Source organism: Corvus moneduloides, chromosome 1 (genome assembly GCF_009650955.1).
Source record: "Corvus moneduloides isolate bCorMon1 chromosome 1, bCorMon1.pri, whole genome shotgun sequence".
In the NCBI taxonomy this organism is placed as follows: domain Eukaryota; kingdom Metazoa; phylum Chordata; class Aves; order Passeriformes; family Corvidae; genus Corvus; species Corvus moneduloides.
Genome location: NC_045476.1, coordinates 163,467,113 through 164,043,828, shown reverse-complemented (window position 1 = coordinate 164,043,828; position 576,716 = coordinate 163,467,113). Strand labels below are relative to the sequence as shown.

Below are 576,716 nucleotides of genomic sequence, written 5' to 3'. Positions count from 1 at the left end.
AAGTGTTGGGCAGCTGGTCAGGTGGAGAAAAATAAATAACCAACCAACCCCTTTTGTACTTTTTTTTTCCCCCTTTCCTTTTATTTTTAGCTAGAAGATGTGTTTAGTCTGGGGTGAAAAAATCTGTCATGTTGGTGAGATTCTCCCCTACCACAGCACCACTCTGGAAAGGACAGCTACTCCAAATGGGTCACTTCTGCCATCAACCACGGGGTGAGCACAGCGGTGGCTGATTAACAGCGTGGGATAAAAGCCATGTAGGACAAAGATGAGGTGAAACCTTGCTCAGAAATGAAGCTGTGGGAGGAATGAGGTGGGTTTGGTTGTAATTTTCCAGGAGCCTGCAGCCACAGCCACAGCAATGAACCCTTGAGTTCACAGCTCTGGGCTGTTTCTGTTCTGCTGCAACACTGGGCACATCTAAGATAGTCCAGGCTTAGGCTCACAGCTGTGTTCAGTCAGCCTGTGAGGGTGGCAGGGGTTAGGATAGAAAAGTGTCACCCAAACTAAGAGTCTTCAGAGAGAAGGATGTCCCTGCAAAGGCCAAGAAACTGGGGATCGTTTTAGCCATGTCATGATAGCTGAGGGAGGAGTATCCACACCCACCAGTTTTAGGTTTTCACCTAGATCATAGAACCACAGAATGGTTGTAAGAGACCTTCAAGATCATCTTATTTCAATCCTTCCACTAGACCAGGTTGCTCCACGCCCTGTCCATCCTGGGTTGGAACTCTTCCAGGGATGGGGCATCCACAACTCCTCTGGGGAACCCGTTTCAGTTTCTCACCAGCATCTATTGACCTGAATCAAGAGATTTTCACAGTCTCCTTTTACACTGGACAGTGAGAAACCATAGATGGGATTCGTCTTACCTATCTTCAGGTGTCTGTGTCTGCACAGGATTTCTGGCCTCTTATGATAGAGGAGGTCAAGTCGCCGGAGTCAGTAGAGGTAATGTCACAGGTCTGCTCATGGTCAGACAGATTCCTAAATTTTGTCAGACAAATCATGCCCTGAACTTGGCTCTGTGAAGACAATCTGGGTTGACTTGCTCAGGAAGAGACACTTGTATCGAAGGCGTCCATCCAGGACAGGTAGTTTTCACCTATAGAGGAGTGTTTGGAGAAGGTGTCTGCTTTGGATGTTGCTGGAATTCACTCCAATGACTCCAAAGAAGACCTTGGGTGATCAGTTGGCTTCCTGTTTTGAACACAGAACTGTCATGCAGACATCAGCCAAATATGCAGAGCTCATCCTCTGACATCTGGTCTAGAACAGGCCACCAAAGACCAGTCAATAATGATTTTATTGGGAAAAATTACCAGTTTCTTCCTTGCACATGGGAATGACTGTGTTACCTAAATTGTGAGGTATCTGCCACAGCACCTTAAAAGCTTCCAGACTCACAAATCTGCAAGGGAAAAGTTTTTTTCCTGAAATTAAGCTTTTTCTGTTTTGGTTTTTTTTTTTTTTTTAAACAAGACATGCAATTTATTCCAGTATGACCCAACTACTCACCACACAAATGAGTAAGAGAGGAGTAAATATAATCATTCAAATGCAGCTTTAAGTAGATCAGTAAAAGAAAACCACAGGGGAGATCCATTACAAAACTAAACTCTGAAATTTGAAATCACACATGAATCTTGAAGTATCCTGGGACTAGATCTCCCTGGATTGAGAGGATGATTTCAGCTTGCAGCCTTTATTTAGAAGAACTGAGCACTGATGTCCAGGCAGCGAGATGGGAATTCATGTTTATGAGCCGCCTGGCAAATACTTACGCACCTCCCACAAAAACCTTCTAATTAAATGTTAATTAAATGCAACACATTAGGCTTAGCAGACTCTCTGCTGCTGAGTTATATACATACACTGCAGACACTCTAATGAAATACTTGACTTTGATTTACGAACATGAATGCAGCTAGAACTGGGGCTCGCTCTGGTATCTAATTTTGCACAAAACAAAGGAGGCTGCCTTGCCTCTGCTAATGGCTCCAGCTTTTTAATGAATACTTCCAGCCATGATGTAATTACACAGTAACTTAGAGGCAGGGAAGTGACACAAGCAGAGAAAAGTCTTGCATGGAGGGGACCTCCTCTCCTGGCAGTGGGCAAGGATTTTTCTGGGTCTCCAGCAGCAAAAGCCCTTCAGCCACCACAGTGATCTCATTTCAGTCCTCGTTGCTCTCACTGCCATCACAAAGCCTTACTTGATCTGAAGGGATGGAAACAGCAGGTGAGGCTCAGATTGTGTCATGCCTGTTACAGTCAAGATGATGAAGGGCCACGGGTGAAAATCATCAAGAGGAAATTGGAGGTGTCACTTCAGGAGTGAACTCATTTATGCAGATGGCTCCTGATAGAGCTTCTCAATGCAATATTCACTTGTTTCACATACAAAATAATCAACACATTATTAACCTTTATTCAGCTTCAAAGTAAGCAAATATCACAGAATCACAGAATATTCTGAGGTGGAAGGGACCCACAAGGATCACTGAGTCCAACTCTTAAGTGAATGGACCATATGGAGGTTGAACCTACAACCTTGGCATTATTAGCACCGTGTTCTAACCAACCTAATTCTGGCCTGAGTATGGAGTTACCTCAAGCTTGCCTCCTTTTTATTTTTATTTTCCACCTGACCTCTTAAATTTCCAGTGCAGACACTGACTGGCAAATTTAGAAAAAAAAAAAATTCTGAAGTACTTCTTATTCCCAACGAGCAAGGTGCAGCCTGGAGTATGGGACCACTGAAACTCTCTAGGATTTATAATACTGCTCATTTTCTCTTGGGCTTTTTGGTAGAATTCTCCTTTAGTGTCCAGAAATGGAGGCAGATCCTGTCACGCTGTATATTACAACTCCTCAGTGATAATCAGCAGCTGGCACAGGGTATGAATCCATGTGGTATCCACAAAATACACTGGTAGAGGAACAATATTTATACAGTTTCCACACAAAAAGCCCTCCAAAGCTCTGAGACTATCAGAAAGTATCAACCAGCCAGGAAAACTTTCAGTTATCCTACTCAAGGACTCTTCCTGGCTCTTGGGTGATGGCCCACCCAGCAAAAATGCAGATTAAATTGTCCCGTGAAATTTTGAGGCTTTGTAATCACCTCAGGCAGAGTTTGTGCTGCTGCACTGATGTCAGTAACTGGGTTGGTGCTTTTAGTATCGGCTGAGGTATGTCCTGCCTCCACTGTGACTGAGTTCTTTTTAAGCCTTGAACTCATTCTCCTTAAAAATGTGTTGATTATTTCTCAATGTGGAGAAAAAGCATTGCTCTCCAAGCAAACCCAGCAATACAGAAAGAGAAACTTGAAAATAACAACCCTTGCTGAAGTGGTAGGAGGCTGAAGTCACTCGTGTGGTGTAGTACGTTGAGATTCCCAGAATGGAAGACACGGCTGAAATGCACATTACTATCTCAGGGACAAAAAAAGGAGAGATCAGATGAAATAATGATAAGAAAAGGCAAAATAAATGAGTTACTCATCTCCCTGAGGGCAGGCTGTGCTGGTTTTATGAATGTGAGAGCCTATTCTTGGCCTTACACAGGCATCTGTGAAAAATGTGCCGCTGTTGCACCCGTCTGTGTGTACCCTGTCAGAAGGAGTGACCGCGGCGAAATTCAGCGCACCTGACACGTCCTGCAGGAAGGTGTGAGGGACTGACCACATCTTTCTGGAGGGCTCCGTGTGCACCGCAGCTGACTAAAGGACCAGCAAGGTCAGAGACTACCTTGGATGTAGTCCTAGAAAACCATCCAGGCGCACTAAATAAAACAGAAGCCAGTAGGCATCTGGGGAGAAGTGATCTTAATGCATTCGGATCAGAGATGTCGCTGGCAGGAGGCTCAAGCAGCAAAGCTCGGGGCATAAAGACCATGGGAAGCTTTACCTTAAACAGAGGTCCTTACCTGTGAGGAAGTAAAAACAGATGATGGAACATCCATTATTCCATATTGCTAAGTGGGAGGGAGGGAGCTTTCCTTGAGAAGTCCCAGACATGACAACAGAAGAGGCTGTAGTAGGAGGAAGGCTGAAAAAAAGGGACATTCAGGGACTTTACTCGTTAGCACAGAGCTGCAGAAGATGAGAATGTTCCATACCCATGGAGACAAATTATTTTTAAGGTATCAGAAAACCTACTGTAGACATCTCCTCCAGGATAAGAAGGTTCACACCAGGAAGTGCCTCTACTCTGAGTTCAGAGGGCAGAGAAATGTTACCACTCAGTCCCTATAAATCACTCACTTTTTTTTTTGGCAAGACCAGGGGGAATTTTAATGACTTGAATTCTTCAAGGGACACCATATGTTGGTTTTGGCTCCAAAAAAAGTACAGAATGTCATTTTTGAGGCTCAAAAGGCACCTTAATTATCTATAGTCAGCCAGGAGTTGAGCATACCATTGAACTCAACTGATGAGCTACAAAGACCAAATTATGCTAGTATTACCAAATTATGCTGCTTATTTAGGAAACTGGGTTCTTGTTCCAGCCTAGCCTTTGTGGGTTAAACTATTCCCCAGCCACAGGAGCTGAAAACATTGAATGAAGTTGACATAGTCCCAATCTAAAACCTATAAATCATGAAGATATGCCTGTTTCAAAATATTCCTTGATTTTTGAGATTTGTGGCCTAAATATTAAGAAATTCCATTAAGTTAAGGTATGGGTTTTTTTCCCCTGAATATCGTTAGTTCTTTCCTTCTCTGCATGGAAAAACGTGTAATTTTTTGCCTTTGAAAACATTATAATACATTGCTGGATCTCTGTCCTGGTTTCAGCCAGGGTAGGGTTAATTTCTTCTCAGTAGGTGTTCCAGTGATGTGTTTTGGATCTGGACTGAGAATGGTGTTGATAATACACTGACGGGGTGGTTTTTTTGCTAAGCTGTATTTAAAAAGTCAAGGACTTTTTCCTTGTCTTATGCTCTGTCAGAGGAGGTTTGTAAAAGAGACTGGGAGGGAGCATAGCTGGGACAGGTGACCCAAACTGCCCAAAGGGATATTCCACACCACAGAACATCCTGCCCAGTAGCTAACTGGGAGGAGTTACTGGGAAGGGGCCGATCTTGGTTTGGGAAGTGGGTTCTGGCACTGGTCAGCGGGTGCGGAACAATTCTGTTGTGTGCCACTCATGTTTCCCTGTTGGGGTCCCTCCCCCCTGCCATGTGGTCCACGGGGGAGACACGGGGTTTCCCTCACCCCTGGTCAGCCTCGTTCCCCATTGGTTGTTTTGTGTTCCCCTGTGTGGGCAAGGACCCTCGGTGATGCCTTTTCCTGGTCTTAAAATCAAGAGTCGGACACGGTTAGAAGGGGAAAAGGGATTTTACCTTGGTATTTATTTTAAGGATCCTTAGGTGCACATGTCCAGGTCATATGCATCAAAATGCACCCTGCCAAGTATGCCCCCAAAGATCGGGTATAACATTTTAGGTTTTATTAATTAGCATATCTATCAAAGATTCCTCAATGAGAGGCTCAAGTGAGCCCCCCCTCCCCAAGGAACCTTCCCCTGGATGGTTCTATCTTGGTTTACAGAATGTGTTCTGGAGAGGACCTTGGGGTCTGGGGCACACTGATCCCTACCTACGAAGCTTCTAAAATGTTGAGTCTCTCAGCTTGACAAGCAAGTCCCAGAATGTAGGCAAAAAGCACTAAGAATACAGAAGTTGTAAAAAGGTATAACAGGGGTATAAAAGAAAAGGCAAAAAATCTTCATGGCATCATTGGGTCCTGTGATTGCAGCAGTTCCTCAGCAGATCCCAGCCATGCGGCTGGAGAAATAAGCATCGCTGAAAATATCTACCAAGAATGGGTCCATATATATTTCTTTCCATGGGCCTCACTGTCTGATACACGTGTTGCAGTATCCCCACTGTAACATTTCCCTTTTTATTATAATTTAGCTTTATGACTGTATTTTACTTTCTTTCCAGTTTTTAAACTGTTCTTGTCTCAACCTACAAGCTTTACTTTGATTCTTCTCCCCATTCCACCAGGGTGGGACAGAGAAAGGGGCGGCTGAGCAAGTGGCTGCTTAGCAAGTGGCTGCTTAATTTCCATCTGGGCTTAAACCATGACAATCACAAAGTTCTTAAAAAATGCATACAACTTATAGCGTATTTCCCTTGAACAGACTTCAAGAGAGCGAAGCAGTCAGTGGCTTGTAAAACTGGCTGGTCCTCCTACAGCCCAGACCGATCTACTTTCAGGGTGGGAAGAACTGAGAGAAGCAATTAAGGGTGATGAAATTTAAGTTAATTCTGCTGAAACCTAAATGTTGAGCATCACAATGAAAGTAAATGCTGCTTTTCTGTCTGTTGAGAGGGACAGTGAGAAATTGAGCAGAAAACCATAAAACACGTAAGAAAATGGACAAGTGAGCTGTCCACTATGAATGAAGTATGTGAACAAATCAATGGCCACCAGGACTTCAGGCTGGCCACCATGAAGTTAATTTTGTAGCAGCAGCAAGGACCCAAACACAAAGCTGGTGAGTGTTGGATTAGGCTGTCAGTGGATGAGAGAACAGGACCATGCTTTACCTTAGAGCCTCATGGTCTGTGATCCACGGGGAAGAGTTATGGTTCCAGGGGATTGGAAGTGGATGATGTTTCAGGTCCCTTCCAATGCAAAACATTCTATGATTCCTCTCCCTGAAGAAAAACGTGGATTTCATAAATGAGCAAGATCAAAACGTTGTATGAAGAGAAAGTCACTGGGCCCACAGATGTGGGAAATACTAAAACCTGATTTATTGGGAAACTTCATCTCACACTGTCTGTAGAGGATTGTGCTAAAATTGTAGCGTGAATTCAACCCTATTTGATGTCAGACAGAGATTGTCTTAATGCTCAGCAGAAGGGAACAGCAGGGAAATCACAATCCAATAGTCAGGACCATTCTCCCAGTGGAACCAGCAACTCTGCCTCTCTTTACCTGGGAGTCCATCCATTTTCACCCAGGCTTGTGAGAATTTAATGTTTTCCATCTGTCAGATTTCACTTGTGTTGGCCAACAGGACCAAAATTAACGAGAAGGGAACAACGCAGAGGCTTAGGGTGTGCAGTGTCAGCTGATTAAGTCTAGAACTCATCAGTGGTGAGTTATGACACCCGGAGCTCCAGAGGCTGCCAGGCCAAGGAAGAAGCACTGAGACAGAGCTCGTATCTGGTAAAAGAAAAAAAAAACCAGAAAAAATATGTGTGTAAGTAGTCTGAAGTGCAGGGGAAGAACTGAAAAGGAGGTAAGTTTGAAGGAGACACAAAACTGGGAGGAATGGCTGCTACTCCATGGGACAAGAAAGTCATGGGAATTTTTGTGGGTGTTGAAATTGCCTTTTCCATTTTAAGGGAGTAACCAGTGGTCTGCTCTAACAATAACACACTGAATCTTTCATGTTGTCCACAACCAATTATGCCCAGAACTGGGATCACTTTAATAACAGAGGTGTCAGTTGCCTGCAGACAGCCTGTGATTAGGCTTGGCTTCATCATACCTACTTATGAAATGGGCACCCACCAAACCTGCTGGTCTTGGCTCCTCCCTCTTTCAACAGAACAAGATCAGCACCTAGAGAGGTGATTCATCTTCCTCTCTCCCCATATCTGATCCCCCTCCCAGATTATGGTGGGATGAATCACCCTATGGAGGCATCATTCAAGCCCTAATAGATATTGAGGAACCCTACTTGATTGTCTTAACAAATGGTACAATTCTTAGTTGGCTTAAAGCAAAAATCCAGCCTAGAGCATGACTTGGTTGCTGCTGTGGCTTCTCTCCCTCTTGGGGATGAGTTTTCTGGGTTTATGAGATGGAGATTTCTCCATCACAGCAGTATTCCAGGTGGCAGGAACAGCCTCCAATCCAAACAGAGCCCCATCCCTGCAGGAGCAGCACAACTTTATCCAGCTCCAGCTGAAAGCTTGCTGTCATGAATGATCAAATCTCTTGATATTGACAGGAAATCATTTAGAGCTGCAGGAAAGAAAAAGCCATCAACTTTTTCACTGTGAAACCCAATCCTTGTTTTTCCAGTGGTTGCTCTGGTGTGTGTTACATGGTTATCAAATTTTGGGGAATGAGGAAAGACACAGATGACTTTGGAGACTCATCTTCACTGCAATTTGCTTATACTTTGCATGAATACATTCCATTCAAATGACCTTGAGGAAAATATTAATAATATGATAATGGATCATTTGCATACACTGTTGATTATGTTGACAATTCAAACAAAAGAATTTGTCCCGAGCTCTTTGTCAGCAAACAGAGAAACAGAACAGGTCACTCTGAGAGTAACTCCTACATCGAACCCCCCAGCTGATGTCTGAAAACATTGGTGACAAGCTTGACTTTTTGGTAAGATTTTTTGAGTACCAGACCACAGCAAGAGGCAATGGGACTTGGGCATTTAAAAATATTTCACACTGTTTAGAGCTTCATTTCACTTTATTTTCACTTTTCCTCTCCTGATCATTTCTTGCATGCTTTAGCGTTCCCTAAACATCAGAAAAAATATTACCTGTCTGTAAGACATGACAAATTCACTTCAGTTGTGCTTTCCTTAAAATCTGCTTAAATTTGAACTTGATTTTATCATCAATGAGTTATATGTAAAAATAAAAAGCACAGAACCAGCCTTGCTCACACAATTTTAGGTATTTTAACTGTGCTGTACGTCTCCCTGAAGCGGAGCTCTGATAATTTCTTCCAGGTGATTTAGAAACTTGAAAATTTCATCCAAAGTTGGAAAAAATCCACACTGTGGACTTACCATTTTCATCTCCCTTCATGGTATAACTTTCCCCGTGGTGACCACATTTATTATGGGCATAGAAAGGACAGTCTCAAACATGAGATACGTACTTTGTGTGCTAAAAGGGCTCATTCCTCAAAGCTGAGAAAAATTTTGAGAGAAATTGACATAAGTGTAGACAGGAAATTGTGAATGAAAATTGAGAGTCTTTCAGGAATAATTTATTAGATGGCCCAAAGCCAAGCATCCGCAATCAAGAGAGGATAACTTTGACTAAAAAGCCATTAGAATTTCCTGATAAAGTGAAAGCCTCAAGTAGAAGTATCTATATATAGGCCTGTTATCTTTGTGTCTGTGGGCATTTATTATGGCTATTTTCTTCCTTACTTCTTCTGTGTATACTGGAGGGTTTTTTTCATGCAGATGAAAAAAAATGCATTTATATATTCTTTTCATAGAATCACAGAATGGTTTGAGTTGGAAAAAGACCTCTAAGATCATTGAGTCCAACTGTTAACCTAACACTCATCTTCATCACTAAATCATGTCCCCAAATGCCACATCCGCATGGTTTTTGAAAACTTCCAGGGATGATGATTTCACCACTTCCCTGGGCAGCCCATTCCAGTGCTTGACAACCCTTTCAGTGAAGAAATTTTTCCAAATATCCAACCTGAACCTCCCCTGGTGCCACTTGAGGCCATTTCCTCTTGTCCTATCACTTGTTACCTGGGGCTTTGTTATCAGTTTGCTCAAAGCCTCAGCAAACCTGGCTCTGAACCCTTCCTGTGATGGGGCATCCCCAGCTTATCTGAGCAGCCCAGTCCAGCTTCTCACCACATTGCATTATCCAAACTTTTATCCACCAGTATCCCTACATCCTTCTCCTCAGGGCTGATCTCAATCCGCTCATCCCCCAGTCTGTATTGATAACCAGCATGGCTTTCACAGAGGTGCAGTACCTTGCACTTGACCTTTTTATGTACTTTTTTTCGTTATTTACTTTTCTTGGCATTTATTTTTTTTACTTAGAAATCCCAGATGAGAGAGCAAACAGAAAAAGACAAAGTTTTGAGAAAGAGTAAGAAAGGTGGGAAAACCTCAGACTGGCAGGAATCTGAGATAAGAGTGAAGCCAAGAATGTGAAAGGCCAAAAATTTAACTGTCTCCAAGTAATGCCATTATGGAGTATCCTGAGCTGGAAATGGATCCATCATGGATCCTCAAAGTCCAACTCCTGGCCCTGCACAGGACACCCCCAATAATGCCACCATGTGCCAACATTATCCAAATCTTCTTGAACTCTGTCAGGCTGGTGCTGTGACCACTGCCCTGGGCAGCCTGTTCTAGTGCCTGACCACTCTCTGGGTGAGAAACTTTTTCCTGATATCCAACCTAAATCTGCCCTAGCACAATTTCAGGCCATTCCCTTGAGTCCTGTCACTGGTCACCAGAGAAGAGCTCCGTGTCTCCCCTCATGAGGATGTTGAAGACCACAATGAGGTCTCCCCTTGGTCTCATCTTCTTCAGGCTGAACAACCCAAGTGAGCCCAGCTGCTCCTCAAGCCTTGAATAAACATTTCTGTTCTATTTTAGGACATCTTAAAACTTGCTGAGATTTTCAGCCTTGGCAAGGTTAAGTTTCCACACACCTTGGGATCCCAGAGACATTTCAGGAAGCAGTTAGACAGAAGTCAGTAGGAGTTATGGCCACAGCAATAGGTCATAGGGATGGGGAAGTCCCATGGGAAAACCTGGGCCCATTCCAGCAGCATCATCCAGCCGAATGCCAAGAACAAGGAACATGGGCTGTGCTTAAGAACAGAATATGATTTTCCAGCTCACAGGAGTTGCAAACAGGGACTTGGGATCTGGATGGCAACCAGCCATGACCTCCCAGCACAACATTGTGGGAAGAGCAGCCTTTGGCTGGGTGACCAGGGGAGAAGTGAGTGGGAGTGAAAAGCAATTCTCTATTTACAGAGAGAGTTGGTCAAGCTGGTATTGCTGAATTTGCGTCACGTTGTGGCTGATCTTTTTCAAAAGGTCACTGGAGGTTCTAGAAAATACTGCACTAGAAGTTAAGATGAAGAGAAAGTTTCCTTATTAAATGAGACATAAAGAGGTCATGCTGTTTATTGAAAAAATAATAAAAAAGGAAAGCAGTGCCTAGGTTGTGGCACAGACCTACCTGCATCAGAGGAAATTGTGGCTGTTCAAGCTTTTCAATCTAGCAGAGAATGGCAAAACAAATACCACAAGCAGAAAACCAAAGACAGAAAAATCCAAATTAGAGGAAAGACACACATCATTAACGGTGATTAATCACTGAAACAAACTGTCCGGGGAGGAGACAGAATCTCATCTCCTGATGTCTCCAGAGCAAATGTGTTTGCTTTCTCAGGCAGGATGCTTTCAGTAAACAGATGTTATTGATCCTGATACAGGAAGAGCCAATAGAATTTAAGAAAGTGTTTAAAAATATGACCTTATGACCCTTATTCTCTTATCTCTTCTTCTAAAGCTTTTATGAGTCTATGAATTGTACCTAACTAGCTATATTCAGTCGTTACAGAGATAATGAGAATGTCCTAGTTACATCAGAACCAAGATCATAGGCATAAAACACTGCCAAACAAGCACAAAAGTCTGCCCAACAAAATTTTACTATCAATTGACAAGGGAAGGAGGGAAAATATCCTTTTTCTCTGACCCATTGATCTTTATTCTCATTTTATCTCAGGGAATTTCTCCTGGCCAGGACATCTTTGGTCTGAGACACTCTGTGTTTCCACACCTGTCATTTTGCTTGCAAACCTTTTAAAAAATTGATATTGTCTCAAAATGTCTGATCTCCTCAGCTTGCTGTTTGTTGCAGAGGCTGAATGAAATGCCTGAGTTCCATTTCAGTCTGAGTGTTCAATACTGCTTAAAAACATCACTTAGGAGATGTCCCAGATGGTCATCAAAGGTAGTGGATATTCAGATGACTAAAGGAAAAGAGTTATATATTGGTATTTGATAGCAGCACAAATATTAAGGGCTGTCATATAATGTCTGTGCAGGAGTTGGTTTATGTTAACCTGATCTCAGAGAGAATTAGACAGTCCAAAATTATGGCATCACTGTTATTACTATGACATTATTAATGCCAAAATTAGCATTTTAAGCAACTTTCTTCCCTTAACTAGCTAATCTTCACCCAGAACATTGTCCTGGAACAATATATAATGCAAAGTCTATCAGGCTGGGAACAGAATGATTCTGAGGGTTGGAACATTAATTAGGAGCAACAGGATTCTGATTTATTCTATTCCCATTCATCAACATGGCTTGGGTCCTCTTTTTCTGATCTGGATTCTGTTGTTTACCTGCTTTTCTTTGGCTTGCTAGTAAAGCATCCAGGATTCCCAAGCAGTCTCCCACCTAAATACTGCCAGGCTTTGAATGGGTTCATTTCCAAGAAGAGATGAAAGCAGCACAGTTGTTCCAAAATGGGCATAGGCCAAAACATTCAATGCTCACAGCCAACTGCTCATGAACTGTCTACACACCAAGAGTTATTGGCAGGCAGCGTATGGCAAATGTGCTGCTCTTCAGAAAACTGTGATCTCTTTGTGAGCCACTTTTAAGTAGATAAACGGACCAAATGGTTTGTTATGAATTATACACGCCATTTCTGTATGTCACCAGATGTGTTTCAGTGTAAAATCACCAGTCTGCAATGATTAGTTATCAAGTTGGAGATGAGGAGAGCTTGGACAGGCATTTTCAGCTTGCTGGCTCTTAAACCCTTGCCAAGCTAAATCAAATTATGCCCGGATATCAAATTGTGCCTAATAAACTCCAGCGCTGATAATGAGCACCTGTATTTTTCACTAATATGTCCCAGTGTTGCAACAAAGATTCATTGGGAAGAGGAATGGTTGTGTGTCAGCATAAAAGTGACCACTGCAATAGGTCCAGTAATTGCTGGCCACCACAATGTCATTGATGGCAAGTCAGATGAGGAAGAGTGGAAAAAGTATAGATGTGGATTCGTATCATCCTTTGCCATGGCTTGCAGGGTATCCTTGCTCTTGTGCGTAACTTCAGATTTTCATCACAGTAAATGTTGGCAATTTTTTTCTAGATTTGTGTCCTGTCATTCACTTCAGATCACGTTTTACCCCTTCACTCTTGAATTCAGGGAAGTATCCTACAGTTTAGGAATATGGATGGACAGTCACACATAAGCTGCGAGCTTTTGTCAGCTTCTTCATGTAGTTTTCCCTCTACCATAAAAAAGTTCATGGAATTGTTTAGGTTGGAAAAGTCATCTAAGATCATTGACTCCAACCTTTCTGCCAGCAATTCCAAAGCCACCACTAAACCAAGTCCTCAAGTGCCACACGCATCTTTTGAATCCCTCCAAGGATGGGGACTGCACGACTTCCCTGGGCAGCCTGTTCCAATGCTTGACAACACTTTCCATGAGAAAAATTTTCTTAATGTCCAAACTATACCCCCTGCTACAACTTGAGGCCTTTTCCTCTTGTCCTGTCCCTTGTTCCCTGGGAGAAGAGATCAACCCCCACCAGCTACACCCTTCTGTCAGGGAGTTGTAGAGAGTGAGGTGTCCTTGACCCTCCTTTTCTCCAGGCTGAGCCCTCCCAGCTCCCTCAGCTGCTCCTCATCAGCCTTGTGCTCCAGACCCTTCCCCAGTTCTGTTCCCTTCTCTGGACATGCTCCAGAACCTCAATGGCTTTCTTGTTGTGATGGGTCCAAAACTGACCCCAGGACGTGAGGTGTGGCCTCACCAGTGCCCAGCACAGAGGGACAATCCCTGCCCTGGTCTTGCTGGCCACACTATTGCTGATCCAAGCCAGGTGCCCTTGACCTTCTTGCCCACCTGGGCACAAGCTGGCTCATGTTCAACCAAACTGACACCTCCAGATCCTTCACCACCAGGAAGCTTTCCAGCCACAGGAGTCTTTAGATGAGGTTTACCTCAGAGGGGAATAAGGTCAAGCAAAAACTACCTGGGAAGTTCATTGGGAAGGGCAGTGGGGAACTCAGTCCCTGCAAACCCAACTGTAGAGAACACAAGAACATACAAAAACCCCCAGCATTCCCTCTCTCTCATGCCACACTTTCTGCTCGAATAGCAGGCTGATTGATGCTGGGGTGCTCACCCAGGCTGGAAGGTGAACTCTGTCTTCATGCTTACACAGCCTGATTTTAATTTAACGTTTCTCTTTCTCCTTTGTGGGTTCCTCTCCCTGCCCTGCTCTGTGAGTTCACTGGGTTTTATGAGTTATATGCTAATCATTCTGCCAGGGTTGGGCTCATCCATCATCTGGGCTCCAGCGGATGGATGAAGCTGGGTGGCTGCTCTCCCTGCTTCATACCCCACAGCCTCCAGCAATCTGGAGGAACAGGCTGGTGGGTAGGGTTGGACCTGCTGGGAAAAGGGAAGGAGGGCCTACTTGGCAGAGTAGAAAGGGCAATGGGATGCCCATTCCTTTCCATCATCTTGGAAGTGGATCTCCTCTCTCCAAGTAACTTTTCCTCAAGACAAAATGATCCTCCCAGAGTTTAATGTGAGGATGGGGGTACTGGAGAGCTCCAGAAAACAGCATCAGTGTCAGTGAACTGTCAGGAACTTGCCTTGCTCATCACAGGGTTTGGGTAACTGCCAAGGACCCTACAGTAATTCAGGTGAGTTTCTTCCCTGCTAAATGAGTTTACAGTGATGAATAGTGTTTTCTGGGTAATTTAATAATATTAATGGGATCTCATTAGGTTGGCATTCATTAACATTCTTGAAGGCGTATCCCCTGCTGGCAGTCTTTGGAAAGACTGGGATGGAAAAGGAAAACCAATATCCTAATTCATTCACATCCCTAAATACTTCCAATGAGGCAAAGTTTTTAAAGCACTTTATTGGTTCAGTTTATTTAATTTACGTCACTCTTTGTGTACTGTGGTTTTATTTCCTACACAGGCAGTAAAACCAATATTGTTTAGCTGAAAGTACCCTCAAGAAAGAAGATATTAGAATTAGAAATAGATATCAAATGGCCAGAAGTATTATTATGACTATTATGATCCAAAAATCAGATGATGGAAATGCAATAATTTACTCAAAATAAATCTGTCTTCAGAGCTCAAGTAACCTCTCTGTATGAGATGGCAGAGCTGATAGCACTGGTAGCTGTCATCTCTGCCACTGCTCCAGCTATTGAATAGAGACTGGCAGAGAAAAGGTACTCACAGTGTTTGTTTTGATCTCTCAGAACAAGATTGTCTCTTTGATTTGCATTAAATTACACATCTCACTCTGTGGAACTCTCTTCTCTTTTTTTGCTCCACAGGACACATGAAAGTACAGTCACCACCAACAACAACCAGAATAACAGGATCAGGAAAATAATCATTCCAGAAATTAAAGTGTTGCCATGATGTTCCAGGAGATCCACAGCAACAAACTGAGAGGGAAATTTGGTTAAAATTTATATTCAAAAAGGCATGTCTCAAAATATATTTCTGTGCTTCATGTTCTCACTGGCCAGATCATAACATCAGGTGCAGTTTAATTTTCTGAGCAAATGACAGTTTTCTGCAGAATTTTTGTTTGGAGACCAGTGCAGGAGATATTAACTTTAACTCACATGCTCCCTGATATTCACCTTATTGAATCTCTCCCAAATTTTCCTATTCACATCATTTGTCAGTAACTTTAAAGAAACCCTTATTCCCAGAAGCTCATACAGTCAACTGAAAAATGCCTCATTTTATAGAGAATCTCTTATTTTCAGTAAATATTTACTTCTCTTTTTGAAAAAAAACCCCAAACAACTCATCCTTTATAAAACTGAAATTTCAACTTTTAAAATATTTGTAATTCTTTTTATGTTGTATGATGATGAGTATAATTTTGGATGGTGAAGACTCAAACAAGCTGTTTCTGTGTTAGAATGCAAAAAAAAAAAAAAAGCGTAGACAAAAGAAGTGATATTTTTAATGAAATGCGTTATTCGGCAAAAATACTCCCACATTTCTCATCACAAATTTCAGATGGAATTTTTTTTTTTTTATGTGCCAGCTGTAGTTTACCTCTGGTACCAGAATGAAATCCCTATCATGATAAAAGCCTCCACATCCTCAGAGCTCATATTTCATGCCATTTTTGCACCAGAAGAGTGAATAATTCAGCAGATTGGAGTAATGAATCATTTTCTCATCCCAAGGTGGCTGCTGCTCACGATGATTAATACTGATTTATATATTACTCATGACAGTCTCAACCAGGTCAGGGCCTCGCTGTGTGACATCCTGGATGGGAGACACTGAATAAACACTTCCTGCCCCAAATTGCTTCAAGTGTAAGGTTTTGTTCTTTCGGTCTTTGCCAGTGGGTGACTGACCTTAGTGAGCATCCAGCCTTCACCCACACCAGCCTTGGAAAAGAGCAGGGAAGAGGCAACAAGGGAAGGAAGAGAGGAAAGGAAAAGGAAGAGGAGAGAAGTTCATCTGATTGCATAAAAACCTTCCCAGTGTATCCTACCTTTGATAAACACTAGTTACTCATTTTTTTTCAGCAGCTTCACCTCATGTCACCTGGAAAAAAAACTGGATGCTGTTCCAAACAAGGAACCCAGAAAGAGGCATTTCCAGGCCTCCTGACAGTGTTGTTGGGAGTTGCAGTTACATTATTCAGCTCCCCATGCTGAGATGTGTTCAGGCTTTTTGACAGGCTGAAGTCCCAGGCCAGCAAGGAGCAGAAAGATGAAACACAGGTTATGCATAGCTCCATTTCTGTGCCTTTAGTAATCCTTTTAATGAAAAAACCAGCATATTTTCAATATAGCAATGCCACCAATTACGTGATGGTCTCTCTGCGAAGGTAGCAGAAGGTAGCACCAAGGAGGAGAGGTGAGCACTGGACAGCTGTGAGTCAATCACACAACCACTGCACCTTCTCAAAACAGCAAAACAGAGTGGACTTTCTAATAGCAGGCTGTCTAGACAGTAAAAAAGAAAAAAAAATCATATATTTGCTTGTAAGTGGAAATTGTGTCTTAGGACCTCCCATTTTCTCACAAACACTGAAGAAGCCTGTTGCTGTTGTTATTATTATTGCTGTTGTTTCATGGTTAGTACTAGAAAATAATTGTGTTAATATTATTAAATTAAGCATTCTTTTTATTATTGTGTCCCAAACACAGATTTTAAACATTATTATTATTATTCTGTCCCAAGCACAGATTAAACGGGCTATTGTCAAACAAAAAGGATAAAGGCATAAAAAAGAGGAAGCCTGTCTCTGTCCCCTGCTTTGGTCCGTGACATGAGACTGCCCCGCTCTCCCTGGTATCCCTCCAGCCCATCCAGATGCTGTTTCCACACTGAAACAGGGGAAGGATGGGGTGGTTGGTATCTTTTGAAGAAGTGCTGCTTCACTTCGGATCCTTAAGTTGTGCCCAGATTTAACTCGTCCCGCCTCACACATGACACCTGGGAGTGCTGTACTCAGTGGTGTGTGTGATACTTTTTAACCCAGAATCTCATCCTCCTGCCTTCTTTGACAGGTGCTTTTATCCAGTCTGCTTTGGAGGGGTAAAAATTAAGCTCATGTAAATTCAAGATAGTAGAGTTTACCCACAATTCTCTTTCTCATCCCTGTCGCTCCAAAGTGAGGAATGGGATTTCTTTTCAGGAATCCTCTGCAATTTTCTCCCTGAAGGGAAAAGTTAACTCCAGGGAGCCTGACTCACACATGCCCAGCTCAGATGTGAAGTGGTATCTGCAGACTGGGATCAAGTCTCATCTATAAATAGGGCGGTTCAGCTGCAGAATAAAGTCCTCTTATCTGTGGGTGATGCCCCTGTAAAGGCATCGCCCTGGAGGAGTGAGATAACTTTATGATTCAAGAATATCTGTCCCAAAATATTCAGGAACTGTATCTGTAGGGCTACACCAGTGATGCATCGATACCGGCAGAGTGTCTCCTCCACTGTTTCCTGCTCAAACAAGCATCATTCATCATGTTGTCCTACACCAGGGAGGGACAACCCAGCACTGCAAATGCCTTTAGTCAGTGATTAGAAAAACAGGGATATGGTTCCTTTTCTAAAAAAGGTAATTTCAGCCTGCATTTTCTTCCAGAGAGCTCAAAAACAGTGGTGTCAATTTATCCTGGTCAGTAATTTCTCCCTAAAAAAAGAGAAGTGCTGTTCCAAGTTCATGTGCATACTCTAAACACAGTGTGACCTGTACCTTTTTGGAATGAATAGGTCTAGGACTGCCTATTTGTTGTTCTTTATCATTTGTCTCCCTTCTTGGCTCTTTATAATTACAATTTTACAATTAAAAGGTTACAATTTTTACAAGGTTAAGATATTTTACAATTGTTCACAATTACAAGGTTAAGGTATTTTCTGGTTTTAAGATTTTGTTTCTTCTCAGTTTCTAGAATCTGACTTAACTCCTTTTGTTTTTTATTTTTATGGTGGGTCTCCAGACCCCTTCTCACTACTTATCTTCAGGAAAATTAAACTGCAGACACACATTTATCCATCACTGTTATGCAAGGGTCCCATAAAAATCCTTATCTTTGCTAGCTACATTCCAAATGGAAATCTCATTCTTTCTGCTTGGCATTGACCCATAAATGTCCTGTTATCTGCTCAAATCTGTGCTACAGACTGGCCCCCTCTCAGGGGTTGGAACCAGATAATTTTTAGGGTCCCTTCCAACACAAACCATTTTATGTTTTTATGATTCTCTGCCTTTGTTCCTCTCCTGAATGCTCCAGTTTAAAACTCAAAATACCAGCAAACCAACACAGCATTTTCCGTTGGCTCCTTCCTCGATGTCTGTGGCAAACACCAGCTCCTTGACTGTCATACAGGCCCTGAATGTCCATCAGCTCCAGACCAGATTTGTCTCTGATCCACCCATCCAAACTGTGCCTTGATTTTGCAGATTCACCCTGGCTAATAACTCTACAACCTCCCCTTTCTGACCCCTCTGCCAAACCAGTGGGCCAAGGTCTTTTGCATTTTTCCTGGGGAGTTTTTCTCTGCATCCTTCATATGTAACATTGGGAAAGTCACTTCCTCAGGGTATTTTCACACGTCTCTGTTGACTCCAGCAGTTCCCTGGAGTACATAAAAGGTACAGTGTGGTTTGTTAAACATTGTCTTGCTTCTCACCTCCCTGATCTTCTGCTGTCGAGGTGCAAAACCTTCCTCATGGACAAGATTCCTCCCTATCCAGTAACCCTGTGGCCTTCTCTGGTGTGAGCATCAGCTTGAGAGCCCAGCAGGCACCGAGCCCTGAGATTCAGGGCAGGATTCATCTCACCAGTCCTGCAAAGCCTATCACAGAATCATCTACACCACAGCTCATTGCCTGGAGGTTCCCTGTACAGTCAGAGAGAAAAAAAAGAAGATACTCCAGGCTCCAACTGACCCACTTTATTTTGGGAGGCCTATTCTTAATGACAAAAGGAATTGTACACAGCTCTGCAATGCTCCACTGACTGCATTGACTGGATCTCTCCCAATTAGCTGAGGGCAGGTGTTTCCTGTGAAGACATCACACGTAGATGAAACCTGCTTATATTATCAAGTGTAAAAAGAATTTGTTGCTGTCAAGTGCACCACTTTTTTTTTTCCCCCCACAGTGAGGTGAAAGCATTTAGCTTCCTTGCAGGAAGAAGCCACTGGCAAGGTGTAGGCTCTGAATACCAATCCAGAAACAACACTTAAAGAACTGACTGCTTCCTCGGGAATGAAAATGCAGACAGAAAACTTATGTGCATTCAGCCCGGGCCTTTTATTCAGCATCCACAACAATTTCCACACAGGACATTTTGGGTTAATTAGGTCAGCTCAGATTAGTCACAGCTCTCTTAACGAATGCTTTTAAATAGGTTTCCCTCCTTAGGGCTCTGTGGAATTAGTAAGAGTCTCGTCAAAATACATGGACATAACAGCCTTTTCTGGGCTAGGGCTTTAGAAAGTTTATTTACAGAAAGCTATTTAAAAAATCCAAGTTCTAGTTCAGCTCCCCTTGAGCACGAGGAAATAAATAGTGTCCCTGTAGTGCAAAGATGTGTCCCTGGAAGTAAACAAAATAAGGGATACTTGCCATCTCTGCCCTTTGACTTCAGACCTCCAGACCAGACTGATGGCAGGTTGCCCACAGACTCAATAAAATGTGTCCATTATTGCAGTCTGTAAAGTAGAGCACTGAGGTCACACTGCCCTGCAGAAAATACTCAGAGGAGGGGAAAAAAGGTCTCTTTTTCTGGTTTGCTTTTTTTAAAAATTTTTTATTTTTTTGGGTGAATGCTGTTTCGTGTCACCCATGCCAGCCTAGATCAGCCACCCCTTGTCCCCAGCTGTCACACTGACCACTGCAGCTCAGAAATTTCCGGAACTGATGGAAAAGGGTTTGTGGGCTGTTATAAGCCCGTATCTAGTGGCGACCTTGTGTGTGCTCCCCAGTGCCATGGCCCATAAATCTGGGGTTCCAGCCACCATAAATCCCTTTGGAACTATCTCTAAAAGATCTGCAGTGGTCCCCATGTTCATGATTGGGCACAGACACAGTTGGGAGCTATGGGATATCCTTCAAACCTGGCTACTATCAAACCTGTAGCCAAAAGATTCTCAATTACAATGGTCCTCCTACTGCCTGAGCTGATCTTGAAGATGTTTCAGCATGGCCAGGAGTTTTCCAAGTATGCATTAGGGCTGGGTGAGCTTGTTCTCCTCATGGCACACTCACTCTGGATGGATACAATGGTGGCCATGCCAGCACTGGCCAGCCAGAGCTCTGCCCTACCTTGTTGTGCTTTGTCTCATCCCCACAGACACACAGTCAGTGATGGTCAAGGCCATTCCAAGTGTAATTGATGTGTCTCTAAACCAAGAACATCTTGTCTATGTTCTGGAGGAGAAAAAGAGAAGGAAAAGCTAAAAATGTGAAGCTTTGGACATTATTTAACCCATTGCCCAATTCTGTTCCCTCTGGCCCTGTGGGTAACCTATGCCTCTGATTCCTCTTTTTCTCCTGCTAGGGATCCCCCAGATTCCCTTCACCTTTCACTGAGCTAAGTGATCCAGAAACTGTTCCCAGTGCTTTGCCCTTGTCCCTCAGCTCAGAAGGTTGTGTCCATCTCATCCTCAGGGATGGAAACAGGACATGGGGGCTGTTAATGCTTCCTGAGGTAGTGGATGAGGAGATCATCAAACAATCCACTCCCCTGGGGTCTGCCCAAGAATCTAGGGAAGAAGATCCCTCAGCCTGAGAAGGAATTGTCAGCCTTGGCCCCGTTGTAGGTCTCTCTCTGATGTTTAACTCCACCCACATGCTGGTTGCAACCTTTCCAAGGCATCCCTTAATGTGTGTGGGTTCTCCTCCAGTAACTGTGATCCTGTGAATATTTTTGTTCCCAAACGGAGAGAAGTTTCCTTCTCCCAGATGCAGCCTGGGTTACAACCTCATCTGATGGAGTTGCTATGTGGAGGTGAATAAAAGAGATCAATGCATTGCCTAAAGTGACTCAAGATGAACAGTCAGGATCAGTATTTCCCAGGAACAAGAGACTCTTGGGATAGAGGGAGGGCATTGTAAACCCTGAGTGCAGCTCTTCCCTGCTGCCTCCCTGTGGATGGACACCTGTGCACAATATCACAGGGAAATAAAAGCTCCAAGGGTTATTTCTGCTGGGGCTCTCTTCCAGAGTAGAGTAGAAACACTCCTGAAATCAGCTCTAGGAGTAGTCCCTCTAGAGACTGATGTTCTGGGATTGCATAGCTGCAATCCTCAATAACCTCTACCAGAAACACCTGAGACCCCCAGTGTTTATCTGAAGGTGATTTATCAAACCCCAAGCACTCCTGAATCCTGGCAGAGAGCTGGATGTGTTCCTCTCCCAAAACATTCCAACAGGACACAGAAGACAGGGGAGTCTACCAAGAATCAACTCCTCTTCCAAATGGAACCAATGGAAGAGTGAATGCTCTTCCACCCTAGCTCCTAAAATATTTGAAACAACACAAGGGAAAAAAATTTCTTTAAAACATCATTTTCACTCAGATTCATTGCATCAGGGAGAGGGGCCCTCTGGAACTGACACTGCTCCCAAATCCACTACACACTTAAGGGGTCATTTTCACAGGAGGGAGCCAAAGATTTCAGATACCTCCACTCCTTTGTGCTGCAGGTGCATTCAGCATGGTAAAACAACATCAAATAAAAAGAGAAAGTAAAATGCATAAATAAAATGCACAGAGATAACATGATAAGAACTGATGTTGCAAAAATATGAGGCACCGTTTATGCAGCCCTAAAAATTATGGGCACTATTATTGTGAGCTGAAGTGGTTCCCTGAGTTTAGTTTTACATCTACCTTGTTTAACAGTGGCTACTCCTATTCCTGCTGGTAATGGTGCACAGATCACAATAAAACAGCTCGGGGGGAGTCCTGGGCAGCAGAGGGTGGGGAGAAAAGAGGGATATCTCCAGAGGTACTGGAGTTCTTTGTCACTTTCTGGCAAACAGAAACGTCGTAACTTCTCGAATAAATTTCTACTTGTCTCACTGGATCATGCACTCACATGAAATTGTACAGGTTTAGTGCAAAGTTTGGTAAATACAGACAAGATATTACAGCTCAGCAGCTGTGTGTGAACCCCTGGGCAATGGGCACAAACAGTCCAGGAAAAGGCTTTTGGAGCAGCCCCCACCTGAGTGCTGCAAAGCCCACCTGAAATTCATCAGGCACTGGATGAAGGTGCATCATTCCAGCTCCTGTTGTGAATCTGACACTTCCCAGACCCTGTTTCAGACCTTGTGTTCTCAGACACACCAGGGTGCACTGCCACCAGGAATGACAGGAGGGACACCTTGGGAAACTGGTTGGAAACATCTCAGGGATGTATATTTTAGCTGGGAAATCAGCTCTGGGATCTACTACTGGGAAGGCAAAGGAAGCGTGGAAGCAGGGAGTCGGGGGAAAGCCGAATACATCCTGGCAAAGAAAAGTCTTCAAATGATCATAATTTGGGTACCTGAGCCCTGATCCTGCCCCTCAGCTTTAGCATCTTCCTCCCTTCTTGCATCAGCAGAAATGAGGGAAGGGTTGATGTAACCTTCAGGGTTGTTGGACAGAGAAATGGACATTTAGGGAAGGGAGCTCTGGCCCCTTAGACTCCCTCATACTCTCATCCTGGATTTTCCACCAAGACTTCTGCAAGGGGCGGTTCCTTCATTACTGTCAGTTGTAAAAAGAATTTTTGGGATAGGGTAGGAATGCACCTGGCCACTAAGAACCCTCCAGACATCAACATTTGGATGTTTTTTCCCTAGGACTGATGTGATTTGAAGACCTGGAGGGCCTTTACACAATGGGGTGAGGGGTCAGTCACCAAGAGAACAGCCAGAAGAGTTTCGGCCCTACTTGATTGTGCACTGAATACTCTGAACTCTCACATGTAGATGAAAGATAGGGAGAAACTCCTAAAAAATGTCTTGATACCAAGTTAGAGTAAAACTTTGAGCCCGTTGTAAACTGAAAACCCCTTGAAATGGCTTGATGACCTTAGAGGTGTTTTCCAGCCTAAATTATTCTAATTGTAAAGTCACAGCCAGTTTTTGGTGGGGATTCACAGGTAGTGGTACAGTGAGAAAAACAGTTTGGGGTCTTATTTCAAGTGGGTGGGATAAAGCCAGTGATGAAGACAGGACACAAGGACTGGTGGGGACAGCAAATGGTCCATAAGAAACACTTGGGAAACAAGGTTTACACTAAATGGAACTACTACAACCGCCTCTGAAAACTGGGTATATCTTGACCTTGAGTAAAATCCCTGTCAGAGCCCTCTGTCTTCCAGTCTGCCTCCACTTCTCCTTGGTTATTAACCACCCATGGGGAGTTTGGGAAGTCCTCTGAATACCTGCATTTCAAGCAGAGAATTTCAGAGCTTTGCATGTTATAGAAAAGTGACAGGAGAGGTGTGAACAGCCACACATTCTGTTTTCATGGCTGAGACTTGATGTGCCTTGGATTCAGAAGCACTCCTGATTAATACTCATCCTGCACTCACTAAATCAAATTAGACTGCTTAAAATTAAAAATACATATTTATTTTATCCAGTCTGGGTATTCTGAACGAACTGAAAAGGAAAAAGGATGGAATATTACAAATGAGACAATTAAGCAAAGCGAGCAGGAGAAATTGTATGAATTACAGTCCTGTGATGAACACAGGGCTTTGATGCAAGGGAAGGGAGCTGGCACGGATTCCAGAGATGGAGAGTGGTGGGGATGGGTGGTGGGTAAGGACTGAAAGTAGAAAGAAAAAAACAAAACCTCAGAGAAAATCCATTAGTATTGATTTAAGGAGGTAATCAAGAGGAAACAGTCTCAAACGGGCAGGATGGAGTGTTAATGGTAACACATGAATGCCGTGATGCTCAGGGCCTCACACAGCTCTTTCAGCTGCACAACTGCACTTCCAGGAGAGCCTTGATCCATCCCTGGTACCTCCTGACCTGGCTGGATTCCCAGCACCTGCCAGGTGTGATGAAGCTCCTGGGTGTGAAAAAGGGTTAGATCAGACCTGAAAGCCCTTGGACAATGCTCAGGATAGAGCCAGGAGCAAATGGAAAGGGCAGGAGAAAGGGTGTTTGCTGCACTCAGAGGGAAGCCAATGGGAGAAGAAACAACTTTCAGAGCAGCATTTTGCCAAATTTTGGTATTTTTGGAACAAGTAAAATTCCCAAAAAATCTAGGAGAAGAAGACAAAGTTGGCCATGGATGTTATTCACAGCTTGTTGGAAACTAGAGATGCTCAGCACATTGAAGAATCCAGTCCCAGACATGTGAACTCTTCCTGAATAGATTTTCTCATGAATACACTGAAAATGTTTCCCAAGCACACAAATTTTATGGATGCAAAGAAGATCCTGGTTAATGTGGGCAGGGACACCTTCCACTAGACCAGGTTACTCCAAGACCCATCCAACCTAGCCTTGAACACTTCCAGCCACAGCTTCTCTGTGCCAGGGCCTCACCACCCTCACAGGGAAGAATTACATTTCCATCGTGTGTGTGTGGTTGTGCAATTTCTATGCACATTTAAAATATATGGTTTACATTTATTTCTTGAACAATTCAGCACAGTAATATTTTGGTCACAACCAAATCAAATCTCTTTGGGATTACTTTTTCGAAGGGAAAAATAATTTCCATGCAGAGGCTTGGGCTGTCAGTGGAGGAGATTTAGAGACTGTTGAGTAAGGCACGAGCTGGATTAAAGCAGTGTATGGGCCTTCCATATTGATTTTTACTTCATCCAGCAGTCAAGCAGGCATTTTCACCTTTCACAAGCCCTATTGTAGCTACAAAATCCTAAAGTCCTATTTTCCACTGCACCCAATGCTGCTGTATCCCTGGAATTGTTCAAAGCCAGGTTGGACAGGGCTTGGAGAAGCCTGGTCTAGTGGAAGGTGTGCCTGCCAATGGCAAAAAATTTGAAATTTGATGGTCTTAAAGGTCTCTTCCAACCCCAATCTTCCATTGAATTCTGTGATTCAATGAAAAAGTCCTACAAAACCCTGTTTTTAATCCCCTAGTACATACTAGCATATGGTTATGCGTTTGATTTTTTTTTTTTTTTTTTTTTAATCTTGTGGATCACTGCCTTGGGAAGTAGATCTGATTGACTCTGGCCATGTTAGAGATGAAGGGGCATTTAAGTGCTCCTTCAGTTTCTCTTGGCAGGTGGTTCTTTGCAGAGTTGTTATCTGTAGGTCTGAGATCAGAGATCATCTTGATCACTGAATATCAGTCCTCTTGAATATAACATTCACTTTCCTTGAGAGCTTCCTGCAAACCTCAGTTTAGCTATGTACTGCAGAATTATGCATCTAAATACATATATAACTACTGTATAAATGCAAAGTGATTATTATTAAGGGGAGAAGGGAATTGCTGTATCCATCTAAATAATATGCTGGTAACTGTCAAAGAGCAAATACACTTTCTGCTAACAGGGTTTTTCTAATTCTAAGAGGAAGAATAACAGGGCTGGAGGCTGGAAGACATGTAGCAGCAAATAGGAAAATGGGTTTGTTTGTTCTCCTCCTTTGTTCTGCTAAATTCCCGGTGCTTTGCTGCCTGCATGTTTTCCAAAGCTCCGAAGCACTTTCACCCTGCAGCAAGCTCTGAAAGTAATTTCACATGGCCAGCAGAGCTGAAGGAGGAAGTGAAGGGGAAACAGATTGACTTTTCAATCCAAGAAAATGGAACAGGGCATGGAGAGAGACCTGAGAGACTGGCAGGTGTCATGACAAGCAGCCATAGGTATGGATCTCCTAAAGCCTGGCTTTCCTTCCCTTTAACTGGTTTGTGCAGATACATACATATATATGTATGTGTGTGTGTGTGTTCATTTGGACATTTGGGTGTCTTTTGGGGACAAATACTTTGTGGAAGAAGTAAAGAAGTATTCTCACATTCCAAATACTTCTGATGAGTCTAGGTCTGAGTTCTCAACACAAGAAAGACATGGACCTGTTTGAGCAGATCCAGAGGAGAAGATGATCAGAGGTTTGGAGCTCCTTTGCTCTGGAGCTAGTCTGGGAGAGCTGGGGATGTTCACCTGGAGAAGAGAAGGCTCCAGGGACACCTTAGAGCCCCTTCCAGTGCATAAAGGGTCTCTAAGAGACCCTGGAGGGGTGGGGTGATGGGACAAGGGACAATGGCTTTAAACTGAAAGACAGCAGGTTTAGATTGCATATTAGAAAGAAATTCTTCCCTGTGAGGTTGGTGAATCCCTGGCACAGATTGCCCAGACAAGTTATGGATGCCCCAACCCTGTGAGGGTAAGGTTGGATGGAGTCCTGAGCAACCTGGTCTAGTGATTTGAAACAAATGATCTTCAAGGTGCCTTCCAACCCAAACCATTCCATGATTTTATGATTCTATGGCAAGGGAATTATACTCGATGCAACAAAAACCTCTTGTTGCTCAGGTGGGTTTCTGCCACCCCACATGCCAACAGAAAGTAGAGACATTTCACACTGCTCTGTCTTCATCAGCTGAAAGCCACACAAGAAACAAGCTGAGACTTAAACTCTGCTGAAGCAGATGAATGATAATGTTTTCTTCTGGGTCTGCATTGTACACTTCTATTTTTATATCAGACTTTTTCTGTTCAAAACAGGACATGGTGTTGATCAAAAAGGGAGTTTTTATACTTTTTTAATACTTCCTTTTAATTTTATTTTTTCACTTTTTTTTTTTTTTTTTTTTTTTTTTTTGTTTATGTAGAGTGTTCAGGAAGGAAAGGGAAGCAATACTGCAGTGGAGTGACGTGTGTTTACAGATTGAGGCAGATAAAAGGTGCTGTCAATCATTTTGCTTCATGAGCAACAGAAGGCTGAATGAGTGCTCAGGAGAATTTATGGGTGTTCTCTGTGATTAAATTGCCACACGTCCAGTGCTATGTCAGAACACTGAAATGAAACAACAATAATGAGAAGGCACTACAGAGATGTCCAACTCAGATCCAGACATGGTCTAACACATGTGGTCAGTGTTGTAGCTCATCTAACAGCCCCTGACCCTTCTTAGGCTATTTTGTCCTCCTCAACACCTCTTCTCCATGTTTCAGCATTTTCCTGCTATTTCAGGCAGGGATATCCCAAAGGTGAAGAGTAAATTGAGTGAATCAAATGTGACGTCTTTTGACACATGGTGGGGCTTGCAGGGACGTGCAGCATAGTCCCTGTGTATATGAAAAAGAGAAGTTCCATAGGAGAACTGAGGTCCTGTGAGGTGAGGACGTGCAAGGTCCAAGCTGGTGGTGATGCTCATGTTTTGGATCCGGAGGATTTGCAGGATGTTGATACCTGCAGTGAGGAGGGATATTTAAAGCTTTATTTTGGAACTATTAGACCACTTCGAGGTCAGCCACAAGGAGACGCCAGAGGGAGACCACCTGTGTTAATGGTTTTGGGCAGAAGGGTTAACATTCATCTCATTTAACTTCAGTTTTCTGTCCTACAGACTTCCCTCCTCTCAGCTCAACACTGAGAATCCCTACAGCCACTGTAGAGACACAAATATTTCTCAGTTCTTCTCACCATGTCCTTAGGGAGACCCTGAAGTATGTCTGAAGAACTGTGTTCCAAAAGTACTTGTTAATTCCCATTATGCACAAAAAGAATTTTCATCAGTAGCTCAGATGCAGAAGTGTCTCTTGCACCTGTATAAAACCAGGCAAGATCAATCCCACCTCAGGAGACATCTGATGAAAAGGAAAGTCTTGAAGCAGCTACACAGGGACGGCAATTGAAAGGGCAGGTGACAATAGCAGGGCCACGAGCTGGTGGGAATCCCCAACCAGCTGGAGGATAAGGAGAATCCCTCACAAGAGCCATGGGAGGGGTAGAAGACAGCAATCATGGAAATTAAAAGAGAACAAGGGGAGTCCATGATGAATAAAGAGCAAATGGAGTGCTGTTCTTAGCTTTGGCTTGGCAAAGGCCATTGGAGATTTCTGAATGAGTAATTTCAGCAATTGAGGCAGGCACTGGAATACAGATTTGTGGGTGGAATTGGCAGAGGGGAGATCCATACCTTGAAAACAAAGGGTCAGGGAGGTTGAAGATGAAATGAAACACCTTTTCCTTTTGGAAAAGCAAATAAAATAAAGCCTTTCAATCCATTATCGCAAATATATTTATGAAATAATAAAATTTGGGTCAGGTACACATCATCCTTCCATTCAGTAGCTCACCTTTTGAAAATCACTGATAGCACAGATGTGGGCCAAACTCTGTGTCTTGGTTTGAAAGACAGGTGTCTGCCAAGGAAGGCAGGAACCTCCCTTGAAATGGAAAATGCAACCTCCTTCCCTCCGAATTATTATAATTTTGAAATTAAGGGGCTTTCAGGCAAAGATACGAGGGATAGGAATAACAGTTCTTTACTAATATATATATATGTATGACAAGGCAAATGAACAACAATACCTATGGCAGTAACAGCAAACAATCACAAACCCAGTGCCAGCCTTCTCGGCTGTCAGGCCCTTTCCCCTCGGGTGCAGTTCCGCTCGCAGCCGGCAGGGGCGCTGGCGGCTCCCGGTGAGCAGGGCAGGTGCGATGGTTCCCCCGCGGCTGCAGGGGGCGCTCCGGAGCGAGCTCGGGAAACACGCGGCACCGGTGCCCTGGGATCCCGGGAGGGATGGAACAAAGGCTTCACAAACCGCTGGGCAGCCGATCCCAGTGTCCGGCCGGACCCTCGGGAACAGCAGGCTGGAGCGGCAGGCTGGAACGGCAGGGACGAGCACAAATCCCGGGGGGCAGACGAGATGTATGGAACTCCAGAGCTGCAGTGGGAACCCCGGGAGGTCTCAGCAGGCAGGGCATGTGAGGCTACGATGTAGCGAAGGCTCGAAGCAACGGTGGGGGCAGAGCAGTCGCGGCTCGGCTCCCAGCAGAGAAGGGAAAGGCAGGCTTGGGAATCCCGGGGTTCTCCCTGAGGCACCTGAGCAGATGGTGAACAGGTCCCTCTTTTAGTGAGGTGGGGTGTTAGGGTCCCAGTGCAACAGCCGCTCCAGTGAGCAAGCTCCACTCACGGTAGAAGGAAGGCAGCCGAAAGCAGAAGCTTGCAGTGCTGACGAACTCCCTCTGAATGCCGAGAACATCACCCACCCCGGGGCTGCACCCAACCTGCTTTTTTCCAGTTCAAATCTCACGGGATCCCCCCATCCTACACAAGAAAACCCCAGGTGAAAGAGAGTAGCTAGTTGGACCCCTCCCTCTGTGGCCAGGTCTTTTGTTTCTCCCAAGCACCCAGCAATCTGTCGCCCCGGCAACATATATGGGAAAAATTCCTCAAGAGAAAAAGGAAAAGGAAAAGGAAAAGGGAAAACTCCCAAAACCCCAACACTCTGGAATAATGGCTGGACTTGGGCAAGTACAAGGCAGAAATACCCCCACAAACATAAGCTGGATTTTTCAAACTTTATCAGAACAGCTTTGTTCAAATGGTCCCTAATGTGGGTGTCATCCTTTATATTCCATCCCTGGGGATGTTCAAGGCCAGACTGGATGGGGCATTGACCTGCCAGGTCTAGTGGCAGGTATCCCTGCCCATGGCAGGGGGCTTGGAATAAGACAATCTCTAAATTCCTTTCCAATCCAAACCATCCTGTGATTCTATGATTCCATCTTAAATAGTTCTGGGAGACAGTTTTCAACAGTGTTCTTGTCATTGAAGACCTTGTTCAAGAGTAAAAAGATGAGAATCACCCATTGACTGTGGCACCAATTGCCTGTGTAGTACCAGCTTGAACTTATTAAAAACCACCTGCCTCAGTTTCCAGTTGCTAAACAGGTATAAAACTGTTCTTTGCCCTGCTTGTTCAGACTAGAAATGTTCTGGGTTGCTTTAGGATCTACAGAAGTACAGTCCTGATCTCTTCTGAGGTCCTGGAAGCACCTTGTTATAACCAACAACCACAATTTCTTGCAATTTTACTGAAAAGATTTTCTCTCCTTCTGCCTGTCTCCATATCCACATGCGTGAATATTAATCCTGCCGAAAGAAAAGGGGGAAAAAAAAAGGCAAGAGAGGGGGGTGATAAAAATTCAGTACATCAAACTGACTCTTCTTGATTTACAGTGTGTAATTATCATTCCTCATGCATGGCTGGTGCCCTGTTGAGGGAAAGCAGAGCAGGTGGAGCGGGGCTTGTCCAGAATCCTTCCTCCCGACATTTGCTTCCACCTGCAAACTCCCCACACACCTGCAGCAGAGACGAATTGTCAGGACCAGACAGAAGGACAGGTGGGAAAAATAGATAGAGATAGCTGTACAAAAACACCTGGAAAAGTTGGGTTAGCCCATACTTGAAATGTTCCTAAACGTCCACTTTTGCATTTCATGTGCCATGGCAATGGTTCTGTCTTGTAACTGAGGGGGTAAAAAAATTAGCAGTAAAATTAAAAGCCATAAAAACTAGTATGAAATGATAATTGGAATGATTCAGGTAATGGATTAAGACTATTCCAAGTACCATGATCTAAATCTGAATGGTGAGGGAGGGGGAAGAGGGGAGTAAACTAATAGAATTTGAAATTGATTTTCAAAGAACACAAAAAAATTATTACTGGTAAAATTTACGAGCACCGTAGATCACACTCGCTGCTGCCTTGTTTGTAACAGAAATATCCAATTCCAAAATGAATTGGTCTCTGCTCAAACTAACTCTTGCTGATGGTGGCAAGTTATTAATTAAATGACAATTTTGCACTGTTCGTTTTGAAAGTCTATGGAAAGATAACCTGAAGTTCTCAGTTTCTGAAATGAGTGGGGAGAGGTGAACAAGTACATATTTTTTAAAGACTTCAGGGGTAGGAAAAAAAAAAATCCCTTCAAGAATATGCTCACCAGGACAGGATTTTATCACATAAGCTCTCCATGGTAGGATTTTATCACACAGCTTGAATTTGGCTCAGGCCATGTAGCTGTAGATGTCTACAGAATCGAGACTGAACATGTCAAAGCAAGTTGTCTCTATAATTAATGAAGAGATATAGGCACTTTTAAGGAATGAGTCACCTGACCTTTTTTTATAAATCTGCTTCATGATCCAATGAATCATGTCCTAAATTCCACTGTCTGTGTTGACTAGCTGTCCATTTACTGACTCAATTTATTCCCCATTCGTTTTGACAAAGATGTTTATTTAATCAGATGTACTCCAAGCCAGGAAATGTAAGAAATTACCTCTTTATAACTCTCATTTCATGCTCTTAGCCTAAGTGTCACAGACAGGGGAGTGGGGCTGAGGGACAGGCTGATCCACTGGAACAGGTCTGACAGGCCTCTTTAAATCATGTTTCTGAGTAATTGGCTCAAATTCTGAGTATCAAGGTCTAGGGGAAGGTTCCCTGCCTATGGCAGGGAGGTTGGAATGAGGTGATCTCTAAGGTCTGTTCCAACCCAAACCATTCCATGATTCTGCGATTCTCCACCAAGCCATCTACATTTAGAATCTGGAAATCTGATATTGTGTCAATGAAGAGACAATGCCACCTCTGTAGAGAAGCAGAGATTAGGGTCCCAGTTTCCATTTCCACAATTGCCCTCTCTCAATGAAAATCCAAACCAGAACTGGGCTCACAATGACATTTCCTCATCAATGACATTTCACAGAATCATTGTAGAATCAGAATCTTCAAGGTTGGAAAAGACCTCCAAGATCATCAAGTCCCACCAACTCCCAACAGCAGCTGCAGGTTTCTGATGGGATGATCACACATTGACTAAACCATCTCTACTCGTTTTTCCTGAGGGCATGAGCAGAGCAAGGCCACCTACCCTGGAAGGCTTTACTATGATTAGGATAAATCTACTGGGAGTTTGCTTCCTGCTCTCTTTAGAGAGTCTGAGCCTAAAGGCCCAGATTTTGGCAGCAAGGACATGTGGTCTTTCACTCTGTGGAAGATTCCCATGTAAGAATCTCCACTTCAGATCACTCTGCAGGTTTACTTTGATGTTCAAAGTAGAATTACAGAATTATAGAATCATTGAGTGGTTTGGGTTGGAGGGAACCTTCAAGATCATCTAGTTCCAATCCCCTTCCATGAGCAACCAGCTCAGCCAACCAGAAACTCCTCAGTGTGGATATCTTCATGTGGCCACAGGTAACACAGTGCCCATAGGAAATTTAATTAGCATGAGCTAAAAATTCTTCCCTGTGGGAGGGCACTGACCTTGTCCTTGCTGTACCAATGAGCAGGGACACCTTCCACTAGACCAGGTTAACCAGAACCTGATCCAGCCTGGCCTTGAACACAAGTAGAACTGGAATGATCTTAGTGCATTTTCTAATGGCCACAACTCCTCATCCTTCAGAGGTCTTCCTCCTTCCCCATCCAAACAGCCAAAGAGCAGGAGAGCCAGCTCAGAGCAGAAAACTCCTTGGAATGTGGGACTGGGAAGGAAGAAGGGGAGAGTTTCACTCATAAACCTGCCACCCTGATTATTTTGTGGCCAGGATGAGTCCAGCCTTTCTGGTGAGAGCCCCATGCACAGAAGTGTGGGGTGAGGGAAATAACAACACCATAAAATGTGCCACCTTTTGAGTGGTGAGTAGCAGGGGATGGATGCAAAGGGGTAAAAGGAATTACAGCATGAAAAATTGCTTTCTTTGGCAGAATTATAAAATTATTGGGTGAAGGGAAATTTGCAGATTTAATATGCCAATTAATGAGTTGACATTTGAAACAGTCTCACACAAAAAATATCTCATGATATTAATTGATATTGTCTGTGAGAGGACTGCTGAGTTTAAAATCGGTGGGAGCATAGAAAACAAAGGAAAACCTTTATCCAGACTGGTGTGCACCCACAGAGAGGTCTCAATAAACTTCAGTTTTGGTAAAAAGCACTAATAATGTCTTTAATTAAGTACTAAAATCCAAGGGGTTCTTTTGTCCTTTTATTTTGTTTTTTTTTTAACCAGGTAGAAAAATCAAGCTACTGGGAACTTAAAGTAATTCACTGTACACAGAATTTGCAACATTTGCCCTCTCTTGGTGACTGAGGCAACAATCACAGCAGAAGACTGATGAAGACTTCCCAGCTCTAGTCCCTTTAGCTCTAGTGACTGGAGGAGGTGCCTCATTCAAGTACCTGAGATGACAAAAATTCGTATTTGCCATCTCCTGAGAAATCAAGGGATAAAGAAATCTCTCTTTTTGGGATACACAAAATCAGCTCCAGACTGGCAAACTGATCAACCAACCAGAAACTCCTCAGTGTGGATATCTTCATGTGGTAACACAGTGCCCATAGGAAATTTAATTAGTATGACCTAAAAATTCTTCCCTGTGGGAGGGCACTGACCTTGTCCATGCCATACCAAAGGAGAAACAGTTCAAAGGAAATAAATCCCCTGTGCAAACACAGCAAGAAGATAAATGAGAGAGAGATGGACAAGTGCCAGACCTCCAGAGTCCAAATCCAGTGCCTTAATAGCAGCATGTTCTGCTTTGGGATATAAGGTACCTGTGAGTCACAAGGAGCTGTCACTTGGATTACAATGTGAATCAATGTCAGATCAATCTGCTTAAATGCCTTAATAGCAATATGGAAGGCAGAAGTTGGAGAATCCTAATGGCCACTGCAGGTTGGAGACTGGTACAGAAATCAAGACACGGCTCACAAGGGAAGAAACACCAAAATGGGTTTAATTTCTCAGGAATTGTCCTGAGAAAAGTCCTGTCAGGAAGCCTTTTAGTGAGGAAGGTCATAGAATCATCGAATCAGAGAATGGTTTGGTTTGGAAGGGACCTTCAGGATCATCTCATTCCAACCCCCTGCCATGGGCAGGAACACCTTCCGCTATCCCAGGTTGCTCCAAGCCCCATCCAACCTGACCTTGGACACTTCCAGGGACGGGGTAGCCACAGCTTCTCTGGGAAGCCTGTGCCAGGGCCTCCCCACCCTCACAGGGAAGAATTTCTTCCCAATATCCTATCTATATCCACCCTCTTTCAGCTTAAGGCTCTTCTCCTGTCTCTCCATGCCCTTGTGATAAATCCCTCTCCAGCCTTCCTGTAGGCTCCCTTTAGGCACTGGAAGGGGCTCCAAGGTCTCCCTGAAGCCTTCTCTTCTCCAGGTTGAACAGTCACAGCTCTCTCAGCCTGTCTTCATAGCAAAGGTGCTCCAGCTCTGGGATCAACTTAGTGGCCTCCCCTGGACTCATCCCAACAAGTCCAAGTCTTTCTTGTGTTGATGATGTGCAAAAAATGTGTGAGAAAAATCAGTCCTGGGTGCTCTGCACAAGTGTTTCTGAGGAGGAGTTGAGCTCATGTAGAAAAAGAGCTGCAGTGAAGAGCCCAGCTTGAGTGTCTGCAGAACATCACCAGAACCTCTCTTTGGAGAGGTCAGAGACAGAAATCCAGCAGAGACTACAAGCAAGGAGTCAGGAGCAATCCTAACTGCAGGACAAGTTAGGTAACAGCCTATATTTTTTCCTCCTGATGACACAGCATTGTAAAAGCCACTGCTATTGCACAAGATGTTCAGTAAAACACAATAAACCCCTCATTGTGAGCGACCTGAAAAATGCTGATTAGAGACTCAAAAGCAGTGCAATAACTTGTGATGAAAAGGGAAAGTGATAACAACAGAGCTGAATAATATCTGAAGTGCTGAGAAGCCATCCAGGAAAAAAACGAAGGCATCAATTAAAAGGCCATGCACTTGGGGAGAGAAAGGGAAAAATAGCAGTGATATGTGACTCAGTGATAGATGGAGATGGCTTATGATGTCTAAGAAAAAGTATACAGTGAGTGTTTCTTTTTATCCCTTAGGAATAACAATAATGGTGGGAAAGTAATATCACCTTTGGGTGTCAAAGCCTTTGCAGTTGTTCAGGAACCAAGAGTGTTGTAATGCGTATCTGCTGACAGAAATACATTGAGTGTTTAGGCAGAGTGATTTATACCCTGAAGTTCTGAAATGCAGAGGCAAATGGCTGCATTATATTTGGAGTCAGCTTTTGAGAAGACATTAAATGTGGGAGTGTGGATGTCACTAGGCTGATGAAGTGGAATTAAACTGATCTGGGGTTGCAAAGCTGCTTTGTGCATTCTTCTGCAGAGGAACAAACCTTCTCAAAGCATTTGATGTAGCAGTGATGACAAAAGTAGCAGATGGAGATATTGGTAAAACACATGGCAAACAGATGAAATAGATAATCAATAACGATTAATCCTCAGTGGGGAAAAGAGGAGTTTCTAGAGGGATATAGAGGGGCGATTTCTCTACCTGATCTACACAACATGTACACCAACAAAAAGAGCATTAGTAAAAATGGATAAATAATAACAAAATGATTCAGTGAAATGTTCTATGAAGAAAAGCAGCCCAGCCCTGGAGATTGTTCCCTCCGTGTCTGGATAAGCCACTGACCATGAACTCCCAATGCACTACTGTGGCAAAAAGACTTAATTCAGTTCTTGCTTTTAGAGTGGTGAATATGAATAGGAATTTATTGATGTCTCTTGTTTCTCTCTTGCTCCTCTTTATTTTAATTTTTTTTCTCTTTCAGCACAGGCAAAGAGGAATTCAGAAAGAAGGAAAGGATGGGTAAAATGCATATCGAATGCTGATGGATTTTTCAAAAGATTTCTCCAGATATCACTAAAACTCGGAAAATATGAAAATTACAAACAGTCGTGTTTTGTGTTTGTTTGAGGAAAAAAGTCGTTTTTATCTAAAAGGAAACTTTAAAAGAAAATATTGCAAATAGCTCTATTTAGGACTCTGGAAGCAAGACTGAACTTAATGCCAAGGAAGGCTCTGTAGAAAGTAAATGAGGCACCAAAAGACTTTCTAACTGCTCCATTAGCCCTCTTTCATCTTCTCCATCTATGACACAGCCAACAGAGACACCCTGAGAGTCTCAGAGCAGAGTTTTTACTGGCTTGCAGGGGGATGCTATCAACTAACTGTGGTACAAACCATCCAATTTGCACTGAACTCTCCCAGCCCCGTTAATTTCTGCTCTAATGGGACAGACAGAAGCTTCAGAGGGATTTATCATTTCTTTCCTTCCATCCAGAAAAACACAGGAACGAAGGGCACAGAGCCACTGCCAAGAAGTTAGGCGGTTGTCATTTAAACTGTAATTCACCCAGAGCCGCTGCAGAAGCATCAGCCTTGGTGGGCCTGGAGTTGCAGGATTAATGGAGCTGAAGTGGAGCTGAATCTTTTTGCATGCAATTCAGGAAATGTCTAGACTTTGTGAGAAACCTGCTAAATTAGAGTGGCAGGATTTCGGGAACAGGGAAGCGCTTCTTGCTCTTGGCAAGAGGATCGGTTGGTGGAGGCGGGGGAAGCTGTAGGATTGATGGCTGGGGGGGTGTCTCTGTTTGGAGAGTGACGGAGTAGTTGGCAAAGTGAGGCATTATCTGACTCAGGACTTCTGTCTCTAAATAAAAGTGGGGCATGCCCAGAAGGAAAATAATTTGGGGGCATCTCTTGTGAAAATAATGGCCCTATGGCAAAACTGCTGTGGACTCCTGCAACAGCTGAGGAGGGAGGAAGAAGAACTGTTAAGGCTGATTGATCAAAGAAATCATTTTAAGGTCTCCTTTTCACAGGAAACCATGCTGCTTTATCTTGATTTCTGTTCAAGCTTTCCTCAGGTGAGGTTTTCTAACAAGCAGAAGACAAACAAGTCCCCAGAAGCCATCTAGACCAAAGCAGTGGCACAAAGGGCTGCCCCATGAGATCTGGTGGTAAGACAGCCCATGTAGTAATCTTCCAGATTTATCTGGCCAGGAATTTCCACTGTTTCAGCCTGTGTTTGGTACTTGAATTCCCTCTCTCTTTCCCCTCATCTCTGCTTTATTTCCCAGACTCGTGTTATTATCCTGGTTCCTATGCTAGCTCCAAATCTTCAGCTTATCAGAACCAATTATGTCAGACAATTGTCATTGTTTTCCCAGGACAGGATGATGGGTCTTGGGAGCAGGAGAGAAGCAGCAGAGGCTACGAGTTGGCAGTAGAAAGGCTCTGGATAGTGTTTCAAATGACATTTTCCTGAGGAAGATAAGGAAGTGTGGTGAAGATGGATGTGAAAAAGTGGGTACCCGCAGAGGGATGATGCTTGTCATGCTTTCACAGTGAATGTGTGCATCCAAGGGGAACATTCAGGGACCTGCCAAGATATCCATGCAGGAGCAAAGATTGCAAGACTCACCCACTCAACTTTGCCCACAGATTCCTATCCAGTTTTTGAGCCCTAGAAAGGTCTCTAAACCAGCCATGGTTCTGAGCATCTCACCTCAAAAAATGTGGAACACTGGCAAAAGCTGATTAAGGGAGAGCAGGGAGAAGAGAGAGGCATTAGAGCACCTTCTAGTGCGTAACAGGGGCTTATAAGAAGGATGGAAAGGGACTTTCCACAAGGACAAGGGGAAATAGCTTTGAACTGAAGGAGGGGAGATTTACATTTGGTATCAGGAAGAAATTATTAATTATAAGATTGGTGAAGTACTGGCATAGCTTGGTCAGAGAGGTTGTGGACTCCATGGAAATGCTCAAGGCCAGGTTAGTCAGGGCTTGGAGCAACCTAGTCTACTGGAAAGTGTCCCTGCCCATGGCAGGGGGGTGGAATGAGATGATCTTGAAGGTCCCTTCCAACACAAACCATTCGAGGATTCTATAAGAATCAAGTGCCAGAAAATTGCCTTCATGGTGTCTTGGCCATTTGATGCTTGGTCTTCCAAAAGTGTGAAATAACGAACCTGAGATGACCCTGTAGTTGCCAGAGCTTCTTTTCTGGGGGTTTGAAAATGAAATGAGAGGGAAGAGGATGGGAATGGGGGATTCTGTGGATCTTAAAAAAGCAGTGAAAGATGTCATTATACCCATTTTGGCTGCTTTGCACAATTTGTGCTCTGGCTGGGGGTGGGAGCCCAGGCAATGCAGAGATTAAAGCTGGTAATCACAGGGAGAACATTTGAGGGCCTGACAGACCCACATAGTCTCATCTACCACAGAAATTGGTCATTTCCTAAATCTTTTATGGAAGACACTAGGGAATGGGTCTCTTTTTTCACCACCTGCTCTCATTCTGTCACTGCTCTTTTAATTTTCTTTATCTATAACATTAATAATCCTAAAGGTATTTTTAGTGGGTTCCCTAGGAGATATATCTCTTCCAGTCTGTGTGTTTCCTTGAATACCAACAGTTGAATATCCTGATATCATAATTATCTGCTAAAAATGATCGAACTTTTTTTCCCCATAAAGAGTTTCCCACTAAAAATATCCAATAAAATTTGTTTTCTAAATTACCTCCATCCTGTGAAAGTGCCTGTGACAAAAAATAGTTTTTAAAATGTCATTTGTTGCTGCTAAATTTTCAAATTAACTGCAACTTTAATGAGAATTATTGCTACAGACAATCCCATATGAGATCTTCCAAACTTTTATCTGTTGATATTTGCCAGCTATGATCATCTTTCATAAATCAGAGTGCAGTAGTTTTAAGTGTGAAAGCTCATTTGCTTGTTTGTTTACAAAAATATGTAAAGAGGAGCTTCTTTTTCTACTGAACAGGCATTTATTCAGCAAAGTGTTCAAACCTCTGCTGTTCTTTGCAGTTTTCTCATCGTGCTCAACTTGAACAACTGCAAATTTTGTCACATTGCTGGTACCTATTTTTGCATTCACCTTCTGGGAGCCCACCCCTCACTAACACAGCGCTCACAACTAGGCACACTCACAGCAAGAATTACAGAATCACGGAAGGGTTTGGGTTGGAAGGGACCAAGACCATCTGCCATGGGCAGGGACACCTTCCACTATCCCAAGTTCCTCCAAGCCCCATCCAACCTGGCCTTGGACACTTTCAGGGATGGGGCATCCACAGCTTCTCTGGGCAACCTGTGCCAGGGACTCACCACCCTCCCAGGGAAGAATTTCTTCCCAATATTTAATCTAAGTCCACCCTTATTCACCTTAAAGCCATTCCCCCTTGTCCTGACCCTCCAGGCCCTTGTCCAAAGTCCCTCTCCAGCTCTCTTGGAGACCCTTTAGGCACTTGAAGGGGCTCTAACGTCTCCTTGGAGCCTTCTCTTCTCCACGCTGAACAATCCCAGTTCTCCCAGCCTGGCTCCATGGAAGATGTGGTCTCTTAAACATCTTTGAGTCCATGACAGGACTGCAACTCTTCTCCCAAGGCCACACAGATTCACAATAGTCTTATGCACAACATTACCTTTCTTTTTTTGGTAATCCAAATAAATCCACCATGACTTCATCTCACAACCCTTTGCAATGGATTCTTGTTGATTATTGAGATATGGTTTTCCCCTCCAGAGGACATTGTTTATTTTCTCTATTGCACCACTGCAAACAATTTTCCTTGTATGGAAATGATACCTTCCTGGACAGCTCATTTGATATGTTTTTTTAATGTGTTTTTTTTTTTAATAATTTATGTATTTAATTAAAAAAAAAAAAAATTGATACCAGGCTCATTTGATACCTTTATAAAGCTACACCTTAGTATTGAAGGTACCTGTTTCATAAAATCATGAAATAATGAAATTATAGAATGGTTTGTGTTGGAAAGGACATTAAACATCATTCAGTTCCAACCTTCCTGCCATGGGCAACAAACCTTCCAGTGGAAAATATTCTGTGCCAGAATAACTAAAATTAGTAATTCCAGGAGCAAACTGCAACTCAAAAATATTCTTTCTGTATACTCTGCATGGAAAAAGTCTGTTGCCTCTCATTGCTATTATATTAATTCATTGCATTCAGACTGCAGCAGCATCCAGACACTATATCAACATCCTGCTAAAGGACAAACCCTTCCCCAAAGAGCTTAATACTGTACCAGTTTTATCATATTGCTGAACATCAATTATGCTCCAGCTGCTCTCTCCACAAAGGTAATAACTCTGTTCTTTACAGGCAGGGTCTCAGGCAACTTTCTCATATCTCAAATAAAAAGTCTTTAGAAAACCGATCTGATTCCAGATTATTACAGGACTGGGGAAACACTGACCTTGCACTTTTAAGTATATGGCTTAAAGAGGAGTATGAAATAACACCCAAACTTGTTGCCCAGGGAGAGCCTATCTTTGCTCTTCCATCAACCCCCTTCAACAAAGCTTTTTCCACCTGATATTTCCCGGGCAGGCAAAGACTTGCAGGAGAAGGAAGAAGGAACAGGTAGCACAGGGGAGATAAGACAGCAGTGATATAAAATGAAGGTACAAGGTGCCCCCAGGCCTGCATAATCAATTCCCTAAATCAGCCAAAAAATTTTGCCCAGGTTCAGAAAAAGCAGCACTTTCAGGAGGCGCTTTGTTTGCCTTCTGCTTGGCCAGGGAGAAATCTGACAGTTTGGAGCAGTAGCTCAAACTAACAAGTGTCTGTGTCCTCACAGTGCAGGAGAGGCAACAAGCAGGCAGTGAATTTATGTGCTGGTGAAAAGCACCTTATTATTTTCAGCAGTAAATTAGACTCTGCAGACAAAGAGCTCACATACTTTGGCTCACAAGCATCACTGCACACTTGCATGTGAGAGTACAAATATACTGATATTGAAATATTTGCATGAGAGCAGAGATAAGCCCTGCGAAATGCATTCATAGAAGGAGATCGAGATCATCAAGATCATCTCATTCCAACCCCCTGCCATGGGCAGGGACAACTTCCACTATCCCAGGTTGCTCCAAGCCCTCCAGCCTGGCTTGGGACACTTCCAGGGCCAGGGCAGCCACAGCTTCTCTGAGCAACCTGCACCAGGGCCTCCCCACCCTCACAGTCAAGATTTTCTTCCTAATATCCAGTCTGTAAATGTAAACCTGAACTCTTTTGGTTTAGAGCCATTACCTCTTGTCCTATCATTCACAAGGGCATGTACAGTTAAGAGTAAATCCTTGGATAAACATGGAAGTCAGTAATGCAAAATCTCTAACAACTGCAATGCAGCTGTAAGGCTGTGGGGAACCATCTTTTTCTAATAGCAATAACCAAAACAACTACTTCCTCAAAAGAGGGGATTCATTAAAACATGGGATGGTTTCCTTCAAGAAAAGTTATTATTTATTTATCCTAATAATTATTCAGACTTATTCCTTGAGATGTCTGCAGATTACAGAATTTGCAAGGATACAAACAAGTCGATGCTCATCTTTGGACAACAGTGGCTACGTCCTTCAACTCACATAATTAAAGGAAATGCTTATTTTCAGAAGCATAAGGCTCAGATCTGTGGTTCTTTCAGCACAGTCCCACCTGTCAGCTGGCTGTGGTAGCTATCAGACTGCACTGTTTCCCTGTTCACTCTGGTTTGGGCTCAATCACAGAAAATCCCAGTGGATTGGGCTACGAGCACACTCAAAACCAGTCCCTGCAGCGGAGCTCGTGGGGTCTCTGCTCCCCTGGCTCTGGGGACTGGGTCTCCTCAGCAACCTCTGCTTACTCAGATTCCTGCAGTGGTGGAGGAGATGCTGGAAGGTGACTCAGTAAAGGACTTGGTAATTCCCAAGTGTACAGATTCCATTATCTTCACCAGCACTCAACTCACTCAACAACGCCCAAACAGCCAAAAGGAGTTGGTGGCTGCAGAAGGACATATTAGCATCAATATGTGACTTTAACTGCTTTTTGCTTTGTTTTGCACCAGAACAGCTTTCCTACATATGGCAGAGCTCATCCCAATGATTGATCTGCCTCATTTGACTTCCCAGTTCCACAGCTGATGAAGATTTTGGGGAGGAAGTCCATGCAAGCATCAGAGAGAGGCAAATTGGGTTTTCATGGCCCCATGCTACTTTATCCAATTACGCTTCCCCATGCAAGGGCATCCCACTGGGGGCTCACCCTTGGATTCACTCTTCTTAATGACATTCAATCATTTTGTGCTGAAGACAGTCATTTTCATAGCTGCTTGCATAATAAATTCTAAGTTACATGCTCACTGGTTCTCTAATTACACCCCATTCCTGCAAAACAAAATGATTAAACTGAGTTTTCACTGAAAAAAAAAGTGAGTCAGCACTTCTATTTTACTGATAAAGTTTGGCCGTGTTTGGTTTTATTTGATATTTTCTTCTGCAAATTGGAAGCTTGTATTTAAAGGTTAAAACATAGAAAACGATTGGGCCAGTGGATAATTGTCCATTGAGTTTGTAGGACATTCTGAATTTCACTCCTGGTCTAAAATGATCTCAGTGACCTTAGAAAAGTTAATCTTCATTGAGCTTGGTGTTTGTGATACTTGGTTATGCAGAGGTAGCAGGACTCATGTGAACTAAAGGAGTTTCAGACATGGAGACACCATAAAAAAATATAAGGAAATCATTCAGTAACTGTCTGGTAGATAACGGAACATGAATTATTCATCTATATTTGGATCAGTCCAATCACACACCTTGACATCAGAGAGGTAAATCTGGGAAGCTCCAGTGGAGGTGGTGGAAACCATCAGACCTACAATCACAGTGATTAGACTTTCTTCTATTTTAAGTAACCAGTGCTGAGGTTTGCAAGTGGCTGCTGGCTCAGAGGTTTCTGGGCCTCTTGGATTGACAGATGTTATTGAAAATGACTCTGCAGTGGATGATACAGGTTGAGGATGTAATTCTGGGTGTAGAGCCCCTGGAATTGGCCATCCCACTTGATTGTGCCAGCTGATTGCAAGACATGAGATAAACGTAGTTCAGATTCTAAATACAGTTGAGCATGGGAAAAAAGTAACCACAGGGATAGGCACAAGCAATAAAGCTCCATTAGGAGGGGTCTGCCAGCCTTCCTAATACATTCCACAATGCCCTACCAGTCTTCTGTAAATGGTCCCAAAACTCTCCAGCACTACTGGGGACAGGAGCTTCGAGATCTAGGACAGAATTGTTCCAGTGAGGGGAGAAAATATTCCTATGACCTTGCTGTGGTCACCCAACCAGTCCCTACCACTTCCCTCATGTCATTCAAGGGAACATTTTCATTTAATTATTTGTGTACACAACCAAGAAACTAGAAAAAAAGGAGGTGGATCTCTAATTTAAAGGTTTTCCATGCATAAACAAGTGATAGGCTTTCCTCTCCAGCCTAAAAATTTTGGTTAAAATCACCTGTGCCATCAAAATTAAATCTTATCCTAGGCACAAGCCACACATGCCAAAGCAGTTTCTACTGCAGCTCAGGAAGACTTTTCCAAAAAGTTATCATTAAATTATCTCATGTGCCTACAGCCAGGAGTGTGTCTGTGGTAGCAGGGAGCTCAGTGAGGGTTTTATACCCTAAAATCAATTCAGTTTTCCCAGAAAAAAAACTATTGCAGAGACTGTATCTGAGCAGGTCTCTTTGGTACAACCTGCTGCAAAGGCTTGGCCTGAGGTGGAATTCATCCCACCTAAAACATGGGACAGGTCTTGTCTGATCAAATAAAGGTGGAGATGAGATGATCAATGTCCAAAAAACCCCTGCCTCTGCTGACTCACTCTTCCTTGACCTTAAAGGGAGCCAGCCTGATGGCCTCAGATATTGGCACTTCCAGAATAGACACCTCTGTTTACTCATCCAAATCCTGCCCTAAGCAAGTCCAGCTCACTTCACCTGGCTTCTTTCCACACCCACACAGAACTTATCTGCTCTTACACATCCATTTTGCTTCTCTCAGCCCTGGCAAACGTGGTTACATTGGTAGGCATTGACATGGGAAAAAAATATCCATCTCCTCCTCCTGCTGGCAGAGAGCTCGATCTGTACAATCTGCATCTGTGGACTCAGTGAGCATAAACCGACTTCAACAAGCCTGATGTAACTCAGGCAAATGGATCAAAAAGCAGGAGCTTGTGTTCTGGAAGGGCAGTTGGTACATCTGCTGTGGGGACATCACCTTGGGCTGCAGTTGGTGGTGGCTGCAATGTTGAAATGGTTTTGCTCGTTCCCTCTGTGTCTCACTGCAGATCTCCTCCCTAAACCTCACACTCCCAGCTCCTTCGTTTTTAAGGCCCTACTGGAAAGCTCCGTAGTCCTTGAGGGCATGTCAATAAATGAACAAAGTGAGTGTGATCACTGCTGTGTGGATGGAGGATTTATGCCACCACTGTTTGTTTCCTACTGCTGGATTCTGTCACCTCCCATCCCTCATCTTTGCTGCCTTCTGACATTGTAAATTCTTCCCAGCACAGAACTTGCTCTCTAATTTTTCTGTTAAATGCCTAGTCTACAAATGAGTCCCAGCCATCCTCATTAACAATACTTTGTACTTATTCCTTCATAAACTGATGGATGAAAAGCTCCATAAAAGCGCAAAAAAAATATTATTTCCCCCAAGAGGAGGGTTTGCAAAGTCATTGCTCAAAGAAAGCCAGCAGACTTTCCCATCTAACTCAAATCCACCACAGCACAACTCTGTCGCCAGAAGCATATCTTGTTTTCCTCTCCTTTTTTTTTTCTTTTCTATTTTACTTTATCTGCTGGTTGATTCACTTATGAAATTAAAGGAGATTATAATTTTAACTCTTTGGTTTTAGAGCCACGAGCAAGGAAAGCTACGAGAGCTGCCATCTGCAAATTGCAAGAGACATAAAACAGTGTAAAATCAAGGGAAAAAATAAGTGTTTTCCACTTAGCAATATATTTCAACAGAAGATTAATTTGCTGTCTGACACTTGATGCTTATTGTTTGTAAACTCCAGATCTGCAACTGCAAATCAAGCTGAAAAGCATCATCTAATCAAAGAGGGGATAATTTAGCAAGAAACCACTCAGATCTGTCTTTCTTTCAGGTTATCCTCGTGCATGCACTTGGAAACAGAGATCCACTAACCCAGTACATATCTGTGTCCCTGGCAGCCTTCTCGGAAAAACTGTGACTCACTGACCTTTACTTCAGGTGAGGGAAGAGGTGCTGATGTCCTTTCACAAAGACTCAAGAAAACACCCAGTCCTTGAGCTCTGCCAACTCATATTCCAGAGAGGTGCATCCAAACGGAAACAGAGGAGAAACTAAAAGAGGGAGCAAGTGAAAGGGAGATCCTTTGCCTGGTTTTTCAGGTGTGATGGTTCAGGTGAGAAGCTGACACAGTGATCCAGGAAATTCCTCTTCCCCCACCTTTCCATAAATGTAAGATGTTATTAAAAGTGTGAACCCGCAGTACGGCCTTGAGCACACTGCAGAAAAAGCACATTTCTTTTTAAATCTAGACTTGTTTGAACCCTATTAAATCTTTGCTTCACTGGTTCTAAGCCTGCCCAAGTCAACCTGAATGATTATTGTTATTATTAACAGAGTACAAAGTGAGAAAAGAGAGGATTTTTTATTTAAATAGGTTATTCTGCCTGCAGCTGGCTGTGCTGCAGAGGCCTGGCACCAGTTCATATTACAGGCATTACCAATTCCTTGGAGCTTTTCATGGGAGAAGCTTGCTCTGACATTCTTATCGACTCTTCTTTCCCCTATTTATCAGCCATAGATTGGATGATGTCCTCTCATAGCAGTAACTGCAGTTTTAGAAGCCATCTATGCACTTCTGTCCTTGTGTTGGGGCTTTTCCGTGGGATTTCTGTTTCCTGTTGTTTACCAAATAAATAATTTTTGTGATTTCAATGAGACCTTCCTCTCCTTTTCTACCTAATAAATGCAGCTGTGGCTGTGTAAATCTGTAAGAATTCAGCAGAAAAACCTCAAATAAGAGTACATTAAAATAAAAATACTGGGTCTGATCAAAAAAACAATTTCAGCCCACGTTGTGACTGAGAGTGGTTACAGAGTGCAAAAGCAAGGCAGCCAGGCTCTGATACTAAACAGTGTATTAAGAAACTTCAACAGATTTTTTTCCATTGTTTTTCCCCTAGAAACAACCCCATCCTATGGCAAGGAATGCCACAGCTCAACCACACACTGCCAGTGAAGAACCTGCTCAATTTCCCCATCCCTGCTCCACACCCATCATGACTTTAGCCTGAAAAAAACCACTCCCTAAAATGTCTTTTTTGAGACTGAAGTGTGCACATCTATCTAATCCTTTCCTGTGCTGCTGCAGCTGTTCCTTATCATTCTTCTGGCATCTTCTCAGAGCCTTTTCCAGGGCCACTAAAGCCTTTTGAGAGGGGAGGACAAGCACCAGACACAATATTCAAGCTGCAGGTCCAAAATGCATTTCTTCAGTGGCATTATGATGATTTCTGTTTGGTTTTCTATTCCCTCCTTAATAATCCTTAACATTCAATTTCCTCTTTTGATTGCTACAGAACAATGAGCTCATAATTTCATTCAACTGTTCGTTATAAGACCCAAATGCCATTCCTGGGCAGCAATAATCAGCTCAGAGCCCATCACCATGCACAGAGTTGGAACTGTTGTTTTCCTTGTGTGCAATGCTTGGATTTAATGCCAGTGAATTCCACCCAATGTTTTATTACCCAGCAATCAAAAATTCTTCATGGGTGGTATCAGGAAGCTTCAAGTCTGGGCTGATCCACAAGGGAAAGTGGGATGAAACACAAGGGCAACAGCAAGGCAGGCAGAGACTTCCCCAGCAGGGTGAAGGAATTTTGTAGAATCATGGAATTATTAAGGTTGGAAAAGACCTCTAAGATCATAAACAAATCACTAAACCATGGTCCATCACTAAACCCTGTCCCTAAATACCACATCTACACCTATTTTGAACACTTCCAGGGATGGGGATTCCTCCACTTCCCTGGGCAGCCTGTTCCAACACTTGACCACCCTTTCAGTGAAGAAATTTTTCCCATTATCCAATTTAAACCTTCCCTGGAGCAAACGGAGGCCCTTTCCTGATATGTGAGACTTTCTGAACAGAATTCACTGCCCCCTCACTGTTCCCTTGGGGAAAGAGCTGAAATATGATCCTTTCTGGTCCAACCATTCCTTCTTATTTTCTCTGCTGGTGCAGCCTTATTTAAAGGTGGGTGTTTGAGCCTTGCAGTCTAATCAAGCAGTTTATAGCCTGCCCAGCTGACAGCAATAATTTGGTATCACAAGTTTGCAGCTCCTTTTAATGTGTGTGATGTACCAGATCCCAGAGTGTTTCTCCTAAAGTATCTCAGAGATGTTTGCTCTCCACGCCAGGGAGTGTTGCAGAAAAAAACCTGAATGCTCCCAACTCTTTAACCAAGACAAGTAGAAAATCCTTCCATGAAGCCAGATAAAGCTATATATAAATTTATTCCCTACAAATTTAGCCACTTGAGACAGGTTATATTGGGACTTTTTCAGGCAAGACCCCAGGAATCCTTGAAGGAAGAGCTGTTCATCATATCTTCTGCTTCGTGATGGGACCAGAGGTTCAAATAAAACCTTCACTTGGTAGCAGACCTGTCTGAAAAGGTGGAAGGTGGGGTAAGTATAGATGCCAAAAACGAGGTACAACCAAGACTTCCCTCAGGTTTCCCAGAGATCTTGTGGAGTCTCCCTCACTGGGGGTATTCAAGAAGTGCCTGGATGCAACCCTGCGCTCTGTGCTCTGGGATCACCCTGCTTGAGCGGGGAGGTTGGACCAGATGACCCCACCGTGGTCCCTTCCAGCCTGACCCATTCTGTGATTCTGTGTTACCAGGGCCCCTCTTGTTGGTGGTGCAGGGATTCCAGACCTGCTCCACGCAGCAGGGCAGGGAAAAGCTTTGGCAAACAGAGGCATGAATAATGGTTAGAGCTTCTTCCACAGGAAAAAAGTGCCGGTGAGATTTGCTTCTATAAAAACCTCATATTGCTCCCCCTTTAGTAATAACGCAAGATTCCCCCCAGGGGAAGTAGAACAACATTGCCCCAGCATCGTTTAAAGGGATTTGGGAGAACAGGTAGGGAAATTATTCTTATCATAAGAAACTGCACAAGGAGACGGGCATTTGGAAATGTGCTGAAAGCTGGGTTATTGCAGCGCTGTTACTAATGACTACAATACATCATTTCAACTTGTTGACTTTTCTTTCTTTAATTTCCAGATTATCCGGCTGTTGCTTATCCTCCACCCATTCTGGGAGTAAACAGAGACATCATGTGCTTGAGCTGCAAAAAAGTTACTTCCAGCAGAAATTAACTTGTGTGGGTTTTTCCTGTTTTTGTTTGTTTGTTTGTTTGTTCTGTGGTTTGTTGGTTGTTTTTTTTTTAAGAAAAGAAAATCTTTCAGCTTTGCCTTTCAGTTTCACCTTTCAACATCCTCTTTCAATTTTCTTTTGAAATTTCACCTTTGTACCATTTCAATGCTTTCAGAAAGTATTATTTCTATTCTAGAAATAAGAGAAATGATGGCAAAGGGCAGTTGAAATCTCTTGCATAAAGTTCCAGGGGAAGTCTCTGAGAGGTGTCAGAGGGGAAGCTGCTGCTTGGGAGATCCAGCTCAGAGCACTCAATATGATTGAAATGATGGGCTCTGACCAGATTCCAGCAAGAGAGGATTTTTTTCACACCTTACTGAGATCTCAGGCGTAGGAATCTTCTGGGATTGTTTTGGGAAATCTGACTTTCTTTTCCTTTAGAATCATAGAACGGTTTGTGTTGGAAGAGATCTTAAGGATCATCTTGTTTCATACCCCTGCCATGGCAGGGACACGTTCTGCTATCCCAGGTTCCTCCAAGCCCCATCTGACCCAGCCTTGAACACTTCCAGGGATGGGATACCACAGCCTCCCTGGGCAACCTGTGCCAGGGCCTCACCACCCCCACAGGGAAGAATTTCTTCCTGATATCTAATCTAAATCTGGTCCAAAGACCCTTCCCCCAGGGTCTTGAAGAAGTCCTGCAATGCACTGCCAACCTCAGCTGCAATAACTGCGTGCAACTCTTTTTTGGATGAATAGTTCAAGGAAATATAGGAAAATCTCCTAGAAAACCTCAGGAAGACTCCAGTGGTCTTGGCAAGACTGCCCAAAGTTCCTCTGTAAAATATACAGAAGGTCTGGATCTATCTGCTATTTTTTCCTTCTTTGGTTTGGAAGACACCCCAGGGGGTTGTAACTGAATGATCTTTAGGGTCCCTTTCAACCCAAACCATTCTATGGTTTTGTGATTCTTTTGCTCTCACAAAAGCTCTCACATTTTTTTTCAGGGAGCAGCTCTGTTTTGAAAGGGACATGAATCATATCCATCAATCTTCAGGAGAAAAATAATCAACAGATGATTATTTAAGATCACATGGTGCCACTCAGATCATGAGATGCAGCAGGAAACCAACTCTCTTTCCCTCTTGCTTATACTTTACTGAAGTCAAGTATTCAGTCATATCCAGCCTGGGAGGAAACATATGAACACCAGTGCTTTGTGTGTGGTACCAAAATCAGGCCACAAAGCTCCAGCTTCAATCAGGGAAAAGTTTCTACCCCTACTAACTTGAATAAGAACGAGAGGAGTGTTTTCAGGCCACATAAAAGAACTACTGGATTGCCAAAGGCCGAATAGTTTGATCTCAATACTTGGTGTGCAACCTGCAGCTGCCTCTCAACCTGGCATCTTCCATTCCCAACAACATCAGCAAGGCCACATCCAATTTTAATGCGAACAGGTGTGGGGGAGAACCCACAAAATGCAAATTAGACATCTCTTATGGAGCTATTTTAGATTAGCTATTAGGATTATTTTAATATAGTTTGTTTATGTTATTTTATTAATAATTATATTATTGTATTTTTATATAATATTAGTTAATTATTATATTATTTTAAACTAGAGATTAGGAAGAAATTCTTCCCTGTGAGGGTGGTGAGGGACTGGCAGAGGTTGCCCAGAGAAACTGTGGATCCCCATCCCTGGAAGTGTAGAAGGCCAGGCTGGACAGGGCTTGGAGCAAGCTGGGATAGTGGAAGGTGTCCCTGCCCACAGCAGGGCATAGGAATGAAATGATCCTTAAGGTCCCTTCCAGTCCAAACCATTCCATGATTCCATGGTATTTTCATCTCAGCTTGCAGTGAGCCTCAGAGGTGTCAACAAACCAACCATCACAGTAAGGGGTTAACTTAGAAAATGGCTGCAAATTCTGACTACTTTTGCTTTGGGCAGCTTATTTCTAAATCCCAGACCACTACAAAAGACGGACTTTGTCCTTGGACATCTATTATCCTCCTTTGGTTTGTGTTTATACAAAACTGGACCTATCCAAGAGGGGAACCCAGGGCACAAGAGCATTTCCTCGCTGCCTTGGAGCCAGCCTCAACTCGAGTTGCCAATGGTCCCTTTCTATCCCAGAGAAAAAATGTTTTCGGGGTCTTTTTACGTCAGAGTATCCAAGTCTAGGCAAGTAAATTCATTCTCCATGACAACAAGAAGCCACTTGATGCTATTACAACAGCCAAAAATTGAACTGTTCAAAAAGTGATGACCCTTTGCTGAAAAACTCTTAAGCAGGTGGTGGGATTTGAGATAAGCATTTTTGTTTCATTGATGTTTCGTTTTTTTTTTTTTTTTTCTGGGAGAAAACGGAACTGTAGCTACAAAAATTTTCTCTCAAAAATATTTTCTCAAAGATCTTTTCTGAGCTGATGTCAAAAGAAGGATGAAATTCATGGTCTGGAATGCACAGACAAGGCCCTGTAAAAACCTGTCACTGAAATGTTCTTATGTTGTGTGGAAAAATACAACAAAACCCCCATACACCCCGCAAAAAATCCCAAAACTCCCCAAAAAGCCAAACCAAACAAAAATACAGTATCTAGAAGGCCTAGAAGGAGACCTGTAGAATTGCTTACTTAGGGGAAATAAAGCATGTTCAGGGGATAGTATTGAGCCATTTCTTGGGAAAATAATCTTTCAGTTTCCAGCAGATCTTAGAAATTAATGTATGTCCTGCAATTCCATGTCCTTCATTTATTCTATTGCACATATGAAGGATGAGGAGCACTTCATGCATACATCATTGTACCTTGGCCATTTGTTTCAGCCAGGGTTTCCCACCTGAGCATGGAAAACCTTCAGGTTGCAAGTATTTAACCCCAACCTGCCACCTTCTCTTCCCACAACTGTGGGGTGAACATTGCAATTGCAGAGTCCCTGAGAGCTTTCCCATCATTTTCTTACTGCTCTTGTGAATGACGTCTTTGCTTCCTTCATGCTTTATCTTTTCCCAGTGACTCTCCGCTTCAAAATGCACATTGGAACAGGACGAAAATTCATTCCAGATAATTACTCCCAGTTCCCAAAGCCCACCTGAATCACCCCAACATCAGTGTCTGTCATGAGTAATGCATGGGATGGAACCACACACAGTCTGTTCAAGACTTGTCTGTTCAAGACACTGAAACCATGGAAACACTCCTGACGTGAGCTGCTCCTTGGGATGATCAGAGGAAAGGGTGGCTGAAGGAAGCTGGTCTTATCCGCCTCTGTTTCCCCAGGCCAGATCATTACATGCTGTGAGGGATTTCAGGTGTCAGACTTGAGCCCTGTAAGGTTGCTGACAGTTTTGGTTAACTGGAAAACTTAAGCAAGTCCAGAAATAGGCAATCATGGAGTTTCCTCAATGAAATCAAAACACTTTGATGTGGGAGCATGGATATTGGTATGAAATCCTCCGTGTGTAGATGGGGAGGCCCTGGCACAGGTTGCCCAGAGAAGCTGTGGTTGTCCCATCTCTGGAAGTGTTCAAGGCCAGGTTGAATGAGGTTTGGAGCAATCCAGGCTAGTGGAGGGTGTCCCTGCCCATGTCAGGGAGCTGGAATGAGATGATCTTTAAGGTCCCTTCCCACCCAAACCATTCTGTGTGTCTCTGATCTCTGGTCTGACTCCATGGCTTCAAACCACCTTCACAACCTCCAGCTGACCTTGGAGGCACAGGAAAGAAGCTCTTCCTCACGTCCAGGTGGAACTTCCTGTTCATCAGTTCCTGCCCGTTCCTCTTGTCCCATTGCAGGGCCCCACTGAGCAGAGCCTGGTCCATGCTCTGACCCCTCCCTGCAGACCCTGACAGACAGGGTTGAGGTCCCCTCTCAACTGCCTCTTTTCAAGGCTGAAGAGCCATGCTCATGATAATTCAATCAGTAACTAGAACAGCTTAAATTTAATATCCCACTCCTCAATATCCCATTCCCCCTAGTCTTAAAATCAATCTTTCCACCCCTCAGGCATCATCTTTTCCATACTCAGAACAGATCATGCACTCCCAATACACCTGACACCTCTCCCATCTATTTGGAAGTGTTTCCTCTTCTTTTGGGGCACATTTAAATGATCCAGAGCAGCTAATGCATCTAAAATCCGCATGATTTGGTGTGGAAGCAGGAGCTAAAATTAGGCTGTACTGTGAAAGTGCAGAAAGGAGAGAATCTCAGGGTAGATATCCAGTTATTTTGCAGCTTCTTGAGTCATCCGTGTGGAAGCAGCAGCAGCTGGGTGACACGGAGTGATACAAACACTGCAGTGAAAGACCCCAGTGCTAACAACAGCTCCCATGCATGGAGGGTCTTTCACTGTCCAGCTTCAAAAGGGATCAAAAAGAAGTAAAGCACATCCTTGGAGTGCTTCATCCACCCCTGCAGTGATGTAGAAGGAAGGTTGGATGGACAGATTCCCAAAACATCTGCAGGCTTTGAAGAAGGATGTTCCTGCTCAACAGTGATCAAAGAAAACCTGCAGTGACACCAAAGCCTGAGTTGGTGAACTCTGGAGTAACTTTTCTCACCTGAATAGGTTCAGAATAAGTCAATAAAGAGCTTGAATAACATACTCTTAAATGAGTGGCTTCCAAAAACTTCCTCATCTGTGCAGTCTGGTGATGTGTCTGAGCACAGCTGGGAATAGACCCCAAATCTGGATGTGAACCAGTGCTTGGTCAATATTCCTTGGTTATGTTTCATGTCTTACCTCTTTCCTTACCTTCTGTCATGAGAAGGTAATGTTTGGTGTTCATGAGCACAGCCCAACTTCTGATCTCACTCCAGCAAAGAAATTATGTCACTTTTCAGTGTATAAAACTTGAGATGAAGCAAAGCAACACACAACTCTACTGAATAATGGGCATGTCTAGCAATCACCTGAAGTTTCTGCTCCTGTGTAGTTACTTAATACCCAAAAACTCCCACAATTCTTCATTCAGGAGAGGCAGCCAAACAGTGCTGCAAATTGCAAATTATTCCAACACAAAGATGTTTTCTAGGTAATTACTGCTATTTAAATTATTCTGCGTATACAGCATGAGTGGCAGATATTAAAATGAAGAGATGACTTAATAAGTTCTAGTTATCCAGATGTGTCATTCTTGTAACAAGATGAAAAAAAAAAAAAAAAAGAGTGGTTATATTTTAGACTTACCAGGTGTACAGTAAAAATAAAATTAGTTTATTGTATTGCAAAATCCTTGTAAGCAGTATTGCCCCTGCTAGAATTAAGACAAATGACACCAATAAAAGAAGCAGATTAGGATATATTGGTTTTAGGTGTTGAGTCAAAAGTGTGTGTAACTTGTTGACATGCACATTAAAATCAATGTGAAGGAAAAAATCAACTCCCATTAAAATCTAGTGGAGGGTGTCCCTGCCATCACAGGGGGGCTGGAACTAGATGATCTTTAAGCTCCCTTCAACCCAAACCATTCTATGATTCTATGAAAATGAATGATTAAAGAGGCAAAATCACAGTCAAGGAGAAATGGGCAGCTTTGAGAGAATGGAGAAAAGAATTCCTGGTACCTGAGTTTCTGTTGATGCAGCACAGCAAATATTTTTAAAACAGGGATTTCAGTTGCTACTCAGATACACAGTAACTGATCCACTGATAGACCAAAAGCAAAGACGGAGGGTGTAACGGCATTTTAATACCCTCTCTTGCAGCTAGAGCCAAGAATTTACCTTTTTTGATCAGTCATGAAGACAAGAAAAATAGAAGATTGCTCCTGCTCCTCACAGCTGAGGCTGAACCCAGGCAAGCTGGGTTTATCCCAGTACAATGTGTTTAGATTTGTCTCATTGCAAGGTCAGGTTTTAACAAACAATGACAACAACAGACAGGGAAGGGGATTGTGGCTTTCAAAACACATTCAGCCAGGCAAGCAGAGTCCTGCTAAAATAGGAAATGCAGTCTTGGATGTCTGTCCAGGGAAACCCTGAGTGAAGACAATTATTAATGCACCCAGCTCTAAAGCACCGTGTCTGCTCCTGCTGTTCCCTGCTGCAGAACAGGCTGAGAAACAGGAATGGGCTCAGACTGAGAAGGTCTTCACAGGCACAACCTCAAAATCTGGAGGCATCAAGGAGGTTGGAAGAAAAGGGAAATTGGATTATGCATGTTTGGATGTTGCAAGCAAACCTGCACTCCTCTTTTGGATGAGGTGAATAAATTGTTCTTTTTAGGCAGCTAAATGTGTTATGCAAGACCCATTGCCAAGGTGGGCATCTATTTTAGGGATGGTTTGGTAGACCCCTGGAAGGAATCAGATGAGTGTCTCATTCAACACATGCATGGACATAAAAAGGGAGTTTTCTTCTGTTTTTTCTGAAAGTCTGATGCAATGGACGCCAGGGCTAAGAATTTTTAGTGGTTTCTTTTGGAAAATTGGATGCCTTCTTCAGTGGGATTGTATAATCGTCATATATATCTTTACCCAGAGGGATTGTGGACTCCCCATCCATGGAAGTGTCCAAGAGCAGGTTGGACAGGGCTTGGAACAACCTGGTCTATTGGGAGGTGTCCCTGCCCATGGCAGGGGGTTGTAACTGGATCATCTTGAAAGTTCCTTGCAGTCCAAACCAGTCTGATTCTATACAGGAAATAGCAGCATCACTGCCATTAAATGTGCACTGGTTTAGAATATATATGATATTTTCACAAGAATTTTTTTTTTATCTGAGAAAGTTCAGTTCATAGAATATCAACTGTTTTACTCTGGGAAAAAAATAATCAACTTTGCCCCAATTTTCTGCAACGTTGTGTTTGGCTTTTATTCAGGATTCTCAGGACTGCTTGGGTTACCATCTTTTACAGAGCTGGCAGATTGGGTTTCAGGCTCCTCACAGAGCTTCAGACGTGCTTGAAGAAGATTTAAAGGGAATCCCTTCACAACTTCATCAAAACTGAGTGTGAGAGTTCCCATTACACAGGAGATTAGTTTCATTCTATCCCAGAATAATTATCTCTAAAAAGAAAACAGAGGGGATTTTTCAGTGGAATTCCCAGGGAGTTCCAATTTTGAGCCAAATCTATAGATAGACTCAGTTTATTCTGTGCTCAGAAATAAACTATGAATCTTTCTGGCCAGTATGGAGAATCCCTCAAGACTCTGACTTCACACAGGAGTCCAAAACACACAGAAATAGATGGGCTGCTCCTCTCAGTTAAATCCTTGGCAGAAATCCCACCCTTAATTCAACAATATTTGTAGTGAATCCACCCCTTTCTAGATCCCAGCCTTCTCAGGAGGACAGAGCAGATCTGGCTGACAAAAAAGTGTGTGTGAACACAACTTTCTTCCATTTTCAATGTATTTCTTGGTTTAACAAAGGGTGTTGCCTCCATATGCAACTTATGCCTTGCCTACAACAAGGATGGCAGTACTGGGATACCCCATTTGGGCAGGGAAGAGGCAGGATTTGAAATGGAGAATACAAGACATGGAGAAGAAAGAAGCCAAACTGAGCAGAGCCATCTGCTTCCCAAACTTAACAAGAAACAGAATAGAAGCATAAAATGATCAAGGCTGAAAATACCTCTGAGACCATCAAGTCCAACCATTAACCCAGCACTGCCATGTTCAGTGCTAAACCATGTCCCCAAGTGCCGCATCTCCGAGGCTTTTGAACACGTCCAGGGATGGTGATTCCATCACTGCCCTGGACAACCTGTTGCAAAGGCTGATCACTTTTCTGGTGAAGAAATCTTTTGTAATATCCAATCTAAGTTTCACCTGATGGACTTTGAATTCATTTCCTCTTGTCCTAGCACTTGTTACCTGGGAGAAGAGACGACTGACCCCCACCTGGCTCCACCCTCATGTCAGGGAGCTGTGGAGAGTTACGAGGTTGCCCTGAAACCTCCTTTTCTCCAGACTACACAACACCATCCATTGATTATTGAGTTTTGAAGTTCATTGTTAAAGCTTCAAACCGCAGGGAGAGCTGGTGGGCATCAAAGCCTGAAGTCCCAGCTGTGCCCATCAAGATTGAAAGTATGAGTCTTCCTCTCCTCTGTTTTGAAGCCAATGGTTTTACTCTTCAGCCCACATCCAATCAAGACACTGCAGTGAAGACATTGAGAAGTCAAGTTAAAGGAACCATAATGATGTTCTTTTGCTCCTAAACCCTTAAACCCTTACAATTTAAGGTTATAAGCTGAAGGAAGGTACAGTTAGGTTAGACATCAGGAAGAAATTCTTCACTCTGAGGGTGGTGGGAGACTGGAACAAGTTGTCCAATGACACTGTGGACTCCCAGTCCCTGGAAGTGTTCAAGGCCAGGTTGGATGAGAATGGGAGCAACCTGGGAGAGTGGAAGGTGTCCCTGCCCATGGCATAGGGGTTGTAACAAAGTGATGTTGAAGGTCCCTTCCAACCCAAACCATTCTATGTTCCTATGATTTTATTAATTAAAACCACCACTAATAAGCTCATAACACCTCTAATAATAATAACATAATAATAACCTCTAATAATAATACCTCTACACAGAGAACTTTCTGGGTTGCTGGAGGTGGCTCTGCCACACAACCAGACTGTGTGGCCGAGGGAATTGAGCATGAGCTCTTTCTGCCTCTATTTGTATTTGGTGAGGGATAAGTTCTCCACTGAAAATGTCCTAGACCAGCACTGTATGTAAGTTTTGAGGCCCATCTCAGGAGAAATAGACCCAAGATGATGTAAAGCACCCCACTGGTGTGGCTCCATGCTCCTCTTCTCCATGTTGCCTGTGTGTTGTATGAAGGTCTCCTTCTGTGTGCAGGCATTTCCTCGGACCGTTCAATTACTAGAATCATAGAATCAATAAATGGTTTGGTTGGAAGGGACCTTGAAGATCATCTCATTACATCCCCCTGCCATGGGCAGGGACACCTTGCGCTAGACCAGTTTGTTCAAAGCAGCATCCAACCTGGCCCTGAACAGTGCCAGGGAGGGGAAGTCCACAACTTCAAATTCCTCTGAGTATCCTGAAGCCCTCAGTACTAAAACCATCACCCTCAATGCCTTCTGTTGCTCAGCCATTCTCTGAGGACTTCCCAGTCCATTTGTTGCCTCCTAGGAAGCTTATTTGTCTCTCTGCCTCAGGCAATAACTTCTGCTCTCAGCGAAGCCTCTCTCCAGCTCTCAGGTTCCTTCGAAAAGGCATTGGTATGGGAAAAACGAACAAATCAACAGGGGCTCAATTCACCTCCACAAGAACCCCACCTGGCTGCTTCTCCCTGTGCCGTGATCCACATTAAAAAGTCATGGAATCTTAGAATCAAATCATTCTTTATTCCACGCAGACAGTGGGCCTGAGTCACGTGGCCATGCCTGTCACAAGCGGCAGAGCCGGGATGGGATGCAGAGGCACAAACAATCCCTCTGTACTGTATGATAATCAACAAAAATTAGCTGCCTAAAGGAACCAGGAAACTCTGCCATGAATGCAGCAGTTAGAGACTGAGCCTATTTATTTAACAGGTGTCCCCTGAGCTGGGATGCCAGACCCTGTTTGCCAAATTTGCAGGGAGAGGAAGACAGCTTGAATAAATATGGGCAAGAAGAGAACAGTCCTGAAGCCATTTTCTTTGTGGATTGTTGTGTTGTTTTGGGATTTTTTTCCCCAGCAACTTTTTATTGTAAGAAAGTATATCCTAGTTCTTGGCTGGGAGTATTTAGACAGCACGAACTGTGCCAAAATCCAGTTTCCCTCCTCATAGTGGTGCAGAGTCCAGCTCAGCCACAAAGCAAAGTTAGCTCTGCTGGATGGCTTCCTGATTGGTTTGTTTGTTCAGTTTAATTAAAATACAGTATGGGGTACATTTTGGATGAGAACCCATCCCAGGCTGTCTGGGACCAAGAGCCAACAACAGCTGTGCTGAAATGATCTCCTTCCCCATCCCTGTGCAGTGGAAACACAAGTTGCTGTCTCTGGTGCTGCAGCACTGAGAGGCCTTGGATTGTATCCGATGTCGCAGCACGAAACATTCCACACAGAGCATCTGGGTGGTCCTTGTTCACTTCTTGGAGTGTTTTCACACGATCTGGAGAAAAGCGATAGAGAAGGACATAGAGGAACTGCTGTAGGCATTTATTCCACCTCTCAAGTGGAGTACAAAGCCAAGCAGCTCATGAATGGGTTTTCATGGAAGTCACAGAATCACAGAATGGGTCAGGCTGGAGGGGACCACAGTGGGGTCATCTGGTCACCTCTACTCAAGCAGGGTGACCCCAGAGCACAGGGCACAGGATTGTGTCTCCAGATGGTTCTGGAATATCTCCAGGGAGGGAGACTCCTCACCCTCTCTGGTCTCTGTGCTTGGTCACTGCACAGGAAAGAAGCTTTTCCTCATGTCCAGGTGGAACTTCCTGGGCAACAGTTCCTGCCTGTTCCTCTTGTGCCATTTCTGGGCCCCACTGTGCAGAATCTGGTCCCTGCTCTGAGCCCTCCCTGCAGATATTTTAGGCATTGATAAGTTCCTCTCTCAGCTGTCTTTTCTCAGGGCTGAACAGGCCCAACTCTCTCAGCCTGTACTCACCAAGAGATGCTCCAGTCTTTTGGTGATGTTCAGAGCCCAAGTGAATCCTGAACCTCCTTCTGGCAGGTCTCCTCAGGGAACTGTTTTCCAATATGTTCCCTGTTGCCTTTTGTTCGTGCCAGAAAGCCAGTGCAAGACAGAAGAATCAGCAGACTCAAGGAGAGGGGCCTGCAGCAGCCCTGCCTGACAACACAAGCTTAAGGCAGTGAGCAGAGTAAACAATCTGCTCATCTGGTGACAAACTCACCGAGAACATCCCAGACAACCACACCAAAAGCTCTGTAAGCATCAGGGGGAGAAAACTTCCTCCAACTAGATGTTTTTGTCTGAGAAAGGGAGAATTTCCAGACTCTGTAGAAACTTTTACTGACTGCTCCTTACAAGCTGTAGCAAATATTTGCCAGCTGCACTGAGAGATAATCTGATAAATAAAGAAGATGATATTCTTTTCACTTAGTTTTTGTGTACAAGGCATTGCCCCAGCAATATCACCTACAGAGAGCACACAGATCTTCTGGCTGATTCTCCCAGCCTTCTCCAAGTCATTCCTTGCTGATTTCAGTCACGAACAGGGCCGACATTTACATCTTATATAGCCAGGGCAGACATTTGGGAGAAGTTCATCCCCGTGGTAAGACAGAGATGTGAAGGTCCTGGTCGTGCCTCCTTCCTCCAGCAGCTGTGAGCTGAACAAGCACCATCACGAGCCAAATGCTGCCCCAGGTGTCACTCAGTGGTGGAATCCGGGGTTTGCAGCAGTGGTCAGTGCGTGACAGAGGGCAGCTCACTCCAGCCCTGCACCACAAACATTTGTGCCTCCAGGTTACCCATGGCAAAGGGGGATTAAAAGGCATCAATGGTACAAAGTGAGGTAAGAGCAGATTTTGCCTTTCAGCTTTGATGGGGACACAAGCTTGAAGAATAGGACTGGATTCCCCCTCTGGAGAGTTTGGAAGAGCCCAGTCCTGCTCTGCAGTGGCTGAGTTCATCCACACATCCATTCGTGCTGCCTCCCATGCTGTGTTGCTCTGAGCAACCTCTGCCACCACCTCTGTGGCCGAACCTTCTCCTCTCTAATCTCCCAAAACAGCTCCTCACAGGTGACCATGAAATCTTTGACCACTGGAAAAACAGAAATCTTTGTTCTGGAAAAACAGAAACCAGGACAGGGAAACTGCACCCCGTGCTCCTGCCAGCTGTGATTAAAGAAATAAGGATTATATAATTTGTGTTGCTTCTGCAATTTCTTCCCTAAAAACCCAGAAAAGCCCGAATTCTTCTTGAACCCTACTGCAGGGAAGAGAAATGACGACGTCTCCATAGGGATAGAAACCTAAAATAGTTGTGTTTCATGGACCTTGCTGGAATGACATTGCCAGTCCCAATCCACAACCTAGTAAAGGGCTCTGTAATTAATTCAAGACACCCAAAGTGTTTTCACGCAAATTATCAAGCCTACGGGAGAGGTTTGTGACAGCATTACAAATTCATAGGTCTGGGAGAAAACTCAAGAGGTTGCATAGTTTATTTTCCTGTCCCAAAGCAAGACACAGTATTTCTAGGTCACTGTTGACGGATCTTTGTTTAAACTGGTTGGTTTTTTTCAAGGCTTCCCATGATGGAGATGTTGCAGGCAATTAATCTCAGTATTTTGCAGTCCTGACCATTGAAAAATCTCTCCTCTTATCACAGAATCACAAAATGATTTCAATTGGAAAAGATCTCTGAGACTGCGTCCAACTTTTGACCCATCCCCACCTTGTCACCCCGCTCAGAGCACTGAGTGCCATGTCCAGGCCTTCCTTGGACACCTCCAGGGATGGGGACTCCAAACCTCCCTGGGCAGCCCCTTCCAATGCTTAACAACCCTTTCCATGGAGCAATTCCTCCTGATGTCCAACCTGAACCTCCCCTGGCACAACTTGAGGGCATTTCCTCTCATCCTGTCCTTTGTTCCCTGGAAGCAGAGCCTGACCCCCACCTGGCTGCCCCCTCCTGTCAGGGAGTTGTACAGAGCCAGGAGATCCCCCCTGAGCCTCCTTTTCTCCAGGCTTTTCTCCCTCAGCTGCTCAAACAATCCAACACCCCTCCTCCCCAAAGCAGCTTAAACTTTTCCCATGGATTTCTTCTCCCATGATAAAACAACCCTTCATGGATTTGAACAGCGCTATCATATTCTGCTCAGCCTCTGAAGGAGATAATGGTTTTAATATTTCCCCACAGGTAGTTTTTCCCTGTTGGCTACTCTCTTGGTTCCCACTAGGTATTCCTGAAGTAGGACAAATCTTTCTGGAAATGGAGTGCCCCACTTTACATAATCTCCTCCACCTGAGGAGTTCCCACGGGTGAGCAGAGCATCTCTGGCAGGTTACACTGCCTAGAACTGTGTTCATCTTTTCCATGACAGCACAATGTGTTGATTTGGGGGCAGGCTGTGATTCATTACAGCCTCCAGGTATGGGTTTCTTTCTTTTTTTTCCTTTTCTCTGAGTGCTGATGTCTGATCAGTTGTTCCCAGCCCTGAAATAAATTAGGAAATTACTGAAGTTAGGCTTCCTAAGGCCATGCTGGAAGGAAACCAGGCTAAAGGGTGAGTGTAGGAACATTTGTTTCCTTGCTAGAAATTTGTAATCATGGTCAAAACTGAATCTTCCTTGCCCAGTCACAGACCTACTGATAAAGGCGCTTTGGGGGGAAGTAAGAAAGAGGGTATAAAGGGAATTTCACTTTTGCCCAGTGGTTTTGCCAGATTATTCTCAATTAATGACATTGCTTAACCCCAGCCAGCAACTAAACCCCACAGAGGTGCTCATTTACTCCTCTCCAGTGGGAAGGGGTAGAGAACCAGAAAGGCAAAAGTGACAAAACTTGTGGGTTGGGATAAAGACAGTTTAATAGTTAAAGCAAAAGCCACACACATGCAAGCAAAGCAAGAGAAAGAATTCATTCCTCACTTCCCATGGGCAGACAGGAGTTCAGTCATGTCCAGGAGAGCAGGGCTCTGCACAAATCCAAACCATAGCCACACATCAGCTACTATGAAGAAAATTAAATTAACAGCCAAAAGCAGCACCTTCTCTGCCCATTATTCCAAACCATTCGCAACAAGCTCAGGTCCAACATTATCCAACACATTGTGTTATCTTCCACGCCCCTTCCCATCATTTGAAATAATACATAGACATCATTCCTGCAATCTATGGATAAATCCTGCAAAATGTTCATAAAATGCCCATAAAATGTCCACAAATATCCACAAACGTCCACTGAGTTCATTTAGTCCATGACTTTGGGCTCCAGCTGTGATGGTGGTCACTCAGGAAAAGAAAGGTGGTGTGTGGTGTGGAGTTTTAGAGCACCAAACCCAGTTCAGGTTAGGTCACTGCTGCACTTGCTGCTTATAAAGCTTGTCCTCCACGGATTCGGGTGGTTCCTGCCAGAATAATTGCTGAAAACATGCAGCCAAACCACGGGTTACAACAATTTTAAGGTATTCCATTACAATCTCCACCCCTGGTCCCCTTAAGTCAGGTTATAGGGTTTAGTATTGCAATGAACTCCTGCCTTTGCTCTTAACCCTGCTTGGATTTATCCACAGACTGCAGTCCCTTAGGAATGTACCTGCTCCAGCTGGAACCTTATCCCTGAGCCATAATCTCTCCGTGGTGTAGATTTATCCACAGTCACAGTCCCTTCAGAAGAAAACCTGTTCCAACACAGCCTAAGGTCCATCCAGGGATGTACCTGCTCCATCATGGGCTTATCCATGGCCTCAAGCTTTGAGGTGCTCTAGTGTGACCTCATGCACAGCCACTGATGCTTCAAGATGTGCCTTCTCCGGCTTGGATTTATTTTTTGGCCAAAATCCTTTCAGAGACGTGGCACAGACAAAACTCCTGTCTCAGACCCTTCAAGAAGAACCTGTCCTGGCGTGGCACAATCACAGCCACAGGTGTTTCAGGGTGTTCTGTTCTCTGGTGGAGTCATCCACAGGTCATGTTTTCTTTGATTTAAATTCACCCTGGAGTTCCAGCCTGTCCAGTACAGCAGCACAGAGTGAGCAGTGATTCCCTGGCCATCTGCCAGGGCAGGCACATCCCTGCTGCTGTTATCAGAGCATTCCCAGGCACAGCACAGGCAGATAAGGAGCAGAGCAGCACCACAGCAAGCAGCGGAAGGAAAGAGCAGCCACTAACAAGCACTGGGCTCAAATGGACACGCGGGCAAACACAGGGGCTGCCAATTAACAGCTGAACAGTAATGACAGCCATAAATTCCGTCCAGAAGGTCCCATTCAAACCTGGTGTTGTCTTGAACTCTTCCAGCCCCAGCTTGGGTGACACCCAGACACTCACTCTGGCTGATGGGAAAAGGCATCAGAAGGATAAAAGTGAGAAAAATAGAGGGTTGTGAAAAAAGGGAGAGTTTCATAGGTAAAGAAAAAGCCGTGCATGCAAGGAAAGGAAAACAAGGAATTCATTCCCCACTTTCCATGGACAGGCAGGTGTTCAGCCATCCCCAGGAAATTAGGGCTTCAGAACACACAACAGTGACCTGGGAAGGCAAACTCCATGACCCTGAATGTCCCCCTCTTCCTTGTTTTTAACCCCTTTATATGCTGGGCATGATGTCACATGGTCTGGAATCTCCCTTGCGTCATTTGGGATCAGCTGTCCTGGCTGTGTCCCCTCCCAAAAACTTGTGAAGCCCCAGCTCACTCGCTGGTGGGGTGAGGAGCAGAAAAGGCTGTGCAAGAATTTGAAAAACATTCTATTTCTAACTCCCGTGACAAGTTCCAGGATGTGTGTAAAGGGAGTTCTTTATTTTTGCTTTAAACCTGCTATCTGATCACTTCATTAGTGTCCCTGGGTTGTCATGGGATGAGAAGTAATGACTAACCTTTCCTTACTCAGCCTTTTTCTACTCGTCATCACTTTGTAGATGGCTGCTGGTGCACAGAATGACTCTCAGCTGCAGTGAGAATTACTATTTAGCCATTCATCCTATTAACTACTCCACATCTCTGATCATCCTTTTTTTTGCCTTTTCTAACTCTACCACATGCTTTTTTATATGGCATGAATGGAAGTCCATACATTGCCCCAGATTTAGGTTCACCAGGGATTTATATATACACACACTTTTAAACAGAAGCTCTGTTTTCCATCCATTTCCTAGTAAATTCTAGGACTTTATTCACATACTTTGCTTGTGCTGACCACTGAGATGACACATAAAAGCGTCTGCAGTGACTCCAAGATCTCTTTCCTAAGGGGTCACTGCTAATTTAGAGCAGATTATTGTGGATGTAGTTATCACCTTTTCATTTCCCTCCTGGCTGCTCCTTGGCATTAGCTCGGGCTCAGAGGGGTCGTAGTAATATTCTGAGTCACCAAACATCCTGGGTCCTCCCTCAAAAAAGATCTCATGCCCCATCTGGAGCTTCCTAGTTTATTATGTGGGCTCAGAATGAGCAGTTGAAAAGGTAGACGTATGCTGGGTACTTATGTACTTATGTGCATCTTTTTTTCAGTCATTAATTGAAGGTAAAAGCCAGAGATAAAAGAAGGTGAGTCTGTCCACAACCCATGCCACTTCAAGTCAAAATCTGATCAATTTGGCTGATTTCACTGAGAGGTAGAACTTCTATGACCACTGTCTTTCAGAGATGAGAGAAACTCCACCATCCTGCAGATTTTCTAGTCCAGAGGCCATTTCATATGACTGGGGAACACAGCAGGAATAAGAACAGCAAAGATTTCCATGACTCCAAATCACACGTCTGGTGGGGATCTGCTGTTCCTGGCTCGAATCAAAAGAGGAAAAAACCCTGAAGATGTATTGCCTCAGTTCCTTACAGTGTCAGTCATAGCCTACAGAGGTGAGAAACTGCCTGTTAGATATTATTTTGTCACCTCTGAGGAGGTAGGAGTGATGTGGAGGAACAGGGAGCAAAGGAAAGGTCACATTTACCCAGCAGTCGCTCAGCCACAGCCTGACAACTCAGAACCACTAACTCCTAGACAATTCCATCATCCCACTTTTTCCTCTGAATTTCCTGCCCCCCGCCATGAGGAATTCAAGATCAGATGGATACTTCTTTGTTTAGCAATCGAAAGGTATCAGCCTTTTAACTTCAAACTTCACTGAGTTTTTTTCTAAGCTCACCAAGTCCTGGAGCACAAGGTTCGCTCCTCCCTGGAGGTTCATTAATCAGCCCCAGAACAAGGAGCCTAATTAGTTTCCACTCATGGGGATGTCTGTTCTCACAGACACCTGGTCACTAATGCTGTGACATGATGTCCCTCACCAGCATGACCTGGCCAAGCTCTTAAGTGCCACCAAGGACTAGGCAAGGGATACTCTGAGATGGACATACAGGACCTAAACCAAGCCATGGAACCATGAACCCCAAGTCTGTTCTGGATGCTTTGGGGTGAGATGACTGTTCAAGTTCAGGTCCCCTTCCCAAGCTGGCAGAACTGGCATGTGACAGGTCCCTTCCAACCATGTTCTAGTTTTAAGGCTCATGCTACTACATCTTGGTGTCTAAAAGGCAGATCCTGAATCACTGATTCCTCTCCATGGCTGCTGCCAAGAGTGGCAGAAGTTCCTCTCTCCATGCATCTCTGACTGCCTTTCTGGACCTCCTTGGAGTGGAGAAGAGAAGCTGAACTCCATTCACAGATCTTCTCTGGGCATTTTTGCACACCCACCATGGGGAAAGCACTCAGAACAGTGTACGACATTTCTAATACCCCGTTCAGCTGTTGAGAATCACACCACGAGGACAAATCTCAGACCTAGAACCTGGGGACACAATGTCATTGATTTTTTATAGCCATTTCTATACTCTTGTAATCAGCTTTTCACTTTTAACTTGAAACAGATGGGAGGAAAAAAAGGTGTGTAATACACGTACAGCAAAGCAATGAGTCCTGATACAGCCAAGGTCTCTCCTGTTCAACTGCAGCCACATCCTAAAAAGCATTTGCACAATGCTCTCAGGCACATGGTGGGATTCTTGAGGTTATACTGTGCAGGACCAGGAGACGGATTTTGATGATCCTTGTGGGTCCTTTCCCAAGCAGGATATTCTATGATTCTATGTTTCATTTTTTTTTAAATTCATCATGCTATTCCCATTTGTGAATGTAAGATCCAACCATGAGTTTTGAAATGTCAACACAAAATGTACCAGTGTTAAAAGGATCTTGAATATCTCTCACTGCCCTGGCTTTTTGTATACTGAGAATCTCAGCTGGGATGTTAATGACCTCATTTGCTTTTGGAAATGGGGCCTTTCTAGCCAGAATCCCTGCAACTCTGCAGAGATGCAGTGAGGAGGTTCGGGGAAATAACTATATTGTTTAGGAAGAGAGAGTCATGTGATTCCTAGAATCAGAGAATCCCCTGAGTTGGAAGGCACCCATGAGGATCGTCAAAGTTGAAATCCTGGCCCTGCACAACCCCAAGAATTCCACCATGAGCCTGAGAGTGTTGTATAAACACTTCTTGAGCTCTGCCAGGCTTGGTGCTGTGACCACTTCCCTGGAGCTGTGAACACCTCCCTGGGAGCTGTTCCAGTGCCCAACCACCCTCTGGGGGAAGAACTTTTTCCTAATATCCAACCTAAAGTTCCCCTGACACAGCTCAGACCCTGTCACTGTTCAGCAGAGAGCAGAGATCTGTACCTGCCCTGCTGCTTCCCCTTGTGAGGATGTTGAAGAACTTCAATGATATCCCCCTCAGTCTCCAGGCTGAAGAAACCAAGTGACCTCAGCCACTTCTCCTATGGTTTCCCCTCCACACCCTTCACCATCTTCATGACCTCCTTTGGATGCTCTCTAACAGCTTTATATCCTTCTTTCCTTGTGGTGTTCCAGCAAGAAGCCTCAAAGGTGACCTGGGTCCAAAACAGGATCCCTGGCTGGGAGAGAGTGCAGAAACATCACAGGATCAAATTCTGGGAGCAGATCAAAGCTCAGTGGAGAGAAAGAGACTGGAGTGTCCCAGAGAGACAGGAAGGGATAAAATATGCAGAAGTACTTGAGTACTTGAGACAGAAAACTGCTAATGGGGAGATTTAACATCTCTTCCTAACTCTTTCCTGGCAAGAGGCAGTGAACATTAATCAGTCATGGCATTCATCCCTCCTGTGCCTGGCAAAACGGGATGGTGCTGGTCTTGCAGGGACCTCTGCTTGCTCACCTTTCCCCTGATGAATTGCTCTGTCAACAGGCTCAAAATGAATCTGAGTGATTTCTTTTCCTTTTTAAATAGATAAGCAGAACCTCTACCCAGACTGAAACATCACCGTGATATAAGACAGCAGCAGCACAGAAAATTAACTTAATTTCCAGGCTGAATCCAAAGAAAAAACAGTTACAGGTGTGCAAGCTTGAAGACGAACTCCAGCTTGTGTTAAGACACCGTTTTCTGGTGGTGAAAACTCCTCTGTGCAGAGTTTCCAAATGCATTTGTATTTCTCACCTTTGCTCTGTCAACAAACACGAAGAAACCTGAATCCAGATCTCTTAAAAAGTCAATTTTCCAGGGCTCCATGTTACAAGAACCCCAGTGCATCTACCCGTGGGTGTGTGGACGTAGGTGGTAATTTAAGGGTCTCGCCATAACCAACTCTTCTGGGAAAATTTAAAATACCATCCTGCTGTGGGTGGGGATTGGAGGACCTTCTCCAGCAAATTAGAAGCTTTTTTTTTTCAGTGCATGCGTGGGCGGTGAAACTGGGCTCACCTTCGGCAACTTCAGTGTAAAAATAAAACTTGTAAGACATTTAAATCTTCAGAGAGGATTTCAGACCTTCCTGCAGACAAATTAGCAATGAACATCTTACGCGTATGTAGAATACACAGAGATACAGAGCTGGTTATTATTAGCACAATATTAATATCTCTGGAGGTTCAAACTTAGGCAGAGGTGTTGGCATGCAGGACACTGCAGACACCACAAGTGGGACTTGCCAATTTTTATTTTAATTTGTTTTTTACCTACTGGTAGGCTTTTTGCTTATTCTTCATCCCCACTACACATTACCCATTTCACTTTTGGTCACACTGATAAGATGTATAAATCTTAGTTGAGGTTCCAGATCAATTTTAAGTAAAATAAATAAGTAAATTAGAAGATAATGGAACTGCCTATCTTGTGCTCAGCAGCTCGCTGGGAGGGGAAGGTCCTTGGGGTCCGGTTGTGGGGACATTTAACTCACCAGAACTTCTTCAACTCCTCTACTGGATGATGCAGACATGGCCTAGGAAGAAACAAAGCCCACATGGGGAGTGCATGGTGGTCAATTAGAAAGAAAATAGAGCAAACATTGAATCTATAAGCTGCAATTTTAAATATTACCTGAATTTAGTCATTGCTGCATCACTGACACACCACAACTAGGGTTAGTCAAGAATCATTCTCCCATATAATACTGTTATTGAAAATTATTTTTCCATGAAAAAATTCCAAATTATTTGTATTTGAGTCATGGTGAAACAGGTGAATCACTTTTTGCATGGCTCTAGTACAGCTTCTTACTGACTAATTTTGGTATTTACAGGTTTAGAATGATAATTTTGAAATGTATCAGTGGTAAAAGTCATAGAAAGTCATGGTAATGCAAAGAACATGGTAAAAGCAATGTTAATTAATGTTGATTTCATTAATAGGAAGTTGGCAGGACATGTTTTAGAACCCAAAATTGAATTATAGAAAGTTATCCTTAAAAGGTTCAGATCACAAATTCAAATTCAGCTTTCCTTCTCCTTTTGGGGATTTTGAACTTCGGACTTAGGCTTCATACTGAACACCCAACTGTGAAACTTGTCACAGTCACTTGTCAAAATTTAATATGGCTCTAGATCAGTTCCTAGAGTGTGGAATGTATTATCCAGCAGCCTGGATGAGACTTCCATGCAGTTTTCTCATGTAGAAAATCCTATAAGAATTAATGTAACCCATTTCTTCCTCCTAAGCACAAACACTCTGCCCATCAAAGTGCAGAAATTCCTTTCTAGAAGACAAGGCTCACCCAAGGGGTGGGTGTTTGTGCAAAGGGGGGGCTGGAGGCAGAGGACTGGGAAACCAAAGACCTTAGGTTGTGTTTTTGGAGACTTACAGAATCATGGAATGGTTTGGATTGGAAGGAACCTTAAAGATCATCCAGTTCCAATCCCTGCCATGGGCAGGGACACCTTCCACTATGCCAGGTTGTTCCAAGCCATGTCCAGCCTGGCCTTGAACATTTCCAGGAATGGGGCAGCCACAGCTTCTCTGGGCAACCTGTGCCAGGGCCTCACCACCCTCACAGTAATTTCTTAATATCCAACCTAAATCTTCCCTTATTCACCTTAAAGCCATTCCCCCTCCTCCTGTCACAGCAAGCCCTCGCAAAAAAAATCCCTTTCCAGCTCTTTTCAAGTAATGGAAAGGGCTCTAAAGTCTCCCCAGAACCTTCTCTTCTCCGGGCTGAACAATCCCAACTCTTTCAGCCTGTCTCCAGAGCAGAGGTGCTCCATTCCTCTAAATCATCTTAATGACCTCCTCTGGACTGGTCCAGGTCTTTCTCTGGGGGTCGCAGAGCTGGACACAGCTTCAGGTGGGGTTTCACCAGGGTAGAGGGGCAAAAGCCCCTCCTTTGAACTTCTGGCCACTCTGTTTTAGATGCAGCCCAGGACACAGCTGGAGAATGACACCCTCAGATTTGTTGGCAAATTGCTTTTCCCAATTACCAATTATCCCAAGTTAATTACTCACAGAAATGGAAATCTCTCAGTGGCACAAGACTCAGCAGCACCATCACCAGTATTCTCCATTGGCCAGAGAGGATTTGGAATGTTTGAAGTCCACTCTCATTCTGGAGATCATCCTGTTGACCCCAGAGGAAATTCACCCTGGATGGAATGCTTTCAGTGCTTCTGCCTTATTTTGTGTCAGCCCTTGCTGGGATTCCTCCAAGCTGCCTTATATCTTTAACCAGACACACTTTTTTATTGTATTTTCTAAAGTTACAGCAGAGAGAGACATTTTCCAGTGGGATTTGCAGTTTCTGATGAGTAGAAATGGACAGTCAGTGGGACCATCTTTAATACCTTTAGTCTGCTCAGCTCTTCTCCCAGAAGACACAAATGTCCTGTAGCTATGTGCTAAAGCTGAATGCCTGAGTCTGGCTACCCAAGGTGACTCCCAGCTTCGTGAGGGGAAGATAATTTCAAAGCAAAAGACTTGCCAAATATTTCTGTGAACTCCAAAGTCTGAAGCCAGAAAGGAAAGGAAAGGAAAGGCATTTCCTTGAATTTCAATGGACACACAGCTAAGCTCCAGAGTTTCTCCTGGAGGATTGTCAAGGTTTGCTGTGTCTTTGAGGTGCAGAAGAACGACAGTGCCTCAGCTTTGTCCCCATAATGCAGCTTCCAGTAAAATCAGCTTGAAATTCAGGCGTGCATGGCATGATAAGGTCTATTTCCCACAGTTTATTTTTCTCCCATATACATTCCTGGCAAATACAATTAAATAAATCAGCTCCTCCTAACAAAGAGAAGCATCATTAATGAAGGCAGTTACGACAACTGTGGAAAAAAAATGGGATTTCAGAGGCTTTTACTTCATTGTTACAAAAACAAACAAACCTCAGAAAATACTGGCAGAAGCAGTGTCTCAGCATTTGGGAAGATGGGGGAAGGTAGGGAAGGATGAAGAAACAACATTGACTCCAGATGACAATAACATGACTTGGAGGAGGAAATAAGGGACACCATGATACTGCAGATGGTTTGGAAATAATAATTTTTATTAAATTTTCTTAACTTCAGCCCTCCTGTCCTTGGCTACATCCAAAGCAGTGTCGGCAGCAGGTCAAGAGAGGGGATTCTGCCCCTCTGCTCTGTTCTGGTGAGACCCCACCAGCACAGCTGCATCAGCTCTGGGGTCCCAGCACAGGAAGGACATGGAGCTGTTGGAAAGAGTCCAGAGGCAACACTAAGACGATCAGAGGGATGGAGCAGCTCTGCTGTGAGGAAAGGCTGAGAGAACTGGGATTGCTCAGCCTGGAGAAGAGAAGGCTTCAAGGTGACCTAGTGGCAGCCTTCCAGTGCCTGAAGGGAGCTGACAGGAAAGATGGAGAGGAACTTTTTACAAGAACCTGGAGTGACAGGACATGGGGAAAGGTAGGCTTAGATTGCATATTGGGAAGAAATTCTTCCCTGTGAGGGTGCTGAGGCCCTGGCACAGGTTGCCCAGAGAAGCTGTGGCTGCCCCGTCCCTGGAAGTGCAAAAGGCCAGGTTGGATGGGGCTTGGAGCAACTTGGTCTAGAGGAAGGTGTCCCTGCCCATGGCAGGGGATTGGAACAAGATGATCTTTAAGGTTCTTTTTCCAACCCATTCCATGATTCTGTGTATGAGCACCACTTAACTACTCCAATATTGTCATTGCCAGTCACTGTTGCCTTGCTCGACTGGACTGTTTGACAGTTGTCTTTACAATCTGTCCTCCTAGCATCCAGATGAGAGATTCCTGGGGATCAGGACTGCTCTTCTATTTTCTGAGCATGCCACTGCTTGTTTATGAGATCCCTTACCTACCTGGTTTCCAGAAAAATGTCTGGAAAACATTAATCAGTATAAAAAGCCCCAAAAATGCTCAGGAGTTGTTATTTTCCATGAACTGTTACAGACAACTTGGCATTCAGTAAAATAGTTGATCTTGTGTGCTAAAAAAAAGGGATTTATTTGTACCTACTAAGACAAGCTAAGAATGCAAAAAAATGAGCTATAGAAAAGAACTGGAATTATATTGCTAAGTATGTAAATCACTTGCAGTGTCCCATGTTCCTAAACCAGCATCAATTTAGGATACTTCACATCAGTCACCTAAAAAGTGAGCTGTTCCAAAAAACTCAGCATTTTTAAAATGATTGAAAATCCTTTTAATAAGGATTAACCAGAATAAGTCAAAGTTAGAGGCAGGGGAGACAGCAGGGAGTTTGTTCAGGACAAGAGATGAGATACAGGCAGAAGAAATGGGGAGCATGGTTGCACAATTCATTAATATTTCCTAGGGCACAGAAGACTCTTAAGAAGTCGATCTGTAACAAAAATATTTTATTTTCATGGGTTGACAGTTTGTTTCTTGTCATGAGTCTGTCCTGTTACACAACAACCCTTTCCCATGGGTTTTCCTTCTCCAGAATTTCTGACCAACTCATTCCTACTCCACGCTTGTTTGTCCCTTCATGTTCCCTTGTTTTATCTTTATATTCTGGAGAATCAGGTATTTGGAGAGAGAGCTGAAGTGTCTGAAGTGCTGCCTCATCTCATCTCAGCTCCACAGGGCTTTTTTGTCCCAGGAGAGTTTTCCCATAAAAACCCTGGGTTTTTCTTTCCATCCTCTTCTCACCAGTTTATGAACCTGATGTGCACAAACTCCAGTGAACAAAGAGCACCTGTCCAGTTCAGTATCAGAGGCTCGTCCCAGTTAACCCTGGGTTTTTTTATAAAAAAACATCGATAAATTAGATTAAGAACACAGTGTTCCGTGATAAACAAATGTTGGGTATTTCAGAAGTAGTTAACGTTGCTGAATAGAATTTTTAAATTTATTTATTTCCTGTTTTGCTATCTCAGTCATTGTAGATAAGATACAAATATATGACCAATTTTTTGTAATAATTTATAAGCCAGTGCTCATGATTTGGCAGCCAAGGTGCTAAAATGGAATCACAGAATCATTTAGATTGGAAAAATCCTTTAAGATAATCAAGTCCAACCATCAACCCAGCACTGCCAAGGCCACCACTAACCCTTGTCCCCTAGTTCCACATTCACAGGTATTTTAAATCCCTCTAGGAATGGGGACACCACCACTGGCTTGGGCAGCCTGTTCCAACATCTGACAACCCTTTCAGGGAAGAAATGTTTCCTAATATCCAATCTAACACTCCTCTGGAGCAATTTGAGGCCATTTCCTCTTGTCCTATCTCCTGTTACTTGTGCATGGCAAGATGCAGACCCACAGAACCTTCCTGGATGATTTTAGAGAGCTGCTCCTCAGGTACCACCCTCCCTTCCCCACTTGCATATTTGTGTGTGAACTATTGGTCCCAACCTCTGTGGAGCCTGTTTTGAATAATGATTTCAGCAAAGCTTGTCTGTGATTACACATTCTAATCAATGCTCCAGGCAAAGCACACAGAATAAAGGACAAGGCTTTGTTACAAGAGGTATTTTAGGGGAAAACTGCTTCTGCTAAAGTATCAGGCATTTTCCTCTAAAGTGAACCTTATATTGCCCTCAAATACACCATTGAATTATTACAAGCTTTGCTTTTCTAAATAACAAAAAGTCTCTAAGATATTTCATAAAACATTAATTTCAGAATCTATTACTTTTTTTTTTTTTTTTACAGAGATGATGGATTTAACTTTAATGGAATAAGTATTTATCAGCTTCAGGAACTTGTTTGCTTGCACAAAGAAAAGATGCTTTTCATAGCTGCTGTGAATAAATCAAATTCCACAATATTTAAAAAAATGGAAAAAAGGTTCTTTGAAGAAAAAACATGTGATCATTTCTGAGCGGATGTTTCTTGAGGCATGTAAACACACTCCACTTGATCTTTCACTTCATTCTATCCTTTTGCTGATCCCACTTATTTCATAATGTTTATGACATCCTGAAACAGCAAACTTTATTTTTTTTATAAAGAACATCGATAAATTAGATTAAGAACACAGTGTTCCGTGAAAAACAAACCTTGGGTATTTCAGAAGTAGTTAACGTTGCTGAATAGAATTTTTAAATTTATTTATTTCCTGTTTTGCTATCTCAGTCATTGTAGCTAAGATACAAATATATGACCAATTTTTTGTAATAATTTATAAGTTTTCTTTTAGTTCCTATGTTCTGTCTAAACTTCAGTGCAATTCTAAGCTTTAATGTTGAACCATAAAAATCAGATAGACTTTGAACACATTTCAAAAGACACATTAAGAGAGACTGTGAGAAAGTCTGTCCTCACTTTTGTCTTCTTTAAAGAACATAGAAAACTAAATCAAGCAACTTTCCCCTAATATGCAAAAGAAGGGGTTTATGGCAGGCAAACACATTGAAATGTATCACAAATCATGAAAAAAACACACTTTGTGGATGTGTGTAAATGTTTTTCTGGTTTCAAGAACCACATGATGAAATATGTCCTGTAAATTTTAAACTCTTTTTGAAGGATGAAGAAAGGTCATTAAGAAATCCTGGTCAGCACTCAAGGCCTGGTCAATGTGATTGAAAAATAAGTGATATGAGAAGATCCCTGATAACTGAAAAAAGCTGATGTTAAAAGAAATCACCAAAAGTAAGTAAAACAGAGAAACAGCAACAATAAACATTGGAATGAGGAAAATATTAGAAACCATAAGTCATTCCAAGTCATTCCTCTCTGGAAAATTCATGGAATTCAACAGGAAGGGCAAAGTGTGACTGAGGGCCATAATTGCCTTCTATGACAGAATTGGATGGCTGGTGGGTGAGAGAAGATTGTGCTGTCATGTCTTGCGCTTAATATGACTTCAGATATCACCTCCCACTGCATTCTCGTTTGGAGGGAGCTGTGGAAGAACAGGCTGTCAAGTAGGTTGAAAATTGGCTGGATCACCTTGTTCAAGGGACAGGGATCAAGGGCTGAGTGTCTTGTCAGGCACCTCATAACAAGAACAGCCAGGGCTGATATCATCCTTCCCTTCGCACAGTGTCCAGGTGGTGACACGGTGCACCCTCAGCAAATTTAAGGATGGCACTAAACTCAGAAAATATCAAAGGGTTTCAGTTGGAAGGGACCTTAAGGATAATCTTGTTCCAATCCCCTGCCATGGGCAGGGACAACTTCCACTATCCCAGGTTCCTCCAAGCCCCATCCAGCCTGGCCTTGGACACTTCCAGGGATGGGAATTCCACAGCTTCTCTGAGCAACCTGTGCCAGGGCCTCACCACCCTCACAGGGAAGAATTTCTTCCTACTATTCCATCTAAACCTACTCTGCTGCAGCTTAAAGTTATTTCCCTACTGTTCTATCATTGGATGGCCCCTCAATAAACCCTAAAACAACTCCTGCACTAAAAAAGCACTGAACCTGTTCACTGGAGAGGTCATGGAAGTGTCAATACTTGACTGGGAGAAGTCATTGGTGACTTTATCTAATGTTGGCAACAGCCCTGTTTCAGGCAGGAGGCTGCACTAAGTGCCTTCCATGAGTGTCCTCCAAGCACGTTGGAGTTCACATTTCTGTGAAATTCTCCAGCAGTCGAAGACTAAAATAAAGGCAAGAGCCTTAAAAACCAAAATTTTCTCAAAAAAACTAACCTAGGAATAAATTTCACAAGTGTGGTTGGTAATGCTGTTGAATATTCACTTGACGTATCATACATATCATACTATTTGCTGTCTCTGCCTTTAAAAGTTTCACTGTTTAGGAATTTTCTGGAACTCAACCTTCAGCTTTTTCCACTTTTTATTTAGAGGATGAATTATGAACACCCTCTCCCTATGTCCAGGACATGCCAACCACTTTATGATCTGTCCTGCTTCCCACATCACTCTGGCTCCGCTGACACTTCCTAGCCTTTCTTCCAAAAATTGGTTAAAAATAAATGAGTTTAACTTTGAATAATAATTCCTCCCTTCTATTGAGCTTGGCAGGCTGCTGATTCTATTCTGTATTTGAAGGCTTTTTGCACTAAAAGCTCATGTGTTTTTTTGTTTCTTTGTTTTTCTTTTTCCTCAGTTATGTCACATAATCACAGAATCGTTGAGGTTGGAAAAGACCTTTAAAATCATCAAGTCCAACTGTCAACCCAGCAGCACCACATTCAGCACTGAACCATTGCCTCAAGTGCATGTTTTCTGAACACTTCTGGGGATGGTGACTCCACCACTTCCCTGGACAGCCTGTTCCAATCTTTTTACAACCCTTCAGATGAAACATTCTTCCTAATATCCAATCTAAACCTCCCCTGGAATAACTTGAGGCCATTTCCTCTCTCCTGACCCTTGTTTCCTGGGACCCCCACCTGGCTCCATCTCCCCATAAGGGAGTTGTAGAGAGTGAGAAGGTCCCCTGAGCCTCCTTTTCCAGGCTGAGCCCCTTTCCCAGCTCCCTCAGCCACTCCTGGTTCTCCAGACCCTACCCCAGCTCCGTTCCCTTCTCTGGACATACTCCAGCCCCTCAAAGTCTTTCTTGCAGCGAGGAGTCCAAAAATATCAGCTTGTCTAAGAAGAGATTTTATCTCTGGCTAAGAACTTTGTTTACTTCTCATTTCCCTATGACCAAGGACCAACAGCAGCACTCATCCCATGGAAGAAAGTGTGAGTTTTGTCATAGGCAAACGATGACATGTTGTGAAGCCAATTGACTTTAATACACTCCCTGCAATTTCAAGCATTTCTAATGAATTTTTTCTCTGTTATTAAAAATAATTAAGCAGACAATAGATCACTTCTCTTTCTACTGTATAGGAATGAGCATCTGCCAGGAGTGTTTTAATATTTCCATAGTTTAAAGCACCAGTGGCCACAGAGGAAAATACACCCTTTTCAACCAAGCCTTTAATGATTCTTTTGATTGAAAATGGAGCTAGCATATCACCCGAAACATGCAATGCTTTTATTCTGCCAAGATATATTATTTAACAATGGGTGAATTTTTCAGAAGAACTCGTTTTAATTTGTTCTTTCAATCTAATGACCCATAGGAATGATTGTAGATACAATTGTGGCACACAAGTTGCTCCTATCAAAGTGAGAATGTGTAATTTTCTTCACATCTTCATTAGGCAAAACATTTCAAGTGTTTAAGCCGTGTATAAAATTTGTTTATAAGTTGCTTTGTTTTCATGTTGCCTTACTTGTGATGGTCAAGTAAGGAGAATTTTCTCAATCATAGAATCATGGAACCATTAAGGTTGGAAAAGACTTTTAAGATCATCAAGTACAGACATCAACCCAGCACCATCACCATGTTCACCACTGGACTGTGTCCTCAAGGGCCACATCCACACATTTTTTGAACATGTCCAGGGATGGTGAATCCACCACTTCTCTGGACAGCCTGTGCCAATACTTTACAATCCTTTCAATGAGAACACACAAAAAAAAATCACAATATTTTATCTAAACCTCTCCTGGAGCAACTTGAGGCCATTTCCTCTCATCCTGTCACTTGTTCCTTGGGAGAAGAGACCAATCTGGCTACAGCGCCTGTCAGGGAGTTGCAGAGAGCAGTAAGGTCCACCTGAGCCTCTTTTTCTCCAGGCTGAGCCCCACCCCCAACTTCTTCAGCTGCTCTTCACCAGACTTGTGCTCCAGACCCTTCCCCAGCTTTGCCGCCCTTCTCAAATTGCTCCTTCCAGGGCTTCTATCCAGATTTTCTCCAATATTCAAGCCAAGATCCCTTCTTGATGTAGTTCAGAGATGTTCCTGCTGACCCAGGCTGGAGCCAGACACATCTTATGTTGCATCCACACCGGAGTGACCAGGGAAGGATGTTCCCAGGGACAGGACCCGTCAGAAAGAGCTCACTTGCCATCACCTCTGGAGGCTTTAACCCACAGATAACCTCACTGCAGCTTTGCAAAGAGGCTGATCTGCACCTCTGGTGAGAGCATCTGCTGCCTGCCGAGCTGCTAATGGGCCTTTCACAGATCGGCTTCCTTGCATGCAATTTCTCTGCTTGAGTAAAAAGTGAAAAGGCGGAGTTTATGGGGTAATAGCACATATTGACAGGCAAGTCCATTATTTTCTTTTCAAGTGTGTAGTTGAGGACTGCTGAGGCAACATGAATGGGCTTTTCTTAAAACTAATTTGTCCAGGCTTGGGCTCACTTTTGCTAAAAGGTTTCTCAAGGCAGGTTTTGCACCGAAAGGTGCCATAAACACCCACTCTGCTTCAGTTCTGTCCTGCAAAAATGTGGCTGATTATTAGGCTGATCTTTCACTTACCTAGAAGAAATGGGTGAAATAGAAGGTGTCCCTGCCCATGGCAGGGGGACTGGAGCTAGATGATCTTTAAGTTTTCTTCCAACCCAAACCATTCTGTGATTCCATGATTATTTCAACAAAGGGAGAGCTTGTTGCCTTTAGGTCTTTCAGAAATAAGGGATAAACCTTGGAAAACAGGATGGTTAGTCAAGTTCAAGTCTTTTCCCTAGCTAAAGACTCCCTAAACCTACAGCGATTTTATTCTCAAATATTGTCTGTCTTGGAGGGCTAGCAGAAGGCTCACAGCCTGTGTGATGTTTTGTACCCACATGTTTCTCACCAGAGTCCCACCTCAGGGGGCATTCCATAGTTGGAAATATAGAATCACAGAATCATGGAATGGTTTGGATTGGAAGGGAGCTTGAAGCTCATCTCGTTCCAACCCCCTGCCATGGGCAGGGACACCTTCCACTAGCCCAGGTTGCTCAGAACTCCATCCAGCCTGGCCTTGGACACTTCCAGGGATGGGGCAGCCACAGCTTCTCTGGGCACCCTGTGCCAGGGCCTCCCACCCTCACAGGGAGGAATTCCTTCCTAATATCCAATCTAAACCTCCTCCCTTTCAACTTAAAGCCATTTCCCTTTTCCTATCATGCCCTTGTTAGAAGTTCCTTTCCAGCTTTCTTGGACCCCCTTTAGGTACTGAAAGGCTGCAATGAGGTCTCTCTGCAGCCTTCTTAATCTCAAGTTTGAACAATCCCAATCCCCTCAGCTTTTCCTCATAGGAGAGGTGTTTCCTCCAATCATCTTTGTGGCCCTGACCACCAGAGTTCACTGCTCTTTTGGGAGAGCTCTGAGGATGCAGAACCTCCTTAAACACTCCTGTTCAGCAGCAGCTTCCCACAGATCCCTTGAAGCACCAGAAAAGCCAAGGAGCACCAGGAAAGCCAAGGAGCCTCTCAGAAAGGCACTAATTCCCAGATGCAGCCCTGGTTGTGCCTGTCTTGGCAGTTCCTGCTCTGTTTGGGAGTCCCTGCCTCCACCAGAAGTGGGATGAGATCATTGGTGTGTCCTTTGCCATATTCCAGAGTGATCTGTAGAGGAAAGCACTGAGGAACCCTGGAATGACCAGAAACATTTGTGATTTTCATCCAACAGGACTAAAACCCTCTGATAAAAAAAAATTCAACAAAGATAAACAGTCTTTTTCAATTTCTGTTTTTCAGCTTTTAGATCAATTCAGATCCCACCTTCCAGCCTCTTTTCCCCAAAATTGAAATTATTGTTTTTGTTTTTATTTTGTTCAATAGAAGCTGAGGCTTGTATGTAATAATTTGTTTTTGAATCTCACAAGAGGCAGGATTTTATTGCGACACTTGGCAATGCTTTGATAATAAAAGCCCCTGTGTTCAATGCGGTTTGGATCTGATTCACAAATAGGATGGAGAATGTGAACACTTAAATAACAGGACATCTAAACTTTTAGTATATTAATAATATAACTGGCTCAAATGAGTCGATAAACAGTAGTTTGGTCCTTGTTTTTCTAATCAGTATATAAATATATTTTTGAAAAAATGATAAAATCTGAATGACTTCTTCATACTGCAGCTAATTAATATTGTAGGTGGAATGGGTTGGCTTGGCTTCATGGTTTTTTTTCCTCCCTCTGTCAACAAACCAGCTCATATGCCAACTATGATTCCCTTTAACAAACTAAAATAGAAGCAAATACATTGATATCATAAACTATTCTGTTCTGAACATGTATCATATAGCCTTTAATGCAGGGGATTTAATATCTCTCATGTACAAAAGATCACTCAAATAACCTAAACATTTTCATTTGAATGCCTCTTGTACTTGGGGTCTGAATGCGCCATTCTGAACATTCCTGGACCTCAAATTTGGATGGAAATTGCTCATTTTGAACAAAAGAGATCCAACAGGTTGGTGTTGTGGTGGTAGCACCTGGATTTGGACAGGACTTTCCTGGGTCAAGATTTCCACAGCCAAGTGAAGCGACCGTGAGTGAATCCAGGCAGGGCAATGGAAGGTTTAATGTGTGAGGGATAGAGCCTGGCAGAAATGTGCAATCACACCCCAGATAAAGCTGATATCCATGTGGGAAATAATCACGATGAGAAATAAAAATATTGTCAGGTGCTAAAAAAGCCATGTTTTTGCAGGAGGGAATCGATCTGATGATAACATTTAAGATCAGCAAATACTGCACGAGCAGAGAGACAATGTGAGTTACAAAGATGAAACTACGTGTTTCACAAGTTTTTTTTTCCCTAACTGATATCATCTTACCACTGAATAAGTCATTCTGATATACATCAATGCCTATCTGTGCTCTCTAAAATGAAAATTTTCTAGAAACTCCTAAGAGATTAACATCTTGTAAAAAAAAAAAAAAAAGCGGGGGGGGAAAAAGGAATTTCAAGCATAAGTTCAGTTTCCTTTGGATTTCCAGGAAACTAATTAACTCACATGGAAAATGGGAACCTGGTCTGGAGGGTCAAAAGTGACTGAAGAGTGTGATAACACTTACTAATATGAGCCAAGGCCAGTGGCACAATGGGATAACCTTAAACTAAAGAGATCTTTGTTTTTTATTGCATTTGACCACTGCAGCTTCAAAATTCTTTTTTTTTTTTTCTTGATTTGAGTTTTCCTGAACAGTTTAAATATGAAATTGCTATGGCAGGGGGATTGAAAATAGAGGGTCTTTAAGGCCTCTTCCAACTCAAACCACTCTAGGATTTTATGATTCTATAAAATAAGTGACTGGCCTTTTATTTGGTGACCTCAGATGACAGAAGGGGTGTTAAGAAAAAAAACAAAATCAGGATGACAGTGATTGAATTGTCAAGAAACAGCACGTGCTGGCATGAAATTCTCTTTGCTGGAGTTGCAAAGATGAAGATGAGTTTGGGACAGCATTTTTGGATGGCTGCGTAGCACTACATTGAACTGTCTGGGAACATCCTCAGACAGAAGAACATGATCCATCTATCTCAGCAAACTGTTGGAGAGGCCCTTGGCATGCCTTTGGGGCTCTCCAAATCCCTCCCAGCCCCAACTCCAGCATCAGCGCGTTCCAGGGTTCAGGCCCACTTGGCATTTTGCATCTAAACAAGTCCCTAGCACGGAGGCAGCTCAGGAGGTGCCAGTTGCCCTCACTGCACAGGAAATTTTCCAAGTATATTTAATTTTCAAGCACAGACAGAGTCTCCCAGAAAAAAGAGCACATTGCATCTGCAGCTTCTGCCTCTGCAAGCCAGTGGGAATTTCTGCTCTCACTTTGCTGGTTGCAAACATCTGCAAGGGGCCCTAATTCAGGAAAGCCTCTGTTTATGTGCAGTGTTAAACCACAGCCCACAGCTCGTACAGGTTAAAGCCCTCAGGCATTACCTAACTTTTTTTCACATATTAATGGCAACTTGAATTATTTGTCCCCCCTGCAAGAGCTGACAGTAAAACCTGAGGTGTGAGAATCATGGAATGGTTTGGGTTGGAAGGGAGCTTGAAGGTCATCTCTTTCCAAACTCCCAGCCATGGGCAGGGACACCTTCCACTATCCCAGGTTGTTCCAAGCCCCGTCCAATCTGGGCTGAACACTTCCAGGGATGAGGCAGCCACAGCTTCTCTGGGCAACCTGTGCCAGGGCCTCCCCACCCTCCCAGGGAGGAATTTCTTCCTATTATCCCATCTAAACCTACTCTCTGTCAGTTCAAAGCCATTCCCCCTTGTCCTGTGACTCCAGGCTCTTGTAAATAGTCCTTCTCCATCTTTCTAGCAGGCTCCCTTGAGGTACTGGAAGGACACAATTAGGTGCTCCAAAGCCTTCTCTTTCCCAGGTTGAAAAACCACAATTCTCTCAGCCTTTCCTCATAGGAGAGCCTCCCCATCCCTTTAATCATCTTGGGCCTCCTCTGGAGTTGCTCCAACAGCTCCATGTCCTTCAGCAGACTGAGGATGGTGGGCACAAGGGGCACTTGCAGCCATACCTCATTTTACTTATATTACTAATTTATTTATTTATTTTACTCGCTTTACTTAATTTACTAATTCTACTTATTTAATTTCCCTGGTGTATCACAATTACAAAGGGTCAAATCCCAACACTACACTGAGGTTGAGCAGGACTTTAATTATTTCCATAAGACTTCTAGGAATAAAAAGCACCATTCAGTGGATTGCTGCATGCAGCTAAAATGAAGCACAGGTATGTCTGACCCAGGGCAGTGATACCGAAGACATCTTCAGAAGCAGATAGTCAGCTTTATGAGAGTCCAAGGCTGTAGTTTCCATCCTGACAGAGTCCTGGACATGACAGCTGTGACTCACACACACAGTGGGTTACAGGGCCTCCTCCAAAAATAGAAGCTGAGGTCTCCCAGGCTGCAGTGGTAACCCGCCCAAGCTAATGAGGGAGATTTGCTCGGCGTGTGTAACATTTCTTGTTCTGTGATTAAAGGAATGATTTGGCAGTAAATGTGCTGTGAATGAGCTGACAAGACTCTGAACCAACCAGCAAATGACTGCAATATGCCGTTTTTATTAGAGCATGCGTCAGCCAGCAATATTTATTTAGAAGTGGATTTCCAAGGGATGCAATGGACCTAAAGGTCGTCAACTCCCGAAGCTTTTGGACTTTTTAATATTGAGCTATCCTTCTTTTCTAGAGTAGATGAGTAACCTCTCTGCTTCACTCTTCTTCCCAAATTCCCTTGGAAATTATTTTGTTCTCGTCTAGCTGTTTGCATTGGTTAAAAGAAAGGAGGTTGGAGGTGGTGTGTGTTTGTTTTTCTTCCTACAGATTCAAAAATAGAGACTTTGGGCAAAGAAGCAGCAAAGAACAAGGCTGAAAGCAATTTTCTGGGGCTTCTCACCTTCTCAGGTACATTCTTTGTCCCAAATCGTGAACCTCTGTCCTAACCCCCTCCTCTGCACCAAGGCAGAATCAAGGACACCTACACCACTCCACAGCTTGTTTGCCTCAGGTTTCCTGGTAAACATCCAAGGAGTTTTCACAGCCTCTCCAGACAACATTCACTCTTCATTTTCTTTTATGGCATTTAATTTCTTTTCTTTGCTAGAAGTGGAACAGATTTCGTGTTGTTTTAGTCACCAAGGGCACAGAACTATTGATCTCCATAGCCTCCCTCTCCTTTGTTGGAAGAACACACACCCGGCTTCCTTTAGGTTTCTCTTTTCTCGGCTAAACAAACCCAACTGTTTCACTTTCTCTTCACATGTTGTTTTCACATCCTCTTCTCATTTTCACTGTTATTCTCCAGAGGTTTTTCAGTACCTGTGGACTCTGTACTGTGCCTTTTCAGCCACTGCTGAAATTCATCAGCTTGCTGAAGTCTGTGGCTTTTCTATTATCCAGTGAAAGGAGCAAAAAAAGGCATACTGACCTCCAGGGAATTCTGGCGCTTAACTCCTAAAAATCAGCTCTAAGGAAAGAGAAGATAATTCCATCTCACTGGCCCAACTGAGCTGGAAGGGACACACAAGGGTCATCGAGTCCAGCTCCTGGCCCTGCACACGACAACCCCAAGAACCCCACCATGAGCCTGAGAGTGTTGTCCAAACACTTCTTGAACTCTGGCAGTCTTGATGCCATGACCACTTCCCTGGGGAGCAGGGACATCTCAGGGACTGAGACTGTGGAGAAAAGAACACCCAAACTCCCTAGAAATCAAGTTTTCCCATCTGCTTATCTCAAGAGTCTTGGGGAAATTCTTGGCCCCTTTGCAGTGAGGAAGCAAAGCAAAGCTGGGATGTGGGCAGAGTTCTCCAGCCCAGGCACGGACACTGTCCAGTGTCCATCGTGGTGGCCTTGCTCTCCCGGTGCCCTCTGTGCTCAGTGAGTGGGATGGAAATTCTTACCCTCCTCCTGTGTCTGCCCTTCAAGGTCTCCATGTAGAGGCGTTTTTTGCCTTGAGGAAGGTCTCCTTTGCTGAGGGACTCACAGGATTTACTAAGCCAATGACCTGCGGTCTTTGGTGGGTCTCATGTGAAATGGAACAGTCATCTGGGCCACCAGGTCAGCTAATGCAAGGAATTATTCTGCATGTTGATGATCAGGTCCATATCTGCACTGAGACAGGGATATCAGTCTTAATGGCACCTGTCCAAATTTTAAGGGTCTCTGCTTGGCAGAGCAGCAAAATTTGGGTGGAAAGTCGAGTTACTTGGCACTCCAGCCCAGAACCACTTCTGCTTCTAGACTGAGGAGGCAGCCTACAATCCATGGGAGAAAAAGTTGTTGCTTTGGCCATTTGAAGGACTTTAATGGGGAAAAGCCAACTACAACCTCATCCTGCCACTGCCAAACGCAGCCGTGCCTGTGTTCATTGCCCCCATGCTAACAGAAGCCTTGTTTCACAGTGGGTTCAGGCAAGCTGGAATGCAAGGAAATGAGGATTTTTTTTCTTAGCAATCCAGGTTTAGAAGAAATTCTTAGGGGAATAAAATAAAATGTTGAGGACAAAAACAGAAGACAATTTTTTTTTTTCCAAGACAGGCATCTTTTCTAGAACATCCTGTTTGGTACTGCCTTTGAGATACAACAGAGGAGGATATAACCCTCCAGTTAAAGTCCTGAACACCTTTTTCTGGTTGCTGGCTCAAGCCCACCCCTTGTATTCAGTATCTTTTTTTGAGTTATAACGATTTATGTAAGAGGAGGTCAGTTTAAGAAGGGAGATTTTCAAATCCCATCCCTGCCTTGAGGAAAAAGAAAAAAAAAAAAAACCAAGAAAAAATAAACAATGCAAAACAACTTGACAGAAAAAACCATGAGTGGCATGAAGATTTTCTTTAGCCACCTGGAAAAATCCAAAAAAAAATCAGGTGTGCCAGGTGTTCTATGGTGTCAATCTAGCATGATGCTATTTACAGCACTGAAGACAGTCTTCCTAAAACTTCACTCAGATGGTGACACTGAGCAACGTTAAGAAAATTCCTTCCCCAGATAATTTTTCTTTGATTTCCTCCAACCTGACACAATATTTCTTCTTATTAAGTGCCTCAGAAGTGAGTATTATTATCCAGGTAGAGTCAGCTTAGAGGTATGGAGGGGAGGAATAGCTGTTCATGGAGCTGTTTGTACAGGCAGTGAACCACGATGGAGATGTAGAGTGCCAAAGTCTGAGATATTTATTATTCTTCTAATTAAATCCAGCTATGCTCTGCAGATACCATTTGCTTCCTCTGATTACTGGACACAGATTTGTGTCACAGGCATTAGGCAGCACTAAGTGGGGATGGTTTCCAGCACAGCCACCTAAGCCAGCAGGGAACATCTGGATCATGAAAGTTTTAGGGAGATAAAGATCATGAAAAGTGACAGAGTTGGAAAGTAAGTGTACATCCCAAATTCAGAGATGACAAGCCCTAGTTCACTGCAGAGGACAGCAAGGCTGGGATTCACAGAGATGTAGGGATTTAACCCCCTTCTCTCCACACAGCACACAATAGTGGGGCTACTCAGGTGTAGAGGTTATGGAGGTACTACAAGTGAGGGGCAAAAAACAAAGGAACAAACAGAAAAAGAGAAAAAAAAGAGAAAACCCACGACATTTTCAGGAGTTATCCATAAGATGTCTTTTTAATACATTGGGCTGTATCTGCATCCAGTAAAATTCCTGGCGATTCATTAATGGCCTCACTAATGGCTTTAAAGTGAAAGAGGGTAAGTGTAGATCAGATATTAGGAACAAATTCTTCCCTGTGAGGGTGCTGGTGCCCTGGCACAGGCTGTCCAGAGAAGCTGTGGCTGCCCCATCCCTGGAAGTGTCCAAGGCCAGGTTGGATGGGATTTGGAGCAACCTGGGATAGTGGAAGGTGTCCCTGCCCATGGCAGGGGGTTGGAACAAAATGATCTAGAAGATCTCTTCCAACCCCAAACATTCTATGATTCTATGATTAACTCTTAATAAGAAGCAACACTTATGTGATGTCCATCAGTCACAACCTGACCACCGAGCTCTCAAATATTTCTTCTGATTTTTATGGCGATTCCCGCGAAATCCTTTCCCTGAAACAAGAGCCATATTGCAAGTTCAAGGGGTCGGTTTCTTTTTGGGAAACTTGGACTGAGCTGTGAACTTTTAATGGCAATCTAGAAACAACCTAAAAGTGGAGCTGATAAGATTGCTGTTCTGGGAAAACTTCCTACTCACCTTATAACTACAAAAAAACCCAAGGAAAGCACAATTGAAGTCAAGCACTTCTGCCCCCTTACGGAGCACGGGGGACACTATTATAATGAAAGATGAAGTCTTAAGCTTTCCAGCAAACATATAATAAATCAATGTCCTTTCCCTTGTTTTAATTTCTCACACAAGATTTATGAACCTGTATATTTAGACTGTTTATTTAGAGCTCTGGCATGCAGGCTACTCTTGGCACAATAAGAGAGCTTTCTCTGAATGGATTCTCAGAAGCTGCTTTGATTTGGCTTTATTTTAGTGATTTAAATTTAAGAATCCATCACTGCCTTCCAACGATCAGCTCGAAGTTACCAAGGCCACGGGCATGTTTTGTGTTAGTCTTGATTCTGCTGCAGCATCAAGTCTGAACTACACCTGATTCCATGAATGGAAAAATCTCTCCTTTCTTCACCACATCCCTCTGTTCCTTCATTAAATCTCAGTCCTCTGTTGGTGTTGATCTCCTCCCTACCCTCTGCTCTTTATTTCTCCTCTTCTGCTGGGAATTCTTGGCTTGCAACCAGGTGCCACGCTGGAGTTGAACCAGGGGAAAACAGAGTTGAGCTCTTCAAGTCCTCTCACCAAAGAGCATCGCTCTGCTTGACTCACCAAAATGAGAGTAAATATAGATGGGTGGACAGTTTTTGAATCATTTTTGAATTTCTGTCATTCCCTTTCCATTACTAAAACTCTGTGACAGCGGCTCTCAGCCTTTTCTGTATCACGAATATTCCTCGCTTACACACACCATGGATACCAGCAAGGGCTGTCCTCTCCCGTCACTATGGGGATACAAGGGAGTTATGATGGTTTTCTCCTCCACAAACCTTTTTCTCCAAACAAGGGCTGATATTCCTCATTGTTTCCAGCCCCACTGTTCAGTGGATCACTTCTTTTCATATGACATGTCCCAAATACAGGCAGACTTTAATATCACCAACTGTCACCTGAGTGTGGGCTTCTGAAAAGAAAAAAATAAATTGATCATATCTAAATAAGAAGTTACATTTATTATTTTTCCTTTTAGCATTTTCCTTTTTCTCAGTACATGTTAAAAATACATCCTGCTTTTCTGACTGCTCCATAAACCCTTCTCAGATCTTCCCAGGATAACTGTGCTGTCACTCCCCCACTTCACTCCCCCATGGCTGTGTCTGTCAGGTCACAGTGACCTGGCAGCACCCAGCTTGCAGCAGCTACAAGAGAGATAATTTCCCTCAAGACACCCCTGGTAACAGGGCAGAGAATTTGTTAAAATTACTCCAAAAGTGACACTTTGATCTCTGTGTACGGGGGAAAGCCTCTCTCCGTGCTCTCTCACAGCTGATCCCACATAAGGAGGACTCCTTGACTGTCAAGAGCAACGAACAACACATTGTTCTTAACTAACCCGTGGAATACATCTTTGATGTGGGTAAGACACTGCAGTGTAAGGAGATATACATTTAAATTATCTAAAAGAGAAAAAGTTTCTTTTATAAATTTCTCTGTTATTGTTCATTATTTTACTGTTGAGGTGACTCTCAGAGCCTTTAAGAAATGCATTTTCCCCTTATCATTGCAGGGATTTTTGCAGTTTCAGGAGGGCAATGCGGAGGTTGTATTTGGTTGTAGGTGAGACATTTAACCTTCTACTGTATTTCACTCACTCAGTAAACTGTGTAAATTATCCTTTACGAGAACGAGAGTGCAATGTCACTGCTGAGTAAGGTGTCCTGCCTGGTTCTGAACATTTCCTCTGGATACAGGGTGTGAGTGAGCATGTAAATGGTTTTGTGCAAGTACAGCAGGTTGGCCTTGTACCGAGAAACTTCGTGTTCTGCTGAAACATTTACTCAGAGGAGCTGTGAAAGGACAGCTCGATAAGGACATGTCCTTCCCTCTTGTTGCAGAAATGTCCTCCAGTTGCAACTGCAGTCCTGTAATGCATAGGCTCCATCCAGCAGGTAGAAATGCAAAGTACAAATGAGAGATTATTTTCCTTCCTTACATAGGCCTGGTCTGCTCATTAATGATAAAATCATGGAATGTTTTGGGTGGGGAGGGACATTAAAGGTCATCTAGGTCCAGCCCCTGACCCCCTGCCATTGGCAGGGATACCTTCCACTATCCCAGGTTGCTCCAAGCCTCATCCAACCTGGCCTCAGACATTTCCAGGGATGGTGCAGCCTTATTTCCTCTGGGCAGCCTCTGCCAGGGCCTCACCAGCCTCCCAGAGGGGAATTTATTCCTTAAATCTATATCTACTCTCCTTCATTGTAAAGTGATTCTCCCTTGTTCTGTCACTCCATGCCCTTGTGAAAAATCCCTCTCAAACTTTCTTGTAGCTCCTTTAGGTACCAGATAGAGCTCCAAGGTCTGCCTGGAACCTTCTCCAGACTGAACAACCTCAACTCTCTCAGCCTGTCTTCATAGCAGAGGCGCTCCAGCCCTCATGGCCTCCTCTGGACTTCCTCCAGCAGATCCACATCCTTCTTATTGTGGACCCCAGGGCTGAATGACGTTCTCCAGGTGTGGTCTCAGTAGAGAACAGTACAGGGACAGATTTCTCCCCTCACCTGCTGCCCACACTGCTTTGGAAGCAGCCCAGGACAGGGCTGACTTTCTGAGCTGCAGGTGCACAATTGCCAGGTCATGTTGAGATTCTCATTAACCAAGACGCCCAAGCTGTTTTCCCCTTGAGTGGCTTTGATTCATCCTTGCTCATTTTTGGCCTGATGGTAGTGTTTAAACTAAAATAGGAAGCACTCTGGGCTCCCAAGTTCCTCTATATAGAAATAGATTCACCTTGAGAGTGTGGCTTAGCTCGTTTAACCTCAGGGTTATCTCCTCTACCTAAAGATCAGGAGAACCAGCAGCAGACCTCAAAATCTCACTCAAGGCTCATCTAAGATGGGTTTGCACCATGCAACAGAGAACAACAAAAAGGCCCCAAGTCTGCCAGAGTTCAGGAAACATTTGGACAATGCTCTCAGGAACAGGGTGTGATTCTTGGGGTGCCCTGTTGATGCAATGACGATTTTTTTCCTTTTTTATATATATACCTTTTACATACCCTTTTACATAGCTTTTACATATCCCCAGTGCTTTTAGCATGCATACTTCTAATTCCTTAAGTCTGATAACTTAGCTTAGACCCAATATTCCGTTAAGCCAGGAGACCAAACATCCTGGAGTCCTTGCAGATGGAGGAGAGAAAGCCCTGCACTATCCTGAGAAACCAAGGTCTTCCCTAGAACACTCTGTAAACTAATACAGGCCCATCCAGGGGGGGATTCCTCAGGATGGGGGGGCTCATTTGAGCCTCTCATTGGGGAATCTTTGATAGATACGCTAATTTGAAAGGCCTATAAATTGTATACGCGATTTATCATTGGGCGTGTGCATTTCGGGGTGCATTTCGGCGCACTGGTGCACCTTTATGGACCCTTAAATAAATACCAAGGTAAAAACCCCTTAACCGTGTCTGGCTCTTAATTCTAAGACTAGGCAAAGCCAACACTGTGCAGGGCAAGGAGATGGACTCAATGATCCTTGTGGGTCCCTTCCAGCTCAGGATATTCTTTGATTCTGTGATTCTATCAGAGACACAGAACTGTCAGTGCAGCGTCATCCCAATTTGGGACTGAAGGTGACACAGCTGAGCTCAGAGTACCCAGGCTTTTTCCGGGCAATCAAAACCCATACTGTACAACAGCTGGTGATATCTTCCAGTTTCTACCTCATAAATCTGTCTATAAGTAAGGTCTTTTGTTTCCACTATTGGCATTAGGACACTGTCCCAGACCCTTCCATCTTAATTCTTAAGACTTTCCAGACTAAATAAATCCATGTCCAATATATAACAATTTATTCTTGCATCACTCTTGCACTATTCTTGCATAAGGGCTCTGAACATCCTGATCTGTGGGTGGCACCCCTGCCCATCGATGGGGTTTGGAACTTTAATATCACTTCCAATCCAAGCCTTTCTATGATTATATGGTTCTATAATCACAGTTCTCTCTCTGCTCAAAGAATCCTTCTCTATTCCTGAGGTTCACTTATATTAAAGAATAATCACGTTCCATCTGAGCTGCCCCTATCCCAGGCTGTATAAAACACAAACACTCCTAGGTTTTCCTACCTGGTAACCTCTCCATGCCACTGGTCCTTCAGCACCAGCTTGAAGTCACATGTGCTGTTTGTGGGAGCCAAGGATTTTGTACCCCGGTCTGTAAGAGGCCTTATTCCAGTCTCACCAAAGACCTCTCCTGAGAACCCCTCAGCTGAGGCAGCCCTGGGATGTTTGCTTTTCCAGGGCCGTATCATTCTGTGATCAGCAAACACAACGTGCCCTTTTTACTCCCTCATTTTCCACTGTTCCAGCTTTAGAGCTGATTCTCTTGTTATTAATCCCCACACACATGACCTTACTCTTTGTCCCATTATATTTTTCAGTTCTCCATCCAATTCACCTCACTAATACACCAGTCCTCTCCTGAATTGCCTGTACCTCCCAGCTTTGTGCTGTCTACAAAAGTCATTAGTAAAGCTCTATCTTTTAAGGCAGGGTCACCAATGGCAACATTAAATAAGATTAGTCTGAAGACAGAGCATTGTGAAACTCCACTAAAAGCTGCCCTGCAAACTACAAGTTCTCTTCAGAATCCCAGGTCATTTCTTTTTAGTAGTTACTTACCACATTAGTATTTTGGAAATGATCCACATTTTCTCCAGTTAATAATATCCCATGTGGCACAATATTGATATTCATTGAAGTCTAAGTGGATTATGTCTAAAGCATTTTTCTCATCCATAAGAATTGGTTATCCTTTTTAAGGAAAGATATCAGACACAAACAGCCTTTGATAAATCTGTATTCCCTCCCATCTTGATTTATTTTCACCTCCTTTGGTTGTTCCTTTTCTTTAATTATTCATTCATTTTTGTTTTTGGGAAGATTTATTCTAAAGCTTGCACATTTCTGGGGCTGGGTGGTTGCTTTTCTGCACTCATATATGGACGCTATATTTATTATTTGACACACATATGGAGCCACCCCCAACTTCATACATTTATTAAAGAGCTTTGAGATGGAGCACTGATTTCCTGAGCCAGCTCTTTCAAATATCAAGGATGCTGATTACCTGGCTCTGTATCTCTTCCCTTCTCCCTGGCTAAATGAAACTAGTTTAGAGAGTTTTGTTTCCACTTTGGTAATAGAAATTTCCATGTCCACAGTCCTCTTCCCATTAATCATCTTGTCTTTCCTTAGCAGGTTCAACAGCAGAGTCCTTACAGAAAACAGAGCTGAAGTAGACCTTAAACCGCAGGGTGATATTTCCATTATCTTCAATGTGTGCCCTGTATTTCTTATTCCACATTTCTTTCTGTTCTCATGTTTAAGTGCTGAAGAATCCTTGCTCTGTATTTTAATTTTCCTTGTGAGGATTAATCTGAATTAACTTTTAGGAATGCTCATGCTATTCCTGCATTTCTGAACTCTAAAATGCGGTTTCCTCTTCTGAGATTTTTGCTCTTTGTAAGGTCTCTGCTTAATCCCACTTCTCTATTAAGGCAATTTCAGTTGAAGCAGTTCCCCTTCCGAGGATCCTAATAAATCTCATCTTTGCAAAACACAGGTTGAAAAACACCTGTGGTGGTTTCTGTTTTTTTTTTTTTTTTCCACCTGCCAGGAGGCAGATTTTACTGAACCTTGAAATTGTTGCCTAAAGGATGCACCTCCATCCTCTCTCATTATATTATCACTTATATTTCACTAAAGTCTTATTCAAATGTTTAAAACAGAATCATAGAACATCCTGAGTTGGAAGGGACCCAGAAGGATCATCGAGTCCAACTCCTGGCATTGCACAGGACACAGACCAAGAATCCCACCCTGTGCCTGAGAGCATTGTCTAAACACTTCTTAAGCTCTGTCAGGCTTGGTGCTGTGACCACTTCTCTGGAGAGCCTGGGAGTTCCATTGATAAATCACCCTATGGACAAAGAACTTTTTCCTGATATCCAACCTAAACCTCCCCTGACACAACTTCAGGCCATTTCCTCAGGATCTGTAAGGTCAGCAGAGAGAAAAGATCAGTGCCTGTCCCTCCACTACCCCTCATGAGGAAGCTGCAGATCCCAATGTGGTCTCCCCTCAGCTTCCTCTTCTCTGAGCTCAACAAGCCAAGTGACCTCAGCTACTCTTCATGTGGCTTCACCTCCAGACCCTTCACCATCTTCATTTCCAATGAATTATTTCAGTTGCAGGAATCACCTTGAAGACAAAAAGAAAGCGATCACTGTTTTTACTTTTGTAAAAATCACTTTTTATTTCTCCTGAAGTAAGTTACCACTGTACCACATAGGATTTTCTAATTATTGAAGTTGCCATAACCACATGGGGCTATGGTGCCATTCAGAGTTCAGGTTTCATGTCACTCTTACTTGGTCCAGCTCCAGGCTGCTGCTAGAAGTGATTCCCGTCCTTTCTGCTGCCCCCACCTACACAACTGCTAAGCCAAATGTGGGAAGGCACAGGAATGTGCAACCAGGGCCAGCTGGGAAGTGGAAGGAGCAGGACCAGCTGTGTTTCTGGTGGCAACCCACACTGAGACCAGAGTATAACACAGATCAGAACATTAAGTCAGGGGCATTTAAAACACTCCCAGGCACATGGTGGGATTCTTGGTGTCCTGTGCAGGGCCAGGAGCTGGACTCAAGGATCCTTGTGGGTCCCTTCCAACTCAGGATATTCTATGATATTCTATACTCCCAACAAATGGATCAAGTGGCCCACATTTAATTCTGTTGCGTTTGAAATTATATCACTTTAAGATTAAGAGGTCTGGCTCATTCAAGCAGCAATTCATTAATATCTTAAGCTAGTGGACTATGAAAAACATTTTCCAAAGTTAATCATTCTCCCTTTTTCCATTTATCATGCTGATGAATGCAGGTATCCTCTCTCCATTTCTCTACCCCAGCACGGTATTATCTCAATGGCCTGCAGGTGTGTAGATTTGTATCTCATTTTATCAAATCTGTCTGAGAAAAATAAAAGAGTACACTAACTCATTAAACTTAGAGTGCCAGCCTCACTCTGATTTCACATTCTTTAATCAGGCTGATCAATAGACTTCAGCTCCAATCTCCAAACAGATAAATAACTAAGTAAAACAATTTCCAAAAAAAGTTTTATTCTGATGATATGCAAGTAAATGAAAACACTAATTTCGATTTTATATAAAGCCTTCAAGATACATTATTCAAAAGCACTTTGTGAACTGAAGTAGGAAATTGATCCGGGGATTATTGACTCAGTAGAAGTTCTTCCATTGACTTCACATTAACACTGGGCCAGGATTGGAATGCAGCTGATCCAGTACTGAAGTGCAGCCACTTCTGATCCATAGTGGAGGTGTTATTCAACAGCACAACACCACCAATTGTTGTGTAAAATTTTGGGACATGTTGTCCTAATGAGTTCTATCGTGATTTGACTTCTTGGTGAAATTTAAGCAGGCAGAATAAAACTCTTTAGCTTGTACTCAGCCTAAGACTAAGATGTCCTTTCTTAACTATCCTCATCTGTCCTACTGATTGCAAGTGATCATGGAATAGTTTGGGTTGGAAGGGACATTAAAGATCCTTTAGTTCCAATCCCCTGCCATGGGCAGGGACACCTTCCACGAGACCAGGTTGCTCCATCCAACCTGGCCTTGGACACTTGCAGGGGTGGGCCAGCCACAGCTTCTCTGGGCACCCCGTGCCAGGGCCTCAGCACCCACTCAAGGAACAATTTCTCCCAAATATCCCATCTAACCCTGCCCTCTGACAGTGGGAAGCCATTCCCCCTTGTCCTGTCACTCCATGCCCTTGTTCAAAATGCCTCTCCAGCCCTTTTGGAGGTCCTTTAGCTGCTGAAGGGTGCTCTAAGGTCACTCCAGAGCCTGGAGGGGTGGGGGAAAGGTCTTTTTAAGATTTGGGTTTATTTCTCATTATTGTACTCCGATTTAATTGGTAATAAATTCAATTAATATTTGCCTGATTTACCAAAATATATCTAATATCGATATCCAACTGAGACGGACAAAAACTCTCTCACAGTTCAGAGTTAGAAAGTGTATGTTTTATTTGGTGCCAGGCACTGTGTGGGATAGCTCCCTAAGACACAGGGCCCCGATACAAGCAAACACAATACCTTTTATTTCTAAATATTATGAATATCCAAAATACAAATGCATATTCGTAACATTAACACCTCCCATTCTCCGCTTCGTATGGAAATGAGCTTAAATGTCATTAAGCATGCATAGTGTGTGTTCTGAATGGAGTTGGTGGTCTTGAATTGGGTCAGTGGTCTTAAAAAGATGAAGTAACTCATCTTCCTCATTTTGACCTTTTCACCTCTCTGAACTTTAACAATCCTAATTTAATTTAGTGACCTCTAAGTTTCCTCTTGCGTGACTTTTGAACGGGTTCCCACCAAGGGAGGAAATTGGCAATTGTCCTTGTTCCCTACACCAACTTATCAAAGTTTCTATTCCTCGTTCTAAGCACAGCTAAGCAAACATGCAAATAACAGATCATCAGTTATTTGGTAATCAGTTACTAACATCTTAAAACCCATTTCAGGTCCAGCTCTCTTAACTATTTTAATTAACTCTAGCTGGGCCCACATTCCTTCCTATTCTAACTAATGTCAACACAGCTAGCCTATAACTAAAATCTTTATGTTTCTTCTAAATCTATGTTTCATGCCAACTTGAGTCTGTTTTGCCCAATTTGGTGATTGGTGAATGTTTACTCCCTGTCCTTATCTCAAATCATGAGTCATTATGTTTTCTCTCCCCTGTCCAGTTGAAGAAGAGGAGTGACTGAGTGGCTTTGGTGGGCACTTGGTGTCCATCCGGGGTCAACCCACCACCACAGAGTGCTCCAGGTGGGGCCTCACCAGAGCAGAGAGGGAGAATCACCTCCCTCGACCAGCTGGCCACACTGCTTTACATTGAAGGAACTTTAACTAATTCAGGATCCAAGGATTCCCCATAATGCAGCCACAAACTGGAACATCTGTTCAGCTTTGAAGCAGAGAAAGCTTTACCTTGTGGATGCCTCTTTTGCACCATCCAGCCTCTTCCTTGGAGGTCTGCCATCGATGATAGCTTTGAAATGGCTGAACAACCAGGATATTTTAAGGAAGTACATTTAGTAAAGGCGGGGATGAGGCGCTAAAAATGCCCAGACACCGCAGCACAGACCCAAGTGTAACGTGCCAGTCTCAGAGCTGCTGTGTGTCCTCCCTCTCCAGTCAGAAGCACTTCACAGACCTGTGCTCATCTCTCCCACTTACAGAACACAAAGAACAAAGCTGTCCTAATGAGAGCAGGGTTTATTTGCACTCAGCATTTATTCCCTTTTCGATAAAGGATGCTCAGGCAGAAAAGAATCAGTGATAAAACCTCTCCTCTGAAACATACAGTTGTAGCTCACTATGATAGTTAGTAAAAGCTCATTTTTCAGAAGAAAGGCAAAGTAATTTTCCAATCCCTGGGCAATCTATTCAAGAGCAGGAACGAGGCTCAACAACATTACAAAGGGCATCTATCGAGGAAGGTAACCTCTATCATTTCATCGGACACCCTCTAGGAAAAAGCTCTTCCATATGAGGATTAGAGAAATTCAAGCAAATTCCCTCTTCTTTATCACGTCAGACATGTTTTGTTTAACCTTAAGGGTCCTCTGCAGTGTATTTTTACACCCTTTTGACGCTCTCCCCCAAGAGGTTGCCTAGGATCCCCTCTTTCATGAGCTGCAATGTCATGTTGCTTTTTTGGCTGTTCCTTCATTGGCTTTATGGAGCTTTAGGGCCCTTTTTCCACACAAAAGCACAGCTCTGCCTAGCAGGATAGAAAGCAGCTTTAACCCAGCTGCGTGATTAGCACATTTTTCTAGGACATGGGAATGGTGGATTGGAAACTTCCCAACCTGTGAGACTTGAGTCCAAACCACCCACTTCCTACACGAAGAAGATAATCTCTATTATACTGCAAAAAGGACAGATTTTGCATTACCAGACAGTCAGGACTGTGTCATTGGTGATCATTACATGCACCCAGAACATGCTTTTGAGATGAGCTTCCCTGGGGTGATGGAGAAGAGAACCAGGGTCCTGCATCTCATGAAGCGCTGGGAAGGAATTGCTCAGCTTCAGAGAGCAGCACCTCTGGATATGCACCGGAGAAAATTTCAGGTATCTAACACTTAATATTTCCTATCCCTGGACTCCCTCTCCCTGGGGGTGTTAAAGACCAGGCTGGATGGGGCTCTGAGGAACCTGGTCTAGTGGTAGGTGTCCCTGCCCATGGAAATGAGATATTTAAGGTCCCTGTAGAAGCCTAGAAGATAAAGGGGGCTGATGTTCATCTCTCAAACACCAATAGCTGCATAGCAGCAGAGCCAGCCAAGGATTGTTGTGGCTGAAAGAAGGGGCTATATGGAGGTAGGGCAGTACTTTTTGGGACAAACATCCTTGTTCTGACCCCTGGAGATCAGCACAACTCAGCAAAGCCCAGGCACAGGAATGAGGTCGAGAATTGGTGTAAGAGGGTTCAAGACCATCCAAGACCCCAGAAGCCTCCAACCCATTCCCAGACAGGTCTAGAAGAACAGGCTGTGGATGACAACTTATTTGCATAGAAAGTGAGAAATTTATCTCCAGTGTGGGGAAAAATTATCTATAAAAATGTACTCCCATGATGCCTGGGCGCATGGGCACCCCAGGACTCTGGGCACCCCATCAGCTGGATCAAGGCTGATGGAGATTGCTGGAGACAGCACTGGTGATTCCTTTATTTTCCTTTTCCCCTTCCCTTCCCTTCCCTTCCCTTCCCTTCCCTTCCCTTCCCTTCCCTTCCCTTCCCTTCCCTTCCCTTTTCCTTTCCCTTCTCTTCCCTTTTCCCTTCCCTTCCCTTTTCCCTTCCCTTTTCCTTTCCCTTCCCTTTTCCCTTCCCTTCCCTTTTCCTTTCCCTTCCCTTCCCTTTTTCCTTTCCCTTCCCTTTTTCCTTTCCCTTCCCTTTTTCCTTTCCTTGCCTCCTCTTTAATTCATCTCTCTTACTTCTTTTCCACTCTACCCATTTATCCAGACCCCACTGCCAGTGCTTACACAGGAGGTCAGGGAGTAACTTATATAAATGTCCATGCCACGTGTGCAATTTACTAATAAAACTTTGTAAACTTTGTCTGACTATTGCTATTCCTTTTGACCAGGAGCATCTACAAATCTTGAGTGCTCCCTTTCCCTTAAGGATGGGACTTCACAGTTCCTTCCAACACCAAATATTGTAAGACTCTAATAAGAAAAACATTGGCATTTATGGACACAGGTGCCTAAAAAAAAACCCTAGGAAATCTTTTCTCAGACAGTTTTGCAGAGTAACCATCCCAACCTTTTTCATGAAACAGGGCCTAATTACTAAAATTTCTTAATTTGGATCTAATTTCCAGTGCTAGAAAGCAACCAGAGATCCAATCAATATTGGCAACCTGTACTACAATCACCTTGTTAGCTAAAGTGCTTCATGTGGGTCTGGGTGATATCTTGTTGTCTGATTTCTTGCTCCCACTATTGCTAAATGCAGTCATGACACTGAGAAATTTTAGGAGGAATTTTAGCAACATAAATAAGGGCAAAGGAAAGCATATTTTCCTGATCACAGACTATCTGCCAGCCATTCAGATGGGAGGGGAGGAGCTGATTTAGGCTGCTAAATTTAATTAAAGCATATGTTCTTGGGCTTTGCAGTGGGCTATCCTTAAATCTCCCTTACCTCGTCCCCTTTCCAGGTCGTTACAAAATTTAAATCACATTGAAAGGTTCTTGTTTCATTACCATGCAATATTTTTTCTCTACTTCCTCCAGAGAGATGATATAGAAGCCCCCATCAATAAGATATTAAGACCCTTTTCAAGAGGACAGCAAAATTAACATGCTTGGAGGATCTATCAGGAAAGCAGTTATCACTTATTAAAGGTATTAAGAAATATAAGATGATGGCATTTATCATTAGAAGACTTAGAGGTAGATGGAAGATTTGAAGAGGCACATGATGCCTGTGGTCACAGCCCAAATGGGCATCAATGACACAGGTAAGGGAGGTCCTGTGTGTGGAAGCAAAAATTAGGCTCCTAGAAAAGAAACCAAAAGGAAGGTGATGTTCTCTCCTTATCTCTTGCAGGTCTAGGGAGACTGGTGGAGAGGCAGAGTGTGAATGTAAGACAATTTCAGGCTCATATGACATGTGTAGCATGTCAAAATCCAGCACAGGAGAGACAAAGTTCACCTGAGGCATTATCACTTAAAATCAGGGGGGCTGAGAGGGAGCTTTCAGAGTGGGGAGTGAGGGAAGCCAAACCAGAGCATATGGTTTGGGATGACATTTCTAAAGATGAAGACACAAATGTAGGTACCTCTCAATGAAGAATAGGTCATGGGAAGTAAATAATCAAAGAGAAAATGGAAAACAAAAAGACTGACATTTGAAAAGGCTGTCAAGACAGGAGCTAACGTGGCAGTAGGTGTTTTACTATGTAAATGCTGGAAACCTCAGAAATGCCGGCGATGGAACTGGCCCTTTTGAGCCTGAGTAAGAGATGGAAGTGCACAGATCAAAAACTTGGTGGAGGGAAAACAATCAAAGGGACACTGTATCAGATAAGCCATATGCTGGCAGGAGAGAGGAAAACACATCAACAAGAATCTCTGTGAACTGAAACTCCAAGCCAAGATGGAGCAATGCACCCTTGGGGCACTTGACCTTCCTACACACTTGTACAGAGGTACTACTGACTGATGCCAAAAAACTAAAAAAGGTAGGGATGGCAGGAAGCGGAATCGTAAAATCATAGAATGGGTTGGGCTGTGAGGGGTATTAAAGGTCATCTCATTCAACCCCCTTGCCATGGGCAGGGATGCTTTCCACTATCCCAGGTTGCTCCAAGCCCTGTCCAAGCCGGCCTGGAACACTTCTGGGGATGAGGCAGCCACAGCTTCTCTGGGAAACCTGTGCCAGGGCCTCAACACCTTCACAGGAAGAATTTCTTCCAAACATCCAGTCTAAATGTCTCATCTTTTTTAGTTTAAAATAAATACTCCTTGTTCTGTCACAATAGGCCCTGATAAAAAGCCTTTCCTATGAGCTCCCTTTAGGTACTGGGAAAGGCTCTAAGGTCTCCCTTCTTTGCTCAGTTGGGCCGAACAATCCCAGCTCTCTCCACCTGTGTCTACAGCAGAGGCACTCCAGTTCTCTGGGCATCTTCATCTCCTCCTCTGGACTCGTTCCAACAGGTCCACATCCTTCTTATCTCGGAGTCCCCAGAGCTGGAAACAGAAGTCCAGGTAGGGTCTCACCAGAGGGGGGTAGATAGGCAGAATCCCGTCTGTTGACACGCCAGCCGCACTTCTGCTGCAACCCAGGACATGGCTTCTCATCCACCAGCATTCCGGGTGATTTCAGTTCCCTCCGCGGGGACTGAGCAAAGGTCACATCTGAGTCTTAAGCAGCAGCTGGTGACTGATCCCAGAAGAAGATACGTAACCCCTGGGTTGCTATAAAAATCTAGTTCCAAATCTCATCATGAAGTCAGCAATGTGCAGCAAATTCCATGATGTACCTTGCATCAACATCCCAATGGGAACAAAGGTGCTGAGCATCCACCAAAGCTCTGTTCCAATCCAGCAGCAGGACTGGGTAGAAATAAACTCTTAAAGAAAAGTTAAAAGGGGAAGTTAAAGGAATTAAATCCTGACAGGTGTTGACAATATTGTCAGGGTGTTGAGTAGGAAACAAGCCACTGGTGTGTTGCTGGTTTGCTCTTGGAGAAAAAATTGAGCCAGCAAGGTTGAACAGAAGGGTAAAACTGATATTAGAAATAAGAGGAAATATGGAAGAAACAGGGGTGATAAACATCCCAAACCCTCTTTGAGAGGATTCAGGAATGAGCCTGCCTGAAAAAAGAAAGTTTGGATTAAAAATACAGAATAACCACAGACAAAACAGCAGGGTTGGATACATTTACCCAAGAGTTTTACAGCAAATAAAAAATTAAATATCTGAATTATTAACAGCAATGTGCAATGTTTCACTTAAAGTGTCCCTGGTATGTGAAGACTGGAGAGGATCCAGGACAGATCCAGGGAACTGCAAACTTATAAACCTGACATGTGAACCAGACAAATTATCTGAAACTTTGATGAAGGGAGGTAAAAAGGTTTCACTTCTGGTTAACTGCACCTTATAGACATCTTGGGGTTTTTTAATGAGTTAACAGGGTGCCAATAACCCAGGAAATAAAATTATCTTGGGTGGCCAAAAAAAAGTTTAACATAACAAGAGGTATTTAAAGGAAATAAGCAGCCTTGGGATAAGATCATCCTCTTATCTGGTCTTGACTGATACAAAGAATCTTTTAAAGGCAGGAAGCAAAGGGGGAGAGCAAAAATTTGATTTCTTCTAGTGCAAGGGACTTGTGTCTTTAAATGAAGGCAATGGGAATTAAAATAAAACAAGAAAATTCTTCATGCAGCAGGTGTCAGACATGAAAAATATAAATGGACATTTTTATGGGCTTAAAACTGGGTGGGGAGCTGGAGGAAGGAGTCAGCAAGGATCACAACAGGGCCAGGAAATCTCAGAACTGAAAGCAGTTGGAGATTGGCAGAGTGGTCACAGAAGTCTCCCCTGTGCTCTTCTGGCACCCACTTTTGGTGATGGGAGGAGAAGAGGGGTCAAATGTACCTGGGTCTGAAACAACAACTGTTTTTTAAAAAATGTTTATTTTAAAACAGAATGGGTTTGAATTTCTTATGGGCTTAATCAACCCAACCCTTCCCACAGAAGGAGGAATTGATTGTCCAAATCACAGAATAGGTAGGGCTGGGAGAAGTTTCAGGAGATTGTTTGGTCCATCCTCAGATCATCTCAACCATCACAAACAAACCACTTCCACTGATGATTTGTGATTTCATCTGGTTTTGAAAACTTCCAGCAGCCAAAATTCCAGGCCTTCTCAGGTAGTTTGCACAAGTTCCTTATAAACCTTAATACCAGACAGGGGTTTTTCATATCTAAATTAAATCTTTTCCCAGCAATCCAAGCCAATTTAAGCCAATGACTTCTTGACCTATCCTCAGTGGGCATGGAGAACAGATTTTCTGTTTCTTTTTGCAGTAAGGCTTCATGTATCAGAGAAATTATTCCCATTTCCCCAGATCTTCAATTTTCTAGAATCACCAAGCTCATCTTTTCTAATCTCTGTTCCTAATGATATTGTCTAGATCTTGGATCTTTCTTGCAGTTGTTTTTTGGACTTTCTCTCACTGTCTTATACGGTGGACAGAAACTTCAACATAAGTTCTGCTCAGTCCTTACAGTCACTGGGAAAAGCATGTTTGCTTTTGGCATTGAATCCCCAAAACTTAGTGTTTGTCTTTGGGCATTTTTAAAAGTTTCTTTAGGAAATGGAAGATTTTATCACATCTCTCAGACCAGTATTATTAGTTAAAAATGATTCTTCAGTGGCACTTGCAGTTTGAACAGAGTAATAATCTGTTGTGAGAGACGTATAGAATCATAAAACCACAGAATCATTAAGGTTGGAAGAGACCTCCAAGATCATCGAGTCCAAGCATTGACCCAGCATTGCCACGTCTGTCACTAAACCATGTCCTTAAGTGCCACATTATGTAGCACAAATGTGTAGAAAACCTTTTACCTTTGAAAATGTGTAATTTGGGGAAAAAAAGTTATTATTAACTATTAACTGCATGAGAGCAGAGGCAGGAAGAACAATTCTTGACTAATGAGTGGTAGTAACTGCAGCTTTAATAACAGTAACAGACTTGGTTCTGTTAGAGGGAATTCAGCCTTAAAACTGGGAAATGAATTAAACCACAATTAGATGTTTTAAATCCACGTTTTTCTTATTTTCTATTTTGTATTTTTTTCCATTTTCTCTTTTTTCTATACATCTATTTATATTTCAGGGGTTCCTTTTCCAGGCTCCTAATTTCACAAGTACACCATAAAAAGGTTTTAAATTATACTCTTGATACTTTGATGTTTTTAGATGTCCCAGAATGGTTTGGGATGGAAGGGACCTTAAGATTGTCCCATTCCAGCCCCTCTGCCATGGGTAGGGACACCTTTCACTAGACCAGGTTGCTCAAAACCACATCCAACCCATCCTTGGGGATGCACAGTCATAGGGAAGAACAAGACACTGAGATTTTCAGAGCTGAAATCTCCCTCGGTTCACTCTCTGCAGTGCTTTCCTTGCATCCTCGTACCTGCAGCTCCTGGACCACAGCTCCTCTGCATCCTCCAATTTTTCCTCCTGATTATCCAGGTGCAGCACTGCTGAACCGAGCAAAAGATCACTGGTGTTTTGTCATGGAGTTAAGTGGAGTGAGGGATTTGTTCCGACCTCTGAGTTTTCCTCGCAATCAGCCGGTTTAGCCCCGTTCCCTCACCGTTGTGTTACATCTGTTGCTCTCAGCATGGGCTCCTTTAGCTCTGTCAACATCACTTTCAATTGCCACTTGTCATCCCTGCTACGAGCTCAATTTAGTATCTCCAGCTTCCATAAGCAAAACTGATCACCAGGATTACTGGGAGTATTGGACACGCTTTATTGATGAGGTGATTGACTTATCATTGCCTCGGAGACAAAGTTTTTTATATTGGCTCACGGCTTTTATTTTCCTAATTCAGATGCAATCACATGTCTCCAGAAAAGGAAGGGTCAAATGTAGCAATGCTCAGATAAATCCAGGCGAAATGCCACTAAAATCCACAGCTATTGCAGCTATAACCAGATGTAACTGATGCAGGAATGTACAAAGTATTGAAAATCATTTCTTTATGGCTCGTGATTCCTCCTTGTGACGTACCAGACCTGCCAGGCAGTCACCAGCTTGGGACATGTATTGCTGCCACTGCAGTACTTGGTGAAAACATCTGTTTTATGCCAGATTTTGCTCAGTCCTGGAATTCAAGTCTCACTTGGACTTTAAATAGACTGAAATAAGGTTGTTCAGGGATTAGCTGGCTTTTTCCAGACTCCTTTTATTGCTGCTATAATATCTTTTTTTATTAAATTGCTCACAGGTAACAACATACGGATGTGCTGTGATAAGCTCTCTGAGCCGTGCTGTTTTCAGGGAATCTTGGGTCACTGGATGGATGTCTGGAAATAGGAAATAAGAATCAGCCTTGGTTTTGTGAAGCATTGAGGCCAACTTGTGTTTGTTGCTGTGCTCCTTGCAGTTGACTTGTTTGGTGTATAAGGCATTTGAGTGGAAAACAGCATTTTTATCAAAGAAAAAAGAGCTTTTCCAACTGTGAGAGTGGCCAATTAATTCAGGATTGAAAAGCTAAGTACTGCTAAAAACCCAGCTTTATTTTGTCTAGCAGTCTTCAGGAAAGCCACAAGCCCAGCCTAATTACTGAAAAGAGCAGGGAAAAATAGTAAAAGAAGGCAGGAATCTGGGAAGGAAAGGGGGGAAAAATTTCTTATTTAAATGTGAAAAGAAACTCAACCAAATAAAAAAAGAAACTTCTCAAAAGAAGTGTTGTGGGGTTTTGTTAACTTTTTTTTTTGGTTGTTTTCTGTTTTTGGGTTTTTTTGCTGATGTTTTTGCGGGGTTTTGTTTGTTTGCTTGGCTGGGGGTTTTTGTTGTTTTTGTTTGGTTTTTTTGTTTGTTTGTTTTTTCAAGTGGAGACTACTTAAGCACAAATGTAAAACTATCCTAAATAAATAATTCCTAGAACATTTTAAAATCTGGAGAAATTTATTTGTACATACTCCAGACAAATATCCAGGCTTTCTCCTTCATGTAATTGCAAGGATAAGTTGGTCTTTGTTCTTCCCTTATGTTTACATGGATATTGGGAATGACACAGCAACTGCATCCTAATGGGATAAATTAAGCACTCACTGACACTTTCTTGTGATATATTTTTTAGTTACCTCACTTTTCATGAACTCAGCAACACTTCCAGTCAATCCGAAACAGGGGAGAAGTTAAAAGCACCTTAGGTTATATACCTGATGTTAAGAACATAATCCAAATTATAACCTAACCCCCCCCACTCTATTTAATGCAAGTTATATGTCTGGGTTCTCCTGCTTTGCAGAAAAGGCCTGTAGTATAGGAATGAGTTATTTGTAAGTATGTAATAGGGTGTAATACAAATTGTTACAGTGAACAAATCCACACGTCTTAGGAAAAAAGTAACCAAGAGGACAATTGGATTACCTTGCCATAAATACTTCAATGGCCCAGCTATTAAGAGGTTATGATTTAAGATGATTCACAAAACAAACCTGTGAGCCAAAAGGAAACTCCTTCCAAAGAGTGGAAGCAATTCCCTAAAGACACAGCCAGCCTAAGTGGATAATCATCTCTGTTACAGTGCGGATACTGTAATAAGCGTATCAAACGAGGCCCGTGGAAAAGAAATATCTATGGACAGATTCTTGATAGATGTTTCAGAGATGTTTATTTCTCCAGCCGCATGGCCGGGTTCTGCCCGGGTTCTGAGGAGCTGCTCAATCACAGGACCCGAGGGTCCTTTGCCCGCGCAGGGGAACACAAAACAACCGATGGGGAACGAGGCTGACCAGGGGCGAGGGAAACTCCGTGCCTCCCCCCAGGGCCCCTCTCCCAGGACCACATGGCAAGGGGGAGGGCCCCAACACATCTCAGCAGGGATGAGGTGAAAGCATCACAGTTGGGTTCGTTTAAATTCCAGCAGAGATCCTCCATTTCATCTTCATAGAGGAATTGGGGCAGTTCTCCAAAGCAGAAACCCACTGACAACTTCACCCCCAAGTCACATTTGCCAAACCCCTCCAGGTACATAGGTCTGGCCTCAAGGAGTTTTGCTCATGTGGAATGAAATCACCGCTTCCACCCTGGGAAACGCCACACAGCAGCTGGGAAATGGGCAACCTCCTCCCACTAAAAGATGAGAAACATGAAGATTAAGCTGTTTTAATAAAATTTTGGCCCCTGGAGCTTTTGGTTCCCATACATCTGACTGTATATTTTTCAGATTTATAGATGTTATCACTGTGGGATGGAACAAAGCTGTTAATTATTTGGGTTTTTTCCCCTAAATTCAGAGAAAGCAACATCTTGATGCACAATGCCTTGCCTTGCTTATGTAAAAGACCTGACTTCCACACCACGCCCAAAACCCACCCTTGGTCTTTCTAAAAGCTGTTACAGATCAATAAGCAGCTGTTAATAACAAGGACCAGCCCTGCTGCACACAATAAGAAGGTTTCCAACAGCTCAAATTCCTGAGAAGAAAAATGTCCCAAGAGAATGTGCAGCATTATTATTGTATGAATAACGCACATATTGATTAAGCAGTATTTCTCCAGCTCCAAAATGCAAAACCAGCAAGACGCAGCCTGCAAACCAAAGCAGTCATATGAGATTTATCCCACTGTAATTTTTATGATTGCTGTCCCTTGGAATACTTGGGCTGTTTTATATTGGCATGTGTTTATATATTTCTTTTCTTATTTACTTTCATGAGGCTCACGCTGGAGGTAAATATGATTTGTACTGAAAATTACTGCAAAATTTTCACACTGGTTTTTGAAATGTAATCTATGCTTCTTGCAGGATTAACTCGCTCTTCCTCCCCCAAAAGAACCACCCAGCAAGACACAGTGTGTTGCACATGTAGCTGTAGTCAGAGGATTTTGCAGACGACAAGCAGACAGCTGTATTTCGTTATCAGTATATTTTTATGTCCCTTCTCCTAAGGGATTTTCTTCAGAGTCCACAGAAATAAATGATTATCAATGCAGCAAAAGATGGAGGAAACTGCTCCGATAGCAGTTCAGTGCTGTAAAACCCTGAAGTTTATGGAGGCTCAGGTGGCCCCTCAGCCCTTTTAAAGCTTTTTTTAGCAGGGCTACTGGTGCAGAACTCCATTTCTGAACAGGCAGCTGGCTTGTCAGTCCCTTGTTAAAATGAATTGTTGGTTAAAGGGTCTATCAAGAAAATCCTCTTTACAACTCCTTTTGCAAGCCAGCCACCACGTAAAGCTGCTGTTGCTTGGCAAATAAAAAAGCAAACCCCTCGCAGTTGTACTCCAGACTGCTCTATCAAAGCACTTTGGCTGGGTGAACCTCCAGTCTCCGGCTGCAATTTGTGGTGTTTTGGAGAGAATTAGTGGCTTTAGTAGCAGCGAGTTGGAGTTTATTCATTTCATTTCTGCGAGCAGTGCCCCGGGCACTGTGTGGCTACGAAGGAGGGAACTGACCTGTCAGAGAATCGTGGAATCATTAAGGATGGAAAAGACCTGTAAGATCACTGAGTCCAACCACTCACCCAGCACTGCCAAATTCACCACAAAACACTGTCCCCAAATGCCACATCTACACTTTAATGGGCATTTCCAGGGATGGTGAACCCACTGCTTGCCCTTTACAACGCTTGACCATCCTTTCAGTGAAGAATTTTTCCTGATATCCAACTTGAATCTCCTCTGGTGCAACTTGAGGTCGCTTCCTTTTACGCTATCTCTTGCTATTCGGGAAAAGAGACCAACCCCCGCCGGGCTACACCCTCCTGTCAGGGAGTTGTACAGTGACGCGGTGCCCCCTGAGATTCCTTTCTACAGAACAAACACCTGCAGCTCCCTCAGCCGTTCCTGGGGTTCCCCCCGAGGAGGGGGAAAGTGAGGAGGGCAGTGAGGATGACGAGAGTGCGGGACCGGGAACATCCCCGGCAGCGGCGGAAGGCGGGCAGCGGCTCCTGAGGGGCGGCCCCGGGCCGCGCCCTGAGCAGGGAGGTGCTGAGGGGAGTGGGCGGGGCTCCCTCGGGCCGTCCCCTCCGCCGATTGGTAGCCGGGTAAAGGGGCTGGGACGCCGCCTCGCGGTGTACTCTGGGAGTTGTAGTCCAAAGATGGGCGCGCGGCCGGCGACACCTGCGGGATGAGGACTACAACGATGGGGGAGGAGGGAGGAGCACGTGGTCGTGGTGGGCGGGGCTGCGGTCGTCACGTGATGTTTGGGTGCCGGCGGTGACGGGCGCGCGGCGGCAGGTGAGGGGCGCGCGGCGGTGCTGCCCTGGGGAGCCGGCGGTGACACGGCCTGGGAACGCGGGGACAGGGCCGGCACTGGGTGTGTGTGACACGGGGACAGCTGTGTGTGTGTGTGTGACATGGGGACAGGGATGGCCTGGCACTGTGTATGGGTGTGCGACATAAGGACAGGGTTGACCTGGCACAACTTGGGTGGGGCGAGTGTGTAACACGAGGATAGGGCTGACCTGGCACTCTGCGCGTGTGTGACATGGGGACAGGCTGGCCTGGGTGTGTGTGTGACACGGGGACAGGTGTGTGTGTGTGAGATTTGGGGACAGAGCTGGCCTGGTACAGGGGTGTGTGTGTGACACAGGGTTGTGTGTGTGTGTGTGACACAGGGACAGGGCTGGCCTGGCACAGGGGTGTGTGTGTGACACAGGGACAGGGTTGGCCTGGCACAGGGGTGTGTGTGTGTGACACAGGGACAGGGCTGGCCTGGCACAGGGGTGTGTGTGTGACACAGGGACAGGGCTGGCCTGGCACAGGGGTGTGTGTGTGACACAGGGACAGGGTTGGCCTGGCACAGGGGTGTGTGTGTGTGACACAGGGACAGGGCTGGACTGTCACCGGGGGTATGTGTGTGTGTGTGTCACACAGGGGTGTGTGTGTGTGACACAGGGACAGGGCTGGCCTGGTACAGGGGTGTGTGTGTGTGACACAGGGACAGGGCTGGCCTGGCACCGGGGGTATGTGTGTGTGTGTGTGACACAGGGTTGTGTGTGTGACACAGGGACAGGGCTGGCCTGGCACAGGGGTGTGTGTGTGACACAGGGACAGGGCTGGACTGTCACCGGGGGTATGTGTGTGTGTGTGTGTGTGACACAGGGTTGTGTGTGTGTGTGACACAGGGGTGTGTGTGTGTGACACAGGGACAGGGCTGGCCTGGCACAGGGGTGTGTGTGACACAGGGACAGGGCTGGCCTGGTACAGGGGTGTGTGTGTGACACAGGGTTGTGTGTGTGACACAGGGACAGGGCTGGCCTGGCACAGGGGTGTGTGTGTGACACAGGGACAGGGCTGGACTGTCACCGGGGGTATGTGTGTGTGTGTGTGTGTGACACAGGGTTGTGTGTGTGTGTGACACAGGGGTGTGTGTGTGTGACACAGGGACAGGGCTGGCCTGGCACAGGGGTGTGTGTGACACAGGGACAGGGCTGGCCTGGTACAGGGGTGTGTGTGTGACACAGGGACAGGGCTGGCCTGGTACAGGGGTGTGTGTGACACAGGGTTGTGTGTGTGTGTGTGACACAGGGACAGGGCTGGCCTGGTACAGGGGTGTGTGTGACACAGGGTTGTGTGTGTGTGTGTGACACAGGGACAGGGCTAGCCTGGCACAGGGGTGTGTGTGTGACACAGGGACAGGGCTGGCCTGGCACAGGGGTGTGTGTGTGTGACACAGGGACAGGGCTGGCCTGGCACAGGGGTGTGTGTGTGACACAGGGACAGGGCTGGCCTGGTACAGGGGTGTGTGTGTGTGACCAGGAGGCAGGGCTGGACTGTCACCGGGGGGATGTGTGTGACATGGGGACAGGGCTAGCACAGGGGGATGTGACGTGGGGACAGGACTGCCGTGGCACAGGGGGCAGTGTGTAATATGGGGACAGAGCTGGGCTGGGGGGGGTGTGTGACATAGGGACAGGGCTGGCACAGGGACTGTGGGTGGAACTTGGGGACTGTGGCTGCTGTTGCACAGCATGGCATGTGTGTAGTGAGTGACAGGGCTGGCCTTGCCCAGGGCTGGGAGCAGGGAGGGACGCACGAGCTGTGAACCACACCTGTGTCCCATGTCACCGGTGACTGGGTGAGGATGGGATGTCCCTGCACCCAGTTTGCCACTGTCCCACAGCTGCTCATGAAGAAACCCTGATTTATCAATTTCCAGCACAATGACAATATTGGGAATTGCTCCTGGGTTGTTACCTGCCAGGTTTTGGCTCAGTTTTAACTCACAGAGGCCATGATGTTGTTTATTTATTATTTTTTACACCTTCCAGGCTCATTCAGGGAGCTTGAGGCAATGGGATGCATTTGGAAGTACAAGGAGAGGAAATAAAACCTCTTTTAAATGTACAAAGCGCCTCTTTCTGCAGTGGTCCTCGGCTGACTGCAGAAACTTTTTTTTTGGTTGCTTTTGTACTTTGAAAAGTGTTTGTGGTTTGAAGCTTTTAACAAAAGCTCCCCTGAGCTGTGGGGTACAATTAACCTCCGGCATCTGGTGCCGGAGTGGACTTTGCTGGGGAAACCTCGTGTTCCCATGGAACTGCTCGGTGTCTTTGTGTGCATATCAAAAAGCAGAGGGTTTGGAAAGCTAAAAGCACGTTTCATTCTGCCACCAGCACACTGAATATGCCCTGCAGAACCCTCTGCTTGCTTGCATTTGAAGTTTTCTGTGACATTTTGGAGCTTGAGGTGCATCCTTGTCTCTGGGAGAGCTGCAGGAACAAGGAAATGTTTGTTTGCAAACCCTTGCGTGGGGTGGCGGCCTCAAGTTTTGCTTTGTGCTTCATTCTGCACAAAGGATTTAAGATTCAGCAGACTGAATCCTAAATTTTTACTAGCTGTGTGCTGTGGAGTGGGAAGGATTGATTAAAATATGAGGGCTTTCCCCCACCCTCTCCTTTTTTTGTTTAGCAATAAGGTTTATACTTTTTCAAGCATTTATCCCTTTTTCCAGGCTGGTTTTTGCCTTTGCAGTGGGGCTGTCAACATACAGGGCCCCATCCTGCCCTGCTGGGCTCTGCTGTGGTCCAGGTGTCCCTGCAGGTGTTTCTGGTCTTTAAATCACCACTGACTCAGGCCAGCTGCTGTCTGACCCCTTGATGCTCTCCTGCTCCACTGTCTTCTCCAGCTGTGATGCCCTTTTCCATCTTATCTCCAGATGGACTCTGGATGTTTTCTGGAGTGTTAATCATAGAATCATTGAATGGTTTGGGTTGGAACAGACCTTCAAGATCATCCAGTCCCACGCCCCTGCCATGGACGCCTTCCACTATCCCAGGTTGCTCCAAGCCCTGTTCAAGCTGGCCTTGGACACTTCCAGTGCTGGGCCCAGCTTCTCTGGGCAACCTGTGCCAGGGCCTCACCACTCAGTAAAGAATTTCTTCCTAAAATCCAATCTAAATCTACCCTCATTTAGCTTAATGCCATTTCCCCCTTGTCCTATCCCCTTGTCCTGTGCTCTTCTGGAAAATCCCTCTTCATTATGTTGGTGCAAATTCAGGTTTTAAAATTCCTGATGTGTCAGGGCATTGCTGTCTGACCCCTTGTTACCTTCCTGCTCCACCATCTTCACCAGCTGCAACATCCTTTTGCCTCTCATCTCATCTCATCCTCAGGTTGGTCTCTGGACTTTTTCTGGAGTGTTAAATGTGCTGATTCCCACTTTCCAGTGGTCATCCAAGCAACAAATCACCGTTCTTGCATTCTCCAAGGCCTCCCACCTTGCTGGTTTGCTTTTGTTTATTAATGCAATTAAAAATTAGCCCGACCACTGATGCAGCTTTGATGGACATGGGAGAGGCTGATCAGTGCAGCCACATGTCCTGCTTGGTCCAGGCTTCTGATTCAGATTCCATCCCTGTTTCCCCCTGCTATTGTGTCTAAAGCAAGACTTTACTGTGAGGGTGAGGAGGCCCTGGCACAGGTTGCCCAGAGAAGCTGTGGCTGCCTCATCCCTGAAAATGTTCAAGGCCAGGTTGGATGGGGCTTGGAGCAACCTGGGCTAGTGGGAGGTGTCCCTGCCCATGGCAAGGGGTTGGAACTGGATGATCTTTAAGATCCCTTCCAACCCAAAGTGTTTTGTGATTCTCTAAGTTATTTATTTGAGATTGGCTAAAGAGACTGATAGAACAGAGATTTCAATATTGCAATATTCTATTCCCATCCTGTCTTGTGCAAGCAACCTCATTCATTTTCTCACAACTCTCTTTATTTATTTATTTTAAATATTTTAAACCTCTTATCGTTTACTCCTCATCGTGCAACCCTCTGGTGTGACCAGGCTTCCCAGCAAGCAAGATGCTTGCTCTGGGTCTGGAGAATCTTTACTGGGAGTGGAGGAGAAATAAGTATTCTGTGTCTTAATAAATTTGCACATTGAGATTAAAGCACTTAAAATCTAATTGAAAAGAAAAAAAAAGACGGAAGCTGAGAATGAATGAGTCTGTGCTTCTCTTTCCTTATAAATACATATATGAAATGGTATTTTGAATTGTTGGTTCTTCTGGGATTTCAGGAATATTTAAATAGAAAGTGTGAAAGGGTAAATAATATCAAGATAAAAATAATACTTTTGATTCCCTCCTTGTACCATAAACACATTCTGCTCGATGAAAGTGGAATGAACTGTTGAAAATTTTTAATTTACTTTTCCCATCTTTATTATCCTCCTTCCTGCAGTTCACCTACTTTGTGCAGTCGGGTGAGCTGGGTGGCTCTCACTTGGGTTTTTATGGACCTTCCCAGGGTTGCTGGTGCTTCAGGGGACTGGAAATCTGTGACACCTGAGGGTTTGCGGGGGGCAGGAGGAGCCTCTGACTGTTTTATGTAGGGGTGGAGTCGTCATTGTCAGGGCAAAGGCTGCTTTCACTGGAAAGGATGAGTGTGTCCAGGTTTGATCCCAGTGAGGATGGATGGATGGATGATGGGTGACTGGGTTTTTCCACCCAGGGCATGGTTGGTCATGTGTTCAACGTCTGGTGTCCAGGCTGGGGGATGAACAGATTGAAGGCAGTCCTGGGCAGACAGGCCTGGGGGTGCTGGTGGATGAGAGGCTGGACATGACCCATGTGCACTTGGAGCCCAGAAATCCAAACGTGTCCTGGGCTGCATCCAAAGCAGGGTGGGCAGCAGCTGAGGGGGGATTCTGCCCCTCTGCTCCACTCTGCTGAGACCCACGTGTAGAACTGCATCCAGGTTTGGGGTCCCAGCATAGGAAGGACATGGAGCTCTTGGAGCGAGTCCAGAGGAGGCCACCAAGGTGATTAGAGGGATGGAGCCCCTCTGCTCTGCAGCCAGGCTGGGGGCTGGGAGAGCTGGTATGTTCAGCCTCCAGAGAGAGCATAAAGCCTCTTCCAGTGCCTAAAGGGGCTCCAAGAGAGCTGGAGAGGGACTTTGGACAAGGGCCTGGAGTGAATACAACAGGGGGAATGGCTTCCCACTGACAGAGAGCAGGTTTAGATTCAATATTGGAAAGAATTTCCTTGCTGTGAGGCTGGGGAGGCCCTGGCACAGGTTGCCCAGAAAAGCTGTGGCTGTCCTATCCCTGGAAGTGTTCAAGCCCAGTTTGGACAGGCCATGGAGCAACCTGGGACAGTGGAAGGTGTCCCTGCCCATGGATGACACTGGATGATCTTTAAGGTCTCTTCCAGCCCAAGCCATTCCATGATTCCTGACCATTAGAATGTGTGTCCTTCCTATGACATGATCTACTCAGTCTGAATTTAATACAGCTATTTAAGCATGAGCCTAAGTCACAGCTGAAGTAGCAGGGTGTGGCTCCATGATGATGCTTGCGGGGAAAATGCTGCAAAACTTCTTCCTCAGCAGCATCACCAACCTTTCAAAGTGCATTGTGTTTTGCAGAACACTTTTTGCAATGTGCAAATCCAAAATGTGGCCCCAAACTTGCGTTGGTGTTTTTGGCAGTGTCATTGGGCACTGCAAAGCTGGAGGGAAGCTCTGCCCATCATTTGATGTTGAGTGCCCAGAAAGCTTCATGAAATATTTGTGCTCTTTTTCTACTGCCAAAGAGCCAGAAGTGTGTATTTTGCTGTCAGAAAGGTTCTTTGTGGTTTTTAATAATACACTGTATTTCCCAAAGAATATGGTCAAGATAAGACTCCTACTCCCTATTTTTTTTCCTGCTTGCCTTGCAAATGGTGGTGTCTAAGATTAAAATAACGCAAGAGTTAAATTAATCTGATTTAACACTTACAGGGAGGTTTCTATTTAAAACTCTTTTTCTTCAAAGTGTCACTAGTCAGGAAATTCAGTAGGCAGGTGCCATCTCTTTGTTGCAGTGCATGGGCACATCTCCGCAGTGTTTCTGATGATGGAAAAAAATAGCATTTAACTAAAATAAAAAAGGGGCAGGATGGATTATCTTATTTTTTTATGTCCATTTTGCGTGTCCATTAGAAAAATAGAGATTGCACTGGTGATCAGTTGCTTTTTAAATATGTCCTGAAGATTGGTATAAAAAATAAGAAGAAATGGTGCATCAGCAGGTGTTTTTGGATGTTTTGGTTTTTTTGACGGGGTGCAGAGCTGTTGGGAAAAGCTCTCCCAAGGGCAGTTTAGGTGTCTTGGCAGTTCATCTGCTGGGATACTGCAAGAATAATCTGGACAATATTTTCCAGCTTCTCCTTTAATGAAGTCAAACTCGGCTGCAATACCTATACTTAGTATTTTTTGTTTTTTGTAAAATTCCTTTTTTTTTTTGGAAGTAAATACTCATGTTGGGTTAGGTGGTGATTTCTTCACTCTCTCTGTCATCTCTTCCCTAAATAAAAGCAGAAAATAAGTGCAAAATGTTTGATGCTCTTCACCGTGTGGCATTTGTTTTGTTCTTGCTCTCCTGTCCCCCCTGCTGCAAAGCCAGGCATTGCAAAAATATGATTTTTTGAGGTTATAGAGGACTTTATTTGTCCTCCTTCTCCTCTCTGCATACATTTATTGTCATTCTAGTCTTGAATAACTTGGCCATGTATTTTTTTTCCCCTTGTAGGACCCCTCCATCATCTGGTGCATGGAGTAAAGGAGTGCAGGAGACAGCCGTGCTGTAGGATTTTATTCCAGAGCTGTTGCCATAGTTCTTATTTCTGTAAAATAAAACATTTTCTTCTTCCACAAGAGACTTTGATCACACTCATTGCTGAAACCTGTTGCCTTTTTTTTTCCATTTATAATGAATCTTCTTGTGATGCTTCTGCGTGGAGGAGGGAGGTGCCTCCTTTATTTTTCTACATGTGAAAAACCAGGCAGATTTGGAGGTGTTACAACCCAAATTTTTGGATTAACCCATTTCTTGGCTGTCTGAGATGCCAGAGACTCAAATATGGTATGAGGGAACTCCCAAACTTGCTATTAATGGCTGCTTTGTACAAAATCCCATACACAGCCAGGAATGCTGTTTTTCATCTTTCTTCCCCCACTTTGAAGTTCCCTTATTTATTTGTGATAGGACAAGAGGGAATGGCTTTAAGCTGAAGGACCTGAGCAACCTGGTCTAGTGGAAGGTGTTCCTGCCCATGGCAGGGGTTTCGAATGAGATTATTTTTAAGGTCCCTTCCAACCCAAACCATTCTGTGATTCCATGATTTACCAACCTGTGACATCTCATGACTGTGATCACAGTCCTCATGCAATGGTGATGCCTGTCCAGTTTGTGTAGCCCAATTTTGGGGTGACTTAGGGGAGAAAAATCCTCATGGGCTGTTTGGGGAAGATTTGGATGATGTCTCACTGGGTCTACAAGTTGTGGAATAGTCACTTCAATTTTAGATTCATTGAATCGTAGAATGGTTTGGTTTGGAAGGCACCTTCAGGATCATCTCATTCCAACCCCTTGCCATGGGCAGAGACACCTTTCACCAGACCAGGTTGCTCAGAGCTCCATCCAGCCTGGCCGTGGACACTCCAGGGATGGGAAGTGTTCAGGATCAGAGGGAGCAGTGGTTGCAGCTCACTGGAGGTAGTTGCAATTAGATTGTAGCTGAATTATTAACAAATGCTTTGCAGCATCCCAGGTCCCAGCATGGAGATGTTCACCATGCTCCAAGTTCTTCTAATTTTGGAGATAAAAATGCTGCTGTGCATCTGTTTGGAGATGGGGGAGGTCGATGAGGCTGCAGGTGCAGTGCTGGCTCACTGGGTAGCACCTTGTTTCCTGTAACCCTGTACATGACAGATTTTCTTGTTGGAACCTGCAGATCTTCAGATTTTCCTTTGTGCAAAGTGGATCAAGAGCTAAAACTTAATACAGCTTTTCACAAACAAAACCAATTGATTTGTGATCTCTTGTGACACTATTCGCTTTCTAGACTCTCCTGAGAACCTCCTAATTTCTGAAATACCTGATTTATACAAGTTTAGACATAGTGTTAGATAGCTTGAGATGTAATTTACCTTCCCCAAATGTTTTGATGTGTTCTGTTGTGTGTCTGATAATCCCCAGCTGCTCCCTTACCCGAGTGCCTGTCATTGCTGGGATGACCCTAATATCAGTCCCATCAAATACTCTGCTGCAGGTTGTGGATGCTCAGTGAAAAAACATGAAAAATTAAGCTTACAAATATATGTCTATTATTAAATTAACAAGTAATTTCTGTAATACAGTGCATAAGATGCTATATATAAAATTCACATATATATAATAATACTGGATGTGGTTTTGTTTGCTTTTATGTTCTGTTTTTTTGGCCTTTGTTTTAAAGAATTGAAAGTTTTAGTTTTTTCTCTGCCAAAGGTGCTGTGGGATTGATGTGGGCAGGGTGAGGCCATGGTGAATACTCATAGCTGTGATCAGGGAAGTTTGTCCAACCTCCTGATGCTCCCCATCCTCTTACAGACTATCCCATGCAGATTTTAAAGCTGTCCAGAACTGTGGTGATGGTGAAAAGTCATTTTACTAAATCTACTTTTACTAATGATAAATATGGTAAAAAAATCTAAAATAATGGAAGTAGTGGTGCTTAAATTGTGTTGAAGCCACTGCATGTTAGAGGCTTGATTTCTCAGTGTCAAGGACCTTCAGCTTCCACGAACAGCAAGTGCTCTAAGATGGAAATAGGTGGCAAAATGTGGGTGTGGAAGCCTGAGAAATGCTGTCCAAAGTTTTTGACACTTCTATTTTAGAGAACAACTGTGTGCTTTCCAAAGCCCTCCTAAGTTTTGATCATGCACCACAGGGAGGTTTCGTAGCTATGGGTGGTTTTTCTAAAAATGTAATGGGTTCTGTCCTAGCCAAGTGCCCAAACCAGCCCCTTGGAGAGGCGTCTTAGCAAGTGGTGAAAACAGGATTGCAATATTTGTGTAAAACAGGGCACCTTTGAATTTGGAAAAGCAAACTGAGAATCTCACTGCAGATATTTTCCTGTTGATCATCTTCAGAGCTGAATCAGATGGGTTTCCTAGGATTCTAGAATGCTTTGGGTTGGAAGGGACCTACTTCCAACCCCCTGCCACGGGCAAGGACACCTTCCACTGTCCCAGGTTGCTCCAAACCCCATCCAACCCAGCCTTGAACACTTCCAGGGATGGTACATCCACAGCTTCTCTGGTTTTGTCTCCTTTGTCCCAAACATAGGGCAATCATGAGACTGGAATTCTGGTTGGTTGGGGTTTGTTTTTTCCCCATTATGACAATACTGGCAAGTTAATTGTCAAGATCCTCTTCCCTGTGCACGGAAATCAAGGTCTGCTTTTTTATTTTCATTTTTCTGTTTCTATTTTCTATTTTTGCACATTATTCACATGTTCCTTTGTTTCCTTTCATATATGCAGATGTCCCACAGGCTCTGAGGTCTTCAGGCTTGCTCTTTTCTCTTTGGCCAGTTCCTTTCCTACTGTGCTGTGCTTGCCATCCTTTTTAAAACTAATTAGAATTTAAGTATAATCTCATACTTAGAAACAGGGTCGTGCATCCTAGTCCTGTTTATGAGGCATTTGAGCACAGAATATAAAGAGTGTGTGCAGAAAATAGTCTGGAGGTCCTGCTGTCCCCAGGGGCACTCACTGCCTTACTGCCTGTACTTCCTGAATTTGATCATCTCTTTTCCTTTGCTTCCTGGTGAGACCAAAAAGAGTTTTTGAGTTTTCCTTGAGTGGCTGCTTTGTGGGCTTGAAATGCTGCTGGCTCCTTCAGTCCCATTGGGCTGTAAGATCCTAGATCCTTCTGCTGGGAGGGCTTGGCCTTTCCTTCTTTTCTTCACAGCAGAAAGGAAATTGATTTTCAAAATTTGTGGTTCTTCCTGGGTTGGGGCAATAATCCAATTCCTTGGAAGAAAGTGGTGGCCTGCAGGGTAAGGGGATGAGTGGTCTCCACTGGTCATTTACATGCAGATCATAGAAGGAATTGGGTTGGAAGGGACCTTCAAGACCATCTTGTTCCAATCTCCCTGCCATGGGCAGGGACACCTTCCACTTGACCAAACTCCATCCAATCTGGCCTGGAACAGTTCCAGGCAGATGAGTCCTTTGGCTGCTTCCCTCTGCAATGACTTTGGTGTAGGGAGATTTATGCACTTGATGTCCTCCTTGCTCCTTTCCCACGCCCCAGAGGAGCAGATGGTTATCATGAGTGGATGTCATCTCGATGGACATTATCTCAAAGCCTACCAACATCATGATAAAACCCTTGTCGTTGGCTGAAGCAATGTCTTCTGGTGGTTCTCCACCCTCTGTTTCCATTAACTCACCATCCTGGGCAGACTGAGCCTGGTTATTTTGCCTGGCTGGCTGCAAACCACTTTGCAAAGTCGCTTTCCTGAGCAGACCAGGGTGACCTTGCACTCGCTGATTTGGTAGCTGGGCTCCAATGCCGACTCCCTGCGTGGCATCTCATAAATAGCTCCGGTTTTCCGTTTCATTTCCCAGACCTGTTTACACCTTGCCAGAAATAATTACAACCTCTGAGCCTGGGGTTTACTGGGTGAGGGGGAGGAGAGCAAGGAGAAAAACCTGCAATCCATGTTTTTTCGTGCGCTGTCATCAACATGGTGCTGCCAGTGGGATCAGGATCTCCCTTCTGGGGCATGAATCAGGCTGTGCTCACGTCCGCCCGGCATCGCTCCTGTTCTGTGCTTGAGAATTCTTTCCCTTCCTCTGTTCAGCATCATCTTAAATTCATATCCCAGGTGGTGCCTCCCTCACCTGCTTTATTACCTCTTAATGTGTTTTCCCAATAATGTCTTGCACATGGATAAACTTCTCCAGCTTCCCTCGTAAAACCGGCTCTTTCTGCGCTCTTCCTCCTCCGGTGCATGTGCATTTTTCCTCCATCCATGCAGAGCTACTTTTCTCCTTCTTGCCATGTTTCTTTGAGCACCTTGGAGCCTGCGTGTTCTCCTGGAGAGGCGGGTGGATGCCATCACTGCCGGTTTTGCATCCAAGCCGGCGCTCGCTGTGGTCATGTGTGGAGCCGGTGGGGAAGGCTGGAATATTTTTAGCCTGCACTTCTGTGAGCTGCTCAGGGGGCCGCCCACAGCCCAGTATTAAAATAATAGCGGGGACATTGGGTAAGCTCTGCAGCAAAATGTTGATATGCAAATTGCCATCTTAAGAGCAAACCTCAAGGCGATTTTTGGCAGTGCATGCAAGTCTCCGGAGCGGTGTGTTTTGAATAAAGATTACAGCAAAGGGATTTCGCCTGGAGGCCACGCTAGTCTCATTTATTCTGAAGCTTAGCAGAGCTGGTAATTCAGTGTTGGAAGCCAACAGGGTGAAACGTATGCACCTTTAAAAAGGCATTAGATTAGCATTGGCGAAACGAAATGTCACGTCACCTCTGTAACTGAAATTTCCAGGCTTGCAGAATAAATTTGGTTGGGTTTCATTTGCGAGTAGTTCCTGGGCGCTGTCCAAGGAAGAGGTGGCTCTGATAGCAGCAGAGTTGGTTTGGGAGGTTTCAAGGCATTACCTGATCATAAATGAGCTTGTGCCAGCTGATTCCATGCTACTTTGACTTTTCTTTTCAACGGTGATGGACAGCTTGGCTGTTGGAAACCTTGCAGTAAGAAATCAGATCACATATGAATTCCTTATTTTGTTGGGTTTTTTTGTTATTTTCTTGGTTATTAAGGTGGCACTGCTGGGAAGGAAACAGCAGTAAATTCACAGAATATTAGAACAGTTTGTGTTGGAAGGGACCTGAAAGATGATCTCGTTCTGACCCTCTGCAATGGGCAAGGACACCTTCCAGTAGACCAGGTTGCTCCAAGCCCTGTCCAGCCTGGCCTTGGACACTTCCAGGGATGGGGCAGCCACATTACCATTTATAATATCATGTCAAGCTTCCCATCCACCTATATCCGCAAGTCTTTCCTCTCCTCAGGGCTTTTCTCAATGAAGGATTTGAATTCTTTCATTTATTCCAGTTTTTGAGGAGCAAGAACGAATCTGTAGGTGTTTTCATTATTCTTTGTGTCCTTCACCCATCAATGCCTGGGCACTGATGGGTGAAGGAAAAGTTCATATCACAACAAATATGTTGCTCTAGAATTGGAAACTGGCAGTAAATGAAATAACTTGTGAGTTTTGGGGTTTGCTTGGGGTCTTTTTATTTGCTTGGGCTTTTTTAATTCTTGAAGATTGTTACAAATCCATCCCTTTTAGAAGCTGGAGAGGGATGATTTTGAGTGGGAATAAAAGTAGTTGGTAGCTAATTTTTCTCTCTTTGAATGAAGCATGGAAGAACCAGGTGGCTTAGTCTTTGTGGGAACACATTTGACTTTGATACAAGTTTGTGTTGATCAGATCTTAGTTCACTTGTATCCTTTTACTTTAATTATACGTTCCAACACCATGAGACTTAAATATCAGATTTTGAGAATGTTCTCTGCCAAAACTGCACGCCTTAAGTGCAGATCCTGTTGGCAGGCATCTCAGGAGCTGCTGACTTCCTTCTTTTGTAACCCCGTCCTCTCTTGCCGAGTTTTTTTCTCCTTAAAATTCAAACGTCGTTTGATAAAACAGCAAAGCTCACGGGTGTGTAGCCCTGTGAAGATCACTGTGTCCTGCTTGCATCCCAACAGAGCCAAGTGAGTACAAGAAAAACATATTTCAAGTTTGGTTCAGGCACATCTTGGATTTTCCTTGTGTCTGTCCTTTGGTACATCCTGCTTCTCCCAGGCCTTAAACGCAAGATGCTGGTTTAGTCTTCTCATGCTGCCTTGTGCCTTGCTGAGGTATTGATTCTTCCCTCCAAGGTCATGAAACTCTGCTCCTGACTATGAAATGCTCCAAGTCTCCACCTCTTGATTCTTCTTCCTTCTTGGTGATTTAATTTGTAGGAATGTTCTTAATCTTCCCCAAAGTTTGTTTTTTAGTGGTGTATCTTCAGGGAATATCACAGCTGACTGTCATGCCAGTGTTTTTGTCTTTCCAGATTGTGTTTCCTGAAATTTCCCATCAAATCTGTGTTCAACTCCTTCTGCGTTCAATCTCCTATTTTAAAGTCTTTATTGCAGGAATTATCTCTTTGCTCTGTATTTATACAACATTTCATGTAATGCAGATGTGATTCCAAAGTGGTGCCTTTGATAACACCTTTAAAATTGTTGTTTTGGTAGTTAACAATCTTGAGAATGCTGTCATTTTATATAAATATATATATATATATATATATATATATATATAGAGGCCAGAGACAAAAATTAAGACATTGTAGATGTTGATACTTAAAAATCAAATACAAATAATAAAAATGTTTTTCTGGCCCTACCTTGGTTCCTTTGGTGGTTATGACATCAGCTGCCTTCTGTGGGGCAACTGAAATGCTGAACTCTGATCTCAGCAGATAAGAAATATTTTTGTAAAGCTGTGCATTTAGACTAATTCTGTCTGCTGTGGAATGTGCTGAGGATTTGTGATCCTCAGCAAGCACTTGACAGATCTTAACTAGTTCTGCTCTGTCTTGTCAATCAAAATTAAACACCCACCTCACTCCTTCCTACTTTCTCTCTCTTCCAGCCTTTTTATTTAGGTTGGTCATTAAAATTGCTCATAACCATAGAAACGAGGAAAACCCGCCCTTACTTTCCAGAGCCTTAGTGTGATATTCCTGCACTCACATCATGTGAGTTACATACACGATGGCTTAAAAAAACCCCCCAAAAACCTGCAGGTGGGCGGAGTTGTCATTAATTCCTCCCTATACTGGAGTCGTCCCTGTGGATGCCAACCAAGGATCATGTCCCTCTTGCATTCGTGTATGGAGAATGCAAGAAGGACACAAAGGAGAGGCCTTGCTACAGAGAAACCATCAGAAAAAGACTGAATGGGAGAAGAAGACAGATCCATTCGCAGGATGGAACTGGTGGGAGGATGAGATAAGGAGAAGATGGGTGGGCAAGAAGTCTCATGTGCAACGCGGTGTGTTTTTGATCATTTCAATATTGGTTTTCATCCTCCTAGGGCTGCCTTGGGTGCTTTGGGAGATGGGCATAATGATATTTCTGGGAAGTTGGACCACCAGGTTTCTCTGCTTAAGGACCCAAATCCCCACTTGGCAGGATGGGGTGTGCCATGACTTAGCTTGTTCTGAAAAATTGAACTGACCACTGTTTTTTTTTTTTTTTTTTTGCTTGTACAGGCAGTTAAAAAATGCTTATCCCTACGCTACATGAGGGTGATAAAAACTCCTACCTTAGTAGCCATGAGCATCTTGAGATTTCAGAGCTGGACTGTGTGTGCTGGACAAATAATTCTGTTTTCATTTGCCTCGATTTGAGACAAAATTTGTCATTTCCCTCCGCACCTTAAATTGCAATAAATCATATGTAGGAATGTCTCCAGGACAAAGATGTGGATTGTTCCTGAATTAGTTGCATGTAAAAGTTTCACCACTCTTTTATATGAAGGCTTGTCTCTTGGGAAGAGGAATTTTGACCTTTGGACAGAGAAATAACAGGAAGAAGTGTTGTGTGATGTGGCATGACAAGGTGTTGCTGAGCAACATCTTAAAATTTAAAGGTCTTACTTATTTACCCTGCCTTTGAAAGCTGGTTCTGGGAACTGTACTTAAAGGCTCTTAATCATTACTTTTGCCCATGTTTTGGGTCTTCTGCTGTTGGCTTTTGAGGGTGTTGAAGTCGATTGTGTAATCAAAGAGGAGGAAAGGGTAATTGGGTGGTTTTTCTAAGGGTAGAAAAACTCAGGGCACGAGCTCCTTTGGCATCCTTTGCTCCTCTCTTCAGCTCCAGTGTCATCCCATGTGATTTGACTTTCTCCACCATCCCATCATAAGGAGGGATTAGAAAGCTTTGGTGGTTAGTCTGGAAGGTTGTGTCTTGTGTGATGATGCTCCTCCTGCTTAAAACAGGCCCACAATATCAGCATTCTGATTAGAACACTTCCTTTGAGGAATAATTACTGTAAAAAGTGTAATATTTCTATTTCCTTACTTTGCACAGTGTGTAAGTGCCTCTACCTGAGTTTCCTAAACCATTCTTTTTCTTATTTTCTCTTTTATTTTTTTATTAAAGCATAGTAAACTGCATTAAAAGTGTCTTAAATTCCTTCTGAAATATTAATTTCCAAATTTGGACCAAAAAAAAGAGATCAGTTGTGAAAGCGTGTGTGTGGGAAATTAGTTTATGATGTCATTACAGTCTCCAGAGTTGTCTGAGTCATTGAATCCTTACGGATGGCTGTTCCTGATGAGATGAAGTGGCCTCAAGTTGCATCAGGAGAGGTTTGGATTGGATATAAGAAAAATTTCCTCACTGAAAGGGTGGTGAAGCATTGGAACAGAGTGCCTGGGAAAGTGGTGGAATCACCATCCCTGAAATTATTCAAAAGTCCAGTGCTGGGTCCACTTGGTTGTCTCAGTTGTGTGGTTCTCTCTCAGTAATCTCTTTAGTTGCATGGGCTTTCTTTTTGCAGGAGATGTAGTAAAAATGTAGTAAAAATGTACTAAAACCAGATCCAGTTTAACTGGCTGATACTGACTATAAAATAGGACATCACTAAGCAGGGGAAATGACAATGATGTGAAATCACAAACTGCAGAAAATGAAAATTACTTGCTGTGCTTCACTAGGCATCCCCTAATGTTTGCACCCTGAAATTAAAGGGAATAAGTGTTCTTTTGTTTCCTTTTTTGTGTGTATGTTCCATTGTCAACACACATTGTGTAGGCCAAAAGCAAAGCTTGCCTAATAGATGGATATGTTTAACAAATTCACAGGGTGTGAAAACTCCCAGTTGAGTCTAAAGATATGGCTAAAACCTCAGTCTTGGGAATCCCTGAGCTTCAGACTGAGGGAAACAGAGCAGATAAAAGCCTGTTTGTGCTTTTCACATCTGATTTGTTTTTTTTTTCTTTTATCTGAACAGGAACAATACTGCTGAGCTGGGCCTTGGGTCCACTGGGTTATTGCTACTAAGTTCCCAACAAGCGGCTCCACAACACAGCGGAATAAAATTGTGGGTGAGGTAATTTTTGCTGTTTTCTTTCCTTGATAATCCTTCTCATTTCAGTTTTTTTTTTTGTCTTTGATTTTGGGTAGTTTTCTCCATATCCTTTCAGCTCATCGGAGGTGATGCATGTTGTAGATGCAGGCTCTGGAGTGGGGGTGTAGGAATGTTGTGGGCTTCGTTCTTGCAGATGTTCACCTCTGGATGCCATCTTCTGCTCTTGCAGTGGTTTCCTTGTTTTAACTGGTTAATATTGGGTGATCTCCATCCAAATTCTCCCCCTGACATCTGATCTTGGCTGGTCATTAAGCTCTGGGATGTCCCCTGCTCATGGTACGTTGACTTTGAGTTGGGCTTTCTGGCCAAAGCCAGAGTTGCTGGGAGTTCTTTGCTAGGAACAGATGGTCAGTGAAAGTTCCATTTTTCAAGGTGTAACAGACTGTGTCTGGGAAACCTATGGAGTTCTTTAAAAGCAATAACAGTTTTCTTAAACTGCATCTGTTTTTCCCACCTGGAATATCGTTAACGGTAATTTGTATCATGGCTGGAATAGTTGCTTTATGGACTCCAGCTTAATAGGAGGAAATAAGTCTTTTCTTGGGTGTTTTTGGTTTAGTGTCTGTTTTTTTCTTGTTAGAATGCTATTATGGAATTAGTAAAATGGATAGGTTTTATATATTTATCTGAATTGATCAGCTATCTTGCAAGAAGAAGTTGAAGCTATTGAAGAAATTTGAAACGAGTCCTAAAAATGTTTTCTCAATTTTTAAATATTTTTAATTTCTCTACCTCCATTTTCCGTAGCACTTGGAGCATTGGCATCCTCCAGCCCCGATTCGTACACAGAGCTAAAGAGATTTGTAACGTTCAGTAAATAATATGCATAAATTGTGCCTATTAACGTTCTGAGTAATTACCAACAACAGAGTAAATACAAGGTTAATGAGATTAATGGGGCAGAGGAATGAAAGCTCTGAGTGCCCCTCCCCGTGGCCCTGGAGCCCGGGGTGGCCCCGTTTCTGTTGACGAGCCCAGCATGGCTGGAGCTGCAGCAGTGATTTTGCTGCTGTTCCCCATACAGAGCCTAATGAGTTCCTACTGCTGGCATTTTGCTTTAAATGCTGTATAATATTATTAAATCCCACTCCTTGCAAGGTTTTTTTTAATAGTCTTTATTTATGGCTTTTTCCCCTGTTTGTTTCTGGTTCTGGGGCTCAGTGATAAGGTGCCTGATTGGCCCTAGTCCTCTGACATCTTCTCCCAGACATCTGGTACCCTCCTGGATGTCTCCTCAAGGCCACCAGAGGAACTGGCCAAAGTCTTTTTGTGTTACTGTCAGAATATTGTACGCAAAAGTACATTGAGATTAACCCTTATTTTCTTATCCTAAGCTCCATCTTGACTTGATCTCATTTGTCCTTTGCCTTTTTCCTCTAAGAGTTCTTCATTACATGCTCTCCATTAAGTCTTGCAGGGACAGAAATTCCAATTTCCAAGCAAAACATGATTATTTTTGTACTCTAGTATCTCTCAAGCCCTCTCTCTTTTAAGTGCATTTTCTGCTCTCTGTCCATCATCCTCCAGGATCCTGTGGCAGTCTTCAATGTTTTATCAATGTCAGTACCCCAGAATTGTTTATTTGAGTTTTCTCCACCCAAAACTGCATCTGCATGGTTCCCTCAAAGCTCTGGGCACCAACTCCCCTTGCTGGTCACTTCACAAACTGCAACCTATTTTTTTCCTATTTTAGATGAAAATGCCTTACCCAGAAACCTATTTCGTTTACTCAAGATAAATGTTGTACTTACGACTCTGGTTTTTCTTGTTCCAGCAGTTCTGATTAAACCATGAACCTTCAATGTAAGCAATTCAGGTAGAATACTGGGCACTGCACATTGCCTAGATGAATTATTCACCTCTTAGCTTTTGTTTTCATTTCTTGGGTGTTTGGTTTTCTTTTTCGTGTGTTTTTTTAAAATGTATTTTATTATTGCAAGATATTTTGCTCCTATTTCAATTGTGTAGAGCAATGATTTCCCTCTCCTCTCAGTTCTTTTGTATTTTGGTGTGAGGTTGATTGGTTAAGGGACCAGGAACACAAGTAGTGTTCTCCACTGCCATTCCAGTTGCAGGGAATGATGAGGGAGAACAGGGAAGATCCATTTGATTAACACCTGCCTCTGAACCTGCAGCAGGAGATCCTTGCAGCAGCAAAGGCACCACGATTACTGATGTGTTAGAAACCATGGAAGTGCCTGAGAATGGCCATGTAGGAATTAGGGCTTCTTCCCCAAAAAAGGTGGTGGGAACAATAGCCCAGCTGAAGTGCATCTGCACCAGTGCCCACGGCATGGGCGACAGACAGGAGAAGCTGGAAGCCACTCTGCAGCTGGAAAAATATGGCACAGTTGTTGTGAGGGAAACGTAGTGGGATGACTCCCACAGCTGGAGGGACAGGGACAATGAAGTCCTCATAATCCAAGGGGAAATGGTTAGTGACCTGCTGTGCCACCTAGGCCAGCACAAGTCTTTGGGGCCAGATGGGGTCATAGAATCATAGAATAGCTTGGGTTGGGAGGGATCTTAAAGATCATCCGATTCCAATTCCCCTGTCATGGGCAGGGACGCCTCCCACTAGCCCAGGTTGCTCCAAGCCCCGTCCTGGCCTTGAACATTTCCAGGGATGGAGCAGCCACAGCTTCTCTGGGCAACCTGTGCCAGTGTTTCTCCACCTTCATTTAAAAAAAAAAAATTCCTTAGAAACTAAAATGATGGGGTTTTCTTATGGAACCAGTTCCTCCCCTGTGGTGTGAAGACATGATAAAAGGGCATTCTGAGGGAGAAGAAAGTAGGTCTTGAGTTTTTTTTGGTGGGGTGATCTCTCCCCCGTTTTCCCCGCTCCCCATTCCAGCTGGTAACTGGGAGAGCAGTTGGTTTGAGTGTTGTCTCTCCATGCTGAGGCTGTGGCCAGGAGTCCCATTGCTGGTCAGCCTGTGGGGAAGTTGTGCTGGTGCTTCCAGATGTTGCAATGCAGCTGGACAGAGAGGTTGCTGAGCTCCAGGACAGCGAGACCTCCATCAGGCGAGGAACGTGTTAAACCGTAACGGGTTCAATGCTCATAGTTTCATTTGGGTATTTTTGCAAATAGAAAAGTGATGGAAACAGCAAATGTGTGTGTGAGTGCAAGGGAGGGACTCTCACATATTCCTGTGCGAGGGCAGGAGAAACGACTCAGCTTGCTGCAGCTTGTTACTAATATTTGTGTCTGAGTGCTTAAAATTTCACAAGAGATATTAAGACTTGAGAAATCTATTTTGTTGCCTTGTAAGTGTATGATTAAACCTTCATCATTTTCTTCTTTTTCACTGTGGGAATCTTTAAGTCGTTATGCTTGTTTTTTTCAGGCATCATATTGAAAGCAAAGAGTGGTGTCGTTATTTATTTATTTTTTGGAACATGCTCCTCCCTGCCTGTTTTATGCAAAGCACTTTAATTGATCTTGCAGACGGTTGAGAAGAGGACAAAGAAGAAAATATTTAATGCAGCATATAATTCTTTCTGGTTTTGCCTCAAAATAAAAAGACACTTTGCAAGGATTTATGTATCTGAACACGTTTTATGTAGACAGCACAGCACGTTTTATCTGCCTACTGCAGCAGGCTGATGCAAAGAAATGCCTTGATCAATGGTATGAACTGGTTCAGGGTAACTCCCAAATGGTTCCACTGGTGAGCACATTGCCAGTTTCTTGCCACCTTGATTACAATTGTTGTGTATTTTTATGTTTGTGATTTTTTGGACTATTTTAATTTAATCTACTTGAACGTCCATTCCTTGCTGTGCTGTGCTGAAGCACAGTAACATCCCATTCAACCAGGAGTCTTTCCTGTGCATTTTGCAGCTTCAGGATGCTTTGGATGAGGTGAGAGGACTGTGGCTTGTCTTTAATTCTCCTACTGCATCCAGAGTTTAGTCAAGCCTGGCAGTTGAACACAGATTGCCTGAACTGCAAAGCATCACTTCAGTGTCAACACCTCCCTTCTGTCTATTTAAGGTAAAACAACTGCGGGGATTTGATGCTGTTGTTCATTTTCATTCAAGGTTTGAGGTCTGAACATCTTCAATGCTGGTGGAATCAGGAATATTTATGGACTGGAGTCACCTTGCTTTGGCTCTGTTGTTGTCTAAGGTCAAATTAAATAGTGTGTGTCAGGTCCTGTTCCATGTTTGTGATTTGTTGTGGCTGAGATGTGGAATACACACGAGTAAATGCACGCTTCCATGGTTTGCTCCTTCAATACTAAAGATTTCTGGGGATATCTGGACATGGCCTGCAAGAGTCAGCTGAGAGACTGCCTGAAAGCTCTCCCAAAAATAGAGAGCTTTGGGAAGCCCTCTGTAGCCTGGGAAGACAGGAAATGTGGACCATGGGGTTGTTGTCACCTTCCTGTGCTGAAGATTTCACCTTCCTGTGCTGGAGATTTGGTGAATTTAATTGAGTTACAAATACTTGGAAGTTGTGTCAATGTCTCGAATGTCTCCAGCAAGTGAAAATCCCTTATTGAAATAGGTTTTTGATAGTTTGGAGGTTTTCAGCTGCATTCATTTGAAATATGCCTTGTGCCATGACTTAAGAGTGCATTTTCAATATATTTTTGGGTCTCTTTTATTTAATATTGAGCTTGAGAAAGAACAGCCCCTGTCAGCCGCCCTCCCTCCAAAAAGAAGGATGAGTAAAAGTGGAAAATAAGCAAGAAGAGCTTGTCATTAAACCTAAATCCACTTATAAACATCTAGTAAAAAGGCATCTTTAGAAGCTCATTCTGTACTTTTATTGCAAGGATGGTGTTATACTACTGTATATATCAGAGAACTGGGTAACAGCACGTCCTCTGTCCTCAACAACTGCTTAGAGCTGTAGGTTTTTGTGTTCAAGCCGATGAATATTTTAGCTTGATGTCTCCAAGGGTAAAATGAAGGAGTAGCTGCTCTGAGGGATTAATACAGAGTGAATTAGATGTTTGTAAAAGGCATGAAAAGCTGCAGTCGCTGTATTGAATCCCAGCATTGGCAATGTGAGGCGAGATGCTGTGCTGCATCCTCCTGTTGCAGAGGGACATCCATCTGGATTGCAGGATGAAGACAGCTGGTTGTTTGTTTAGTGGGTACTTAGATTACATTAAAAAAGGGGGAAAAAAACCTTACTCCCCACTCCCTCTTCTCTTTCCCAGCATTCATCATAAAAATAGTTGGAGGAAACCTCAGGGATGTTGCTTCTCTTTTCCCTCACAGTTTCAGCAAGCCCCACAGGCCAAGTGCTGGTGGGTACCACGAGGATGATGTTTCTTGACCCCAGAAGATGCATCCCAACTTTTTCTCCCTGTCTACCAGCTATGAGGCAGGAATAACACAGCCAGTGAGCAAGGAGATGCCCAAGGAATAGCTCACAATAGAGGGTGGTGGTGTCCTCTGAATGTCCTGCTCCTACAGCATTACCAGGATAGGAGCCAGGCACCATCTTTGACCTAGGTAGCCACTCACTGGGGGTATTGAGACCTGTTTTCTCACTGCCAGGGTTATTCTGGAGTCCCAGCAATGCTTGGAGCAGCCCAGCCCTTGTTCTGCTAGCTGGGCTCGGAGCTGTTTATTTTGTCACCTTCTCAGAAACTGCTCTCAACTCAGCTTGCTTTTTTTTAGAAAAGTGCTTTCATCATTTGTGATCCGAAAGGCTCTCCTGCAATGGAGGAGGTTTGGGCTGTTATTTTTAACTGAATGTTTCGTTGATCTGATTTACAGCACAAGCTTCTGGTCCCTGTCTCAGGAAGAGAGTGGAGAGGCAGTTGTGGTGTGGGGCAGGGAGGGAGCGCTGTGGGGAGGTCTTGAGTTACCTTCCTTGTCAGAGCTAATTCATCACAGAGCTGCAGCCCAAAGAGGCTTTTTTGCATGGTTTTAAGCCACTAGAAGTCAGGGCTCCACTCTCTTGTAAGTGAATTAATGGATTTCAGCCCTGTCCAACATTTTGGCCTTGGTGTGCTAAGCCAACACCAGAGTCTGATTCATTCCAAACAAAACCCTACCAAAAAATAATTTTAAAAATGCTTAGATTTTGGATAGACAAGATGCAGTTTCCACTCTTACGAAGCAGCTTATGTTTTCTCTTGTGTTAAATTAATCTTACTGCATTCCCAGCTGAAGAGCCTGAGTTTCAGCTACTGGGACATGGTGGGTCCTTGGCTGGTATGGTAGGAAGGAGGGTGGTTTCTTCTGGGCAGTGTCATTCTCTCCTGGAGAAAAGGAGGCTCAGGGGAGACCTTATCACTCTCTACAACTATCTGGAAAGAGGTTGTAGTGAGGTGGGGATCAGTCTCTTCTCCCAGGTGTCAAGTGACAGGTTGAGCAGAAATGGGCTCAAATTGAGCCAAGGGAGGTTTAGATGGGATTTTAGGAAACGCTTCTTTACTGCAAGGGTTGTCAAGCATTAGAAAAGGCTGCACAGGGAAGTGGTGGAGTCACCATCCCCGGAAGTGTTCAAAAAATGTGTGGATAGGGCGTTTGAGGACTTGTTTTAGTGGTGAACATGGTGGTGGTGCTGGGTTAACAGTTGGACTCTATGATCTTGGAGGTCTTTTCCAACCTTAATTCTCTGATTGTGATGTGGAGAGCAAAGCCTTCATGGAGTGTAAACCAGAGCTGGGAGCACCTGAAACTTTCAATGACAGGTTTGAGTGTTCAGCTCAGTCCTAACCAAGTGTGTAAATAAAGCTGGAAGCCTCAGGAGTGGGTTATTTTTCTACTTGGTGAACCAGAAAATTAAATACAAGCACAGTATATGGGGCACAGGTCTGAAAGTAAGAGCAGATGAGCACCACTGGGTTGTTTTCAGAAATTTTTTTTTTTCTTTTTTTGATAGTTTGAAATCTCTCACTTCCTTTAAGGCTCTCTCCTGTTGATGTCTTTCTGCCTCTTCCACTAAGTAGGTTGATGGAGTTAATCACATCAGAGAAAAAATTACAGTTCACTGATTTTCTCCTCCACCCAACCATCAATGTATCTGTTCGCCAAGCACGTAAGGACTTAATATCTCAGTGTCCGCAAGGAAAACTCAGGAAAATTCACTGATTATCTGTTGTTTTGGTATCATCCAGCCTATCAGTTAGCACGTGTCCAGGTCTAGATAACCCATTGTTTTCTGCTTCCAAAGCTGTGGATGCTTTGGAGAACAAATTGAGGCATGGATGCTACTCGGAGCTGAAGAGGGAGGGAGTGTCCATGGATACAGGGAGGACGTGGAGAGGTTCTGATAGATATGGGGATATGGAGGAGGGGAACAGGGGTTATCATGGTGGGAAGCATTTTGTAGGGGACATGGGTGGGAATTCACTGTGGATTTCTGTAGTTCTCAGTGTGTTGCAGAACAGAGATGTGTGGCTTTATCGCTGCTAAGCCTTCTGTTGACCAGACAACAGATTAGAAGGGACGTGTGTCTTTTTTTTTCAAGATGTTCTGAAAGTTGGGCATTTAGGACATTGTCCTTAATCTTCCTGATCCAAAATAACTGAATTACCTAACATTCCATATATTTGGTGTATGCCCTCTCCTCCCCTGGAAGTGGAACTGATGATAATGTCCAGGAACTCGATTATGAGAAGTAGCACCTCTGTGAGGACAGGGTGGCTACCTGTGTAGCCACCTCATCCTCAGGTGTTTTGAGGCAAGCGTGTCCATGTGGATAGTCCAAATTTAGAAAGTAGGGTGAGATTCAGCCTGTTTGATTGAGCTTCTTCATATATTCACAGAATCACAGAATCTTCAGGGTTGGAAGTGACCTCTGGAGTTCATCCAATCCAACCCCCTGCCAAGGCAAGGTCACCTGGAGAAGGTGACGCAGGAACACATCCAGGTGGGTTTGGAATGTCTCCAGAGAGGGAGAATCTGCTCCCTCCCTGGGGTGGGGGCAGCTGTTCCCGTGCTCTGGCACCCTCCATGGAAAGCAGTTCTTCCTCGTGTTGGGGTGGAACTTACTGTGTTTTAGTTTATGGCCATTGACCTTATCCTGTTAAGGACCATAAAAAGAGCCTGGCACTATCTTCTTGACACCTACCTTGGAGATATTTGTATGGATTGATGAGATCCCCTCTCAGTCTTTTCTTCTCCAGACTAACCAGGCCCAGCTCCTGCAGTCTCTCCTCACAAGAAAGACTCTTCTCCTTAAAATTCCCAACTGGATTTGGAACCATGGAGAACCCACTGAAGCCAATGTGTGTCAGTTGTCTGTTGATGGCATCGAATCACGGAATCATGGAGTGGTTTGGGCTGGAAGGGACATCAAAGACCATCCCATTCCAACCCACTGCCATGGGCGGGGAACCTTCCAGTAGACCAGGTTATAGTCAGTGCAGACTTCCATTGTGTTCTTCCAAAAAACAACTTAAAGAGTCTCCCCTTTACTTGAGAAACTGTGTTTTCATCAGATGACAGTGTTTGGAAGGGAAGAAGTGAACTCTTTACATTGCTTATCTCCTGTGTCTCAGTGCTTATCTCCTGTAGTGTTCACAAAAAGGCTGAAAGCTGAAGCGTAGCCAGCTCAGGGCAGCAATCCCGTGCACTCTGCTGCAGGGAGATCCTGGCTCCCCAGGCTTCTGCACTAACAGGAATGTGCCATCTGCGAGGCAGGAGATGACTCCAAACTGTTCTGTTGGTATGGATGACTTTGCCAAGGAGGAGGTTCCCGTCACACTGGGTGCTACTATTGATGGCAGATGATGCAGATCTTGTGTGCTCCATCATGAGCACTGGAGATGAGCTCGCTCCTCTGCCTGGAGTGAGGAAGGCTTTTGCACATCCAAACTTCCTCTCTGGTTGCTCTTTTCCCTGAATGGCCAAAAAAGCTCATTTTTTTCCTGTTGAAATGTTGTTTGTAAACTTTTCTGTTATCTTCTGCTGCCTTCAATTTACTAATGACCTTTCCTGCAGCCTGAATGCAGTGTTCCTGGTACTGTGAACAATGTAAGCTGTCTTAAATTATACCCCTCGTCCTCCATCCATCTCAGTTTGGTTTTGCAGGGAGATCGTGCATTATCACTTGGAGTTTGCTTTCATAATTGAGGATGGTGATAAATAAATGCTGCTGGTGGCAACTGGAGAACGTGGACTGCTTTAACCAGCTCAATATGTGGAAAATAAAGAAGAAGGGATTTTTAATTTTTATTTTTTTCTTCACATACGGCTTGTATAGAGCTCTGTCTCCTTCAGCCTAGATTTTCTAGGGTTACAGGCGAAGATGCTCCCATCATCAGATTTTCCTGCCTCACATCTGGAAGTGCCAATTAGGGTCATTGCAATAAAGGCAGCTGCACTAATGCAAACTCTGCTATGTGTGCCTTCCTTTGCATGCTTCCTCTGCACCTGGAATTGTTTCCCTCTCCATGAAATGACTTTTGATTGGACACCTACAGGTGTGTTGCTGTATTTTTCTTGGTAATCTCTGTCACTCCCTTAATTTTTACACTGCAGTTTAGCGGAAGGGCTGTTGAGATCCAGCTGTGTTGTCATTCATTAGTTTTGCTCTGACTTGACTGCAAACAAGACCCTGTGTTTTGTTTGCAGTCAAGATGGCGAGAAATCCTTAGAATAGAAAAGCAAATTCATGCAATGAATGATACAGATCTAATTTTTGGATTAAAGTGACAAAAATCAGGTCACTGTTGAACTGAAGGACACTTTTCTGTTAATTATGGTCCCAGTTTCTTCAACAATGGGAGAGTAATGTGGGTGGATTCATTTGTTGGAGCACAACAGATTTATGTTGGAAACAAACTGTAATTTTCTGGCTGAGCACAGGATACTTGAGAAGCAAGAACAGAGTCTTCAGGCCTCTGGTTGTGGGACATCTGCTTCTTACAGGGGGTTTTTGGGATGCAGTACACTGATACTCTGATGCTTGTCAGATTATGTATATGAGAAACCTAAGTTGCTGAATCGTGTAATCATGGAATGGTTTGGGTTGGAATGGACCTTAAAAATCATCTCGTTCAACCCCCTGCCATGGGCAGGGACACCTTCCACCAGACCAGGTTGCTCCAAGCCCTCCCAGTCTGGCCAGGGTCTCACCACCTTCACAGAAGAATTTTTCCTTCCTAATACCTAATCTAAACCTGCTCTCCTTAAGTTTGAAGCCATCCCCCCTTGTCTTATCACTATATGTCCCTCTCCAGCTCTCTTACAGCCTCCCCCTTTCATGTACTGAAAAGCCACAATGAAGGTCACCCTGGAGCCTTTGCTTCTCCAGGCTGAACAATCCAAATTTTCTCAGTGTTTTCTCATAGGAGAGGTGTTTCATCCCTCTTCATGGCCCGGTTTAGAATACAGAATTATAGAATCAAGTCCAACCTTTAACATTGTGCTGCCACATGAAAGTGACTTCAGAACTGGAGCATTAGTGGTTGACTCCATTACTTTTGGTTACACCACCAAGATTGGCCTTGCTTTTGATGGGGACACCAGCCAGGATGTCACGAAAGAAATGGCTAAAACATGATCCTGAGAAGGAGTATCTCCATCTGCTCTCCACACTCCATCTGCTGAAGAGCAAGTAGAAGGCGCCTCATTCTCCACAGATGTGCCTTTCACCTCCTGGCACTTCACCTGCCACTTTCTGTGTCTACTTGCCACCTCCACCACCATGGAGAAACCATAAACCTGGTTGGTTTCCCATTTGTTTTCTCATAGATTATCCACTCACTGGGTAATTGCTGCAAGTGTGGTTTGGTCTGTTTCTCCACCCTGGTGCTAATTATCTTTCTTTCCTTGATTCATAGAATCACAGAATCTCAGAATAATTTGGGTTGGAAAGGGACCTTAAAGACCATTTAGTTCCAAACTCCTGCCACGGGCAGGGACACCTTCCACTATCCCACGTTGCTCCAAGCCCCATCCAACCTGGCCTTGGACACTTCCAGGGATGGGGCAGCCACAGCTTCTCTGGGTAATCTGTGCCAGGGCCTCCCCACCCTCACAGGGAAGAATTTCTTCCTAATGTCCCATCTAAACCCACTCTCCTTCAGTTTAAGGCAATTCCTCTGTGTCCTATCACTCCATGCCCTCGCAAAAAGTCCCTCTCCACCCTTCCTGTAGGCCCCTTTTAGGTACTGGGAGGGGCTCTGAGGTCTCCTGGAGCCTTCTCTTCTCCAAGCTGAACAACCCCAGCTGTCTCAGCCTGTCTTCATAGGAGAAGTGTTCCTACCCCTAATATTTCCCTTGATTTTCAGGCTGATAACTATAGTTTAGGATTTCTAAAATTTATTTTTCTCTTTTCTCCAATTTGTTGAAGTTATCCAACAGCTTCAAGTTACAGGAGCAGCTGAAAAGGCAGGAGAATGGGACCAGCAAAAGGGGAGTTCAGTACAGACCACTGATGATTCTCATATCACTGTCAGTCTTTGTGATGATCATCACCATGTTGCTGGGAAAGGCTGAAAAAGTGACATCTGACACTCCAGAGCCATGGGGCCATTTTGTTTAAACCTATAAGAAAACTATAGGATGAGTGTCTGGAGGCAGTGCCATGGGAACAAGTAGTAAAGACTCCTCTCTCTGCTCAAGAAGATCTCACTCCTGGAGGGGAATGTCAAGAAATGCATCTCCTGTGACTTCTGCATCCCTTGTGACACAGCATCTCTCTTGACTTTTGGTAGTCAAGTCAAATAGGCTTATTTGTGGAAGTATTCAGAGAACATATTCTCCTACATATCCTCCCATCTGTCTTTTTCCCAAAATCACTGGCCTTGGTGAATGCTTAAGAATAGATGTGCTTCCTGCGTTATGTTGAGCAGGCAGTTAAGAATTTATTTTTTGACCTTTCTGTGTTTAGATGGTAATATTTTTAGTATCTTCTATGATGGTTGCTTCTGAGTTGATTTGGACTCTCTTTTCCCATTTAAATGCAGAGGATAAAACTTGATCAGTGTCTTAATCCAAAAGGTAGTTTGGGTTGTTCTGCTGCCTGGACCAGGCTGTGCAAGAACCGTTTTCATGGCTCTTAATTGTTGTTTTGCATCATTCATAAAACTCTTTTTTGGGAATGGATGAACTGGGCTTGTAGCATTTACTAGTTCACAAGAATGTGCAGTTGCTTGGCTGTACAGACCCTGAATAAACATGCAAAAAAAGGGAGCCCAAAATATCATCCTACCACCAAAAAAAAGTGTGAAATGGGAAGGAAGGAATTGTTTCTCCATGTAAACTTAAAAAAATGTATTTTTCCAAATTGGCTTCCCCACTGTATCAGTGTCTTTTTCTTCTGTTTGCCACTTACCCCATCTTAAGCTTGCAGGCAGATGACTCTGGATGGTCTTTTCTTGTCTAAAGAAAAGGGAGAACATCTCAAATGATCTTAAGATTGTGAGATATAGAAAAAGCTTCCTATGAAACGACATCTGTTGGGGATGTGATGTATCTCTTGAATTCAGTGTAATTAGACCCTGCTCAGCTGGGTAACTTTTGACATGGATTGGCATCTGCTTCTCTGAAGGCTTAATGGTGCCTTTAATTATAAGTACTCTAGGAATTGCCTAGAGAGCCACAGGCTTCATTTAGTTCAAGAATCTCTCTTTTGGATGGTGATCAGTAATAACGTGCTCAAAAGAAGAGCAAGCAATGTCCTGGTATGCAAATGTGGTGATGATTCCTCCCTGGGTTTCTCCTGATGGTAAATTGTTAAGGCTTGGCTTCAGCATTTCATGTTGCAACTTAGTTATGGCAACTTTGGCTGGTCTTGTTACGTGCTTTCCTGTGCCTTTGGATCCTGGAGTTCTTGGCCTCCGAAGGCTGTGCTATAGGTCAGTTATTCAACAGATTTTCTCATCTCTTTACTATTTCCTGACTTTTTTTTTCTTGAGGGAGATTTGCTGGGTTTTTTTTCTAGTATGTAGTAGGAAGCTGAGAGATTTTTCTCTAAACTGTTTCTTATTGAGTCTTTTTCTGCTGTATCTGGTGCCAGTTTCCAAATCAAACTCACTGTTTCAGTGTGATTCCTTTCTTCTGCCCAGTCTCCATGGGGCTAGAAGCGTTTCAAGTCTTCATCTCTCAACATTTTCTGAGCTACTTCGCTATTAAAAAGATTAAGAATCAAATGACACTGCACCACCACTTTTACCTTATAATTTTCATAGAATTCTACAGTGGTTTGGGTTGTAAGGGATCTAAAGATCACTTATTTCCAACACCCCTGCATCTTCCACTAGACCAGGTTGCTCTGAGCCCCATCCAACCTGGTCTTGAACACTTCCAGGGATGGGGCAGCCACAGCTTCTCTGGGGAATCTGTGCCAGGGCCTCCCCACCCTCTGAGTGGTGTATTTTATGTTATAGTGATCTATAATAATTATATTTTTCCTTATAATAGTCTTTATACTATTGTCTTCTTTCCTATGCGTGCCATTGCTCACCTGAAAGGATTAGCCTTGGGCAAAGTTTCTTTTTGAGGTGCCAGTGATGACATCCAGTTCCTTTCGCTGGCTTCAGTTTCTGTTAGGAGTGTGCCTGCTACAACACTTCCTCTCTGTCATTGTTTTACATTTATTTGGCCTACTGTAGATAATTCTAAGCCATATTGAGGTAAAATTTCTGAATAAGAGGAACAATCATCTTACATGCTCAAGAAGGCAGTGAGTTGGCATTTTGGAGACCATGAGCTTCTGGGAGGGAATTGACATGTCATCCCCCTTCTTTGCCTATCAACTGATGTCCCCCATGATCACAGAATCACAGAATGGTTTGGGTTGGAACAGACCTTGAAGATGATCCAGTTCCAAACCCCCACCATGGGCAGGGTCACCTTCCACTAGACCAGGTTGCTTATCCTGGTTGTGTTCGTTTCTATGTTCAGGCTCAAGTAGTGAGTTGTAGACATAACACTTCAGTTATGTGGGTGAACTTGGCTTTTTCTCCCTTCTCTGTTCCCTAACACGTTCAGGGAATTTAAAGTGAATCCATGTTAGTGTTTACCGCTTTCAGATGTGCTCACTCAGCACTCTGGCTGCTGTTCATACCCCCGAAAGCCTCTTCTTGCACATCCCAATCCTTTGAATGATCGGAAAATCTTTGACAATGTATTTAATTAGCTGTGTTACAGCCTCGCTACCTGGACTTGGCAATATTTGTGATTCTGTTTGTGTTTGCTGCCTCCTTAAGTCATGACTGGAAAAAAGACAGCCATGATTCCCAGTCAAAGCTCACTGGACCTGAGATCCCTCTGAGCTCATGCATCACCCAGGGAGCTGTTCTGAGCTTTCATCTTTGCAGTTTGTGGTGTTTTTCCACATTAGAGAAACTAAGGTGAAATTTTTCTACCACTGGAAGCCCTAAAATTGAAGCAGAAGCATTAACTGCATTCAAAATTGTGACTTGGAGCAGGTTGCCATCATTTTACATCCTGTGTATTTAATTCCTTTGCAGAAAATAACCCCTTGGGACAATAGTTCCCAGCCCAGATCCTGCCTAGAAGGTGCAACACCAACTGCTAAGGTCATCTTTCCACTTTGGGACAAACGTTGGGATGGTCACTTGAAGGATCCTCCTTGTTTCTTCTGTGCCTTTTATTTTGATCCAGGAGAACTTTTTTTTATCCAGCCTCCTGGTATCTTTGCAAGGAAGGGAAGTATTGAGAGAAAATAATTTACAGGACTTGGTGGCATGGTGCCATTTTGTTACAGTGTAATCACGCTTGAAATATTCAATAGAACATCGTTCTCGAGTTAATGGGGGAGCTTGTTGTTGGATTATATCCCATGTGATTTTTCTTTCTCTGTGTGTAGAGTTTTCTTGCTGCAAATGAGATAAATAAAGGATTATATCTACATTCTTAATAGCTGGTATCAGAAGTGAAGCACTTCCAACAAAGTATTCCTGTATTTTTTCCCCACATAAGACTATTTTACAAGTGTATGTCCTTCTATTTTTTTTACCCTCTTTAAATAATCTTAAAATCAGGTTAGAGATTATTTCCCTTTGCCCAAACTCTGGATAAAACATCTCTTCACAAAAATAGCAGAATGATACTACATTTTATTTGTTGTAGGGAGAAAAACAGCGAGTTCGAGGTGAACAGCAGAATGAAAGTTCCTTGAGAAGATGGGAATTGCTTTTTTCTTATGTTTTGGTGGTTGTTGTCAGATCTGCAGCAGTGACCTGGTGATGCTGTGCAGGTGCTGCAGCTGCAGGAGGGACAACAGAGAATGGGCTTTAAGAGCATTGGCAGAGTATTTCTGGGTGTCAGGAGGCTGCAGGATTCATCTTCCCATCAAAGCAGGGCTGAGAGAAATTGAGGCCCCTTAGAGAACCATTTCAGGTGATTTTCAGTATTAGTCTGGAAAAATCAAAGTGTCCTTTCATACAGGCGAGATAAAATAAAGGTAATTCAAGGCAGCTTGAAGGTCTCTGTTTTTCTCAGAGACTTTCAGCAGATATTGGGATCCCAGAATGGTTTGGGTTGGAAGGGACCTTCAAGACCATCCAGTTCCAACCCCCTGTCATGGGCAGGGGCAGGACCAGGTTACTCAAAGCCCTGCCCAACCTGTTCTGTTTTAAAAAATGGTGATCTTCGTGGTTTTTTTTGAGATGTGTGTACAGTACCCACTGCCCTGTTACTCTTAGATTTAGTATTGGCAGCGCCTTCTTGTTCAGCATGTTGTTCCTTGTCCTATTTTCTAGGGAAGAAAGTATTCTTGACAGTCACAAAGGACAGTGGAGTAGATAAAGTGTTATTGTATGGTAATTCCTGCACTCCAAAGTTACGAGGAACCTTTGATCAGTCCTCTGCATGATTATCTTAATATCATGAAGGCTGATAATGTAAATGGAGATTTCAAGCTTGACCTGATTCATAAATAGGATAAGTTAAAATGATGAACGTGATTGAGCTATTTGCTGCAGCTGCTTCCAGGGCTGGATTGATTTGAATTTCTGCTGACAAGGCGTTGAGACCTCTGGGAAGGACATCCCTGAGTTTATTAGCAGAGTGCTGGGGAAGGAGGAGTTTTGGGGATGTGGAGGGTGGGTGGGTGGTGGTGGGCTGGCTGCGTTTCAAAGCCTTGGGCTGATAGTGAGGTCTTCTGCAATAATTTGGTCCTGTTTGAGCAAAAAACCAAAATTAATGTAATAACTTTAATTGAATGATGTGTGCCTGGAAGTGCCACTGCAGTCAGTGCATCTCAGTGATGGCTCTTGTTTTGGTACCATGGGCTTCTGATGTTTGGAGTTTGGACATTTAAACAAATTCTGACTTGTTGGTCAGGGGTTCTGTTTGGGTTATTTGTATGTTCTGGTAAAAGCTTTTGTTCACAAAAGATTCTCCGTTCCTTGTTGATATTTTGTCTCAGACACAGAAACTGTGAAATCAGTGGGGTTCAGGGCCCAAGCTGGATCTGTGCTTGGGAAATCTCTCTGCTGCAGCATCTCAGTTGCTTATCTGAACATTAGACTCAAATCAGTTTTTCTTCTTTTGTTTTAAGATTTCACCTGTGTGTAGCTTCCATCAGAGTTTACATTGGGTCCGAAACCTTTGACATCACAGAAATTTCTGCTTGGAATCTGTCTGTAGGGTTTCTTGCCTCCTGGCTCTTGATGAAGAAGGAATATCTCAGTGGTGTCACTGTAGCACTTCCCACTGAAGACTTGAGGCAAAAAATAATTGAATTCAGCCTGGAGAAAAGAAAGCTCCAGGGAGACCTTAGAGTCCATTCCAGAGCCTAAAGGGGCTCCAAGAGAGCTGGAGAGGGACTTTGGACAAGGGATAGAGTGACAGGGCAAGAGGGAATGGCTTTAAACTGACAGAGGGCAGACTTAGATGGGATATCGGGAAGAAATTCTTCCTGGTGAGGGTGGTGAGGCCCTGGCACAGGTTTCCCAGAGAAGCTGTGGCTGCCCCATCCCTGGCAGTGTCCAAGGCCAGGTTGGACGGGGCTTGGAGCAACCTGGGATAGTGGAAGGTGTCCCTGCCCATGGCAGGGATTGGAACTGAATGATCTTGATCGTCACCATTCTCCATATCCTGGGTATGGGCAGGGAGCTGGCTGTGTGCTCTCCTGTGCTCTCACATCTACAGTTGGGATGTGTTTGCTCTCTAGATATTCATCCCCATCCACAGATCTCATCTACCAACTCTACTTAACCTGCAAGGATTTAAGGTTCTTAATGACTGGAGGCTTTGGCAACATGAATTGAAAGCCTTTTATAACTCAGAGTCTTCACCTCATTGTGTAAAGGTAAAAAGCGACTGCATCTCCTCCTGCTGCTTCAGGGCTCTATCCTTGTGTTAAATCCTCCTTCTTACTGTGTTTCCTCTGTAAATCCTGCAGGTTGTAACAGTCTCCTAAATCTTACAGATTGCTGTGGAAAATATCTTCTGTGTTTACTTGTTTGTTAGTTTTAAGAGAGTCATTTGTGTTTGACCAGCTTTACATAACTCTGTGTGTGTGTGTATATATATACACACACATAATATTTCATTCCTTGCACAAATCCCTGTATATATTATTTTTTTTTTTTTTATTTCTAAAAAGCTGGGTAAACTTCCTCAACCTGTTGTGAAGTGATGCCTCATTTTTATCTGAGTCAAGATCTCAGTGCACAGGAGAAGCCCTCAGCAGAGGCACTGCGATAACTGTTCCCATTTCTGCACCTCGTTCATACAGCACCTGGGATCATCTGATTGTCTTTAACTTCTGCCACATCCCAGCAAGCCTGGTGTTGGCAAATGCAGCAACTCAGCTGATGTGCACCGATTTGAAAAAAATTAGGTTTTCCTGGTGCTTTAGCTTTGGGATTTTAGTGCATCCACATTTCTACAGGCATCTGAATTACAGCCCCATTTTTTATTTCACTTCTTTTCTCTACATTTTTCTCCAGCACTGCTGCTTTTTATGGGACTTCTTAAAAACAAAAGTAGTGAATTTTTTCCTACTCAAAAATCAAAAGTCTGATGCTGGAAAGGGCTTTTACAAATGCTGTGCAGCGCTGCTGCTGGGAACAGCCTCCCATAGCAACCTTCAGCTTGAAAGCTAAAATCACATCACCCCATATGACAGCTTTATTATTAGATTGGCATGTGAACCCTTTGGAAGGGGTCTAGGTGGCAACAAAAAAGTTCCCCTAGATTCTGTATTTAGGAGGTTTTAAAATTTATTTTGGATTCTGTGGGGGCTTTTTGTCACTTTCAAGTTTGGCTTTTGTTTATTTTTTTTTTCTGGTTTAATTTTTCTTTTTCTCAGATAGAATAAATGTTAGAAAAGTGAGAGACACCACTCTAGGGAAGGCAGAAGATCTCTACCATGGGGAATTGCACATGATCGTGGGTGTCACCAGAGCAATATTCACAGAAAAATAGAATCAGAGAATGATTTGGGTTGGAAGGGACCTTAAAGATCACCTCATTCTAACTGCTGCCATGGGCAGGGACACCTTCCACTATCCCAGGTTGCTCCAAGCCCCATCCAGCCTGGCTTGGACACATTTAGGGATGGGGCAGCCACAGCTTCTCTGGGCAAGCAGTGCCAGGGCCTCACCACCCTCACAGGGAGGAATTTCTTCGAATTTCTTCCGTAATATTTATTTTGTCCTAGTATCTATTTCACGTTTTTTCTACTTCTACACATGGACAAGATGGGAGTCCTTGCTGGACAGCAGTGGGTTTGGGCTCAGGTTGTGCTTTTCTTGAGATTTGTATTTATTGCAGTGACACGTGTGCCCTTCGTGTTGTTCAGCCACTTTGCAGACTTGTGTCACATCTCCATGCTGGCTTTGCTTCCTCAAAACTTGTGGTGGGAGGACGCAAAGGACCTGGAGAGTCTGGGGAAACTCCTGACAGTAATTGGGGGACCAAATCAGCATATTCTAGATCTAGTCTGAGGTAAGGCTGATGACGACAGAGTTTGTCTTCACTGAGCTTGGTGTCACTCATCTGATGGATTGGACAGACTCTTCCTCCCCACTGGAAATCCAGGTTGGGTGGGGCTTGGAGCAACCCGCTCTAGTGAAAGGTGTCCTGCCCATGACAAGAGAGTTGGAACCCGATGATCTTTAAGGTCCCTTCCAACAGAAACCCTTCTGTGTTTCTGCGATTCTTGGAAAAACAACTGTGGAATAGTTGGACATGTGTGGCTCACTCTGAGCTGGAGGCTGCTGGGGCTTCTCTGGCTGCCAGGGTAAAAGCCATAAAAATCCTGGTGCTGTTGATGATACCAGCTGATGTGATCCCCCCCTGCTCATATTTCCCTGGTGCAGAGATAGCCACATCCACACTTGTGGGCCACCGTGTCCATGGGAGGAGCAGCACCGCTCCTGCTTCCTGCTTGAGCTCTGGATTTCTCATCCCAAGCTCTTCTGGGGAGGAAGAAAGCTCCGTGGAGGAGAGGGGGTGGTTTTCTGTGCTGGCTGTAAGCAAGGAGACAGTCAGGCTTCGACCCTGGGAAAGGTCTGGTGATAGAGAAGAGGGTTTGGGGTCCGTGTGAGGAGTTGCCTCGCTTTATCTGTGATTCTTTCAAAAGCTTTTCAAGCTTTTCTAACAGGCTTTGTGAGTGTCTCCATCCTCCATTTAAATCCTATTCCTCTCCATCCCTTTGCACTTCATAGAGAAGCAAGCAGTGACTCATTACACAGCCTACGAGGAAGCCTTAATGAATAAATGCATTTAAGAAAAAGAAGAAAAGAAAAAATACAGTTCTGTCTGGGGCAGACTGGTGCTTTTGCTGTCTTGAACTCTGAAAGAATAAGTTAGGCTGCTTCTTTTTATTTGCTTTTAATTAATTGAGTCATTTTTGTGCTGTTGTTAAGACTAATAGGCCTTTGTTGGGACTAGAGCTGTGGGTTTGTGGGTTGCTTTTTCTATTTTGGGGTTTATTTGGTCTTAATTTGCTTGAAACATCAAGAGCAAAATTTGCAAATCTTCCGAGCTTCTTCCTTTTCCATTTCCCTTCTTTCTCCTTCAAACCTTGTTGCTGGCAGCATTGCATGGGGAGAGGAGCAGTTCAGTGCCCCGTGGTGCTTTCTGGTCATTCTTGGCACTAATTGGAGCACAGTGCTGTCTTTCAAGGCACCTGCAGTGTTTTGGAGGTTGGTGGGCTCCCTTTGCCTTGCAGAGGAGCTGTACTTTCCTGCCAAGTCCCTGAAACAATTCTGTTTATTTACCTTTCTTCCTTTGCTGTTCCAATGGAAAGAACCTTGGTGACGCTTTTCATTTTTTCTCCAGCAATAACATAACGATACAGACCTGCAGTTTGAAAACTAGAACTTCTGCATCCCTTTTCTCGCTTCTACATGTTGTGGTCAGGCTGGAATCTCTGCTCAGGACTCCTGAACAGAGCAGGACACAGTGTGCACATATATTTATATAATTCCTGCACTGCATGAATTAAAAAAAAAAAATTAAAAAGATAAAAAAATTATAAAATTTATGTAATTCATTCAATTCATGAATTTTGGAGTACATGGGAATAATAGGGGCAGTTGGCTGGGTCTGGTGGTTATAATTAGCAATTGCACTTGTTTTTATTTAAAGGTGGTGAAAAATGTCCCTTCTCATGGCAGAGGCGTTGGAGCAAAATGATCTTTAAGGTCCTTTCCAACCTAAATGATTCTGTGATTCCATGATTCTATGATTTTTCATTTTGGAGATTCTCCTTGAATTCAAAAGCCCATTAGTGCTCCTTTTCTTCATGAGCTCCAAGTCTGGTGGTTTTTTTTTTTTTTTTTAAATTTTATTGTTTAAATACAGCAAAGCAATGTTTTCAAAGGGAGGGAAGAGGGTGAGAAAGAAGTGTGGGTGCTCCTCGGAGATCGAGCCGATCCATTTTTGTCTTGTTATATATCATTTTAACTTAATGCTGTTACATTATTTCAGCTGTGCTTGGTTTTCAGATTGGGTGCAGATATGAAGTTGCTATAACAACATGATGATTCACACAATGCAAGCAACAATCTGCCCAGATTTATTTTTCTATCATGACGACTTAGATGTTTTTGGTGGGGATTTCTGTCTATTTTCAGAGAGGCCACACCATTATTTCTCTGTAGTGATTTGTGTCGGATTATCTGGACTCGAGGTGGTAACACCTGAGTTTGTGTAACAGACCCAGAAGTCTCAAAGCACTTCCCAAAGGTCAGTGCTATGGTGCAAGATTTAGGGTGGGAGATGGAGGCACAGGGATGTGGGAGTGGCCCAAGCACCTTCAGCATGTCAGGTGTGCAAACACAGCACCTGGCACCTTGTACCTGTCCTCAGGTGGTTTTCCATCTCACTTCTTCTTGCAGTGATAGAGCAGCCAAACTGATGATTTCTGAGAGCCTCCTGATCCTCGTTGTTTAGAAAGAGAAGCACAAGTTAAGATCTCTCTAATTTCTCCTAGAAATGTATTGTCAGTGTTTCTGTTGCCACCTGAAGGTCCTCTAGAGTCACTGGGGAGTTCAGGGTTAGATCCAAAAATCATTAACAGAGTCACAGAATGGTTTGGTTTGGAAGGGACAGGACAGGGCAGGGCAGGGACACCTTCCACTAGACCAGGTTGCTCCAAGCCATGTCCAACCTGGCCTTGGACACTTCCAGGGATAAGGCAGCCACAACTTCTCTGGGCAACCTGTGCCAGGGCCTCAGCATCCTCATGGTAAAGAATTTCTTCCCAATATCTAATCCAAATCCTTCTGCTTTTAGCTGAAAGCCATTGCCCCTTGTCCTGTCACCCCAGGTCCTTGTCCGGAGTCTCTCTCCAGCTCTCTTGGAGCTCCTCTAGGACTGAAAGGGTGCTCTAAGGTGTGCCTGGATCCTTCTCTTCTCCAGGCTGGACAACATGAACTCTCTCATTCTGTCTTCATAGATGAGATGCTCCAGAAGATTTAATTAATAAATCTGTTTTTTTTTAATTTTTTTTTAAATTTTTTTTTAATTGCAATCTGCAATAACAGAAATGCTTTATTTGCGTCTTTTGATAGAAAAAAAGGAAATACCTAGAATTAGGGATGATTGATTTTTCTGTGAAAGATGACAAATTATGTAGAAATACCTACTTCCTGCCAATTTCAAGTTGCTTCTCCTTTGCAAAGAGCAGTCATGATGGGAAATGTTTCAAGGTACCTCCAGACACTTTGTCAGCTTCTCGGTTCTGAAACCTGAGCAATGGAAATAAATGCCTTGGGCTTCCAGAAGCCTCACACTGAGAGCTTTCTCCTTTTCTCTCTCCTCTCTCTTTTCTGTCCTGATGTTGGGAATTTCAGATAACATAGAGAATCACAGAATCATGGAATGGTTTGGGTTGGAAGGGACCTTAAGGATCATCTTATTCTGATGCTACTGCCATGGGCAGGGATGCCTTTCACTGGACCAGGTTGCTTCAAGCCCCATCCAACCTGGTCTTCAATCTCCAGGGATGGTGAATCCACAACTTTTCTGAGCAACCAAAGCCAGGGCCTCACCACCTGTATAGTAAAGAATTTCTTCCCTAACACCCAGTCTAAACTTGCCTTCCTTCATTTACTCCTTCCCTGCTTTATTTACATCCCTAAATGGAGCAATGTGCCCTGGCAACTTTCTTGGAGTTTTGTTTTCTCCCAGTTTTAAAGATGAGATTTTTTCTAATGGAGTGTATCTGTACTTCTTAATTTGTATTTTCTTGCTAACAAATATAGGATTACTTGATTATTTTTTGGCAATTTTTTTCCCCCATGTAGAGCTGTAGCAGGGCTTGATGCCTTTTAGAAAAGGGCTCTTCCTCCTTGCACAGTCCTGTGCTGATCTGAAAATCATGCAGAGATGACAACAGGCTTTTGTCCAGCCTGCCTGTTGAGCTGGTGTCTCTTTATTTTCCCTGACAACTGGAATGCAGTTGATCCTGTAGAATGTCTGGGCTTTCTGTCCTGCATAATTGCATTAAACTGCATTTGCATCCTAAAGAGAGCGGCTGGGAGAGGATGTTGAAGCCTTATATGCATTTTTAAACTCATAAATGCCGCCAGTGAAGTCTAAAGCCTCAGATAACTGACTCTGAAGGCCCTGCTGAAAGGCACTGATGCCTTGATGCCTTTGTGAGTTGTCTTCCCCTGCACTGAATCTCCAGATCCTACACGTGTTGCTGTCAGCTGTATTAGGGATAAGGAGGAATCATAGCTGTGAAAACAGCCCTGGGGGCTGTAAATATCTGCACACCATCAAGTGAATTTTGCAGTTTTGCAGGGGATCACATTCTTGTTCCTATGGTAAGACTTTTGTTGCAGTGCAAGAGGCTGTTTTCAGACCTCTCTTCCTGCCTCAAAGGAACCATTTTCTCCTGGTGCTTCTTCATGTGCCCTACCAACCCCTCCCTCCCTCTTTTCAACAATTGGATATTTGGGCACAACAATAAAAATGCAGTAAAAGTGGAGACAATGGAAAATACATTCCAGTCAATCACAATGTTTTCTGGAGCTGTGTTCCAAAATGTTAAAGCATGTGCAGAAGGCAAGTCAGCATAGTAATGAGATAGTGTGGGTATCGCTGAGGGCTGTTGCTTTCACTTTGCTCCTGGGCATGGTTTTTATCCCTTGACCACATTGATCATCCTGACCTGATCCCACACAGCCTCTTCCATGCAGAAAGTTGTAGATTTCTCCTCTTGTGACCTCCTCTGCACATGGGATGAGGACTTTCATGTTTGGCTTGGTGGCTCCTTGGAGGAAACCTCTTTTTATTTGTCATGGGCCTGCAAATTTAGCCTCTGACTCTTGGTTCTGCTCTTCTTCTTTTGCCTGTGTTTTCTCCTGGGCACATTACAGAGCTCTGCCAGTCTGATACCCATGGCCTGGGACAAAAGACCGTGTCTCACCCAGCTCCTTTTGTGCACATGAGCATTTCTGTGATGGGTAGAAGATGATACTCCCTCTGAGTCATGCAGTTGCTGTTTCCTTCTCTAAGAAATATGGTAAAATCAGTAGAAGGAATGGGAGGGAAGAAATGGAAAATGTCTCTTCATTTCAAGAGAAAAAGCAACAGCTCACCCATGGTGGTTGTTTTGGCAGCAATTTGCATCTCAATTTCAAACCCAAAATAGCCATCAAGTGCAGGCAGCTGTGTTTGCTGTCCCAAAAGGTGTCTGAGAGGGTGTCAGTTTTCTTGCTGTGGTCCTGATGGTGTGATGAGCCGTGAAGGAACTATCAGCCACGTGCATGAGCAAAAGAATATCAGTCAGGGTTTGCAGCAAGACCTTGAATGTCTTGTCTTGCCGTACTGGTGCCTTGCTGCTGAACAGGGTTTTCACAATGATTTCAGGGGTGTGAGTCAGTGTCTGTTCCAGTGTTCCCTCTGATAGAACTGCTCATCTGAGCTGGAGTTGCAGAGTCCTTATACAAGCTGTAGCTCAGCTATCAGGTTTGCCCTGGTCTGGTAGTGCAGTGTTACATCTTTGTCCCAAACCTTTCTGTTGATATTGCATTGAGGGTGGAGATGTTTGCCCAGGTGGTTCAGGTGGAGGGCCACTAAGCTGATCACAGGGCTGGAGCTACGGAGACAGGCTGAGAGAGTTGGGGTTGTTCAGCCTGGAGACAAGAAGGCTCCAGGGAAAGCTGAGAGCCCCTTCCAGTTGCCTAAAGGGGTTTCAAGAGAGCTGAAGAGGGACTTTGGACAATGGCGTGGAGGGGTATAACAAGAGGGAATGGCTTCAGACTGAAAGGAGGGCATGTTTATATAAGATCTTGAGAAGAAATTCTTCCCTGTGAGGGTGCTGAGGCCCTGGCACAGGTTGCCCAGGGAAGCTGTGGCTGCACCATCCTTGGAAATGTTCAAGGCCAGGTTGGATGAGGCTTGAAGCAACCTGGTCTGGTGTCCCTGCCCATGCAGGGGCTTGGAACGAGATGATCTTTAAGCTCCCATTGCAGCCAAGGCCATTCTGTGATTCTCAGGAGCTTTTTCTCCTTAGGGATGCCCAGCCTCGTGAGGTGTCATTGTGTTGCTGCCCCTGAACTTTGTGTTTGCTCCCACCTGTCCCCTGAGGTTTTTGCAGATATTGAATCAGTTTTCTTCTGGTTTCTATTTTTTACTTCTCTCATGTCAGTGTGATGGCACAGCCAGAACATGCATGAGCTCTTCAGCAATTTTTTCCAGACAAAACCATGTGGCTGCCTTTTCCTTCTCCAAAATGTCTGGAAACCACTATTCTTCTGTTTATCTCATATCCATTTGAATTGGAGGAAACTTGTTTGTCTCAGGCAGGGGCTGGTCTGCTGGAACAGACGTGGTGTTGGGGCTGGAGCCCTGCTCTGAAGCCTGGGAGCAGCTGGAAGTGCAGTTTCCCATTAGCTCCTTCAGCTGTCGGAGTCTCTTGACGTGACACAGGGAAGTTTCTGCCTGATGGATTTCAGGGAGTGAGGCGAGGGCGGGTGTACATTTTAATTTTAGTTCTGCATGATGGAAGATGCTCGCAAGCCCATCATATTAATTTCCAAACTTTTCAGGATTGTGCTTATTTTGCTGGAATAGTGCAGTGGATTGGCTGGGGAATAAGCAAGCAAAGCAGGAATTTGGGGAACGATAAAACAAACCACGCAGACATGAGTTAGTCTGTACAGCCTGTCAGTAACCACCTGCATGTGTTCCTTGACCTCTTCCTATCCCTAGGAGAAATGTTCTGACCCCGAAGGATCTTTGCATCCTCAGTCTTTTGGGCTGGAGTTACTGGATTGGAAGGACTCCAGTTGTCCAGCTCTCCAGTTCAGCCATCTTCCACTGGTCCCATCTGCTCATTCATCCTCCAGGAGAAGCAGGGTGGATGTCATGCCACCAGGAACTGTCATTAGCTATCTCCATGTCTAGTGCCTGGGCACGGCAGAGGGGAAGGCGTGGAGAATTCCCAAAAAGGCAGCTGAGTAATGAAACGTGATGGCTTCTGCTGGAGCAGAGGCATCTCCACTAAAAGGCTGCTCTTTCTCCTCTCCAGTTTCCTTGCAGCTGAACTCTGGCAGCATTAAAACTTCAGGTAACCTCCTTGTGAAAGCCTTTGCTTGCTCAAAAAGGAGGAGCTAGTTGCAATCCAGTGATGCCAATTTGGGCTGGGAGGAGGAATGTGGCATCAGCATGGACAGCGTGTGCGGGACCATGGGTATGAATGCTAGGTGGCTCAGCAGCAGAGAGTGAGGAAGCCTGGATTCATCTCTCCATATCTAAAGCATTGGTACAGCAGAGGTGTTCAGGGGAGTGTTTTTGTTGATTTAACTTGGTACTGTCCTGGTTTCCACCCCAGAGGCTCTTTAGATTTTGGGGATTTTGGGTACATTGTGGTTGTGATGGAATTTGAGGACGCTCCTGGAGAACCCAGCCAGGAAATTCCTCTAGATAGCAGTTGATTGGACATTTTACAAGTGAGATGCAATCTGTGCCTCCACCTCATGAATTGTGGTGTTGCTATTTTTATTTTTTTTTAAATAAATATTGTGTTTGTGTGCTTGGATGACATTTCCCATTCAAAAAGGGAGGAGAGGAAGGAATGTGTCACCCACACCCAAGGTGCTGGGCGCATAACTCAGAAGAATTACTCATAAAGCCTCAACCTCATTATCCAGCTATGAAGGATTTCTGCCACCAATTTCCTCAGCCTGGCCACAATCCTGAAATTAATCTCACCTAAACAGTCAGGAGCATTTCCTCTCTCAGTGCAAGCAGAAATAATTTTGTCCCATGGTTGAATGCTTCAGACAAAGACGAAAATAGGCAAAACCCCCCAAAAAGCCCAAAGTATAATCATTAAGCTGGTGCATTTGTTTGGGGTGTTAAAAAAAGGATGCTCCCATCTCAGTTCCAAGCAGATGATGGAGTGCACAGCATAGGTGGAGCAGACTGGGGAGGACTCAAAGCACCAGCTGGGGAGTTGAGGTGGTTTCCCCATTGTAAACGTGTCAGGAGGAGGGATAACTTCCCCTTTTGGGGAGCAGATGGGATCTGGAATTACAGTGTTCTTGTGGGCACTGGTAGGATGAGCTGAGTTTGGATCTCCTGAAGTGCCTGCTGCTGTATTTCTTTCTCCTGCTGGAGTCGCCTGGGGTTTAGCTACTCTTAGCAATATCCTGCAGTAAACAGGGATAGTGAGCCTGTGATGGTTGAAGTCCAGACCTAAACTCACCTCTTACATGCTCCTCATCATACTGTTCCTAATTTTTTTTTTTCCTGGAGCAGAAAAGAATGGCTGTGAAGTCACAAATTCCCAGCTCTCAGCCCCTGTTGTTTGGTTTTCTTTCTAAAGAAACAGGGTGAAGGAAAGGGGCTCTGCGATGTCCAGCAGAAAAATAATCCTTATAACCAGAGCAGTGATGATGTGGCTCAGCAAGAAGCTGGAACTGGGATGTCCTGGGCAGAACAAGGGCACGGGGAGGCTGCACATCACCATGTCCTGCCCACTCTTCCCAAGCAGCAGGTGACAGGACAAGAGGAAACTGCCTCAGTTTGCACCAGGGGGGTTTAAATTTGATATTAGGAGAAATTTCCTCACTGAAAGGTTTTTTTCAAGAATTGGAAGAGGCTACCCAGGGACAAGGTTGAGTCACCAATCCTGGAGGTATTTAAGGATGTGTGGATGTGGCACTTGGGGACATGGGTTAGTGGTGGTCTTGGCAGTACTTAGTAGTTGGACTAATGGATCTGAAAGGTATTTTCTAACCTAAATTATTCTGTCACTCTAGGAAGATGAGAGCATTTCTTCTGTCAGCTGTCAGCTATGACTGGTGGCTCTAAAAGTTTGTGTTTTCCTTGTTAGTTCTATCTTGCCAAAGGACATGGAAATACTGCTGGGCATGTCCCAAGTGTAGGATGCTGAAGGATGAGGTGGATTAGCACTCATCTGCTAATAAAGACCCTGGCAAACAAGAGAGGATGGAGTGGGAGGACTTAGCTGAGTTGCCCCGTGGTGATTTCCATAGGTTAAACGAGCAGGTCGTTGGGAATTACATCCTCCAGATGTAACAACTCAATAAGATCAATGTTTACAAAACCCCTCACACAATTGGATCCAAATCTTGATTAAACCTCGAGGCTGGTTGTCCCCAGCCTGCTCAGTAACACACACTCACTTGTTGCACTGCCTTTTGATGTTTCTCACTCTGAGCAACAAGAAGCTGCTGCTCCAGGAGGGGAAAATCTTCTGTCACTGTGTAATTGGCTTGGTGTGTTTGCACAGAGGTCACCAAGGGCTGGGATTGCTGCTCTGCTGCTCTGGGCAGATATAAATCATTGCTCCAATTTTATCTCTGAATTTTTCTCTCTGGGGAAATTGCATCCTTTTTATTTATTTTTTATTTTTTTTTTTTTACTGAGCTTTCTGTGTAGAGCATGTATGTAGGAAGTATACAGCATTCATATAGGAAGTGTTTATTAATGTAAAATGATTTTTTAAGTGTTCAGCCCACAGTGACCAGAGCTGAAGGCCGTGTGTGAAGGGCTTCCTCGCTGGTGTTAACTGAGCAAAGCAATTAGGCATATTAATTAAAAGGCCTTTTGTGAGCTCTTTGAGAGCTGCCTGGTGCTCGTCTAATGCAGGACCTGCCTCTTGGGGTTGCTTTTTCGTGGCAGCAGAATCGGCTGCTTTTGTAGCCAAGAGGTGTTGTTTCTAGAATAAAAACTAAAATGGGAAATTCTTGGAAGGTAGGAGCATGTGTACGTGTTTGAAGGCCAGCAGGAGAGAGAAACAAGCGGCTGGTGGGAAATGCCAAGACCTTGATTCAGCAGGGTTCTCCAACTGTTCTCTCAAATCTGACACAACAAAGTGCTTAACTGGATTGTAGCCAGAGTGTTCCTCCCACAGCAGGTTTGGGATCTTAAAGAAGACTGGACACGTAAACAAGTGCTTCTCCTTTTCTATTGAAGGTTTTTATTTGCTATTTATTATTTCTGCAGCCATCCTGCAAACAATTACAACCCCCTCCTTTTGTACCATTGCTAATCTGGAAATATTAAAACCTTCTAGCAATTTTAAAGATTTATATCAACTTTCTGTTGAAAAGGACATGCTGTTTCCCATGCTCAGCAGTTACGTTTTGAGGAACCAACAGCTCTTTTTGTACCTGTTCCTACAGCCCAGCTCAGAGACTGCAGGTTGTGTCAGGATACCAGAGCTCCTGGTGCTGATGGTCACCAGGTACTTAACAATGACAGTGAAATAGTTTTTTTCCCAGTACTTATCAGTTGTCTTGCTTTTTCTTCCAGATTAGAAGAAAGTCTTGTGTGCCCAGGAGAGCAGGACTTGGGAAGCAGCTGGTAAGAGCATCTCTTCAGGAGAAGGCCACCTGAACGTGGAATGATGGGGCTCAGGCAGATGCAAATAAAATTTTGCCCTTGAGAACGTTTTTTTTTTTTTCCATGACTTCCATTTTATAGGAGTTTCACTCTCTTTTTGACTGAGTTGCGAAAAGAGAGAGCTGGTTTATGGAAGTTTTTGTTGATGAGCCTGGGGAGGGAATGCTTTATCTTCACTTATATGGATGGCATGGTTTGACGCTGGCCCAATGCCAGGCACCCACGAGAGCCACTTGCTCACCCTCTCCTGCTGGGCAGAGGAGGGAAAAGGAAAAAAATTAAGGAATGCTTCATGAGTGAGATAAGGACCAGGAGAAACATGTCAAGGGCGAAACAGGCTCAACTTCAGTTGCGACGTGAATTTATTACTAACAGAATCAGAGGAGAATAATGAGAAGTAAAATAAGCCCTTAGAACACCTTCCACCCCCCAGCCCTCCCTCCTTCCCACCGACAGCGCAGGGAGACAGGGCACGGGAGTCTGGTCAGTCCATCACCGAGATTTCCTTCGCTGCTCCGGGAGAGGAGTCCTCCCCTGTGAGGCTGTGGGGTCCCTCCCACGGGAGACAGTTCTCTGTGAACTTCCCTGGTGCGGGTCCGCTCTCAGGAGCAGCAGCCCCACCGCCCCTGCTGCAGCCTGAGCCCCTCCCATGGGCACACAGCCCTCCCAAAACTGCTGTGCCTTGGCTCTCTCCTTCCACAGGGTCCAGTGCTCCAAGGCCAGGCTGCTCCAGCCTGGGAGCAGGGCCCTCTCTCTCCACCGGGTCTCCCACTGGATCACAGCCTCCTCCAGGCATCCACCCGCTCCGGCACGGACACCTGCCCCACGGGCTGCGGGTGGATCTCTGCATCCCCCAGGGATCCCCATGGGCTGCGGGTGGATCTCTGCATCCCCCGGGGATCCCCAGGGGCTGTGGGTGGATCTCTGCATCCCCCGGGGATCCCCAGGGGCTGCGGGTGGATCTCTGCATCCCCCGTGGATCCCCAGGGGCTGTGGGTGGATCTCTGCATTCCCCGTGGATCCCCAGGGGCTGTGGGTGGATCTCTGCATCCCCCATGGACCCAGGGGCTGCAGGGGCACAGCTGCTTCACCATGGGCTGCACCACGGCCTGCAGAGGCACCTCGGCTCCGGCGCCTGGAGCACCTCCTGTCCCTCCTTCTCCACTGACCTTGGTGTCTCCATGTTGGTTTGCCTCACATGTTCTCTCCTCCTCCTCTTCTCTGACTACAATCCAAAATCCTGTGAGTTTGTTTTGATTTTCTTCTTAAATCTGTCATCACAGAGGTGTAACCAACCTCTCTCATTGGCCCAGTTTTGGCCAGCAGCATGTCCATCTTCAGAGCCATCAGGGATTGGCTCTGCTGGACATGGTGGGAAGCTTCCAGCAGCTTCCTCACAGGAGCCATCTTTGTGGCCCTGCTACCTAAAACCAGGCTGTGCCAAGCCAATGCAATGGAAAGCAACCTTATCCAAGAGTTGTCTCAGAACTTTGGCCATATTTTCATGTTCTCCCTGTGTTCTCGTTGTGCTAGACCTTTGCTGGTTCCATGTCTTTGATCTCTAGAGCAAACCATGCACAGGAATAAAATAAACATGGAGAATGGCTGTGTTTTGAAACTTGGGTGCTTAAGGATGCTGGGCAGAATTTGAATCATGGAATAGTCTGGGTTGGAAGCAACCTCTGAAGGTCATCAAATCCAACTCCCCTTCAATGATCAGGGACATCTTCAACTTGATCTGGTTGCTCAGAGCTCCATCCAACCTGACCTTGAATCTATCCAGGAATGGGGCACCTGCCACCTCTGTGAGCAACCTGTTTCTGTGTCTTACCACCCCTGTGGTAAAAAAATGTCTTCTATTTTGCCTGAACCTCTACCTTCTTTCAGTTTGAAACCATTACCCTGACACTACAGGCTCTTCTAAAAAGCCCATCCCCAAATTCACTGAAATCACTGAGAACCATTTTGTTCTGTAGGTCTTCGGGTTTAACTTCATGGTCCTCATCTTGGAAACTCCTGCCAGGGTGGTAAAGCCCTGTTGGTCTCCTGGGCAGTGGGAAAGGCAAGCAGGGGAATGCTGGTCCCATGCCACACTGGTGGGATGTTCATGTGTCCCTTGAATGCTCACTGGTCCCCTCACAGGGAAATTGCTTTTTGCTCCAGCCGCAGATTCAGCAGTGGCAGATCCATTCATGGACAGCACAGCCACAGCCCAGTCCCACTGGCTTTTTCTGGGACTGTTCTGGCCCTCCCACCTCATTTACCTCCCCTTGGAGGAATGGGAGATTTACAGGACTCCTCCTTAGTGTCCCTGGAGACAGAAACTGATTCATCCCCCACAAGGTTCGTGTTTGGGGAGCGAGCAGTGCTTTGTGTAACTCTCCTGTCACCTGTGGTGGCACTGGTGCTGAATCAGTGTGATGGGTATCCCTTTTGATACACATGATGTTTCCCTAAATACCAGTGCTCATTGCCCCTGGATCTCCTCACAGCACTACTGAGCAAAGAGCTTTAGTGGTGTTACTGCTGCCCTGAGTACTCCCACAGCACCATGTCTGGCTGGAGAGAACATAAATTGTCCTCCCTCAAGGGTCTGGACTGAAAACTAGAGGATTTGGCTTTCAGTACGAGCTAGCCATGCCTTAAAACAAATTTTGCTGAGGGCATCTTTTCTCAGCTTTATGGCTTTTCCTTTCCATCTCTTACTTTCATGTGCAGTTTCTTCTGTGTGGCAGAAGGAAGCAGGTACATGGGAATGTGGCCTCTGGGAGCAGCCTGGACCAATGGATTAGAAAGCTGTAGTCAGCCAGGTGATGGGGCAGATTGTTTCAGCAGTGAGGGGGGAAATAACTGTTGTGGCATCTCTGTGTCTGTGACCAGTCTTGCTCTTGCTGGACCTGGAGTCACAAGCCCGGTGCAGGGTGTTGGTGGTGGTGGTGTAAATTGTAAAGAGCACCAAGTGTGATAAATGTTAAAGTCGTGAGGTGCTTCGAGAGCTGCATTGATGGTGTCAGCCAGGCTGGGGTCAGGATCTCTCTGCCCAGCTGTCATGGTGGTCCTTGGCTGTGTTGACATTTTAACCCCTGTCAATTTGGTGACCTGTCCAGCCCTGTCACTGTTCCTGTGTTGTCTTTGTGCTCTTTCACACTCATTAATTGCCCTCACCCCGCTCCATGGGTACCAGGGGTCTGGTGCTCTCCCTGTCTATTGCCTGCATGATGAGGAAAGGGGGTGGAAACTCTTTGGGAAGAGTAACCCCAGCTCTAGTTTGGGTGCAGGATGCTCTTGAAAGTCTCGCTGTTTGGTAGCCACATGTGTTGCTTTGAGAGCACTACTATGGAAGGGCATCACTGCAGCAGAGAGTCCAAGTCTCTTCCTGCTCAGATTTGTTCTTTTTCACCTCCTCGTACCCTGGAAGTCCAGGCAGTGGAGTTGTTTTTAGCTTTTTGATGCCCCGTGCCAAGTGAGCACTGGTGAGGGCACTTTTGCTGGAAGGGCTGCACAGGGCACAAGCACAAGGTGCTCCCTGGCCCCAGCTCTTCATCCACATCACCAAGTGTTCGCCAGAGGCTGCTGAGGTCTGGAGAGGCCACTCCTTGCTAAGTAGACCAGAAGGCCCCCCCTGGGGACTTCGTTCAACTGGCCTGACCTGTATTTCAGCCATTCAAGTGATGCAAATAAGAGGTTGACTGGGGCTAAGCTTGTGCCTGCATTTGTGTCCAGCATCAGCTTCACTACTCAAACTTTTTGTGTGCCACTAAGTGGTTTTCTGTCTTTGTCTCTGACTGGTTATTGGTGCTTTCAGTTTGAGGCATAGTAATTGGAAAAGTTGTGGTTTTATCAGTCATAAAAATAGTTCTGTGTGCACACAACTATCCATAAAATAAACCTCTGTCGGTTAAAACAAATGGAGATGTAACATCCATGTGTTGATGGCCTCATTGCATCCAGCTCCTTGCTAGATCTCTTTGCATTTTGTCCTTGTCCCCATCCTCCTGATCTTTTCAGGTGTCAATGGTGACCCTCACAAATGCTGTTTTTCATGAACTGTTCCACCATGTGCTGATTTTGCCTTTAGGGGCATGAAGGAACTGGGGGCTTTGTTTGTACAAGGGCACATAAAAAGGCTCAGAGCTGGTGATGGGACAAGAGGAAATGGCCTCAAGTGGTGCCAGGGGAGGTTTAGATGTGATACTAGGAATAATTGCTTTGCTGAAAGAATGGTCAAGCATTGGAACAGGCTGCCCAAGGAAGTGCAGAGGGATTTAATGGGTGTACAAGATGTGGCACTTGGGGACATGGCTTAGTGGTGGCCTTGGCAGTCAGTGCTTGGTTAATGGCTGGACCATGTTAAAGGTCTTTTCCAACCTAAGCAATTCCATGATTCTGTGTGGACTCCTGGTGGACTTGGCTTGCCATTGCTCCCCTCCCAGTGAGCTGCTCTGTGTCCTCACCACACACGTGATTCCTGGTTGTGACACCTCTCTGCGAGATGCCATTGAGTGTGTGTGGAAAGGAAAAGGAGCCACAAGAACACCCTTGTGTGGCTCTGCCAGCTGTCAGCATGTGATGTGAGCACTGTGGTGACCCACAAAACCTTCTCCCTGAGTGGTGGCTTAATCTGATAACTACCCACACTTGCCTTCATTGGGATGTCCTGGCATTCAGTGCACCCCCCCCCTCAGAGCAAATGGGCACTGTCATCAGGCTGCTGGCACATTTTGTGTTTTCTCAAACCAGTTTCTTGGCCTGCATTCCAGCGCTGGGGTGGTTTCTGGCCAGATTTCCTCCATGTGGTGGTCCCTGCTCAGTGAGCAGAGCTGGCTTCGCCTCCACAAAGCCTGCGGCTCCCGTCTTGCTGCTTTTCCCCTGCATCTCAATCCTGCAAGAGAACAAGATAATCTCTGTGCTGGTTTTGTGGCAAACTCTCCTCAAAGTGACAGCCGTGGGCAAAGCTATGTGGATGTGGTGTGCTGGGGTTGCTGATTCCCTGGGCCGCTGTCCTAATCTCCTTAGCACTGAAAGAGTTGCTGCTCTGAGATCCCTTGGTTGTCTTCCTTGAGAAATGCTGCCTCCAAGTAACCAGGGATCTGCACAAATTCCCTGGTCTTCCCTGAAGAAGTAGGAAGGTGTTCTCCCACTTGAGCAGCGTGCTTTGCTTTTGGCAGAGCCGAGCATGCAAATAGAGGGAAGGTCTCCATTGTTGGATGCAAGCGCTGCTGTCTGGCTGTGGGAGGTGTCTGCCATGCACCACATGGGAAGAGGGTTTCTTGTGATTTGGGACTGCTCCTCAGATGGGGAAAACCTGGGTGTTAAGGAAGGATTTCTAATCAGAAGGCTGGAACACCTCTCCTAGGAAGACAGGATGAAAGAGTTAGGGCTGTTCTGCCTGGAAAAGAGAAGGCTCCAGGGAGACCTTAGAGCCCCTTCCAGTGCCTAAAGGGGCTACAAGAAAGCCAGAGAGGGGCTTTGGACAAGGGTCTGGAGTAACAGGACAAGAGGGAAAGGCTTTAAACTGATAGAAGAGAGACTTAGATTAGAGATTAGGAAGAAATTCTTCCCTCCGAGGGTGATGTGGCCCTGACACAGGTTGCCCAGAGAAGCTGTGGCTGTCCCATTCTTGGAAGTGTCCAAGGTTGGGCTGGACAGGGCTTGGAGCAGCCTGGGATAGTAGAAGATGTCCCTGCCCATGGCAGGGGGTTGGAGTAAGATTTTCTTTAAGGTCCCTTTCAACCCAGACTCTTCTATGATTCTATGATGTTTTTTTTCTTTGGGATGTGGGGGGAATACAGGGAAGTGAAATTATAGTTACTGCAGCAGCTATTGCTAAGGACAACTCCTGGATGTTTTTAATCTTCAAAAAATGAGATTATTTCCACTACATATTAAGGGATTGATGGAAGCTTTCCTGTACTGTGCAGGTGTTTAGACAAAGCACCAGCACCTGAAAACACATGGATCTAGAAATTAATGTTGTTTCCACATCTGACACTATGGCAGCACCTCTTTTCCAGCCTATCAATGTCCTATTGTGCTGCTAAAGTGGGGTGGGGGGGAAGATGAAGCTGTCCTTGCTCTCCTTCTATCAAATGGAAGTCAACTTCTAGTTGGGATTCTGTGATGGGGATTGAGGATTTAACTTGATTTATTTATGCATCTAGTTTTTAAAGGAGAAGGATTATGTTTTCTCTTTTGACTTGGAATTTACAGAAACCCAGGTCCCACAATCAGTAGCAGGTGCCTCCTTGTCTTAAGGCAGACACATCTGTGCAAACACCTTAATTTCTGCAGCGAGCTGCCAGTGAATCTGTCCTGTGTCAGGCTGGGCATTTTGGCTGCAGCCTCCATTTTTCAGGGCACATCAGTATATTTTGAATTATCTGCATCCCTGGGCCTTGCAGCTTTCTGTTCGCTCCCCATGGCCAGATTTGGATTTTTTTTGGTGTGTTTTAAAAACATCTCCTCCTCACACAGGCAGGGTCCTGTGCTGGTTTGGGATGACAGCCTAGAGCTGGTGTTGTGCAAGGTACCTGCGAAAGAGGTAAATCCAGATGTCCCTTTATTTTGCCTGAGCAGAGAGGAAGAAGCTGATGTGAGTTACTTCTGCCTTTAGAGATCCAAAAAGCTGAATGTATTCATCCTTCAGCTGAATGAAATGGCAGCTTTCCAGCTTGCTTGCTGCAAAATTGAGGTTTTTTTATGGAGCCATGGTTGGGATCTTTCCTCTTTTTTTCTGTCCTCTCACAGTATGTAAAAATGGAGATACCATGTAAGGGGTGGTGTTAGAGCAGGCACTCTGGGAATCTCAGAATCCATAAAATGCTTTGGGTTGGAAGGGACCTTAAAGATCATCTCGTTCCAACAACAAAATGCTCTTCCAAACCTACACACAGTTCAACATTGTGATCAGCATCCCTCAGAGATAGATCACAATGTTGAACTGTGTGTAGATTTGGAAGAGGATTGTGTTGGCAGCTACAGAACAGAGGGAAGGCAAACAAGCAGTGATTGCACAGGAATGGTCTCCAGAGCCCAAAAAATACTCACCCAATATCAAACAGTAAGAGAAGGAAACCCTGTGGCACTATCCAAATCTCTTGTTTGATTTTCAAGGGGAAGGACATCACTCTCTTCTAAAATGACAGATTTTCTATAAAATTTGAACTGCTGATGAAACTTTGAAATTCTTTGTGACTTCCCAACTCAGCTTAGCTTCCTACTCTCATTTTCCAGATAGCTATAACCTATAGCAGGGCAGGAGAGTTCATAAAGTCAAGGAGGGTCAGGATAATGTAGGGGAGAGGCCATGGCACAGTGCCTGTCACTTAGGGAGAGCATTTCAGCATTTCAAGATGTTTTGAATCCATGTTGTTTTAAAGTTGTGCTGCAGGTTGGTTTATGTCGTCAGCCCCAGTCTCCTCAGCAATGTAATTGCCTGAGATGATCTGCTCGGGGTCAAGCTGGCCAGCCAGGAAGAATCTTGTCCTGGAAACTTTTGAGTTAGGACTGTATTTTGAGTTAGAAAAAAGTGTTTTCTGTCTGTTTTGAGAGAGCAACGGGGAAGCAGATAAAGAAATCTATCAATTTTGGTTTTTAATCAGAACATATAAATAAATGCAGAAATAAATAAATGCAGAAATAAATAAAAAACCCTGCAAACAGAGAATTGAAAAGGCACTCAACTTCAGTGCCTTGTGTGTGAATATTATTCCAAAGGCCTCACTGGGATCAGAGCACCTTTGTCAAATGCAAAATATTGTCTGTGCCTGCTGGCATTGCTCATTCCCAATGAGGTGCAGTTGTTCAGGAAGTGGTTACAATTTGGGGGGTGAAATATCTAGAAGTGATTAAAAAGCAATTTAAAATATCTGTGCTTTTCCGTTAAGCTGTTGCCAGGGGCATCAAACAGTCTGTTTCCTCCCCTGCACTTAGAACCAGCCTTTTGTCACACCAGAGGCATTTTTATGACAAAAATACGTAAAATTACGTCATGTATCAACCAAAGCTCAGTTAACTGAAGCATGTGCAAGACCTCTATTGATGAAAAAAACCCTGCATCTGGGGACATTGATTTTTGTAGGAATTAGCACATTTGGCATATCACTGTATTTTTAAATAGCTCCATATCCTCCCAGTGCCAGTTAAGGGAAGGGTGGTATTTCTATTCTTTCTCTGACCCTTAAATTGAACAAGAAAAACCCTGTGTTTGATACTTTTTTTCGCCCCTTTTCTTCCTTCCTGCCATTCTATTTTTCTTTTTTTCCCCTTCCTTCCTTTTCCTTTCCCTACCATGTCTACAGTGAAAGCAGGATAAACAAAGGGGTGTCTCGGTTTTGAAAGACAGGTGTCTGCTAAGGAAGGCAGAGGCCCCCCTTGAAGTGGCAGATATAACCCCTTTTCCCTCCAAGTTATTATATTTTGAAATCAAGGGCCTTTAGGCAAAGATGTGGGAAATAGGAATAACAGTTCTTTACTCTCTCTATATATATATGTATATAACCAGTCAAACAAAACAACAACTATGGCAGTAACAGCAATCACAAACCCAGTGCCAGCCTTCTCGGCTGTCAGGCTATTTCCCCTCGGGTGCAGTTCCGCTCGCAGCCGGCAGGGGCGCTGGCGGCTCCCGGTGAGCAGGGCAGGTGCGATGGTTCCCCCGCGGCTGCAGGGGGCGCTCCGGAGCGAGCTCGGGGAGCACGTGGCACCAGTGCCCTGGGATCCCGGGAAGGGATGGGACAAAGGCTTCACAAACTCCTGGGCAGCCGATCCCGGACTCTCAGGAACAGCAGGCTGGAACGGCAGGGACGAACGCAAATCCCGGGTGGCAGACGAGATGTATCCAGATGGGAAAAGCCCACGGAGGCCCAGGCAGGCAGGGCGAGCAGGGCTACAGCGTAGCGGAAGCTCAAAACAGCAGTGGGGCAGGGCAGCCACAGCCCGGTCTCCAGCAGGGCAGGGAAAGCGGCTTTTGGGGTCCCGGCGTTGTTTCCAGCAGGAAGAAAGAACGGCCAAAAAGAAAGAAGCAGCAGCTCCTTTCTCTGCAGCTTCTCTCTCCGGACGCTCAGAGCGAACTGACCCCACACCCAGGTGTAGACAAAGGAGTAGCCAGGTCCGCCCCACTCCCCTTTTGTCTTTCTTAAGTACAGCTATTTGTCCCCTAGCAACATGCATATGGGAGAAAATTCCTTTAACAGGAAAAAAAAAACAGACTAAACTAAAACCCCAACATTATCCACCCCGAATTTTTTCCCATACTAACATGTTACATGAAACTTAACTTTTTTAACCATATAAATCTATGCATTACCCAAATTATATACAAATATACATGCTGATACTGATACAAGTACAGAGCCATGGGTAGTTCACCCTAAAACAAGGTCCCCTTGAGGTAAGCATCGGGTCTCTCCATCCTTTTGCATCACCCACCAGGTGCAACCTGGTCCCTGAGCAAAAACAACCCCACGGATGGGTTTGTCTTTGCTCAAGGCAGACTTTACCCAAACAGTTTTTCCAAGCATACCTCTCATGTGCACCACTGGAACCTTATCCCCGTCTGTTGTTTGTAGGGGTTCAAATTGGGCAGGGCCTGCTCGGCTTGTGGAACCTCGAGTGTTAACTAACCAGGTGGCTCTTGCTAAATGCATCTCCCAGTTTTTGAAAGTCCCCCCACCCAGTGCCTTCAAAGTGGTTTTAAGCAGTCCATTACACCGCTCAACCTTCCCAGCTGCTGGTGCATGGTAAGGGATGTGGTACACCCACTCTATGCCATGTTCTCTAGCCCAGGTGTTTATAAGGCTGTTCTTGAAATGAGTCCCATTGTCAGACTCGATTCTCTCAGGGGTGCCATGCCTCCAAAGGACTTGCTTTTCCAGGCCCAGGATGGTGTTCCGGGCAGTAGCGTGAGGCACAGGGTAGGTCTCCAGCCATCCAGTGGTGGCTTCTACCATTGTGAGCACATAGCGCTTGCCTTGGCGGGTTTGAGGCAGTGTGATGTAATCAATCTGCCAGGCCTCCCCATACTTGTATTTGGACCATCGCCCACCATACCACAGAGGCTTCACCCGCTTGGCTTGCTTGATCGCAGCGCATGTCTCACAATCATGGATAACCTGGGAGATACTGTCCATGGTTAGATCCACCCCTCGGTCTCGTGCCCACTTATAGGTGGCATCTCTGCCCTGATGACCTGAGGCATCATGGGCCCATCGAGCTAGGAACAGTTCTCCTTTATGTTGCCAATCCAAGTCTATCTGGGACACCTCTATTTTCGCAGCCTGATCTACCTGTTTGTTGTTACGATGTTCTTCATTAGCCCGGCTCTTGGGGATGTGAGCATCTACATGACGGACCTTCACGGATAGCTTCTCTACCCGAGTGGCAATGTCTTTCCACTCTTCAGCAGCCCAGATTGGTTTTCCTCTGCGCTGCCAGTTTGCCTTATTCCACCTTTCCAGCCAACCCCACAGAGCATTGGCTACCATCCATGAATCAGTGTAGAGGTAGAGCTTTGGCCACTTCTCTCTTTCAGCTATGTCCAGAGCTAATTGGACAGCTTTGAGCTCAGCAAATTGGCTCGATCCACCTTCTCCTTCAGTAGCCTGTGCAACTTGTCGTGTGGGGCTCCATACAGCGGCTTTCCATTTCCGGCTAGCGCCTACAATTCGGCAGGAACCATCAGTGAAGAGGGCGTATTGTCTTTCACTCTCTGGTAGCTCGTTATATGGTGGGGCTTCTTCGGCACGTGTCACCTGCTCCTCTTCTTCTTCAGAAGATAACCCAAAAGTCTCACCTTCCGGCCAGTTCGTAATTATTTCCAGGATCCCAGGGCGACTTGGGTTTCCAATTCGGGCGCGCTGCGTGATGAGGGCAATCCATTTGCTCCAAGTAGCGTCGGTGGCATGATGCGTGGAGGGAACCTTTCCTTTGAACATCCACCCCAGCACCGGTAGTCGGGGTGCCAGGAGGAGTTGTGCCTCTGTGCCGATTACTTCTGAGGCAGCCTGGACTCCTTCATAAGCTGCCAGGATTTCCTTCTCTGTGGGAGTGTAGTTGGCTTCAGATCCTCTGTAGCTTCGGCTCCAGAATCCCAGTGGTCGGCCCCGAGTCTCACCAGGCACCTTCTGCCAGAGGCTCCAGGACAGACCATTGTTCCCGGCTGCAGAGTAGAGCACGTTCTTCACCTCTGGTCCTGTCCTGACTGGGCCAAGGGCTACGGCGTGAGCAATTTCCTGTTTGATCTGGGCGAAGGCTTGCTGCTGTTCAGGGCCCCAGTGGAAATCATTCTTCTTGCGGGTAACCAGGTAGAGAGGACTCACGATCTGGCTGTACTCGGGAATATGCATCCTCCAGAAACCTATAGCACCTAGGAAAGCTTGTGTTTCCTTCCTGTTGGTCGGCGGAGACATTGCTGTGATCTTATTGATGACCTCAATGGGAATCTGACGTCGTCCATCTTGCCACTTTACTCCCAGGAACTGGATCTCTCGGGCAGGTCCCTTGACCTTGCTCTTCTTGATGGCAAAACCAGCTTGCAGGAGAATTTGAATTATTCTCTCTCCTTTCTCAAACACTTCGGTTGCGGTGTTCCCCCACACAATGATGTCATCAATGTACTGCAGATGTTCTGGAGCCTCACCCTTTTCTAGTGCAGTCTGGATCAGTCCATGACAGATGGTGGGACTGTGCTTCCACCCCTGGGGCAGTCGGTTCCAGGTGTACTGCACGCCCCTCCAGGTGAAGGCAAACTGAGGCCTGCACTCTGCTGCCAGAGGAATGGAGAAGAATGCATTGGCAATGTCAATAGTGGCGTACCACTTCGCTGCTTTGGACTCCAGCTCGTACTGGAGCTCCAACATGTCTGGCACGGCAGCGCTCAATGGTGGAGTCACTTCATTCAGGGCACGATAGTCCACAGTCAATCTCCATTCCCCGTCAGACTTGCGCACAGGCCAGATGGGGCTGTTGAAGGGTGAGTGGGTCTTGCTGACCACCCCTTGACTCTCCAGCTCGCGGATCATCTTGTGCATGGGGATCACAGCATCTCGATTTGTCCGATACTGCCGGCGGTGCACTGTCGAGGTGGCAATTGGCACTCGTTGCTCTTCCACTTTCAGGAGCCCAACTGCAGAAGGATTCTCAGATAGTCCAGGCAGGGTGTTCAATTGCCTAATGCCCTCTGCCTCCACAGCAGCAATCCCAAATGCCCATCTGAGTCCTTTTGGGTCTTTGTAGTAGCCATTCCGGAGGAAGTCTATGCCCAGAATACACGGGGCCTCTGGGCCGGTCACAATCGGATGCTTTTGCCACTCCTTCCCAGTCAGGCTCACCTCAGCTTCCAAAAGGGTCAACTGCTGTGATCCCCCGGTCACCCCAGCGATGGATACAGGTTCTGCCCCCACATGTCCCGATGGCATTAAAGTACACTGTGCCCCAGTATCAACCAATGCATCATATTTTTGTGGCTCTGATGTGCCAGGCCATCGGATCCACACTGTCCAGAAAACTCGGTTCTCCCGTGCCTCTTCCTGGCTAGAGGCAGGGCCCCTCTAGCCCTGGTTATCATTCTTTCCCTGGGTGTACATGCTCGAGGTACCTTCAAGGGGATCCAACATATCATCCTCCTTTCTGTAATACCTGGCAGCTCGGTCACGGGAGGCTGAGGCTACCTTCACCTTAGCAGAACCCCCTCGGTTAGTGCCTCCCTCCTTGAGTTCACGCACCCGCGCTGCCAGGACAGAGGTGGGTTTCCCATCCCACCTTCTCATGTCTTCCCCATGCTCACACAGGAAAAACCACAGCTCAGCTCGTGGGGTGTACCCTCTCTCTCTAGCAGGGGGACGATGGGCTGTGACTTGGGGGCCTGTGACTCGCACTGGTGCCACACTGACCCTCCTCATCTCCTCTCTCATCTCCTCCTTCATCTCCTCCCTCATTTCCTTCCTCATCTCCTTCATCTCCTCTTTGAGGTCCTGGACCACAGCAGAGACATGAGCTTTTAGCGGGCCATTGATCATGCTGTCATAATGCCTGAGCCTGTTGGCAACAGAGCCCACTGTTTCTCGGGTATTGTCAGCATCAATCGTTGCAATGAAGGTGGTGTATTGCGATGGCCCTAGCCTTGCCAGGTTCCACATCATCTGTCCTGTGCACCTGACCTTATCGGGGTCATTATCATGCTGTCCATCCTTCCCAAAGAGTACCTCTAATATTGCCACCTCTCTTAGCTGTTGGATCCCTTGCTCGAGTGTCTTCCACTGCATTCTATGATGATACTCCTGCATTCTTTCTTTGTGAATGAACCTTTCTCTCACACTCATTAAGAGCCGCTCCCAGAGAGAGAGAGGCCCTGGCTCCCTCACAAATATCTGGTCCACACCTGGGTCCTGGGTCAACGATCCCAGATACCTTGCCTCACCACTATCCAGTTGCACACTTGTGCCCATAAGGTCCCAAACCCGAAGCAGCCAGGTGGTATAAGGCTCACGCCCCCTTCGCACAATGTCGTTTCGCATAGCACGGAGACTGTCGTGCGACAGGGACTCAGTGATGATTTCTGGCTCTGGCTCTCCTGCTGGTTGTGAGGGCCCTGGTTGCCCATCATCATTAACTGGTCGTACTGATTTGGTCTTACACTTCCTCCTTTGCACAGGGGCGACTGCTGCTGGCTGTGGTTGTCCTTGTGGTTCAGCTGAAGCCTGGACGGTTGTAACATCCGTGGGTTCCACTGCTGCACCATCGGACTCACCCTCTTTGGGGCAGGGAGAGGGTTTTTCACTAGCTGAGGAGGTGTATTCCCTTAGTAATTGGCATATCTCCTGGCGCACCTGGCCCATCTCCTGGCACATCTCCTTGCTCACCTGGCCCATCTCCTGGCATATCCCCTGGTGCACCTGACCCATCTCTTGGCACATCTCCTGCATCCCTTTTGCCAGTACCCCCACCCAGTTTGGGTAGTCCATTTCTGAGGTGGACTGTTGGGCAGTATCAGTCTGTGGGGCGGGATCTCTAGTGTCTGGGGCTGTGGCAGGCTCTGGCTCTGGGGTAGGATCTCTAGTGTCTGGGGCCGTGTCAGGTTCTGGGGCAGGATCAGGCTCTGGGGTAGGAACTCTACTCTCTGGGGCCATGTCAGGTTCTGGGGCAGGATCTCTAGTCTCTGGGGCTGGTGTCTGGGTAGATATCCAAGCCAATCTCAACTTATCCTTGAATGCTAAATAGAGTAGGCCTATCAGCAGCAGATGGTTAGTATTCAGAGGGAATTTAAACCCTTCGAAAATTGGTGGGGTGGGCCCAAAGAACTGGTTGAGGGGTTGGGAGAAAACTTCCCCTGGTGTCATTTCCTCACAGAAAGTACCATTGTTAACATAACCCCAAAAACATGTGCTCAGTGTGTGATAGCTGTTTATCCATGTGCCCACATTCCGGAGGAAGTTAAAAACCCATGAATTCCTCACCTTCTCGACCCATAACGCAAGCTGGATAACAGCAATGGTAGCCTTAGTCAGAGGACCCATATTCAAGTAAGGAGCTGCAAAGGGGAAGAATATAGCCACGGCTACATGCCACCCAAACCAGGGTAAACTAGACCACATAGTGCTGCCTAACAAGGTTCCAATATCCAGCACACAAAATAAAGTTATCGAGGAACTGTTATTCCTTTTTCACCTCTATCTCTTAATGCCCTCAGGCCCCACGTTGGGCGCCAAGATCTGTCTCGGTTTTGAAAGACAGGTGTCTGCTAAGGAAGGCAGAGGCCCCCCTTGAAGTGGCAGATATAACCCCTTTTCCCTCCAAGTTATTATATTTTGAAATCAAGGGCCTTTAGGCAAAGATGTGGGAAATAGGAATAACAGTTCTTTACTCTCTCTATATATATATGTATATAACCAGTCAAACAAAACAACAACTATGGCAGTAACAGCAATCACAAACCCAGTGCCAGCCTTCTCGGCTGTCAGGCTATTTCCCCTCGGGTGCAGTTCCGCTCGCAGCCGGCAGGGGCGCTGGCGGCTCCCGGTGAGCAGGGCAGGTGCGATGGTTCCCCCGCGGCTGCAGGGGGCGCTCCGGAGCGAGCTCGGGAAACACGCGGCACCGGTGCTCCGGGGATCCCGGGAAGGGATGGGACAAAGGCTTCACAAACTCCTGGGCAGCCGATCCCGGACTCTCAGGAACAGCAGGCTGAAACGGCAGAGACGGACGCAAATCCCGGGTGGCAGACGAGATGTATCCAGATGGGAAAAGCCCACGGAGGCCCAGGCAGGCAGGGCGAGCAGGGCTACAGCGTAGCGGAAGCTCAAAACAGCAGTGGGGCAGGGCAGCCACAGCCCGGTCTCCAGCAGGGCAGGGAAAGCGGCTTTTGGGGTCCCGGCGTTGTTTCCAGCAGGAAGAAAGAACGGCCAAAAAGAAAGAAGCAGCAGCTCCTTTCTCTGCAGCTTCTCTCTCCGGACGCTCAGAGCGAACTGACCCCACACCCAGGTGTAGACAAAGGAGTAGCCAGGTCCGCCCCACTCCCCTTTTGTCTTTCTTAAGTACAGCTATTTGTCCCCTAGCAACATGCATATGGGAGAAAATTCCTTTAACAGGAAAAAAAAAACAGACTAAACTAAAACCCCAACAAGGGGTCAATGCTGGAAAAGTCTACAAGACATGAATCATAGAATAGTTCAGGTTAGAAGGGGCCATTAGAGGTCACCAAGTCCAATGATCAGGGACATCTTCAACCCGATCACGTTGCTCAGAGCTCTGTCCAGCCTGACCTGTACTGTTTCCAGGGATGGGATATCCACCACCTCTCTGGGAAGCCTTTTAAAGTGTTTTACTGCCAAAATGGTATCTCATCTTAATCTCATCTTAATCATCCTTCTTTTAGCTTGAAACCATTACCCCTTGTCCTATGACAACAAGCCCTGCTGAAAAGTTTCTCCCCACCTTTCTTGTCAATGCAATGGGGGATTTTTAGAAGAAAATGGTTCTTAGAGTGTTCAAGGCCAGTTTGGATGGAGCTCTGAACAACCTGGCCTAGTGGGAGGTGTCCCTGCCCATGGCAGGGGGTTGGAACTGGATGGTCTTGAAGGTCCCTTCCAACCCAAACCATTCCATGATTCTAAATGCTCTTCCGTGGCTGAGGTGAAGTTTTCCCAGACCTGCCCTGCAGAGGCTGTTGGCTTTGGATGGACTAAGTGATTTTTTTCTCTCACAACCACTCTGACAAACGACATTTCTGATAAAGAGCTCAAATTGTCTTTTAAGAACTCTATTTATAGTAACTTATGTAGTCTCTGCTCCTGCTATAGGGTAGCCATTATTCAAAGCAAACCTTTACTGTCTAATTTAGCAGGTACTTAAATATGGTGAGAGATGAATATGGGTGGGGGGAGGACAATCTACAGGCTGATGGGTTATTTGGAATATACTCTTAAAACGTGGGTTTGTACTTATTTATAAAAGAACAAGGGGAGGAAGAAAGTTGGGTAGTAGAGAAGTTGACTCATGGTATTGAAGCAATAAACAGTTTTCTCCTTCAAAAACCCAAAGGACTGTATTTTACAATAGCTTTTGAAAGTGAGTATTTACAGGACTGAAAGTTGATAGACTTTCTATTATGTCCTAACTGATTTTGATGGGGAAGAGCTTTCTGGCTCTGTCACACCCCGTTAAATCAGCTTTGGCAATGCTCTGACAGGGTTTGCAAGGATCTGATGTTATCCAAGGAGAAGTGCACTGGCACAGACCTGAGCTGTGAACCCACCCATAATTTTTCCATGGTTTCTGCAGTAACATTTCCCTCTAATGAGAGCAAAGCAAACAAAATCCCAACTTTTGAAAAGTCGTGACCTGGATAAAACTAACTTTGACTTTTCTGTCTTTCATGATTAAGTTCTCCGGTGGCTTTTTTTTTTGTCCTGTTTCTGCCTGCAGATGTTCAGAGAAAACCCTGAGCCTTGCTATAAGATACTCAGTCTTTTAAAAACTCTACACCTATTTACTTAAAGTAATTGCACCTTTATTTTAATACATGAAATATCTGTATGTCCCACAGACTTTCAGATAAAAGAATAGCTTTACTGGTGGCACTTAATGTCACTTCTGAGCAGAGATGTTGCTACAGGGTCGCTTTGTTTGTACATGTGGTTGTATGAGCTTTTTGATCCCGCTGCTCAAATGGAAAATTGGGAGGGTTTGTCCTCTGTGGGAGGAAATCAGGGAGCATATGAGTCAGAAAAAGAAATTTGCGAGGTTTAGTGAGTACCCATTCTCTTATTTTTTAGTTGGTGAGAGTTTGGCACTCTTTGGAATTGCTGTTAGTGAATTTTTAAAGTTGCTGGAAAAGTCTCAATTCCTTGCACGTCCTCAGCCAGCATCTTGGATATCTTGTAGTGGGGTTATGATGAAGACAGAGCTGTTTCAGGTTATGCTGTTGTGGCTGCATCTCCAGGTCCAGATCTTCATACCTTTCTTTTTGGTTTAGCCCAGCTCATGGGAGAAAATTGGGCTCTTAATCACTGAATGGTTTGGGTTGGAAGGGGCCTTAAAGATCATCTCATTCTGCCTGGCTGTCTGTGGCAAAGTGTTATTTTATGAACTCCTTTGCCTCTGGCTCATGGCAGTGTGTGTTCCGTGGTTTAAGTTTGCTGAGCCTCCACCATGTGTTGGCTTCATGTCAGAGGTTTTTCATCTCCTCCACCTGAGGAAGAACAGGTGGAATGAAGTGGTTGGAGGTGCTGAGGGAGATGCTCCAAGCTGGACACACAGTGGGACACTCAGGAATCTGCTCAGTGCCTGCCTGAGCCAAGAAGGGCTGCCCAGCCCTAACTCTTTCCTTCAGACACAGGCACAGTGCACAGTGGTGTCTTATTGGCTCAATTTCCTCCTGCATGTCATAACTTGGCCACTTCTGCCTTGAAGCTGGACACAACATAAATTTATACAGAGCAGGAAAGAACTCAGCTCCTGTGGGAGGTCTGAGGCTGTGGATTTTTCTCTTTCTGAACAAATTCCTGGTCTGCAATCCTCTAACCACTGTCCAGTCTTCCCTGTGGGCTCAGCAGAGATGTCTGGACCACAGCCTTGTTTTTCTTGGCTCTTCCCTCAAAGTAATCGAGGAAGTAATATGAGTCTCTAGGGTGTCTGGGAAAGAGAAGCTGGAAGCTGCTATCCTAACTTTCGGTGCTGTTTTTTTTAGGACTGGTATGTGTGTGCAAGAATGCTTTGGTACATCTGTAGGCACACAGTGGGATTCTTGGGGTGTCCTGTGCAGGGCCAGGAGATGGACTTTGATAATCTTCATGGGTCCCTTCCAACTCAGGATGTTGTGTGATTCCATTATTCTACTGCTGTGGCTGTTGCCTGTGTGGTCCAGCCTCCTCACCTGGGCATGATGGGAGGGTGCCCGTCCTTATTTTCCATCCCCTCCCATTGTTCTAATCTGGAATTTGCTCTTCCCCTTGAGTTGGGATATAGGGTTTGCTGACCCGTTACATGTGGGAGTGCCTGCAGCAGGGTTGTTTCAGGATATCAGGTGATTGTTCATGGTTGGGCACTTCTCTGGCTATTAATAGGATGAGCTTTGGTGTTCTGTCCGGCTGAAGCCCTATTTGACACCTTTCTGAAGGACTTTGGTCCTTTGGGCAAGCCAAGGGCTTGCTGCTATAGTTGTGCCACACAGCTCCACTCTCAGTTGTTGATGCAGCACCTTTTGAAATATTCCCATTTAATAGTGATACAAGGCATGGCTGAGCTCTGAAATGCCACTAAGGAGTGGAAATGGAGTGGCAGCAGAGCTTAACACTTTTTGGCTTTTGTTCATGTTGAGCTATCTGGGTTTTGTGCATTGACTGATCTGCTTGCTTGGACTGCTGACATTCATCTCTCTTGACTGTCAAATTCAGTGTAGTGGAAATGTTAATCTGACTGCAGTCACAATGCAAAGAATCTTCAGGTAAAAACACACAGAGAAGACTTCTTAGAAATCTGTTTAGGTCTGAAGAACAAATCTGTACATGTTTGCTCATGTTGTGTGTGATGAAGTCCCATCCCACCAGCCTGTGGAAGCTGGTTTGTGTTGTCTCCTGCACAAGACAACTCCAGGGATCCTCCTCATTCTTGGTTCATGGAAGAAGGTTCCCACTGGGATCAAGGGGGTTTTAATGGTACATATCCTACCACATCTCCGGTGTGGGCTAACCAGCGTCCTGTTGTTTAAACTTGCCAAAGGCCATAGACCTCTCTGAGGTACCCCTCAAAACTTTGAAACATGGAGGTGTCCTTTATTGTCCTTTTTTTCCAGGCCATACCTGTGTAGGATCTAAGCCATAATCACAATCGTTTGAAGTTTTAAGCAGCTGTCTCATTCTGTCTGGTCTCCTCTCTGTGCTGTCACATCTGCCTGTCAGGTTGTCTCCTGCTGAACTGGGGTTCCATGTCGATACAAGATGTTCTGGTCCCCTTTCAAAATGCCTTGTCTCCTTCCCTTTGTCATTTGCATGATATAAAAGCTGTTTCTTTTATTTGGTGGCTTTCCTGGGAGCTTGAACTATCCTTTGTTGCTCTCTCAAGTCTCACTCTGGGTAAGGCAGACCTGGAGGCAAAGTTGCTGTTGCTTTCTGAATTTTGGTGGTGGAACTTTTCTTTTGTCCATGCATTTTTTTACTGCTTTTTGGATGGATGGACTGGAGGACAGTGAGTCAATGGATGCTGTGTGCTTGAGACACTACACTAAGTTTGGTTAACTAATTATGAAATTAAATTCTTCCAGTCCCAGGACCCATTCATGCTGCTCTAGTTGGGTGATGCCCTGACTCCCAGGTGGTGCTCCAGCTCTGGTTCTTCTGTCCCAGAGAGGACACAGCCTATAAAACTGTCTCAATTGCTCTAGATGGAGCCTGAGCATTTTGGAATAAAGACTTCTTCCCCAGGAAAAGCGTGCCGGGCTCATGGTGGCACATTTGATGTGTGTGTGGGACATTAAGCTTCCAACCTCTGCTCATTTTGTCAGCATTTCTCCCCCTCCCATATTTGTTGAACAGTGTGTGAAATTCAGCACATTTGATGGAATGATAAGGCTTACCTCTGAGATGGAGCTTTTGTGTATGAACAAACCTGTGTGGGGATAGTTGGAAGAAAAGCTCATAATACCACCAATGTCTGTAGAAACTGTGAGCCTGAGCCTGCTGTCCTCCCTTCACCTCAATTTCTCAGGTATGACAAGCTTGAAAGCCAGAAACCTCTCTCTGACTGCACACTAGTCATGACACAGTGAGTATATTTTTGGAAAATGAAGAACAATTGGTATGTTACTGAAGGAAAAATACAACTGATGCTACTTCACTGAAGGAAATCCCACTGCTGCCTCTTTTTTTTTTCTTCCCCTGGAAGCTGCAGAATTTACTATGCTGTTTATGTGCTGAAAGAAAATGGTGATAAATTAGTCCCTGTAGCCAGTCATACTTGTACCACAGAAACAGTTGTATTTATGGAAGTGGTCAAACATGCAGTAGTGTCCAGAGATGTATGGCAATGTTTACCCCAGACCATGGCACTGTGTGATTTATCACAGGACACAGAGCAGGCCATAATGTGTGTCCTAATTAGTGTAATGTACCTTGTAATAGCTGTGAAATAAATTCTGTGCTGATGCTTTCGGCCTAAAACCACAGGATCTAATGCAGATTCCATGAAAATAAAAGGGAAAAAAAATCATCTAATGTTGTAAAGGCCTTTGGGTGAAGTCTGAACTGCGTACGTACGTAATCATAGAATCACAGAATGGTTTGGGTTTTGGAAGGGACTTTAAAGATCATCCAGTTCCAACACCCCTGCTATGGACAGGGACATCTTCCACTGGACCAGGTTGCTCCAAGCCCTGTCCAACCTAGCCTTGAACAGTTCCAGGTTGGATGGGGCTTGGAGCAATATGTGGGTGTCGAGTTTGTGGGCAAAATGTGTGTTAACCTTGCATTGCTCACCCTTTTCCTTCCATGACACAGGGCTTTCCTCTGCCCCCTGGGCTCATTCTTCCTCTGTCAACCCAAGCAGGACTGGGAAGTGTTTATTGATTAATTATTAATCAGCCCCACATCTTTGCTGCACCCTCTTGGTGTGGCTCTTTTTAACACTTGTTAGTTTTAGAGAGAGAGGATGACTGATGATTGAGTTCTGAAGCTCTGTGAGTGTCTTCCAGTTCCTTATCTCTCTTGCAGATGGTATTTAAGTGTGCTGCAAAACATAATTCTCATGTGGGAGTGGATCTCCACATGGACTTGTAGAATTTCTTCTGGTGTATTGCTGAATGATGCAACCAAAATCAGCTTTTCTTTTTTTCCTTTTTTTTTTTTTTTTTTTTCCCCTCAGGGAGCTTCTGGAGGACTGTCAAGTACTGATGTTACCAATTCATAGAGAAGGAAACTGGCTCCCCAAGGGCTTTTGCTCTGAAGTGCTGTCAAGAAGGACTAAGCTGAGACCTTTGAGCTTTGCTTCCCAGATGAGATGCCCTCCAAGGGCTTGGGAAAACAAAGTTTCTGAGTTGATGTAGGATGAAATTTCCTTTTAATTACTTGCTATCTATCTAGTGTAAAGGCTTTTTTTCTTATTTTTATTTTCATAAAAAACCTTTATTATTCAGATCTTTATTAGGACAGATTTTCATTTTTGGGGCTGGTGCTGTGTTGGTTTTTTTTTTTCCTGTTCTCCTTCTGTTCTTCCCTTATCTGGCTTTTCTCCATAGATCATGAGTATTTGATTGTAGGTGGAAGAGTCAAACCAACACAAATTTATCTGGTCTGTCAAACTTCCTCTGTGTAATATTCTTCTCTGTGTAAAAGATGACACAAAATCAATCTCCTGGTTGGCGTCGTTGTTCCTCTTCCAGCATCCTTTGCTCAGTGATCATTATTTTTTGTTTGGCTGCATTTAATTCTTTAATGTGTTTTCAAATACATCATCAGATAACAATTGTTGAGATCCTCCTTCCATCTGAAGGTCTGAGTGGAGATGAGAATTCGTGTGGCCTTTTTCTAACCTTCTGTGATCATGTCATGCTGCTTTGTTTTAGAAGGGATTCCAGGGGAAGGAATTGAGTGCCAGTCAAGAATGAAGAATGAGGATATTATATTGCGGAATGGGACGTGGCTTCCATGATCTTTTTTTAAATCAATACATTTGTGGAAGCTTCTTCCAAATATATTTTACTTTATACTCTGATTCTCTCAACTTTTCTCTCCCATCATGCTGCCCTTCTTTCACTTTTTCAGGTTCTCCATCATCTTTGTGGGTGACTGTGAAAGCAGCTGCCTGGTTTTAAGTGAAGTGAACCAAAACATGGATTCTTAAAACTACTGTTCCACTGGTGAAATTATTTTTCTTCCTGAGTACTTTAATTCAGTACAAGTTCTTTCATACTATATTTTTTTGTTTGTTTCAATATACTTTTTTTAGAGCCTTTATATGTGTAGAATTCTGGATTCGGGGGAGAAAAAGAAGAAAGAAAATAAAAACATATGGATGTAGTTGAGCTTCTAATCTGAATTGAATGAACTTTTATATATTTTTTTGTAGTCAAAACTTTGCAGGATCTTCTCTTTGCCCTTGCCCACATAATAAAGATGAAATATTAGTTCCATGATCTGAGGAACTAGTTTGTAAAGACTGGGGAAAGTTATTTTTGTGCGAGAGTATTGAGGAATCAACTGATGGCAAAAAGTGATGACCAGGAGGACTCAGAGCCAAAGCGAGCCCCAACAGTGAGAAGACAGAGGGTGGTGATTTAACCTCCAGGTGGTTTACTGGAAGGTCATTCTTTGCCCAAAAATCCACGCTGGTGAATTTTTAAGTCCAAGTTTAGTGAAGGATGTAAATATAAATCTGAATGTGAGTCAGCAGAGTTCCCTGTGCCAGAGAAGGCCAACCACATCCTGTGTTAACAAAAGTGTAGCCAGGGTTTGAACGGCAGCTGCTTCACGGAGAAGAACAGACATAGAGACTTCCAGAGTTTGTTTCCAACCTAAACTTCTCTTTGACTCTGAGTTTGTCTTGTTTTAGGGGAGAATATCAGGGAGTTCCTCCCTACCCCGTGGAGAGGATCTGCACAGATTTACCCTGTGTTCAGTAGGAAATGGCAGGTCTCTGGAACACCTCTGATGATAACTGTGAAATTACCCTTCTTGCACTTCTGCCATCAAGCTATTGGAGAGATTTATTTCTTGAACAGCTATTCTCAGACTGGAATTTTCATTTCTCTGAGTAGAATTGGAAGCAGGGCTTCAAATGTGGCTGCTGGGTTGATGAGGCAGCCATCAGAAAATTATGAACAAAAAAAGAGATGTTTTCTTTAGATGTCTTCTGATGTCATGTGGTAGCTTCTTCCTCTTGCTCCGAGAGTTTTGCAGTCAAATTATATTTAGCAGTCTTCAGTTGTGTCCCATTGATCTTTTTGGTAAATGCTGGTTGCATTTGAATTTGTGGGTCTAAACAGTTTCTTGTGATGGTTTGTTGAGTTTTTGTTTTATTTTGTTTTGTTTTTCCTTAACATGAAAGGGTGACAGCAGTTTCTCTAAAAAGGCAAGCTAAAATCTTCTAAGTTACCGTTTTTTCAAGATGTCTCAGCTCCTGAGGAGACAAACTGCTCTCCTAAAGGTGTTACAACTCACTTCTGAAACCTCAAGATTTTCTTAAGATGCCTCCCTTCTCCAGCAGTGATTAATTGCTGCTCCAGTAACCCAGTGGATGGAATGGCCTGGTGTAAATCCAGACGTGGAGACCTTTGCTCATCTCTCATCATCTGCTGTCCAGTGCCACAGTGGAATAAATTATTATTGTTATTATAAAAGCTGCAATTTATCTTTGATCAGGCCTCATGGCTAAATTTTTAATTTTTATTTTTTCTTCCTTGAGGCACAGTAGATTTTTTTTATTGTTTGTTTCATTTTTTTTAATGTCTACCGATAGAAATTAAATTAAGAGCATTTTAATGTCTACCAATATAAATGAAATTAAGAGTATTTGCAGAGGTACGGTAGCCACACAGTTACTGCTCATCACAATCTGATGGCAGTGATTTATTTCTCTTCAAAATGACCTGAGCAGAATAACTCCAGAGATGTTTCCTTCTGCTCTTGAATATTTGATTTCCAAGCACACAGTCCTCCTTTGCCTTCCCCATATCACTTCACTTGATGCATTGGCAAGAGCTGGGTAGAACACACAGGTATTTTGTCCTCATGAGATATTTGGCAGGTCTTTATTGGCTTTCTCAGTGCCGTTCTCCTGATGTGAGCCAAGGATCAGAAGCTGGGTTTATTTTAGGCTACTTATAAGACAAAATATAAGCTGCTTCAGTTCCTTTTCTTCCTCTGTGTAGGCACAGGCTACACTGTGGGAGCCTCTGGAATTATATCTCTTAACAATACAGCCTTTCATCTTCCTCAGACTGCACTATATATATAATCCGACTGGTTGGTTTATTACATTTTTATTGCTGTCAAATTTTTCCGAAGATTAGACTGGGAGGAAAAATGCCTTCGGAGTTAGATCTATGAAGGTGTGAAATAGCCTCTGAGGAGGGGCACTGGGAGCACCGTGGCTTGAGTTATTGCCAGGCAAGCAGTCCAGAGGATGGGAAAATACCCCCTGGAGGTGTTGATGCCTGGGTGACCTGGTTGGGATGGATTAGCCCATGCTGGGGGTCACCTTTCCAGGTGCAGGTGCTCGCAGGGTGGGTGGGTCCTGCTGGGAGCAGAATTGGCTGTTCCCAATGAGTCTGTGGGATTTAAAACATCTTTGAGATGTGCTGCTTATGAAACAGCCGAAGTTTCTGTGTGTTACTGGACTGCAGACTGTGTTCCTTTGTACTGATGGCTTCTGAATGGTTAATTCCAGACATTCCCTTGCTTATCTAAAGGATTTGATTGCCCTCTCTCTTAGGAGACCTTTACTGGGGCATTTCAATACTAAAGGGAACTCATAAAAAGTGAGGACAGGTTTTTGGTGGAGTATATATCGATAGGACAAGGGGTAATGGTTTTAAATTAAAGGAAGGTAGATTTATACTAGAGATTAAGAATAATTTTTTTATGCTGAGGCTGGTGAGGCCCTGGCACAGGTTTCCCAGAGAAGGTGTGGCCTCCCTATCCCTGGAAACTCTCAAGGTGACATTGGACAGGGCTCTGAGCAAACTGGACTGGTTGAGGATGTCCCTGCTCGTTGCAGAGGGTTGAAACTAGGTGACCTTTAAAGGGTCTTTCCAACCCAACCTATTCTGTGATTCTGTGATTTCATTTTTAGGTCTGAATAGGATTTCTGAAGAAATATAAAGGGTTGGGCAGGTGGTGGTCTTATGGCTGAAATGAAAGTACCTACTGATTGGTGCAATAGAGCTCTTGAAATCAAGAGCTGATGGTTATTTTTCACATTTTCAAAGCTTTCCTGATGGACCTGCTATCTTTATCTCCAATTTTTCTTTTTTTTTTCATAATCTGTGCAGACACACTCCCATTCTGCTTACCAAAGCCCCCATCCTGCAAAGATTGACTTTCTTTTCCCATTTGGAGGAAAGAGAGTCTTTTCATAGGCGGTGGGAATGTGGGGAGGAACTGCTGCAGCAGAAGATTTGAAAACTTGTCTCTATAAATGGTAAGGGCAAATTCAGCATTTTGAAAAGAAATAATAATTTTAATGTACATCTTGGTGGAGGCTTGAGCTTCATTTGCGTAGCTGTACGAATGCAAGCAAGAAACCAAGTTATTTCTAAAGAACTCAACAGCCTAGCTTTGATTTTTCCCTAGCAAAGCTAAATATATTGTACAGTGTCCAAGGCCTCTTTTTCTCTCCACCAGGGAAATTTCTGTTCTTTTTACATTCCTCCATTTTACCACAGAGGGCTTCCTTTGAGTCACCCAAGACCTGATTAATTCCTTATTCCCATATAGATGTGAATCCTGGCTGGATCAGCTCATCCTCATATTTTAAGCTAATAATTTGAGCTCCGTGCAGGTTATCTCATGGGGTTCTTCCAGAGACAATCCTTGCTATGTAAAGAAGTTCCTTTTACTTTTTGTGATTATTAAAAGAGCTAGGGCACCATTTGCAAGAGTATGTCCTGAATGCTTTTTAGAAACATATTTTCAAAAAAAAAAAAAGTTTTCCAGCTCTCTGTATTATTTGATCCGTTATCTGTTACCTTCACTGTAGAAAGTGCCTTGCTGCATTTCAGCGATAACCTTATTGCTGCATATCTGAGGTGGTGTTTAGGTTTCTGCAGTGCCTTTCATTGTGGCATCTCCAGCAGCTTTGCGAGTGTGCTGGAAAGTAGGTCAGTGTTATTCTTGTTTATAAAATAGAGGCTGAGTCTTTAGGTTTCTGTAACCATTTTTTTCATTGCTTGCAAGTGGTTCTGGCTGTGGAGAAGTTGCTGACTTTTCCTCTTCACTTTGCAGTTCTGAACCTCCCTCTCCTTTCCCAGTGCAGCACAAAACCACTTCTGGGATGTTGAGAGAGGTCTGCCATCATTGCTCATCACAAACTTCCATGTTGAGTTTTTTTCCCTCCCCACAAAATGGTTGGAGTTGGAAAAGACCTTTTCCAGCCCCCTGCCATGAGCAGGGACACCTTCCACCAGACCAGGTTGCTCCAAGCCCCACCCAACCTGGCCTCCAGGGGTTGAGCAGCCAGAAGCTCTCTGGGCAATCCTTCCCGTACCTCACCACTCTCATTTTTGTTCTTTCCGAAATCCCTTCATCTGCGTCTCCAGGAGCGCTCAGGACTGCGCACAGTGGGAAGATGAATATGAACATTTATCTGAAATGCAGTAATTCAACTTGGCCTTTTCTTGTGTTTTAGTTTAGAATTTTACAATTTTTTTTTTTTTAGCATTTTACAATTTTTTTTTAGCATTTTACAATACAGTTATTATTGGTTTAGCGTTTTACAATTATTTCTTAAGTTCTTAAGAGTTTTGCAGGAGGGATGCAAGGGTGGGAGGCAAAGAACCGGTGCTGCAGGAGGGCTTGCATCTGTCCCTGTTATTCTCTTATTGAATTCATTGCCTTTAACAAAGTGTCCCAAAAATAATTTTGGATGGTTTACCCAGAAGCTGTCTGCTTCCCTCACATTCACATCTTGAAGTGCTCTTGTCACAGAATCATGGGATTGTTTGGGCTGAAAGAGACCTTCAAGATCTTCTCTTCCAACCTCCCTGCCATGGGCAAGGATACCTCTCACCGGACCAGGCCATCCTTTGAGTTGTCTGCTGCTATATTCAGGTGTTCCCTTATGTCTCTATACATGGAGTAAACCAGTAATTGCCTTTCCTTGGCGATCATAAGTGAAATTTTGGAAAATAACACTCTTGTGGCAGATACCATCCCAGAAGGATCAGTGTTCCTGAATTTCTCTTGGATCCGTGCAGCTTCTGTGATCCCTGAATGTTCTTTAATACTAATGGATGTGTGTAGGGAGGCTTTGGTTTATTGAAATGTGAGGTCTGTGGTGCACTCTGCACTGGTCTCTTGGAAAAGCAGGTGGAAAACAGCATTTTGGTATATTTGGTATTTGGTGAAGAAAAATACATGGCGTTTTGAGGAGTAGTTTTGAGTGGTCCTTGACTAGGCAGACAGAAGGGCTTCAAAGCAATTTTTAGCAGTTTAATCCCAGTAGAGTAGATTTGGGTCATCGTATCCCATTTTAAGTTCCTTTTATGACATTTTGTAGACTTTTGATGGATTTCTATAAGAGCCATCCACAAGAGCATCTACTTCTGTAGCTCTACTCTCTTTCTGCCCTTTTCCCCCCTACTAAATGCTGCAAATCACCCAGTTACCCTAGAAAAGGAATGGGAAGAGCATTTCTAAGGTTCTTCTGGTTTTGTGATAACAGAGATTTTGTTAGATGGAAATGTTCAGGTGAATTTAGGATGTGGACTGTGCAATCAGCCCACCCATCTCACACTGTCTCTGAAGTGCCTGACTCCAAATCTGTCAGCCAGAGAGGATTTATCCCTTTGGACACAACCACTCTTCTCTGATTGGACTTGGTATGTGATCTGGAGGAGCTATGTGGAAGTCCTTTGGAGTCCTAGCTGCCTTTAAAATGTCATGGTTTAGATTGTTTGGTAAAAAACTCGGGGTTGTGATGTCCTCAGTAAAAGACAAAGTCATCCATTAAGGGCACTAATGGAAAATGCTGGGCTGAAGGAACTTGAAATGAAGGGGAAAGCATCGAGTGCTCATAGTAAATTTTGGTGTAGGCCCCTGTTGCCTGTAAATAACTGTGCCACTGCTTGCAGCGAGGTTGGGGAGTTGGGCTCCGAGTGCCTTCCTGAGAAGCAATCTGCTTTATTTTCCAGCCAAAAGATATCAACGTCTAATCCATTTTTGGTCCATTTCTGCTGCTTCTAGAAGCACTGATGATGTGTTGATTCCCACAGCGTGTACTTACTGTGGATTCGAAAGGTGTGACATGTACTGATGCATCAAAATGTCCCTGTTAAGCATTAAAATGTGCTTTGTTTGGATGCATGCATTGAACTCAGTCTTCTCCCCTTCTCCCCGACCATCAAAAAGCTTCAGAGAGTTACAAAGTTGTAAACAGCACAACTCTGTTAATGAATTAAATGGCAAATAATTAAATCTATAGAAGTTTGATTTTCCCTGCCACAGTGTCGTAGTTGCTTTTGGAGTGGGGCCTGCCAACAGTGGAAATTAAGAAGTTTCTAGTTATTCCTAACCTGTTTTGAAAATTGATGCATGAAAATAAAAAAATAGAAGCATCAGACCCTCATGGGTACTACCCACAGTCCTCTCCTTCCATGGTGTGGAGTTACAGACTTGGACAGGAAAAGTTGTCCAGAGTGGTAAAACTCAGCAACAAATCTAGAAAGGATATTTAATGAATGTAATATTGTATGTGTGAAGGTCAGCAGTGCTGCACTGAAAAGAATTCAGATCATGCTGTTTCAAAGGGCTGCAAGAGATGTTACAAACTACAAGTTAGGATTTATTCTTCTGAAAATAATTATCATCCTTGCAGGCAAGAGAAGGTGCCTGCAGAGAGCTTTGTCCATGGCAAACGTGCTGTTTTAAGGACTCTGCACTCATCTTAAATAACATCATTCCATGCCAGAAAGCTACTGCTCTTAGGTAGTTCAAAAGTTGATTTTATTTTTGCCTCCTTTTTTAATCAATTAGCAGTATAAAAATGTCACTGCTATATATGGGCTGTAGAAACTTAGTGTTACTTTTTGACAGGATGCTCTTGTACGAGAACACAGCTAAGGAACACAGCTATGGATGCTGAGCTGCCTGTTGGAAATAGCAGAATTCAGCCTTTGATTATTATTTTTCACCATATTACGCCATTTCTCCACAAACTTCAATTCCTCTGTCCTTCGTGTGCTGTAGATTGTCACTGGATTTAAATAGCATCCACTTTGTGCTTGGGGAAGGGGAGATGTTGAGAGTCCCTCTGAGCTATTTCTTTATTTTAGAGCAGGGATGTCTGTCAGGAGGGAGGTGGGTTTGGTGGCTGGGTATATTATAATTATAATATATTTGGTTTTTAATTCCTAATGCAAAAGGCTTGTTTCTCCTGTTAAACACATGGGGTTTTGGCAACACAGGCACCTCGGTGTGACAGAATGCAAACAAACCTCGAGGGCAGGTGGTGAGGCTTTGCTGCAAACAGATGCTGCCCTCAGCTGCCCAGGATGTTCTCATCCTCCAAAAAATCATGGAATCGCAGAATGGTTTGGGTTGGATGAGATCTTAAACACCATCCAGTTCCAACCTCCTGCCATGGGAAGGGACATCTTCCAGTGGACCAGGTTGTTCAAAGCTCCATCCAACATGGTCTTGGACACTTCCAGGAACAGGGCAGCCACAGCTTCTCTGGGCAACCTGTGCCAGGGCCTCCCCACCCTCACGTGAAGAAAGATAGAATTTCTTTCTAATAACCAATCTAAATGACCCCTCTGTCAGTTTAAAGCCATTCTCTCTTGTCCTGTCACTCCATCCCTTGTCCAAAGTCCCTCTCCAGCTCTCCTGGAGCCCCTTTAGGCACTGGAAGAGTCTCTAAGATCTCTCTGGAGCCTTCTCTTGCCCAGGCTGAACACCCCCATCTCTCCTAGCCTGTCTCTAGAGCAGAGGGCTCCAGCCCTTAGAGCATCTCTGTGGCTTCCTGTGAACTGAAATTTCACTTGTACTGAAAATGTGATCCTGGGTCTGCAGGTGTTCATGTGCTTATGGGGAAGATTCTGTTTCTCACTTGGAAACGAGATGATTTTTGCTGAGGAAGTCAAACTGATGATGGATGGGTTTTCTTGCCACTGGTGCACACTGGACATGCAGCTCTTGAACCGTTCACCTGCTATTCCACCACTCCTTTGGCCTTGTTCCTTTTTTCTTTTTTTTCTTTTTTTTTTTTTTTTTTTTAATATCAACAAGTAGGTAAATAGAAAGATGGGAAATAAGTAAAACAGTTTACTGGAACATAGCCAGCTGTTCTCCACAGCGAAAGGATTAAAGTGCATCTGGCTCTTAGCCCCTCTATGGTCTGGAAAATTATTCCTTTTATTCCAAAGCAGATACCCTAAATAAGGTGCTTGACTCCCTCAAAGGTTGCAACCAGTGGAACAAAGCAAGAAGAACAAGATTTAAACTATCTGATATTAATCACCTTCTGCCCTTGTAGTCATAGACTGATGTATTTTTATTTTTTGCGCTGGGTGGTGAACGAGAGGGGTTAATCTGTGAAATAGTTCCTTGTTAGAAGAAGAAAAATATCTGTGAAAGGAATGTGCTAATGCTGTTTCCATGTGGGATGTTTTTATGGTTATCCCACCCCCACCAGGACACACACACATGCAGAGCCCCAGTGAACAATGAAAACACTTGGTTTTCACCTTAAAAGTCAAAGCAGGATTTATTCACTGTTTAGGGAATAAGGAATTTGCTGTTCTGGTTTTGGATGTTCCTATTGCATCAGTATCCTTGTTACCCCAGAGGTAAAATCCAAGTGTGATTCAGCTTGAGGAAGAGAAATAGAAAAAGAGTTTTCAGTTGGTATGTTTTAGGTGGTGTAAGTGATCCATTGGTGGGAAAATGATCACAACTCCAGGACACCCATTGCAAGTCAAAATATTTCTGATGCCAGGGAATGTCCCATTCTTTGTGATGCCTGTGAGTAAATGTGGCTCTTGAAATACTTCACGAATCCTACTGCATCAAAGTAGATCTTCCCTCTCTGGGTCCCTGTTGATTGAAGAATATCTCCTTAGGTGGTTTTGGGTATGTTTTTTACTCACTTATCTGCCCTCCAGGCTGCAGCTGATCTGGAATGTGCAAACTGCTCTTCAGCTGTGAGAGCACCACATGAGTCTCCTGTTTTACAGCCAGGCCCTTGTCCTTAACCAGCTGGAGAGGGCTCTCCATCAGCCCAGGGGAGCCATGACCTCTCCATAACACCACTGGCCCAAAAAGACAAGAAATAGGATTGAGGCCAAGCTTGTGTCCTCTGATTGCCATGACTTTCCAGCTGGGTGGCACTTGTGGACATCATATTTCTCTCAGGGAGCTTCCAGCTTTGTTTCTGCTGCCTGTGGGCAGTTTTGTAACTATCAACTGTGATGGCACCACTGATAGCCTCACCTGGTGGAGCTGTTGAATGGCCCTTGGGGTAAACCATGTCCAGAGAGAAGCATCTTGAGGTGGAATCATAGAGTCGTAGAATCATTAAGGTTGGAAAAAACCTTTAAGACTATCAAAGTCCAACCTTTGAACGAGCACCACCACACCCACTAAACCCTATGGCAGAGTGGCACATCTGCTCCTTTTTTGAACACTTCCAGGGATGATGACTCCACTACTTGTCTGTTCAATGCTTTACCACTCTTTCAGTGAGGAAATTTTCCTTATATCCAACCTGAAGCTCCCCTGGCACAACTTGAGGCCAGTACCCCTTGTCCTGTCGCTGGAAGCCTGGGAAAAGTGGCTGACGCCCACTTCACCACAGCCTCCTTTCAGGTAGTTGTAGAGAGCAATAAGGTCTCCCCTGAGCCTCCTTTCCAATTTAGACACCAGCAAGATGATGGTGATTGCTGGAGGACAACATCATGAACTCCTAGGACTTTATTGTTCAAGTCAAAACAGGGAGTAGTGTGTATACTGGCTGGGTGTACTTTATTAATTTATGGTTTGGTTGTTGTTTTCCTGAGTGTGAATTGGCAGGATTTCTCTTTAAGTCCTGTTTGAACTTGGTTATCCTCAATTGATTCCTCTAAAAATTTCTCTGAGCTCATATCATGATCCATTATTTGTGAGCACTTCACTGCCAGTAGCAGGTATCTGAAAATGGAAACATTTTGCCTGGAAATGTGAGTGGTGATGCACACTCATTTTGCCTGGCTGGACAGACAGGAATTGCAGTTCTAGGTTGCTCCTGACCTTGTGGTAGGATGTGCCTCACTGTTTACTGAACCTGGGTGCTGCTATAAATGATCCTGCAAGTAAATTAATTTAGGAGAGTGTTGCAGAAGGCAGGGTGGCAGGAAGGTTTCCAGAGCAAGGCAGCAGCCCTCGCGGGGGGTGTTTGCTCAGAAATTTTGTCCTTGCCTTGCTTTTGTCATTGGCTTGTTTCGTGTGTGTTTTTATTTTACTCAAGAGTTCATTGAAGGCTTTGCTGGAAGAGCCCTTTCAGCCATAACCTTTAAAACTGCCACGTGAAGTACGGTGGCAGTCAGAAAAGCCACTCTCTGGAAGTGACACGGTGGCACGCAGTTGAGGATTTCATCCCTCTCCCTTCCCTTTTTGTGCAGTGAAAATCTGAATTCGATTTGTAATTTCCCTACTCCTTTCTACAACGTCAGTGCTCCACATCCACCCTGAGGTCTTGGCAGTTCTTCCCATGAAGTTCCAGGCAAAGCATCTGGAACTTCCCATCTCCTTTGTGGCATTCACTTTTTTCCTGCCTGTTTTTCAAAGGAAAAGTTAATTTCACTGACTCAGAGGAAGAGGATGTGTTTGGTAAATGTGTTTTACACAGCCTGACTCCTGGTCACACATGTCCAGTGGCACCAGCAGCCAACCAGCCCTAAATCCTGCAAAACTCACCTTGGCAGAGCAACTCTCCCATCACCTTGAGGTGTTTATCAGTTCTTCTCTAATTAAAGCTCGGCTGTGCTTCATCTGCATCGCTCCTGGCCAGGGGGAGCAGGACATCTTTCCATTGTCCAGTTAGTTTAAGCCATGATGCTCAGGACAGGCAGCTCCTGCTCCTGGTGCTGAAGGTGTTGGAGGCTGGAGCTGAGCTGGTGAAGCCCTCGTGAGTAGCAGCAATTATTCACGCCAGGGTCTCTCTGTCCTTGTCCCTTGCAGCTCTGTAATAGATTGGTTTAGGTGTTATAATTGCATTACACCTCCCTCCCCCTTCCATTTCCCTCTCTGCTCCTTCCACCCTTCTTCAGTGTTTAATTTATGCAAGTTCTGCTGCAAAGGAAACTCAGAGTAAAAAAAAAAGGAAAAATAAGAAGTGATAGAAACAGGAAGGGAATCCCGTTGCTCTTTGCATCATTCCCACCCGTATTTTGAGAAAGGATGGAAAATCTTGCAGTTAGCCTTGCAGTTTTTAGCTGCAAAGCAGAGCTCTCTAAATGCAGCCAGTGAATGGGGTAGGAAGAGAGCTGGGATGATCCCTTGCTCTGTGGGAGCATCCCAGGTGACCAAGGATGAGGGGGAGTGGGGAGCAGAGGATCTGATTAATCTGGTATTCAAGCCATTAACCAAACATGTTCAGTATGAAAGTTACCAAATTATGTATTTGTATTTGCAGACATTTTATTTGTTATATATTATATATATAGAGTATCTCAGAGTGGTTTGGGTTGGAAGGGACATTAAAGACCACCTAATTCCAGCCCCCTGCCATGGGCAGAGGTGCCACTCACTAAATTAGGTTTCTCAGAGCCTCATCCAACCTGTCTGTGAACACTCAAAGAGATGAGGCATCCACATCCTCTCTGGGTGCTAACATGACTTGCTTTGTTTCTTCTGTCTCATCAGCAGGTTTTTAATTAATATGGAAGAGATCCTAAATAATGCTTTTATCTAATTTTTTTTTTTTCTTCCCCACTCTCCATTTGTCAAACTAAAACTGGTGAAAGCTTCAGGCCGTGATAAACACCCAGAAGACTGGGTAAGCAGCCGGGTCAGGGATGGGAGTTACCTCTTTAATTACTTCTTTTCCATCTCCAACCCTTTGCATGTTGGTCCAGCACCTTTAAGAAAATTCTGCTACAGTATGTTTATTATTTAACTCAGAATAATCTTTAATAACCTCTATCATTTTATATTTATGTGCTATGTGTTATCTGGCAGCATCCTGTAACTCACGTATCACATACAGAAATGGTGATTCTGCCAAGGAAAAAAACAACACACCAAAAATTGGATTTTCTTTTTTAATTGAGGTGTCTAACCTTAATTACAGCAGGCTGTTGGTCCAGCAAACTTTTTCTTGAGGAAGAAATCCATCAACAGCATTTTCACCTCATTGAAAGACATAAAAATGAAACCCTGGATATTTTTTCTTGTTTGCTAATGCAGAGAAATAACAACTTGGAGTATGAATAATGTAAAAGGCATGCACTAGTTTGTGGGAGAAGTGACTCAGTTCTGCTTGCTGAAGCAGGCTGGAAGTTCACCCAGAAAGAAACACCTCTTGCTATGAATGAATGAAGGAAAATGTGTTTGGATGTTATTTTTAATAACAGACGTGACATTTTTGAGCTCCTGGATGGCCATGTGGGAATCCAAGGCGTGTGCAGAGAGAGAGAGAGACTGTGAAATATGGAGCTATTCAGTAGTAAAAAGTAGTAGTAGAGGTGGTCTAAAGTTCTGGAGAGGTTTTTACGGAAGTGAAGTAGGGGGATTTTGCCTGTTTTGATTATATACCCACTACTGCATCTTCCCACCAAATACAGTGGGTTGGTTGGTTGGTTGGATTTTTTTTCCCAAGCAACTAGGGCATGATACATAGAAAGGCTGATAGTTTTATAAATCATGAGTTTCTTGAGTATGGCTAAAACGTGTGAATTTTTCAGGGACAGAGGAGAAAGGGATGGTGCAGTGACAACCTGGGGAGACTGGAAGGTTATATCTTATTTTCTCCTTTCCTTCTCCTTTCCTTCTTTCCTTCTCCTTCTTTCCTTCTCCTTCTCCTTCTCCTTCTCCTTCTCCTTCTCCTTCTCCTTCTCCTTCTCCTTCTCCTTCTCCTTTCCTTCCTTTTCCCCTTCCCTTCCCTTCCCTTCCCTTCCCTTCCCTTCCCTTCCCTTCCCTTCCCTTCCCTTCCCTTCCCTTCCCTTCCCTTCCCTTCCCTTCCCTTCCCTTCTTCTGGTCTGGAGTGTTTGATCCAAGTCAGATCCTTTCTGCAGGTTTAAACCACTCACTTCAGCTGAGCATCTAACTTCCACAGTGGTGTCTTGGGGGTTTTTTTTTTGAGCATTAAAGGATGGTAAAACTGCTATTTTTTAAATGCATGTGCTTTATTATCTGAACTTCTGCAATTAATTTAGTTTTGAATGAACTGTTGTTGCACACGAGGCTTTGGTTGGCGGCATCTTCATGATCAGAGTTATCATTAAATCTGCTTTTCCTTCCTCTGCTCTGTAACCTGGTTGGTGACTCTGGGGTGAAGACAGACAATGTCTGTAGGGGCAAGTGGGAGAGTAGATAAATACCATCAGGGGGATTTCATCCTGCTTTTATTTTCTGTTTCCCTTTTATCTTTTCCTCCATGGGAAGCCAAATATAGATGGAGAAGGCTGTGCACTTAGAGGCTGTTGGTTTAAGGGATATCAGATGGAGCCATGTGTTGCACTTCCTTCAAGTAACAAGCCACAGGACAAGAGGAAACAGCCTTGAGTTGAACCAGGGGTCATTGAGATTGGATATTAGGAAATAATTCTCCATAAAAAGGATTGGAAGAGGCTGCCCAGGGAAGAGATGGAGTCACCATCCCCGGAGGAATTGAAAAGAAACGTAGATGTGGCACATGGGGACGTGGTTTAATGGTGGCCTTGGCAGTGCCTGGTTAATGGTTGGCTTGATGATCCTAAAGGTCTTTTCCAACCTAAATGATTCCATGACCTGTCTGTCGTGCTGTGGTGGTGCATGGAGGATAAGTGGGGTGAAGAGGAGGAATTGGGGTATCCTGGTTTTGAGAAGGAATTTGGTAGGACTGGTGTTAATGGATGAGTCACATGATGGGGATGTTAAAAACCACTGCAGTCATTTACTTAGTGCAGGGTGAGCTGATAAAAGGTGAGTGGAAGGTACCAGGTGTCAGAGAAGCCAGAATCTGTAGTGGAGTCTGAGCTGAAAATGGCATGGTTTTGGTTGCTATGGGTTGGGTTTTTCAACCTTCCCCTAATGGTCTTCCCCATCTGGAGATTGCTGAGGAAAGAGAAATCAAAACAAATTTTGCAGGTTTTTTGTGGTCTGCAAGAAAAAACCCCAACCAACCAAACGAACCAAAACACCAAAAAAACCCTTCCCCAACCAATCAGCAAAAATACAACCCCAACCGAAAAATAGTATTCTTGTAGCCAATAATAATTCTCAGTGGTTTCTGCAGACTGTAGGCTACCACATTTAATAGAGAAAATGTGTTACAACCCACACATGGTAATCATGTGCTTCCTCATGCTAGAGACATAATCAAGCACAAAATTACACAGAAATGCAATTTTATGTAATTCAGGAAAAGAAAAAAGGTGATGGTGGCATGTTGGAACAGGGAGATAATAAATTGCCAGGAGAGAAAAGGTGTGTGTGCACCTCCAGCAATGGGCATGAAAGCCAGTAGGACAAATTGCAGGAGGAATGAATGGATTCAGTAATTTTTGGTACTCTTGCATGGACACAGACATTTCTTTGGAAGATACCTTGTGGTCACATAAATGAATTAGAAGGCAACAAATGGGAATTTGACAACTTTCTGATGTTCTAGAAGAGAACAAACTAAACTCTCTGTTTTAAATCTATGAAATTCTGGAGTTAAAATGTCTGGACTAACTTCTCTGGAGTAAAGGACATTGGGCTGCACGTAGCTAAAATGGCACTTAAACAACTTGTTAGATGTCCATGTCTTAAGAATCAAAAGTGGTGATCTTGTGTGCATGGCCCATATCATCACTTACAGGAAAACGTAACAGAGATGAATAATAACATTTTTCTTATTCACTTCCTATTGAGGTGAGTGAATCTGAGCTTGAGCAATTTGCAGCACAGCAGATCTGAGCAGCCATCATTTGCACATTAATAGCTGAAACCAAAGCTGGGGTGAATGCAGATTGGTGGATTTTGTTTCAATTTTTTAAATCATATCTCTGCTGGTTTCTGTTGTTATAGTCTTTCGGTTTTTTTTTTTTTTTTTTTGGTGTCCAATTCTTTGTGGCTCCATTTTGCCATATATGTTCTTTAATAGGCAACTTGGGGATCCCAGGTGCTGCACAAACACAGGAGAAAAAAAACCAAAACCAAACAGCTTCCATGTGGAATTGTTCATTTCAGATTGTGGAGGAATCTTCTAAAGGGTGCTCATATGTTGAGTAGCAAGAGAGGAAGGGATAGGTTGGGAAATAGCTTTGCAAGAGGGAAATACTGTCCTGTAGGGAATCTTGAGTGAGTGGAAGAACAGCAGTGTCAAATCTCAGGATAAGGGAAAAATTCCATGAATGTGTGAGGCAGGAGTTAGGTCAGGAGAAGAGTTACAGGAACAGGGCAAAGCTTTTGGATGTGGTTGAACCTGAACTTTCTCATTTTACCTTTGAACTGCTGTGTTTTACACCTCTTGCTGCCTGTGGTGGATCAGCCTCTGCAAACAGCCAAGCACCCACCCAGCTGCTCATTCCCCCCTTCCCAGCTGGATGAGAGGGAAAAAATAGGATATAGAGAGCTCATGGGTCAAGATGCAGACAGGGAGATCACTAATTACCTTCATGGGCAAAACAGACTTGAATTGAGGAAAATTAATTTATTGCAAATTAAAATACATTTGGGTAGTGAGAAATAAAGATGAAATTAAACCCACACATTCCCTCCATACCGCAGATTTTTTCCCGTCATGAAGAAACCCAGGAGCTGTTTCAAGCCATGACCTAAAATAAAATCTGTCTTTCCAAATTTTCTAAGTTTCTGTAAATGTAAATCCACCATTCTAATATTTTGGGTTTATTTTTTAAAATTTATCTTTATTTATTTTCTTTTTTTTTCCCCTCCTAGTGCTGTAGCTACTTCACTACATGATGTTAATGGTCTTATGTATTCTTGCATTAAATATATTTGTTTGTAGTTCTGCTTTCCTGGAAGAAACACCCTCCTAGGTGAGATACCAAGAATGTTTTAAACTCCCATTATCAAACAAAATTTTGTGCAAAGACAAGAAAGATGCATGTTTGTAATACAATAATTTAGGTAGAGCAGCACTAATGCAAAGTTGAGCATGGTTGTTTCTTTGCATTCTGTTTCTAAATTTAAAAAAAAGCATCAAACAGCCAAAGTAAACATACACAAACAAACAAAAAAATCCCTTTAATATTTAATGGAGAAGAGTAAGGCTGTGATGTATTTGTATAATTTAAACACTTCGACAGAGAGAGAAACAACGAAGGAATGTAAATAGCTCCTGGGGAAGAGGATGATTCCTTTTTTGAGAACTTCAGACAGCAAAGCCAGGGTGTTGGTGACACTGCTGTGGATCCCAACCACTGGCTCAAGACAAGCCTCCAGATGAGAGGTTACTGATCCAGGCAGCATGGCTTGGAAACCCTGAGAACCTCAGTGCCAAAGGAGACTTTTTTTCCTGAACTTATGTGATCTAAGCTCATAATTTTATGCTGAACATCAGTTTTCCACTTCAGTTGTCTCTGGTGCTGCATTCTTTCAGGAGCTTCAGTTTTTGCATGCCAAGGGAACAAGTTCTAAGAATCATGGAATGGTTTGGGTTGGAAGGGACCTTAAAGATCATCCAGTTCCATCCCCCTGCTGTGGGCAGGGACACCTTCCACTATCCCAGGTTGCTCCAAGCTATGTCCAGCCTGGCCTGGAGCAATTCCAAGGATGGGGCAGCCACAGCTTCTCTGGGCAACCTGTGCCAGGGCCTTCCCACCTTCACAGGGAAGAATTTCTTCCTAATATCCAATCTAAACCTTCCCTCCTTCAGTTTGAAGCCATTCCCCCTTGTTCTGTGGCTCTGTACACTTGTCCAAAGTCCTTTTCCATCTCGCCTGTAGGCCCTGTTTTCTCTGGATTCTCTTTTGATGCTTTGTTAGTGTTTCATCAAACTTGGCAGTAGAGTTGGACAGGGGCAGACTATTCCAATGCCTAATCCATCACTGTTGGACTGTTTTAGAAACTTGTCCCACCTCTGGAATTGGCTTGCATGTAATTATAGCCCGATACCTTGTGGTCAATGAGTTTTTTAACTCTGGGACACATCAGTTTTCTTTGGTCACTCAAGATGATCTCTGCCTCACGGGTTTCGTGCCTCATCAGTGTGACGTGGTCCTGTGGATGAGAACATTTCCTGAGGTTCAATACACCACAGTTTCCATAAATCCATACTGATTTGAATATTTAATAACTGTCTCTCATGGCTGAGGTTTCCAGCAGTTGAAGAACCAATGCATTGAGCTGTCCCTTCCTTGTTGGCGAGAAAGGAAGTGTTAAATTGCCTATTGCAGATCCAAATTAAATAATTCTTCTTTAATAATTGAGTCCAGCATCAGCTGTTTCTTCTTCTTTTTCATCTTTCCTTTCATTTTTTTTTTTTCTCTTCTTCTCGTGGATTTGTTGTTAGGCTGGCAGGCCATTAATGAGCACAGTATTACCTGCTTTACCCTTTCGCTTTGATTCCACGTTAGCTTTTCTTCTGGAATTCCCTTGATTCTTTCCAAATGGTGTCACAAATCAGCACTAATGAGCCAAATCACTGCTTCCCCTGCTCTTTCACAGCATTTGGTGCTTGTGTTACCCAGGCTTGCTGGATTTAATCACATCTGAGCTGCTATTTTTGGACTTTCCTGAGCAACCGATGGGGTGGACATTAATTTCCACTGACTTTTAGTGAAATTTTGTGTTTCAATGTTTTTCAAATATTTTCCAAAGGTTGAAATAATTTACAAACATTCCTGATTTATCTGAATTGTTCCTGAGTTCAGTCTCCTGTCCTGTACCAGCTCCACTGTGAAAATTAATTTTTGCCTCCACCTTTTTCTTCTTGGTTATTTGGGTTATTTTTTTGGCTGTAGATTTCTTGTATCCAGGGGGGAGATTTTTGTGGATTTTTTCTCTGGTTGATTGGTTTTCCTTCTGTTTTCCCCAAGTACATATCCAAGCATAAGGTTTTGGAGTGTTTTATGCAGTTCTTTACCCCATGTAGGGAAGGTTTCCATCTTCCCTAGCTGAGAATTGTGGATATCCAGGAAGGGATACCTTTGAAATTCCTACATGTTGTTATTTTTATCATCTCTTACACCCTTCTATTTTTCTGATTAAATGCCTTTTTAAAACAAGCCTTTTAAAACCAGAAAGATTCTAGACTTAAATTTTCTTTAATAATTTTTGAGGGTTTTTTTTTTTTAAGTGAACAAGTTGTGATTACCCAAGCAGCCACTAATTTTCAGTTCTTTGATCAATTCCTCTATATCAAGATGAGGTCTATCACAAAATTCCCTGGAGTGAAGAACAATATTTCTGAGGTAGGAAACTTGTCAGCTGTAATGTTTAATAATTCCAGGGGTGTTTTAGACCTGACAGTGGGAAGCTTCAAGCAGATGCCGGTTAGACTGAAGTCCCTCAAGAAAACATTTTTCTTTACACTTCATAGGCAAGTGCTTGTCTTTGGCGTGTTGGTCAGTGGTGTGGAAGTGCTGTCACCTGTGGCTTTGGATACTCTTGTTTTGCTGGTGACTCCTGAAGAGGTTAAAACATGGAAAAGTCATGTCCCGAGTATAAAAAGGCCTCTACAGGTTTTCAGGCATAGAATCATTGAATGGTTTGGGTTGGAAAGGACCTTAAGGACCATCTTATCCAACCCCCCACCATGGGCAGGAACACCTTTTTGGTGGTATCAATCCGTATGTGGCTATCAAAGCTTCCCTAATGGGAAGACTGAATATTTTGACCACCAAATGCTCTTTGAGGGGCTGGTGGGTGAAATAACCCAGTCCTGTCAGAAAGGTTGGCACTGATGTACTGAACCAACCCTTTTAATGAAGTTCTTTCCTTTCCTGGCAGTTGTACTGAACTGTAATGAAGTTTACATCTCTGTCTTCCTCACTGACTGAAAAGTTCTGGGTTGATTGAGTAATGAAATGTGTCAAATAATTATTCAAATGCTTTTAGATTTTACTTCATTAAATAAAAAATTTGACAGGTTTCTGCAAAGGTTGGTGAATGTGGTTTCTGGGTTCTCCCGTGGGTAAAACAGCATGAGAGGCTGGCTTGGACTGTGATAGTTGAGAGTTCTGACAGATTTAGGAAATGAAGAAGCTCTCTTGAGACCACAGCTTGAAATTACAGACTGGTGTTCACCCTCTCCAGAGGATTTTAGGTTGAGGTTGATGGTCTTTATTTGGGATTCTGGTGCCTCTGGTTCATTACAGACTTGTTTTAGACATGGAATTACATATTTTAGACATGGAATTGAGACTTGCTTGACAAATACAAGTATTTTAAAGAGATTCTGGAAGGTGTCTCATTTTTGGGTTATTTCAAAAGCTAATTAATGTATAGAATTGAAATGAATATAAGGATGAATGTAAGTGTCCCTTTCCATGGCAGGGACACCTTCCACTAGACCAGGTTGCTCCAAACCTCATCCAACCTGGCCTTGGACACTTCCAGGAATGGGGCATGAATTTAAAATACAGAGATTGCCATCCTGCAAAAGCGATTTTTTTTTTTTTCTGAAGGAGAAACTTTTGTGTGCAGAACTCCTGGAGAAGAGCTGGAGAATGAAATGCCTGAAGACTCATCAGGTCTTCCCCTTGCAGGAAATGCAGCTTTCAGACTGTTCAGGTTTTGCAAATTTAAGTCTGCCTTGAGTTACCAAGTCCAGGTAGTTCTTCAAGTTTAATTTATCTGTCATTTTCGTTGGCAGGGGGATTCTCCCTCTCTGCTCCACTCTTGTGGGATCCCCTGGAGTAATTTATCCAGGTCTGAGGTTACGACATAAGAAAGACATGGACTTCTTGATGTGAGTCCAGAGGAAAACATGAAGATGCTCCAAGGGCTGAAGCCCCTCTGCTCTGGAGAACAGCTGGGAGAGCTGGGGGTGTCCAACCTGGAGAAGGGAAGCTCCAGGGAGACCTAGAGCCCCTCCAGTGCCTAAAGGGGCTCCAAGAGAGGTGGAGAGGGACTTGGGACAAGGGCCTGGAGTACCAGGACAAGGGCAAATGACTTCAAACTGACAGAGGGAAGATTTAGATTGGATATTAGAAACAAATTCTATGTTTCTTTATGTGAGGGCGGTGAGGCCCTGGCACAGGGTGCCCAGAGAAGCTATGGCTGCCCCATCCCTGGAAGTGTCCAAGGCCAGGTTGGACGGGGCTTGGAGCAACCTGGGATAATGGAAGGTGTGCCTGCCCATGGCAGGGAGGGCAGGGCTAGATTTGGAACCCAAACCATCCTATGTTTTTGGGGTTTTGTTGGGTTTTGTTTCCTTGTTTGTTTTGGTTTTGTGTGTTTTGTAGTTTTTAATAACTTTTGAGCCTTTAACTTGCAGAACCATCAGCTGAGCTTGGAGAGTCTTCTATGTATCCGTCAGGCACTGTTAACTCTTGTACCTGTTTTTGGTAATTAAATGAACACTGAAGGAAGGCTGTGCACACTCTTGCAAACCACTGGCTGTAACACACAAAATATCTTGTATTCTCGCTTGGGCCAGCATGGAAAGAAATACCTTGAGGGTTTATCTCTGTTCTCTTTATTCCTTTATATTTATAAATATATACATGACTGGGAAGAAAGAAAGAAAAAGGAATTTTGCCAGGGAGTGAACTAAATCACAGAGTAACAATACCAGGGAGGAACATGAGCAGAAGCAGCAAGGGTCAGCCTGCCTTTATGAAATTACACCGTTTGGGGCTGTTATTTTAAGAGCTTTTCCATCTCGCTGTACCTGAGCACCAGTGTCATGCTGTTAAATCCGGGAGGCTGAATTGCTTCAGTGTGCTCTGGGACAATGTCCTGATGCAGGAGGGAGGCTGTAATGGTTCAGGTTAACTCATACCAGCAGCTGCTGTAATGTTTGATAGCTGAAGTGCTGTTCCCTGTGCTCTTCCTTCTCTTGCATAGGGGAATATCAGGAACTGTGGGTCTGTGGTGGGGGCATGCTGATTATTGCCATGTTTTAAACAGTGACTATTGTGTATCTGGGCATGAACCAGTGTGTGCCCAGGTGGGCAAGAAGGCCAAGGGCATCCTGGATTGTATGAAAAATAGTGTGGCCAGCAGGACTGGGGCAGTGATTGTCCCTCTGTGCTGGCCACTGGTGAGGACACGTGTTGAGTGCTGCGTCCAGTTCTGGGCCCCTCATTTCAAGAAAGACATTGAGGGGGTGGAGTATGTCCAGAGAAGGGAAAAGAGCTGGGAGAGAGTCTAAAGAATAAGTCCTATAAGGAACAGCTGAGGGAACTGGGGGGGCTCAGCCTGGAGTACAGGAGGGTCAAGGGTGATCTTTCTGCTCTCTGCAACTCCCTGACAGGAGGATGCATCCAGATGGGTGTTGGTCTCTTCTCTCAGGGAACTAGGGACAAGACAAGACAAAATGGTCTCAAGCTGCGCCAGGGAGGTTCAGGCTGGACATCAGGAGGAATTTCTTCATGGAAAGGGTTGTCAAACATTGGAAGAGGCTGCCCAGGAAAGTGGTGGAGTCCCCATCCCTGGAGTTGTCCAAGAAATAACTGGATATGGCACTCAGTGCTCTGGTCTGGTTGACAAGGTGGAGATCAGTCAAAGATGAGACTTGATGATCTTAGAGATCCTTTCCAACCTAAATGATTCTGTGAATTATGTTGTCCATAAAGTGCTTAGTTAAACTTGCTGCTATTTTTTTTTCTTCCCCCTCCCCCCCTTTTTTTTTTTCTCTGAGTAAGTGAGGGTTTCGAACAAGTGCACTTGAATTTGGTTGCCATGGCGTGTGCCTGAAGTCTGGTACAGCTCCTAGAAAGCACAGCCTTAACTTTAAGAATGGATATCACAGCTGAGATCATGGATAGCTGATTACAGTCCTCATCTGCCTGAAGCATCTCTGGGAGCAGGATGCTCTCCTGAGGATACAGTGCACTCCATAATGGGATGAAGGATAGCTCTGTGCCTTTCTGAGGGAAGCCAACATGTGGAGATATCTCTATCGCTGTGTAATGCCTTCCTCAAGATAAATGCCATGGGAAGCCGGCAACGCTGGACAAATTTGCTCTGCCATATGCTTGTGGAGGAGTGTTTTTCTGAAGCTTTTGTGTATGAATGGTAATCATAGATTTGGTTTAGAGAGACGTTTCTGAAAGTGTGAAGGGAAAGGAAGGGCAGCGTGGTAATTTGAATTAATTGTAGTGTTTATCAAGTCAACATCCAGTGGAGACCAAATCATTATGTAGTCTCATATTTCACTTGTAAAAAGCATAATAACTGAGTAATGAATCCAAGGTCAGATTGAAAAAAAGGGATACACCTCCAACATCGAAAACATTTTAAGTTCTTATCTCATAATACGTGAAATGGCTTTGGAAGCAGACCATAGTGGGGTGCGTTTTGCTTGTTTGCTTGTTTTTCCCTTTTAATCTGCAAATAGATATGTGGAGATAGTTCTTTGTGCTGCACAGAGCTGAGAACAGCCAACAAAGACAAAAATTCTTGTCTAGCACATGCATTAGGAAAAATTTCCTCACTGAAAGGGCTGCCAAGCCTTGGAACAGGCTGCCCAGGGCAGTGGTGGAGTCACCGTCCCTGGACAGATTTAAAAGATGTGTGGATGTGGCACTTAGGGACATGGGCTAGTGGTGGCCTTGGCAGTGCTGGGGGAAGAGCTGGACTCGATGATCTTAGAGGGCTTTTCCAACCTAAACAAATTCTATGATCCTGTGATTGCTGTGGTAGGAATTAATGTTCTAAGACCTTTGGCTCCCTTACTGGAGGCAGGGAGAAGAACAAAGATGCAGAGCCTTGAGCAAGAAATCCGAGAGCCACGACCTGGATCTTCATCCCCTGGTATCAGTAGATCAAATCCAGAGGTACCAAACAGTGCCTGGATTCCCACCCTGAAACAAAAGGGTTGAGTTGCTGGTGTTCAGTCACATCCTTCTCCAAAAGTCCTGCCAGGACTGATGGGATAACTGGCAGTTTAAAGGATTGCTCTGTTTCCGTCTGCTCTATCACCCACAGGACCACAGCAAACAGAAAGCCAGTCAGCATGTCATGTACATATAAACTGCTCCCTCCTCCTTGTGGAGCTGAGCTCTGTCCGTCTGGCTGTTGGAAAATGGAATGTGAGGATTTAGGAGCAGAAAATTGAGAACTTTTTTGGCTGGTCTGAAATGAAAAAGTGGATATTTTACCCTTCTGACACATGATGAAGTATCTTTTGGTATCTAGAGACAGCACTGTCATGGGACTAGGCTGTTAATATATTATGTGAATGATGGTGGTATCAGGCTGTGCTTATCCGAGCTAAGCCCATTTTAATGATCAAAATCTTGAACTTAAAATTTAGGGAAAAAATTTGGACAAAATGAAGCAAAGGGACAATCTATCTTTTGTGTAGAATTTGTAGAATCAGCATTGATTAACTGGAATTGCAGTAACTACCCACTGATTAAAGTCAGTTGGGTTTTGGTGGTTTATTTTGGGGTTTTTTTTTTTCTTTTTTCCTTTTTTTTTTCCTTCTAAAAACCTTAATTATATCTTCCATGAGGGCTTAAAAACAAAAAATAAAAATAAGACAGGTGGAGAGCCTTTGGTTTCCACCTCATGAAAAAGAAACGTAAGTTTTGGTGGCAGAAGATCTGTAAATATTTTATAGAATTCAGCCAGGAATCCATCTGGACCAGATTTCTTTTTTTAGCCTTTCATTCTTTTATAATTTGTTTTAATTTTATCTGCAGAGAGCGCCTATCTCAACTTCTTGGATTGAATATTTGAAAATGGATTTTTAAAATGTTTCCTTGCCAAATAATGGCCTGTAAGAGGCAGGTGTTTCCTTTGAGCAATTTAAAGTGGGACTACCCCTCCCTGCTGGGGCTGCACATCCTCTGTTTTTGCACTGAAACAATTTATTCTGAAAGGTCTGCAGTGTGTACAGTGCCTGGCAAAATTTAATTGAGGCAGTGGTTTATGATACCTACTTGAAATAACAACAATACCTTCTGATTTTTATAGGCATGTAATCATTAGGGGCCAGATTCTCATATCTTTCATGGAAAACATTTAATCCTTGGATTAAGGCAGCACAAAGGAGGAGGCACTGCTCGATTTGAATATTTCTGGTCTCGTTGTGGAACCCATTAGACACAACTCCCTGCACCCTCCCAGTGCTTCCATGATCTTAATTGTCTGAATTGTTTGTGGCTTTATTTGACCTTAAACTATTCCCTTTATGCTCCAGTTGCAGTGTTTTTATTTTCCTCTTAATAGTGAAATTGGGGTTTGATTTGAGAGGTACAACAGATAAGCTTTTCTATCCTCTTTAAATTTAAAGACAGTTTTCATTTTTGCATAGGTGATGTGTCTTTTGAGCATTCTTTTTTTCAAGGTAAGTGCAACTTAATCAGGTTATTTACCAAGGGGAATACAAATCATTGAATGGTTGGGTTGGAGGGGACCTTAAAACTCATCCAGTTCCAACTCCCCTGCCACAGGAAGGGACACCTTCCACTGGACCGGGTTGCTCAGAGCTCTGTCTTGAACACTTCCAGGGGTGGGGCATCCCCAACTTTTCTGGGCAGTCTGTTCCAGTGCCTCACCACCCTCACAGGGAAGAATTTCTTTCTAATATCCAATCGAAACCTGTCTTCTTTCAGTTTGAAGCCATTCCCCCTTTGTCCTATCACCACATGTCCTTGTAAAAATGTTGAAGAGGAGCCATGAGCTTTGAGTGGTTTTGGAAACAGAGAGGTGTCCTCAGACTTTCTGTGATGTGTCTTCAGAAGAGCTTTATGTGCTCAGGGACTCAGCAACCACCACATCCCGTCCCCTCAGGCTCTTCTAGACCTCTTAGATCCTCCAGTGAGATAAGAGAGGAAACAAAAACATGTGGAAAGGATGAAAACTCCCCCACCTTTTGTCCAATTAATTTTTACCCAGGGCTTCTGTCATGGCCTTTGTCTCTTTATTTTTTGGGGAGTGGTGGTGGTGACAAATCTCCTCAGTCCACCTTTTATTTTTTGGACATTTCCTGCATAAGCTGTTCCATGCTTTTCACCTCATACTTAAATTTTCGGTTTCATTTTCCCCATCAAAACACTTTTTGCTGTCACTGGCACCTTGCAGCTGTAATTTCCATGGAGTATTTTGTGTCTGTTTGGTTTGGATGGCTTCCCAAAGCTTTGAATGTAGCGCAAGCAAACGGTGCAATAGAACATTTGAAATACAAGTTCTTTTGGTCCTTGTCCCAACTCCATTACAGAGGTCTCCTTCCTTTTATGTTTTATTTATTTTCAGAATGGCACTTTCTTCAGGCTGAAAAAGGTTTCTGAGGCAAAAAAATACCAGGTAAAAACCTGGCTGATGGCTACAAAGGGCAAGGAGAAACAATTCTCAAATGTGGATCCTGTTGTTTATGTAGAGTCAAGTCACTAAAAACACCCACCAACCAGTAAAATAATGGGACCAGCGAGATTAGACAAGCTTGGATAGAGAATATAAAAAATCAAGTGTGGGAGTCTGTATTTCCACTCAATATTGCACCTCTGTATAATGATGTTGGAATAGGAATTCCTGTGTGATGGAAGTTCTGTGGGCATTGCTGTCACCAGCTGAGAGCAAGTACAGCAGAGCAGAGTCTGTCTCTCACCTCACCTTATTGAGACTTAAATATTTTTATACCTGATAACCACCTTAATTCACGTTCATCTCGAACAGGGATGCAATTATACGACATAATTACAGTATTCCTGTGCAGAGCAGTAAAATGAAGCACAACGCAGATGTATCTTTTGCATGCTCTTAATCAGGTGTGAACTTGGCACCTGTTAGTTCCTTGTTCCCATTCCTGACTTTCGTCTCCAAAATGTGTTTACCTTCATAAACTCAGTGATGGATTTAGATTTGATCTGCCTGGAGACAAGATGCTCAGCCACGAGCCCTTGGTATGTGACAGGCCTCTGTTAATGCTCTTGCTTTCTCCTTCATCCTTTCTCTCCTCTCTTGAGTGATGGGGATCTGGTTATCTTCAAACCTCACTCTTAGGGCTGGGTCTAGCCTTGTTTATAAGTCCAGATTACTGAGGCTGAGTGGAGCCATCCTCACCATGGCCATGGAGAGAGGTAAAAGAGAGCAGCTGACCAGAAGGGGCGAATTTCAAGTAGTCTGGCAGCTCTTGAACTGTCTGGTTTCGTGCTCTCCTGAAAGATTTCCTTCTAGAATTGTCACAGGAAGAGATGAACTGGGTCAGGACAGGTGTGTCCATGGAAAATGAACCAAATCCAGGCTGTTTTGTGAAGAACATGAGAAAAGAGAAAACAATGGGCTTCTCCCACTGTTTTCCCATGTTCCTTCAGTCAGAGGTGGTACACTTAATACCACGCAATGTATTTTTGTTCTTCCTTTTCCCCCCTCCTTCTTTTCATAGTCCTGTTGCATTTTTAAGCCTGTGTAAGGTTTCAGGATGCACAACAGTCTGTGGTAGGAAGTTCTTGCTCATTTAGGCTTTACATGAGGGTTGCCTTCTTTCTTTCTTTCATTCATGTTTCCTCCTGGATTTGCTTCATTACCCCACAGTTCCTACACTGGAAAAAAGAAGGAGAGGTTTGCCTTTTCCAGGTGACTCAGGAATCCACGGGGTGTTATTTTATGGGCTTTTCCCACGCTCCAACATTCTTTTCCCAGTCTGATGAGACATTAAATTTTCAGTTCTTCTACTGTGTTAGGAAAAAAGCAGTAGAATTGGATAAAATGTTGAAAAGACTGATGAAAATGATAAATTTAAAGGTAAATTTTCAGGGATTTTTAAAATCTGTTGTATGTCTGTGCTTCCCAGGAGCTGCAAACTTCCTCCACTCCCTCTGTCTACTGGAAAGTAGGCGCCTCCTGTGTATTTTGACTGGCTCTTCGCTCTTCACTGGCTGTACTAATTTAGGTCTCTCCCAGTAGCTATGGGTGCACACTGAGAAGTGAGGGTTGATCTCTTCTCCCAGGTAACAAGTGATAGGAAAAGAGGAAATAATCTTAAATTGTGCTTAGGGGGTTTTAGATTGGCTGTTAGGGAAAAGATCATCACTAAAAGGCTTGTCAAGCATCCAAACAGACTTCCCAGAGAAGTGGTGGAGTCGCCATTCCTGGAGGAATTTAAAAGATGTGTAAATGTGGCACCTGGGGAGATGATTTAGTGGTAGCTTTAGCAGTGTCTGGTTGGACTCAGTGATCTTAAAGGTCTTTTCCTGCCCAAAAAATTCTATGATTTAGGTGCCTTAATTGGCAGCTGTTTCCCATTCTTCTGCCAGCACAGAAGGCTGTGCATCACCAGTCAGATCTTCCAGGCCCAGCCAGGCCTCACAGGACATCTGAGATGGTATTTGGCACCCACATTTCAACAAATGCACCCTACACTGTGCATCCTGTCTTCACCAGGGTCTTACATACAGTTCATAGTATAAAAAATACAGCCTCTTTCTTGGTGGAAAAAAATGCAGTCTGCATTTTTAAGGGCAACTCTTCTCCCATGTGCAGGCTTTGCCACTCAGCTGTTTTGCCTTGGCTCACTCAGGGCTTGGCGTTCCTCTCACATGAGTCACGCGCTGGAGCAGAGCTGCTTTTCCTCCCTGATATTTGGTCTGGGTTCCCTTTGGTCATGTGCTACACGAGCTAATGAGCAGGAAGGAGGAGTCCTCCAATGCCCGGTTGTCATGGTTTAGTATAGTTTGTGTTTTTAGTAAAGAGGGCATCAGCCATGGAAGTGATTCTCTTGCAAAGACGTGCTTACAGCTTCCTCTATGACCTGACAGAACCTATCAGCTGGCTAGTTTGAATATTGACAATTTTTTAAGCCACTTTTAAAAACATTTAAGAACAAACAGAGACCGGGAAAGCTCCCTTGTCTTCCGTCCGTGGTGCAGCCCGGTTCCATCCGCGGCCCCCCCACAGCCCTGCTCCATGCAGGAGGCGCGGCCCAGGTCCCCACCCCCCTCCAGTGCGGCCGAAGGCTGCCCCGATGCCTGGCAAAGATCGTGTGACCAACAGTGATAAGTGATCTCCAGCTGTGGGGCCGGGTGAGAGTAGCCCTTTCTTAGTGCTTTAAGATTCTCCAGAACAGATGAAGCCTGCAGACATCAATCCTCTCCCGAGTCAGAGGAAGAGGGAAGGTGAAGTCATGTGAAGAAAACGCCATAAAGACACCAAAGTCAGTGAAGCAGGAAGAGCTGAAACCCTGAGGGAGGAGAAAGAGGAGATGTTTCAAGCTTAGAAGTTGAAATTTTGTTGTAAAGCTATGGTGGTGATGGACTATGATATATCAGAGTACCCGTTGTAATTTCATGAAAGCATGGGGGGGTGGAGCGTTCAAACTGTACTTGTGAGCGAAAGTACCTGTGCTGAAATAAGCAAATGACAGTAGCTGTAATTTGATGAGGACCCTTGCTCCCAAGGAAGGAGAAGACCTCTATTCCTAGAGCTGAAAGTGATGAGGACCCTTGCTCCCAGGGGAGGAGGAGGGCCTCTATTTCTAGAGATGAAGATGCTCCCAGAGATGGGTGAAGAGAGCCTTTGCTTCTGAATAACTCATCCTTAAAATGGTACCCCAGTAGCTCAGGATTGGACCCTCGAAAGCAGTTGTGGGGAAAGCTGTAAGTCAGGGGAAGGGAAGAACCAACTCGGGTGGCTGTCTTGTTGTGATACTGAAGCCATGAGAGAACTTCTTGTGGAGATGTCTCCATAGCATGAGCAAGAGAGACTCCTCTCCCTAAGTGAACTGAACAAGGTTATTATAGAGGTGGTAAACTGATTGAAAATCACAAGGGATGTCTTTTTACATTGTCAGTGGGAGAATGGGGAAAGGTGGGGGGAGGAGAAGCGTTCTGACGGTTTGGTCTGATTTTTTTTCTTTCTTTTAGGTCTGTTAATAAACTTCTTTATATTCTTTTAAGTTTTGTGCCTGCTTTGCTTTCTCCTAATTCTTATCTCACAGAAGCAAAATAAGTAAGTAATGGATATTTTGAACCAAACCACTACACCCGTGAACTGGGAAATTGGCTGAAATAGGGCTTTTTAGGATCTCTTCATAACTGATCAGAGGCTGTGTCAGAGCAAACCTGGCCAACACGGTTTTCTCAGCATGAGGGTGGATGTACTCCAAAATATTTGTCATTAGGGTGAAAGAAAGATGGGAAGGGGATGAATTTAGCTCTCCACAGGCTGCCTCGGGCTGGTAGCTGTCTCTGCCGTCTCCTTAGCAAATGCTTTGTGAGTGGAGCTGGTCTGGAGAAGACAAACTCCTTTGACAGCACATATTTACACACCCAGATGCTCCGTGTTCGCTGTCTTGTTGTCCTGGCCTGTAAAGCCTTCAAACGAGGTGAAATCTCTTTTCTCCTGCTATGCTAATCCTGTGCTCTCTTACCACACTCTGCTGCAGGCAGGAGACGTGGCAGGAGGCTCTGCTCCATTGTGGAGCATCCCCGGCTAATGTGGGTTGGTTGTTAGCATGTTTTCTGAGGATTTGTTGCTGTGTCTTTCTGCTGCATCCTGGTGAATGTCTGTGGTGAAAAACATCTCTACTGCTCGTTCCTCTTCCGTCCATGTTAATATCCATCCTGTTGCCTTGTTGCAAGCAACCCCAGCAATTCCTTGCCTCTCTGTGACTTTGTGTCTACTGTGGAGCATTCCTTACTTTAAAAATATTTTTTTTTAAATGTTTTTTATTTGAGGAGGGGGAAAGTTGAAATAATCATGGTGCTCACTGGGCTTCCGTCCTGGCTTAGGGAGATTGTGTTGTGGTTTAAAAACACAGGCAGAAACTCCTGTGAACAGCAGATTGGTGGGATTTTAAGAACCCCTCGAAAGAATTAAGGGATCAACCATGTTCTCTGTCAGTGAGGGGTTGAGGCAAAAGCGAATGAGTTGGAAAATTGACTGTAGTTTTGGTTTTCCTCAAATATGTACAATGGCAGGTTCACTGGAAGATTTTTAGCAAATTCACTTTAATCTGGCTGGAAAATTGGCTCACAGCCACTGCTGACTCTGGGCTGTGATTCATGAAAATTTCTTCACTAAGAGGGTGGTCAGGCACCGGAACAGGCTGCTCAGGGAGGTGGTGTAGTCGCCATCCATGGAAGTGTTCAGAAGGCTCGTGGAAGTGGCCCTTGGGGGTTTGCTCGTGTTGGGTTAGTGGTTGGACTCAATGATCTTAGAAGTCTCTTCCATCATGATTCTGTGATCTGTTGAGTTAGATAACTGACCTCCATGATCTCCCACAGTCTTGGTAGGAAACCTGCAATGAAGATACCAAGTTGTTTTGTGTTTCTTGACAAATCGCAACCAAAGGTAGAAGTAGATTCTTTATTTCCCACTGTGCCCTATGTCTTCGCCAGACCATGCTGCTTCTCATTTATCCTTTTGCAAGATTTATTTATAATGTGGCTGGTGGTGAACGCTGGTGTAGGGGAGAGCATATTCTGATTGTGCATGTTGAATAACTATATTTCTGCTTTGGGAAGTGGAAACGAGTTATGTTTGGTGATGGAGGAGCAGGATCCTGGGATTTAGGAATCTATTACTTTATTAATTCACCCATTTTGCTCTGCATCTTCCTCTCCTAAGAAATTGCAGTTTTGTCTATCAAGATGTTCCTGTGGACTCAGAATTTGTTGCCATCCTCAGATGCATTTTTCATTATTCTGTTGAAATCCAATATAAATTTATAAATGCCATTTCTAATTTTGTTAAGCTGACCTAGTGTGGTGCAGTTGGTCTCTGTCCATTCGTGCGTGTACATCTTTTATAATTAATAAGTTTACTCTAACGTCAGAGTAGCAAACTAGACACCAGTTCCCTCTTTCCTGTGTTCCTCCTCCCTGTTTTTTATTACAGCAAATAGACATTAATATTCATCTTTTGTAAGCAGTGAAAAGGCAGATGAAACCTGGATTTTGAACTGACTGGAAATTTAATTTTGCTGTTCACTGAAATATGTAATACTTCTGTGTTTGTCTAGCATATGGATAGATTAAGACTGTTCTACATGCAAGGTTCACAAAAAGTAGACAGCATGGCACAAAACGGCAAATAGAAGAAGGCAATACAGGTAAAAATAGAAAGAAAACCCTTGAGGTAGAAGCAACAGAGTTTTGGAGCATTTGTATTCAGGCAATTCAGGTTTGAAGCTGTCTAGATCATCTTCTGCAGGAGCCAGAAGAAATGTTTAACTGTTGTATTAATGTCAGTTTAAAAAATAGGAAGGATGACATCACATCTTGATCAAAATGAGCTCAGAGTGACCTGGCACTAAGTCATGTAAGCACTGCCATGATATAGCCTGGAACAGCAGAAAACATTACACACAGCTCAGTGCCCAAAAGATCTTTGGTCTCCCAAACACTTGGGAGCCTCCTTTTTTCTTTATCTGAATTCCTCAGTAACACAGCATCCTGATTGCTTTTCCAGGAATAAAAGTATTTGGGTCCTGAGGGCTGGCCTTGCTTGTGCCATCACTCTGTCATTTATCACCCTCAGCTGCTGCTTTGGGGAACCAAACTGTCTTGGGGTGTGCTGCCTCATGCTTTGAGGCTGGAAGGCATCCATCTTTCCATGGCATCTGTGATCCTTTTGATGGAAGACTTTTTCTAGCAGGTAGTTTTGCTCTCAAGAAGTTTACACAGCTTAATTGGGAGGGGGGGAGCAGGGGAGTCTGTGAATCTGAGATTCCCAAGGTAAACAGAACATATCCAGCCCTTCTCCTTGGCATTTGCCTAAGGCCAGCCTGTCTCTGGTGCCTCATAGCAGGGTTTGAAGCCTGTCTTCTGTTCTCTTGTGAGAAGACGTGCAGTCAGGTAGATTTGGAAGAAGAGTCTGTGTATTGAAGTGGCAGCTGGGACTGACATGAAAGGAGAACAGCAAGCTTCCAGATTGCTTTCCTTGCCACTGCTCTTCATGTCTGATGTGCAGACGTTGGTGTAACGTGAAATGTGTACAGATGAATTGCATCCATCCCTTCCTATCTGTGTTGCTTGTGGTTTCCTTCTCCTTTATGTTTCATGTCAGTCCATCAGACCTGAAGCCCTCTGACATCAACATGAGGTCCTGCGTGGAGGCATCCAGAGCTTGGTGGGGTTGGAGGTGCCTTTTGATGGACAGGAAAGGGTCTTTTCTACCTGATAGGTGCTGCTATAGCTGCAAATCTTGGGGATGACTGAGTGATGAAAGAAGGGGATAGACAGGAACTGTTCCTGTTGGCTTTGTGTGGTGTTGCTGAGCTGGATGAAAAATGAGATTGAGCAAAGGGTGCAATCAGATGTGCTGAGAGCAGACAGAGCTCTTGGTGTCATCGCAATTAGAGGCCGAGTGAAGCGGCTGTCTCTGTTTGTGGCTGGTGTGTATCTCCATAAAATGTCATGGATGTCTTATCTCGCTGTCTCTGACTTTGCAGCCTGTCCTGATCCTATCTCTTCCTGGGACAAAATGCTCTGCTGCTGGAGACACCTACAGTGGCAGCTATTCACAGGAAAGGAAACCAAATCCATTAGGAAGTGATCAGGTTCTTTCCTCAAATAAGGACTTTGACGAGGAGGAATGCAAAAAGAGAATTTTTTGTCATTGTTTCTTAGCAAATCTTGAGAAGAGCAGGAGCAGCTCTTTTCTGAGATAATCTCTGCTGGTTTTACTTTGCACCTACTCCACAATGCCTCTGGGCCATGGGCATTTGCTTTGCTCTGTCGTGCACTTCAGTGAAGGAGGGGAGACGAGCATGGTTCAGGGGGTTGGGTCAGGCTGTTTACAGTCATTGGTGATGTCACACCAGTCAAGTACCACAGAAGTGTCTCTAGAAGCTTCTGGAAGTCTGTTTAATTTGTACAAGATTATGGATATTATGCCCTGGGGGTTTTATTGTTGTTTTTGTTGTCATATTTTGTGTCTTGTCAACCTAGGCTAGACAGTGAGGTCCTCAGGCTGTGGGGACACGGATGACTTCGCTCTTCCATCAGCTTTAGAACTCAGCTGGGAATCAAAGTGTGAGGAAATATCTGTGCTGCTGCACCCCCAGTCCTGCTGCAGGCAGGGCATTGCTCCTGATCACCCTCCTGCCAGGCATTTCTGCAGCTCCTGAACACTGCTCTCCTCTCCTTGCCTGCGCAAAGCCACCCAGGGACATGACGTTAATATTACAAACTACACAAAAGATCCAGAAGGGAATAAATTACCTCAAAGGCCCAGGGTGAAAAAGAAGAAAGTCGTCCCCTCCAGCTACTCTGATTGACCTCTGACAGTTGTGTTATGAGGCACTCAGGGATTTGTGCAATGACACCAATTCGATGCTGAAACCATTGAGTAAAAAACCAACAAAGCAAGGTGATTCAACAACAGAGCTTGTTCATAAATTCAGTCTCTGGGAGAAAGGGAAAAGAGACAATTTTGCAGGTAAATTCCAGGTTTATTGAGTTTTGTTTTTAATAATTGAGAGAAAATCTAAGAAAAGAAGCTGAAAAGCAGCATGTCTGGGACATGAGTGACAGAGTCAATCCTATGTGGAAGGCTTTGCAAATATGCCCTTTGATCTCATGACTTGGAAAAACTTTCATATTAACCAAGTGAGTCCTGATTGAAGATATCTTCAATCAGGTCTCTGGTCATTGCAGGGGGATTGTTCTAGATGACCTTAAAAAGGTCTCTTCCAACCCAAATTGTTCCATGAGTCTCTTGTACTCTGCCAGCAGGAGAGCTCTGCATCTGTCTGTCAATTTTACAGGCAGGGAAGTGGAGGCAGCTGTATGGAAAGCGAGGAAATGCTGAGTATTCTTCCTTGTGGTTCCTGTGTAAACAAATCTCCCAGTGAGAAATGAAAGGAGGTCAATCTGTTTAGTTCATCTGAGGGGAGGTTAAAAGGCAAAAGAGAGATCAAACAGCAAAGTTTAAGAGTTGACAAGACAAAGCTCTCCTAACAGAGTGTCTGAGGCTGATCCTTCATTAACTGGGGAGGCTCTTACGGAAAGAGGTGACCCAGGCTGACCAGAGGATGTAGGGGTTGATGTGTAAAGATGATTTATGTGAAATGATCTGTAACCTCTTTATGAAGGTCAGGCTCATTGATCAAAGGATTTTATCTGGATGAAAATTCTCAGAAAAATTTATCAGGTGGGTCATCCAGAAGTGGAGGTGTCATCATCATTAATGAGTTCTGAAGCCCCTGGTGAAGACACTTCTCCATCAGCAAGGTGGTGGTAGAGGTGGGAAAAGAGCACCTGGACAGGATGGAGAGGTGGGGCTGTGTGAACCCAGTGAAGTTCAACAAGACCAAGTGCAAGTTCCTGCACCTGTGTCAGAGCAATCCCAAACACAAGCACAGGCTGGGCAGAGAATGGATTGAGAGCAGCCCTGAGGAGAAGGACTTGGGGGTGTTGGTGCATGAGAAGCTCAACATGACCCAGTGACTGTGCCCTGGCAGCCCAGAAAGCCAATCCTGTCCTGGAATGCATCCAGAGCAAGGTGGGCAGCAGGTGAGGGAGGGGATTCTGCCCCTCTGCTCTGCTCTGGTGAGATCCCACCTGGAGCTGTTGGGTCCCCAACATAAGAAGGATGTGGAGCTGCCTAGTCCAGAGAAACCCATGAAAGGGATCAGAGAGGTGGAGCTCATCTGCTGTGGAGACAGGCTGAGAGAGCTGGGGCTGTTCAGCCTGGACCAGAGAAGGTTCCAGGGAGACCTTAGAGCCCCTTCCAGTGCCTAAAGGAGCACTGAAGAGGGACTTTGGACCAGGATATGAAGTGACAAGACAAGGAGTAATGGCTTCAAACTGAAAGAGAGCTGGCTTAGATTTGATATTAGGAGGAAATTCTATATTAGGAGGGTGGTGAGGCCCCAGCACAGGTTGCCCAGAGAAGCTGTGGATGCCCCATCCCTGGAAGTGTCCACGGCCAGGCTGGATTGGACTTGGAGCCACTCCTCTGAGTTTGGTGGTACCAGCAAACTTGCTGAGGATACCCTGCCCCATCATCCAGGTCATCAATGAAGATGTTAAACAGGGCTGAACCCAGTATTATCTGGTTTTATCACCTCCAGGTACAAGAAGACCTTTCTCCATGTTGCCTGTTCCCAGAGGTGCTCCATCCTTCCTCATAGGCTCTCCCAATGTCTCAGTTCATCTTTCCAGCTTTGGTTTAGAGCTAGTCCCTTGTCTTGCCCAACAGGAGTGTAAAGAATGTTTTCCTCCCTGTCTTTTTGCAGCAGCTTTGCAGAACTGAAGGATTAAGTCTTCCCATCAATCTTCCCTTCTATAGGACAAGCAACCCCATTTACTCAATCTTTCCTATCAGGTTATGTTTTCTTGACCTGTTGTCATTCTCTGAGTTCCCTCCAGACTCTCTTCAGTCTCTGACAAAATCTTTGCTGGAGCCTGTTGCCTACAGCTTGTTGCCTACTCCTCAGTGTGGGGTCAAGCAAAAGGTTTGCTTCCCTTGTCGAGAAGATTGTAATCCTATTTACACATCCCGTGATGATGCCTGTCACTGTTACAGGAAATGTCACTGCAGATCCGTGTTCAGCTTGAAGTCTGTGGCATCCATCCATCCTTCTCTGCAGCACTGGCCAGCAGCTCCCCATCCTCTGTTGGTGTTTTTGTTTACTCTTTCTAAATTCAGGCCCCTGCAGTTGACCTGGATTATGCAGCGCCTTATTTTCTTCGTTGCACATCACTTCTGGTTTGTTAAGATTGTTCTGGAGGCTGGAGCTGTCATCTAACTCCCCTGTTGGGTGCTGTGTGTGCGTTTGACGAGGATAATTCCTGTTCCATCATCCAGCTCACTGCTCAAAATACACATGGGGAGAGCAGAGTATGGTGGACGCCATACAAAGATTGTTCTTTGGTTATGGCAACAGTCCACTGGGAGCATTTAATGGCTTTAAACTGAAAGAGAGTAAGTTTAGATTAGGTATTAGAAGAAATTGTTTACTGTGAGGGTGGTGAGGCCCTGGCACGGGTTGCCCTGAGGAGCTGTGGCTGCTCCATCCCTGGAATTGTTCAAGGCCAGATTAGATGAGGTTTGGAGAAACCTGGTCCAGTGGAAGGTGTCCCTGCCCATGACAAGGGGTTGGAACCAGAGGATTTTTAGGGCCCTTCCAACAGAAACCATTCAATGATTCTATGATTTTTCTGATTTAAAAAAAAAATAAAAAAAATTCCCTGCACCTCCAATCCATTTCTTTGGCCATGCAAACGTGACAGCCTAACAGGATAATATCAGCTGATTCTCTGCTAACTTCACTACCTGCTAACTTCTATAAAGAGTTGAAGGTTGATTTGATATGACTTCTTGCTGACTTAAAATGGGCTGTCATTCTGGTTTCCACCATCACATACTTTCAGTGGCTTTATTCCAGTGTTTTTACAGGAAATGGGAAAAAACCTGGTGGGTTTGCAATTTCCTTACTCTTCTTTTCTCCACCCATTTAGTAAATAGGCACAGCAAGTGTCCTTCAGTCTGCCAAGAGGGCCATGAACTGCCCTGATGGTGCTTCAGGTATCACAGGAGGAAAATTGCAGAATCCCAGCGGTAGGAAAGAACCTCTGGAGGTCATCTCGTCCAAACCCCTCCTGAGAGCAGTGTCACCTAGAGCCGGTTTCTCAGGCACATGATCAGTCAGGGCTTGAATATCCCCAAGGATGGGGACTGCAGCCTCTCTGTGCAGCCTGTGCTGATGTTTGATGACTCTCACCATAAAAAAACCCCCACAAAATAAGCAAAAAAGCCACTCCAACCCCAAAACAAACAGGTTTTTTTTTTTCTTTTTGAAGTGGAATTTCCTGTATTTAAATCCCTCTTGCTTCTTGTCCTGTCACTGACCACCACCAGGAAGATTCTGGCTCCATCGTGTTTGCTTCTTTCCATCGGATATTTTTACACCTTAATACCACCACACCCTTCTCCTCTTCAGGGTGAACAGTCCCAACTCCCTCAGCCTCTCTATGGGAGGTGCTCCCATCCCTTAACCATCTTTATGGTCCCGCACTGGATTTTCTCCAATATGTCCATGTCTCTCCTCCTTTCCCATTTTTTTCCAGTATTGTCTGGAAAGAAATGTCCCAGCTCATGTCTTTCTCAGCCAAACTCAAATTTAAATACATATCACTTGTCTGAAGTGCTGCTGTGGTTTAATTCCAGCTGGCAAATAAGCTCTCCACAGCCATTCCCTTGCCATCCCCAGCAGGTTGGTGGAAATGAAGTGGATGAGTGAAAGTGAGAAAGCTTGTGGGTTGAGATAAGAACAGTTTAATGATTGAGACGTAATAGTAAAATAATAATAATAATAATAACAACAAACCAATTTCTTCCATGCTATAATCTCACCTTTCATTCCCACCGCTAGTGCTGCCCACCCAAGTATCTCTAAATGGAGACTGATGGGTGTAGAACTCTTAAATAATTTTGCCTGCTTGGTTTTACCTGCTGGTATCTTTCCTAGTCCAAGAAATATGGACCAACTCTTTCCTTGAGATCCTATATCCTACTGTTCTAGTCATGGCATGGTTGGCTTCTACAGGATATACAAAGCAAGAAGTAGTTGAATTCATTAAAATACAAATTCATGCCCCTGGCAGGATAGTTGTCCTTTTAGTCTGGCTTGGATGTGGTTATTCTTTTATTTGTATTTTAGGTGATGAGGATAAACCTGTGATAAAATCTTTTTTTCTTCTTTCTTTTTCATTTTTTTTTTCCCTCTGTGTCTAGTACGTTACGAAATGCTTGTTCCAATTTGTACAAACTGCCTTCACAGTAAATTGGACACGTCTCCCTGAGGAGCAGTAGACAAAAGAGTTGGGAAGTGCCATGGGGATGGGGAGGGAAATGCTTTTATTGCCAATCAAATTAAAGGCATTTAGATCTGCTCTTAAATTTTCCTGTAAATATACTACTGTGGGGTAAGAATGTGGCTCCAGAGCTGTGTGAATAAGGGATATTTCAATAGCTTGGTAGGATGGGGTGGGAGGTGCCTGCTGCTAAAAAGATTGGTTAAGCTACAATAAAATATTTCGTTTTCAATTCTTTCTATTTTTCCTCCCTAACAAGGAGAAAAAGCTTTAAAATGGAAACACGTCCTGAAAATGATAAATCAACATGAAACACTTGGAGTGCTCTAAAAGCCCTGCTTCTCTCCCCCTTTCACACCACTCTGTTGGAGAAAAAATAGATACATTCACTGTTTGCCAAAACAACACTTGCCCAGTTGTAATCAAGTCATTTTACAACTGGGTGTAGAATTTTACTCCATGTTTGTTGTCTGTGGCCTTGGGGAAGTCATGGCAGGAAATGTTTCCACTTGCTTATCTCTAAAGAGACAGGGTGGGTACGGAACAATCTCTGTACAGAGGCAGTTCCCAAGCTGTTTGGTTGTCCCACATCCCTGCTTGCAGTGGTCTTAAACTGTGGGAGATAAAGAAAATAAGATAATTCCTTATCTGTGCCCAGAGACTTTCTTGTAACCGTCTTTCATGTGCCCATATTTTCCCAGGTAAGAGTTTTGCTGGATCTTGGGTTGCATTTTGTGATGAAGGTTGTGTTGGTAGTTCTGAGCTCACCTGAGACCTGGGAGAGCTGGGGTTTGTTCCCAGGTCTATCACAGACTCCTCAACTAAATCTTCAGCTGCTTCTTGTAATGTTTTGTGGTTGTGATCAAGAATTTCCATCAAGACACCACAGAATCACAGAATGGTTCGGGTGGGAAGGAACCTTAAAGATCATTTCATTCCAACCCCCTGCCATGGGCAGGGACACTTTCCACTAGATCAGGTTTCTCCAAGCCCCGTCCAACCTGGCTTTGAACACTTCCAGGGTTGGAAGAGTCACAACTTCTCTGGGAAGCCTGTGCCAGGGCCTCACCACCCTCTGAATATAGAATTACTTCCAAATATCCAATCTAAACCTACCCTCTTTCAGTTCAAGGCCATTACTCTTTGTCCTATCACTCCATGCCCTGCTACAAAGTCCCTCTCCACCTCTCTTGAAGACCCTCATGAGCTACTGGAAGCTGCTCTAAGGTCTCCGGGAGAGAGTACAGTTGTAGGGTGTATTTCCATGGAGCTCATGGTTTTACAGTTTTACACGGCTGACACGATGGGTTGTTTTGCTGTTGAGTGTCTCGCAAACCCGTGATTTACAACTTTGCTCCTTGGTTCCTCCTGTTTGCTCCATTTTCCGTCTCCTTGAAGCACACTCCAGTACACACCCTCACCCTCTCTCTGGCTGCTTGGGCTTCACAGCTTGGCTTCCATAACTTTGGGCTGAAGGCTGTTTCCCTAAAATGAAGGATTTCTGGTCAGGGGGCACCTGCAGCCTCTCAGATGCCAGTTATGTGTGGATGTGGTACACTGAGGCTGGCTGCGGATGCTGTACTCTGGATTTACTCCACTTTTAATGGATTTAGCTCCCAACCATTTCTCTCTCAAGGTGGTTGCACTTTCATCCTCTTTCATGTGTCTGGCCCAGTTAAGAGAGGATGGCGAGTGATTTCTTTTGGTTCTGAAGTTTCGCTGGCTGGTGCATCTCAGCGCTGATTTTTTTGCTTGGTTTTGAAACTCTGAAAGGAAAAAAAAAGGGGAATGAAGTAGAACAGGTTCCTGAGCCATCAGGCTGTTCCCAGTACAGCGCAGAACTGGGATTTTCTGGTGCTTTACTTTCCATGGAGAACAAACCAAAGGAATAGCTGCACAGTGTCAGTCAGTGCATCCAAAAAGGGACGTTAGCCCTTTCCTGAGGTATCTATCAATGAGGACATCATGTGATACGTGGTCATGTGCCACAGAAAGTGAAGGCCATTCCCAGCTTTTTGCATGTCAGAGGGAAAATGGCTGGTCCAGAACATGAGAGATTTGAATATCCGAGCCCAGAATGAAGCATCGCAGCTCATGTCATCCAGCCTAATACCTCAACATGTTTCTCAGTACAAGAAAGACATGGACCTCTTGAAGCAGGACCAGAGGAGGCCACTAAAATGATCAGAGAGATGAACCAGCTCTGCTGTGAAGAAAGGCTGTAGAGTTGGGGCTGTTCAGCCTGGAGAAGAGAAGGCTCTGGGGAGTCTTTAATGAAAGTGGCCTTTCACTACTTAATATAAGAAATATGAAGACAGACTTTTTAGCAGCACCTGTAGTGATAGGACAATGGTTTTAAATTAAAAAGATTAGATACAGAATAGTTATAATGAAGAATTTTATTTTATGGTAAGATAAAACACTGGACCAGGATGCCCCATCACTGGAAACATTTCAGGCCAGGGAGGTTGGACTAGATGACCTTGAAGGGTCCCTGCCAACCCAAACCATTTTGAGTCTGCCATCACACCAAAGATGTTGCAATTCTTGTTGGATTGTAACCTTTTTTTGTGGTAGAAACACCTGTTTGGAGTGGTATTTTTATAGCCTTGGTGTCAGAAAGCAGAAGCTGGGTTTGGTCCTGTATCATTTCCCAGCTCATACAGCACCTTTATCTCTCCTCTTCCTTTGCTGCCATCATCTCCATGCCTTAGAGTTGAACTATTTTGATACCAAAGCGCTGGGACACTGCTGAAGTGCTGGAGGATGTCTGGGTGAGGCATTTCTGTGGATAAGGAGATGGGAAGGAGGAAGAAGTTGTCTTCCTCTGACTTCTGCATTTATTTCATTCTGCTTCTGCTACCTCAGGCCTTGCAGGCAAAATAACTCTGGCTCCAGTATTTCTACTGGAGGCCCAGGAGATTGTAGCAGCAAACTGTCTTTTTTGAGAGCTCATCAGGACTGCAGTGTGATGGATAGACTCCAACCAGCTATGTACTGGTAATGTTCCAGAAGACAGCTTTACCGTTTTTTGATCAAGTGCTTAAGTCTTTGCCTTCTAGCTCAGGATCTCAAAGCACTTTGTGAACAGGGAGGAATTAAAAGTTGCCCTTTATCAGTGGAGAAAATAAGACACAGGGAGGTCAAATGGCTTGCTTGCCCTCAACATCATTTGTAGTCCAGACAACCTGGATTTTAGTGCTTTTAATTTTTTTGCAGGTGGGCATCCTGAAGTTTGGAGATTGCCTTGTATGTTCTATTTGCCTTTTCAGTCCTCTTTTTTTCTTGGACTGCTGGGGTTTAACTGACTTTTAACAGGGCTGTGCCTGTCTTTTTCTCTGTTTTTTAGGTTTGGAGTGCAATCCCGCATCCATCACTATCCAGAAAATGTCTTATGGATCCATTGATGGGAGTGGATTTGGGAGCAGGAACCCATTTGGAGGCCCTTCGAGACAAGGCTATCAACCTCTCGGTGAAGTATTGATCCCTTGCTGTAATTTATTCCACCTGGCTCCCTGAGGGCTGAAGTTTGACTTGCTCAGGTTCAGTGTGGCTGCTGTATAAATATCAAACCCTCACCAGGGGTCATTTCTGACACTGATTTTCAAAGGTGAATTCCAAACTTGTTCAGTTTGATTTGTGTGATTGAGGCCCAACATCTCACCATGCTCAGGATTTGAGGCTGCAACATGGGAGAGCAGCACTAATGAGGGTTTTTGAGGAATTTTGGGGGACCAGAAGGAGAAATGCATAATATTCTCTAAATTGGCTTGTGTCTTTTCTCATCTCCCCATCACCTTTATAAGAAGTTTGTCTCAGTGGTTGTTCTAGGGCTGGCTGACGGTGGGAGTGGATGGGAAGATGTACAAAGTGCAGTGGGCTGTGCTTTCCCAGAGGATAACTTTGTGGTGGAAGCTGCTTGAACCTGAGAAACATGCTTGGATGTGGCAAACAGGATCAAAAACTCACTCAGGAAATGCTCAGACCATAAACAGTGGCTTGCAAATGGCCGTGGATTCTTTCTTTGTGTCATTTTTTTAAGCAGACACTAGACCAGCTGTAGGGCTGATCTGGGCTTATCTACTCTGGCTTTCAGCAAGCCTTTTTATCTGGAACTTATCCTTCATTTTGTTCGTGGAGCTGGCTTGCTCTTGTAACATGGCAAAGAACTCTCTTTTCCTTTTTTCACCACGGAAGAACATTACCCCTCTCTCCACTTGCCTTTGATTTCAACTGGGCCATTCATTAACACAGCATGATTTGGTGTTCATGTTTTGAGGGTTGCAAATGTTCTTTGGGAAGCATTTCTTTGTTTTGCAAATAGCTGTTCTCCCTGGATGGAAATATGAAAAAAAAAAACAACCAAATACATAGAAGTTTCTCTTGGGTTCCTGTTTTCTTACAAATTTGGGTTTAATTTTGATTTTTTTCTTTGAACAGGAAGAAGGTATTGAAGTAAGTGCAAATTGTCTGTTCAGTTGTGAATAGTGATTTTTAGGCTGTTCTGCAAGGCAAAATTAAAGGCATAAAAGCAAGGAAGAATGGGATACTTGGGCACAATCAAAGAACTGTAAGAAAAGAGAATTGAAATGTGGACTAGACAAACAATGAATCTCAGTGCATTGTAGCTTGGATTTAAAAAAAATGAGTATTTATTGTGCTGTATGAGTAACCCACTGTTTTTAATGCAAATTCACAGAATAACTCAAGACACTTGAAATCTCTAAATATCTGAAGAGATCCCTCATTGTGCCCAGCTTGCCCACGGCTTGGCAGTTGGAGCTGTGATGCTGAAGGCACCCTTAGTGGATGGCAAAGAGGAGCTGGTGTGGAAAAATCAGCTTTTTTGGAACAGCCACGGTGTTGTTGGCTGCCCAGCAGAGCCTGTCCATGCTCTGGATTATGGCTGGGAGTTGAGTGCTGATTTCCACCAGACATACACACATCCTGTCTGGTGGCATTGCCATGGACACATCTCCAGGGTCCTTCAGGGTGGATTTTCCCAGCCAGCCAAAATTGGTTGGTACCTTAGCTAAGCATCCCTGTGGAAGAGATTGTGAGGGGAGGAACCTGTTTGGTTCCCATTGGCCAAGGCACCTTGGAGAAGTTTCCTTTCTGTGTGTCTCAGTCAGAGGCGGCTTTGTTCAGCCTTGAGGAAAGAAGGCTTAGGGGAGACCTTTTCACCAGGTTCCAGCACTTAAAGGGTGGCTACAAATGAGGTGAAGACTCTCTTTTCACATGGAAAAGATGTGGGATATTGGTTCGAGTTACTCCTGGGGAGATTCAGTTATCAGAGACTCAGACAAGAGGAACATTTTTTTGCAGTGAGAACAATCAGCCTTTGGAATAATCTCCCCTGGGAAGTGGCAGATTCTTGAACGTTGGACAACTTTAAAGTTCATCTGGATGGAGTGCTGGGCCATCTTGTCCAGGCCGTGCTTTTGCCAAGAGAGGTTGGATCAGATGATCTTTGAGGTTCCCTTCCAACCTGTGGATTCAGAATCAATTCTGTGATTCTGTTCTGTGCTCATCTGAACCTGGATCCCTTCGCCATGGGAGACTGGCACATTGGATGCCTTTTGTCATACTACCCCCAAATATTGCCATTAATTAAGTGTCAGGAGAGGGTAATGCAACACTAATTATCTGCCTCCTGCTTCTCGATGATGGATGACTGGTTTGCTAAGAAAAATTGGCTTTTGTATTAGATCATGGTATGGCTGGAACAAAGGAGCGTGGCCTTCTGGCAGCATTTATGTCTCTGCTCTCAGCAGGGGCAAACCTTGATGGGAATGTTCTGTGTGAGTTTTAACCTGTCCCTCTCTTTATAGATAATAAATAAATAAAAAACCCCAGGTATTCCTGCAGGTAAATGTCCAACAGTGGGCCAGTGGTAATACTCAATATCCAACAGATATTGAATCCAACAGAATCCCTGAGATACTGTGACAATAAAAGTGACAGATACGGAACTGCTTCATCTGTAATACAGAGAGCAAAGGAAAGGGGGCTTAGGCTTTGTTTGCTTTTGTTTAGTGAAGGGTGACACTGCCATGGGGGTTTCCTCTGTGCCTATGCATCTGTTTGTCTTGGCTCTGTCTCCTCCATGCTCAATCCAAATGTGTTGCCAGGATGGGAAAGTTTAATTACTTGAAGGTGACCCCTTGGCTCCGGGCTGATGTGATGATGGATGGACTCAGAGCCCATCCTCAGGCCATGTGGAAGTTAATCTTGCTGACCAGCCTAATTAGAGAGGTCCACAGACTTGATCTGTAGCAGTTTGGGAAAGAATCCCAAGGCAGTGTTTTCAGCAATTTGGTTTGCCCTGGACACCTTGGTGTCAGAAAACTCTAATTCAGACTCTGTTTTTGATGGTGGATATCCAGGGTTTCCTGGTGAAAACAAAAACAAGTATTTTTTTTCACTCATTACTTTTTAATATCGGCAAGGTTTTGGGAGGAGTGAGAGGGAAGCTCAGCAGAATTCAGATATTCTGTAGCCTTAACCAAGGAGCACCCTAAGGTGTGTCACAAGCAGGATCACCAGGATTACCTGGAGTAGAGCACTTTGGCGGGTTGGCTGTCCCACAGCCACTGAAGGACAGCCAGGACTGGCACATGGACGCATAAGCCGTGTCCCTGCTTTGCAGTTGGGAGTTACAGCCTCCTCCAGCAACATCTGCTTTTCATATCCTCATTCTGATCCCCAAAATCAATGTAAACCTGTGTGTTCCCCTGTTTCCTTGTAGGAGCTTCTCTGGGATTCAGCTGGGCATTGGTGTTGCATGGACAAATTAGAAAGCAGGTACTAGAAAGTTACTGTTTTGTTTTGGTGTTGTTTTTTTTGTTTGTTTTTGTTTTGTTTTTAAGTTTAAATCTGAGAAGTGGAAAAGATTGACTTCAAAAATATTATTTTTTAAGTAATGTGACATGTCTGAGATAAACAGAGACCAAACATTGTACAGCAGTAGAAATTAAACCCTGGATTCTTACTGTATGCAGCCTGCACTCTCTACCATGTTCAACGTATCTTCCCCAAACCATCTTTTTGTGGGGAAAATGAACAAAACCTGCTTTACACAAGGAGGCATATAGGTCAAGGAATTTAAATAGCTTGGATTAAAATGCCACAAGACAGGAAATTTTTAGCACTGCTTTTATTAACCTTACTGTAACCTGGACGTTAAATGCCAGCTCTGGAAAGGTGAGGTTAATTTCATATTCCCGCAGTGCATTGCTTCCAGTTGAGCTCAAGGGACTCAAGGGTCAGTGCTTAATTTGGCTGTGACTTCATTTGGACTATTTTCCCTTCAGTTTCTGCCGAAGATTTTGTGTGGGACACTGGCCAGGGTTCTACTCAAGATATATCACATGAGTCTTTCTCCTGGTTGGATACGGTTGGTTATCTTGTCACTGAACAAAATGAGATTGGTCCCTGCAAGCTGTCCTTGGCACTGTTCTCTGGGTATAAATCACCTAATTATCATTTTAATACTTAACAATTGTTAATTGATTTTTTCTAACATTTTTTTTCCTGGAATCACGTCTATAATTTTCTTTGCCCTCCCCTCTCTACCACTCACTGGCCTCTGTGCTGCACCAACCAGCTCTTGGGTGGAAAGTCATGTGCCAGTGCTGGCAGTGCTGTCACTGACCTGTCATGGAATTGTTTGGGTGGGAAAAAGCCTCTGAGATCCTCAAGTGCAGCCGTTAACCCAGCACTGCCAGGGCCACCACTAAACCATGCTCCTAAGTGCCACATCTACACCTCTTTTAAATCCCTGTGGGGGTGGTGACTCAGCCACTCCCCCGTTCCAGGGCTTGACAACCCTCTCAGTGAAGACTTCTTCCCAAATATCCGATATAAATATCCTTCTTACACATGAACCACCCTTCTGTCCTCTCCAATCCTGTTTTCCTCGGTTTTCTAGGAGTTTCGGAAAGTGATTTGTCCTTAAAAAGCCATCATGGGGTTCGTGGTTGCCTCGAAGTTTGGCAGAGTCACAGAGCTCCTGTGCTCCATGGGAGGGAGATGTTCAGATCATCGTGAGCCTTTGGTGGGGTGGGGATGGCAGAAGCTCTGTTTTGAACACAAAACTCACTCAAAAGCTCGGGTACAAACCAGCACCATGGCCTGACCACCAACGTGGCCTCTCTGCAGCCCCAGGTCTGGTGTCAAACCATGGGAAGGAATCCACTGCCAGCTCCATGTCTCGACACTGCAAAGTGCTGAAGCGCAGCACAAACTCCTGAGTACACAAGGAGTCCCCCTGAGGTTAATCAACACTGAGCAGCTGGTTAATCTTTTTGCTGTATTGGGGCCTGAGTGCTTTAGTTTTGCATTGGCCTCTTAAATTAATTCCAGTACTTGGAATGCCTGGCTGAAGGGAACTTGAAACCTGGGGTCGTTGCAGTGTGAGGCATTGTCCAAAGGGTCTGGTGGGAGGTCCAGGTCTGGTTGTGGCAACTGTTCCTCACTGGGGCAATGAGGAACACAATCATGCACTTAAATGTCCTCAGGAAAGAATGCTAGAAAGAGTTAAAAGAGTGAAAGAAAGCAAGAACAAAATCATTGAATCTTTTGAGGCGATTGGAAGCTACTCTGCAATATTAGGGGTGATTTTTTCAAAGGCTGAAGTCTCAAACTGAAGGGCTGGACCAGATCACATTCAGTAATTTAACCAAAGTGTGCTTTTGGGATGGAGTCCTGTCAAGTGTGGAATTAGAGAATCATTAAGGTTGAAAAAGACCTCCAAGACCATCAAGTCCAGCCTTCAAAAAAGGAAGGACTGAAGATGTGACCTCCTGTGGCAGCTTTTCTCTGCCATACATAGATGGGTTCAAAATACTGCTTCAAGGTTACTTCCTGGAGTTGCCTGTAAGTTAGAGAGCTCTAAACAATAACGTGGCCTGTCAAATGTTGTGTAAAACATTTCTGAGAGTCTTAATGATTGACTTTTGCTTCTAAGTCTTGGGTCTCATCGTATTTTCTTGAATTTGTGGTCCCACGGAAGTTGAGGAGTTGGGTGTCATTTAATAAGTCATTAGTAAAGTGCAGGTTAAAGTCTCAGTGCAAACAATAAAAAAAAAAAAAAATAATAAGTAGATGATCTGTCTCACTAGACAACCCCAAAAAACATTTCTGTGGCATCTACAGAATTATTCCATGTTGTTTCTTTGCTATTGTGCAAAACTTCCAAAAGTTATAAATTTATTTTCTTAGTCCATTTTCACTAGATTTAGAGGATCTTCTTTGCCTTACATCCAGTTCTTAGAGATCTCATGATTTAATGAATTAATAAGCCTAAACTTAAGAAAACATATTAAAGAATAATGAACAACATGTTTTATAGCAAAAGGAATTGCCAGCAGAATTAACTTTCATACGCAAATTGACTTTGAAACTGTTTTGAAAACCTCTGCCCTATCCCTTCTGGCACTTTTAACCATTATAATAAATGTTTTGCTATGATTTCAGTATTTTGGGAAATGTAAGTGGTTATGCATTTATTTATATAAGTAGAAAAAACAGAACACACCATTGGAATAAATAAGTATTTTAATGAAATATGTGAGGGTGAGATGACAACTTCTTAGCAGGGAAAAAAAAAAGCAACAAAACCAACAAACCAATCCAAAAACCTCTTGGGTAAAGATAAACTTTTTTTTTTTCTTTACCAATTTTATTTGCTAGTCTTGGTTACTCAAAGCAATTTTAATGTAAACATGTAAAAATCACGCTGGCGGTCCCAGTCTTTGAGAGAAAATCAGAAATCAAAGACACTTACCCTTCCTTGGGCATTTCAGCTGGAAATGCATTTAAACATCCTCTCAGAACAGCTTGCTTCATTTTCCACTCAATTACTGTGGAATTAGAAGTAGTTTAAGAAGATCCTCTGCCTGCAGCCTGCTCGTCGTGTGGGTAGAGGTCCCTTGGTAGGGAAAGCAGAAGAGAATGAATGTTGCTGGTGGAAACTGTCCAGTGGAAAGTGTCCCTGACCCTTGTCGGGGTTTGAAACCAGATGTTTTTAAGGTCCTTTCCCACCCAGGCCATTCAGTGATTCTATAATTCCATGGATTGTGGTTCCTTTAATTTCCCAATGTGTGCCCAGACCTGGGGCTGCCCTTCTGGGTTGTCTTTCCACATGGGTATATTTTCCTAAAGGAGAAGAGACTGCCCTGTGCTTTAGTTTCAGCTCCTGAAATTAATTTAGCTCAATGCTTTTTTTTCCTTCTGGCTGCTCTTGCAAAAGCTTTTCTTTGTCTTGGATGCGGAGGAAAGAAAAGTTTTATTAACAAAATAAAACTCAGCTACCGCCTCATTTGAACTTTGTACCAGCTCTTGTTTAAGCTGTTCACACCTGGACAAGACTTCAGCAATTTTAAACTGAAAGAGGGAAGGTTTAGATGAGATGTGAGAAAGAAATTCTTCCCTGTGGGGGTGGTGAGGCCCTGGCACTGCTTGCCCAGAGAAGTTGTGGCTGCCCCACAAGTGTTTAAGATAAGATTGGACAGGGCTTGGAGCAACGTGGGATTGTGGAAGGTGTTCCTGCCCATTGCAGGGGGTTAGAAGGAGATGATCTTTAAGGTCCCTTCCAACCCAAACCATTCTGTGTTTCTATGATTCTCTGATTGATGCTCCCAAGATTCTTTAATTCTGTAGATTGAATCCAACTGTGTTTTTTGAAACATTTTCAGTTTCTTGAGAGCACTTCTCCAGTTAGGAGAGCAGAGCCCTTCTCCAACAGGCCATAAGGGAGTCCTTGGCTGTAATATGAAATTCCCGCGAGTGCTGCAAGGCTTCCTCAACATTTTCTACACCACTGGGCTTCCACCCTGTGCTTTGCATCCTTGTTCTTTCCATCATGGCAATATCCAGTGCTTGGATAGGATCTGAAGCCTGTTTTTCTTGAGCTGTGCCTGCAAAAAATCCACCTGAAACAAGATACATTTGAAATTGAGCAGTAGTATTGCTGCATGACCTTGTATGAACATCTGTCCATGTTTGCTGAATGGGGATCCATGGGAAAGAGGATGAGGTTGGAGCAACCCTTCTGCAGCTGTTTGCTTTTCCATCAGAGCTGTCTCTACGTGCACATCCCAGTGCTCCCCAGCATCCTGCTGTGCCAGGCAGATGTGCTGCCACGATGGTTTCATTCTGAAACCAGGGGTAGAGCAGATCAAAGCTTTTTCCATGTTTGCTTGAATATTTCCGACCTCTTTTGGTTCATCAAGCTGTCTCCCCAGGGAGGAAGCAGAACCAGGCTCCAGACAGGCTAAGTACTGCAGCCAGCATTTTTCCTGAGGTTCTGCAACTCTTTTCTAATATATGAATGGAAGAACCCCCAAACTTCACTGGAAAAGCTGGTGTCCAGGAGCAGGCTGGCATTTCTAGCACAGCTTTTTCCACTCCGTGTTGTATTCCCTTCTTGGGAAGGTGCTGTCAGTTTTTATTGCCCTTATAGCTGCTAAAAGATCTTTTTTTCTTATTTTTTTCTTTTGGCTTTTTTTATTAATGTGCTCATCAGGAAACCAAATGAGGTTGAAATTGAATTCAGCCTGGTCTGTCCTAGTTTGGATTGCAAGGATATCCATGTAGAGTGTTGCTGTGTTTCCTCTACTGTTGCTGTAGTAACCCCAGTAAATTTGGGAATGGACATTCCTGGGCCTTGGAAGAAGAGCTAGAATAGTACCTGGCATGAATTTTCTTTGTCCCAAGCATTCCCCAGGTGTGAATCAGACATTGGCATAGCTGAGATTCTTAGCACAGGTGAGACTGTGCTACCTCACCCTGATCCTTGGCTGCAAACTAAACTTGATATTAACTGAATTGCTTCAGACCTTTTTTTTTTTTTTTTTTTTCTGTTGCAGAATTTCTTGGTGTTTTGGCTGTGAGAGGGAGCAAATCCAAAAAGTCTAAAGCCTGGGATAAAGTTTAGGAAGGGAAAACGTCTTTGTTGCCTGTGCTGTTGTGATAGGGACAGTGGATGCTGCAGGACATGCTGAGTGGGATGGAACTCTGCATATTTGAGATGTTCATATATTAATAATATTAAAAATATTAATATTTAAAGTAATAGTAGATAAAGTAGTAAAATCTCTGTGCATGAATGCAGCTTGTAGCCTACCTTTGATATTTTGGAGAGCACATCCATCTCTTGGTCACCTCTGTCACTACTCTGTAGTGTGGCCAGGTGTAAATCTCAACTTCCCTGTTTTCTTGTTTCCTTCCCTCCTATATTTAGTATTATCCAATTAATTAAATTCTCAAGGATATAGAATTTCTTAATTGATTAGAAAGAAAAGAATTTAGCATCCTTTGTGTATGATGCATCTTCCTTTTTCTCCTTGAAAATGCAAGTGGAGTTTCATGGCATTACCTTCTGCCAGGAAAATGGGGATGGAGATTTATAGAGAAACTGAAAAAACACAGTTGTGGATTTCTGTTCTACAGCCCCACTCTAAGGATGTATTTATTTGCAGAACATACACAAATCTCACTTCTGTACATAATGGAGGGGTAGACACAGCTGACCCAAATACGTATGACACAAACAGAATTTGAGTGGAGAGAGAAAAAAAATAAAAAGGAATAAAGCATTTATCCATGCTGTCAGGCCAGAAATATTATTTCTGAATATCTCTTCTTCCAGGTGACGTTTGCTTAGAGACTGACACTGGCAGCCAGAAGTGGGCAGGGATTAAAGATCAACAGTGGGGAAGGACTCGACAGATGTAAGCAGGTAGATTGGGGATTAGGGTGAATTAGTGTGGATGGAAAGTGTTTAGGAGCAAGGAAGGATTTTAAATTGGATGTTAGCATGTATGCATTGCAGATCTTCCCTGCATTTCTCTGTTATACCAGGATATTAATGGTTGGGATTTATGAGCACGTTCCGTGGCTGTTGATGTGGCTGAAGGTAGTGGCAGTGCTGCAGGTGGTTGTGGTGGGGTGGAAGAAGCAGCTTGAAGAGGTTCTGAGGTGTACGAGTGGTTGTATGGGTGTTTCTAAAACCAATTTCCCATTATTTCCTGATCCCAAGCTGGAAACACCTTTTGGGGATATCTCTGTGTTTCTCATCTTCTTCTGGCTGCGGAGGGCTGCAATGGGATGATGATACTTTCCTACATGAACACATCCTAAGTAAATTTCTTTAGTTCCTTCTAAAGCCAATATTTTTTGTGGAAATCAAGCTTGAAGTGGAAGGCAGGTGATTCATGGGAGATAAAGTACCAGGATTAAAATATTCCCAGTGGGCTTTTTTACAGCTGATGTCCTATTTTCAGAAACTCTTTAAGGTGAGACCTCACAGATCTCCTAGTACTTGAATGATGAAGCTTGGGGTGTGGGAGTGGATAGTCCAAGGCCCCTTTCTGCTCTGGAAGGTTTTTAAGGAAGGATCTCTTGAAATTTCAACCAATGTTTATTTGGTTTGGTTTGGTTTGGTTTTTTAATAGCCAGCCAAACCTGATTGCTCCTAAATCCCTTGGTGCCCAGCAGTGTGCTAAAGTGGAATATTTCCCATGACTATTTCTGTCTGTTTGGCTGTTCCTTGCCTTGAAAGCTTCACCCAGAGATTTGGGAGTTGATTTTCAGAGAGACAAAGAATATCCCATACATGTGAATGCACAGAGCATTATTTGGTTAGCTGGGGGATTTTACTTTATTTTTTGTCTCTAAATGCTTTTCTCAGGTCCTTAGTGGAGAGCAGAAGAATGAAGAGTTGACCACAGCCATGCTGCATAAAATAGAATATCCTCTATTCCTTCTCCTCTCCTAGTGGAGATACAGAAATGGAAATAGGAATACAGCTGGCAAAGTAGAGGGACAAAGTTATGTAAAGAAGATTTTTTGAAGTTGTAAATCCATCTGAAGATTTTCAAAGTCATAAATCCGTCTTTTGGGGCTGGGAATGGCACATGCCTTGAACTTGGCATTTGAAACAGGTCTGTTGGGTATGAAGCTGTGTGGGAAGACCACTGAGAACCATCCCATTCTCCCTTAAAAAAGAGGTTTTGAAGGGAAAAAACAGTCCTGGGAGTCTGAAAATTTCAGACCTCCTATACTTTTCCACATGTGTGGCGGCAACCAAAGCGATGGGCTGAGCAAAATAAGATTTCTGTACCACTTTCTCCCACTCGTTCCTCCAAGTTCTTTTTTATTATTATTTTCACTTCTGCAAGATGGTGTAAAGCAGAGATTTAGAAAGAGGGTTTACTGTAAAATAAAGTTTGCAGAGAACTTGGGTTTATGACAAAATGCAGCAAAAAAACACCCTTTATTACAATCCTTTAGTAGTCATTATTTTAGATTTATTTCAGGTACTGCAGGAATTAAGCAGGTGGGGAAAGAGGAGTTGTCTGCTGCTTTTCCTGAAATGCTCTAGCAGCCAGACTGTAGCCAGATGGCTGGGACTTTGAACAATACACAGATAATTCCAAACCAGGATCTAACAACAGTAAAATCACTAGAAATATGCAGGATGTGCATACCTGGGGGGGATGGATGTGCAGTGTGTGTGTGTTGGTTTGAAATGCAATTTGGCCGTTTCAGTCATATTGTCATTTCATACCTCTCCTTTTATATTCTTACTGCTAAACCAAAGTGCTCTCAATTCATACTTTTAAATTTTGGGTCTGTTAACACCATTTCAGTATTTTCAGTGATTTTTAAAATTTTTTCTTTTCTTGTCCACGGGGTTTTCAAATTTATTGCTCATTAGTGAAGAAGAAACCAGCCCATATTGACATCCTGACAAGGAGAGAAAGTGTGTGTTTATGTACAATAAGAAAACAGCCACTGTGGCAAACAAGAGCTTCCTTTTGGGAGATTGAACTTCCTGGAGATCAAAGAGGTTGGGCCACTTTGTATTTGGGGAACCTTCTGCTCCCACAAGATGAGGGATATTAATTGAGTTGTCAGAGTCTTATGCCAATGATTCTTTTTCCCTCAGATTTGGCTTGGTAAGAATCCAGCGTTGCTTCATTTATTTTTCTCTTATTTAATTTTATTTTTCATTTTATTTCATTTTATTTTATTTTATTTTATTGATGTCTAGTTGGTGGAAGGAGGGCTGCTTGTCTTGCAGCTGCTCTCTCTTTTGTTTCAGGTTTCTGGTTGAATGTCCCATCCTCTTTGGTCCATTCCCCTTTTTTTCTTTTTTTTTTTTTTTTTAGTTGCCATGTTTTACCTCTTCCAGGCATGTCTGAGACATCCTCAAAACTGAGAGAGAAGGGGTGAGGACAAGGCCAGCATTTCAGCATCACGCTAGACAGTGGCAGGGCCTGTCTGCAGCAGAAAGCCTTAGAAAAGCTCCTGGTAGCATCTCTCTCCTCTGGCATTTGCATCAGGGGGCCTGTGAGTCAGGCAGGAGAGATTCCCTGCCCACGGCCGGGGACTTTCACTGCTGGAACACGCTGTGAATTCCTTTTCTTGGCTGAAAACAAAAGCCAGCCTTGCTTTCAGGGAGAAATGCTGGGTATTCCACTTGATCTGCTGTCCCTCTCCTTCCCATTTCTAAAAATCCCGCCCCCTCCATATCCACTGGTGTAGACACAGCAGGGATTCATCTTTATTCCGCCTGCCATTTTTTTCTTTCTCTCTCTTTTCCCCAGATGTTTTCATCCTCCATCTCTCAGTCCCTTCCTCCTTGCCCCTGCTGCTTTGCTTGACCAGGCTTCCCAAGACAATGACATTGTTTATTACATTGGTTTTGTGCTGTATAAATACTTCCCCTAGTTTGGCACGAGCTTATTTCTGTCCACGTCCTGGTCAGCGCAGACTGAGGAATGGCTTCGTGCTCAAACCCAGCCCTTACCCTGAAATCCTCTGGAGCTCCAGCTCTGACCTGCATCTGCATGGGAAGGGTGGGCACAATCCTCAAGCGCTTTCCTGAGCATTCTGCTTTGATGCTTGACAATCATTTTGGTGAAGAAAGCTTTCCTAAAATCAAATCCAACCTTCCCTGGGGGCAACTTGAGGCTGTTTCCTCTCACCCTGTCCCTTGTTCCCTGGGAGCAGAGCCTGACCCCCACCTGGCTGCTCCTCCTGTCAGGGAGTTGTGGAAGGTGAGAAGGTTCCCCCCAGGCCTCCTTTTCTCCAGGCTAAACATCCTCCCCTCATGGAGATCATCCATACAGATATTAAATAGGTCTGTCCCCAATACTGAGCCACTCAGGACTGGCCACCCCCTGGATTTAACTCCATTCACCACCAGCTCGTTTTTCACACAGAAAACCTGTCCAATCCATGAACAGCCAGTTTCTTCAGGAGAATGCTGTGGGAAACAGTGTCAAAGGCTTTACTAAAGTATCCTCATGTGTGTCTTGCTTCCTTGATATGAAAGAGGGGAGGGGGAGAATTATCACCACTTCCTTGGAAGGTTTCCTTTCCTGCCCAGCCTGCAAACAGGACAGCAATCAGGAGACCAGCTCAAGAGTCAGGAGACTTTACTGATACATTTCTTCTGCTGTTCTATTCTAAGTCATATTCATTTGCCTGGAATGATTTTTGGGAGCTGATTTGCCTTTCAGCAGTGACTGTGTCAGATCTAAGTGAAGCAGGAAAGGAGAGGAAACCTCTACAGTGAGTCAGAAAACGAAGATGACTTAGTGGCTGCTGGTCCTAAAGGGTTATAACACAGAGGCCCTGAGAAATCCTTAAAGGAGTGCAGATGTCAGATTCCAGCAGGGGAAATAGCTCAGTTCCTGGGAGGAGGCTCTAACAGGCCTTTTAATGACCCCCAGTGGCCGAGATCAGTTTTATCTGCAGCTTGGCAGAAACACATGCCCACAGATGAAAGGCTTTGCAGCAAAAGTCATGTACAGAACTTGCCCAAGCGCCGGGAAATAACGCAGTGATTAACCCAGGCCTGGGACCCAACTGGAATTTCCTTGTGGTAGGGCTGGTTCCTGGGCTGCAGCATGTGAATGCTTCCCCCTAGGCTCGAGCTTGGCTTCCTCTAGCTGTGCCTGCATTTAGAAGATCAAAAAACAGATCCGAATATTGGCTTTGCCTCCTGGGAGGAGCATCACCAGGTTCGAAGAGGGAATCTTTTAAAAATAAACAAATTCGTGTTGGAGTGCTCTAATGCAGGAGCTGTTCTGCACTTTCTTTATTTTTTTTTCCCTTTTTATTTTCCTTTTTTTTAATATACTTGGTAACTGGCTTTCAAACTTCAGTGCTTTAGAGGAAGTCTGAAGACAGTTCTCCATTTGGATATTCTGGTGGGCTAAATGCTTTGCTATTTTAAAGAGGATGTTTCTAATTCCAGGGTAAAAGTTAAAAAAGGTAAAATGCTTATTGATACCTGCATTGATATCAAACCTGTAACTGCTCTGCTCACAGATAATTTGTGGAACTTGATGCTTCAGGGATCGTGAAACACATTTGAGCTGGAGCAAGGAGGCTCTAGAAACAGATCAAGTGCTTGAATGTGTTTGTAGACACCTTGTTTCTCCTTCAGGGCTTGCACACTTGAGGGTCATTAAAACACAAGGCTCTATAATCAGATACTCTGCTATTAAGCCATGTGTAGAGCTTAATTTTTATGCTTTGGGATGTAAGTGTTAAGAAGTTGTTTTGGTTGGTTGGTCCAAAGTTGGTCATGGAAGACTCCAGCTACCCATCAGTGAGTGAAAGGTGCTGTGGGAAGGCATCACCATGGCCAAAAATTCATCTGAGCACAAAGAGGAACCAACTATTTCTGTCACCCCAAAGAATATACACAACTGTAATGGTTCTGGGAAAGGGTAAGGAGATGGAACCCTTCTCCTTCAAGGTATTAAAAAAACTCCTAAGAAGTGAAGGCTTAGACAGACCATTCCCTTGTAGGTTACCTCTCCATTTTGTAACTTCTCCATAGGTCCTGGAGGCAGGTGTTGAAACATGAATTTCTGCCCTGAGCCATTGGCTCAGATCTTGTATAATACCTGTGCTTGCCTTGGGAAAAAATTTATTTGGAGAAAATTCTTCCAAATTTTCTGCTGGAAGATGTTTTGGAAGGGAAGGAGGATAAAGAGGATAAAGAATCAGTCAATGTCTGTAGAACAGCACAGTATAAGTTTAGGGAGATTAGGGACAAGGTAAAAAAAAAATCATCTCTTACAGAAGTGGTTACAGTATCTGGTTGGGACTTTATGAATGAATGAACAGATTCATAGAATCTACAGAATGGTTTGGGCTGGAAGGGACCTTAAAGGTCATCCAGTTCCAACCCCCTGCCATGGGCAGGGACACCTTCCACAATCCCAGGGTGCTCGGAGCCCTATCCAACCTGGCCTTGAGCACCTCCAGGAGTGGGGCATCCACAACTTCTCTGAGCAACCTGGCCAAGAGGAGATTCATTGCTGTCCTCCTAAGGAGGTTTTGGAAGGATTTCATATCACTGCCATGTGTGGGAGAGGAAACAAGTGGGGAAGGAAGATAGAGATGGAGAGAATGGGTGCGGCAATCCCACAGGGCAGAGCAGCCATAAATTCTTTACTCAGAGGGTGGTGGGCCCTGGCACAGGCTGCCCAGAGAAGCTGTGGCTGCCCCATCCCTGGAAGTGTCCAAGGCCGGGTTGGACGGGGCTTGGAACAACCTGGGATTCCATTCTGATTCCATGATAAGACTCAGGAAGTGGGACTGCCATCCTCAGGGCAGAAGAAATGGAGAACAGCAAGTTGCCGTGTCTGAATATTTTAATTTCTTTGCAGTAATTAGGGGCAGACCAAGGTAAAGTTGCAACCCCACTTGGGTAAAAGTAAATTTCCTGGTCAGACTGTGCAAACATTGCCCGGTGTTTGTGTGAGATCAGAGAAATACTTTGTGCATGGTGAGTTTCCCACTCCTGAGACTGGAGCAAGAATGTATCACTGACTTTGCTAATAGGAGAACAAGACCATCGTGGAACAGGGCAGGGTGCTCATTTGGACACAATCTCCTGACATTCCTGGTGATTGCATTTTATTCAGGATCAAACACCAGCCATCTTTTGAAGCTTTCATAGTAATTCTTCAAGGTCAACTTCTTGCGTTCCAGAAAGGACCCAGCTGAATGGCAAATCCTGCTTGATTGAAATCTGCAAAGCAGAACCCGTGTCCTTGCATCTGCAGTGACATAATTTTGCTCTGGGATTTTGGAGCAGGCACACACAAATGGATTGTAATATAGCAGGCATGTTTGATGTCCTGTCTTAAATCCCAAACTATTAACTTAATTAATCTTGTAGGCTCTTAACACCTTTCCCTACTTGTGAGCTACCTTGTGTGAGACTGGAAAATGATGCTGCTTCACCTTTCCTGGCCTTGTTGAGGCGGAAATTTGTGCTTTTTGGTCTGTATTAATTATTTCCCTCTCAAGGTCCTGATCAGTCTGATGGAGAGCTCCACATGGGTGTTTAGCTCAGGGGTTAAGCAGCTCTCCGCCTCATGCCATGGGCAGCTGCACTTTGCCAGTGTGTGCAGAGGTACATTTGTAGATACACAAAGCAAATTCCACTTTCTTAGTGTTGCAAAGATATTTTAAGGGGTAAACGAGGTTTTTTTCTGCCACTGTAAAGTGGATAATATAATTATGCACTCTTTATCTCCAGTAGTGCTGTCCTCTGACACAACCAGCCTAGTAATGTGCAAGCGTTTGTTCTTTTAGAGATATGCTGGTGCAGAAAAAGATGCAGAATTATTCTATTTGATTTGCTGTTTGTGTGGACAAAGGGGAGGATGAGATGGTTCAGCTGCCATCTGACGTGGACAGTAAATTCTGTTCAAGCAGTGCCGAGATGTGTCACTGAAAATAAACTTTTGGAATGAGCAATTCCTTAATCAGATGCTTTTAGTTATCTCCAAAATGTTCAGTTTAGATCTGAAGCTTTTCTGAAAATATATGGGGCCCAGAAGTCTCCCATTTTTCAATAAGGTCTCCATCTTTCCTGCATAGGAAGAGGAGATGGTGGGAACTGTATAAACTTGTTTTTTCCTGGTGTTCAGGGCAAGACTGAAGAGTTGGATACTGCAAGTCTTACCTCAAACCTGACACTGATTCCTTCACCATTTCTGGGAAGAATCAGAAGCAGTACTTCTTTCTGTAATCATGTTGGTAATTTGTGTTACACATTGCTCTTTCCTTTGTCATTTTGAAGCATTTTGAGGATCTTGCTGTAATTACAGAAATTGCAAAGAAATAGCTTTGTGTTTCCAAGCTGTCAGACTGGGCAACAAGGAAGGAGGAAAAATCCTACCATCTTCTTCTTAGGGATCAAAATGCTGGTAAAGAATGGAGGAAGAGCTGCAGCGTCCAGTCTCCTTCCAGATGTTTTTGCCTGTTCTTAATTCCCTCAATCCCAAGTGCATTTCATCATCATAAAGGTCTCATTGCAGATTTTGCTTTGAGTGCTAAAAGCTTTGCTCCCCTCTGCCTTCCTCCATGATTTAAAAGCCCCAGATGCTGATACATCTCCGAGACAGAATCTATTACACTTTTCCTGCCAAGCAGAGCTCTGGCACTTGCTTTATTTCTCTCCTCCCAACACTCAATTTGCTCTTTGCCGGTGCTCGGCTGGCCCCATTGCTGAGCACCAGCAGGGCTCCCTCCGTGCACTGCTTCCTATCAGTTGTCTCCTTAATTTAATTATCCATTTCTAATGGATATTTAATGTCTGAGCTGAATTTACAGCACCAAGGACTTCGTGCACCTTCTGTTTCTCCAGAAGTGCTTTGGAGAGGATGTGATTGACCATCCACCACTTGTGCCACAGAGAAGATCTGCTCACCAGGGTGGGAAATCCCTTTATCAGTGTTTTATTTTTTTCTGGAATGTGGTGAATTCAATTGTGTGTAGTGAGCTTCCTACCAATTTGTAGCAATTGCCCATTTTCCTTCTTTATTCACAGATTATGAGATGTGTTGAGAATGTCTTCGTCCATTTGGATCTACTCAGGTGCAAGAAGGTTGCCCAGAGAGGTTGTGGACTCCCCATCCCTGAAGGTGTTCAAGACCAGGCTGGATGGAGCTTGGAGCAACCTGGTCTAGTGAATGACATCCCTGCCCTTGGCAGGGGTTGGAATAAGTTGATCTTTAAGGTTCCTTCCAATCCAAACCATTCTGTGATTCAATGATTGTTGTATGGCATGATGCAGGGATAACTTGGCCCAGAATTTGTAGTGGAAGACAGAGAAACCTTCAAATTTCTGAAAAAGAGACAAAGACAGCAAGACCTCTTGCTGCTGGCCTTCTAACATATTGACACGTACCAACTGCAGTGCATCACCTCTTCCCTCTCTCATCTTTTGTCCCACATAAAGTGAAAGGAATGGCAAAGATGTAATTTCTCAGGCATGAAACCTTGTGTGCCTATATTTTATAGGGTTAAGACAAACGAAGACACAAATAAAAAGTGAAAGCTATTTGATTTCTGGGGAATTTCTTGTTTTTGCTTCACAACTTCAGCTGGGAAATTTGGGTGTAGTTTTGAAAGTGGAAAAATAGTTTCCTCAGAGGGGTATCTGCCATAAGGTGGGAAACTAGTAAATGAAAACTGTTAATATTTATGTAAACATCACTTCCCAAAACTAATGGAGAGGGATCAGTATTCTTTCCCTGAAAAATAGGGATTATATCTGTCTCTGTCAGCCCTTTTCAGCTGTGGTTCTGGTGCATTTACTCATTGCTTTATATTCTCAGCAAAGACTTACAATTCCAAGTTGTGTTTTCGCACCACAGAGGGACAGGCAGTGAAAACAGAGTAGGACAGGTGGTGCTGTCTTTTGGGAAGGCAAGTACAGAAAAGATCTTGCTGATGCTTAAGGTGTGCTGTTGTGACACTGGGATTTGTTAAAGCAAAGCCTGGGAATGTAATGTGTGTGATCTCTTCCACCAGCTATTTCCTGGACCACAGAGTGGATTTAGCTGAATTCCTCTGGAGGGAATTACTGTTTCTCTCTCCCGGTATAACTGATACTCATGTACTGAAAATAAGTCTTCCTTCTTTTTGAGGACAGCTGCAGTAAAGGGAGCTTTGGGATGAATGTACCCTTCTATCGCCTCCAATGCTGCTCCACAGCAAGAGGGAGTGGAAGGGTATTTTTTTTACTTTTCAAACACTATTTATATGGGCTGTAAATATGCTCAGCAGCATTTTTTAACTCTTAAGGAAACCAGGGGTGTTAAGCACTCAAGCAAAGCAAGGCACTGTGTTGCAAATGCATCTCTCCCTCTGGAGAGAAGGGAAGAGGGGAGCAAGTGGCTTTATGAGAAGCAATATCAAGTCACTTTGTGCACTTTGCTGGAGGGTTGCTGTAAGAGATTGCAGAGCCTACATCTCTCACTCTTTTTTCGTGTCTTTAGCCACTGGAGAGAATAATTCAATACATTCTCCTAAAGGGGCATGAGGCTCTGTGAGCCAACAGCTCAGCTGCCCATTTAGGATGGTTGGATTTAGTTTAATGCTGCTCCTAAGCTAATACTGGCAGGGATATTTAGCTCAGACACCCTGTCCTGGTGTGGTTGCCATCCTTCGATCTGTATCTGGCAGGCTTTTGTCTCTTGGGTGGATGGGGCTTTGGGCTATCTGGTCTGGTGGAAGGTGTCCCTTCCCGTGACAGGAGGAGTTGGAACAAGATGATCTTGAAGGTCCTTTCCAACCCAAACCATTCTGTGATTCCGTGATTTTTCGTGTGTTGTAAGGAAAGAAAAGGGAGAGGTAAGCTGCCTCACAGTCTGTACCAGTGCTGACAACTCAGTCCTTGCCTGTGAAGCCTCCAGAGGATTCCTTGGAGCTGGCCAGTGTTCTTCCCCATGCTTCAGCAATGCAAAAGAATGGCAAGACACCAATCACAAGAATCTGCAAAAAATTGTAAGAGGTCAAAAGAACCTCTTGTAAGAGGTCAAAAGAACAGCTAAATTTTTTGGGCTTAGTTTATTTTCATCACTGGGGGAGGAAGATTTGCTGCTACTTTCAATTTGCCCACAGCTGAGAAATGCAAATAAATATATGTAGTTGCGGAATCATAGAATGGTTTCGGTTGGAAGGGACATTAAAGACCATCTCCTTCCAACCCCCTGCCATGGGCAGGGACACCTTCCACTATCCCAGGTTGCTCCAAGCCCCATCCAAACTGGCCTTGGACACTTCCAGAGATGGGGCAGCCACAGCTTCTCTGGGCAACCTGTGCCAGGGCCTCACCACCCTCACAGGGAGGAATTCCTTCCCAATATCTAACCTAAACCTCTCCTCTTTTAGTTTAAAACATTCATTCCTTGCTCTGTCATTATCTGCACGTGTAAAAAGTTGCTCTCCCTCATTTCTATAAGCCCCCTTTAATACTGAACACACATATTTGGGTCTCTCAGATGTACATATCATGTTCACCAGGCTTTGTTCTTTGCAGAGAAGGACTGGTAGAGCTTCAATGTGCTCAAAGTAGAGAAGATCTTTCATTTCTTCCAAACTGTAGTTTCCGGGAGAGGGTTGTATATGTCTCCTGCCCAAGGACACCGGTGTGGTGTGAGCATAATTTCCATTTCAAGAAAACAGGATTCATGGACTGGGTGAAAAAGATTGGCCTGGCTGCCTGAAAGGAATAAATACCGTGGCACTGAACGCCTGCCTTTCATCCCATCCATTTGTTTTGGGGCTCCAGCCCTGCTTCACACCTGGGAGAGCTGGTTATTCTTGGAGGGGCTGTTAATAGACACATGTCCGTGGGATCAGGCCCACCCTGAACGAGCAGATTTAGTTACACACCTGGCAAGTTCATGTACTGGGGTGGAACAAAGAAACATCCAGAGTGGGCTCTTCTGGGCAGGAAGGGTTTAATCGTGTGTGTTGTGTGCGTGATGGAACGTCAGGGAGCAGTTCATCCCCAGCACCGGTGCAAAAGCGGTGATTAATAAAATTATAGCCATTTATCCTACTAATACTAGGGTTTAACCAGGCTGGTTGTGCCTTTCCCTGATTCGGGAGATGGTGCAATTATTTTCATATATGCAAAACTCGGATAATGTGATAGCTCGAGTGCTTACTCTGTGGATGCAGATATAATTATATGAAATGTCAAGTTAGTTAAAGAAATACTTGGGGAAACCCCTACCTCTGTCAACCAGGAATATACCAAGTGTTTCAGAAGACAACTTGTACCTTACTATTAAAAAAAAAAAAAAAATCAGGCCAGAAAGTAACACTGTACTCTGTGTAATGTATCTTGAATATTATAGTAAATCTTGAGTATTATAGTAAAGTTGAAGCAATAGATATGACTTTCCTTTAAAATTGGGAAAGGTGAGTAAAACAGCTTTGTGTTGTTCATGGTGTGACTCACAGAGGCCTTTTTTTTCTGCTGAGTCTCAAATACGGTGAATAAAGGTAGAAGCAGAACTTTGGTTGGGGGGAGAAAGTGTAGTTAACTCTTCTCACAATGTGGATCCTTTGCATCAAGGAAATGGACTTCTGATTTAGAAGAAAGGCCTGGGTGAACATACAGAATGGATGTGCTTTTTGCTGAGATCAAGGAGTGTGGGGTTTTATCCCCTGGAATGCTTTGTAGTGCAGAGAAGCCACATCAGTGTAAAAAGTTGCTGTGGTTTGTCCAGTGAACCTGATGCAAATGTGAGATAAAACCCACACACCTAAATCTTTCACATGGGTGCAAGCAAGGCAGATTTATCTTGGTTGGTTGTTGACTGAGAGCACATTGGTTTCATAGGCTCAGTGGTGTAATTTGGTTGTGCCTCGCAGTCATCGGAATACTGACACCAATCGCTCTCGCGTCGCACCAAGAATTCAGTTTAAAAGCGCACAGGCTGCTCTGCAAACATCCCCGCTGAATCTGATTTTCCACGAGTGATTATTAAATTTCAGATGTGTGTTTATGGTGGGATTATTAAATTTCAGATGTGTTTTATGCTTGGATATAGCCTCGTGCAAGACGTGGATGGTGCCCGGGTCACATCCTTCTGCAAGAGCCAGGAGATTCCATCAGCCTTCAGAAGTTTACTTTTGATGCAAACTACTTTTGAGATGCAAAATATTTGGAAATCTCTTTTGAACATAAGGCTGGATTTAGCAACATCCTTGTGGCATTATTGGATCAACAAGCACTTTGCTCACCAGTGTCATAAGAGTGTTTGAAGAAATAATTGGTTGCTATTTTGGGGTGCAGCTTAAGTAGAAAAATATTAATATGAAGTGAGGAACTTTGTCAGTACTTAAGAAATACTTCACTAGACTTGGGAAGATAAGTGTCGTGTTAAGAAGAACAGACAATAGCTTCTTTTACTAATTATGGACAAAGACTGCCTGAATTTTAAGACAGCTATCTAGAAAAAGGAAAAACTTTTACATAGGCATTAAGAGTATTTTTGGTACTCTTTGAATAACAGTTTTGCCTTCTTGGTAGTTTTCTGCAAGATCAGTAATGTCTGGATGGAAACTAAATATGAGGTATAGCTGCAATTTGATTAATGGTGGAATTCTGCATGTGTCCTGAGGTCTGATTTTTGTATAAATTGTGAGGAGTAGCGTCTTTAATTAAAGGTTGGCATGTCGTGATATGACATCCAGCCAAGATCAGATGGGGCCCTGATCAACCTGATCCAGCAAATGACATCCCTGCCCATGGCAGGGGGTTGGAACAAGATGATGTCTAAGTTCCCTTCCAACCCAAAGCATTCCATGATTCTACTCTTCTATGAGGCAAAGGTGGTTACAAGGCTTGTCAGCGTGCAGGGATGTTCTCTGCATGGTGCTGTAGCCACTAAGACCAACTCTAGATGGATCTTGGAGGTCTTTTCCAACCGTAATGATTCTGTGATATTCTGGTCCAGTCAAACCTCTGGAAAAGATGTCGCAAATTCTACTGGGAAGGGAAGAGGTGTGTTTTTCTTAATAAGCCAATGGTACCATTGCTGCTCCTCAGAAGCCTGATTTATTTTGGGGAGCTGAGAAGCCCAAGTTTCTTTTTCTGAGACCCTTGCTAGGCATCCAAAGTCAATCTTCCAGTTCCTAAAGGGGGTCTACAAGAAAGCCGAAGAGGGACTTTTTACAAGGATCTGTAGTGATACAGGACAAGAGGTAGTGGCTTGAAAATGAGAGAGGCCAGGTTTAGATCAGCTTTAGATGAGGAATAAATTCTTTCCTGGGAGGATGGTGAGACCCTGGCACAGGTTGCCCAGAGAAGCTGTGGCTCCCCCATCTCTGGAAGTGTCCAAGGCCAGGCTGGATGGGGCTTGGAGCAACCTGGGATAGTGGAAGATGTCCCTGCCCATAACAGGGGGTTGGAATTAGGTGATCTTTAATGTCCCTTCCAACCAAACCCATTCAGTGATTGATTCTATGATTCTATTTAACAAGTTTTGAAAATGTTGCAATAGAAAGGATCAACAGCCTCTTCTGGTTTAAAATACCGGGTTCTTCATCATAACAGAGAAATTTAAGGTGAGTTAAGACTCTGCAATAAGAATGAATTTGTCTTCCTGGACTTGTGCAGGAGTTTGAGTGGGAACTTCAGTTCTATAAATCAGGGTTAATCTGACCCATTTATGAGAATGTAAGTTATTTGTAGGAGCACAATACACATCAGTCTTGTTTCTGTGAGCAGCAGGTGTTCCCAGCAGAGAAGGTGCCTTTTGCAGGTCTGGTCTCAAATGGTGCAGGAGTCGACGTGACCATCATTGAGAACTGCTGGGGCTCATTTCTGCAGCTGGGTCTGTGTGTCTGTGGGGGATTTTGCTGTTCTCCCTCTCCTTACAGTTTTTAAATCATGAGCAAGCAATTCTTTTCTGTTGTTATCTGCTTTAATATATGTCAGGTGTTGTGAATCAGTTCCCAAAACTGACATTGCATTTCTGTGTGTATATAATTCTATAGCATGGATATACGACTTTTTTCCTTTGTTTGTCCTACATTTTCTGGTTTTGTGAATTTGTTTAGGTGCAATACCTTGGAACACTGTATTAAGGCTCCTGTTTCTAGTCCTGCAGATCCTGGCAGGACTTCTGACTGATCATTTGACTGGGCTGAGTCATCCTCCCAGCCTGTGCCTATGACCAGCATTATGGAATTCAGCCTATTTGTACAGGCAGCTTCAGGGATATAAAAACTGCTCTACAGCAGAAAAAAAAACAAAACAAACAAACAACAAAACAACAACTAAAGGTTTTTTTAAGTCTGCAGTGATGGGAAAACCTATCAAAAATGTATTTTTTAAATCTGAAGTAATGTGAAATCCTGAAAATTGAAGTATGTTTTTATGCTTAGGTTATGCATCCATAATTATTTCATAGGTAAAGTTGAACCTGAGTTCAACTAATGAAGCACAGAAGAAACTCTACGACTTTTATTATCTACTTTCCCTCAGAGCTCTTTCACTCCTTTCCCATCAGGTCAGTTTTCATGGTAGCTGAGCACCTGGTTAATACCTTTAGATATTTCAAGCCGCGTTTGGGGACCTGTGTGTGTCAAACATCTCTGCTCCCACAGCCATGGGCACTTCCAACTTTGCTTTTGTTCTGGCACGTGCACAATTCATGGTGAGCACTTCCATGGGCTTGAAGGGCATTTTGGACAGGCCTGCAAATCCTTGGAGGAGCCTCGAAATTGGCTGTGCTCATCACTGCCATGCTCCATAATTAATTGAATGAGTCCCAAATGATGTCATTTTGGGCTCAGATTGACCTCAGAGAAATTTTGCCCTGTTTTCATATGTGGAGTCCAGCTCAGATCTGGAGGTTGCTCTCTCCCAAGTGAGCGCTGTAACCTGTGTTATCCTACAGGACCAATAAAAAAGAGTTTCTATTAATATTTTTGGCAGTGACTGGCATCACCCATCTGCCTGGGGTGTGAACCAGCGTGTACTCCTGCCACTGTTTGCTTTAGTGCCTGTGAGTCAGAGCCTTTAATTCTCTCTGCTACATCTCCCTCTGTAAATTAGGGATAATTATTGCCTTCCTCACAATTCTGAGGTATATTAGAAAGTGAGGTTTGGAAATATATTTTGTTTTTCAGACATGGATGTTTTAAGATTAGAACTTCCACCTACTTTTTATCGTCATTCCTGCAATTATAAGTGTTGCATTTTCTGATAAGCCACCCTGGCAGTCTCTGTGGGTTTTGTTGTTTGGGGAAGGGTATCCTCTTTAAAGGGAGGAATTTCTGGAAAGGTTTTGGGCAGAATCTGATGTGGAAAGGCTGCTCTCATGTTCCTGGGATGATGGTAGCATCATAGAATGGTTTGGGTTGGAAGGGACCTTCAAGCTCACCTCATTCCAACCCTTTGTCATGGGCAGGGACACCTTCCTAGACTATCCCAGGTTGCTCCAAACCCCATCCAGCCTGGCCTTGGACACTTCCAGGGATGGGGCAGCCACAGCTTCTCTGGGCAACCTGTGCCAGGGCCTCACCATCCTCACAGTACATTCAATTTCTTCCTAAAATCTAATCTAAGTCTCTCCTCTTTTTGTTTAAAAGTTTCTGGATTTTAATTTATGGCTAAAAACATAGACACACGGATAAAGACAAGGCTGTGATTCTGTCTGCTTGGTGATTTTAAGTATTTAATGAATCAATTTAATTGCTTTTAAATTCTTTAATATTGATAGAGAAAAACAAATCTTTCCTTGTTGTTACTGCATTTATTCCCTTGTGGCAGCAGAATCTTCACCTTGTCTACTTTTCTTTTAGATATATATGTATTTAATATTAATATTTGTTCTTTGGATCCAGCGTTACAGCAGCAAAGTTCACCTTCATGTGTCAGGTGCAGGTGCCTCTGAGGGAAGAAGATATCCTGCCTGTGTCTGAGGAATTCAGCAGGGGTGAGCTGGCTCCAGCACATCCCTTTCAGCAGGCAGCAGCAGCAGCAGCTTCAGTCCTGTCTGTCCTCGAGGTGAAAATTTAATGTTCCACAGCACTTTCCGTTGCATTAAGCACAGCCCATAAAGGTACTGGAGTGGGTACTGGCTGTGGTGGGTTGACACTGGCTGGGTGCCAGGCCCCCACCAAATCTCTTTCTCACTCCCCTCTTCAGCTGGAAAGGTGAGAAAAAAAATATATTGAAGGCTCTTGGTTTGATATAAGGGCAAGGAGAGAATTACTGTCATGGGCAAAACAGTCTCGACTTAGGGAAAATGAATTTAACATTGCCAGTCAAAAGTTGGGTTAGGGTCACAGGAAATAAAAACAAGTCTTAAAACACCTTCCCCCCACCCCTCCCTTCTTCCTGGGCTCAACTTCACTCAGTGTTTTATTACCTCCTCCCCTCCAGTGGTGCAGGGGAAAGGGAATGGGGCTCATGGTCAGGTCATCACAGGTTGTCTCTGCTGCTCCTTCCTCCTCAGGGATTGGACTCCTCACACTCCTGCCCTGCTCCAGCGTGAGGTCCCTCCCATGCAAGACAGTCGTCTGTGAATGTTTCCAACACGAGTCCTTCCCATGGGCTGCAGTTGCCGTGAACTGCTCCAGCATGGATCCATCCCACAGGGCCAGTCCTTCAGGAACAGGTTGCTGCAGCGAGGATCCCTCATGGGGTCACAATTCCTGCCAGCAAACTTGCTCCAGCCTGGAGTCCAGCCCCCTTCAGGCCTCCCCCTGTACCAGTGTGGGATTCTTCATGGGCTGCATGTGTATCTCTGCTCCCCCTTGTATTTCCATGGCTGCAGGGGCACAGCTGCCTCACCATGGTGAGGATCAACATCAGAGAGACGCTCAGCAGAGAGAAGTAAAGCTAGGTCCTGCTGATCTGAGAGTGGCACTGTGGTGTGACAATATGATTTATCAGGAATAGGCCTCTAGACAAAGCCAGAACAGAAGACCAGCTCCAAATAATGCCATGGTGCAGAGTCTGATTTTTTCCTTTGCTTTCAGCTTTTCTCTGCCACCCACTCGGAGTCCTTTGAGCTCTAAGTGCTGGGAGCTGAGTAATGCTCTGGTGTTTATTCTTCATTATACCATAATGAAAAGTGGCTTTGGTTCAGTGAATGTGGAATTTAAGTTCTCATCAGAGACCTGAGTGGTCTCAGCCTTTCTCAAAATCTCATTTGCACCATCTCATGTTCACATGTTGGTTTTAATAAATAGACAATATTTCACAATATAAGAAGGATACAAAGCTCTTATGAGGATTCCAAACGAGGGCTACAAAGATGGGGAAGGGTCTGGAGGTGAAGCCACATGAGGGGTGGTTGAGGTCACTTGGTCTGCTCAGCCTAAAGAGGAGACTGAGGGCAGACCTCATTGTGGTCTTCAGCAACCTCGTGAGGGGAAGAGGAGGGGCAGGCACTGATCTCTTCTCTGTGGTGGCCAGTGACGGGACCTGAGGGAATGGCCTGAAGTTGTGTCAGGGGAGGTTTAGGTTGGATATGAGGGAAAGGTTCTTCCCCAGAGGGTGGTTGGGTGCTGGAGCAGCTCCCCAGGGCAATGGTCCCAGCACCAGCCTGACAGAGCTCAAGGACAGTGCTCAGGCACAGGGTGGGATTGCTGGGGCTGTCCTGTGCAGGGCCAGGAGTTGGACTTGATGATCCTGTAGGTTCCTTCCAACTCAGGGCATTCTATGATTCCATGATTCTCTTCTGGGCAGGCTCCAGTGTGGTAGAGGCCTCCCCTCCATTTGTGTATTTGTTGCTGTTTTAACGCAGGCACTGCTGTTTTGCCATACAGTGGCAGGGGTGGGATGGGATAAAGTGGCTCAGACAGCTCAGAAAAAGAAGATTAGCTCTGCAGAATGCTTATTATTTGATTATTTAGCCAGGCAAGAATTGTCATTTGGAGAGAGAGAGAGACAAGAGAGATGTTATCAACAAATCTGATTGTTTTTTTACTTTTATCCTCTCCACTGTCAGAATAAAATGAATGTCTTTCCTTGAAGAAATATGTATTTTTCTTGATTTCTAGAGGATAAACGTGAAGTTTAATTAGATTCAGTGATGCAGTATTACTTCTCATATTCTGATCACTTTAATTAAATTATTGCAAGGATTAGAAAGTATTAATCTAGTGGCTGGAAAAGTGAGCAAGTGCTTGGGAAGTTTTATGCAGTAATTCTTACCTTGAAGCAAATTCTCTGTAACCATACATGGCTCCATAATTCTGTTTTCCTTCCTAATAATCTACTAATAATCTGTTTCCTTGGGTTATTCAGAAGATGGTATAATACCTAGAAGTGCGTGAAACATGTAAGACATTATGGAAATTATGTTCTACATTCATCAGAATGACATGTACATTAAAAACTCAACAATTTCATTAACAGCACACTTTGAATTTTCATGAGAAATTTGGAGGTTTTAGCAGAGATTTAATAGCAGGTGCTTTTAATGTTCTTGCTTCGTAGGACATGTCAGGAAAATATTTACATTGAAACAGTAATATGCTAATAATGTGTTTTAATAAACAGATAATTTTATTTATTATATATAAATAATAAATATTTGTGTCTGCGTATGTACATAGCCACATCACATCTATCTAACTACTGTAAGGTGAAGAGTTATCACTAATATTCTAGTGGTAACAAATGTACAGAGGAATGTAGATATTTTCTTTAGTTTGCTTGCTCTGATATTCATAAAATAAAGTGTTAGTTTGGTTTTGGGGGGATCTTTGATTTTTTTAATGTGTTTTTTGTTGTGAGGGGTTTTTTTTTGATTTGTTTGTTTGTTTTTCCTTTCAAGCAGTGAGAAATGAACAGGTCCCTCTTCACACTGGTGAAGTTTCAGTCTATATGGCTGAATACTCTCATGATGCATCCTGCTGTTGAATGTGCCTTCTGTATGTTAAATCCACTGAAACTAATGGCAATATCTCCAGGGATTTCCAGGTTTATCAGAATATAGAGCCTGAGAGCCTGTGCAATGCCTGGCTGTGTGCTCGCCCAAACCAATTTGCCATGGTTTCCTCTTCTGCTTTTCATAGATTCTTGTGTATATTGGGTAGGGCAGATGCCTGGCACACACCTAGAACAATGCTACAGAACGCAGAATTCTATTTTATTGATGCCATGTAAGGCAAAATAATGCATTTTGGTTGCAGTAATAATAACAACAACAGCAATAATAATAATAATAATAATAATAATATTGCATTATTGGTGCCATTTCCGTCTCGATGTATTTTCTGCTGAACTCAAATTCCCATGGTCTCACTTGCTTTCCCTCTCCTCTTATGAGCAACTCTGTGTTGTGGTAGAGGCAGATTTTGTCCCTCCCAAAGGAAACTGTAGCTCACAAAAAAAAATCAAGGGCTTCACTTGTCTCAGTGAAAGGGAGCTGCACCTGTAAATGAATTATTTTATATCTATTTATGCTGGATGCCAGGAAACATTTACTAGTATTGATTTGGATTAAACACATTGGCAAAGGCTGTTCCCTCCCAGCCCTTTGCTGTTTCCCACTGGCAGTGGCAGGTTTCATGGACATCCTTCCCTCACTGATGTGCAGCCAGGTGGGAATGACAAGTTGTGAGGCAGCACTGGGAAGTTTTCATCTCTCTGCTGCCACTTTAATTAGCTCATTCTCTTGAGCCACTTGCCTGCCAGTGAATTTCCTACATGGATTTGCTTCCTGAGCTGTGTTCATGTGGACATGATGGACACACTGGCTTGGCACAGCAACACCTTCCCAGCAAGGTGGCTGGGTTTTGCTGTGCAGCCTAATTGAGGTGTAGGAATAAGGGGATGCATTGTCCATGAACAAAACTGCCTAATTTAGGAAGAGCACGAATGGGATCATTGCTTAATACTCATTTTGGCTCACAAAGGACCATTTCCCTCCACACGTGGCAGTCAGGCAGTGGCCTTTCCTCTGTCCCCACCCTGAGGCCTCCCTGGCAGGGCTGCGAGCTGCCTCTCAGACAGATTGATCAGTCTGTCCCATCCTCAAAGAAGGCTCGAGTCAAAGTTGCTTTATTGACTTAACCGTAATGCGAGTATTGCCAAATCTAATACGTGGGAATTAAATGGCAATTATCCATTTATTTGAGCTGGCTTCTTCCTCCCTCTGTGTTTCAGCTCTCTCTCAGCTCACAGGGAGCTCTCCTAATTGAATGCTGCTCAGTGCAGCGCTGCCAGCTCTGGCTGGGTAGAGGGACTGGAGAAGCTCTTGACCCTCTTCATGAGAGAGGGTAGAGGCTGTCCAGACCAACTTGAAGGGACATTCACCTAGAGGGCTTCTGGTGTGAACATCCTGACTTGGGAAGATTTCCCTTGTGCTGCTCTCCACAGCTCAGGTGTGTCCTTCATGCCCTGTCTGAGGTGAGCCGGTGCCTGCAAGGAAATTTCCCTCCATGAGATGGGTGAAGAGGTGGAGCAGTCAGATAAGAGCTAAGCAAAGGACAGGAAATACTTGTAGGTTTTTTAGGGCACCCTTTATGGGTTTTCTCTAAGAAGAGCAGTATTTGATACACATATTTGTGTTCTGGGGCCTGGGCTGTACCACGTCTCTGTATTTAGGTTGTCCAACACTGGCACAGCTAAGATCTGACCTGGGTTCAGATCCCAGCAGAGGTTACAGAGATCTTCTATGTCACTGTGTATCTTAGAGCTCACCAGCTGCCAGAAGTTGTTTTCTAGAGCTACCAAAATGCATCCAGGGCATGTGGGACTATGTCTCCTTCATACAGGCAGCAAATGCATTTTTTGGAATTGTAGAATCGTAAAATGGCCTGGGTTGGAAGGGATTCTAAAGATCCTCCAGTTCCAACCCTTGCCATGGACGGGGACACCTTCCACAGGACCAGGTTGCTGGAAGTCCTGTCCAGCCTGGCCTTGAACACTTCCAGGGGTGGGGCAGCCACGACTTTTCTGGGCAACCCATTAGTACCCAATGACCAATATCATAGAATCATAGATTTGTTTAGTTTGGAAAAGATCTTTAAGATCATCAAGTCCAATCATAAACCCAGCCCTGCCAAATCCACCACAAAACCATGCCCCAAAGTATCATCTTCGTCTACTTTCAATAGGGAAACAGGGTAAGAACAAAACAGTCTTCAAAATCTCTGTATATTGCAACCTTCTGAGTAAAAATCTACATTTTGATGAATGAGGAAAAGAATGATAATGAATTATTAACAAGATGAATCTTGCTAATGGCCTTTGATCTTTGTTCTTAAAACAAACCAAGAACTGCTTGAGAAATGGAAGCCTCCAGCTTTTTAATGGCAGCACAAGAATTTTAACTTTCCTTGTCTGTGAAGCTTGTTTTTTTAATTTTTTATATTTACAATATTTCAAGACAATGCCAGAGAAGTCCCCAGACGTAGTTCCAGCCCATTTAGACAGCGAGTGCTTTTAGTGATGCATTCCTGCTGGAAGATGCTCCTTTTAAAAGTGTTGTTTTCCACCTACTCAGACAGTCTATAGGTGCAAAACTTTACTGGAAGTTTTGAAATCCTGTTATTTAGCCATGATCTGGGGTGAAAATACATCTAGCCTTGGCATTACCAGTTAAGTAGCGTTATATATTTTTTTCTGGCATATCTTTCAGCTCTTGCAATCATGGATTTTAAAGCTGGAAGAGATCATGAGATTATTTTGTCAGTCTTTTTGAACGACCTTTGTGCTAAGAACTTCTTGCAGTATTATTGGATGTATATTCAGCTCCTTGCATCATCCTTGCAACTGGGACCCCAAGTTGCCATTTCCCCTCAGTCTTGCAGGCAGGATCATAGAGATTTTCCAGCCTCCATAGAAATAGGGGACAGGATTCCAGTGGAGAAGGGAGAGAGCTGCAGATGTTGCAGGGTCAGGGCCGAGACTCAGGACCACTCCCCTGCTCTTGCCCTCAGCCTGCACAGATCATGGCCCACAGTCTGGTAAGGTCTTGTTCTCCTCCTGTTTTGCAAAAATAACTCCAAATCTCTCGTGTGGTGGCCCAGAGAGCAGAGTGGTTCTGCTTTGTGGTGCCATGTCTGCCTGTTGTGGGTCTGCAGGGAGGGAAGGGGACACAAAAGGAGCCATCGTGACTCAGGTGAGACCCCAGTCAGGGTTGTACAGGGGCATTTTAGCTGCACCAAACCAGCAAACAGCCTTGGATTGGCTGTGGGTGGGAACATTTTCATGGGATCACACAACCATGGAATCCATAAGGCTGGAAAAGACCTCAAAGATTATCAAGTCTAACCTATAACTGAATACCACCATGGCCACGTTGACTCATTTTTTTAACTCTTTCAGGGATGGTGGCTCCACCACTGCCCTGGGCAGCCTGTTCCAATGCTTAACCACTCTCAGTGAAGAAATGTTTTGTAATATCTGATCTGAACCTCCTTTGGTGATGCTTGAGGCTGTTTCCAGTTGTTCTATCACCAGTTTCCTGGGAGAAGAGTCCAACCCCCACCTCACCACCACACCTCCCTTCAGGCAGTTGTGGAGAGCAATGAGGTCTCCCCTGAGCCCCCTTTTCTCCAGACTGAAAACCCCAGTACCCAGTAGCAGTTGGTGGATGCAACTCCCCAGCAAGCTCATCTTGCCTCATTTAAACACCTGGGAACAGAAGTGGAATGGGGTTTGGTAGATCAAAATGCTCTTGCTCTGGAGCAACATCAATACCAGCATGGTCCAAAGCACCACATGCTCTGCTGTTATGAATCTCAACCTGTATGAATTTACCCCAGGCTTGTTCCCATAGGTCTCGTGCCTCTGCACTGCAAACAGATCCGCAGTCACAGTGCTCAGCGTGTTGGCTGATATTTTGGTTATTTTATGTGTATCTTGTCTTTGACTAAGCACAGGTGACGGAGGGGTGTGCGCAAGCTTGCGCCTGTGTGTGCCTATGTGGGGTTTTGTTTCTTTTTTTTATGACTTGGGACTGTTAGACACGGAGAAAAAAACCAATTAGTTTTCTAGTTAATGTCTAGTGGCATCAGTACAGAGAATTTCCTCCTGAATATTCAAGCTTTTCCCCCCAGTCATGCAGGCAGCACCTTTCTGAGAAAGACACATTTTAGAGATGTCATTCTCCTTACAAATTGCTTCTCTCTCAGTGTGCTCTAATTATAGAAGCCTCGACGGCATTTGTGCATGCACGGAGGTGGCAGCAGGAATTTCTGATAAAATCAACTCACTCAAAGGAACTGCTGCTAACTGCTCGGGCTGCTGGGTACAGTGAACTAGAGGACAAGTGCTGATTGACCTCCTCAGATCTCTGGGGGAGGTTAAACCATCTCAAGTGAGGAATTAGCAAGTGCAGGGAGTGGGAAATGAAAATGAGTGAGGCTGCCAAACTCCCCTTTCCACCTGTTTTGGGGGAAATCACCCAATGAACTTTCCAAATAGGCTGTGAACTTGTTGGACCTGGATGGGTGTTACAGGGTGATCCCCACCTTCTTGACAAGCCTTCAGGAGCTTCAGGATGTATTGTCTTTGAATCCAGCGGGAGATATTTTCTGTTTTCAGGAGGAGTTGACTACCATGACTTTTGCATGCCCAATGTGTTTTTCTCTGTGCTTTCCTGGACTTCATTCACCAATGCTGACCAGCAGTGGAGTCATTGGCCTGCAAAGCATCTCCTTCCCCAGTAGATCCATGTGTCCCACCTAGTCTACATGATCTGTCTTGTGGTTACCCAGTGGGGCTGGTGCAGGGATAACGCCTGGGAGCTGCAAGATGATGGAAAATCTGTGGGTTGCAACTTCTGACCACTTAAGGATCAATGGTTGCCCCTGAGAAGCACCATTTTACCTTTTTGAGCAGCAGTGTAGCCCATTTCCTGCAGATTGTTTTGCTGTTCAGTGCCTGTCCCCTCTGCACAGAGAGCTGGAAGGAAGAAAGGCAGGATATGACCACAAAAGAATCATAGGATCATCAAGGCTGGCAAAGACCTCTGAGATCATCAAATCCAACTTTTGACTAGAAAATCATAGCAGTCCTGCTCCTTGGATCTTCATAACTATTTATTTTAAGGAAGAAGAGGAAGGGTCTGTTGAGGAGCTGTAGAATGATGGAAGGTTGGGAGGAACCTCGAGTTCATAAAGTCCAAGATCTCCACTCAAGCAGGGCCAGATGGATGGATGGGCTGAAGTTTGCTGCAGATGAACACAGGCACCGGGGGTGCACCATCCTGGCAACAGAGAGGGAGGCAGTTTTGAGGACGCTTTGGCCTCAACCTTCTCTTCCTAAGAAGCAACAAGGAGGGAATTTTTCCCAGGGAAGAATGTGAGACATCTCAGTCTCCCTCAGCTCCTGCTTTGTGAGCTCTGCATGGCAGCAGTTGCTGCTGACTTCAAAAGTGGTGGGTGGGAAAAGTAAGTGACAGGATGAGGGAATGAGGAAAAGGAAAAGGAGGCAAAAAGAGGTAAAAGAAATCATAGAATAGGTTGAGTTGGAAGAGACCTTAAAGATCATCTCACTCCAATCCCCTGCCTTGGACAGGGATTCCTTCCACTAGACCAGGTTGCTCAGATCCCCATCCAGCTCTCTGTGAACACTTCCAGGGATGGGACACTCACAACTTGCAGGGATGGGGTATCCCCAGACTCACATCTGAGATAGGTCCCCATTAGGTGGCCGCTATTGGCTCGTGGGTGAATGAATCCCCTGCCCCAGCCAGAGGCTGTCCCCACCATTTAATGCTGGTGGATGCAAAACCAGCACGAGAGAATGTGGTGGAGCAGGGCTTTGGCAGCAGTCCTGTTCCTTCTGCTGGAACATTATATTTTCCTATTGCAATCCCAGTGTCAACAACAATCCAGAGAGCCATTGCTGGCAGCACCCTGGTCAGATGTTCAGATTTACTATTAACAGAGGTGTGCAGAGAAGGGAATGGTTGTAGGTGTGCTGGAAATCAGGTGTTAACCCTTTCATAGGCATTTGATAGGGAATAGGTGTGGGGGAATGGGTGTTCTTTGACCTCAGCTACAGCAACATGCTCAGAGAAGCTGGGGCTGCCCCATCCCTGGAAATGTCCAAGGCCAGGCTGGACGGGGCTTGGAGCAACCTGGGATAGTGGAAGGTGTCCCTGCCCATGGCAGGGGGCTGGAACTGGATGATCTTTAAGGTCCCTTCCAACCCAAACCATTCAGTGGTTCTGTGATTCTATCACATGTCATGGAATAAGTGCTAGAAAATTCCTGTAGCACTTTGCAAGAATGTTTGAAGAGAGGCTACAGGAGGAAAAGGGACATGAAATAGTTAAAAATGGAATTTCTTTGATTTATTGATAGAATGACTGCCTCAGCCCTTAAATGATTATTCAGTTTGGGATTCCTTGACATTTTCCAAAGGGAATAAAGGATTGACTTCTCTAGAGGCTGCGCATCTACCAGAGCTTTGCATTTGCAGACAAAACCTTTCAGATGTGTTTTGGTTTCGCCTCTTTGCTATGTCTTGTACATGCATTGATGCATTTCTCTTTGCATGAGCAGTGATACTGCTACTCAGGAAGGTGAATTATTACAAGTAAATTATTTTTATTTACTTTTAAAGTTTTTCCTCCTTGTGGCTGCTAATTATGTTTATAACTTATCTGCAAATGAAAAAAAACAAAAAAAGGAGAGTTGAACTGACTGAAGTATTTGGGGAAAACCCTCTTTTTTTCCTAATTTTCTTGCTATTTGTGTTTTTTTAATGTGAGCAAATTTTGAGAACACACAGTATTTCAGTTCAAAATGTCAAAATATTTCCCTTTGAAAGCTTGTAATGGGCTGCTTCAACTAAGGTAAAGGGAGGAAGAAAATAAAACTTCCATCTGAAACCAGCTTACTGGGTTTGGCATTTGTATCTGTTGATCTAAACCCGAATGCTTCAGCTAATAAACCAGTTGTCTAAAAAATTTAATTCAGCCTTTTCTTCATCAGTTTCCTTTCACTTCCACTTTCTTATACTCATCAGTATCACAGTACCGTGGAATTTTCTTTTTTTTTTTTTAGGCAAATACTTCAAGCCATGTCTCAGTTTTATTTTGAAAGAAAGGGAGAAAGTCTGCGTTCAAGTACATAATAGAGTCTTTTCAATTAAGATGAAGAGCAAAATCTGATCCGCAGATATCTAATGACTCATGCTGAGAATGAGAAACAGAGGAAAGTTCTGCTGAATTAAACAGCAAAAAGCCACTTTTTGTCTTGCAGCTGAAGGCACAGTTGACCCTGAGGATGGATCAGTCCCCAGAAACGTGAGGGCTGAGCTCCAGTGCAGTGTAAATGCTGCTGGTTTACCCATGAGGAAGAGAAATTCTTTCTTGTACAAAGGTGCAGAGGGTAATATAATAATGGCTAATAAATGCTGACACCCATACAGTCCTTTTTTTATCTTTTTTCTTTTTTTTTTTGTGCAAGTATGGGAGTAAAGTTCATCGTCCAAATCACATCACACAGAGAGAAACATTTCTGTAGCTTTGCATAAGCTTCTAATGAACTTCTCTTTTATTTTAATTTTATTTTTTAGCTCTGTCTTTTTAGGGCTGTGCTGCTGTGCTGGGTTAGAGGTTTCCTTGTACAGTAACAGGTCTGTGAGTTTACTTTTGATAAGGGTGTGTAGAGGACAAGGGAGAACGTCTTTAGATTAGATATGAGTAAGAAATTCTTTACTGTGAGGGTTCTGAGGCACTGGAACAGGTTGCCCAGAGAAACTGTGGCTGCTGGAACTGTTCAAGGCCAGGTTGGACAGTACTTGGAGCAACCTGGTCTAGTGGAAGGTATCCCTGCCCATGGCAAGGGGTTGAAAGGAGATGATATTTATCATCCCCTCCAACCCAAATCATTCCACAACTCAGTGTTTATGCCTGCAATCATCTGTGGAACAGCAAAGTAATTTTTGTTTTATGTAATATTTGGCAGTAAGATGATCTTCTCTGCTCTCCTGCCTTGGTAGATGGGGAGGGTCTGTTCCTGAGTGAATGTTCCTCTCTGTACAAAAAATAAAAGACTAATTCTGTAATATTTCCCCACATTGACCATTTCACTGTGATGAACAATACAAGGGCTCACCAGTAACTTGCTCAGGGTCTAAGAAATCAAAATTTGGTCCATGTAAATCCCAGGGAGAGGCAGATGAGCCTGTCCCTTCCTTACTAATTTTTCTTTTCCAGGGAATAACTACAGCAGTAGTTGTGTAACAAGGAACATTTTATGGCCATTGCTACAACCTCTGCTGACCAGCTGCAGATCCCATAAGCTGTGGATGATCAGATCTGCATAAAATGTCCCACAGAAACAAACCCAGGAGACTTCCAGAAGCTCTGGCAGATGGCCCTTTATCATTCTGAACAATGTATGGGGTCTGGTACATATGGATTATAAAACCCTGTATAGGTTTTATGATTTCTTCCAAAAGAGCTGATTCTTGGAGCCAGATGGTTTCTATTATGGTTAATCTTAAGCAAACAAAAGTAATTTTCCTTCCTTCATTCAGTAAATGCTGAAAAGGTATACAAAGTATTATGCATAAATTAGCAGTATAGTTTTCTTATTTAAACTTGTAGATAAAGATTACCAATAAATGGCCAGGGGTGTATTAGCCTTTTTCATTTCTTTTTAGAATGTCTGATAAATGACCTTGCTATTTTTATTTTTTTTTTTTTCTGGAGAATTGAAGCTCTCCAGAAGAGGAGGGTGAACCAACTGGAACTTTTACTCTGAGCTGGGAAATCTACCCCAGCATTTGCAATACTACCCATGCACAAAACTCTTTTTCCCATAGATGGATGCCAGCCATTGCATTGCTCCATTGCCATTGTCCATTGCATGCACTTTGTTTCAGTCATTTCTGCTGTCCTGTCATCCCAGATCTCACTTCATCTCTCCAGGGCTTTCAGTTTGTGAAAACCCCTCATGCAGGTCTCAATGGCACTGCAAGGTCTCTCTGAGATTTTTGTATTTACTTACTGTGGGAGCAATTTGTCTTCTGTGTCCTTGAAACGGCCTGAAATTTTAGTTATGAAGGAAGTTATGAAGAGGAAGGAAATGGGAAGAAAAGGCATTTTCTTCTCTCAAACTTCATCAGCCTTGTGCTGCAACAAATGTTGAGTCTGGGATGAGCTTGAGGGTCCAGCATCACATTTACAAAGAGTATAGAAATACCCATTTACCTGGAATGGTTTGGGTTGGAAGGGACCTTAAAGCTCATCCAGTTCCAACCCCCTGCCAAGGGCAGGGACACCTTCCACCATCCCAGGTTGCTCCAAGCCCCGTCCAGCCTGGCCTTGGACACTTCCAGGGATGAGGCAGCCACAGCCTCCCATCCCAGTGGGTGTGTTTGTTCAACTGGAGAGCTGTGGCAAGGTAATATTTTTAAGGTTTCTTTCTTTTGTTCACAGGGCTGATTTTTCTGATACCACTCCCTTGCATCACATGAACTTAATCAGAACTAAAAAAGTAATCTCCATTTTGTCATTAATAGCCTGAATCTTTAAAAAGATGTTTTCTAAGGCAATTAGTGCTGAGTTCATTAATAAGGCCAGAAGAGAGGCTGATTAATTGCTAGTTTAAAAATAAAAACAGTATTTTGTGATTTATATCACCAATAAATTTTTAAATAATGGCATTTCAAAAATATTTGGATTCTTCATCTTTTTTGCTGGCTGTTTTCACGTTACAGTCCCAACAGCTCAGGCAGTAAGTGTAAGATTAATCATTTCCACTTTGCTTTTCCAGTCAATTCCTTTACATTTTCGCATCCTGTTGATGCTGTTGTTTGTGTTTGCATTAGCACAGGACTGCAGACTATCCCAGGAATATGGCAGTACAAACAAAACTTGCTTTCCTCTCAGGTTTTATTTATATCCTCATACAGCATCAATATTAAAAAATGATACAAACTGTCAAATTGCCTTAAATTGCCTTTTTTTTTAAATAACTTGGGTATTCTTTTAAAAATACAGGCAGACACTGCCTTATTGCTTGCTTCTGCCACTGCTTTGGAGCATGAAGGAGGGAACATGATTAGACTTTCCATCTTGGAAAGCAAGAAGCAAAAGGATTTGATAGGGAAATTTCACAAATTAATTGGTATTTTCCAGTACATTGATTTATTTCAATAAAAAATGAATTGTCCTTTTAACTCTATCCTAATCCACTACCAACAAAAATAATTAAAAAGAAAAAAACCCACCAAAATTATTCGTTTCATTTAAAAGGGATTTAACTGTGTCGTGGTAACACATCAGAATTATGCAAAACCTTTTAAAGTTTGTCTCCCCGTTGTTTAAAAATGGAGAAAAACTCTTAATTGTAAAACTGTCCAACCAAAACCAAATTTCCACACTGCCAGAATTAGCAGCTTCTTAATCCACTGCCCAGCTCTGCTCTGCATTTATTCTTCATAAAATTTTGCTTAAAATCCAAGTCTGTTTTGCATTTAACCATCATGGAAAATCAACGTTCTCCATAATTGTCCTGTCTGGAGAAGAGCAGCGCAGCCCGTGTGGATTCCCGCAGTGAAAGTGGGAGTTCTCTGAATGTTCATTTTGTAGAGGCTTGAGCAGGTGGAACAGGGCTGAGGATCCCACCAGCTCCTTTCCCATGGGCTGCCAGCCTCGCCTGACCTTCAAATCACTTTTAACCATTGTGTTGTCCCCATGAAGTGATGGGCTCCTTATTTTAGTAACAGCCTTGTGAGTCTTTGACATTTCCTTCTACTAAATCAATGAGAGCTGCTGTTTTTCTTGTAGAAATTAGAAGGCAGTGTGTTTGGGGTTCCTTTTTTCCATGTTGGTTGTTTTTTTGCTTTTAGTTTTTTCCCTGCTGCCTAAGCAGGAGCATAGGATAAGAGCAGGTTTTTCTGTCAGCATTAATGCAGATACAGAGAGTATCAGGTTTTGAACTGAAGGCTGATGTTGCTTTGTAACATCTTTAACAAGCTTGAGAAGAAAAGAGTTAGAAGCACAAACTGTCACTCACTGCTGGGAAAATATCTGATGTATTTCTAGTGGTCTTTCAAAAGCACTAAACTTGTTAATAATAAATTAAAATAAACTGTTTGGGTAGTAATGTAACAAAGTTTGTTGGTTGGTTGGGGCTTTTTTTCTTGAGTTTTGTTGAGTGTTTTCCTCCCCATCATGAGTTGGAAGCAGCATCTCCGCTTCATCTCACCACTTTCCTTTTACTACGCAGTGTAGCTCATCTTCAGGGTGACACCTGATGCCAACAGCTTTCTCTCCTGCTGTTTCTGATCCTGGATGAGATTTCTCTGTTCTTTGTCAAGACTGTACATGCTTTCCAGGATTTTTGTCATGGATTTGCCATTCAGTTGCAAAATCCACCTTCAGAACTGGAGCTAATTTGGGCAGGGCTGTTAATTGCTTGCATCTGGGCGCATGGAACAAGCGATGCTCACCAAGGAGGAGCCTCTCCACTTGGCCAAGAGTCAGTGCATGGTGGGGCAGAGTGTTTGTCTCAGGGTTGGCTCTAGGAACAGCTGCTTCTCTCGGTGGACAGTTTGGATATTTCTTTTTATTTCCTTAATACCACGTGGGTGGGTTTGGGAGGATGTTTTTAACTATTGCTGCTGTGAGAAAGGTGGAGCTGTACCCTCAGGAAGATGGATCCAAAGTGGTTTGGCAAAGCTGAACAGTGAGTTGTCAACACATTTCTCTGGCCATGGCAGAGGGTTGGAACTGGATGATCTTTACAGTCCCTTCCAACCCAAACCATTCTGTGATTCTTGTGATTTTAACACAATTGCAGATCTCCTTGGCCAGACTCCTACTTGAGCTGAGACTCTGGCACTGTCTGTGCTGTCCTGGACACACCAGGTGAGGTGCTCTTCACTAGAGAGTCTTTTCCTTTCTTCTTCAACAGTTTGTTACTGGCATATATGCTAAAGAAGGAAACCAAAGTGAAGAAAAACATCTTAACCAGAAATAATACAAAGCAAATCAGATTGACTCTTGATCGCACTGTAAAAAGATAATTAATCATAGAACTAGAGAATGGTTTTGGTTGGATGGGACCTTCAAAATCATCTTCTTCCAACCCACCTGCCATGAGCAGGGACACCTTCCACTAGACCAGGTTGCTCAGAGTCCCATCCAACTTTTCCTTGAACACTTCCGTGGCTGATGCTTCCATAGCTTCTCTTGGCAACCTGTGCTGGTGCCTCATCAATCTCTAATGTTTCCTAACATTTCCTAGTGTTTCCTTCTCTCTTTGAACCACTCCTTGGGTACACACAGGTTTACATTTTTGTGGCTGAGGACTTGGTGCTGTGTTTGGAATTGCATGGGGCGGTTTCCCCCATGGGGAGGATGGGAATATGGCAAAGCACTCCTGGGTTTAATGCTCCTTCCAAGTGGCTTAGGACAAAAATCATCTCTTGGCTGATTTAAATGGAAGTGCAGAAATTGTGTACATCTAGGTTATGAAGGAGAGAGTTTCTAAATTTTGTATCTTCTTCAATTTCTGAAGTTGACTTTCACTGCAATTAATGCTCACCCTTTACCTTCTCATATTCCATAAGGGACAATGCTGCATGTCTGGACTGTCCCTTGAAATGCCTCCTGTGCCACCAAGCTGCAAAGTTTTGGTCCCACTTCCCTGGACATCACCTACATGGGAAACTTTTGCCTGAATAGCCTTGTTCCTTGGCTTCCTAAACTCTCCTTAGGATAGGCACTGTATTTATTGTTTCTCTCAGAAACATGTATTGTATCTATATTCAAAGCTTCTTTTTATTTTATTTGACAGGCTTTTCCAAGAAAGATTCATGCTGAGCTCCAGTTAAAACTTACAAGCTCTACCAGGAGCATTTGTGCTGGGGACACCATGCACTGCAGTTGCTTCTCTGGGAATGTGTTAATTAAGCATAAATTTAGAGGCTTGGAAAAGGTTTATGAATGGAAACCATTTCAGAGAGCCCAAGACAAAAATGAGACCCTAGGTGAGGTCCTTACCAACCTGAAATGATTCTCCCTGCCTGCTTTACCTCCTTGGTCGTATCCACTCATTGAATTTAGGCCCTGAACTTGGTTTAGAGATTTTGAAATCTGTCTCCTCTGGTCAACTTGCTATAGCTGTGGTAGGACTTTCAGAGAAAAAAAAAATCTATTCTGTGAAAGTAGATGTGTTGGTTTTACTCTCATTTTTTCTATAATTCTTCTGGGCGTGTATCTGGTGGGGAAGTAAGGTGGGAGCAGTGTCCTTATGTAGGGCAAGGCTGAAATGGAGGGGCAGGCACTGATCTCTTCTCTCTGGTGACCAGTGACAGGACGTGAGGGAGTGGCCTGAAGTTGTGTCAGGGGAGGTTTAGGTTGGATATTAACAAAAGGTTCTTCATCCAGAGGGTGGTCGGGTGCTGGAACAGGCTCCCCAAAAAAGTGGTCCCAGCACCAAGCCTGTCTGAGGTGAAGAAGCTTTTGGACAATGCTCTCAGGCACATGGTGGGATTGTTGGGAGTGTCCTGTGCAGGACCAGGTGTTGGACTTCAATGATCTTATGGGTTTCAACTCAATAAATTCTATGATTCTTGGTTTTCCCTTGGGGCAGGTACTCTACTACCTTACACCTCTCCCTTTTAGATGAGTGGGATGAAAGGAGTTCTTCCAGCTGAGAAGAATTTTGCCTTCAGGTAAAGCTTCATTTCTAAAACCAGAAAAAAAAAAGTATTTTGTACATTCATGAGAAGTTGGACAAATGGGGAAGATGATTAAAAAAGGAAAAAAAGAACAAGGGTTTATGAGTGTTAATGCAAACAGAGACCTTGAGTTAACCCGTAGGGAATTGAGTTCTTTAATGCACTGACCCTGCTGTGTGAGAAGAGGTTTGAGGGAGGATTGATGCAAACACCAGCTTCATCCCAATTTTTACGCCTGTAATTCCATAGGTGCCCCATCTTCGTGCTGTGGCCATGGTGAGGAGGCCCAGGCCTTTTGTAAAAAGTCACCTCACAAATCTGTAGCAAAGAGTCTCAGAGCTTTTCCATGTGAAACAGCCTCACGTTTTCCAACACTGATGAAAATCATGTTGCCTGATGAGTATGATTTTTGCTTACATTTTCCTTTATCCCTTATTTCACTCAGATTTCATCAGCAGGAAATAAAAACCTCCCGAGCTTGCATGCCAGGAGCAACTTCACATTACACATGGTGCTGCTGCTTTCATTCTCTTCCATTTCCTTTTCTATTTTAAGCCCTTTGTTTTGAGGAAAGGAACTTTGTTCAAATACGCCCTGGGCCAATCCTTTCTGTCCTGGTGTTTGTTGAAGCTTTTCTTGACCAGTTTCAACAGGAGAGCAGAGGCGATAAGGAGAATCAAGGTTCCTGTGGATTATATGAAATGGGAAGGCAGTGGAAGACCAAAACAGTGTTCTGGCAGTGGAAGAGACCAAGGGCTGTGTGAAACATGGGATCAGACACCAGAGAATCCACAGGGAGGAACACCCTGGCAAGCTATTGAGTACTGGGGACTAAAGGACTTGTCTGGGGTGTGTTTAGGTGTCTGTGCATCCACTAATTCTTGCTTGTCTGTTTTCTTTAGCATTTTTTAATTCCCATCATAATTTTCTTCTTTGTCTTTACTCTTTTTCCTCCTTTGCCTCCTTCATTTTCTTCCACCTTTTCATTTTTATGCCAACTGTTGTGGAAAAAACTAAAATAAAGGCATGAATTTACCATTTTTCTCCAGAGCAAGTTGCTTTTCCTCTATGGCCAGCAGCCAGAAATCAATCTCTTCCTCTCCCTTGAGTTCATTTCCCAGTGCCAGAGGCACATGGCTCTTGTGGATCTCTGTCTTCAATAAGGAATTCTTCTCTTGGATAATGCTACGAAAAGAGGGGAATTGAAGCCTTGCAATGACTCCAGTGGTCCTGGAGAAAGAGCAAAGTGCTGGATGGGTGAGACTCATCCACTCATCTGGGCTGTGGAAGGGTTGAGCCACAGGGCTGAGTGTGGTGGTGCTTGATCCTTATTGGTAGAGGTAAACTGAGGATTTGGGGTGGATGGTTTGAAATCAAAGTGAGCAGGCTGCTTCCTGCCTGCTTTTCACTCCTTGCAGGTGTTTCATGGTACAAAAGAGGAGTTTGGAGACCAAGTAACTTTCTGTGGGAGCTTCTTTGGCAAAAACGATGCTGTAACTTCAGTTAAAGCTTTCAAAGGAGAGAGGCTGCAGGAAATCGGAAATCTGTGACTTTCTTTAAGGAGACCACAGATATAATTTTTGGCGATGCTTTGGGGATAAATCCATGACAATTTGGGGTGCTGAGTTGCTTTTCTACAGCCACATTAAGTGTTGTAAGTAGAAAGATCAAATTCTTGTTCTGTTTTTCCTCTTTTCCCCCTTTTTACTGGCATTACTTTAATTACTGCTTCTTCTTCTCTGCAGCTTTTAGGTTATTTTGAGTTTGCTGCAAAATTGAGTTCAGGGAGGCAATTGACTTCACCTGGCTGCAGAAAAGCCATTAGGAGCTCCAAATTAGTGTGAAATAATTAATAGGAAAGGAAGATTAACGTGGCAAACACGGGTGCTTTTCATTAACATTAAGCAAAAGGATGTTCATGTGGGTTCCTTTGCCATGTGTGTTGTCCTGGACCTCCAGCAATTCCCTTTGGATATTAATTATATCCAGATCACTCAAGACAAGACCTTATAGGCCTGGTCAGGCATCGTATTTGGCTTGTCTTGAAGAGGAGATGAAAGAAATTCCTGCTGGGATTTCTCCTTCCTTACCAAAGCCACTGGTGGTGGTGCTTGGAGCTGTCGACTGTCCCAGTGCCTGGGAGCCCCAGGGATGCCCAGGTGCTGCAGAGCTATTTTCTCCCTCCTGAGCAGGACTGGGGGAAGCAGCCCATGTGTCCCTGGGTTCTATTTTGCTCCAAGAACAGACACCACATCCCTCCACTGGCCAGTCCTCATCCAGAGCGTCTCACAGAATTATGATGAATTAAAGATTATAACTGCTCTGAATCATGGAAAGTGATGCACTCTGAGTGTTCTCTGCTGCACTGGTTGCAAAAATCATATGTAAGGCTTGCATGGATTTTTAAGCTTCTCAACCACTCCTTGAAACTCCCTGAAAGGAGATTGCAGCCAGGCTGGGGTCTGTCACTCCCCCCAAGGAGGAAGTGGTAGAAAAAAAGAGGAAATGGCCTCAAGATCCACCAGGTGAGGTTTGTATTGGATATTAGGAACAATTTCTTCACGGAAAGGGTCGTCAGGCGTGGGAACAGGCTGTCAGGGATAGTGACTGAGTCACCATCCCGGGACGTATTTGGAAGATGTGTAGATGTGGCACTTTAGGCACACGGTTTAGTGGTGGATTTGGCAGTGCTGGGTTCATGGTTGGATTCAAAGGTCTTTTCCAACCTAAATGATTCAATGATTCAGTTTTCCTTTTTCTTTTTTTCTTTCTTTCCTTTTTTTTTCCCCTCCTTTTTTTTGCGCTGATGCAGAGTGTGACAGGTAACACAGAGGTCTAAGATGCCGGCCCTGCATAGCAGATGGGTGTGAGGCAATGTTGCGTGGCTGGATTCAACCTTGCTGCAGTCTCACAGATTTTTTGCCTAGAGGAAGCAATTTCTGGGGTAAAACTCCACACCCAAATCACAAAGTTCCTCAAGATCCCATTCACAGCATTGACGCACTTTGCTTTGGAAGAGCAGGTATTGAAAAGCTCTTTTTTCCATCTGTTGCACTTACCTGGGTGCCTGTGGGGCTTTTCAGGCAAAGGAAAGAAGAATTAAATAGGCAAATATCAGAAATGCCAATGTTAGCTGCTGCTGCTGCTTTAGGAATTGGTGGGGTTTTGAGTGACCTGGTGTGGTGGAAGGTGTCCCTGCCCACGGTGGCAGGAACAGGTGATATTTAAGGTCCCTTCCAACCCCAAACAGTCTATGATTTCTATGAATAAAAATAAATACAAAAGCAATAAATATAGCAGGGCATCACTGTATGCTAGGCAGGGAGAAGGCTGAACTGATTGCAGAGGAAGTTGAGCTGTCCTGGGATCCAAGGAGATTTTCCTGGAAAAAAAAATGGGGAAAATAAATGGAAACAGAAAAAATGTTTTTTTTTGAAATGTCCAGTTAAGGAAGTAAAGGAGAAACCATTTGTGTGTGGGATTCTGTAACACATCCACTGCAAAACCTTCACAGCCTCGAGGACCCACAGTGTAAATAAAAGTCATTTTTTCCTGGCTGTGACCCTGAACTCTGTTAGTGTCAGGGGTATTTAATGCATAACATCATTTAATGCATATCAGAAACCTCCTACTCCTTCTTGGGGAATCCTAATATTTAAGTATTCACTTGATGTAATCAAGATGTTTAATTTTTTATCAGACTTCACATCCACTTTACTTCTCAGTCTGGGTTTTTCTTCCTTGGCTTGGTAGTACAGATGCGGTTTTGCTTTGCTTTCCACTGCTGTTTCTAAATTGTTCTGCTTGTCTGCTTGAATTGCTGCATCCTCCATGAATAGTTACAACATCTCAGCTTGATGTGTTGAAGCTTGAAATTGGAGTAGTTAAAACAGCCTCCTTGTTACTATTTTCTTTTCTTTTGCAAAATAAAAACAAAATAAAACCAGAGCTGGCAGCATGCTGTGACACGAAATAAAAGTCCAGGAGCAGGAAACTGCAAGCCAGATAGAGTGCAGTTCCCTCAGAAAAAAAACATTCTCCAACAATTGCATTTTCTAAGTAATTGTTTGGAAATTTTGGACAAAGGTTTCATTTGCCTTGTTGGGGTTTTTTTTAGATTTAATTTGCATTTTTTTAGGTGGGAGGGTGATTGTGGGTGCTGTTGGATAGGTGTGGACTGAGAGGCCTTTGAGGGGGAGTTCATAACCTCACAGTCCTCTTTCATTTAAATGAATAAATAATCTTCACTACAGTGAATACATGGAGACTTAAAAAATGAAGTATTTCCATTTATCCAGAGTATGGTCCTCACACATTGTCCTGTTATATTTTGACTCTTTTCCATTAGGGAATTGTGGCACAGGGTAAGAAAATTGGTCTCTCACCAATGAGTATAAATAAATCTCACCCTCCCAAATTAGCGCCTGAATTTTTGGGTAGTTTTTAACTTCATGGAACAACTCTGGACTCCCAGTGTTGCTCGGTGTTTCTTTCTCAGGTGTGCACAGTCTGTGCAGTGAAATTGGTGCTTCTCCTGCCTTTTGCAACATTTGGGATATTTCATCTTTGGTCTTGGTGTGACTTTGGCGTTTTAAATGAGTCCTCAGAGGTAGCTGCTGGATGCTGTGCAGGAGTGTCCCCACATGGGAACACACTGAAGTCTGCAGTCTGGATTATTTGGATGATTCCCAGCTGGGTGATTACAACTGAGGTCTTGAGGAAGTTCCCAGCCCTTGGTTTGGTTGCTTCATGGTTCATCTGCGGCTTTGTCCAGTACCTCAGTGCATATGGAGTCAGGATTACTGGGCCAGGCTAAAAATCTGTTGAGGTAAATTCAGTGTTTCTAAGGAAAGAATAGAAATAATGAAGTTAAATAAACCCTCCCCACCTCCTCTAAAAAAAACCCCCACCCATCCAAAATGAGTTCTATCCCAAAATGTGCAGATCAATTTTCTCTGGAACATGTTAGCACCCTGGAAATCCAAGATTTCCCCCCTCCTAAAATGGGGGTCATCAGAGTCTGTAAAGATCTAGAAATCTTATCCTGTGCTGCTCTTTTGCCAGTGATTTAATGAGAGCTGGATCTTGTGAGTAACAAGTGACATTCCTGGGGGACAGGGGGGCCCACGCCAATTTCTGCTGTTCTGCAGCCTCATCTCTAAAGCAAGGGAAAGGAATGTCTGGGACAGTTGTTTTAGGAGGAATTGCAGGAAGAGAAGAGTGAGAAAATCTCTATCAATGAGGCCCTGTGCATTTGGATTAAACACCATTCAATTCCCTGGATTTGTGTCATCCTGACAGGCTGATCCATGATATTATTTACAGCTGTTACAGGGCTGAACCGTCTCAGTGAGTGTGAGAAGCAGTGGAAAATCATCTCTCTGTGTGTGCAGCTGCTCCTCCAGCACTGGGAGATGCATCCTCAGCCGTAACCTGAGCACTGCATCCAGCAGGCTTCTCAGTTTGCCCAATTTCCCTAAATTTTGCCTTGCTCCATCGCTGGCTTTCTGCTCTGCCAGGTGCAGATTGGGTGTGGGGTGTTTTAGCAGCTTAGGGAAATCTGGTTAAGGAATGAAGAGCAGGTCAGAGTTCCAGTCTGCTGACTGGAAGGAATTGATCTCAGCTCCTGTTTGAATCTGTGATGCTTCACCTCAGAGGAACAGCTGGGGAATAGCAGGGGCTGTTGGGCTGTGTTGGGTGGAGGAGCCCTGGGGTGCTTTAGGACATGACCAAAGGTTCAGGTAAAGCACCTTCTGGGAGCCCTACAAAAGCTGACACAGTTGGGAGGCAGAATAGGCCTGAAAACCATGGGAAAATCTTCTGGAAAGCTGCTGCCATAAAACTGGTGCCAAAGACATAGTTACAAATGAGTGTTTCTCTGGTGACTGTGCCCAATCAAAATTGAAATGCTTGTTTAAATCTTATTTTCGTGACATATCCTTTCTCTGTAATATGAACTTAACACAGTCAGAGTTATTAGTGTTAAGCTGAAGGAAGGTAGATTTAGATTGCATATTAGGAATAAATTCTTCCCTGTGAGGGTGGTGAGGCCCTGGCACAGGTTGCCCAGATAAGCTGTGGCTGCCCCATCCCTGGAAGTGTTCAAGACCAGGTTGGATGGAGCAACATGGTCCAGTGGAAGTTGTCCCTGCCCATGGCAGGGAGTTGGAAGGAGATGATCTTGAAGGACCCTTCCAACCTAAACCATTCTGTGATTCTGTGATTCTCTGGTATGGCTCAGTCCAACATCACATCACTCCTTTTCTGGGGATGATGAAAGTGTGGAGAAGGTTGGAATTGTTTCAGGGATTTTAAAGTTGGGAAATGAAGTTAAAAACAAAACACGAAACAAACCAAAGCAAACAAAGAAGCAAAAAACTACCTAAAACAGACAAACAAACAAAATACTACAACAAAAAAAGGCAAAAAACACTCCAAACAATTCCACCTACACCTGCCACCCTGAAACCCCAAAATATTCAAACCCTCACTTCAGTGTTCTCCTTGCAGTGCAGATTTGAGTACCTTGGCTAAAGTGGACCTTGGAAATGAAATTGTGAGAAATTTTCTGGGCATCAGCAGAAAAAATTCCTGGCACTGACTCATTGCCCCTTGCACTTGAGCTATCAGGTAGAAATAGGAAGAGGAGCCTCCCTTGGGGGTTAGGAGAGGAATGTGTGGAGGTCCCATCTGAGCTCCTACCTCCCTCCTACTGATGCCTTTTCTTGGTCTTAAAATCAAGAGTCAGACACGGTTAGAAGGGAAAAAGGGATTTTACCTTTGTATTTACTTTAAGGATCCTTAGGTGCACACATCCAGGTTGAATGCACCTCAATGCCCACTGCAATGCACACCCACCATAGATCGGGTATAACATTATAGGTGTTACTAATTAGCACATCTATCAAAGATTCCCCAATGAGAGGCTCAGGTGAGCCCCCTCCCCAAGGAACCTTCCCCTGGATGGTTCTATCTTAGTTTACAGAATGTGTCCTGGAGAGGACCTTGGGGTCTGGCATACTATCCTCTACCTAAAAAGCTTCTAAAATGTTTGGTCTCCTGGCTGAACAAACAAGTCCAAGAATGTAGGCAAAAAGCACTAAGAATACAGAAGTTGTAAAAAGGTACAAAGGGGTATAAAAGAAAAGGCAAAAAATCTTCATGGCATCACCACCCCAAAAGCTTTGACCCCACGGGGCAGGTGTGCCCTCTGCTCACTTCTTCCTCCCCTTTTCCATAGGCAGGACCTGCTCATGGGCCCTCCTGCTCTGTAAAGTGCTGGTTGACCATCACTTGGCATTGTGGTCTCTTGTTCAGTCGTGGTTCTGACACTCCCACTTCATAAATGAGGTGGAATTATTTCTCTTCTGATTGCTGATGATCCCTACAATTGCCATGTCAATCCATGTGGGCTGCACCCCCTGTGTTGCAGCAGCATCTTCACTGTCCTGGTGGTGTTGGGTTTGCCTGTCCAGTGCAAGTTCCATGACCAGGCACTGTGTAAAGCTGCATCAGAACACCCTACCTGGGCTAAATTTCTGCAGCAAGGAGGAACCTACATTCTCCCTTTCAAAGCACCATCCTCCTTTTAGAGTGATTGGTGGTGTCCAGTATTAATACAGTTTTTTTCTGTTTTTCTCTTCACAGCCACCCAGATTGATCCCAGTGAACTGCAGGAACTTTTTCAGGAGACTTCAGCCAATGTCTTCCGAATTAACTCCAATGGTGCGTAAAATGAAAGGTTTCCCGGTGCGTTCTGTGCTGCCCTGCAGATGATTCCTGTGCATGGATACAGCCCCTGGCAGCTCCTCTTGTCAGGGAGCAAATATTAATGCAGCTTTTCTGCTGCTGCATCTCACAAGCAGCAGCACATGTCCAATACACAGCTCCTTATAAGATGTAAAAATATTCCACCATATGTTCCATCCAACAGGCACAGATATATTCCAATCCTTGCTGAGACCACATCCTTTTTCTATTTTTAATTGTGTCATCTGTTACAATAGAGAGTTAGAGCTCAGAAAGGTGGAACAAGCCAGGCTCGTTTTCCAGTATGTTGCAGCACTACTGTGTTCAGAGCCTGTCACATGAGCTTGCAAAACATCTGTCTCCCTTAGAAAAACACCAGCACCAAAACTTTGCTGTTCTTCACTCTGTAGGCTGGGAAGGGGTGTTATTCCTCCTCATGGCTCCCCAGCCCCTAGAGGTGCAGTCTTCTTTCCTTTGGAACAATCTCTGGCTCATCAGTTTTGTTGGGTTAGGCTGGAGGAATTTATCTTGCAGACAGATATGAACTGTCATTGCTGAATGGAAGGTAATTCCATAGTACCCCAGTTCTAAAATACAACAGTGTCAGACAGGGATCTAAACTGTTTTTATGATAGACTTTGAAATTGCTTTAGAACCACTTGGACAGCTTCGGTGTCTGTTTTTTCTGTGTCTTGGGTGACAGAGAGGCCTGGCCTAGGTGTGGGGAAAGGATTTAAGTGCCTCCTTATTTGTGTAATTATTCCCCAGTGTGTCCCAGGGGTGGAGCCCCAGTTGTTGTAGCAGGGTATCCTTGTTAGAAGAAGGATGGAATTAAAAACTTATAAAACAAAGTTGTCTTTACTTTTGATGAGTTGTGTACGCTCCATCTGCCAGGAAAATTCAAGCACCAGTTTTTCCATGACTACAAGGGTTCGGTGACTCTTGTATTGGTGACCCACATCCCATGTAAAAAAGGGATTATGGCCACTGTGGCAGCTTGAACCTCCCAGCTGTGGCCGCAGGTCCTTGGCTTGCAGGCGGGTGAACAAACACACCATAACACACAGAAATACCTGCATGAGCACCACTTTTTGTTGCTCCAGCACCAATGGTTTTAATTTGACAGTGGCAGTGGTGAGTGGTAGTAGCACTTCTGCTTCCAAACTGAGGGCTCAGACTGAAGTTGTGCAACCTACTCATGAGTCTGTGTGTGCTGTTCCTGCCCAAACTGGCTGGGTTAGGGCTGACTTGATGTGTCCCTGTGCTTTAATCACAACTCCTTCTATGGTGGAGTTTCTGCTGAGAAAACATAAAGGTGAATGGCACATCTCTTTTGAAATGCCACACCCCAATTTCTGTTTTCACTCTTTGTTAGAATTGCATTAACCCTTTCAATTCGTGTTTGACAATCTCTGCTGCTGTTATTTCTCCTCTTGAGATGGTGATGATGTGTTTTCTCTTAAGAGTTGCCTGAATTGAATGCTCTGTGAAGCAGGTAATGACAATGCCCATACTTAAAACTATTTTGCAAAAAATGGAGAGGGTGCAGAGAAAAGCCAAACCTGTTTGATGTCTGAAAATCAGACCTTAAAATTCGTGCCATCCCAATTTCTGTTTGAGACATCTAAGAGGACTCGATCATGATAAGTACCTCTCTAGGAGGAAAGACATCAAATAGATAGCAAGGGGCTCATTAATCTGTCGTTCTCACACAGAAGGAGATCAGGAGATAGGAATTAAAGCTACACAAATTCAATCCTTCTGCATGAGGATAAGCAGCCATTAGAACTGCTTATGGACGGGGCTCGATGGATTTGGCTTTGCCACGAACCTTTCAATCAAGATTCAAATGTCTTTTTACAAGATACACTTTAGTCCAACTGCAGTCTACAGTCTTGATGTGGGAGTGATGGGACAAAATGTTATGGGAGGAAATCAGATTGGATAATCAGAATTGCTCTCTCTGGCTTTTAAAATCTATGAATCTATGAATCTATAATGCCTTTTAAAGTGCTTTCAGGTTGAAGAAATACCCATAAGATACTCTAGTGTTGTTGCTGTGTTCACTACCCATAGTATTTTTTGTCTGATAAAACCAGTTTATTTTTTACAGTCTTTCCCCAAAAAAGTGGGTAAAGCTTTTCAGGGGAAGGCTGCTGAGTGTACTGCTAAGATCTGGCAGAGCTAATCCACTTTAGGTAAAGAACTTTTGAGGGTTAGAAAATGGGGAAGAATGCCCATGATTCTTTCTGTACCATAAAGTCTCTTCAGGAAACTCAGGAAGCTCTGACTTGGAGGATGGAGAATAAGTCAGTGCTGTTGTTTGTGTAGCACCATGAAAGTGGCTGAGCAAGAAATGAGCATCTACATTCCAGATGCTCAGCAGATGATGGGGTTACTCCTCTTGTGCCAGGTGTGATGTGTTGAACATCCTACAAATTCATAAATCCCATCACAGCTCCTCTTTCCCTCCTTTTCCTGGCTTTCTGCAGCCTCTCTGGGGTTTTTCAGGTTCCCCGCTGTGTTTGCAGATCAAACCACGCACCTGAAAGGCTTTTCTCCCTCTTGGGGTGCTAAAGATCATAGAATCATGGAGTCATAGAACCATTAAGGGTGGAAAAGACCTCCAAGATCTCCAAGTCCAAGCTTTGGCTGAATGCCACCAAGGCCACTAAACCTTGTGAAGTGCCTTGTCGATTTATTTTTGAACACTCCCAGGAATTGTGACTTTGCCCCTTCCCTGCCTGGGCTGTTCCAAGCTGTCAGGAGCTGGCCATGTTATGCTTTTGTTGTTTAGGTTCTAAAAATCCCAGGTTGTGGCCTATCTCTGCAATACTTTTTATGTCTTTGGGGAATGACTATTTTTAATGAAACAAGAAGTCAACTTTGTACCGGGATTTTAAAGCACCATTGAATTTTATTGAGTAACACTGCAGAAGTAATAAACCCTGTGTACTTTGTCCCTCTTTGCTGTCCTTATTCTTTTTGCAGAATTCTGAGCCTTTGGGGTGACTTAAATTCTTGGTCACTTCAGGATTTGTTTCCTGACCAAGGGGGAGTTTATAGCTCTGAGTTGATTGTGGCTGTTCTCACCTATAAATGCTTCCTACTCCCTTTTTCTGCCATGAAAATGGAAATCTTCCTTATTTGTTGAATAGAAATCTTAGCCAGGACAGCTGGCTCTGTTTATGTGCTACTGAATCACTCTCCTGCCAGGTCATGAGCTTATAGACTTTTTTTTATGCCATCTCTTATGGAAGTGTGAAAGGATAGAGGGAGATTTTTCCTAATCTTTGCATCTGCTTTCTCTCTCTTAATCTTTTGGGGCTGTCCCTGTTGAAAATGGGGAAGGTTCATAGAATCATAGAGTCATAGAATGGTTTGGGTTGGAAGGGACCTTAAAGGTCATGTTGTTCCAACCCCCTGCCATGGGCAGGGACACCTTCCACGAGACCAGATTTTCACATAGTGCCTTGACTTTTGCAACTTTTATGTTTTGTTTGTTTGTTTGTTTGTTTTTTAAATTTAGTTGATTTTCCTATCAGGACACAAAAAGAAGCTCAACTACTGCCTGAATTTGTCTCATTTATGTCTTTTTTTTCCTAAATATTTTTATGAAGGCTTTACATTTTTTCATGTATAACTTTTAGCTGCCTCTTAGTAAGTGTCTTATAAATAAGTACAATAAATAACACTCCTAAATGAAGTTGCTCTGGTGCATCTTGTCTGATCTGTGGAGAATATACTGGAGGCATCAGACCTGTGCTGGCCAGATGGAGAACCTGAACTCTCTAATGGGTCTCTTGCCTCTCTAATTCCTGCTCCTCACTCATTAATGACTGCCCATAGCAGGTTGGTACCATGTGCAGTCCCATTACCTTGATCTTAAAGGCTGAGTAAAGGATTTTTCCAGCTCCCTCAGGTGTGATAGAGTCTCCATGGCCATCTCAGGATGGTTTCTTATCCCCCACTGATTTAAGGATTGCAATGGCACAGACAGCTTGGGCCAAGCTCTCTGTTCAGTAAATCAGTGCAGCTCCATCATCACTGATGCCTTGTGAGTGTGTCTCATCCTGGAGGACTCGGGTGTGCCTTTTAATAACAAAAAGTACAAGGCTTTTAAAATAAGATTCCTGTTTTAAGAATGGCTTCATACATCCTTCCAGCAGAACTTGATGTTTTGCTCCTCTGATCAAATTACTGCTCACGTTACCAGAACTGGTACCTGGAGAGGGATTATTACACATCCAGCACAAGAACTGCACAGATTTTGATAAAGTCATTCTTGGTCAAAGCAAGTTAGATTTAGCCCAGAGTAGCTCAGATTTAATTATAGAATCATAGAATGGCTTGGGTTGGAAAGGTTGAAGATCACTTGTTTCCAACCTCCTGCCATGGGGCAGGGACACCTTCCACTATCCCAGATTGCTCCAAGCCCCATCCAACCTGGCCTTGAACACTTCCAGGGATGGGGCAGCCACAGCTTCTCTGGGCAACCTGTTCCAGGGCCTTACTACACTCATAGTAAAGAATTTCTTCCTAATATCCAGTCTGAACCTGTCCTCCATCAGAGTAAATCCTCTCCCCCTTGTCCTATCACTTCATGCCCTTGTCCAAAGCTCCTCTCCAGTTCTCTCTGGAGCCTTCTCCTCCCCAGGCTGAACAATCCTAGCTGTCCTGGCCTGGCTCCAGCCCTGTGATCATCTCCGTGGCCACCTCTGGATTTGCTCCAACAGATCAACATCCTTCTTGTGTTAGGGGTCTCAGAGCTGGATGCAGTCGAGGTGGGGTCTCATGGGAGGAGGGTAGAGGGGGAGAATCAGCTCCATTGAGCTTCTGGCCACTCCTTTTTTGAGGTAGCCTGGGATACTTTTGGCTTTCCTGGGATTCAGGAGACTCATGTTGGAGTCTTAGTCCTGCTATTTTCCAGATGAGGGTTATATCAAATGGTGACCTTTGGCTCCTCCAGAGTGCATAACTCGTCATTTTGAGATAACTGACATTTATTTAGTTGTCTAAATACTATGTTTGAACTGGAATATTAGGTAAAATTATTGGATAAGAACTTAATCCCAGGTCACTTTCTCATCTGACTGACAAACGCTTTCCTCACCCCTTGCATTTATGTCTCAGATTCTTTTCACCTTTTTGTGGGTTTTCTAAAATACTGAACAAATCTGACAGCTCCTTGATTTGCCTCAGTGTACAATGGCGTGAGTGTGAAGTCTTGAACTGTTTTGTACAGTAGGAAAGCTGCTTCCCACTCCAGTCTTCTCCAAAGCAGGCGGCAGCAAAACTCACTTGGAATTGTCCTTATTTTTGCAGGTCAGGTTAGAAAGGTTCATGGATGCTGTAGCTGCTGGTTTTGTTCTGGAGTTGCACACATGATGTTAACTTGTTCTTACAAATTCAATGTCCTCACAGGTCTTTTCTTCACCTCGGCTTGCTGTCTGTTCTCCAAGGACCACACTCTGCTTTGTTCCAAAGGGTTGATGGGTCCAAAAGTATTTTTAGTTGATGCAAGACTTCGTATTTGAACTGGACAGCATGTGGATTCCATGGGGAATTGATTTGTTAGGATTGTGGACAGGGAAAGAGGGAATTATAATATCCATGAGATCTCTGCAGGGTTAGTGCTGTCCTTCTACAGAAGCAAATGGTTATTAGTGAAAACTTCCAATTTATTCTTTAAAACATTGTACTTCCAGCAAAGAGTAATTATTAGCTCAGTTATAGACAATTCCTTGAGGCTTTATCTTACTGAATCTCCAAACTCAGCAGTAAAAACTGTTACTGAGAACTAGCATTGGTGGAAATACATGGTGGTATTCAAGGTTTTTTTTAATATTTATGTAGTTCAGGCACATTAGTAACTTTTTATGCTGTTTAGTGACTTTTGGTGTCAAGCCAGCAGAACCCAAAAGAGAAGAGAGGATTTTGTCAGTGGAAATATAATTAAGTGGCTTGTTCAAAATTACAGGCCAAGTCCAAGTCTGCAGAATCATTAAAACAGAGGATTTCTTAAATTTCTGCAGAAATAATTGAGCCATGTTTCTAATCTGTTCTTCTTTCTATCCTTAAATATTGAAGCGTGACTGATAATGGGTTATGGGTTTTTACAACTGGAAACGTCCTGAGAGAAATGCCACATGCAAATACCAAGAATGTAATTTATTTAACATGTTCCATTGTGGGAAATCTTGAAGTGCTTTTCTTGCTCACTGTGCTAAGTCCAAAAGTAGTGACCTGTTGTTAATTTGAAATTGGATTTGAGACAGTGAAATTCAAGGGTGGAAAAAGACAACAGTACTGCTAGATTTCTGCTTTTATCTACACATACTTTTTTTTTTTTTTAAATCTGAAGTCATTGCAAATTACAAAGCAAACTATGTTTCCACCTTCCAGCTGCTTTTAAGGTAGAGTATTCTCTTCTCCTGATGGAAAAGCCCAAGAAGTAGTTGAGCACAAACACAGGAGATGATTGCAGCTCCATTTTATCTGAGCCAAAAGAGAGACAACGTTTTGACTGTTAAAGTCTTGAACAAGAAGGTGGAAGATATCAGAGTAGACATCAGTTTTCCTCCTCTTAATTATTATTCAGAGCAATAAATAGCTATTATGCAATTTCTTGCCTCTTCATCAGGGGCACGTTTCCAGCTGCAGATGCTCCGTGCACAGTTCTGTATCACCTCAGGGCTGGAGGAGTCAGAGACCTGTGCAAGGTCCATGGAAATGAGGTTTTCCTGACAAGGGGTCATATTCCATCCTGTCATGGAATGTTATACAGGGATTCACCATTTATGCTTTCAAAGGACCTAGTTTATCATTCTGTGGCAATGGCTATTGGTAGATGTTGTCCCCTTTCTTTCACAGGTTACTTGTTCAAATACTTCATTGTATTTTTTTAAAAAATAAAATTAAATTAAAAGACAAACAACAGAACTAAGATCCAGTATTTTTTTTTTTTTTCTCTGAAAAGGTGTACTGCTTCTTTATCTTTTCTTTCTCTGCTGTTGACAGTGACCTCTCTGGAAAGAAGTCTTCGATCCCTGGGGACCTCAAATGATACTCAAGAGCTGCAGGATGGACTGTGAGTTTATTTTAAATTGTTGCAGATTTTTCTTTGTCCCAGCCTTTCCATTTTTTACCCTCATCTATCCTCACCCTTTTTTCCATCCTTTTATTATAGCTGGACATGTTTTTGTCGGGATTACTTTGCTTTTTTCCGTTTCTGTCGGTGATTAATGGCAATAGGATGTGTATTGATCGTATAAAGCTTTGCTTGTGCTGGTTTCAGGTGGCAGAGAATGGTGTGGAGATAACACAAAAAAGATGGCCCACAGTGAAAGAGGGCACTCTGTGGTTCTGTAGGTGGAGTTATTTTTCTGGTTTTTGTTGTTTTCTTGTTGTTGGGGGTGGTGGTTATTTATTTTTAAAGTGAAGCCGGAGCAGGAAGCTGTGCTGGTTTTGGCTGTCATGGAGATAATTTTCTTCACAGTAGCCAGTGTGAGGCTATGTTTTGGATTTGTAATGAAAGCAGTGTTGATAATCCAGGGATTTTTTAGTTACTGCTGAGCAGTTCTTACAGAGTCAAGGCCTTTCCTGCTTCTCACCTCACCCCACCACACCAGCGAGTAAGGAGTGAATGAGCAGCTGTGGGAGGCTAATTGCTGGCTGGAGTTAAACCTAAACAGATGTTTGTGTAGTCTTTTCTTTTGCCTTTTCTTTTACCCCCCAGTTCCACTTGGCCAAGGTACGTGAACCCAAGAGGAAAGAGAAAAGGGACTTGTGACAGGGGCATGTAGTGACAGAACAAGGAGGAGTGGCTTCAAACTGAAAGGCAGTAGGTTTAGATTGGATATTAGGAAGGACTTCTTCCCTCTGTGGGTGCTGAGGCCCTGGCACAGGTTGCCCAGAGAAGCTGTGGCTGCGCCATCCCTGGAAGTGTCCGAGGCCAGGTTGGATGGGGCTTGGAGCAACCTGGGATAGTGGAATGTGTCCGTGCCCAAGGCAGGGGGTGTTGGAACCAGGTGATCTCTAAGGTCCCTTCCAACCCAAACTATTCCACAATTCCATGAAAAAAAAGGAGGGAAGAGGATTTTATAGGAGGAGAAGTGTGTTGTGCTGTTGGAAGCCGCATCACAGCATCATGTGGCACAACACTGACAAAATGAAACTTGCGTTGCAGTTGCAGTAGATACAGTTCATTAAGCTGCCTCTTCCAGAGCTGTGTACACACAAACACGTACAGTTAGCTCTCACTGTATGTGTGCTAATTACAGAATTCAAATGGCTTTTCCAAATGTAGCACAATTCATTAAAGGTGCCTCCCTTCATGGAGCTTGCGCACAAAAACCAAGTGTTTAGGATATGGCTCTGATTTCGTGTGTGTGACTGCAGTTCCTGCTGAGACTTGGCTGAGAAGAAAGAGGAGAATTTGGGGTTTATTTCTATATTTGCCTGATGGACTTGGCTGACCTTTTCCTTGCAATATAAACTCTCAGACCTGTTTGCAGTGTCTCTCCTTTTCTCTCCAATCCACTGCTTTCATCAGGGCATCAGATCTGCCCTAATTCACATATACTCTGTTTTGCAAACCAGAGCATTAAAAATAGTAATAGTAATAGTCAGAAGATTTGAAAGTAAATTTAGGAGATTGGAGAGGATGTAAGAGTATAAACTCAGCCTGTGGAGATCGATGTAATCAGGAAAGATGTTTACATGTACAAAATTATTTGCAGCATAAAGCACCTTAATAACTGCTGAAGATCCTTAACCCAGGAAAGACTCTGCATCATGCAGATACTGTGTCTGCTCTCCTAAACTATTCTCTTTTTTTAAATTAAATAATCAATTCCTCGACTCTTCAGAGCATTCCAGAAACATGGATGGATAATTTTCCCCTTTCCTGAGCAGTTACATAAATAGATGCATAAGGCACTAATTGCACTAATTATTTTTTGATCTTGGAATTACCATTAATTGTCCAGATAGTTAATGCAGCTTTTTTTTCAGTTTTAACCGTGCTTCCCTACCCCTGTCATCAGCCCCAGAATTCCTCCAGCTGTCTCCTGGTTCATCCCCTCTCCCCATGCTCTAGCAGGTCTCCCATTTCTCCCATTTGACTTCTCGTATCTCCAGACAGAACAGTTCCAGGGTGCTCTGCTGAAGAGGACCAGCAGCTCCCTTCCCCTCAATCCTCCCTTTCTCTCATCCTGTCCTGACACTGACGTGTCCTTCCACTGCCCCCCCTTTTTCATCACCAATGCAGGCAAACAGCCTCGGGTGCTCTACAAGAACCTCTGCTTGTCTCTTGTGAGAGCTGCACCAGCAAAAAGCAGTGTGCCATGAATCAGGAGAGCTGGCAGGGCTGCGTAGATCTCTGCTCAGGAGGGTCAGCTCTTCAGGTGAGACCTTTGGGGCAGTGCTTTCTGCTTCCCCGGCTGCAAATCATGGCTTAATCTTCCTCCTCTGCCACTTGACCCCTTTCCTTCAGAGGCTGATGTATGTCTCTCCTTGAACACCCTCTAGCTTGGAAGATGGGAGCAGTGAGGGAACATTTGGCAGGTTTATAGCCCTGGCTGTTAGGAAAACGACCATGTTTTTGGGTATCTAAGTAGTAAAATTGCCACAGTTTCTACTTTCTTGTTAAGTGGCTGTCACTCTGCCTAAAATGAGGCTGCCTAAAATTAGGCAGATGAGGGAAGGCAGAGTATTTGGGAATAGGGATTAATGGTGAGTTGTTCTGCCACACAGGACATTCAGCAGTTTTGGACTGTAAACTGCAGAAGTTTTGCTTACCTAGCAGCAGGGTCCTGCTAAAACAGAAAAAAAAAAAAGACCAAAGTTACCTGATTCCTTTTCAAATTCATGCAGACTTTCTGCCTCTTAAGAACATGACTCACAAAGGCATGAGATGAAGGCAGGATTCTTTCTGTCAAATTGGGTTATTCCCTATTCTGAAATAGTTTCTCTGCATTTGAGAGCTGAGTCTTTCAGAATAAGGATTGTATCTGTGGCGAGTGAATTTGGGAGAGGTTATCACAAGTGGAGTGCCAGCTCTAGTCAGTGAGACAGACTTGGCTGCTGCTGTGAGCAGGGTGTATATGGGACCCAAAGTGAATAATCCTGGTCAAAGCTCTTCCCAAAGCCAGCACAAATATTTGTGTGCTGCATGCTTGGAGCTGGATGTCCTGGCAAGTAAAACATAAATGCCCATACAAAACTCTTGGCTGAATGCAACTGGCTCTGGATTAATTGGGAAGGGAGTGGGAGCAAAAGGAAAAAAGGTGCATGGAGCTGAGCTGTGGAGCTAAGGCCAAGAGGAAAAGCTGAGGCTTCCTCCAGTGATGCAGGAAAAATCGACTGATTTGGTTTTTTTCTCTGACCTTTGGTTTAATAATCTAGGCTTCCAAGGCATTTATCTGCCTCCTTAGCCAGAGTATGTGGGATGAGGGGGTTCTTCAACATTAGGCACTGAAGGTAATGAGCTTTTAATTTAGGCAAATCAAATTAAACACCCAGGTAGAGCACTGTCTCCAAGAGTCAGTCTCTTTTCTTTTGACTGGTGTGGCTGGTTCGTCTCCCAGCATCCTCCACAAAGCGGCTGGCAGTGAACACATTCCTGTAACCCAGAAAATGCTCTCTGAGAAGTGTGTTAGAAGAAGAAAAACAATTTTAAAAGTCTTTCATTTTCACACAACCCAACCCTGTCTTACTGTGATCTCAAGAAAAGCAAAGTGGCCGTGTGGGCTGCAAGAGGCATTTGCTGACTGCCTGGAAGACACGAGATTGAGCTTGAAGTGGCAATGAAAGGTCCTTGATGTCCTTTCCTTGGAGGCTGGGTGGCTACAGAAGTGATCTGAGCTTTCCAAACGAGGCTGCCTGCACTGCTCACGTCAGAGAGGAGTTTCTCACCTTATTGGACATTTGACCGTGTGTCAAGAGGAATAAGAGCATTGAGTCACAATCACAGTTTATTACCCATTTTCAGGTGTGGCTGGGATGTAGCCCATGAGTCTTCACTCCATGGCATTTTTGGATCCTTCACTAGTCCTAGCAGAAGAACTTGCCTGTTCAAGAAGGAGTTATAAGAAGGATATTTTTGGGGCTTTTAGCACTGATGAGATTTTAGCATTGATGAGATTTACTAAAAAAAAGTGTCGATTTCTCCTGATTTGAGGAAAAAAAAAAGACTTCTGGATTTCACCTCACTTTTCCCACTGGTATTAATTTTTTTTAAGAAGTGCACATTATTGAAATATGTAGGATTTTTTTCCTGCACCAGAGAGAGAGCTCAGCTCTACATCTGCACAGTGTGAGAGAACAAACCTGCTTTTCTGATTGAACTGATACAAAACTTTGGTTAAAATGGTGCATGGCAGAGAATTCCTTTGGCCACAAAGGAGTTTCAAAGTATTTTCCAAATGGGGAAGCTGAGTTTGAGATCTGAGCTGCTTCAGGGTGAGACAATCCAAGAGTCCTGGAAAAGGCTGAAAGTTCAGCCTTTGTATTGCTGCTCTTACCTGTTTTTTGGTCAAATATTAACTTCACAGAGCACCTCTTTTCCTTGGGCATGCATATATAGATTGTTATATTCTTTACTGGGATTGAAGGGAATTCCATCTTCCTCACCCTTCCCCAGGAAATTTGCATCATCACCAGAAGATTTTTTTGGGAACAGCAAAATCCCTTCATCAGTTTATTTTGCCAGCCTAAAATCGATGGAAGCCCAGGGTGAAGTATTGTCAGTTTGGGGTGCTTTTGGGAAGAGAAGCATCCACGTCCAAGCTGGAAGCCATTATGAACATCAAGAGTCAATTAAACGGTGAGAATGAGCTCTTCAGAGCTCTCAGGCTCGGTCTGAGGTGCTTTGCTGGATTTGTAGAAGCACTTTTGACCCGTGTTGACATTCAGGATAGAATCAGTCAGTTTGTGGTGGGCTGGACTTATCTATGAGTCTTGCTTGGCACAGGTTGTTACACCCTCTTATGGGTAAGAACCTAAAGGTGCTTGCCTACATTATCTTGGTCTCTGGAGTCTGTCAAGCTTCAGCTCATCCTGGTAAGGTCAGAGAATCATGGAATGGTTTGGGTTGGATGGGATCTTGAAGACTGTATAGTTCCAGTGCTCCCTTTCCATGGACAGGGACACCTTCCATTAATCCAGGTTGCTCCAAGTTCCATCCAGCCTAGCCTTGGACACTTCCAGGGATGGGGCAGCCACAGCTTCCCTGGGCAACCTGTGCCAGGGCCTCAGCACCTTCAAAGCCAGGGATTACTTCCCAATGTCCAGTTTAAACTTGCCCTTCTCAGTTCAAAGTTATTCCCCTTTTCCCTGTCACTCCATCCCTTGTCCAAAGTCCCTCTCCAGCTCTCTTGGAGCTCCTTTAGGCACTGGAAGGGGTTCTAAGGTCTCCCTGGAGCCTTCTCTTCTCCAGGTGAGCACCCCCAGCTCTCCCAGCTGTTCTCCAGAGCAGAGGGACTCCAACCCTCAGAGCATCTTTGTGTTCTCCTCTGGACTCAGTCCAACAGCTCCATATCCTTCTGATGTTGGTGACCCCAGAGCTCGACACAGCACTGCAGGTGGGGCCTCACGAGGTCATAGCAGAGGGGAAGAATCCCCTCCCTTGATCTTCTGGCCACACTTTCTTATGGTGCAGCCCAGGATGTGATTGGTGGCTCTTGGGGCTGTTGAGGTGCCTCAGTGTCGCAGTTGAGACGGACGTGACACTCATGAATCACTCACACCAACTCTGTTCAGAAGGCAAAAAGCTTATCTTTAATACCACACAGTGTCTTTCATGCTTTCTTAGCTGTTTACAGAGTTTTAAAGCACAACAAGCTTAATTCAACCAATCACCACACACCACTGGGTGATAATCACGCAGCATGTTTTTCTACCTCTACTTCAGCTATGCCTCTTTCCTACGGTCCTTCTCTAGCAGAAGTAACAGGCCTGAGCCATGATTTTACAAAGGCAACAAGGCCTTCATTTTATAAGGTTTTACCTGTATGTAACACCCCAGGGTGTCTGAGAAGCATTGGTGGGGTTGGCAGTTTTGGTACAGGACTTGCCATTCTTTCACTTCTGAAATGGCAGCATTAGGTGTGGTGGCACACTGGGACATCTCAAGGGACACTACGTGACCCCCTGAATCAAGTGAGGGAACTGGCACTGGTATTTCATCTTTCAGTTTCTTCCTACCTAACTCATATTACACTGAGAAACGTAGTAGCCCTTGGCTTTTTGGGGAGGGTTGTGGGGTCATTTGTACCTTAGCTGTACCAAAGTGATCTTTGGACATTCCCGTGTTCCCCTGGCTGCTCCAAGGTGGTTGAATAGTTCCCCTCATAGCTTGAAGCCTCACCAACCTGCTGCAGAGGGGGATGAATCCATGTCCTTCAGCTTTTCTGAACTGACATGAAACAATAAAGACTTTTTTTCTCAGTTAATTTTACCATTTATGTGTATTGTTTCCCTTTTCTTTTCTTGTTTCACCATTATGTTTGATAAGTTGGAGGTATAGCTTAAAAATTTACTTTTTTTTAAAGTGTCTGTTAAAAAGGTTTTAATTCCTCTGGAATACAGATTCATTTAGAGCAGAATGATGTTTTAAAGTCATAATTTACGGAAAGAAGATTTGTTAAAGTAAATCAGACAGAAGCTTTTAAGTGTCAGCATGTTTAATTAAGGGTAGGATTTAATAATGTTTTATATGGTTTTGTTATACTGCTTGTAGAAGCTTTAAAAAAAAAAAAGATTTCCATAAATATTTTGAAATGTCGTTTTGATTCCGTTAATATGTTAAACCCTTCAAAGTAATACCTTCCCTGTTCAACTCAAAGCAGTCGGATTAACTTTATCTATCCCCCATTTATCGCTGCTGGCATCAGTTTCTGACAGGAAAAACCTTCTAGGTTTTGGCAGTAAAAATTGGTTGCCAGATTGCAACATTTATATTTAACTGTATAATACACTCGCTGCCTTAATAACTGTATTTATGTGACACATCTCACCCTTAAGAATCCCAGAGCTCCCGATATGTGACATCCCTGTGATAAATTACAAAAGCTGGTGATGAACTGCAGAATTCTCCAATGATGATAAATTCATACACTTCTGAACTGCCTCTCCTGCTTAGAGAGGTCCTTGGAGTATCCCTTCACATGCTTGAGCAATTTCTAATGGTCACTACAAATCAATCTGTCAGCAAAGTTTTTCTTTTCAGTGTTTTTCCTCCCAAATCGTCCTTGCCAGAGTTCCGAGGTGGCCAGAAACCTTGGCCAAAGCGAAAGCGTCTTCCCACAGCAAGAAGGGTTTTAGATGTAGGCTAGGAATTTTAAAGCCTGTGATGATGGAACAATGATTATTTGTTGTGGCAAGGGATGTATGCTCCAGGAGATGACAAAGAATGGTGGCATCTGTGGGATAACCAACCATCTCCTCTTGAAGGTCTCCTAGTGCCGCTGCTGTTTATGTAATTTTTTAATGCTTTCATGTCTCAGTTCATGGTTTCTGTCTTCTCCTCAGTGCAGTGGTGAGTTGGAGAATCACAGAAAATCACAGCCTGAGGAAGGTTGGAAGGCACCACAGTGGGTTGTGCTGTTCTTCCTCATGTTCAGGTGGAGCTTCCTGGGCATCAGTTCCTGCCCGTTCCTCTTCTCCTATTGTTGGGCCCCATGGAGCAGAGCCTGGGCTCTGCTCTGACCCCTCCCTGTAGACACTGACAAACAGGGATGAGGTCCCCTTTCAATTGTCTCTTCGCAAGGCTGAGCAGGCCAATCTTCTTCAGCCTTTTCTCATAAGTGAGGGGCTTCAGTCCCCAAATCATCTCCGTGGCCCTCTACTGGACCTGCTCCAGGAACTCCATCTCTCTCATCCTGAGGAGCCCAGAACTGGACACAGCACTGCAGATGTGCCTCACCAGGGCTGCGTAGAGGGCAGGATCACCTCCCTCAACCTGCTGGCAATGCTCCTCCCAATGCACCCCAGGATCCAACTGGCCTTCTTGGCCACGTGGGCACCTTGCTGCTTGTGCACCAGGACTCCCTGGTTTACTCCTCAGAGCTCTGAAGAGTCAAGGGAAGAAGAGCACACTCGGCGCTGGTGAAAACTGTGTTGCTTCAGAGCCCAAGCCTTCCCATATCTCCTTGTTCCCATCTCCTGTTTGCAGATTTGCCCACTGGCTTTAGGTCCAGCTGGTTAAACACCAGGGCTGTAACATCTCTAGGGGAAATGAGGAACAGGAGAAGCTACCACAATGTGAGCCCAGGCCCTTGCACATTTGCTCCAAGGATCTGCAGCAGCGTCCCATGGTTTTTATACCATTTGGAGCACAGATATGGGTAAACAATTAGATGATTTTTTGTCTTCTGCCAGTGACTAGATACTGGAAAAATAAATCTTCTCACCCCATTCCCCCTTTGGTGCCCCAGGTGAAAAGTGTTCAGCCTTAAGGGGAAGGGAACACCTGAGATTTATGGATGTCCGTGCTCAAAAGGACTGGCAAAAGTCAGACGGTCCACCCAAGTGTACAAAGTTTTATTAGTAAATTACACATTTGGCATGGAAATCAGTATAAATTAGTCCCTGACTTCCTGTCTAAGCAAAAGGCAGTGAGTTTTGGATAAGGGGGTAGGGTGAAAGGGAAGAGAAAGAGATGGATTAAACATGGGAAGAGAGATCATCAGTGCTGGCTCCAGCATTGATCCAGCTGATGGGGTGTCCAGGATCCTGGGGTGCCCATGTGCCCAGGCTTCATGGGGGTACCTTTTATAAATAAGTTTTCCCTGTTATTTTCTCTCTTTTTATGCAAATAAGTTGTCATGGACAGCTTGTTCTTCTAGACCTGTGTGGAAATGGGTCAGAGCCTTCAGGGATCTCGGGTGGTCTTGATCCCTCCTACAGTCCACGCCCTATTCTCGACCTCATTCCTGAACCTGCACTGTGCTGTTGTGCCAATCTCCAGGAGCCAGAACCTGGATGTTTTTCCCAGAAAAGTGCTGCCCCTACCTGTGCATGGTCCCTTCTCCAGCCACATCCTGTTCTTGCTCACAGTGTGTTATTGCCAACAACACTTGCTTGGCTCCACGACCATCCAGCTATCAGTGTTTGAGAGATTCACATTACTCCCGCTTAGCTTCCAAGCTCCTCCATCTCCCTTTTTGGAAGCCAACTGCATCCCCCGGCGAGCTCTCTATTTGTAGCAAGAAAATTGTACATTACCAGAAGTGTAGCTGGATATTGCAATGTGTAAAAATACTGTCGTGTTTGGGGGTTTTTTTCCATAAATTTATTCTTAGACGTTTATCTGGGAAATGCTGATTTCGCACTGATGTTGTTTTTATTTTTTTGTTTTATGGGTGACAGAAGGACAAAGAAATAAATAGAATAAAGCATTCTTCTCTTTTCATCTCTTGGGCCACCATGATAGTTTTGCTAATTTTTCAGATGCCTTTCTGAGATTAATCATTACAAATATATGCAAATTTCCGCTCTTAATATTACCAAAATAGTAGCTTTTTAATTTGGGGTTTACGTCTTTTGACATTTTCATGTATTAGCAATGAAACGTGGGATATGATTAGGTTAAAAATTGGCGTTTTGAGTCAACAGAGAAAAATTCATCCTCCCTCACCTTGAAAAACAAACCAGCTTCAGATATTTTGCCTCTTTCCTCCTGCAGAGTTACAGAAACTGCAAGACAAGATCACCTTCTGTTAGCATAGCCTGCAGAGGGAAAATAATTTTATATTTGGGTTGAAATATCCACAGGCAGGAAGTTTATCTAATGACTTGTGATCCTGACTGGAGCAACTTCCCTCTGGCTCTCTAAATGCAAGTTTTGTAAATTTTTTAAGGCCAAAAAAAAAAAAAATTCTTGGAGGGAGGATAGGACAGCTGCATGTTTATGGTGGGATTTAGTGCCATTAGTTCCAAATTCAGCCATGCAGTTCTTGTAGATTGGCTGGAGGGACCTGTGGGATGAGGTTTGTTTAGGAATTCACATGTGGAGTGAGCAGTTCTCAGGGCTGAGCATTCATTTTTCCAGGGACTCCTCCAGGGCTCTGGCATAGCAATCCAAACATGCCAATGCTTCTTGGAATCCTTCTCTTGGCTTTGGGTGAGGTCTGGCTTGTCCTTTGAGCCTGATGCTGCCCAAAAAGCTGGGAGCGACAGTCCCATCATGAGGAGTGATGTTTGTTGTGACCTGTGGCTTTGGCTGATCCATCCCACGTTTCTGCAGGGCGTCTGTGGAAGCAATTGGCATCCTCTGGAAGGTCTGCCGTGCTTGAGGGGCAAGAAAGAAAGACAGAGTCCAACCTCAGAGCAGAGTACAAGGATTTGCTGATCTCTTGCTTGCTGAGGAAGTCACTCTGGGATGAATAGCTGCACTTTTTTCCTGCAGTGATTTAGTGGGTGATTCCTTCTCACTGCTCAGTCAGGAATAAACCCTCTGAGCAGACACCCCTCCATCTGCCCACTGCAGGAGGCACACCAGGGGTTAAGCAGATCTTTAGGTTATTTGTGTGGACACTGGGTGCTTAAACTGAGTAAGGAGATGGTTTTTTTGGCAAATAACACTTCCAAGTTCAGCACTATTGTGAGGTCAGAAGGAAATCATAGAACCATAGAATGGTTTGGGTTGGAAGGGACCTTAAAAATCATCACGTTCCAAACCCCTTCCATGGGCAGAAACACCTTCCACCAAAGCTGGAAACTCATAGGGGATTTGGTTTGAATGTCTTTTACTGTCTTGTTTGAAGTGAAACTGGGTAAGGCAGACAAGGATGATCTTTGGGAAAATGTCTTGGAGAAATAGAAGTGAATAATGCCAGGTGGAAACAGAAAAAAAGAAGGAAAGAGAAAAGATGGAGGAAAGGGGAAAGGGAAAAAGGGAAAGGGGGAAAAGGGGAAAGGGGGAAAGGGGGAAAAGGGGAAGGAGAAGGAGAAGGAGAAGGAGAAGGAAAGGAAAGGAAAGGAAAGGAAAGGAAAGGAAAGGAAAGGAAAGGAAAGGAAAGGAAAGGAAAGGAAAGGAAAGGAAAGGAAAGGAAAGGAAAGGAAAGGAAAGGAAAGGAAAGGAAAGGAAAGGAAAGGAAAGGAAAGGAAAGGAAATTTTAGTGCAACATTGACTGTGTTTTACTAATGTCACAGCTTTTTGTCATTTAGCATGAGAATTAACATATTTACTTCAGAAAATAATTGTGATCAGCCATGGGTCCATGACATCTTCTTGAATAACAAAGCTGAAGGTCAAGTGTTCAACAAACAGATGTGTTTTATTTTGAAATAATTGAAACCTCGAGGGGATTATATGTGTTTACCAGGATATTTTATATTGCTGTCTGCTTATATTCTCTTTGTTCACAAAACACAGATGCAATCTGTACATGGAGACTTTCCCTGCTCACATCCTGTGATCTTCATGCATTCAGTCTTGCAGAATAATGAACAAGTAATGTCATGCTTCTTTCCTAGATTGCAGTGTCACAAAATGGGAATTTTCTTTCTAGATTGGAGATAATGAATGGGAAAAAGAAAAAAATCTTGCTTCCCCAATGTACATCCTTAGGGATTAAACTAGCTGAGGGGGAATTTTCAACCTCCTTTTAAAGTTATTTGTTTAGTATTGATACGGTAAATAATTACAGAAGGTTCAAACTGCTCACTTGACTCCCTGCTCTTTGCAGCAGTAAACAGTTCCATGAAGTTTGAGTGGTTTTGAGGGCCATGAGTGCTCTGCCACTTGGTCCCATGGCAACAATGATGTTATGAAAGGTGCAGACAAAGCAAACTTGTTACGACGTTCAAGAGTGTTTTGTTTCAGCTGTATTTCTCCTCTTCCTTCCCTTAAGCTGCAGGAAGCATTAACCCTGTGTGCCCAAGTCTTGTCTAACACCCTTTTGGATGTTGTTATAGATTATAATATACCCCCTTTTGGGCAAAAAAAAAGGATAAATCTGTTGCCTTGAGAGGAGGTGATTATGGCTGGAGTCCAGTCTTGCTTCTTGGAGGCAAAACCTGGGGAGAAACACAAACACAGCAGCAGGAGATGGAGCAGCAGCTTTTGTTTCTGGTGCTGAATTCCAAGAGGTGCAAACTGAAAAATCCTGGTTATGGCCAAAAATAGAATGTAGCTGATCTGGGCTGTCTGGAGAGCTTGTAGCACCCTTGAGTGAAAATGCTACTCCTGGATGTGTTTTTGAGCATGGCTTTGTGCAGCATTTCAGGGTTCCTGAGGAAGGTGATGGAGAGGACTGACAAAAACATGTAAAAGAAAAGGGGTGACACAAGTTGCTGTTTGATGAACACAAATGATGCTGCCTGCAGGATGGGGGGAGGCAAATTGGTGTCCCTTATTCAGGTGAACTTGTCCCTAGTGGAAGGAAGGGGATGAGAGCAGAATGAAAGCCTTGCAGTTGCAGGCACAGAGGTTGCACACCTCAAATTCTGGGTTTATTTCTGAGCCCCTCATGACAAGAAAGACATTGAGGAGCTGGGGCATGTCCAGGGAGGAACAACGGAGCTGGGGAATGGTCTGGAGCACCTGGAGCAGCTGCGGGAGCTGGGGTGGCTCAGCCTGGAGCAAAGGAGGCTCAGGGCAGACCTTGTCTCTCTGCAACTCCCTGACAGGAGGCTGTAGGCAGGTGAGGGATGTCTTCTCTGAAATAGTAAGCCGCAGAATAAGAGGAAACAGCCTCAAGTTGCCCCAGGGGAAGTTTTGACTGGATATTAGGAAAAACTGTGCATTATCAAGAATTGGAACAGGCTGCCCAGGGAAGTGTCTGAGTCCCCATTCTTGGAGGGATTTAAAAGACACACAGATGTGGCACTTGGGAACATGGTTTAGTGGTGGGCTTGGCAGTGCTGGGTTAACAGCTGGAGTTGATTATCTAAGGGGTCTTTTCCAACTAAAATGATTCTGTGATTCTACAGCCCTGACAGTGCAAACCCGTCGGAACCAGGAGACGCTGGGGTTGTACTGGCAGAGAGCAGAGCTGGCTGGGGCAGAGCAGGGGTTTGGGCACAGTTAAAATGATTGTCTGTGGGTGGACTCCCAAGAACTGAAAGAGGTTTGTGAAACCGGTGCTTTGGGAGCTTCCTGCTTCTGTGCAGGATTGCAGCAATTTTCCCACGTGCAGCTCTCCGTGCACTTTTTTTTTTCCTTTCAGTGTCGTTACCCTGTAGCAAAGCCTGGTGCCTGACATTTGGGCTGTGTTCGTGGTACTGCACGTGATTGCAGTTGTGTTATTGTACAGCCAGGTTAGAGATAAAATCATCTCAGCTGGTTCAGCTGGTGCTGATGGATCATTTCTCTACATAGACCATTGAACTGTCTGAGGTAGCAGATTGCAAATGGGATTTAATATGGGCTGGTATTAACTGCTGAGATGTTTGAGAAGGTGGGCAAGACTGCTGAGTTATTTGCCTAAAAGCAGGTGACAGCAGCAAGTTGACAGGAGATTTAGATTATAACATTAATAAAGCTCCTAAGTCTCTCCTGCTTGATTTGCCACTGGAGTAAGAAGGAAAATCCAGCTATGTCACATTGTCTGGAGAGCAGAAATGGAAGGAAGTGAAATTATTGAATTGCTGAGCATGGGAAATTCCCCCAAGCCCTGCAGAATAATGTATTTTAGTGATGCTGTACAGTTTATAAAGGTCAGTTTGCACTTCAATTACAAATCTAGGTTTAAAGGTTGTAAAGGACACAAGAAAAAATAGTAATTTCTTTCTCCTTTTTTTTTCTTTTGTAATTGCCTCTTGGAATGCTGGTAATATTTCAGACTCATTTGTAAAAAGATTTCACAGTACTATAGCAACAGGCATTTTAAAAGCCTTGGTAGAAATGCTGAAAATCTAGTCCTAGTTTTATTTCCTCATTTTACAGATGGAGAAAAGAAGCCTTATGAATTTTTAAGGTTCTACAGTGAATTAATCACAAAGTTGGGGAGCAGTCCATTATGAAAGGTTTAGTCAAATACCAAAACAAGTTTAAATAAAAGAAGCCATGATCCTTTTTTTTTTTTTTTAAATACTTCTTTTACCAGAATTCTGGTTGTTAATCATCTTTATTGAATATGATTATGATTTCACACAGACCTGGTAGTGCAGGCTCTTTGCATCCTGGTTAATTCTAGAGTTGACTGAGCTGACAAGAGAAAAGGTTTCCTTCAATGAGCAAATGACAAGGGGGAAAAAAAAAAAAGGGAATAACCTTTTTTCCTGCATAGAAATGATCAGAATAGGGTAAGAAATATTAGTTTTAAGTAGGTGAGGAGATGCATTTTACCCGGGAGCTCCCTTCCCACGGATGGCAGCAGTGCTGTGGCTCCATATGAATCTGCTCTTCCTGGCTGTGCCTGAGTGACCGCACTGCTAACAAGCCATAAAAAGACAGCAGGGTCACAGGGTAAAGGTTGCTACATTACAGGGCCAGAACATGCTAATTACAGCCCTGAAAAGTGAATTTGAGTGGGCCCATGTAAGTTACTACATTTCTCAGGCTGTGAGAGGCAGATTTTTTTCCTCTTCCAGCAGCTGAGGAAAGCTCTCTCCCTTGACACGTGTGCTGCAGTCTATTTTATGTGTTTCTTCATTCAACCAATTATGCCTGTGAGATGGACAATTAAAAAAGCATCTGTTTTTATGGCAAGAGCACGGCTGCCTCTGGCATTTTATGTGCCACAGCGGGTCTGTACCTAGGGGAGGAAGATGAGGGATGGAAAACGTGGTCATGAGGAAATAAAAAAGAAAAATAAATGTTTGAAAGTTCTCTTCTAGAAGCTGTCGGCTGGGTGTGCACCCCTGAGCTGCCTGGCTGGTTTTAACACAGCAAAATGCTGGACAAAGGGGCAGACACCAGGGTTGGTGGGAAGCTGGTCCCTCTGGTTTGGGGCTGATGCTCTTGGGATAAGAGGGTGGGTTGTGGCACTGGAAATACTTTTGGACATCAGACCAGGCCTGTGTCACCCAACACAGTTCCTGTAACAAGCACACAGCCTGAGGAAGCAAAGGATCCTTCCACCCCTTGGGAAACATGGGATGGATGGATGCTTTGGATAGAGGTGGTGGACTTCAGGGTGGTTGTTTTTCCCTGTCCTGCCTTGCAGGAAATTCCACAAGGCTCATTGCTGTGGAAAGAAAGAGAAGCCAAAAGATACAGGACAGTATTTGTCGTGTATTTCCATGTGTCCAGGACTTTGGACTGGGGGGCTGGCACATGAGACACCTTAATTCCAGGAGCTGATCTCAGCTTTGACATCTGACTCCACACAAAATTCATGCCCAAACCCACCCACTTCCAACAACGCATCACTTCCCACGGTGATTTCTTCTGTATAGGCAGGTGTGGGCTTTTGGATCCTACCTCTCCCCAAATCTAAGCTCACTTGCATGCTGAGCCAGGAGAATTTGGGACGTGGGTTGTGGTGCTGCCACCCAGTAATCCCAGTCACACTCAGAGCCGTGGCCATTGCCTGAGGGAGAAGTGCTCCTGCACACGTCATTTCTGCTGTTCAGTGCTTATTAGTCAGAGCCAAGGAAATGTCAGCTATGTTTCATCCTAATTTTTATGAAGCCACTGGGGCTCGTTTTCTTTCTGCTCATGCAGTGCAACCAACAAGCATTATTTTAGCATTTACCTGTTTGGGTTTTTTTCCAGTTATATAATTAGAGATAAATTGTACATGTAGCTGTGTGCATATATGTGTGTGTCTATGTACGCTACATAGACATTCTTATATAAATATGTAAAAGATCTTATTACCCATATGAAATAATCATTTTGGTTTGTGTTTCCAAGTGTCTCGTTGTGTTGGTGTGTCTGTTAGACAGACACATTAACTTAGGCATGGAAAAAGATGAAGTGAAAAAAAGATTGGGGTTTTCATTTGTCTAAACCCCCATTCAGGGGCATGGTTTTGTGGCCAACAGAGCACTTGCAGTTCCTGATCCTGCTGCAGTAGTTGCTGCTCCCACTGAAAAGTTTCTCCTGCTCCATCTTGCAACATAGAGGAAACGGATATAAGAATACAACCTGCTCTAGTGGAACCTGCCCGTGGCAGGGGGTTGGAACAAGACAATCATTAAGGTCCCATCCAACACAGACCATTCCACGATTCTAATAAAGGTATCATTTTATGTGGATAGCAACAATATATAATCAGTTATACACCTCCTCTTCCATTTCTAATATGTAAAGTTCATCCAATATTGGATGTTTTAGTATTGGGCTCGTCTCTCATTCAAGACTGCTGGCCATTTTTTTTTCTCCATTGTTTAGAAGTGAAATGAGTATGTTGTGAGTACTCTTCTCATGCCTGTCAACTGGAAAAATGATGAATAAAGAGGAAAAAAAGAGATTCTTGTGCTTGTCAGTGATGCTTATATTCTGCTAAAAGCAAACCACATTATATTCTCTTGTGAAGATATTCCTGAATCCAGCTGCTAGATCACAGAGTCATTGTGCAGGTCTCAGAAATCCAGAGCATCTCTTTATTGCCGTTGCCCAGATTTCCTTTTCAGAGAAAGTGCATTTTCCCTAGACTGGTCTGAGCAATTTTCCCAATCTACCCATCCAAATAATACACATAAAACGACAGAAGCACCTGCTTCCCTCTCTGCATTCAGCAGGGGCTGTGACATGGAGAGGGCTGGGCAGATCTGGTTTATGCATGAGCTGCTGTGCCTGCTCAGCAAAAGGAGATTATTCCTGTGCAGATGGGTAGTGCTCCCAAAAAATGCACCTTGGTGGATTGCCTCTCTCATCCCTTCCCTCCGTATTTTGCAAGACTCAAGGCAGATGACACCTACCCAGGATCAAAGTCATTTGTTGCTGGGTAATTGCACGGAGTGTGGTTCTATTATTCACAGGTTTGCTGCTCATGGGGATTTTGCCTTGGACTGTGCTCAAATGGATCTTTTCCCTTGATTTTGGAGGGGACTGGTCAAAATCAAGATGTAGTTCTTTGTTGGCTCAGCCCTAACTTCTTATTATCTTCTAAAGCATTAAGAAATAATTCAGTGCTGATTAGGCTTAAAATAAACAAGATTAGTCTTAAAATAAAGCTGTGGTGCCAAGAGCTGCTTCCTTTGTTGTATAATGCAGGATGCTCTGAATAGTTCACCAGGAACCCTCCTGGCTGGATCTTGGCCAAATCTGTTGCTTTTGCATGTTGATTAACACCTGGACAGGAGTATTTAGGGAGGGGAATTGGAACTAGATGATCTTTAAAGTCCCTTCCAACCCAAACCATTTTGTGAGAGGCTCCACAGTTCCTGGTGTGACATCCCTCTCTGAGGTTTCTCTGTACAGAGTCTTATTAACATCAGCAGGAGCTGTTGGACCTATGGAGAAAATGTGGTACCTTAATAAATTATGATACAGGCAGCATTTTATTAATAAATGATGGTGCGGATGAAGGCACAAAGAGAGGAGTAGGAGCTGAAGGAGGCATTAAATCTGGCATTTGTAGAGTGGGAAAATCATCAGCGTGAGGGGGAGCTGGAACATGATGGACTGTTTATTGTGAGAGAGGAGAGATTTATGACGGGCGTGTGAACGGCTCACTGTTTTCCCCATTGCCTTCTGTTTTCATGGAGGAATAGAGTTTCTAGCTGAAATCAAAGTTTGCCCAAGCAGGAACAAAACAGTGTTCAGAGAAACCAGGAAAAAAAATAAATAACGTAAGTAAAGAACCTCATATTACATTTTAAACTACCCTTGGCACAGTGTAGGATGATTGTAAAATTGCAAAGATGCCTGGAAAACACAAACCCAGAATAATTCCTGGGTGAAAGGAAGAACAGGATCAGCTTCAAAAGAATGCTGTACATAATAGAGAAAACATGGAAAGCTGACTCCATCCTTTCTGTTTGTACCCATAAGCATCATCTTTTCCAGGATTTTTCAGGCCCTTCTTCCCTCTCTCATCAATGGGCTTAACAAAAATCACTCCCTTCTTTCGTGACCTTTCTTATGGCTTTTGTGGCTCGATTTCTTCCACGTTGGTGGCAGCATGTTTACACTCTGACCTACCTGCCTTGTATCCTTATTTATTACACTTGTGAATTTGCTGTATTTTCTAGGGCATTCTTTTTAGTATTTTGCTGGCTCAAACACTGGTCTCATGAGAAGCAACTGAGGGAGCTGGGGATGTCTAACCTGGAGGAAATGAGGCTCAGGGGAGACCCTATTGCTCCGTACAGTTACCTGAAAGGAGGTTGTGGTGAGGTGGGTGTCAACCTCTTATCGCAGGTAGCAAGTGTCAGGATGAGAGGAAATTGCCTCAGGTTGCACCAGGGGATGTTTAGGTTGGGTATTAGGAAAAATTTCATCGTGGAAGGGGTTGTCAAGCATTGGAAAAGGCTGCCCAGGGAAGTGGTGGAGTCACCATCCCTGGAAGTGTTCAAAAAATGTGGGATGTAGCACTTGAGGACGTGGTGTAATGGTGAACATGGTGGTGGTGCTGGTTGATTAATGATCTTAAAGGTCCTTTCCAACCTTTACAATTTGGTAATTCTGTGACCTAATATAATCACATATTGTGACTTCCTTAATTAAATGCTGATTTCATGGATGCTTTAGTTCCTTGTGACAACTGAGGACTGGTTTTATAAATGGTTCCCTTGACTAGAGCTGTAAGATCTTAGCAAAGCGCATGCCTATAGGCAGGTGTCTGCTCACCTGGGGATTGTCTGACATTTATATGCAGCCATTTGTATTTTTTTTCATCATTTAAAGAGGTGCTCCTCTATACATAAATGTCTGAGGGCTTGGGGAAGATGCTTACTATTTGTGGTGATTTGTATTTTCCTTCAGTGGTGGGTTCAGGTTATTTTGTGGGTTTGTTTGTTGGGGTTTCTTAGGGACTGGAGTGATTTTTAATTCAATTTACTTGTCGCAGCTGTGATTACTCAATATGCAAAACAACAATGAACAGATTATTTTTAATCCTTTTTACATCATTTTTCCCTCTAGTTTTTTTGCTGTTAACACGTGGCTGCAGAGTCTGAGCTGTGTGTATGGTGGAACATTTAACTCTGATTTTTGAAATCCAGATTGGTGAGAATAAGGACAAACAAGCAAAAAAAAAAAAAAAAAAAAACAACAATCCTTTATTTCCTGTAAAGCCTTAAGACAATCCCAAATTTTTTCAGAGGAGATATTTTAAGAAAAAAATGTTCTGTACATATGTGGTACTGGAATGTAGTAAAACAATTCCTCTGAAATTTCTTCAACCTCATGCTTTGCGTATAATCCAAAGTTACTTCATATTAAACAATTTGTTGCAATGTCTTTAAAGTGCTGTAATGCAGAATGATTAATTTGGTTTTCAAGGGGTGAAACACAGGAGCCCTGAGCACCCCCATGCCCCTAACAAAGCACGTGACATGGACAATATTTGAGGCTTTAAGCTTTTAGATGATGTTGGCATCTGCCTTTTTTAAGATCTAGAAACAATTGTCCAAGCTATTTTATCCATCCAGTCTCCAAGCACATTTATGAGGGGAAAATGCTTGGAATTCAGGAGTGCTTGGGTAAAGAAGGACGTGTCAAGCCTGTTGTCCATCCCTCTGCTCATTCCCAGTCTCCAGCTTTGTCCTCTGTCCTCTGACAGAAGCACTACTGCACTTCCTGGGTGTAGAGCACTCCTTAATGGGGTAATTAGGGGATGCCTGATTTAAACACACTAAAAAAGGCCTGCTGACATTTATTTACTTATTTATTTTGGGGCTTTATCCATTTCTTTGCTTTGATAAATAACCTGACTTGTTTGAAAATGTGTAAAGCTTAAAGCTTGTATTTCTGCAAGCCCTTCTGGGGTGTCCCTGCACCATTATGGTTCTGTTTTATTCCTCTGATAAAAAGCTCTGTTATTGCCAAATAGTTTGTTCTGTAAATTTACATTTCAGTAAGAAACAAACAAAATAAATTATATTATAATGTGACAACAAATGTTCTATAAAATTAATTTGGTTTGCCCTTCACCCTGGGGAAGTAGCCAGGCTTAAATTTGCTCTTTGACTCAAGTTCTTGACTAAAGCCAGTGTTTCTGGGTAAAATATTACAAGTGAAGTTCCAGGCTTAAAATAATTCATCACAGCCTGAGCATTTGGTTTGGCACATACCTAAATTTATCTCCACCCTGCCTCCATTGCAGCGATGTCCGAGCTCCTGGTATTTATTATGGTTTTAGTCAGCAGTCCTTTGAATAGCAAAACAAGGTGTGTAAAACTCCCACAGTGTTTGCTTCGCTGGGGCAGCGGCTGTGCCAGAAGCAGCTGTAACAGTGGTAAGAATGAGAGAGATTGCTGGGAGGTGTTTTAGTCACTGTCAGGATCAGTATTTCACTTCCAAAGCAGGGCTGTGTCTCTCAGGGCAGGTTTGTAGCAGTCGTCTGGGGACTGGAGCATCCAGCAGATCAATGCCATCAATTTTCCTGCCAGTGTGTTCCTGGCGTCTTCCAGTCGCCCCAACCCTGCAACACCACAGGGCTGTGCATTTTGTTATTCCCCAAATCTTGTTGGAGGCAAAAGGGAGCACAATAGTTTTATTCTTACTCCAGTTTTACTGTTTTATTGTTAGTCTAGAGAATTTTTTCACACTCATTGTCTAAGTTATTTATTGCTACAGTTCATGAATTAATATACAGTTAAAATTGTTATTGCCAGTACTTTTGTTTTGTGAGTTTCCACTTATTCAGGTTTTCTGTTCTTTTTTGTCTCTAAATTAAAGTCCTTACCTTCCCTGAAGTCCTTGCCTGGTTCACAAGGCACCGCTGCTGCCATGAGCAGGGATGAACCACAGTGAGCTGTGTTAGACTGGGATTGCTGCTGTTCTCCTGTGCTTGCACTCATCCACACCTCATTCTAGTCCAGGCTTTACACAGAGTAGTTACCTGTTATTTCTGTGAGCTGACACAAAACCAGAACAAATTTGGTCAGTGGCAATCATCCAGACAGCTGTTATTGCAGCTGAAATAATCTCAGATGAGCTCAGGTCAAGACAAGTTCAGATAAGTCCTTGAGACCCTGCACTGTCAGGTCAGGCCAAAAACTGGCTCTTTGCTTAATGATGGAAAAATCCTATTTTCTGACTGCTTTTCTGGTCAGAGCAGCAAGCAGAAACAACAAATTTTGGTGTGACTAATAAAAAAAAAAAGTGACAACCCAGGTTATCCCAGAAAACAGGATTGAGGCTAATTTTGAGACTCTGTTAAGAGCTAAGGTCAGTGTCATAAACAGCTCTGTGTTGTGCCCAGTCCTTCCAGATTTGGGAAATAATTTTGAAATAAGGAATGAATGACTCTGAGTGACCAATGTGTCCCAAATTACAAATTACTTTTGAGGGCGAAGCATTGTAGTTCTAAAAAGGCATAATCCTGGTGACAGGTTTGGAGTGTAGCCCCTCTCTTCCAGGGTCATTCACTTAATCTGAGGGCAAGCAACAAATGGTAATTACTATTCAATATGTAGAACAAGCAACCAAAAGATCTTCTATAAGTCTTTTTTATAGTTAAAAACTCTTCTTCTTCTTTCATCTTCTTCATCATCTTCTTCTTCTTCATCTTCTTCCTCTTCTTTGTCTTCATAGTCTTCGTCATCTTCCTCTTCTTCCTCTTCTTCTTCGTCTTTGTCATAATATGGAATATTTTCACAGGTGTCGGTCCCTGAACAAAAAGAAGGATGTGCTCTAGAGAAAGAGTGTTGAGGACTTGCACAGTTTAATTAAAGCTGGATTTTTTATTTTTTTTTAAATTCGGGGTGTAGGCAGTGTTCACTCATTTTTCATGCCTGATAAATTTGAAATCACTCCCATTAAAGGGAAATATCAAAGAGAAAACATCAGGTCTGTCATTTTTCCATGCAAAGATTCCCTTCATCCTTCCTGGTGTCCTCTTAATAAAAGATTTTCTTGCCCAAAGGATCATACTGCTCATGTGCAGCTCCCAGCAATGCAGGTTTAACTTGGTTTATCCCCACCCTTTTGTTGTGGATTCAGTTTTGTGCTTTTGTGTGTTCTGTCCCATCTTCCCAGACTGGGTTTTGACTTTGCTTTTGTAAGTGGCAAAGAGACATAAAGTGATGGAGATGAGATGGAGATGATTGATGGAGATGTTTGGGGTTTTGGGCAGGATCATGTTCCTCTCCCTCTCCCAGCTTGTAATTCACCCCTGGTTTTTTGGGGGAGTTTGGGGTTTTTCTGGTTTTGTTTGTTTGTTTGCTTATTTTGGTGGTTTTTTGTTTATTTTGGTTTTCTTTTTCTTTTTTTTTTTTTTTTTTTTTTGTTTGGTTTGATTTTTTTTTGTTTGGTTTGGTTTTTTACCTTCTGGGAGTCTCCTGGAGTTTCCTTCCTTTTTTTGGTGCTTCTTCCAATTCCTCCTGCATTTCTTGATTTGCCTCAAAAAGATCTTCCAGTGTCCTCTCCTAAGTCTTTTGATTGTCCTGGCACTGAACTAAACTATGGGGAGATCATTAAACTAATGAGAGTTAAAACATTTTGTCTTCCTCTGCCTGGCAGGGTGGTATTCAAACTCCCAATTATCAGCTGCACACACTGAATCTTAAATTTCATATAAAAATACAATTTGTTAATTAAACTTTCTCTGTCACGAACATTGGATTAATGCTGGTGGCTCATTACTTGTCTGAGGACAGCCTGGGTGGTGATCAATCATTTTGGGATGTGCAAATGGGTTTGTTGGGACTGACCTCCATAATCCAGTCTTCGAGGGAGATGGGAGGGAAAAGCTTTTTCTCCCCAGGGGCTACTTCAAAGCCAAGTGTGAGTTGATGTGGTGTCAAAAAAGGAGCCCTGGTGTGTGTTCACAGAAGACAAAGAGGATGGTACTGATCTCTAAAGAGCAGGGAAGAGGGACACTCCTGCAACCCAGTGAGTCACTGTTTTCATTCCATGAAAAATGTCTCCAAGGAAACCACAGATTGATAACAGCCAGCTCCAGCCATGGGAATGCTGCTTTTTACCTAAACAAACCCTGTGGGCTGAACACAGCTCTTGGTGGAGCAAAGCTCGTTTGATTTGAAGATGGTGCTGGGGATTCAAAGTGTTCAGAGTGGTGAATGCAGCAAAGAAAAATCAGCAGGGCTTAAGGAACCAACCATTCCCTCCAGAGCAGCTACACATTCCCAGGCTGCCTCAAAACGTCTCTCACCACCTCCCACTTCCCCCAAGGCTGTGACATGCCAGCAGGGGTGGACAAAAATTTCATGGCTCATCCAGAATGCCAAGGTTTTGTGACCTTGCCTTGTGGCTCTGCCTTTCAGACACCAAATTTGAGGTCCCCAGCACGCTGTGCCCCTTCCTCCCCACCACGCATGGCTGAGCTGTGGTGACATCCCTGCTCCTGCCTGGCCACCTCCTACACGGGGGACAAGGCAGTGAGGGGGACCTGCCAGTTTTGCAAATGAGTTTCCTCTGCTGAGCCTCAAATTAGAGCAGGCTTTTTTTTTTTTCCTGTTAATTTTCTTGTATTAATGGAAAGGAAAACAAGGGTTGTGATGCTGCATGCAACGGCAGCCTTAATGCTGGGTTTGCAAAGCAAGGCAGAAAAGCAGCACTTTTTGTCTGGGGGTATAAAAGGAGGAGGATTGTGTGAGCAGACCAAGCTTAGGCTTTGCCTTGTAAAGATGGATGTTTCAGCACTGTGCTGTTCAGGGAGACCTGGCCTAGCTCAGTCTGGGTGTTACAGAGTTGGCATCTTCTATTAGACCAAGTGTTAGAGCTGTAAAAATAGATAAATTTCCTTCAGCTGTACAGGATCTGAACTTTTATAGGCCTAAGGCTTCTTCCAGCTCCACCATTTGTTTTGATGAAAAAAGGTTACCTCTGCCTAAAAATGCCCTACATTTGTTCTCAGACCAGAACTACAGCAATTTACTATCGTTACCTTTGGAAAGGAGGGAGATTGTCCAGGGTACTCAGGAAGAAAAACCTCCTTTTTCTGCAGGTGGTTGGGGCTGCTGTGGTTCCTGGGTGGGACTGGATTGCCGTGCAGAAACTTGCAAGCTGCTCTGCAGAGACATCCCTTCACTTGAACATGTAACTTAAAGGGTGGAAAATCTAAGGCAAGTTTTAGATTTTAAGGCTGTCAGCTGAGGTACTGCCTGTCTCTCTCCTCTGGCACTGGGTGGTTGAAGCCAAGAGGAGTAGGACAATAAATTACTGTGGAGCAGAGTTTACTGGAGGGAGAAAAGGAGATTGTCTCCTTTAAATCGCAGAGGGAAAAAATAGCAGCTAATCCTTGCTCTGTTGAGCAGAGACAGCTGAGTGTGTTTACAGAGAGTGGTGACTACTCTAATAAGCAGTTCAGTGCACTCGCAGGTACGAGTCCTTCAGTCCAACATCACCGGGATATTGAATGGTATAAGAAAGAATAATAACCACAGGATGTCATCATGTGTATCCCATGCAGCCTCTCCTCTCCTCTCCTCTCCTCTCCTCTCCTCTCCTCTCCTCTCCTCTCCTCTCCTCTCCTCTCCTCTCCTCTCCTCTCCTCTCCTCTCCTCTCCTCTCCTCTCCTCTCCTCTCCTCTCCTCTCCTCTCCTCTCCTCTCCTCTCCTCTCCTCTCCTCTCCTCTCCTCTCCTCTCCTCTCCTCTCCTCTCCTCTCCTCTCCTCTCCTCTCCTCTCCTCTCCTCTCCTCTCCTCTCCTCTCCTCTCCTCTCCTCTCCTCTCCTCTCCTCTCCTCTCCTCTCCTCTCCTCTCCTCTCCTCTCCTCTCCTCTCCTCTCCTCTCCTCTCCTCTCCTCTCCTCTCCTCTCCTCTCCTCTCCTCTCCTCTCCTCTCCTCTCCTCTCCTCTCCTCTCCTCTCCTCTCCTCTCCTCTCCTCTCCTCTCCTCTCCTCTCCTCTCCTCTCCTCTCCTCTCCTCTCCTCTCCTCTCCTCTCCTCTCCTCTCCTCTCTGTGGAGCTGGAAACTCTGGTATTACACTTTCCCTGAGCCCTTCCATGCCATTTCCATTTAAAAGCTAGCAGGGATGTCTAAAAGCCGTCCTAGCTCTCCTTAGGCACTATCTGATGGGAGGAGCAGCCTTACCATTGTCCTGGAATTGAGCAGGCAATCGCTGGCTGAAGGCTCTCTGTGGATTAGCCGGTCAGCATTGTGAGCACCTGGCAGTGAGCAGAGGTGGCTCTTCAGTTGGCAGCGATTTCCAGCATAAAAGGAAGACTGGATGACACAAAATCTTATTTTTCAGCTGGCAAAATATGGAGGTTTAGAGAAACAGTAAAAGAAGGAAAACAGCATCGGAGTTGTACTTGGAAATGTGGAAAAAACTGTTTGTGTTTGGTAGCTTATATTTCCTCGAGTTTTCCAAAGGACTTATTCAAACAAAGATTTTGGTTTTTTGGGCCCCCAAGACAAGAAGGATGTGGACCTGCAGGAGTGAGTTCAGAGGAGAGCACAAAGATGCTCCAAGGGCTGGAAAACCTCTGCTTTTAGACAAGCTGGGAGAGCTGGGGGTGTTCACAATTATTTTAATTATCTCTTTTAACTGAATCCTGGAAATATTTTTCTCTCTCCCACCCCCATAACCTTCCACAGGTGAGTGCAGGGGACAGGCAGAGCCATGAACGAGAGGAACTTATGGAGCTGAGCAGTCTGGTTTGTTCCTCACACTCCGTCTGTTTACTTCCATTATCCTATATCACATTTTATTTACCTGTTGCCAATTTAACTTTTTTGGGGGAAATTCCATGGGTAGTATTTGCCTGGTTTGTGTAAGGATGTCAAAACATGAAGACTCTCTAAAATACTGTATTTGCTTAAAATAAGCAACCTGAAAAAAAAAAAATTCAACAGAGAAGTTCTTTATCTGCGTTGTGTGGGGGATTGAGAAACCCTACTGATGTTGCCAAAGCTATTTTAAGCTATGAGAACACAATACATTTGAAAGTTTAATTGCTTGCTGAATAATGTAAGCTGTCAAAATAAATACTCAAGGTCTTGCATAAAGGAGAACATTAGGAAAAAAAAAAATTTAAAAAAGAAGACAAAGCAGAAATGTGAAGTCAGTCAGAAGTGGAATCACACTTTACCCCAGCATTAGCAGCACCTTTATTTCTGCGCTCGGTAATTGCAGCAACAAAAAGCCAGCAAAGGTTCCAGGGGTAACACTATTTTCTAAAGTGTTTAGAAATAGGTGGCTTCGTCCCACAAGTGTAACTGCTCAGTGATAACCTCCCTCTCCCAAAGCTGATGGGATTCAGGCTGCTTTTTCCTCTGACTAACCAGAAGGAACAGTTAAGCTCCATTATGCAGCTGATAAAAGCTCTCACCCTGCAGAATGCAGAGCAAATGAGACTGGAGGGGTGGCTGTGGAAGCACTGGGATGGACAGGAGACTTTGGGCCACAGAGCTCACCAGAGAGGCAGCTTGGAAAAAAACCCTGGTTCTTGGTTTAGTGTTATTTGTTAGTTGGATTTTTTCCTCATTTTACTGAACTCGAGGATCAGGTCTTTGTGCATTTTCTTTCTAAATCAACAGGATTGCATCAGCAGCAATTCAAACAATCCCTTTTCAGTAAGAAGAAGAAGGAAACCCTCTCCCTGTCCCTGCAACATCTAGGGAAACACAGACATCAAAGGGGTTTTTTTGGGGTTTTTTGACAGCTCACTCCAATTTTGGCTGAGGTTAGTGAAGAAGCATAGCAGAGTTGGCAAGGATTGATGCTCTCATCTAATGGGAAGTTGAGCTCAGAAAAATTTAGCTAAAAACCCCACAGAATAAATGAAGACTTTTCACCCTTATTGTTCTGCAAGAGGATTTTATCACCTAGGGTTTTGAGTTTTAATTAAGATTGTTAAATTCCTTTGATTGTGTTGGGCTGGTGGTCCATGATAACAGCTCTTCAGCAGTGTGCTGTGCACTATGAGATGTGTTGCTTCCTCATGTCTTGGTGCTGCCCACAGCAGACACTTCCACTTTCCTCATTAGTCCCAGGAATGATAATTTTTCTGTGGAGGGGACAAAGAGCCAATGTTCCTCACTGCCTGCTGCAGGTGAAGATGCACTATGGAGTGCATCCCTGGCTCCTGTGGAGGCAGAAGATGGTTTCTGTGAAACTGAGCCCTCGTGAAGGATGTTCAGCCAATCACATGCCTGGGCAGAGTTATTTCGGGGCTGTGAGGGTATCTGACCCTTGTGGTGAGTTGTGCATCAGGAGTCTGGCATGGATTGTATGAGTGTGGTGTTACAGAGTCAGAGAATCATAGAACAGTTCAGATAGGAAAAGAGATTTTTAGATTATCAAGTCCAGCTGCCAACTGAGCATCACCACCATGGTCACCACAAAACCACGTCCTCAAGTGCCACATCCATCTCCAGGGATGGTCACTCCAGCACTGCCCTGGGCTGCTTTTGACAATGACAACCCTTCTGGTTAAGAAATTGTTCCTGGTATCCAATCTAAACCTCCACTGGCACAGCTCGAGGTTGTTTCCTCTCATCCTGTCACTTGTTAACTGGGAGAAGAGCCTGACCCCCACCTTCCTACACCTCCCTGTCAGGGAGCTATGGAGAGAGATAAGGTCCCCCCTGAGCCTCCTTTTCTCCAGGCTGCGCCCTCCCAACTCCCTCAGGTGCTCCTGGTGCTCCAGATCCTTCCCAGCTCTGTTCCCTTCTCTGGGCACATTCTAACCCCTCAATGTCCTTCTTGTCGTGAGGGGCCCAGAACTGGACACAGCACTTGAGGTGTGGCCTCCCCAGTGCCCAGCACAGGGGGACAATCCCTGGTCCTGCTGGCCACACCATTGCTGACGCAGAATTCCAGGATGCCACTGGGATGTGGCTGGGATAGACTGTGTTTCCTCCAGCTTGTACAACCTGCTTCAGTTTTCAAGGAAAAGGGTGCTTGAGGGAGAAGGATAAATGCCCACAACTCACTCTGATGAAGAACTAAACGCTCCCTTGTCACCTAAAAACATCATTCTTATTACCCAAATCTCTCTGCTCTTCTCCCAGCACAGACACACCTAAAAGGAGTTTTTCTGCATGGTCTACTGAGTCTGAAAGGCAGGATAAGGAGTGTGACAGCTCTGTGCAAAGTTAACTGGAATCAAAACTGAGCATTTCTAATGGGTTTTCTCTGTGTTTGCTATCAGGCCTGATCCTCATAAGTGATTTCTCTTGTCAGTGCTAAGTGGCTGTGAAAATATTTCTACTAAAATTCAGAGCTGGCACAAAGACCAAGGAAGTTCCTGAGGAGGCTGGAGGAGCTGTGTTAGGCTGAGCCCTGCCCAGCAGCATGTTCCTGTAGAGCCAGGCATGAAGTTATTGCAAGAAAGAAATTATCTGAACCGTTTTTAAAACAGGGGTGTGCGTTGCAAAGCAGTGACCTGATGTGGGTCAACAAACTCAGCAGGAATTCCCAGGAATGGCACTCCCAGGTATGAACACTTCACTAATGAGTTTGGAAAAGGAGGATGAATTTTTTGTCGCTCTGTATAACTAAGGGATTGTGCAGCAGGACAGAGTGGAATTTTTTTCAGTGTTCACATTTTGGGGCAAAAGTATATAAAAAAAAAAACCTGAGAAAACACAAGATGTAATCGAGGTCTGTTAAAAAAAAGAAGGTGTTTCTCAGTGAACCTTGTAACACAGTCTGTTTTTTGGGTTTTTTTTTTATTTTTTTTAGAAATGAGGCTGAGAAGTGACTTGTTTCAGAGTACAAGCCCCTTCAAGGGGGAAAAGCTCTTAAATCTATGAGGGAAAGGAGTGAAAAGAAGAGAGGGTAAGAAGTCAACACCAGAAAAATTTAAAGAAAAAGATACACAAAAAAATACAGAAAAAAAATTAACGAATAGATTTGAGTGTGCTTAACTGGGGAAACTCATCACCAAGGCTTTGCTGTGCACGTTTGACTCCACTAGTGAAATGAAAGAGAGGTTGAGCAGGTACCTGAAAGACTTTTGAACTGCATTTTTCTGAGGAGATGCTCCCAGAACAGGAGGAAATGCTCCTACCCTGTGAAGATGGGCAGAGGCTGGAGGTGAGAAGGTCTCCTCTCCTACTGAGAGGGATTCACACCTTGCAGCAGAGGTGTTTTCACTGAGCTGGTCACACAAAAATGCTCTTTAGTCAGCCAAGACATAGAGCTGCCTGTATTTGATTGGAATATTCCCATTTGGTGACTGTATCCAGATATATTAATTCCTTTATTTTCTTACTCCCCTTTCTTTTTAATTTACAAAATTTGTCCACCACTACATTGCTAAGTAATTTAGTATTATTTACAGAGTGTGGGCTAAATAATGTTTTTTGATAATGAACTGGAAGCCTTTCTCCTACCTCTCCTTTTCTGATCACTCAGCACATCACCAGTTGTGGTTTCCCACCTGGACTGGACTAAACACCGGATCATGGCAAATGTCTCTTTATGTTTCTGCTACGTCACAAATTATCTGCAATGCCTCTTTGGATCTTCCTTTTGTTAGTCACGAGGTGGGTCACAGGGATCTGTAATGAAAGGACAGAAAACAAATTTCAGGAGGATAAAGAAGAGGCTGTAGGCAGAGAGCAGCTGGAAATGAGTAAGAAAATCTGTGAAAAGGCCAGAAAGGTGTATTCTGGAGAACCCTGCCCCCTTTTGTTCTCAGACATCTTGGATTATAAATAGAAGATAATGGAATGCAACGTCCTGCAGAAACCGTGAATAATGAGATGGATGATGTACAAGAGCAAGTGGAGGTCACAGAGATAAACTGTAATAATGCCTGAATTTACTGAGGAGTGGAAAATGAGTTGGAAATGACTTTGGCTGGCTTCTTGTTTTAAATGGTAGGAAAACAAGATACATAAATCCTGAAAAGCAAAAGTTCAATTCAAGACACCGGTGCAAATCGAGAGTAATTCCATTAAAGGTAATGGAATTACGTCAGGGTAAGACCGGAGGTAAGTTCAGACCCAATTACATCTTGGTCCTAAAATGAGATTTTGATATTGTTTGCCAGCATTTGTAGTGTACTGAGAGCACAAATGAGAGCATCATTCTGCTGTACTGGGTGAACCTCCAGCCCCCATTGACAAGGCACAGAAAACAGGAGAAAAGAAGCAGAAATTAGTTCTGGGTGCAACAGAAAGGGGCACTGAAACAGAAAAGCCAAAATGTTAAAACAGAAGTAACCTGGCTCATTAATGCATTTTTAAAAATAGTGCTGTAAAGGGAAAAACAAGCGCTGTGCTCTCTGTGGGAGCAGTGTGCACCTGGCCAGTGCTTTCGGTGTGGAGGAAAGCTTGTCCTTGGAGTCCATTGTGGAATAAAAAACAAACAAAGAAAAAGTGTTGAAAGGGGCAGCTGATGTGAGACAGTTGGATATTTGGCTGGAAAGGAGCAGTCTTGGGTGACCTCAGGTTTTTGATCTTTGCAGGAAAAAAAAAAAAAAAGGAATCTGACAGAAAATGCAGGGTAGGAAAACATCTCATTTTTAAGGTTATTTCCTCAAGCTTTTAAAAAATCATTTTTTCCTCCAGTCAACATCTGAACAAATATCAGCTATGGCAGTCACAGTGTTAAATTTCATCTTATCATGCAGGTAAGGAATAGGTTTTTTCTTCAACAACAACAAAAGAAATTGATTTGCTGAATAGGGAACATGGAAGAAGCCAGCATATATGAAATAGGCTTTGTTATGGTCAGTGCTTTCTCCTGAACACAGTTTTATTAGTTTTTTATTATTATTACTTAACATCTGTGTGGCTTCAGAGGGACTCTAAGATGCTCTGCATTTTTAACAATTAACTGAAGTACCTTGAATTTCCCCCAGCCTTCCCACCTGCAAACAGATTTTCTCAAGAGACAACAGCTGTTACTGAACTGTTGGGCTCTTCTAACAAGGAATGTTGTTTAAACTCTGGTAAACTTTTTATGATCTCCAATTTACTGTCCTGGCCAGTACGAGGCTGGTTGGGAAATAGTAAAGGGGTGTTAAAAATCAGCTCTTCAGGGAGGGAAGGGAGAAGGGAAGAGGGATATTTCTGCAAAATTTTATCTCTATTAAGAAAAAAAGTTGCCTCATCAGGTTCCCTGCCACACATCCAGACATTTGACAAGTTGATTTTTTATCATTGTTCTAAAGCTGCTGCTGTGGATTGCTGGTTTTATTTTCTGTTCTCAGTGAGACAGCACCAAAGACCTTTCTTTGTAGTTATCTCTGACATCTTCCAGCCTCCGAAATAGTAATAATAAAGCACACTTCTGAAGTGGCATTAAGTTAATACATTTATGCAAGGGATTGATGTGGCGTAATCAAAGGAATACAGCTGATTCAGCAAGTTCCTTTATGGCAGTTTGTAGGGCAGATAAGATCCTGCATGATAGAGATCCTTTATCTTCTGTAAGAGAGAGCAAAAGGGTTCTGTTTTCCATGACTGTTTGGTAGGGAAAGTGCTAGAGAACTAAACCTGAGATCCTGCGGGTGTGACAGGGATGTTGTGTCAGAGAAGCACATCCAACATCACACTGGCAGTGAGATGACTCTGGTTCCATGAAGCTCCTTGGCGCTCTTGGCTGAGTGCCCTCTCCAGCAGCCATCTGAAGAAAAAGTGTCCTCACAGCTGGAGAGAGGAGGAAGAGGAGCCTCCAGCACCACCCTGAACCGTGCCTGCAGATGGAGGAGAAGCAGGTGACAAGGACCCATCTGGGTGACAAGTGGGAGCAGATATTATCAGGCACCTCCATGGCACAAAATTGTATCTCACCAAGGGTGTAAAATTTGCCAAAATCTTGCTGAGCTGAAGCTGTGACTGCCTGTGACAGCGAAGTGACAGGAACAGGCAGGGCTGGGAATGGCTGGAGCTGTGTCCAGGACCACCATGGGCACCGTGGTCTGATGGAGTTGCTTAGAGGAGCCCACAGCCCCAAAATACCCAGTTAAATGTTGGTCTAATGGGGTGGAATGTATGGGCAGAACACTTCTGTTCGGCAGTTCAGCTAAAAATATCACCAGTTCTCTTAGCTGTTCCACCCAGTGATGACTTAATTTCTTTTAATTTTTTATCATTAATAAGCGAAAGTAGATAATCAGGAAGCAGTGATTTTTGATGTAAAAAAAAAAAAATTAAATTGCATGGTTGCTTCAGGGCTTTCCAAACATTTCAATAAACTCTGGTTTTTTGACCAGAGATAACCCTCAGTTACCCTTGGAATTAAGTGGGGAAAGGAAAAGGGTGATAAATTCTGGGGAAAAGCATCAATCCAGTAATCTGAGCAGAGCTCAAAACATCACAAAATCATGTTGGTTGGGATGGTTTTCTGGATGTCATCTGGGAAAACAACAAGAACAAGGCCAACTCTGATCAGGCTTCTGGCAGCCTCAAGTGGCAACAGACCTCAGTTAAGGAAAATAGTGGGATTCATTCATGTCTTATCACTTACCCATGCCGACTTCATGCCTCCAGCTTGCTTATCTTTGTATCTTCTCAGCAATTTCGAGATAAGGGGAAGGGATCCAGGTGAATGCTCCAGCCAGAAGACATGGTACAACTTGTGGGTTGACAGCAGAACTGATTTGTGGTGTTCTCTGCGCAGGAACCATCAGCCTGGAGAGCAGAAGAGCTTTAAGGGCAGCAAATCTGCCTCTCTCCATGGAGCTGGTATTTCTAAACCCGGGAAAGGAACAGCCACTATATTCCTACAGGCTTTCAAGTAACTAGAGAGCCACACTCTGTGTTTTGGTACCTGCAGGGTAACTCAGTCCTGGATAAGAGGTGGTTGGATGGGTGGATTGGATGTCACATGCATCAGTAGTTATGAGTCTGGATCTCACCTAGTGTTCGTGTTTTGTTCAATTGGGAAGAGTCCTGAAAAAAAACCAAAACAAAACAACAAACCAAGAACTGGTTTGGGATTCGGGATATCTGATATTGACTGATTTTCTCTCAATTAAAGAATTAACACTGGATACTAACAAATCCCTTTCCAGCCACTCTGCCCCCAGCCTGGAGCACTGCAGGGGGTTGGTGTGACCCAAGGGCAGGACTTTCCATATAATGAATTATCACCAACTTTTAATTTCAATGGTTTTATTTAGAAAGTTATGGGATTATTGATTCAGATCACTCAAAAGCAGCCCAGAAGTTTGGAGTTGACGTTTGGAGCCTCCTGTTGCTACCACAGCACACACCAAGACATTTTAGTGAGCTGACAAGGAGGGAAAAATCTGCTCCACAATAGCTGAACCATCATCATTTACCCAAGATCTCACATGTCTGAAATTCTCCAGATTTTCACTGTACTCCAGAAGTCCATTTTCAGTTGAACAAATTCTTCTGTCCATTCGGGAAGGAAAAGGGAAAAAAAAATATAAAATATATTTAGGATTACTCCCTTTAGCTTCTTGCACTTCAGCCTGACCGACCCTGTTTTGATGTAAAATCCTTTTATTTTAAAAGGAAAGGTCAGTCACATGCTTCAGTAACATCTTTCCTGTGGTGCTTTGGTCCTTTAAAGGATATTGCTGCTGAATTCATTTAGGGAACTGGTCAGCTGGATCTGTGTGCTCAACTTTTTGCAGCTGTTGCATAAAATTAGCACACTTAACCATTTTGTATGAAAGCCTGGTTTTAAGCGCTAAGGAGGCAAGGAAACATGTTTGGGTTGCTCCATCTGCTTTTACAGTGTACTGAGTGTGACTTCCTCTGTTTTCTTCTCTTTTTGGGTCCCTACCTGCACAAATGTAATGTGATTTTCACCACATGATTTTAAATACTTAATTTCCTACCCTGGTTACATTTACAATGGCTCGTGTTGAAGCAAGGTGATAGAGAATCAGTCTCTGTAATTTTTTATTCTGCACATGAGCCTTGATTCAGGGAGAGGAGAAACATTATTGATCTTTCATCAGGTAATTTTCTTTCAAGCACCTGCATTGGACTCTTAACAGTGGTTCTTAAGCTGACTCCATTTTCCCCCTAGAGAACAAATTTGCTATCAGCAGCAGAGGTTTCTGATAACGGGGCTTACAGTTTTCACATCTGAATGGATTGGAACACTTGGATATTTCCCTTGGCCCTCCCTGTAAACAGAGAGTTGCTGTATCTGAGTTCATTAAATGCTTCGTTCATTGCCTTCTGCCAGCAGAAAGAGAGGCTTGCCTTACCTGAAACAAACCTCAGAGCCTGGTGATTTGTAATGGACTTCCTCAGGTCTTTTATTCTGTTTGTTTATCCTTTTATTTGTACCCGTTTCTTACTAGGGCGGGATGTCTTCGAAGTTTAATTTTTTGGACGGGCAGTGGTGCATTTTAATTGTTGTGGAGGCACAGATCCCGCTGGCCACAGCCTGAGGATTTTTGTCATGGGCCAGGGATGGTGATTTGCACAACTCCTGTAATAGCAGTGCCTTTTGGGTGCTAGTGCAAAATTTATTGCCCCACAAAACGGGGTCTTCATTCACATGGCCGCTCTAGCGGGTGTTTTATGGGCCAATAAAGTGCCTTGTGTTTTTGTAATCTAAGTGCTTGTCTGCTTTATGGTCTGATGTCACTTGCAGGGTGGTGGGGAAGAGCGACTTCTGGCACGCTGGAAATTATGCATTATTGTCACCTGAGAGCATGAAGGATCTTTAAAGTAATGAAATGTGGGGCTGATGAGCAGAGAAGTCTCACTGGTGGCATTTCTTTTAAGATTTTGCCTGTTTTGGAAACGTAATCATTCCTGAAAAGAAGCGGATACATCTTTCTGCCTGCTCGATTAAAGTGTTGCTCAAAAAGCAGTTCCAGGCAGAGGGAAATGTAAGGTGAATGGAAAGGACAGTGAAGGAGAAAGAAAAGTATTTAGAGATTTAGACTCTATATTTTGAGTATGTTGCACTCTGTGTGGGATAAATATATTAATTTGCCTTGTACTTCACAGCTTGCCCTTATGTTCAGAAAGTTGCAGAGATGTCAGATTTAAAGAGGCACATGAAGTATAAGGGATAGAGCAATAGGTGGTAAGTAGGCTGCTGAGATCCATTTCTCTTCCCAGCACAATTCCTTCCAGTCATGTTTGTGCTTTTGAGAGCAAAGTGCAAAATGAAAACAAATAAAACCACAACAAAAAAAAATCCTGCTCTCAAACAAACATGTTTTAAAGCTGATTCCTGCCTTACATTATTTTCACATTTTTCTGTTCTCCCATCTTCTTCTCAAAAAAGAAAAAAAAATAGAAGAAATAGATCTTGGCGCAAGTGCCTCAAGGGAGTGTGTTCAGAAAGTGCCAGCACTGTTACCAACATTGACTTTTACGCTTCACTTTGTACTTTAAAATTTCTCTTTCCTCCAGCTGACCTCCCTCTCTGCATAGCACCGTACTCCAAAATCCCTTCCAGCAGAGGAAGAGGTGGAGGAGAGAGAGAAAAAGCAAAGTTGTGCAGCACTTGGCGTTTGCTCTTGCTGTGGAGTTGAGGGAGCTACTCAAGAAGGTACAACAGATTCAGTGTGAGCAGAAATGGCACTGGTGAGAGCAGAGATCCCCAACCCACAGGACATGGAGCAGTCAGAGATGTTCTCAGCAGCAGTGATCACCTTGAGAAGGAGTCATGAAGGTAATTTTTTTCTGCCCGAAGCAGCAGCAGTTTGCAGCTTCCCATTATGGTCCCAGTATTTTTCTACCAGCAGGCTGAGAGCTACAGGTCTGGCTCAGGACATGATAGCGGGTGTAAACGTGGGGTGAATTTTTTGGTGGGTGAGGAGGTGTTTTGGACATCCTCTATCAGGGAAGATGTGATCAGAGGACCAGAGTGATCAGTGCTGGTATCTTGGTCTCAGTTTCTGGAGCTGGACAGGTGAGGGGTGTGAGTGGCCGTGCTGCACAAGTGCGTGGAGATGTAATGGGGAAGCAGGTCCTGCCCTAGCTCAGGTGATGTGGTTGGGGAAATGTTTTGGGAATGCAGAATCACAGAATGGGCCAGATTGGAAGTGACCACAGTGGGGTCATCTGATCCCACCTCCCTGCTCAAGCAGGGCCATCCCAGAGCACAGGGCACAGGATTGTGTCCAGATGCCTCTGGAATATCTCTAGGGAGGGAGACTCCACACCCTGTTTGGGTGATCTATTCCAGTGCTCAGAAAGTTTTTCCTCATGTCCAGGTGGAACTTCCTGGGCATCAGTTCCTGCCTGTTCCTCTTGTGCCATTGCTGGGCACCTCCAAGCAGAGCCCGGGCCCTTCTCTGAGCCCTCCCTGCAGACAGGGACAGGCAGGGATGAGGTCCCCTCTCAGTCTCTTCTCGAGGCTGAACAGGCCCAGCTCCCTCAGCCTTTTCTTATCAGAGAGTTGTTCCAGTCCCCAAATAATCCTCGTAACCCTTCACTGGACCCACTCCAGGAGCTCCATGTCTCTCCTGTACTGAGGAATCCAGAACTGGACACAGCACCCCAGATGTGCCTCACCAGGGCTGGGGAGATTTACACATGAGTTTGGAATTGGGCATTGGAGTTTAGGGAGATTGATATAAAAAAAAGTATAGTAGCAAACTCTTGGTGTGAAAGTGTTTGGGGTTTTTTGTTTTAGGAATTAGAGAACTTGTGGTGGTGGTTGGTTTTGGTGAAGTTCATATTGTTGAGGGTGTGGAAATGGTATGGAGGGAAAATTTAGTTCCTTCTCCGTAGCACATGTGAGAGAGAGGGGTTGGGTCCAGGGAGCTGAAATGTGGGACATAAATGAAGCATATTAAGACCATGTTTTTTGAGGACAGAAAGGGGTCTGTCAGTGTCCTGAGCGGTGCAAAAGATGCTTTTCTGTTTGGAAGGATAAGAACTCTATGGATGAGCCATGTTTGAAGCAGGACTTGTTTTGTGAAGTTGCATTTAAATCCGAGGTGAATAAACCCAAAATTGTCTTGTCCCATCTGAATGGAGTTTCCAGATGGAAAAGAAAGAGATGTCAGGAGAAACCCAAGTTGTGGGATCTATACATGTCTATCTTGGAAGCCAAAAGCTACGCCATTGCCTCTGCCAGTGATGGTACCAAAACAAATCAAATAGAGCAGGAGTTGGCTAAACACTGGATTTCTTTGCATGTTACTTCACTCTCAGTAGAGTTTTCATCATCTTCAGCACCTGTTGTAAATATCAGTCCATTTGCATTACACAGACAGTTTAAATAATTGACATTTACAGGGCAGTATTTATTAATGTCCGTGTGGAGGTTTATGAGGTCTTTTTACAATGACTAAAAAGTGCATTTCTAACAAACTTGGTGTCTCTGGTGCTGTTGTTTTGAAACATTGTCTTCATATTCCCCATTAAGGAAACCAGTGTGAATCAAACCTTTCTCCAGCTCGGTCTATGAACGTTATGGTGACATTTCCTTGATTTATAATCTGGGATGGAATTAGAGATCAGAGTAACAATTGTGTTTCCTTTGCTGAGCTACTTCTTCCTGAACCCCACAGCACCTGATTCCTGCTGGGCTTGTGCATGAAGCCACCGTGTCTGTGTACTGCTGCAGGGCTCTGGATATTTGTCTGCTCGTTCTTAAAGCTGACTTTCTTGGAGATGATAAACCACCTGGCTTTGCTCTTTGGACTGCAAAAGAATTGCTTGGTCATTGCCTTTCTGTTTAGATTTCCTGCTAGTCCAAGGGTGGACATTTTTCATGGCTGTATGAGACAGCCTGTTTGCTCCACATTGACAATTCCGGTGGCACAATTGCTGCTAATGCCTTTTCCTCCTCACTTAAATCCTGATGGAGGAACCGGGCTTGGGCACATCACTTAATTTAAGCATACACACAGGAGCATTTGTGCTTTAATGCCCCTAACTAGAAATACACAAATAACCACAGCCAGCTGAAAAGTGTCTCGAGCTGTTTGTTTGCCTTTGATTTCTTGCTCACTTCACAAAATTACAAAACTCATGGCAGTTGTTTGAGTGAAATGGATTCATTTTTCAATTAAAATTGCCTGGGTTTAAGCAATGTTGGGTTTTTTGGTTTTTGGGTTTTTTTTAATGAAACATGTATTTTCTGGGATGAAAATGCCTACATCTCAGAAATTGATGTGATTTATTCCCTTTTTGCAGATGTTTGCTCTGCGTGTTCTCACCACTGAAAAAACTTTGGTGGCAAGAAAACACATGAAACAGCAAAAGCAACTTTTAAAATCGAAATAAAGCCTAAAAAAATTCTACATCTCTCTTCGCCAAAACTTTTCACCCTCCAAGTACTGGCTCTTTTATTAACGATGGTTCCATTGTAATTTCTCAAGCAGAGCTGAAGCAATCGATCATTCATTCACATCAGTAAAGTACCCTTCATCTTTGCTTTTCAGAGTGCCCTATCGAGTACTGAATGCATGTTAAATGCTAGAACCAAGAGAGGGAGTGTGGGAAGGATAATCGACTACATTAATCTGCAGTGCCATTTGTCTCCTGTCCATTTGTCCCTGTCTTTCCTACATACGTGTCTGTGTGTGTGCAGGACACTTTCTGGCACATTTGTGTACTCTCAAAGCACTGTTTGTGATTCTACACTGAAACACATGAGCTAATCTATACAGGAGAATAAATTTGGAGTAAACTTATTTAAACAGATACATCAGTCATCATTTTTATCTTCATGAAGTCCTTGGGATTTGTTATATTTTGGATTTTGTGTCTGTAGCTTCCAGCCCGTGTTCTGCAACGAGCACACTGTGAGAGGGAGTTTGCATTTATTGGAGTCCACACACAAATAGATTTGAGGATGAAGCCAAGACAACATCCACATCTCTGCCATTCCAGGGAAGGAGGACATTTTCATCATAGTCATAGAACGGTTTGGGTTGGAAGGGACCTTAAAGATCACATAGTTCCAACCCCCCTGCCATGGGCAGGGACACCTTCCACCAGTTTCCAACACTCTTTTACAGTATGTATGTTTTTTTTTTTTTTTCTTGTGTTTCTGGACTACAATCAGGACTCAAAAAATCTTTAGTTCTCCCCATCTCTCCCTGCAAGTTGACTTAAATCCTGCTACAGAGCCCTAAAAACAGCGACCCTGAGCTTTCCTTGCGCAGAAGCAAAATCGTCAAATCATAGAATGGCTTGGGTTGAAAGTGGCCCTAAAGATCATTGAATTCCAACCCTGAAAAACCTGGAAATACAGCTCCAATCCAAGCTTCAGCAAGGAACTGCAGCAAATCACTGGAAGGAAGGCGTGATAACAACTCTGTAGGCTGTGTGTCGCTCAAGTTGCTTTCTATTACTGCTGCAGGCACCTCCGGCTCTGCCGCTGAGAATTGCTGCAGGAACGCATCCCAGTGACCTTTCCCTGACAGATGTTGAGCCGTGGTCCCCTCGTTAATGCAGGAATGTGAAAGGCACGACAGAATTAGAAAGCCCGGGCAAAGGAATCAGAGCGGTCACAGTTTGGTGCCATTTATCTTTGGGCGCTAAAAGGATTATCGGGGCCATTCCGGAAAGTCGGGTGAATATTAAGAGCTCACAGAGGGCAGCTGAGGTCCTTGGTCTGGGAAGGGAGGGATCTGTTTGCTTTTTTGCAGAAATCTGGTGCAGGAGGATGGTTTACCTCAGCACAAGCGAAGTTGCAAGAATAGTTAAAAAGAAATAAGCAGTTTATCAGCACCTGGAGGAAAAAAAATATAACTATCATAATCAGTAGGCACCAGGGTTCATCAAAATGAAATGATGGCAAATTAAATTAATTTCTGCCTCTCATAAGCTAAGAGGCTTACTGCATAATGAGGGAGAGGGAGGTGTAATATATTTCAGTGCTAGCAGGGTTCTTACAAAGGATTCAAGGGGCTCTCCCATTAGGAAATAAAGTGAAACTTTTAAAATTAAAACTTACTTGGGAATAGTATGGGTGGGAGAAAGAAAAACAACGTGAGAGGTGACTAATGACAGTGACATTGTTGAGCTGCTTCCCATGGGGTCCTGTTTTGAGAGCTGTCAGCAATGACTTGACAGATGGAGTCTGAGGCGATGCTGAACTAATCTGTAGGTGATGCAGGGTTAAGGGGGGAGGGGTCTTATAAACTGTTCTGCAGATAATTTAGTTGAAAAACACAAATCTGAATTGCTGGTAGTGGTTAATGAGTAACTAGCTGCGTGCAGCAGGTCAAATCCTGCAGGGGAGCAAGCATTCTCCTTCTTCCAGCACTAACTGCTTCTTTATTTATGATTATTTAATTTTAAGAAGCCATGATAAAAAAGGTACTTAAAAATAGGTATCGAAAAAGCCATGAAAAAATTTGCCAAGGTTTGCACTTCTGTGATGAAATTTGTGAGGGCTGCTATCTGACAGAAATTCCTGTTTTAATGCAGAACCACTGAACAACAGAACTGCAAACCGTGTTCCCCTCTAGAGATGGTATTTCACCCATGTCAGGTGGGTTTGAAATACCTCCCCTTCTTTTCCCACACAGCCACAGAGCATCCCCTAAGCTCCTGTAAGAAAAATAGTGCCATGTCTCCTAATACTTTCAAGTGACAGGCAAATTGGAAATCCATGATGCTTTTATTTTAGAATATTGTGTGGCTTGAATCCTGGAAGCAGCAGTCCGTATTTCTCCTGACTTTTACTCTGCTGCATGATTTACACCTATGCAAAGGGCTTTGCTGACAGATCAGAGTTAGAGCTCTTATTTTGCTCTGTTGTAAACTTTTCCTCAACATGCACAATTAGGTCTTGAAGAAGAAAAAGTGGGGAGGGGAAAAAAGGCTGAGAAAGTCAGTTTGGAGCCAGAATAAGTAGATTTAACCTTTCTTCCTTTGATGACCGTAACAACACAGTAAATATATTTTAGGGCTTGGTGAAACCTAATGAAACAACTTAGGTCAGGTTGGATGGGGCCCTGAGTAACCTGATCTAGTGGGTGGCATCCCTGCCCGGGGACAGCACAGGGCTTGATCTTTAAGGTTGCTTTCAACCCAGACCATCCTGTGAGACTGTGATTCCATGATTCTAAAAAATAACTTTTCCTCCTAGCTCATCTTTCTGCTTTGTTTACATTTGCAATAAATGCTTAGAGGTGAGAGATTCCCCCTGCATTCAGAATGCGGAAACATGCAGAAACAGAGCCCGTGGTCCTTGGTAGGAAAGATGTGTGCTAATGTCTTTACAAACCATTCCGTGGGTGAGGGGATGGGTCTTAATGTCTCTACCAACTTCAAGCAGCAGGTCTGTTACACAGCCCAGACAGTTTGACTCCCGAAACAGACGTGTGGGTCCACACAAGCCTGAGTTTCTGAACTTTGGGGTGTAATGACACGTTCAAGGGGTGATATGTGGTTCGGGAAGGCTGCACCTTCCTGGTACCTCAGGCAATGGGGAAAGGAAGAGGGCAACGAGCAGCCGGGGGTTTGTGATAAAAGGAGGCTGTGTCCTCCGAAACCTCGAGAGAGGAAAACCCCCCCTGGGCGTCTGCTCCAGTGGAGTCTCTCCCTTTATTCGAATAAAGTTGCAGGACTCCTCTTGTCTCCTTTTCATAGCGTGATTTTCTGTACGTCCTGGAGAATGAGGTTCGGGGCTTTTTGTGGGCAGTAAAGTGCAGTGATCTAAGGCATCAGAAGTTTCCATCCTATAGATGAGCATTTCACAGTCCTCATGATGGGAAGAGGAGGGGCAGGCACTGATCTCTTCTCACTGGTGACCAGTGACAGGACCTGAGGGAATGTCTGGAGCTGTGTCAGGGGAGGCTTAGGTTGAATATTAGGAAAAGATTCTTCCCCCAAAAGGTTGTCGAGCACTGGAACACATTCCTCAAGGAATGGTCACATCCCTAAGCCTGCCAGAGCTCAAGGAGCATTTGAACAACGCTCTCAGGGACAGGGTGAGATTGTTGGGATTGTCCTGTGCAAGGCCAGGAGTTGGTCTTGGATGATGCTCGTGGGTCCCTCCCAACTCAGGATTTTCTCTGATTCTCTGATTCTGCTGTAGGATCATCCTGGTTGTGTAGGATACTAGAATGGTGGGTCACTACTGAAGTGTGGATTCTCTGCATCATTTTTGAGGTGCTGTTGCAGGTTGGAGTGGGAGCTTCTGACAAAGTTTATTAGAGAAGCTCTTGTTGAATCATGAGGTGCAGAGAGGACCCCTTTGCTTTCTAAACTCCTCAGAGAGGAGCCTGGGACAGCTGGATCCTGGCTTAACCCTGGACTTTGTCGACAGTCTAAGTTTTACAACTTTGTCCCTCAGACTTTAATGGTGGCAAATCAGATATGTGTCTATAAAAATGGATTATTTATTATGATGAATGTTTAGACAAAAGGAACTCAATCAGAATTATTTACTGCACAGCACAAAAGCTGAAACTACTATTATAGTATCAGATAGGATAGTGCACTATATCAAAGCAATATTAAAGAAATTATGTTAAAACTACCAAAAGAAACAATTGTTAGAGGTTGATGTAACTCACCCAGGCCAATGACTGTGGGCAAATCTCTTTCACTCAGCCTCAAGGGACATCCTTGGGGAGCATCCCCTACCCAACTGGGACAGGAATGGATCTCCACACACATTCCAAGGAAGAATATGATAGAAGAACCTACCCTATGGAAAGTGGACTGGACTTTATAAGTATACAGGGGCTGACTGCCAGTCGTGTGCCTCTAGGTCAGCTTAGAATCTTATCTGCCAAATCTTTGCCTCACTATCAGGGTGTTGAGGTTGATGTGGCAGATGGGTTTTAATACAATTCAACACCAAAACCCAGCACATGGTGCCCCTCTCAGCCTACCACTAATAGCATGCAAAATCCCTCTTTTGCAATCCCACTGTTTGAGGTTTTTTGACCACATTCCAGGGCAGAACATCTTGCTACAGGTGCCCCCCTCCACAGACTACAAAGGACCTCCACTGGCTTTGCTCTGTAGTTAAAAACCTTTATTAGGTGGAGAAAGGGGGATAGGATACTGAGGATCCATTGCTGTCCCTGTGGACAGTGCATGAAGTTTTATCTACATGTATTTGTGGTTTGCTGGGGCCTATCAGTTCCCACAGCCACCAGTCCTTCACAGAATCTATCTGTAAGACAGGAAGGGGATGTCCTGTGGTGCCAACAATTTCCCTCTGCATATTTGATGCATCCTTATGCATTTCTGTCTCCAGCAGCAATGGAATAAATGTAAATGCAGCTGCTCAACCTACTTCTGCTTAAGCCACAGATCCTGCAGCTCAGTGCTCTGCTCAAAGTGCTCTGATTTTTACCTCTTTTTGGATAAGAAAACTGCAGTATATATTAGAGCAGCTGTGAAAAAGACAAGTTTTGAGTTATGCTGAGCTCTCTGGCTTAACTCTTGCCAATCCTACTTGACCACTCTTAAGTGCAAAAAACTACTCCACTGTTGTGCAGTTGCCCTGTGGAAAAGAGGATTCTAAATCTAATGATGTTCAAACCACTACAACAAAGGTATCTTTGATCTGTACCCAAAGAATTCATTATTGCTCTTCCATTAGGGATCAGATGAAAATAAAATAAGCTACATCTTGTTTTATAAGTGAAAATGCCGTTTCCTGCTGGAGCTGGAAAACAAAGCTCTTTGGGATTATTGTAAGTATCAGCAGGCACGGTGAGGCAGAGAGAACTCCTTCCCTTGTGGGTGTTTGCTGTTGCGTTTGGGGTCTGATTATTTTTCCATTGACTTGGTCATTCATCGAGTGTCTCAAAGAAGCAGCAGTGGCAGAAGTTCAGCTCCTTCCCGGTGTCCCTGCGGAGAAGGGGAGCAGCCGCCGCTGCATCTGCCTGTTTGCAGTGCTCCTTTTAAAACTGGGTAAATAAATCAGAGAGATGATCGTTCAAAGAACAAACCGTGAGCAGCTGGGGATTACAGAGCGCTGGACCGTGCTCCTCCAGCAAAGGAAACAGCAGCCATGGGGAACTCTTAGGCAGCAGTTTGGCATCTCCTGGATTATTTAGTGCATTGTCTTTGCAGTGTCTGTGCACGCAGAAATGCTCAGCAAGAGATGTTACTCCTCCTAAGAGATGCCTTCTCTGGTTTTTACCCTTCCAGGACTTGTTTTCAGAGTAGAGCTGTAGAGAGGGAAATCTTTTACTACATTTGTATTTTGGGTACTTGGTAGCTCCACAGATGGAGTACTAACTTACTGTTGTGTGGAGGACTCTTTTGAAAAGGAAATTTTATTCATCAGAGACACCCCTTTAATTAACTTCCACACTTCCATGGGGAGCAGAATATAAAGACAGATGATAATTCTAATAATGCTACTACTGCTAATAATAAAAACAACAACAAAAACAACAACATATCTTGTTACCATTACAAATTAAAATAAAATGCTGCAGGAAGCAGAGTTTCGAGAGGGCTTTTTTTTTTAAATTAAGATCTTAATAGCATTTAATGTAAATTAAATATAATCATTGTCTGATTCCTGAGCGCTAAAGAGTAAGAAGTTAATTGTACTGACAACATAGTGAGAAGTGTAAAAATCAAGCACCAGAATGTTGGTTAAAGTGCATTTTGAATTAAGAGGTGTAAGGCAGAACTTTTATTTTTTTGTACTCCTGCTCCCAGTTATTTTGCAGCAGAGTAAATTTCGTGCCCAGCACGAATTTATTACATAAGATATCTAACATAAAATTTACATTACAATGCAAATGAAGAAGACTTTATTTAACTTTAGAGATTGGGAAGGATCAGATGCAAGAGCCTAACAAGCCATTTTACTTTGGGGATGGGGATTTACTGGTGTGTAAATCCCTGAGTTGTTCTGTGGGCAGATAATTTAATGAGGTCTGCAAAATGGATGTCAACTTCAGCATTTTGCTTTCCAGTAAGAGGAATTAGGTATGGAAATCTGAGTTTTGAATCTGCTCCTTATAGAATTCATGCATTTGGTGGCAAGATTTACTTGATTAAGAGGCTGGGGATCAGGCTGACTGTGTGCTCCTCAGCGTTAGCAATGTGACAGGGTTCAATTCCCAGCTCCCTCTCTTGCAATGGCAGTGTGGAATACCTGTCTGAGGTAGATATGATCTTTTCCATCTCAAATTAAAAGTGATGTAATTGCTCAGCTGGTGCAGTGAGTCCTAGGATCATCAGTAAGTGAAGTGCATTTTGATGAATGAACACAGAAATTGTATCTTAATTTAAATAAACAGAGGTAATAACTCATTATTGGATCCAATTTTGTCTTCATATGGGATTATTTCTCCTTCTTGCATGATGCCAAAGGAATCCATGCCTTCTGTGTGAGTGTTCAACCCTTGACACACATCTGAATTCCTGTTCTGCATCTAAGAGGTGTTGTCTTCATGGTACACTAAGCTTTCACTTGTTGGTACCTTGTATGGAATCAAGTGTACTTTTATTTACTGGCAGGGTGGTGGGGCCCTGGCACAGGTTTTCCAGAGAAGCTGTGGCTGCCCCATCCCTGGAAGTGTCCAAGGCCAGGTTGGATGGGGCTTGGAACAACCTGGTCCACTGGAAGGTGTCCCTGCCTGTGGCAGGAGGGTTGGAACAAGATGATCTTTAGGTCCCTTCCAACCCAGGCCATCCCATGATTCCATGATCCTGGACAGCTTTCCTAACTGAGCTGTTTGCACAAAAACATTGAAGTGGGAAAAAAACTGCCAACCTTTGGATTATGACCTCAACAAGAGAGGTCTCAATTTATTTGTAGTTAAGGTTGTGTTTGGTAAAAGCTGTTTGGGGACTGGCTTTGCTCCTCAAAAGAGGTGCTGGAAGAGTTGACTTAAGTCTCAAAAGAGCTGCTCTCCATCAGAATTGACAGAGAAGCAGGAAGGAGCTGAAGAGTCAGGACAAGCGAGGACTTCTGGGTCTTCAAGACTAAGGGACCATAAATAGACATCTTGACATTTTTTAGGTCAAAGAACTTCCATTCATTCCATATCTCACCACTCTAAAAAAAAAAACAGCAAAAAAACAACTGACAAATGAGTCTTTTTTTTTCAGTAAAACTTTGGCTCATGTATGTCCTCTAAGGGAGAAAAACCATCATTTTCTCCAGGTCTTTTCCAAGTATTTCTTGCGTTTTTGAACGAAAACTCTTGGAAAACCACTCTTTTTTGACTAAAAGGATATAAAGTGCTCTCTGGAGAAGCTTAGAGGCTGAGAGTGCTCTGTTGACCTTACAAATCTTGAGAACTAGTGGACTGAGCTAATAAATACCTTTGGGAAGCATTTATGTCTCTTCTCCTTCGTTTGTGTGGTCCCAAAGAGCAAGGCCAGCAACCAGTGCTTACAAGGAATAATGGTACTGGAATTTGGGGGTAAAGGGGAGGGACACCCATGACTGGAGGGGTTTGGCTCTGTTCCTGCCTGTTTTGGTGCTGGTAAAGCACCTTCACATCCCCAGTGCTTTCCTGGAGATACTGTGTCATTAAGGGGTAGATGACCAGGGTAAGTAAATTTGTCCTGCTCAATTTCAGATTTCTCTCCCGAGTACAATATTTTCCTGGGCAAGCTGTCAGGCCACTCCCCAGTCCCATCTCCTTTTGCTGTACAACCCTTCTTTGAAAATTTGCAATGCCAACTATCTGTGATGGCCCCTGTTTCCACCTTATCACTTCCCTTTGAATGGTCCACAGGCATTGTCTTTGTGCTGACAACAGGAAGAATATTTTGGGCACCTCCTTCCCAGTATTTCCTTCTGGCTTCCATTGCTGGTCAAGACCCAGGACTCCTGTAGCCCTGCTGTGCCTCCGTGTGCTGCTGTTGTTGTGTTGTCTCGATTGCTCTGCAGCTTGATAAATTTCTCCAAGTGTCTCATTATGCAATTAATTTCAATTGCAATTCCCATCATCTCTTCTCTTCTGCAGGCATGCCACCCAGCAGGAGACTAATAAAACCATCACGACTAGCACCAAAGCCGTCAAGCAGCTGTCTGAGATTGTCAGAGGCTCATCCAGGGTATGTGTCAGTCAAGATGCTGTTGGGGGAGAATGATGGGTCTTATGGAAGGAGGAATAATGAAAATAAGAAGTGGCAGTGGGTGCTTTAAAGCTGTTAAGCTCTGTGTCTTGCTATAACTTCCTTTCCTGTTACACAAGTGTAGTTTTCACTTATAAATGACCCAGAGGAAAACAGCTGCAGACACCAGTTCTCTTCCCAAAACTGGATCAAGTGGAATTGGAAATCAAGAACTCAGCAGCAAAGCCTTTGGCCAGTTCACATCTATCTCAGGGTCTCAGTTTGGGTGACAATACTGCAGAAATCATCTGGCTTCACATGAGTTTGGCATTCCAAGGCTCAGTTGTGGGTGCATGGGGTGCAGGTGTGTTTGGGAGTGTGTTAAGTGTCTGGAAAGGCCAAAGCCATGGAATATATCTGGATATGACACTGATTCGGTGTTGTGTGCTAGTGCAAAGGCAGCTTTGGGGATGGGTAAATACAGGCTGTGGCCAGATCAGAGCAGGATTTTTAATTAGAATTTACCCCACTCTTAATTCCAGTTTACTCCAGAAAATCCCATCTGTTTCATGGGCAGACTGGGCTGTCATCTGTAGGTTCAACTCATATGAGCAGCAGTGTCACAGGGTATGAATGAACCCCCATCCCTTTGTCCCCAGTGCAAAGACTGGACAAACAGAAGGTCTTTGATTTTCCTACACTGGTTTTATACCCCAGATGTTCCTGCTGACTTTGTCCCATGATGTGCATCATGGGCAAGAACACAAGCAAACTGTGGGGACCAGATTCCAGCTGGTGTGAGAGTTGAGGAGAAGTTTCACCCACGTAACAGGTGATTCACCACCTGAAATGAAAATTTCTGTTACATTCTTGCTGCCAGTATCCATATGGTTTCTCAGTCAGGAACTTTCCTGAATTCATGTTTTATTCTCACGCACTTCCTGCCATTTTCCAAAGTCCTGCATTACTTCAACTCTGTTCTCACTGCCCTTCCACCTAGAAATAAGACTGCTCTAAACACACTACTCATCTCTGGCCAAGTGGTTTTTACAGCCTGGATTTATGGCACTTGACAACAGGCAGTTGGATTTAAAAGTTGAATCACCCCAGGCTACCTTGGTAACCTGTGAAGGACCATATGCAATTCAGCCCACCTAAAAAAAAAAAAATGAATGGGTGATGGTCTACTCCAGAGGATGGGGAGATAAGCCTGGAATGACTGTTTCCACGTGTAGACATCAAACTTAATACCAGCATAATTTTTAACATGTTGCTTTGATTAGTGATGGATGGCAAGGACTGGGTTTTTTTTCATTTTCTTGAATAATTATATCTGAGCTGGATGAAACTGAAGATGCTGCCTTGGAGATATGGGAATCTGGGCTTTTTTGTGCTGGTCTCCAGGCTCTATTTTGTGACATAAATTGGGTCCAAAGCAGAATCAGGCAAGGTCACATTAAACCCAATTGCAGTGTCACACAAGAATGTCATTATTTGCTCCTGAAGATGATGGGGACTCTCAGGAGAAGAGGTTTTACTGTCATGGGGAGAAAAATGCAAAGCTGAAGGGAAAATATTTAAGAGCTGAAGGAAATAGACACACAAAAAATTTCAGCAATATGACGAATGAACTTGCTGCTCTCTATTATATTTCATAATAACTTTTTTCTGCTCACTCGTCAGTTAATTTAGCATATTTTATGTTTTTTAACTCTTCTTTTCTAACAGTATGGAGTTTAAGTAATTAAACTACAAGTTTTGATACAAAGCCTGTAGCCCCCATCTCTTATATAGAATAAATTGTTCTGGTGGATATTAGCTGCTGGTCAGTAAGTCCCTCTTGGGAATCTGGGTAGCACTGCAAACTCTCCTCCCATAAAATTACTCACAGCATGAAAAGCCCTACAGAGCTTTATAGTTAACCCTTACCAATCCATTTTTCTGTGGATTGCTTTGCATGCACACACGGACCAAAAAAAAAAGCTTTTTTTCCCTTTTCTTCCTTATTTTCCACCAGCAATGTGCTGCCAATGAGATGCAATATGGGACTTTCTCTGACTTCCCATAAATCTCCAAGTGCTGCTGGAGCTATTGGAGTCAGGGTGCTCAACTGAGCAAATTGATAGTGTTGCAGGAGCAAAGATGCTGCTCTAAGCGGATCATTGTGCCACAAGGCAGGAGACTGATGTAAAATGGCTCTTTTAGGGCTTCACTCCAAACTAACCTCAAAGGATGTAAATGGAGAGGTAGATCCGCAATTCCATTTTTTGGTAGGCTGAGTGCTGGAGCAGAAGATCAGCTCTCCAGGGTGACAGTCATCCTATTTTTTATGTGGAACAAACGTAAGGTTTATGGACCTTTGTCTATAGAATGGGAATAATTATACTTGCCCTGCTCTAAAAATGGTTTTAAATCTTGAGATGAAGAACTGTAAGACTGGGGTATTCTTCTGTGTGTGAAAATACTGCCATTAAAATTAAAGATGTTTGTCCCATCCTTTATGAAATCTACTTTTGTAATCTTAAGCAGTTTTCTGAAGCAGCTGAAATGGCTGTAAAATGAGCATTTCTGCTCAGTAGCATTAGTATAGATCGGGTTTCATTTGCCACTTGTTTTTTAAGGTAACATCCCACTTCCTTGCAGCATTTCCCTCTGTAAAATCTGGATGCGTGAGCTCCTGCACATGTGAAATCCAAAATCCAGGGTGTAGGAAAGTTCCAGGAGAGCTGTTTGGGTTTGGTCATTCCCTCTGAGAGCAGAGGTTTCGAAGCATGTTGGAGAGTTACATCAGGTTGACTGTGTTCTTCCTTCCAAGAGCATTTTTTTTAAAAACATAGATTGAAACCTTGCTGGAGCAAGATCCAGACAGAAAGGCAGTGACATTTGTGTTGGAAAACATGAAGCTGGTTTCTGACAGTCAGATTAAGCAGAGGGAATGTTATGGCTGATGGACCTCTCAAGTCCAGTAAATCTCCCAAATGAGGTGATCAATTCTATCAGGAGTTACCTGAATAAAGAACTTTTTATAGGAGGATCCCTTCAGTTATTTTGTCCAATGCTATCTTGAATATCCAAAGTGGCATTTTTTTGGTTGCTTTGGCCTGAAAGACCAAAGCATCACGTTTCCTAAAATAAAATCCTGTTGCATCTTGGCAGCCCCAGTGTGACTGATTTTTTTAGGATACCATTTGTGCCCACCTTTTTTATTTGGTGTCTCCCACCAGGACAATTTCTCATGATCGCAGGCAGAGCCTACTACTGGATTTATCTCTAACAGACCTGATAACCAGCCTTCTTTTGTCCTAAAACAGCAAGAACGGCTTCAGCTGGACAGGCTGAAGAACCAGCTGTCAGATGCCATCCAGAGATACGGAGCTGTGCAGAAAGTGAGTGTCTCTCTTGCTTCCACTCTCCAGTCTGTGGATTTGGGAATGTGTTAAGTGTGAGTGCAATTCCTAGGAGCCTGGAGCATCTCCACAGGGCTGCTAATGTATACTTTCCTCCCTCTTCTCTTTCTTTGTCAGTCAAGCAATCATAGGATCATAGAATTGAGGTTGGAAAAGACTTTTAAGATCATCAAATCCAACCATCAACCCAGCACCACCTGAACCATGTCCTTAAGGGCCATATCCACGCATTGACTGAACACTTGCAGGGATGGTGTCTCTACCACTTCCCTGGGCAGCCTGTTCCAATGCTTGACAAGCTTTTCTCTGCAGAAATGTTTCCTGATATCCAATCTAAACCTCCCCTGGGGCTGCTTGAGGCCATTTCCTCTTGTCCTCTCACTTGTTCCCTGGGAGAAGACATTGACCCTCCCCTGGCTACATCATCCTGTCAGAGAGTTTGTAATGAGTGAGGTCTCTGCAGAGCCTCCTTTTCTCCAGGCTGAGCCCCCCCAAGCCCCTCAGCCTCTCCTCACCAGCCTTGTGCTCCAGAGCCTTCCCCAGCTCCTTTCTCTCCTCTCGACATGCTCCAGCCCCTAAATGTCCTTCTTGGCATGAGGGGCCCAAAACTGACCCCAGGATCTGAGGTGTGGCCTCCCCAGTGCCAAGCTGAGGGGGTCTGTATTTCCCCTGGCTTAGCCATGACATTATTTGGGTGCGTCTTCGCTCTCACGGGAAAAGGAGAAGGATTGTAACAGTTCTCCTTTTCTGCTTGCGGAAAATGGGCAGGCAGCACTGATAATTCAAATGATAATTCTGCTCTGCTGTTTAGCTGTGCCAGAAAGTTTCCAGGCACATTTTGTGGAATGGATGTGTCACCAAGATCAAGCTGTTTAATAAAACAAACAAATCCTGAACAACTCCAGTTCCTTCATTTGCTTCTTGCTCACCCGCTTTACCCTGGGGAGGCTCTGCTGGAGAGCAGATTTGCTTTGCTTTTAAACACTGTAGTAATGACTTAAATTTAGCATCCCCAAACTGTTTCCCTCCCCGGCAGTGCAAGTTAGGAGATCTATCTGGATTAATCGAAATACAACCTGGACAAACTCTGGTGGCTTTCTTATATCACTTTAATGAGTCTGACGCATGCCTACAACAATGGGAAGGATATATTGTAATTATAGAGGTGTAATGAAATTTGGCTGGCAACATGCACTTAATAATGTGTCTCTATTAGAAACACTCTGGACTGATTGATTTCCCAGCACTTGCTGCCTGTGCCTTAAAAATTAAATAAATAAATAGATGGATGTACATAAGATTGCAGTTCAACAGCATGTCTGTTGTGTAATAGAATTGCATCATCTCTAGTGCCGCCTCATATTTTAAATTATTTACCTGTCCTATTCAAGAAACTAAGTGTAGGGTCTTCATATGAAATTATTTCATGTGTTAAATGAGAAGTTGGAATGATTCGGGTAGAGCTCCCCCCCATACACACACATCTTTTTTATGCTTTTTGTTCTCTAATGTTCCTGAGTACAGTCCATCTGAACTGTATATCTAGGTTGGATTTCTTTTATTTTAAAAATTGTCATCAATTCAGAAGTGCCAAAATTAACCACTGCAGTTTGTGAATGCCCGGCTGCGTCAGGAAACCAATCTGAGTGATAAATTGCTACTTATCCACGTCCTAGCTGTCATTCCTTAAACGCCTGTTTCAGTTTTGATAACCTTGTCATTCTGGAAGCTTTGAAGACTTTTAGTGCAAGACTGAACTTTTCAATGCTTTTATACTCCCTTGTTTTTTCTAAAGAGTAAGAGCTTTCTCTATGTACTTTTCTTTAGAAAGCAGAAGAAAATAGCTTCATATGACTCCTTCCCTAAATATTTCGATGCTGTTTTCTCAGCCATTTTCCCTCTAATTTTTTTTTTCTTTTCCTTTTAACAGAAAATAGCAGAGAAATCCAAAGCTTTGCTCTCTACTGGGCAGAGAAGCACCAAGCAGGTAAGTTCACGTGAGTCTGTGTGGCAGTAAGTACAGTGCTAAAATAAAGCTGTTTTCTAACCCCAGTAATGATGCTGAAGAGCTTGGACCTCCTCCACTGCCTACACTGAAGCCAGTGAGGAGTTTTTCCAATAGAGATGTGTGACGTCTTTGGAGGTGGATGGTAACAGGACTTGGGGAAAAAAAGACTTACATAAGACCTGTTTAATTATTCTCTGCTTTTCTGTCCTCATGGGGCTGTTTTTCCACTCTTCATGGGAGTTTTGTCTGCTATTAAATATATCAAAAAGCAGTCCTACACTCCCTTTTCCTGGAAATTGGGCTTGTAGGCGCAGTGAAATCACATTCCAAGGACAACTTCATGGAAGGAATTGAGAGGAGTTTTTATCAAACCTTTCCCCAGTTTTAGGAGGGATTATGTATTCTTCTTTCTTTGGCTACATTGCACTGTGCTTAACTATTATATACATATGCAAATTGAGCCTTTTATTCTCTTTTAGCTCATATTAGGAACTTTTTCAGTGAATAAATGCTATATGTAATCAGAGTATATATATTTATTCTGATTTGTGGATGCCTATTCATACCTACTCTGATTACTCCATATATGATGCATATATTAAGTTTCATATGTGCATGTATTGTGAATGTATATATAAAATATAATTAGATGCAGGTGTGCCAGTGAACATATGCAAATTATGAAGAATATAAAGATATTTTTGTGTAGATGTATATGTGTATATATGCATATGTGTGTATTCTTTCACAAATATTAATGCAAAATGCTATAGATTTAATATCTGTAGGGGGGTGTGTGTGTGTGTGTTTAAAAAATCTCCAAAGATTTCCAAGAAAGGTTTGATGCCAAGAGATCCTTTGGCTGCAGTATGGGTCCAGTAGAGATTAGGTTGGTCTCTTAAATCCTACATGGTAAGAAACAAGTAGGCATTTGCAACTGATACTGTGCCACCAAAACCCAGAACTCTATGCCTGATTTCAGTGATCATTTCTGATATTTTTGATACTTTTTTCATTTAAGGGGCAGTCAGCAAGTTTTCTCCTTTCCTAATGACTTTTCTCTCCCTACCTTGTTGTGCCACCTGATTTTATACAACCTCCTTAATGTATATAAGAAATAGTTGTACCTTATAAATTCATTTTTTTCTGTGGAGATGGGTAGAACAGTGCCACTGAAGACCCCACCATTAGTGCAGATAAATAAACCAAAGCTTTACTATTAACTGAGTTTCAAGCAATTACAATTCTGCCTTAGACTTTGTTGCTTAGGTGGTTTAGGTGTCACTGAAATGAAGATAAGGTACCAAAGGGCTGATGAATTCCTTTATCCAGAGTGAGGGTTCCCACCACCACCTTTGGAGAGATTGTGCACAGATGTTACTTTTCAGCTCCGTGTTTATAAAAACTGTTTTTGTCCCCCAGCTGGTGATCTGTGTTGAACAGGGGCATAAATAATATATCCTTTAACTGTGGTCAAATCCAACATACATCAAATATTTCTTGGGTCATTTTGTGCAAATTTACTGTGATTTGTTTTCACACCATCTGTATTGCATCACTTCTTGGGCCTTTAACCACTTTTGTTTGACTGCTGTTGGTGGAGTGGATTGCAGAGGAGGGAACAGCTCTGTTCATGCCTGGGCCACCACGTGGTGGCATGGTCATGGCTGTTCCTTAGGATGTGGGACTCTGCTGGCCATTAACCAGTGCAAATAGAATGAAGAGTGCTCATTACTGCGAATTGTTGGCACTGGGAGCGAGCCTGGATGAAACCAGATTTTTTTGGTATGTTGAAAATGGTTGATGACTCCAAAACCAACTTTCTCTGGAAGTAAACAGAGTTTTAATATGGGAAAAAAAATAGGATGTCAGACAAAAATACTCAAATCTTGAAGTGAGTAATAGTGGGGTTGGAAGCAAAAGGAGGCTGGAGGAAGAATGGGACAGAGACAAAGCCCTTTGCCTTAAACCAGGTAGGAATCCAACCACTGGGAGACTGCAGCAGGATCTGTTTGGTGTGAGTCAGGCTGAATCAGCAGAAATTGGGTTAAACTGGATCAGCTCAGGCTGTTTCTCCTTGTAGCTGTCACTTGCAGGTGAAGTGAAGTGTTTTTGGTGGATTACAAAAAAGGAGGTTGTAGCTTGTCCTTGGTGAGATGGTTCTGACTCAGAAAGAGGCTTGCTCACACCCAAGAGCAAACCTTTTTCATGCAGTGACACTTGCTTGGGCTGTGGACACATGAGCCCTCATGCAAGAAAAGGATGAAAATTAATCCACATCTGCTTCAGCTTCCCTGTACGTTTGCAGCTTCACACGTCTCCTCTTCTTCGTCCCTCAAGTACAGAAAAGAGAAAAATTAAAGGTATAAAGCCTGTTGAAGGCAATGTGGTGGTATGATTAGTTTTAACTTATTATTTTTCCAGTAGCAGATTGGCCAGGACATGCAAATTTATGGTTCCCACAGGAACTGTAACCTGACCACCATGTGAATGTATTAAGGCATTAAAGTTAACGCCCTATACAGTAATGCAAAATACTACATATGTTCAGGAGACCTGATTTATGGGCCTTGTGAAGCTGCACAGTGACTTGGTGCAGATCCAGCCCTGATTCAAACACTGCTTGCCTGTAGGGCTTTGTTCTCTTTTATTTATACTTAAATTTATTACAGCAAGTTGTAAGAGGTTCGAAGAATGCTCGTTTTTCTGGATGCCTGTCCCTATAGTTCTCTCCAATGGTGAGTGGGAAAGGTGAGATGTTGGGTAACACAAGCCCTAATAATTTCCCTTTAGGGAGTAATTGATTCCCTAGACCCATGTAACAGGTAAAAATTGCCATGGGAAGCCTTGGGAAAATTAGTTTCCTGCCCATTGTGGTTTGTTGTAAGTACTCTTTAATTGAGTTTATTTGTTTATAAAGGCAAAATAAAGGCATTGATCCAAAATTCCTTGAAGCCTGAAGTTATATAAATTCTTAATCAAATATGTGTTTGTAGGAATGTATTTGTGTATAGACAAATCGATGGAGTTCTATAGGTGCATATATTGAAAGAAACAACTTTTTACTACACTAAATGATCATTGTTGAACGTGCCTTGTGGCAACAATTAAAAAACCCCAACCAAATGCTTTCCCTTGAATCTGTGAAAGTAATTTTAAATATTCACCTGCTAGCCAAAATAAGACCTCAAAAGGCTCTTTAAGGGGAATTTTGGAAGGTAGTTTCCAGTTTATGAGAATTGATGGCACAGCCTACAGCAGAGACACGATTTGGGGATATCATATTTTTGGGATGGGCTTCAAATCCCACTTCTCCCCATGAACAGGTGCACCAAGGTGTAAATTCCTTCTCCCAGGCAGAGTCCAGTGTAGGAGTGTTTCAGATGTCCCCTGGAGCCTGGGACAGCGTGGTCAGTGGCAGGAGAGGCTGGACAGCCAAGCAGATGTGTCCTCTTGGGTGGCATCGGTGTTCTAATAGCACAGGATAGATTATCCATTATATTAAAATAATTAATGGTAGACTGTGGAAAATCCACAACAGAGCCAATAATGTCTCTGAGCACAGGAGATGAAAAGAATCCTTCTTTTTAGTTCTTTATGGTTGTAGTGCATCCAACTTCATCTGCTTCTGACAGAAAGAATCTCTTGTTGTGCCCATGGTTGAGTAAGTTCAAGTCATGGGGCTTGGAGCAACCTGGTCTAATGGAAGGTGGCCCTGCCTGTGGCAGGGGGTTGGAACAAAATGATCTTTAAGGTTCCTTCCCACCCAAACCGTTCTGTGATTCTCTGAAGTTCTCTCTTCTCCACTAATGGGGAGAAAAGTGGGTTTTTCTCACCATGCAGACTTTGTGGGTGGTTCCCCCAATGGAGTGGGAGAAGGGGAAGCACAGCTCTGTTTTAGCTGAGGAATGAGTTTTTATCTAAAACCACACCAAAAATCTGAACAGACTTTTGTGGGTTTTTTTGGAGGAAACTTTCCTAGCAATATTTAGAAATTAAAATTACAGTAATTGTCATGGTATAATGGCATCCCTCTTCATTTCCTGCTGCTCATGGGGAGAGGAAAGGATAACTACTGCTCTGGAATATGGCAGTTGCCAGAAAGATGCCTTTGTTTCATATTCTATGGGCCTACTTGACCTGTCTCTCAAAGGTCAGTAAATTATGTTTCTTAGGAGCACAAAGATGGGTAATAAACATCTATTTGCATATACAAGCTTTTTTTTTTTTTTTCCTCCTGACTGCATTAGTTTATTCTTGCTTTAAATGGACTTCCTTCCCACAGGAAGCATCATTTCTCCCTTTCTTCCTGTGTTTATGAAGTTGTTCTTTTTATATGATTAGAGTAGAATTCTCATTTTGGGGGCAGCACAATCCAATCCTTGGCTTTATGGGAGAATAATTTTTTTTGGCAATAATGTCTGCATAAACTGCATATATGGATGTGTGTGTGTGTAATGACTTTGGTTATTTGGGCTTCTATTTTTAGCAGGCCCTTGTCATGGCAGGTGTTGTATAAGCACAGCTACTCCCTTGTGCCATCCTGAGGACCTCACAGGCTAAGCCAACACCAACAGCTTATTTTGGACAATAATTAATGATGAGTTTTTAATGCAGTGGGTGCTCCTCATGCTCATCGTGTTTGAAATCAGCTTCTACACTTGTGAGAGGACGTGGTGTGTATTTTCCTGAAATGCAACATTTAATTTCTCACAATCAAAATACAGCTTTTGCCTCGGCAAATGGAGCTTTTTATTTACACATTTGTCTTATTGACTCCACCATCTTATCTCAGAACTCATCCCAGTTCCTAATGTTCCAGTCTGGCTGCAGTATCTCAACAATCAAGCCCTAGCTTTGGTGATAATTTATCTTGCATATGTGGTAGTAATTGCTATGTCTTTTCAAGGTCATTTGGGATGCAGCTACTTCTGTAGAAAGTGTTATTTCAATAATGTCAACTTTGTTTTAAATGACTGTGCATCCATTAAAAGCCATATTGTAATCAACCCACTCCACTGTTCCTAGGGTTGTCAATATGGAGCATTTAAATCACACAGTTATTTTTTCTTGACTTTACTCAAGTGTGGGCTTTTGTTTGGTTTTAAAGAGTTTGGGTTTTTTTAAGGCAGTCATTAAAGCAATTTTCTTAAGAAAATTTAAATATTTTCTTTTACTGCCACTTTGGGGGTAGAGAAATACATTCTCATAGAGGGATTTAATAAGTGGATGGAAATAGATTCACACCTAATCTTTTAATTTGTTCCCTGTATTTTCAATGGAGGTGGAATCTATTCCGAATGTCCCAAAGTACTCTTCTTGCTCTGCTTCCAGTGTGCCTGGGAGGGGAAGGTCTTTTCTTCTCAGCATGCCCACGATCTTGAAAAAAAAATTCCAGTGGGCTTTAAAGGCACAGAAGATCTCTAAGTAACCATTAAACTCCCCTTTTGTCAGAGGAATGCAGAATTTTTCAACTGTAAAACTTAAAATGAAGAATCCTGCACCAGAGCCCTTGGGAAAACACCCAGATTCCTGGTGCTGCTGGGGGCAGGTTTTATGGGACACCAGGAGTGCTCTGGGCTTCAGTAAAAACATGTAAGAAACACCCCAAATGCTATTATATCTTTAATTGAAGGAATTTTCAAAAGCTGGAGGTATGAGCTTCCAATCTCCTTATCCTACAAGAGAAGAAAAATAAAAAAAACCCCAAACCTAATAAAAAAAGAATGTGTATCATCAGGTTTGGGGGGAACTGGCCTTTACCTAAATCCCCAAACAACTTGAGCATTGTGGATTTTCCTTGGCAATCCTCTATCGAGTGCTTGTCAAGGGATCAACCCCCTTTGCCTGTGTCTGCTGGTGAAACTCCAGCTGCCTCTATCAGCACCCAGGCAAAGAACTGAGTTTTCACTACCTGGGTTTTGGTCAGTTAAGGGTTTTTTCAGTTTGTTTGTTCCCTTGTGTAGTTTTCTTTATTTTTTCTTTTTTTTTCCCTTTTGTTTGAGTGAGAAAGGACAGAGGTTTCTGTGTGGGCAGAGGATGAAGGCGAGGAAAGGGTTTCTTTTGTACGAAGCCTCCTCCAGAGCAGCTCGCTGGCTCCTCTACCCCAGCTCTGAGTCACTGCTGGTTGTTTTGTCTGGAATGTGCCAGCCTCGTCCCCAGCTCTTCAACCCCTTGCTTTTATGCTCCCAAATCCTGGGAGACACTTTCCTCTCACCCCACGCTGGCACAGACCCCGCTGGGAGGGCTGTGCTAAGGGAATGGTGACACCAGGGTTGCGCAGAGGCGTTTGAGGCCACAGGATGAAACACGGCCATGAACCAGCCTTGCTAATGGGAGAGAGCACTTTGACAGGGAAAAATCTATATTGTGCCCAGAGGCTGGGACAGATCACTCAGCTGATGCCCACATTATTGTTCTTCTGTAGCCCAGAGACAGCTCTGCAAATATTTTTCCCCACTGCTTGTGGTGGCTGCCGGGGTGGTTGCTGTGCTTCTGTCTCGTGGAATCACAGAATGGTTTAGGTTGGAAGAAACATTTAAAATCGTCCTGTTAAAACCCCCTGCCATGGGTAGGGACACCTTCCACTAGACCAGGTTGCTCCAAGGCCCATCCAACCCAGCCTGGAACACTTCCAGGGATGCAGCATTCACAGCTTCTCTGGGCAACCTGTGCCAGGGCCTTACCACCCTCATGGGGAGGGATTTCTTCCAAATATCCAATCTAAATCTACTCTCCTTCAGCTTAAAGCCATTCCCCCTTGTCCTATCACTCCATGCCCTTGCAAAAAATCTCTCTCCAGCCTTTCTACCCCCTTAGGTACTGTCAGCTCCTAAATTTAAAGGATACTGAAAATGCACATCTTCCTGCCGCATCAGGTTCATTCATGGAGGGGGTCACTGCACCCATATAGATGAGAAAAACATTTCTCCCCTATCATATGAAATCCAGATGTGGTCTTAAGGAATTCTGAATTTTCTTTCTTCCTGAGTGTTGCTTTTTACCCAGTGAATGTGGGCAGTTCATGGTTCCAGTCAGCACTGCTGGCACAGATTTTTATCTATAAATATATGCATATATCTGTAGATATCTACACCTACATCAATATAAATAAATACAAATAAAAAATAAAATGAAATATAACTATAAATACAGTGGCAGCTGGATGGACACTCACCTTGCTCAGAGAGCTTTGTCCTTGCATGCAGCTTTTCTGGGCAGTGAGGGTCACCTCTGGCAGCACTGCCAGATCTGTGTGACAGCAGTTGAAGAGGAGAGAAAACATAGGCCAAGATCCCAGAGCTGACAAAATGTAGGCTGGGTCTGCAGGACGTGTGTGGCCACAATGGCAGTACTATAATTATTTAAAAAATGAATTAAAAGCTTGAATTTTGTTCCCTTTATGGGCTTCACTCCCTGTATATTCTTTTTTTTTTTTTTTTTTTTCAGAAGCATAATTATATAGTGAGTGTTTCTTCCCAGTGGAAGTGGTTTCTGCTGGAGTGAGGGGGCTGCTCATAGAACCCCATCCACCTCTCCTCCTTCAACCTCACCTTCCCTGAGTTGCACTGCAAGAGCCTAAATTGACTTTTGCCCTGGTGAGCATCACATGCAGCAACCAGAGTAACAAATGTGAAACCTTACTGAGTGTGTCACCTTGCTCCAAAGTGAATGCAGTGTTATTTAATACATTTAAACCCCCCTGTGGAGATGAATTATTGAAAGGAAGGAAATTGTATTCTTCTAAACCCACTTTGATGGCTGCATTTATCACATGATTAAATGGGGACAGCAATGGTATTTTCCCACTAAGAAATGTGTTTGGAAATATGTTAACCCTTGCTGCACCAGGGTGAAGACAAAAATAATATTTATTGACCTTTCTAGGGCATGTCTTATTTGTTTTCAGGGTCTAAATAACCATTGTTATTTCCACCATAAAACTTTAAGACATTTAACCTCTTTCAATCCTGTGTACAAGGCAGTGCTGTTACCTCCCCTGTACTGCATCTCACCTATGAAATCATAGAATCATGGAATGATTTGAGTTTGAATGTTCCAACTTTTTGCCATGAACAGGAACACCTTCCACTAGACCAGGTTGTTCAGGCTCTTTCAATTGGTCCCAATTATTTCTGATTTAATGAAAATACGAGGAAACACAGCATCACGCTTATAATTCTGATTCTTTATTCTGTTCCTTAGTTCTGAAAACTGTAACCCAAATTTGTGTTGTTTTTGCCAAGTTAAACTTCTGCTGATTTACTGGTTTATTATAGAGTTTCATCCTCACTTTTAATGATAATCCAGGATGCTGAAATTCCTTTGGAGTTAACTCGTAAAGCTGGACATGTATCAGAGAGGTAATTTATATGCAGTGTCATTATAAAACACAACAGGTTCTGTAGGATAAGGCATGTGGTGCAGATAACATTTCAAGTAGTTATTTTTGAGTTGATAGCAACAGTCTGTGTGATAAATAAAATAAATGTGTTCACCTAAACACAGATGGAGGTTCTCCACTGCAATCTCACAAACTTGTTGATTTGAGAAGGTGCCTCTGAAGCAAATAATCCCTTTAAGTGTAAGAGAATTTTTCACCCAATTGTCCCAAATATGAAACAGGTGGTGGTTCGGAGCCTATGCCATGGGCAAACCCTGATGAAAATTCCAGGATATGCTTCCATAGATAAGAATGGAAAGGAGTTGGACTTGATGGTCCTCATGGCTGCTCTCTAATTTGAGTTATTCTGTGATTTCTGTGAATGAAAAAACTGAGCCTTGAGTGCTGTTCATCACTGCCACTCTTGGGAGCAAATCAAAGTTGTGTGGTTGGTACCTGCTGAGCATCACCCTTGTCCCTGCTCATCCCTGTAAAGTCTTAATGAATCCTGGGGGAAGTGATGCAGCTAAGCCATCACAGATCTTCTCCTCTTGTGGGTGTTCAAATGGGCAGTTTGTCACTTCAACAGTGAGGTGACAGGACTGCATCTTACTGTGTCCCCTGCAGTAAATCACAGTAAAGCTTTGCAGTGCCCCTTCACTAATGTGCTTTAATTAAAGTTGTGCTACCACGTGATACCCTGGGATGAGCATTAGGTCACTCCAGTGAGCCTTGGATTAATTTGGTTTGGTGCAAAAGGACTTTTTCCCTGCTCCCTAAACCAGTTAAGACCTTAATCTCACCTCTTGTCTCACTGTTTTCTCCAGATGCTGGAAGGGAGCTGGGAATGGTAGAGCAAGGAAGGCTCTTCCTCATGGGAAATGAAAGTTGTTCTTCTGCCCCTTTTTATGCAACTTCCCAAAGCCAAACTCACAGAAAAGAGGTTCCCAAGGTCCTCCTTGGCACACAGAGACCGTGCCATGGAGAAACCTTTAGTGGCTGTGTGGAGAGACTGGATGAAACCACAAATGTTTACTTCCATGAACCCAGTTTTCCATGGGGCAAAGCTGAAGATCCTGTTTCCAATCCGTGCAAGCCCTGGATTTTTTGTGAGCTGTGGTTTGCACACCTCACTTGGATGAAATGAAACGCTTCAGTGTTTTATTTTCTACCTTCACTGAGTCTGTAAAATCCTGAATGTAATAAAACTATTGAGATGTTTCCTAGAACCTTAAGTCAATATTACACCTGACACAATTGAATCTCTTGATCTGCTACATTTCTTGCTTTAAGAAAGATTTTCCTTTCCCCTTCCCCTTCTCCTTTCTGTATTGGGTTACATTCACATGAAGAGCTCAGCAGTGATGTGCTGAGAAACAAAGATGATTGCTCTAAAAAAAAACCCAAAAACAAAACAGCAAACAAAAATAAAAACATCAAAGCATCTTCTTGCAATCACAACTGATTTCTGGTGAGCAAGGAAGGTGTTTTCTCCCTTTCTGTGCCCAGTAGTTTGTAACTAGTTAGATGATTTAAGGAAAGAGACTGGGAATGTGGCTTTTATGTGCAGCAGGACATAGTGACCTCTTCCAGAAGCTGAGCACTGGGAAGTTTGATGGCCCTACGGTGGGAGCTCCTTCATATTTAAGCATGATTAAAAGCACCACTGAAGAGTCAGGCACAGGAAAAAAAAAACAAAAACAAGCCATCTTTCACAGCAGTTGCTGGGAGTGGGGTGAGGGAAGCTGTGGATGCTGCACACTTTGGAGTGCCATCTGCTGGCACAGGACTCGGATGGATGTGGGAGCCTGGTTTTGCAGTGCTCAGATGAAAACGGTGTCAGGGAAGCCCTGATGAATCACTGAGATGAGAATAAACTCTGCAAAGAGTTGGGGTGAAACAGGGTGTTTTGTGTGTCTGTTGGGGACAGAATTCCTTGCTCGATTGTGGAAATCTGCTCCATGTCCCCTCTCTGTAGTGAGGAGAACACACATAATAACAGGGTTTAAATAAGTATAATATTAATGATGTTGTGTATAAATATATGACTTCTGAGGTTCCTAGGAAGGAGGAATTTGAGCTTTAGTTCACATCTGTTGGGAGCTAGGCAGTTTTTAGCCTCAGCTGGTCTGTTTCTCATCTTTACTAAAGTCCACAGGGCTGTCTGTGCAGGTCCTCTCCCGACCCAGTTCATATCGTTTTGGCACTGAGGGTGAGCATAGGTCTTGCTCATCAGCACATCTGCCTCAGGCACAGTAGGGTCTGGAAGGCCATCTGATAAATGGCAGAAGGTGACATGGTGACACATTTCTGATATAGCATGGGGAAGTGCTAATTTGCTATTTTTGAGTTTAAAAGGTTTGTAATTTTTTAAATAAACAAGAAACCTCAGCTCTTCAGTGTGAGAGCAGGTAAATGGTGATAGAAAATGGTGTTCACCTGTTGGACACCTGCCTGCCTGGTCGGAGCTGCCAGCCAGTCCCAGACTGCAAAAAGTGGGGTATGAGGGAGTGTTTTGCACAAAAAGGGGGAAAGGGATTTTTATTTACAGAGAGCCATATTTTTTGTTTAAATGTTTTGTTGTCTGCCTTCTTTTTTGTTTTGTTTTTATATGTTTTGTCCCTCATACAAAGAGGCTCGTTTTACAAAGATGCATTCTTTGCATGTGGGATGTCATTTGTTTTCTTGTCCTACACCAATCCTGTTTCTCTTGAGATGCATTTTATTTTGGGGTTGATGATACCCAGTGTTATAAAACCTTTTTCTCCTCCTAACATTGCTTGTTGCTTCCAAGCCTACAGGCACTGACCCGTTGTAGACTTGAGTTCACACAAAATCCCTTTAATCACCCTTTTGTCTTCTTGACTCTCCCCTTGTTCCCTCTTCAATCTCAGAGCTCACCACTGCTGCTTTTTGCCCTTCTAAGCTGTGAGGAGCAGACAAACGTTGCAAATGATTAACTGACCACGAAAGCAAAGGTTTTAAAATGTGTGGTCTGGAGCTTTGTGGGCTATTTTTGGAGCTGCTTTATTTGGAACTGCTTCTTTGTTTACAAACTGGTGATTGCATATAAGACTTGATACTAAAGAGGGGGTAAGTTGGGAAACCTTCCAATGCTGAATTTTAGTAGATGCCCCGCAGATCACAAACAGTTTGCAAACTGAGATGTTTCTGCTCTGTAGGGGGAAGAACCCATCCCCATTTGTGGTGTGTGGCCCCTGGCTGGACACCAGTGTCCACAAAAGCTGCATTGTCACCCCCCTCAGCTGATCAGGGGAGACAAAATGTCGTGACAGGCTTATGGGTCAAGATTAGGACAAGGAGAAATCACTCACCAGTTACTGTCACCGGCAAAACAGGCTTGCTTTGGAGAAATTAGTTTAATTTCCTATCAATTAAATCAGAGTATGATAATGAGAAATAAAACGGAATCATAAAACATCTTTCCCTTACCTCTCCCATCTTCCCAGGAGAACTCACTCCTGAATTCTCTGCCTCCTCCCCACCAGCATCACAGGTGCATGGGAAATGGGGCCAGTTTATCACAAGTTATCTCTGCTCCTCTTTCCTCCTCACCCTGCTCCAGAGTGGGGCCCTTCCACAGGGTCTCAAGTCCCACCAGCAAAACTCCTCCAGCACAGGCTCATCTCTCCACACATCCACAGGTCCTGCCAGGGTTCTCTGCTTTGCTGTGTCTTGGGTTTTTTGTTCTGTTTCTTTTGTTCTGTTTTTTTCATGATTCTCAGGAGGAAATGGAAATTGGTGGGTCTGGATGTGTTTATAAAGAGGAATAGGTTGAGTAGCTATCAGGTGCAAGGACTTTTTGCATGCAAAGCGCCTACAGCATTGGTGTGTTTCCTGGGTTTGTTTATCCACTCTTTATCATGGAATATTGGGTGTGGGAATGGGAGTAAACCTGGCAAGTGAAGTCAGACACTTTTGTGTGGCCCCTTGGTGAAAGCTCCTGTCTCTGAGAGCAGAGGAATCGGGCCACAGTGTCTTCATGGTGAGGAGATTTGGAGAACATCCTGTTTCTTTCAGTAGGGTTGTGTTGTTGTTTTCCTTGCTTACAGAGCAGGAAAGATGGAAGGGAGAATGAAAGTATTTCAGTGAGATTCATCACATGTGGTTTCCTCTTCAAGAAAGAAGTGTAGTCATTGCAGATGTTGACAGGAAGTAATTTTGCAAAAGGAGTGATGTGACACCTTCCTCTGTTCATTTCCCTGAGTTTCTACTGAAAAGCCAAGGAATGGGTGAGATATTTCATATTTATCCACATCATTACATTTAACACCTCGGAGCTTTCCTTTTGATATCCTCTGTTAATTCCCAGCATCACAGCAGGAAACAAATCGATCTCCACATTCCCTGCTGCAAATATTTGGTGATAAGGTTACTGATAAGCTCTAAATTAGTTTTCATAGTTTCAGAATGCAAAGTTATAGATGCTATGGTCTTACATACCATGGCAACTGGTTCCTCTTGGCAGGTTGCTCCACTGCCTATGATAAAGATGATTTTGGCTTCATTTCAGGACAAGTGATGTGAGAAGACCGCTTGTCTGCAAAATCTTTTCCATCAAGAAAATTCCTTGTGCTATGATTCAGTCATGCCATATGTGGAGGAATTAAATTCTGGGTGAGACACATGAAGGAAACCCCAGTGGAGGAGAAATGATTTGACAGCTGATCCATAGAGCTCTTTCAGCCACCTCTAAAGAAAACGCTGCGATGCCAGTATCGGTTTCATTACACATCTGGGCTTGACTCATCTGCTACAGTGAAAGAAGAAAGAAACCCAAAGAAATAATTAAAGTTCATTATTGAGTGTATATGAAATAGTATTATTAAAGTATCTCCCTCACATTTATTTATAACCCTTCTTCCTGACAGAGCCTGACATGTTTCGCAAACACCACTGAATGATTATATATTCTTTGCCCAAAATCTGAGGATGTTGCTCTGCATTCTATTCATCACTTGCTCAGTCAAAATTTATGTTCCCGCACAATCTGTACATTTTCTGAGATCTCTTTGTGTAGGTACATTACTCATGAGACCTACCAGGCATATTTAAAATAAGTCAGGGTAGAAGGCCTCAGATTTCTTTCAGAGAAAGCCAATTTCTTCTGAGGAGTGTTGGACTGGGCACTGTCACTGCATGATAGGGGGAGACTGGAGGAGAAGAATATCTCCATCCTCACACTCCAGTAGACATGTTTTGGTTGACAGGATGGAGTTATCAATGACAACACTCATCCAGGACAACTGAGCTATCATAGCTCCTCTTGGAAAAATTCCTGGGACTTCAGGATGTGGGCAATGCTCAGAACGTTTTCTGAAACTCGGCCAAGTGTAGTTTCTTTTTTTGACCAGGGCAGTGATTGTTCCTCTGTACTCAGCACTGGTGAGGCCACACCTCAAGTGCTGTGTCCAGTTCTGGGCCCCTCAGGTCAAGAGGGGCTGGAGTGTGTCCAGGGAGGGTCAGCAGAGCTGTGGAAGGGTTTAGGGAGTCAGTCCTGTGAGGAGAGGCTGAGGGAGCTGGGGGGGGGCTCCAGCTGGAGAAAAGGAGGCTCAGGAGGGACCTTCTTCCTCTCTACAATTCCCTGACAGGAGATTGTATCCAGGGCAGTGTTGGTCTCTTCTCCCAGGGAACAAAGGACAGGATGAGAGGAAATGGCCTCAAGCTGTGCCAAGGGAGGCCCAGGTTGGACATCAGGAAGAATTTCTTCATGGAAAGGGTGGTTAAGCACTGGAAGGGGCTGCCCAGGGAGGTGGTAGACTCACCATCCCTGGAAGTGTTCAAGAAGCAACTGAACATGGCAGTTGGTGCCCTGGTCTGGTTGACAGGGTGGTAGTTGTTCAAAAGTTGGACTTGGTGATCTTGGAGATCTTTTGCAACCTCAGTGATTCTGTAGTTCTTACAAAACTTAAGCCCATATCAGCGTCCTTGGGAGACTGGCCCAGGACACACCTCAAGGGCTTGTCTCTTCTCTGTGTTCCCGCTGGTCTCACCCCCTTCTGTTTGCCAAAGGAGACCTGAAAATAGATTCGAGGAGTATGGATTAGCTGTGTGGCTTTGGTGTATTAGCACAGCTGTGTTTGAGCTGAGCAGAAGCAGGGGTAAGAGCACAGGCAGTGGATGCAAATAGAAGGACTCCAGCAGAAAGGTAATGTAAACTCCCCAGGGACTTTAAAATGCTGAGCCAGATCGATGCTCCTTTGCTGATGGAAAGTGTCACCTCCCTCAGCAGGCAGTGTCAGTGGTTCAGGGAGAGCTTCCCATGGAGGAAGTCGGTGTGCAGCCTCATGATTATGATAAAATATGCAGGGATATTGTGGACTCAGTCACCTTCCGCAATTTGGCGTGGAAAATATATGTCCAACACTAACTGTGCCAACAATTTCTTCTCTCAGTCTGATCTCAGATAAATACAGAGTTTAGTATTTATCTGGAGGAGCAGTTTTTTCCAATTTTTTTTTTTTCCCATTTTTGTCTTTATTATTAGAAGTACTCTGTGGCAAGAAAGATTCTTTTCCAGAATGTGGGCAGAATGTTAGTTTATCTTCAGAAACTAGTGACAAATATTTCTTCAACAGAAGAGAGATATTTTTGCCTATAAATGAGATTTCCTGCTCCCCAATAGTTGGTCTGTGTATGGTAATGAAGGAGAAACAACAGGAATTTGTAGATTTTCATAATGGCTACTCTAGTTTTGGAAAGATTCTCTGCCTTCCTTCTCTTACCCTTCCTGCTGAAATATATCAGCACTAGCAAGAGTTCCAGTCCCTGTGAGGGTCCTATGTCAGCCCCTGTCATACCTGCGTGGGAGATCTGTGCATTTTGAAGGTGACCTGGATCTGCCTTTGGCTTCCTTTTAATTCACTTCCATGCTTTCTTTAATCTTTAAAGGGTCCCATTTCTGAGCACCTTTTATGTTCTTCTTTCACTCTTGCACAGTCCCTGCTCTCATTTGTTTGGTTGTCCCTCTTCCTTTGTCACCATCTCTGCTTTCCCCCCTTACTCTGTTCATGTCATTCTCCTCTGTAAAATTCTTGAAAAAGCATTTGAGAGCAAACAGCAGCGAAGCCATTTCCTTGTGATGGAAATCCCCCTTTTATAGCATATGATATGATCAGTTACATTTCTGCCCATAACCATAGGATTAATATTTAAATTGTGCTTATTGACATAATGATACCCATTGTGAGACTAACAATATAAATATGCTGGAGGAACAGCTAGGAAAACAAGATAAGAGAGTCTCAATGCCCAGGGGACGTACACAAGGTGGAGAGTAATAGGGAACATTATGTATTTTGCTCATCAACAATTTTTCAGTGAAAGAGGATTTAAAAACTGCTGCAGTTTTCAGTATGTTAAGAGTGTGAGGTGAATTGGGATTAGCTTTTGTAGTGACTCCATGTTATAACAAACTACTTGTGACTCAAGCTTAGTTTGTGAAGTTCCTCATCTCACTGGAGCCTGTGGAAGTCCAAAGTGTCCTCAGCAAATATTGCTCTTTTCTTAGTTGAAAACTTGAAGAGATGTGAAACAGGGTTGATCCAGGGTTCAGAGTTTGAATGGTAAAAAAAGTCAGTTTCTGCCTGATTTCTGCACTGCCCTTTAGGAGAACGGGGCAGCCTCCTTGGAGAGAAAAGTAGTGATCTTCATAACTCAAAAGTAAAGTGTCATGCTGGAAAGTAACCATCTGAAATGAGACAGACATGTTCAGTACAGGTGCCACTGAATAATTAAATATCAAAAGCCAAATTAAGGTGGAAATAACTTTTGAAGAGACATCACGGGAAAATAAAGGATCAAAAAGGACTCCATTAATAGGCAGGAAAATTTTTCTATAGCCTTCACTAGGATAAAAATTCCACTCTCACCAACTAAATCCCAGGAATTATAACTGTTTTCTTGGTGATATTATATTTCTTGGTCAGGATCCCTCCTTGTAACATGAAAGCTCAGCCTGGAGCTTGGGAGAGAGGAGGGTGGGATTTGTGAGGAAGCCAACTTCTACACAGTGGCCTCAGCACTGCAGTACATCCTTCTTGGTCCACATTGGGCCTCCCTTGATTGATATAAATTGACCTCCAGGCTTCTTTTTGCTTCTCACATTGTTCTGAGCACTAAATCCTGGACAAGCAAAGACCTCTTGTCTGACCCGAGCACATTTCATGGATAATCTGTGTGTGTTCTGTAAACTCTGTAACATCTTCAAAAACACAGCACTGAGCATCTGCTTCCTCCTCTCTCCCCACCACTGGTTTGTTTCTAATGAAATATTTATTAAGTGAATGATATTTGCAGTCAGAGAAGGAGATAATTCATGCAAGCAATCAGCTCTGGGTTAACTGGAGAATGAAAATGTCTTGGACCGTAGCAAAAACTCATAATCAAAGGGCTCCCCAGCTATCCATCAAACAATCAATTACTGTATCCATTAGTCCCCTTTCACCACACATTAGAACAATTTACTAGACATGCTAATGTCCGGGTCATTGCTCCTTAAGGATGAGCAAACAGCAGAGGCATCTATCAAAGTTTTGATGCAGTGTGATCTCATACAGTGTGAATATATAGCTTAGATCACTTCATATTCTCATGGTGTTGAGTCTATTAAAGACCTGGTCTGTGAGGGAGATGCTGGTTGCCTCCCGTCCTCACCAGCTGAGGGAAACTTGTCAGAATAAGTTGAACGTTTCACATGATTCTGCCTTCTGTGTGGTGAGACAGAAGGTCATTCTGTGTGGCAGGTAAATAAACAAACTGCACATCAGTAAAACAGAGGCGGTTTTGCCGCTTCTTTGTCACACTGGCCAGGTAATTGCAAACACGTTTTCTACTCTTACATGTGCCATGTGGAGAAAAACAGGATTTCTCCATGAGGAGGGAATCCAGGAGGCAGGTTCTAAGGCATCGCCCCAGACTTGTCTTGCCTCTCTGTCCTCATCTAGTCCCTGACAAATCTACTGGGAACTCAAACCATGCATGCTGAGGGAATCTCTGTTAATTCCTCCACAGTGTGGGTTCCTATCTCTGAAGGCAACAAAATTCTTTCTACAGGTAGCTGGGAGAAACAAACACATCTTATTGTACTCAGCTGAGCTAAGTAGGATATATTGTTTTCCATGGGGAAAAAAATAAAATCTGTGTGGTTTTCAGTCAAGGGGTTTTTTGGTGTTGTTTTGGCTTGTTCTTTATTTCCCATCTCCCTTGGCCACAGCTGGGCACGTGTAGTGTAAATCTCTACTTCTGAGCCTGACATTCAAGCTCCCTTTACAGTCTATGACACAATCTCATGTTAAGTAGCTGTCAATCTTTTTAATCTGGAGAATAGGGCTCTTATCTCCATTGACTTTATTGACCATGTCTCCATTGATTATAGTGGGAGTCTTAATCAGGAGCTCGGAGGTCAGTGCCTCCACTGTGGGTATGTAAAGCTTGGAGAGGTGGATTTCTGGCAGTTCAATTTCTGCCTGATCAATTCAAACAAAGATATCCACTATGCAAACATCTCAATTTGGTGTTAAGAGGGATCCCACTTACATGTCAATGGCACCGGTCCTGAACCAGCATCTGCCTAGTTTATCCCTTCTTCTCTGAATGGCACTTGATATCTGATAGAGTTAAGTGGCAGCTCTGGTAACAGGATAAAGCTCCTTGTCTCTATTGCCAGTTTGGAGAAAAGGCCAAAAAAAAGAAGGGCAGAACTTTGTTGGGTTGAATCTCCTGCTGGAGAAATACACTTCACTGTTTTGAGTAGACAGGGAGCAGAAGGAAATAAATTCCTGCAAACATCCTTTCTGTAGTTCACTGTGATCCCTTTGTCCCCACAGAATTCATGGGTTCAGTGCCAGTGTCTGCACACAATTGTGTTAGTGAGGGGCTTCTTGTGCAGTGAAAATCTGGGTTTATGTGATAAAAATCTCATTTTCATGAACACAGACTTTCAGAGGAACAGCAGAAAACTGTCCTCTTTCCACAGAGAGTCCTGCTCCAATGTGGGTTTGCAGACAGAGGTCTCTTTCAGGGAGTGAAATATGATTTTAATTCAGTGAGTGTGTCCCAGCCTTTCAGAATCAGTTCATTACTTCTTTATTACTGTAGGAGTGGAAAATTATCAGATTTGAGTCCTTTGGGACTAGGTCAGATAGTTAGGAAAATTATCAAGATGCAACAAGTCAACCAATCCAAGGCCCATGCAGCATTTTTGAGAGTGGACTTTAACATGTGACAAAATTTCTCCTGTGTTTGGGTGGAAGTTTCAAACAGAAATATATTTTTATGGCACAAGCAATGAAATCTTGGAGTTTATGACTTGGGAAGGGCATTGGTATGTACAGAGAGAATAAAAAAGAACACGAACAGGGCAAGTGAAATAACATGAGGTATATAGTCTATAAACATCAGATGAGAAAATGAGGGAGCTAAATTAAATAGTCTTGGAGAAAGTATCAATAGAGACATGATTACAGTCTATAAATACTTTCAAGGTTAAAATACAAATGAAGACCAGGTGAATTATTCACGGAGTTAAATGATAGAAGCCAGAATAGCCTGATGTTAGGAAAGAAACATGTAGGTTAAGTGCTAAAACTAATAAAGAACACTCATGTGGATGGTTAAAACCCCATCAGTTTGCAAAGTCAATAGCACAGTTAAAACAGAAGTAAAATAAATAATAATGATAGTGCAATAAAAATCTGTGGTAGAAATTATCTGAATGTTTATCTGTGGCCTCTCCTGCCTCTGACGCAGTTAAGACATTGTCCTGATATTAACTGGAAAAATGGGCAGATTATGGACGATTTTGTTACATGTCACGTTCCGGAGGCGCTGAGCGGAAAACCTTTCAGCATTTTTTTATCTTAATCCTTTCGCTGAATACTTTATTTTGGAAACACTTTAGGTAGCTTTTCAATCCTCATGAAAGCCTGTATGCTAATGGGGTGGTGTGGGACTGAGTGAGGAAAGGTTAACATCTCTGTGAGCGTATATCACCAAGACAGCACGGAGCACCTGAGGATAATAAAGCTGCTCTGCACTGCTTCTCTCCCTGAAACTTCCTATTTCTTGTCACTGTTTGGAAGGTTAAATTCACTTCATCCTGCCCTGTAAAGGACTCATGCAGGATAAATTAGCAAACTGCCAAATTCTCCCTATTTCATTCTCCCTGGACAAACTAACTCAGAAGCAAGATTCTGTTCCCTTCAGCAATGTTTACTCTTCCTATTTTCATTATTTCACTTTGCAGGCACTTTGGTGCCAAATATACCTCTGTGTCCAAATTTCCCTAATATTGTTAGTTTCTCTTCCTTGAGACATTGCCTAGATCTGTAATAACTCTATCACTATTCTTGAGGAAGAATATGATTTTCTTTCTGCTCTTGTGTTTTTCTCTAAATCAGTAAATATCCTGACTTGATTTGACTTGAAATTCAAGTTGTCACTCTTCATTTTTCTGGAGATTGAAGCTTGCATCCTCTGAACAAAGTTGACTGTTGTTAAATATCTCCAGTAAAACAATGTCCTCTTGCCCATGTCAGCCCTCGCTGTCAGAGCACACAGAAATCAGGGCAAGCATTTAATTCCCTTCAATAAAAAGGATATTTTAAGGTTGTTTACAGGTGGGTAGATTAGGCTGAGTTAGGTGGGAATTATCACTGGCCAGGAGAAAGAACCATCAACCCCTCCTGCGTGGATAGGTGGGCACTGGGAAAGTCCCCATTGATGTTTTGGGGCTTTAGTGGGAACACTTAGAGGGACAGAAGCCATTTGGCCAATTTTGTTGAATACATTCTGTTTCACTGAATGTATCTTTAGGAACAAATGCTACAGAACCTTTTGATAGTAAAAGTTCCTGTCTAACTGGGCTCTGCTGTGCAGTGCTCTCCCATAACTGTGCACTTAAAAAAGACAACACTGTAATCAAATTCTAATTTCCAAGCATCTTTATTTCATCCCAGTATTGCCACTTGGATGATTGTGTCCCATCTGATGTTTGGAGGAAAAGGGGGAAAAAAAGTTTGATTGGAAGCATGGGGAGATTGTAATAGGAAATCAATTCTCTGTCCCCCCAATATAATAAGGACATGGGTCATTTGTAGTGAGTCCTGAGGAGGCCACAAAGATGCTCGGGAAGGTGGAGTACCTCTGCTCTGGAGACAGGCTGGGAGAACTGGGGGTGTTCACCTGGAGAAGAGAAGGATCCAGGGAGAGCTTAGAGCCCCTTCCAGTGCCTAAAGGGGCTCCAGGAGAGCTGGAGAGGGACTTGGGACAAGGGCCTGGAGTGCCTGGACAAGGGCAAATGACTTCAGACTGAAGTAGGGTAGATTTAGATAAGGTATTAGAAATAAATTATTTAATATGAGGGTGGTGAGGCCCTGGCACAGGTTGCCCAGAGAAGCTGTGGCTGCCCCATCCCTGGAAGTGTCCAAGGCCAGGATGAACAGGGCTTGGCGTAATCTGGGATAGTGGAAGGTGTCCCTGCCCATGGCAGGGAGGTTGGAATGAGATGGTCTTTCAGGTGCCTTTCAACCCAAACCTGACTCTGGTTCTATGATTATTCACAATGAGATTCTTTTGTCGATGGTGCCAAAAGTTATGGTGAGATGATGAGGTGTTGTCCCATCCTGCTGCTCAAAGCTCTTCTCCTACTTTCATCCTTCTCTCCCACAAAGGGGGGACCCCACTCTAACCTTGTCTTGAGTCCCCAGCCCCATTCCCATCAAGTGACCACCCACCCCTACGAGGCTCTTCCAGATGGTGACAAGATTCCTCTGATTTTTGTCCTGATTTGGGATCAGGCTTTTGGGCAGTAACAGAAACATCCTGGCAGTGAAGGGCTGTAAAATGGGCAGATACTTTTTATAAAGAGTCACTAAATGAGAGTGATTCTCAATCTCAGGCTCTGAACATTTGCTCAGACACTGAGCAGTCCACTGAAACCCTGCCAAAGGCCAGGAACAAAGAGAGATTAAAAAATTGATGCCAATGAAGTTTTGTGGGAGTCAACCATGTTTCTAAAAATAAAAGTGGCTGAGCAGTCCAAAAACAAAATGCAAAATACAAAAGCAGTCTATTTTTTGAAAGATAGAGACATACTTTTTATTTCCAGCATCTTTCTACTTTTCCACAGCTCCAGAGTGGCACTGTGCCCGTGCTGGGGTTGTCTCTGCTGCAGGAAATCAAGCTGAATTTGGTTCTTGACTCCATGTGAACCCAGGAAAAAAGGACTCCTCACTATTTTATTTTATTTTATTTTTTTTGGTACTAGATGGGTGTTAATGGGTGAGCCAGTGACTCATTCTTCCTCTTGTTTGCCTTTCTAGCAGGAACCTGCTCACCAGCTGGGCAGCACATATGTTGGGAGGCAGAGACAACACGATCCTTTCTAGACAGTCTTGATGTGTCTGTGAGCTCTTTCAAGCATTGGCCATTTACACAAGTGCTGGGGGTTTCAGCTGCTCGGTGAGGGAGTCTCTGTCTTGCATCAGGATCCAGGGACAATGCAGAGCTCAGCTCTCAGACAGCACTGCCAGCCAAAATGTGGTGCCAGCAGAGATGTGTGGAGACAGAGGATGCTGAGGATATAGCACAGACAGCTAGGAAAGGGCAGGAGCAGCTTTAGGAATGTGTTGTGATGCTATAAAAACACCAGTGAATGCTCTCCTTCCAGACAGTCTTAAAGAAATGTTTTATCTGCTTGCTCTTCGCGTATGGAGATGCCACCTGGAGGTGGTGGCAGCCCAGGCAGTTGGCTCTGGGATGGATGGGTGCAGTCAGGCTGAAGTCATTCAGTGAAATGGGTTTGAAAAGCAGAGCATGTTGGGTTACAGAGAGGGGAGATGTGTGCCTCTCTTCACTGATGCTGTTTTGCTTCACTCACATCGCCGTGGGACCGTCTATTTACACGGTAGATAAAGTTGCCAAATCAAGAGGGGGGAAAAAAAAGGAGAAGGACTGGAAATAGGAACAGAACAAGCTGCTCCTTGCTTCAATCAGACAGGGTGAAAGTACGTGGCAAACGTAGCCCTCATGATCAACTGAAGTTTGACCTAGAAGCTGATGATCTCCATGAGCAAAATACGAGTGTCAGCCCCACCATCTAAGCCTGGTAGGAAGGACATTCCTCCTAAATTTGGTCTTCACTGAGGGGAGAAAATGTGCTGTGCTTCTTAAAAGCACATCAGTTATCAGAGAGCTAAACCTCGGGCCCCTGGCTTATTTTCTTTTTATTCATCTACCACAGACAGGTCATTTAATTCTCCCACCCTGAGTACAGTAAGATCAACTCTGAACTCAAGCAGCCCTGGGTGATGAGGTCAGGATTGCTTAGAATGAATTTGGTGAAGTAATAAAGTCTTGAAGGCAAACGAAAGAAGAAGAAAACAGTAGGAGGTATGAACTAGGTACTCTGCTGCTAAGTCTCTTCCAGTTCCAGGAAACTGAAAAGATTTTCTCAGTCCTCATGACTGCAGAGACCTGAACGAGTAAATTTAAAAATGCTGAAAAGCAAACTAGCAAAATAGTTTCTGTTAATACATTTTCCCTAAAATCAGTAATTTCTTGCAGATTCTGTAGTAGGAAACTGACAGAGGGTGGTTTTCTTGCTCAATTTCACATTCCTTTCAATCAAAAGCAAACACCTTGATCAAGAGTGAGGACAGAAACACACGAAGGATTCTAGTTAATTTAAATAAAAATGCACTTCAACCCTTCCCTTTATGCTAATTTCCCTATCCTGGTTTGTCTCATGCTAGATTGGTGCAGAGTAATCAAATTTGCATAAGTTGAAGAAAATGTGGAATCCATTTCTGTATTTGCCCATGTCAGTGATGCATGCAGGAAGGATTCAACACATTTCACTTGAAAGTTGTCCTTGTTGTGGTAGTTTTACATTTGGCCTTTTTTTTAGTGAAAAGGAAGAACAGAGAATGGTTAATTTGTGAATTCTTGTGATGCATTTCTTTCCCAGTTGTAGGAAGCTCCTCTCCTAAGACAACAGAGCTTGGATTACCAATCACTGCTGTGATCTTCTGTGTGAAAGATAATGCAAAATTGTAATATCACTATTTCTCTCCTCTAAAAGATTTAGAAGTCCCAGGCTGCTTGTTCTGTGCCTGCCAGAGGCCTTTCTACCTGTAATTGCTTTGGGCTTTTGCTTGGCATGGTACAGCTCTAAATCTCATTGAGCCTGCAAGGTTAGTTGTTTTGGAAGGATGGTTTGAGAGAGATCATCTAATCCAATTTATCTGTCAGCCTTAACCTGGCTGTATTTTGGGGATAGTCAGGCTAAACTGGCTGCTCTGTGTCATTTTTGTCCCAGGCAGCTTTGCGGTGCCAACCTGCGATTAAAAATGCGTCAGGCAGAGTAACTCCAGCAGTGCTCTGCACTGTGGCCCTCCATGCACGGTGTTTTATTGATCTCTAATGCAGACACTCCAGCCTCATTATTCTACATGCAATAAAATGTGAAACTCTGAGCCTGGATGCTACTGAGAATAGGAGATCCTCATAAAGTGTTGCCTGGCTGTTTATGTGTCTATATGTACTATAAAGCAAGAGATAAACATCTCTGCATTTGCATTTTGTTTGAAAGCCGGAGCCAAAATGTTACCCAAGGAGATGTGAGAGTATGCAGGAGCTGTGGGAGGTGTGGTGGTTGCTGCTGGAGCTGGCCATATCCCTGCTAGAGGTGCAGCAGACTTCTGGAGATTGGGAAGAGAGAGCAACCTTCCTTGGTTTACTCCCTGAGTCATATAAAAGCTCTGAAATACTCTCTTTTCATGGTTGCAGAAGATTTCCTTGCAGCTGCCGGCAGTCTGTAGTACAAAATTAGCTCAGACAAGTGAGACTGGTTTTACCTGTGCTCGTATAAACTGCAAGGAAACAAGGAATTTGTGAATGGCGCTGTGCATATCGAAGGCATCTCCAGGGCCTTACAGCCCAGCAATGCTCCAGCTGTGAAATGTGCGTGTGAATGGAGTAGTTGTCAGAAAAAAGGGAACTTGTGCTCCTTCTTATTGTCCAGAATTAGTTTTTCAGTCCAAGTGAGGGACTGCTGGCTCAAATTGAACTTACTGTCAACAGGACCCCCAGATCCCTTTCCAAGCCTCTTGCTCCCCTTCCCCACTCTGACAACAGCTCTGCCGCATTCATCCTGAGATGTTGTGCCTGTTTCCTCTTCCCAAACTTTCACACGCAGAAATGAAACCCTCCTCCCCAGGACACAAGTCCTGGTGGAGTTTGGAGTGGAAGGAGATGGTGTAGAAATGGGTTCACGTTTCATTCCAGGCTTAATCAAGTTCCCTTCTCAACTGTCTTTATGCTGAGGTTGAAAGTGGAAGGTTGTGAATGTCTTCCTCAGCCCTTCCTTCTCCCGTGCCTGTGGTGTCACTCACCTGGTGGCCAGTCTGTAAACCCAGCTTCAATAAATCTTGGTTATTTACATCAACTCTTACAGTTCTTTTTGGCAAGGCTGTGAGAGGCTTATTTTATTTCTCACCTTTATTATCTGTCTTTTACTAACCTGAGCTGGAGGGAGTGTGTGTATCTCTATTTGTCTCTGTTGTATAATTTTTCTCTGTATCTTCAGGTTTTGGGGAGATTGGAGAGGAAATTTTCCTTTGAAATTGCTAAACATTTCACTGGAAGTAAAAACCATTTTTCATCCATCTCCAGTCAATATTTCATGCCCTGAATTTGTGGTAAGGGAACAGTCTTGTAACCAGCAATCAGGAATGTCATTATTAAAGTCAGTGAGGTAAAAAAGTGCTGCAGGACTAGGAGGTATCAGGACACTCTCACTGCTACAGGAGACTCCCAGCTCTCTGGAGATGAGCTGTGAGGTTGATGAGCTGGTTGGTGTTACATTAGCTGGAGTTCCCATTGGATTTCTGCTTCTCTGTGGAATAAAGACCATATGGGAGCTAGAAGAGAAGTCATTTCCACCCCTTGCTTGGTGATTTTGTGTGACATGAGTTGTCAAACTCGTGATGTTCTGTCCCTTCTGATAGACAAATGGGGAGTGAGGCAGCACCAATTGGGAGGGGGTTATTTTTGGAGGGGTCTCAGACATGAAACTTCTGAGGCAAAGATTCTGCTGCTGATAAAGCACAGGCACTAACAGAAGCTGTCACCATCCAGATAAAACCTTTTTTTTCTTTTTTTTTTTTTTCCCCCCTATCAGCAGCTGCATATAGCATCTCCCCGTTGGTAGAATAAATCTGATAAAAAAATGTAGTTGTAAGCAGCAATGATTTTATCCTGGTGAAAAGATTTTATCCAACAGGAAAAATGTTGTGTCTCGGCATAATTTTTCAGATATGATGAACAACAGAATGGTATGACCCTCAGTCCTAGGGATTTAGTCTTAAAAGAACTACTGAGCATATCAGATATACTCAACTTTTTCTCTGCTATAATTTTTTTTTCATTGGCAGAGTTCAGGTTATAGATATGTCTTGACAAAAATCTGCCAGAGGCAAATTTCAACAAAAGAACAACTTCAAACACATCCAATTAACAATTTATGGAAGGAAATCCAACAGAAAATTACACAGAGATTCACAGGGCATAAAATTTGGCACTAAATCAAATTTATTGTGGAAATGCCTGTACGGGGAGTTACGGCCCCTTCCAGTGCAGTGTCAAAGGGACCTTTATCTGTGGAGGCTCAGTGAGTGCCCTCCATCTGATCTTTTCTTGCTATAAATACAATGTTTTGTCAGACATGGCAATGAACATAGCTCAAAAGGGAATGAAGAACACTGATAAGCCAAGCTATATGTAGCTTTCAATCAGAAGCATTAGAAGTGATTAGATTTCTTCACAGTTTGAGATTTAAGATTTGTTCACTTTAGCACAGAAATGAGGGGCTCTGTACCATCGACAGCACAAAATCACTTTTATTTGTTAGCACAGCATACAGACTCTGATAGCAGGTCATGGTGACTGTATTTAACATTATTATGGAGCCATTTTTACGTCTGGAAGGAAATATCAGCCCCCCTGCATCCTGTTGTTTTACTGATTTACTCATTCAGCAGCTGTGGTCGGATTTTTTCAGATGTTAAGGATACAAACACATGTAATTGCCTCAGCAGCTCTGAAATTAGCTTAGGTTGCTACTTTGTTTAGAGAAAACGATCTGTGTCTAGACCTTTACCTATTTAAACACATGAGTAGCTGATTTTTTTTAAGAGATGACTGAGCAGCAGCCCTTGCAATGCATTATCTGAGTAATTTGCAGGGGGGACGTGTTATTTACAGATACCAGGCCCAGCTAGTGAGGATGACAAATAAAGTTGACACAGGCCAAGATAAAGCATATTTGTGGTGCAACTGTGTTATTCCATGGACTAATCTAATTTGAAGAGCTGGTTGCTGGCTCTCCTGTTATCCCTCTGCTCCCAAATCAGAACAGGAAACATTTGAACACTTGCACATTTGTCGTCTTCCACTGAAATTCAGACCTGCATAGGACAAGCATGGCTTTGAGTGTCCATTCATGGGCATGGAGGTCCTTGGTGCAGAGTCCTTGCTGTGACCAGAGTACATGAATTTCATTAGAACACTTTTCCTGTGTCTCCATAGGGCAGATTCTTGGGATCTTCCAAGAATCTTGGGCGTGTGCAGTTTGCCTCTGCTCATCTTAACCCACTGGTGAAGATGAGAGGACACCTCTGTCACTAAATGAAGCATTAGGATTCCCCAAGGCTTTATTTTCCTGAGTCCATTAATACACTCTTTTGGCACTGAAACACTCTACCAGGGAAGTTAGTGTCCAAGGCACGTGATAATTAGTGAATAAAACACCCCCAGAGAATCTTAATCCTATTAAAATATGTCTTTTAAAGTGTAAATTAATCTTTAACCTAATTTTAAATGATGGTTTTCTTCCTGTAACACACCCTTTCTCAGTAGATCCCTGGAAAGCAGAAGGTGAAAAAAAATAAGACATCAATGTCAAAGACTTTCATCTGCTGTTCATATTTTGAAAGATACTTGACTGTTGCTGATTTTCCCATCTCCTGCTACTTCTTCCATCACCCCACTTCCTTCACCAAGTTGTGTTGTTTTCCTTGTCTCCAATTAGGTATGGTAATAATAATAATAAAAATAATAATAATAATAAAAAAATAATTTCCGAACACAAAGTCTAAGTTTAGGCAAAAGCAAAAATTCTTTTGTTTCTAAATACAGGAATTATATCCTTTTTAAAGAGCTAAAGAAGAGTTACAGAGTTAAACAAACATTTCTAGACTCAAGTCCTCCCACTCCTTCCAGTTCTGCAGTCCTGTGCCCTTCCATTAAACTGTCCCATGGCTCCTTTTCCTGTTCACTCTGTGGGAATTCGGGGAAATTTATATTTCTGAAGATGTAGCCACAGCAAGACAGCACAGGCTTTTATTTTTCAGGCACAGCTCCCAGTGTTTGTGCTTCAGATAAACCCAGACTCAGAGAACTGAGCACCCCCCTGAGTACTTGCTCTTGTTCTCTCCTATAGCTTTCAGAGGCTTTGGGGAAATTTAGGTCAAGGATGTGCTGTGGCCACTCCATTTCTTCTTTCAACTGCAGAGCATCATGGTTTGCTTTTTTATTCTAACTTTTATTTAGGAGTCAAAGCTCAGCTCAAGAGCAAGTTAGGTGACCATGAGCATTGTTTGAAGTGAAACCGTCATGCAGTTGTAAGGTTGGAGCCTTAATCAGCACCTCTTAGGTTAGAACTTGAGCTCAGTCTCCAAACCAACCCTGAGTCAGTTCATTCTCCAAGTCCAGTCAGGACTGAACCTAACTGGCACAGAACCTAAACAGGCTGGGTGGAGAAGACCTTGCTAAACCTCTGCTACTTTTTGTGTAGATACAACTGGTTCTTGAACAAGGTTTTAAAATCTGGATATGAATATAAGTGCAGCTCCCAAGATAGTAGGAAATGGTATCTTGGGGCTTATAAAACAAGTTAAGGAGTTTTAAAAAAGAGGGGAAAAAACTTATTAAACAGGCAGATAGGACATTGGGGAATGGTTTTAAACTGAAAGAGGAGATATTTAGATTAACTATTAGGAAGAATTTCTTTCCTCAGAGGGTGGTGAGGTGCTGGAATGGGTTGTCCAGAGAAGGACATCCCTGGAAGTGTTCCAGGCCAGGCTGGACAGGGCTTGGAGCAACCTGGGATAGTGGAAGGTGTCCCTGCCCATGGCAGGGGGGTTGGAATGAGATGATCTTTGAGGTCCTTTCAACCCAAACCATTCTGTGGTTCAGTGACTGTGATCTGATGTGTCAGCAAAACCAGGTCAACTCCACAGAGTGAACACCACAAACCTGTGAGTTGCTCGAGCTGATCACTCTGCACTCACATCACTGCAGTGATTTCCCCTTTTATAAATTGTGCTGTTTATGTCATAAATGGAGAGGACTGGAACCTTTGTATTTTGAACCTTATAAGTTGGGTCATAAAGTCTTCAAGACAAATAAATAGGATTTCTGTGTACCTGAGAAAGTGTCTAATTCAGGAAGAATTTGCAGGGAAATTAAACAAGGTAAATGTGTTATTTTTCAGCTGCACATAAATGTTTTGTTCTGTCAGAACTGTGGAAAATTGAAGTTGGTTGCAGGGGACCCAAAGCAGCTCAGGAGATCTGACTTCAGGTCCCGACATTTCCTTTGAGACTTCAAATGTTTCCTCTCATGCAATTTACTTTTCTCCTCTCCATCTTTTTGCCACTGTTTACTCCATCTCTTATATCAGTATTTTCTTTTCCCACACTAAAGCTGTGTGAAACCAGAAAACATTTACACTTCCTTTGCTTTCTTTCCATTCTCCCAAATTAGCAGAGCCCCAAGACCCCCTTCTCTGACCTGCCTGACGACGAGAAGATCTTTAACGGAGGCGATGGCGTGTGGCAGAACCAGGGCCAGGACCAAGCCTTGCTCTCGGAAATCACGGAGGAGGATCTGGAAGCCATCCGCCAGCGGGAAGAAGCCATTCAGCAGATTGAGGTCAGTAACCTCCTCCCACCATGGTTTTGTGAGCTGGAAAGGCAGAGTCCTTGCCTTGTGCCTTGCTCAACGTGATTAAGGAAATGCTGATTTGCATTGCTGTCGGTACAGCATCACGAAAGACAGGGAGATTATCCAGTGTTTCTAAACATGGGAATCAGTGACAGAAGGAAAAGTTGGAAAGCCAGATGATTAGTAATGAAAATTACAAGAGTTAATTAATGGTCATGGGCTAATGGTTGGGTTCTTCCCAGAGAGTCTTCCACAGCTGAGTCTGTAGTGAGATGGTTTAATTGAGCTGGGTTCTGCAGCAAAGCAACTTTCTCAGTGCACTCAAACTTGAAACTGGAGTTTGTCACAGGCAAAAAATACTCAGCTTTACCACTAGAGAGAATAATAGGTAGACAAAAGGAAACAACTTGTTAACCTTTTCAAATAATTCAATATTTTGCTACTTTAAAGTATTTGGATGCTCTTGATGTAGTTAAAAGAGGACATACTATTTTTATTCCTTTTATTTTTTTCAAAAGCACTGTAAAAATATGAAATAAAAGGAACAAAAAGAGGCCTGAATAAGTTAAGCATCCCACATTTTTCTTTTTATACTTCTTTTTATGCTTTTGGGAAACTCTTGTTAAGTAAATTTAAGCGATAAATGGGTAAAACAAGAACATATTAAACCTTTCTAATTTGTATGCTTTTGCAGACCTAAACTCAAGATGAACCAAAAAAAGAGGACTTCAGAATAATCAGAACATTTAATTAAGGCCTAAACTTTGTCCTTTAATTGGATTGGGCTAATTTTATCAGGATAGATTTTGGTTGCTGTACTGCAGGAATTGTGATTGAGCTAAGAGTGCAAAAAGGGGACAAAAGTTCCTGCTGGGGGCTGGCGCTTTGAGGTTGGGCCCTCTGTTTGCAAACAGTGATGCCCACATATGACTCAACTCTCCAAGTCAGAAATGCTGACAGTTTTACAGGAGCAGGTCGAGGTCAGTGTTTGTCTAATTTCTGTTATGGTTCACTGAGCAGAGATGAATGAGCTTTGTGGACTTGTGTCCATTACTAGGGGTGAAACTGTCGAAGAATATTCTCACACTGAGTATCTTTGTCTGTGAATTGTCATTCTACACTTGAGGGATCTCAGTGCATCCAGCAGGACAAACTGTAGGGAACTTTGTTGCAAAGAAAATGCATGTTTTTGGACTGTTCCTGCACTTTGATGTTCAAGAAGGATGGTAGCAAATGTATTTCTGAAATGATCTTGTGAGCAACACCACCAGCTCACTGGAGATATTTAACAATTGTCTGAGTAGAATCTTGTGCCAAGTTCTCTGGGATGACCCTGCTTGAGCAAGGATGTTGGACCAGATGACCCCACCGTGGTGCCTCAGCCATTCTGTGGTTCTGTGATTTTGTGATCCTTTTGGTTTGAAATATAGTCAGAGCCTTTTTTATTTTGTCTTTGCATTGCCCCTGTCCTCCCCAGAGAAAAAAAAAACCCATTTAATATTTTCCCATTAGGCAGTGGGGAATGACAACCCCCAAGGCAGCCTCAAGCACACCAGCTTTGGAAAGTCAAGATGTGCAGTTGTGTCTCCTTGGAGAGATCTTTATTTTGCTGGTTAAATCCCATTTCTGTGCCACAATCTGATGTCTCTGCACCAATTTGCACAGGACTGTGTGGCAATGGTGGGGTGATTGAGGGGGGTGAAATGAACCCAATCACAGTCCTAAATAACTTTAAAAAAAAATATCTACATTCATGTATTGTGCAGGGTTTGTATCTATTGATTTGGTCCTGGATACCTTTCTGCCTGACATGATTTTATCTCTGAATAGCTCAGTCTATACAATTAATGATTTAGTCAGCTTAAGCAATTAATGTTATTTAGGCTTTTGCTTCCTGAGAATGTGTGCACTTTCTTTTTACCTGTTTTTTCCCCATCTCCTCTATCCATTTTGATTTGCTTTCCAAGATCCCTGTTCATCCTCTAAGGAGGGCTGCATTCCACAAACATTATTTCAAATGTAGCTTAAACATTTCTCCTCAGGAGGAAAACATTTAGGACCGATGGCATTTTGTTTAACATCTCTTTTGAAAGAAATATAATGAAAATGAGTTTTTTTGGACAGCATTGTTCCTCTCCCCAGCTGTATTTGAACAAGCAGATGGTGCTTTTAAATAATTTTCACTGTGTTTTGTTTTTCTGTTTGTTGACCCACATGAGCATATTTCTTGTGAAAGGACTCATCTTGCAAATTAAAGCTTCCCTGTTTTCAGTAGAAATTGTGGGTACACAGGGGATTCCCTGAACTCACAGTCACCATAACAATTTTTTCCAGTATATTTTCATAACTAGTGAGTAGCCAAGAAGGTTAACATGACACATTATTCCTGTCAAACATGACTAATAAACTAAATTTATTGCCAAACTGATGTATAGCATTTGTTGTCGTTTGTTCTTTGGGGACCTGAATGAAGAATAGAGCTGTGCAAAATTTGTCTTGTGCAAGCAGATTGGTCTCACTGGGATTTCCATGTTGCTGCATATCGTGCACCAGAAACATGGAGATCTTGAGCAGCGCAGGAGATGTTGAAAGAACATCACATCTTCTGATTACACACAACTTTGGAGAAGCTCATGGTGCTGGTACCAGTCATGGGGCTTTTTTTTGAGACATTGAATTTGCCCTTTTTGCAAGAACAGGTATAAAAACTTTTTTGTTGCTGAAGAAATAAGGAAATAAGTTCTCTTCCCATCTTGTGCCCTGAAAAACAGATATGAAGTTGTGCCCATAATAGACATTTTCTTAATGTTCCAATGACTTTTTCCCACTTGTGCGTTTTCCACATCTCCAGAATCTCTTCAGAGGTTCGGGTTAATAGGACATTGTTCTCTGTCAGGAAATCCCTCGAGGCACTTTGCAATGTTCACAGTTTCCACCTAGAAAGATAAGAGCCAAGTCAAAAGTTCACCTGGCTGTTCATTTTATTTAAATGTGCTCCTTTTGCTATTGCTTGCAGATTAAAACCAGAGACGTCTGCAAGGGAGATGTCTCGCCAAAACCTTACATTTTGGATAAAGATCTTTATTGCTTAGAAATGTCAAAATCTGGTAGGACGCAGCAGCCTTGACACAAGTGTTATTTCTTAAAATATTGCTTTGAACTGTTATATAAAACCTATTTTAACTTGAACTGTATTGGCAGTGAATAATAGATGCCATAACAACTTTATATATAGCACTGTAAAATGTGCCATCAGAAATACATGAGCTGAACTGTAATGTGCATTGTCAGTGCTCAGTGCTGGCACAAGCTCTGTCATAGCCAATATATATATAATATATGTAATTTACCATCCCGTGCCTTTCATTTGCACCTGTGGTCATCTGAAAAACGGGAGGTGATAAAAGTTTGAGAAGAAATGGATAAGCACTGAATGGGGAACTTCACAGAATTTCAGCTGGTTACTGGAAAGATGTATAAAAAAAAGATTCTAAATGCTGTATTGATTCAGAAAGTCTCCTGTGATCCTCCCCATGCAGACAGCTTCCCCAGAGGTGATGAGAAAGGAAAATGAGGAAAACCTCCCCCAAGATGGTCCACCAACCCTTTTCCTCTCTCACAGCAGTTTCCTATCCCCATCCTCTGCTTCCATAGAGTGGGCGTTCTCCTACCTTGAAGAGCAGGAGGTGTCCCTTCCCATGGCACAGGGCTTGGAACAAGATGATCTTTAGGGTCTCTTCCAACCCAAACCACTCTGTGATTCCGTGATATCCTGAAGAAAGCAAAACACATCACAGCGACTGCATTTTAGCTGATGCATCCCTTGGCAAAAGAAGGAGAGATGGATAGGTTGTGGCAACAGGTGTGAGGAAACTGCTTTTATTTTTAGGAGAGGATGTTCCCTCTGGGTCGTCATTAGAAGTGTTGATGTTTGTTCCCTATCTGTTTTGAAGAGAAGTGATAGATGCCAGCCTCCACGCCTGTCACTCAAGCCTTTGTAGGCAGACAGAAAATGAAACACAATAAAAATAAAACAAAAGAAAGCCCCACAGAGCCTGGAAGAGTGTGTTTGTTAGTTCAAACATGTTCCTTGTTCCCTCATTACTACGTATCATTTCTTGCTGAGGGGTGTTTTCGGTAAAATCTCTCACCGATGGTTGCGGTTTAGAGGGTTTAGTGCAAGCTATTTTATACCTTTCATCAACTTCAATAGTCCAGGGCTTTGACTTATGAGGGCTCTGCCTGTGTCTTCACAGAGGCTTTTTGACTCAGAGTAATGTATAAATAACACAAGATCATGACAAGCACCGTCCGTGAACAATCTGTGTGAGTGTCAAACCCTTCTCATGACAGCGTTGGGGAGCCTAATTATCCTGAGCTGCAGAGCTGCCTGCCAGGTTGACATGGCCCTCCTTGGGACTGGTATTGAGTTGTTCCCTAAAGAACCAGCTCCAGTATCCTGCCCAGTCTAATTTAAAATTACCTGAGCTGCAGGACTGCCACCATTTATTTCGGGAGACTATTTCACGGTCCAGCAGGCTTCGGTGTTGATGAAATGCTTCCCTCTGTTCTTGCTAAAGATCCCTTTCTCATTCTTGGCTTTTTACACCTAGTGAAACTCTGCTGGACCCTTCAAATAATTCTTCTTCCCCTTTGGCTTTTAAACTCCTCAAATGCTAACAGTTATCCTCCTCTTCACAAGTTGGTCTCCGTGGCTTTTCAGTCACTCCAGTGCTCTCTTCTCAATTATTTCCCATTTGTTAGTTCTTTGCTCCTGCAGCAGCAGACTGTATATAGGATTTTGGTGTTGTATGAGAGCTGAACAGAAAAAAAGTGTAAAAAGCTCCATGGATCCACTTCAGAGCTTACAAGTGCTGATGGAAAATTTCTAGATAATTTCTGCACAAGTAAACTCACCAAAGACACTAGAGCCTGCTCATTACACTTTATAACTGTTAAGCATATCCTGACACACTTTTGACCCAGATAAGCCAGTTATTACCCAGTTATTGACACAATTTGAGAGGTAACATTTTCCAGAAGCAGTTTGGTGCAGCCACCCTGTTCAGAGGGTAAGGGGACTTAATGATGTGCGTGCAGTGAAGTGCAGTTTCAGTGCCTGAGAACAGGCATCTCCCATGTCCTTGTACAGCTGCAGCCCTACTGATTTATGAATTGATCGCAAAAGTTTCCTCTAGTCCTCACTAACATTTAGGGAAGAGGAAGAGTAAGGTGAATGAAGGGTAAATTTTGTGGGAAGCTGTGCAAGCCTGAGGGCAAAATGAGGTGTATGTGAAAATAGAATCTGGCCTGTTTGAAAATGTGGAGAAGCCTCAGCAATTCTGGAGAACAAAGAGCAGCCTATCCCAGTGGAATCCTGCAGTAGCCATTTCCATTGAATATTGATTAAACTGTGCCTCCCTCTGTGTGCCCATGTGGCCTCCAACACTCCTGAATTGCTATAAGGGACTTCCCTTCATGCCAAAACCACTCACATTCAATCTGCACATCTTCAGCGTGTTGCTTTCAAACTGCCACTGTCATGCCAGGCAGCACTGAAATGTTTATTCATTTTAGTTTCAGGGGTTCTGTGAGGATCACAGAATATCCTGAGGTGGAAGGGACCCACAAGGTTCATCGAGCCCAGCTCTTGGCCCTGCACAGTACACCCCCAAGAATCCCACCATGTCCCTGAGAGCTTTTCCCAAATACTTCTTGAGCTCTGCCATGCTTGGTGCTGTGACCACTGCCCTGGGGAGCTGTTCCAGTGCCCAACCTCCCTCTGGGGGAAGAATCTTTTCCTAATATCCAACCTAAGCCTCCCCTGACACAGCTTCAGGCCATTCCCTCAGGTTCTACCACTAAAATAGCAAGCACATCACATGCTGTATTTCCTACTCTTTATTAAGTGCTGTTTAAATATGTCAATACACATCCATCGGTCCTGTAATCCCACTGCATCCTGACAGAGAGGCAAGAGATGAAATACCACTGGGTAACACATTGTGAAGATTCTCTCATCATCTCCTTTCTGCTCAAACATCACTTTTGCTATGACTACATGCAAAAGCCCAAACTTTTTCTTCTTGCCTGGCTAAAACTGTATTTCTTCTTCTCCTTATGGAAATGATTACAGCTTGTACATTTTTGTAATCAGTTTCACCAGGGATATGTGTACAGCCTTGGATATCCCTTCGCAAGACAGAGAGGTTTCAGGAATATGTCACAAATCTTTTTTAGCCCTAGGCAATTTCTCATGTCTCAGGTGTAACCTTATGAGTAAACGGTGTGTGGTGAAGTGTTTTTAACTAAATTGGAGAGGTTTCCACTGTGGGCTAGAGATAATTTTCCTTTTCTCACTTACATTCCCAGTGCCTTATCCAAAGACTGTTAGTGTCAGAGAGTCCTGCCCTAAACCCTTTCCTTCATGCACTATTCCTTCAGTGAGCTTGCATGAAGAAGGCAGTAATGAAAGCCTGGATTCAGCAAATCCCTTATGTGTGTCTTAACAGCTTTGCTGAATAGGGATGGACTTTAGAACCTACTAAAAGTGAAGTATTTCCTCTGCAGAAGGAGAAAATAGTGCTGAGACACACATAACTTGCTAAAAATCTGAATTTTAGCGAGACACATCTGCATATTTATATCCACAGAAACTGAGCTGAGTTAAAGTCTTGTGTATGACCTGTCAATGTTCATTGATATGGCAGGGAGCTGGAAAGAGAGACATCTCCAGTGCTGGTGGTGAAATACTGTTTATCTTCTGCAAATCCTCCTGCTTAAGTGTTAATATTTCTTTTGTTAAAATCCTCCTTTTACTGCACTTTTGCCTAAGTTTTTGCCACCAGATGATGATTGTCTCAACAAAGGTAATTACTTGCCCCTATTTCTGTTAGCACAGAGAGTACGAACATCAATAGAGCGATTTTCGTGGCTGTGATTTTCTGCCCCAAAGGGGAATTACTCCTCTCACCCATCACTTAGGTTAGAGCAGTTCACTCTCTAGTTCTCTGATGCTAATTAATAACAATGGACATCGATAGCCCATCAACCAGCTGAGATCCTCTAGCAGTGCTCAAAAGAGCTGTCCCAGCAGGTTTGGCTTCTTACCTTCCTGGATTGAGTGCTGTGCTTTCTTTTTAAAATTTTTTTTTGGGGTAGGGAAATCAAAATTTTCCCCAGTCAAGATGGGTGAAGTAACCACAGGTGAGTCTTAAGTCATGGAAATATAAAAGTTCCTGTTGGCAAAGCCCTGGAGCATCTCAAGAACCCACTGGAGACTGAGTCAGGCCTCCCTCATCAGAGCTCAGCAGAGAGGGAAATGAACCAAGGATAAAGACCCCACAGAGGTAACAAGGGAAGAGATAACTGAGAAGGATAATGAAATCCACATTTCACAGCAAGACCAGTTCCCATTCCCTCCTATTTACCAAAAGGTGCCTGGTCTTTTATAAATTATCCTTGACAGGAATATTCTCCCACATCCTCGCAGAAATTAGACTGAAAATCACATTGTTAACATCGTTAACAATGAATGTCAAATTTTAGAGGCTGATGACAAAGGCAGTATTAGTTTATGCCCTCTGCACTATGCAGGCTCATTTCATTCAGGTATTCTTTAATACTTTTAATTGCTCCTTTATGAAAGTGGATGGATGTTGCAGAACTGTCTTTCCTCACCACCCTGTTCACCATTTATCTACCTAGAGTGTCTCCTCTGGTTGTCATTTCCTTCTCTGCACTGAAGTCACCTCTTCTCCTCTGTATTGAGGCTCTCAGACAGCTCACTTGAGGCAGAAAGACTATTAAGACTCACCTAGAAACTATGAAGAATTGCAAATTTTAGTATTTTAATATATTTCCTTCAGTGCAAATTTTTAGCTAGACCCCTGAGCAACCTTATCTGACCTCAGAGTTGGTTCTGCTGTGAGTGAGTGGCTGGACTTGAGCTCTCCTGTGGCCTTTTCAAACCTGAATTATCCTGTGATCTCATGATCCCATTATCTCTCCATCTCCTTTGACTGCACCACTGAGGGCTACCAGAAGTTCATGTGTTAATCTTGCTTCACTCTAAAGACAAAACATCTCGATTTCCCTGCCTGTGTGAGCTCCCAAGTCAGCCTCATTCTCCCTCCTCTTCCATCCATTGTCACCACAGGCAGGAGTTCATTCTTTGCTCCTCTGTTCATACCACATTTGTCATTTATTTGGGGAAATAATTAGGATATTTTACCCCTCAGAAAGATAGGTGTCTCTGGAAGAGAAGTCCTCTTAGGTGACCCTGTGCCTGTGTTCCATCAGTGGGGGTGCCCAGAGAAGCTGTGGCTGCCCCATCCCTGGAAGTCTTCAAGGCCAGGTTGGACAGGGCTTGGAGCAACCTGGGATAGTGGAAGGTGTCCCGCCCATGGCAGGAGATTGGAACGAGATGATCTTTAATGTCCCTTCCAACCTGAACCATTCTGTGATTTTGATGCAGGAATAAAACCAGAGTCATGTTTCAGAAGAATTCAGATCTCTCTTGTCCAGCAACAACTGGAATGCAGATGTGGTTTGCTAATGTTGGTATTAAAACTGCATTTTTTGCAAAATGTGGACTCTTGTTGATATAAAACAAAAGTTGCAATTTCTTCTAATTTAAGGCTAAGGTATTGCTGTTGAAGGATGTGTGGTAGGATTTTAGATCAAAGGTCAAAACATGTTCAGACAGTTTTTTGTAATTTTACTCTTAACATCTTTTAGTAAGCTGCCAGGACTAAAAGGATTCTTCTGGATCACTCTAAGTGTTCCTGGGAATGTATAAGACTTCATTCTCTCCAGGTTTTAAACTGTTGCATGGCTTTAAACTGAAAGAGAGCAGGTTTATGTTAGACATTAGGAAAAATGTCTTCCCTGTAAGGGTGGGGATGCCCTGGCACATGTTGCCTGAATAATTTGTGGCTGCCCCATCCCTGGAAGTATTCATGGCCAGATTGGAGGGGGCTTGGAGCAACCTGGGATAGTGGAAGGTGTCCCTGCCCATGGAAGGAGCTTGGAACTGGATGAGCTTTAAGGTCTTGTACAACCAAAACCGTTCCATGATTCTCTGCTCTACCTACAGCAATAAACATCTGCTTATTTTTAACTCTACCTTTGGAGCTGGTGATTTTTTGGATCAAATGTTCCTGAGTTTCATCTTTCCTTGTCAGTTCTCCCACAAGGAATAAAAGCTGCCACAGATTTCTTACCGTGCTCCTATTCCCATTTCACAGCTGGAGAAACTGAGACATTATGGATTGTTTCTCTGCCAGTGGAGCTCCATAGAAATGTAAATGCCTTGCTTAAGACCTGGGAAAGAGTCAGGATCTGTGCCAGGATTAAAATGCTGCTTGTTCTGTACTTCCGTACCCAATTCTCTTCAGACTGTGCTGGGATGAGAGATCCAAATACAAGATCTGGCATATTTAGCTTCTAATTTTTCTCCCTGTATTTGAATTGCCAGGCAGAAGGAACGTGCTCCTGTTCAGAAAACACCCTGTCATCCATTCAGCTTGGATGAAGCTCAAGGAAAACACTGATCATCATTTGTAGCTGAAGGCAGATCTTCCCTACAGGGGGGGCTTGCTGGGATATGAAGTTTCACCCATGATATCATGACTTTATCGGGAGATGCTGAACATTGTCCTGTGTCTCTGAAAGCACAGATTGCTCTGTCAGAGACAGAGAAATTCTTACCCTCTGAAAAATCTTCCGACGTGAAGATGAGGCTGCAGGAGTGAGGGCAGGGGGGAAACGATCTGCTCTGTGCTTGTACCTTCAAAACATACCTGCAGGAAAGCTTGCAGGTGAATGTCAGCTATGTCAGACAACGTGCTGCTGAGGGATTAAAAGATGAGTTTCTGGGTGTTGTGGGCCTGAGACAGATGTGCACAAGGGATTCAGTGCTCAGAGCTGAGTGCTGGAGACTTCAATGAGCATGTGCTGATTTTCTGAACAATGCTTTATTGCTGGCTGCAAAAGGAGTCTATGCTCATTTTGCCCTTCTCATGGTTCTTGGCAGACCCCTTTCTCTCCTGGAAGTGGTGAGGTATCTGTTAGTGTTGAGGAGGAGCAACTTTAAATCTCATACAGCACTGAGAGCTCTTGCAGGCTCTTTAAAAAGGCTGCTATTTCCTCATGTAGGAAAAAACTCAACTTCATCTGCCAGACCAGTGTTTGAAGGTAGCAGCTACTGTCTCTTTGCCTGACCAATTTTTAGGAATTGGCCATAAATCCAGTGATTTTGAGGAATTATAGTATCATAGAATTGTTTTGACTGGAAAAGACCTTTGAGATCATCAAGTCAAACCGTTGATCTGACTGCCAAACTCAACACTACACCATGTCCCCAAGGGCCACATCTACACATCTTCTGAATCCCCCAGGGATGATGTCTCCACCACTGTCCTGGGCAGCCAGTGCCAGGACTTGGCAACCCTTTTGGGGAAAAAATGTTTCCTAATATTCAACCTAAGCCTGCCCTGGTGCAACTGGAGGCCATTTCCTCTTGTCCATTGCTCGTTACTTGGGAGAAGGGACCAAGCCCCAACTCACAGCAACCTCCTGGGAGGATAGAGGACAACACTGCTTGTGCTCTTGATCCCTTAATCAGTCATCCCAAACCCTTGAACTCTCTTGATTGCCCTTTTCATTGCAACTTCATTGCTACATAGCAGAAAAAAAAATCAGTACTGGACAATAATCTGAGGGTTGTAACAGGATAGGAAGTTTTCTCTTCACATCTTTAACCCAGACCCCAGGGAGGCAGCAGACTGCCCTAAGAAGTGGGTCTGGTCTGGACATTGGGCCTTTTGTTGCCTTCAGAATGGAGTCTTTTCAGCAGTTCTTTCATTTGTACCAACCAGGCTTCTGGTAAACCAAAGTGCCTTCAGAAAACTTCAGTTTAACAAGGATGGAATTAACTTGGTGGTTCAGTCTCAGACAAGAAAGTGCCTGTACCCCATCACTGCAGCTGAAGGGGCTTGCACAAAGCAACTCGTGCTCTCCCCACTGCCCAAAACACACACAGCTACTCCTGGAGAGTCTCCCTCATTGTTGTTTCCAGGGATTTGTGTCTTTTTCAATAAAACTCAGGTGAGAGCAGAAGTGTCTCTTTATTTTTGGTATTTTTAGCATGGAGTGGGGGCAGTGGGGACTAGGAGACCAGTAAAGAGGCAAAGTGAAGGATGTCTTGATCAGCAATGATTCAGCAGAATTTCATATTTAGTCTCATTTTTACAGTCCTTATAAACACCCTGCTGCAAACTTCAGTCCTTCAGCCTGATTTGATTACTGGGTGCTGCCAGCAGCCAGGACCCAAAAGTCACTCTGTACGCATCACCCCCTGTATTTGGCAGGATCCTTTAAAATAGCCCTTAAAAATAAACTTTCTGGAGCATTGCAGTTGCCACACAAGGGATTTCTCCCTTTTTTTTTTTTCCTTTCTACATGCATCCAAACAATGTAAAGTGGGGATGGAGGGGTGGGGGAAAGGAAATTAAGAGCAAACCCCATGACTTCTCTGCCTCCCTGATTTCAGCTCATGCTTGTAAATATAAATCTCAGCATTGGGATGCAAGGACTTTTGGGATTAGGTCCTTCTATCCCGAGTGTGTCTCAAGGAAATAAAAGGAAATCCTGCACCTTTGCATGTTGGTGCTGATTGCTAAGGAGGGAGTCACCTCCTGCTGAAGTCTGACAGGGCTAAGTCGTGTTCCCTCAGTTGTTTCCCCTGATGTTCTTTCTAATTTATATCACTGTGAAGGGTTAAAGGAAGGTGACTTCAGGTGTTGCCACCAGAAAGTCAAATTGCAAAACTAAAGCATTAAAAATAAATGCCGCAGCAGAATTGCTGAGCCAGGGAATCAAGAGCTTTAAATGCAAACAGGGACTGGCTGTGCATTTCTCCACCAGTCACCTGTCTCCCTATCTGAGGATTAAAGACTCTGCGTCTTTTAGTCCTGCGTCTTCCCATTCAACTCCAGGTGCTGCTGAGTGTCACAACTTTTAACAGCTCACCTATTATGATTTAGAGGAACTTCCTTCCTTTTATTTGGACTGCAGGAGGAAGATTATTGCTTCTTCTGAGTCATCTCATAGGAGAGACCCAAGGAGAGTCTCTTGTAAAAGAGTAGATTTTAAATATAGGTGGTCTTCCCTAAACAAACTTCGGGAATTTGGTGAGTGGGTTAATTTGCTTATAGGGTAGATCCCCAGCTATGGCAAAATGCTATAGATCCGCTGACTTCCATGCTGTCAATGAACTGGTGTCTCATTTTGAATGACTTTCAAACTCCTCCAAAGAAAAGCATGAACAGCATTTCTGTCATGCACAGCTTTCCTCTCCCCTGGGTGTTTTTGCAGGAGCACAAGGTAATTTACAGCCACACTCAAACAGATCCTGCCATACTAGATCATCTTTCAACATTTTTCTGTCCTTGTCCCTCCCTCAAGGTACCATGCTATCCCCCAAACCTCAGGGTGCAGTGGTTCTTCCCTGTTGTCCCAGTCTTTACCCTGGACCTTTGCTGGGGGATGGGAAGAAGACAGAATATTTTTAGGATTCCTTCCTGCTGTGTTCCTAGGGCTGAGAAGACCTCATGGGATCACCATCCTTGCTGCAGGCAGAGGGCAGTCCAGAAGGACTGTGTAACACAGAGAAGGTCTGGAGCAGGCTGAGGGGCAAGATGAGTATCTCCAATATCACAGTAGCACCATCATCTCCTAACAGGGGACAGTGCCATATCAGGAGTTTTTACAGCTCTGATGTCCCCAGGGCACCAGTACATCCCCACCAAACCCATGCAGTTGTTATACCATGGGGAACAGTGTATACTTCAAATCTGGCTCAGTCAGAGCTCTCTTTTCTTCTTCTCCATCCCTCCATTCCCCCTGAAACTGGTGTTGATTAATTTTGCAGCACTCTGTGTGGGAGCGGTGGGGTTTGGGTTAAAGACTATTATACAAATACCTCTTGCTATTCTTTTTCTCCCGATGCCTGTGGAGTTAGAGCACCTATTGTTGTGTGCCATCAAACAGGCTGCCACAATCACTTTGGAGGAGCTCTGAGGAACCAGTGCTTTGTTTCCCAGGTGGGTTTTCCCTGTAGGCGTCGGGACGGCCCCGCGCCGTGGTGGGTTGAGTCGAGTGGATGGCTGAGCAGATGGCTTTGTGCTGAAGGCTCTCTGATGCTTGGTGACCTTCAAACAAGGTGAGGCAGGACTCTCTCCTCTGAGATTCGGGGTCAGGAGTGCCACTGAAGTGCCACCTGCCTCGGCCACATTGTTCCTGTCAGCCACCAAGGTGCTGGCACTCGCTGGCTGTGTTGCATTAGCACAGGGATAAATTAATCCTCTCTCCTGAGCGAGGCTGGAGCTGGGAAGTGGTGCCAGACTGCCAACCTTGTATTATTTATTGCCTGGTTCACTGTGTGTCCTCATACCTTGTTTGCTGTTCTGGAAGGCACCAGTGCATTAAGCAGTGGTTTTCCTTGGGCTGCTCGAGTCTCTCTGCTGGACTTGTGTGCCAAATGTGGAGTCACAGGAGCTGCCGGAGCCATTTTCATTTCCTTCTCTCACACTTGAATTAATCAGTGTTGAACATCATTCTGTGTCGTATTACTGGAAGTGCTCAGGACTTTCTAATGATTGCAACAGCTCTGTCCAGTCTTGACAAGCCTGACTACAGAAATACAGTCTGGTTCTGCCCAGTGATTTTCCCCAGGCATTGACTTCTACATCTTGTGTGTACCAAGTCTATGCTATTCATAATTCCACCCATTCCAGACAATGTCCTCTCACTGCCCTGCACAATGGGCATTGCTCTGGATGCAATCTGGCATTAACATCCAGCTGGCACATCCCACAAGGCCCAAGATCTGCTGCCCAAATTCAGGCATGTTGGATTTGGGCACCTCTTAGAGTATTTTGAGACCTGGTAATGTTTAGCCAGGCCCTCCCTAGGTTTTGGAGACACTCTGCTTCTCACCAGACAGCCAGACTCAGCTCCATGTTCCATTTTTTCTGGCAGGTTTTTCCATCCCCCAGTCTCAAGGCTTGCCTGGAGATTTTGGCTCTACCTGTAACCCCCTTGTCCTGGAATAACTGTGTCTACTTCACCTCTGTAGCCTCCAGATGAGACTGTTCAAGTGATCCTGGGGTTTTTGATAGTTCTGTATCCAATTTCTGCCCCCAGGGAGCTCACCAAAGGTTACAGTCTTCTGCACCTGAATAGAGCCTTCATGTTAACATGGAATTTGCAGGATTATCATGATGACAGATTAAGATATTTTTTTACTTATTTTTGGGATTTCTTTTTTTTTCTTTTGCCTCTCTCCACCACTGATTCACTTTCCTGGATTACTTGTAAATATATTTAACAATGTGGCATCCAGCAAAATTCCTAGAGGAAGCTGGCTGTTAACCTTTTGTCAGGATGAAAACTGACCTACTTTTTATTTTGGGTTGGTTTTTTGGTTGGTTTTCTTTTTTTTTTATCTTCTTTCTCCTGACCTGCTTTTGCATTTGGCATTGCTTTGTACCTCTCTCCATGGTAGTTACCTTCTGTAGTCACCTGAGGAGTGACAACATCACAGACCTCTATAATCTGAAAAAGAATTAAAGCAACTGGTTTGGAGTTTCTTTTTCATTTCCACTGAGTTATTGACTTGTTTAAAGAATTGCAAGGGCTAAGTGAGCTGTGATTTTCCTTACAAGGACCAGACTATCACAGCCTTGCATGTGCTTTGTTGTTTTGTTCTGTTTTAGCCATTTTACCATGATGTGTAAGGTTTTATTACTCTATTCATCATTCAAACAGCCAAGACTTTGTAAAGCTCAGTTGTTTGTAACTGGAAATCTGCAACAGGGCTTGTTCCTAAACAGGGATTAGATGTTCCTGTTAGCAAGTCTGGGGGATTCTACAGGTCATTAGGATTTCTTGTCACCCAGAGCAAGGTACTTTTTCCGTAACTGGAGGTTTCTAGGGTGTAGATGTCCCTGACTGACTTTAAGGTCTCAAAATAATCTATGAAAACACACTTTTAGAACACAGGTAATCCACTAAGATTTTAGACATCTGTTCCATCATGAGCTGACCCATGATCAGCTTTTTTTCTCTTAATTTGCTCTAGAACATCTCCTGTTGTCTATCTTAAAAGCTCAAACATACATCCATAATCAATGACACCTGTAGGCTGCTTCTTCACCAGATGGTTTGGACAAAATACTATTTTCTGGGTTTTTTAAATTTTCTTTGAGTGGCAGTGCTGCATCCCAGCTTCTGTCACCCCGATCTCTTAGAGTGCTTCCTCCCTTTGTGTCTAAGTTGGAAAGATTTTTGTCATCTGAAGTTTTTGTAATCTGAACTTGCACCTATAAAATCATAAAAATAATAGAATCATAGAAAAGCTTGGGTTGGAAGGAACCTCAAAGATCATTTAATTCCAAGACCCCTGCCCTCAGCAAGGATGCCACGCACTAGACCAGGTTACTCAGAGCCCTTTCTAACCTGACCTTGAACAGTTCCAGAGATGGGGCATCCCTGGAAGTATTCAAGGAAATAGCAAGTATTTTTTTTCAGAGACCATTCTTGACCTACTTGTTTTCTGCTTCCTCTTCAGAGTATGGCATAACTAGATGGTTTTTAGGGTGACTTCCAACCCTAACCATTCTATGATTCAATTCTCTTGATAATCGCAGACTGATGATCTCATGAGTAAATGCATTTATAAGCCATCAGTTTAGATAATGAAATCAAAGGAAAACAATATCCTGATTTTGATGTGTACTTTTAATTGAACAAATTAAAAGTCTTCCATTTAAGCATGTCAGGGTTATCTGAGTAATATTCTGGCACGTTGCCCTTTTTCACCAACGTGACTGTACATTCCAGCAACAAAATGGGGAAAAAATCGATTCGATTGGAAGAAAATCCCAGTAATTGAATTTCATGTTAATTGCAGATCAGAAGAAGAAAACTGTTTTTACTATTTCAGAAAACTAAGTGAAAATGTGAGTAAGAGAATGGTTGGCTCACGTCAAGATGAAATTTTTTTTGGTCTTGGAAAAGGATGCAAGACCCACTTTGATATGGCCTTGCAAACCAGTGAGAATATCTCAAACCACGCCAACATTTCTGGTGCTGGCAAAACATAATTTTTGTTCCAGAGGGGAAGCCATACAAGAAGAGGCTGAAGCAACTTGGTCTGTTCACCCTGGAGGAAACTGAGGGGAGACTTCCTTGCAGTCTGCAACTTTGTGAGGGAAAGAGGAGGGGCAGGCACTGATCTCCTCTCTCTGGTGATCAGTCACAGGAGTTGAGGGAATGGCCTCAAGTTGTGTCCAGGGAGGTTTAGGTTGGATATCAGGAATATCAACAAAGAAACAGCCAGCTTGATGGTTCCAGTACCCAACCACGGTACTGGAACAGGCTCCTGTGATGCTTTCTTCCTATGTAAAAGGCTCCTTGCTGGAACACTGAGGAAACTAGGAATTACCATTAGGGCATGAGCAAACTCAGCCTGAGACAACGAAAAATTTCCTTGGATGGTCACGGATAGACGAATGTGAGGATCAGTCTCTTCTCCAAAGGAACAAATGAACAAGAAGAAATGGCCTCAAGCTATGCAAGGGGAGGTTTAGAACAGATATTAGGGGAAAAGTCCTTCACAGAGGAGTTGTCAAGCACTGGAATAGAGAAGTGGTTGAGTCACCATTCCTGAAGATATTAAAAAAATGTGTTGATGTGGTATTTGGGGACATGTTTTAGTGGTGGACTTGGCAGTGCTGGGTTAATGGTTGGCCTCAGTGGTCTTAAAGATCTTTTCTATCCTAAATGATTCTATGGTTTTATGAAATACAAGCGTTGCAGCAAGAAGGAAACTTTCCCAAAGTGCTCTAAAAAGCATTCCTTAGGTAAAATTTCTGTCCTCCTGTGCTTTGATCTGGGTTGTAGCCTATTCTGGTTTGATTTAGATAATTCTGGATGGCAGGAGAATCACGGCAAGCAAGAACATAAAGTACCTTCTGATTTACCAAAATATGAATATCGATCTAATATCGATATCCAACTGAGACGGACAAAAACTCTCTCACAGTTCAGAGTTAGAAAGTGTATGTTTTATTTGGTGCCAGGCACTGTGTGGGATAGCTCCCTAAGACACAGGGCCCCGATACAAGCAAACACGATACCTTTTATTTCCCAATATTATGAATATCCAAAATACAAATGCATATTCGTAACATTAACACCTCCCATTCTCCGCTTCGTATGGAAATGAGCTTAAATGTCATTAAGCATGCGTAGTGTGTGTTCTGAATGGAGTTGGTGGTCTTGAATTGGGTCAGTGGTCTTAAAAAGATGAAGTAACTCATCTTCCTCATTTTGACCTTTTCACCTCTCTGAACTTTAACAATCCTAATTATTTAGTGACCTCTAAGTTTCCTCTTGCGTGACTTTTGAACGGGTTCCCACCAAGGGAGGAAATTGGTAATTGTCCTTGTTCCCTACACCAACTTATCAAAGTTTCTATTCCTCGTTCTAAGCACAGCTAAGCAAACATGCAAATAACAGATCATCAGTTATTTGGTAATCAGTTACTAACATCTTAAAACCCATTTCAGGTCCAGCTCTCTTAACTATTTTAATTAACTCTAGCTGGGCCCAAATTTCTTCCTATTCCAACTAATCTCAACACAGCTAGCCTATAACTAAAATCTTTATGTTTCTTCTAAATCTATGTTTCACTTCCCTGGGAGATGAACAATCCAATTTCTTCATAGCAAGGGAGCAGGGAAATTTTAACCCAAGAGCATTAATGAAGAATTTGTCAGAGAAAAGAAGGAAAGTCCAATAGTCAACTGAAATGCAACCTCACTCTCCTGAATTTTAACTCTTCCTCACTAACACACTTCACATTATGGGATTATTATGGGATTATAATGTCTGTGTTAAAGGGGAGAGGAAATCCTCATTGTTCGTTGCACTCATCTAACTCCCCTTTCTTCTGAAAATAAAGGAGGCAATAGGGAAAGGAAATGAGGGCAAAGAAAAGGAAAAGAAGAAAATTAAGACTGGAATGAAGCCTTGAAATTGGCAGCTGTCAGCAGCCCTCAGGACAAGTGATAAAATGCTGCATTAAAGTAGCTGCAGTGTGAAATGCCATTGACAGAATAACGAGGGTAGGCAATCGCTTTATAAATGTGCTTACCAGGATAAACAGATGTGAGTGAGGGCAACTCCACTCTGTCACTAAACACTTGAAAGGGCAAAATTTATGGCAATCTATTTTCAGTTAAAAAAAAAAGAGAACACAATGAAAAGATACAAACCTAAACTCAGAGAGGCTTCAGACAGAGGTGAGGATTCAGTGCACATGTAAGGGTGGGAATCAGGGCAGAAACACTCTCCTGTAATGAACCATTTTGAGAGCCCAGTAAATCAAAATGCAGCAGTGTGTGATGATGCTGAGGAAGGGGGGGCTGGTTCCTGATATTTCACACTTTGCAAAGGCAGGAGGCACTCTGTGGGCATGGCTTGGGGTCTTTCATGGGCAAAATATGCAAAGGGATGTTAGTTCTGTTTTCTGCTGAGCTGAGGCTGGCTGGACAGTAGCTGCTCATGAAGGTGGCCCAAATTTAAAAGATCAAGGAGCTTTTGGACAATGCTCTCAGGCACATGGACTCTTGGGGCTGTCCTGCGCAGGGCCAGGAGCTGGACTCAATGATCCTGATGGGTCCCTTCCAACTCAGGATATTCTATTATTCTATAATTCTATCTTTTTTGGGTTTGGTTATGGAAACTAAAACGTTATTCAGTTTCTGTTCTAAATTGCCTCCTCATATTATCAACTAAAGAAATGCTGCAGTTGTGTTTGGTACGGACTGGACAGAGAGGAAGACACATCAATTTATCCCAAAGAGTCATCAAACAGTGAGAACTTATTGTCACGAGCCAAAAACCTAAAAAAAGGGTGTTTCCTCTTGGTTATAGAACTATTTGAACTAACTCAGTGGCCTTTCAGCGTTGTTCATTAAAGCCTGATAAAAGTATTTTGATATTACTTAGTATTAATAAAAGTTCAAATATACATGTGGCCTCAAGTTGCACCAGGGGAGGTTTAGGTTGGATATTAGGAAAAATTTTGTCAATGAAAGAGTGATCAGACATTGGAACAAGCTAGCCAAGGAAGTGATGGAGTCATCATCCCTGAAAGTGTTCAAAAAATGAGCAGACATGGCATTTAATGATAAGGTTTAGGGGACATGGTGGTATTTGGTCAAAGATTGGACTTGATGGTCTTGGAAGTCTTTTCCAGCCTTAATGATTCTATGATTCTGTATCATACTCTATGACATATCATAGCATGAGATATGATAGGTGTAGTGCCTAAAGTCCTCTGTGCTGGAAAATAATTTATTTTGGCAATCTGAAATTCCTTGAATGGAAAAAGCAATGAATTATCTCCAGTGTTAACAATAAACAGCAGCCTTTTCAAGGTACATTCAGTCAGAAAGGAGCTCCCCAGTTCCTCCAGTTCTCTCCCCACATCCCTAGATCCATCCAGCTTTCCCAGTGCTTCATCCTTTGAGCCAGAGACACCAGTGTGTGGCAGGGAATGAGCTGAGCCATCCCCTATTCGAGTCTAGACCTTCACCTGCCTCATTTGCAAATTAAAACAAAATTAAAATAGTCCACTGAAAGCTAATCTGAACTCAGGGAGCACAAACTGAGCATGATTGAATATAAATGCTTAAAACTTTGTCATAAACTGGAGAGCTGAATCCACATTCTTCCAAATTAGCATTTCCTTGGGGAGGGGGCAATGCAGGTGGGAAGGAAAGCAGGATAACTCACTTCTCTGCTAAGTGACTGGTGGGTTTATAAGTGCAGGAGTATCTGCTCTGTCACTGTAGATGTGCTTGATGGTTTCTAAATGCAGCCCTTGGGACAGGGGCTGGCCGTGGTTTGTTGTCACACACAGCTGATAGATGGCACACTGTTGTCAAAATTCCCTGCTGCAGTTGCCATTGTTCCTTGCTGAAGGGGAGACACTGCTGTCTGATTGTATCTGCTGCTATTTAATGACAGAAAGTGTCTTTGTGGCTATTGATAAGTTGGTTAAAGCTTATTGAGCTTCACCTTTTGTTTTTGTGGACGAGGATGTTTAACAGAGCAGAGATTTGCTGAATTTGTCTTAACTCGGAAAGGCTGAGGGAGAGGTGCATGATTTAATTAGTTTAGTGACTGGAGCTGATGGGAAGTTTGTGGCTGCAGTCTGAAATAGCCCCTCTCTCTCTCTGCTTCCCAGGGTTTGTATTGATTGCATTGAATATTAGACAAGTGGAATTAAGAGCAATCTTTAAACATCATCAAATCCTTTTCTCAGCTCTAAGACAGGATCAACAACCCAAATCATTAACTTCTTATATAGATGTCTCCTGTTGCAGTTTCAGTCCATGAATTTCTGTCATCTGGATGGGGAATATGGAGAACGGGTTATTCCCTTCCTATTTGCAACTGTTCCTCTTTTCAGAAAAGCATTATCACATCTGTTGTGTCCCCCCCACTCCTCCAACCCCACCCACCCTGCTTTTTCTACATTGAAAATCACACTAATTCCTGGTTTTCATATCAGGCTGTGTTTCTAACACCTTTGATCATTCCCATGGCTTTGCTCTGAGCTGTGTCCAGGTGGTCCCCCTGAGATTTATTGCTCAAAATTGGACACAATATTTTATCTCACAAGTACTAGCTTTGTCCCCAGCACCCCTCAGCACCTTTGCTTGATTATTTATTTCCTTTTTGAGGACTTCTGCCTGGGAAATTGCCTCCTATTCCCTATGTCTAACTGTAGAACTTTGTGTTTTCATTATTTGGCTTCACCCTTTTTCCTTACAGTGTTTCCCCATTTCAACAAGATCCCTTTGAATTCCAATAATATCTTCTGACAGGCTCAAAATATGTCTGTGCTTCACTGCACCTTCTTATTTATGAACTGTCCTTTCTATGCCATCACCTAAACCATTCCTGAAAAATATTGGTCAGTCCTGGATCCAGGAAAACGACAAGAACTCAGGGTATCATAAAATCCCCTCCCTCACCTGATGCCCACTCTGTTTTTGATGCAGCAGCCCAGGACATGGGTGGCTTTCTTGGCTCCAAGTGCACATGGCCAGCTCATGACCAGTTTTTCATCTATGAACTATTCCCACCTCCTTCTCTGCATGACTGTTCCCATTCCATCACCCAGTTTGTTCAGATTCTGGAGGTTGTCCCTGTCCAGGAGCAGAGCCTTGTATTTGTCGTTGTTGAACTTGTGATGTTGAAGTCCTTTCCGTGCATCCTTGCAGTCCATTACCAAAGAGAATTTACTGATGGACAGTAAATTCTGTAGTAGTTTTAAACGATGACTTCTGAGCCAATTTTTACAATATTTTCACCTAGACTTTGTTTGCTCTACTTGAGTATTTGTCATGTGCTGCTTTTCCCCCTCCTCTGGTGTTGCCTGTCCTAGAAAGGTACCAGGTAATTTTTGACAAATGTACTCTTCTTGCTGCTCATTCTCCTGCTGTGTTTTGTGCATCAGAAAATCATACACTGGATTATTTCCCCTGTCATCTGTACAACTGGGACTGCACAGGGCTGGCATTAAGATGTCTGGCCTCTAATTCCCAGACTTTTGGATTTTGCACTGTTCAGACACTCTCTTTTCTCTCATTTCTCTCTTCTGGAAATTCAGTTGATTCCCTATGAATTTTCAGTTTACAGCTCTAAGGTTGTCTCAATATTTCTCGAAAAATTTCACCTTAGAATTTATGAGTCCTAGACAGTTTGAAAATACCTAACCCTTAATCTGAGCTCCACAATCCCAGTGTCGGCTCCCCATTGATTCTGAAGGGAGCCAGGGTAAATTGCTGAGCAGTAAATGTAGAAGACATCAACATATAATTTCCCCGTACAACCCTACACTATAAATAATGCCTCCTTCCTCTAGAGATCAAAATGACCCAGACTTTGTTCTGTGAGAGCATCTTCCCCATCTGCCAATGACACATAAGCAAAACTGTCAAAATGAAATGAATGATTAATTGCTTGAATAATACCTCCTTTGATCGGAGAGCAAGCTGCTTGTTGTTCAGACCTGTAATTTTAATTACTGGATGGAACTGCAATTCACAATTTTGATGTGAGAATGAACATGAGATTTCTGGGTTTGGGGTGGAAGACACCAGCTGTTATTGTACTGTTTCTGCAAACATGAGAGCTCCAATGCCCACAGCATGAGCAACAAACAGGAGGAGCTAGAAGCCATTGTGCCACTGGAAAACTGTGATTGGAAACAGCATGGGATGACTCACACAACCAGAGTGCTGCAATGGATGGCTGTAAACTCTTCAGAAGGGACAGACAAGGGAGGAGAGGCAGTGGGGTAACCCCTGTGTCAATAGGGCTGAGTGTTTATGGGTCAGAATCTTGGGGAAGGCCAGATATCCTGGTGGGAGTTTGTTACAGAGCACCCAGCCAGGATGAAGACATGGATAAATTGTTCTAGAAGTATCTGGGAGAAGTCTCATGATCGCTGGGCCTTTGTTCCCATGGGTGAATTCAATTTAACCAGATGTCTGCTGGAAATACAACACAGCAAAGAGGAAACAGTCCAGGATGTTCCTGAAGTGTGTAGAAGATAAATTCCTGACACAGCTAGTGAGTGAGCCAACTAAAGAAGCTGTGCCACTGGACCTGTTGGATAGTTTTAACCAGCATTTGGAAATTTTCAACTGGATACTGAGCACAGACAGTTGGAAAATAAAGTGAACTGTCACACAGCCTTTAGTGTCTGCCTTAAACGTTGGCACCTTTTATATGATAAGAAGGTGTGTGAGAAATGAGAGCATTTTGGCCTCCTTTTTCTATTAGAATTTTGGAGGTGATCCAGAAGGAAATAAATGAGGAAGAAGTATTAAGTATAATTTATGAAGAGAGATTACAGGAATTTACCAATTGCAGGCTCAGAAAGTGCAGCAGTGATTAGTTGAGCCATGATGACTGTGTAGAAATACTTGATGTGTAATAGCATTGAAAAAAGGGTAGAATAATTTAAAATATTAAGGTTGAAGGTAGTAAAAAATTACCAGGTAGTAACTAAGGACAGAGAGAAATAAATTAAATATTAAGAAAAAAACCCTTGAACAATGAGATGAATCATTTTGGATATAATGGATATTTTTAAAATGGACAGTCTCTTGTGTATAGAATGGAGAATAAAACCATGTGAGGCTATTTGGAAGAGTCAGCTTGCAGGAGGCGATACCCATCAACCTTTCTTTTCTGAGCCTTTTAGCTACAGTTGTAATTAATTTTTCCTCAGACACCTTTACTCAGCATTTGTGCCTTTTAGGTAACCTGCACTGTTGACTGAAAATACGTAAGAAAATTTTCAGCAGCATTGCCTGCAGTCCACAGAGCCAAAATCTGGAAGAGCCTACAAAGACCGTAGCATTTGGCTTTGGAATGCACACGGAAATGTAAAGCAGAGAGGGTTTTTTAATTGTATGGAACATGTATCTTCTTTTTGCCCAGTTTGCACCATTGAGGAGAAGGTGAACTTTGGGCAGACCTTGGATATGGAGTTACTGGTGGCCTGGACAGCCATACCACTTTTTTTGGCTGTGCCTCTTCAGTCTCCTGAAGAAAGAGGACAAGAGCTCTCCTCTTGAGAGACCCCACCTGGAGCTATGGGACCCCCAACACAAGAGAGATGTTGACCTCTTCAAACAAGTCCAGAGGGGGCCACTAAGCTGATCAAAGGGCTGAAGCACCTCTGCCATGGAGACAGGCTGGGAGAGCTGGGGGTGTTCAGCCTGTGGAAGATTCCAGGGAGAGCTTAGAGCCCCTTCCAGTGCCTAAAGGGTCTCTAAGAGAGCTGGAGAGGGACTTCGGACAAGGGATGGAGTGACAGGACAAGGGGAAGTGGCCTTGAGCTGAAGGAGGGTAGGTTTATTTTACATATTAGGAGGGAATTCCTTCCTTCAAGAGTGGTGAGGCACTGGAAGAGGTTGTCCAGAGAAGTTGCGAAGGCTCCTTCCATGGAGGTTCTCAAGGTCAGGCTGGACTGGGCTTCGATTAGCCTGGTCTAGTGGAAGGTGCCCTGTCCATGGCAGGAGGTTGGAACCAGATGATCTTCAAGGTCCCTTCCAGCCCAAACCCTTCTCTGATTTTATGATTCCAACCTTCAGTGACCTCTGTAAGAGATTGTGACTTCCTTCTTCTCTTGCACCAAACCCATGGACTCCATTTATAAGGACTGAGTTGTCTCCAAACTCTGTACAGGGCACAGCAGTTTCAGCCATTTCTAAACAGAGAATTGGCAGCATAGCAGTGAATTGTAAAAAAATGCTGCGTATTTCCCTTGTCCCTTTGTCTTTCTCCTTTCAGTTAAAGTTAGATGTTCTTTTTTAATTTGTCAAGAATAAATAGTGCACCTAAATGAATCACTCTGTTGATAGCTGCAGATCAGACTCTGCAATCAGTATTTTATTTAAGTAAAATAATTGAGCAGCAATTGATAATACATGACAGCTTAAAATTGCTCTAATTGCTTGGCTTCCCAGAACACTCCTAAAAAGAAAATGAATTCCTCCCTTGTATTTTTTTCTGGCTGCATGACCCTCATGGAAATAAATCCAGAGTGGAGAATTAATAGTGCTGCAAACAAAGTGTAGAAAGTGTTGAAGTTTTTGTCATAATCTTTGCACGGTTTCTATTTTTGAAGATAACATACCACCTGCAATAAACTGCCTTTCCTAGGGCTGGTATCAGTCAGGGTGATAGATTACAAATACTTCCCTCACCACTGCTATTAGTTCATCCATTGCAGCCTGGGGCAGGAAGCAGGAGATGCTAAAGGAAACATCAGCGTGGAACAAACTGAGTTTGGAGTTGCTTATGGATTTCCATATCTTTGGTGACTTGGTACTCAGGAGACCTTCTTCTGAACAGCTGCAAAAAAGTGTAGCTGTAAATATTAAATGCATTTTATTTTATTTTATTTTAAAAAGACTAAGTGTCCCCAACAAGCATTCTTATTGCATATAAAAAAATAATAACTTTTTTTTCATAGGTTGCTGTAAGAACTCATATATCTCACTTTTTGCAGTTTGCTGCTGTAGAGACCAATGGCTCCACGGAGCTGTTGGAGAGCAAAATAAATGTGCAATGCAGACAAATAGTTCCTGTTGGACAGGTACCTACCACATGAAGCACTCGGTGACAATTGCATCAAATCACTGTGGTTATTGCCCAGCTCTTGCAGAAAAGAAAGGATCTGTTGCTAATAAAAGCCTTTTCCTGGGCAAGGCTCTGGATTACTGTGGGTGGACAATTCTGCTCTGGTTTGCATGGCTTTTATGTTTACCTTTTGTATTCCATTTAATTTTTTGCTTTTGGAGTGTCAGGCCAGCAAATTTCACAAACCCTAAGCTACAACATATATTTGAAATACAAATGGATATCCTCCTCTATTGGGAGAACCTTCATCTTCACTGAGTGTTTTTATTCCTGGTCTACAAAGGCCACAATGTCAGGCACTTCATTATCTCTGCTCACCTGGGGTCTTTCATGCAATTACTTTTGTGCCATTTGATTAGCCTATATACATACATGAATTAACTCAGAATGGACTCCTTAATTCAACTCCAGGGAGCTGGAACAGGTGAGAAGGCAGAAAATCCCACAAAAACCTTCCTAGCATATCAGAAAACAGAAGCAATATTTCTGATCTGTGAGTCTCTTTCATATCCAGCCCAAGGGTTTGTTGGAAAAGCAAGGATATTAATCTTTCTTTGGTGGTAAAGCAGATAGAAACTTGGCTGTAGGAGAGCAAAAGTTTGGATTTGTAGTATGGGTGCAGAAACTTTCTTTTGCAACCATGAGAAAATAAATCATAGGATCATAGACTGCTGTGGGTTGGGACCTTAAAGATCACCCTGGTCCAACTCCACTGCCATGGATCTGGTTGCTCAGGGTTGTTGATTACAAATATGCATTGTAACATCCCAGAGTCATGTTCCAGCTGTGCTAACAAGGTACAGGAACATCAGACATTCAGTAAAGAGAAATAAAATTGCAGCACATTCCCATTTGGAGAGCAGAGCTGGTGGTCACTCTGGAGAGTAACGAAATCACTTCCCTCTTCATTTCCTTAGTTTGTGGATCTCCCTTCCTCTTTCATTCTTTGTGGACTTTATGAGTGTCTGGTGGAAGAGGAGAGTGGTGGGGCTGAAAGAAGGGCAGGGCACTGCAAAACATGTAAATTCACATGCTCTTCTCCATCGTGGATGATTTTTGAAACTTTCTCCATTTGCCCTTCACCTCGAATTTGTAGCATAATTCCTTTGTTATCCACATCTCTCTGTCCCTCTTCTTCACCCTTGTGAAACCCGATCTGGAGCACTGATTCCAGCTCTGGAGTCCTCAGCACAGGAAGGAGATCAACCTGTTGGAACAGATCCAGAGGAGGATCACAAAGATGATTAGAGGGATGGAAAATGTTTCGTATGAGGAAAGACTGAGAGAGTTGGGATAGTTAAGCCTGGAGAAGAAAAGGTTCTGGAGTGACCTGGTGGTGACCTACCTGAAGGAGGCTACAAGAAAGCTCGAGAGGGATTTTTTGCATGGGCATGCAGTGATGGGACAAGGGGGAAAGGCTTTAAACTGACAGAGGACATGTTTGTATTAGATATTAGGAAGAAATTCCTGGCTGTGAGGGTGGTGAGGCCCTGGCACAGGTTGTCCAGAGAAGCTGTGGCTGCCTCATCCCTGGAAGTGTCCTGGATGGGGCTTGGAGCAACCTGGGGCAGTGGAAGGTTGTGGATGCTAAAAAGAAGGAGCAGAGGAATTTCCAGCTGCTGAAGCATTTTGTGAAGTTTTCCTTTCTCATGCTTTAGCTGAGAAACAGTGGAAGACAGTTCTGTAAACTAACTCTCTATCTCACACCTGCAGGGCTGTTGTGAGAACATAGTGGAATGTTTTGGTTCACTGGGAAAAGTATTTTGAAATTGGGTGTTATGCCTTTCAGCCAATCCCTCTGGGAGGCGGATGGTCAAACATCCAATGGTTTTATGCCACCCTTGCGAATAAAGCTATAAAAGCTGAATTATATAATTAAATATAGCCATTTCTGGCCTTTGAACCCTATCCTGGACTTGTGTCATTTCTCGCCATCCCTGGGGACAACAGTGACAGAAGGTGTCCCTGCCCATGGCAGGGGTTGGAACTGGATGATCTTTAAGGTCCCTTCAAACCCAAACTAAATTATTCTGTGACTTTATGATTCTGACACAACTGTCGTATCTCAGTTTTCTGATGTGACCCATTCCTGCTCACATCACTCCTGCTCTCCCTGGTATCAAAGCTATCACAGCATTAACTTGAAGACAAAATGGAATCAACACAGCTTTTTTTTTTTTTTTTTTGGGGGGGGGTTAAAACTAAGCAAAGCAAACAAATTTTTCCTTTCTTTTCTTTTTTGTTTACTTGCCTGTTATCAGATCATATCAGTGTTCATGCTTATTTTACACCAGAGTGTTTAGCCAGGAAAATGAAGCCTGAGATTTAAGGTATGTTTTCTGCTACTGTAGACAGAAATAGGCTGTGTTTATATCTCTGCAATCTGCTAAGCCTCAAATGTGCATTTAACACCTGGTGTATGTTCAGGGCAAGTTAATCTTAAAATTATTAGTTGTCTCTCTATATCCAGTGGCTGTTTATACAGGTGGGAGTGTTCGTGGTACATGAGAATACATGTGCTTATGTGCCTGTATAAATACTGACATGCACGTACATACAGGAATTCACCTTTACAAACTGAAGAATTTAAATGAAATTTGGGGTGTTAATTAATTTGAAGATCAGAATCAAAGTCGGTAAAAAGAATGCTTTATGTGATCTTTGATGCTTTATTATATTTCCCAAATATAAAGTGAGGATTTTGACTCAAAAAGCAGAATTATTGATGACCTCCTCCATTAACACATCTCCTATTTCCAGATCCAAAGGGTTTTAAAAAAAGACAAGCTACCTCTTCCTATGTTTGTATTATTATATTTCCCTTAGACAAGCCTGACAAGGGACAATGACTTTAAACCAGCACAAGGCACATTTAGATTGGATATTAGGAAGAAATTCTTCCCTGTGAGGGTGGGGAGGCCCTGGCACAGGTTGCCCAGAGAAGCTGTGGCTGCCCCATCCCTGGAAGTGTCCAAGGCCAAGTTGGATGTGGCTTGGAGCAACCTGGGATAGTGGAACGTGTCCTTGGCCATGGCAGGGGATGGGATTGGATGATCTTTAAGTTTCCTTCAACCCAAACCATTCTGTGATTTTATGATTCTGATTCCATGATGATACAGCTGGAAGGATTTGTGACCCTGTGGGGGACCCACATTAAAAACTGCACCCATGGGAAGGACCCAGGTTAGAGCAGTTTGTGGGGGATAGTCTGCCATGAGAGGGACCCCACAATGGAGCTGGGAATTAAGGGAGAAGGAAGAAATGTGTGATGAACTGACCACAGCCCTCATTCCCTATTCCCCTGTGCCACAGCAGTGGAGGAGGGAGTGAACTTGGGGGTGAAGTTAAGTCCAGGAAGAAGGGAAGGCTGGGAAGAAGTGTTTTAAGATTTAGTTTTACTTTTCATTACCCTCCTCTGATTTTCACTGGTAATAAACGAAAATGATGTCCTCAAATCAAGTCTATTTTGCCCATGACAGTTACTGATGACTGATCTCTTCCTGTCCTTATCTCACCCCACGAGCCTTTTGTTGTATTTTCTCTCTCCTGTCCAGCTGAGGAGGGGAGTGACAGAGCAGCTTTGGTGGGCACGTGGCATCCAGCCAGGGGCAGAATGAATAAAATAGCAGCTGGCAGCGTGCAGGATCTCTGTACTTATCCCTGGTGAGGTGCCCTCTGCAATGGCCTCGGCTCTGTCTGATGAGCTCCAGGCATCTCACCTCCCACAGCCTCCCCATTTGGCTTTTGGTGGACAGGAACCCCCTTCCTGTTGTGTTTCTTGAGCTGGTGTCCCCAGGTAGGTGCTGGACTTGCATCCCAAAGCTCAGCATGCCTGCTTTAATTATGCAACACAGTTCTACACTCCCTGAGATGACACAGACCTCTAAGACAGCAAAAGAGAAAGGAAATGCACACAGGCAAGAGAGAGAGAGAGAAACTCCACACTCTGGCTGTTGTTGAGTCCCAGAGGAGATCTAACTCAGTCTGTAATTGCTGTTCTGGATAGTTTCTGCCCTCAAAACAATTTTCTGCTGGTCTGTTGTTGCTTAGGCTGAATCAGATTGATTTATTGAATGTCATTTTTTTCTCCCCACCCATAGACAAGAGGAAAATATTTGTTGAAAGGCTGTTGCAGCAAGATTTAGTTTCTGCCCATCTTGCATCAGAAGCTTGCTCTCATTTTATATTATTTTTTCCTTTTCCTTTCCTTCCCCTGTCTCTCAGAAAGGAATGAGGACAAACAAACACCATGCTCTGATTTGTCTTTCCATGTCCATACATGGTGGACCACAGGAGATGCCCCACGGGTGTTGCAGATGGGACAACACACGAGAAACATCTCAGCATCTCTTTGGTAAAACATGACAGACACTACAAAGAGCTGTTGGTTGGGTTTTTTTTCTTGTTTCTTTATTCTTTCCCCCAAAGATAACAAGCACAAGGGTTTTGTTTTGCTTTATTGTGTTTTGGAGTGCTTCCATGTGCAGAAATACACACCTGGGCCTTATAGGACATCTTTCAGGATCTCCTTGAGGTTTATTTTATAGTTCTCCTGGCTGCTTGCTGCAGAGTAGATGATGGGTCAGAATGTCACCTCGCTTGTAAAAATTCAGCAGCTCCTGAATATTGAGGCAGCAATTAATTTAAATGCTAATTTATAGTCCTTTAAAAAAATGAGTGGCTGATTTGTGAGTAAATACAAAAGCACATATGCTAAATAGGATAGACCACTGAGACTTTTGATCCCATTTTTATACAAACCTAAGGCAAACATTCCTAGAAATTAGTGTGACTCTTCCCTTGAGGACCTGAGCTGACACTGATAGAGGAGGCTGGGATCTGGCTCCATGTGAGAGAGGAATTATTGACTACACAGATTTATTCTGTGTCCTTCTGAGGAGAGCATGCTCCCCTCTCTGGTTTATTTAACACCATTCCCATGGCTGGAATACAGCAGTGTCCTTAGGAAATCATTAAAGGCAGGGTTATGTTGGAAGTTTTCAGTGTGAGTAAATCTTCACCCCATGAAGCATGAGAGTGGAAGAGAGAAGAGGTTTGCTTCTTTGCTGTCTTGGAAAAACTTCAGTAATGCTCGTTACGTGGGGAAATGGGCTGCTGGGACTTATTGTTCTCACATTGGCGACAATGTCTGGGTTTTATAACCCAACTTGCTCACAAATTAATTTCAAAAATGCTGAAATCTTTATCTTGTTAAAGCAAAAAATGGGAAATTGAAATTTCTGGTATATCTGCAAAATCATATTTCCAACCATTTTTGTGTCAGGTTTAGAAATTTAATTTTTTTCCCAAAATCTCAGTACTATGCAGTGACATTATTCTCTTGTTGAGTCAGGTTAAATTACTCAAATAGTCCTGCCTTTTTAACCCAGTGCTTTCTGTTAAGAACTTCCCAAACTAATTTTCCCTAGTGAGAGTTAATCCTCTGGAACTTAGGGGCCTCAAATTCTCTCACATCTCTCATTTTCTTCTCTATCACTTCTCTGCTTTTTTGGCCATCTTTAGCTACTGCCATTTCATTTTATTGTTGACTAGTATAATTCTTTTTGTTCCAGAATGGATGATATTAAATCCTGTCAACTAATCTGAACAACGGATTTCTCCTTTGGGGGGAAAAAAGAAAAGTAAAGAGGATTTATATGGAACAGTTTAAACCCGTCTCCCTCTTGCTGCAGAATACACTGAATGAATTGTCGCCAGACAGGAAAGGCTGGTGTTAATTAAAACCTAGGGAGCCCCAGCCTAGTTAGCTGGCAGGGAGACAGAATTTTGGGAATGGTGGTGGCTGCTGCACTGCTGGATTCTGTGGAGTCAGAGATTTATGAGGAGCTGTATTTCATTGGGAATTCTACAAAGTGTGTGCAAACATGGGAAACCAAAGGCAATCTGATTTTCCTAACAAACTCTGATGCCTGGCAAGTTCAGAGGTACTTGGGGATGGAGCAGACCTGGCAAGAAGGAGCAGGAGCTTAGCTCCAAGGTATATTCCATTATGGAAAGTCTTTATTTCTGGGTATTTTTCTTTCTTCTATTTCTTCCTTTGTTTTCCTGACATATATCAAGGCCTTTGAAACTTCACATTGCCAGGTTAAATTATTCAACAGATTTCTTCCTTCAGGTCAGATTTTTTTTGTTCTCTGTGCTTTATAACTCACCCCTGTTTGCTTTTCCTTAAGTGCAGTAGTCGCAGCATTTCCTGCCTCACAACTCAGCGCTGGCTCTCACTGATGCATATTTGCTAAACAGTAATTTTAAGTGTTATTGCAACATTATGGAAAGGATCTCTACTCTGCAGCTGCAGATGGCTGGTTCTTCCCAAGCACCTGAATACAAATGGCAAAGCTGAACTGGCACCGTTCACACACAGCATTGAATTTCCTTTCTCATCCTTCCCTGCCTCATGTAATATCTGGGGATCAGGACACAGACAGCCCAACTCCTCATGGCTAAATTAGCTGGGAAGGGCCCTATAAGAAGTCAGTGTATCATCTGTTTTATTCCAGATGTACATGCAAAAATGTATTTGTGAGTTTTAAGCCACCTTCACTTAAAGTGCTGAAAAAGAAGTACAACAAAATAAAGCAGATTGAAGTGCAGAAATGATTGTGTTTATATTGCAAAGAACAGAAACCAAAAATTATGTCAGTAACAATTTAGCCAAGACAGAAAAATCAGCATTCTCGGTTTTTTTAGTGTTATTATTTTTTTGTTTGTATTTTCCTTCATCATCTTTTGCAAAGCAGTTAAACAAGAGCAGAACAACACATTAAAGTTAAATCACAATTCTTCACATTTTGCTAAACTTTAGCTTTCTCCTTTGAAATACTTTCACAAAAAGCTCAGAAAACTTCCCTACACAAAACAAAAAATCACCACTAATTTCTCCTCATTTCCCAGCAATGATTTACTAACACAGTGCTCAAGTACAATCTCAAGTTACTTAATCTTCATTGTTTTGCAAAATATTCTGCAGTATTTACAAGTTAGGAATAATACCATCCATAATTAAAGCTTCATTATGCTTGACAAGGGAAGGAATGAAGTGCATTTTGGTGGGGGGAGTCTTTGGTGGGGGGAGCGTTTTTTGCTTTATTATGATTTCTCACAGCTTTTTCAATCTTTTGTTTTTCCTACATCTTCAGTCATTCAACAATTTGGTGTATTCTACCACTCACAGTGGGACTCCCAGACCTCATTTTAAATTGATGCAGTTCTATTGCATTACGTGTTCAAGTGTTATGCCAGTTATATTCTCATAGCAAACTTCAGTAGGACATGCATTCGTTTTGCACCATTTTCTAAACTTCCTAGTAGGGAAACGGAGTCCTTTAAAAAGTGTGGTGGCAGCAATTGGATCTTTTGGGATGAACATGGAATCACAGAGTGTGTCAGGCTGGAAGGGACCACAGTGGGGTCATCTGGTCCAACCTCTCCGTTCCAGCAGAGTCTTCCCAGAGCACATGGCACAGGATTGTGTCCAGACAGCTGAGAAACTTATTATCCTGCTCTGATTTTGTTAGTAATAAATTCAATTAATAACTGTCTGTTTTGCCCATGATAATATTTGCAGGAGGAGGTCTCCACGTTCTTATCTCAACTCATGAACCCTTCATTATATTTTCCCTCCCCTGTCCACTTGTGGAGGGGAGTGAGAGAGCAGATTTGGTGGGTGCCTGGCATCCAGCCGTGGTCAAACCACACACAGGGTTCCATGGACTTACAGTTTGCCAGACAGTCTGTGGAATCTCCATCCTTGGAGGCAGACAAAACCATGGCCCTGAGCAAACTACATTAATTGTCTGCTCTGAGAAGGGCTGTTGGGCTAAATAATTTCCAGAGTTTCCTGCCCATTTCAATGTTTCTGCGATTCTCTGATTTGTACAGCTGAAAAAAAGAATACATCCTGTTTTAGTGTTGTTTTTTGTGCTCTGGTAATGTTCCCTTACTGGTAATGCATTTAGCAGTGTCTATATTATTATGTCTATTATTGCTAAATTAATTCTTTTTACGAGAGACAGTGTCATATGATGTCAACATATGCTCACATTTGCTCCTTTATATGGTGAGTGTTCAGAAATGAAGGAAACAAACTCATGGGTAATTTGCTGTGTTTTCACAGAGAAAATTTCAGAGCTGAATGTCGTTGCTTTTTTTTTTTTTTTTTTACTACTTGAAAACGTATAAATGAATCTGTTCATGAAACAGCTCTTTCCTTATTGCCCTAGCAATAGGGAGTTTTTGATTGTATCTCCATCAGTTTATGAATAGCATCAGATGGATGCTGTGCTGAAGATGGCCTTTTTCTGTGTAGGAGAAAACAGTCTGAATGGAGGAACAGCCTGCGTCACCAATAACTTTTTTAGAAAGAGAAGGGTTTGCCACTGTTGTTTTTATTGTTGTTTTTCCTTAGTCCTCCACAATTCTGAAAAGCAGCCATAAAATCTGATCATTTCACTTGTTCCTCTCACAAAGCTTGAGTCAGCTGGCTGACTTAGATCCAGCAAACCATGGCTCTGAGGGACTTTTTTATTTACTATGGGAGCATTACAATTTTCCCTTTTACTTGTACTCCGATGAAGATTTCTGGGTTTGTGCTTTTCTTTGCCAGGCTGGACTGTGGAACGTGCCTTTTATGCTTGGATATTCCCCATTCCTCGTTAATGTTCGGATTTCTGTCTTTTCAGAGTGACATGTTGGATGTGAACCAGATCATCAAAGACCTGGCCTCCATGGTGCATGAGCAAGGAGACACAATAGGTAGGTGTCACATGAAAATTATGGGCTTTATTACCCTCTGCCACCATTCCAACGTGATCTTGTCCCTCACGAGCAGCCCTTTGTTGATGCTGTGATTATTTTCCCTGTGTTTTGAGCTTTTTGTACATCCAGAGATGTTTTGATCTGACAAGCTGCCCTGTGCAATAAGGTTCTCATGTTATGGACAGTTTGCTGGTATATTTAGCATAAAATAGAATTCACAGGGAGATAAATCCATTCCCTTTAGACTGCAAAAAGGAAGATGGAGAATATATAACATTAACTGGAAAGGGATCTAATTCTTCCTTTCTACCTGGAACTGTAATTAAAAAACAATAGTAGTGGTAATTATTATTACGAGTATTGATGAAACTAGAGAAAATTAAGCAGCTTTTTGTTTCCAAATAGAATTTTCATTCCACATAGCAGGGTGTGTCTAATTAAATTTACAGAAGCCTGACATCAAGATGTGCTCATATACAGTCTGAAGTTTCTGCCTATTAGTTGATCTCCTCCTGTTCTCCAGCTACCAATGACTAGGAAAAAACCGGATGGAGGAAACTGGGAAAAGAAATGAGAGTGACCCCTAGTCCTATCTTTAGAAGCACTCCATCACTGAGACCCACCACTTTTTGTGAAAAGAGAAATAAAACACTTTAGATCAGCTCCCTCTGACCTTTGTCTTTGTCACTGCTCTTTTCTGATGAAGAAAAATCGGACTTTTTTTCTGTCTCTAATTTTGTGTATGCACAATAATAATATGTGGTACTTCTGAAACAGCCTACTTCCAAATTTGAGAGCTAATAGTCCTAAAGGCTCGTTGAGGGACCTAAACTCCAGAGGAGCAAGGTTTGTGGGGCTATTTCTCACCTCAAGTCTCAGCTGGAGTTCTCACTGGTGCTCCTGGGAGCAGGAGCAAGCCATATGCAGACCTTTAAAGCAGAAACTCTCCTCTTCTGCTTATTAATCATTCTGGATTTCTTTGCCAAGTTCATACCTTTGCAAATTTCCATTAGCATAAGATACACTTACAAGAACTACACCCCTCTGAGAAACACCACTCGGGTTCACAGGGGCAGGAAAAAATCTAAATTATATTTAAAATAAGTTTTTTGTATATTTTCTTCTTTTTTGCTACTTCTTTTCCTTTTTTTTTATTTTTTCTTTTTCCCTTAATGCTGGTTTGAAAGCTTATTTTTGTACATGGATAACTTTGGAGCCTGATTCATCTCTAAAAGCACATCAGATGCTAATGCCTTGAGGGACATGACAACATACATCAACTAGCTTCAAGATCCTCACAACTCCTTTTCTTAAGGCAATATTTATTATTTTAAGATGTTACCCATGCACAGAAGCCATCCCAGTATTAACTTCCCTGTGAGAAGCTGTTAGACTAAGTAGGACATTTTGTTTTTGAGCCAGCATAAGGTTTTTGTGGGGTTTTTTTGTTGTTGTTCTTCTTCTTCCTCTTAGACTCCAGCAGATTTTTAACAGGTTTTTTTGACTATCTTTTAATCCTGACAGCCAATCAAGGTATCTTCCCAACCAATTGCTGAAGGGTCCCACTGTTTATCTTTTGACATTCATATTACACAAAAGTAAGTGAGGTGAAGAATCAGGAGGCAAGGGATGTTGAAACCCCCACAGTGATAATTTCATGATGACAAGAGACAGCTCTCTTGGCACTTGTTTTATTTTTTTTTTAAGTCTGTTCCTCTGACATGCATGGAATGAAAGCTCTGTGTGCGCTTGTTTAGGAAACGCAGGGAAGACACAAACCAGGGAATATGAGATGAGCCCCTCAGCAAAATGCTCCCAACGAAATCCCCTCTCTGGTTCACCTGAGCTGGGGAGAATTATGGGGAGAGTTTGTCTGGCCTGTGCATGGCACAGGCAGATTAACCCGTGCTTCTTGCAAAAACCTAAAAGGAGTTTTTTCTGGCATGTGGGCCAGTTCCTTAAGGAACACCTTGATAATGCTCCCTAGGGGAGAGAGCAATTTCTGTCATGCAGGAAAGAAATAAAATGCAGACTTGGGAGAGGATATCTCTGTTATATCTTCTGCAAACAAACTCTGTGCCCAAGTTCCTGGTCCTGGCATCTTTTTGGTACAAATATTTAATTATGCATTACCGTATCAGTGAGCCCAAGCCTCTGAAACCAAAACAAACCAATGGCCTGGGTTAGCTGGGAATCAGCAGTCTCCCCAAAACAATCCTGCAGGAGCTCCTGGCAAAAGCATCCCAGTGCAGCTTCATCACATAGGCTGCTCGTGAGGGGAAAGAGAGCAAGGAGGAGGACACTAGTGGGACAAAGCAATAATTGGCTCTAGAACTGGTGTTGGTGACATGGTTTGGGTTCAATGGAACCCTGTCTGCAGATTTGCAGCTGCTTGGGAGAGATGGGATCCACCACATAAGGAGGACTTTAGTAATGGTGGGGGAGGAGGGTGTGACCAGCAGTCCCTGCCTGGCAGCAGAGGACAGGATTGCTGAGAAAAGGACATGGGGTGATGTGGCAGGAAAGGTTCCCAAAATCATCAAAATGGGGTGTGGGCAGGGTCACCTTCAGACCTGGAAGTGAGCAGGGAAGTTGCCTACCAGGCACCACCATCATGGACAAATATCCCAAATCCTCTGCAGGAACTGAAGATTCTGTGGTGCTAAATGCACAAAGTACAGGGAATAAACCTGAGGAGTTAGAGATCTGTGTGAAGTTGCAGAGCTACAATTTTGTTGGGATCATGGAGATGTGGTGGGTTGGCTCTCGTGATGAAGTGTTGCCTTGGAGGAATACAGGCTCTTTAGGAAGGATAGGATAGGAAAATGAGGAGGAAGAGTTGCCCTTTACGTGAGAGAGCAGCTGGAGTGCATGGTGTGCTGCCTGGAGATGGATGAGAAGCTGGTGCAAATTTTATGGGTCAGGATTAAAAAGAGGACAGGCAAAGTGGATGAGGCCCTTTACAGACAGACAGGAACAGCCTCACCTTTGCAGGTTCTGGTCCTCACAGGGGATTTCAACCACCTCAGCATCAGTTGGAAGGACAACACAGCAGGGCATAACTATTCCATAACTATTCCTGGCATGCATTGAGGACAACTTTGGGGATCTGATGGACAAATGGCAAGATCTCCAGATGGCCAGAAGAGGTTCATCTCCACTAAACTTTACTGTCATGGTAGCAGAAGGATTCTGCAGCCAAAGCATTCAAGGATTAAAGGCTTGGCACTGTGAGAAGAAAATTATGTTGGAGGTGATTGCAGCTGCAACAGTCCCTCCTTTCCATACTCATAGATGTCCACTCAGCTGAAATGTAAGTTCCCCAACAGCCTGAAACATTCCCAGTGTTTCACACTGAACATCTCTGTTTTGATGTGCGAGCTTGTACTTTGGTCGTACTGGGAAATGTAGGCAAACTTCCATGGAATCAGTTTTGTGACTGGTGTTAGGGAGAAGAGAATCCTTAAATCCTCAGTTCCTCTGAAGAAAGTGTCAACAACACAAATGCAAATATTTGTATTGAAACCTGATGAAAGCAAGTGCACATTTGTCCACTTTTCTAGGCTTCTGTTTGTCTTGTAACCAAGAACAAAATTGACCTGAATAGGAATGAGTGCTTATTTTTTTTGCCCGAGGCTAAAGGAAATACTGTCCTGTGTTTTAGAAGAGCTCTTTTTCCATCCTACCTGTGTATGTAACCTTAGTAGTTATGCCAGAATAACATCCAAAATCTACATTCCTGATCTAAACTGCTCGATTTCAACTTTCACCACTTCTATCACTGTTTACAGCTCAATCGCATTTCTCAAAGCTACAAGGAAAGATCCACATTGTTCTGAAAACATTTTACAATTTTAAAAGTGTCACATTTCTGACTCTTTTGAGCAGTTTTGGAAACAAGTTTTTTGTATCTGTAACCTCCCCAACTCCCTAAACTGGGAAAAGATCCCAAGTTCACATAGTGGCCACGTATTTTAACATTTCAAGAACAGAAACACAGGAAGGAATTTACCAGTTCTCTACCTCTTTGTCCAGAATAAATGTAGACAAATCTATCTTTGCGCAAATCTCACTGGCTGAAAGAATCATGGAATCATAGGACAATTTGAGTTGGAAAGGACCTTAAAGATCAACCAGTTCCAACCCTCTGCCGTGGGCAGGGACACCTTTCACTAGACCAGATTGCTCCAAGCGCTGTCCAACCTGGTCTTGGACACTTCCAGGGATGGGAAAGCCACAGCTTCTCTGGGCAACCTGTGCAAGGGTCTCACCATCCTAACAGGAAAGAATTTCTTCCTACTAAACCTACTCTAGTCTAGTTTTAATCCATCCCCCCTTGTCCTGTCACTCCAGGCTCTTGTAAATAGTCTCTCCATCTTTCTTGCAGGCTCCTTTCAGGTACTTGAAGGCTGCATTTAGATCACCACAAACCCTTCTCTTTTCCAGTCCCAATTGTCTCAGCCTTTCCTCTTAGGGAGGGGTGCTCCATCCCTCTAATTAACTTGGTGGCCTCCTCAGAACAGATCAATGTCCTACTGTGTCAAGCTTAAGACTTCCTCAGACTTTCTTTTTAGACCAATACTCATCCAGACTTAGATCTTGGTGCTACTTAGCTTTCACTTCACTTGATTCTTGAAGTCTGGACTTTTTATATCTAAAAATAACTGGGTGAAAAAAATTCTTTATGTGATCTAAAGTTGATGTTTACTCACTTAACAAACACTTCTGCCTGGTATCTGTCAGGCTGGAGCCCACAGACCTGAAAAAAGAAGTCAAGACATGGCAGCTGCTGCTTTCCTTCAGTCAGGAGGAACTTCTTGATGGGCCAATGTATTCAGTCCTTGAGCAATGCTGCCATTCACTGATGTGCCACACTGTCACTTATTGCCTAGTGATGGTAACAATAGCAATAAACTTCCTTCAAAGGAAAAGATACTTGCATGAATGCAAATAGGTTGCTTATTTTGGAAGCTCTGGGATATGGGGAGGTTTTTTCAGTTTTGTTTTTGGGGTTTTTTTTTAATATTTTTTTGGTTTTTTCCTGTGAAATCAAGTCCACTTTGTTGCCTTTCTGACCTGAAGGCCGTCAAGAGGGCCCATCAGCACATCCTCCTCCAGTCTGACTGCCTGGATGGCACAGCCAGGAGTCTGCTGTCAGACTGCAAACTGAGCTGGGAAATCATTCAACTGGAGCCTTAACTAAACCCTCCCGAGTTATATGTCTCAGCTTGGGACATCTGCAGAAAATGAGCACATCTTGAGAACAGTCCCCTAACACCTGAATGTAACAGCTTTAACATCTCCAATCAGTTGAATGTCGCCTGCAAAGTCTCTCATTTGCTTAAGATTCCTAAGTGATTCTCAGAGGAGGCTGTTATGGGAGCGTGTACATTTATGTTCTTATTGGTTCCTGATGGGTTGGAAAATCTTCTCCTGGCTGTGTTGCTTTCAGCGACTTGATACGACCCAGAATGATGTGTCAGTACAGAGCACAGCCCATGCACGAAGGGTACACTGGGGTGTTTCTGAGTCATGTACAATGTATTCCACTTCCCATTCACTTCCTATCAGCGACTGAATGACAGACACAGATCGGCAGGGAATCTGAATCCTTTATTCAAAGGAGTCAGTTGGTTTTATACACTTTCCTAAGGCACGGTATTTCTTTATATGGCGTGACCTATCCCGTGTTGCCACATCAGCAACACACTTTCTCAATGTCCTTTTATGGGATGATCACTCGCTGTTCACCCGCCCGTCAGCTCCCGGCAGACTCCTCTCCGTAGGGCTCTGCCTTGTGACACCTCCTCCCCCCAGGGTCCGGTGGAGACAAGCCTCTGTGTGCCACCATGTGCTCCTTTGTGCTGCCATGTGCCTCTGCAAGCAGGTTTTACAGCTCACAACCCAATTCTATCTTAAAACTCCCTATAACTTCCCAAGAAACTTCCCATTTCTTTGTTCACCTTCAGTATATGCCTTGTCATCAGTTGTGTTTCTCCTAAGTCTAACAAAACTTTATTGCAAACCACCCCAGCTGCTGAAATTGTATGGTATTATTATTCTTAATTGCCTTGTAGGCAACAATTTGAAAATCATGGTCATTGGGTCACTGGCACAGGTTTCCCAGAGAATCTGTGGCTGCCCCACCCCTGGAAGTGTCCAAGGCCAGGTTGGATGGGTCTCTGATCAACCTGGTCTAGTGGAAGGTGTCCCATGGCAGAGGGTTAGAATGAGATGATCTTTAAGGTATCTTCTAAGCCAAACTAGCCTGTGATTCTATGTTGTGTTTTATACTGCTCTGCTTTCCCTGTTTATCTGGACTGCAGCAGTGGTGGCGTCCACTGAACAGCTCTCTGGACAGGGCTGGGCAGCCTGTAAGGTGCTCAGTGTCATATGAGGCACTGCTTGGTGACCTCTGCTACGACAGAGTTGTTGGAGCCAGGTGTGGACTACTGTGATCTCTGACCGACTCATTTTACTTGAGATAACAAGCAGCACAAAAACTGCATGAACTTTTGTGTTTCTCTCCTCTTTCTGCTCTCTGTGAATGTGATTATTTGTGTCATCCTTTGCATGAGGACTCTCACATTTAGCTCTCATGCTGGCAGTGCTGGTAAGACAGCACATGCTGGCTTACAAGGAGAAGAATAATGGGCGACTCCACACTTGCAAATTTACTAACGCCTAAAGATTTGTCTGCTGTGTTTGTTTCTGTGTTTGACCCTCATAATGTGATTGGGCTGGTATAATTACAGTTAATGAGCCAGCTAATTTTGTACAAGAAGCAAGGTTCTTCCTTCCACAAGGTTTATTGCCACCCGTAGGATTCTTCTCACATCAATTTATCCAGAGCAGTTTTTGGGCTTTTTAGTTAGAACTGCCGCAGTCGCAGTTTCTAATAACACTGCACTTGAGCAGTAAATGTCAGAAAGGCAGAAGCTGCCCAGGTGGGTGGTTTATTTCTGCTGGGAGGTGCAATTCTCTGCCAGACTGTTTGGGAAACATGACTGGTGAAGTTTAAGTAAATCAAAAGAGCCATGTAAAGCAAAAGAGGTCAAGCAAGTTGTAAATATCAGTGACCTTACTCGGTAGGTAAAATATATGATCTTTCCAAGGCAGCAAGCAGAAATAAAATATATTTATTTCTATGAATCCACACCCCTACCAAACTTATTTATTCCTGTGACAAACTCAGAAACTTCTTTCATCAGCAATAGGACTTGATAACTCAGCTGCGTGATGGGAAGTGAGTTTTGTGTTAATTATAGACAGAAGTGGACTTCTGAAAAATGTTGCATGCAAATGAAATTAAGGGATTTATCCAAACTGTGTCAATTCATGAGATGTATTAGATGTATTTGCAGAAAAAATAAAATTTTGATCTTTACTTCTTTTTTTTATTTGCAAATTTAAAGAAACATATTTTATTTTTCTTTAACTTGGATGTCTTACAGAATTAAAAAAAAAAAATGTACTGAGTGTAAATCACAAGGAAAAGGTTGCCCAGAGAAGTTATGGACTCCCCATCCCTGGAAGTGTTCAAGGGCAGGTTAGATGTGGCTTGGAGCAACCTGGGATAGTGGAAGGTGTCCCTGCCTTTGGCAGGGGGTTGGAACAAGACGACCTTTAAGGTCCCTTCCAATCCAAACCATTCCACAATTCTCTGATTCTATGGAAGGAAAGGGTGTGCTACAGGAAAATATCTGGAACTTCCCATTCAAAGCAATTTGAGCTGTTTTGCTCTGTAAATTGCTCTCAGAGATTATTTGGGGAATAAAAAAATCTGACACACCCATAAATTACTTCATGAAAAAAACCCTGTTGTCAAAATAACTTTTTTTAATCAGAAAAAGAAGGAAATAGGGAAAAAATTTGATCAGGTCTGTTGCCATGATATAAAATCCTCACGTGCAAATTTTGTGGGTTTAAAGCTAGAGCCTTGGATTGATTATCCCAGGCCATCTGAGAGCATCATATGGGAATTAAGGACACCTTGGATGGGTAACTGAGAGTGTGCAGTGGTCACTGAGTCCAGAACAGGCACCCTCAGGACGCTCTTCACGTGCTGACTCTTCTCCTGTGGCAAACATCAGGAATTTGAGGCCACTTGTCTCTGTAAGAAAGAGCAGTAAATTGCTTTGCAAATGCCACAGTGATAATATTTCTGCACTCTGCCATTTAGCACCGAGCAGATGATAGGAGGTGCCTTATTCTCTGACAGGATGTGTTGTTTCCAATAGATACACACAGGACAATGTTTGAATTTTAAATCCCTGGGAGAGGTATTCTGGCAGGCATGGCAAACCTCTGGCCGGGCAGTACCATTTTTCAGCACATCCATATGTAGCAGATGCTTGACATTTCCAAGATGCATTTCAAGGACAATATAAATCATTCAGGAGAAAAGTGCTGTAAATTTATGCTGGTGTTCAGCCATTGCCCTGTAGCCACTTTTATTCATTCAGACCAAGGGGTTTGGGCTGTTGGCTGAGGAAAACCAACAGGAAGAGCTGGTTATGACATTTTAGGGTTCTTCAAATACTCTTTCCAGGCCTGCCTGGAAAATGGTGCTGACTGGTTGTTCAGTGCCTCAGTCCTTACCTCTGAGGGTTGTGATGTGTTGTTGTGTGGAAGAATTAGAGATCTGCTGCAATCAGATAGGAAGGTAGGTTCTATCTGCCTTTTTTTGGAAGCAATAACCACAGCTCCTGATGAGTCACAGAGCTGAAAATTGTATTTTCTTGCACCAATCTAAGCCAATGTGACCCATTTAGCCTGAGTTTAACATATGAGCACAATTATTTTATAAATCCTCTCGTGTGCAGGATTTATAACTCAATGTTTACATTGAAGTTTGCAAATTACTAACCCTGAGCCATTTTAAACTTTGCTCTGGAAGAATTGTCATAGTTTTCCTTCCCTTTAACATCCACAGTTCTGTCTGCACTACGCCTGAGGGTCTTTTGTTCGTGGAATGACACTCACTTAAAACTTTCCAAGTACATGGAAATTCGAATGGGCAAAATTCATTTTCACGCTGAAAGCAATTTCCCTCCAAACTTGGCTTTTAATTAGGAAAGAAACCTTTATGTATTACCAAAATACTCCCTTTTCCCCCCCCCTTCTTCTTTTTATTGTGCCTCTCAGTATGCTGTATTGATTATTTTTAGCCAGAAGTTGTAGTGATAAAAGAGGGTTAAGCTTATTAAAGTGCTAAAAATAAAACCATACTATGAAAACCTGAAGGGGCCCATTGTGGTTACTGCCACGTGGGAGCATTTAAAAATTCTCATTCACAAGCTCACTTTCCTTTCTTTAAAGTGGTTCAGCTGAAATTCTGCCTTGTGAAACCAATCCATTGTTGCTGCTGTAAAAATTCAGGTCATATGAGTGATTCCTTGAAAGATTAGGGCAGAACCCCCACTCCAGCCACTGTCATTCCAGTATTTTCCCATATAAGATTCCTGTTGGTCATTAGAAGGGCTTGATCTCAGGACCCAGATAAATAGCTGGATAGTTGAAAGCTACCTCTTGGGGTCATCATTATTTTCATCTCCGTGTGATAAATGTGTCATAAAATCATAAAAAATTGAATCTAAACCCTGGCTAGCTCTGTCACCTTCACAACTCCTATTGCAAGATTGTGTTTTAGATGAAAAATTATAAATATTTTCCTAATTCTCTGATGTATTTGGTTGCAAACACCATGTGCTTTGGTGCAGGCCTGCCCCTCAGTTTACCAAAATGTTGATCTCATCCCCTTAGGATTTTTGTTTTCAAGTTGTACAATAAATTTGTCATCAGAGTCTGAGGGCAGAAAGTTGTTATGGGATTCAGCTTCTTTGAGAAATTCCAGACCCAGGGCTGGGTTATCTCATCTGTTTGGGAACAAAGTCACTGTCCCTTCATCACAAAGCCAAAAGGAAAGGAAAAGGCAGATCCCTCCAGCAGGTTTTTTCAGCCTACTGAGGATGCTACCACCCTTATCTCTCTATCCCCAAGCGAGGTACCTTGGCAAGGAGCCTGAAAGTGGCCAAGGTGAGTCCTGAACCACCACTAGTTCAGCAAACATTCACTGAAATGCCTGTCAGTGACATATTCATCATTGACTTAGTAACATATTGACTTATTGCTTATTTTTTTTGTGATTTGAGCCAAATTCTCTTTCCTCTCCTTGCTTTCCTGTGTTAATCATCAGAAATCTCTAGTTAAATTGCTTTACATATTAATGTCTCATTATTTTAGAGCTTTAGAGCTGGTTTGGTGTTTTTTTTTCGTTTGTTTTAGTTTTTCCCCTGTGCCTCAGGATTACAAGTTGCTTCAAAAAATAGAATTTAAATGGGAGGTTTACTTATTCCAAGGCTGGTATTCGCCCACTGGGAGAATGAGTGAGCAGAAACAGTTCCACCAGGGCCCAACCTCCCTCTGTAACATCCTTCGACTCATACAGGACAGGTAGCACACATCCTTACTTGGGAAAGCCTGTTCTGGGGAAAACCTGGATGCTGTTTGCAAAAACAGTGCCTAAGGTATGGTTCTCCCATTCCATGGAGCGCTGAGGGGGTGTGCACAGTGTTTAATTTTATCTAACGATGGCAAATCTCCTCAGGCCTCCCTGCAGGCAGCGGAAAGCGCTGGGTTCCTCCAGAGGGCCTTTTAAGGGAGCTAAATTAAGGAGCTTCTCTGATTGCCTTCTTCCCCAGGAGAAGCACAGACAGATTACTCTTGTTTTAGAAGGATATATTTAATACATTTCTCCTCTGTAGCTCCTCTCTGCCTAAATGATTAATTTTCTGAGGCCAGTCAGCCTTTAAGAGACGTTGAGCAGTGAAAGGTGTCTGCACTAAGATCCCAAGAAACTTTATACACGAGCAAGTTCTGTTACATTGATTAGGCCCTTGGGGTTTTGCTCTTCTTCTCCTTTGATTGTGGATTTTTGGTTTTTTTTTTTTTGCTTTTCTTTGCTTTTTTAAAAATTTATTTTATTTTAAGTGCATAATTACATTAACAGACTTTAACACAGTTCCATTTAAAAATGGCAAAACCTGAATGCAATCACTTTCCACAAATTATCTGCAAACTCTCATTTCTTTGTCCACCACAGAAGTGGCAAGATTAATTCCTGTTCTTTCCTTTAGAACCAAAGAATAAATTACTTGAATCTTTTGTGGCATGTCTTAATCCAACCCCCAATACTATTAATTGAAGAATTTCCATTGGTTTTATTAAGGATTTGAGAAATCCCTGGAACATTATTCTCCAATTTCTACCTGAGGTTGAGTTCTCCTGATCATGTTCATGCACTGTGTGGTGTATTTTGTGTTCAAATGCTCCTGGAAACAGACCAAGAGCACCTCCTCTTCCACTGTGGCCAGAAATTATTGGCTGCACATCTCTTGGGGGACAAACTGGTCAAGATTTCCAAGATTTCTGCTGGAAAAACAAACCCTTTTAATGCAGGTTTTATACCATAGGTGTCTTGCTTTCTAAGCATAGTCAAGAGTCAAAGTTAATACTTGTTTTTGGTGGAAGTGGGGACCTTCCAGTTCTGATGTGTAGCTGATAATCTTTCTTTTCCAGTCTCATTTTGATTCCTTGTGGTTCCTCCAGGCTTCCCCCAGTGCCAGACAAACCAATTTAGGGTGAGATTTTCCTTGCTTAATTTTAGATTCCATCAATTTGCCTCAATCTGAGCCAAGCTGCCGCTCCCCTGCAGCTTGGAAATGTGGTCCAGGAGTTTGGCCTGTGGTTTGTTTAATCTGTTCAACTCCTGGAGAGTGGGAGGAATTGCACACCATGGATTTGTTCTCTGTGATATTGTCTGAGATGATTTGATCAAGAACAGATACCCGGGCATGGTCAATAACCCACATGGACCGGAATGAATCTTATCCCTGAACTCTAATAATGAGATAATTTCAGGTGTCATGTCCCTTCTATAATTTAATCTAGTAAATTTATCAGTCTTGAGCTGCTTTTCATTGAATTCCCTGTCACTCTTCCCGTCGATTTCAGTGGGAATGGGATGAGAGGTAACCTCCGTCCTGTCACAGAACCCATGGAGAGCTGTCAGTCATCCTGCCTCTGACTGACGGGTTGGATGTTCATCAAAATGGGTGTTGGTCCTACTTCCCTGAAGAACTACAGGTCACAAACAAGGGGCTGCTCCTCTCTTTATGCCCATGAGTAATTTGCTGAATTGCTGTTGCTGTAAAACCTTTGGTTTTGGTTTGCACCCTGTAATTATCTTCTATTCTTTTAATTTGCAGATAGCATTGAAGCCAACATTGAGACCTCTTCTTCTAACGTAGAATCAGCCAACGAGCAGTTGGCAAAAGCAAGTCAGCACCAAGTAAGTGGGACTATAAAAACCCTACAAATGCTTTCAGTAATAGTATTTGCAATAAACAAAACACCTGGCAGCTGTGAAACACTGGGCACATGGATTTGTGCTACCTGGAAAGACAATAACGCATATTCCAAGTAGGAGCTAAACTTTTATATATATATATATGTGTATATATATATGATTAAATTACTGTAGCACAGACAATTTGCTTTAGAGCAGTCATTAAGAGATCTGCATATTAAACAGACATTTCCCAGTAGGAAAGTCAAAAATTAGCTACTTTTGTTCTTGGAAAGACACCATAAAAAGCACATCATTTATATGTGCTTTGTTTGGTGTGTTTCCCTATAATCAGGCAACAGTACTTTAGGAAAAGAACTTGAGTTGTCAAACAATATGATGTGGTTGGTGAATAATGGCTGTGGTGGTGTTGGTGTTCAGCACTTTTCAACAGCAGTTTGAGGGATTTTTTTATGAATTGGGTTTTTTTTCTTCATTGGAGCAAGAATAAAACACACACGCACACATACACACAGAGAAACATTAATCTTTTTGAAAACAGCTTGTGTAGAAATAACTCTTCGGTGGTAATTGTTAGTACTTTCCAGGGATGAACGGGGGTGGGGGAATGAACAAAGAAAAACTTGTTATCAATTGCATTATGACTGACAGAAAAAAAAACCTGCTAGTTTTCTTTTTTCCTCAAGCATAAATTGGTTATTTTCATGTGCCTGGAGTTTTGACAAAATGTGGCTGAGCTCCAAGAGAGCACATAGTGCCTTTTAGTTGGTCCTTGGGCACAATGGACTCTGAAGCTCTGGGGCAAACCTCCAGACCAAGGGAGTGAGACTCACAGGTGTTTGTTTTACTCTGATGTAATGGAGTGATGTGATTTGAAAATTATCTATAGCTCATTTTCTGGTGAACCATATTGTCCCAATTTTGGGTAATGAGTTTTGTAGAACTTTGATATTGCAGAAAATAAGCATGGTCTACAGCAAAATCTTGGTTTTTAATGTATATTTATTCAAGATTATGTTTGTCACCCTGCATGTAATCCTGCATTCACTTTGAAAATAACTTGTTACATACCACATGAAGTCTAAAATGAAACTGGAATGAATTTAATACTTGACCTGACTGTAAAGCTGATTGCAAAGCTGCAAATGAGTTAATGATGACTTTGGCTAAAAAGGTCGAAGAGGAGTCAGGCAGAAAATGAATGCAGTACAGTCTAAAGGATCTGCTTTCTTCAGCCAGCAGGAACTGCTGAAAGAGTCTGCCCAGACAGGAGGCCATTTTTACCTCAAATATGTTCATCAGGATAAAGATATAGACAGTTTTAGCAAGGCAACCCCTGCTAAGGGCATAAATATAAACTGATTGGTGTACATGAGAAAACAGAGTCTCTCTTGCGCTTGAAATGAGCCCATATAGACAAATATCACTGAGAAAACTTCATCTGCTAACGAAAATATGCAATCCAGATCTCCTGTGGAGCACAGGGAACTTGCCTGTACCCTACTGGGTGTGGATCACCAGACAAACACATGTAAAAACAGCTCGCCCTCTGTCACTTCTTTCGTGAGGTTCCCTGGGATGTGACCAGAAAATGAGGCAGCATTTTTGTCACTTTCACTGCTGGCCTGGGGCTGGTCAAATTGCATGTGATGCCTCATGTGTTGTGTGCCATGATATCTGCTCATCTTACACCCGAAGGGACACTGTCCCCATGGTGTGACAGCAAGGGCCCTGATCCCACAGCCCTCAGGGCTGCTGTCGGGAGGAATGTTGATGCCCCTTGCATACATATGGATAATGCAGTGTGAGTGCAGGTCACCCTTCCTGGGTGGTTTGCCTGGTTTTGGCTGCTTTGGAAATATCTGGGATGGGTTTGGGAGAGTGATCAGCCAGATGGCCCTATGGGTGAACTGCTTTTAAGGGACCTGCCAGAGCTTTACACAGATGAGCCTGTGCTCATCTGTGCTGCTCAGGGATCAGAGGCACAGGCTGTTTCTTAAATCTTACTGAGCAGTTTTCCTCTTTTTGTTAAACTGCTAATTCATGAGTATATTTGCTTGTTACTTATGTTACAGTGTGATTATCCTGTAAACGCAGACTGGCTTACAAACATTGGTTATTTATTACTGTTTATATGTATATAAATGTGTGTGTGTGTGTGTATGCAGTATTTTTATTAGTCTGTGTAGGTTTTTTATTAGTCTGTCAACAAATGTATACATAAATTGAGAAATCAGAAATGTCAACACTGCTGAAACATTCAAGTTTAAGACCTTCTGTGGAACTTAATGGAGGGATTTCTCTCAGGAATAATGATTAAGTGGCTGGTTATTTAATACAATGTTTGCAAGCAATCCATGCAGTCACTTCAACAATACAACTTGGAGAACCAGTCCCAACCTGCACATTAACATAACAAAGCACCAGTAAATAGTTTTTCCTTAGCTACTATAAAATAAGGCATTTAGGTTTCCTGAAATTATAGAAATGTTAAAAAAAAAGTAAATATCTTCGTGCAGGGCTCCTTTGTCTGCATTTTAAATTTGGTAAGGTGCTCCTTCCTCTTGAGATGTGTGTGCTAACAGCAGTGTTTTATTACTTGAAGCGAATTCTCATGTGCCCCATCTAAACTCTAAAAGATTTAGTGGGAGCTGTCAGAGCTTTGGAATAAAGATTTATATATATATACTAGCACATTTTTTTCCTTTCATTTTAAATTATAATTGCAAAATAATTGTTTGTGCTTAAACTTACTTTTAGTACAGGTAGCAGTTAAGCTAGGCCACTGCGTTATCTGTGGGAACACACAGGGTCAAAATGCAGATGAAAGCAGTAAGAGTTGAATATTGATACAAGAAGGAGAGGAATAGAGGCCTTTTTCCCTGTTGGTGACAGAAATGTGACAATTTTACTTTTTTATTCTACTTTCCCTGGAAAATTTGAGTTTGAAAAATGGCTGAGGTGAACAAATCTGGTAGGGAGAAGCCAGTAGAAATTATCTCCTGCACTGGTCTTTTTTCAATGCCTTTCTTTTTGGTGAGGGTCTCATTTCTCTTGGGTCTCAAGCAGGAACGATGACTCTGGCCATTAATAACAATGGCCCAGATTTGCATCTTGAAATTTCCTTGTCCCTGCCCCCAGAGAAAATTATTCATCCCACCTATCTCAAAACACCAATTTTAGCTTGGGTCAAACTGCTTTCTGGAAGAGACGGATTTATCGGACCAAATATGAGTGTGTTTGGTGGTGAAGTGTGTTTAAGTGTCTAAACCTCCTTTCCATGATTCAGAAGAAATTGCTTTCAGCACATCTTGTCTCATCTCACAGGAGATGCCTGACATAGGTAGGTCTGATGGCTGCCTCTCATGACAGGTCTGTTCTCTCCTTTGTCCATTAAATTCAGATTATATCAATTATAACACAAATATTTCAATGGAAATTTAATCCCATGCCTATCACCTGTCTCTTTATTGGAAAAAAGGGAATATCTAGACACTCAACCTGCCGCTGAGCTTATTTTAGGTGGGCTGGACATCATACTAAAGGGATGGCTTTTTACTTTGCTCAGTTTGCTCAGAGCTTCCTGCAGATGGATTGAGATGGATTGAGAGGAAGAAAAAGAAACCAATGCAGACTCCATGGGTACACATTAAACCAGTTGCTCTTTTCTTATGCAAAGTTTGGCCTAAGTTCAGCTTGGCCTCACTGACTGAAGGACTCTGTGTGCTGACTGCTGAAGCTAATTTGTTTTAGAAGAGCTGCTTGTGTTGCTCTGATTAATGCTGGTTACTTTCCTTCCCTGTATCCTCTGTGGAAGTCAAGCTAATTTGGATGCACTGGTACTGCAAAGGCAAACAGCAGTTCAGTGACCCACTTGTGTAGTCTAAGAACAATGGGGTTTTTTTCCAGTAAAGAAGCAATTCCTGGGTCTGGCTTTCATGGGTACACAGAGGGGCACTTTGAAGGCTGGAGCTCTAAGGAAAAAAAGCCTCATAAGTCTGTGATATTTGCAGAGATCTTATCGCCTGGGGACCACTGATAAGGGAGTGTCTTCAACTTTCACACAAATAACTCATTGGTATTTTAACAGCAAAAGAAAACTTGAGTTTCAAAAATCACCTTCTCAGAGTCTTTGAAATTTTCTGGCGTGGTAGCCCCTCAAAGCACTTGTTACTTATAAATATTGTGACAATGAAGATCATCTCCTCCTCTTCACCATGGATATGCCCTAAGACCTTGTCTTTTGCTGCCATTAAATAATTTTAACCTTAGTTTTATAATTAACAGCCAACTGGCACCATGATATGATGGGATTGCACCCTGACATGTGCAGCAGTCATCCAGTAGCTCCAAAGCCACAGGGGACCAGCATGGTTGGATTATCTTGATGCAAGCGAGCTGCTCAATTTGCTCCTGTCACTTCAAGAAAGACATTGAGGTGCTGAAGCATGTCCAGAGAAGGGTAACAGAACTGGGGAAGGGTCTGGATGATGGAGTGGTTTTGGTCCAAAATACTCATTACTTACTTATTTACCTTCTGTGAGATAAGAATTAGGAGAAAGCAAAGCAGGCACAAAACTTAAAAGAATATGAAGAAGTTTATTAACAGACCTAAAAGAAAGGAAAAAAGTCAGACCACACCTTCAGAACACTTCACTTCCCCCCCCTTTCTCCCTTCTCCCACTGACAATGTAAAAAGACAACCCTTGAGATTTTCAGTCAGTTTACCACTTCTATAATAACCTTTTCCAGTTCACTTAGGGAGAGGAGTCTCTCTTGCTCATGCTATGGAGACATCTCCACAAGAAGTTCTCTCATGGCTTCAGTAGCACAACGAGACAGCTGCCTGGGTTGGTTCTCTGCTTTCATGTGAGAGTCCCTTCCCCTGACTTACAGCTTTCTCCACAACTGCTTTCGAGCGTCCGGTCTTGAGCTACTGGGGTACAATTTTAAGGCTGAGCTGTTCAGAAACAAAGGTTCTCTTCACCCATCTCTGGAAGCATCTTCATCTCTAGGAATAGAGGCCCTCCCCCTTCCCTGGGAGAAAAAGGGTTCTCATCATCTTCATCTCTAGGACTATCTCTGGGTGCATCTCTAGGAACAGAGGTCTTCTCCTTCCAATTTGGAGCAAGAGTCCTCATCACTTCTATCTCTCCCTGTTCAAACATCTCTTCAAATCACAGCTAATTCAGCATTTGCTTGTTTCAGCACAGGTACTTTTGCTCACAAGTACAGTTTGAATGCTCCACCCCCAATGCTTTAATGAAATTACAATGGGTATTCTGATATATCATAGTCCATCACCATAGCTTTACAACAGAATTTCAGCTTCTAAGCATCTCCTCTTTCTCCTCCCTCAGGGTTTAAGCTGTTCCTTCTTTACTGGCTTTGGTGTCTCTATGGTGTTTTCTTCACCTTCCCTCTTCCTCAGACTTGGGAGAGGATTGATGTCTGCAGGCTTCATCTGTTCTGGAGGGAACTTAGAGCACTAAAAGGGTTAATCTCACCCGGGCCTTGCAGCTGGAGTTCTCTTATCGCTGTTGGTCACATCATCTTTGCTGGACAGCAGGGCAGCCTCAGCTGAATCTTCAGCCGCACTGGAGAGGGGGAAGCCAGGCCACGCTGTCTGCACGTAACAGGGCTGTGGAGGGGCCACGGGTGGAACAGGACCACACGGCTCCAGGATGGCTGTGGCCCGGCCCCGCTGGGCTGCACGGGCCGAGCCCAGGTACCTGTCCCAAGGCCGGAAGCAAGAGAGAGCTTTCCCAGGGTTTGTCCATTCTTAAATGTGGATCACAGAGGTGTGTCAAGCTTTTTTAAGTGGCTTAAAAAATTGTCAATATTCAAACTAGCCAGTTGATAGGTTCTGTCAGGTCATAGAGGAAGCTGCAAGCACCTCTTTGCAAGAGAATCACTTCCGTAGCTATGCTAACCCATGACAATGAGAAGTGGCTGAAGGAGAATTTCTGCATGGAAAGTGTTGTCAAATATTGGAACGGGCTCTCCAGGGACATAATGGAATCACCATCTCTCAAGATGTTCAAGAAATGACTGGAGCTGGCACTTAGATGACAAGGTGGTGGGCAGTCAAGGGTTGGATTCAATGGGCTTAGAGGTCTTTTCCAACTTAAATGACTCCATAATTCTGTGATTCTGTGATCTCCCAGGACAAGAAAAGGCTGTGTGCTCATACAACAGATTTGTGACAGAGATGCTATGTCACTCTACTGCAAACTCTAAGATGCAAAGTAAACAATCAGCCTCGTGTTGCTGTTTGTCCATGTCTGTCACCGTGGTGAGAGTGGCTGAGTTTGCAGCTCCTCTGGATAATTAGCACTTGGAAGTTTCATTTGGGGGATTACAGAGCTATTCTTTCTCCTGGCAGTTCCTGCTTGTGAAAGTGATGGGAGCTGAATTAAAGCTGCAGTAGGAACCCAGGGCTCTGTAAGGTCTCCAAGCAAAAGCTGTTACTGAAGTGACTTTTTAATTACACGACTGAGCCTTAATCCTCCTCTTCAGAAGAAGAAGGAAACTTTGCCACCCTCCAGAGTCTTCATGGTTCTGTACCATGAACTCCAGTTAGGAAAAGAAGTCCTACACAAATTGCTTGAATCTCTCAAACCAATTTGCAGACCCTCTCTACTTTCTGTCTCTCAGTCCACAGCAACACATTCACACCAGTTCAGTTCAGGAACCCCTGCCTGGGCTTCCTACTCAGCTTGAATTTCTTCAACTTCAAAGCAGCTTCTCCCCCATAGCACTTGTTTAAATTCCACCCCTTCCCTCTCCCATTAAGCCATATTTTTTTCATTTTTGCTGCCAGTTGCAGTCCTCCCCTGCTGAAGCATGGCTGCCAGCAACACTGCTGCCTCAAAACATTCCCTTATAATGATCCCAGTAATCTGCTGGTTGCTCAAAACCTCCCACATGAGGATGTTTGCCTGTATTTCCTGTCAGATGTGCCCTGAACATGGTCTGTATTGCTACAGAGCCTTGAAGCAAGTCCTTGCTGCTGCAGGGCTGCCCTTTCCTTCAGGCTCCATCTGTCTTGGCAGCGTGGTCTGGGCAGAAAGCAGATCTGTCTGGGGCAGTGCTTTCTAAAATTAAATTGAATCATAAAATCATTTAGATTGGACAAGACCACTAAGATTATCCAGTCCAACCATTAACCCAGCACTGCCAGGTCCACCATTAAACCATTTCCCTAAGTGACACATCTTGATGTTTTTTAAATGCCTCCAGGGATGGCCACTCAATGAGTTCCCTGGGCAGCCTGTTCCAGTGGTTAACAACCCCTTCAGTAAAGAATTATTTCTCCTAATATCCAATCTAAACATCCCCTGGCACAATTTGAGGCCATTTCCCCTTAACCACTTTTTACCTGGGAGAAGAGACTGACCCCCACCTGGCTACCCCTTCCTTTCAGGGAGTTGCAGAGAGCAATGAGGTCACCCCTGAGCCTCCTTTTCTCCAGGGTGAGCCCCCCCAGCTCCCTCAGCTGCTCCTCACCAGACTTGTGCTCCAGACCTTTCACCAACAGCAGTTGGCTGGTATAAAACTTCTGCCTCCTTTTTTCCTTGCTCACTGGCTCCCTATGAAGGGCAGGCTAAGTTTTCAGATTTAAGAGTGCTTTATTTTGAAGCAGCTTCTGTCTGTGCCTGCTTTTTTACTGTACTTTAATGCAGCCATTTACAAAACAGCTGCTTTCCGTGGGAAGTGGTGTTCAAGTCAGCGCCAGTCCGTGTGATAAATGAACTGTGTGAATGCAGCAACTTAACCTCAGCAAGGTCTGAGCCACAAAATTTATTTAAACCTCTCTTTGTTTTCTGTAAATAATGGATCTGTGTGATCAAATATTTATTAAGAAAGGGGTTGGTTAGAGCTTTTGGCTGTCATGAACTTGGGTGTTCCTGTGTGTAAAGGTAAAATCTTTCAGGCCATTTTTAATCACAGCAGAACATCTCATCATTTGTACCATCCAAAAGGGAGAGATGCCTGATCCAGGTAGTAGCTTAGTCTTTTTTTTTTCCTTTATTATAAAACACCAACTGTGAAATTTTTGGGAGAAAAAAAAATTATCCCCTGTGAGCTCATTTTTCATTTAAGCACAAACCATTCAAGGAAGAAGTGGAAGGGGCACAGGTGGAGAAGGGAAGGAATCCAGAGGAGGAAATGAACATACTTTGAGGGATGAAGCACCTCTCCTGTGAGGAATTAAGATTGTTCAGCCTGGAGAAGAGAAGGCTTCAGGGTGAACTGACTGTAGCCTTTGAGGTACCTGGAAGGGAGTACAGCAAATCTGGAGAGGAACTTTTCCAAGGGCACAGAGTGATAAGATAATGGGGAATGGCTTTAAGCTGAAAGATGGAATGTTTAGATTGGATATTAGGGAGAAATTCTTCCCTGTGAGGGTGGTGAGGCCCTGGCACAGGTTGCCCAGAGAAGCTGTGGCTGCCCCATCCCTGGAAGTGTCCAAGGCCAGGTTGGATGTGGCTTGGAGCAACCTGGGAAAGTGGAAGGTGTCCTTGCCCATGGCAGAGGGTTGGAACTGGATGATTTTTATGGTTCCTTCCAACCCAAATCATTCTTTGATTCTGTGTGATATGAAAGACTTGAGAGCACATTTAGTGGTGAGCTACTGGTTACCAATCTGTCTTTCTCTGGTGAGAAGATGAGTAGGTAGAACACAGATTTTACTGGCTGTTCACCTTGGTGGAATGCAGCACTGGGACTGTTCCAAGTCAAGATTTAAGAATACCAGTTACACTGCTGGTGGTGGCCTGCATTCAGTATTTCAAAGGCAAGAATTTTCTGTTTGAAAGCTCTGAAAAAGTCTGATCTCTGACAATTCAGAGACAGAAGGAAATCACAGGCTGTCCTTTTGTTTTTCTAATTCATTTGTTTAACAGAATCTCTTTCCAGGGTACAATTTCATTTTGAGGGGTCAGAGATTAAAAAGCAATTTTCCCTAGCTAGCAGCAGCATAAACTAGTGAGTTACATTTCTCTTAATGGCCTCATTTAACAGAGGAGTGAATGGAAATCCTTGGTTACTGACTGGAAAACCACACTTAGACTCATCTTTGTGCCCAGTAACAGCACATATAATAAATTGCCCTGCTCAAAGGTCAAAGCTTTGAGAAATTGTATTAAACTTACCTCTAAATGGGCTGGGGATACCAAGGAGTTAGGAATATTATCCCTGGAGATGTATACCTAACTGGGATCCATGACAATGAGGAACAGAATTTAAGTATCCTTGAGCCCCAGCTGTGTAGCCTGAAGTGTTATTGCACTGGGCTGTGAGCTTGTCACATCTCATCAAGCTGCAAAATGGTCAAGCCTAGTCAGTGTTCACACTGGAAACCTCTGCTGAAAATCTGCACATGCAGGCAGCAGTGTTCTCCTGCTCAGTTTTCCTTTCTGGCACAGCAACATGTCCAGGCAGTGCCACCATTCCTCAAGTATTTCATGTAATGTCACTAAAGTGTCAGTGAGTCAGAGGAGGCCACAAAGATGCTCAGAGGGTTGGAGCTCCTCTGCTCTGAAGCCAGGCTGGGAGAGCTGGGGGTGTCCAGCCTGGAGAAGAGAAGGCTCTGGGGAGACCTCAGAGCCCCTTCCAGTGCCAAAAGGGAATGGACAGGAAACCTGGAGAGGGAATTTTAACAAGGGCCTGGAGTGGCAGGACAAGGGGCGATGGCTTTAAACTGACAAAGGGTTAATTTAGATTAGATATAAGGATGAAATTCTTCTCTATGAGAGTGAAGGCCCTGGCACATATCACCCAGAGAAGTTGTGCCTGTCCCATCCCTGGAAGTGTTCAAGGCCAGGTTGGATAGGGTTTGGAGCAACCCAGGATAGTGGAAGGTATCCCTGCCTGTGGTGGGGGGTTTGGAATGAGATGATCTTTGAAGTCCCTCCCAACCCAAAACCATTGGGTAATTCTAAAGATGCTACACTGGTTTTCAGAACCACAGTGAAACTAATAATTTCATTGTACTGTGGGGATTTATATTCCGATTTCTGTGTCTTGATTTTTAACTTGATTTACTTGATGAGCACCAGTTTAACAGTTCATCTTTCCATAGGGACAGTTCAGGGACCTGCAGTCAGTATTGCATCATCTCATCAGACTTGGTAGTTAAAATTTAGGCAGCTGGAAGAAGACAGGCTGAGCTTTCTTTCCCATGCCTCTTGAAGTTTGCTCATCCTGATTCTCTTGAACATTGTACCTCAGTGTCTGTGATGAACAGTGCCTGGGAGGTGAACATTTTGCTTTCATGCCGATAGACAAGTACCTTCAAAAAAGAACTTTGCTGGACAGAGAGAGTTTGACTTTTTTGCCTAAAAACTAATACTTAGTATCCTTTTGTGCTGAGTCAGGAATCCTGCTGCCTTTCTGGCTTCTGCTATGGCAGGCTGTTGTTCCTCCCCAAATCACATGTCACCTGTGCCAGCTGTGTTTAAATGTTGCAGAGAACCTGGGGCATCTCCAACCGTCAGGAAGTAGCTGAGAAAGTAAATGCTTATTCCCCTGTTGTGCTTTAATAACTGTATTGATCATGAAGGGAAAATGATATGTAAGGAGAAAAAAGTTACAGAAAATGAAATTGCTTTTATTTCCATTTTGACAAAGCCTGGAAGCACTTTAATCAAAGGTCTTTTCCATATTCCTGAAAGAAATCACAGGCTTGGTAGGACACCTTTGTAGCAGAGCTCTCGGGTCATGGCCTGGCGCTATCAGAAGTGGAGAATGGGAATTGTTACGTTCAACTTGTGCTCAAGAGGAGAAAAGAGAGTCAATTATAGTCCTTCTAAATCTGACTTCAGGAACACGCAAAGCTCTTGAAAATATTTTGAAATGTGGAATGAAAAGCAAGGAGTTCTGCATGGGGTGGGACAATTTGGGATTTCATTTCACTTTGAAGGAGTCATTGCATATCTCTCTTTGTGAGGAGAAAGGATTTCCTTAGACAATGGAACACTTGACTTCCTGGCCTTCAGAGAAATATTTTCTACAATTCTATCACATGAGGGTTGTCCTTCTTTGGAAGATTCATAGGAGAGGAGGAACTGCTGGGCCACAGCTTGCTTTTGTATGGCCAACTCTGATGTCCCTTAATTTTTTTCTACATCACACCCTGTTATGAGTTCAGGATTGGCAGCTCAAGCCTTTGACAAGATTCAGTCATTCCTATATTCCATACTGGGGAATTAAGGGATTAAGGTTTTCTGTGGAATGAATTTAGGAGACTAGGAAACATCTACAGGAACTGGCTCCTCTTCATAAAGCACAACTTCATTACTACTTTTTTTTAAGATGACTCTAGGAAAAACAATTTACATGGTGGGTCAAAAATTCATTATGATTTTTATGTCATGGTAAGTGCTGCATTTGATCCATTTTTAGTGGGTTTGGGTATATTCTTCATAGTGTTCCTTTTCTGCCTAGTGAGCCACAATGTATCATTCTTCCTTTTTACAGACATCAATGCTATCCATTTACGAGAAACAATTCTTGCATCAGTTATTTTTACTGTAGAAGACATTTTTCTTACATAGACCTGAAACATATAAAAAGTAAAATAAACTCTATTCGTATTTATCTTTCCTCTTTAGAGTCCGTCCCAGTGGATATTACCCTCTTCCTGAAACACTTTTTTTTTGGTTAAGAGTTTAAAGAAAAGGGAATAATCTGTAACTTCAGGCTTTCACTGATGTCAAAGGCAAATGAATGGAAGGAGAATAGAGCTTTATCCACTATACAGATCACATTTGCTGATTTAATAGGACTGGGTAGAATTCATGAGCATGCAGGTAAGTTTACTTTTTTCTAAGCAGAGAAATCTTAAATTCTACTCACAGTCTCCAACCTTTCCCTGACTCTTCCCAGATGTGTCTTTGAAAGGGTTTATTATTGAATATTGAGGAGTATAAGGATTCATAAGGATGCTAATCTTGATCTAGTTTGAGAGGTTGTAATCTTGGTAATACTAAGCCATGTTTCTCCCCATCCAGACAAGATTTAAATAGATCTGAAACTAGTGAAGAAACAATTAAACCTAATTTTTGGTGACTGTCAGCATGGCTTCCTTAAATCTCAAGCAGAAGAAAATCTAAGTGCTGCTTCTCTTTGCCACAAGCAACGAACATGAACATGGAATTCATTACAGCTCAGCTGATGCATGAGGTGGGATCCACCTCAACTGACTTTGGGTGTATCCAAATTAGGAATTCATCACTGGCTGTGCTGCCCAGGTACCCTACATCCTCACTAGAGATCTAGGAAGCATTTTGGTTTGATATGGCCACTGAAAGATGGGATCAGTGATTGGGGTCTGTTACAGCCTCAGACATGGCCTGTGCCATATCCCCCAGGTCCGTGTGGATGTGCCAGCTCCCACAGGGCATCTCATACCCAGATGTTTGTGTTTAGGTGGGAGTGAGACACACTGAGTTGGAGAGATCCCATTGCAGGGCAGTTTATTATGCCTGGGTTGAGAACATAAGCTTTAGTTTCCTCAAAAACAAATTCTCTAATTAATTTGACTTTAATGCAGCTTTAATTAATTTAATTCTCTATTAAATTAATTAATCCTAATGTGGCTTTTGTGTGAGTCTTCATTACATTAGAATAGGCCACTTTAATCTTCTGTCTGGTGCTGGGCACTCACTTTGAGGCATGGGGCAGGTACTGAGGGCATGGGAAAGCAGCAGGAGTGATCCAAGAGCTGCCAAGCCAGGCTGCAGAGGAGAGATTACAGAAAGAGTTGCTTTAGCTAAAAGATAGAGTTGAAGATAAAGGTCTCTTGGTACATAAAAGTCTGCTTCAAAGAGGAAAAGAACAATCACTGTTTTTTTGTTTATTACAGTTGGGAAGAACAAGAAGTAATGGACTTAAGCTGCAGCAAGGAAGAATCAGGGTTGATATTAAGAAAAGCTGTATAATGATAAGGAGATTGAAATACTTTCTGGGGAGATTTTAGAGTCTCTAGCACTGGATATCTGTAGCAGTATCTAGTGAAACATATTTCAGGAGTGGTGTTTGTATAATTGCTTTTACTGTTGCCTGTCAGATCACGCTGCAAGGTCCAATGTAAACAGGACATGTTCATATTGTATCACAAACCATCGTTATCTAATCAGAAAATGCTGCAGTTGTGAATCATTCTTTGATTTTCATTCCCATCCTCTCCTCCTCGCCTGCCTTCTCCCCTCCAAAGAAATGTGTTTGGAAACTGCTTTAGGGACCAAAATCGCTGATTTAGTTTGACAAAGGTGATGAGACTCAGCATCTTCTGTCACCTTCTTCTGTTGCTTAGACTGGCTTTTGGGGACAAGTCCTAGAATCACAGGATGGCTTTGGTTGCAAGGGACCTTAAAAATCATCCAGTTCCAAACCCCTGCCATGGACAGGGACACCTTCCACTATCCCAGGTTGCTCCAAGCCCCATCCAGCCTGGCCTTGGACACTTCCAGGGATCCAGGGGCAGCCACAGCTTCTCTGGGCAACCTGTGCCAGGGCCTCACCACCCTCACAGGGAAGAATTTCTTCCTAATACCTAATCTACATCTATCCTACTTCATCTTAAAGCCATTGAATCCCGTAAATCACTTTATCCAAGTATTTTCTACATGGCTTCCAGGTGTCCCAGATTTGTTCTTCAAATTATTTCCACAGAATTGCAGTCAATACAATCATGGTGTGTGTCCTCAGTAGTCCTTTGGATGAGGCAGCTGAGCCACACAATCATTGATTTGACATTTGTGGGAGCTGGGCTGGCACTGTATCCTCCTTTAAGGGTAACAGATAATCACCACATTTCACTTTAACAAGCTGTTGGAATTCTGAGTTCTGATTATGTTTGATTAGCATCAGGGCTGGAAATAAGGAGGATTTATAGCAAGAGGGAAAATGAATGTGATGGTAGAATTCAGGAGGGAATATATCCCCGCTGCTGAATAAAATAAGGCCGGGGGCTGTCCTGTGAATCCAAGGCCTGGTTATGTCCTCATGATTAAATTATGAAAGAGAAACACAGAATGGTTTGGGTTGAAAGTGACCTTTAAACATCATCTAATCCAACCTCCTGCAACAAGCAGGGACATCTCCCATGCGGAAAGAGGACAGCATCCAGACACTCCGCTGGGAATGGTCACTGCCACATGCTACATGGGACCTGGGTCATTCCTTGGAAGAACAGGACAAAGCTGCACCCAAAAGGATGCATGGATGATGAAGAGCCACCATTTGTGCCTCTGCCTCATCCCTCTTTGATATATGAGTACAGAAGCAGCTGCTTTCTGCCAAAGTTTGTGCACAGACACTCTCTGCTTATCCTCCCCTTGCCCCAGGGTTTTGTATGACCATGATTTAGGCCAGGTCTGATACACACCCCTCTGCATCCTTGGATTACAGAGCTGTGAGGTGCCTGTATGGGAGCAGCACCTCTTTGACTGGCAGATACATTGAAATTCCAGTCCCTTGCTCTTGGTCCCTGCCTGAGCTGTGCCATTACTCTGCCCTCCTTGCCCATGCACTCTGCTGAACCCGACCCAGATCACTCATTTATCTCTCTGTCTTGGCCTTGCATCTCCTTTATTTCCTCTCTGGAGATCCCTGACCCTTAGGCTGACCCTGATTTCTGTCACTGGATCTGCTCTGCTCTTGCTTGGGTGCTGTGGGACTGAGCCCTCGGTGGTGAGGGTGCTGCCCCAGCTCCCCTTCCTGTCACCCCCTCTCCTGGTTTGCCCTCCCTGGAAGAGCAGCTTGGGCTTGCAGCTCCCTGGCAACTCAAAATAAAAATTCTCTTAGGGATGCATAAACTTACTCATCACTTCAAATGGTTTTTGAGAAAGCTGAGCCCAGTGTTCACCAGCTCTGGTAGTTGTGCTGTGAGTCACAAGAAACCTAAATTTTATTTCTGATGGTGCAGTCAGAGATGACCTTTGTGTGCTCGTTGTTTGATTCAGTGCTTTTTCACTTTGTTTTTTTCTCTGTTGGTTTTTTGGGGATGTATTTACAAAGAGAAGAAACCTTTTTTGACCCATTGACTTTGAAATAGCTGCAGTGTGATCAGTGAGGATATTGAGTAGCTGTTTTACTACTCATGGTACTTTTCCATGGCCAAAAGGAATTCTTAGTTTGATAAGACAGGGGTTTTTTGGTGCTAAAAGAGATAATAGAGTCAAAATGAAGAGGGGACTGAAGTGCTACTTGGACCCTTGGGCTCTGATAGAGACTAATCCTGAATAACACATGGAAACAAATCTTTTCCACCATGATCACAAAGGTGATGGTCATTAATTGTCTGAAAGCCTCTATAAATGGCAACTAGAATTCACAACTTTTAGGAACAGATATGCTGGAGGACAAAAGTGGGATGACGTATTTCTGTATCTACCTGGAAATTCATTGTAGAGGGAAAAAGAATGCTGAATATAGGTACTGCTTGCATAAAGCCAAATTGTGTTGGCAGGGAAGACATTGAATTCTGGGTATTGTATTTAGAGAGGATTTAAACATAGCAGAGGATCAGCAGCAAGCCATAAATTAAGACCTGAAAGTCCAAGGATTTGGAAATGAGAGCAGCATGCCCAAGACCAGGCAGCAGATTGATCTGTGCAGCAGGAAATGAGAGCACAGAGAAATACAAAGGAGCAGAAGGATATGAGAGACAAAGTTGAGCTTAATTTTTAATTTTTTTTTTTTTTAATTTAAGTTTCTCTCTGAATACTTGGAGTGCTTTCCTGCATGCAGCAAAAGAGCCAACGAGTCACAGCCTTCTTTTGGAGTCATTGCCATGAATCTGGAGAATCATTGTGGAATTGGGGTAGGAATAATCTGGTAGAAAGAAAGCAGGATACACCCCCCACTCTGACCATGCTGCTTCTGCACCAGCTGAGGGACGTTGTCTGCTCTCTCTCCCCAGCCCCATAAACACCCAGTGGATACCAGGAACTGGATTACTTCTCCAACAGGAATCCCAGCCTTTCTCAGCAGCACTGCCTTCAGCAACAGGCAGTGTGGGTGTTGTTTTATTGCTTTACTCTGGTCTTCCTTGCCTTTTAGCATCCAAAGCTAATTAGGATTGAACAATAGAAAGAGATTAGTGAACGGGTGTTCTCGAGCAGATCATAAAATTCTGGTGTACCTGCTTTGTTTGCACAAATGAATAAAGCATTGACCCCTGTGTAGCCATCCACAGATGGTTCTTCAGAGAGAAACAAGCATAAACTTGTAAAGCTTTGCCTCACAGATGGGGTTTTGTGGTCCATCTCCTAAATGCAGTTCCAATCCTTGAAGACCTGGTAAGGAGCCAGCAGACTCTTTTCATAATAAAAGCAAAACAAAATCTTTTCAGATCGATTGACGGAGAGCAATAAGAAAAGGACTCACCTCCAGAAGGTGGAAGGGAAGACTTATTTTTCACAGAATCTCAGAGTCACTGAGGTTGGAAAAGACCTCCAAGACCACTGAGTCCAACCTTTGGCTGATCACCACCTTGCCCAATAAACCTTATTGGAAAGTGCCGCATCTGCTCCTCTTTTGAACACTTCCAGGGATGGTGACTCCACCACCTCCCTGGGCAGCCTGTTCCAGTATTTAACCCTCTTTCAGTGAAGACTTTTTTCCTGATATCCAACCTGAACCTTCTCTGGCACAACTTGAGGCTATTTTCCATTGTCCTGTCACTAACTGCCTGGGAGAAAAGGCTGATCCCAAGTTGTTGAACCTACCTGGAGCAAGATGAAAGATGGGGAGGGGTATGTCAGGGGTAGAGCAGCATCAGGAAATCATCTGAGTAGCCTGTCAAATCTGTGTAACTGCAACTGTAACAACACACCAGACAACAACTTTTATTAAAAAGAGCTTCAGCCCAAGTCCCCAGAGCACCCCAACCTCAGAATGACAGAATTAAATAGGTTGGAAAAGACTTCTGAGATCTTCAAATCCAACCTATCACAAAACACCATCTTGTCAACCAGACAATGACACTGAGTGCCTGGGCGGCCCATTCCAATATCTGATCGCCCTTTCAGTAAAGAAGTTCCTCCTAATGGCCAACCTAAACCTCCCCTGGCACAGCTTAAGACCGTGTCCCCTTGCCCTGTCACTGGTTGCCTGGGAGAAGAGACCAACCCACACCTGGCTACATCCTCATTTCAGGGGGTTGTAGAGAGTGGTAAGATCCCCTGTGAGCCTCTTTTTCCCCAGCATAAAGCCTCTGTGGCTCCCTGCAGGTTCATGAAGTCTGTCAGCATGCTGAGTACATTTATGTGCGGTTAAGCTGCACCCTGAGCTGGGTCTGGCTTGACACCTTGCTAACAAAGTGTGCTGGCACTTGAAAGCACCATCAGATGTCAACCTGGGGAAAGCTGTAGATCGATTCAGTTCTGCTGTGGCAGTGCAATACATTATTTTTTCCCAGTGTAGATGTCCCTGCTGGCAGTGACTGCTGGCAAAACAGGGTCTGCAGCACTAAATGGATAAATGGATGTCTACACCCCAGAGGTGACAGGTGCAGGGAAGTTCCTACTGCTCCTGTGTTGCCATGGAATATCCATGCTGGATGTGATTGACAGTAAAGAAAACACAGAACTTTCAACCAAAACCAAGATTTACTTTAACTGCATTTTTCTCAATTTCCTTTCAATCACCAAAAACGTTTAATTTCAAATTTCCTGGCACTTTCCTTGTGATAATCATAGAATGGTTAAGGTTGAAAGGAACCTTAAGGATCATCTAGTTCAATCCCCCTGCCATCAACATGGTCTTAATCACTCTTTTTTAGATTGTATTTGTATTTATGCTCTGTGCTGTAGCTATCTGGGGGAGGACCGTACTGCAAAGCCCATCACCAACATCTGGCCCTGTGTCACCTCCGGCTGGGAATGGTTCAGCAGTACTCCAGTATTGTTGGTCTCATTTCATTGTAGTTGATTTGGTTTTTCCGTATTTTAAAGAAAAATATGAGAATTTTCTATACTCCTGTGAGAATTTTTCTTCACTCCTCTCTGTCAGACTGATCAATTGTTTGAATGGCTTTTTGAGGGTGTATTTTTTTGTGAAGCATTAAATGTCCCCTGCCAGGATGTTAGTCTAACATTGACTTCACTAATTACTAAAACAAACATCTCTTTTTTATGGGATTTTTTGCTATTTATTAATTAACCTGTCTCCCTAGGCTATATTTTCTCCCAGTCTTTTCCCAAACATTCCACCTGTAGCTGATCTTTTTTACCAACCTTTTGGTAAGTGTGGATGCTCCCCTCCAAACTCATTTGTCTACATGCAAAGCAAGTCAATCTGTGACCCCTTGACTCTCAAAATGAAAGCAGAAGGAAGCAGAAAGTCCAGTTTGGAATGGAGGCAGCAGATGAAGAACAAACAGCACCATAGATTGGGATGCTTCCCACCACACAAACCAACAGGGTTGGTTGTTGATGCACAAACACAGATTTAAGCAGTGTGATAGAAATCTTCCTCAAATCTGAAATAACTGTGCCCCACAAATGTTGAATTATTTGTCTTTCTTGCATTTACATTAATGTTGTAGTCAAGGCTTAGCCATCTCTTCCTTCACCAGCACAAGGGAGGAGAGCATGACTAACTTTGCTATAACTCTTCCTTTATCTGAGGAAAATTTTTCATTGCTCAGCTGTCAACATTTTTTAGGTTGCCTAAAATAAGCAAATATATTCAATTCCTTTATGGAATTCTTGGGGCTTTTTTCTGGACAAATGCATGAAAAATCCAGTGAGATTCAGATGTGCACATCCATGCCCTGTGGTGAAGATGTCTTCATGACCTCAGCTGGTGAGCATCCGGTACCCAGAAGCACTGAGTGTGAGGTGGCCCTTGTAATTCTTGCTCTGCAGATGCTGCTCTTGGCAACAAGCCAATCTCCCACTGAAACTCACTCCTGTTTGTTTGTTTTCTATTCCTTTTTTTTCTCTCCTCCATAGCATTCTCCATCAGAGCGCATCAGTGGTTCATTTAAAATTTTTCATTCCCAGGTCTATGAGGTCTCTTGGACTGAACTTGTACATAGCTTTATTTCTCACTTTTCTTTCTTTCTTGTTTTTTGTTCTTTTTTTTGTTTGTTTTGTTTTTCCAAGCCAAAGACAAAATTGCTTTTCAGGGTGAAAAGCTTCCTTCCGCTCATGTTTTTTCTCTCCATCTACCTCAAACTGAGCAACGAACAGGATGAGTCAATGGCACAATGTGTGTTTTTGAAGCACTTGGGAAGAAGGAAGTACCTTGATGTTTCATCACCTAAGCTTCTTTTTCTCTCTCATTCACAATCAGCGTTTCCTATGTTTTCATTAGTGAAGCTCTACAGATATTTACCCCATATTCAGGAAAAGTCCAGGGGTGCTAATGTGAAAGTCAGCATTTCACATTTGAAATCCCATTTTTAATTATACAGGCAAATGCAATTCAGGAGATTCCAGTTCTCCCTACACCATGAAAAGTTAAGGACATCCTTTACCAGATGATGTCTGGAGTACCAAACTTAATTCGGAGTGGAAAAGGTCTTTTCTGTGGATGTGGGGTGGTTTGGGGATTTTCTTGAACACAGGATGAATCCAAACTGAATTATTCCCTCTCCCTGCAGTTGCCTTATTTTTTCAATAGTCCAAGATTCAGCAGTGAGCTTCACAAACAAAATAGTCAAAACTTCCCCCTGACCTTCCTGAGAGTTTCACTGAGCAAAACAAGAATCTACCTTCTCTTTACATCAGGTGCCATTGCTCCTTCATCCCATAACACCAATCCTGGCCACAGCCATAATTCCCCAGCATGAGTTCAGCTTATCAAGGCTGTGTTTCAGCCCCAAAAAAATCTTCCTCCCTCTTCCTCAAACAGGAAAACATAAAAATTATTTCTCTGTTTGCTTTGCAGCCTCCTAACAAAAGCATTTCTGTGCTTTGCCAGAAATGAAGAAATCTGAACTTGTGATATATCCTACCTATATCCCTGTTCTACATGTCTAAATCCTTTAGGCCGAAATTATTAAAACTATGAAAAAAAATTAATTCCTGAAGGGTAAATGGGACAGAAGGATTGTACTGCCAGTGCCAACCTCGATGTGGTATCTAGGATGCTAAAGGGTGATACTGCAGGGAGAAGTGCCTTGGAGTAAAGCAGCTTGAAACATGGCCTAATTGAAATATGTTTCTTTAATTGCATTAATCAGGCTCTTAATAGGATTAAAATAATTGCTCCTTTCTCTTTTATCCTGTCGCTCCTTTCTTTCCTCACAGAAATTCCCTATTTATGGCTGTTTCTGCTTCTTTGCATTTACAATCATATCTTAAAAACAAAGTCTGCTTCCAGCTGAGCTCACCTCCTAATAAAGAATGGTCCAGAAAATCCAATTTAGAATAGATTTCCTTCTCCTTATCCTTATCTGTGTCCAGATCTAGTGAACAAACCAAACTACACTCCGGGATAAATCCAAGTAACAGGACTATTTTGTCCTTTTGTTTTGTTTTGCTCCTTTTTTTTTTTTTTTTAAATGTTTTTTATCCTTCTGTCAGTAGTGGATTTTTGAGGTTTAAATTACAGTTTTCCTGTAGAATATTTGACTCCAACTTACTCCACTGTAAACTGGACTAAATGCTGAAATTAGATCTTACTCCAAGTGTATCTTCAGGGCAGTAAAAACAGAACTTCACTTATTGTTACCAGCACCAGCCACCCCCAAGAAGTGCTTACACTTTTAATTTCAGGTGCATCAAACTAAATTATAAGGAACTGTATTTCATCCAAATCTACAATGGGCTTTAACAAATCAGAACTCCCCTGAAGGCAGCAGTTTTGCAAATGTCATTCAGTTGATCAGGTTTTCATAAATTTTTATTTTTGTGGCATTATGTACCATCGCTGCTGTGCTTATGAGAACTGCACATTTAATTATTGATTTTTCCCCCCTTTAAAAGCAGAGGGCTGGTTTCCTGTCAAGTCTCTTCAGATCTCCATGCCTCTGACCCCCTGGTTTCAGAAGCAGTGGTTGGATGTTTCTGTTATATGCAAACACTAATGCAAAATATGAAACTGACCTTGAAAAAACTTTAATCAGTGTGTTCTTTCACAATAAGGATGGAACATTTTGAGCTATTTCAAAATGTCTAAAGGAAAAAAGACGTCTTTCCAAGTAAAATGTGAATACATTGTACATAATTTTTCAACCTTTTATCACATCAGCCTGAGAATTACATATATAGGTATAGCTGTATTTCCTTAAACATTCCTAATAACTGCATAAATAATCTGAAGGAAGTCACTGTCTCTCCATTTATTTTCTTTCTCATTCATCCTGTACTTGGATACCAATCACATCTTCCTACAGTAGACAGCTAAAATTAGGAATAAAAAAACCAAAACAAACAAGCCAATATCCAAAAAGCATCTATAACCCTTTCCTGGCTCTAAGGAGTGTGAGGATGGCTAGGCTGGCTACATAGATCTCGCTCTGAACCTGTGCTAAACCAATTCTCAAGCTCTGCTTCAGAACCACTTGAGAAAGATCAGTGCCTGTAGAAGGTCCTCCCCCTTTTCAAAGATCTAATTCAGGATTCAATGACTTACCCAGGTTGTTTAATCACCTGGGGTTTAGATTTTTAATGCTGAGTGCATTGAATCTGACACACTGAACATTTTGGTTCATAGCCCAAACGGCTCCCTAACACAAGGTACCTCAATAGACAGTCCATGCTATGACCAAACAAATCAGGTTTAATCCTGGAGATTTTTGCCCTGAAGGGCTGAAATAGGAGATGGTGGGGAATGAAGGAATGCTGTAAATATACATCTTTCCTCACAGCCAAATAGGACTGAGTGAAGAAGCTTTAAAAAATTTTCTCTTTCAGAACAGGGTCATAAGTATGGACAAGACTCAGAATTACCTAGTTTATTTTTCATGGATTTACTGATAAAATGACTGGAAAACTTTAGGAAAAAGCAGATTTTAATAGTGATCACCAGAGTAAGTTTTGTTTCCCAGTCTTTCATGGGTCTTATATAAGATGAATAACCCTGGCTTGTCTCCTAAGATTTCCATAGAAATTGATTGGCCCTTTAATTTTTCAAGAGCTTTGAGCTGATGAATACTGAGTTTTGCTGATGACCACTGAGTTTTTATAATTAGTCTCAGTTTCCAAACTCCAACCAAGCAATTAGGACATTGACAAAAGAGTCACTTAAAATTCTTGCCACATGGACACATGGTCTTAAAGAGTGGCACAAAAAATGTCAATTTTTTAACCATGCCCGGAGTGGAAAAAAAGTACTATTTTGTTCATAGGTATTTTCACTTGTAACACTTGCCACTATCCTATTTCCATTACTTACCTCCAAGTTATTAGGGCTGTTATTTAGTTCATTTGGGTTTTCTTTGTTTGTTTGACTTCAAACAGGTGTATCTGCAGAAGGGCATTCACCGGTTTATACATAGCCTCAAGAATAATGGCTTCGAGTGGCATTATTGAATTGAAAAACTATTTTAATACAAATCAGCTCTACATTCCCAAGGATAAATATACCAGCCAGTTCCCCAAAAAGGTTGTGAGAAGAATTAAATTCAAAAAAGAATAAGCTTGTGAGCAGTTCAGGGGTTATAGGAGGAGGATTCATATAAATAATGTTCTATAGACTGCCATGTCCTTCTCCTCTTGGGAAGTGTTTGTGCATCACTTTCAAGAAATAAATGGCATTTTGTATAGAAATGCTTTAGCAAAACCTGTTTCCTTTTGATGTATGTGAAATCATAATCTTGTACGGGTCTTTTCTGTGATTCAGCTGCTCCATGTGATGTTCAGCTCTTTTTATATAAGTGGCTTGCAGAAGGAAATGCATGTATCCATTCCACTAAGAATGGATACTTTAGCAGGTGTCAGGTTATAAAATCACTTTATACCACTTCTTAGAGCAGTTTATGATCACTGGATATTGTATCTCTGGTCCATGATATGGGGCATTGCCATATTGATTAAATGCCTTAGGCTGTTGCAGGGGAAAAAAAATAAGGATATTTAATCAATAGACCTGTGCTTTAGTTACTGTTCCTGTCAGGCTGGAACAGAAATAGCTCAAGAAAGGGGCAGCTTCTCAGACAATCTGAGGGAGTTAAAGTTTGAAGAAAGCTAAGTAATGCCTTTGCAGACCTGTGAGGGAAGATAATCAACTTAGCAATTGCAAGTGCAGAGATTGAGTTACCAGATCAATCTTGCTTAAGGGTTCAAAAGGACTGAGAAAGGGACTTTGGGACTTAGAAGGGAGCCCCAAAGAAACAGTGGCTTAAAAATGAGTGAAATAAGTTCTTCTGGTTGCCAGTGATGTGTCCTGATCCTGAATGTTGCATGTGTGAGGATTAATTACTGCTCAGCTTAAGCATCTCTTTTAGTGAGAGACTTCAGGGATGAGTCTCTCCACGTCTGTGATATAGTAGAAAGGGAAGAATCAGTTTTTCCAAGATTCCGTAACATTGTTACTGAAGCTCATGACTGTGGTATTTTCTTGCCATTTTTAACCTGTTCTTACATTACTGTAACTTCAGACCTGTATCTTTAGATATAATCCTTTGAGTACTCTCAATTCCACCCAGTAGAAATCCAGGAGAGGTGAGTCCCCCTGAGGATGCAGGAGAAGGTTTTAATTCTGCATCAAATGGTCAAGAATAGGCACCTCTTTCTGCCACATTTCAAAAGGGATATGGAAAAATGCCAAGTTGAAAAGAATAGCATATATGAAAAAACTAGAAGTGTGTATAGATTATCAGAATGAAGATTTAGAGGGAAGTTTATTACACTGTACTTGTACTGTGCTTGCAGGAGAATACTGAGCACTGAGGGCTCTGATATGTAGCAGAGAGAAAACATAACAAGAATCAATGCCTGGAAGCTGGAGCCAGGCACTTTATACTTTACTTCATTTTTTCTAACAGAAAGGGTAATAGAAAACTGGTGGAGATTACTAAAAGAGAAGGTTTTTCATCTTGCTGTATTGCAATCCACGCTGCTTTCCTTCCCCAGTGATGGCTTTCTCTGGGAATTATTTGTACCTGGTGCATGTGAAACACTGTCACAAGGAGTGGCAGCTTCAGACAAGCCCTGCCTTGGCCTCAAATTTTGGCAACACATTAAGGAATGGCTCTGCCCCACAAGTTCTAATGATGGCAAATCGGATCTATTTGTAAAAAATAACTATTTATTAAGCAGATAAGAGATAACACATGAAAGACCTTAATCAGAGATACTTACTGCACAGTATAAACTAAAAGAACTACTAATAGATTACAGCATAACATAAAACAGTGCACTATATCAAGCTACCTGTAATAAAGCCAGCAAAAGAAATGGTATTGATTAGGAGTCGAATGTAATTTACAGCAAAATGATGATAATGGACAGATTCCTTCACTCTACCCCTGGGAGTAACCACGAAGCTCTGTCCCCTGCTGTCTTGGGGTGACTTTATGATGTGTATCCCCTGTCACTGCTCTAGGCCCAGACATGATTCCTGTGCCTTTCTGTGTCTTTAAAACTGGGTGCCAGAGAAGAAAAAAAAAAGACGAACTTTTCAAAGCAGTTTGTGCTCCAAGGTCAATCTACTCCTCTGCGTGCTTCTACGGCAGCAAGAGCGGAGGAAGCCCCCTTCCTTTTTTTTTTCCCCCGGGTTTTTTGGCTTTTTCTCAGGAGAGAGACAGAGAGTTGAAATTCTTTGCTGTTTAGCCGGCTCGCTAGCTGAGGCAAGAACTTTCCTTGCACTGTTCTGCTCCGGTCCGGACCACCAGCACCGGGAGGCAAACGCCACAGCCTGGAGGGGCCACACCCCAGCTCCCGAGAGAGAACAGCCACACCTACAGAAGCACTTTGAATTTTACCAGGTTCTCTCCACAGCGAGTGGTTTTATCACTTAGCATTATTCTCTTCCCGTGTTTTTTGTTAAATAAATAGTCTTTTTTCCTTCACTTTCCTGCGAGAAAATTTTTTCCCAAACCTGGTGGGAGAGGGGCAGCTGGAACCTGCCTTCTATCACAGGACGTTCAAGTTTGGATGTTCCTCCAAATTTGCCTCAAACCGGCACACCCACTCACAGGAAAAGCTCCACACGTTTCCAGGGAAATGTATAGAAGATTTCTACTTTGTTAAAGTTTGGTGTGGCTTTTAAAGCTGTAAAGTGAATGTCTGTCAGTCAGAAATCCAGACTCTCTTGCCAGATCTCACTTCAGAAGTAAGATGTTTATTCGCAGCTGGGAGTTGCCAGACCAGTGGTACCCCCAAGGCACCAAAATAATTCCCTACAAAACAGCTTGTCCTGCTTGAGTTACCTGACTGCATAACACACAGCAGATAAGCTCTTGTAGGGGGGTGAGACACCCTGCTCCAAACACGTGGTGCCAAGGCAGGCAGCCTGAATTAATGCAGATGACATAATTGTTCTTCTCATCCCCAGTCTGTGGGAACTCATGGAGTAAATCCCTGGTATTTGCTGCCTGCCTTTTTCTATTTTAGTAGAGCGCAGGGAAGGGATTGGCTCTCAAGTAGGGTTCTTGGAGCTGGGTACACTGAGTCATTACTGCTTGGGGTGGAAAGGACTGCTGTATGTGTTCAAGAACAAATATAGCCTGACAGCCTACAAGCTGTTAAGACAACCTGACCTTTGTGTGTCTACTCCAAGAACAGTAAGTTCAATTAGCTCTAATGCTTCCAGGTCCTGTACCACCATTAGGAAATGCCTTATTCAGCTAAAGCTGTGATTTTTTTAAATTTTCTTTTTTTTTTTTTTGGTCAGTATAAAAAGCATTAAAGGATCCATTGTAAGTACTGCTAGCAATAAGGAGAAGAGTCTCATATTCAGCAAGGTCTAAAAAATTAATTAGCTTTATTCCTTAAATACAAAATAAATACATTCTGTCATAGCCAAAAGCTCCAGGGCTGAGTTTTAGCCAGATGGGTCCAAGCAAAGATGATAGCTCTGGCAGCTGTTGGAAACATTTTGGAGTAGAGTTTGGGCTGGTACCTGTCAGTTCAGAGATCAGCTGAAATCACCAAGTTCTTCTACAAAGACAAAAGGAGTGTTTAAAAGAAATCACCAAGTCCTTCTACAAAGACAAAAGGAGTGTTTAAAAGAAAAGGCCAATACATAGGATAGTGGAGAGTGAATCTATTCATGGTCTGTCAGTGGTTCACGTGTCCTCAGCTGTCGTTTAAATGCCTCAGTTTACCCCTTCTGAAAGGATGCTGTGATCTTTTGTGTTGTAGGTGATTAAGTCAGGTCTTTGACATCACCACAGCATTTCCAGAAGCTTCCAGTATCTGAGGGACAAGAAGCAAAGCTGAAGTGTTGATTTTTGTTGGAGCAGAATGGAGAACTACAGTGAAAACAAAATTGTTTTATATGAGGTTTTGAGGGATTGACAGATGAATTTGCTTAGATATTGGAGCGCTGAGGCTTCCTGCAGTGAGAGTCCATGGAAAGCTTCCTATGATTTTGATGCAGAAGGATGTTTCTGAGATTTGTGGGAGATATGTACCATCGAGGAGCTGGAGAGACAACAGGGTTTTCCTGCTCTCCACATCACAGAATACAAGAAATGCTCCTTTTCTCTGTTTCTTACATATGTTTCTTATATGTTAGTGCCTCTGAAGCTGCACCTCCGTCATGGTAGATGTATCACAAAAGAAATTCTCCTCCTGAGGAAACTCACAGTTTAAATAGACTGTCCAGGCTATAGGTCACCAAAGAATTACCCTGCAAAACTTTCAGTGCTGCTTGTGACATTTCAGTGGCCTCAAGACACCCCAAATGAAATCCTCTGTTTCAGGTGAGATACAGGACCAGGGCAAACTCATTGCCTTCTGGATCAGCAGTTGGAGGCCGTGTGGGATGCCCCAAAGTCTTTCAAATGGCACTAAACTCTGAGACATCTGAGCTGAGGCCCCAAATTCGAATCCTACTTATTTTCCTCTTGCTCCTGCCTGAGGAGCTGCCTACCCAGATTTGTCCTCTTCCCTGCCACTTAACAAATACCTCCCTAAGGAAACACCACAGACACCTTGTCCTGATGCTCTGGTGTCCCAGTTTCTAATGGCATAGATAGTTACTTTCTCATGTACTACGTTCCAGAGGTTTTGAGTTGTGTTCCCTGTATCCATCATACATTCATCAATGCTTATTTTTCTTCACTTGGTACCCAAATACCTTTTGAAGTCCTGGCTTAGGCTGGCATCATAGCTTCTCAGCAGGGGAAAGAAAAGAGGCATTAATCCAGTTTTAAGAGCTGTTCCTCTGTCTCTCTGCATTGATTTGTGTGGAACTGTCCTTTTAACTCTCTTTTCCGTCTGACTTCTCATTGCCTTCTGATGAGAGCCAGTCTAAAAGTGCAGGGTTGGATTTACATCGATTATTCCCTTTGTTGTCTTTCTGTGACCCTTTCTGAACTGTGAACTCAGAGTTGTGGCTTGGTCGTGAAGGGCTTTTATTCCTATCACACTGACTATAAATATGGATTAACAGCTGAATGTGACAGGCATCTGAGCTTGTTTCTCTGAACAAGGAAAAAACTCTTTTCACCCTGTATTAAACTGCAGTTTGCTCCTAAACAAGAAGCATTCTGAAAAAAACCAACAGCAACATCAAACTCTGCATTTAGAGGCTTTGGGATGAGAGAGGCGAGCAAAAAATGCGCATGCCTTGATACCACTAGGCATTGTAAAGTTAATCTTTGCAAAGAACGATCTTTACAACAGAACAATTTTAATTAGCTTTGCTTTCCTAGTAAGTACCTTGTTCATTTGTTTAATACATTTTTGGAAGATACACAAAGTGTTAATTTATCTCTTAGTCTTTCCTTTGGCACACAAACAGTAAGTACTAATAATGTGTGCCTAAACGCAATTACAGCTAATAAATCAAGGACCAGTTTTCCAAGGTTTTATATACCTGCTGTTTTCCCCTGGATTTTTTGTTTGTCTCTCATTCCTTTTTCTTTGTCTGTCTCCTCATATGCATATTCTCTGGCTACACCAGAAATCTTGGGACATTTTTTCTTTGAATAAAATGCATCTTTCCATACACCAGCAACAAATCCAGATACAGCATGTAGTACCAGTTTTCAGCAGTTGCAAGAGCAAGTTATCAGGTTATAAAAAACCCCCAATCCTTATCTACTCTTCTGAGCAGTAGAATAATTCATATGTGTCATTTACTAAATCTTTGGAAGACCAGCAGGATGCAGTCAGGATTGTTTTGTATGACCTTCATCAGTAAACAAAAAAAGTGTATTTCTTTGGTATTAACTGGTTTTGAATACAGACTGTCAGTGACTTTTTGGGGGAAAGCAAAATTGAGATAATTATACTTTTGTTTTATAATTGAGTATACAATCCTGCCTTTATTCCCTTTGACCTTTAGAAGTGATAAATATTCACACAAGGGTCTGAGCCGGGGTCTTGGATCCATGTGACTGTCACTCTTTGGAGAGGTTTGGATCTGAAATTTTTCCCTGCTCTGTAAAGCACCAGAATCATATTATTGATTCAAACTCAATCAGGCTCCAAGACAATGAAAAATGCAGGTATAAACACAGGGGTTTGACAACTACTGTTTTTCGTTATTGTCTTTGACATCATGTGAAATGCATGATGTGATCAGCTGGTCCATCTGCACATAACCACAGGCTGTTTAGAGAGGCATGCCAAGAAAATCCCAGTGATTTCCAACAGCTCCTCTTCATCCGGACTTCGCTGCAGCGAGAATTATTTTCTGTGGCCATCAAAAGGGCTGTTGGACTGGTGCCACCGTATCCAGCTTGCTCCTGCCAGTGAGGACAGACTGTGGAGTTGTGGTTAGGTTGTTACCAACGGCTGGAGCTCCTCCTTCCTGCTTAAAGCCCTGTCCATCCCCCAGGTCCTATCCCACTGAGAGTTCTGCTGCCTCTCTTTCCCTCTGGATTCCATAATATTGATATCAGAATAATGATATCAGAATAATAGGAGAGAGATTGAAAGACCTGAAAAGTATCAGAGTAGTTAAGGCCATGGATGCTGGATGGCATTATCACAGGGGCACAGGGCTTTTGAAAACCAATAATCACAGAATCATAGAATTGTTTAGGCTGGAAAAGGCCCTGAAGATCACTGAGTCTGACCATTAACCCAGCACTGCCATGGCCACCACTGAGCCATGTCTCCAAGTGCCACATCTACATGTCCTTTAAATCCCTCCAGTGATGGTGACCACATCACTGCCCTGGGCACACTCTTCTAATGCTTGACCATCTTTTCTGTCATGAAATTTTTCCTAATATCCAATCTAAACCTGCACTGGTGCAACTTGAGGAAGTTTTCTCTTGTCCTGCTGCTGCACAAGAAAAGAGACCAACCCCCACCTGGCTACAGCCTCCTGTCAGGAAGTTGTAGAGAGTGAGAAGGTCCTCCCTGAGCCTCCTCTTCTCCAGGCTGAGCCCCCCCAGCTCTCTCATCTGCTCCTCATCAGACCTGTGCTTCAGCCCATTCCCCAGCTCTGTTTCCGTTCCCTGGATGCACTCCAGCACCTCAATTTCTTTGTTGATGTGAGGACCCAAAACTGAATCCAGGATTGGAGCTGTGGCCTCCCCAGTGCCCAGCACAGAGGGACAATCACCAGCCTGGTCCTGCTGGCCACACTATTGCTGACACAGAATGCCAGGAGGCCACCGGCCTCCTCGCCCAGCTGGGCACACTCAGGCTCACGTTTGGCCGCCGTTGGCCAGCACCTCCCGGGCCTTTCCTGCTGGGCAGCTTTCCAGCCACTCTGCCCCCAGCGTGGAGCACTGCAGGGCCTTGTTGGGACACGTGGGCAGGACCCAGGCCTTGCTCTTCATGATCCTCATCCCGCTGGCCTCACACCATCCGGCCAGCCTGTCCACATCCCCCTGCAGAGCCTTCCTACCCTGCAGGGCATCGACACCCCCACCCACCTTGGTGTGGTCACAAATTTACTACTGAGGGTGATGCTTGAAAGGCCACCTAAAAACAGAGACTAGACAAGAATAAGGGAATAAAGGTAGGTATTTATTTGAAAGGCCTTCTGAGGTATACCCTGGGGAGCCCAGAGGCTACTGCCAAAAATGGACCCCAAGATGGACAACAGGTCACAGGTTCTTCACACTTTTCTAAGTCCGGTTCATTTGCATATCAGGGTTCATTCTCCAATTAAACCTTCAGTTAATGATGCCGTTTCCCCAAGCCTGCCCCCCTTTTAGAGGCTTTGCTTTACACATTTTGGGCCTAGGACGGTCTGAGTGCCCTTGCAGAGCAGGCCTGGAGAGGCTTTATGATGTCTACCTAGCATGAGAGAGCAGAAGTCAACAGGCTACAAGAAACTTCAGAGTTACACACTAGGAAGTACAGGATTTCAAAAATATTAAAGTTAAAACCTAAGGCATCGAGGCACACTCGATGCCCTTGCCCACATCAGCAGGACAGACACCGAACAGGACTGGGCCCAGGGAACAGCGCTACTGACCGGACGCCAACTGGATGCGGCACCATTCCCCAACTCTCGGCACGCGGCCATCCCGACAGTTCTTAAGCCAGTAGAGTGCACCTGCCCAAGCCCTGGGCTGACGGCTTTTCCAGGACTGTGCTGTGGGAGACGGAGTCAAAGGCTTTGCTCAACTCCAGGGAGACTCCATCCACAGCTTTTCCCTCAGCTCTGAGGCGGGCCACGCGCTTCTCAAAGGACGTCAGGTTGCTCAGGCAGGACCTGCCTTTCCTAAACCCACGCTGGCTGGGCCTGATCCCTCGGTTCCCCTCTATGGGCCGTGCGATCCCACTGACGACGATCTGCTCCAGAACCCTGCTGGGCCCCGAGGTCAGGCTGACAGGCCTGCAGTTCCCCTCGTGCTCCCTCCGGCCCTTCTTGGGCCTCACAGCGGCACCTCCAGTCGTCCGGGACCTCCCCGACTGGCCAGGAATGATGATAATAAAGGATGGGAGAGTGGCTTAGCGAGCTCTTCTGCCGGCTCCCTCAGCACCCTTGGGAGACTCCGGGCCAGGCCCAGAGACCTGTCAGTGTCTAAGTGGCTCTGCAGCAAATTCACTAACAAATTCCTCTGGGACTGCAGGGGGTCTGGTCTGCTCCCCAGCCCTGTGTGCCAGCTCGGGGGCTGCTCGTCCTCCAGATAACCCATCTGACTGTTGGAGGAGATGGAGGAAAAGAAAGAATTCTGTACCTCAGCCTTTTCCTCATCCGTTGTGAGCATATTCCCCTCACCCCTGCACCAACTAAAGAAAGGTGATTTTCCTTGGCACTCCTGTGTTCCTAATCTTTTTAAACAAAGACTTTCAATTGTCTTTTACAGTGGTGGCCAGATTAAATTCAAACAGATTTTCTGCCTTCCTGATGATCTTTCTACCTGAGGCTGGGGCCAAGGGCTTGGGCACATGGCGGGCTGGGTGGGTTAAGCACTTTGGAACGGCACAGGGCTTCTTTGGGGATGTTTAGGGGAGGAACATAAGGTGGGACAAGAGAGAGGTGCAGGTCGTGGGGAGAGGAACAAACTTAGGCAAAATTGAGGGGCAAAGGCCTAACAAAGGCCTTTGTGACCAGGGCCGGCTCCATGGAAACCTCCAGGCCTCTGGGACAAGGGGCGGCCGTGCCCACCAGGCCTTTGTGACCCGCGGTGGCATCGTGCCCAGAGGCCATTGTGACGTGGGTCCGTGTCATGTCCCTGGGCGCTCCAAATCCCTGATGTGGTCATTCCCAGGAGAGCAGCTCTCTGAGGAGGCAGCAGCTTCTCTGGAGGCAGCAGCTCCCCTTGGGTGATTGTGGCCAGTGTTCATCCGAGCACTCCCACAATGCCGAAGGAGCAGCAGGCGAATGCCCATGGGCAGCCCCGCGAGGGGCAGCCACTGCTCTACAAGTGGCACCAGGTGAGGGACGGGGATGGAGGGAGAGGCTGCAGTGGGACCCGGGGAAAGCCCTGGGGCAGAGACTGCCAGGCCTGGCACCAGGCCTTGCTCTGCGGAGGGGCCAGCGCTGGCATGGGCCAGTGTTGGCATGGGCCCGGCACAGCAATGCCCCAGGGACAGCGAGCACAGCTGGGAACCCAGCCCAGCCTGGCTGCCATGGCCAGCACCTGCCTCGGGGCCAGGGCCGGGCTTGCCAGCACGTGGGGGACACCGTGCCCGCACAGCCGCCTCCATCCTGCGCCTCCCCCTGCTTCCCACAGGTGACCCACAGGCAGCCGCAGGAGGCAGCGCAGGTCACCTGGACCACCGTCACGCCCATCCCTGGGTCTTTCCCCAGAGGCACAGCACGTGCTGTGGGCCCTGTGGCCAGTGGCCACCAAGAGCTTGTACCACCTTCGCCAAGGGGCGCTCTGGCTGCTGGTGGGGCCTGGGTAACGCCTTCCCTGGCAAGGAGAAGGGATGGGCTCTGGCATGGGTCAGCAGCAAGGCAGGACCATCGCTTGCCACCCGTGCAACGCGCACGCAACGTGCAGATGTGCACAGGGACCCAGCCAGCGTGGAAGCACCTGGGGCACTCTGAGACAGAGGAGCTCATCAAGGTGCAGGAGGGGCATGGTGGCAACACCTGCAGTGACCTGTTTAGAGACCTCGCCCCATATCTGCGTGAGAACAGGTCCGTCAGCTCCACCTCAAGCACTTCCAAGTGGTTGAGGGCCCGCCAAGGGGCGCAGGGAACGCGTCGGCCGGCCGAGCAAACTGCGCGTCGCAAGCAGCTGTGCCCAGAGGATGAGGACGCTTTGATGCATCTTCTGCGGAAAAAGATAGAGCAGCTGGAGGAGCTGGAAGACAAAGTGTACGAAGAGAGGTTTAGAGCCATCTTCTCCTCCCTGGACAACAAAGAAAGCCGCACGACGTCCAGCTGCGTCCGCAGGGATCCATCAAGTCCCACCCTGGAGCCAGCTGCAGGTCCCTCGGTGCCGCACGGCACTTGCAGCATGACCAAAGATGCCGCAGGAGAGACAGAAAGCTCCTCAGAGCTTGTGTCTCTTGACCAGTTGTTGGCCGACCTGTGCCCCGTCTCCGATGACTCGTTGTCCTGCGACGCTCTCATCAGGGAGCTGTGGGAGGAAGAACAGCTCCCTGACAGAGAAGCGGCAGGAGAGAGGGACAGCGAGCAAGAGAGCGCCTCGTCTCTCCCACCGCAAGAGGAAGAAGCAGAGCCAGCAGCTTCTACCATGGACAGCGATCCCCGCGACGACATGGATGGGAGAAAGGTGCTAACCCCGGATGAAAGCTCGGGCGTCCTCACCTCCACAAGAACCACCGGCACCCCCAGCGCAGAGAAGCGCGGGGTGACAAAGGACCGACGGGATGCTGGTGGAGCCAAGCATCTCGGACTCTCTTCTGTTTGATCTCTTCCCCACCTCACCCCAGCCCTGCTCTTCCCCCACACCCTCCAACCCCCGATCTTTCCTTCCCCACCCCAACCACCCTCTTCCCTTCTCACCCTGCTCTTTCCCATGCCTTTCTATCTCCCCACCCCACATTTATTGTTAAATACAATCCCTCTTGTTGGCTTTGGTGGATGGTCCCCTTGGCACCTTAATTTGGGCAGAGGTGCCTCTCCCTAACCGCATCTGAAGAGGGACACACATCTGCACACAGCACTTGAGCTGTGGCCTCCCCAGTGCCCAGCACAGAGGGACAATCACCGGCCTGGTCCTGCTGGCCACACTATTGCTGACACAGAATGCCAGGAGGCCGCCGGCCTCCTTGCCCAGCTGGGCACACTCAGGCTCACGTTCGGCTGCCGTTGGCCAGCACCTCCAGGGCCTTTCCTGCTGGGCAGCTTTCCAGCCACTCTGCCCCCAGCCTGGAGCACTGCAGGGCCTTGTTGGGACATGAGGGCAGGACCCGACACTTTGCCTTGTTGATCCTTTGTCCACAGATCCAGCCTGTCCAAATCCCTCTGCAGAGCCTTCCTACCCCCCACAGATAAACACTCCAGCTCAAACTGGTGTTGCCTGCAAACTGTCTGAGGGTGCCCTTGATCCCCTTGTCCAGGTGATCATAAAGATATTGAACAGAACTGGCCTCAGTACTGAGCACTGGACAAAATAAACCTACACAGATGTCTTTGTGAGAGAGACACAGGTGGGCAGGAGCTAGTGCTGTATGCCAGCAGCGTTCTGCCTCTTGATATCACTGAGATCAAAGGAATTATTTTTTTTCACTTAGAAAATTGGGAGTTTTATTCCTGGTTATCCTTTCCCGCTCTCAGCTGCTCTTTACCTGAGCCCTTCTGCAACTTCAAGCTACAGCAGTTCCAACACAGATACTACAAAGCTGAGAATCCACAAGTGCATCTAACTGTGATCAGGATGTAGAAATGATTTCAGCAATTCCTTCTGGTCCGTGGTGAGAGAAGTGAAAATTTAAGTATACCGTAAATAGTGTATGTATACTATAGAATACAGACATATAAAATGCCCACTTGTATTTTGATCAGTTGGTAACAGTTATGCTTTAAAAATATATAAGTACCATATGGTGATTATGGCAAAGTCGATTTAATGAAGCTTTAATTGAAGTGATTTGCTGTACTGTGAAGAGAAGGGCTAACAAGCAAGATCAAATGAGCACAAAGAGAAACCAAACCAGAGCTCCTGAAGGTCTGTATTTTACCAGTACAGCTAGAGACACCAGAAGAGTTTTAAAGGACAGCTTTAATTTTCAAGGAAAAGTGAGTCTAGGATTTTCAACTTTTCAAATAGATTTAAGCAAATGAAGAAGCACGTCATATTTGACATCCTCGCCCCTGCCCCTTCATACTTAATGAAGTGTCACTATAGTCTATAAGATAAAGGAATATTTAATCTAATATCTGAAGCTTCCTCCCCTTGGACTGTGTTTTCAGCCGCAAAACTTGGCAAAGCCTCAGCCTGTGGCACTACATCAACTCCCACCTCTCGCCAGTCTTGTCCTTTGTGACGTTGACTCTGATGGATTTTACTAAAACGTATTAGTTTTCATGTCACCCGTTTTTTGGCAGACTGATGGAGCTGCAGCAGGGTGGATGTCGTGGTGTTCTGCCTTGTGCATCAGCAACAACACGGTCATTTAATACTTTTCTATAATCTCTGTGAATGATGAGGATGAGCAAAGGAGAAAGGACGGACATCTTGATAATCAAATCCCTTGTGAAGTTTAAAATATTGGCTCTCAGAAATAAACTTTTGGCATATACAGTGATGGAATTCACACCAGATGAAGAGAGAAATGTGGAAAGTAAAATGATTAATATTCACAGTCACTTTTCTGATCACAACAGCAATAAAAGAGAGAGAGAAAACTACTAAAAATAACTTTCTGCATAGAAAATCAGTCTCAGCAGAGCCAAATATGTGATGCATTGCTTTTCCAACCACACTGAACAGGCACTTTAGTCCATCAGGTGTGGAATGAATCTCTAAACACTTTGACACGACCACAGTTCAATCTGTGTAGCAGTAACCAATTAGTTCACTAAAGCATTCACATTTTGTAGAAGGGAAAAGAGAATAATCATAGAATCATGGAATCATAGACGGACTTGGGTTGGAAGGGACTTTAGAGATCATCCTGTTCCAAGTCCCCCTGCCATGGGCACAGATCCCTTCCACTATCCCAGATTGCTCCAAGCCCCATCCAACCTGACCTTGAACACTTCCAAGGATGTGGCATTCACAGCTTCTCTGGGCAACATCTGCAGTTTCTCACTACCCTCTGAATAAAGAATTTCTTTCTAACATCTTATCTAATTCTCTCATCTTTTAGTTTAAGGCTGTTCCTCCTGACATCACTATCTGCCTGTTTAAAAAGCTGCTCTCCCTGTTTTTCATAAACCTCCTTCAAGTACTGGAGGGTCACAGTGAGGTCTCCCCAGAGACTTCTCCAGGCTGAACAACCCCATACATTAAAAATCATCACCCCCCTTTTGTCTGAGGGTAAATAAACAAGGTATGAAAGATTGCTGTATTCAAACATCGTGTTTGATCTCATAGTCCCAGACCGGAGAATATTAGCTTTGGACTGTCAAAAAATGAAATCCCAAAACAGCAACACATTGTTCATTCTCATATTTAATGCTCCCAGGTGTTGGGGAAAAAAGAGCTTTTTCCAAACCTTTTTGTTCATGGGACACCTCAGGTAGGATGTTATTCCTGTATAACAGTTAACTGCGTTGTCCCATGGTAATCCTCTAAGGAATAATGGCAAAGTAAACACCCTCAGAGAGGTGAGAAGTTCAGCCTTTCATCACTCCTTTGAGAAATGACCACAGGAGATTGTTTTGCTGTTTTCCACTGAACATAAAATGAAACTCCTTCCACAGGTCCAAAGAATCCCTTGGATAGAGATTTTTTAATCCCTGTGGCCAAGGCAGGGTCTCAACAGGGTGAGGACAGGTGGAAAGACCTCCTCCCAATTTGTTTTCCAACAAGTTTGACTTTGGATTTGAATTTATAGAAACCAGGATGGTTCTTTTTCTTTTAAACCTCCCTTCGTCTCCTTTCCAATTTGTGTGCAGACATGTTGCTTCCATGCATGTACCATTTGTGGGTCTTCCCACCTGTGTGTCCTCTCTACTCTGCATAAATTTACAATCATTCAGCTGATTTCTATCAAGTTGGCCAAAGCAGAAATCTTCAGTTTTACACTCGTATGAAGTTTTGCAAAAACCTCTACCCAGGTAGAGGAGGAATACTCTTAACACCTCCACCAGGGGAATGGGTATAGGACACGTTCATTCCCTGCTAGATGTGAAATACCCCACACAACAGAAGGCTTGTGAAGAACAACTGTGACAGTGTTGGTGCTCTCTGAGTTACTAAATTTTGAAGTAAACTTCAAAATGATCCACCATTACTGCAGTGGAGAGCATGGAACAAATGGACTGACTATGTTTGTGGTGCTCTGAGATAAAAATCAAACAGGATTTGTAGTGAATATTATGTTTTTTATTAGACTGATCCAGATATCTGGGAAAAAACAAAACTGGAGACTGTCTTAGGAGCACAGACCCTTGGAGTGGCCTGAAGAATGGCTCATGTGCCTCAAAGCTTCTGCTTCTTCCCTCAGCTGTTTCCTCTCTCAAATAAAAGATTTACGCTCCTCTTACAAAACTTTTTTGACTGACATCACCCTGATCTAACTTAGCCACAACTCCTCCATAGCAGGCAGGTTGGAACTGGATGATCCATAGAGTTCCTTCCAATCCAAACCATTCTGTGATTCAACGATTTTATGAAGTGAAGAAACAGTGTCCAGACAAGGAAAGATTTAAAAAAAAAAAAAAAAGTTATTTTGTTTAAATTAGAGACTCAAGCCCTGAAAATCTGTGCATCTGGGGCTTTTTTAATGTTTAAATCTCAGATTACAATGATGTTGCATGCAGCATGGACAGACACAGACAGGTTTTAGCTACAAGAATGGTCAATTTTATGGCTGTAATTTTCCCCCTCACTTGCACGAAGTCCTGTGGCCTCTGACTGAGCACATGTGCAAATCAAAACTGTACAAATGAGGAGGTGGCTGCCGTGGTGATGTGTAGGTACCAACAGATTTTCCATTTAATAGAGCCCAACACCTGACTATTTAATAGAGGTCACCAGCTAAATCAGTTAGAAACGGCTTAGGCAGTGAAGTGGAAGCAGGGCTGAATTAGAAATAAGTGAATCCTAGCTTTGGCCACAAATGTGTGGAAAATGAAACTAAATTAAGTTGCTTCAGCCCTTTCACTGGCACAAACTGATATAAATTGGTTTCATTAAAAAACCCTAATATATTTTAAGGCTGCAGTCCTAACCTATTAAGTTTTGTGTGGTTGCCGAGAGCAAGTAGCTTAGTGGCATTTTATGTAGCAAATGAACGGGGGACAAATAGAATTTTATTGCTTTGTAAATGAAAAGGCTGGGAAGTTTTGGAATAAAATTGATTTTCACATCTGGAAAAGTTTGCCTTATCATTAGCGTTGTGCTTGCTCTCTCTCTTTTATTCAACTTATTTTTCACTCCATTGTTTTCCACTTATTTTCCAAGGCAGCCGTGTAATTTCCGTTCCCATTCATTCATGTTCCCAAATTGTGTTTTTCTTTTCCAAGCGCAATGTTTGAAAATGTTTGCACAAGGGCTGCTCAGCTGAACTGATGCTTGGATGAGGTGGGATGCACGTTGGTCTCTGCCTTTTTCCATCTCAGACCTCTGGGGATAATATTTGCAAAAGTGTTTTTGGAGCATTTTCAGAAACCCTGACTGCGTTTAACGGAGTTTTTATAAACTCCATGATCCACTGGTCTTCCCAGCTTTTAAGTGTGTCATGAGGAAAACACACCCATGGTGTGATACAGCATTATATAGAAATACAGGAACATACACAGCACCTGAACTTCTATGGGAACACCATAAATTTTTGGAAGGGTTTATTAGCTCAGGTTTTGCACCTCCTTGCAGCTTTTGGAAGAGCTGGGTGGCTTGGCATCTCTTCACAGACTGACTTTTGCCACTTACATGAGACACTCTTCATGAACTAATCCAAAGATCACTGCTTTTCCCATATTTAATCCCTGTTTAAAACCACATGTGCTCTGTTTGGCAGTGGTAATTTGGTATTTTTGGTATTTTTTTGTACATTGGAAGTGCCAGTTTAGTAAGGAAAGGCCTAAGGCAGTGAGTGCTCCATTCCACTTGTCCCATAATTTGCAACATGTCGTGCTCTGTGCCACAGGATGATGCAGTTTCCCACCACACAACACAGAGAGAGCCCAACATTGCTGGATGTGTCTCACACCTCTTTTCATAGAACCACTGAATTGTTTAGGTTGGAAAAGACCTCTGAAATCATCAGCTCCAGCTGTCAACCCAACACCACCACCGTGTTCACCACTAAACCATGTCCTCAAAGGCCAGAGCCACACGTTTTTTTAAACAATTTCAGGAATGGTAGATTAGATACTAGGAAGGAATTCTTCCCTGTGAGGGTGGTGAGGCCCTAGAACAGGTTACCTAGAGAAAGTGTGGCTGCCCCATCCCTGGAATTTTTCAAGACCAGGTTGGATCTTGGTTTTAGCAACCTGGTATAATGGGAAGTGTCACTGCTCTTGATAAGAGTGTTGGAAACAGATGATCTTTAAGGTTCATTCCAAACCAAACCATTCTATGATTCTGTGATTTTATCCTTGGACATCATCCTTCTGTGTGACATCAGAGATGTGTTACAGAAATGTTTGCAGGAGCCTGTGCTGCCCCTGCCCACTGCGATGGCTCTGTGCTTGCTTTCATTAATTCCTTTCTTATTAAAAGGCACAAATTTTTCACTCTATCCCCCCTCCACCCCCCCCCCCAAAAAAAAAATCATTATCACAACAGTCAGCTGTGAGTTTGGGCTAGTGACTGCAGTGTCTTGAGTTTATTGTGGCCTTCTAGATAAAGTAAAACCTGGAAACTTCCACACCTTCCCTTTCGCTTTCATTTGCTAAGTCCCATTAGGCACAGATGATTTTCCTAGTGAAGATCTGTTTCTCAGAAGTTTTGCTTCTAGTGATGTCAGCTGGTCACCTTTTCCTGGCACTGAATGCAATTTAGAGTGAATAAATTCAGTGAGATTCTTTGCCAAGAATTATTCAGCTCTCCATGCTGAAATATTAATTGATAATGTATCTTAAAATTTCTCTTCACTCCAATCATTTTTATAGCGTTGCAATTTACTGCATGGAAGCAGGGTAGTAAAAGATAAAAAAAACAGCTGTTAAGTCACATTATTATTAATATTTATCTGTCATTTACAGAGTCCCAAAAGGTGTTCACAGCACTTTTGTGTTGGTCACCAAGCCAGATGACACAACAGCTTTCCCAAGGACTGCAGCTGTAAATATGTAAATACAGGACAAAGAGACTCTCTAGTCAGAGAAATGTCTTCAAGCTATCCTATGGAACTTTCTGCCCAGAATGTCCTGATAAGCCTTTTTGGGCTTTTAAAATGGGGAAGGAAGGAGCACGCCCAAATTCATGGGAAGATAATACTCAGTCTCAGACTTTGAGCAAAGGAAAATTAATTTAACAGTAAAAAATTCAATAAAATTATGTAGAGGTATGTGCAGGACAGGGGACTCTGATTTAGAGCCAGGAAAGATTTTATTTTGGTTTGGTTTGGTTCTGTTTCTCCCTTGGAAACTTTTCAATATTTAATTTGTTATCCCAAGTTTGCTCTGGAGTAAATCTAAATATTTATGGGTTTTCTTCCTATTTTACTGCAATGAATAGACCAATTTTGCAAAAACACTTTTCTCAACACCAGAATGCTGAAGAGGCTCATGCTCAGAACACTCTTAGATGGGTGCAGGTGATCCAGGGTCTTGTAATTTCTTCCCAATTCTGCGTATCCCAAGGGAAGAGCCTGGTCATTAGAGCTGGTGTTACACCAAGGAGAGGTTTTGGTAATGAATTAAATACTCATTTAGTGATGGATAGAATCTCCCTCAGTCTGAGAGCTGCACTGCTGCAAAGTGTTGGAGAGGAAGAAAAAACAGCTCTCCCAGAACAGGCTCAAGCTGCTGGTGGGAAATTCATGGGGGACCATCAGTTCAAGGCTGGGGGCTTGATGGAGGGCAGGGATATTGACAGCACATTCCTCAGGGGCCCTTGTTTCATTGCAGCCTTTTCCTTGTGTTTCTCTGTTAGGTTGTGATGCAGGGCATCCACACATGCTTAAGCTGCAGAGCAACTCACCAGAGGTTGAATCAGTTACAGATACTTCAGGATGATATTAAATGCGATAATGAGCATGCACTGAAGCAGGATGAGGAGAGGTAGAAGCTGTATTTGTAAAGGAAAAATAGAGCATGGTGGCATATTTCAGAAGATCACCTTGAGGAAGGTCATAGGATCATAGAATCGTAGTCATAAAATGTTTGGGGTTAGAAAAGACCTTAAAGATATTCTCCTTCCACCCTCACTTGCCATGGGTAGGGACACTTTCCACTATCCCAGGTTGCTCCAAGCCCCATCCAATCTCACCTTGAACACTTCCAGGGATGGGGAGTCCAGAACCTCTCTGGACAGGTCCTCTTCATTGGCCCATATGTAGAATCAATGTGTGACTGTGCTCCTCAACACCATTCCCTACTGAACTTATTAATAAATAAGGAGACTACTCACAATATTTTGTCCCACATCCTGCCCTATAATTGAGGGAATTGTACTCACTCATGGAAGAACTGTGTGATTCAGCACAGGGCAATTCTGGTTTGAAAAGTCTGAAGAAAGAGCAGAGTTCAGACTTCAGTGGCTTTCAGACATTGAAAACAACACAAATGTGTTTTTATAACCAAGGTTCCAAATAGTGCTAATTCCACTGATTATGCAGTGAATGTCTTGTTTTCATGTTTTATAAATCCTTTATTCCTTTACCATTGTGAGTGGACAAGAGGGTTGGCTTTTCTTTGACAAAAAATATAGGAATAGAATCTTATTAGTTGCTATCTGTGAGCAGCAGGAGGAAAGAAATGTCAGTGCAGTTGTGCTTGCCTAAGAAAATCACAATATCATGTGAAATACATGCTGAAAGAAACTATAGCAGTATCCAATGCCCAGACACTGGAAATTAAGGCTTGATAGATAAGTAGCAAAGCCAGTGAGTATTGGTCTTCCCAGGCTGCACTTTAAGAGCTTGTCAGTGGTTGAGTGACATCCACCTTTCCCCAAACACACCAATAGTATTGTGAGCCTTGAAAACTATTTCAGTAGCAGCAAGATTTTAGACAAAATACTTTCTCCCTTTACCTCTCTATATTACCTATCCATCCTTTAAAACTCAAGATAAGACTTTTTTTTTTTTTTTTTGAAATCCTAAGATGAAGTATATTCTTCTGATGTTTGAGAAATATTTGGAGGAACTTTGTTTGCATCCATGTTTTTCTGAATTCATGGTTTTGCAAACCATGGTACATTACAAAAAAAAAAAAAAAACAAACCCATCCTAAATGCTGGAAGGAAAGATTCCAACAGTCTGCTTTGGTCACACTGGATCAGCTACTCTCCCACAGAGGGCAATACGAGAAGTGTTTTCAGGACACTGTTTAGTCACAGTTGGAGCTGGGTTTAAAATAAGAAGGCACAATATTGTACTTGATCCCTTCTCCAGTTTGAGAGTTTTCCTCACTGCTGCTTGCATAGCTCATTCCTGCTCATGCTGGAATAAAAGCTGATTTCTCCTGGGGTGAGACAAGTACATGAAGAGAGGGCTCATATCTCTTGGGAAGAGGGATCAACATTTCAATGTCGGTCTGAAGGAAAAGTATTTCAATCTTCAGTCATGTTCCCAGGACATTTGACACCAGCTGTATCTGTACTGCACTCACAAGACATTTCTAGTGCAAACTGAAAACATTTGGATCATCTCAGACAAGGAGGATGTGAGATAAGGCCAAGTGGGTGAAGAAAAATGGTGAGTGCACACTCTTGCCAAAAAAACCCCCTAACCAACCAAACCACGAAGAGGAGGCTGCAGGCAGAGCTCAGGACCCCTGAAGAGAAGAAACTCAGGTTTCTTTCCTTCTATCCTTGTGAGTGCAGGCTCTGAACCTCTTCCCTAAGGCACAAGTGGGAGATCATATCTTGGCCGCACCTCTCACCTCACCTCTCGAGGGTGGCCAGTGAAGCAGGTGCCATTTGCCTCAGCAATTTGGAGGGCCTTAAATTACTTTGTAAGGAGTCTTCAAGTGTAGAGTGCTTCTGAAATCCTAAAGAGAATGTAAGAAAGTGGATTTCTGTGAGTAAATTGTGAATGAGTAGTTTCCTCTAAGCAGTTGTTTAATTGAGCTGCAGCTGGGGCTGATTATGTTTGTTTTTCCTTCAGTGTCTCTCATTTCCTTTCGTTTCCATTAATTCCTGCTTTCATTGGGTAACTGTTGCTGTACAAAATTTTAAGACTGATTAAAAAAAATAAAAAATAAAACAAGAAATAAAAAAGCATATTTTAGGAGCTTTTTACGACAGTTGTTCCTGGAGACACCTGTAAACTATTGAGCTGAATTGGGCTGCAGCTGCTGCTGACGACACAGGCTGTGAAGGAGAAGGGCTGTGACTCATTCTTCTGGTTGTTCTACCACCCTCTTCTGTGGCTGGGCCTGCTGAGGTGGCTGTCAGACCATGTGTGCTATGTCTGCTCATGTGGGTCTCTGGGTCAAGAAAATACTAAACTGACTGCCAGAGGCTGGAACCAGAGGATGATTGAGGGGAAGCACTGTAGAATTACAGAATATCCTGAGCTGGAAGGAACCCATGAGGATCACTGAGTCCAACTCCTGGCCCTGCAGAGGACAACCCCAAGAATTCCTCTTATTTCAGCTTGGAGAGGGACAGGACATTGGTATGGACTGGGGTTACGTGTTGTGGTATCTAAGGTGGCATCTCTGCTCTGCTCTGAGACGCCACCTGCAGAGCCGCCTCCAGCTCTGGGGTCCCAGCACATGTTCTTCCCAGCAGGAAGGACACTGAGCTGTTAGAGCGAGTCCAGAGGAGGCCACCAAGGTGATGAGAGCCATTCTATGATTCTATGATCTGTGGCATCACTGCTGCATGTGAGAAGTCAAATTGCCACGTGGCCTGCACAAACAATAACCAGGATTGATGGATAATGAATTCTTGGGGTATTTTTTTCTAATCTATGCAAGCAGAAAGCAAAGCTGATCAAGATAGGCTGACGGCAACCTCATGAACTTGAACAAGAAGTGTTAAACCCTGTACAGGGGCCTGGGTAAGTGGCTCTAGGTCAACCTGCTTGGACAGGGGGGTTGAACCAGATGACCTCCAAAAGTCACTTGTAACGTCAAACATTCTGTGATTTTGTGAGATCTCTCTGTCAGTGGGGAGGATTTTAGTATTTTTCTTCTTGTCCTGTGGACTGTCTCTTCTGCTTTGCTTATGTTACAGAACAGATGCTGTGGAAAGAACTCGCATTCCACTGGAACTGCAGGTCAGATTTTCTGTAGAGCGTTCTCTCAAGAGAGATTAATATCGGAAAACAGAGGGCATGTTGTGGTTTTCTAAAGGACAACACATCTTATCCTTGAAGGTTAAGTTAATTCACTTTTTCAACCCATTTTTGATTCCATATCATAGCCAAGGGAATAGTCTTTGACTGTCTGTGATGTTCAAGACTACATGACCAGTCAAAACCTCCATCTCCCATGAGTAGTAGTTTTGTAAAGAAAGAGAGAGAGAAATCCTCCAAAGAACTTTGGAGGCATGACTAGATCAAGATCCTGGCTGATCTGAAATAAAACAATAAAGATAGATGTTCACAGGCTCCCAGTCATTTGTTCCCATTCAGACTGAGCAAGAGTTTTGTCTGCAGAATAAAATCCATTGTTCATTAATTCTGCATCAGTTTGCTTCTCCACCAAGACCATTTCTTCTCGGTATCTGCTGACTTCTGAGCGCCACAGTCAGCTGACAGTCAGTTTCTTGTGCTGCTTAATTATATTTATGCAAAGAAATAAATGTGGAAGCCTCTACTACTTTCTTTTGTGTAGGGTGGTTCATTTCCAACTCTAGAAGTTTTTTTTTGTCTCCTCTGGTTGAAATATCCCAGGTGTCTGCATCTGTTCTAGATCTCCTGCCTCCAGACTCTGTGATGCCTTTGACATTCCTCTTAACATTCCTGTGAATGACTTCCCAAATCACCTCCATGCAAGATAGTCATGCAGCCATTCTTGTATTATTTTCACTATCAACAGCTGTTTCTTAACAACTCCAGGGTCACTGAACCCATAAAACCCAGCTGAGCTCAGTTTCCTCCCAGGATTTTGTCAATCTCATTTTTCTCAGTCATGCAATGCTAGAGAGAAATCCAGGGTTAATGATCTATCACCATGCCACACCACCACAGGAAAAGAGCTCCTATTTTAGCATTGAAACTGGGACTGTCTGCTGTGTCTTTCAACCCATCTGAAAGTTGTTTGTGCAACTAGCTGAGAGCCTCTAAAAAATTTTGGTCACATTTATAGGCAGAAATTTGAGGAGAAGCAACTTAGGAACAAGTCACCACAAATTACTCTTGGTCAAATTTCTCTTCTTTGGGACTATGTATCCAAATCTCCTACATAGCTGTGTGGAAGATTTTACGAACAGAACTTGTGCCCAGGGGCTGCTGTTTTAAAACAAAGTTCCTTTGGACAGAGTCCCTTTCTTTCCTTCAGTGTGTCATTGCACAATTTGTTCTGCCTTTTAATAGCAGTGAATTCGTAATTGTGAATCACAGAATCACAGAATGGGTGAGGTGGGAAGGGATCACACTGAGATCACCTGGTCCAGCTTCCCTTCTCCAGCACGGCCATCCCAGAGCACGTGGCACAGAATTTTGTCCAGACACTTCTGGAATATCTCCCATTATCAAAACATTTTTTCCCCACTAATTTTGCCTGAGCATTTGTATGCAGAATAAGATAAGGTTCCCTTACCCCTGGTTTTAAGGCAAATTTCCATCTTAAAGGCAGGTTCCCGCCACTCAGCAGATATTCCCCTGTGGAGTACCACTGACTCTTTGCATTGAATTAAAAAGTCAAGGCAGAATTAACCTTCAAATTTGAAGCAACCAGATTTGCAGCAAATGGACTCTCCAGCCTGTCCTTCAGTAGCCGATTACCTCATCCACATGGGGGAGGCATGTCCTCTGGGAGCATGACAAGGACCATGTTTTGGAGCAAATCCTTGTTTACGCATCACCTACTGACTGTCACAGCAGTGCAAGCAAATTGGCAACTCCAAGGAAAAAAAGCCTGTTTTAAAGTGCCCCTTGGGGAGCCAGAAATGGGCAGGGTTAATTTGTGTTTTCTGCCTGTGCTGGAGCAAAATCTTGTTTAGTTTTCTTTATGAGAGAGAAGCCAGTGCATCAATCCACAGCACCTCCTGGTCTGCTTGACATTCTGCTTTGCTGGAATGAATACATTTCCTGCATTGCTGCATGCTTCTCCCAGTGTAGATATCTATGATTAATATGCCTTGTCTTTTATAAACAAACCTACTGCAAAGCCAATAATGTGAGTCTCGTTTCTTTACTGCCAGCCCACAGCTCGGCTTTGTTTGGGTGTATATGTAAAGGAAGAAAGATGAATTGAAGATGAATTGAATTGAACTCAAGCTTGGGAGCTGAAGCCATAACAAATTTATGGGATGAAAAACACACATCAGTGTGAAGCAAATACAGCTTGGGAAGGTCTGTTTGGCTTCCTCCTTTAATTTTGCTTTTTAATAACAACAATAGCGTGTTGTGCACCCAGTGAACATATGTTACACTACGTAAGTACATTGCAGGGGCAGAAAATGTATCGAAGTACCAGCAAGCTTTTATCAGTTGCTGGATTCAGGCATGGGATCCTAAATGATGAAAGCAGAAGGAACTGCTGTGATCACATAAAGTGACCATTACAGAGTGAATTTCACCCAAATAAGTTTTGACTTCAATTAGTTCACCTTGGAGACAAGAGAGATAGAGGGAGGAACTACAGTTTTAAATTCTGAATGATGAGAGGCCTGACCATAACTTGCATTCTGCTTCTCTGATGGAAATTCCCTTCAGTGCTCACAACCCACACTGGATTCCCAAAGTGAATTTGTCCATCTAATGAGTCCTACCATGGTATTTTACTCTTCCCTTACATCATTTATCAAACCCCTCATTAACAAAGTCATATTCCCCAACCAGCCATATCCTGGTGCCACGAGAGACCTCCATTTCTCTTTTATAAGGACAGTTCATACAATTTCCTGATCCCATTATCCCATTCTCTTTATGTGGGCTTTGGATTTTTATTTGTTTCTTTATTTGGTTGGCTTTTTTTTTTTTTTGAGAGTAGGACTGTTTGGTTTTTATCATTTACTGAAATTTGCTGGATTCTTTCCTATTTGCCAAAAAATATTTCATGGCTTGTAGATCCTGGATGTGGATCTCAGCACTTCAGCAATAAATTCTCATTCATACTTGGGAGTCCCACATTCCTTCCAGGATCTCAAATTCTTTTTTAATCCATATCTGGATGTCAATTTGTCCCCACTGACTGCTTTGATCTTATGGACATCCCTTGATACCAACAAGGATCCCACAACAATCTGTCCAACGTGGTAGTTTGGTCATGTTGCTGACAGAAATACTCAGAGGGGCCATTTTTCTGTAGGAAAACCATATCACCACTTTCTTGTGGGATATTTTCCTGATCACTGGGACAACCAGAGACCAGAGTGCTTGGCCATCCTTTGCTTGGTATCATTTGTGTCCTGGGGATTCATTGCACCAGTCCAGACATTAATTTTACATAATTGGCTTTATCACACCAAGTTGTCCCATATCCTCACCAACAGGGACATAACATTTATTTAATGAGGTCTCTTCTCCAGAAGCCAGTGATGATTGATACTGATTTATATTAATTTTCTTTAATTCTTTATTAATAGAGCCCTGCATCAGTGGCTCCACTATTTTGACTAAGATCAATGCTAGATTGACAGGCCTGTAATTACCTGGCCACTCCTTTTTTTGATCTGTCTACATCATCTTCTTCACAAAGAGTGGACCTAAATGTCACTGAATTGTCACCTAAATGTCACCTTACCATTTTTTTTCCCCCTCAGGTTTATTATTGATACTCTTTCTTTCACCTGCAATAATAGCTTCTAGTTTAAGATTGTTACGGTTTGGTTTTTCTTTTTCTCATGTGTGGAAAATTCTTCTTTATTGTCCCTAATATTGCCAGTCACAGTTTTTGTCATGTGCCCTGTAGTTCACCTGATGAATTTTCTTCATTTCCCATCCTCTGATTTATAACACATCCTTATTTTTTTCCCCTGTTTGCAAAATATCTGGGGATTTTTATTGATCAAACCCTACAGAACAGACTGGCATGGGAAGTAAGTCCTCTAGAGCAAAGGTGCCAAATGACAATTTGGTATAAAATGAAATTTAGTTACAATTTATGTTCCTACAATTCAAGAATAAATTTTAAGGAAATCTAGGTTACAGGCTTAGCTACCACTGCTTGTTTTCTTTTCAGAACTTTTCTGAGTTTTGTATTGCAACCATTTTATTTCAGAATCAGGTCTTTTACTTTCCAGTGCTGAATTTTCTGATTTACAACTTTGTGAAGAATTATCATTAATTCTTGTGACTTTTCAACTGGCATCTAACTCAGATCCAGACAATAATAGTTTAAACAGAAAACTGGATGAGTAGTGCCAGTGTGGAAATATTAATTCCTTTACCATGGCGAACTTTCCACTTCTGATGAGATTTTTAAGTTCATATCCCTTCTGATTTACACAGCAGGAAATAAGCAGAGTTTATAACTGAATTAACCAAGAGACTGGGCAGTAAATCATCTGCAGAGCTGGGTTGGAAACCTGACTTCTCCCTGTCCACAAGGCTACATTTCTTGCTGAGGATGAAAAGTTCACATATGAAGAGGTGTTGCCTGCAGTTAATGTCTTTTCACTGCACTTAGTCAAAATTTTGGGTTGAAAATATATTTCCTTAAATATTAGTGTGTGATGCTTTTGGAGAGTCTTTTCTGGAATAGAGAAGCTCATGGTTGATTAGCAGGGGATTATCTTAAAGGGTTGGGTTTAAAGTAACTTGGAGTGTTTTTTCTGGAAATGTTGGAAATATATGTCAAATTACATATATTCTGGGTTTGTAAGGGAAAATAAGATTTTAGAGGGAGGAAGAATGGAAATAGAAGACAGTTTATATTTTATGTGGACAAGAATGCTGAAGATAAGGGAGAAATGTGAATTTTTTAAATGTATTGCTTATAAAATGTTTCTATAGTGCTTGTGAGGTGCCAGTTCTTGCAAGCTCCCTATTTTGAGGAGGTCCTATTATTTAAATGAAAATACATGGAGGTTAGGGCAGGAAAGTATTATATATTTTATTATTTTTTCTAAGAGAGTTGGGAACATGGTGACTTGTGTGATGACATTCTAAATTTCTTGCAAGCATCCTTGCAAACAAAAAAGGACTTCTCTGAAGGTTCCACTGAAGGATGAAGTCCATGTGGATGACTTAAGGAAGGACGTTTTGGAGTGGAGTTACAGCATTTGATTTTATGCATTTAATAGAGGTACCCAAATTAGGGCTCAAACCTTTGAAGTACCAGATTATCTACTGGATTATCATAGAATCATAGAAATATTCTGAACTGGAAGGGGCCCACTAGGATCATCAAAGTCCAACTCCTGGCCCTGCAGAGACAGTAATTATTCCCTTTCTTTTAACTGAAAAGGAGTCTTGGTAAACGTAGATCTAACTAAGATGTTTGGTTTTCATTCCTGAAGTTAAGAAGTGTGACTCCCTCTTCAGTCAGGCCAATAAGAGACATAAAAGAGGAATTCCCCTGAGGGGATTAGGGTAGCGGTGGGGCAGAAGGGACCCACCTCCTATAAGGAACAGAGCAGAGGGGATCCAAATTTCAATGAGGAACTGACAGATGAGTGTGGAGAAGCAGTGAATGTAGATCTTCTGTGGAAAGCAACGAGAAGGAATTTTGCCTGGGTATTCTGAGGAAGGTCTTTAAGGAAGAAGTCAGGATGGTCAAAACATCAAGTAATGTGAGCATTACTTTGCTTCTGGGAATCAGAGAACTGTCTGAGAGGTGAAGAAGTGTTTGAAGTAGCTGAAACAGAAGAGGGTTATTTACCCAATTTCTCCTGATATAACAAGTGTGCAAACCTTTTTGTAATTCTTGTTGCTCCACCAGGACTATTACCAGGTGATATCTACAATTTGTGAAGTGCAGCATCCAAAATCAGCTGCAGCATTTGACCCTGCTGGCACTGAGCTCTCTTGAAAGGTTTGCTCTGCCTGACTGATACTGGTCCTGTCAAGATATTCCCAAAGGAGTTCTACTTTTCATGTACAACATCACACCGTTGCTTTATAGGGAGTTGGAGGTCCCCTTTCAGTACCAGAATTGTGTCTAATATCCTGCCAAATATTGTGACATTTGTGCTTTATACCCAGAAAAGGTGTGAAGATGTGGATTTCTCATCCCTGGAAATATTCAAGGCCAGGTTGGATGGGCCCTGGAGTAACTTGGTCTAGTGGAAGGTGTCCCTGCCCATGGCAGGGGGTTGGAACTGAATGGTCATTAACCCAAGCCATTTCATGATTCTATGATTTAACTTCCTAATCCTTGGCATAGCATATTGTATGTCTGCAAATTAATTTTTTTCCTCCTAAATTCACATCTCTCCATTTTTTCAAGACCATTTTAGATTCCACCTCTGTTCACCTAAATGCTTCTACATTTACCCCACCCTGCTGTTATTCACAAACATTTAGTTATACTTTTTTTACTAAAACAAGTCAGTGGTTGTATTTGAAATAGCAGCAGAAACATCACCAAGATATCTCATTTAAGATCCTCTTCTATTCTGATGCTAAGAAGCTTCTGAAAATTACTCTTCAAAACTGATTTGCCAATTGTCCGTTCTTCACTACAATTGGTTCTTCCTAACCTTACTGTTAAAAATTTTTTCCTGGCTTCATACAGCATCTTATTTTACCATCTTTCTCTCATCTGGCTTTTTCTAAGTGAGGAATTAAATTAGGTTATTTGGAATTATTTCCTATAGTACATTTGCATTTTATTTATTTGTCTTTAAGAAGATGATTATCTTCTGGGTATGTGCAGATTATTGCTTAATAATTTCTTTTAGCATCTGCCCGCAAATTGAAGTTAGGCCTAGCAGTCTGTAATTTCTCAGTCATCAACTCTGTTTTTGCAGGCAGGTTCTATATTTGTCCCTCTTCAGTCCTCTGGTACTTCTGGATCCTCCGCAAACTCTTGAAGATAATCACTAATGACTCCGTTTGCTTTAGCTGGTTTCCTGCAAAGTCTTGAAGTCCCAACTGATTCAAACATCTCTGCCATCATGAAATACTTCAAACCCACTCTTCCTGTCACACAAACTCCATCCAGTCTCCTGTGGTAAGATTAACTCTGTCAGCACCTACTCACACGTTACCATCCTTGCCAAGGCAAACAAAACATCTGTGGGGTACCTCAGCTCTCTCTGCACCCTTATTAATCATCTCTGTTTTACTTCTGATTTATGGAAGCATTATTATCTTTCTGATGGTAGAGCTGAAGCTCAGGAGTTGCTTTGTCTCTTTGCAAATGGGATTCACCAGGGCTCCTGTGTATTCTTGATTATTGAAATAAGCAATTAAGTGGTGAAGTGGCCTCATCCCTGTTTTGCTGCTGCAGTTGCCGTTTGGTCACACCAAAAACTGTGCCGGGAAAATAATCCAGGTGGTTTTATACAAAGCAAATAATAAACCAGAAAGAAGTATATTGTTTTCCTCACCACGTTTTTGTGAGTTCATAAATTCTTTCAGAGCACATCACAGAATCACAATCGTCAAGGTTGGAAGAGATGTTCAAGGTCACCGGGTCCAACCATCTGTGTAGCACCACCATAATCACCCCTAAACCATATCCCCAGGTGCCACATCCTGACATCTCTTGAGTACTTCCAGAGGCAGTGGCTCCACCAGCTCCCTCAGCCACTTACTCCAATGCCCAATTGCTCTTTCAGTGGGGGAAAAAAAAAAAAAAATCTGAACCTCCCCTGGCACAACTTAAGGCCATTTCCTCTTTCATTTGAGACATGTCAGAACTCCCCCCTCACTCCAGCCTCCTTCTAGGGAGGCACAGCAGGGTGCAGCTACATGTGGCAAACTGCCCCAAGGTGACCATGTTACCATCTGTAAAAGGGTGAGGACACATTCCCCTTTTCCCAAGATCTCATCCTTCACCTTGCTTTGCTCTGGCTGTGGTGTCTGCCCAGTGCTGTAGAGAGCCAGTTCAGCTTATTCACCTAGCAGAGAAATTCCTCAGAAGCAGAAAGGAGTTGCAATTCTCAGTCCGGGACTGGAGCTGTCACACTCTGGCACATAGGGTGGGTGAGGAGGGACAGGAGTTAAGGAGCAAGACTCCCATTTTTTGAGAGATGTGTTTTTACATCAGCTCGATCAAGTGACACAGCTTCACCCTGAGGGGACAGTGAGTTCCAGTGCCCCTCAATAGACATCAACCACTGGGAACCTCTTTTCAACCAGATAAAACCTCTCTTCTGATTGTCACTCCACTAGGTGTTTTCCTTTAGACTTAATTAATCATTGGATCAGCCTTTGGAACACAGCAGCAAGTTTGCCCAACCTTCTGCAGTCTTCATTTCCACGTAATGCTACAGCTGTAGTTTTCCTTAGTACATAATGTCTGGAAGCATTAATAATTATGATGGAAAGGGCTTTGCAAAGCATCTGAGGAGGAAGCTCATTCACTTTCCTGCACATCCACCCCCCAGACCCTTTTCTTCCTTTAAATATTAAAGATTACATTCAGTGTAAGCATCAAGAGTCTGATTTTCAGAAGTGCTGAGCTCCCATTGTCTTCAGTGGGCGTCATGGCTGCTCAGCAGTTCTGAAAATCAGCCTCTTAATGATCAGCATATTGCAAAAATATTTAACAGCCAAATCCTTCCCATCCCTTCCTTTTCATTCTCAAGCCAACAAAACTTCTCTGTATCCCACACCCTGTAGAAGGACTACTTTTGTCCCTCTGTCCCAGGTAGCCCCTTCGCCTGACACCTTGCAGGTCGTGCTCTTCACCTGGAGCACATTTGGTGGGAGTTGTCTGATTAGCTGTGATTATCTGCAGTGTGGGTGTCAGTATCTGGGCAAGTTGCCATGGATTCTGCTCACAGTCAATGGAGGGTGAGTCAGCAGAGTCAGTGGAGCTTAGGGTGTGATTTCCCATCCCAAAATAGGCACCCACATTTGGCCAGATGACTCACTCTGAGCTCCGTTGACTACATTTTCTGTACCTCCAGTGTCTTCAATGGGAGACAAGAGACTCAGGTGGGACACCTGTATCAGAACCTTAAAGTGAAATTAAATTAGTCCCATCCCTTCTGTGAACCCATCCATCAACTCACTGCATAAATCACACTCACCTCCTTCCTTAAGGACTTCTGTGTTGGTGTCTACAGAGAATGAATCAAGTAATAAAGAGTAGTGAAGTAGAAAGATAATGGTAGGTCATAGCAGAAAGTCAGATGGAGTCATAGGTTGGGCAAAGTGGAGCAGATTTATTAAATCCAGTGGAGTCTTTCTCCTTCACATAAGAATTTTGCTTCATAGAATTAAAAAAAAAAAACATGAAAGAAAGGAAAAAGAAACAAAAGCTAAGTGTGATAGTGAACTGCCAAGGTATATTTCAGCCATTTTCTTTCCATGTAAATTTATGGTTCATCCTATTTTTCTTCCAACTTCACTATTATTCTCTAGATTAGGAGATTTTCACCAGGGGTAGGCAGTTTCTCCTCCTGACCCTTCCTGTGTGCTGTGTAATGCTCCAGGACCTCTCTGATTCCTGCTCTAAGGACTGATAGGATCTGCTGGGATCTCTGTAGGACAGGCTACAACCTCTCCCGTGTGAGATCACCCATCAAACACCTTCCACCTGCTCTGCAATACAAATTCGTCTTTATCCTCAGCTGTGTGCCCCAACTAGAGACTTTAAATTTTGATTCCTTCTAATTTCAACACTCATTTAGGATTTGGGAAGTTCCCTGTGGGCTAACTCCCAGATTTCTGTTTGCAGGAATCAGCAGTTAATTTCCAATCTGAATGTTTACCCCAAACAAAGTGGCTTTACCTGGTGCATCCTGGAAACTCCAAATGCTTGTCAGTGCAGCTTAGGAAACAGCACAGCAGGAGGAGCCTAGTTATGAAACAGAGATGTAATAATCAGCATGGAACATGAAGCAATAGAGAGTAATAATAATAAATTGAATTTAATTAGTTCTCCTCTGGTCTTCATTACCACTATCACCATCTTTGGCTATTGCAGTTCATCAAGGATAAGCACAGACGCTATTGCCACTTTCTACATATTTAAAAGACAAAGTCCACTCTGTCCTCTGCCTTAGACATTTCCTCTGAACTCCCTCATTCATGACACCATCCAATTTAAAATGACCCTTCTGTGTTATAAAACTCACTATAGCAGCAGACTAGCCTCTGCCACAGTTGTCCTCTCTTTCATTATTAGCAGGCATTTCCTGGGCTATTTCTCCTACCGGTGTCTTCTCTACAGCTCTGACTTTATCCTTGTGTCCCATTTGTTCTGACTCATTTCAAACATAAGTTGAGAACAGCTCATCTCTCCCCGACTCCTGGCTGTTAATTTCTCCTTCCCTCACTTATAATTTAGCTGTAACGATCTTATTTAACTTGAGACCATTTCATGGGTGCAATTGGTATGAAAGGTTCTGCATATTGTAGTAGGTAGACAATTTGTCATGGAGTACATCAGCTAATGAGCACTTTGGATCTGATTGGGCTGAGTTGCTGAGGACAAGAGGTTTTACCAAACCTCTCTTTTTGTGAGGATTGAACAACGTGTTCCTTTACTCCATGGCAGAAAATGCTGAAGGAACCAAACTGTCACGCTGTCTTTCTCTTGTCTCTGCATGCAGATTTGTGAGTATGTAGCACCTACTGACACACAAATCACTGAACAATGTAAAAATCTTTCACAATGAAGCCCCGAGATCTGTCGCTAGTGAAGGTTGTAGTGTCACTCAGGGTACTTGTTGACAAGCTTTGAGGAAAGAGATGGATTCTCGGGAATGAAAGAGCTAACATCTATCAGCCACAATTGAGCAAATTAATAGCTTTGTGAAGCCTCTTAGTTGGTTAGGATCCCATGAAATGACAATAAACGTGGCAGAGTTTCACTTGCAGCCTCCTCTTGCTTTTTTATTTTTTTTCTTTCCACTGCTGTGTACAACACGCGATGACTCTGAAACAAAGGGAACCTTTACAGAACCAGCAGCAATTTTAGCAATGAAGCACAAGTGTAAAAAGTGAAGGCTGAAGCGTGTTTGTAATCCCCTCTGAAGGAGGGGGAGAGGAAGGAAATTTGAAGGAAGGCTTCTTTGCATTTGGATACCAGTTTTGCCACAAATACTGTCTCGGCCACAGGAGGAATTAATAAGGAGCCAGTGATGGGATCTGGAAACTCTGTCTTAGAAGCACTGAATCATTGAGGTTGGAAAAGGCCTTCAAGATCATCAAGCCCAACCTTTAATGGAACACCAGAACATCCACTAAACCATACCCCAAAGTTCTATGTCTATTTTTTTTTGAACACTTCCAGACTGGTGACTCCAGAACTTCCCTGGAGAGCCTGTTCCAATGCTTACACTCTTTCAACAGAGAAATTTTTTCTATATATTTGACCTGAACCTCCCTTGGTGCAACTTGAGGCTGTTTCCCTTTGTCACATAACAAGTTGCCTGGAAGAAGAGCCCTATCCCCACCTCACCACAGCCTCCTTTCAGGTAGTTCAATTATCTTCCGCTTCCCCAAAGCTGGGCAGGAACCTTATGGCTCTTTTCTTCCCACCTCTCCACTATTTCTGGTCATCAATGTTTATCCTGCTGCACTTTGCTGCAGAAACAAACACTGACGAGTTTTCTTTGAGACAGGGACTTTTTCTCTGTGCTTGCAACCAGAGGAAGAAAATCTTAGGAAGAAGGTTTAGTAGCCTCCACTAGGGAAAAGGAGGCTGAGACCTTATGCTCCTTACAAATACATGAAATAAGGTTGTAATGAGGTGGGTGTTGGTCTCTTCTCCTGGGTTACAAGTGACAGGACATGAGGAAATGGCTTCACGTTGCATTGGAAGAGGTTGGGTTAGATATTAGGAGAAATTTCTTTATGGCAAGGGTTGTAAATCACTGAAGCAAGCTGCCAATGGAAGTGGTGGAATCACCTTCCCTGGAAGTGTTAAAAAAACGTGGATATGGCTCTTGAGGACATGGCTTAGTGGTGAACATGGTGGTGGTGGCGGGTTGATGTTGGACTTGATCGTCTTAAAGGTCTTTTCCGATTTTAACGATTCTGTCATTTCATGCTTCTAAGAACCAGGAAGTGGGTGATTTGCATTCCCATTACCAGAAGAAAAGAAAAACCATTTGGGTCTCTGTAATTATTGTCAGTTCTCGGTATTGTGGACAACTCACTACTCTTGTTTTGTTTGTTCTTTGAAGTGTAACAATGGTAGAAAATTGTTGGCATCAATGTCTTTATAAAGGACATGGAAACTGGATACAGCCGGGGTGAAGGTGCTGCTGCAGGATCAGGATCATGTTGTTGTTTGGAACAAACCTGTGCATCTCAGTACTCACCAAACTGAGTTTTACAAGTAAACACAGATAAGAAAGTGGGGCCTGAATTCAGCTCCAGATGCCCTAATCCCCAGTGTGGCACAGTATTCTGTCACGCTCCCAGGAACATGCCTGAACCTGTTCTCATTTCTTTGTATAAAAGAGAAAGCCATCCTAAGAAATAAATTTATCTCTTTGTCTCCTTAAAGCTTTTCCTTCAGCTTTAGAATAATATTTGCTTATTTTTCCCACCCACTATCTAGTTTTTATTTTCTTTTGCCTTTTTTTTCCTGAAAGGCAGCAGTTTTCCAGTATTTCTCTCATTACACCATTTACAGAGTAAAACGAGGGTGTGCTATTTACTTTTATTTTTCTGAATAAAAGCCTCTGAAAAATCTCAGGTCTTCCAGATCTATTAAAAATAAACCTAAGTGGGTCAGTCTTCTTCTAAGAAAATTCCTTTTTGTGGAGCTTGCCTGCATGGCTTTAAAGCCTTTTGTCTGAAGTAAAAAGCAGGGAAAAAAAAAATCTCAATTTTTCAGTGTTTTCCCAACAGAACCAAATATTTCTCGTATGTCAGTCACATGTCACTGGGTCCGATCTGTGAACACTGTATAGTTTTTTAAGTGTTCTCAGTTCCTAGCTGTAGGGACAGATGAAACATTCACAGACAGGGCTTCAGGGACACGCAGTCACTGTGCTTGGTGGCTTTCTTTGCAATGAGCTCCTAATTCCTCTGGGGTTGAAGGATGGTTCATTCTCTGATTTTTTCTAGGTGCTTTCATTTTTTTGTTTTGTTTTCTCCAGCTCAGATTTATAATTTATGTGGGTATTTATTTACTGATTCTCTGGAGGAGAAAAAAACTGGAAAATACATCAATTTAAAACACGAAACTGTCCTTGGGTCCTCCCCAAGGTTTGTGTGCTAACAGGGAGAGGAGAGCTGGTTGATACTTAGTGCATGCAACCAGCATTATTTATTCATTATTTAAGAATATAAATGCATCAGTTTCTATCTTGGTACCTATCAGTTTGTTCCTTCCCACATCACTTCCCACTCTGGCTGTTCCACAGCTTTACAACTCTTGTGTCGACAGCCTTCAAATTTTTAGTCTCCATGTCTTTGTGGCTAGTTTGCGAGAATTTGTCCTTGTGACAACTTTTTCAATTGCTTTAAGTAGCTTGTCTCCCTCCCTCATGTTGATTCTTCTGTTTTATTCATAGAGATTGGCCATCCCCTTCCTCAGCCTTTGTTCTCATGGTCTAAACCAGCCATGGGTAGTGTAAAAACACACACACACACTCAAAATGAAACACACAATCGTCAAAACAACTCTCATGGGATTTGAACGTGGTTTTGGTGGAACAAACAGCCTCGTCACAATCTCCCAAGCCACAGAGCAGTTGTAAGACTTCTCTGTTTTACTTTTCGAGAGTGATATTGCTCCTTTCAGGCCTTCAGAAGCAGTAATGACTTGTATGTAGGCAATTGGAATGCTTTCTCCTGACATCAGTGCAATCAGATCCAGTTCCTCTGGGGCAAATATCATTAATGTACAGAAAAATGAGGAAGTTACAGGTTAAACCCTAGAGCAGGATGTCGTGCAGGATCTGACTGACTTTTCCTTGTTATGGGATGTGTTAGGAGAATTTAAGACTTAGCACAGGAGACAAATGGATGTGATGGTGCAGAAGTTTATTTGTTGTTGTCCTCCTTCACTGTCCTGTCATTAATTGTCACAGCACTGACTCCTGTGTTGGGGAATTGCATTAGGAAAGCTACAGGGATCATTACTAAATGGTCTGGGTAGGGGCTATGCCATATAAGAGGGCTGGACTACCTCTTCTATGAAGACAGGCTGAGAGAAATGAGGTTGTTCAACCTGGAGAAGAGAAGACTCCAGGGAGACCTTAGAGCCCCTTCCAGTGCTTAAAGGGGCTCCAAGAGAGGTGGAAAGCAACTTTGGACAAGGGCCTGGAGTGACAAATGTGAATGACTTCAAACTGACAAAGGGTCAGTTTAGATTGGATATTAGGAAGAAAATCTTCCCTGTGAGGGTGGTGAGGCCCTGGCACACGCTGCCCAGAGAAGCTGTGGCTGCCCCATCCCTGGAGGTGTCCAAGGCCAGGTTGGATGGGGCTTGGAGCAACCTGGTCTAGTGGAAGGTGTCCCTGCCCATGGCAGGGGGTCAGAAAAAGATAATCCTTAAGGTCCCTTCCAACCCAAACCATTCTGTGATTCTCTGGTTCTGATACTGGCCTTGTATGATATCCTCATTCCATGCATTCTCCAGCCGTCCCTTCCAGAGGAATTCCATTGCTCATTTTCCTGTGGGTGTCAGATTTGTTCACTCATGGTTCAAAGACAAGGTGATACTCACATTTAATTCCCTACAGCAGTCCCAAGGAAAAGGAATTCTGAAGCACTCTGGCCTTCCACATTTAACTAACATTCCACTTACCTACTCTCTGTAAGCTGGGGCTAAGCTGGAGGCCATCATTTCCTCTGCAACCTGAGAAGTTTTTGCTGTTCTCTCAGCTTCCCTGTCAGCTTGCTGTTGGCAAAGTTAGAGCGCATGAAGAAGAAAAAAATCTGCCAATTATATATATCCTCACTGTCTGCTGCTGAGGGGGCAAACACATGTCTTATACATTATGATTCAGAATCCTGCTTGCACATGTCTTTTTTTACCAGCTTCTGAATTCTCTGTATTGATCTGTCAGCTAAAGGAAAAACAAAATGATGTGAATGAGGAGTATGGTAAAATGCAAATAGTGTTTGGGTGGTAATTCAGGGTAAAAACTTCCTCCCACAAAAGGGCGAGAAATCTTCCTAGCAGCCTTCCTTCCCAGCAGACCCAGTTTTGTCCTCATGAGAAAAAGCCACTCAAGAATATTGGTGACTAAAGGGGGTCTGCGAAATGAGGTTTCGTTATTTATATATTTTATTATTAGGTTTTATTTGTGAGTGGCTTCCTCTTGACTCAGAATCAGAAGAAAAATCCATTTTCATTTGACTTAGATTCATTGTTTGCTTCTGACCTCCAAAAATAGCATGCTGAATCCATACTGTCCTCAGTACTCAAGGAAGGTGACATCCCAGAATCTGGCAGAAGCTCCTGAGTCAACATGACCTTTCCTTGATATGAAACCCTCCCAAAACACTTTTCTATGTTTTTTTTTTCTTACCTCCTCTAGGAAGCAACTCCCAGTGTTACGCCCATCCCTATTCTCTGTAAAGAGCAGACAAATCCAAACCATCACCTGGAATCTCACCAGTGTCTGTGAGGGAAGGGACCAGATGCTTCTGGTCTGGGAGTGAACCCAGCAGTATGGACAATGGCAGGAATGAAACATGGGGATGAGCCCTAAAATGGTGGTTACTGCACTCAGAGAGATGCTGATACTGCTGAAAGAACAGCAGGGCTCTATTTTGTCACACTCCCATTTGTCCTGTCCTTAGCAGGTTTTCTACATCAAGCTAGAAGCAGTCCTCTGGCACTAGAGCTGTATAAATGGCAGAGAAATTCCCCATCAGCTATTTTTGGGAAAAATCAATTCTCCCTGTATTCAAGAATCTCTGAGCTTGCTAAGCTCCCTACCTTTTAACAGCAAATTACTCTAAATATTTTTCCCTTATCATCAATACAGCACAGGGAAGCAAATCCGGTTTGAGGCTGAGCTGGTCAATTTTCAAGCCAGTTGAAGCCAGGTGTTTTATTAATTTATTTTTACCTATGTGTGCAAAAGCCAGACTGTCCTGAAAGCCATGGAAGTCCTGCTTTGATGCCCAAAATGGTCTAAACCCAACCATCGGGCGAGGATTTATGTCACCTACTGTATCCTTGGGAAGGGATGGATGCTGTCACTCCTGCCAGATTCTCTGTTGCTGGTGACCTAAAAACAAGCAGCCGTGAATTTGGCTGCCATAAGGTGAACACAGAGAGGCAGGGCCAGGAGTAAGAGGTCTGGGGCCTAAACTTGAGCAACTTGTGAGGAATGAGGCCTAAAAGTGATCCAAAAATTCTTTGTAATCGATGGGCACAATATTAACGTTCAGTTTGTTCAACCTGGGCCAAATTTCAGAGAATTATAGAATCTCAGAATGGTTTGGGTTGGAAAGGACCCTAAAGTTTATTCAGTTACAACCCTCTGCCATGGGCAGGGACACCTTCCACTAGACCAGGTTGCTCAGAGCCTCATCCAACCTGGCCTTGAACATTTCTAGGGACAGGCAGCCTACAACCTCTCTGTGCAAGAATTTCTCCCCACAGGGGTGCATCTCCTGGGGAATGGCTGTGGCAGAGGAAAACACCAGGAATTGCTGCTGCCAGGCCCACCAAGCAGGCCTTGTACAACCTGTTTGGCGTGGTACAAGATCCAGAATATCTTGCCTTCCAACTACTGTTTTAATTTCTGTCAGAACCGTGCTTCTGACTTAGCACACCGTGCTTCACATAATTTATGACAATATTTCTCCCTCAATAGGTTTTTGTAGAATGTGTACAACCTATTCTGCAGACTGCTGGTTTCCTTACTTAGCATCTATTTTATGGGCTGCATTTTAAATTCCTTTAAGTGCAAGCAGTTGAGGAACAAGTTTCTGTGGGAGAGAGAGAGATCACTACTCAATCCCAATTCCCTCATGCACAGTCTGTATGTTCTTTATAGGCCAAAACCTTCTCCCTTAGAGACTGCAGCATTTCAGGAGCAGACAGAGCAATCCCAGCCTATGTAAATCACTTAAAATTATAAAGTCCTGTGAGATTCTTCCATCTATAAGACAGAATGTTGGTATTGATATGACAGTAAGTTTTAGCTGAGATTGCAGACCTCTCATACCAGACATTACCCAAATCCAGAGGGAGAATTTGTTCCTGCTTCAGGAACCTTAAGTTGTAAACATCAATATGAGATAAAGGATGGAGGAACAAAGGCTACTGCAGAAGATGCATCTGCACTGTCAAATAACTCCCACACCCTGGTTCCCTAATCATCCACATTGCAGAAATATTAATTATCTGCCTTTATTTTTTTTATTTGTGTGAGCCAAATGGTCCAATCCAAAGTGAAACCTGGATGATTGTGGGATGAATCCCCTTTTTGTGAATGGAAACACACCAGGTTGAGCTTCTTGCCCCATCCAGAGCACTCCAACACTTCACTGGATTTCCACAGTGAGCCTCCAATATCCTCATATAATCATGCCATAAAACGCAACCATGGTGGCAGCAGCAAAGTTTTCAGGTGTTTCAGGCAGCTTTGACATGAAAAAAAACCAACAAAAACCCTACACATAAAACTTGATAATTATTTCCCACCATTCTCTGGACTGGTGAGGCCACTCCTTGAAACCTGGGATCAGTTTTGGGCCCATCACAACAACAACAAAGACGTTGAGGTGCTGGAGCGCTGATGAGGAGCATCCGAAGGAGCTGGCAGAGCTCAGCCTGGAGAAGAGGAGGTTCAGGGGACACTTTCTCCCTCCCTAAAACCACCTGATGGGAGCCAGGTGGGATCAATCTCTTCCACCAGGTAACCAGTGAGTTGCACCGGGGAGGTTTAGATTGGGTATTAGGAAAAATTTCTTCACCAAAAGGGTGGTCAGACGTTGGAACAGGCTGCCCAGGGAAGTGGTGGAATTACCCTCCTTTGGAATGTTCAAAAGGCCTGTAAATGTGGTGCTTGGGGACACGGTTTAGTGGTGGACCTGGCAGTGTTGGGTTAATGGTTGAACTTGATGATCTTGGAGGTCTTTTCCAACCTCAATTATTCTATGATTCCATATCTTGGAGCTACGAAGGCACCGTAGTTTGACCAAGGACCTGCCTGATCCGTTTCAGAGAATCCAGTTCAGGACAAGGTAGATAGAGCTACTCTGCCCTTTGTAGTCAAAGTCCCAGAGCAGACATTTTGTAGCAGTGTGAATATCAACAGAAAATAATCCTGAGACAGAAAAGTTTATTCAACTCCCAGTGTCTTTCTCCCAGCTCCAGATTCCTTGCCACTGAGCCCAGCTTGGTGAAAGGGGTTTGAAGGGAAGATTTAAATCTAACTTCTTCCCAAGGGGTGGTGACAACATGGTCAGAACATGTTGAGCAGTGGTGACAGGAGCAGTGGGAACATGGAAACACGAGAACAAAAAGGAGCTTGTCACAAAGATTTGGTTATGCTTTTCCACATCCCATATATGCTCCCAGCCCCAAGGCCTTATAAACTGTGTGTATTTAGGGTAAGGTGTTCACTTCGGATCAGATGGTTTTCTGCAAAGCCCCAGAATTACTCAAAACCCCCCAAAATCCTCTGTGATGCATCAAATTTTCTGGTCCTCTGTACCCAGCAGCTTGCTGTGGATCCTGGCTGAAGACTTTAAAGGCTTTAGTGGGTGTTCTGGGATGGGATGGTCTGTACTATGTGAGGTCTTTGCTTAAACTCTTGAAACACTGTAAGAGACTGCACCAGCAAAGGATAAAACTTGGTTGGATGGCTTAGGAAGACAGGTTTTTTCTGATACATGTGGAATCCTAGTAGGAAATCTGGGATATTTTGTGGCCAGAAGAGTTAATTATTTGCCTCATGGTGCTGTGTTATTATTATTTGTAATAAAACTTTATTTCAGATATATGTGAACCATGTAGCCATGTACATGAGGTAGATGCTTCTCTTCCTTGCTGTTAATCTCATTTCATCTAATTAATTTCATTTCATTAATTTCATTTGCCTTTTCTTACAAGAAGAATTCACACTTGTAAAACAACTTCTATCTGCCCCACCTGCTTATTTAAGATGCAGAGAGACAAGATTTTCAAACCTTCACAAAACAAAAGCATAAGTTGTAATTTAGGAAATCTACTCAGTACTATGGCACAAAATGCTTATCTCTCCTTTTCTGTCTCCTGCCCTAATCTCACAGGGCTGTGCTGTCTTAGTTTTCCCAGCTTCTCTTCCCCCTATCTTTTCCCTCTCTTGTTTGCCTGGCTTTCCTTGTGCCAATCACAATTCTGCTGTGCTGCTACTCCAAATGAAATAGCTTGTTGTTCTCTCTTTCTCTCTTTCTCTCTTCTCTCTTCCCATCTTCTCTCTCTTACTTTTTTCACAAGGTGTCCCAGGCTTCTGATCATTTTCTTTACCTCTTCCAGCCTCCTCCTCCCCTTCTACCTACTCTATTTTATTTCATTTCATTTAATTTCATTTCAATTTTGAGGCAGTACAGTGAAACTTGAGCACAATATTCCAGACAAGGACATCTCATTAAATGCTATAATGGTGCCACTTCCACTGTTATTCTCAGTTCTATGCTTTCTGCACAATAGGATTTTCTTTTCTTTTGCAACTGCCATTGTGGATGTGGCAGATATATTCATGAAAATATCCATATTTGGACTCTGAATGGAAGAATGTAGAGGTCACTGCAGGCTTCTGTATTACAAGCTCAGAAGGCAAACTCTTCACTCTTATTTTCCACAGTAACTTTTGTCTGGCTGTATGGAAATCTTAGGCTGAATTATTGTGGTTTGTTTTGTTTTGATTGTAGAGGAGGTGGAGGTCTAGGGAAGGAAGTTTCCTCATCTCTACAAAAAGAATTTGGATCTGAGTTCAGGTCAGTTCCTGACATAGAAAAATATTGAATAAGATGCTTTGTCTCACTGAGTTTTTATTCTCCAACAATAAAACAGCATTTTCTAATCTAACTTCTTATTAGGAACTTGCTATTATTATTATTATTATTGTTATTATTATTATTATTATATTATTATTATTCACTGGGATGGAAGCTTTCTTGAACTTGGAAAAGGTGTTCCTTGAATGTTAATCAACTTTCTAGAGCCTCTCTTTCTTCCATGAGACTCCTCCCAGCAGATCTTTGACCTTTTCACTCTTCAGTGCCTTAGGATTTCTGTCCTGTGTTGTAGGAAGTGCAGTATAGATGTGATGTGAGCACAGTGGAGACATCTTGGGCTCCAGCAGTGAGAATATTGACAGGGCATTACCAAGGCACCTGCTCTAGGACTGGCCTCAGAAGCAACCACTCTGTGAGAAAAGACATGTTCATCTCTTCTTCTGGGTTAGGGAAGTTGGAGACAGGAACTGGTTATGCAGTCAAGTCTAAATTAATCTTAATAAACTTCCAGTGTTGCCCATGCAAAGGACATTCTTTGGGAAGATGAGCAGGAGTGTGCTAAGTTCTGTTCAGCAAGGCAGGTGGCATCACGGGCTGCTGCAAAGAAAGTCAAGGTTTCCAAGAATTCCATGGTCCAGTGGAAGCAGAGATGACCGTCTGGACATTCTGGGACAGAAAGGTCTAGAATTGCTGTGTGCGTAAGCCTGTGTTCACACTGTGTTCAAACTGACTTTATCAGCACGTAAAGGCAAATTCCTGCCAGCCGTACATCTGGCAGGGAGATCAATTCTCCTCACAGGAGCTTCGGGTTATATCGACTCCTTGCAAGGGGCACAGAGAACCACTGGCACCATGTCAACATGGATATTTTCATACTTAAACCCTTAAGCTCTTCAAATCTTTTCCTTCATTGCGCCTCCACTCTACCTTCCCCTCTTACTGTGTGTTAAACCTGTTCCCACAGCAGTTTCCCAGTTCCAGCATCAGTTTTATCCCAGCTGGCATGTGCAGTTAAATCCTAAGCACAGACTATCAATTCTGTCTTCACAGAGTATTCCTGGCTATTCAATTTGAGAACAAAGTTTAGAGAAGAAAATTCCCTTCATCTCTCCTATTCCTTGCTTCATATGTTAGGTGATTTTTTTTTGTGTTGTGTTGATCAAAACAGTGATACAAAAATATGATAGACCTGAGTTTCCTCAAGAAAGTTAGAACAGTGACTTTCTTGTTTACCCATGTTAGCAGATTTCAGGATGCTGATATTATGGAAGTAACATAGAATCATAGAATCACAGAATGGTTTGTGTTGGAAAGGACCTTAAACAGCATCCAGTTCTAACCCCCTGCCATGGGACAGGAAGCAACAGTGTTCTTTTGGCTCTTTGAAAGGAGGGGAATTTTTGAATGAAATAACCTTTACGTTTCCATATTCTACTGTAAATCAGTAGAGTAAGAGAAAATATTTATCCATATCTATAAATTTAGAGACTCTGTTTAACCATGGGGACTAGCCCTGTGCAAGTGCCAGCATCTCCTACACCTTTTCCTTTCATTCACCGAAGAGGCACCTGTTAAGTGTAGAATATCTGCAGGCAAGAATATTTACCTTGATCACCTGCAAAGTGGGAGTGTTCTCCTGCTTGACTCTTTGTACTCCGCTATCCCAATGGAAGAAATTTATGTCCTTCTCTGTGGGAAAAGGCTGGGATATAGTTTCCTTTTTTTCCATGAACAGGACAGTTAGATTAAGGAGGGAAAAGAATTATATTTGAGCAGCAGCCTGAGTTACACAAAATTAGAGGCAAAGTCAAGTGTTTACCTCAGAGCATGCCAGCAGTCTGTGGCCTCTGATCTTCCCTCATCTGCTCCTGTTATTCCAGTTCTTCCCTATTTCTTATTCCTTCCTACCTGTGCACGTCCTTTTGTCCCAGTTGTGTAAAAGTGGAGCTTATCTGATGATATAATTTGCCAAGTAAACCTATTTTTAGAGTAGTGCGGGCTATTGGGTACAATGTGAAAATGCAGAGAATGGAGTGCATAAGGGAGGAAAAAAAGTGATAGAGCATCATCCTGTTTATTCAGTTCCTGCTGGAATTGCCAGCTTTAGCTCCATTAGAAGTTCCCAGTTAATACAGGAAAAGGAATACTAAAAGGAAAGAGGTTGTTAAACCACAGGTTGCTTCACTCACTGATTTCTTGTCTTGATCTCCATTTAGCTCTGAAAAAATGTGTTTTTTCTAACTTCTTAGAGATCCTGTTTTAATGCTCAAATACCTCAGCCCAGACCCTTAATTTTTACAAGATATAAAAGTTGTTTTATACCCAACTGCTTACACATTTAAGCCTCTGAATCCCTTAGCTGGTTTTAATGCCACTCTGACAATGAACAGGGCTAATTCAAGATCTGTTCTTACATTTATAGCACCATAAAGAATGTTCGGAGTAAAGACTTCATTTGCATACATCATAAAAATAAACAAAATAATTTGCATAAAATCTGTGCATGGAGCACTGCTTTGGCTGAGTGAGGAGTCTTGGGAACTATTTGTAGGATGAGAAAGAGATGGGGGAGAAGAAGATGACTTTCCAGACATAGGAAGGCATTCATGGAATAGGATGCTCTGCTTCTTTAGGTTGCTAAATCCTTGGATATTTGCAGTTTCAAGGCAGACATGAGCTATAAAGATCCCTGGTAACCCCTTGAGAGGTGTTAGGTGATTGTGGCAGCTTCTCTGGGTTGAAAGTGATGATTGGTGGTTTTCCCAGTCAAGTCCAGGATTCTACTGGTCTGTCCAAAGAAATCCCAGTGATTGGTTATGAATATTTATCACACATCATTTTCCATCCGTGGCGGCATCCCCGGTTTCTCCATGGTGTGATTCAATATTGCTGAAGTCGGTAGCCTGCACTGGAACTGCACTGATTTATTCTGCAAGGTGAGAGTCTGGGACAGGGGCATGATGTGCTGCCCGTTAAGGATTTTCTGGAATTTCACACCCAGAGCATGGAAAATAACCCCAAAAGCCTCCTCTGATAGTGTTCATCTTAGCCATGGCTTCATCACTTTTTACTGCCATAGCTACTTTATTTTTTTTTAGAAAATAATTAAATAATTTTGGTTTGTTTTCATTACTTCTGTTTGCAAGGCTTGTCCTTCATGGTGCTCTGCTTGGAGCAAATTTGAAGCCAGAGGAGCACGAATTTGAAAGACACTGAGAAAAACCTACAGCTTCCTACAGCTTTTAAGAGTGCTTGGCCACTTTTCTTTTTTGGGGGCTTTGAATATATCATTCCAGATCTTCCCAGCTCTCTAAGTCTTTCGATAGAATGGTTTGGGTTGGAAGGGACTTTAAAGATCGTCTCATTCCAACCCCTGGCAATGACATCTTTCACTATCCCAGATTGCTACAAGCCTCATCCAACCTGGCCTTGGACACTTCCAGGGATGGGGCAGCCACGGCTTCCCTGGGCAATTTCTTCCAATGCCTCGCTACCCACACAATAAAGAATTTATTCCTAATATCCAATCTAATTTCCTGATTTCCCAATATCCAGTCTGATGTCTGTGACTCGTGCCTGTAAAATCATTGCCAGAGACAGCCTAAAAGGTGCTGTGCAAATAGTACAAAGATAATGGTCTTGTGAGCTAAGTGAAGTATCCTAAAGAGTTATGTGACAGCTTGTGGCTGTCCTGAGGTCTCCTGTCATCCAACTAATGAATGTAAACCAAAATTGCTGCTGGGATGGAAGAGCCTCAGGAAATATTTGAGTCCTATGCTTGAGTAATTAAGTCTAAAACCAGGGTGATTAGCTGGTGCTGGTGGGGAAAATGGCTCAATACACATCAGGATTTCACAGCCCCCTCTCATCCTGCCTAATGTAAAGGTTAATGGATCCAGGAGTTGCTGGAGCACATAGAACTTACCCATGGAACCTACTGACAAAGCAGCCCAAAGGGATTCAAGTCTAGTGCCTGTCTGTCCACCAGGCCACTGCCACTACAGCCAGGGCTTCCCTGTGGAATGAGGGGAGGGAATGCTGCTGCCTGCATCATCATTAGCTGAAGATGTTCACCTGTATTTCACAGGCTTAATTAATAAAGTCTGTGTTTGCCTCTTCACATTTCAGTAGTTGCAGAAGACTCTGTGTTATTAGAAATCCCACAGAAAGCAATTTGCAAGATTTCAAGTTTCTACTTGTCTTGGCCCAGATCTTCATGCAAAGACCCCTCCTTGCCACCCTTTGCCTTGCAATCTAAATGACAAGGAACGTGCCACACTTCACAGGCTGGGAGCATGCAGTGTCAGCTCCACAGACACAGGAACAGCCTCATTTCATAGAGAAGTAAAAAATATATGGCTTGACATTCAGTTTTAACCCATTAGTAAAAACCAGCTTGATTTTGGCTGCAGCAGCTGGGACTGGTATCTTTTAAAACTAGAGGAGCATTTAAAAACAATGGGGTGTTGTCACTGGCTTCTGGTCCCCACTATCAAACAGGTTTGGGTCCCAGGTCCCCTAAACAGACCAAGTCCAAGCTCTGGGTCTCTGAGTTCCTTGCCTGACCTATGGTTTCTTCTTGCTTTAAACACCTGAGATCTTGGTGCTCTTGAGGTGAACGTCCGTGAAGAATACGGTGAAAACCAAAAGGGGTGAAAGCAGGGGAGGCTGCAAAGGGCACTTTTGTTTTGTGGGCTCTGTGGATTTATAAGGCTTGGGAAAAAACTCAAGCCATGCATAGCAAGTTATTCATAGAATCATAGAATGTTTGAGGCTGGAAAAGACCTTAAAATCACCAAGTCCAACTGTCAACCCAGCACCACCACCATGTTCACCACTAACCCGTGTCCTCAAGTGACACACTCACGTTTTATGAACACTTCCAGGGTTGTGGATCCACCATTTCCCTGGACAGTCTGTTCTAGGGCTTTACAAACCTTTCCAGGTAGAATTTTTTCCTAATACCTAATAGAAACCTCCCCTGGTGCAACTTGAGGCCATTTCCTCTCATCCTGACACTTGTTACCTAGGAGAGGAAATTTGGTTTTCTCTCTGGCACTTTCCACATTCTGTTATACAGGCCACATATTTTGTGCCTGGAAATCGAAATGTTGCACACATTTTGGATTTTTTTTTTTTGTTCAGGAGTGGTATCTTTTCAGCTCTGAAACAGAATCCCATGCAGCTGATGGCCTGCATGGTGGTACGATGAGCAGGGCAGGCAGTTTGGGTGCGGTGCTGGCGACACCAGGCAGTAATTTATCCCATATTACACAGCAGGGCAGGAGCAGCTAATGAAGTGCTACCTAAGTAGATACTCATTTGTGTGGCTCCGATTAAACCTTTGGAAGCATTTCCAGCGGAGCACGTGGCACTAATGAATCTCATTATTACAAATTGCCACGCAGAGCCAGGTGCACGGGGAGGCTTTGCCATCAGCCCTGTGCAGCCACAATTCCTGCAGCTGTAACTTTGTCTGGACAGGGCTTACATCAAGGATTCTCCAAGGTGGGCTCCGCTCAGAGGCAGCATTTAAAAAAAAATATTTCTCTTGATTTATTTTTTCTTTTTCTTTCTGAGCAACCTGGTCCAGTGGAAGGTGTTCCTGCCCACAGCAGGGGGATTGAACAAGATGATTTTAAGATGCCTTCCAACCCAAACCATTCTATGATTCCAGGATGTCTATTTTTTAATTTTTTCTGCCCCTCCTTCTCCATTTCTGCTTAACCATACCAGAGAATCAGAAAACAAGAATATCCAGAATAATAGAGATCATTCTTTGTCCAGTTCTCCTGACTTTTTTCCTAGAGATAATGCAGGAACAATCAAGCCAAATAAGATCAGTCTGTGAGGTTTCTATCACTTTTTTTTCCTCTTCTTCACCTTATTAATATTGCAGCTGTCGCACTCTATAATCTCATGCATTAGCTTCACCCAGGCACGCAGCTCTGTGTTGATTCGTTTATTTTAATCAAAGTTTTGTCTCCTGATATTTTTCCCTGTCCAGGCTGGAACAGAGAAAATGAAATTTCAATAGAAAACACACACACAAATCATTAATATTTGACCTCTGAAAAGAACTCATTTATTAAACATTTTTTTCATCCCTTCAGGGTATTCAGAGACATAGTTTCTTTGTGCGTTACTTTGACAGTAATACTGGAGCATCTCCCTTGGGCTCCTCTAAGTGATCTCAAGTGTGCACTAATAGCCCTTTGCCTTTGGCTTTTATGAGTATAACACACATTTAGTCACAGGATCCCCTTTGGGTGATGTGGGGATTTTGGTTTGGTTTTTTTTTTTGATATGGGGATTTTGTCTTTTTTTTTTTTTTTTTTTTAATTTTTTGGGGTTTTCTGGGGTTTTGCTCTTGGTGTGGTTTTGGCTTTTTTATTTTTTGGAAAATTTACAAGAAGAGGTTTGTTATGTTTCAGTATGAGCTATAGGAGCCTTCTCCTTCAGCTCTGGGGTTTTAACAGCTGGAGAATATTAAACCTTCTCATATATGTATATATGTATGTATGTATGTATGTATTTGGGTGTATAAAATGATTGATTGCCACAGAGCAAGATCCTGGATGCTGGTTGTTGGTTTTCCTTATCCTGAAGCATGTTCTCCTCCTGATGGTAAATGGCTCCAGGAAGATGTTGACAAACTGATCATCCACTCATCTCGTTCAGGGTGACAGACACTCTTAGAGACAAGTTAGAGATTGAAGGGCCTGGAAGAACATGGTAAAGAAAATTAAAAATCCAATCAAAACAACATAATAAAATCAAGAACCAGAACTGCAATTGCTACACTGAGCACTAAATCTTGATTGGGGGTGTTTCAACAAGCTGTTTGTCAAAGTTTAACAGAAGAAATCTTTTCCACACCTGGGTAGAAAATGGGGTGTTTCTGGTAAAGGAGGACGTAGGATCATGTTGTGAAGTGGTGTTAGTGGGATCACATGGTAGAATTCAAGAGTTTGTGCATCAGTGGGAATTTAAAAATGTTAGTTTTTAGCAAGTTCCACAGCTTGAAGGTGGAGCATGTAACTGTGGAGCAGTCCCTGGTGTTCACAGCAGCACGGGATGTGGGACATTGTTAGTCCTCAGGTGTTAGATGATGTCAGTAGACTTTTTGTTTTGGAGTGGGCAAAGATCTGGGACTGTGGGGGAGGGCTGGATTGTTTGGTCGTAGAATCATAGGATTATAGAGGCTTAGAATATGCTGAGTTGAACAAAAATCAACCAAGTCCAACTCCTGGCCCTGCACAGGATAACCCCAAGAATCCCCCCCTGTGCCTGAGAGCATTGTCCGAACACTTCTTGAGCTCTGTCAGGCTTGGTGATGTGACCACTGCCCTGGGGAGCTGTTCCAGTGCCCAGCCACCCTCTGCATGAAGAGCCTTTCCCTGATATCCAACTTAAACCCCACCTGACACAACTTCAGGCCATTCCCTTGTGTCCTATCACTGGTCACCAGGGAAGAGATCTGTGCCTGCCCTTCCTCTTCCCCTCACAAGAAAGTTGCAGACCCCACTGAGGTCTCTCCTCAGACTCCTCTTCTTCAGGCTCAACAGACCAAGCCACCTCAGCTGCTCCTCCTACTTCCCCTCCAGACCCTTCACCATCTTTTTGGCTCGCCTCTGGAAACTCTCTAATAGCTTTATATTCTTCTAATTTAGAAAATGAGCACAGTGGTCAAGGTGAGGCTGCCCCAGTTCAGAGCAGAGCGGGACAGTCACCACTTCATCCTGGTATGGCTTCATGTCCTCTCCTCTGCTCCTCTCAAAAGCTCTTTGGTTTTATTATATGGAGTATCTGGACAAGCTATAGACAGATCAGACCCAAGGGATCTGCATTTACCCCTGCAAGTGGCCACCTTCCCAATTTGTGCCGCTTCCCAGATAAAACCCCAAACTCAGCCCAGTTTTCCTGCAAGACCAACACTCTGTTTGCACTGCCTGGGTCATGAGGCAATTCCTGGAGACTGTAGTCAGTGTCTGTCCCATTCCAGAGCTGCCCGGCCACCCACATGTGCTGTCTTTAAGGGGATCAGGTCTGTGTGCAGCACTGAGCCCCTGAAGCAGCAATTAGCAACAATTTCTGAGTTTTCTTGGTTAAACTCTCATTGTGTCTCACCAGCCCACTCCTTCCCTCCACCCCATCCTTCCACAGCCAGCTCCTTCTCGAGATCTATTAATATCCTGTGATTTACCTACACACAAAGAATGTTACTTTCTGATTCCCACCGGGCATATGGAACAGATGTCTCTTTTCAAGGGATTTTTCAGCAATTACAAATAGTGCAGTGTAAATAAGTTTTCCAAGACCTTCAGTTATGCTCATTACCTTGATGCTAATGAGAAATGGGATCAAATATAAATCCAGCAGCCTATAAATTTGGGGATGAAGAGGCTTGCTTAGGTCCACAGCTTTAACAACTGAATGTGGAGCCAGCACAAGAAGGCACTGGAGATATTTGAGGCAAAGCTCCTCAGGATTTTACTGGGAGCTTTGCGTGAACCAGGATCGTGACTCAGACTCTCGTATTTTTACCCCAGACATTACATAACATAGTCTTGCTTGTACCCCTTTAAAGGGGCTGCTATTTTAGACCCTCAGGGGTGTAAAGTCTTCAAGGAACACCCTTTTTCAAGGGAAATCATGGGGTAACACAAGTGTTAAGGTTCTGCTTCTGGGGAGAGAGGATATTTTTAACTGTTGGGTACTCAAGTATTTTTAGCTGCACATGCATCAGGTGCTTTAGATCTGGAGACTGCAAGTCCAATGTCTCATTAGAGCCCTCCTGGTTAGAGGTTTGGGGAAAAAAACCACAACAAACCAACAAAAACACGAAATCCACAACAAAACAGAAGCGGCAGCCTTGTCTGTTTTCTTGGTAGTGCTGCTTTGATTTATCAGGACCATTTTTGCAAGCTGCTACATGCAATGCCATTTCTTCTTCACAGGAGAATCTTAAAATCATGTCATTTATACCCACATTCGTGCATGTTTGGATCTTCTACCACGGATATTTTTTGCTCTAAAGATTAGAAATAGTGCAACAGAGCAGCTTCTTCTTTGTCTGGTTTTTAGTAAGAACAAGGGAGAAGAAGGGGCTGATGGGCAGAGAAATGTGACAGCCTTCACAGTTTCACGTCTTCAAGGAGAACATGTCCATTTGTCCAGCCCAAACGTGTCTCAGGGTTACTCAGTACAACTGACGTGTATTTAATATGCTGATTTTCTGTAGTTGGATCTTCGCTGGAGCTACACAGGAGATGAGGCAGGATTAAATACATCCCAGAGAGATAAAAAAGGTATGTCTAGTGCAGGAATGCGAAGCAGCCTTTGAAGTCTGTGGGAGGTATGACTGTTTCCTCCAGCTCAGAATTTGTATCAGATCATTGAATTCTTTTCAGAACTGTACATTAACAGATTTTTTTTAATGGTGCAGCTTTAAGCAAGTCAATGAGCAGTCTGTGGCAGAACTGCTGTGTTAAACTTCTGCTCTCTGTGTCAAGATCAATAATAAATCACCAACTCTACTCCTCAGTGTAAAGGGAAAGCGCATTTCTCCCAGAAAATGATCTAACAGAGGAAACCTTTTTTTTTTTTCTCCTCCCTTGATATATACTTAGAATAGATAGATAGGTAGATTCTATTTTAGTAGAATTAAGTCTCCCCATACATCCATAATAGATGTAAAACTGAGGAAAGGGTTGTTAATTCAGGAGGATATTCTGTGACCACATCCAACAATGAAAGGCATCCTGGAAAATTCCAAAATGTGTTTTTAAATATCATCATCCAGCACGAGGTGCCCAAATTGACTTTAGAAGTACATTGTTGTTATTAGGAGTTGCTATAATAAGCAGAATCAACCAGCAGCTATTTCCTGATGGGGTTTTATAATTGCTTGGTGGATATTTCCAGGTTTTGGCTCAGAGCCTTTTATTCTTGTTGTTAACAGGAAAAAAAAGTGTAATAACCAGTAGCTGCAGCCTACTGTGGAGGACACCATCCAAGTTGGGAGAATATGTAATGAGCAGCTTTGATTCACATTCTCTTACTCTTTAGAAAATAATTCTAGTCTTTAAAAGGCTCCATGCACCACTTAACTCAGTAATTGGCAAGAGGGGATGGAAATACAACATTCTGCAAGCAAAGTTGCACATTTCAGATTACTCTGTGAGGAGACCAGGCACTTTTTTGTCATTTATTCATAACTTGTTTCCAGCACTCAGTAACCATCTGATATCAGGCTGTTGGTCGAGTCTTGCTCTGCCTTGCATGGACAGATGCTGCCTTTGTGATCTCTGGGGTATTTTACAGGCACAGACACTTGGCATTCTTCCATGCCATATTTTAAGAGTTAGACTGGGCAGGAATTTGATGATTTCATGGCAGGGTAATACAGATAATAAAAGGAAGACATGGAGCTCCTGGAGCAGATCCTGTGGAGGGCTGCAAACGTGGTTAGGGACTTGGGCATCTCTCTTATGAGGAAAGGCTGAGGGAGCTGGGTCTGTTCAGCCTTAAAAAGAGAGTGAGAGGAGACTTCACCCCTGTCTGTCAGTGTCTGCAGGGAGGGCTCAGAGCAGGGCCCAGGCTCTGCTCGGTGTGCCCAGAAATGGGACAAGAGGAATGGGCAGGAACTGATACCCAGGAAGTTACACCTGGATGTGAGGAAGAACTTCTTTTGCAAGGACCAAGCACTGAACAGATTGTCCAGGGAGGGTGTGGAGTCTTCCTCTCTGGAGGTATTCCAGAGCCCTCTGGACACAATCCTGTGCCCTGTGCTCTGGGATGGCCCTGCTTGAGCAGGGAGGTTGGACCAGATGACCCCACTGTGGTCCCTTCCAGCCTGACCCATTCTGTGACTCTGTGATTCTGTGAACTGGCAATGAACATGAGGCAATATGGATGAGAGAGATCCATCCAAAAAAATGAAAGCATTTCAGTGTAGATAAATATAAATCCAAACAGCAAATGGAGAGGACAGGAGGGAAAAAGAAAAAGAAAGAGAAAGGGAAAGGGAAAGGAAAAGAAGAAAAAAGAGAAAAAGAAAAAGACATCATGCAGTGTAGCTTTAGTTGTCACTTTTTTTTTATCCCAGACATAGGATTTCATACCAAAATGCAAAGCACAGCAGATCCTCATTCATGTTGCTTTCTACTGTTTTCAGTGAGGCTAAAATTCAAAGGAACTCATCTGACCCTAAAAGCGTTGTTGTGCTCTGCCAATCTCAACGCTGCCTTTTCAGTAAAACTCCCAGGTACTGAAAGCAAAGCCCCTGTAGCACTGACAGTCTCTCTCAATTTACTTAACCTTCCACAGTCCTCCAGGAGGCTGGGCTCCAACAAGAGCATTTTTAAGGTACAAAATTTTGCTTTCTAGTTCACTGAACGCACGAAGAGCCGTTTGTTGACATTATCTGCCCTGTATCTTCAGGGGAGACAGAGAGTTATAAGTGGTGAGGTTTGTGAAATTCACTTCCAAAAGTCAGGGAAGCAAACAAGCAGAGAGCTAAAACATTCCTGGCAGGACTAAGTTCAATATTACAAAACAGAGAGAAAAAAAATCAGAGAAAATGAATGCATGGTGGGATTTAAAGCTAGAATTTAATCAGTTAGTTTCTCCAATACGTGCATATTCTTTATGGAGAGTTTAATTATCGTGAGATTATTAATTTGTTAAATGATTAGTATAGGATTATATCAAAACAGACAGATTTCTCATTACAAATATCTTGGTTTATCTCACCTCTGCAAACTACAGTGCCAAGTCTTGGAATATTTAAATTCTGTTCATCCTGAAGGGAAGGGAAGTTTTATATTCTTCTGGAAAAAACATGCACTATTTGTTTGAAAGCACACTTGGGTACTTGGACTACAATTTGGACACTGGATTTCCATTTTCCATTGTTGAAAGATGCCACTTCTGTCCAGTGAATCTTGGAAAAAATTCTTTACTTTTGTTCAAATATTTTCTGTGCAAATTGAAGATGCGATTCATCTGGTTCCCTGTGTTTGCTCTTTAATTATACTGTAATTTCTTTGGGGGAGGTGTGACAAGATGACACTTTGTTTAGAAAAAGAAAAAAGGGTAAATTCATGTTAGTTAACACACAAAGCTAAAATCAAACAAAATCTGCGTGGTTTCCCCCTTCTTTTTTGACAACAGAATAACATAAGTGATGGAATTGTAATTGCTATTTGGTTTAGTCTAATTAGACCTCAAAAATCTTATGGTAAATTATGATCTGAACTAAGTCAGACAAAATGCTGGGAGAATTTTTGCCAAACGAATTTCAGCCCAACTTCTTTAACAAATGATGGTCCACTGATTGATTGCCTCCTGGCTGAAATCCATGGCTAGGCTTTCCAGGAAAACTCCATGAGTTTCCACTCCCCACATTGTCACAGAGTCATTTAAATGTCAGGATTTCCCCTGTCAGGAAATGCCTACTCAGTTGATGTCTTGAGACCTGAGGAAGCAAAAGGTAAAGTCATTATCATGATTATTTTATTGTTACCTGAATTCAAGAAAGACCTGAAGCACCATCTGGGTGATGCCAGAGGTTTGTGTTTAAGGGGCACACTTTTTCCTGAGCTTGGTTTGGGATTTGGGAGCCACAGTGTTTAATGCAGGCAGTCTTAGGTAACTTCAGCAACCCTTCTAAGGAAACATCTGCATCTTAAATTGTGCTGCTTTGTGGAGGTACTTGAGAAGGTTCTGGTAAGAGAAGTAGCCCTTTCTCTGGTACAGGACAAATCACTCACCTTTGGCCAGGTCAAAGGAGAAAATTCAGGGACAAAGGAGAATCCATAAGGCAATCTTAACCTAAATACTGAAAGCAGTGGGGAAATCATTCCTGCAGTTCTATCCATTTTCCACTGGCCCACACTGGTGTAGATTCCCATCTTCATATTCTGATCTATTTCCTATGTAGAATTATAGAATTTCTTAGGTTGGAAAAGACCCTGAAGCTCCTTGAGTCCAACTGTTAACACGGCACTGCAAGGTTCACCATAAACCATGTCTCCAGGTGCCAGATCTGCACATCTTTTACATCTCTCCATGGATGGGGACTCCACCCCTTCCCTGGGCAGCCTGTGGCAACCCCTGCTTGACAACCCCTTTTGTGAAGGAATTGTTCCTGATATCCAATATAAATTTCTCCTGGTACCACTTGAGGCCATTTCACCCTATCTTGTTGCCCCTTTGGGAGCAGATCCTGACCCTCACCTGGCTCCGCCCTCCTGTGATGGAGTTGTAGAGAATGAGAAGGTCCCCCCCAAGCCTCCTTTTCTCCAGGCTGAGCCTCCCCGGCTCTCTCAGCCACTCCTGGTGCTCCAGACCCTCCCCCAGCTCCATTGCCCTTCCCTGGATGTGCTCCAGCCCCTCAATGTCTTTCTTATCATGAGAGGCTCAAATCTGACTCCAGATTTACAAGGTGTGGCCTCACCAGTCCCCAGCACAAAGAGACAATCCCTGCCCTGGCCCTGCTGGCCATGCTACTGCTCATCCAAGCCATCATATCCGTTTGAAGAATTACTTCACTTTCTGTGCACTTTAATGTCTTAAAAACTGGCCAAATTCCTCAGTGATCTATGTACTTAAGCTGCCTGCATTAAGAGGAAAGAAAAAGGGAAGGAATAAATGTAATAACCATTGAGTGGATTATTTTTCAGCCTCTAATATGGCATTGATCTAAGCCTCACAATGAAAATATAAGTGAAGAAACACAAATGAATTTGCTTACATAAAATCCGCTTCTTATTAAAAGCAGTAAGCAAGGCCTGGGAGAATTTATGCAATTCCTCTTCTTTGATCATTTCTTGCCTGCCTAGGCAGGACATCTTGGAAGCGACTGCCAGAGCCTCAGCAGCCTGGCAGTGGGGGACAACAGGAGAAGGGTGGGCGGGTTATGGGAGGCAGGTCCACATGTCCCAGCCCAGGTCATGCCCTGCCTGGCACCCAGCAGAGTGTGGCAAAGGCATCCCCAGTGCCCAGCTCATTTTGTGTTGCAGAGTTGTGGCTTCCACCTGTGCTGGGGGATGAAGCTTTGTCATCCTCTTTGTTGTCCCACACACCAAGCTGACCTCTGGCACTCCGCTGATTTCACCTGTTTCATGGCAACCACTTCAGCTCCAATCCTTTAGCCGAGGACTGACAGTATTTGTACCGTGCTTGGCACTCCAGACCCCTTTTTAAGTACTGCCATAAGCATGATTAACAGTATTTATTAAAAGTGCACATTATATTATGCATTTTACGAGGCTTCTACACATCCACAGCCTTTAAAACACGCATTCCAACTACAATTCTACCTATGCCAAAACAATATGGGAATTATTACACTGCAACAGAAAAAAAGGAAAAAAATTCAATAACACTTTATTACCTGCAGATGGAGTCACAAGAGATTTTATTTTTTTTTTTTTTTAATTTGGCTACAATTGATTTCACTATAATTTCTCCCTCATCTGTCTTTCAGGGATCATATTTGGATTGTATGTGCAAGGATTACAGCCCTTGGTAGTGGTAGCAGGCAATGCATGGGGTGGAAACCAAAAGCTTTTAATTCATGGACTGTTCCATATTGGAATTACTAAACTAGACACTAGAAACTATAGGTCAAAATCATGTAGTGATATGTTATCTCTGTTTTTCTGTGTAATCTGTTTTCAGAGACCAACATCCATTTGCTAAATCAGCCACAAAAAATATTTATTTTTATGATAATATTCCAGGGGTTTTAGATAAGGAAATTAAGCTGATGGGATGCATGTAAAAAATCAGTGAGCTCTTTGATATATAATCACTTGGAAAGTGAATACTTAATTTGAAAAAGATGGAGATTACAGGAAGCACTTAAAAGTGGATAAAGCACTGGTTTAGGGGAGATGCTGAGATATGATCAGTAGCTGCTGGATTTGAATTGGCAGTGCAAACTGGGACTGATCTTGTTTAGGATTTTCACAACGTGTTATTCTAGCCTGGTGCTCAGTCAGGAGGTATTGGGAGCTCAGGGGAAGAAAAGGATATCACAGAGAATACTTTTACCCCTGTTAGTGAAGCTGCAAATACATTTCCTAACAGAAAGTACCAGGTTATTCACTTAGGGATTAATAATTTTCAGTGTAAAATGGTATCACATCAGCTGAAATTGAGAAAGAAAAGAGCTTGTGCTTTCCAGGGTGGGAATAAATTATTAATGTACAGGTTCCTGAAAAGACATATGTGGCCATAAGATGTGTTAGACAAGGTATTTCTGGTGCTAAGAGTGATTATTGCCACTGTACCAGATACTGTGGGCACTTCAGTGGGAGTATTGTGGGTTATTCTGAGCAAAAAAGTGGATTTAGGGAAGAGCAAAGGTGACATGATGGGAAGAGGGGGATGTTACCTGAAGAAACACATTTTTACCTGCTGCGATCTGCAGCTCAGCGCTGAAATGTGCTGGCTGGCTCCATATGGGATAGCTCAGAAAATGCAAATATTGGCAGTGCATGGATAAAGTTCCAGCATGGAAACTCAGCTGTTTACTTCCCAAATACCAAACCCAGGGCTCCTGCACCTGACCCTTCAGTGAAGTCACTCAGAGCTAAGTTTGTCTCTATACAACATAATAGCAGAGCTAAAGAAGGGCTGAGAGGAACTGTTTGTCCCTCAGATCATTAATACTGGAAGAACAAACACTTATACCATAGCCATGAATAAATTCATGCCAAATTTGGATTCAGACTGTCCAAGAAAGACCACCTGACTCGGGTTTAGGTGGATCCTGATCAGCTGGCAATAGCAGGGGACAGGGCACCAATTTAGGTGCCTGATTCAGTGTGTGCTCCTAAAATAATCATAGTAATAAGCCCTTTCAAGAAAAGTTTTGCAGCCTCCCATCTGCAGTTCTTAATTCAGGACTCTACACTGCTCCTGTGACAGTGTTCCCCATATCACGGAATCATAGAGTCATTAAGGTTTGAAAAAATCTCTAAGATCATAAAGTCCAACCTTTGTTTTAGTTTTAGTGGTACCTGGGACCTGTTGTGGAATTATTTCTTATCACTTTCATTCCTTTATATGCCTTTAAAGTAATAATGTTGCATTATTTTAAGTGCAGTGAAATAGCCAAGAACTATGATTACATGACACAGTTCTCTTCAAGAGGAGGAGATTGTGCCTAAAAATGTAGGGGATCAGTTTCTTCTTAACTTTTTGGTTTTAACTGTTCACAGCTGCTGAGAATTGTGAATCTGTTCTGCCACCAGCTGTTCTCAAACCAGCCTAGAAAAAGCACAGCTCATATCCATGAGCTTTGGATTATGTTCGGTTTGTTTCTTTGCCTGATCCAAACCCAGCACTTCTAGTAAAAGAATCAGACACCTTTTTCTTCTTTGCAAAATTTGTTCCTTTGAAAATTCATCTGACTTTCAGGGTTGTTGTATCTTTGTTTTCTTGTTTAGGACACTTATCTCCGTGTGCTTTCCCAACCTCCCTCATACTCAGATTTTCTCAGATTTTCTCAGATTTTCTCAGATTTCAGTGCATCTCACCTGTGCATTGGATTCCATGGGTGATACTTTGAAGAAGGCCATTTTTTTAAATTAATGATGCAATTATGAAGGGATCTTGTTTATTACCTTAGTGACTTATCTCCAGGAGAATTGGGATAATTTGTCTCATTTGGGACCAGTAACTTTACACCTCAATTATTCTGTGCTGTTGCATAAGTAACACTGCCAGGATCTCTATTAGATGGGGACACCAGGTGACTTAAGGAAATTTAATACCCTGGCATTTTCAGCGGCACAGCACTTGGTCCTATTATTAATCAAGGCTCCAGAGCCTTATTCATCTCCTGATTAAAGATTTCAGCAGAAGGGAATCATGCAAGCTTTGAGTACAGTATTTTTAATTAGGGACAAGTTCAGGGTATCACTATGCATTACTACTTTAGTAGGTGTAATTAAAGAGCTGTAACGAGCCCACTTGGAAAAATACTTGTCTTTAAATCCTAGGAGCCTGCTCTGAAACAAAACAAAACAAAACAAAAAAAAAGCAGACCAAAAGAAATGGACCAATAAATCTATCCCTCAGAAATAGGGATGGGAAATTTCCTGTGGTCACTATGACCACCTTAAGGCTAAATATCTTTAAGGAAGGCGGGTCCAGACACAGGTCACAGTATGTAAAGCACACTCAGCCTTCCTTCAGGCTAGAAGAGAGCGGAGAGTCACTTCAGTTTAAGAAACAGTTTATGAATTATCTGTAAAAAGCATCAGGATTTGCTGTAGCTAATTTACACCATCCAAATATGATTTGCCTGCTTTAAACTAATTCATCTGGGCTCCTAGTGGGAAAAGAAAGACTCCTTCAATAAGGAAGTTATCCTACCCTGTGGTAAGTGTTTGAGATTGGTTATCACTGCAGACTGTTATGCAGCACACAGGATTTAGCAACTTGGGAAAGAAATTTGTTCCAGCTGCAATCAGAAGCCCCTCTGGCTTGCATATATTAATAATTTCTGCAGTGGCTGCTGCAGATTCCTTCAGGCTGATGCTTCCATCAGCTTTCCACCCTCTCTTCACAAGCTTCTTCCACTGCAAAAAGAAAACCTCTTCAAGATGAACCACACTGGGTTTGTAAAGCTTCCATGGTCATGGAGCACAACTGCAAACAAAGGGGGTGTGATACAGGACTGAGATGGAAAATTTCCCGAAAGTGATATGGATTTTAGTTGAGAAAATGTATTTAAAAATTACAAGCCTATTATTATGTGAAGCACATGCACCAAACCCAAAATAATGTTATTTTGCTAATTTGCCTACTGTTCCTTACTGGAGATTCATTTTCCATTATCTGTTTGGAGCTGACCTTGAGTTTCAGGAGCCATCAGGGAGTTCTGAGTCCTTCCCAATTCTTAGTTCAAAGGTTCTCCATTGCTAAAGGGAATAGAGTTTCATCTAATCTTGCAGTCAGGTTATAGCAGCTGAAAAAGCCTCCACACCTCAACTTCCAATTAAAACCTATCAGATGAGCTGCTATGAATGAACACATCAGTGTTCCTGGGCTGTTCCAGCAGGAAGAGTATCAGGGACAGCATCTTGACTGAGGAGGCACCAAGAAGGACCCAAGGAGCAATAAACTCCCATTTTTTTAATGAAAAGGAGGTATCTAACCTCAAATCTAACTGCTTTTAGTGGATGCTCATGGGGTAGCTGAGATGTCTGAAGGTGCTGGCTCAGGGAATGTTGGTGGACAATGCCAAACTAACTCCGTTGGATGTACCCTGGGTGTGAATCCACATCATGGAAAAGCTTACCTGGGAATTCATCACTGCTTTTGTTACAGTTGTTATTTGGAAGTAAACTGAATACACCCGTGAGCTTCAGAAAAAAACAAAATGGCGATTTTTTTTCCATTAAAAAGTCATGAGGCTCTGAAATTTGTGATTTAAATGACTAATAATGAATTTAAAATGCTGCATCAGTGCAATGTAATGTACTGATTGTCTGAAGGCATTGATCAGGTTAAATCTGTTCAAATTGGCTGGAGTAGCCTGCCATGATGGACTGTAGGTCAGCCAGGGGTTGTATTAAGTTTCTATTAAGTTTCTGTAAAAGCAAATACCATGTGAAGATATTCTGAACTCCATTTTACTGAATAATTCAACAGAAACATGATTTCCCATTCAAATTTGATCACTGGCTGGTGATTTCATAGAATCACAGAATCATTAAGGTTTGAAAAGACCTTTAAGATCATTAATCCAACCACCAGCACAGCACCACCACCATGTTCACCATTAAACCGTATCCTCAAATGCCACATCCACACATTTTTTTAACACTTCCAGGGATGGTGATTCCACCATGTTTTAATGCAGATTTAATCTTCAGGGCTGCAGGATCACAGTCTGATTTTTTGTCCTCATCAATGGCAAAAGGACTTGTGCTGGAAGGCTAAGGGGCACATTGAATGTTACTGCAGATATGGAAGACGCAGTCATGGGCATAAAACAGCTTAATTTCTTTGAGAAAATTGTCCCTACAGGTGTGGAAAATAATAATTTAATTTATTGCCTTTTTTTTTTTTTTCAATTATAAAAAGGCATATAATTAAAATGAACTAAATCTTTAAACAAAATCCAATGGCACATTAAGGTAAAGGGAAAAACATTATTTACCTCGCTAGGAAAAGTGCCTTCAAAGACAATCATTCCTTTTCAATTAACCAAAATTACTTTAGGGAATTAGGATGACAGCTGCAGGAAATAAAATGACAATGAGAATGTACTGAGAGAGTACAGTAGGAGATCAGGAGCTACCTCAAATTTGGTTGATTTGGGTAGGGTTTCTGCATAGGAGTTGACCATGTTTTGAAAAATTTTACTTTCTTCATAATTTCAGTGTTGTGGAGAACAACAGGGACAGGCATGTGATGATACATTCCTGACACCACTTTCCCTGGCTCAGGCATTTTCTTAACCATGCTAATCATGTCCTTAATACTCTTTGATGGAAATATACTTTTTTTTCCCCATTATTTTCTACTCCGTCTTGGAACCTGCTCTAGTGGAAGGTGTCACTTCCCTTGGCAAGAGGGTTAGAACTATATGGTCTTTTAAGGTCCTGTCTATCCCAAACTGCTCTATGCTTCTAAGGTTTTACTCACATTTTGCAACCATACAGGCATTCAGCATTCACTCTCTTGTGTAGGAATAATTTCCACAGTCTGGATTCATATGACAGGAGAAAAAAAAAATCCTTCATTGTGTTTCAGAATTGCCATATGATACGTTCATGTGAAGGTCTGTTTTTCTTGTATAAATTATCTGAGTGGGGGAAAAATAACCACAAAAAAAAATAAAAAACCTTCCCCAAAATCCTGTCTACACCAGCAGGTTAAAGGAGGGGATTCTGCCCCTCTGCTCTACTCAGGTGAGACCCCACCTGCAGAGCTGCATCCAGCTCTGGGGTCCAGCACAGGAAGGACATGGAGCTGTTGGAGTGAGTCCAGAGGTGACACCAAGAGAATCAGAGGGATGGAGCAGCTCTGCTGTGAGGAAAAGCTGAGAGAATTGGGATTGTTCAGCCTGGAAAAGAGAAGGGTTTGGGGTGATTTAATTGCAGCCTTCCAGTACCTGAAGGAGATGACAAGAAGGATGGAGAGACTATTTACAAAGACTTGGAGTGACACGACCCGGGAGAATGGCTTTAAACTGACAGAGAGTAAGCTTAGATTAGATTTTAGGACAAAAAATCTTTTACTTTGAGGGTGGTGAGGGCCTGGCATAGGCTGCACAGAGAAGCTGTGGCTGCCCCATCCCAGGAAGTGTCCAAGGCCAGGTTGGCTGGAGTTCTGAGCAACCTGGGATAGTGGGAGGTGTCCCTGCCCATGGAAGGGGGGTTGGAATGAGATGACCTTTACGGTCCTTTTCAACCCAGGCCGCTCTATGATTCTGTGATTACTACCAACCTCAGCTGATCTAAAACAAAATATGGAAAGGGGGTTATCCACACACTAATTTGGGGGTATTAAAGGTATTGGGGTAAATCAGCCTGAACCCCTCCTTGTGAAGTTGAAGCACCAGAAGAGGAATAACAAAGTATGTTGGAGTTTCTGTGTGTGAACCATCGATAAGGTTATTCCCTTAAGACCTGGAGTTTCCTACCCCTGCTCAAAGGTGCATGCCCGAATTTCACTCTTTTATCCTTGGATAACGTGGCCGAGTCCATTATCCCAGTGCAGAAATGGGAGCTAGGCCCTGGGTGCTACTAATATTTCGTCATGATATAAAGGCAGGAGCAAATATCAGCACAGAAGGAGAGGGAGAAAGAAATAAGTGATCCTGAGGACAACAAAGAGATGAAATGTAATATTCCACGTCATGTATTTGGGGATGAATATTAAAGAAAATGATCCTACTATCACGTAATTTAGCCCTTATTATCAGAGACAGCAAGAGGGATATGAGCCAAGGATTAGAATGCTGAAGAGCTGAATTCCAGTCTTGGCTCTGCAAATGGCTTGATGTATGCCCTTAGGCAAATTCTCTACCTTCTCTCCTACAGCTTCTCTTTCTGCATTAACAGGATAATAATATTTAGATGAGCTTTGCAAGGACTAATTAGTTAATGATTATAAAGTGCCTGAATATGTAAAGTGCAATGCAAGTGCAAGGGATTATTATCATCTTCAAAATAATGAAGAATGTTTATTAGTTAGTTATTGTGATTATTTCTTTTAAACCTCTTTATTGCTAAGTGTATGAGAGGCTGTCAGCCATAAAGTGGGTTTTACAAAAGGGATTTAGAAGGGAGGGGTGGAGGAACGGTTTGGAGGCACAGATGTAGTCTTAACAAGGAGTTTTTACACTGTTATCATACCAGTTCCTACCTTAATATGACAGCTGGTAGCCCAGATTGGAGAGCAGTGAGCAGCAGCATTTGTAGCCTCTGGATGGTGTTTTGTACACGTTCTGTGACCTTGCACTGGTGGCTTTTGGGTACCACTGCTTTTTAACTGTGCAGTGTTCTTCTCACTGCTCTCTGCTGTCAACTAGGAGTTCTCTGGGACTCTGTAATGAGAGGACAAAGGGGTGGCAAAGCAAAACAGACTGTTGGGTCTAGACTAGGAAGTCTATGTCTGTCTGGGAGCTGGGTAGGAATGCACTGACAGAATCACAGAATAATTCCGTTTGTGGCGTCTCTGGAGAAAACATCGTCCAGCCCTCTTCTCAAAGTAGGGTCAGCTAGAGCAGGTTTCTCAGGGCTGTGTTCAGCTGAGGTTTGAATATCTCCAAGGGTAGAGACTTCTCTACCTCTCTGGGAAAGGTGTTCCCATGTTTGATCACCTTCACAAGACAAGAAGAATGTTAAATTCTGTGCTTAAATGAAATTTCTTCTATTTTAATTTGTGCCCATTGCCTCTTTTTCTCTCACCTGGCACCCTCTTCTTTAGGGCTTCCCTTCAGGTACTACTACACCTGGATAAAATACACCTGAGATTTCTCTAGGCTGAAAAAACCCAGCTCTTAGCCTCTCCTTGTATTACTTAGTCCACTCCCTTAATGAATTTAAATGCCATATACTGAAGCTATTCTAGTATGTCCATTCCCATCTTTATCTGGGAAGCCCAGCACTGGCCACAGCACCCTAGTAAGTCTCACCAGGTCTGTGTGTAGGGGAAGGATCACATTCCTTAGCCTGCTGTCGATGTTTATGTAATCAGTGTAGCCCAGGAGGTTGTTGGTCTTTGTTGCTGACAGATTTGCAATCAGGTGTCCAAGCAGGACCTCAAAGTCCTGCTGTGCAAAGCTGCTTTGCAGCCAGTCAGCCCTAGCCCATGCTGGTGTGTGGGACTATTCCTCCCCAGATGTAGGACACACAAATCCAGAGCTGTGAATGAAAGGGTGTCTTCGTTTTCCAGATTGTTTAGCTCCTGGTTTGGGTTTGGTACATGATGATTTTTTCCAGGGGAATGCATAAGATTGGTTGATAATTCAGGCTGAAAGGGACCTCAACAGCTCTGCAGTTCAAACTCCAGCTCAAAACCTGCTGCCTCTTCCCCCTGAGTCCTACCTTTGTGCATTGGAGCCTGTCATGAGTTTTCTGCATAGCCAGACTCGTGTTCTGGTATGTCTGATTGTTTTGTTGAGTGTTGGGATGTCCCATTCCCACCATTCTTGTGCTTGGAGGATGCTGTTCTTAAAACTCTGATAAATTTTCTTAACTCCATTCCCCTTCAGAGTAGCCTCACTTGGTTTCCACTGCCTGGTTCCTTCAGTAAATCAAAACATGCTCTTAAAGTCTGGGATTTTCACTTCCTCCTTGTCCTTTTGGGATCTTGAGTTACATTCATTGAAGCTCACTACAGCCAAGACTTCCCTGTGATTAGTTCACCCAGGTAAGTCCACCTGCACCACACCTGGAGCTAAAATTGGGCTAAAAGTTGCCCATTGAGCTGGCTGCACACTGGACACTTTGAATCTGCAAACCTGCTTCCAGAATATTTAGGAAAAAGTAAATTTATGGGTCCTTTAGCAGGAGTGATAGTCTAAGTTCCACACAGCATCACATTGAGCAGGTTTATTCTCACCAGCCCAGGATCTGTGCAGCTCTTTCCTCTGCATGGTGCAGACATGTTCTACATTTTCCCCTAACATCCTAATCCTTCTTGAGCGCTTTCCTGTCAAAGCCCCTAAAAGTATGTTAATGCTTAACCTGTAAAAAAGCTCTGCTAATCTTTCTCCTGCCCTCCCACTATCCCAAACAGAAAACTGCTGACAAGTCTCAGGATGAGATAAACTGGCTCTTGAAGGTGAGGAGAAGGAAAGAGACTTAAGCTGACAGGCTTGATCTCCTCCTGCCACCCTTTTCCTCCAGATAGCCCCTCAGAGCTCCAGCACAAACTGCACGTGGAACAACTTTTACATGACGGCACTGCTGTATCCCTCCCATGAGCTTCTTAGGGAAGAAACTGGATTTACTCCCATTTCTCTGAACTCTTCTGGCAGTGCAGCCCAGCCCTGTACTCTCCCTGTCAGATAGTGACAGTGTGATCTACAGGCAGCTTCTGAGGGGGAGACTAAGCTTATAAGTTCCTTAAAATTTTACATGGAGATGGGTTTTCCATTGTAATAAGAGCTGACGGTACCTTTTTGTAATCAAAATGCAAACTCCCTTCCACTGCTCAGTGCTCAGGAGCACAATTGAGAGTGACAGAATTCATTACACAACGGAGACAGATGGAGTACTTTAAAAAGAACCATACATCAAGAGCGGAGGTCTGTGAGTGTGTAGATAGTGGGCAAAAAAGCTTAAAAACTTCAATCCCCTCCGTACTGCTGAAAATTACCAATCTTCTTATCTTGGCAAAACCTTATTATGCAAATAGTTGTCAAGTGGAACACTCAAATTGGCAAAATTGCTTTATTGTAGTACTTTTTACACTCCTTCCGAGAAAAGTCTGTTTTGCTGGTGTGATAAGTAAATGATTGATTACTCGTGCTGGTCCGGAATAGCAGAGTGGAAAATGATGTAGTAACACCATCAGTGGCACAAACTCCATTTAAAAAGAGGAGCACTACCATTTTTGAAAGGAGTGCACCTCTTAAAAATGGCCAAGTCAGTACCTCTTCCTTCTCCTGCTTAACCCGAAAACAAGTGAGTAAACAGATTTTTTTCAGGCACCAAACGATTCAACCCTTTTTGTTGAACCATTGTGAACTTTGGTTGTTTTTAAACAAAATATGGAGCTTGCCAGCAGTTCTTCCTTTCCAAAAATAGTAGAGATTTTAGGGTTTTTCCTTCCTCTCAACAGTTTTTCTCTGTGTACTGTGGGAGACCCCAACAGTGTACAGCATGGGATACTCCAGTTTCTCAGTTGTGGACTCGGTTGTGATGAAATGTGTTCATTACTTTGACATAAAGAGAATTATTGCATTGGATTTTTCTTGAGAAGGCAAGAACTCAAAATGGCTAATGGAGCAGAACTGCAAACTCCCTCTCTTTGGAAGTGTTCAGGTCTTCCCTCCAGAACTGGTTGAAACTGGCTATTGAATTGTGGGCACAATATTACCAGGTGCACTGTGGTCAGATTTAGTCAGCACTTGGCTTAGTACCGAGTAGCAAACAGCACTGGAGAAGAACCAGATGAAACATAAAACTATTCGATACGGTTATGGCATTATCAAAGTGATTCTGCATCATAAAATCATAGAATGGTTTGGGTTGGAAGGGACTTTTAAAGGTCATCTAGTTCAGTCCCCTTGCCATGGACAGGGATGCTTTCCAATAGACAAGGTTGCTAAAATCCCTATCCAACCAGGCCTTGGACACTTCCAGGGATGGGACATCCACAGTTTCTTTGGACAACCTGTTCCTGTGTCTTGCCACCCTCATTGCCAAAAAACTGCGTCTTTATGTCAGATCTAAATCCACCCTCATTTAGTTTAAAACCATTGTCCCTTGTGTCACTACAGTGACACAAAAAGTCTGTCCCCATCCTTCTCTAAGTCCCCTTTAGGGACTGGAAGGCTCCAAAAAGGTCTCCCTGGAGTCTGCCCTTCTCCAGGATGAACAACCCAGACACTCTCAGTCTTTCTTCCTCCTTCTCATAATTTTTGTGACCCTCCTCTGGACTCACTCTAACAGGTCCATGTCTTTATTGTGTCAGGGACCCCAGAGCTGGGTGCAGTGCTCCACGTGGGATCTCACCAGAGCAGAGCAGAGGGGAAGGATCACCCTGACCTCACCTACTGCCCACACTGCTTTAGTTGCAGCCCCTGGTCATGGGTAGAATGGGAGCTTCAGACAAAGTTTATTAAAGGAGCCCTGCCCCTGAATCATGAGGGACAGAGAAGAACTGTTTGTTTTCTAAACTCCTTCTCAGAGAGGAGCCTGCGGGGAGTGGGATCCAATTTTAGCCTGAATTTGGACTGTCAACAGTTTAAGTTTTGAAACTTTGTCCTGCAGGTTTTAATGATGACAAATCAGCTATATTTATGAAAGATGAGTTATTTATTAAGACAAATGAAGAGACGGAAGATTTAAATCAGAATTACTTATTCCACATCACAAAAGCTAAAACCAGTAGTTGACTGTAACATAAAATGGCAAAGTGCACTGTATTGAAACAATAACATTAAAGCAATCATATATTAAAGCTAGCAAGAGAAACATTAAGGAGAGGTTGATGTATGTCACCACTCCCCCTCCATTTTTGGGGTACTTCTCCCTCTTCCTCTCAATCCCTGGGAAGCAACCAGGGCCAGAGTGGCTTTTTAGCACTTTGAACACCAAAAAAGCCCCACTGGTGCCTCAGGTAACTCACCACAGACAGCTTGTACTGTTCATATCTTCTGACTGGGTTCCAGACCAAGCAGGTAAGATTTGTCAGGGCGAGGCATCCTGCTACACCCCCAATACCATTGACTTTCTGGGCTTCAAGTTCCCCCTGCTGGGTCCTGGCTAGCTCTCCGTTCACCAGCATCCCCAAGTCCTTCTCTCCTCTCAAACTTTAATCCCCAGTCTCGTGATGCTGGGGATGATTCAACCCAGATGCAGAACTTTGCCCTTGGCCTTGTTGAGGTTTGCGTGGGCCCCCCTCCTCATTTTATTTATTTATTTATTTATTTATTTATTATAGGAGACAATTTTTGGAAAAACAGCCATGCTTTCACAGCAGGTGGTCTTGCTGTCAAACGAAGCTGTCTATATGAGCAGATGGGAGATGCTAATGATGTATTTACAGGCAGATTCTGTCTGCTTTCCAGGGCAGTAAGGGTTCCTGGTGATGGTGTTGGGAACAATCTGGGATGGAGATCACTCTGGAGTTTGCAGATAGTTCTGGAGCAAAGAGAAGCTTCCTTGGCTCCAAGTGTTTAGTGAACAAGAGTGGGGGAAAAGAGGGGCCTCTTTCTCTCCTTACCTCCCACCTGAGCTGCTTTAGGTGACACTAAAATGAGTGAAAAAGGAATCACACCATTCTTTCTCAGAGCAGGGAATGGAATAGCAATTGAAAAATGTGCCTGTGGGCTGACACTACAGGAACTTTTTGGAGGGCATGTAGTGATCATTTCCAGCCACATGGAAGTACTCTGGAATTTATTGGACATAATTTAGGCATTTTCACAGAGTTCTTCATAACTACATAGACTATAAAGTACGTTTAAGCCTCATGAACAGACCTTGTTGCACTGAAGGTGACACAAAGCCTTTCTTCCTGGATGTCATAGAATGGTTTGGGTTGGAAGGGACATCAAAGATCATTCAGTTCCAATCCCTCTGGCATGGGAAGGGATGTCACCCACTAGATATGTGACAAGGGACTGTGGATCTGGGTCCTCACAGAGTCAGGGAGGGTTGGTGTGATGAAACACTTTGCCAGTTATTCATGAGATCAGTACTTTACCTCCAAAGAAAGTAGCGTGGTCTTAGCTACCTTTACCAGAGAACTAATAAATGCTTTTTGTAATTATAATTTCTCAGCAGATGAGTTCTGTTGTTTACACGTCCACATGTTTTGGTATCCTTTTTTTGTCTCTCCCCAATGCAACACACTCTTTTATTAAATGTAGCACTGTAGACAGCAGCACGTGAGAAATAAATACGCTCCACCTGGATCTATCTAAATGGTGTATTTCTAGAGTATTTTACTGACATGCAGTCTAAATATAAACAAATTATCTTGAATGACATATTTTATGGATATATTTACGTTGAATGCATTTACACAGTTTTGATAATTCTGTTTGGAAATGGTGCAGCTCACGTTCAGGGCAAGTGCAACGTCTAGGCAATAGGTGCTTTCCAGTTTGCAGCAGCACACAACCCTGCTGCATGAAATATTCTCTTTTTTGAGTCAACGTGGTGAAATTTACACTTCTGAAACTTCAAAAAAACTTTGTGTATGACACTGATGATGCATTGATTTTCAGAAGTAATTAGAAGATCTGTCTGATTGCTTATATCCCAGCTTAATTACTTGTCCATTGAGTCTCATAACTGTGTTTTTTAAAAGTATTTATTACTCCAACATGTTCAGGCTTAACCAGCAAACCAGACTCAGACATTAGACCATTTGTTCCAGTGGTTAATCAACCTCCCAAGCACCACACCTTGCTTCTAATTAGAATATAACTGATGTTTTCAACTACACTCCCTTTTGTTGTCTTTCCCTTTAGCTTAAAGAGTCTTTTAATAGATGTTTTTTTGTTTTCTGTCCCTGGAAATATTTAAAGGTTTTAATGTTCTGTCTTTTACTGAAAAAGAGTCTCTTAAGCCTTGAATAATTTTTGTCTTCTGACCCACGTCGTGTTACTTAACATCCATTTTAAACCACCAGTACTGAAATGCACTGAACATTTTCGTACCAATCTCATCAGTGTCACACAGCCGTGAAATCTCCCACTCCCAATTGCACCAGTGCGTGACCAAGGTTTGCATCAGACCTGTGGTCATATGATTGCACCAATAGCTCATCTCGACCTGTTTATCTGCTTTGACTCTTAAATCCTCTGCACTCTCTGCATATTAAAATACATTTTCCCATTTCCAGGGTATATATTTGCAATTCTCAGATGTCTGGATTTACATTTATCTGCATTGAAATGCTTTAATTTGTTTGACTGGGTCTCTTTTATCATCTCTATTGCCTTGTGTTCATTGCAGCAGTTTGGACACTGGTGCAAAGACCAGAAATGTCAGATCCAGTGGCTATTTCAGAGAACCACCTTAGAACTTGTTCTGTCCAATGAGTTCCTCAACAACAGCATGAAGAATTGGAAAGCTTTGACCATGTTGCAGGAAATGGATCATGAGGGATTACTGATGTTCTCAGACTTTCCTTGCCTTTCCTGAACTTGATTCCTTAGTGATGTCTATACTGGAAATATGCCCACACCTTTATTTGAAATGGGAATGTTTTAATGGTGTCCCTGCCCATTACAGGGGGGTTGGAACAAGACGATCTTTAAGGTCCCTTCCAACCAAAGCCATTCTACGATTCCATGGAAATTTCTCGGTGCTACATTTTCCATCAGAGTGTTCTGGGCTGTGGAAGTCAATGACCTCATACTTGACAATTGGATTATTAATCACTTTCAGCAATCGGTTTTCTTTTTTATTTATTTTTTTTTAAATTTCAGAATGCAATGCAATTAAGCCCAATAATTAATGTTTTAAAAAAATTAAGTATATATATATATATGTATTGTCCAGTACTGGTCCAGCCCCACACTTTAATTCATTCTCAGTTGAGCTCTGTGTTTTTGCATTCTTTTGGGGTCGAACAGCACATTGTAGTCACCTGTCTCGCTGGACTTGTTTGTTTTCTTTCTTTCTTTCTGCCCCAAATCCTCAAAACTTTTTTCTTTAGCCAGGCCAGGAATTGTTTCTACTGGTGCCTTTATCTTCTCTTTGTAACGTGTAGCTGTCGTTACATCCTGTCTGTTTATATTACATTTATATTTTTAAGCTCCATCTCTTAAGTAAATGAGGTGTATTTAATCGATCTCTGTCAGAAGCTGTCGTCACTGAGACTTGGGGATATCAGATTAACGTGGGGTTTGGGTGTCCCTCATGGGGATTTTATGGAATATGCCATTGGTGCCACCATTGTAAGAGAATTATAGAATCACAGAGTGGTTTGGGTTGGAAGGGACCTTAAAGATCATCCAGTTCCAAGAGCCGTTGTTACCAAAGCAGGGACATTTCCAGTCTGGATGTAGAACTAGAGGATTGCAGAGAACATTCCTCCCCCATTCACAGCACAAATCCTTCAACTTCTAGTTGTTGCCCAAAATTTATCACTGAATCAGCATGAGGTTTTAACTAAAACTCTCCATTTTTTAATTGTCAGATCAAGGCATCCTGGCCAGTTAATGGGCTGTTCTTCTGAGCACATTCAATTTTCTCTTTCATTTTCCTATTTACATGGTTTCTGCTGTGATTTTTTTCTCAGAACTTCCTCAGTTTCAGGAGATGTGCCCTTTTGAGGCACCAATTATATACATAAGATGTTACTGATTGAGAATTGATTCTGTTTTTCATCTTGAATGTAATCAAATCATGATCACTTATCCCTGGGTGCCTACAGATTTCCAACCCAGTAAGTAATTAATCTATATCCCTCATAATCAAGTGCAACGAAGTCATTTTGTCGTGGCTACAGTACCCTGATAAAAGAAATAGCAGCTGCAGTTTTTATGCATTAATAGTGACTCTTCTCAACCTTAATCATAATTCTAACAAACTGAAATTTCCCTTCACAACATAGATTCTGGTTTTAATTTTTTAATCTTCCCTCATCAACAGGCAGGTGCTTAAGGAGTAACTTCATTTTCTCTGTTTTATTTGATAGTTACAACAAATCCCCACCTCTGTGTCTTCTCCTGGGCTTTACTTAGTAGCACTGAATTTCAGAATTGTGAATTATTTTGCAATAATGTCTCAGAAATAATCCTGAAATTCTTAATTGTTAATAATTATTTAATAAAAAACAGTGTCTTGGATGAAGAGTCTGTGTGGCAGTTTTGGGTCAAAGGCTGGACTTCATGATCTGAGAGTTTTTTTCCAGCCTTAATTTACTGTGATTCTACAAAAGATCAGCCAGTTTATTAACCAGAAAAATCTGGTCAAGAACAGCATCTTCATTGACTGTCCTGGTGAGGATGAAGTGTTGAACAGGCCACAAGCTCAGAACACCTCTTCTTCGATGAGTTATTCTCTTGCAATGTCACCTCCAAGGTGTCATAGAAGATGAAGGATAAGTGGAAGTTCTCTTGCCTATCTTATGGGGGTTTTCTTCTGAAATACTTGGATTTTTGGAGCCCGCTTACCCAGAAATTCTATGCTCTTAGGAAAAAAATATAAAGAAGTCAGAAAACTTGAATCATCCACTGCATGGAAATGCAAATAATAAAATAAGGAGGTCTAAGGAAAAGAGAAACCTCTCTTAAAAACCACACAATTTCTCACTTCCCTTTTACCACCACACCCACATAGTCATTTATTGATTCATGGCAGTTACAAGTTGACAATCAACAGATCAACACCTGAGCCCAGCTGATGAGATTAACAGAACTAATTACAGAGAGATGGTAATTATTTCAGTTCCACTGCTTTGAACATCATAGGCTGATATATCCAAAAAGGCTCCAGTTGCAGGGATTTTACAAACTAAGCATGTGAATTTGAGAAATTCAGAAAAAAGCTACGTACAAGATCCCCACCCACCTTGTCTTCTTGTAAGCTGCTGTTCCAACAGGAGGGTAAAAGGATGGACCTGTTTTTATCTTTTCCTTAACACCCAGGTATTAGATACCTGTAAACATGAGAGGTAAAATCACTTTTTTTTTTTTTTTTTTTTAAGTATAAGCTACATCAGATGGTATTTCTACATAAGGAGGAACACCTTTGTTGCCTCTCGGAGGCGTAGCGACCTGGTTCAGGAGCAGCACGACGACCACCTCAGGTCGTTCGGGCCATCAGCTCACATACACCAATGTGGTGGACGGCAAATGGCGTTTATTCATGGGTTACATAGGGTTAAATAACCTGGGTTTACCTCATCACTTCCTTCTGGTCAGGTATTACCTGTAGAGGGGAGGGGTTCTACCTGTCCCATACAACGCGATATCTTCCGAACGCCTGTCCCTAATCACCTACATTCCCCCCTCCTCTATCCTGAATTACCCACACACCTTGGCTTTTTCTGCAGTTTTTAGACCTAAAAGCTTTGAGGTCCTTATGATCTGTTATCTATGGCAATGTGCTCTGAGGGATTAAGCCACAAGTGCAGACAATTATCAAAAACCCAAAATATTCCAATGTTTAGCTGTGTGAAACAAACGAATAATGAATAACTTCCCTCCACAAATCTTTTGATATAATTTCTGTTCTAACAGGTGGAGCAAAAGACATAGGTATTTTTTCCTTCTTGGAAACATCATCTTTGTGTCTTTCCAAGATGAAAAAAAACCCATTACATTCACCTGCTTGCCATCTGGATCATTTTCTGAGCCTTATTTAAAATAAATAAATAAATAAATGAAAACAGTTCCGAGATCTTTGCATGAAAACAAAGAGAAAAAAACCCCCAAGAATATTTGGCAAGGAACAAGGTTAAGAGCTTAATGCCCAGAATGGTATTGAAACCACAGTTCCAACATCCCTGGCTGTTCCTTTCTCCCAACCCTTGGCACTCGTGACAGCTTGTAGAGATGACAGCACTTGGCAATACTGTCATGGCCTACCAGCTCCTTGGAAGGTGAGATATCAGATGTCAGTGAACAGCTGAAAGGCAACAGCAGTCCCAAATTTACAGCTCCCCTGACATCCTTCATGTCCATGCACCATTAGCTTTGTTCTGACATTGCTGGGACAGACTCCTGTGGTTCACATCACAGGTGCAATGTAGCTCACTTGAGTGCTTAGAATTTCCTCCTGGTTTTCAAATGCTTTTAGTAACTGGAGAGCTCCTGAGTGAGGGTGGGCTGAGACAACGAAGCAGAAAATTTCCTATTCAAGAGCAAAACCTCCAGTGAAAAAACGGTTGCCTGTGAAGGCAACCTTTGCTTCCCCCATGGTTCATTTTTTTATTAAATCTGGAGATGTGATCATAGTCTAAAGTTCATGATCAGCTCAGTCTTTGGCCTTACTGCTAAAAGGCTGGGAGCAGTGTTTGTTCTTGATCCAGCCCCTCAGATAGCATTTTATCTACTTGCTTGAGAGGCATGGCTGCTGTTTCCTGCTTTGTCATGTTTTTATTGGCTGGAGAAATTATCTGAGACCAGATCCAAAAGGGGTCTTTGCCTTATAAAGAGACTAGAACAGAGGGAAATGAATTATTATTTTATCGTATCTTTACCTGCTACAGGTTCTTCCTCAAATAGAATCATAGAATCAAAGAATATCCTGAGCTGGGAAGAACATCCAGTCCAAATATTGCCATAGTGGTCTGCAGAGTCTCCAGAGGGACCTACAGGCAGTAGCTGTCATGGGTAACAGGACATTGCATTTCACTGTGTCACAGAAGCACTTCCTGAAACTCTAGGACTGAAAACCAAGTTTTTCTCCAAGGAGCAGAATTAATAATGCCTAATTTGCTTTCAGCTGTGGCCATGGTCACCATAGTTTTCTCTTTTTCTTGCTTTTCTTCCCTTTATACTCCACTATACATAAATTGTATGAACATGGTATTTCTAAAAACTGCACTCTTTGCTGTTTAACCAAGTAACTTCTGCTTAACCAGAGAAGGAGGTGTCTTCTCTACAAGGCATCAAGTATCCTGAACACAGAAGTACTTTAGGTGCTTCTGCTCCTCTCTCAGATGTGATTGAATTTGGCAAAGAAGTTTTGGAGCGCTTGGCAGCAGGAAAAGGACTGACAAACAGAATACCTGCTTTCCTGCAAATTACAGGCTACTGACAGGGAACATCAATCCTGCTTTAAAAGGATATGTGTAGAAGGACAAAAAAAGATTTAAAAAACATGTAGCTTCAGGTTCAATTTTTATCTGTCAGCAATGATCCCACAGATAATCTGATAAGCATCAACTGTTTGCAACCCTCACTTGTAGGGCAGCATTTTTGGCTCTTTATTCAGGAACTCCCTGTTTGAGAAGTAATTTACACCCACAATTTAACAAAGCATTTTGATAAGATTTAGAAGGATTATGGATTAAAAAAAAAAACAAACAACTCAACAGTGAACTAAGCAAAGCAGTTCACTGACATTCCCAATTAGTCCTCTTTTAAATGGCAACCACCTACTGCATGGTTTGAATCAGAGACAGAGAATCACAGAATGGTTTGTGTTGAAAGGGGCTTTATCGATCATCCAGTTCCACCCCCCTGCCACAGGCAGGGACACCTTCCACTATCCCAGCTCTTCCACTATCAGCTCCAAGCTCTGTCCAGCCTGGCCTTGGACACTTCCAGTAATGGGGAAGCCACAGCTTCTCTGGGCAACCTGTGCCAGGGCCTCCTGACCTTCACGGTAAAGAATTTCTTCCTAACATCTAATATAAATATCTCTTTTTTCAGTTAAAAACATTCCCCCTTGTCTTATCTATCTGTCCATTTCAAAAGTCCCTCTCCCTCCTTTTTAAAAGCCCTCTTAGTTACTGGAATGAGGTTTCACTGAAGCCTTCTCTTCTTCTGGCTGAATAACCCAAATTTTCTAAACCTGTCTTCACAGCAGAGGTTCTCCAGTCTCCAGAGAATCTTCATGGCCTCCTCTGGACTCGCTCCAAGAGGTCCAAACCTTTCTTGTGTTGAGGAGCCCAGAACTGGACACAATGTTCCAGGTGGGATCTCACAGGGGCAGAGCAGTAGGGCACAATCACCTCACTCGACCTGCTGGTCATACAAAACACAAAAAAAAGGCAAAAAATGTAGATGCTTTTTCCTATTGTTCAGGCTAGGCTGGATTTCAGCAAGGATTTTTCCTAGCTTCTTATAGACTGCTTATTTGCATCCTAACAGAGAAGCATGCCCTAAACCCAGGAATTTCCCAAGGAAATAAGGTAAAAGAAGCAGCCAGGTCTTGGCTATTATAGAAGGTAAAATGCTGGAGAAGTTCACTGAACTGAAAGCCCCAGAAGGGAAAAACCTCCTGTGTGCTGGTCTCTTGTACCTCCAGCACTGCCAGACCCATTTTGAAGAGAAGTCACAATAAATGGCTTCTTCTGCCCAGCTTTGGTTAATGGTGGCTCTGCATCATCAGACTTCTCTGACTGACAGCAAGAAAATATATCCAACGTGGAAATTGGTGCTCTGCTGAGCAGTGAACATGATCATTTTTTGTCCAATATTTTGCTAAAAAAGAGGGAGCCAAATTCATCAGCCATGGTGTCGAATTTTCCTTTAGAAATTTGATTCTGTGTACTCCATCCATCTTGAACTGGTTTCTGGCAGTTACACAATAAATTCATCATATTTCTGATGGAAAATTTTCTCTGTCCAGCTGTCAAAGTAGTGTTGCCACTTCTGGTATGATTTTTTAGCACTCTGTCATGAATAACCTAAAATCGTACTTTAATTTTATATATATATGTATATTTTCCCCTTTGGGGAATAATTATGTAGTCTAATAGAACTTGGTGCTAAAGCTTTTTCTCTCCTGAAGTTTAAATTGCTTTTTTATTTTTTTTTTCTTCAGAGGCATAATGTATTCCTATTACTCCTTATGGAACACTCTAAACTATTTTCGGCTTACATTTTAATTTCTAGCTTTTCCTCCCCCACTTCCCCACAACAATTGCATCACTTTTTTTTTGTTGTTGTTTCTTCTTCTAGTTATTAATAAATAAAGACTTGGCTTCATCAGTTCCTTGACATTTTTGCAGACATTCTGACAACAGATTTGAATAAATTATATTATCCAGTGTTAGACAGAGTAATGGCCTATTATGAATGGAGAAAAGCAACACCAGGTGAAGGTTGGCATTTCTGCTCCTGCAGCACGTCAGTGGGTGTTTTATTGAATCCTGTGCTGCTGTAGCAAGAGCCAAACAATAACTGAAGGTGGTGGAACATGCACATCCCTCTGACCTTTTGCTGCACTGTTTCCATGGGAAGAGCTCCTTCTTTCTCCAGCCCACTCTTTTTATCACTGGCTCAACACTTCCTGCAGCTCATTTTGGGTCTTGACATCCAGTGGTAGTACAGTAATCTCTCCAAAGGAATCCAGATTTCCCCCTCCCCGGGCCTAAAGCAGTCACCAACTTTCTCAAGCGTCACCAGACAATCAGCTGTCAACCAGTGCCATCCAATAAAGTCATCCATGATTAATTATTCTTAAATGACAGCAGCATATTGAAACAAGCTGATAGCTGCTGACAGTGGAAATCCAATTAACCTGAATTACTATCTTGATTGTGGCCCAATTAATGTCAGCTGTGCCATGTCAGAAGCGAAGGCTTGGCTAATATAATTGTTTCACTAATTGGTTGCAGAGATTAGTTGATGTGGGCCTGCCCTTACACTGCCTGCTTTTCTTATTTTTCCTCCTACCCCAGTGAACATTAGATCTGAGGGAGAAGCATAAGCAGCTTGTTGTCTACAGCTTTTTGCTTGAAGTGGATAAATGAAGTTCTATCTTTGTATACAGTTTGAAAGCTCACAGAGGGTGTAGGGGAGCTGTTAAACTTCTGCAGAGTCTGTTGTGGCCCTTTGCTTCAGTGAGTTTCACTGTGCCCCATCGCTGAGATCCAAAGGGATTATGAGGAATTTCCTTGATACATTCAAGCTGGGATGTGATGTAGTTATGAATTCATGATTTCTCTGGCTGTTAAAGCACATCTAGTGAGCAGCAGGAGGGGTGATAATGGTGAGGGGTGGATTTATTTGTCTTTAGAAATAGAAACTTGAGTCAGAGGTAGCTGGAGGTTTGTTGCTCATGGTGTAATATCTGCCTGGTGTCTTGAGATCAGTTCATCTTCTCAGACCTCTTGTGTAAAGACTGTCCCATATGGCAAATAATTAGGAGCATTAAGAAATGCATTATGACCAATTTTAGGAATGACTCAAGGAGGAAAAGGGTCTGTTGGTGGCTCTTCCAGTTGAAGCACGTTACAGTAGCTATTACCACCATCTTTGCCATATCCATTTCCATTCTCCCAGCTCTCCTCTGGTCAGCTTTCAACAGCCATTATGCATGTAAAAGTCACACTTCCATTCATAATGGTTGTACTCGATGATCTTTGAGGTTTTTCTTCAGTCTAAATAGTTATATGATAATATGACTCTGTAAAGGATGAGATAGAAGTGCAAAAAACCAACTGTAGTCTAAGTGTTGCACTGAACCACTTATAATAAGTTGGAGTTTGTGAAGTAGAGCAAGAGAAAACTTTCCTTGATCTCCACCAGAAACGTTAAAATATTCTTTAAAATTACAGACAGGCTTAGACTGATTACCAAATAAGAGGATTATAGTGAAAAAAGGATCTCTAATGACTTAAAGGAGCTAGCATTAAAAAGTTAAACTTGGTAAATTAATATGTTAAGTACAGAGGCTCTGACAAGCAGTAAGGGGAAAATGTACACACATCCATACAGATATCTATATGGGTTTTTCCCCATGTGCAGCTCAACTATTTAAGCTCTTGTCATAGATGCTGGAAGAAAAGGAATGGAGAGTTAAAAGCTTTGATCAGCTGCATGTAAAAAAAGCTGGGACACTTCACAAGTCCAGAAGTTCCCTTCACTTCTCCAGACTCTTCAAAAATATCTGGTTTCTTCAATGTCAACCTCAAAAAAAAAATCTGTAAGCGGGACCTCCCTGGAGATATCTGTCTTTGAGTTGTTCTCCAAATAGCACCAGGGCATAATCTCCCATGGAGGTTTCAGTTTAGGTGGAAGTGCTCAGAACTACTTTAGAAACTTTCTCAGAGCTTCAAACCAGTCATTCAGTCCAAGTTTCAGGACTTTGGGAGAATTTGTCGATAAGTTTGGGAGGATTTTCAGATTAGCTTTATCCTAAAGAGTGATTAATGTCCTCATCTTCTCAACAGTGTAGGAGAACCACTCACCACATTTTTAAGAAAACCATGTAACAAACTGAACTACATATACCCCTTTTTAACTTAACTTAGTTGGCAGTTTATTAATTTGTTGTCTGTGCATCTCTAAGAATATTTCTGTAGGTGGTGTGTAATTTAAATTTCTTTTCCTTGGCTAAAAGTTAGTTATGGTTGAGTGACATGTTGCCTCTTGGCTGCGTGTCCCGGGTTCTACGATTCTGGAGAATCCCATCTCTCTGCTGTTTTGTTACTTGGAGGAAATGTTTACAAGTTGTTTGTTCCTTACACAGCATAACTGGATGAAGTGGATGAGCTTTCTAATCTGAACCTGGCTCCAAATTGGCACCATGACAGAAATCATAAACACAAAGATATGTTGGATTTAATACATTTCATTGCTTTCTGCCCCTTTCCATGCTTGCAATGAGATAAAACTCAAACATGAAAACTGTTTTCACTTCCATCCTTATAGACCTGTAATTTAAGTTAATTCTTTCTTTTCCAGCCTGTCCTCTCGTTGCTGTGAGGGATTGATATGCTCTGTAGGACAGACTGTTGGCACTGTGCTTTGTGACATTCCCAGAGCTCTATTATGTTGTCTATCACAGTTGAGTTATTCCTACACACTTCACGTAAGAAGCCCTTTGTGCTGGTAGAGCTGACAAGACTCTGCCTAGACACGGGGACAGAGGTTCTGACCAGCAAAGTCAAGCTCCAAGGCTATTTGTGAAGCAATGCTGATATTCCATTATTTGTTACAATCATCTCTTTTATTCAGAATCCATTACAATTTGCAATTACACAGTGATTTTGACATAGATGCAGGAAACTCTCGGCTTTGATGGCAGTGAATAATTCAGAATGCTCTGAATGCTGTCTCATTGCCAGGGATTGAGGAACAGTGAAACATTTTGACCTCTGGTCATTCTCAGCTTTCATATTCATTGTCCACCTTAGCTTAGATCAGACAAAACTCCACTTTAGGGTGTATCTAAGGATGATGCCAAGAGCTTAAAATGGTTGTCTGAGAGATGAAGGAAGGGACAAAAACTCATTCCTCTGTAATATGAGCTCCAGTGTCATATCCATAACTCTATTGTGTGACTACATAATGAAGTGCTTTCATCCCAGAAAGTTTTAAAGGTTTTAAGTTAGAAATGGCTGAAACAGTTGACCTAAAACGAAACCAAAGAAAAACGCAACCCTGTAAAACCTGGCTATTTAAAAAAAACAGTGTTTGTGTGTTGATCTTGGCAAATAATGGCTGCATCATCACAGGTGTCACTATATTTGCTCTATTCATTTAATGAAGTCACATCCCTGATGTTAGATGGAAAATGAGGAAGGAAGAAGTTAAATTACTTATAAATGGTCACATAACAATTTAATGAGAAAATGTACTCTGCCTGTAGAGTTGCCCTCATTGCCTGCTATTTTGAGATTTATTTATTTTGTATTTATGTTTGTCATGGTTTGAAGGTTCAACCCACTACAATATTTGAATGCTGTTCTTACAAGTCCTGAACTCTGCTCTTTGACATTCCCTGGATCTCCATCTGTTAAACTGAGCAGCAAACCTCAGGAGAATACTATCTCACACAAGATTTTCCAATACTTTGTGCTTTCTCCTGGAGTCAGGAGTTCAATATCAACTCAGGCTACCTCCTGCCATTTGTGCATTTAATCCACCAGAAAAATGAAAATGAAAAAACAATAGAGAGTCAAAATACTCTTCAAACCTTGAAGAACTTGTTTGATTTTAAACAAAGGCTTAGATCAGATATTTTGACAACCTAACTAGTTCTCTGTGGCTTCTACAGAAAATCAAGCTGCCTCAAATTTAATTCTGTGCCACCCAGTAAAATGATATGGAAGCTCTATTTCTTACTGGTGTTACATGAGGTGTGACTTTATCCACTTCTTTTTTGTGACAGACATAAGTACGTAGTAAAATGGAAATATCCTTTTGTCATTTAGCAATTATTAAAGATTCTCAGCTTTTATGTCTCAGCTCTACTTTGAACAGGTGAAGACTCACATTTATAAAAGTATTAATGGGTTTAAGAAGCTGTAAACTAGCTTTTATTAGTCTGCATTAGGCAAACTGTGGGGTGTGCCTTCCTTGTGTTCCTAGGACGCAACTTACTGCTTTTGACAAGGAAGATTTTCATGCCTGGACTCCAGGTAATTTCCTCACTTTTCCTTAGTCCTTTGCTTCCAAGTATCCTGCACAGTGCAAAGGAGCAGCAGGGACATAGTGGGTACTTGTGAATATTTTCTACACTCTTTGGATTTCAGTACCAGGAAAAAAAACCAAAACAATTTACTGTATTTAGAGGTCTGTTTAAAATTCAGTGGAACAGAAGTTCAGCTCTGTTTTATGACATTATGAAATAATGCAGGGTAGTTTGTGCCTGTCAACCACTGCTTGACACGCTGATGATGGGAATATTTTAGTAGTGGTAAAGATAGGAGTGATGTTGATAGTGGTGAGCAAAGCTTGTAGGAAGTAATGTTCTATATTAAATCAATGGACATAGTAAAGAAAATAACAAAAAGATTTTTCCCAGCCACATCAATAAATCTAACAGCAACACAGACGCTAAACACTGCCTGTTATGGTTCTGTGACATTTTTTCTCTGGAGAGTCATCTTCTCCTAACTCTGAGGCATTAATGGCACAGTACTTCATGAAACTCTTTCCAAAATTTAGTTTTACTTGTGATTCCTAGGGCTGGGAGGAGCTTTTTGTGGATCAGTTACTGTAATGTACTGACTTCTATTGATGTACACAGATACCTTCTGGTGGTAGGGTCAGGCCAGCTTAGACCTTCAGTTGTTTGGTGCCTGAAGACTTTCACTGAGGATAATTTATCTTAATTACTGGTGAGATTTGAAGGCAAATTTTAGTTCAAGAACACAGTGTTTTGAAGACAGAGAACTTTTCTTTCCGTTCCAGCATGAACAACATTGTTATATGACAAGAGGAAATGGCCTCAAATTGTGCCAGAAGAGGTTTAGGTGGGATATTAGGAAAAGTTCCTGAACTAAAAGGGTTGTCAAGCCCTGGAAAAGGCTGCCCAGTGAAGTGTTGGAGGCACCATCCCGGCAGGATTTAAAACACGTGAAAATGGGACATGGCTTAGTGGTAGCCTTGGCAGTGGTGGGTTAATGGTTGGACTTGATGGTCTTAGAGGTCTTTCCCAACCAAATGATTCTGTGATTCTTTTTCTACTACCCCCTGGAAGTGCCCTTGTTTTCTTTATATGACGTTTGCATTTGTCTGAGGATGTTCAAAAGATCCTTCATGGCTGATGTTCCACCCTTTTAGAAAGTATATTATTTTTATCAGAATTTTCAAATAAAAATGTTGCCTCTAGCTATACACAGCGTAGTGAGGAGAAATTCTTAACTTATTTGGACCAGAGTCTCATCAGAGTACACTGGAGTTAAGCCAGACTAAATACTTTTTTTGGCTCTGGTCCTTATGAGATTCTGCAGAGTTTGACTTGGTTGTTGTTGGCAAAAGGGGCCAATTTGTGGGGGGGGTGGGCTCAAGTGTTTTTGGGGGCAGAGGTTGAGCTGGTTTGAGAATTAAGACTTTCTGCCCTGAAAGAGAAACTGATAAGTGATGTTGGTCAAAGGCTAGATGAACTGATGGGCTCAAAATGCTGAGATTGGCAGCATAATGAGCCAAAATCTGTCATTTTCACTCCTTCCAAGTAGTCCCATTCATAAAATAATATAATCTTACTAATAAACACAGCTCAGCAGGAAGGTTTTCTTTGAGCACTGCCCAGCTTTAATGTGGTCAAATCATTCTCTCTCTGCTCTGCTCCCTTGCCGTGTTTCTCCCTTGCCGGGTTTGAATTCCTGGGGCAGTTCAGTTGTCTCTGAATCTGCTTGTGTGGGGCTTTTAAGCATCTCAAGGTGGTTTCTGCAAAAGTATAAGCGCTTGTTTTGCTACATTGGGTGAATTCTGATTTGGGAAATGCGGTCTCTGGTGTTTCAGGTGCACACGCCAGTCATTACCTGCTTTAAATTGCTGGCTGGGTTTGCTGTGTAGAACTCAGACAGCTGCCAGAGGTAGGTGGCTTCATTCCAGAGCTGGTAAAAAGATAATCCTCCTTATAGTGAATTTGTAAATCACGTTGGAGGTTTGCTGCCTTGAAAGGCGTGCTGGAAATGTAAGCCATTATCATGTGTTATTACAAATGATGTCTCAGCCGTTAGAAAAACAAGTGTATTAGGGGAATATTAAGATTGCTAATTCAAGCATTCAGAAGGTAGAAAATGCAGCAATTAAATCTGTGTGTACAGGCTCAACATCAGCCCCTGTCAGCTTTTAGGCAAGTCAACACAGAAAGCATTGTGCTGCCATCCTCATCCTGATCGATGTGGCAGATGGTGAAAATTATCTCAGATTTTGAACTAGTGAAGAGTGTACATGAATAGGGGTTTGAGAGAAGTCATATCTTTCCTAAACTGAGCCAAATTTCCCAGAAATACTAAAATGAGCACCCTCATCAAAGGGACAATCCCCTTTCTCCCCATTCCTTATTACAGAGGACAAGGGAAAATGGCTTCAAGTTGCACCAGGGGAGGTCAGGTTGGACATTAGGGAAAATTTATTCACTGAAAGAATGATCAAGCACTGGAACAGGCTGCTCAGGGATGGGGTGGAGTCACCATCCCTGTAAGTGTTCAAAAAACAAGTAGATGTGGCACTTCTTGATATGGTTTATTGGGCAAGGTGATGATCAGCCAAAGGTCAGACTTGATGGTCTTGGAGGTCTTTTCCAACCTTAATGATTCTGTGATTTTTCCCCAAAGCAGGGAGGCACTAGAGAAAATGTGTCCATTTTCTTTTTCAGGGTGGGACACTTAGACATTTTTCAATAGTTTTCTTCTTTGATTTGGCTGGCATGTTTTAATTTAAAAGGAATAGTTTTTAATAGCTTAAAGGAAAAGCTTTTAATAGCTTTTAATTTTGAGGTAGATTCCAGGTGTGGAAATCCAGTCCTAGATGGTTATCCATGGCTAAATAAGTGGCAGAAAATACAGTCTTGCTGTAGGATTTGCTGAGGAATCAGATCTGTAGATGGCACTTGGCTTCACTTGGGATATAGCATAGAAACATGTGGAATCATGGAATAGTTTGGGTTGGAAAGGACCTTAGAGATCATCCAGTTCCATCCCTGCTGCCATAAGCAGGGACACTCCCCATAGATCAAGTTACTGAGGGCCCCATCCAACCTGGCCTTGAACACTTCCAGAGAAATACGTGAAGAAATGTAATTAATAAGAAGGGAATAATGAAGAGACTTATGGGGAATGGGAATACTGCACAGAATGAGTGGAAAGCAGCAAATACACAGACACAGCTTCATAAAGGAAAGTGTGGAATCAGTCCAAATGACGTGGAAGTGAAGGCCCAAACACAATATGTCAAAGCCAAGTGATCTATTTCCTTGCTGCTGTGGGCTGGCCTTTCCCTGTTGCTCTCATATCTTCTGGGTTTTATTAATATGTAACTTGTCTACTTTGTTCTCATTTAAAAACACTGTAAGTGCTTAATAATATTCCTGGCCTTTTCTAGCCTGCCTGCAGAAGCAGTGATATTTGATAGCAAATTCATTGTGGCTCTATAAGGAAGCTATACCATAAAGGTCACCAAATTTGGTCAGTGCGTTTTAATTTGTACGCACGTTAAAGGTCAGGTTCCTCCCTTCCACTGCAATAACACAGAGTGTTTACTCTCTTATCAGAGCTGATTGTGTATGGCTTAGCTAACGGATCTTATCAATGCTAATAATAATAATAACAATAATAAGAGTAATAATAATGAAAGTAATGTTGCAAGTGCAAGGGGACTTCTTCCCCTCTGTATATTTACATAATTCTTGGAGGTACACACATCTACAAAGTCTGATTTTCTGCTGTGTTTCTCCAATATTTCCTTTTCCTCTCCCATGAGAACTCCCCAGCCTTCAGCAGAGCTTCCGCTATTGTCCATTGGAATGACAGTTTCAGATTCATAATATCATCTCTGTATAAACACGTCCAAATGTAATTAAGAACCTGGGCTCTCAATCCAGCAGACCTGAAATTAGCTTTCAAAATGCATATTAAGGGCATAGACAAATGCTTTCATGAAATTCCAAATGACCTCTGAGGTCAGGGTGAACAAAATTGTGTGAACCTCTTTAATGTCACAAAACTCTCTACAGAGATTTGCATATAAAATGAACCATTTTATGTCAAACAGATTTGTTAATCTTACAATAAAGGAAGCAGCACTTGAAAATTAATCAGGGTGGGTTTTCATTGCCCAACAGAGGCCCTTAAAAGGACCTGACCTGGTAACTGGAGGCTCTTATTGTGTGGTTGCTAAATTTAATAATTTTTGTTGTTATCTGCTGAATGGGTTTGCAGGAAATAAATTTCCAGAGCAGATTAGTCTGCAATGGTTTCTTTGCTCGCGTAGTGGAATTGTACTTTCAGAAGTTCTTGCAGTCCTGGCTCATTTCGAAAATGCATCATGATTTGTTCATTATTTTAAAATTGCATTTAAAATATGGGTAAGCCTCTCTGAAAGTAAAATGGGTTGTCTTATCGGGACTTTTGGCATTGAGTACATGGCTAGATTTTTGCTTGCTCACCATAATAACCTAAGAAGTGATAATGAAGAAGTTGACTTTTTTCCTCTAAGACAGTCTTGCTCATAAAACCAAAGTCTGAAAAGCCCAGGGTATTTCCAGGCCTGTTCCTAGGCCTCTCTCCTAAACTGGACAAAAGGAGTCTGAGGGAAGACCTTATTGCTTTCTAAAACTCCCTGCAATGAGATTGCAATGAGGTAGGGGTCAATCTCTTCTCCCAGGTAACAAGTGATGGGCCAAGAGGAAATAGTCTCAAATTGTAACAGTGGAAGTTTAGATTGGGTATTAGGAAGAAAATTCTTCACAGAAACTGTTGTCAAGCATTGGAAGAGGCTGCCCAGGGAAATGGTGGAGTCACCTTCCTTGGAGTTGTTAAAAAGCCTGTGGATATTAAACTCGAGGACATGGTTTAATGGTGAACATGGTGGTGCTTGCTGGGTTGATGGTTGGACTTGGTGATTGTAAAGGTCTTTTCCAATCTTAACAATCCTATTTTTCTATGAATATTTATATTATTTGACACTGCAGGAGGGAGGGACAGAGTCATGTGGTCTTGAGTTAACCCTCTTGGACAAAGCTCTTTGGTTACTGTCATCATCCTTATCCCAGTGCCAGGACTGAGACCTGGGAGAGGTGGAATAAAGGTGGGATACTCGAGAGATTAATTGAGCTAATAAAAGCAACCTGCCCGATTTTTTCCTGCAGAAGACCTAGAAAATGCCCCAGCCACGAAGTTGTAGGGTGTATCTTTGCTCTGAAGTGGTGTCACATGCTCTGATGTTCCCAGAATAGAGCAGTTGTTTTAGTACAAATCCCTGTCTGAACTAAAATTCCTGTTTCTAGGGATTTTCACCTCCTTTGTGGAGGCAGTTGAGAAATCTCAACCTCCCAGCCTTATACAGTCCATAATGTAACAAATCCACAGAGGGTAGAGAAGCTCAATGCTGCTTTTTTTGTTTTGTTTTATTTTTTGGGGTTTTTTGGTTTTTTTCTATTCAATATAAATACTGGAAAAAGAGTTTCCTTTAGCCTCTTCTATTATTTATGCTTGCCCTCAGCTAGTTTTTGAATCCTTAGCAAGATAGCATTTTTTTTTCCTCCTTGTAAATGGTTTGCTTAGGAATTTCCAAGATGAAACTTGCTTTTCTGGGCCTGGGGCCGTAATGGGCTTTAATGGGTTTTAATTACTTAACTATCTGTTGTGACATAATTAAAATATCTTTAAACATTTCACCCCCAAGAAATAAATATCTTCTAGGCTATAAAATATGACTTGCAGCTTAATTTTTTGAAACAATGAGGGAAAGGTTTCTTCCAGGCTCAGTCACATCCAGCTTGCCTGTCAATATAAAGTGCTTCTCAGCTGTGTCCCTAAATAGCCTTGCTCGTTTCTTCCCTGCTTTTCACTCCTATTTCACATGTGTGTTTAAAGAGCCTCTGTCAGGATTAAAATATATCTTTACTTATTTTACTAAAAAACCCTGAGAGCCCAGAAAAAAACAGCTGTAAAAAGCCATTACATCTTGCTACAGGATTCAAATTTTTTTTGTCCCATGTTGCATCCTTTTCATCTTGGGAGAATGTGTACAAAGAAAATCGATTAGCTCCAATTTAATCAACAAATTCTAGGTGTTATGGGAAATGGACTTACAACAGGTTGGGACAGAGCTATAAAACCAGAGCAGTGCTGCTGCATAGCACTCAAGGTTTAGAATAAGCTAAGATAATTAAAATGAAATCAGATAGTGGGCTTATAATTATTTCTCATACATTTTCCAGCAGAAGATAATCTTGTAGCTTTGAACTTTTCCCAAACTGAGCCTGAAGTTGTTTGTTGCATTGACTTCTCTATCTCTATTTAAACACTCATTTTAACAGATAGTTAAAGGGAGTTGGTGTTTTCCAAAGTGAGTTCCAAGATGCATGTTTCCCTGGGAGGAACATGTTTTTTGGGAGGTTTTGTTAAATTCCAGAAGCTCCTGTATGTGGACAGAGTTTTGCAATATAACAGGACAAACACTGGAGAAAGCAGCCATAGATTTTTGTGACCTCCAGAAGTGTTTGGCAAAAACGCCAGGTCTCTGGGAAAAACAAACAAACAAACAAACAAACAACAAAACAGTTATTCCCCCAGGTTTTCTGGATACTTTTTGAAGTGAAGAGCCTCCAAATTTTGTTTGTACCAAGAGTGCCCCTCAGCTGTTGATCCATCTGCTGTGCCAGTGGTCCTGGATATATCTTGTCTGGAAACATCTAAGAATGCTCTGAATCCAAGAAGAAGATTCTGGGCAAAATGGTCTTAAAATGCCCCTCTGAGGAACCATGGGTGTGGTTGCAGGAACTGAGAGGAGGTCACATTGCCTCAGAGCTTCCAGAAAAGTCAAGGAAGATAGGGAATAGGAATAATGCACAGTGTGAGAGAAGGATCCTCAGCAGCTGAGGGAAGAAAGAGCTGGGAGAAGATGAGTGGAATCAACTGCGTATTAGTCAGATGTGTGGGAAATGCTGTAAAAATGCAAAGCTCCCTGAAGAATTATGCTGTAAAATAAATGATTCATTTTACAGGTGGTTTGGCTTTTTGTGGGTTGTTTTGGTTTTGTTTTTTTTTTTTAATTTTGCCTCAGCTTTTCTGTGGCTGTGGTTCTGTTATTCTGAGACTACTAAAATTGTGGCAGAAACCTTGTAGTGTCTGTCTCGGGGCAGTGAGGAACTTGTCCTGGTGAGAAATCCTGTTACATGTTTGGAAACAGTTTTCCATTGCCATATAAGTGTAGATTAACTTTGATTCAAGGTGTGGTATCATAAATCACATTTGCTTTTTATTCTTTTTTTTTATTCCTTTGGAAAACTGGAACTCTCTTGAGATCAGCTGTACTTTCACCCATGGAATGTGTCCCTTCTTCCTCCACTTAAAATAGATATAACCTAATCACTGCATTGATGTTTGGGATAAAAAGTATTAATTATAGGAATCTGCTGTCATGGAAACCCCATTAAAAAATTAGGATCTTTACATTAACTGAAAGCTTTGCATGGTCTCGTGTGAACATGACTTTAGATAGATGTCCTAAAAAAATTTGAGTAGATAAGTAACATTTCTAAACATGTATGATGCACACAGCATAATAATTATTCCCTTACTGAATAAGGCAGAAATCCTACTTTAGAGGGAGGGGAATAATTGCTCCCATATATGCATACATGGAAAACACAAACTCTGGAATGTCTCAGCTGCTCAGTGCTTACATTTCTGATGTTGCTGTGCTTCCAGTGTGTGATGGTTACTTCAGGGTTATTAAAAAAACTCTTTGAAAAACTCATTAAAAGGGATGTGTTTATTTTGTCTCTCAATTTCCCTCAAGAACGGCAGTGAGGCATTAAGGCATCATTTATAATCTCAGTTTGTCAATCAGATTCTGTTAACCTAAATTAGGGATAATAAGCAGAGTTAGATGAAATGTTATTATTTATGTTGCTTATTGGTGTATATTTATGTAATATTCAGGTGAGGGTGCCCATACCACAGCACTCAGATTCTGTCTGGGGAAGAGGATCTGTTCAACACCCTCTGTGCTTGTGTCTTTCTCCTCTGATAAAGGCAGGGAAAGGGTCCCAGGAGCTCACAGAAATTCAGGCTGGTCCTCTCCACAGGACAGGCTTGGTGAGCTCCACGGGCTATCATAAAATCATAGAGTATTAAGGCTGGAAAAGACCTCCAAGATCATCCAACCTTTGTGCCAAGTCTCATTGAAGGGATTCTTTCAAGGCCCTTCCTGAAGCAGGGTGTGCACTTGTGCAGTGAAGAGAGATGCTGCTTTTGCTCATCTATCAGTATTTTTCTAACCCAGTGACAAAAAGCTGGGGTGATGGTATCCTGCCACGCTTCCTCAGGATCTGTAGGAAAGGTGATGTGTTCAGGCAGGGATCAGAAGCTGCTTCTACTGCTCCACCAGCATGTACAGATTTATGGCTGGAGACTAAAGAAATTCAAAGAATTCAACATTTTCCTTATTGAAATATAAAATAAGGAAAAAAAACCAATGCAACAAAACTAGGAATAAACAGGAGAATCCTGCCACGGGATATACGGCTGTGAAGGACAGTTATACTAAATCTGCTAGGAGATATTTTAAAGAACAGGAATAATTATCCTGACTTTCCAGCCAGGACAAGCTCATAAAATATGAACCAGATCCCAGGATTCAGGCTGGGCTGCATCTCTCCCGCCCTCTGATCAGTCTCAGTCTGTTTATGGTTTAGTTGGTTAAAAGCAAGGAAAAAGGGAATGGAGAAGAGACTATGCAAATGCAAAATAAGAGGGACTAGGACTTTGTAGTGCTAGAAAGAGAAAAAGAAGGGAATCTCTCTGCCAAGGGAGTGATGGAAAAGCCATGTGAAGTGATTACTGTGCAGTCTTTGAAGCGCTTATTGGGACTATCTGAGAATGCTGCTTGAAGCTAAATGACCCATTAGCATCCTCTGCTGACCAAACACAGGCTCTGACATTTTAGAAGTGGGCAAGGACATCCAAGTGCCTTTGAAAGTCTGCAGTTTGAAGCAGAGGTTTCCTGGTTTGACTTGGAATTAATGAAGGTTAAAACTGTAGGGGAGGCAGTAGCAAGTCTGTTGTCTCATGGGCTGAGCTTTCAGGATGCCCTGCAATTACTCCTCAGGAAATTAAAGCATCAGGTGAGGATCCACTATGAAGAAACATCCATTTGTGTGTGTAAAAAATAAAAAAGAGAATCAGAGAATCAGAGAATGTTTTAGGTTGGAAGGGACCTTAAAGACCATCCAGTTCCAACCCCTGCCATGGGGCAGGGACATCTTCCACTAGACCAGGTTGCTCCATCCAACCTGACCTTGGACACTTCCGGGGATGGGGCAGCTACAGCTTCTCTGGGCAACCTGTGCCAGGCCCTCACCAGCCCCACAGTAATTTCTGTGAGCCTTTGTCCACCCATATTCTCCCCCAAGAGTCACAGTAAACTGATGGAAAAGTGTGAATAAATCTGTGCCCCAAAGTAGGGGTTGGGGAAGGGGAATAGTGTCCCTTCACACACTCCCTCTGAGCACACCTGACAAGAAGCTCTTTCTTCACATGTGCACATGGAATGATATATTTAAAACACTTTTTTTTCTCTTCCAAACCAAAGAAAACGTATCTATTTGAATGATTGAAAAACTGATGGAGAGCCACAATGATTCCCTGATTATCTGCTAGGGAGGCAGGATAGTACAGCATTTTAATGTGAAAAAAAATAATATCTGGAAATCCACACTTTGATGAAAGCACCAGTTTGGTTGGTGGTTGATTCTGGAAGACAGGTCATGAATCACAGTTCCCTGCTGGAAGTGCTTCTCCAGCTTGTTTGGGCACTGAGAGGGAATGGAACACTGGGTTTGGAGCACCAATGGAAGAGATGAATCGCCTGTCTTTTGCAGTACAAGAGACCAAAACATCCATAGAACAGAAGAGCTGGGAAACAATGGCTCTGTGGGAAATGCAGTGCAGTGCAGAGTGGTGTAACGCAGTTAGAGAAGGATCCAAGGCAGACTGGGAGACCTGATTGCAGCAGTTAGGGGAAGGAAAGGAAGGGAAAGTGGGTAGCAGCAGTAATATTAAGATAATCTGATCCTGAAAAGCCTGAAAATTTAGAGTGACATAGTGATTTAAGCAGCAAGAAAGTAGTGGAGAAAAGTGGATTGTATGGACGAGGAGGAATCTGGATTATCTGGAAGGATAAGTCAGTCCAAAAAAGTAGACAAATTCTCTATGTTGCTTCTTGTTCCAAACCATTCTTCCAATGGAAAAATAACAACATTTCTCTGTGGATTTAATCTCCATGAATTCATTTCTTTGTCTTTCTCCTCTCAGCTACGAGCCAGGAAGATGAAGTGCTGCCTTCTCTCCATCGCTTTGGCCGTTCTGCTGCTCATTGTCATAATCATTGCAGTCTCCGTCAAGCGCTGACCTGGTTGAGGTTTGCACAGGTAAAACCCTTTAACCAAATCTTTTATCAAACTCTAAGGTGGCTGAGAGACAGTTTAAAAAGCTAATCATGGTAAGAAAAAAATATCTTCACCTGCAGAGTCAGGTCTGGCCTTCTAAAATATTTTCTTTTAAAGGGTATTAGAAATATTCTTAATGGATCCTTAAAATTAAGCCAAGGTGATATTCCAACAAAACATCATATGACTCTTTCCTCTGCTGTTTGTGTCATGTTTGATTTTACATGAATCTTGTAGCACTGCTAACTAATGGACACTAATTTTTAGGATTAAGAGTTAGAAATGCAGAAGGAGTGTTAAAGACTCCCGGCTGGAGCAAGGTGAGGGGCAATCCAACAGCCCAGAGGTGTTTCCAAGAGCTTTGTCTTCTGAGATGTTCCAGAGACCCTCCTGAGGAGCAGGAAGACAAACAACTGGAGATTTTAGTAGGGATGAAAAATAAAAATGGAATTTTGGTGAACTTTGCTCTGGACCTACCCCTAAAAGGAATATTGGTCTCTAGTAAGAGGATTGGACTGTAATATATGAATACAGGTGAGATATCAAAGCAACTTCATCCTATTAGTGAAGTTTCACCTATAGTATGTTTACTTTGTAAAACAAAATCTGCTTTAAGTGTCAAGTATAAGACCCAAAACCCCTTTTATTTTCCTTTCTTTTCCCTCATTGCCCTGGGAGAATGACTCATCAATTATTTCTGGTATTCTCCTTCTGATGCAAAGCATGTCTGGGTCTCTCTTCTTTAGAAAGCTACCAGGCCATTATTCAAGGAGAGCATATCAGATTTACAGATTTTCTATTCCCAAAGGGGAGCTGTGTGCCTGCTGCCAGGGCAGGGGTTCCACCTGGTAAAGCCAGAGCCCAAAAGCACCAATGGGACTTTTCCTGCAGGCAGCAGCTTTCCTGTGAAACTCTCCTAGGGAAAGCGCATGGGATTGAGAGATTTTGTTAATTCTTTTGTTTAACAAGGGTTCAGTGCTACTTGAGAATGCTCTCCTTCCACCTGAGGATAAGGCTTCTAATGTGCCTTCTTTCCACTGGAAAATAAAAAGGGTTGGTTCAAAACCATCACAGAAAGATGATTCTTCACACTTCTAAAGCTCTGGAACTTCTTCTGCCATGACATTGTGGACGTCAAAATTTGGGTATAAGAAGGAATTGTACAAACCAAAGAAAGAAAAACAAAGTTGTTGAAGGATGTCAAGAACCATCTCCCTGGTTTGCATGAGGATGATCACAAGCCCTACATCATTGCTAGGAGAACCAGACAGAAATATTTTGCTACCCTTGAATGTTCACTTAGTTTGGCCAGCCCTGATATGAGGATGATATCAGTGAAATGGTCCTTTAATTGATTGAATATTGATGCTAAAGCACTTCTTTCTTTCTTTCTTTCTTTCTTTCTTTTTTTCTTTCTTTCTTTCTTTCTTTCTTTCTTTCTTTCTTTCTTTCTTTCTTTCTTTATCATTTCTATATATTTTTTTATCCCATTTTTATAGAATAGACACTGTTATGGGTGCAAACAGTGATCTGTCCTGATAATTTAAATCTAGAGCAACTACAATAATTTTAATTGCATAACTCTGGTTTTACTCTGCATTAGTTTGGAAATGTGTTCCATCACAGTAATCTGCAATAGAATACAATTTCTTTTAGTGTAGTTAAGTATTCCTATCTACTGGAAATTACAAATCTTATCAACAGTTGACTACATCTAGACACATTTTAATCTAAACCCCTTTAGTGGAGAAAGTCAGAGAACAAAATATTCTTACACTAAAACTCCATTGGAAAAGTAAAATTAATCTCCTGTTAAGAGATCCATGTCTTGAGGGAAGTGAACTTAGAGATACTAATGAAAGCCCCAGGAAAAATATAATGCTCTACTTTTCATCATTAGTTGTGAAACTAATTATTGAGCTTCTAAAACAAGAGTTGCTCTGCAGCAGTAGAACTGGAGGCAGGACCAGAATTGAGTTCTACTGGAACAAGGATGATTTCTGATCTTTATAAGTGGTTCTTCATCTGGGTTAGCCCAAGTGGTGTGCAGCAGATTTCCTATTTATGCTTTGAAGATTTCTAAACCAGGATGTTTTCAGGGTTTCCATGTCCATAGAGATAGATACAATTCTATTTTGAATTTTAATCCAAATGGATTTTTAAAAAGTCTGTGGATATTAAAATATCAGTGGATTTAAAGACCACCTCAAGAAACAGGTTCATATAAAGGTCTCTTACACACTTTAGGGCGATTGGGAACAGCTGGAGTTTAATGTGTAACAGCTCTTCATGACTTCAGAGAAAGTAAAGGGAGGAAAGCAAGTGAGGGAACTAATTACTAAATTCTCTGGTTGGCACAGGACATATCACTGAATAAAATCCCAAATTTGGTAATGACTGGAAAGAACTTCCATTTAACATCTCTTCAAAGTGTTGGCTCCATGCTGGATTAGTAAGGAGCCAAAAGAAAAAGCACCAGTCACTCCATTCCAGTGTTTTAAAGCCCACTTGCAGGATATTAAAGTTAGGCTTCTTTAGCTTCCATGACAGATGATAAAAAATATGAAGGTCACTATTCAGGGAATTAAAGAAATGATGCCATTGATATCTATTATCACTATTTATTGTTTTGATCATTAGCATAAAAAGTATTTTTAGTTTTTTTTTTTAATTGGTTGGTGTTTCTGCTTTTGCAATAATGATACTGAATTAACAGTTCTTCTCAAAAGAAGAATTTTTTCCTAACACCACAAATCAGACACGGTTTGGACAGACAAGCCCATTCCTTCTATAGGGGAGATCACTTGATGAATCTTGCAAAGTCAAAAGCAGTTTTCCCTGTGAGTTTCCCAAGCAGTTGTGCCATCATTAGCTGCTGGCTCAGTGCGTGCAGAGAGAGCAGCTGTTCAGGAGAGCTCCCAGCCCTGACTTTTGCCTGTCGAGGGCCCTGCCATAAGTGTGTCACTGCTCCCTTGGGGCAGTTTTGTCTGGCAGAGAGAGAGAAAAGTGTCTACAGCGAATGCAGAGAAACTCCTGAGGACTTATGTCTGAACATTTGTTTGCTGACACCTTAGGAAAATAGCCCAGGAACTTTTGGGTCACATTGTGCACATATTGGAGCAACACTGCAGCTGCTCTTTTTGCTGTTCCATCAACATCAGTGACCATTTAAAAGGAAAGTATTGCAGGAGCAGTCTGAGAGAAGCCTTTTTGTTAAGAGCAGCTTTGTATAATGTCAATATTTCAGCCTAGACAGACCTTCTGTGCCCTTCTTTTGACTCATTTGCATGAGTGCACACTTACCCGAAGTGACAATCAAGACTGTTAGAATCCTAAGTTTTAAGTTTTTTTATAGGAAAATAGAGGTGACAAACTTTGAGAAAGATGCTGCATGTATGTGACAGCTGGAAAATATGGTTTCCAATAACAACTTCCTCATCTCAATCCCATTAGCCAAACAAAGAGAGAATGAATGATGACTTGACTGAGCCCTTTCCTTGGAAGAAGTCATTGCAGCAGAGGGTGCCTACCCCATTACCAAGACACATTTCTGTCAGACAAAGGTACAGGACTGAGCACACAGACTTGGCTGTGTAGATTCCTTAAATCCTGTGGACTGTGATTCATTAGATTCTCCCAGCCTTCAGCAACTTGAAACTCAAAGCCTTACTGATACAGGAGAAGAGTTATTTAATCTTTAATAGACATTGATTCGTTCCTTTTTTGATAATTTGACCACTTGGATTTTGAACCATCGTAAGCTTCTAAAATATTAAATATCTTGAGCAAGGAGTTGCACTCTAGTTACAGTCTCCATGTAATCTTGAATGTACAGACAGAAAATCCATAGAATCGTAGAATGGTCTGTGTTTAGATGGGACCTTAAAGATCATCTTGTTCCAAACCCCCTGTCATGGGCAGAGACACCTTCCACTGGACCAGGTTGCTCCAAGCCCCATCCAAACTGGCTTTGGACTCTTCCAGGGATGGTACAGCCACAGCTTCTCTGGGCACCCTGTGCCAGAGCCTCACCACCCTCACTATAAAGATTTTCTTTCTAATATCTCACGTAAGATCTTGGGCAGTGTCTCCTTAATGGGGCTCTAGTCCATGTAAAAAAGTAATAATCAGGCTCCAAGTATGTGTTTCCTGAATATGCAACTGTCTTGTTTTGAATTTAAATTGAATTAGTTATCATAGAAAAACAGAAAATATTGGTTTAGTTTGGATTATTTTTCCCTTCCCTCACAGTTACAGCTTTCCTTGTGTAATTCATTTATGGGTTTCTTATGTGATTAAGTGTTTTATGTAACCTGATCAATGAAGGTGAGGTTCAGACAGATGATTTTACACAGCTCATCCTTGGTGTTTGTTTTCCTTTCAGAACTTATGTTTTTTGAATTGGCTGGATTTTTTTAGTCCCTCGTGCACTACGCTGTCCCTGTGTGCTGTTCCTGTTGCCACCAACAAATGCAATCACAGCCTCTGTGTGTCAGGCTCGTGAGGGCCAAGGTGGCAGAGAGGGAAAGACTGACAAGTGGCTTTGTGGCATTTGGCATTTGCAGGTCTGTTGCTCCTTCCAAGCAGGAGACAAGTCTGGGCACCCTCTTCTGACACACACAACAGAAATTCTGACATTTGTCTGGTGCATCTCTCCCTGGCAATGTCAGGTTGCTAAAGCACAGCAGCTCCTACTCAGTGTTGAACAGAGAAATAATTTAACCTAAGGAACACTGTAAATAAGGGCAAAGCACAGACAGTTCTCTTTCGTGGCATTCCTTTTGCTTTTTAAATTGTTATCACAGGGCTTGGTGTCTCTGTTTTCACCACACATCTCTATATGTGGCTTAATATGTGAGTGGCTGAGTTTTCAAGCTTGTTTGGCCCTTTCAAGCTCTGTAAGGGTCATAATATTTTTGGCAGCTGTCATTGAAATCCTAAAATAATTCACCCCTCTGCCCTGGCTGTGGCACTGCTGCCACATTTGCTCTGCAGTACAATCTGGAATCAATAGCTCTGCAATATTTTTTTTTTCCCCTGTATCCTATTAATTTGAAAAAGTTCCTACATTTAGAGTCAGGTGTCAATTCTTGTCATTTCACTTCTGGTCTTTTAGTCTATAATTAATTGCTCCTATCCTGGCATCCCTGCTCAATTGTTGCTCTGGCAAGAAGACTGAGGTACATCCTGATTCTGCAGTAAATTTTTGCTTCAAATTTAAGTTAGTCAAAAATGAGATCTGAATTTTCACTGAATAATATATAATGGGCCTAGGTTTATGATCTGCCCAATTTCTTAAATTAGGCTAACATTTGTATTCTTCAAGACCTTCTTGATTCCAATGGCCATGTCTCCACTTCTCTCTGCTAAATTATTTCCCTGACAGCACAATATAATCTCTGCCATGAATGCGCAGAAGAGAGAAATGATTACTAGAAGAAAAAGAAATTGTAAGAGACAAGAGTCTGCTTTATGCAAAAAAATCCTTCAAAATAACAGGGCAAGAAAGGCAGAAGTGCCAGGAGATAGGCAGATTCATTTCAGAGTTTTTACCATTGAGACAAACCTCCAAACAGATTAATGTTTGGATGGGACATCACACCATCAGGTTACTGTGTTTTAATGTGCTTCAGATTATGATTGTTGCCCATCTTCACGGTCTTTGACCTTTACAAGCATCACATAACGCCAGGTCATTAACTCTGTGAGAGAGTGAAGGGAGGATGTATCACATTACCTTTGCTTAAGAGTCGATGTGCAGGCAGTTCCTGCAGCTCAATTAACTTGAATTCATTGATTTGATTCCAAAGTCAGTAGGACTCTGGAACTGCCAGCAGCTTTCTTCGTCCCATCTCAGGTTTCTTTGCCATCAGTAGGAAAATGGGATACTCCCGCTGAATGTCTGTGCACGATGCTGACCCTTCCGATGGATGCCAAGTCTCTGATCTGAACTTCCCAAAGCACTCTGAAGACAGTAATTATTTATGCTTTGTAACTCCTTTAAACTTAAACCATCCTGACACACCTCTAAGGACCTGGCAGAAGAGGGAGATTTTCAGCACCCACAGTTTGAACTGTGAAACAGCACAAAAATGGATGCACTGATTCAGACCAGTGGTTTGTCTCTCACTTATTGTCCCATTCACAGATGTTTAAGGAAATAACATGTGAAAAGCTGATATTTCCGCTAGAATTGTGGGCAACACCAGCCCAAGTGTGGCTTTAGGTGGCTAAAATTTCAGTTTCAACTTGGAGAAGAAAACCTGTTATAAATGTATGTCTAAAATATTTGAATGAGTCAGTGCCAAGTATCCTCTTCCCTATGGATAGTCTCAGTTCCTCAGGAGCAGCGATGTCTGAGGGAGGGAGCAGTTGGTGCTCGGCTCAGGGAGCAGTTGCAGTGATTAATGGCTCAGGAGGGTTCTCTGAGGCATAAATCAGTAGCCCCAGGAGAAGGGAGGATTAAACTTTTTAGAAGAGCAACACAGAGTCAGAACCTGCTCTCATGTCACTGCACCACTATCAGCTGATATTTTCAGCTGGAAATTCTGGAATTATCTCTCTCATTGAGCCCCAAAAATACACTGAGCTTTTGTTGTTGTGAGGGACAAGAGCAAAGATCAGCACAAGAGAGTCCATCATTCATCCTGGTGCCCATGGACTTGCAGTGAAGTCAGTTTGGAAATGTGTGTGGTTCTTTTTGGTAAAGCTAAAGGAGTGAATTCCTCTGCGGAGAGCAGTTCCTCTTGGCCTGGGAATGATGGGAACATGGATGAGGTTGCTGCCACTGGGCGCAGAGCTTGGTGCTTGGGGGATCAGGGGTGGCCAGTTCTGTTCTAGCCTGTATTGATCCAACAAACCCCACAAATTCTCTATGTTTCATCATCATTCCAGTCATCTCAACTGGCTGGACATTGCCTGTCGATGGGAAGTAGAGAATAAATCTTGTTTTCCTTTGCTTCCATGTGAAGCCTTCACTTTTGTCTTATTAAACTGCCTTTACCTTGTCCAAATGTTTTTTGTTCCATTTTATTTTCTCCACCCCCACCCCTGCTGCAATCCTGCTGAGGAGGGGAGTGATAGAGCAGCTTGGTGATCACCTGGTGTCCAGTCAAAGTCAACCCACCACAGATTCTCAGAGGTTTCCTTGGGAATAGGGCAGCACAAAGTTCATCAGAGCCATTCTCTACATGACAGTGTCCAAGCTGCTTGAAAGTGTTACTTGACTATTATTCTTGGTGGTGGTGTCAAAACAAAGTAATTTTGGATCAGTGCTCTGTGGAAGAAAACCTGAAAATCAGCACAGGAGGTTTTCTTTGGCAAAAGTGTGTTAAAGAATAAATATTTTGTCAGTTTAGCTGGAAAATCTCATGTCCCAGCAGGGCAGGCTCTTAGAAAGGCAATACATCTGTGATTATTTCTTAAAGAAGAAAGATGTTCAAGGGGACAGTGTGTTTGGTGTTGTGCCTCTCAGAGTGAGGTAGATGGGAAGATTGTTCTGTTTCTTTAGTGCCAAAATTCAAATGCTGTCTTGGGATGTTCCCCAGGTTGTAAAGAGTTTCAGTGTCAGAGGGAAATCATTGCAAGTGATTAAATGTACTCTTTGAATTGCTGTGCTTTGTCCCAGCCATTTCCTCTGAAGCCCTGGTGGTGATCCCAACCTTTTTTTGGGACATGGCCTCATCCCACGATGTGCTGCAGGTTGTTAAATTCTCCTTTGCAGCCACGTGACTTTTTCCAAGCAGCCGCAATGATCTGGGAGTTATTCTTTAAAACTGAGAGTGACGTCAGGCAAAGGGTAGAGGGCTTCTTCAAGGGTGTTTCTGTGGCCTCCTTTTCTTCTTAGGAAATAAAAATATAAAAATATAAAAATTCTAAAATCATAAAAATAATATAGAAATTCTAAAAATCCCACTTCTCTGCATCCTTTCTGATGTAGTGGTAACCATGTCTTTGTTAGCTCTCCACCTGCTCGAGATGAACTAGAAATGTCCACATTTTGGTAAAATATCTTTGACAATATATAGTCTGTTCAATATGTAGATACTAACCTCCTAATTGCAATCATCTCTCTGATGTGAGATTCTCAAACCAGCTTTAAAAAGAGAATTATAATTCCATCCCACTCAGTGAATTTTCTGAAATATTCCTTGCAGTTTCATTAAGGTTTAAAAGGAGTTGGAATCTGCTTCACAACAATCACTCGTTTACAGAATATGCTTCAGCTCTCAAAATAGGCTCTTTAGATGTATCTGGAAAAGGAGACTTTTGACTTTAGTAGTCAGCAATCTTTATTTCCTGAGTAACTGCTGGAGAAATAGTGTTTTTACTTTTGAGTTTGGTATGGAAGGTGCTTGAGATTTGACAGATCATGAATTCCCCAATTAACAGCCATATTTTGACACTGAAATGGGAATTTTACATTTCGGTGTTGCTATAAATAAACCATTTAATTCCTCTCACAAGTAGGTCACCAGAAATTACTGCATTGGTGGGGCTTGTACACGGAGGCACCATATTTACAACTGTGCGCCTCAAATGGATCTCATCATCCCAGCCCAGAAGGTGGGCAAAGCTTCTTGTCACTGAAACAATGAGCAAGGTGGCGTGGAGGAAGATCACCTCAATTTGCTCATTAGCGAGGTTGATTGAATTACCTCTCGTTAGCTGAACTGCTGTGGCCGTCCATGCCCAGCCTGCTGAGAGTGCAGAGCAGAACGCATTAGTCTTGATGTCATGTCATCAAAACTTGCTAAGAATAATGTCCCAGCCATTGCTGCCTCTCAGCTGACAAGCAGTAACTCATTAAACAGCAATCATTTGATCCCTTTTCATTGTGTGCCTGCTCTTCAGACATTAAAAAAAAAAAAAAGCTGTATCATCTGTGGAATATTTTCAAGGCATCTGCTTTCTCACAGAATCCTATCCAATGAAACAAGAGTTTCTTTCTTAACCCAAAAATGGAATTTCCTCTATTTCAGTTCCTGCAAGGATTGGGTTGGTGGATTTTTTGGGGGGTTTTTTGGTATAGTTCTGTGTCTTCTAAGAGTTTCCTCTCTGAAGAGGCATTCTTGTTGATTACTTGGAACAAAATTGTTCTCAGTTTTACAACTGCCATTTGTATTATGTTTACAACAGGAAATTAAGGACTCCAATTAAGTGTTCTTACAAGGCAGATCCCAATGACCAATATTTATTTACATTTTTTCCAGAGCACAGTATCAAAGAAACAATAGAGAAGAAATGTAATGCAAGAGAGGAGCTATAAAAACTCCATTTCAACTTGTATGAACAAATTTGGGTATTCACTGGCCTAGGAAATCTTCTCTTCTGACACTCAAATATTTCTGTGGGGTGATAGGCACAAAAATTCCCTGGAATCTCTTTAATTTGTAGCAACTTCTCCTTTAGTGAATTACATATTTCAAAGAATATCTTGTTAATGACCAGTATATGGCAAATATATTCTCCAAGCTTATTAGTACAGAAATAATTGCAAGTGGCTGCTATAGTTCATTAAGGCTTATTTATTTTATAGTTCATTAAGGCTAATTTTATCAGTACAAAATATATTTTAATAGCCAGTTGTAATTCTTTTTTTTTTTTTTTTTTTTAATGTTTCTCTGCTATCTACTACTAGCAATCATTTCTGATTTTCTTCTTTGGTCCTGGATAATTTTCCACTGTATTTACTGTGAGCTACATAGTGGTGGCTTTTAATCAACAGGTTTTCTGGGCAGTAGCAGATGCTAATCTTGAGTCAGGTATATATTAATTTACATCTACTTCTCCTGGGTCAAAAAGGGCTGGTATAGTTTATTGTTTAATATAAACAAAGCATATCACAGTAGCTTGACATACAGTTAAACTCACCAATTTTCCAGAGATAATTGGAGAGCCAATTTTCCAAGCTGGATTTGAGTTAAATATTTATTATTTTTTTGTTTGTAACGAGCTGTTTTATGGGAAAGTGAGTTTCCTCCTGCCCTCTGCTCAGTGTCTGGCTCAGCCAGAGGGTACCTCATCCATGGCACACCTGGATTCAATATCTGCCAGAGAGAAGCAGATTTTTCATGGCTCAGGTTCTCCAACAGATCACCAGGGAACATTCTCCATCTCTAATACATTCTTGATTTTGATCTGAAGCGAAACTAAAGAGCAACTTTACCTTAAATCTAATCGAATTATCTCAGAGACAGAACGATGCTCAGTTTGGTAAAGGGAGCTCACATCAGCTCAGATATGGGAGAGACAGGGAGGAATCAATTTCTTTTCCTTACATCTTTTCCACTTTCAATGAATACTTAAATATTTATTGATGAAAAGACCAGAATTGGAGTGCACTGCCTCTGATTCCTGTCTTTGCTATCAAGCAATGGCACTGTGCCTGTTTAATGTCTGTCTTAGCAGTCATTTACACCTTTGGAACAGTGAAGCAACTTCAAAACAGATTAAATGGTGACCTCTCTTGCCTGTCTCATACCCTCACACCAGCAGGAATCCGGTTCAAATCCTTACTCAGGGTTTAAGGCAAGGTCTGGATTTGAATTCTCATTTAACCATCTAAATTTAAGCAGGAAGGAATATTGTGAGGAGCACTAAACTCTTCTCCTTCACTCTTGTGGGATTAAAGGGACCAATGTGACAGCATTCAGGAGTACTCCAAGGCAGAGCCATTTCTGTCCTACATTCTCACAGGGATAAAGCAAAATTTGAGTCTCATACAACTGTCGACAAACATAGGTGAGGAAAGATCATCACCTTAGGATTTCTTTTCTAAAACTGTGGATATACTGAGTTTTAGAACCTGCTGACGTTTTGGTGCTCAAGTGACAATTTCAATTCAATTTTCTGTTGTGGGTGGTTTTTTTAGCTGAACTCAACATTCATTATTTTGCTAGAGCACACACAGTGTGTATGCACACACACACGCACCTGGAATCTGGGGTAATCAGCAACACTAAAAAAAATCCTGAACTTGGTCTGTGGAAAAAAACGCACAAAAATTATTACAGCTGGGGATAAAAATAAAGATTGCTCCAGCTATGAAGAGGAATCAAAGTGCATGAGGTTAACACACAGCCAGCCTTCCCTTCCATTTTCTTGGAGCTGAAGGACTACCAGGATTAGGTATTATGTGCATGAACCGGTGTGTGTATGTGTGTTTTTCTATCTATATCTGTGTCAGACAGGATGACAGAGCTGGGGTTGTTCATCCTGGAGAGGAGAAGGCTCTAGAAAAATCTTAGAGCACCTTCCAGTACCTTAAGGGGGCTGATAAAAAGAAGGGAGAGGGACTTTTTTTGTAAAGGCAGATAGTGACAGGACAAAGGAAAATGGTTTTAAACTGACAGAGAGCAGGTTCAGATGAGATGTTCAGAAGAAATTCTTTACACAGAGGGTGGCAAAGCACTGGAAAATGTTGCCCAGACAAGTTGTGGCTGCCCCATCCCTGGAAGTGTTCAAAGTCACGTTGGATGGGGCTCTCAGCAACTGGATCCAGTGAGTGACATCCTTGCCCATGACAGTGGGTTGGAATGAGATGACCTTTAAGGTCCCTTCCAAGCCAAGTCATTCTGATTGTATGATCACTTTCTTTGCTAAAACCAGTTTAGTTTCACAATAAAATATGGTGCAAATCAGATACTGTTGGTTTCAGTTGTTTTAGTTCAAAACAAAGAACTTTAAAATTACTCTCCATTGCTGTGAATAAGCACTGAATGCTTTCCCTTTGAAATGTTTTTCTAAGCCAAAAAGGTGGCCATTCTTTCTTTTGTATTATTTATAATGAGTAATCATGAGGGCTGGTTTTTTCTGAACACCCGGGAAGTTAATGAGCTTACTTCCATGGGAACAGAAAATCCCACTGTGAGTCCATACAAAGCCTTTTTTCTGGTACGATCTTGAGTGGAGAAAAGTTGCTCAGTAGCCAGGAAAGCAGATTTTCATCTTCCAGGGCACTGCACCACTTCTCTCACCTACTGTGAAACTGAAATTGAAGGGACTTTTGAGACCATCTCGTTCCAACCTCCCACCATAAGCAGGGACACCTTCCACCAGACCAGGTTGCTCAAAGCCCCAGCCAGCCTGGCCTTGAACACTTCCAGAGAAGTTTCAGTGCCTCATCATCCTCACAGTAAAGACTTTCTTCCTAGTCTTGAATCAAAACCTGCCCTCTGGCAGTGTGAAGCCATTCCCTCTTGTCCTGTCCCTCTATGCCCTGTCCCTCTATGCCCTTGTAAAAGATCCCTCTTCAGCTCTCTTGGAGCCTCTTTAGGTACTGGAAGGGGTTTTAATGTCTCCCCAAAACCTTCCCTGCAGTTCCATGTAGAGACACACTTTGGTTTTGTAAGACTCTCGTGTTCATGAGGGTTCTTTCTCCTGCCAGTCTACGTACAAGTTCTTCATCCAGCCAAAGCTTTGCGCTCGATGCTGCAGCTCAGAGAACCAAATCCCTTACTGAAACGTTTTGGGAAAGTTTAGGCCTGCCAGAAATATTTTGTAAGCCTGTCTTAGGCTTTCCAATGAAAGGCAGGGTTTTGCTCTCTGTCAGATTTTGATTTTTATTTTTAATCTCCTTTTGATGAGCTTCCTATTGGGTATTTAGCTACTTACAGTAGAAAGTTATTTTTTTAAATTGTGGTTTCCAACAAAATAAAACACACCCTCTTCACTTCAGAGTCCTTCTTGCTTTCATTTTTCTCTGCTGTTGCTTTTACTCTTGACATTCAGCCTCCTCAACAAGTCCTGATATGACACTCCATAAAATCTTTATCCTGTCAAAGCCCTGCTGTGAGCATTGCCCAGTGCTTCCAGAATTTGCATTTAGCATCCATTCATATGGCTCTATTGGTGGGGCTTTCTTATCACTGAGTAGCCCTCCAGCTTTATATGAAAGGGCACAAAGTTAATGAAAACAGCATTAAAACTCGATTAGCATTTAGTGAGATTACTAAGACTTGTTCTGAACTTAATATTAGTTTCAGAATTTTTTTTCTTTTTTAACTCACAGTGTCCAGAACCAGAGACAGCAGAAACAGTCCCATCAAAGAGCCTGTTTTGCAGGTGAGGATGTTATGTCAGAAGGAAGGGAAAACTTTGATTTTTAAGGGGGCTGTTTCAGGGCTTGGGAAAATTTCTGTGTTATTTTGTCCTTTTGTCTTTTGACAGAAGAGCCACTCATTGGAACTGATGTTTCTTTTCTGTACATTTTGACTTCAATTCCTGGAGAAATGAATCCTAGAGGAAGGAAGATCTCTTGAAAATGTCACAATATACCCAACTTATTTTAGAGTGTTAATGAGGATTTTTCTCCAGACACAAACTTTGCTTGCTGTTGCTTTTCTTGGGGGAGAAGAAGAGTTGAAAACTCCGTGTGATGGTGGTACTGACAGGAAAATTCCTGCCATGCAAGTGAAAAGCAGACTAAAGGATGCTTGAGTATAAACACTCGTGTATTCTGCAATCATAGCCCTTGCTCTAGCTCAAGCAAGACCTCCAGGGGCCTCAGGTGTGTTGCTTATTTTAAAAATACCAAGAACATTTCTCTGGCCTCAGGGCTAAATTACACATCTTTGTTACTTAAGCAAATCCTGCAGTTCCATGGTGCAGAGTAGCATCTCATATTCCTTCACTCTGAGTCTTGTCTGGGTCCTGTGTGATTCTTTTGTGGTCCTAAAACGTTTTTATACATTTTTGTTTTGTTTCTGTCTCTGGAAGTACCCACACTGTTACACTCTGCTGGCGAGGATGAGCACTTGAGCTAAGAAGTGCCACAAAATTTTCTGCAAGAAGTATAGAGATTTTTTAGCTTCAGCTGGGAAGCCTTTTGGCAGAGCTGTGGTAGATTGTGTCTGAAACTTCTGTGTTTGAGTCATCTCCAGAGAGACAGCAAGGAGAGGTGTATTTGTGGTAAGGTTTCTCAAAGGCATGGTGGTGTTCAGCAAAGGGAGAGGATGGAATAATATGGAATGGAATGGAATGGAATGGAATGGAATGGAATGGAATGGAATGGAGGTTTGAGGCATCCACTCCTAGGAAGACTCTTGGGTAGAAGGAAAGTGGTGTGTTCTGCTTGAGAATGTCAGTTCTACCATGGGGAAACCTTCAGGTAGCACAGATTTCACATATTTGACTGCTCTGATGTTGTAGAGGACCAGTGTGAGACACAGACATTGACAAAAGTGAAAATACTCCTGCAAGAAAAACAACTCCAGCTGAGGGACTTCACCTTTGTCTTTCTATAGAAGAAAACCCCAAGAAACAATCAAGCAATTAGGTTTCAGAATGCACAAGACCTATATTTTATTTTCATTCTTTGTACTGAAGAACTGATTTGATGACTGATAAGGAACTGGATGGAGAAGTGACAATCCCAGCTTAAATCTTGATTTTGACGTGTTTCTTCCCATGGGAAAACACTCTTTCCGTGGGAAAACAGCCCATTTTTGTGTTAATTTCTTTTTCCCAGATTTGGTCAGTGGTGTTTGGACCAATTGTTTCAATTATATGTTATTTGGGTCGTTTGGGTCAGTTCTTCTAAAAATGAGTGTAAATCTCTGACCCAAAGGTGGGTTTTTATGTCAAATTCACTGAATGCTTCCACCCTCACAGATAATACAGGAACATTAAGAGAGGTCGTATAAGGACTTAGGCTGATAAAAGGACCCAAGGAGAAGAGCTGGACAGAATAATCTGTCATGTGTTGAGTCAGCTAATAAAAAAGGTAGTTACTTAAAATGTCTACAGGCACCAAAGCGTGACGGAAATCTTAGACAAAGGAAAATAATTGAAATTACTATGGACATAATGAGAAATTCACTATCAGGTTTTGCAAAGCCTGAAACCAAGGGTCTGATTCACAAGCAAGAAGCAGCAGAATTGCATGTAGCCAAGTGTAAAAAATAATAAATTAAAAATGGATTTATAAAAGGGTATTGCGAGGGCTGGCATTAAGTGAACTCAAGTTGTCAGTTCTGGAACTCAGTGAGAATCCAGGTACTGTTTTTTTTAGAAATATGAATTGAAGCATTTAGTGCTGAACAGTGCTGTTTGCCTCACATTCCTTTCATGGACTGTAAACCTGTGTGCTGAAGTGAAGGTGGTGTAACACAGATGTAAATAAAAGCCCTGCATGCCTTTCATCCAGCAGGTCTCAGCTTACACTCTGAGCACCCCTCTGAGGGGCAGAACTTTCAATATTCTTGTTTTAAAGGAAGTAAAACTGAGATATAAAGAGATTAAGTCACTTGCTGGAGGCTCTTGGAGAAGCACAATTGTGTCAGTTGCTCCCAAGCTCTTGCCATGGAAGCTCAAAGAGATTTTATTTGCACCACACTCTTTTCAAAGTATATGTTTAGATAAATGAAGGAAAAATATCTGTGGCATAAATCTGACGATTTCAGCAGAAGTGCTTTGGGGATTAATTTGATCTGCTCATTTCTGAGTAGATACCAGGAACTCTGCTGTGTGTATTTAAAGAGCACTGGTCCCATCTATTGGGGCTGCTGGGGAATTGATTGTATTGGGTTGCAGTAAGTCGTTGGTCTTCATGCTGATAATTTTGTTTGGATTTAGTAGTGTTTCATTATTTTCCACCCCAGTATATTTTTCACCATCTAAGGGATTTCAGGTGTAAATGTATTCCCCCACCAACAACCTCTACTAATAATTTCACTTCTGTGTTTGGGTCAAATATTGATTGTGACCCCTGCATGAGGAAGGTGTTGATACTTAACATCAAATTTTCTTTCTTATACCTCATTTCATGCCAAAAAAAAAAAAAACAAAAAAAACCAAAACAAAACAGACCTCTGTGTGAACCAGCTGTAAGGACTCCCAAGAAAAAGCAAACTGAAGTCCAATGAAGAAAGTCAGATTCATCATCTTGAACTTGTCCATCTAAATGTTAAATTTTCAGCCTAAGTGAGCTCTCTGAACTCCCCTTTGGACAGTCAAAATTGTAGCTATAACCAGAGGCTGAGCAGTCCTGCCTCTCTTTTAATAATATCTCAGAGGATTAAATAGTTTTTGGAGCTGCCTTCCCCTTCCCCTTTGCACAGGTCTGGATAAATGTCCTTTGGAAAACTGAGGGGAGGAGAGAAGAGAGAAGAAAAGAGAGAAGAGAAGAGAAGAGAAGAGAAGAGAAGAGAAGAGAAGAGAAGAGAAGAGAAGAGAAGAGAAGAGAAGAGAAGAGAAGAGAAGAGAAGAGAAGAGAAGAAGAGGGAAGAGAGAAGAATTTAAAGACAGAAGTCCATCCAGTCCACAGCCCTGATTTTTGATGGGACCTATTTAGGGATGCTGAAGAAAATGGGTGAGAAAAAAAGCACAAGAAGCATTTAAGGAACCAATTAGATCATTGAAAGCTTTAAAAAAAGATCCACCGTGGAGTTTAACTCAACGTTTTCTGCTTACTGCCTCTAATTCACCCAACTAGACAGTGAGGATTGAGCAGTACATAAAGCTTAATCCCATGTGTTTGGGAAGAGCCCACAGCTAAAACTGAGGACAAAATGGAGTAGGATAAACTGGTCATGGGTGTAGGCAGGGGGACAGTTTGATGTTAAGTAACAAAAACCACTATCTAGTTTATTGTTATTTCCAAACTATTGGTGATTTTCTTCAGCCCTGGTGTTATAGTCAGGACATCAGGTCAACAAAAATTGTTAATTATTTTAAAGTAGCCCTCAAACACTTGCAACAGGCCAGTGTGAAGTTCAGATTTCTGGCCTCCTTTATTCCAGCTGGGCCAGAGCTTTGTGTTCATTTCTTTTTGGCTTTGCTAAAACACCAGAGAGTTGGAACGGTATTTTAGTACCTTCCAAAACAACTTAATCTTTACTGAATGCTTAAATATTTTACAGAATCCAGTTCCATATTCAGGGAGTCTGTACGTGGAACTAGGACTGCTGCCTTTTTTTACTGTAATGTGATTCACAGCCACAAACAATCTGCTCAAAAAAATGGACAGGACTTCACAAGAAGAACACAGTACTTCTCCAGAAAAATGTTTTTATTTTCTCCCTTGTATTTGAAAGATAAAAATAAGGCAAATATTAGAATAAGATGTCTAAAAATAAATTCTTGTTTATGCTTCAGACCTCTTTCTTTGAAATTTACCTTGAAAATGCAGCTCAAGTGGCATCATATATAATTTGCCTTCAGCTACCAGAAGCAGTGTTGTGTCTTCTGATAATTCTTTCTTTTTTTTTAATCATCTAAAATTCAAAATAATTCTTATATTCATGTGAGGTACTAGTTATGCTCTTATTTTATGACTTGAATGATTCCAGAAATAGCTTTTTATTTTCCTTTCTAAATGATACTGGAAACTACAGAGGAGGAAACAACCCTGGTTTTGTCCTTTTTTTCTCTATTATAATAATAATCAAAAAAAGAAGCATTCTGTCTGTCTGTGCAGCACAGTTTCTCATCTGGAGACCTCCAAATGCTTTTGAAATCACATGATATTAACTATGCCTTAGTGACTGAGGAAACAGCAGCACACAGTTTAGCAATTTTCCCAGTATCACACTGAAAGTCCACAGTAAAGAACTTTAGAGCACAGGACCACAACTCCTCCTGTTTTATTGCCACATGATTACTTCAACTGCAACATGTCCTCCATTTCCATCCTCTGTCACCTGAATTTCCTGCACCGGCTGCAGTTGGTTAGATGTGATTTAATGATAAATCCATCTTTTAATTGTTACCCTGATTACAGGAGAGGAAGAATCTCTTCTTTTTCAAACTGATCATAGTTAGGATGCAGTTTGGTCGCCGAGGGGAGGAGTTACTTGAGACTCAGAGATGAGACTAATTATTTATTTATTTATTTATCTATTAATTAATTAATTCTGATGGTGCTCATCACTGACGTTTCTCAGCACGTGCAGTGTCATACGAGACTTTTCTTGCTGGAAGACCAGGGTTTGAGGGGCTATAAATGAGATATGGCTCTAAATCCTGTAGTACGTTAAAATGCTCACAATAATAAGTCCAGGACTAATGAAGGGTACACAACACCACAGTGAAGGTAACTCTTCATTCTCCACATTCTCTTCATTCTCTCACAACACTGTAGGGCCAAAGCACAGAGGAGATGCTGTTGAGTTACTCCTGATGAGTATCACAACCCACTACACATGAAGTATTGAAAATCTAGAAATCTAGTGGAATTGAAAAAAAAAAATTAAAAAATCCCCATTACTTCCATTTTAAAGAGATAATAGGAAAACTGCTTCATGCTAATTTTCATAATATTAAGATGTCCAGTTCATTTCTAAGATTGACTGGAGACCACCTGTAAAAGTCCAGCTGCCAATTTGACAAGTTTCAAGTGTCATAAGATTAAGTTCTGGGCTCCACCTTCCCTAGAGTAGCCTGTTATTTAACTGATGGACTGCTTTAATCGTTTTGGCTGCCAAAAAGCCTCTGCTGGAAGAAACTGTGAGTTAGTATCACTGGAAAACAGGCCTGAAGAATTAACTGTAGCACTGATGAAGAGGGTTTTATTATTTTAATTCTTGGTGGCCAGCCTTACAAATCCCTTATTATTCATTCATGGAAGTGTCATATTTAAAACGCAAATTCCTTCCCATTGTCCTTCCCCATCTCAATGTATTTCCTTTGAAGTGTCCCTGGAGCTTTCGAGGGGCCACCCACAATGGGATCACTGTGATCAGCCAGCTTGCAAAAGAGTGCCCTGCACCAGTGCAGGTGAATTCAGCTGAGTCCTGCTTAGCAGTCCCAGCTTTCAAAAAGCAACCAGACTTTGTTTAAGAGGAAGAAAAAAGGTAAAATAAAGGATATCAGGACAGGTATTTTTACCAAGCCTTTTTAGAAAGGTTGTGTCTCCTGAGGCACATCACAGCCCCACATCTGCCACCATCACATGGCAGTGAGGTCAGTAATAGAAGCAGATCTCTTTTGTCTTGCCCATGTTCTGTTTGCTTGGGAAGAGCAGAGCTCTCCTATGACATCCATTCCAGAAAAGAGTGTCAAGGCTCAACTGGCATGGAGTTTCTGTATCCATGTGGGGAATGGTCCATTGTCCTTGATCCTTTCCACCATTCAGCCACAGCTGTAAGTTCTTCTGGGCAGGAGTAGCTGTCCCAGGCCAAAACTATGATGGAAATAGTTCTATGAATTGAGAAAGGCCACTCTGATCCTCTGCAGGACTGCCACTCTGTAGCTGCAGGAGGCTTGGGGAACATATTGGAGGGAATTACTGTGTTTTCAGGTAAAGTCCAGGTTACTGAATGCATTTTCTGATTCAACCTTCCAGGAGAAACATAAATACTGATAATAATGACCATAATAGCAAGGTAAATTATATTATCAGTAATGACTAAATAGTTTAACAGTCTTCATCAAATGACTGAGTACTTTATCCAGCAGTGAGACTTGCTGGCTCCTGTGTGCTAATGCAGCCAGTACTTAAAACTGGAACCAATGTATTTTTGAGTATAGACTGCACTAGTTGAGTTAAAAACCTATTTTTATTAGTTTTTTGTGGTTTATGGGGAGAGTTCATGCACACTAAGCAACCCTTGAAACTTGTGGCCAGAAAGTGGTAGTTTAAAATTTATCAAAGTTTTTATAAAATTAATGGGGTCCTCATAAGAATAATGTCAAATGCAATGTTATTTCCTACTATGAGCAGAGGACTCTGTGGTGTTCTTAGCCAACAGCATTTTCCTGAACTTGTAGATCAAAACTATGAATACAATGCTGGAAATTCACCAGTTGTGAATATATGTTGACTTTATGGAATGGAGAAAAGAAGGCTTCAGAGTGACCTTATTCTGGCCTTCAAGTGCCTGAATGGAGCCTACAAGAAGGCTGGAGAGAAACTTTTGACAAGGGCATGTATGATAGAACAAGGGCAGTGGTGTTAAACTGACAGAGGACAGGTTTAGATTAGATTTTAGGAAGAAATTCTTTTCTGAGTGGTGGAGAGGCCCTGGCACAGGTTGCCCAGAGAAGCTCTGGATGCCCCATCCCTGGAAATGTTCAAGGGCAGGCTGGATGGGGTTTGGAGCAACCTGGGATAGTGGACTGTGTCCCTACACATGGCCAGGGGTGGAACTAAATGTTCTTTGCGGTCTCTTCCAACGCAAGCCATTCTCTAACTCTGTAATACGATCCGCTGGTAATGATCCACATCCATAAACCAACCATCCTGTTGTCTCCCATACAATTGTCTTCCCCCATGGTTTAAGATTCATCCCACACAGCTTGAAGTCTTCACATAGTTGAGCACTTTGTCTGTGTTACTGAACAGCCTGGAACTCAAGTACTGCATCTTTCCTACTTTTTCAACAAGGTCTGGAAGCCCTTAAGAGAAATGTTGGTTCTTTCAAGAACACCTGGTCCTACTATGTATGAAAAAGCTCTCTGAAATTTCAGGTGGAAAATGCCCTGAAGGTGCTGGTGGACACCAAGATGAGCAGGAGCGAGCAGCAGGACCTTGCTGCAAAGGCAGCAAACAGAATTCTTAGCTGCATTAGATGTATTGTCAGGTGAAGGAGGTGATCTCTACCTCTACTCAGCACTTCCAAGGCCACACCTGAAGTGCTGTTTCCAGTTCTGGGCTCCTCAGTACAAGAGACACATGGATGTAATGGTGAGAGTCCAGCAAAGGGCCACAAAGCAGAATAAGGGTCTGGAGAATCTCTCCCAGAGTTTGAACTGGTCCACCTGGAGAAGGAAAGCTGAAGGGGAATCTTATAAATATCCATAAAAATGGGAAGGGAGGGTGCAAAGATGGAGCCAAGCTCTTTCCAGTGGGTGCCCAGTGACAGGATCGGATGCAATGGGCACAAACTGAAACACAAGAGGCTCCCTCTGGACAGCAACCCTCTCAACCTCAACCATTCCATGAGTCTCTGGTTCCAGGTGCCAATAAGTAGAGAAAACTGGGAACATTGTTGCCTGGACAAGCTAAACATCCTCAAACAATGGGGTGATCAAGCTTACAGCTTCTCACAAATTTCATTAGCAAGTAGATAGTGAGTGACATGAACTTCCTCTACCAAATTCCCTTAGATCTGTTTGGATTTTGTGCTTTGTATTTGGCTCCATGGATATCTGGGAGACCTACTGCTGCATTTTTACATTATTTGTGGATTTATTAAATGGATTTGGGAGTTAATTGTGTTGGGACAGTCCTGCCTGCCAACAGGAAACCAGGGCATCATTTTCAATGCCCTTCAGTCCACATAATCTAAATAAATTCATGAATGCACAAAAATTATTCTACCTTGTTCCTTCTGCCCAGCAGAATGTGTTGGCTCAAACAGCTCAAATTTGCTGTAATCGCCTTTTCCTCTCCAGTAATTCCTTAGGAGTCAGCTATCTCCTTCAGAGAACTGCACAACTGCCACCAAATCTAATTATTTCAGATTTTGTTTCTTTTTATGAACTTTTTGGGGTATTTTGTAGTAGGGTGAGAGAGTAATCAGCAATTTGTGAGTGAGGGAACTGCAGGAACAGAAATATTGTGAGGATGCACTCCTCAATGATATATCTGCTGAAGTCAGGACTGCTTTTTAATTCAGTCATTAATTCTTAGTAGTTTAAGAAATTAATCTCTTAAACAGGTTTATCAAAGAAACAGGATTTTGGGGATCAAAAATAAAACTCTAAAGGGGCAAAATTTAGGTTTTTAAAGGATGAGAACAGAGTCTTTTTTTTATTACCAAAATGTTCAAAATGTTCCTTTTTTCTTTTCACCAATAAAGAGTGAAAACTATGTAAACTTAAATACCTTTATAATCCTACTGTATACCATGTTGTTCTTAAAAATGCATTTCCAGATAAGGTAGATGTTTCATTACTTAAAAGTTATCTTTACACAACCCTGTTCTGAAAAGGCACCAGAGGTGAAAAAAAAGAGCATCTGTTCCATTACACTCCAAAATAAAAGGTTGTTTTTACTGTCTGTTTAGTTCAGTTTTACAGAAACAAACCAAAGAGGGCTGAACTTCTTCTGTTAAGAGATAATTCCTTGCTCCTGCCTGACAAAGCGTTTAACATTTGTCCTCATATGTTATCTGGTCTTTTTGTTTTATCATTTCTATTCTGTCGGAGCAGTCAGCACAGGATTTCCTTCTCCTGTGGAAAAAGCTATGGATTTTGTTCTTGGAACATTAAAGATTAATTTTGATTACACTTCTACCAAGATTTTAGATTTTTTTTCTTCATGTGGGACTAGTAAAATTCAACATTACTTATTTATTAGGAGTTTCATCAATGCTTCTAGAATTATTGTGAAAAAAACCACCAGTTTCTGGCTCCCTTCAGATTTAGTGTGATCTTAATGCTGTTTCTTGTAATGTAAGAGAATGGATTTATGCTTTGTTAATAACTTCTCTCTTACTTCTGGGATCTCAAACAACCATTTGTTTGCATGGTGGTCATCTGCATATTCTAAAATAGTTGCAGCTGTGCAACACATGCATTCTATAGGGCCTTTTATCTCCCCTACTTTTAGAAAATACATATGGGTCTCTCCCATTTCACACAAAGGCATCAGATTCTACTGGAACAGAGAGAGGCAACAGGTTTTTATTCTCTCTCAATTCCACTTTACTATTTAATTTTTAAATGAGATAAATTAGAGAAAATAAAAATCAGAATCATAGAATCATAAAATGGTTTGGGTTGTAAGGAAGCTCAAAACGATCTCATTCCAGCCCCCCTGGCAGACAGAGGCAGGGACACCTTCCACTATCCCAGGTTGCTTCATGCCCCATCCAACCTGGTCTTGAAACTTCCAGGGATGGGGCATTTACAGCTTCTCTGGGCAACCTGTGCCAGGGCCTCTCCACCCTCACAGTGATGAATTTTATCCTAACATCTAATCTAAATATCTTGTTTACTTTAAAATATTTTAAAATATTCCTCTTCTTTTACATTTTACCAGAACATCAAGATTAATGGTCATTTAGCATTTTTGTTTGCCATTCCTGCTCACAAGAGCAGTTGTTTCTTCAGTACTACAATGAGTCTAACATCACGCTGCAGTGAAATACAAAGATAGCACATCTCCAGTGGAAAGAGAAACAAAAATCACTCCTACAAAATGAACTGACATTTCTATATGTCAGTTTAAAGTTTTGTTTTTCGATACAGACCAGATCATGCCTGGGATATGACAATCCCCCTATTCTTTCTGAATCACCCATCATTACTAATAGTACATCCTGTCACAGATACTCAGACAAAATATATAGTGCATTATATAGGAGGCAGAGTAGAATTCATCTCATTTTCCTCACAGTGATAGTTCAGAGAAACAAAGCTTATTTTTACCAGCACAGTGCAGAGATACTCAGAGAAATGATGCCACTTCTTCTTCCCTCATCCAGGGACGTGGCCGATCAGAGGGTGAGGCATTGATGTGGTGTGTTCATCATGCCTTGATCAATTAATCTATTTCCAGTGGGGATACACAATTATGGCATTGCACAGGCGATGACAGGATTTCCTTCTGGAATGTAGCTCATACTTATGGTTAAGATATATAAACGCACACTGGGAAGACGGAGCAGAGGGAGAAGCAGTTACTGCTTAGTGAATCATAGACTCACAGAATCATTAGGGCTGTAAAATACCTCCAAGATCATTAAGTCCAATTGTCAACCAAATACCACCGTGCCCACTAAACCATATCACGAAGTTTCTCATCTGCTTGTTTTTTGAACAACTCCAGGGGTGGTGATTACACCACTTCACTGGAGAGTCTATTCCAATGTCTGACCACATAATTCTTCCCAATATCAACCTCTTCTGGCACAACTTGAGGCCATTTCCCCTTGTCCTGTTGCTTGTCAGCTGGTAGAAGAGATCAACCCCTACCATGCTACAGCCTCTTTTCAGGGAGTTGTAGAGTGATCAGGTCCCTTCAGAACCTTCTTTTCTCCAGGCTGAGCCCCCCTCCCCCAGCTCCCTCAGCTGCTCCTCATCAGCCTTATGCTCCAGACCCTTCCCCAGCTCTGTTCTGTTCTCTAGACATGCTCCAGCCCCTCAATGTCTTTCTTGTGAGGGGGCCCAAAATTGACCCAAGAATTTGAGCTGTGGCCTCCCCAGTGCCCAGCACAGAGGGACAATCACTGCCCCGCTCCTGCTGGCCACACTATTGCTGACACAGAATGCCAGGAGGCCACCGGCCTCCTTGCCCAGCTGGGCACATGCCGGCTCACATTTGGCTGCTGCTGCCCAGCATCCCCAGAGCCTTTCCCGCTGGGCAGCTTTCCAGCCACTCTGCCCCCAGCCTGCAGGGCTGAATGGGGTTGTTGTGACAACAAGGTAGAGATATTGTCTTACAAAAGGTGACTAATGAGGTTGTACTGATCAGCTGAGCTCTAGAGAAACCCCAGTCAGCTCAGCGTGGCCATGAGCAGGGCTATATTTCATTCCTGGGCTGGGGCACTTGATCCTATTTAGAAGTAGTGTAGGTCACTTACAATGGCTTTCCCAATTTAGTGTGCGTTCTCCTTCAGCACTTCCATGTTCCTGTGTTCAATGGAATGTGACAGAACCCACAAAGGGCTTGTGTTGCCTCTTTTTGCAAAAGGGAATCTGCAAAAGGAAATCTGCGACTACTCTCTATAAACCCATCAGGAAGCTCCAGCTAAGAAGGATTTGCAGATTCAGTTTTTAAAACTGTTAATAAATCAATGCACTGTTGCAAAAGCAAGTTCTCTTTTATATATAACTTTTCCTCCTTTCCCTTTCATGCGCTTGCTACAGATCAGTAGAGAGACCAGCAAACAGACTGTTCAAACAGACTGTTGCTTTTTGGTGCTTTTTTCCTGCTTTTCAGTCCTGTTTCAAAAATGCTGAATGAGACTAGAAAAGGGTTAAACCATCTTGTAGTGGGCAGTGAGACACGCACAGATTAGGAAGGATTAAATCTCTAAATGTCAAAGGGAGAGAAAGGAAGAGTCTGTCCTGCAATCTTGACTGAGCATCCCATCATTCCCCGACTCTAGCGCTGGGGAAACAGAGATTAGAAAATCTGCTACACAGCTAAATGCAGACTGCAGCTCGGAGATAAGTGAACCAGAATATCTACTCAGGGCTCATTCGTTCAACTTCACTCATCCAGAACCTTTCTGATGGGGAAACACAGATCTCAATACAAAATTCAGAGCTTGTTCAGCTCTGCTGTCACTTCCCAAACCGCTCTCACTGTCACTTTCCAAACCATTCCCGCAAGTGAAGATCTATCCTCTGCCATGCTGAAGGCTCCCAAGGATGGTTTCTTTGGTTCAAGAACTCAGCTGAGTTTAGACCAGGGATTTACTCAGTGGTGCCTCAAGTTAAATCTTGGTTTTTCTTTCCTCGCTGCTGTTGGCCAGAAAGCATTGAGAAGAATGGATGGAAGAGTGTCGGTATATATTCAAAATACAGTCTCCTTCCTTCTGAATCCACATGAAATTAATACGCTCAGGAAAAACACAGGTTTCAGATTCAGTTGTCAAACTGCTGGTCATTAAGAGATTCCAGCATATTTCCCCAGTGATCAAATTTGAGGACAGATCGTTCTGTTCTTTTTCTTTTTCATTTAGAACTTACAAAAATTTTCATTTAACTTCTGTGATATGAGCCAATACCCTGAGTGACAGAAAAACTACAGATAAGTCAAATCTGGCCAATAAATTGAAGAGTAAACAGTATAAATAGTATAAAAAAAAATCTGAGACACTTTCTTATACGGGGAGACAGCTGAAGATGAAGTTAAAGGAGAACAAATATCACACAGATCCTATAATATTACCTTTATTACTCTATTCCACTGGGAAGGGGGTGCTTTTTTAGCAATCAGCATAGTGGCATTCTGGATAGAGTGTGACAGTGATGATTAATTGATAGCCTTGGGTTTTAAAACACTGAGAAAACAACTCAGGCCATGAAGTAACAACTCCCTTCCCATCCAGGTCTGGTTTAGAGATTGCTTTGGAGTTGCTTTGCAGTTGAGATGGTTTTGGCACAGAATTGAGTAATTCATTTGAAAGAGTAAGGTAAGGGGTAATTTAATTTATTTTTTGGTATTTTTCAGTGTCATCCTAGGTATTTTTGTGTTTTCTAGCCTAAGAAGGTGAGAATTGCTGGCTAATACCTTCAGCACACTTGTTTCAAGGGTGATAGAAGACAAGGAAAAACAATTTAGGAGTTGGTGTATAAGTGCAACCCCTTGTGTTTCAAGGATGATTAAAAAAAAATGTTTCCAGGCCTTAAGAAATGCAATTTGCTAATAGACTGTAGTGTAACGATTAAGGGGAAGCGATTGTAATTGTAAATTACCCTGTGCCACGTGGAAGGCACTAATACACTTAAAATACAATAGTGCATACATCTATGACTGGTAATGAAGGTGATAATCACCTTATATTCACAAAGGAAATGATGTAATAAATCCTATATAATGCAGTTTACAGGTTACCTTGGCAAGGGCACTTGAATCAACAAGCAGAGAACAGGGCCTCCAAGAGCTGCAGTATATATTATAATTAGGGGCATAAAATTCTAATGAAATGTTGTCCTAAGTGATATTGATTCCAATTTGGCAGGCTAGGAGCTTGGTGATGTCATGATATTCAGGTTTGTTGGTTCACCAAAGAATTCAAGGTACACCCATACTACCCTTGATAGGCCCCTTTCCAGCTTTTCCCTCAGTAAAACTTGCTTTCTGACTCCAAAATAAAAGGAGAGAAAAGATCCTGCAAATACTCAATTGCAGTAGAAGCAATTTTTCAGCTTTAATTAACGTAAGTTTAACATTCCATGCAGAAAGATGGGGCTGCAGAGCATACAAGCTGAACAAACCCTCCCCAAAGTGTTCTTAATTTCACATCAATCTCACTTAGCATGGGGGGCTGAAGATGTTTGCAAGGAGAGTTTAATTTCTCAGTGGCCCTGTAAGGCAAGGTAGAGATCCACACAGTGTGGGAAATTGTCGAAGTGAATCAAGGGCAGCTTTTTGGGATCAAGATGGAAGTCTGGATAAAAAAGAGCAGGACAGACAGGGCTGCACATTCATAACCCTGCGACAGTGGTGGGAGATTGACACAGGTGCCAACAGGAGAAGCACAATATCAAATATAGGCTTACTGTTATTATAACCCTCATAAAAGCGGAAAAAATAATAAGGGAAATAGCAAGGAAAGACTGGAGGAGTTAGACCTTCTCTTCCTGGAGAAGGGAAAGCTCTTTATGGTACTCTAGTACTTAAAGGGTGACTACAAAGGGGACAGAGGCTCTCTCATCAAAAGGAGGCACATGGACGAGACAAGGTACCAGGCAAGGTTTTATCTTGAGAGAAGAAACAAATTTTTTGCAGTGACAACAACCAGGCACTTGGACAACCTCCACAGGGATGTGGCAGTGTCCCTGTCCCTGGAAGATTTCAATCTGTGGTGGGACAGAGTCCTAGATGATCTCAGCAAGTCTCCCTTTCCCAGAAAAGGTTGGACCAGATGATGCTTTGAGATTCTTTCTAACCTGGGCTGTTCTATGATCCAGGGATTCCAATGACACATGAAAATGATTTCTAGTCGTTGTAACAAAAATACTATTTTTGAGGCATTATAGTTACTACAGACTTCCAAATAATTTCATATAAGTTACTTTTATACTGACTTTGTCTGAGTATTGCTGATCCCAAGGTAAAAATCCTATGATGTTTGTGTTTTCAAATAGCAACTGAACACAACTGCAAACACAACAAACTCCAAAAATCCATCACATACTTTTCCATTTCCACAACAGTCCCATAAATTTATTAAAGTAGCAGAGAGCTGGAGGTGCAGGTAATTATCATGTGTTTGTTGTCAAATAGAATTCAGAAGTCCTATTCAAGTTTGTATTTTTCTTCATACATGCCTTGCACAAATTACTTGTTCATGATATGTCAAGAAGTAAGAGCCTCTTCAGAGAGCCTGAGCCCAGTTCCTCTAAAGTTGGTGGTTGCCTCTGAAAATGAAGATTACCTTTATTTTTAATCAGAAAAAAATGTCTTACATAGGAAACAGCAAGATAAATTGGCGCCTTTTTAGCCAGGCACACAAACCACCCGGATTTTGAGTAAACAGGAAGAAAACAATATATATTTTTTGCACCCTTTATTTATAGCACTGTACCTTCAGTAGGAAGATAACAGCCCTGTATTCATGAAAACTCAAATTAAAACCTTTTTGGAAGTGAAAGCAGATGTTTTTTAGGAATGAAGGAGTGCAGAGCTTAATTCTCAGTGACTTTCCTTTCAAATGATGAGTCCATTTATTGCCTCTGCACCCGGTTGAAATTCTTGTTATTCTATCACTGATAGCACTCAGGCAAAGGGAATATCTCACTGACCCAGTCAGTCCCCATAACTCAGCTTGTTAGACTTCCAAAGAGGCTCCTGCCCAGCAGACAAATAAACTCAGCTTGATGTTATAAAGCCCGTCAGATGTTTTAGGGCAAGATTGGGATGAGCAAAACAATGTATTTTTCAGAGAGCTGGGTGTGCAGTGTAAGCAGAATGGGCTGCAGAACTGGAGATCATATCCTCGAGATTTACTGGAAATACATCCCTGCCTGTTTATCTGGTTTTATATCAGCACAAGTTTGCAATTCCATATGCTATTTGTTATCTGGGGTTTTGTCATAGCCTCCGCTTTGCTCTTATTCTGTTTGTGTCTGTTCTCCTTTTGTGAGTCTCTCTCAGCCTGGCTGGTATAATTTCAGTGTTACAAACTTTAAATGACTATCCAGCAGGATAATTTCTCAAAGGAATCTTCAGCAGCACTGTATAAGTGAAGCACAGCAAAAAAAAAAGGTTTTTTAAAAAGCTGAGAAGAGGGTCAGATCTAGAGAATCAGAGCCCAGAACACACAGGCAAGAACAAGTGGTCAGGACAGGATACTTTGATTCCCACAGTGTCCTGCACCAAAGAAATTCTTCCACACATTCAAAGAAGTTGTAACAGTGGAAGAGATAAGGTTGATAACTAACAGTGAGAAAAAGATCAGAAAAAAAAGAGATCAGAAACAAGGTGATTAATTTTCATGGTGGAGGAAATTATGAACAGGAGCCTTGGCTGTGCTGTGCATAAAGCTCTTTCAAGAAGTGAGGTAATGGTCTGGTAAAATTACAGAGAGTTATTCAGATTATTTAGAACTAACGAGTCTTCAAATTATCTCAATGACTGCATTTTTGTTGACAAAAACAAAGATGGGTGCATAGGAAAAAAATACAAAAACTACATGTAATTATTGTCAGAACTCAAATTATCTATTCCAGTTTGGGGGAGTAATCGTAAAGTCATCACCTGAAAAAGCCAGCTCAGAGCTCAGTGGTAGCCAAAAGGGCAATTATGATGATAAGAATTATTTGAAAACTGTTTGAGAATAGACCAGAAAACATCATTAAGCTGTCCTGTAAAAATTCACAGGATGCACTGATACAGAAGCTGCATGCCAGACTAATTGCTCTGCCTCGGGACATTATAGAAACATGGAACAAAATATAAAGGAAGGCAATGATGCTGATCACAGATACGGGATGATTCCTGTGAAAAACCTTTTGATAGTGAAGCTGCTTGCTCAGATTCAGGCCTGGGAACAGCTGCTCTCCACAGGAACCACCTGGAATACGACACACAGGTGTGTTATGCAGAGGCATCCAGGGAAATGAGTGGCTTGGACACTGCAGCATGTGCTGGAGTGAAATAGCAGGACTTGGAAGTAGAATTATCTGCAGGATGGGTTGGTTTCTTGATTCTGTTTATTGCTGCACTTTTTTTTTTTTGTCCTTCTTCAAGTAAAACAGAAAGGGACAAAATAGAAATGTCCCTCTTAGTTCAGGAAAACTGCCAGTGCTCAGATCCTTGCTGGGAAAAATGCCAGCACCCCACTCATGCAATATCTTTCCTCACTTTAAGCACACTCTTTAGGAACTGGGGGAAGAGTGCAAACCAATGAATGCTCAATACAGGATGTGCATCTTCTTTATGCATAGAGAGAAAAAAACCCACCTAAAATCATGACTTCTCAGTTTGCTAAGTAGTACAGGGGAACTCTTTTATTTCTCCAGGATTATGGCTTTTGCAAGTGCTCTCTTCGCAGACCTTTGTAGCTCTTCATCATTGGTTATTGCTGCTGTGCTACCTGCAAAGCTGCTTAAATTCAGAAGTACCTCAAGTAGGAACAGAGGGAATGGAAATCTGGAAGGGTATTGCAACACCACCAAAAGGTGTTTGGGTTCAGGAGGGATCTCACAATCTTTTTCCCTCTCAGTCAGAAGCTGATGCATTTGCCTCAGTGCTGTTTGAGATATATTGGTGGTCTCAAATGTTATCATCTGGAGTTCCAGTCATTTTGGCAGAAGCCTAAACATGGGCTTGTGTAGCCGTGTGTATTTCTTCTGAGTTTTAGTGCTTATTTGGATAAAGGATGTGCACAGAATGAGTCAGCAGGAAGATTTTTTTTTCTTTAATGAGAAAAAAGAGACTTTCAAAGGTCCAAATCAAGTCTAAAATGTTACAACGCATTGGTTTCCAGTGAGAAGAACACTGTAATTTTGTACCTTTGAAAATCTTCCTCCTAACACCTAATTCCACCATCATTGCCATCAGCTGATCCTCATTTTGCTTGGAAACAATTAGAGTTTGGAATAATTTGGGAACAAGATGAGCCTCTCACCTCTGTCTGAAATCCTTCATGCCTCAGCTGAGGCCTACTCATGGAGCAGTTAAAACATGGTTTCATTGCCATTACCTGTCCTAGATTATCTCATATGTAAAAAAAGAAAACAAAATGAAACCAACAAAAAAACCCAGACCAAACAAACCAAAACGAAAGCAAAACAACAACAACAAAAAAAATTCCCACTGGTGTCTGGAAATTAAACACAACTTTTTTAACATTTTGGCACCTAAAGTTTAGGAGAAGACTTAGAAATGCCTTAATTTTAGGACACCATAGTTTTTTCCAGTGTTAGAGCATGGATCAGATGTCAGACCTGCCTGGTCTGCAGGTCAAGTCCTGTGACCATGGAACTAAATGGCAAAACTCGAGTTAATTCACTGGGGAAGGGAAGACTGAGTTATGAAAATAGTACAGAAATTTCTAAGGCAGGATTCTGCAGAGGAAAAGATGTCAGCTTTTTTAATTATGTTGCACAGATAGTTTGTAGGACATCTGGAGTAGCCTGGGAGGTGTCAAGAGGAATTCTGTAGGAAATACTTTTTTAAATGATTCCCAATAACTTTGGAGCTGACACATGAAACTGTGGAATTGCACTCGAGCACAGGAGAAAACACATCCGTGTGCACCTCTTGCAGTGAGTGCAGAAATAAGGGATAGAGATTATGGCTGAAAAGTGTTGTGGTGCAGGGAATTTAAAACTGAGGATCACTCACAGGTCAATTGGTAGGACTGATCCCCATAAAATGTCCACTAGAATTGTACCAAGTTCTTGAACTTCAGTCTATAATGGGGACTCATGTTTATATCTGGTTTTAAAGGGCTGAAGTTGGGGTTTAGCACCTGTAGGAATCTCTCCCTCAGACACATCATGGTGATAAACCTAACAAGAAGTATTTTTTCATAATTTGAATCCTTAGTTTACTCAGGCGCATCAGAGAAGTTATTTTTTCCTCTGCTATGGATCCCCCTGATCCCACTGTTTAATAGTCTTTTTATTTTTATCAATTTTTATTCCAAAATTTAAGAAAATCCGGGACATTTGTAGTGCCAAATAGATCTAAAGAACAAGAAAGGAAAAAAAAAAAATCAAGTCAAATCAAAGTTAAAATTAAAAGACTATTAGAAGACTACAGAAAGTTAAGGCTTGAAGTCAAACTGAATTCTTCAGTTCTGGTTACTTTTAATTTCTTCTGTTTCTTAACTTTGAAATTTTAAATGGAAATAAAATTGTTTGACTTTTGAATTCTCTCTTTTTTGCTTTTGAAAGTATTTAAGCATAGAGTTTTATCCTCCTGCTTCTTTTATTTATTTTTATTATTTTAGTCAAAACCCCAATGCCTTCTTTTGTTGTTGTTAACAGATCTTGATTTTTTTTTAATCCACAAATTCAGAAGGAAAACACATTTCAAGTCCAACGATAACCTCCTGCTTCTGTACAACCTTCGGTCTCCTCCTTGCTTCTGCACAACCTTCAAATACAAGGACACAAGCATTTTCTCTTGGCAGATACTTCTCCAGCCACAAGGGAAGAGATAAGAAAAAATAAAACTCTGTTACCTGTAAAATTTAATATAACATTTCATATTTAATGGCTGAAAATTCAGGTAGATTTATGAGAGCTTCAGAGAAGAACTGAAGAGAAAAAGAATTGCTATCTAAAAAACCCAAAGACATGGCTATGTAGACAATATATAGTGAAGTTCACCAGCCAAACATCTTGGTGGTGGAGTCTACATCCTTGGAAGTGCTCAAAAACATATGGATATGACACTTGAGGATCTTGTTTAATGGTAATCATGGTGGTAGTGCTGGGTTGACAGCTGGATTTGATGATCTTAAAGGTCTTTTCCAGCTTTAATGATTCTGTGATTCTGTGTTTCTATTCTATGAACTTGATTGATCCTGCAGTGATTTTGTTCCCAGTTCTGTCTGCAGACAACAGGACAAAAATTTGACACTTTAACTCTCATTGTATATCTGCTCGTTTAAAAGCGCACTCATTTATAGAATAGATTATTCAGCTCTTCCCTCTTCTCCAGTCTCTTAAAAGAAGACAAAGCACTATAGAATCTAAGCTGGGACATCAGAAGAGCTGTAATGAGAGGCAGAACTATGAGGTTAGTTAAGATTATAAATTGCCATACTAAACAAATTTAAGTACTACATTCTAAAAGACTTCTATAAACTCCCCTAGGATAAATCAGAAGGAAAGAAAGAACAAGAAGAATCAAAATTTAGTTTTGTTTTTATTGCTTTAGGTTTACATTTGTGCCCACAAACACCTCATACTGTGGTGTGGAGGTGCAGTATTGATGTGGTAGGATCCTTCACTCAGCACATGGAGGGAGCGGGGAATATCCTCCTGATGCCTTCCTCTGTAGCACCATGTCCCAAGGGATTGGCTGTGCTGCACCCACCCTTCTGCAGCCCCCACAACTACTGCAATCCACAGCCTCCAAAATACCATCTCTGAGCACAGTGGGAGCACCTCAAATCACCTCAGTCTCCTTTCCATGGACACAGAGCAGGCTGGAGTGATGGGAAATGAGAAGTGCTACATGGAAAGGAGGGGGAAATAAAAAACAGGGAGAAAGGACATCTTTCAAGGTTGAGTGAAAAGTTTTGTTCCAGATCCCTCTTCAAAGTATGAATGGTGCATCTTATTTCACATCCTCAGTCACATTCTCCCCATTTCACATCCTGAATTTGAACTGCTAATTTATATATTTTGGGTAAAGTTGCCTATGCATGTATATATATATGAGTGCACATATTTCCTCTGTGAGGAAAAAAGTGTTATCAAAGCTCAAGAAATTAATGAGTGATTAAGTTCTCACCAAAAGTCATAGAAGACTCCATGCTGCCCCTCAAAGTCACTAAAACCTTTGAGAGGCACAAAGAATTTATCCCCTGGCACCTCTCCAGACAACATCAGCAGCACAGCCACAATCGTTGGTACCTTTAACCATCAAGGCTTCCCAGGAATGGGGATGAGGCCACTGACTTTGCTTTGGAGAGGCTGCAAAGTGACTGCCACCAAATTGAACCTTCCAGCATTGAGAAGCTGATATCACTTTCATCTCAATCGCTGCAGCAAGGCTCCTGTTGAGCATCTTTAGAAAAAAGTGCTGCTCAGTTTCTCCTAACCTGCTTCCCTGGCAGGAGGCAGATAAAAGAACCTTCTCTTTATATGAAGACACCTTTGAAGGCTGTCGTTAGCTGGTGGGACCTGCTGTCGGTGGTAGGATCTCGACTGCTGTGCTCCCAAACTCTGCTGTAATGGATTCACTTTCGTAGGGATTTTCTCGCAGTTCATCCTGGCTTGGGTTGTTCTTTTTGTGAGAGCTGTAATGGATGAGATAGTCTGAGAGCAGAGCCTGTGTGGTCCTGTCCCTGCTGGCTTGGTACTCGGCAGTGCTCCCTTGAAGATGCTGGTAGGTCCAATTCTAGAGAGTAAAAGAATCACAGAATGGTTTGGGGTTGAAGGGATCTCGAAGATCATCCAGTTCCAACCCCAGCCATGGCCAGGGACACCTTCCACTAGACCAGGTTGCCCAGAGCCCCATCCAGCCTGGCCTTGAACAGTTTCCACTTCTTGAGCTCTGCCAGGCTTGGTGCTGTGACTGCTGCCCTGGGGAGCCTGTTCCAGTGCCCGACAACCCTCTGGGTGATATTTTCCTAATATCCAACCTAAACTTCCCCTGACACAACTTCAGGACATTCTTTCAGGTCGTGTCACTGATCGCCAGATAGAAGAGATCAGTGAGAAAGCCGCAGACCACAGCTGGGCAGCATCAGACTTAAACAACCTAGAGACACCAATCTCAAGTAACACCTGGACCATGATAATCTACGAAAAGAGCAAGGAAGCCCCTTTTGCTCTGGTTCTTAATCAATGACATTATGAGCAGCTACTCCACAATGGTTCTGTTGTCCCTGCTCAGGGAGAAGAGTTCAGAGCACTGACAGGGAAGCACCAGGCCGATGCGTCCTGCATTAAGCAATTAAACCCGATGAAATGTGAACAGTGATATTGAAACCACAGGGAGCCTCCCTGCAGCATCAAAAGAAAGTTGCCACGAATGTGAAAGGCACCTCAGCCTCTCCACACAGAGAGAAGGATTGGTTTATTTTTACAGCAGCCTTGACAAAACTAATATATTGGAATCTCTAACCTCCAATGGCAACTGACTCCTCCAACAGGGAGTGTAAGAACCCCCTAAAGGCACATCCCATCGAGTTATATCTGACACCCAGGGAGAGGCAATGAGCCTTCAGCAGTCAGGCTGCAAAGCAAGATGAGCCTCATAAAAGAGGAACAGCCAGATGTGTAGTTAGGGCTAATCCTAACTGGAACCTAACAGGAGAGGAATTCTTTGGCATTTGGATTTTAATAGGCTGTCGCCAAAAATGTGTGGCATGGTGTGGCAAAGCACCTAAGAAAAGGCAAAGAGAGCTGTCATGTCTGACTGACAAATTTTGCATCCAGTGCTTGGCTTTCAGTGTGGTCTGGTGATACTTTAAATGAAATACTTGTCACATGGGAATTACCACTTTTCAACATATATTCAACTTAAATTGAATCTGTTAAGAAAAAATAATCATATGATTCAGTAACAAAGCAGGAGTGTGTTTCAGGTGAAATGAGTATAAACTATGCAAATATATAGAACTTTTAAAAAGTATAATATTTAAAAATTAAACTATTTTATGGTTAGCAAAGATAAAAATTAATATTGCTTGTATTATTTATTTCAGTTCTCTCTTGTATGTATTCTGGTATGATAAAAACTTCACTCATGTAGGGAACATGACATTAGGCACAGGATGGTGAGTGGTCAGTGAACAATCATTTCTCTCTCTCATCTTTACTGTGTGGTCACAGGTCTAATTTGCTGCATACAACCCAAACCCAGAACGTAAATTTAATCTCTCCTTTGGGAGCATCCACGTCTCACTTAACCATTGCCTATCAGGACTTATCTCCCAAACATCCCTTTTATGTAGGATCACTCTTTTTTGATCAGATTTTATGAATGAAAACCTGAAGTGCAGAGATGTTGTTGTCAAAAGTGATTGGTGTCATTTGGATGCTTAATTATTCATGCTTACGGCCGTTTTTATTCAGAGAGCTGAGCCATATGACAGCCTGTAGGTTCACAACAGATCTTAGCAGCAGATGTGCATTCCCAGAAGCTTTGCAGATACCCAAAGATCTGGATGGTTGTTTCCCTGTGAGTGAAATTCAAGGGAAGCATGGCAAAGTCATTCCCCTTACCTGCACTTCCTGAGAGCTTGTGGGATGAAGACAAGAGCAACTGGATGGGTCATGCAGGTGACATTTCTAAAGAATTTTAAATTCCTGAAGAATTTAGAAGTGGACATCCTGATGCCTATAGTTAACATAGGCAAATCCAGCCCTGCATCTCTTTTTCAGATGAATGGCAAAAGCAATATTCTGGGTGCCACTGCCAGTATCAGTCCCCTGTTTGAAGAATGGCTACATTAGAATTTCTCAGGGAGGCGTCTGAAGAATATTTCAGGACTGTGTATAAAAAAGAGCAAAGTTTAATAATTTTACTGAGTTTGCATTGCTGTATGAAGTGATCTGTGGTAATCAGCAGGCAAAGAATGACCCCCATTGAAAGGGAGGCAGAGATGCACAGGATGTTTCAAGCATTTCTGGCAGCGAGTCATTCTGGGTAAGCTCATTTAAATGGTTATGTGCCCCCTTATGGCCTCATCAATGAGGCTATTAAAGCTAAGGTTATTTCCCGCAATGGATACATTTGCACATTACAAACTTGGGAGAAGAAGAGAATAATAATAAAAAAAAAAAAAGTCAGCAAAACGGGGAGAAAAAGAAGTTAAAAAAAAAAAAGACAGGATTTTGACAAAGCCAATTCATTCCTACTGCTGTTCAGAGATAACCAGTGATCGAGCATCCACGATAAACCATGTAACAATGGAAATAAATCCTTAGGGAGCGGAAATTAAAGCTTGAAATAAATTTAGGCAACTCTGGCATAAAAAGATGGGAACTCTGTGCTGTCTAATTATAGGATAAATTCATACAAAACAAATGGTACTAAAGCACATGGGTCACTGTCTTCCACAGCTGTTGCAGTAGAATTTTGAACTTTATTTTATCCACTTCCGTGATAAAAAGCTGTCATCTGCTTGTCATACTGCTCTTGGTGAGCCATTTGAATTCCTTGTGGCTCAAAATGCCTGTAAGGAGTCTTAAACTCTGTTTTACATTCACCGACACCCAGAACACAGCAAAATTCCTTTGGGATGAAAACGTGAGTATGTAATTCCCTAACGCAAGCAAAGTTCTATTAACAACTCACTGTACCTGGAATGAGACATTGGTTATGGGAGAAGGAGTGTGGCAGAGTCCTGTTGAAACAGAGGTTAATGTTTCCAGGTTTAAGAATTTTGCCTTTTCTTTTCAAACTCCTTTGACTGTGAAAATAGTTGAATTTGTAGCTTTTCCTTGTGCTGTGACTCCCATTCTGGGTTGAGAATGATTTTATGTAATTTCAGACTTGGTCAAGCCTGCATCAAATCTTGTGAGAGTGAGGTATAAGGGTAAATGCAGAAAAAAAATCCTTTAAAATAAGAATATATAGAATATATACAAACTTCACAAGACTTGAAGGTGAAAAATGATCTATAAGGCCATCGTGCTGCCATAGTACAGTTGGGATGCTGTGGAGAGAGGCTCTTGTCTGGCTGAGGTGCTGTGATGAAGTAATTTGTCTGGTTTTGTTATAAATGTATCTCACTTCAGGATTTTCACCTATCCCCTCTTCCTAGAATGTTATTGATTTACTTCTATTCTTACTCTTCAGCCCATAACCTCCTTGGCTTGAGTTACACTGGAATCACAGGAGAGGAGCATCCCTGAGCTCTGGTGCAGCTATTCAGAATAAAATGCAGACTACTTTAAATACAAGATGAAAGTACTTCCTCCTGCACCTTGACCAAACTATAATTTCATACTAATTGTTGATTCCCAAAGTTGGGGTTTAAAACTATTAACAGTGAAGGTGCGATATCCTCTCAATATTTTTTGATATTTTGGGATGAAGTTTGATAGCATTATTATCCACACCTCTAGCAATTGCTCTACTAAAACCTGAAGTGCATCACAGGGCAGTGGGCTTCACAGTCCAGATGTAAGTTTATGTGTGGGATTTGTCAGTCATTTGGAATACAGCTTTTCAATTTATTCCTACTCTATAATTCTATATAATTCTGGATTAATTCTGAGTTATAAATTGACTTTGGTAAAATGTGATTATTTTACATGCTTTTAACTACATTACCATGTCATTGCATTTGCATAATAAACCTCCCAAACTTTTCCTCTTGTTTGGGAGAATATTTTCCTCTTACCAGTCATTCCATCTCCTCACCTCGTTCTGATTTGGGCTCTAAATGTTTGACCTGCCACCTCTAATTTTACATTTGCCATTGTTGCAAATTCTCACCATGTTCCGAAATCACTAAGGAAAATTAAATATATTAAATTTTAATGTTTCTTCCCATGAGTCAGTCCATCAGTTTTATTTCAGTGTTTGTTGTCCTTGCTTTGACTTTTCTGCATCTACCTTTTTGTAAAGAAGAAAAGTGATCTGAACTTTAAAATATATCCCCTGGTCTGGATGGTCACTGTAGGCTCATTCCTACTGAACTTTTCCTTTCCTTTCTTTCCCTTTCCCTTTCCCTTTCCCTTTCCCTTTCCCTTTCCCTTTCCCTTTCCCTTTCCCTTTCCCTTTCCCTTTCCCTTTCCCTTTCCCTTTCCCTTTCCCTTTCCCTTTCCCTTTCCCTTTCCCTTTCCCTTTCCCTTTCCCTTTCCCTTTCCCTTTCCCTTCCCTTCCCTTCCCTTCCCTTTCCTTTCCTTTCCTTTCCTTTCCTTTCCTTTCCTTTCCTTTCCTTTCCTTTCCTTTCCTTTCCTTTCCCTTTCCTTTCCTTTCCTTTCCTTTCCTTTCCTTTCCTTTCCTTTCCTTTCCTTTCCTTTCCTTTCCTTTCCTTTCCTTTCCTTTCCTTTCCTTTCCTTTCCTTTCCTTTCCTTTCCTTTCCTTTCCTTTCCTTTCCCTTTCCTTTCCTTTCCTTTCCTTTCCTTTCCTTTCCTTTCCTTTTTTATATCCCTCCCATCCCATCCCATCCCATCCCATCCCATTCTATTTTTCAGTATGTCATTACCTTTCCAAGTGAAATTGCTGTTTCAGTCTTGGATTGACCTCACAAATGAAAGTTGGTCGGAGATTTTTACTGACATGGAGCTATAAAGCCATCATGGAAACGCTGATTTGCTTTCTTAATTCTTAACAAACAAAAGGAATTTCTCCTACTTAGACTCACCTGTATGTCCCAGCTTCAAGAACCAATGGCACAGGTCCTTCCTTTCCTCTTAACCTTTTCTGATGCTCCAATACCTCAAGTGGTGAGCACCACAACTTCACGTGAACTGTAGTGCTCTGGGGTAATTCATGGCCATTTGTCATTTCTGGACAGCTTTTCAACTGAGTAAAATATTCAAAAACAATCAGCAGCTTTCATATCTTTGAGAAGTTTGCACAGGTCTGCACTCGGTGCTTTGGTGCCAAAGTACCTTGGAAAACTTCACCTTTAGCAGCATTTCTGCTGAAAACTGATGTGTTGGCTGGTACATAACCCCATGGCTGAGTGCTCACAGCATATCAAGACAACTTCAAAAGCCCCAGAACTGAAAAAAAGCCTAACTGAAAGCAATTAGATTAAAGGAATTTCATAACTTTTCTATGACAACAACCTTTGGTATTCTTAGTACATTTTTATTTTGAGCAGTGAGTCACACAAATGCAGCGAGAAACAACAAAGAGGACGTCAAGTTCCATTACTGTAGCATGATGGTGGATGACAAGGGCATCTGGTTGATAGAACAGAACAGAAAATTGCACTTTGTCTGGCAATTAGGGGAACAAAATGGAAAAATTGTCACTCTTTTATTTCTGTTTAACTTCAAAAAGTACATGTGATTTCTGCCTGGGGAAGTTCTGTAGGTGGCTGGCTGCCTTGTAGTCCTGCTGAAGCATCAATTTGTGTTCAAAGTGGAGAAGTAAACCGGGTGATGAAATATTCATCTGACTAAATTCTTGTCTTTTTGTTGTTGTTGTTGTTGTTGTTTTGCTGTTCAAAAAAAAAAAAAAAAAAACAAACAGAAAAAAAGAAAAAAGTCCCATTGGTGACTGGCTTCAGCTTGGGTGTTGATGTAACCACTCATGATAGGATATTAGTTTTTAATGAATTTTGCAGCTGTTTGGTGTTTGGTGCCAGAAGGACTGAATGATGCTTCAGACAGAGAAAACCAAACTCTTTTTTTTTCCCAGAGCTGAAATCAAAAGCTAAACTTGTGTACATCTTTTAAAAGATCTAAAACAACGCACAGAACCCTGTCCTGTACTCCACTAAGGCTGAACACAGTACCTGCAGCTACCAGAATTGGGATAAAAAAGATATTACCTTTGTAACACATTTTTCCCATCTTTACGAGATCACTGGTTCAACAGACAAAAGGGAATTTGAATGAGTTATCCCAAACAATTTCATTTCAAGCTGTAAATAATGTTTTTTGTTCTCTCCTTTTTATTGGTGGAGTTTTTTTGTCATTTTGAAAAATGTGACTTTCTTCTCTGAACACAAACCAAATCCAGCCCACTATCAATGGGATTTAATACTAAAATCCACTGAGTTTTCATTAATTATCACAAATGGAGTGGAATTCAAAGTAAATCTTGTTCACTCTGTGCCAAGGTAGAGGTCACAGAGACAAGTCTGCTGTGATGAAGGTACACAGAGCAGTAGCAGCAGCAGAACTGGGTGAACTGGGACCCAAATTACGTAGATTATACATTTCCTGTACTTTCTCAGATTTCTAATTCCATTATTAGAATGCTCAACTTTATCACTTAATTGTTCCTAATGACCTCATATATAATAAGCCACTGTTAAAACAGAAAATTACATGGTCTGTTCCAAATGTTTTATGAAAAGAAGAGGAAAGCACATAAGCTTTAAGGAAGCACAGGGGGTCAAACCAAATCCTCATCCAGCAGGATTCAAAGGTTTTCCATTAGGATAAGAGGTATTTTCAGGTTCTTCTCTGAGAGGGAGGTCAGTTGCTGGGCTCAGCAGGAAAGTGGTCCTGACACCAAATCTATCAGAGTTCAAGGAATGTGTGGACAACGCCTTTAGCCAGATGGCTTAGTTTTAGTATGGGTCCCTTCCAACTTGAGATATTCCATGATCCTAAATTAATTTTGGCATCAGTACCTCTTGGCAGAACATCACTAAAGCTTTTTGATCATTCTAAGTGCTTAAGTGTAAAACACTTCAGTGAGACCTGGACTTTCTAGTTTGTCACTCCAGGTTCCATGAGGTCCTTCTGCATTTGGTTGCCCATCCCATCCCTAAAACTAGAGTACCAGGTAGGGAGTTTTATTCCTCACAGATAAGGCAAGAGCCCAACTTCCCAGTGAGTTTTCATTTATGTTCAGACATGGCTTGTATAATTTAGAACATATGGTTTCAAACTGAAAAAGAGTAGGTTTGGATTAGATAGTGGAAAAAGATTCTTTACTGTGAAGGTGGTGAGGCCCTGGCACAGGTTGCCCAGAGAAGCTGCGGCTGCCTCATCCTTGGAAGTGTCCAAGGCCAAGCTGGATGGGGCTTGGAGAAACCTGGTCTAGTGGAAGGTGTCCCTGCCCATGGCAGGGGTTGGAACTGGATGGTCTTTAAGGTTCCTTCCAACCCAAACCATTCTGATTCTATTATTTTGTGAACATAGCTCATATTTAGAGTCCATGGGCTAAAAAATACAAGGGTCTCAAGGCCTCATGGCACAGTGTGTGCAGGGCTAGAAAGCAAGAGAAAGTAGCAAAAACAGGACTATCAACTTCAAATGAACTGTCAACTCACAAAGTCACTTCTAGCATGTGACACCAGGGCCCATGACAGATGTTTCCCTTTCAAGCCATCTCTTCTGAGGTCTCTTCCCCAAATATGGTATGGAGGAAACGCTGTAGAAGACTTTCAAATGCAAATAGGAGAAGGGAAATGGCATATGGCAGAAGGAGATGGATGTGCTGGTGATGGAATATTTAACTTTTCTACAAACTTACGGTGTAGTGATTTGGTTCAAAATATCCATTACTTACGTATTTTGCTTCTGTGAGATAAGAATTAGGAAAAAGCAAAGCAGGCACAAAACTTAAAAGAATATAAAGCAGTTTATTAACAGACCTAAAAGAAAGGAAAAAAAATAAGACTAAACCTTCAGAACACTTCTCCTCTCCCCACCTTTCTTGACAATGTAAAAAGACAACCCTTGAGATTTTCAGTCAGTTTACCACCTCTGTAATAAGCTTTTCCAGTTCACTTAGGGAGAGGAGTCTCTCTTGCTCGTGCTATGGAGACATCTCCACAAGAAGTTCTCTCATGGCTTCAGTATCACAACGAGACAGCCGCCCGAGCTGGTTCTCTGCTCGCATCATGTGAGAGTCCCTTTTTCCGATTTACAGCTTTCCCCACAACTGCTTTTGAGGGTCCAATCCTGAGCTACTGGGGTACCATTTTAAGGTTGAGCTGTTCAAAAACAAAGGTTCTCTTCACCCATCTTTGGGAGCATCTTCATCTCTTGGAATAGAGGCCCTTCTCCTTCCTTGCTACCTGTCTGAAAGCCGGAAGACAAGGGAGCTTTCCCAGGCTCTGTTTGTTCTTAAATGTGGATCACAGAGGTGTGTCAAGCTTCTTAAGTGGCTTAAAAAGTTGCCAGTATTCAAACTCCCCAGTTGATAGGTTCTGTCAGGTCACAGAGGAAGCTGTAAGCACCTCTTTGCAAGAGAATCACTTCCATGGCTGATGGAGCCTTCTTTACTAAAAAACCAAACTGTGCTAAACCATGACATATGGTTATGTTGAAGTGTGATGTTCTGCTGATGTTGAAGGCAGCCCATGTGATTGTGAATTCTTCAAGAGATAATTTGCTTCAGCAAACTGTCCTTTTTTTCCTGTCTTCCTTTACCATAAGAAGTGTGATTTTATAGGATTTGGAAACTCATCTATGCACTTTAGAAACATATTCTACAAAATAAGTGTAGTTCTTCCACTGGCAGTGCTTTAAAACAAAACAAGCAAACAAAAAAAAATCAGAAGAGGAAAGCATTAAGCAAAAAGATTGGCATTAATAGGAATTTCTGTCCTTCTGATTGCGAAGTTTAAAAATGAGAATCCACAAAGTTACACAAACATATTTTGCATTTCCAGAGCTAATTAGTGCATACTGGAGAGGAGAAAATTACACCAACTTCTAAATAGAAATGTTAATTGTCAGCCTTTGTGTTTCAAGGCAGTAAGTGGACCTTGGCATTTCTGCTTTCTTGATCCCTGGATAGGGAAAGAAAAGGAAATTTATTTCCCCTTTCTTCTTCAAGTCCCTTATTGAACATTCTCTGTAATGACTACCCCAAAAAAATTAGCTACAAATTATGTTTATGTGTATTTTGATTTTAAACTCTATGAATAGTGAATCATAATTCCTTGAGTTTCCAAAAGAACCACTCCAGTTTTATGTTAAAGGATTATATTAAAGCCTTTGTATGGTTTTCTGGACTATACTTTGCAGCATTTTGGAGGCAGTATTTTTAATTTGATCTTTTCTTCACTGGATTTGGGATTGCTATGTGTCCTTTTTTAATTACCTGGAAGAAACCTGAAGCCTGGAGCATATAATTTTGTCACTGAGGTTTGCAGAGATTCCCATGAGACATATTTTCAGTTATCGCAAATTGATAGTCCATGTAAAAAATGCTTCTTCAATAGGATTTTTATACCACAGAGAGACCAACCTTGAATATCTATGAAATTTCAAAAAATAAGAATACTTAAGTTTATGTAAAGATCAGACACCTCCTTTGCCATGTCATTTGAGTATTGCTCTCTCTCTGAGATGGTTTTCAGGACACTGAACTTTGAGCACCATTTCCAAGGAATATTTTGATTACCTGTATTAAATCATAGAATGATAGAATCATTAAGGTTGGAAAAAACCTCAAAGATCAGATCCAACCTCTGACTGAATCCCATCAGGCCCAGTAAAATATATCAAATGTGCCACATCTTTTAAATACTCCCAAGGATAGTGACACCACCACTTCCCTGAGCAGCCTGTTCCAATGTTTAACCACTCTTTCAGTGAAGAAACTTTTCCAAATATACAACCTGAATCTCCCCTGGCACAACTTGAGGCCTTTTCCCCTTGTCGTATGAATTATTAAGGTTTATCTCCTGCCCTTTGTCTTCAAATAATGTATGGCAGTGAATATACTTAAAAGTATTTTTTTGTTTTATTTTGGTCCATATAAAAATGATCGTTTTTAGTAAGAAAATGCAAAGAGCATCTGCATGGATTGCAACTGCTTTTTTGTAGTCATACAGATTTTCCCTTCTAAAAAGAACAGTCTCAATGCATTTGTATTCTTGGATTTCTGCGATATTTCTCTCCAGCCTCATAGAAATATAACACCACTGCAAAATACAGTTCTGAGAGTACCTCAGAGATCTGAATATTTGCTAAAATATAACTGAAATGATGAAATACCAGAAATTTGTGAATTCTTTTTTAATGCTTTCCTTTGGGCACCAACCAGTTTTAGATCGAGAAAGACAAATACCACCATAATAATAAACAAAATCCCTACATAAGCAGAAACAGGGAGTTTCATAACAAACAATCAGATGGCTCCCAAGTCATTAAAAAGGTTATTACATTTGAAGGTAAAGGAAATCTCTGTTTCTGTTTTCCCAAAGCATTTCTTTCATTCAAGGGCAAATATTTTCTGTCAGCATTTTGAAACTTATTCATGAGACACTATTTGCATTTATCATTGTTATCCTTGCATCATTTTTTACTCACAGAAGAAATGTGAAATGAAGCTCATGAAAACTTTTACCTTTGAATAAAGTGTTGCTGATTTTAAATGATTGAAAGACATGGATTTAGAGAAAGTACTGTATCCACATCTACATTTAAAAGGCCAAATTAATCCTACTTGTAATTAAATCAGGGCTTACATTCTGTATCAAATGTTGCATTTCTCTTGGATGGATGGATAGAGGGATGGATGTGACCCAAGTTTTTTTATTTATAATGTCTCTGTGCTGACTTTTAAACATTGCTATAAAACAACAGAAGTAATTTCAAACACTGTAGAAAGCAAATATTAGACTCCCTAGGCCTAATTCTCATTAACTTTAACGCCAATTTACACCACTCTTGCAGTGCATTGGGGCCATAAACTGAATTACATTAAGCATAAAATGTTCTTAATGCGAGAACCAGACCCAGTATATTTGCAGCAGTTTTACAACCAACTTCCCAAAGATGGTGCAATGCCTTCCAGTTTCCTAACAGAGGGTTCATCACAGCTGTTTTCTCACTTTCAGGTTGGAAGAGCTTCTTGCTTTCAGTTTGCACAGGTTTGGTTCAGCTAGAAAAGATCCATTAAAAGAATCCCCCTCCCAAAAAAAAACCCAACTAAAACCAGGCATTTCCAAAGCAGAAAAAAGCAGATGCATTGCCGAAACTCTGTTGTTGACTGCATGAACCCCACGCTGGACTTAGAATATCCTACCCCTGTGTACAGCTGATCCATGACAATTTCTTCTCAATTATTGAGTAAAACCTGACCAAAACAGGCCTGGCCATGTAGGAAAAAATAAAAAAAAACCCTAAACATATAAACCAGATAGTTCCAGTCAAAAGTCTCCAGAGTGTTAAATAAAAGGAAATTTTAATATAAGAATTGATAATGTTCTAAGAATATAATTTGATACCATGGCTGGCATGACCTGCTAGGCCCATCAAAAGACTTCCAGTGTGACAGCCATGAGTAGATCTAATTTTCCCCCACAGGCATTCAAATCTGGCATAGATCTACAGACACTTCGGGAAATACAATTTGAAATACACATAAACATTTTAACACATTTCCGTTTACTATTTCTGGGAGTTAAAATTCAGTAAAATCCAACATGAAATCTGTGCTTTGTTGGAAACATCCAGTTTTGCCTTTTTAAAATACTGAACTATTGCAGAGAGTGATGAATAATAATGAAAATAAAAACTCTACATTAATTATAATTTTCTTCATAAGAAATTCAAATGGAGGATTAAAATAATGAGAAAGTTTCTCAATAAAGGAATTAATGCTCTGAGAACACATTCACAGAACATTTTTTTTTATGGATGGACACTGGAAGATAGAACAAATAGAGAAAAATCACTGATTAAGTAAATATTTAATACATTTTATGGATTCCGAGTTTCTATAGAATAAGGTAACACAGTGTTTTATCAAGAGCACACATTAAATACCTTGCATGTTGTGTGTTCTTGCAGAAGGTTATCTGAGCTGCTGCAGGTACTTAACCCTGGGTGATACAGTCCCAGAATTGGTGCAGGAATGTCAGCAGAGAACATTATCTGCAATGCCATGCTGAATGATGCAGCTCTGCATCAGAGCTCCCTAGAATGAGGTGCCTATCAATCCCCAGAGGGCAAAAACTTGCCACCAAGTTGCTGCAGGCCTTTTGGGACAAATTAAACTTACCCTGTGAAGTGGGAAACAAGTGCATGTGATGAAAGGAATGGTATTTATGGAAACACTGGAAAGGAAAGATAGGAAGGTGTGGCAGGCATAACACAACATTTTGGGTGAGGCAACAAAGCTATGAAATGGCAGCCATCCAAACAGATTTGGGAAACATTAAACCATGTAGCAACCACAATGTAAATGGAATAATATTCCTTTAGCCCTATGGTCCCTTTGGCTGATAGTCTAATTGCTGTAATTAAATTGCTGTAATTAAAAGCACAGTCTCACCAGATCACATGGAATCACAGAATGGGTCAGAGTGGATGGGACCACAGTGGGGTCATCTGGTGCCACCTCCCTGCTCAAGCAGGGCCATCCCAGAGCACAGAGCACAGGATTGTGTCCAGAGGGGTCTGGAATATCTCCAGTGAGGGAGACTCCACACCCTCCCTGGGAAATCTGTTCAGTGCTCAGTCACTGCACAGGAAAGAAGTTCTTCCCCATGTCCAGGTGGAACTTCCTGGGCATCAGTTCCTGCCCATTCCTCTTGTCCCATTGCTGGGCCCCACCGAGCAGAGCCTGGGCCATGCTCTGAGGCCTCCCTGCAGACACTGACAGACAGGGATGAGCTCCCCGCTCAGTCTCTTCTCGAGGCTGGACATCCCCAGCTCCCTCAGCCTTTCCTTGTAAGAGAGATGCTCCAGTCCTCAAATCATCTTCACAGTCCTTCCCTGGACCTGCTCCAGGAGTTCCATGTCTCCCTTGTCCTGCGGAGCCCAGAACTGGACACAGCACTCCAGATGTGCCTCACCAGGGCTGAGTAGAGGGGCAGGATCACCTCCCTCAATCTGCTGGCAATGCTCTTCCTGATGCATCTCAGGATCCCATTGGCCTTCTTGGCCACAAGATCAGGACCTATCTGAAAGTTAATAATTTCAATAAATTAGTTATTTTCAAATAGGTCTCTCAATTCTTGGGTTCTCTTTACCCTGTTTCCTCTGCCACATGCTCTGCACTGACTTTCCCTTCTGAGGTCTTCTAGTCTTTTTTTGTACAGCCCAAACTTGTTGAGATATGCAGGGGCACAGGTACAGCAAAAAAAACCCACTAGTAAAACTTGAATCCTACTCCTAAACTTATGCAAGTATTTGCTGGACCAGCAGACTGAAATCAGCAGTATTTCTGCTGCAAGGACAATGCCTCACACAGTAAATCTGCTGTGAAATGGTTTGTGATCAGCGAGTCTGAGTCCAAGGGGCCGGAAACAACAGAAGCTCCTTCTAGGAAAGAAACAAGACCTCAAGCTGTTTTAAGCAGAAGTGGAAGAGTTCAGTAAGAATTCATCCTTTGAACTTTTTCTTGATTTTCTTTCCTTACATTTTCTTTCATTCTGCCCTCTGCTCCAACCCCAGTAGCTTGCACCCATCTGTTAAAATATAAAAAGGGCTCCCTCTGCTAGTGCCTATTTAAGTGCCATATGGCTGAGGTATAGCCTGAGGTGCTGAGCACCACAGAGTGCTGCTCTGCAGAATAAAGATTTCTGCACTTGAGGTTTAATTAGGTAAGTGCTTTTTAAGTAGCATCGTGGTTTCCCCTTAAAATATTTACTATTCCTCACCAAAGAACAAAGATGAAGCTGGTCTAAATCACAGCCTGACGTATCAGTGAGTGTTCCCATCCTTCTCATAATGATTCACTTCTCCTTCATCCTCAGAGTTGGTGATAACAGGCAAACTGCTCTCCTAAGAGCATGTGGTCTCTCCTACTGTGGAGGAATCTTTCCAACTACATCTTTCCAACTGCTTCTGAGACAAGGGTGTGCTCTGGGCTCCATCTGCTGCAGAGGAGGAGGGAGTTCTTTATTTCCAGATGCAGCTGCACTTCAGCTTTATTGAGGGGGGGATATAGAGAGGATCTGTGTGCTTTGAGGTGTCAACTTCGAGTGATGGACTGGGGTGTGGTGCTGCAGGAATCTGCCACCTCCAAAGAACGAATTCCAAACTAGGAATCCCATGCAGCGAAGGCAAAAGATATCTAAAGAGAGACTTGGCAAGGTACACTTTGAGTTTATTCTGATTCTTCCAACTGCTGCCAACTGCAGCTGATAAATAATAAATACTATGGATTTTTTGTTCTTTGGTTGCTTGCTTTGTTTTTCAGTGCTGCTGTCATTCTTGTTAAGAGGAAATTTCAGTATCCGAGGGGAGAGGATCTCCACTTGCTTGGCGCATGTGAGGATGTGTAGGCTTCTGTTCAATCCCATTAAATATGATGTCCAGTAAAATCACTCTGAAAAACTCCATGGGCAGTGCCAAAATTCATTGCTAAATGCCATTGTCTTGGAGATCTTGGTTATGCTGGACAGAGAAGGCTGTGCATCAGCTACCAAAATTATTCTGCTTTTCAAACAACTACACAGACATAGAGTTAAAGAAAACTGAAAAATCTCTTTCCATTCCATGGATTCACAGTAACTCCCTGGAGTTTCCTATCTTGTATTTTGTCTACACTAGTTTTTCACTTTTATGTTAAGCATATCAAACACCTCAGTCACTGTAGTATCCAAGATATGTTAAAAATGCCTAAAAAAATATTCCTTTCTTCTTCCTCTGCCTTTTGTTTAGTAGTTTATTAGTAGACTTGAGCTGTAAAAAGGCTTCTTTGAAGCCCAAAAGTTTTCTCTTTGTCTCCTGGAGCCCTTAAATACTTCATCTCCCCTCTTTTGTCTCTTAATCCCTTATAGCACTGCATGCTAAGGAGTAAGTAAAATCTTAATCATTTCTGTTCACAGAAATGGAACCAGAGGCACAGTGCAGACTATATAATGCACAACTGGCTCTTCAGTGACTACTCATGATTATCCTCCCTCCCCAACAAACTCCTGTTTCTTTTCAAAAGAAAATGAGGACACTTCTGGAACTCTACCTAATCCCTTTAGTGCTGCTCTTCCCAGCAGTGATAATAAACAGGGAGGAGTTAAATGGACGCAGCACCCTGATAAATCTGACAAAGCTGATTTGGGGAATGTGAGGACACCCAGCCTGGCCAGCACAAAAGAATGTTTCACCCATTCACTGTCTCCAGCAGCACCCATGAACAGACACCCAAGGAAGAGTAATGACAGATGTACATAAAATATTCTCTCAGGCACTGTCCAAGCTTCTGATTTTCATGCTCAGGAAATTCTGACATTGTTTCTTGCTTAGTAACGCAGAGTTCTTTCTTTGAAATATTTTTCTATTCTTCCCTTCAGTCTGTGGATTTTATTTTATTCATTTTTGGTGAGAATGGCAGGAGAACATACATATTAGAGGAGAGGATTGCTTTTCCATGCATGAAGAGCATTATGGGGAAAATAAGATGGGAGTTGTATCCATGCGGTAACTAAAGAATTTATAAGGTTTTCATTAGATGGGTCTCAGTAGGATCTAGCATGAGAGTTGATACTTATGTTTATTTCCAATAATGCTGCCCAAGAAAATGAAGATAATCTGGATTCCATATGAAAATGGGAACACTCTGCGTGTACATTAAAAAAAAGGAAGGAAGGAAGGAATTCGGAAGGAAGGAATTCGGAAGGAAGGAATTCGGAAGGAAGGAAGGAAGGAATTCGGAAGGAAGGAATTCAGAAGGAAGGAATTCGGAAGGAATTCGGAAGGAAGGAATTCAGAAGGAAGGAATTCGGAAGGAATTCGGAAGGAAGGAATTCGGAATTCGGAATTCGGAAGGAAGGAATTCGGAAGGAAGGAAGGAAGGAAGGAAGGAAGGAAGGAAGGAAGGAAGGAAGGAAGGAAGGACGGGCAGATGTTCTAAATTTCAGGGCACATTATGAATAACGGCTTCTATCTGATACCAGTGGTTGCAACACTCGTCTATCTGGTCACTAAAAATTAATTTATAGAAAAAATATGCAAGCCAAATCATAAAAACCTGTGAACAGAAGAAAGATGAGATTAATGTCACTGAAGTTTAGACAACCAAACCTGAACTTGTCACTTGATGTTCCCTTTCAGGCTAATACATAGATTTTTGGTTTTTTAGCTATTGGATAGATTCGTTAAAGATGAGCCAGACTGTCCTCTCTCCTCTCTAAAGAGAAATGAGGGTGATTTGTGTTGATCTGGAGCATTTGAATTTGAAAGAAAAGAATCTCATCCATAATATTCCATATTGACTACTCTAGAGCAGTAGAAAACAGAATAAACATCCACTAGGCAGGATATTTCACCCACCTACACTGGAAGGATGGTGGAAGAGATCAAAAGGAAAGTCAGCTCAGCTGTTTTTACCCGTATGTATGAACAGCCCACTAAGGTCCAAATGAGGAGGTGTCCGAAAGATTTATCAAGGTTATCTACAAATATCAGAGTGAAATCCCTGACATATGTGCATTTTCCTGCCATAAACAGGGATCAACTGCATTAGTCTCCCTGGTGTCTACTAAAATATCTCCTTTCTGGATTAGGGTTTGCATTAATCCAGCACTTACTGTTAGAGTGTAAGCAAAGCAAACGTGTGAAGCATCCTTCCATCCTGTGCCTCAGCCCTGGCACCATCTGTGGGAATAACACCAACATATGTGTGTAAAACCAGCATCACCCAGAGTGTAACAGCCAGAGCTCAGATGGATGAAAAAAATGCATTGTATTTACATCTATATAATTTATTAGTTCTTTTTTAAATATCTCTCTATGCAGCAATTTATTTCCTGTGCTGTTCTTAATGAAAACCTTGTGAAGTTGCAGTTCTATTTCCAGCGTTAGGAGTTTTATCCATTCCATCTCTGTCCTCATTGACTAAAATCAGTTTTGTTTCCTTCATAGTTAAGTAGTCTTTTAAAAAATTATCTGAGGAAGGTATTTCTTGTGTTTAAATATGTATTGCTGCTGCTGTGAAAACACCCATCAGTGTGTGAGACAGCAACACTTGCTATGCCAGTGTGTTTTTCTTTCCTGACAGGAAACCTTTTCAGCTCTCATTTTCTCTAGCTCTGCACAAACCACATTATTCTTTCCACCAGCTCCCTTTAAGCAGAACTGGAGCACACAGCTCCTGCTCCCTTACCTGGAATAGTTTAATGCCAACCATTTTGTGGGCTTTTTTAAGGTTTATTTCCAGTAACACGTGAATGAGAATTTAAGGGTTTCTGTCACCTTTTACAGCTCTGATTTGCTTGCTCTGTAGTTAAAAGCAGCTGCAAGGTGAAAGCCTGGTATTTCCCCACGGCAGGTTCTCAGGGATGGTGAAATAGTAACGAGGCACTGGATGGGCACTGAGAGATTTGCATCCTTGGCAGCCTTGGCTGTGTACTCCAGTGCTGAAGCATCCATCTCCTTGAATTTGTCCTGCAACCAGACACATTTTAACATAAGTCAGCATTTTTCTTCCTGATCCTTAATCCAAGATGAAAGCCAAATGCCAGTAATTCTGCCTGTTCCCAAAATACCACAAGATTTGCCACATTGGTGCAAATGGATGACTTGCCAGGTCTGCTATCTAATCTCTCTTAGTCTCTTAGCTGGCCAGTGTTTTATGTGTCTCATTTTCACATTATCCTGAGTGCTTCCCAGAATAATTCCACATATTCATGAAGCTGCTCTTCTCTCTCCTTCCTCCCTCCTCACTACAGGAATTGCCAAATGTGAGTCAGGGAGCCCTGTCTTGCTAGAGAAAGGCAGTGGCTGCTCAGACCAGAAGAGATGTGGCCTCTTTCACAGAACTCTCTTGTAGCTGAGCAAAGTTACTGCAGCTTAAAGTGCAAAGTGAACCCGTGGATGGAGAACAACCAATGGTATTTTCTTGGTCATTCAGTCACTTAAATTTAGATCATAGATTGCTGGAAATTTTAACCTTTTTGTCAAGGCAACAAAATAAAGTCATAGCTCTTCTCTGCACCTTGAGCCTCACTCTTCTGCATTTCAGTCCTCAGAAAAAGATGACTCCAGATAAATTTCTTTAGTTTGTTATTGCAGTGTTGTGAAGGAACTCCCAAATGACAAGGATTTTTTTTGAGAAGTAGAATCATAGCATTATTAAGGTTCCAAAAGACCTCTAAGGTCATTGAGTTCAACTGTCCCCCTACTACCACCACCAAGTTCACCACTAAACCAAGTCCTCAGGTGCATACTCACACATTTTTTGAACACCTCCAGGGATGGTGACTCCACCACTTCCCTAGGCAGCCTGTTCCAATGCTTTACAACTCTTTCTGTGAAAGAAATTCTCTTAATATCAACTCTAAATCTTCCCTGGCACAACTTGAGACCATTTCCTCTTCTCCTGTCATTTGTTACCTGGGAGAAGAGACTGACACCCACCTCACTGTAACTTCCCTTTCGGGTAGGCGTAGACAGCAATAAGGCCACCCCTCAGCCTCCTTTTTCTCCAGGCTAAACAGGATGACAATGCTTCTACAAGAAAAGTAATATTAAGAGAAAATGAGTACACATTTTTTTGGAGGAAGCATCTTCTGTGATTTGTGACCTTGAGAAGAAGCAAGACCTTATTATTGAGTGGGTTTGATTCTTTCTCTCTTCTTACTTGCTGTAGTACAGGCATGAAGTTTGTGCTTTAGGTAGCTCCTGGGGTTTCCTGTCAGAACTTTCTGGGTGAACTTGTTAGAACCCAAATTTTAAACTTCACACAACCTCGAAAAATGCATTCAGGGCTTATATCAAGTGTATCACTCAAAAAAAAAAAATGTTGCTGGAAGTTGAAAGGAACTTTTACTTGGATTAAACACTGTCACGTTAAAGAACTATGCAATGACTTTTCAATCAAACCCAACTCTGCCACGCACAGCGGGCTATGAGAGAAAAAATGAGGTCAACTCACTCATAAATAGATTTTCCCCTTGTTTTAATGTGATAAGACAATGCTGTTGAGATTCACTCTTCACTTGCCATTTAATCAGAGCTGAGTTTGCAATGTCATTACCCGATGTTTCACATATTCAACATCAGGTAATTTAAAAATCTTTACGCAGATGGTCCTGCTACTTCTATAACAGCATTTGTTTTTAACAGGTTGGGCAAATTACTCTAATTCATTACGTGTCACCTCCCAGGCGCTGGGCATTCCACCTTTGTGAAATGAATTTTCTCATGATCCCCAAAGTTCAGCTAGCAATATTCACTTCTGAAATGTGATATCAGCTATTATATCTCTTGCCATTATTATGCCATCCTCTGCAGCTTTGCCTCCCAGGTGCAAACTCTGAACTGCTGCAGACCTTTTTTTACAGGTTTATATGAGTACCAGTTGCACGTTTCTTAAAAACTTTGCCATGCCCTGTTCACTGCTAAGACAAATCTTTAGGGTTCTGACAGAAATGCATGGGGCAAATTCCTACTGGGCACATGACTAACTTCAAGCACGAAGATGGAAAAGATTTGGGATTTATTTTAATGTAGTGAATCCCAAGGAGGTGACTTAGATAGACAACACCTTCCTTGGACCCCCAAACAGTGCCTGGACTATGGGCTTGGGATTTGTTGCTGGGGGTTTTTTTGTCTTGTTTTGTTCCCAGTGTTATCTAATTCCTTGATTTAGTTGTGCTTTAGGATTAACCCATACTCTCCACAAAACCCACCTGTGCTCTTGTGATGGTCCCTAAAAGATGCCCATGCACTTACACTAATATCTTTATCTAAAACTCCTATTTTAACAATGATCTGCAGCTGACAAATTTGAAGAACTTGATATCAGGGCCAAAAATCTTCTATACTTCCAAAGGACCTGGATTTCTACTGAGGCATCTTTCTAAACAGAAAAAAGAAATTATTTCAGTGAAGTTGAAACAAAGGTGGCTGCTGGGAACCATTGATGCCATTTAGAGAATGCACAGGGGAAATAAATGTGTAAGTGAATATTAAGCAATATTGCACGGGGTATATCATCATCCTGCCATCTCATTTTTTTTCTGACACAAGACTCTTGGGTTATTAGGTCTGTCCTATTTTAAGAAGCTGCTGTTAAAACTCCAGTATAAGCAGAAATGACCAGTGTGGCTGAATAAAAACAGCCGCTTTCCTGCTGTGGGCAGTTGTGCACTAAAGAAATCCTGTAATGAAAAGTGGACATCATTTGCTTCCCTAGAAAATTAGTGGGAAGGATTCTTTAAAAAGACGAACTTTAGCTGATGAAACAGTCTTTACTGAAGGCAAAATCTCATCATCATGTACTACACTTGAAAAAAGGTCCAGCTAAAGGCCTGGAAGGTTTACAATGTCAGTAATATAATTCTCAGATTAATCTGCTATCTGATTAACTTCAGCTTGAAAGAGACAGGAAACACCACAGGTTTTCTTAGTATTGTGACATTTTTCTTCCTTTCCATGTCTTTTTTTTTCTTTTCTATCCTGAAAATGCATCACTAAAATTTATGTATATAATAAAGCCATTATATCAGGCCCCTGTTGAAACCTTTATCAAAGTGATCAGAAAGGGTTTTCAGAGGCCATTTCCCACCAGCACAGATGGAAGAGATTAATTTCGAATGAGTTAAGCTGTGAATTGCACCCCAGCTGCAGAGAAAGGTTATCTGACTTAGGGTAAATTCGATGTCGATATCCAAAGCTGGTGATCTGTTGAATCCTGAACAGAGAACCAAAGCATATTTACCATATTGTCAGGAAAAGAAAATCAGAATATTAGCAACTACAAGGGACTAGAGCCAGAAAAATGTAAACAACCAGAGATTTCCTACTTTCCTTTTAATACTCTCTTAGGGGGTTCAGAAATAGAAAATTTAGATCCTCATGTTACAAGATGCTCCCTCCACCATCAGCCTCACAGATTAATTTAGGTTCTACATTCTTATCATGAATGAGATGGTGTCACAGGATTTCAGCTCTGTGATATTTGGAAGCTACTTTGCAATTTACATCTGAAACTCTATAGAATATGCAACAGTTTCAGAGGAAAGTAGATAAATAAAGTATATTGTGACATGGGTTTAATTAGTGTAAATTTGCATATGGGAAAGTTTCAGTTTGAAAATATCAAAAGCGAGTAGTGCCTTGGAAAGGGATCCATTAGAACACTGAAAAAAATCAAAATAAAATAAAATAAAAATGAAATAAACAAAAAAAAAAAAGGCAAAATTGACTCAAGGACTTTAAATTTCCTTTCTGTTAGCTGCAACTCAGGATACCTGTGCTGAGGGTCCAGCTCTGTCACGTGCTCACTCCGTGCCTGAGTTTGACATGTTGAGGAAGAGCCTTTAAATAACTCGGACAAGCTGTTTTCATGTCCATGTTTTCAGTGCTCACCACCAAAATGCATCTGTTCATTCTGTCCTATATTTTCCATCCTTTGGACAATCAATCAGTCTTTCCTTAACAGTGTGGGTTTGCAGACTATGACTTTGCAGAGCAGCTGCAAGAGCTTTCATATGGGCCTGGTGCAAGGCTGGATAAAGTCAGTGAGAGTGTTTACGTGGACTTTAATGAGCTTTGGATCATCTCTCCTCTTTCACAGATGCAGAATGCCACTTGATAATTTCGTGAGCCACCTCTGATCACATCAGTCAGCTTCTAATGAATGTCATTGTTTCACACTTTCAGAGAACCATTTAACTGGCCAAAACCCTCAGCATATATAATGGTCATCTACTATTAATAATGCACTATGATTTATCTGGATGAGCCTTCTCCAACAGAGAAGTTCATTGAGATTCATATCTATGAGAAATTCTTAAATCCATACAAATTTGCAAAAGTCGAAGGTTGCGTTATCACAGCTTATTTACACAGTGTGATACGTGTCCTCATATTTGCCTAGACAGAGATCTCACTTGATTTGAAATAACAGCAGGTAGAGACAAATTAGTTTATTACTCTGGATAATTTATCATCCCATGAGAACACCTCTTTAATTCACAGGCAGAACAGCCCAGACTAAATAAATGAGCAGAGTCTACACTGTAAACCTCAAAGAAGGGAGAGATGCTTCTCTGAAGCCAAGGAGGGCTGGAGGATGGATCCATAGCTCAGGTTTCTGTGGCAGCTTAGAGCTACCATGTGGCCGGAGCAGCTCTTTACAGTCTGTTTTTACAGTTCTTAGTAAAGAGATCTGTCAGCTTGCACAGAAACATAATTTTAGCACCCTGATAGCAGCAGGGTCCTTTTTTTATTTGCCCTCTCTCCTTATGCATGAAGAAAAAAAAAAATCAAGATAAATAAATTTGTTTCCTTTGAATGACTATGAAAGTAATAGAAATAACTCACAGAAAAATGCACAGACAAAGCCTCAAGTCAGACAGGTTTCTACTGGTAAAGTTCCCCAGATATTAATAAAACCCCTAAGATATGTTCTAATATAATTTTAATTTCTTTCTTTCTAAAGATTGTTATTTCTCTGTTTGTATAGCAACCAAGACAAGACTGTATAGTTTGTAAGTAGATCTGCTAAACTCAGTGTAATTGTTACTACCGCAAAAAGTAAAAAACCATCTTTAATCGTAACCTAGAGTATGACAGAACTCAAGTTCTTTCTCAGTAACTCATAATAACTCATTTTACCCTCAAGTAAACCTGAAACATATATGAAGTCTGTTGGGTTGTTGGCCCAGAATATCTTTTAGCCAGCTTGTGTTCTGGAGAATCTCTCTTGTTGCACTCCAAGTCTGTAGAATACCTATTTCTAATTCAAATGGCTTTTTTAACGTTAAATATTTTCCCTGCCTGCAAATCAAAATTCAGAATCCCCAGTAGCTGCAGGGCCTGCTAAGAGCAATGACCTGGGCTGGTAGTAGGGTTTGATTTCATGTCCAACCCCTGGTACCCTTCATCCCAGTCCATGGAGGAGAATCCTATCCAAGGTCCACAAGATCTGTGTTCTTCCTGTCCTGTACACGGGCATGTGTGTGCCTACACAGGAGCTCCTTGACACATGAGGAGAGGCTGAGAGAGCTGGGGACTGCAGCCTGGGGAAGGAAAGGCTCAGGAGGACCTTTCCCATCTATAAATACCTGAGGCAGGGGGATAAAGAAGGTAGAACAAAGCTCTTCTCAGTGATTTCTACTGACAGGTCAAAAGACAATGGGCACAACCTGAAATATATGAAAATTTGTTTAAACATAAGCTTTTTTTTTTTTTTTTTTTTTTTTTTTTTTTTTTTTTTTAATAGACGAGTGGTCAAAGAGGAAAACAGGATGCTGAGAATTATGGAGCCTAAAGCCTTGGAGCTATTCAAATTCCAGCTTTTCACAGTCCTGATCACCCTGCTTCATCTCCAGAATCACCATTCTGTGATTCTGTGACTTTTATGGCCATGAATGTTGGTGATTGGCACCTGTAGAAATATCATAGAATTGTATAAGGCCATAAAATGGTTTGGGTTGGAAGGGGCTTTCAAGGGTCACCTTAAAGCCTTGCCTCTTTTAAAAGTTCTGTGAAATATTAAATGAAGAGAAAAGCGAGAATAGTTCCCAAGTGGAAGGAAAGGTTAAATGATTAGTGGTGTCCATCCCCTTTCCAGAGCTTTTCCACTTATGTGAGTGACTTGAGCAACTCCTTTTGCGACATTAAAAGGACTTTGCCAGCTGAATTGGTGCAGCTAAATTTAGATGTCAGAATGAACCTTTCTGCATCTGAGAGTGTCGTCCTGAAGATCCCTTTGCAGTTAATACAAGTCAATACCAGCCAGTGAAATTTAGGTCAATAGGGAGTTGATTACTTTATTCAGATGATCCCCACCCTAAAAAATTTCAGCTGTATTGATTAGATCTGTAATTAATGTAATAGGAGCCTGAAGCCTGGGAGTCATTATACTCAGATGGAGGTACTTACACCTTGAATTAGCTGCGATGAATGTCATCTTCAGAAGAGTACCCTTCACATTAGAGTGTTTCTATTGCCTCTTTGAGGTGTTTATGTGAATACAAGGGAGGAACCCTCATCCATGCTTTGTATCTGCAGCACAGCACACAATGGACATCTGGTTTCAAAATATTATCTGAACAATCTTATTATGAGCAGTTTAAAAAATTAGCATAAATAGAAATATGTGTGTGTCTATATTTGGCTGCTTTGTGTCTGATCATGGACTATTTTAACACCTTGTTGGTTTGCAGTAAAGCATAATTAAAACAGTGTTTCTAAGGCTTTTACCTGTATTAAAAATATTATAAAAAAAGAAAAAAAAGTTGTTATCAGTTATATCTTCAGTAATAGTAATAACAAACCAGTTTTTCATTCCTTTCCTCACCCTGGATAACAAATTTTAACAAGATTTTCTTACACTGCATGTACACACAAACAATAGTCACTAAGGAAGTAGAGGTAGAATAAACACAAACACTACAAAAGCCTGCTGATGTATTTCATCATGTAGGTGATGCTTCCTACAAACACACAGGGCTGTTTTGTGGGGTGCTGAGTGAAAAAATACGATCTGTGTAACCTCAGAAGTCTGTAGTGCTGATCACGGAGGTGCTACCCTGCTGCTGACATCTTTCTTAAGAAGTTTCTTTTACAGTAATTGGAGAGGAACAGGCTCTCTCATAAAAAGTTGGCTTTTTAAAATTCCATTAACTGTCTATATGAATAGTGTAAACATTTTGTGGTTTAGATCTACATAGTTTTGATCTCTAATTAGAGATCTACAAGTTATAATGAGTTGTTCCTGGTCAGAGGAGTGTCTAAGGTTTTCATTGATTGGCAAAATGGGAAACATTAAAATTTCTTAGAAATATTCTGTGCTGCAAAGTGCACCAGTGTCACAGACTGTCTTCTATTATTTGTCTATTTTGCAGAAAAATGTATTTTTAAAACTAAATGCACTTTTCTCCAGGTATGAGAACTGCTGGCATTGAAGAGAACACAAAATCTACTCTTTTCATTGGTACACCAGCCTATGCTCTATTTTCTTGATGAATTTGTTTTGTCTGTACTCTCAGTCATAGAACCACAGAACCATGGAAACGTTTGGGTGGGAAGGGACCTTAAAGATCATCTTGTTCCAACATCTCTGCCATGGGCAGGGAATCTTTCACTAAACCAGGTTACTCAGAGCCCCTTCCAACCTGGTTTTGAACAACTCCAGGGATGGGAGTCCACATCCTCTGTGGGTAACTGTCCCAGTCTCCTCATTCCTTCCACTTCCACAATTACCTTAGACTGGAATCAGTTAAAATAGACTTTCCTAAGCTTAATCTGCTTCGTTGTTGACTGTGCCTTTTTTTGGGGAGCAGCCACCCTTCCATCAGTGACAGCTTTGCATCAGAAATCCTTCGAGGATCCTGTGAATACTCACCAGCTGTTCTTGGTTTTGCAGAGCCTGTGATCACCCTGGGAAGTGGAATGGATTCTCAAGGCATTGCACATTCAGGCCCTACATCCATGTCTGCGCTACTGATCACGTCCTGTTAAACCTGCTATAACCAAGCACTAATTGTATGAAAGAAAAGCTAAGTTTTATACTGTGTGCTGCTATCATTGTGAATATTTTTGCCTATTTCCCCCCCTTCATTGTAGAAATGTTTTACCTTATGTTACAGATTTTAATTACGTCCCCTGTGTCTGGGGAATGCTGTTTCTTTGCCTCCAGATTTGCTATACAATGTGCTGTAAGATAAGTAGCTGTTAATTCATCTCTATTGTTTGTGTTTTTAACGTGCTCCTGCTCTCCAATTCTGCTCATTTAAAACCATGAAAGTCAAGATGCTTTGTCTGGTTCTGTTTTTTTCTTTTTCTGTTACTGTTTTTGTACATTTAAAAATTAACTTAGCTCAGATTCCCCTTCTGTGCACTGCTGCTTTAGAATTTGCTCTGCTGGATCTGAGCTAAGCACTTCCACAATTACATGTGCCATTTACAACACATCGGTTAGATGCTTATTTGATCCCACTGTATGCACAGAATGCTACATTTACTCATGAGAAACACCACTGAAAGAGCAGGACAAATAAGCAAAACATACTATTACATTTTTTTAAGGCCTTTAAAAAGAACCAAGCAAGATATCTCATGAAAAATGCCAAATCTTACTTTAGATTTCATTTCATAGGTTTCAATCCAACCAGCATTTGTGATTTTGTTCCATTTTCATCCACAATGTTTTCTCCTGACAACATGATTGAAAGTGCCATTTAAATTCATCTTTAAATGTGTCATGTATTATAAATGCAGCTTTCCTCTAGTAAATAAAGCATTTCAAAAATGGCTTTAATTAAAATGCCATAGGAATTATTGAGGAGAATTTAACAAAATTATATATTTTTTACTCTTTGGGAAAAGCAAAATCTTTTGACAAAAATATTTCTCACCAGGAAAAAAAAAGAGAAAAAAAATGTTACCTCTATATGTTATGGGGTTTTGGGTACCGTGAAGTTTTAGAAAAGAATAACAAATATTAAACTGGATTCTCACCTGCACTGATTTCAGTTACATGCTCCCTTTCCAAAGAGCTGACACAGTCTTTGGTCAGTAAAGGCTGAGCAAAGAAAATGCTCAGAGAAATCTTGTAGGTGCTTAAGCTCATTCAGGGCCAAAACTGTGAAACTTCTTGAATCAGCACAGTCAGATTTGCTGAAGAAACACAAGCCACAGTTTCTGGTGAGTTTTCTTTAGATCTACGCAATCTACCTAACTGAACTGGTATATGTTATATTAAATATTCATTAATTGCTTTTAAGTAAAGCTAATTAATAGAGTGATACTCTTCTTTTTCTCCAGCCAAGCTTCGTGCTGGCATGAAATTAGAAATTATGACACCTACAGCTTTACCTTACTGCAGAGAGTTTACTTCTGAAATAGAACTCCCCTCTTCTATCCACCACAAACTGCAGACAGCCTCCATCAGCACATTTGGAAAATCCTGCAGAGATGAAAAGAATTTTCATCTAGTTAGTAAGAGCTGAAATGAACCCAGGTCGTAGATGATTGCACGCAAATATTTTGAGAGCTTCGAGCTGCATTTGGACAAGGGATCCAGGACAAACAATACTTGCCCAGTAGCTAATCCCATTCATTAGGAGCTCAGTGATTACCTCATTAGTGTGATTGAGCTTTCCCTGGGCCAGCTCACACAGCAGATCATTTGGCACCGATGACCTAGGTAAAGAATTTCTCTGCTGAAACTACAGAGGTTGCCTGGCTTTGAGCAAGAAGGAAATCATGTGGCAACAAAGAGAGGCTGTTGTATATTATAGACTTGGTTATAATGGCAAATGTCATTAAAAAACCCCAAACAATTCATGAGGTCATTATAAAGCATTATATATTCCTGCTAAATCATAAAATTAGGAAATGGTTTGGTTTTGCAGGGACCTTCAAGGATTGTGTAGTCCAAGTCCCTGCCACAGGCAGGGACACCTTCCTCTAGACCAAATTGCTCCAAGCCCTGTCCCAACCTGGCTTTGAACACTTCCAGGGATGGGGCAGCCACAGCTTCTCTGGGCAACCTGTGCCAGGGCCTCCCCACCCTCACTGTAAACAATTTGTTCCTTCTGTCTAATCTAAATCTACCCTCTCTCAGTTTAAAAACATTGCCTCTTTTCCTGTCTCTACA

At 42.9% G+C, this 576,716-nt stretch overlaps 1 protein-coding gene across 3 annotated transcripts; it reads left to right on the top strand.

Moving 5' to 3' along the window:
* Nucleotides 1–107,222: 107,222 nt before the first annotated feature.
* TSNARE1 (t-SNARE domain containing 1) lies at nt 107,223–575,442 on the top strand. Of its 3 annotated transcripts, XM_032134539.1 has the most exons (14): nt 107,223–107,306; nt 123,405–123,498; nt 152,688–152,738; nt 216,329–216,451; nt 266,099–266,176; nt 273,221–273,290; nt 319,945–320,035; nt 323,347–323,421; nt 325,373–325,429; nt 354,684–354,848; nt 388,865–388,937; nt 401,210–401,292; nt 514,728–514,843; nt 574,482–575,442. In XM_032134539.1, exons 4-13 carry the CDS (start codon nt 216,367–216,369, stop codon nt 514,821–514,823), a joined length of 873 nt encoding a protein of 290 aa, XP_031990430.1. In that variant the 5' UTR covers nt 107,223–107,306; nt 123,405–123,498; nt 152,688–152,738; nt 216,329–216,366; the 3' UTR covers nt 514,824–514,843; nt 574,482–575,442. The 3 variants fall into 3 exon arrangements, with proteins under 3 accessions (XP_031990430.1, XP_031990423.1, XP_031990429.1); XM_032134532.1 differs by lacking the exons at nt 107,223–107,306; nt 123,405–123,498; nt 152,688–152,738; nt 216,329–216,451 and adding exons at nt 261,311–261,473; nt 474,406–474,472 and having other exon boundaries at nt 354,681–354,848; XM_032134538.1 differs by lacking the exons at nt 107,223–107,306; nt 123,405–123,498; nt 152,688–152,738; nt 216,329–216,451 and adding an exon at nt 261,311–261,473 and having other exon boundaries at nt 354,681–354,848.
* Nucleotides 575,443–576,716: the final 1,274 nt, after the last annotated feature.

Coding starts and splice junctions, on each gene's coding strand:
- TSNARE1 (XM_032134532.1), top strand. CDS start 261,326: ATGTTGCGTGGCTGGATTCAACCTTGCTGCAGTCTCACAGATTTTTTG. Junction 261,474..266,098: donor ACTTTGCTTTGGAAGAGCAG/GTATTGAAAAGC, acceptor TTCTCTTCACAG/CCACCCAGATTGATCCCAGT. Junction 273,291..319,944: donor CAAGAGCTGCAGGATGGACT/GTGAGTTTATTT, acceptor TCTCTTCTGCAG/GCATGCCACCCAGCAGGAGA.